The sequence below is a fragment of the Microtus oregoni genome, unplaced genomic scaffold, assembly GCF_018167655.1.
Source record: "Microtus oregoni isolate MIOR12 unplaced genomic scaffold, Mior012 000002F_ref0000024, whole genome shotgun sequence".
NCBI classification, from domain to species: Eukaryota; Metazoa; Chordata; class Mammalia; order Rodentia; family Cricetidae; genus Microtus; species Microtus oregoni.
The window spans coordinates 74,909,762-75,486,477 of record NW_024543061.1 but is presented as its reverse complement, the minus strand read 5'-3'; the positions used below and the strand labels follow the sequence as shown (position 1 = coordinate 75,486,477).

The window sequence follows — 576,716 nt, the reverse complement described above, 5'->3', positions numbered from 1 at the left end:
GAAAGGGTGCTTTCAGCAGGCGCTGGGACCATGCATTGAGGGATACTGATGTGGGAGTGATTTCTTATTAATAAAGAAACTGCCTAGACACATTTGATAGGCCAACCCTTAGGTAGGCAGAGTAAACAGAACGGAATGCTGGGAGAAAGAAGCTGAGTCAGGGAGTCGCCATGATTCTCCCACTCCAGACAGACGCAGGTTAAGATCATTCCTGGTAAGCCAGCTCGTGGGCTACACAGATTATTAGAAATGGGTTAGATCAATATGTAAAAGCTAGCCAATAAGAAACTGAAACTAATGGGTCAGGCAGTGTTTAAAAGAATACAGTTTCTGTGTAATTATTTCGGGTAAAGCTAGCTGGGTGGCGGGACACAGCCCGCCGCTCCGTACTACAACAGAGTGGCGCCCAACGTGCTAATGAACTCCACGTAAAACCTGAGAGGGCTTAAAAAGGAGAGAGAGAGAATTTAAGACAGCTTTTTGCTGTTTGTGGGTTGCGTGCCGCAAAGAAATTGTCCTGACTCAGCAGCAGGAAAAAACTGGCTGTTTTAAAATGCAGGTTTTCTGGGCTGTGCCGCCATTGCGATCTCTGTCTGGCTCCTGTGGGAGACAGAGCTTTTGAATGGAGCATTTGGAGTAAAGCTCTACGGCTTGCTTGATGGCAATGTGGACTGCTGTGTGCCTGTAACTGTGTGTGGCTCAGGGGCACCAAATGGCTCTGAGGCAGGAGCGGCTTGGCTCAGCTCTGCCATGCTGAACTGTGCTGGTCTCAGGCAGGAACTACCGTAATTACCATAAAAACAGTGCATTTAAGGTTTCAACTGGGCAGGACACAGGCGGTACCGTATTACTTGTACATGGTGCAACTTAAGTTTTTAAGAACTGCTTAAAATTTTAAGAAATGCTCCTGGATAGTAAAAAAATGTTACAGATTCACAATAAAACAGATTCAGACATAAAAGACCACACTGTTGGATGAATGTACATAGGCTTGAGAGAGAGAAGAAAAAAAATAGAGAATAAAGTTAATGGTTTAAAAATAGAAAGGTAAAGTCTTTAAAGAGACAGAATACAGATAGTTAAGAGATTAAAAGAAATAAAGAAAAATAAGCCACGTAAAAATGGAAAATTCACAGAGAGTCTGGATTATGTACATTGTGTTTTCTTTAAAATTTTTGACTATGAAGGAGCTAAGTACAGAGAGACATTTCATTCTATGGGCTGCCAAATGGAACCAAAATGGATATCATGAGGGTATGACTTCAGAATTTGGGTCTAAGGATATGATGCTTTGGAAAGGGTCTTCTTTTGTTTTCACAGAGGACCAGACCCTGTGGATTGCATCTATCCCAATATGGTATGATAGACCACGACCTCCCGAAAAGTTCCTGTGAACACCCTCAAAAAATTACTTCACTCAACTGGCAACTGAGATAAACCTGGCACACAGGTTACACCCTAAATGATCTGATTAGCAGCGCCCCCATTCAGCAGGAAGCAGTTTGGAGAGAAAAAACTGCGCCCATGTTCCCAAAATATTGTTTGTAAATGTTCTTTTACATTTAAAGGGGGAAATGATATAAGTATGAGTAATTTGCATTGGTGTGGATTTTACAGTCAATTTTGTTATATGTATATGTATTTCTGATCTTGATTAAGGTATTGTGATTGTGTAGTTCATTAAAAAATGTAATGTATAATTAAGAAATATAGGTTAATGGATAATCATCAGTAATAGTCAAGCTTGTAGTCATGTTAGTTAGATTTTCTAGATATATAGAGATACATTTCAGTTAGATAGACATTCTTCATATCTTTCAAAGACTACAGAATATGTCATTTAATGTTTTAATAACTTAGGACTTTTCATGACAATGAGACACTCTGCTCCTGGCAGCACCAATCTACTTCAAGAAGAAGATAGGCATCGAAGAGGATCCTTATGGAGTTTGATAGCCATTTGGGCAAGAAACTGTTCTTGACTGGACTGTTGCATAAACTGGACAAAGAGAACCCACAGAGAGAGGACTACTGAACTTGCCTAAAGGTGAGACGGTCTTTTGGGTTTCATGACTCATGAAAGAGTCTGCGAGACATTCTACAGGACACAGCAGATAGTGACTGAACTGTCTTTAAAATTTCCTGCTTCATGGAAATGTCTGCTGGATATTATGGGCCTGAAGGCTGAAGATGGATGCCCCAACCGTACAAAGGAACTTTGGGCGACTGTCCAGGCAGTGAGATGTCTCTGTCATTTCTAGAGTTTTCTTATTTCTTGTTTACTTAGGTAGTATTATATCCTTCTGGAGTCTTTGATGGAGTTGAAGAATGAATAGATAGTTATTGTTTTCCTTAGTTATGATAAAAGATAAAATAGATATAAATATTGTAACTGTAATTCTTGCTTGATAACTGTTTTGCTATATGTAATTTTACTATGTTAAAGTTAAAGCCTTTCTTTTTTGTTTAAACAGAAAAAGGGGAAATGATGTGGGAGTGATTTCTTATTAATAAAGAAACTGCCTAGACACATTTGATAGGCCAACCCTTAGGTAGGCAGAGTAAACAGAACGGAATGCTGGGAGAAAGAAGCTGAGTCAGGGAGTCGCCATGATTCTCCCACTCCAGACAGACGCAGGTTAAGATCATTCCTGGTAAGCCAGCTCGTGGGCTACACAGATTATTAGAAATGGGTTAGATCAATATGTAAAAGCTAGCCAATAAGAAACTGAAACTAATGGGTCAGGCAGTGTTTAAAAGAATACAGTTTTTGTGTAATTATTTCGGGTAAAGCTAGCCGGGTGGCGGGACACAGCCCGCCGCTCCGTACTACAACAGGATACAGCTTCCTCTAGTCTCCTTCCCCTCCTCATCTCCCACTGGGTCTCCCTATTGGCTAACCCAACAGAAGCCGGAGGTCAGGAGAGCTCATGGATACAGTTAATGTAAGTTCGTCTCATCAGGTGAGATTAGAGAAGCCTGAGAAGGGTTCCAGATGGGACCATAGAGACGTGTCGTGTAGACACACCCTTCCTGAGAGGGGTTCCAGATGGGACCATAGAGACGTGTCGTGTAGACACACCCTTCCTGAGAGGGGTTCCAGATGGGACCATAGAGACGTGTCGTGTAGACACACCCTTCCTGAGAGGCAGAGAAGTGAAACTAAACATTTATGTAAAATTATCAGGCTAGCTTCTTAGGAGCAAGGAGCCGGTCTACAGGAATAACAGATTTTTGGTCTCTGTCTTTGACTTGAATGTCAACAGGAGGCGTTTAGACACCAGTGGATACCCAAGTCTCTAAACCATGTGCTACTATTATTAGGTCCGTCTAAAAATATCGGCTTGTGAAGGGGGAAAGCTTAACTATATTCATGCTTACATATTTTATGTGTCAGCGCTGAGTAATTTTAGTAAAGGATCACAAGCAATTCTGATTTAATAAAGAGAGGCTAAGAGAACATCTATTGTTTGCAGGTCTCTGTCCCTTTTCTTGCCGCAGTATTTCCTTGAGTCTTCCTGCCCACCCCTCCCGTCTGTGGGCGGCATGCGATTCAGCTTGGCCAAGCCCAGTGTGTACTCTGTCCTCTGGGCCTCGGGAGTACGAGTGAAGATGAGCATGAGGAACAAGAGGCCTGCCGACGCTGGGCCTGGCGGGTGTGTTAGGACAGCAAGTGGGATGGCTGTTTCTGCCCCGAGTGGACACAGGCCGTGGGGACAGCGTGAAGAGAGCAGAAGCTGGGTGGCTTGGTAGTGTGTTGGAAATGCCTGACCAGCAGCCGGTCAGCAAGTGTGGCGACCTTTGTAAAACTCACATATCCCTTTCTTTAAAATGACCACTTGGCATTTACTTCTTTTAGCCTATATTTTTTATGCATGCTAGATATGAAAATATCTAGTAATATTTTAGCGGGCCTCCAGGGGCTGGGAAGATGGCTCAGTGGTTAAGAGCTTTGCTTTCAGAAGACCAGGTTCAATTCCAGCACACACATAGTGGCTCACAAACATCTATAACTCCAGTTTTTGGGAATCCGGCTTCTGGGACCACTGGGCATGCACATGGTACACAAACATATGCAAAATACCCATACACATTTAAAAAATTAAAGTATGGCAAAGCGCCATACCTAGATATGGTCTGGTATTTCATTGCCAACATGAATATTCAGAGCACCACGTAACGTAGATTAGTTTGTTCCTTGCCTCACTGATCCTAAAGGTCCCACCTTTGGTACAGCTTATATGGTTGAAGGTGGTTTGTGCCTACACCATTTAGTGTGTGTGTAGCTTGAAGGCAGAGGGAAGGAGAGGCACTAGTTATATAAGGGCCATAGAAACTACCCTCTGAGCTCCTGGGTTCCTTGTGTGGTAAGAAGGAGGCAGCTTGAGTTGGACCTGGCTACTGTGACTTAGTTTAGGTCTGGAAAATGATGAGAGCAGTTGTGTGATTCTTGGGGCCAGGTTTAACCTAGAAGGAACCAGAGGGGGAGGTGTTCAAACATGGCCGCAGCTCTTCTTCCTGGCTCACCCTGGGCAGCTCTGTTCCTATTGATTTTCTAGGTTCTGCTCTCAGTGGAGATAGTGAAGACGGAGTTCTTGGACTGAGGCTAGAGTTTGGTGGTAGAAACTTGTCTTACATTTGTGAGGCCGCAAGTTCAGTCCCCAGCACTGGGGAAAATGCACACGGGATAAGACATGATTCTTCTCTGTTCAGCAAAGAGCAGAAAGCCAAAGGATAAATTAATTTCTGTACTTACAATGGCCCAAGGACTTGGCTGTAAATTCAAAGACACATTTCAGTTCCACTTCCGGCTTTCTAGGCTGTGAGGCTTCTGTAAGACAGGCACAGGAAGACTCCCTACATCACACACTTGTATGATTAAGGAGGGAATTTCACCCACAGTTAGTGCAGCCCTTGGAACACTGCACATCTCCAGTAAATGTCAGCTTGGGAGGGAGAATGGGATACACACAACAGAACTGACTGATTGACTAGGGGGGTTTCACTCTTCGATTGAGCCTGTCTAAAACTGTGTAACTTGGACTGGCCTTGAACTCATGGCAATGCTCTTACCTCAGTCTTCCAAATCCCTGGGATTACAGAAGCAAGCTACCATGCCTAGGAGAATTTTACGACAGTGAGTTGCCTTCCTCTGATCAGTTTCTCTCGAACCCCCTTTGCACACAAGCCTTACAGCAGCTACTTAAGCTTGCATTCCTTGTCAAGCAATTGAAAAATGACTATAGATCACACTGCATTTCAAGTAACCCGAGAATGGGGCAGTGGACCTGGGGTCTGAAATGAACTCAGTGTTGATATTGCTCATGCTAGTTGCTCTTCAAGCATAATCATCATCACGAAGCTAGCACTAAAAATAGCATCAATTCTCATTTCTCTCTCTGAGTTATCGGCTGCTGCCCTTGTTTCCCAGACATGTTTATTTACTCAGTTCAGAGCAGCAAATCTTTTTTCTCATGGGCCTGACAGCTACAGGTCAGACAGACTTCACAGTGACACTCAGCGTGGGGCTGGTGTGGGACAATTCTATATTCTGTCAATTATATTTTAAATAAATGATGATTGGCCGGTAGCCAGGCAGGAAATATAGGCAGGAAAACCAGACAGGAAGTGGAGGTGGGGCAATGAGAACAGGAGTATTCTGGGAAGAAGGAAGCTCTTTCCGCAGTCCTGCCCAGACCACGGAAGAAGCAGCATGTGGCCTGCCCCGCTGAAAAAGGTACCAAGACATGTGGCTAACACAGAAAAGTATAATGGGTTAATATAAGTTAATAAGAAGCCTGAGCTAATGGGCCAATCAATTTATAATCTTATGGAGACCTCTGTGTGATTTTCTTTGGGGCTAAATGGTTGCAGGAACTGGGCAGGACAGAAACCCCAAGAAGCAGGCCCTCATGTTATGTGGGGTGAAATCTCTATTGCTGGAGACACTGCTCTTTCTTCTTAGGAACTTTGGTGGAAGTGTAGGTTCACATGAGAGTTCAGTGCACCATTTTCATATGGAAAATGCAGAGGGCCAACACAGGGACTTGACCATATCAACCTCAAACTTTTCTGCCTCAGAGGAGGAGGAGGAATTTAGGTTTGCCCATCCCTGACTCTGAGTTCATGACTCTGACATGGTGGAAGGAGAAAGTGACTCTTACAAGTTGTCTTGACTTCCAGATGTGTGCATGCATCTCTACATGTAGACACATGTGTGTGCCCAAGCACATGTACATGCTCACAAAAATGTAATAATAAAAAAAAGAAATTCATGGACAAAAATTGAGCTGGATATAAACACCAGTCAGAAAGCAAGTTCAGTGATCTACTTATGAAGTGACCATGGTAGAGATGAGGAAAAGATGGAAGGAAAAAATTTTGCATTAATTTTTATGATTTGGTGTGTGGAATAAAAGAACACAAAATTTCTAAAATATAATGTAAGTTTGTTTATGACAACTATATTTCAAAGATATTTATTTATTTGTGTGTGTGTGTGTGTGTGTGTGTGTGTGTGTGTGTGTGTATGTATGTAAGTGCACGCAAGTGCAGGTATCTGTGAAGGCCAAAGGCTTTGGATCCTGCTGGAACTAGAGTTACAAGTTGCAGTGAGATCCATGAAGTGCCCCCGAAAAACCAACAAGGAGACCGAGTCCCATATGTAAAAGCAAAGAGCCTTTATTTTATACAGGTTTGCAAACTTGGTCTTTCTTTGTGTCTAATGTATTGGAATAATTGGAGAGCCCCGAGTTCAGTTAGATTTGGGTTTTTATAGTAGTGAAAATGGGGATGAGGGATTTCTAAGGTTCAGGACCCCTGATTGGTTGACATTTGTCTAGGGGTGCCCTGATGAGTGTGCTGGCAGGTGATCCTATCTACAATGGTTGGAACATTAGGAATTTCCTTTGGATGGTCTGTTTATGGGTGATGCCTGGGTAATCTCAGTTTGTGGTCCTTCCTGCAACCAGGTATTGCTGCAGGGTAAACTACTGAGACTAAGGCCTTTGTTAAGCTTATCATGGCTAGCTCCAACACTGGCAGATGATGATGGTTGGAAGTTAAGAACTTCCTTTGGGTGATCTGTTCCTATTAAGCTTCTCATGGCTGAGTCCTACAGTGAGCTACTCCAACATGGGTTCTGGGAACCAAACTCGGGGTCCACTAGCTTGGAGCAGTATGTGCTGTTAACCATTGAGCAACCCTCCCAGCTGCAGGAGCTATATTTTACTTCTATTTATCTTAGCTCATTGCCTGGTGTCGTGGTTTGAATAGGCATGGCTTCATAGGCTCATGTTTTTGAATGCTTGGTCATTAGGAAGTGTCATGACTTGACAGGGATTAGGAGGTATGGCCTAGTTGGAGGAAGTGTGCCATGGGTGGTGGACTTTGGAGTTTCAAATGCTTAAGCCAGACCCAGTGTTTCTCGCTTCCTGCTGCCTATAGATCTGGGTGTAGAATTCTCAAGTTACTTCTCCAGCACCATGTCTGGCTGTGTGTGTGTGCCATCATGCTCTCCACCATGGACAATGGACTAACTTCTGAAACCATAATAAAATCTCACTTAAATGCTTTCCTCTATAAGAGTTGCCATGGTCATGGGCTCTCTTCACAGCAACAGAACACTGGCTAACATATCTGGTATACTGTATATATCAGTAAATGTTTCTGAATGAAAGTGTGAATGCATTCAAGACTGAAAGAAAGTGTTCTGCAGGTTGTGGGCACAGGTTGTAGACAGAGCGGTAGCTGTCACTATGTTCCATCTTTTTTTGGAATATTTAAACATTGAAATTTATATGCTAGGAACACAGAGTATGAAGTTCAGTGTATAACGGACACTTTATCTTTTGAGGCAGGGTCTGTTGTGTGTCCTTGGCTGGCCTAGAATTACTCTGTACACCAAACAGGCCTTGAACTTGCTGCAAAGCCATAGATGACCTTGAATTTCTGATCCATGCTCCTGTCTTTACCTCCCAAGTGCCATGATTGCAGGCATACACCTCTACACTGTTCGTGTGGCACTGGAAAGCAAACCTTTTCTTTCCTTCCCCTCTTTCTTTTTCCTTCCTTCCTTCCTTCCTTCATTTTGGGTCTGTTTCTTTAACACAAAGTCTTGCTTTGTAGCTCAAGCTGGCCTCTCAAACTCACAATCCTCCTGCCTGAGCACTGGGATTACACAGATGTTTATCACCACATTCGGTTGTTCTCTGCCACTTTCCCTCCTCTCCTTCTCTATCTCTTTATTTATTTATTTTATTGTATGTGTGTGTGTGTGTGTGTGTGTGTCCATGTACATGCAGTGCCAGTGGTGACCAGAAGAGGGCATCAGATTCCCTAGAACTGGAGTTGTAGATGGTTGTAAACCACCATGTGAATGCTGAGAACCGACGCTTGGGTCTTCTTCAAGAGCAGTAAGTGCTCTTAGATACAGAGTCATGTGCTCAGCTTCCAGATGTGCTTTCCTTAAGATGACAAAAACTAAAACCCTAGGTGTGTTTTAGTTGATGGAAAGGAATGTTTTTTAAACTTTTAGATTTGTGAAGTGGGATGAAGAGAGATTCACATTTGTAACTTTGCCCCTCTCATCCATTCCATAAGAAAAATTATTTTTTTTTGTTAACTTGTGAAAAACCCAACGTTTTGGTTTCTGAACATGGAAGGGGGAACTTTTCTCTAATTAGAACCAGGAACTTTGCTCTAACAGAGGTAAATAATTGGTATCCATCAGTGAGAAAACTGCTTACTAAGAGACACCATGTTCTCTAAGACTTAAATCCACTCTGATGCCGTGTTCACACGTCTCCAGAGAACCGAAAAGATGCAGGCGTGTCACCTCCCCCTTGAGTCATTCATGCTTAGCAAAAATTGTTGTGACATTGTAAATTCCTGTAGTTCTAATTTGCTGGGCATTTACTTCTTTCCAGGTAGAAAACCAGATCTGTTCCCAGATTCCTCAGAAGAGGGGGGGAAGCTTGCTGAGCTGTGTGAGTGTTGATCTCTCACTGCAAACAAGATGCCCTCAGGGGCTGTCCAGGAGCACATACCTTCTGTGTACGAGGATAACAGAAAATGACTTTGCTACCTGCTGTTGTCTGTTTTATTTTATTTTTTTATTTTTTTTTTCTGCTGGGACCTGAATTGTGAAAATTATGTAAGATTCCGTCTCTTTTAAATCTTATATAAAATTAGGATATTAGAGATGACTCTGTAGAGTCTGTCGTGGGAGATGAGGTTATATAATGGCTACACCTGCTCCGGTAGGCAGCCTGGAACAGACCCTGCACACAGCACCCAATTCCTTGAGATACACATTCCAGGCAGCATCCTCTGGGCTGTCTCTCCCTTCCTCCCGCGGCCACAGTCAAGCTGATCCTGACAGTGCAGCTGACGACCACGTGATAAGATCATGGAATAGCCGGGAGAAGACTAGCTCTATCAGTTCAGTCTTCATTGAGAGAACTCAGTTATATCTGATGTGTGCACTGACTAGGCAGCAGACGAAAACCAGCAACAATGAAAACAAGAACAAGACACCAGCTCTTCTGACTTCCACAGTGAAACAGGGTTACCTTCCAGGATAGTTACACCCTTTATCCCCCACACAGCAGAAAAGTGATCTTGGGGACCAGCCTTGGGTTTCTGTCTCACTAAAGGAGGGGACAAGGCCTGCATTAACGTAGGTTATTTATATTGAATAGCAGCTACTATCACTAGTACGGAGCTCAAAAACAGTACAAGTAACTTATGTAGGAAAGGAGATTTACTGGAGGATGTTAGGATGTGTCCCGGGGTCTAAGGAAGGGTTGAACTTGCTCTTCAGGGCCAGCAGGACAGCACAGCTCTAGAGACATCAGCAGCCATGGTTTTCCCTCTGGGGCACTACTGTGAAATAGGCTTAACGATGTCAGCCTCTGAGTCACTCAGTGCAGTGTTTTCTACTAATCACAAGGAACCTCAGTTGTCCAGATACTACTAGGTGAGCATATGCTTGGCTCATTAGCTATGGCCAGTAGTGAGGGTCAGTGTGAAGAAGGTTTGTCAGAGCCGCCACTCTGGAGAGCTTGTGTCAGTGTGCGAGAAAGTTACAGAGCTGAGGTCGTGCTGTGGAGGACCTATGCAAGTCGTGGGGTCTAACACTAAATGCCTCAAAAATATAGGAAAATTCACCGTTCTCTGAGGCACTAATGATGGGGTCAGATCTCGGGAAATCTCTACTTCTACATGTTGGGGACCATGATGCCACTGCTAGTGTCTTCCTGCATAACAAATCACCTCAAAATGGAGTGACTTAAAGCAATGGCTAATGCTGGCTCACCACTGTGGGTCAGCATTTTGGGATGCATTTAGAAGGGCAGTTCTATAGGCATTGTGTGTGGTCACTCATGCAGCTCAGTAACTAGTGACTGAAGTGAGCCAGTTGTCTTGGGGGACTTTATTCAGTCACCTAGCATTTGGTGTTACCTATTGATGGGCCATTGTCCTCTTCATTCTCAACCATTGGAGCCTAGGCTCACTCAGAGTGTCAGTGTGTTTCAGGAGACATTCTAAGACCTGGGCATTCTACTGTCACATCTCTAAGTCTTCCTCTCTCCATACTAGTGTCCTGATTTCTCTCTCTCATACTACATGTTCCTACCTCTACCCACACCTTCTTTGGCCTCTATCTTAGATATCCCTGTCTCTCCTTACCTCTATTATCTCTGCTCCCATCCATATCCTTATCATAATGTCCATCCCAAACCCCTTAACTCATCTCTGTACTTATTCCCGAGTCAGTCTCTGTCTGTCTGTCTGTCTATCTGTCTGTCTGTCTGTCTATCTACCTCCTATCTCTTTGTCTACCTCTATCTATAGGAGCGGTGGCCATGTCACAAGCACTCGGAGACGAGAGGGATTTCTATGGCTGTCTTTGTAAATAGTCTACCTGCCTGAGACCTGCTTGTATTTAAAAGAAAAACAAAAGGAAAAGCAACCAGGTGCCCACTGTCTTACAGAGGAGGAGGGCAGGCATCACAAAACCTTTATGAGAAAGTAAGGGACAAAAGATACCCTTGCACTTCTGCAGTTCAAAAGAGAGTTGTCCTTTAGGCGTACGAGAGAGCAGGCTGGATGGAGGCAGGGGATTCAGCGCTAGAGGCAGTCTCATGACTAATTTTATAATTTTTTCCAAACCCTGAACCTCTAAGCTGTAGGTTTCTGTAAATTATGTGAGAATATGCCAGTTGTACGACTATCAAGGTAGGAAGCTCTTTGATATAAAATGCAAAGAAAAAAATCACTAAAAGTAACTCACATCATGAAGCCTTGTTCTCCCCTCCACTGGCGATGTAGTTTAAAACAAGGAATGATCTCAGACTTCTGCAGCCACAAAAGACATGTTTCTGCAAAAATTTTCTCCCATCTAAATGCTATCTGATGACTTGCCTGTGAATATAGTTCAATCTATGGTTTTCTAAGGGGATAAAAATGTGTGAAATTAAACCATCCAAGAGGGGAGTAATTAGATGGACCCATTTGGGAGGGAAATAAAAGGAAAGCGTGTGGAAATGGAAATGAACTTGAAAGCATAACACAGACCGTGGCTCTTAGGCTGTGCAGAAACAATTAGGTGAGATTCCTTTGTGTAGACAGTTTTCAGAGGAAATTATTTGAAATGGTTTTGTGTGTGTGTGTGTGTGTGTGTGTGTGTGTGTGTGTGTGTGTATGCCAAGCTAGGAATGAGAGCTAGGTCTGAAGAACTGAAAGGAAACTTTTTTGCCAAAATGCAACAGCTAATTTAATTAGGGAATGAATCATGAGAAGTGGAAAAGCCACTAGATCTTGGCATTTCCAGAGGAGAGGTGGCACTGGCAGAGAGTGTGAGGACCCAGGACAGCCTCGTGATGCCGTCTCAGTGAGCAGATGAACTTGGAACGTGTGCCTCGAGCCTCTCACCCTCTCTTGGGCCATCTGGGGATACCCATGAGGCACTTGATTACATCTTTCCATCCCAGCACACTGCAGACTACTTTGTCATCTCCTTGTGAGCCACCTTGCCACTCTCAAGCACATGCAAGATGTCAATTTGTATTTTCTTCATATGTGTGTAAGTGTGGCATGAGCATTTGTAATGTATTTGTGTATGTTCATGCATGGGTAAGCACCTATGTGTGTGCGCACATATGCATGTGGAGAGGCCGAAGTAGCTTTCACTGATCTTCCTCTATCATGCTCGACCCTTCTTTTGTGAGACAGGGCCTCTACTGAACCTGGATCATCAATTCAGCAGGTCTAGTTGACCAACCCATTGAAGGAATTCTCTGGTCTCTACCTTCCCAGTATGAGGATTGCTGGCCTGTGGTGTGGAAAGTTCTGTCTATGTGTGCTTTTATTGTTTAACAAATAAAATTGTCTCAGCCAGTGGCTTAGCAAATAGGGCAAGGCAGAAGTTCCAAGCAGATAGAGGAGAGAGTAGCCAAAGTCAAGGAGAAGCCATGGAATTGTTGCAGGAGAAAGATGCAGGATACAGACACCAGACACCAGACAGAACCTTACCAGCAGGCCACAACTATGTGGTGATACACAGATTAATAGAAATGGTTTAACTTAAGATATAAGAGCTAGCTAGCAATATGCTTAAACTATTGGCCAAACAGTTTTGCAGATAATAGAGTTTCTGTGTGATTATTTTGGGCCTGGGCAGCTGGAATGAATGAGCAGCCTCTGACAACAGGCCTGTGTTACCACATCTGTGTTTTTACATGAGTTCTGGGCTTCCAAACCCAGGCCCTCCTACTTGCTTGGTAAACACTGTGCTAAACCAAGAGAAGATGCTGCTTCTGAGGGAACTGTAAGCATGGAGAGAATTCTTGTAGAAATGACAATGCTTCAGTCTCCCTGTGCTCAAGTGATGGGGCTGGCAATTTTGGCCGGTGGGGTAAATCCAGCCTGCTGCTTCTTACAAATAAAGATTCCACTATGTATGTATATATTGCCTGTAGTTGGTTTTATTCTATGAGGGTACAGGTTGCATGCCTGCCAAGCAGAGAAGAGTTAACACCGGGCCTTCTACAGAGAATGTTTACCAACCTCTCTGCTCTAATGGGGCAGTTTTACCTAGCTCCACAGAGGGTTCCCAGCAAGATGGAGACCTGGGTGCCCACAGCTGTCGCCAGCACTGCAGTGTACACCGTCGTCGGCTTTTGGGCCCCTCCTCCCTTTGCCTTCTCAGTCACTTTTCCTCAGAACAACCACTTTGCAGAAGAACGTCCTGGTTGTGAAGCCTTTCTACCTGGGGGAATTGAAAACTAAAATAGACTAGAATCCCCCTGGTACCCTGCTTATTTCTGTGGCTCATCATACTGTCTATGCGTGAAACTGGGGCTTTTGAGTGAGACAAATGTTTCCTGAAATGACAGTTCTCTTTGAAAGTATTTTTTTTTTGTGTGTGTGTGTTGTTCTCTCTAGTCTTCACTTGTGAAACAGTCTAATCATGGCGAGTCACACTGACTTGGACAACTGTAATGGACTGTTAGCCACCTTTTGACTCTGTAAGTCTGTGAGTAGCCGCAAGCCCAAGCTGCAGGAATGTGGGCTCCACAAGGTTGAGGAAATTGGCTAACAAAATGAGGATGTGCTGAGGAGATGGATCAACCAGAATGAATCCTGGGGCTGGATGGCCAGCCAGCCTAACCTATTTGCTGAGTTCCAGGTCAGGAATAGACACTGTCTCAAAACAAGCAAACAGAGGACAACACACGAGAAATGCCACCAGAGGTTGACCTTTGAACTTCACATGTATATGCTTACATGTGCACATGCCCCGTCAAATATTTGTGTATCTATCTGTACCTGAATGAACACATGACATGCGTGTGTGCACTCACACACACACACATACACACACACACACGCTGCAGAACATGCAATGGAAAATCCATTTGAAAAGGCAGAAATGCATTAGCTCCATGCTGAGAAAAACACAGGCATCACACGAGGGGACAAAGCAATGAGGAAACAGAAAACAGCTAATGGTTAGGCAGAAGGCAGAGGACAAGAGGAAATCTCATGGGAAGGTGCAGCCTCCAGTATGATGGACACTCCTCCCCGTCCCCACAGTGTATGGAACAGGCACAGTGTGAAGAGAAACTGACAGTAACATCTGAGCAAATGGGAGGGTCTGTTAGAGTCCTGCCTCTATTTTCTCTTTTGAAAGTTAACACTTCAAATCTATTTATATTGTATCTATCTATCTATCTATCTATCTATCTATCTATCTATCATCCATCTATCTATCCATCCATGTTCTCACTATGCAGCCATGCCTTGTCTTGAACTCACAGATATCTGATTGCTGGGATTAAAGGCATGCACTGCCAAATCTGGCTCCTGCCTATATTTTCAAGTTCCTTCCATCAGGTATAACTTACATCATTGTCAACCCCCATCTGTGTCTTATTCAGAGAGCTCATCCTGTTTGTTGCTTTTCGGTCTGAATTCTTCCACTGGTGATTGTTAGTCTTCATTGTCAACTTGACTCTAGAACCACCTAGGAGATTTAGTGAGCTGCACCTCCTGGGGTGTCTATGAGAGCTTTTCTAAAGAGGTACAGGAGAACATCCCCACTGAATGTGGTGGCACTGCTCTCAGTGCCTTGAGGACCTTGACAGAATAAAAAAACAGAGGAGAGAGTTAGCCAAGTGCCTGCCTCCCCTCCCCCCTTTCTGATTCCTGGCCTGCAAAGGCACTAACATGTGTCTACCATGTTCCCCCATGGTCACAATGTTCTTCCCAAGTTCATTGAGCCAAGCAGCAATGAAACGGACCCTCTGAAATCACAAGCCACAAACCAACCCTTTCTCCTTCAACTGGTTTGTGTCAGGTTTTGGTCACAGTGACAAAGAAGGAATACATTCCCTCTTGGACAGTTCTACTTGGTTCTCTTCTAGTTGTGTTCTGAAGAGTTGTGTTCGTTTTCCAGCAATTGTTCTTTTAACATTTATTTACTTGTATGTGTCTGTGTGTGCACATGCCACAGCATACAGGTTGGAAGAGAGCAACCTGTGAAAGTCAAGTCTGTTTCCAAAATGGGGCTTCTGGGGGTTGAACTCGGGTCATAAGGCTTGGTGGCACAACCCTTACCCATGAGCCACTTCCCTTCCCCCCAGAGATCGTTCTTTAAGGAATTCTCTCTGTGTGTGTTCTGTATACTTTTCTTAGCCAATTTTATCAACTATATTGGTTTAATGACCACATCTATGTTCCCAATGTAAAAAAAAAACCCTTTAGTCTAAATCTCCCACTTTCAGATTTATTTAGCCTGCTTAATATCTAGATCAGAAACTTAGCACATCCTACATGGAGCTCATCATCTGTGCTGCCTGCCAAAGTATCTCCTCCTCCTCCTGCTCTGCGTGTTCTCCTCCCATCACTGGTACACTTGCCTGGACCAGCAGTTGCAGGGCCTTCTCTCTTCTGAGTGTCCATACACCTCAGATATCTTTTCACTGCTCTCTTTCCCGTTCTTATCACCACCATCTTAACTTTGAGTGCTCTGTTGATTATTAGCGACCCATCTCCTGGTTTCCTAGCTCCTCACTTCAATTCTCTATTTTACAAAAGCCACAAGAGTCCAGTTCTAAGATGCTCCCAGTCAGAGTCTAGATTAGGGAAGTGTTTTAGGCGGGGGTGGAGTTAATGTTATTAAATATTGTTTGTGAAACCTCAGAAAGTGTGTACCCGTGTGTGCCTGTGTATGCACTTGCCACAGAAGGTCAGGAAAAGCTTGAACTTTTCCTGTAGCTCTAAAACTAGAAGGCAGCTTTCTGGGAACACAGAGAGCAGCTGCTGTGGGCCAGGTTAAGACTCTAGGAAATCACTGTGCTGCCCACGGCGGCTGGTAGTATGACATGTGGATTCTTCAGACACAGCCAAACGAGAACAAGCTAGTATGCTTCAGAGCTCACACGTGTGCTTGCCTCTGTGGGAAGAATAACCATGGGGCTTTGACTTCTTTCTGCCTTTGGACTCTGGATTCCAAACTGGTGAATGTTGAATTAGAATGCAGCAAAATGGCAGATTCGGGAAGCTGAGTCCCAAGTTTCCAACCAATGTAGCACAATAGAGAGAAAACATAGAGGGTAAGGACAGCCCGGAAGACCAGCAACACTTGGGAGGCAGAGGCAGGAAGACCTCTGTGAATTTGAGTACAGCCTGGTTTACATAGCTAGTTCTAGGACAGCCAGGGCTATACAAAACCCCTGTCTCAAAAAACAGAAAAAGGAGAGATGTGTTGGTGATTGAGAACACTGACTATTCTTTCAAAGGACCCAAGTTCAATTCCCAGCACCTACATCAGGTGTCTTACAGCAACCTATAGTTGTAGCTCTAGCGGATCCAGAGCCCTTTTTTGGCCTCTGCAGGCACCTGCCCACATTTCCACACATTTAACAATAGGTCCTTTAATAAAAAAAAAAAATACAGCTGGCCTAGGTCTGAAAAAGCATGGGATAAATCCGGACTAGCTGAACATAGCGGACAATGAGGAATACTGAGAATTCAAGAACAATTGCAGTGGGTTTTTGATCCTACTGCACGTACTGGCTTTGTGGGAGCCTAGGCAGTTTAGATGCTCACCTTAGGAGACCTGGATAGAGGTGGGCAGTCCTTGGGCTTCCCACAGGTCAGGGAACCCTGATTGCTCTTCGAGCAGATGAGGGAGGGGGACTTGATCGGGGGAGGGGGAGGGAAATGGGAAGCGGTTGTGGGGACGAGGCAGAAATCCTTAATAAATAAATAAATTAAAAAAAAAAAATACAGAGCTCTGGGGATAGACAAGTCAGGTTCTTCCTGCAAGGAGAGCTTCCTGCTTCTCCAGTCACCTGTCCACGCTCCTTTCTTCGTTAGTGCTCGTCTTATTTCAATGGATTGGTTGACTTTTGAGGACAGTTCTCATTCTGTGGTCCAGCAGGAATTTGAGATCCTCTTGCCTCCAGCTTCCAAGTGCTGGGATTTCGGATGTGTGCCCCGGCCTTGTCGCATGAGCAAATATGGGTAAGAAGCAACCGACATGGAAAGGGCTTATTTTAGTTTCTATCAAAGATGATACAGTCAGTACAAGATGGTGGGGAAGCATGGCTGGAGGGGTGAGGAAAGTCGGCAGCCAGGAAGAAGAAACTGTCAGGAATTAAGCTGCAAAGCCTCAAGGCTCGCCCTGACTGACCCATTTCCTCCAGCAGGGCTCCGTGTCCTAAAGGTTCTCCAGCTCTCCCACAGGGCATCACCACATGGGGACTTAGTGTTCAGACTAAACCCAGGAGAGGCATCCCACATTCAGCTGCGAGGTGGACAGTGATGTCACATCCTATATCACTGCATGGGCTTTTGTCTGGGCATGGAAGGCCACCCCACTCCATTAATCTCCTCTTAAAAACTTCCATTTTTTTTGTGTGTGTGTGTCTGGTCTGTGTGTCTCTCTCTCTGTGTGTCTGTCTGTCTCTCCCTGTGTGTCTGTTTCTCTCTCTCTCTCTCTCTCTCTCTCTCTCTCTCCCTCTCCCTCTCTCTGCCTCTCTCTGTGTGTGTCTGTCTCTCCCTGTGTGTCTGTTTCTCTCTCTCTCTATCTCTCTCTCTCCCCGTCTCTCTCTGTGTGTGTCTGTCTGTCTCTCCCTGTGTGGCTGTTTATCTCTCTCTCTCTCTCTCCCCGCCTCTCTCTGTGTGGGTGTCTATAGACCAAAGGACAAATGCAGGTGTCTTTCTTCTGGTGCTGTCCACTTTGTTTATTTGAGACAGGGTCTCTCAGTGACTTTGAACTCAACAGATGAGCTCTGCTGACTGGCCAGTGAGTCCCAGAGATACACCTGTCTCTGCCTCTTGAGCACTGGGGATTGCAAGCACTTGCCAGCATGCCGGGATTTTCACATGGGTTCTAGACATCACACTCAGGTCCTTGTGCTCTCATGGTGGGCCCTTTCCTGACTGAGTCACCTCCCCAGCCTTCCATCTATTCTTCAGTTCTCCAAGGTCCTCTTTGCGTGCGTTCCGCATCACCCTCAGTGATCCTGACCCTCTTTTGTGCCAACAGCAAACCTTTCATTCATCTCTGTAGAGGACACACTGTCCATCCGTGTGAGCTCCTTAGATGTTCCCTCCTTTGCTTTTCTCCTCCTTGTGCCCCCATCTAGTGTTTGCCTCAACTCACAGGGCACACATTGGTGGATGAGAGCTTCTGTGGGGCATCGTGCCTCGAGGTCATGACATTGGTAAAATTGCTTACAGTGAGACAAGGAACCAGATGCTCCGTAATAGAGACGCATTTTCTAAATTCCACCCAATGGAAGACAGTGTTACATAGGCTCCAGCTGTCTTCCTATCACAGTCTGGACTCCGTGTGAGATCTGAGAGATGATTCTGCAGCTGTCTGCTTTCCTCCATCCCAAATATCTTTTCAAATGGATTACGCATTTGGAAGTCGTGTTGGACCCTGGCTGGGTACCATTCAGCATCGAAAAGCGTCTACTCCCTTCGAATGCTTGCTTTGTTGGATTGTAAAGTGTCTGAAGAAGGAAATGGGAATGGGGTTGAGGCTAGGAGAAGGGAAAGCTGGCCATCTTTCTTGCACAGAGAATGAGGAGGAGTGAATTGGTTTCCTAGGAGATAAGGCTCCGCTTTATTTAAAGTTTTCCCACAGAAAGGCGTCTGCACTGGTGTCTTCTTAGTCACCACGGAAGAGGCAGCTCAGAATTGCTACACCAGGGCCTCTGTGAGGGGAGCTTCACCCGCTGTCTCAGGCCCTTGCTTCCTCTGCGATTAGCTGCAATGCTGACTGCCGTTCGGATTTTCATTATTTTGTCGCTTATGCTTTAGGAGAGGAACCTGGTAGGATGTGAACTCAGTTCTTCTTCAAACATTCTCCACGGCTAGTCTCCCTCTGTGCCACTTCCACCTGGCTCTTCTGAGATCCCCTTGGAGGAAGGCAGCACACAGTAACGTCTCTATTCCAGGACTTTATCATTGGTGGCATCTCCTTCCCAAAGAATCTCCTGACTTGACAGGAATGAAAAGTAGTCCGAGCTTAAAAGCGATGGTGACTCAGTTTCCCTGTATGTATGAGGCCAGACAGCACTGGTGTCTACTGTGTATAGCTTTCACTTGTCTTAGTCAGTTGGATGCACTGGAGACAGACACAGGTTTATTCAAACTGCACCCCAGTCCCTGTGTCAGCCCCTTTCTCAGCTCCAGGAATAATCATTCATGCCCAAGGTCTATGGGCTACCTCAAAACAGCGCATGGCAATGAACGTGTTTTCAGGTCTGCTCAGCTCGGGACCCTCTTCCTGAGAACTAGCATCCTCTCCACCCATTGGATGCCTTTTTCCAGCCTCCCCCACTTGACATCTTTGTCCTACCTGGGATTCAAGCAAAGCTTGATTCTTGCTCAAGCTGGGTCAGGTATTCCTCTGCCTCTACTGAATCTGGACCAAAAAATGCTGCTTTCTGTCTAAGCCAGGTCTGTGAATGAAAAAGATGCCAAGAGGTGTGCGGTAGCCCTGCTGTGGGCTGCAGTAATGGAGGGGGGAAGAGAGGTAGGGTGTGTGCAGAAATGCAGAGGGAAAGATGCAGAAACACAGAGGGAGTGCTGTGTCTGGGCTCCTGGCTGCTTATCAAGTCAGCACAGGAGAGAGCTGCATCCTGTCGTTTATAGCCAAAAGAAGCATGTGAAGACGTGTATGAAGGGCAGAGAGTCCAGGCGCTTAGTGACTCGCCTAGTGTTTCAGGGATTTGAGCGAGGGAGAGCGGGAGAGAGGCTAAGGAGAGTTCCAGGGGAAGACATTACTGTGTGGAAGGCTAGGATTGGGAGAAGGAGCATGGACTGTGATGGCTGAGACTCTGTAGGGTGTGTGTGTGCGCATGTGCATGTGTGTGCTAGTATGTGTGCATGTGTGTGTTGATGTGTGTGCTAGTGCGTGTGAGTGTGTACTTGTGTGTGTGTGTGCTAGTATGTTGATATGTGTGCATGTGTGCTAGTGTGTGTAGGTGTGTGCTTGCTTGTATGACTGTGTGTTTCTGTGTGTGTGTGTGTCTCTGTGTATATAGATATTTAGTTCAGTTTATATAGAGCCCTGGGTGAGTGCGGTCACTGGTCTTCCATTTCTGAGTCACACTGTAAACTGAAGATGGAAAAGTTCCCTGCAGAGGGAAGGACTGTGGTTAGCTTTTCTCTAACTGGGGCTTTGAAGTAATCAAGCAGAACCCGGCAGCAGCATCCGGCTTAGAGGCATAGCTTGAGGAGGAGATCACGACCCCTGATGGAGAAACTCCAGTGAGGAACCACACCGTTGTCAGCCTCCTCGCCTGACCCCCTCACCCTGAAATCCTATCAGCTAGGCTGGAGGCCAGCCCAAGTTAAATGGGTCAAATGCATATCACAGTACACGCCATAGAAGTTAGGATTTCCTGGGGGTGCAGATGCATAATCCCATCTATGCAGAAGCTGAGGCAGGAGGATTGAAGTTTAAGACCTGTTTGGGCTATGGAGCAAATTCATGTCCAGCTTATGCAGTTTAGCAAGGCTTTGTCTCAAAGTAAAACGTTGTTAGAAAGAAGTGAACGTGTTGCTCAGTGCTAGGGTGTTTGTCAAGCCTACGTGAAGCCTTCGGTTCAGTCTCAGCACTGTAAAACAAAATTACAAATAAAATAAAAATCACTGTCTCCCCTAAACATAGCAGGACTCGTATAGCCTCCTTTTATCCCCATGCCCAAGAAAACTAAGAGGATTCTTCTCTCTAGGGCTTGGAGCCTCGTCCTTTCCCTGTCTTTGCTGCTGATTTCCAGGGATCTTTCACTTATGATGATTTTCCTCTTCCTGTGGATCATATTAGCTAATTTTGTTCTGCATGTCAACACAGCCTCAGAGATAGCGCCCCATGAAGCACATTGCCAAGGACTGTTCTGCTCAGCTCAGCATAGCTGCCTGAGGCCACGGCTTCTGCCAGGTGCCCTCGGGAGCAGGGTTCCAATTCTGCCCAAGCACAGGCACTCTTGTTACCGAGCGCACTCCTGTTTATGTTTTCAATCCATTCCCTCCTCCTCAAGATGTTTATTACCAAATTGACGTTTAACAAGTCCTCTGCTTATCCCCAGTGGCTGTCCTTGTCAGCTTCCAGATTCCTCCACTCCCTGACCTGGTTTGATACACAGTAGTCGGGCAGGGCTGTCTATTCACAGCAGGCACCAGATTGTCCTGGGAAGAGAGCAACGGTCAATGCCATGTTGAGTGACAGGTCCAGGGCAGCGTTTCCCGTGGGGCTTTAGGGGTATCTTCTAAGGGATGTGTACGTTCTTTGTGTTTCAAACAGTGCATTAGACAAGGCACAGAACAGTAGTGAAAGCAGAGATTTGTGAACAGTCAGAGTTCATATAGCCCACTCCACAGAATGGACTGGACCACTGTAAGCGCATGCCTGAAGATTCCTGAGTTCTCTGGGGGTTCTTATAGGTTTAGGTAGAGGGAGAAATGGATTTCAGGGGTGGGGTTAGAGTAGATCCTTGCCATGATTGACAGGTTGTCCTGTAACTTTGGATATTCTGCTTCTGTACGGGCCATGTATCCCTTAATTTTAAACACGTATGTCCCAGCATGTATATACATGAGATGTTAAAAAGAGGTTTCTCCCAATAGGATAGATTCACCCAATGGCTGGTTTAAGTTATCTGGAATAAGTCACCTTGTTTAGCTCCCCACTTATTAGGGTATATATGGCTGACCTTAAACTGTCTACAGGAAGAGGGGAACTGTGTGATGGTCCATCTGGAAGGGCAGATACATTCTTCAAAGGGGAGTCCTTATGCTGGTCTACCTCAGTGAGACAGAAAGTGGCATGTCTCGGCAGCATGGCCGGGAGCATCCTACATCTCAGCCTTGGGTTGTGCTGGTGGGAAAGAACAACCGGACAGGACAATGCACAGTGACAGCTTGAGAGCAGGACCCTACCCTGCTAGTGGTGCTGGGGGTGGGTGGTGTGTGAGCGTTTACAAAGGATCCGGGAACCTGGGGCTATAGATGCAATTGCTTAGCACCAGAGAACACTGTAAAAGTTATGCCAATTTTAGTAATTTATGGGAACGACTTAGCCTTTATAACTAATTGTTGCACAAGCCATAGCTATTATGCACACCATTAATTAGTTCAGATTCGACTTATCCTCTGTTTTTTCTGCTCACAGTGCAGCATCCCACAGCCGTGTGCTCAGTCTTCTCTTCTAGCCTGAGCTGACAACTGCTCCCAACTTCTAGCAATGGACAAGTGAGCTCACGGAGACTTGGATTATGGCAAAATCATGTGGGCATGGTAACATTATTTATTTAACAATGAATTGATGTGTGGAAAATGAGACAGTTACATTTAAAAACCTATCTGTCTGTCTATCTATCTATCTGTCTGCCTGCCTATCTATCTATCTATCTATCTATCTATCTATCCATCCACCTGTCTACCTACCGACATACCTATCATGGTATGTGAACATGTGTGGACACATATGTCACAGTGAGTGAGCGGAAGCCAGAGGTCAGAGAGGTCCCAATCCATGGGATCTCTCTCTCTATCCCATGTGTCCCAGAACTCAGGCCATCAAGTTCAACAGTAATTATCTTTCCCTGCAAAGCCATCTTGTGGCCCCAGATAGGTTTAACATGTAGAGTTTTTCAGTTTCCTCAAAGAGATCAAGCATGATCATCCCTTTAGAGCTGTCCACTAGCCATCAGCTGTGACTATCTAAACATCTAAGTAAGTCATTAGATGAATTTCTCAGGGACACCCGGAACATTTCAAGGGCTCCATAGTTACAAGTGGCTAGTGCTGCCTTCCCATGGAATGCAGACAGGCCATTCTCACCTTGCTGTGGTTTGCCCTTCCACTAGGGCTAATGCCATAAGCATCAGTGAAAAATATATTTCCATTATGAGCTTTCGTCTTTCCTCAGGCTACTGACAGGCTGTAGGGCAGCATGGGCAGCCGTGGGGAGCTGAGCTGCAGCACCCAAACCATGCTATATCCACAGAGGTGTGTGGCTGAGCCCTCAGGGATGTAGGCTAGATATAAGATGCATTTTGAGACAGAATGTATGGTCTCATGTATTCTAGACTGGCCTCGAACTGGCTATGTAGCTGAGGATATCCTAGAACTTCTGATCTTCCTGCTTCCACCTCCTAAGTGTAGAGTCTAGGCATACACCACCACTCCAGATTGAGTTGCACTGTGCTGGGGCCTGAACCTAGGCCATGTTCATGCTAAGCAAGGGCTCATCAGCTGAGCCACGCCCTTAACCTTTAACTTAGCATGTATTCATCTAAAGAAACCATATTGTAAGGGTTGGGAGAGCATTTTTATTTTGCTTTTATTTTTCTGGTGCTGGGAATTGAACCTACAGCCTGATGTGTACCAGGTACTCTTCTATCACCTGAAGCTCACAGGGCATCTATTTAAAGATTTAAATATTTAAAGCGTTTCTGTCATTGCGCAATGCTGGCAAAGTCTAGTTAGAGGTGAATGTTGGAACTAGCTGTCGTGAGTGACTGAATTCGTTGTCTCTAGAATTTTCTACATAAAGCTACAGCCTGGGGACCATGAGGGCCTCAGCAATAGGGAGATAAAAAGCGAGGGTAGCATTTATGGGAGGAACTGAAGTGAGAAAACTGCCTGGCATGCTAGGGCAGGTAAGAAGTGGGGAGGTGCCCTGGAGGTGGGGTGGATCCCATCATGCTCAGGGGCATGGGTTGCCATTTGTGCTCTTGCTGTTGCCTTGTTGGATGCTGAGAAGTCACAAGCAAATCTTTTCAGATTTGACCATAGAGTAGCTGCCTGGGTGTCATTCAGACCGAATGACAGGTGTTCACCTACAAGGCAGATTGCTTTTGCTTTGCTAGGGTCTTACTATGTAACCCTGGCTGGCCTGGAACTTGCTATATAAACCAGGCTGGTCTTGAACTCACAATAAGTTCAAGGATTAAAGGGTTGCACCCAAGCCTAGCTCATAGATTTTACAAAATAGCTTTCAAGCATGGAGACCTTTATAAGTCACTTTTTAAAAATGTATTTTAACTTTTAATTGTGTGTACTTGTGTGTCTCTATGTCAGCGTGTGTACATATGAATGAAGATGCCCAAAGAGGCCAGGAGAGAGTGTGGATCCCTTGCACATGGAAATGTACGTGGCTGTAAACTGCTCCAATGGGGTCTGAGAGCTAAACTTAGGTCTTCTGAAAGAGCAGCCAGTACTCTCAAACCCTTAGCCAGGCACAGAGTTTGCTAGTTCACGTATGACTTTGACCCATTCTTCCGTTTATCTTCATAACTATGTAAAATATGTCAGAAAATGATTATCCTTGTCTTCCTGGTGAGAAAGTTGGGGTGTGGAGAATTGAAAATGTTTTCTTGGGTTGCAGAGCCAGCATATAGATGGGTGACTGAAGTTCTGGGCCTGGGAGTCTAGAAGCTGTTTCACGGCGCCACATGGTCTCTTGGGTACCTTTCAGTAAGGATATTTCCAGCAACAGACGTATGGTGAGGAACTCAAGGATGCTCTTGACACTTAGGGTTTCCCACTCATTTGATAGGGTTTTTCAAGTTGTTGCATGACGTGTAGTTTTATTTTATTTTAATTTTTTTTTTTTTACATTTGCCTGGCATTTATGCTCTGGTTCTCACAGGCAGTCTGCCTGGTCTTCTGAGGTAGCTGCTGTCACACAGTGTCCCAGCAGTCCCAGTAGCTCCACAGAGGGGTGGCAGAGGCTGCCGTGGGGGATGGAGCGCAGTGGGAGACACCATGTGTTCAAGCTCTGAGCTGTTTCAGAGCCGATAGGCTTTCAACTATTTTTATATATTGATGTTCCTCAAAAAATTTTTTTCATTTAAAAAAAAAGGAGGTTCTTTTGCTAACTATTACAAAAAGAATCACTGTTCTAAAGGATTTTTAGGGCAGCCTGCTTCCTGTGACAAGAAAGTGGGACAAGCTGAACTCTGCCCAGCCGCCATCCAAGAACAGCATTCAACGCTTTCTTCCCAGTCAGAAACAACGCCTTGAAGTTCAGAGTTTCATGCACCCTCTGAAGCCACCCCTAAGCCAGGGTGGGGGCCATGCAGCAGCCCCTGTGCCGGCATCAGAGGGCCTGTGGCTGTTTGATAGTGCTCTCTTGTCTTGCTCTATCATATTGCTCTCCTGCTCCCCGCAGGAAGGATTTCTTCTCATTGTTGGAGTCACAGTATCCTCCGGGTCCTCCTGTCACAGTTTTCTTGGTACTAAGAGTGTGCTGGCTTCCCCTAGAAGCCATGAGCATTGCTTCCACCCACTGCCCACCACTTCTGGCCTCTCCCATATGGCCGCTCACCTATTTGCAAGGTATTTTAAGAAAGTTTGAGAATGTCTTGACTTGAACCTTCTGGATTCTTCTTCCTCCTTTGAATATAAATAACACCATATTTGATCAGAGAAGCCTAGCTTTGTATTTTATAATTCTTCTTCTGCCTAAAGTTTACTGTGAACTTCATCTTTAATCTTGCAGCTTTTCATTAGTAGGGTTGAAATAAGCAAGATGCTGATGTTGGCACAGAAAGGGACAATGAAGTGTGTCTCGTGGGGTCGAGAAAATAAAGTTAACTCGTGAGTTTGAGACAAACTGTACTCACAATGGGTGAGGTCAGCCACTCTAAAATGTATACACCCCTTAAGGATTAATCAAGAGTCAGCGCTGGACAAGGCATGTGACTGGGAATAGTGTAAGAAGGCACCATGATAGCACAATTGGCCTTAACAGCTTTGAATGTGGGTTTATGGTTCACTTAAGCTCAGAGCTCTTCATAGTACAGAACCAAAGCTATCTACCTGCCCAGTGATAGCTCCCCTTTCCTCCTTCCCTGAGTTCCCATGCCTTGCCCACCCTTCCACTTTTTATCACTTTGACAAGTCTCCATACCCCTGTAAATAAAACGATACAGGCTTGGCCCTCCTGTCTCCTTTCACTTAGCCCACTGTCCTTAGGAGTCACCTGTGCTGGCTTTGCTAAGCTGTCCTGTGGTCTGAATGGACCACCTTTTGTTTGTTTATCAAGTCATCATCAGGGACCAGCTGGATTGGTCCAATTTCTTGGCAGTTGTGTATAAATCTGAGCACAGGCAACAAACATCTTTTCTTTAAAAGATTTATTTATTTATTTATTTATTATATATACAGTATTCTGTTTGCATGTATGCCTGTAGGCCAGAAGAGGGTACCAGGTCTCATTATGGATGGTTGTGAGCCACCATATGGTTGCTGGGAATTGAACTCAGGACCTCTGGAAGAACAGCTAGTGCTCTTAACCTTTGAGCCATCTCTCCAGTCCCAACAAACATTCTTTTTTTTTTTTTTTTTTTTGTAAAAGAGAAAACCTACTTACAATTCTTTTAGATATATAACCAGTTGTAGTGTCATTGGTTCGTAGTTTTGAGGAAACACCATACTCTTCCATAAGAGCGGCATTATTTTATGCCCCCACAGCAACATGCACGAATGATTAGTAGTTCCTCATACCCATCCCTTTCTTCTTACCAGTAACTCTCTTAGGAGGAATGGCATATACGTCATTTTGTTCTTGTTTAATTTATTTTACTTGTGTGTGTATTTACATGTTTATGGGTACCCACAGAGGTCAGACCAGGTTGCAAGATCTCCTAGTGGTGAGCTGCCCCAGTGAGTGCCAAGACATAGACTCCAGTCTTCTGTAAGAGCAGCAAGTGCTCTTAACCACTGAGCAACCTCTTCAGCCCTCACTGTGATGTGTATTTGACTGGTTAGTGATGTTTAATGTCTTTATGAGTGCTTATTAACAAGCTGTATATTTTCCATGGAGAAATACTTATTCAAAATTTTAACCAAAATTTCAGATTTATTGTGTGTGTATGTGTGTACATGTGTGTGTAGGTTTGTGTGTCTATGTACATAGTTGGGGGATAAAGGTTCACGGTCAATGTCCTCTATTGCTGGCCAGCTTAGTTTTTGAGACTAGGTTCCTCATTTACCAATTGGTTAGACTGGCCGGCAAGCCCGTCCCCTTGACGTTCCCATGTCTTTCAGTCAGCACTGGTGGTACAGGGGAATGCCAGCATGCGTGGCTTTCCACACAGGTGCAGTGCATCCAGGCTTGGGTTCTCAGGTTTCTACAGCAAATAATTTAGCTGCTGAGCCATATCCCCAGCTTTTACTAATGTTTTTGTTTTGTTTTTTATTTTTCCTTTTAAGTTAGGGTTTTGTGTAGGACTGACCTTGAACTCATTGTGTAGCTGTAGATGACCTTGAACTCCGGGTCCTTCCAACCCTATACCCCCCCCCCCAAGTACGAATTCTTTAGATGTTTTGAACTTTACATCCTGATTAGATAAATGATTTGACTTTTTCTCTCCATGTTGGCCTTTTCATTCGGTTGACTGACTCACACACACATTCTCTCTCCCTCTTCCACCTCTCCCACCTCTCCCTTCCCCTCCCTTTCCATCCCATTCTCTCCCCTGCCTCCCTCCCCTCCCTCTCCCTCCCATTCTTTCCCTCGCCTCCCTCCCCCTCCCTCTGCCTCTTTCTGATGCTTAGGAATGAGTCAGAATGTCAGGGAAGCTCTATCCCCATTCCTCAACTGGATCATTTGATAAAAGAAAACCTTAAATTTGATCTATCCCAAATATGATATTTTTAGGTTTGTTGTAGTTCCATTTCTTTGAAGGTGTAACCAAACTATTCCAGGAAACAGATGGACAAGCTGAATAGTGTCATCTGGTAAAACGGTTAAGGTGTAGAAGTGACCAGTTGTCCGCTACCCTATTTGGGCACACGGATCTTGTTGGTTGTTATTATTATATGGTGTTGAACTCAGGAAACAAAACTCACAGAAAGGTGTCTCTATAATCGACAGCATTATCCAGAGAATCTAGGATGTAGCCAGGGGACCAGAGAAGCATGTCTGCCTTTGGATAAGATGTCTTCTCTATGGGATCATGACTTGATCACAGTTCTCCAGGACAGCAGAGTCAACAGGGCATATATGGATTATAACAAGATGTTTAGAGAATTGGTTCATATGGTTATGGGGTAGAGGAATCCCATGATTCAACAGTTATCTCACTCACGAACTGGAGCGCCTTGAAGTCTGAAGCTGCTACACAGTCTGAAGATCGGAGAAGAGGAGTGTCTGCAATGCCACTCCCAGTCGGAAGGAAGAGCCCGCGATGCCACTCCCAGTCAGGAGGCAGAGCTTGGGATGCCACGCCCAATAGGAAGCAGAAGGGCCTGGGTACTGGTGAAGTCTGAAGGACAAGAACCAGGGGTTTCAGTATCAGGGGCTAGAGAAGTTGGATATTCCACCTCAAAAGAGAGACGAGACATTGGTCATCTTCCTGCACACTCCATTTGGACCCTCGGACTGGAGGATGCTCAGCTGTCTTGGTGAGATCTTCCGTCATTCTAATGATACAGCTGCTAAGGTCTTCCGGAAATGCCTCCACGGACACACCTGGAAATCATGCCTTACTGGCTGTCAGGGTATCTCTGCTCAGTCAATAAGTCTATAGGTCTCATGGAGAATGGGGAGGTGACTTGTACTCTGGAATCCAGCTGTGGTCTCTCCATCTACTAGGTTGCAAGGTGCATATTCAAACCTTTTGCATTGGCTTCTTTTACCACCTGCACATGGGCGGAGTTTCTCTGCTTCTCACGAGCTGCTCCTAAGTAACCAGAAAGAGCCTTAATGTTAATTATAAATGATCAGCTGAAAACTCAGGCTTGTTATTAAATAGTTCTTACAACTTAAACTAACCCATTTATATCAATCTACATTCAGCCACGGGGTTTACCTCTCTTTCGTCTTGCATCTCCTGTTTCCTCCTCGTGTCTGGTGGGAGACTCCTTCTTCCCAGCATTCTCTCTGCCCTGAAAATCCAGCCTAGCCACCAGCCAATTAGCTTTCTATTAACAATAAAAATTAATAAATAGCACATATTTACAGTGTACCAAGATTGCTCCACAACACATATGTGTGAACCAAACTGCAAAACTTAACATAGTCTGCGATTATCCCAATCATTATTCCTGCTAAAAACATGGATTATTATATTTTACAGCTTTTGTTTGCCCCACCCCCATGTTTTATTCTTACCAGCCCAAAGAGCAGCATATATGTCTGAGCTAGCTCATCTGCCCGCTGGTAGAGACCCACCTGCTAGATCCCTACATGGGATCTTCATTGGGTTGACTGAGATGAAGGCTAAAATTAGCCCGTGGTGAAGTTTTCTAAATGAAAAAAAAAAGGTAGAGAGACTTCTCTAAAGGGGGGCAAAGTTGGCAGGCATTGGGAGGATGTGGCCAGGATGCTAGATTATTCCTCAGGATTACTTTTATTCTGACTCAAGTAGCTTTGGGCTTACTTAATTAAATCTATCAGATGAGCTGATACTAAGAAACCTTCTTGGCTTGTAGACACAGATATTTTAATCACCGCACAGATATGTCCCATTCTCAAATTAATAAATTGACATTTTGATTTATATCAAGTCTTGTGAACTTGATAGGTCAGTTCTACTCAATTCATTCTACTCCCAGGGCCCCTAAAACCTCAATTTGTTATTATATTTATAGCTAATATCCTTTCTTCCTTTCCTTGCTTCATTGATCTCTTTCTGGGACACTCAGTGATTTATTTCATGTTTATTTAAAGTTCTCAGAGCAAGAGCCATGTATATTCTAATGAGCTTTGGAGGATGGTAGATGAAATCGGACTTTCCTGTGGGCTGGCAGCTCACAGATAACAACATGGAGAGTTATTGCTCATTACGAAAGCTCAGGTATAGCTTAGGCTTATTTCTAGCTAGTTCTTTTTTTTTGAATTTATTTATTTATTAAGGATTTCTGCCTCCTCCCCACAACCGCTTCCCATTTCCCTCCCCCTCCCCCGATCAAGCCCCCTCCCTCATCTGCTCGAAGAGCAATCAGGGTTCCCTGACCTGTGGGAAGCCCAAGGACCGCCCACCTCTGTCCAGGTCTCGTAAGGTGAGCATCCAAACTGCCTAGGCTCCCCCAAAGCCAGTACGTGCAGTAGGATCAAAAACCCACTGCCATTGTTCTTGAGTTCTCAGTAGTCCTCATTGTTCGCTATGTTCAGCTAGTCCGGGTTTATCCCATGCTTTTTCAGACCTAGTTCTTATAACTTCAATTAATTTGCTTATATTAACTCTACGTTTTACCATGTGGCTTTTTTTTTTTTTTGGCTTTTCGAGACAGGGTTTCCCTGTGGTTTTGGAGCCTGTCCTGGAACTAGCTCTTGTAAACCAGGCTGGTCTCGAACTCACAGAGATCCACCTGCCTCTGCCTCCCGAGTGCTGGGATTAAAGGCGTGCGCCACCACCGCCTGGCACCATGTGGCTTTTTAACCTTTCCTTCATTGTATATGTCTGCCTCCCCATATCTCCATGGCATCTCCTGTGTGCCTCAGTTATCCTCTTCCTCTCTCTGCCTGGAAGCCCTGCATATCTCGCCTGCACGGCTATTGGACGTTCAGCTTTTTATTACACCAATCTCAGCAATACCTCTTCACACAGTGTACAGACATCTCAAAACAGATAGACACTGTGGCTTAGACTACCAGTGGGTCCTAGAAGGTCTTATGTTGGGCACTGATCGCTAAGCGTAGGTGAAAGGGGGGCTATTTGTGGTTATTCTGTTTATTTTTCATTGTTGTTTCAGGCAATGATCATATAACATGAATGCAGAAGACCCTGGCTTTAATCCTTGCACCAAAACAAATGATCAAACAAACAAGGCAGCACAGGGCTAGTGTTCTAAAACAACATGGATTTATCAGTCTGTGCTTTGGAAGGTCAGAAGTCCGCAGTGGGTTTCCTCGGTCTCATGTCAGGGTGTTAGCAGGCTGCCTTCCTCCTGGAGGCTCAGGAAAGAAGCCCTTTCCTTAACTTCTTTGGTTAGTAGAGGCAACCCGCATTCCTTGGCTCACGGTTCCTACCACTTGTGAGCTGCATCCCTATGACACTGACTCCAGCATCTGATCTCCTGTGGCTATGAGCCTTCCTTTCACTCACCAAGCCCCTTGTTAGTACACTGAGCCCACCCAGACCATCCAGGGCAGCATAGCATCTCCATTCCTTAACTCTCTCTGCAAGTTTTCTTTTGAAGTATCATATAACAACACATCCTTGGTGTCTTAGTTAGGGTTTCCATTGTTGCGATGAAATACCATGACCAGAAAAGAAGTTGAAGAGGAAAGGCTTTATTTCTCTTACATTTCCATATCATTGTTCATCATCAAAGGAAGTCAGAACAGGAACTCAAACAGGGCAGGAACTTGGAGGCAGGCAGGAGCTGATGCACAGGCCATGGAGGGGTGCTGCTTACTGGCTTGCTCCTCATGGCTTGCTCAGCCTGCTTTCTTGTAGAACCTAGACCAGCAGCCCAGGGATGGCACCACATTCACAATAGGCAGCGTGATCTAATGGAGACATTTTTGTAATTGAGGCTCCCTCCTCTCAGATGGCTTTAACGTATGTCGTGTTGATGCAAAACTATCTAACACACTTGGGGTGTGAGTATTAATAGACAATTTTCTAGATTGAGTGGCACATTACTGTGGTGGAACTTTAAAAATTTAAAATAGAGTAGCACCCTATTTTACTGCTGCTTGATTGTTGTGAAGACAAGATCTCATATGACCCAAGGTGACTTCAAATGCATCACATAGCTAAGGTAGCTTTGAACTTACGATCCTCCTGCCTCTGCCTTTCAAGTGGTAAGATTACACATGTGTCCTACCACCACTGGCTAGAGTCACCTTTGAAAACCACTTTTGTTTGTTATTAATCCTAGATTGGATGTCAGTAAAAATTCAGGGATAATTTTGAACTCATAATGCTCATATGTTTGTCCCCTGTATATAAGTCCAAGGGTCGATGATGAACTCCAAATGTGTATGGTTTTTCAAAAGAATTTGACAATATTCACATTAAGATGACTGATAAAATAAATAATAAGAAACATTAAAAAAAAGAAAACCAACACATGACATAATAAAGGTATTTAAAATAATTTTTAAAAGATGAGATTATTTGTAGAAAAGCAAATCTATATCATAACCTGTTTAATGTCTTCATTACTGATGAAATCAAGTCAGATGAAAGAAAAAAAAGAGAAAATAAGATTCCTATTTGTAGCACACAAACACTCAGGGGCGACAGGCAGACTCAAATGCTAGACCTTGGGCATTCTGTTGTCATGGTCACTATACATGTGGTGGCTAATATTTACTGTCAGGTTTTACTGCATGTAGAATCATGTAGCTGGCTGGTAAGATGCACCAGGGATGTGTTGGCAGCAGTATTTACATTGATGGTTAATGGAAGGGAGAGTACCCACCCTGGATGTGGATGGCTCTATCCTATAAGCTGGAGAGCACCAGAATCCTCTTGTTTCCCTGTTTCTTATCTGATATGATGTGAACTATCTTATCCTGCCATGTCCTCCCCACCATGATGGTCTGACACTCTTGAAACCATGAGATAAACTAAATTTTAGGTTGTTCATGACAGGATTAGCTCCATAGTGACTACAGAAGGACTAATACAGCATGACCTCACAGCGAGTGACATGTTGCTGTGCTTGCACAAGTTGATGATGTCTGCTGGCTAGTCTGTCTCTGTGGTAAGAATATACACTGTGCTAAAGACTTTTACAGTGACTCTGGAACTGCATATGTAGAATAACTTGGTTTTATAAGGTTGGTCAATATTCTCTAGAAAAGACGGGAACCATTCAATTAAGATAAGCTTCTCTGAGCCCTTGGAGATGCACAGCGAACTCCTGCAGGCCAAAGGCAATGCACACTTATCAAAGCTGTTTAAGTTGGATGAATCTAGCATTTCTCAAATTTATTTCCTTACTGAGCATTTCGCTGTTGTTAAAAGATATGTTAAAATATCTCCCAGAACAAACACATTTTGGGGAAACAACGCATTCGCGTTTTGATTTATCTTTCTGGTTGTTTAGAGTCGGTGCCACATAATTCTGGCTTTTGATTTCCATGTGGTTGGACTACACATGCAAAAAAAATGTTTTGATCAAGGGAATGTGGATATTTCTTGTACAGGGTGTTAAATTTCTCACCGTGGATTAATACAGCATCCGTTTGATGTTTACTTTGGTCTCATGTGCCTCTTAGTGTGAGTTGATTTCTGTGTCAGCCCCCGCCCCCCATTTTCTTTGAGATGCCTGTCTGCTCACTGATGTCTGCTGCTACAGCAGGGGTGGAGTAGAGTATAAGGAAAGCAATAGCAATATGAGTTCTGGATTTTGAAAACTTGTTCGAGTGTACCATAGGCATTGCCTCTGCTACTCAGGAAGATGAATGAAAAAAAGAAATAAAACTGGAAAGGATATGACAGCTCCTAGGTATGGTGGAGGAGAAAGTCTATTGTGGATAAATGGGATAGCATAGCCAGAGGCAGGGACATCTGGGAGAGTCCAGAGTGGACATGACGCTGAGCCATGTGAGGAGAGGGGGGAGGGCAAGGGAGAGGGGAGAGAGGGTCACCAGGTGCAGCAGCCAGGAGGCCTGGAAGAGAATTGGGTAACCAAAGTGGCTTATTTGTATGTATTAATTCATTTAATTTTTAAACACTATTCAGAGTGTGTGTGTGTGTGTGTGTGTGTGTGTGTGTGCGTGTATGCACATATGTGGAGATCAGAGGATGAGTTGCAGTAGTCTGTTGTTTCCTCTGGCTATATTATATAGGAAAAGGCAGCTGGGGGAAAGGCTGGAGAAGTGGGAACAGATGACCCAGATGCTTCAGCATTTCAGAGTACATTTGTTGCAGTTTCCTCTGAGTTCTACATCCAGAACAACTTCAAGACTGCTGGCTGAGATGATCAAGCCTCACAGAATACTCCACTAAGGACTTGACCATAATCCTAAATTTTCTTTGGGTCCCCATAAGATTATCAGCACCTCTAATCAGCAGGAAGTATCCTAGAAAACTATGCCCACATTCCTAAAAAATGGATTATAGATGTTTGTTTTTGTTTAATGTGTTGGTTACAAGTTGTTACAGATAATGGCCAGGAAGAAAGCTAAACAAAGGAAATTAGATTCTAGGTTCTTGTTTTGAAAAAAAAAAGGGGGGCCAGGCAGTTGTGGCGCATGCCTTTAATCCCAACACTTGGGAGCAGAAGCAGGCAGATCTGTGTGAGTTCAAGGTCAAGCTGGTCTACAGAGAGAGTTCTAGGATGGGCTCCATAGCTACTGAGAAACCCTGTCTTAAAAAACCAAAGAAAGAAAGAAAAGGAAAAAAAAGGGAAAGAAAAAAAAGGGGATATAGATATGATAAAAGGTAGATTATTGAATCTACTTTTTAAAATAAGCTATTAGTATTAAATGTTTTACATTCATTTTACTTTTGTATATTGTATGCAAATTTTGTATATTGATACAAATTTGAGATTAATTTTGTTAAAACATGCTGTACATACATTTCTAATCTTGTTCAAGGTATTGTACCTATACAGCTCATTTAACAGTGTAATGCACACTTCTAGTCCTTGAAAATTATTAATATCAACTGTTTAGGATAATAAAGAAATATATGCTAGTAGTTAATCACCTAGTGTAACTGAACTTGTAGTCACATTAGGTATGTTTTCAAGATCAAACAAAGATAAAACTTAGATAGATAGGTCATCTTCAAACAGTTATCTAAAGAATATGGCATTTAAGATGTTTTAATAACCTAAATTCTTCTTTTTTATGACAATGATTCATGTCTGTTCCTGGCAGCACCTGCCTACTTCAGAGAAGATAATGGGCATTGAAGCAACTCCACATGGAGTTTACTTTCTTTGTGGCAAAAGTAAGCCACTGGGCAAGAAAAGGCCCTTGCCTCGACTGCTGACGTTATGCTGGCCTAACTAGACAAGCAGGACATAAAATATCCTGCCTCACAGAAAAGTCTGCCAAATATGCTAGCCCTGTAGGCCATAAATGGATGCCCCAACATTGCAGAGGAACTTCGGGTGACTGTCCAGGCCCAGCTGTTTCTGTCATTACTCACATTTATGGAAGTCACTTGCTTGCACTTCCTGCTTACTCAGTTCTTGGGTCTCTGAGGGAGTTGAAGATTAGATAGCTATAGTTTACCAAAGCAAGTTATTATAGAAAGTAAATGAGGTATAAGACTTTGGACTCACCAAGATAGGATATATATGAAATATTTTCTCTGAATTTTGGACTAGACACATTGTTGATGTATTTATTGCCAGTATATATTATATATAGTCCTTATACTTATTGTATATAGTTTCCTTATGTTAGTTATAGCCTTCTTTTTTACTTTATACAAAAAGGGGAAACGTAGTAGCATTTCAGTTATATTTTAATAAATAAAGACTACCTGAAGATCTGAGACTAAAACAGTCCCTTTGTTCAGCCTTACAGACAAGATTATGGTAACATATACCGAACATACCTTTCATCTCAGCCCTAGAGAGGAAATAGCTCTCAGATACACAATCTCATTCTGAGATTCCTGGAGGAAGGATCATCATTTCAGACTGAGGTCGAGGTAAAAGCCAGTGGCTGGCTGTTTTGCTTTTCAGCTCTTCAGGTTGATCCCCAGTTTCTGACCCTGAGTTTTTATTAATTGTGCCTCACAGATCCATAGAGTTGTCATATTTCTTTTCTTTAATGAAGTAGCTATCAGTATTACTGTTGTGTGTGTGCACCAAGTCAGTTCTCTCCTTCCTCCTTCACGAGTTCTCCAGGTGTCAAGTTCACGTCTCTAGGCTTGGGCAGCAAGTGCCTTTGCCCACTGAGTCATCTGCTCCACTGGTGTGGGGCAACAAGGCCACCGTACTCTGGAATTCCTAGTAGTTACGCTTATCTGTGTAAGACTCAGACAAGGTTTAACTGCCTGTATCTACCAAGGAAGGAAGGAGGGGCCTCTGAGGCCCCACCTTTCCTTAAGGATCTATAGGTAATTAATAGTTACAGGTTACTGGTTGCACACACCTTTGTAAATAACCCCACATCCACATGCTTGTAAGCAACCCTAACTAAACTCATTGGGTTACCAAAAGGGCAGGAAATTAAAAGCAGAAGGGGGACTAATCAGAAAGAGAAAGATATCAATGGGGATTGGAGGGGGACAAGAGTAGGTAATAGGGGCCTAAATGTGATCAAAATATATTATGAACATTGGAAAAATGTCATAATGAAATCAGAATGTGTGTATATATATAAAATATATGGTAAACGTAAAAATATTAGATTTTGAGAGTTGTGGAGAAATATGAAAAGATATTTAGCCTTTGAAAGATTTTAAAAATCATCATACATATATATGTATATATATAGCTCCATAATTTATTTATTAAAAAAAATCTGTTTTTGTGGCAAGCAGAACTTTCTAATGGTCTTGTGGGCACTATCCTCATTACCCTTTCTTTTCTAAGTTTAAACTCACTGCTTTCTAAAGCAGTGAGTTTCCTGTCCCCAAAGCACTGCCTCTCATGACCATAGCTGGCCAACCTCTGTGTCCTTTAGTAGTTGTTTTTCATTTTGTATATTAAAATTATATGTTTTTATGGGGTGTAGGGTCAATATATGTGTTGTGCAGTGATCAAAGTTGGGCAATTTGCATTTCCATCACCTCATCCTCTCTTTACATTGGATGCTCTGGGTTGTGATCTTCTAGTTCCTCAAGGAACACATGGTAGGCTATGGTGATCTACTGCCAGCCTGCTGTGTTGTAGAATCTTGCAAGCTACTCCTATCATACTATATTTTGGTGTTTGCTATGAGACATAGTGTAGTATTTGTCTTTTTGTGTCTTGGCTTATTTCACTTAATGTTAATATCTTCCAGTCCCGTCTGTCTTGTCACCTGTAGTAGATCTTCTTTTATCATTACTAGCTCAGTCATGAACATGAATGAATGACAATTATGCCCTGGCAGTGCTGAAGCAAGCATGGGCAGTTCATAAATGGCGGTTCTGTTGAACTTGTTCGTATTGGGTTTCATGGTCTAAGTTGTTGAGGACGACTGACCTCTTTCTCAAGAGGGCACCAGATCTTATTACAGATGGTTGTGAGCCACCATGTGGTTGCTGGGAATTGAACTCAGGACCTTCAGAAGAGTAGGCAGTGTTCTTACCCTCTGAGCCATCTCTTCAGCTAGCACAGTAATTCCCTGCTGTATTGATAGGCCACATTTTCCTTATCATTTGTCTCTTGGTAGATATGCAGATCATTTCATGCCCTGGTTGTTATCAATAGTAATGCAATAAGGTTAGGAATTCCAACTTGTTTGTTTGTTTGTTTTGAGACAGGGTTTCTCTGTAGCTCTGGAGCCAGTCCTGGAACTAGGTCTGTAGACCAGGCTGGCCTCGAACTCACAGAGATCCGCCTGCCTCTGCCTCCTGAGTGCTGGGATTAAAGGCATCGCCACCAGTGCCTGGCTGGAATTCCAACTTTTTAATGTGCTAATTTGATTTTCTTTTGATATAAACTTGGAGTGGGATTGTTGGATCATGTGGTAGGTGTACGTTCAGCTTTCTTGAAGGAACTTTCATACTGTTCTTCACAGTGGCTCTGTCAACTGATGTTCCTGCCAGGAGTATGGGTCCCTTTTCGTTCCACTCTTACCAGCCATTTTCTGGGTTTTTTTTATTTTTTTATTTTTTATTTTTTTGGCATAAGCCTTCCACTGGATGATACCACCTGAACTCTATCCCCACCCCTCATCTACATCTCTTTCAGGAAACAGACAAATGTGATGATATCTACACATGACGTTAGTTATACACTTCCAATTTATAACAGGATTAGCAAAGTTTGATCTTAAATTTCCATAACATTTTAAAATCATGTAACCATTGGGACCTGTACCCATGCCCACCACACCCACATCCATAAATTTAAAAATAAAATAAATCTTAAAAGTGATCAAGTAACCTTAAGTTAACGGTCATTTGACATAACAATAGGGGACACAGCTATACTTTAACTTTCACAGGATGGTTGCGTAGCAGGATCTTTCTGTTTTCTAGACATAGATTAAAACTTCCATCTTCAATAGTCTGGCTGTTTTCGTGTTACTTGTTTTAGGACTGAGCGTCTATGCGTAAAGAGGCCAGAGGAGACTGTCTAATTGGCTCTGAGGGCTTGCAACTCTCCTGCCTCCTCTCCAATTATAAAAGGACCTGGGTATCAAAGGCTACACCTCATTTTGGAGAACTTAGGAAAAAAAAATTTCTAAGAAAGTTTCTTTGTGAGTTTAAAACTTGTAAGAGTTCAGATATCTTCATTTTCTCTGTCAAGAAATTGGTAGTAACCTTTCCCCTTGCTGATGGCTTTTAAACACATCAAATTCTTTCATCCAAGCCTAAAGAGTATCGGGAGATAGTGCTAGAGACGTCTGTGTCATCTGCAGTTCTTCCAGTGGTTCTGAATATTGCATATGAAAGTTGCAATGACATATTCATCAATCTCGATTATTCGGTAAAGCCTTATTTCTTGATACTTGGTGTGGCCAGCATGGTAGTCATTAGCCAAACATGAAATACATTTAGTACTCACTGAGACTGTACTGGATCGTAAACATACATAAGATGTCATGTACTTAGCATAAATAAAACAATGTAAGTGTCTCACTAATAATTGTGTTGTTTATCAAATACCAAAATAATATATTCATAGATAAGAATTAATACAAAGGTCCACAGCTGGACAGTGTGCCGAGAGTGAGAGACTTGAAAAACTCAGTCCTAAGTGGGATGCCTATCAAACCCTCCCCTCAGTGTTCAGGAAACTGTTCAGAAGATGATATTATAAGACACCAAGTTAATAAGGTTTTCCAGACCCAGCAGGACTGATGCACATGTGGACTCACGTGGCAGCGTGCACAGGACCCGCACAGCTCTAAGGTAGATGGGCTCCCAGTTCTGAGAGGAGAAGTGGACAGAAGCCCCATCTCTAACCAAGAACCTATCTCTAACTGAAAACCATTTTTTAAAGACAAAAGTTTGTTTTCCCCAATAGAGTCTCACTGGCTATACAAATCACACCTAAGGGCAGGCCTCATGCCCAGCAGTGGATGGCAACACAAAATTAGGTCAATGGAATTTTAAGAATTTTTTTGCCTAATATTGCTTCATTTGGGTATATTTTTCTCTTACTGGTCTATTGCTTATATATTATTGTAGAAGGATGTTGTAAGATGACCACTTGTTTGTTTCCTGGTTGCCCAGTAGCTCAGACCCAAAATAACCACAAAGAAACTATATTATTTAAATTTCTGTTTAATCCATTAGCTCTAGTTTCTTATTAGCTAACGCTTATATCTTAATTTAATCAATTTCTAGTAATCTGTGTATTGCCACAAGGCTGTGGCTTACAGGGTAAAGTTCCGGTGTCTGTGTCTGGCAGGCCTACATGGCTTCTCTCTTACTCTGCCTCTTTTCTCCCAGCATTCAGTTTAGTTTTCTCTGTCTACCTAAGTTCTGCCCTATCAGGCCAAGGCAGTTTCTTTATTAGCCATTGATATTTACAGTATACAGAGGGGAATCACCTCCCTTTTTCTGCTTAAATAAAAAGGAAGGTTTTAATTTTAACACAGTAAAATTACATATAACTAAACAAGCAGGTATCAAACAAGAATTATAGTTACAATATTTATATCTACTTTATCTTTTATCATAACTAAGGAAAGCTATAATTATAACTATCAATTCTTCAACTCCATCAAAGACTCCAGAAGGATATTACCTAAGTAAGCAGAAAGTGTATTGTAAGCAACTTCCAAAACTCTAGAATTGACAGAGACATCTTTCTGCCTGACAGTCACCCGAAGTTCTTTAGTAACATTGGGGGCATCCATCTTCACTCTATAGGCCCATAGTATCCAGCAGACTTTTCCATGAAACAGGAAATTTCAAAGACAGTTCCGCCTACATTGGCAGTTTGTCAGTCACTTTCTTCTGTGCTCTGCAGAATGTCTTGCAGACTCTTTTATGAAGCAGAAACCCTGAAGGATGGCCTCACCTTTAGCCAAGTTCAACAGTCATTTCTCTGTGGGTCCTGCATGTCCAGTTCATCAAGCAGTCCAGTCAAGAGCAGTTTCTTGCTCAAATGGCTAACCAACTCCATAAGGAGGCTCTTTGATGCCCATTTTCTTCTTGAAGTATTTGGTGCTGCCAGAAGCAGATGTGTCTCATTGTCATAAATGCCCTAAGTTCTTAAATATTTTAAATGCCACATTCTGTTAGTCTTTGAAAGGTTTGAAGAATGCCTGTCAATCTGAAATACATCTCTGTACATCTCAAAAATCTAACTAACATGACTGCAAGTTTGACTATTATAGATGGTTATGTAGTAACCTATATTTCTTAATAATACATTACATTTTTAAATGAACTACACAGTCACAATACCTTAATCAAGAGCATATTATATATATATATATATATATATATATCTTAAATTTGTATCAACAAATCATGATCAATGCCAATGAAAATTTCTATAGCATATCCCCCTTTAAATGTAAACAAACATTTATAGACAATATTTGGGAATATGGGCATAGTTCTCTCTAAACTGCTTCCTGCTTTTTGTTGGGTGAAGTAATTTAGTAATTTGGGGGGGGGGTATTCACAGCAACCTTTCAGCAGGTCTTGGTCCATCAAACCACACTAGTCTGGAAGCTAATCCACAGGTTCTCATCCTCTGTGGAAACCAAAGAAGAACCTCTTTTCCAAAACAACAATCCTTAGACCCATATTTTGAATTAAAGATACCTTTAATATATATACACATACACACACATATATGTGTATATATATATATATACACACATATATATAGGCTTAGTTTACCAATCCCCAGAATCAAATGTCTCTCTACAGTCAAACAATTTAAAGAAAACACAATTATATATATATATACTCTCTGTGCATATTTCATCTTTACTTGGCTGTTTTTTTCTCTATTGCTTTTTAATATTTATTATCTTTGCGCCTTTAATCTATGACTCTGTACTCTGTCTTTTAAAAGACTTTGCCTTTTTTTCTTCTCTCTCCCAAGCCTACATACATTTATCCAACACTATGACCCATTTAGTGGTCTTTTCCATCTGAATTTGTCTTTATTGTGTATCTGTAATTATTTTCTGACCAGAAGCACTTCTTAAAATACTAAACCCTTCTTATAAACTTAAGCAGCACCATTGCTAGGGGAAATATGGCACTACCTGCTTTCCCCACCCAGTCCAGCATGGCGGAGCTGTTTGCTGCCTCTGAGAGTCATGCCCACAGCCCCATTTTTAGGTACACAGCCAGTCTATTTTGCCATTAAGCAAATTGTAGCACTCTGTTTACAAACCCCATTTAAATGCTCAGCCTCCTGAAAGAGCCAGAGGTCGCACTGGCAGCATGCTCCAGAAAGCTGCCATTTCAAAGTGGTGTGTTTTTTTTCCTGCTATCACTGAATCAGGAAGACCTCTCTTAAAGGAGCTGCAGCATGACACCAGCAAGCAAAGCCCATTCTGGGGAAAAATGTGGATAAACTTTGTTTTTTAGTGTTTAGAATTCCTTTCCAAGCCCTCTCAGGTTTTAAGTAGATTTTAGTTTGGCCACGTGGGTGCCAATTTGTTGTTGGAAATTCATTTGTTGGTTTCTGGCTACTTACCCCTGAAATATTCAAACAGAAACTATATTATTTAAATCACTGCTTGGGCCATTAGCTCTAGCTTCTTATAAGCTAACTCATATCTTAATTTAACCCATTTCTAGTAATTTGTATATCGCCATGAGGCTGTGGCTTACCAGGTAAAGTTCCTGTGTCTGTGTCCGGCAGGCCTACATGGCTTCTCTCTGACTCTGACTCTTTTCTCCCAGCATTCAGTTTTGTTTTCCCCGCTTACCTACGTTCTGCCCTATCAACAGGCCAAGGCAGTTTCTTTTTCACCAGTGGTATTCAGAGCATACAGAGGGGAATCCCAAATCAGTAGGAGGCCACGTGTTCACTTTCTGGCCTCCCAGACTCCAGAAATAAATACACAGAAACTGTTTTAGTTAAATCTCTGCTTGGCCAATCACTATAGCATATTCTTAGCTAGCTCTTACATATTAAATTAACCCATTTTATTATTTTATATTTTACTATGAGGTTTGTGGCGACGGCTCCGTGGTTTCTCCTGAATTCACCTTCTTTCTCCCAGCTTTTAGTATAATTTTCCCCATCTAGCTCTACTCTGTCAGGTCAAGACAGTTTTTTAATTAACCAATGGTATTCACAGCATACAGAGGGGAATCCCACATCATATTATGGTTTCTAATTTTGTGCTTTTATGGCTTTTGTTTGTGTGTATGTGAATATGTGTTTGCATGAATGTGTGTGTGTATGTATTTCTTGCGGTTTTTAAAATTTATTCTGGTTTATTTATTTATTGTCTGTTTGTTTTCTAAGGAGAGAAGTAGAAGGCATGGAGTTGGGATGGTTGGAAATGAGGGAAGGGAAACCATGACCAGAATATATTGTATGAAAAATTATTTTTGATATAAGTAATATTTTTACAATATCAAATTAATTAAAAATATTTTTACTATATTGAGGTTATTAATAGTTGTTAATGAAATTTATTTTGCTCTCTTAAAATCCTTTTGGGTGGTCTACTAGAAAAATCATAGCTTTTACATGAAATTTCCATTTGTGCCATACACACACACATATGTTTATTTGTTTATTTATTTTGAGACAGTTCTCCCTGTGTGACTATGATTGGACTGGAAGTGGCTCTATAGACCAGGCCAACCTTGAACTCACAGAGCCCCCTGTCTCCACCTTCTGAATGCTAAGATTAAAGGTGTGCACCACCACTCCTGACTTATACTTTTATTAGTTCATGGTGAATGAGAGTCACTGTGAATGAAGTGTTTTACATGCTTCTTTTTTCCAGTTCTATTTAAACACCAAGATGTTGCTGTATATGTGTGGGAAGGTCCATTTAAAGGTGTTATAATTTTTAATCTCTATCAGAGAGCAATTTAATATAGCGTTTTTGATAAGTCAGCATCATAATTTTGATGTACTATTTCTTACTGTTGTGTTTTATCGATAACGTGTGAGTTAGTGAACCACGTAGGCCTGTCAGTCTCACAGAAAAGGCCTCTGGCTGATGTGTATTTATGCTTGGCAATCCAGCTGTTTTCTTCATAGTTTGCAGTTGTCTCTGAGGGATCCCTGTATGCTCTTTCCAGGGCCACACGGATGCCTTTTATGAGCTGAGTAAATCTGACCAGTTTTCAGAGGAGGCAGAGAGGAAGCCTGGAACATCTGTAGGATTTTACAGAATTGTAGGTCACCAGGCCCATGGTGGCTCACTCTGCTTCTTCTGTAGATAGTGCTGCTGTGCTTTGTCACAGCTGGTTTCCTTGCAGGCAGACATCCTTTTGTCTTCTGGCTCAGTCATTATGGATGGGGTGTTGATGACTGCCAGGAGCCGTACCGCTAACCTATTACTTGCAGCATGGGACATTTTCAGATGACACTGGAATTCACACATACAGTGATGGAGAAAATCATATAAAATATATAAAGGATTAATAGGCTCAGCTGGAATTATTCTGGTGGCTTCTGTTTCTTTAAGATGATGCTGTGGGCACAAGTCACAGTTGTTAAGCTCAGGGATGGTTTCGCAGGCACACGCAGGCTGGACTGCACGCGTATGAAATTCGACCTAGCGTGGCAGGTGTCGTCTGTTGTTTAGCTCTTCACCTGCATCATTTGTAGCTGTGGTCGTTTTGTACACCGCTGCTATTGCCCAGCAGCTCAAACCTCCGTGGCTATGCTGGCTGCTGGGCTTTGGTGTGTTCTTATGGCATTTATCCTGCTCTCCTCGGTTGTGGCTTTCCCAACATAAGCTTCCTCTCACAATAGCTCCCCAAGTGTCCCGCTGTCTTCTATTCTCCTTGAATACACATTCCAGCAGGGCATCAGCAGAAAGACCGGCTCAGTGCAGAGACCGACAATGTCCCTTACAGTGCGGCAGAGAGATCAAATTTTTAAGTTAACGTCTTTACATGTGAGGTAGTGTTGTCCCTAACACACAGACATCTATTATGAGCACAGACACTGCATTACAAAGAGCTATTTAATAGCAAGCGAGGAGTTCTAAGATGTCTCATTCTGCATTTAATATTTGAGGTGCAAAAGACAGAATAGGGGCTTAGACAAGAAGGCTGGGAGTTCAGAGCATGTCCTTGTGAACCTTTGTTTTGTAATACTAGAATAGTAGAGACACTCACAGGTAGATCGAAATGTGGTGTGCTAGCCTTTCAAAAGACACAATTGGATTTTTTCACTTACTGTCAATAACTCTCAGAGGCAAATGACTACTTCAGTCACCTTCCTATTGTCTTCTCAAAATAATATGGACAAATCCATACCAAATGTTTGTATTTAAGGCAGAAAATGATTCTTGTAATCTAGACAGGATCACTCAGCCAGGATCTATTGTCAGGGTTGCACCAAGTAGGTCAGGGTATTACCTTATTTTAGAGCTGAAGTGGAACAGATTATATAGTATGTCACCTATGTTAGACAACCATATAAGCTAGTGTTGGTGGGAATCAATGCCCCAACTCTCAGATGCTCATGATAACAAATCTTTAGCTTCTCAGTTTTGCGTTTATAGACCAGTAGAGTTGAGTTGGTACTGACCTGGAATTACCTGAACTGGGCCTGGTAAGTACTGTATGTCGGACTTCTACGTAATTTTGTATTTGAGGAGCAGTCATTTTCCAATCCAATTATTCTTCTGATGAAGGATGACAAGATAGTAATGACTAAGTTAAGCCATCACTGAAAGCCTCTGTTAGTACAGTATTGGACAAACCAGGTAACACGGTCAAGTCAAATGTCAACAGTACCATGAGCTATCCCCTCATTACTCCAGGGAGAGATACCAAGAAGCCACAGAGCAAAAATATGTTAACTGTGATATGTGAAGATGTCAGGGAATTCTCTCTGTAAAACCATCAAACAGTAACACATATTTTAGGGACGTGGAAATTGACCCGAAGCAGGCAATAGCTGAGAGGTATTTATTCTTGAAAAATGTACAGAAACCTTAGGTAAGAACTGTGGGAATATGTAACCTTTCCCCTTGGTCTGCTCCCATACTCCCCTGCACCCAGGCTGGTAGGAGACAATGGTGTTGATGACAGTAGCCGAGTCACGAACACAAGTAGGCTTGTTTTCTGAGAAGGAAGACTCAACTTGGTGGCAAGCCACAGTGAAGAAGAAGTGGCAAACACACACACGCACACACACACACACACACACACACACACACACACGCACACACGCACGCATGCATGCACACACGCACACCTGTATAGAAAAACCTAGAATGTTGCCACCCTAAGGCTCTGGTTCTATTTGCTGAAAGTGGTGAGCCATGCCAAAACTCAGGGCACTCTTCAGAGCCAGAGAGGCACGCAGTGCTCAGTTAGCTTCATCCATTCCTGACAGGAGAGCTATGCATGTGCATTTCATAGGAGATGGAGAAGACCCTGATGGTAAGGAAAGCACCAGACTCACCTGAGAACCAGTTGAACTCAGAATCTGTCTCTGAACACACAGATTTATCAGAAAAGAACGGAAGTGCTTTGGAGTCTGAGGTGTTAGCATCTGCCCAAATCAGTAGCTGACTCCTAAGCTATTAGTGGCACATGCATGAACTCTGATTAGGAAAATGGGAACATTTCTTTAAAAATCTCAGTCTCAGATCTGAACAGAGACAGCAGCAGCTGTCCAGGTAACCATGAAGACTGCCCTTGTGGCCATTATTAACTCTTGTTGTCAAACAATGTCCTCTGGGCTTGACACAGCCCCTGTCCTCTGAAAGTGTCAGAAGCTGTGACTGCCTACAGCAGACATGCACAAGATTGGACCTATTTAACTTTCCATCATTAAGGGAGAGGAAGGCTTATATATGCATGCGTGCACATACACGTATATATTAAAATAAAAAGTAAGATAGGGGAGACCTGTCTCATCAAAATACTTGTAAATGTTATAATGTAATCCACCCCCAAGGATGTATAAACAGTTAACAGCTGGTGGCTTTTCCTTCAGTAGTGTAAACACTGGTAAGTGGCTCTTGTAGGTAGTCCTTACAAGCCTCCTGTAAGAAACCCCAGTAGACCCATTGGTTCACCAAGGTGGACTTGGAGGACTTGTTTTTCTGCTCTGTTGTTGGAACCTCAGTGTGAAAAACCCTTGCTCATCTCCCCACGAAAAGCTCACCCAGAAGCTCTTTCCTTCTTCCATCATCCCCCTTTCCTTACCTCCTTTCTTTAATTTGTGTGTGTGTGTGAGAGAGAGACAGATGTATGTGTATGCATGTTTGCATGTGTGCACACAGGTTCAGGTACACATGTATACGTGTGTGATTGTATGTAGAGGCCAGAGGTTGATACCAGGTGCCTTCCTCAGTCAAATGCTTTCCTCCTGCGTGTAGGCATGGTGTCTCACTTGAACCAAGAGTTATTGCTTCGGTGAGCCTAGCCAGTCAGCTGCCTCCAGGAGTCCTCCATCCTTGTCTCTATCTTTCAAGGCTGGGGTGACAGGTGGGATGTCATGACAGCTCAGCAGTTATCTATGTGGCTTCTAGGAGTCTGAACTTGAGTTGTGCTTCTGTGGCAAGCACCTTAACTCAGCCATCTCTCTGGGTCTCTGTTGTTTTTTTAAAGGTTAGTGAAGCGGCAGTTATACTGTTAGGTTTTGTGGGTTTATTGTATACGTAGACATTTGTGATAATATCAACATTAGACTGACAAGAGAAAGTAGAAATGGATATATTATAAAGTTGCTGGCCATTCATGGCCGTCATTAAGCAGATTATGGTAAATTGATATCATATATTGTAATCCTTAGAAAAATTAAGAGAAAATGATGTAGTTTGGACATTAATCTGGGGAAAGACAAGATACCTCTGGATTTCCATGAGACAAGCTTTCTATTAAAAAGAGCCCAAGCTAATCTCAGTAAAAGGATAGAAAAGCGAACAGTATCAAAGAACTAGACTGCTTTATTAATACAAAATGAAATAAATGTTTATGAGACTTCAAGAAAAAGTGATACTAGAGAAAAATTTCCTAATAAAAATTTCAGTACACTGGGAAATGAGCAATTCTGAACATATAAACAGCTAAAGCCCAGGCACTGGATCCTGACAGAATTAAAGAGCAGATCAGTTTTGTGTGGCTATAGGTTCTGTGCTGTGGCTGTCTGGTTGTGTTCCAGTGAACTTGGTGTCTTGTGTGGCTGTAGGTTTGTCTGGTTGTGTTTCAGTGAACTCGGTGTCTTGTGTGGCTGTAGGTTTGTCTGGTTGTGTTTCAGTGAACTCGGTGTCTTGTGTGGCTGTAGGTTTGTCTGGTTGTGTTTCAGTGAACTCGGTGTCTTGTGTGGCTGTAGGTTTGTCTGGTTGTGTTTCAGTGAACTTGGTGTCTTGTTGTGTCTCCCGAGGCAGCCAAGTCAGATGTCTGCCTTCCACAGTCGCTATCTGGTACTGTCTTTACCATACACTTACACATACACTGAAAACAGTCTTTTTTCTATTCTTTGAGAGTTTCATATGATGTGTTTTGGTCCTATTTCCCCCATTCCTCCCTTAACTTCTTCCAGATTCAACCCAGCCCTTCCAACTTTGTGTCTTGTTTGTGAATATAACCCACCAAGTCTAATTTTCCCTGTCCAGATATTCCTGGATTTGGGACCATCCTCTGGAGTATGGTCAGCCTACTAGGCAATATGCACACTGAAGGCAAAATGGTCACTTCATTTTCCATCAACAATCAATAGCTTCTCAGTTAGTGGGCAGGGCTTGTCAGTCCCTGATCCCCTTGCTAGAGGAGAAGTCTTGAGTTTGTGATTCATTGTTGTAGCCATGGCACAACAATATAGTAGGTAGTACATTGTGGAAGTTTAGCAAGTTTCAAAAGTTGAATAAAATAAGGGCATCTTGCAATTCTACAGTCACATACTGCATAGCCAACTTTCAGTCAGGAAGTGACGGTGGTCTCACCGGATTATAATGGAGATGAAAGGTTCCCAATGACATAGTCACTGCAGCTGTAACAAGTGCCAGCTCGTGGCTTACATGTGTGATTGTGCTCATTAAATAAAGTCTGTGTGGCACACACACCCTGTTCTGTGCTACTACCCAATATGACAGCAAATGGCTGGCAATGGCTGTGGATTGGCTAAGATGTGCTTTTATTCTTTACTTTTTAGACTAAACTCTACTTCTAAAAGATAATTTCCTATGAAAGAGTGTAACATGTTACCTCAGCAGCTACCTCACAAATGTCAAGATTGCCATGTGCGTAGATGGCTTCATGCTTCTTGATTGCCTTAGCTCATGTAGGTATTGCAGATGCCGGCTCTGATCTTATGCCTGTGTTTTGTATCTTCCCTATGGAGAAATCATCTACCTCTGCATTAGTTGTGTTCCTGTTGCTATGATGAAATGCTATGGTCAAGGAAGTTTCTAGAAGGAAAGGTTTATTTTTGACTTTGGTTCTAGAGGGAGAGTCCTTAATGTGAGGGGAGCCATAGCACCAGGAGCAGGAAGCTGAAAGATCGTGTCATCTTTAACTGCAAGCACAAATCAGGACGAGGCTATGAACCCTCAAAGTCCGCCTCTTTTGACCTACTTCCTCCAGCAAGGCCACGCCTCTGAAACCTTCCCACACATTGCCACTGATTAGGGATCAAGTGTTCAAATACCTGAACTGGTGGGGGATAGTTCCCTCAAACCAGCACTCCTTCAGTAGTATGTAGCATGTAGCGTGTCACTGTGTCAAATTTTTATTTTTTGTGTAGAAACATTCTTGTCATGAAACAGACATGTGGTGCGGGAGAATTGTCTGTATTCTGTCAATCATGTTTTAAATAAATGCTGATTGGCCAGGCAGGAAGTATAGGCGGGTCAACCAGACAGGAAGTAGAGGCGAGGTGATGAGAACAGGAGTATTCTGGGAAGAAGGAAGCTCTTCCCAGAGTCCTGCCCAGACCACTGAAGAAGCAGGATGTGACCTGCCATGCTGAAAAAGGTACTGAGCCATGTGGCTAACATAGATAAGGAAAATGGGTTGATATAAATGATAAGTGCTAATAAGAAGCCTGAGCTAATGGGCCAATCAGTTTATCATTAATGCAGACTCCCTGTGTGATTTTCTCTGGGACTAAATGGCTGGGGGACCAGACAGGACAGAAGCCCCAACTATCAGAGCCCTGCATGTTACAGACATGTGTAATTCAAATCATCCCAGTCCCAAATCACTGCCTGCGTATCCTAGGTAGCTGTAACTGTGAACATCAGACAGCTTAGAGTGGCCTGAGAAGGGAGTGTCAATCAAGGAAATGCCTAGACTGACTGACCTGTGGATAAGTCCATGGGAGGCTGACTTGATTGTTAATCGATGGAGGAGGGCCCGGCCTACTGTGGGTGGCACCATTCCCTGGTAAGGTGGTCTTTGATGGACTAAGAAGCTAGCCAAGAGGGGACAGGGGACAGTGCTCAGCTGTGCATCCAACTGCTGGTGTTGGCCATGGTATTCGTACAGGAGGGGTCCCAGCAAGCTCTTGGGAGGATGGTGTTTGGGACATGGTCTCCAATGCCTCCCTATCTCACCATTGTGAGAAGGGAGCATTAATGTGCTGTTGCTCCAGCCTCAAGTGTTAAAATTTAAAAGAGAACCTGTTTTTAATTGTTTTCCTTACATAGTCTTTCTCCTTAGGATTAGAGGAATAGTGTTGGGGACAGGTTGTCTTGGCCTCTCTTCTGAAGATCTTGGAGCCTCTGTTTAGCTATTTCTCCAGAGGCCGTTCTTGTTATCTGTGCCCTTTTTCCTTCTGTGCAGGACTTCAGGTCCCCAAAACAGATTATCAGGCTACTTCATCACGTTGACAACCATGCTCTCCTGTGCCAGAAGCCAATATCAATGGCCGGCTCAGTACTGATCTTTACCGCGTTTGGAATGGAATTTTGCCATCGTTATTAAGAAGGCCCTGCTACGATGGACACTTAAAAGATGCATAGACTACTACTTATCTGTTGAAACAGCAGCAGTGGGCTGCGTCCCCAGCACCCGGCCGCCCCCACGGCTAGCTTTACCCGAAATAATTACACGGAAACTGTATTCTTTTAAACACTGCTTGGCCCTTTAGCTCTAGCCCTTACTGGCTAATTCTGATACCCCGATCAACCCATCTCTAATAATCTCTGGGCACTGGTCTTACCGGGAAGATTCTAGCCTATGTCCATCCTGGGTCAGAGCTTCATCGTGTGCGTCTGCCTGGGAGCGGGGCATGGCGTCTCTCTCTGAGGTGTCTTACCTCACTTCCTCTTCCTCCCAGCATTCTGTTCTGTTTACTCCACCCACCTATGTTCTAAGCTATGAGCCCAAGCAGTTTGTTTATTACTTAACCAATGAAATCAACAGATTGATATATGACACTCCCACATCACTTATCCTTTTACTTTATAAGCATTGGTTTGACACAAATCACTTATGATTCTGACAGTAGAAGCCTTTGTGCGTTTCTCTCCCTTTTTTGGATGATGGGCCTGTGTATATACAGAGGAGGTGATGAGTGAATCACGTGTCCCAGTGAGGGCGGCACTGTGAGCAGTCACTGTGACTCTGGGCCTTACCTTCATCTGGGGACTTGCTTGCACAGTGTATGCAGATGCTCTGCTGTCTCGCTACTTGCTAACTGCTCCTAACACCTCCCGTCCTTCTGTTCCTTACTAGATAAACCCTCAAGGGCTGGAAATGGGAACATGTATAAGATCCTAGGTTCACTCCTCAGTGTCACCAAGGAGAGTGTATATGCAAATAATGTATGCACGTACATACACGATATGGATATACTGCAGGGAACTCAACTGAAGGCTTTCCTCTGGAGATTGCTATGGTCAAGATATAAGTGACAATGTTTACAAGACTTAGGAAGGCAACATCAAAAAAAAAAAAGAGATGAGCAATCTTTTTACCCTTCTTTCTTCACAGGGATGTGGCCATGGGAATCCCTCAGCTATTCCAGAACTGAATAAATGTTTACAATGGATGCTGTACTCCGGAAGGGTTGAGGGGAGATGTATTGTGAACAGGGACTCTAAGGATTTTAATGAGTGACCATGGTGGCATAGTCTGCCCACATGGGGTTTTATTTTAGGAAAAGTGGAGAAATGGAATTTTATTGTTTAATACGGTGTCTTTCTTTTCTCTGCAGTATGCAGCCAGGAGCCAGCACTAGAGGAGTACTGGTGGAGCATTAAGAGGGCAGGGAGACTTCTCTGGTCTCAGAAGGACAAAGTCCCTGAAGATTATCTGTCAATTCTGGAATGGTGCTTATTCAGGGATGGCATGCGGAAGAGCAGCTCTTACAGCATATAGTTTATCCACATTTCAAATATTGCTTCAATATAAATGTTTATGTTTGTGAGTCAGAGTCACAAGTGGCTCCAAGACAAAGCTGGGCTACATACCAGAGTGCTGAGATGGAAGTCAGAGACGATGGCTGTTTTCCCATGCTGTGTCTCCAGGGAACTTGGCTGAAGACTGTGGGAGATCAACCCGTGTGGTTCGTGAATTGGATTCTGTAGTGCCTTATGCTGTATCATAATTGCTTTAGTCTCTCTGCCTCTAAAGGAAAGCAATTTTGTTTTATTAAAAAGTAACACATCCACATAGCAAGAGATTCAAACACTGTAATCAGGTAAGACAGCATCCTTTAAACTACTAAGACCTTTGTTCAAACAGATCCTAACGGAGGGGTGTGTGTGTGTGTGTGCGTGCGTGTGTGTGTGCGCTCGTGTGTGTGAACATGCATGCACATAATGGAGTACTTAGTAGAGTTTATCCTGTTAATTGATTCATTTATATGTAAATGGTGGTGGTAATTAGTACTGCACAACTAGATTGTTAGTTCCCAGAAGACGGAAGCTGCGTCCCAAGTTCACAGCTCACATCAGTGGCTGACAATAATCACAAATGTAATATGTCAGAGATAAATTAAGACACAATTAGGATGAAGTGTCTTCCTAGTGACCTTCTGGGACATTTTGAACATTGGGACACTCAGGTGTTTGGAACTCTGGCATCTGGAACTGGTGACTCCTCCAAGTAGGTCACACACAAGTTCATAGAGGAGTGAAGGATTCTCAAATAGAAAAGCCAGCTGACTCCCCGGCCATTCTGTCTTCTTACCAAGGCCTAGATACTTAAGGTCATGTGTGTTCCATGGGATGGCTCCCATAGAGGCAAAGGACCACAGAATAAATCTTCCACAGTGCAGAGGTGAGTCTGTGACCGAGCAATGGACTTGATGTTTAGATATCAGTGATTGGTATTGGGGTGTGTGTGTGTGTGTGTGTGTGTGTGTGTGTGTGTGTGTGTGAGAGAGAGAGAGAGAGAGCTCTGGGGACTACTGGACAGTCACAGACTGTCTCATGGTATTAGCTTCTTAGGGCTGCTGAAAAATACAACCTCAAGTTTGGTGACTTAAAGCAACAGAATGTGTTCTTTCTTGGGCTGGTAATGTAGTTCAGTGATTGAGTGTGTAAGACCCTAAGTTCAATCCTCAGTATCACCAAAGAGAGTGTACGCACATATATGCTTATGTATATGAGATATTGACATGTTACCATGAACTCAGCTGAAAACTTTCCCCTGGATATTGATTGGTACAGTTAAGATATAAGTGGCAATGTTTACAAGATAATGATTATGGACAACCGTCTGAAACCATAAGCAAGCCCCCAAATTAAATGTTTTCTTTCATGAAAGTTGGCTGGTTCGCGGTGTCTCTTCATGGCAATGGAGCAGTGACCCACTCTCTGTAAGGAGCGCTGTGTCTAGTTTCTCACACAGCATCCTTTATGTGGCTGACCCAGAGCTTCTGAAACCATCCAGTGCTGCTTTGTGTTGCTTGAGTTTATTTTGGCAACAAGATGAGCAGGGCAGTTCCCCCACATTTGCTCAGAAATATTTTCAACTAAACAGTCAGGCTTGAGACAAGTTTCCCTGGTCCAGAACTGAATGAGGTTACAGTCAGTCACCTTCTGCCATCCCGCTTTTCTTCAATAGTTTATTATCTTTATCTAAATTTTTTTTATTTTTCAGAATGTAACATATTAATACTCTATGTCACTTCTACCCTGAACTCATCCCTTGTTCCTTCCATTCTCTCAAATCCGTGGCCTCTTTTTGTTATTGTTACATATATACACAAACATACATATACACACATACACACACATAACCTGCTGAGTCCATTTAGCATTGTCTGTATATATATCTGTTTAGGACTCATCGGTTTGAACTGGGCCGTCTATACGGTGGCTTGGCCATGGAGGAACCAGATTCTTCCTCCCGTGCAGCCGTTGATTGCCTGTAGCCTCTTATGTAGGTGAGGCCTTCCTTCTGAAATTGCCCCATCCATGTTGGCATGTCATCTGGTGCTGTCATTACGTGGGTCTTGCTTTGGTCACTGTCTTGTTGAGGTCTCATGGGTGCGGCTACCACGTCACGCTTAGATGACACCATCTCATATTAGATATCGTGGGTCTCCTGTTCTTACCATCAGTCTGCCCAATCTTCTGTGAGGTTCCCTGAGTGTTAGGTGTAGGGGCTGTAGACGTACAAGTTGGACTTGTGCCCCCCACAGTCACTTATCCATGGTTCCCATCTGCTGTAAAAATGAACTTGGTGAGGAGTGAGAGCTATATCTATCTATGAGTATAAGGTTAGATATTCAGAAAACAGAAGGTATATTGGTGTGGGAAATTGGCAGTAGCAGGTTTTCCTTTTGGGTCTGTGTCTTGTCCAACCCTGGGCAGTTATCTAGGTTTACGGTACCAGATATACATTCCTGCCAATACAGTGGGCCTTAAGTCCAATTAGAGAGATGCTGGTGACCCCCTAGATAAAAGTGCCTCTGCTGCACCATTGGGGCTTTCTTTATAGGCTGGTTACCTCTCATTTCTGGTAACATGCTGCCTGCTTCCTCCTGAGGCCCCAGCAGAAGCATCTTCAACACCCATATTTTCACCATCTCTCTCAGCCAAGCCGTTTGCCATTTTCTACTAGAAACTTCACAATACTTTCAGCCTCTCTTCAGCCCAGTTCCAGAGCAACTGCCTCAGACCTCGTTTTAATGTATAGAAGGCAGCAATGCTCTTCTTCAAAATTCCAAAATCTGTTCCTCAGAGTTCTTCCAGAAAAACAGAATCAATAAAAACTCTTCCTCTCTGTTTTTCTCTGTCCTGCAACACACAATGCGTGTCTGCGCTCTATGAACTACCATACTGTTCGTGAGATTCAGGCAAGGGGCTGAAGGTTGAAACATACAAAGACATACACAGACAGAGAGACAGAGACATGGATCTCTAGTCACTGGTAAGAAGCCCCTTCTTCAATAGCACCATGGAGGCTTATATACCCAACAGTCAAGTGGGCCAACAGGTGAAAACCTTATCTTCTGATCCTCAAGGCTCATGAAGCATGAAGCATGCTCATGAAGCAGAGCTGGTAAACAACTTTGACACAGCTTTCAGTAACTCAAATCAGAAGGAAAGTAAAGATCTCTAGCAGGGAAGAGCAGCTGGAGGCCAGGACTCCAAATGGTCCCAACACTGTCCTGCAGTATATGTGCGTGTGGGGCAAACCCCAGCTCTACAGAACTTGGTAGTAGTGGAGGATGTTCTCTACAAGTAGATTTCTCCTGTCTTACAGAGAGCTCAGCTTTGCCCCCACCCCGTCACTGAAACAGTTAAATGGATGCAGAATTCACACATTCATAGTCTGTGAAACTTACCCACATGACATCCACAATTCAGGGGATTCTGGTGTTTTTGTGCAACTCTGGCCACATTGCAATCAATCCTCACTGTCAATGTGACTGGATTTGCCATCACAGGAGACGGCCAGGCACATCTGTGATCTATCTGTGGGGCTTGAGGGGATGTGTGACCCATCCTGAATGTGCACAACACCACTGTTGGGCTACAAATTAGAGAGAATCAAAAAGGAGGAGAAAGCCAGCTGCATGCAAATATCTGCCTCTTGGCCCAGTAGGATGTGTGCTCTTCTTATCTGCCATGCTTTCTTCACTATGCTGGATTAATCCCTCTGAAACCGTGAGCCTAAATAAACCTTTCCCCTCTCAAATGATTTCTGTAAGGCATTTTGTTACAGCAACACCTTAATGAAGGTACAATGGAGTGAAATTTACAGTATTTGTATCACATAGGAAGAAAACGTGTTTCTTTACCCTTCACTTGTCATTTTTCCTTTGCCCATTTTCTCCGTCCAATCCCCCAAACCTAATCGTCACATCTCCATGGTTTCCCTACTCGGGGTGGTGCACGTACCTCAATTAATGATCTCCAACACCCAATCTCTCAATTCAGCTTCCAGAGCTGTCTTCCCCCAATTATTATAAACTCTAATAGACTTTCCTTTCTATATTTCTTGTAGACTGCTTCCTTTCCCCATGCCTCCATTGTCGTCCCCAAATGGTCCTTTCTGTCTGTGGTCATAGTCAGCCTCCAGCAAATCCACCATGCTGCTGGGGAAATGACTTTCTTCTAAAGCCTATTCAGACGGGCCGACTACTCTGTGCAGTGGGTTACTCTGCTTTTTCAGCACCATGTTCCCGTCTTGTGCCATGTCCCCTCCACAAGCTTTGTACCACAGCTACACCCAAATGCTTACATTTGCAAACGCGCTCATCCATGTTCCCTGTGACAGCATGTTAGCTTTGGCTTTTCCAACGCCTTAGACCTCTTCCTCCACAGCACACATTTCCCTCATCATATCTAAAGACCACAAGGGGTGGGAAGAGTCTCCAGCGAAGGCGGGGGGAAATTACACAGGAAAATGTTTAAAGGATTCTAAAAAATTCTGAAGCTTTTAGGAAATTAATTATATGGTTACCAAAAATGTTCATGCTCAAAATATAGAGCTGGTTATTGCTCTCCGACCCCCATATGTGTGCTGTACACACATGCACTTTGACCCCCCCATGCTGTTTTCTTTCTTTCTTTCTTTCTTTCTTTCTTTCTTTCTTTCTTTTTGTTTTTTTTTCGAGACAGGGTTTCTCTGTGGCTTTGGAGCCTGTCCTGGAACTAGCTCTGTAGACCAGGCTGGTCTCGAACTCACAGAGATCCGCCTGCCTCTGCCTCCGAGTGCTGGGATTAAAGGCATGCGCCACCATCGCCCGGCTTCCCCCAATGCTTTTTTAACATTTAAAAAATCACAGAAAAAAGTACTTCCGCAGCACTGTTAACAGTTCTTAAGCTTCGAAAATTGACCAGTATATCAGGACGTTCTCATATACATAGATATGCAGGCAGTTTGTAACACCACAAATAGTTTATTAAATTTTAATAACTTGAGTTGTAGTTCTGGCAGAAGCAATGTGTGTATGTGTATATATAAACACGTATAAATGCAAAAGAGTTTTTCCTCTAAACAGCAGTGTGAATTTTAATTCCATAGCCAGAGTTTCTCATGACCTTCTTTCTCATAGAAGTTATTTGTGTTGTCATGGGACCTGTGAGGAGTGTCTGTAACTATGTCTGCGTGACACGATTGTCCTGGAGTTAATAAATTCACCTTGGAATTTCTACATAGCTCGTTTCTCATAACTGGGGACAGAGCTGCTGAAAGGAGAAACGCAAAGGCAAAACAACACCGTACTCAAGGGCTCTATGAAGACTCTGCATGCATGGATTTATGTGTGCACATGCATATGCTCATGCCCGATACATGTCTCCATGCAATCACCTACACATACAGAATACCTTTTTGTACTGACGTCTTTTTAAGTCCTGTTTTCTTCCTTGCCTCCCTGTACTAAGTGGAATGGAGTTAAGCTTGCCACAGTCTACTAGACATCCACACCCGCAAACACAGTTTCTAAGTCATGTTTGCCTGTTCATTGTCACACAGATCTGTAGTTTTGTCCATTTCTCTTTACTCTGTTTACCACATGGAAATCCTTCCAGTCTAAGGAATGGTGTCAAAGCCATGCCAGCTTTTGCTGTACCGTAAACAGGGTTCCCCACCATAGGAAACGGCACTGAAAGTGTACTTGAGGGGGAGGATTCTTTTCCTCAGGGTTTTCAAGGCGATACTTGTATTTGTCTGAATATTAGAACGATTGCAGCCATAATCACACTGTTTTCATGTCAGATGTCTTTTGAGGACTTCTGAAGCACTTAAAAATTCATTGAATGGAACAATGAGATCAAGTTGCTTTTCAGTTTGGGAAAAATCTCAAACCTAGATATTCTTAAAGTCCTGGCTTCTTAAAAATAAAATTGAAAAGTGACAGGATGTGATAGTCACTGATAGGGAGCCAGGACAGAGGGCCTATTTTATCCTGTAAGATTACATTGTGGCTGCTTCTCAAGTACATTTTTATTATACAAATGCATTTGTGTGGTTTTTATATCTTTGACTAGTTTTAATATTTAGTAGTGCTTTACCCCAAAGACTTAAGTTTTAGTACTGCTTGCTTAAAGGAGGTGTTTGGTAGGAAAGAAAGGCCCCTAAAATGGCTTTTGCAATGAACAGACTTCAGGCAGTTATGCATAGCCACTGGGAACCAGGAAATTGAAAGAAGGCTCCTATATCCCATGTGGATTGCTGAGATTCCGTCCATGATTTTACATGCATGCATTTCCTCAGTGGGTTCAAAGTAAAGGTAAACTGAGGAGAAAGTTGTTGGTCACATGGCTCTCAGGAATCCCATGCCCCACCTGGGAAGCCAAGGGCTCTTAATCTGCCCATGAGAAGGCAAAGGGGAGATGGCTCAATCTGTCAAGAATTTACCTTGTAAACACAAAGACCTGAGTCAGTTCCTAGAATCCACATGAAACACCCAGGCATTTGTGCCTGCATGTGCTAATAATTTCAGTCCTGGAGAGGTAGAGATGGGCCAGTTGACCCTGATTATCAAGCCATAGGCCAATGAGAAAGCCTGTCTAGAAAATCAAGTGGGTGCTGCCTGAGAAACAGCAGCCAAAGTTGTTCTGAATGTTGCAATGATGGAGATGCTCCTGGACAGGGACTAAGGAGCAGAGGAAGGGCATTGGGCTCAATTTTGATTACCAACTACATTGAAGTAAGAAATGCCCAGGGCATTAGTGAGACACAGATTTCCAGGTGTCCTTGAAGGTGTTTCAACTGAGGATTACCTCTGAGGGTTAGACCTGACCTGAACATGGCCTACAATAGCCAAAGGGCTGACAACACAGACTGAATAAAAAGAGAAAAGGGAGAAAGGCAGCCTTAGGTTGTTATTTCCTTTTCTGTGCTTTCTGGATAGCGCCACAGACCATACTAATTCTACCATCATGCCTTTGTACCATGATGAACCCTATTCCTTGAGCTGCGAGCTAAAACAAATGTCTCCTCTCCTGTTTTGTTGGTTTTTTTGTCTCAGTGACTAGGAAAATAATATGCAGGAAGAGAAAGATGAACAGATGTTGTCTGTTTCTGCACCAACCCAGCTTCCTATAGCCATAATCCAGGCTTATTCTCTCCTATGCTTGTGTCTCAGGCTTTGCTGAAGACAAAACCTTTTGTGAGCTTCACATAGCATGATCAAAGCACCTGACTTTGTGTTTCTATAGCTAGAGACACTATGGCGATGGCAAGTCGTCTAAATTAAAACAGTTAACCGGGGCTGGCTTACTGTTTCAGAGGTTTAGTCCATTATTCACCATGGCAGAAAGCATGGTTGTATGCGGGCTAACATGGTGGTGGAGAAGGAGCTGAGAGTTCTACACCTAGACTGGTAGGGTGGAGGGAGAGAGAGGGGGAGAGAGAGAAAGGGAGAGAGGGGAGAGAGAGAGAGAGAGAGAGAGAGAGAGAGAGAGAGAGAGAGACTGTGCTTGGTTTGAACATCTGAACCCTCGTAGGCCACCTTTTGTCACGTTTCCTCTAAAAAAAACCACACCTACTCCAACAAGGCCACAGCCCTAATAGTGTCACTCCCTGAGCCAATGGGGACCGTTTTCATTAAAACCACCATAGCACCCACAAGAACTATATAAAAGGAAGAATAATTTGTTTGGTCTCATGGTTTCGGAGAATTCTGTTCATGATACTTAGCTTCATTGAAATTTGACTGTGGTGGAATCATAGGCAAATGTCAGGAAGATTTCTTCATAACACACAGGAAGCAGAGAGAGAAGGGACTGGGAACCAGGTATAATCGCCAAAGACATGCCCCAAGTGGTGCACTTCCTCCAGCTCATCTTCTCTTCCAAAAGTTTCTGAGAAAACAAAATGAAACAAAACAAAAACCTAAAAATCAAACAAGCAAAACAAAACAAAAACCAAAAAACCCAAAACAGTGCCACCAGTTGGAGGCTAGGGGTTTAACTTCTGAGCCTGTGGGGGACAATTCATTTTGACAGCATAGTGGTTGTGTATAGAAGAAGTGATGTAAAGACTCATGGTGAGAAATAACTAAAAGCACACGTGTGTACTCATCTTGCTCCCAGGAGTATGAAGGAAGCTGAAATATGCAGCAAGCAATGGAATCCTGGCATCCAAACCTACCCTCCCTGGCTACAAAATAGTCCACACTCAAGCCTCTTCTGGTTAAAATAGTCTTTCTTGTCCCATCCTAGTTTGTTTTCTGTGGCTACTATAAAACACAGACCAATGTAACTTGGGGAAGAAGGGATTCCAGGTTGCAGATGATCATCCAGGGAAGCCAGGGCAGGAAGGAGTAGAGGCAGGAAGCTGAAGGCAGGACCTTGGAGAAATGATGCTCACTGGCTTGCTTTTCTGAGCTTGCTCAGTTACCTTCCTTATGCAGCCCAGGACCATCTACCCAGGGATGGCCCAGCCCACAGTGGGCTCAGCCCTCATTCATCTGCTAGCAAAGAAAATGCCCTACAGACAAGCCCATAGGCCACGCTGAGGGGGATAACACCATCAGTTGAAATTCTCTCTTCTTGGGGCATGTCTAGGTTTGTGTCAAGTTGACAAACATAATCAACTCATCCAGCATCCAGCTCTGCTTTCTACAAGTGCAAAATACTCTATTCCCAGAGCTCTTATGATTAAAATGGTCTTGCTTTCCCATTCCATTTGAATACTCTGTACTACTCTGAATGTTGTTAGTGCCGTAAAACTATTGAGGCTTTCCTTTTGCTCTTATAAAAGAAGATTAAAAAGAAAATGATGGCTCTCCCGCCTGTTCGTGCTACCCACTCTTAACTATGCTGACTCTCTTCCTATTGCCAATGGGTTTTCTCTTGGGGAACGTTTATTTAATGGTACAGGCAGGAGCTCTATACATGTGTAAGAGCATGGTAACAGCCCTATCCAATTGCACCACTTTAAATATAAAATAGATTTCTAAACCATGCTTCCAAACAAGCATGATACTCTTCCAGTTAAAACAAAAGCAAAGCAATTATGCTTTTGAGAAACACGTATTTATGGTCATGAACTTCTTATAGTCAATCATAATGAATAGATGTTTGGAGACCATGTAACTGAAAACAATAAATTATTCTGGGGACTTTTGCTTGATTAACCCTATCCTATGTCTCCTTTATCTTCAAACATGATGCAATTTGATTTCTATAAGCAAGACATGAAGAACCAAATTGGAAAGCATAAATATCCAGGTGCCCTACAGCTTTCAGATTTAACATCGTTACAGGTCTTTATTTCTTATGTCAAATGGAAAATATACGATATCAGGAGAGATAACCTTGAGGTCTCCATTTTTAACTGGTTGTATTTTATTCTTTGATCATTTCACTCTTGCATGTAGTGAAATGTGACCACATCCACCTCCATGTATACTCTCAAGTTCCCTGGATCCCCCTAACACATCACTCTCCTAACTTCACATCTTCTTCCTCCTCCTTCTCCCTAACCCACCAACTCCAACTAGTGCTGCCTATATGTGGAAGGGTGTGAATAATATACCAGTGGCCACACTGCCAAAAAAAAAAAAGATTCTCCCTCCCCCAACAGCCATCAACTAGCAATGTTTCCTCAATAGTGAATGAACCCTTCAGAGTTCCTCCCCTCTCTGTTTTGGAATTTTGGTTGGCTTGATCTTGTGTAGGTCTACGAGTTCATCACCTGACAGTCTTCACAATTTTGTTTGTGTGGGGCTGGGTTAGAAGATGGGTGTGTGTGTTGCCCTGTGCATGCCCAATAATTGTTAGTAATCTCACTTCTCCGAAGAGTAAAGAGGAAGCAAGGTAAGACTGTTTTCTAGGTAGGATGATTATCCTGGAAGCTAAAGGTCATAGAATCAAAAAAAAAAATTCCTCTGGTTAAAAACAATTCACTTTTCCCTTTGGAGATGATTGGAGTTCTAAGGACAGTAAGGCCATTGTGAATTGGTAAAGAATGGGCTACTGTAATTTGGGATTGGGTTATGTGAAAGGACCCTACTGAAGCTGAGAACTTTGAGTCCTAAGATTCTCAAGGGTTTATTTCTGCTGAGGAAGTAGTCTCTTCCCTCATCAGATAATAGTCTTCTTCTCCTATCCCCTGAAATACTGCTGTTTCCACCTTGGATTGAGAAAATTAATCTTTCCTTGGCTGCTAAACCAGCAGTGACTTTCTGTGAAGTGAATGGCAGGAAAGACAAGACTGATGTGCCTTCAGGGCCACTAATAGTTGTCTCTAGACTTATAATCAGACTTAAGGCTAAGTAGGGTCCTAGAGGAGAGGTAGAAATTGTAGCCCTTGAGAAGGTGCACTATACTACTGAAGACCTTGATGTGTATGCCAATTTATTCAAACACAAATCTGGGGAATATGAGTGGGAATGGATTTTAAGAATATGAGATAATGCTGGAAGGAACATAAAATTGGATCAGGCTGAATTGAGTTAATTGGCATGGGATCTTTGAATAGATTCTAGGTCTAATATGGAAGCTTGCACAGTTAAAAAGTTGTTGAAAGTTTGTTTGAATGGTTGACTGAAGCACTTGTCAAAAGACTGGCTACCAAAAAGGAGTTGGAGATGCCTGATATCCCTTGACTTCATCTTGATGATGGTATTTTAAGGCTCAGGGAAATTGCCAAGTGAGCGTGGGTACACTGTGTGAAAGCTACTCCTCCACAATGGGAAGGCCCAGACAGCATGTCCTTCACTAATCCTATAAGACACAAAATGGTGAGAGGGGAACTGACACACCTGAAGAGTTTTGTTGCCATCCTTTTCCTTGATCTGGACTTTAGGGTTGGAGATGCTGATATCCAGTTGGATGAATTAGATGCAATGAATTTGATTGGGTCCCAAAGTAGCAGCAGCCAGATGGCAGCACTGAATTCTCAATGGCAAGGTGATCATAGTTATCATACTGGGAAGAGTAGACAAAGCAATGTCCATAATGGCCTGACCCATAATGGTCAGCACAGGCTGTGATTTTTATGGTGGCGTGATTTGTATGGACCTTTTGTACTGGCTAATGAATCATGGTGTTTTCAGGCATGAAATAGATAAGAAGCCTACTGCATTTTTTTGTTTGATCTGTATAAGTGGAAAAATTCTCAAACAAATGAAAGAAAGGCTACCTTGTCTTAGCAAAGCTTGGCAGTCACCTTTCTTGGTGTCCTGCTGGTTCAGTTTGGATAGTAACTGTGAACAATTGAGTCAAGGGCAGTTTCTTTGCCCACATGACTATCTTTTGCCATGAAGAAAATAAACTTCATACTGAGTTTCTTTGATGCCCATTATTTTGTCTGGAGTACATTGATGTTGCCAGGAGCAGATGTGCTTCACTGTCATAAAAACTCTAAGTTATTAAAACATTTAAAATGCCATGTTCTGTAGGTCTTTGAAATGTTTGAAGTATACCTCCCTATCTGAAATATATCTTTGTATACCTAGAAAACCTAACTAATATGACTATAGGTTTGGCTATTATAGATGGCTAAGTGTATTTTTATAATTCTGTATATTTTAATTATACATTACATTTTTAATTGAACTGTATAAACACAATACCTTAAACAAGAGTAGAAATATACATATAAAATTAGTCTTTAATTTAAATCAATAAACTAAAATCCATACCAATGTAAACTATTTTGAGATTAACAGTTGGTTTTTTAGGTTAAAGTAGATTTAATAATCTACCCTTTTCTCCATCATTTCTATATTATATCCCTTTTTCTTTTATTACAAAGAGATTGATTTTGACAAACAACAATTTATAACTAATCCCCTTAAATGAAAATAGACATTCATAAACAATATTTTGGGAATTTTGGTGTGGTTCTCTAAAGTATTTCCTGTTGATTGGGGGCACTGGTAATCTTATGGGGAGCCTAAGAAAATCTAGAATTGTGGTTAAGTCCTGACTTGGTATTTTGTGTGGTTGGTCCATCTTAGCCAGCAGTCTTGAAACTGTTGTCAATGTTGGATCACCTAGGCCATCATTCCCACTGGAGACCATTCAGGTCTCCATTTTCTTCAATCAAACCATATTAACCTGGAAGGAATCCACATCTTCTCACCTGCTGTGGAAGCAAACTTTAAATTATTCTTCTAATCTATGATTGACTCTATCCTTTTTGTTATTTTTCCCAAGTCTTTTTAAAACACACTGTGTCTTGTTTAGATGTGTTTTTTTTTTTTTTGTCTGAATCTGTCTTCACTGCATTTCTGTAATCCTTCTGTGACCACGAGTCTTTAAACTGCTAAGTTGGCATGGCTAGGACCAAAGCAACAGCTTTGGCCACTGACTCCACCCCATTCGACTTCCCAACATGGCAGAGGTACCGACAAGAATCATTCTTACTCCCCCAACTCTGGGAAACTTTGCGGTCCACACTGCTACCAAGTAGTATGCAGCATGCCAGTCTATAAATCCCAATCAAGTGCTCTGTAGCAGAACCTCCCAAAAGAGCTGCTCATACCTCCAGTACCTAGGCAGGAGGCTGTCTCTTAAAAAAGCTGTACATCTGTTTGCTGCCAACAAACAAAACTGATCTAAGAAAATGCAGCTACAATGAAGCTGTGTCTGACTCTGTTTTTTTGTGTGTAGAATCCTTTTTAAGTTTTCTCATGCCTTATGTGGATTATGTGAGCCACAGTGGAGCGTCATATGTAAAGGGAGGTTTCTCTGTCCCACAGCCACTTGTAAATAATATTTACTCAAAGGCTTAATATTCATTCCAAATTTTTTGGCCTATAGTTAAAGCTTATTGCTAAATAGCTCTTACGCTTAAATTAACCCTTATCTATTAATCTATACATTTTCTTGTAACTGTGACATTATCTTGCTTCTTGGGTGACTGACTTGAGTTTCCCCCAGACTTCGCTTTCTCCTCTCTGTATTTTCAGTTTGGCTTACCCACCTGGCTTTATTCTGCCTTGCTATAGGCCAAATCAGCTTCTTTATTAACCAGTGAGAGGGATACATATTCACAGTGTACAGAAGGATTATCCCACAGCATTTATCCAGTTCCAGAATGTGCAATTGAGATAGACATACTTAGAATTTATCAAAATTCTCACATTGGTTCTCTGACCTATGAAGTGGGGACTATTAAGGTTGGAAAGACAAAATGAAAACCTTTAAGGAGTTGTTTGTACCAAGGAAAACAGTGAATCAGAAAAAGGATTGCATTCCTTGAGGAATTGCAGAAATTAGTGCTACAATAAGGACTTGAAAGATGCAGGGTGGAGGTTCCCTACACTTCTCCCATTAACTCTCTCATCTGGCCAGTGCAGAAGACCGATGAATCTTGGAGAATGGAAGATGACTATTGAAAGCTAAATCAAGTAGTGACTCCAATTGCAGCTGTGATACCAGATGCTGTGTTCTTATTTGAGCAGATTAACCTATCTCCTGGTACATGGTATGCAGCTACAGATCAAGCAAATACCTTTTTCTTAGTACCTGTCCATGGGGACCACCAAACACAATTGGCTTTGGTTAGTAATATCAGTAGTATACCTATATAGTTTTACATCAAGGATATGTTAATTCTTTAGCCCTGGATCATAACTTAGCTAGAAGGGATCTTGATTAAAAAAATATCACATTGGTTATCTATATTTATGATATTATGCTGATTAGACCAAGTGAACAGGAGGTAGCAACTACTTTGGACTTGTTGGTAACACATGTAGGCATCAGAGGATGGGGAAAAATCTAACCAAATTCAAGGACCTTCAATCTTAGTGAGATTCTGAGGAGTCCAGTGGTGTGGGTCATGCAGAGATATTCCTTCTAAGGTGAAGGATAAGTTAGTTTACCTGGCTCTTCTCAGTACCAAGAAAGAAGCACAGCATTTAGTGCTTTAGAGCCTATTTGGATTTTGGAGACAGTACATTCTTCACTTGGATGTGTTTCTCTGTCCTGTATATCAAGAGACTTGGAAAACTGTTAGCTTTTTGTGGGACCTGGAACAGGAGAAGGCTCTTCAACAGTCCAAGGCTGCTGTGCAGGATGCTCTACCACTTGGTCCATATGATCCAGCAGATCTGATGGTACTAGAGGTGTCAGTGGCAGATAGGGATACTGTTCAGAGCCTTTGGCGTCTCCTGTGTGAATCACAGAAGAGACCTTTGGGATTTGGAGCAAGGCTCTACCATCATCTGCAGACAACTATTTTTTGAACCAGGTCTTGACTGCTATTGGGCCTTAGTGAAAACTTAACATTTGACAACAAGAAGAATAACCATTGTTGGACTAGCTAGACCACAGCCTGTAAGGAATTTTAATAAAACCCCTACCAATCCTGCTTCCTTCCTTCCTTCCTTCCTTCCTTCCTCTAACTATCCATCATATATATGATATATATATATATATATATATATATATATATTCTATAAATTCTATACCTCTAGAGAATACTCACTAATACAATTACCCAAAGTGATCTACAGGTTAGCAAATCTCCACTAAAATTACAATGACATTCTTTACAAAACTAGAAAAAATCCTAAAATTTATAGGGAAGCAAAATAATCACTTTATTCCTAAGCAGAACACACAATGCTAAATGCATTACTAGACTCAGGCTTGCCTCAGATTATACTACGAAGCCATAGTGACAAAAAATACCATGGTATTTGCACAGAAACAGACACACAGACCAGTGTAAAAGAAGTAGAGGACCCAGGAGAAGACACCTGCATGGGCATAGCTATATTATCTCTGACAGAGATATCAAAATCAAACCTCAGGACAAAAGAGCAGCCTCTTCATCAAATGGTGTTGTGAAAGATGAATGTCCACCTGAAAAAGAGGAAAAGAAACTATGTCTGTCTCTCTTACCCTGTACTCAGCATGGATCAGAGACCTTAATGTAAGACCTGGAAACCTGAAAGCGTTACATGGAAACATGTGTGAGCTGCTTCAAGATGCACGCCTAGGCAAGGACCTTTCACAAAGGACTGCAGCAGCACAGGAAATAATCCAAGAAAATCACAGATTGGAGCCCATGAGATTAGAAACCTACTGTGCAGCAAGGAGTCAATGTTAAACGGCAGAGTTGAAGACTGTCTTTGTCCACTGTGCACATGACGGAGACTTAATATTCAGAATATATAAAGAACTCTACAATGGAAATGCACAAAACTTATGCAAACAATAAATGGGCTAATGAATTGAACAGATCATTTTGAAAGAATAAATGCTAATGGTCAACCTTTTTTTTTTCATTGTTGGTCAACAAATATTTTAAAACCTACCCTGAAATCCCATCTTACTCCTATCATAATGACTATCATTATGGCTAGGGTAGAGAAAAAAGAAACCCTATACACTGCTATAGGTGTCTAAGCTGGAGCAGTTGCTATGGAGGTCAGTGTGGAGGCTTCTCAAGAATCACAAAAGTGAACTACTGTGTGACCTAGCTATAGCACTCCAAAGCATGTACCCAAGGGATACATGCTCTAGTCACAGTCCTTGAGAAATGGAACCAGCATGGAAGTCTATCAACAGGTGAATGGATAAAAACAGGTGGTACTCATACAATGAATTTTATTCAGTTGTAAAGAAAAATGAAACTAATTATGACATTTTCAGGAAAATAGATGAAACTGAACATCACCATGTTAAGAGAAATAAGTCAGACAGAGAAAGACAAAGATTGCATATTTATCTGATGAGAAGGCTCTAGATTTAAAGTTAGGTACTGCATATACACACAGAGATCTATTTATAAGACAGGTAAAAAAAAAGTGGGACTAGAAGAGGGGAGGAAGAGGTGTGAAATGAGGGAGCCCGAGGGGCCAGCAGGGGATCATGGATATATGGCTCTAGGAAAGACTGGCAGGAACAGAGGATAATCATAGATACGAAAATGAAACTGTCGGAGTGAAATCTATCACTTGGTAACTTACCTAAGATCATTAAGTTGGGAAATGCCCTCCTTGTCTTCTTTGCTTCCTCAGGAGTCTGAGCGATGGTTGACCTCAGATAACAAAACAAATGATGGTGGTAAAGATGGTTGGTGGGAGAAAAAGGCCCATGTGATGCTGTTTTTTTCTTCTAAAACATGTCAAAGAAAAAATAACTTTTATCAGTACTCCATAACCAGAATTTTAACCATTTTTTTTAAAGACAGAATCTCTCTATGTAACTTTGATTGGCATGAAACTTGCTATGTAATTTAGGTTGCCTTTGAACTCAAAGAGATTCTTTTGTCTCTGCCTCCCTGATGTGGGATTCACCTATGTATTCTGTAAATACCATTGGTTAATAAAGAAACTGTCTTGGGCCTGTGCAGGGAATAGAAGTACACGGGAAAAAACTAAAGTGAATGCTGGGAGAAGGAAGGAAGAATGAGAGAAAAGCCATGTTGCCTCTCTGGAGACAGATGCTGGAACTTTACCTGGTAAGCCACAGCCTCGTGGTGATACAAAGATTAATAGAGATGGATTAAACTAAAATGTAAGAGTTAGCCAATAAGAACCTAATGGGCCAAGCCGTGATTTAAACAAGAAGGTTTCTATGTGATTATTTTGGGGCTGAGCAGTCAGGAAATGAACAAGCAGCCTCCCTTCAACACCTCCCCACTGCTGGGATTAATGCATGCACCACCACAACTGGACATTAATCAATTCTTTTGCAATAACTGATAAACTGTTGTATTCTTAAAAGTTATGTATTTGTTCTTAAAATTTGGGCTTAATCATTGAACATAAGTTATAATCTGTGATATGTAACCATTTTGATCACAATGCTGAAACCTTGCAACTTAAATTTACATCCTACAACTGTCCTTTTTAATAGGCTTTTCACATTCATTTTTAAAAAATATCTAATCAATGTCTACTACTAAAGGTAGAGATGGAACAAAGACATTGCAAGTAGATTAATAACTCGCTGTGTGTGTGTGTATGAGCATTTCTAGTGGAGTTGACTATATTTAAGAAACAATTTTCAAAGTTTAGGATGATACTAAAGCATGTGTTTTTTTTAAAGCATGTGGGTTTAAAATTTCCATAAACATATACTAGGAGTGATTGATGTTAAAATTATTAACCCTATACACCAAGCATAGAAGACTCCAATGACCTTCATAATGCATCCTTTCACTTCACATATGTGTTGGAATTACTAGGAATAGAATAATACCTGCAGAAGTGAGACAAAAATGCTTCAAAGAAGCAAAGAGTAATAGGTCAAGAGCAGGGGGTATTACAATTCCCAAGGACACAGTAACACCCCTTTTGTTAAGAACACAACCTTCAGCCTCAAAGGTCACTCCAGCTCTAGATGCAAATTCTGCCTATCTCTTTATAAGCACTTGAGCTCAAAGCTTCTATCTTGACAGTAAAATAAGAAGTGAAGTTTAGAGAAAACATTTTAGAAAGTTTTATCTACAAAATTCTTCAAGTTTTCTGGAAACGACTTTCAGTAAAGGAGGAATAAAGATGAATTCCTGGTGGAGGGATGATGAGGTCTTTAATCTAAGCATGGTCACAGACTCCAAGACCTGGCAGCAGTCATGGAGTTCAGACGGAGAGTGAGCAGGGAGAAGATCATTCTCTTCAGTCACATCTGCCCACATTGCCATCTCCTCCAATCCTTTGCCACCTGCCTTGCTGAGATGAGCACAGGAAAGAAAGCGAACATGTCAAGAAAACCCAAACCCTGCAAAATATAGAATCAGCCTCATTATGTGTCTTTTATGACATACACCCATGCAGGAGTCATCTTAGACATGCCTTTGAATATTCAAAAGATTCAGCATAAGAAGAGGGTTTCTGGTATTCTGTTCTCTCTTGGAACGTGATAGTTCTTTGCATATGTTTTATTTAAGAAAAGAAATACTAAAATGGAAAGTCATCCAACTGTGGAAGGGAAAGAGTGAGTCTTGGAATTGATTTTGGAACACAATTTGGAGAGGGCTAAGACAGTTTCATTGCTCGGTTAATTAACACCATTTTAAAAGAAAAAATTACATGTGTAAATATTAATACATTTTGAAGGAGTAGTTACTTGAATATGAAGAGGTCAGCAAAACATTGTATTCATCAGCTGTTCAGTTGGTTTAGATATTTCCTATTTTGTTTGAGCTGAAAATGTGGGCTAAAGCCATTGATTTTCTCTTTGTCATTATAGGTAGTGTGATTTCTGTGACATGTAATTCTGATGTAGTCCATATGTCACATAAGATATATTTAAAGTTGTTACCTTCCATAGTATATTATATGGCAAAAAATGATAAAAGGATTAAAATACAGTGACGAATGGTGTTAGGAGCATCACAACTTCAAAACAGAAATATGTTAGATGTTAGCTGCCCTCCACAAAATACAGAAATTGGGTTGGTGCAGTTATCTATCCATAAGGTCAAAGACAGACAGGGCATACATACAGACTGTATTTCAATTTCCACTCAGCCATATGAGCACTGTCTTACTGACTACATGACAGCCCACGTGAGGATGTGAATGATACAGCATTTCCTGCTGCCAGCAAATCAAAAATATATATCATCCACTGTTTAGTGATGAGATTTAGCAAACAGCAAACATCCTCCATAAGACCACGTCACCCATGCTGATCATGTCAGAATTACTACTGGTGGTGAAGAGAAAGTTGAAAGATTTTAAAATGAGAGACACATGAGTAGTATGCTATGTGAGTTGGGGCTGAGTCTGGAGGTTGGAAAAGCAATTTACAGTTCATTGTTATTGTTAATCTAATATATATATAATTATGTATGGAACTCCAGCAATTAAAATGATCTTTGGAAATTATTATTGTACAGATGTGGTCTTAAACCCACGAGAGTAATGTGTTTAATTGGGAAATGAATTCCATAGGGTTTAAACGTTTCAGCAAACTATCTGATGCGGTATTCTTCTATAATAGGGATGAGACTTTGTAAGTCAATAGAGACATCCTCAATATGAAATGCTATTGTTCCCTTAACTTGGAAGAGAGTGGTATCTGGTACTATGGAGGAAAGAGAAAAATGTAAGATTAATGTATGATCAATGGTATTTCTCTCAACAAAGTGGATTGTGGTTGTGCTCTATTTCCAACAAGATCTTGCTGTCTTACTTAATCTTCTACTGCTGTTTTAATCATGACCAATCCAACTCATAAAAGAAGTGTTTAATTTAGCATTTTAAAGCAGTGGTTCCCAACCTGTAGTTCACAATTCCTTCAGAGACTGAATGACCCTTTCAAACATGTTGTCTAAGACCACTGGAAAACACAGATATTTACATTATAATTCATAACAGCAGAAAAATTACAGTTGTGAAGTAGCAACAAAAATAATCTTATGGTTGGGGGTCACCACTACATGAGGAACATATTAGAGGGTCATAGCATTGGGAAGGTTGAGAACCACTGTTTTAAAGGATTAGTTAGAATCCATGATGGCAGAGCAATGACATGTTGGCAGGAACAGTTGATTATAACTTTTAATCTATAAGTACTGACAGAGAAAGACACTGAGAAGTCTCCCATCCAGTGCCTCATCTCTTCCAAGAAGGCCACACCTCCTAATTCTTTCTAAATAGCTGTACCAAACTGATGATCAAGTATTCAAACATATGAGCCTATGAGGGACATTCTCCTTCAACTACCACACTTGGCTAGGGTGGTTCCAGAATGTCACAGGAAAGTATTGTACACTAATATGGAATGATAGTGTGACTTTAGGCTGCCATGTGGCACCACCTGCCATATGATCTCTGTTCTGACGTGTGAGTTATATTCATCAACTTCACACAAGTATAAATGTTGCTTATGTATCAGGTTTAGCCCTCACATCCTTAATATTGGTCTACAGGTAATTCATGAAGCCATGATATAAGGAAATGTAGACTTGATCAGCATTCCACTCATAGCAATGAAGACTATGACACAGGTTTCTGTATTTGCTTAGTTAATATTTTAAAAGAAAAAATCTAAAAATTAGGATATTGTAATAGTGAAAATTGCAAAATAAATGGGACAGCTATAATGTGGAAATGTAAATGTAGTGAAGATGATTACAGACACATAAAATTGATAGTCTTTCTTTCTACAATGATTGGCTAAAGAGGAGGAGAAAACCAGCAACTCCACTGAAATGAGGAGCAAGACAAGGCTCCACTCTCTCCATATCTACTCAATATAGTAATTGAAGTTCTAGTGGGAGCAGTAACAAAAGGAGATCAAAGGGCTACAGATTGGAAATGAAGAAACCAAGGTATCATTATTTGCATATTATATGATAGTATGCATAAGTGACCCCAAAATTTCTACCTGGGAGCTTCTATAGCTAATAAACATCTTTAGTGAAGTGGTTGGATACAAGATTAACTAAAAAAGTATCAGTAGCCCTCCTATACATAAATGACAAACAGACCGAGAAAGAAATTGGGAGCAACACATTTCACAATAGCCACAAATAATATGAAATATCTTGGGGTAACTCTAACCAGGCAAGTGAAAAACTTGTACAACAAAAACTTCAAATCTTTCAAGAAAGAAATTGAAAAGGATATAAGAAGGTAGAAAGCTCTCCCATGTTCATGGAATGGTGGGATTAACAGTAAAAATGGACATTTTACCAAAGCAATTCAATACAATCCCTATCAAAATTTCAACACAATTCTTTACAGACCTCAAATTGACAATACTCACCTTCATATAGAAAAACAAAAAACCCAGGAGAGCAATAAAATTTTGTGCAATAAAAGAACTTTTGGAGGTATCACCATCCCTGATTTCAAACTCTACTACAGGGCCACAGTAATAGAAACTGCAACAAATAAAAATAGGTGGATCAATGGAATTGGAGGCCCAGATGCAAACCCACACTTCTGCAATCTGATTTTTGATAAGGAGGCCAGAAATGCATGATAGATAAAATAAAGCATCTTCAACAAATGGTGCTGGTCTAACTGGATGTTAGCATGTAGAAGAATGCAAGTAGATCCATATCTATCTCCATGCACAAAACTCAAGTGCAATTGACATCAGCATAAACCAGATACAGTGACACTAACAGAAGAGAAAGTGGGCATTAGCCTGAACTCATTGGCACAGGAGACAACTTCCTGAATAGAACACCAGTAGAACAGGCACTAAGATTGACAATAAATGGGACCTCATGAAACTGAAATGTTTCTGTAAGACAAAAGACACCATCCATAGGACAGCAGCCTATAGAATGGAGAAAGATTTTCACTAACCCCACATCTCACAGAAGGTTAATATTCAAAATATATAAATATCTCAAGAAACTAGACATCAAAAACTCAAATAATCAAATTGAAAATGGGTTACAGATCTAAACAGAGAATTCTCCACAGAGGAATCTCAAATGGCTGAGAAACACTCAAAGAAATGTTCAATATTCTTAGCCACCAGAAAAATGCAAATCAAAACTTACTTTGAGATTTTATCTTATACATGTCAGAATGGCTATGATCAAAAACACAAGTGGCAGCTCCATGCTGGCAAGGATATGGAATGAGGTGAACACTTCTGCATTGCTGGTAGAAGTGTGAACTAGTATAGTTACTATAGAAATCAGCATGGTGAATCCTCAGAAAATTGGGAGTCAATCTCTCCTCAAGTCCAGCTATACTACTCTTGGATATAAACCCAAAGGATGCTTCATCCTACCACATGGACACTTGCTCAGTCATACTTATTGTAGCTTTGTTGGGTGCTAATTTGTAGTAGGAGGTTGTTTGTTCATTTCCTGACTGTCCAGACTACCAAAATAACCACAGAGAAACTGTATTAATTAAATTACTGCTTGGCCTATTAGCTCTAGCTTCTTATTGGCTAATTCTTACATCTTAATTTAACCCATTTCTATTAATCTGTGTATTGCCACATGGCTGTGGAAAATATAGAGAGACTCTGGATTATATATATCATTGTGTTTTCTTTTAATTTTTTGACTGTGAAGAAGCTAAGTACTGAGAGACATTTCATTGTACAGGTTGCTAAACTAAACAAATGTATTTCCCATCTTTACGTGGCTTATTTTTCTTTACTCCTTTTATCTATGACTGTCTGTATGCTGTCTCTTTAAAGACTTTGCTTTATTTTTTTAAACGATTTACTTCTTTTTTTTATTGAAAAAATTTCTGCCTCCTCCCCGCCTCCCATTTCCCTCTCCCTACTCCTCTCCCCCTCCCCCCACTCCTTTCCCCCTCCCTCTCCAGTCCGAAGAGCAGTCAGGGTTCCCTGCCCTCTGGGAAGTCCAACGTCCTCCCCCCTCCATCCAGGTCTAGGAAGGTGAGCATCCAAACAGGCTAGGCTCCCACAAAGCCAGTTCATGCAGTAGGATCAAAACCCAGTGCCATTGTCCTTTGTTTCTCATCAGCCCTCTTTGTCTGCCATGTTCAGATAGTCCGGTTTTATCCCATGCTTTTTCAGTCCCAGTCCAGCTGGCCTTGGTGAGCTCCCAATAGATGAGCCCCACTGTCTCAGTGGGTGGGTGCACCCCTCGCGGTCCTGACTTCCTTGCTCATGTTCTCCCTCCTTGTGCTCCTTTGGACCTTGGGAGCTCAGTCCAGTGCTCCAATGTGGGTCTCTGTCTCTATCTCCAACCATTTCCAGATGAAGATTCTATGGTGATATGCAAGATATTCATCAGTATGGCTATAGGATAGGGCAATTTCAGGTTCCCTCTCTTCAGCTGCCCAAGGAACTAACTGGGGAAATCTCCCTGGACACCTGGGAGCCCCTCTAGAGTCAAGTCTCTTGCCAACCCTAAGATGGCTCCCTTAATTAGGATATATACTTCCCTGCTTCCATATCCATCCTTCCTTTATCCCAACCATCCCATTCCCCCAAGCTTCCCCATTCTCCCCTTCTCACTTTTCTCTCCTCATTTCCCCTTACCCCTATCCCACCCCACCCCCAAGTTCCCAATTTTTGTCCAGCAATCTTGTCTACTTCTAATATCCAGGAAGATGACTGTATGTTTTTCTTTGGGTTCACCCTCTTATTTAGCTTCTCTAGGATCATGAATTATAGGCTCAATGTCCTTTATTTACGGCTAGAAACCAATTATGAGTGAGTACATCCCATGTTCCTCTTTTTGGGTCTGGGTTACCTCACTCAGGATAGAGTTTTCTATTTCCATCCATTTGCATGCAAAATTCAAGATGTCATTGTTTTTAACCGCTGAGTAGTACTCTAATATGTATATATTCCATACTTTCTTCATCCATTCTTCCATTGAAGGGCCTCTAGGTTGTTTTCAGGTTCTGGCTATTACAAATAATGCTGCTATGAACATAGTTGAACAAATCCTTTTGTAATATGATAAGGCATCTCTTGGGTATGTTCCCAAGAGTGGTATTGCTGGGTCCTGGGGTAGGTTGATTCCGAATTTCCTGAGAAACCGCCACACTGCTTTCCAAAGTGGTTGCACAAGTTTGCATTCCCACCAGCAATGGACGAGTGTAGCCCTTACTCCACTAATCTGTGTATTGTCATGTGGCTGTGGCTTACTGGCCAGGTTCTGGCTAGTGGCTCATGTCTTTCTCCTCTGGCAGCTCCATGGCTTCTCTAAACTCTGCCTTCTTTTTTCCCCAGCATTCAGTTTAGTTTTCCTCGCCTAGCTCTACTCTTTTGCCCGATCACAGGTAAAGACAGTTTCCTTATTAGCCAATGGTATTTGCAGCATACAGAGGGGAATCCCATATCATAGCTTTATTCATAATAGCCAGAAACTGGAAACAACCTAGATGAACCTCTATCAAAGAATGATTAAAGAAAATGTGGTATATTTACACAATTACTCAGCTGTTGAAAACAATGACATCATGAAATTTGCTGGCAAATGTATGGAACTAGAAAAGGTCATCCTGAGTAAGGTAATGCAGACCCAGAAAAACCAACATGGCTCTCCCTGGGAAGGGGAAATAGAATAGATTTGGTGGGTGGACTAGGGGAAGGTGGGGATGGGAACAGAAGGGATCAGATGGGGAGTGGGAGAGATGGAGGGTGAGAGTACTGGAGAGATGACTGGATTTCGGGGGTGATGTAGGAACCTGGTGCAGTGGAACCTCCCTGGAAGCTGTAAGAGTGACCCTATAGAGGTTTCCTAACAACGGGCGATACAGAGACTCAGGCTAGCTACCTTCTATAACCAGGCAAGGCTCCTACCAGTGGGACTAAGAGGTCAACCCAAACACAAAACCTTCAACCTGCAACCTCTGTCCTGCCTGCAAAGATGTGCTGGGGCAATAGTGGCTCAGAGCTTGCGCGGATGGCTGACCTATGACTAGGCCAACTTGAGACCCATGCCATAAGAGGGAGCCCACTATGTGACACTGCCTAGATAACCAGGAACCAGTGGCAGGACAGCTCAGAAACCCAGGATAGACTAAACACAACTGGTAGAGGGAAAAGCCAATGAAATGATCCCTAGTGATACTCTGCTATACTCCTAGATCAGTGCCTAGCCCAATTGTCATCAGAGGGGCGTCAGTCAGCAACAGACGGGAGCAGATGCAGAGATCCACAGATAAACTCTAGGTAGAGTCACAGGGACCCAGGATACGAGGAAGGAGTGTAGGGTACAGAGACAGGGCTCATAGGAGCTCACAGAGACTGAAGTAAAAGCATGGAACCTGTATGGGCCAGAGGTAGGTCCTCTGCGTGTACCTTATAGTTGTATAGGTTGGTCTTCTGGTGGGAATCCCAACAATAGGAGTGGGGCATGTCTCTGATTCTTTCTCCTGGGCTTGGGATGTCCTCCTACTGGATTGCCATGTACAGTTTTGATAAGGGGGTTTGTATCAAGTCTTACTGCAACCTGTTAGGCCATGTTCTGGAAGGGAAATGAAGGAGAAGCTGATCTCGTGTAGAGTGGAGGTGGGGAGGAAGGACTGGAAGGAGTGGAGGGAAGGGAAGGGAAACTGCCGTATGGATGTGATGTATGAGAGAATAATAAAAGCTTTATTTTTCTTTTTTTTAAGAGGAGAAAATCATTTGTACAGATGATGTAATGAACAATAACTCAGCATGTCTGGAGAGGGCTATGACACATATCATATTTGCAAGAGGTATTTCTCCTCTTGTCCACAAACAAATATAACTCAAGTAATAGTCAAATATTAAGTTTGCAGACCTGGAAGAAAGGAGACACAGGAAAGCGGAAAGGAGACTATTCCTCAAGAAAATTAGAAATGAAGGCATTGCATAAGACCGGCAGTCTCATTTTGAGGAAGGTCCCACCCCTGTACATCTTAAGATTAAAACATATGCTTATATCATACACTTACAGCAAATTATTCCTTGTAAAAAAATAGAAACAAACTTAAAAGATGGGTTAGTGAATTTCAGCTCTTAAAAACCGCGTGAACTATGTGAACATCCAGAAAATTAAACAAAGTAGATACACGTGGAGAAAAAGAACACAAATAACATGATTATAGATAATAACCCAAAATTTAGTCATAGACATACAAATCTGTGAAGGAGGAAGCAAATAATAAGAAGCTAAGCTGAAGTCTTAACCTTCTTTTTGTTCTGTTTTGCTGCAGGGCCTCAGGATTCTGAAGTCCAGGTTGGTCTGGAATGCTCCATGTGTGTGGCCCAGGCTAGACGTAGCTTCCAAACTGGTGGGATTATGAGTCACCACACCCATCTAAGATAATGTTTTAAAGCTAAAATATGGACAATGGTGTTCTTAAAAAAAAGAAGTCAAAAGAACTAATACAAAACACTTTATTAACAGGTCTAAATTTAAGTCCCTTTCATATAAAACAGGAATCATCATAAGACAGGACATGGGAGTGAATGGCCAGCTTAGCTCGTTGCCTGTTTTTGATGTGTGGTTCACGCATGTGCATATATGATTAGTGGAGGCCATAAGTTTATTTGGGGGTCTTCCCCTGTTACCTTATCTTTTAGAGACAGAATTTCTCACTGACTCAGATCTCACCAATTGGTTAGATGGCCTGGCCAGTGAACTCCAGGGACCCTCTTGTTTTTCTCCTGCTCTAGGATTACAAGTAACCACCACTATACCTGACATTTTACATTGATATTGGAGATCCAAGCACAGGCCATCATGTGGCAAGTACTGTACCGACTGAACCATCTCTCCAACCCTACTTAATCAATCTAAGAGACTTGGGGTCAAGGGTAAATGTAATGTTTTCAAAAAACCTATAAAATCCATAGTAGGACAAGCATGTTCACGGGAACGTCGTAATTTAGCCAGTCTCAATTAGTTAATTGTTCTCTCTCCTTCCCTTCCCCTTTAGCTCTTGACATTATTAGGCAGTTAAGATTTTCACTCCAACTCCATCGTGCAATGAAATGTGCCTTCAAAGAATAGGATAGTCTCACCGTTCCCACCCCTCTCAGCCGAACCGATCGTGGTATTTCAATCAGTCACCTGGGTGTCAGACCCTACTAACTTGCCTGAGAGGACTGTGGCAAACTTTCTCACAGATACCAGAGAGACCCTGAAGCTTGTTTCCTCCCACCTCCCTTCTGTCTTGTCTGTCCATGTGCTCTGCTGATGTGGGAGGTCCTTCTGCATATGTGTTGCTTTTATTGGTTGATGAATAAAGCTATTTTGGCTAATGGTTTAGCCGAGTAAAGCTAGACAGGAAGTCCAAACAAATATACAGGGATCTATCTCTATCTCTATATCTCTATCTCTATTGCTATCCATATCTATATCTATCTATCAATCATCTATCTATCTAGATAGATAGATAGATGATTGATAGATAGATAGATAGATAGATAGATAGATAGATAGACAGATAGATAGATAGAAATTGGAGTTCAAGCTGAAAACCAGAAATGCAAAGCAGCCAAGCCACTAGAGAAGTCTTAACCTCTACCAAGGCTAGGCAACTGCAGACTAAAACAGACTAAGCAGACTAAGCCTCTCTCTCCTCTCATTTTCTATTCCCTCTAGTGCTGGGATTAAAAGTGTGTGACTCCCTAGTACTAGGACTAAAGGTGTGAGCCACTACCACCTGAATTTGTTTCAGCATTGATCTTGTATAGCCCAGGGTGGCCTTAAAGTCACAAGATTCATCTGCCTCTGTCTCCCAAATCCTGAGATTAAACGTGTGTGCCACTACTGCCTGACCTCTAGTGGCTTAGTTTTGCTCCTCTGACCTTTAGGCAAGCTTTATGTATTAAAACATAATTAAAATATCACTATAGGGGAAACATCATGTAGCTACCCAAGAACAAAAATGTGAGGTAACAAGCCATGAGCCTCATAGTAAAATATAAGCTAATAGAAATGGGTTAATTTATAGAGAGAGACCTAGCCAACAATAGCCTAAGCCATTGGCCAGGCAGTTGTAACTGATATGAAGCCTCTGCCTCTTTCGGGAACAGGCGGGCAGAGAGAAACCAGTCCAGTGGGACCAGGGGAACAGAGAATAAATACTTCTCGTTACACCCTGCCACTGTTAGTCTCTTCTTAAATCTTTAAAAAAGCTATTCTTTTTATTTTGAGGTGTATGTATATTTTGTTGGCGCATATGTCTGTGCACCATATATCTGGTACTTGGAGAGGGCGGAGAGGGCCTCAGATCCCTGGAACTGGAGTTACAGCCTTGTGATGCTGGGAGTTAAACTCAGGTCTTCTGGAAGAGCAGTAAGAACTCTTAACCACTGATTCACCTCTCCTGCTCCAGAAATTTACTTTCTTTTTTTTTTTTTTTTTTTTTTTTTTTTTGGTTTTTCGAGACAGGGTTTCTCTGTGGCTTTGGAGCCTGTCCTGGAACTCACTCTGTAGACCAGGCTGGTCTCGAACTCCCAGAGATCCGCCTGCCTCTGCCTCCCGAGTGCTGGGATTAAAGGCGTGCGCCACCATCGCCCGGCAGAAATTTACTTTCTAAAAGCACAAATTTGTTACCAGCTTACAGAGGACTCTCAGGGGCCACCACCCAAATGTTGATAAGAATTTTGTATTTATTTTATTTTATTATTTTTGAGATGATCTTGCCTGTAGCTTGGGCCCACTGCAAACTCTCAAAGCTTCCTCACTCTGCCTCACGAAACTGCGATTATTGGCATGCACTAGGACACCCAGCCCCAGGAAGATGTGCTTTTTTGGATTTATAGTGTTTAATTTTCTCCCCCTGAACTCTGAACTTCAAAGCTTTGCTGCTGTGGTTTTTGGTTCCTGACAATCACACCGTCTGCACTGCTGGGTACTGCATACATCTGAGTTCACTACCCCTCTATCTCCAAGCATTTCCCAAGCACCCACTTTCTCTTCTTCAGTGATCTCTCAAATAGTATTTCTATCACGAAGCCTCAAGGTCATACATCTTCTGATTTTTTCTTCTGTTTATTAACATTTCACAGGCGCAGCCTTTCCCTTAAGCTGGAACTCCTTGAGGTAGTGCATTGGCAGCCTTTCCTGGGGCAAAGTGAACAAATGTCTGCGCATCCCAGATAGGAAACCAGTGACAGACCCAAATAAATGATTCCACTCTAGTCTGGCTTGATAAATGGTCTCTTTGGGGTTGCCTACAGGAGCATGGGTGAGGGGTACCTTTCCGGAGGATGGGGAAGGCGACTCTAGCAGTTATTTTTATGGCCTTTATAAGCTTGGGGAAGGGCCTTGTGAATTTTCTAACTTCCATGAGCCCCCTTAGTCACAATCACCTCCTTCATCCCTCTGGCGAATGTTTCAGTTCAGAGGAGACAGCTACACAACACAGGGGGCAGGTCTTAAACAGTTTTCCAAAATGTCTTGTAGAATCCTTTTGTCTAGGTGTTTCCATGACTATTAAATGGCCTCCTGAAGTCTAACCGAAGGTGAGGGTAGATCCCAATGCCAGATGGAACGGGATGATTCTCCTGTCTGCAAGTTTGCACAGCATAGAGGTGATATCATTTGGCTCTTTCCATGCACCCTAGACCATTCACCCTAGACAAGAATGCAACAGTGATACAGCACAGACATCTGCATCATAAGAAGAGAGAGAAATTAGGACAGCAAGCAAGCTTATCCAGATGCATTCCGAGTTAGCGATTTCACCTTACATTTCAAGGCAGAATTGCTGGTATGCTATCAGAAGCAGAAGTCAGGAAGCAGACACCACTACTGCTTCACAGTATTTATGGCTGTTCTTGTTCTAGACAGGATTGCATATCCTTTGCCCTGTGAAGTTGGGCTTGGCCACGGACCTGGATGTGGGCAGAAGAGAGTTGTCCAAATACAATGACTTGCCAATGAAGAAATATTATCCTTCTGCCTTCTCTTCAGCATCTTGTTGGAAATGTGACGTAGGATACACCAGAGACTGTCTTGTCAACCCATGGAGAACCGTGTCTTGGAGGATTGCTTGCATATGCAGTGGATGTTGAGAGAGAAAGATGTAATTTGGGGCTGTGTTAAGCTGTTGCTGTTTAGGGGGTCTTTACTGCAGTGTGACCTTGATTCTCCTAACACAGCTGCCGGTGCCAAGGCCACCTGTGATTTGAAGAACTTTTAGATTGATTTCGCAGTATAGTTGTCAACTATTCCCGGGTGTTTTTGCCTGGGTTCCTGCACAATTGCCACTGCTACTTGGATGTGTTCCTTAAGCTCTTTGGTTTCCTTATTATTAATGAGGGAAGTGAGTTTCCAGGTTCATCTTAGTTACTATGACACAACACCTTCAGCAGCCAGGGACCCTGGGGTGAAAGTGCTGGTTATAGTTCTTCATTGCAGGTTGCAGGTCATCATTGTGGGGAAGTCAAGGCAGGATCTTCTAATGGCATCCACAGTCAGATCAGAGAGAAATGCACTTATCCATGCTTGCTTGTGCTCAGCTCGATTCCTCCACTCTTACGCAGCTTGGGACCTTTTGCCTATGGAATGCTGCTGCCCACGGTGGGCTAGGTTATCCCACATCGTAAACTTTATCAAGACAATCTCCCACAGATTATGTCACAGGCTAACACAATCTGAACAATCCCTTACTGAGACTTTCCTCTAAGGTGATTATAGGCTGTGTCAAGATAACAATCACAGATGCTAATAATACCTATTTGTTATGGCTGGGATATGAGATGTACCCCACAGGCTCAAGTGTTTGAACACCTATTCCCCAGACAGTGCCACTTTGGGGGAGATGCTATGGAGCCCTTAGGAGGCAGAGTCTTGTTGGAGAAAGTGGGTCACAGGAGGAAGTAGGGTAGGCATTGATGTTTTATAGCCCCCTTTCTGAAGGCTCTTAGTTTTCTGGTAGACTGAGATGGGAACAAGCAGGTGTCACATGCTCCTGTTTCCATGGTGCTTCCTGCTGCCATGCTGTCCCTACCATGGTGGACTGTATTATCCCCAGAGCAGGAACCAAAATAAACTGTTCCTATTTTACATTGCATCAGCAAGGTATTTTAGCACACTGACAATATAGGCAATGAGTACCCTAGCTCACAATCAGTATCCTGGCTCACAATGGGTACCCTGGCTCACAATCAGTACCCTCGCTCACAATAGGTACCCTAGCTCACAATGGGTACCCTGGCTCACAATGGGTGCCCTAGCTCACAATCAGTACCCTGGCTCACAATGGGTACCCTGACTCACAATTGGTACCCTGGCTCACAGTGGGTACCCTAGTTCACAATTGGTACTCTGGCTCACAGTTGGTACCCTAGCTCACAATGGGTACCCTAGCTCACAATGGGTACCCTGGCTCACAGTGGGTACCCTAGCTCACAATGGGTACCCTGGCTCACAGTTGGTACCCTAGCTCACAATGGGTACCCTGGCTCACAGTTGGTACCCTAGCTCACAATGGGTACACTGGCTCACAGTGGGTACCCTGGCTCACAATGGGTACGCTGGCTCACAGTATTGTGTGAGGAGGTGAGTTGGTTCCCGGACAGTGCTGACACAGTGCTCTAGGACGGTGCACAGCAAAGTTAGTTGTTACTAATGTCATTATTGCTAGTTAGAAAGCTTCTTAAACTCAACGCTTGGGTTATTCCTTCCAGACTTGCTTGTCCTTTGTATACTGTCTTGAAGGCAGTATCCCCTTCAGTTAGTAACAATGAAAAACAGCATCGGATCCCACTCCATCACTAGTTGTCTTCAGGCAGTTTGACTTTAGCAATTTAGATAAACATGACTGTTTATAATGACTCTGGATGTTCCTCCATCTGTTTTCCCACCTCCTGGGTCACGCTTCATCGTTCTTTTCTGCGAGTGACAGCTTCCTGATTTTTGTCTCCCCGTATCAATGTTTGGGAGACAGAACAGTAGTGTTAAGAAGGGCACATTTTTTTCTTTTGGAAACAGGGCTTTGCTGTATACCTGTCTCACTTAGGACCCACTCCAGACATCAGGCTGGCCTTGAGCTAACAGAGACCTGCCTGTCTCTGCCTCCCAAGAGCTGAGATTAAAGATGTAAGCCACTACTCCCGCCAAATATCTCATAATTTTTTCATATAAACTGACCTTGAACCCTGGCTCTATCTCTTGTCTGAGGTAAAGTGTGAGGAGTTGCTTAATCTCTGTTTATTTCCTTCATCTTTAAATGGAATACCAATATGTACTTGCATGGCTATTTAGAGTTTCTAAGAGATCACTAAGGCAATGATCTCTCTCTCTCAGCATGTAGCTGGAAATCAATTTGAGTCCTTTTCCCTCCATTGGATGTGGTTCATATTATTGTCAATTTTAATTTCAGGGTTAGACTAGGTCCTCCTGTACAATCACGATCCTCCATCTTGTCTCCTGCTGTTGCACTAACGTCTCTCTGGAATCATAGCATCTTTCCTCCTCAGTCTGGAATGCCTAACTGCCCTTCACCAAGCATTCAGAACTAGACACATCCTCTGAGATCAATGCTTTCCTTTAGCCTCTAGCGTATCAGTTAGATAGCACCGTAAAACCAACGCACAATAGATGACTGCAATGCGGTGGATCAAAGCAGCAAGCATTTATTCCTAAAGATCTGTAGGTTGTCCAAGGTTACCCTCAGTGCTGTGTACTCACTTGGGGTGACTCAGTTTCTCTCTGTATGGCTCTTCTTTCCCCCATGCTGAAGCTGAAAATAGGGGTAGTTCCTTAATTATCATGGCTCTGGTCTCAAGGTAAGCTACCTAATTTAGGCTATCCATCATAAAATGGCAGGAATTACATAGGGAGAAGAATCATCAGCATCCAGAAGAGGTTGAGGAGTTCGGTGTGGTGGTGGTGGTGCACACCTATAATCCCAGCACTCGGGAGAAGGGGGCAACATAATCTTGAGCTCAGGGCTAGATGTTAGACAGAAAAACAGACAGACAGACAGGAAACACTGAATGTGCCTGTTTTTGCTGAACTGAAATGAAAAGCCCTTCATAACGACTGGACTGGGGTTAGATGTGTCTCACCTGATTAGGGTAGGAAGGCGGACATGGGAATAACTAGACCTGCTCATATAAGTGACTACTCAGCCAGTACCCTGGCAAGAGAGCGGGACAAGAATTTTCTATCTTCTTGGGTCAACCTGTTGAGATGAAGCAAGTCATATTGCTTGCTTCAACTCAGCCTGGGCCCTTGGCTTAACTGGCCCTTATATGGCAAAGACTGGCATCCATTCCCACAAGGACCAACAGGACAGTCTAGACGTGCTCGTCCAGGGCTGTGCCAGAGGTGTAAGATCTCACGCAGAGCTGGGCAGGCTTCCTTGGTTCTTGATATGGAATGGATGCTCCACAATCCCTGCTTCATTTTACTAGCGAAAGTGAGTCATGTGGCCAAATCCCAAGTCAAGGTGAGGGATGAAAGCCCCTCCCAAGTTGCAGTGTGTGTTTATCATATAGATCCACAGAGGCAAAAGTTGTGGTTATAGAAAGAAAGAAACAATTCAGACGAAAAAGGCAATCTTCCACATTCTAGTAAGAATAGCTAACTATGCTGGGGTCTTAGCCTTTTCCTTCTGTCTCTATAATAAGCTGAGATCCTTTTCTTCCTGGGTGAGATGAGCTAACTTCTGCCCCTGTCATTCTAAAGTTCCAACAGTAAGCCAAAGTTTGAATCCATCGACGTTCCCCCTTGGGGAATCAATAAATTTATGGGGTTTACTTACAGAGCATTGGTAAGGGGTTTCTAATGGAAACAAAAGTGACTTCAAACCTGCTAAACTGGAAAAGTCTTCACCCTGCAAGGATGATAATTTTCCCATAGCTACACAGAGGAAGTCCCCTTCCTTTTGTCTGTAGAAAGAAACTTGTGGAGTGTTTTTTGTCAAGAGAAATTCATAAATTGTTCCTAGATAGTGCTTAATGGAATTTTCCCCCTCTAAATGATCACAAAATTATCGGCAAATTAGCGCTCCCAGCAATCAACTAGCAGTTAAGAGAAAATTTTTGCCCAAGCAGGAACTTTGGAGGATTTGCAAGAAGCGCTCCAGTGAACACAGATCAAGTGGAAGGAAGAGTTTTATTTGTACGATAGGAGGGAGTATCCATCTTGTTGTTTTAGGACAGGGAATGACAATATTGTAGGTGACAGAGGAGGCTGCGATTGTACCTTGCCTGTTTATTAGTGCTTCCTGACAGCCGTTCCATGAAGCGTTGTAAGATGGCCCTTTTCTAATCCCGCCATTCCTTCCTCAGACAGGAGATGGAGAATTTGTGCAGAACACGTTTTCTTCCCTGTGTTCACCCTTGGAAGTTTCGAATGAATCGATTGATTCTTTTTCAATCTAAATGGTCATTTTTTGCAAATCTTATAATAGTTCCAAACTGGCTTATGAGGCCCACGAAGCCCAGTCTTTGCTCTCCTTTGACACATTTCTTTTAAAAAATTATATTTTATTTAATTAACATTTTTTCATTTATTTTACATACTGTCCACAGTTCCCGCTCCCTCCTCTCCTCTTGTTCCTTCCCTCCCACTCCCATCTTCCCCCTCCCTATCCACTCCTGTTGCATACCCATTCAGAAAGGGGCAGGCCTCCCACGGACTTGAACAAAGCAGGGCACATCATGTTGAGGTAGGACAAAATTTCCCCTGCATCAAGACTGGACGAGGTGAATCCAGCATGGGGAAGGGGTCCTCAAAAGCCAGCTAAGCACCAGAGACAGGTTCTGATCTGACTGCTAGAAGCTTTACAGAGCTATATGATTGTCATCTAACACATGCAGAGGGCCTAGGTCAGTCTCATGCAGATTCCCTAACTCTTGGTCCAGGTCCACATGCTCCCACACACTCAGGTCAGCTGTCTCTGTGGGTACCTTCCCCACTTTGGCACCTTCTTATCAGTCTAAAGGAATGTCATTGAGTTGAACAAGGCATCTCTTTTTAGCTTACTAGTGGTCTGGAATTTGTCACCCCCAAACATTCTTTTTTTTTCTCACCAGAACTGTTACTAGAAACCAGGATCTAGGCTGTCGATGTGCCTGTTGTCATTGGAATGCCATTGCTTGTAGGCCTATACACTTGTATATATAAAACTTTCAGCATTGCTCACAAATGCTGCCTTAATACGACTGTCAACAACAGACTTACAGTCTGAAGCTTCATCTCTCAATAATCTCTTTCCTCAAGTTATCAGGCAACCAGGAAACATAGATTGTGGCCTCAAATTGTCACTTGTTAAGGAAGGGAAGATGAGCCTTTACAATGCTGACACCTGGCAGTCACCTCCAAATCACCGATGGAAATTGGCATCATTAGTCTTGGGAGTAGCTTTGTATGACACCTGAAATGATACAGCAGGGAAGTTGGCAATATTACCTTGCCAGAAAATATTATCCTTAATCTACTCATGAGGAAAAGAAGTCATGCGGGTCTGCCCTAGCCTATAATGTTGGCTGTGATGATTAATCTTGCCAACTTGGTGGCATTTAAAATCACCATGGAAACAACTCTGTGGGCATGTTGGGAGGGAATTTCTGGATTGGGTTAACTGGGGTGGGAAGAGCCTCCTAAATGTGGGTCCTGTACTGAAGAAAAGGGGAAAGGGAGTCGAGCAGCCATGTCTGTTGGTCTCTGCTTCCTGATTGTGGATGCCTCACTCTCTTGCCACCATGATGGATGGTACCCCAACCTGTGAGCCCGACCAAATCTCTCCTTCCTAACGTCGCTTCTTGTCATGTTGATGACAGCAATGAGTAAGGTAACTAATATGCCCACATTATTTAAGAATACCAGCATCACCAGGTGTTCTGTCATGAGCCTATATTCCTAGCACTCTAGAGATAGAGGCAGCAGGGTTGCAGGTTCAAGGCCAGTCTGCATTCTATAGTGAGACTGCCTCAGTGAAGCAAAGCAAAGCAAAGCAAAGCAGAAGGTAGGGCCATGTGAAGTGTAAATCAGACAGGAACTATTCTACATGAAAATGGGCTAAGGGGACAAGATAAGCAAATAAAATAAGTGACAAAGGATGTTTATGCAATAGTTGGAAACAATGCCTATTGGTTATAGTTATGATGTCTGGGTATGAGAGGGCATCAAGATGGGAAATGTGCTTATACATTGGGGGCTTTGTCTGTGACAGGAAGCAGACCCCTCTTTCTGTAGATGTCGGTAGATAATGAACTAAGAAGGTAGGCAGTAACAGAGTGTGACATTTCTCATTGTGGTGCGTCTACCAGAAATTCTGATAGAGCTGCAAGTGGCCTTTCGAGAGTAGAAATGAAGGTGGTGAGGAGGTTGGGGGGAATGATGCCCAATGGTTTCCTTTACTGTAAACTTGTCACTCACACAATTCGGATGATATTAAAACTTAAAAACCAGTCTTAAAATTGAAATCTGCAAGTGAGACAGGGTGAACTGACTCGGGTTCCGAAGACCCTGCCCACCGGGGAGCATCCTGTGGCAAAGTTCAAGTAGGGTCACCATATGGTAGCAGTCTCAGCATCACAGAAAAGCCTTCTTTAAATATTTACCGACCTTCTTCTTCAGGCCTCTTCCAAGTCCTTCACTTAATCATCCAGACACTGCTGGAGGTGCTCAGAAGGCTTCAGGGACTCCTGGGGAGTCTACATCACAAACCTCTCAGGGCACTGGGTCTGTTGACTTGTGTGGATTGGGGGGGGTGCGGGGTTCGCCTTCCACCATTTCAGATGGAAGCCTCAGAATTCTTCTAGGGCACCAGGAGATGTCCTCCCCACGTTTTATGCTTGCTCACGGCCTGTCAGTCTCCCCACAGGCCCTCTTCTTCATCTCACCCCATCCCCCAGACTCAAGCAGCAGATCTGTAAGCTGCTTGGTTTACATTTCTGTTAATAGAGCATGACGTGGGTTCCCACTGTCCACTGAGACTGAATGGTGCAGGATGGTAAGCGTTCCAGAGGTGAGCAGGCACCACTACCCACCTAAGCTACTCTTGAGATGGGTTGGCCTACCAAACAGGGTTTGAGAAAGAGAGGGTGCCCCCTTGGGGGATGACACGGACTGCTCTGAGAGTGAAGATCCACTCGGGAGGAGACAGAGTGACATGGAAGCATATATCGGTGTCATTGGTAGTGCTCACGGTGTCATTGGTACCACTTGCAAAGAGAGCCCTGCCATGAGAGAAAGAAACCGTGCAGAGGGCGAGGGGGCTGGGAAGAGTCGAGGAGTCTAGTCCATCTCCATTTCGTTTCATTCTTTGCATCATTATCTGACGGTGTCTGCTAAGACATCTCACATTTTGTCTTCTGAGAGTGATGACATCTCTCATCCGTATTGCTGATGATGGGGAAAAAATAGGCCACGTATCCTAAGCAGCCTGAATAATGTGAGAGTAATATCTTGTCTGTGTGATCATGACAGTGAGGTTCTTTTGTGGTTTGCTCAGTCACTCACACACACATACACACACACTCACACACACACAGATATTTAGAGAGATGAAAATTAAGATTCAAAGTAATTTCTATTAAGGTGCTACTAACTAACTAACTAACTAACTAACTAACTAACTAACTTCAGGAGAGATGGCTCAGCAGTTAAGAACACTGCCTACTACTCTTCAAGAAGAGCTGGGTTTGAGTCCCAGCTCCCATATGACAGCTCACTACCACCTACAAACTCTATTTCCAGGGGACCCACTGCTCCCTTCTGACCTCCTTAGGCACTATACACACGTGCTATGCATTCATACATACGGACAAACACACATGTACATGAAATAATTGTGTCTTTGGTATGTTAAAGGAGAAAACGTCAACAATAAAGAAAACAAAACAAAAGCCACACCGGTAAGGCAATGCCAACTCTAACTGTGCTCAACAAGGACTTGCTTCCATTTTCCTGCAGGAGGTGGGCGATTGTAGAAAGAATGTCCAGAGCAAATCCCCTGCTCCCAGGTCCACTGGACACTTCATACCTGCGTCTTCCTCTTTCCTAGCATCTACCCACCTCTGTAGCACAAAAACCCAGAGACAGAAATTGGGGTTCAACCTGAAGGTCAGAAAAGCATAACAACCAAGCCACTGGCTCTTACCTCTACCTCAGTCGGAAATGGCGATCCTGCCTCCAGGAATCTCAGAATGAGACTGACTGAGAGTTGTCTCCTCCCATTTTATATTCCTCTCTAGGGCTGGGATTAAAGGTGTGCACCATTACCACCTTGTTTCTATGGCAAACTAGTGTGGCTACTGGGGTTAAAGGTGTGTGTCACCACTGCCTGGTCTATAAGGCTGACCAGGGTGGCTGTTCTACTCTGTGAACTCCAGGCCAGCTTTGTTTATTTTACAAGTGAAATATCACCACACATCTCTCTTGGTCTTCTTTGTTTCCCCGCCTCTGCTCCCTTGTAAAAGTTTTCAAAGAAGGCACAGTTAAGGGGCAAAGTGCCCCAAAAAGGTGCACAACAGACTCCATTTGAGACACTAGGGAATGAGTAAGCCTTTCATGGTTCCAGGACAAGTGAGTCCTCAGACAAGGGGTGAGAGTTGTTTAACTATCCATCTGAAAACGACCCTCTGGGTTGAACAGTTAATATCATTATGATAAGTTCAGAATAGGAATTCTTAGAAAAGAGTAACCATGGGAGAGGCATTAAAATCGAATGCTCTGAGCCGGGTGGTGGTGGTACACACCTTTAGTCCCCGCACTTGGGAGGCACAGCCAGGCATATCTCTGTGAATTCCAGACCAGCCTGGTCTACAGAATGAGTGCCAGGACAGACGTCAAAGCTACAGAGAAATCCTATCTGGAAAAATAAAAAACAAACAAACAAAAAAAGCGAATTCTCTGTCTGTTTCCTGTGCTCTCCGAGAACAGCAAGCAAAGGAAGATGTGTCAGATTTAGCACAGGCTTTCCTATGCATGTTCTCAACTGAGCCTTTAACAAATTACTTTCTCAAAGATTAAAAACAATTATCCAAGTGTTTTCATCAGAAACCCGAAGGCTGCTGTTTCTTAGGTTAAGGAGAAAGAGTGGACGGACTGAAGCGAGCGCTACTTCAGAACTGCAGCTCCTCCTCGGAAGACACCCACCTTGTTTTTTTAACGTCCCTCATCCCTCTCTCGTTGGTACCTGGAGTTTACCAATTAACCGAAGATGACTTCTCAAGGGATGTATAGGGATCGGCCCATGGTCCCCCTCCTCAGGGTTGAGAGTACAAGCTTGCACTATAATGGCTATGCCTGGTTTACAAAGGATCTACAGACTTATCTACTTATTGAATTTATTTCCTGTTTGTAAGTGGGTCTGTTTAAGCATATATGCATCATGTATGTGCAGTGCCCACACAAGCCAGAAGAAGATTCCCCGGAACTGGAGTTACAGGTGGGCTTGAGCTACTATGCGTGTACTGGGAACAGAACTCAGGTCCTCTGGACTAGAATTTAAGCATCTTAATCACCAAGCCATCTCTTCATCCCCCAATGTGTCTATTTTAATCATACTCAGCAAATTAGAGTTTTGTTCAAAGAATCTGCTAGCAATATTTCCCACATGAAAGGGTCTCAAAAGTTTCAAAATGGGCTCATCAGCATTAAATTCCTAAAATTTTTTATAGGCTTGCAATGGAAATCCAAATAAAGAAAGTTGAACATAGTTCACTGAAAGAATTTAAAGACTGATTTTTTTTTTTACTTCAAATATGATTTGGAAAGACACTTTGGGACTTGTTAATAAAACAAGCTAGGGCTCAAAGGTCGTTGCTTGGGCCATCGTGAGAGAGTCCCGCTGTCCGTCAGCTTCATTTTCTTATTAACGAACCAAGAGAAAACTCAGATGGAAATCAAGAAAACGGAGAACAAGAGCTGAGGCTGAGCACCACCATCAGCAGAAAGTAATCTGGCAGAGAGTCACAGCCCTCCTCCGACACCAATCACCTGGAAACCGGAGTTCCCAAAGAAGAAAGGAGAATTCGGAACAGAAATAATGAGCAGACTCCAGCATTATTTGCTAATCTAATTAGTGAGGTGGGGTGACTCACCTAGGACACCTAGGAGAAAAAGATTTCAATTCTGTCTGATTTGAGATAAAATCCTGACACCGGCAATGATAACGTAAAACCTGTAAAGCCGTTAAAAACCGGAGTCTTCAGTTCAAGATAATTTAAGGCTAGTTAAGACAAGTTGAAATACTTATAACATTACAACCATATAAAAAATGAAATTTGATGATTCTTTCCCAAACTTGACAATTACCAAAAAAGCATATTTCATGCCTACCAATAAAACAGTCATTATTCTCAATTTATCTCCAAAGTGAAAAACAGCTGCCAACTGGCCATGCTGAAGAACAGCTTGGATCGTTTTGTTATTTGATTACTTTCATAGACATGTTACTTTAAACCATTATGTGAATAGATGCTCCAAGGTATGTGTTTTAAACATGAAAGCTAGTGCTGCAGAGTGTCAGGCAGTTCCCGCACAAGAATTGTTATTTAAATTTTTTTGTTTCATAACATTTATGAATATTAAAGAATTTTAAATTGTTGTGATTTATTTCCACATTTTAAGTATTCACTTTCACAACATTTTTTTTTAAAAATTCTTTCTCTTAAACAGGCATCCTAAATTTTATAAGCTCCAGGTTTGACTCTTGTCACCAGTGTTTGATCTGAAGGCCATCGCCATATCTACATGTGTATATATGTGTGTATATATATATGCATACATACATACACACATACATGCATACATACATACATACACACACACACACACACACACACACACATAGTCCTGCAAGGTATGGGCTTTATGTCTGCCCATTAGCTGAAGGACAAGTGTTTGCAGCATTTCTGCAACCCTCTCTTTGAGTCCAGTCAGCTGGCAGAATACATTCAACTACGTCCTTAGCAGCCCGAGGCAAGAGATTTTCCTCAATACACAATGCTCCAAAGTGCAATCCCCCATTTTCTCCTGGAGATATTGCCTGCCTTGTAGGCAGAATAGGAGGAAGCAAATGTCTTCCTTGCAAAGCAGGGAAAATAACATTACAAATTCCCGCGTCTGAGTGGTCCCAAGGTAGTTTTTGGAGAAGTTTGTGGATGGTAGAAGCCTGGCTGGGTGGCTCAGGTGTGGGATTCCAGTTCCTCAGGAGGCCAAGGTGGGGCAATTTCAAGTTCGAGGTTTTCTGGGCTACCTGTGGTGCAGCCTGGGTGACATCCTGAGGCTGTCTCAAAATAAAAGTAGGAAGGGGGCTTGGGATATAGCTCAGTAGTGGAGCGTTTTCTCCGCAAGTGCAGGGCCTTGAGTTCAACCAAGTTCTGAAAGGAAAGAAACAGAAGTGGCTTCTAGGAAGGCTGGGAGTGAAAGGGAATTAACCCTTGGTTCCGGCGAATGGACACTTTGGAGAAGGGATAGCTCCTTTCCCTTGGTTTCTAGGGTGACTTAGTCCTAGCATCAGAAAAGCCACGTAGGAAAGTGACCTCAGAAAATCCCTAATTTTCTAAATAAGCCTACACATTAAGGAACCAAGCGACAAGGAGGGCTGGAAATGTTATAAAGTACAGTAAGAAATTCTCAGAACAATTTATTTTTTAAAAAAGGAACTAAGCAACTCGTTGGGAAGACAGGAAATATACCAAAGAATACAATTCTAAGGTGAGCCTCATGAAATCGTCTTTTTATTATAGGTCAATATGGTTACTTCATGTGATTGAGAGTGTCATGATGGAATTGCCAATAATATTGCATGGCTCAACGCAAATGGCTATAGGGCTATTATTTTTCTTTCTGGCTAGCCAGTTCTTCACCCAGTGTGTGGTACGAGTAATATGTTACATACCTGGATGATACAGGCAAGGTGTATCTCTCAGTCACGGAGTCAACTGTCCTCACATCTCTACACGCGGCAGGTAGAATCAGAGTGTGATGTTGGGCAAATGTCCCCTCTCACTCGCAAATCCCGGAAATGGTTACAGAAATCAATTTAGGCTTAGGTCACTAAAAAGCATGCCCGGAGGAGGTTAGACCTTGAATTAGACTCCCAAAGGAGAGAGTAGGCTGCATTGGAGGCAAGGGGTCTGTGAGTTCTTTCTTTGCTCTCTGCTAGCAAACGTGGACAGGCTGAAATGAAAATGTTGGGTTTGGGCAAAGAGGAGAATGAAAACACAAGAGAGCAAGATGCAGTTTGTAGAAAGGAGGATGGGAAGAGGAGGTGGCCGAGGAGGTGACAAGCAAAAGAAAAGGAAATTTAGAAAATCGATTGACAGCTCGCAGGAGTGCTTGCGAAGGCGTGGATCCCATTCTGAAGGAGATGACCATTTCTGGAAGACCCAGGACGGAGTGCTTCTGAAGGGCCCACTGGGAACTGGCTTTGGGCATCTGGACTTTCTTCCAGCTGCTAGCAAGGTGCCCAGAGAGAGCTTGCGACCACTGCTGGGTGCTGCCAGCGGAACCTTCCACAGCTGTCCAAAGGGTAGCCGAACACCCTGTCTTGGGAAGGAATCAAAACGGTCACAGGGAGAGTAATTGGCTTGTGAACACGCGGTATATATTTTTTTTCCATTCTCATGTTTTAATAACATCACATTCCGAGAGCAAGCCTGAAAGTCCAGGGAGCAGGACAGCATCGCTGTTGAGATCTGGCCTCAGGTCTTCCTTATGCTGTCTGCTCTAGGGACCAGAGGTCCCTGGTTGCTCCCCACACAGCACTGTTTCCTGTGGGTTGTGAAGCCCATTGTCTCACCGCTATAAAGTTCACCCTACCCTCATATTCTGGATCATTGAAGAAGCGACAATGGGTGAGGACAAGAAGGATGCACCTACAAGAATAGTAATATTGAAAAATAAATAACACTACAAGTGGTCACGAGGACCCCCGAAACATAAAGCAACTTAAGCAGAGGGAGAGAAATGGATGCTGTTTTCCTTTTTTGAGAAGCTGGGTTTGTCAGCGCTAAAAAATAATTTTGTATGGGGATTATTCGTTTGTCTATCATCATTTCTCATGATCTTTAAAAATACGCCATATACTTCAAAAAAGAACCCCAAAGTCCTCAAATCTTCCCGAGCAGCCAGAAAAATCACACACACACACACACACACACACACACACACACACACACACACGTACAATTCAGCCTTTAATCACATTCACCTGGTTCCCTATTGTTTTCCTTTATCTTCCTGCACTAAGACAGACCTTAAGCTCCCTGAAGGCAAGAATTCAGCCTTCTAGTTGCACCCAGCACCCAGACCGCACGTCCGGGGGGGGGGGGGGTGTGTGTGTTCAATGTCCGTCTACGGTGCCGCCTTTGAGCTTTTCGCGCAGCTCTGAGCGGTGGTCCATGGGGGCCACCTCGTCCCCTCACCCCTAAGCCGCCCTACATCGCTGCTATTCCTCGCCGCGGCCAGGAGGAGGCGCCACGGACTCGGGATAAGCTTTTCCCACCCCCTTGCTACCCCACTTCCCCCAGCTCATGACGTGAGAAGCAGCCTCAGCCAAGAGAGTCTTAGCAGTAGGAGTGAGGGGGTGATGGAGGGGGTTTGGGGGTGGGGAGGGGTGGGGGGTGGTGAGCAAGAGGACGCGCGTGCACACACACCCTGCCTCTTAGGTTTCTCCTCCTGAGCCCGAGTGTGAGAGGTAGGGTGTGTGTGTGTGTTTGTGTGCGCGCGCGAGCGCGCGCCTGTGTGGCACGTTCCTGAGTGTGAGACCCAAATCAAGACCAAGACCTTTGATGTCCCCGCCCTCCCAGCGTCGCCGGTGATTAATACCCATTTTTCTTACTCTCCCCCCTCCTCCCCTGCTTTTCCTCTCCTGCTGCCGAACGTTTGACTTGCCCCCGCCCGCTTCCCCTCCCCCGGCTCCCATCATCACCAACTGGAATCTGGGCTCTCCTGCCTCTCCACCCCCCTCTTCTCTTTTTTGAGAAAGGAAGGTCCTCCCCCACCCCCTTTCCAGCACCACTTCCTTGGGCTCCTTCACCTCTAGGAAATCTCAGGGCTTGGCTCTATGGAGAAGCGCTCCTCGGGTCAGGCTGCCTCTCCATCCTCGGCATCCAGCGGGGCTGGCGTCCGAATGCAGTTCCTTCGGCTCTGCAAAGAGTCTTAGTGAACTTCCCAACCCCGGAGACTGATCCATCCATCCTGCCTTGCAGGAAAGGGAACCCCTCAAACCTCAACACCCGCCTCGCCTCTCTGGACACTGCCACCGCGGAGGCGCTCAGAGCCGGTACGTAAATGCTCGCTTTGGAGTCTCAATTTTGGGGATTTGGGGAAATCAGGCAGATAAAGGGTCGAAACCTTGGCACCGTTAACCAACCTGGTGTTGGGTACAGCGTTTCGATCCAGCAGCACCCGGCACTTGGTAATTTGGATAGGGCTATTTTTTTTTTTAACAAAAGGATATTTTGGGGAAGAGAGAAGGGGGGTAGGGCCGCCTTTGATCTTTCTGAGGGGCTAATCCCTTCTAGTGGAGAGGCTGGGCAGCGGTGCCCGCGGCGGGAGCCACGCGCTGCGACCCTCCAGTCCAATCCACTGGCTGCAGGTGCAACCCGGTGCGCTGCACACCAGCGCGGCGGCGGCGTGAGTGTGCACGGGGGTGAGTGTGAGTGCGCGCGGGGGCGCGTGCGCGTCGGGGGCGTGTGTACGCGCGTGTCAGTGTGCCCCTTCCAAGAAATGCCCAGTGTGCGGCCGGTGCACAATCAGAACCCATTGAGCACGAGCCCGGGGTGGGAGGAGGCTCTCCAGTCGGAGGAGATGAAGAGAGCGAGCCAGACATGTCAGCAGCATTGCAGATGGGGCTGGGGGCCGCACTCGCTGGCGAGTTAAGTGGGGATGGTGTGCGTGTGCGCGCGCGCGAGTGTGTGAGTGTGAACTGCTGTGTGGAGCCTCCTCTCCCTGCCTTCCTCCTTGCTTCCCACTTCCCCCTTTCCCTCTCTTCCATTCAGGTTGGCTTTCCCCACCTCTCACCCATGCCTGTCCCAGGAATGGTATAGGCAGACCTTTTCTGAATTATTTATAGATGGGTGCCAGCTGTTTTCAATTCCTCTCGCGTGCACTCTGTGGGAAATGCAGGGTTTCCTCCCCCCTTTTCTTATAACGACTTGATATATACATATATATATTTCCGGCATGCATTTTGCTCACCCTCCGGGGGACACGCGAATCAAACCCTGACCTCCTCTTTTTTCCCCCTTAGGAAGGGGACGCTTTGGGAATGACCATGCTCCACGGAGGGACGGAGCCAACCCCGAGCTTCTTCACACAGAGACTTCTCTACTAAAGCTCCAAAAATTAAAAAAAAAAACCGTAATTGCCAGAAGACTCCTTAAATATATATATTCGGGCCACTAACCTCACATGCACATGGAATAATGACTCTGGATTCTGCATTGTGAGCTGCTTTCCACACCCTGAGATTCCCCTTTGCATTAATTTTTTTCTTTGAATTTGCATCTCTTCAAGACACAAGATTAAAACCAAATTTACGCTACATTGGATTTTAAATCTCTTCCGTTCCTTTATCCTCCGTCTTTCTTATGTGGATATGCAAGCGAGAAGAGGACCCTGGATATTCCCAACATGCTCTCTCCCTTAATCTGTCCGCCTAGAGGTTTGGCTTCTACAAACCAAGGTAGGGCACATTCTATTTTATTCTTTCTCCTCACCTGGGGTAGGGATGCTTCGTTTTTGTCTGTCTTTTCCATTCCCCCAGACGGTTTTTTTTTCTGGAAGAAAAAAAAATAGCATGCTATCAAAATAATGTTGTTTTGGGGGAAAAGACTTTTGTGACAAAGAAGGGAATCTCCAGGTTATTTCTTTTCCTTCTGTCATCAAACAGGTTTTTGTTTTTTGTTTTTTTTTCTGGGAAGGTGGTGGGGGTGGGTGTATGCAGGCACACAAGATGTTGGAGGGCGTAAGGGGTGTATGTCTGTATGCAGACACAGCCAGCCAGGACCTGTATGCTTTGCTTACTTAAACAGCATTTTATTCACCCAGAGCTAATGTTAAACCTTGATGGGCATCTAGATATTTTTCTCCAAGCTGAGTCTTTTTCCTTGCCATCTTCATTTCTGTTTTTTCTATCTCCTGTCTTTACCTTTACATGCTCTGGAAAAATAAATAAATGCATAAAGATATAAATACATACATACATGCATGCATAATGGTTGGGATTACTAGGGCTATTGCCCCGAAAGCTATTTGGTGTCTGAAGAGACGGTTGACACTAGGCTCACAGACCCCAGGAGCCCTATTGCAGAGGGGCAGGTGCAGAGGGGGACTGGCTTGGTCTTAGAACACCTGGATTCTGCAGGCAGAAGACTTCAACCTTAAACTGGAAAAGAAGGGATCCTGTCAACATTCTGCTTTTCATTTGTATCTTTCCCCGTGAGCTATTCTTTCCGAGCTGTAAATTTCTCCTTCTGTCCACACATCTATTTATACCCACACATCCTCCAAGCAAACTGTTACTTCCACACTCTCGCAAAATGGCTCTCTTGCAGAGTTCTAAAGCGCCGTGCATGTGGAAGGGGTGCAGAACCCGACACGTGAGTCTTTGTGTTAAACAAAGAGATGTGCTGCTTGCATGTCTTCGCCCTGTACCCGCAAAAATAGGTTTGATATTTTCATTTTTATCCTCTCATCCGTTCTAGCAATATTTGAGATGGTCCTACATGTGAAATATGTATCACATATATAATACATCTATAAAAATGTGACAATATGTGAACTATGCCCAATCTGTTGGGCAGCATTTGACAAGAGAAAGAGCAGGAGCAATGGAAGCAGCTTAGCTAACAGCCCTTCTGCTGGTCACTCAAGCGAGCCAAGACAACTCTTGAGAAAATCAGATCATCCCGGGCTTGAGGGCCAAGATGGGGGTCTGGCTGCTCACCACCTTTCCACAATGACCACATACCTTCCAAACTCCAAAGACAGTCTCAGGTGGGAGTGAGGCTGGGAAAAGGTCTTCAAAAATATGGAGTTGAGCCATGGACATTCAGTAGTCCTCCTCCAAATACATCCCCTGACCCTCTACCAAGTCATTTCAAAAAATAATCATCCTTTAAAAACAATCTAAAAATACTAAAGGGTTGTATGGGAAGTAGTGGAAAGTCCTTGGCAGTCACTCCAAATGACAGTAGGCGATAGCTCTTTATTGTCCAGTTAAAGATGGATAAGGATGCTTTCTAAATCTACGGTTCCTCTCCCCTAGGCCTCATTCTCTGAGCTCTCATTGCTGGAACACTAATCTGTAACCATGGTGTAAGGCGAGGGAGAGGGTGGGATCCCAGTCTGAACCCTGTTCTCACCACGTCTACAAATAGCTGAGGTTATCTGGTGTGTGCTCACCTTAGAGACACCTGAGCTGGTTCCCTGTCTATGTCTCATCCTTCCAAGTGGGAGGATGAACTCTTCATTTCACTTCAAAATAAAAGAGAGGAATGGGTAAGGACATGAGCTCAATGTGCCCAGGGTTCGGATGCACGGACGGACAAAGAGAGGCGGGTGTCGGCGGGGCACACAGCTTCTTTGGCATCCTGGTTGCCTGTGGCAGTGCTCTGAAATGGAGTAGGTCTTGGGAATGTTCCCTGGTGATAAGATCAATAGGGGGTTTGGGCAGGGTCACAGCCAATTCCTTCATCATGCACGTCAATAAGGTGAAGCCAAGTTCCAAACTGTCACGGTTGGCCCTGGCCCAGGCACTAGGCAAAGGAGAAGAGGTTAAAATGGTGGAGTGTTGAGGAAGAGAAAGCTAGAGAGAATTGAGAGGTGGAAAAGACTCGCTAGGGGTCAAGGAAGCACTGCCACAGGTGGCCCGAGGTTACTTGGAACTCAAAGCCATTTTGGGGACTCTGGTGAGGAATCTGTGAGTCCCATCATTGTGAGCAGTGCCCATGACTGTGGTTCAGTGACATTCTGGGTCTTCCTGGGGTCATTGTTCTGGCTCTCTTCCCTTCCCATCATAAAGAGCTGACTGGGTTCTTTGTCTTCTTGCCTTTTGGCATCACTCTTGTGGCGTGGGTGGCAAGGGACGTAGCGACACTGCTGTTGGGAAGAAGGACGAGTTGACTTGCAATCAAAGAGCCTGTGGTCGGTAACGAAGGAAAAATTAATAGACCATGACGACTCAGGAACGCAAGACCAAGGATGTGGCTTTAACAGGAGTAGAACCACTTGTGGTTCTAGTTCTGGGTTCCAGGTATGGTGGTGCATGATGGACCAGGGAACAGAAGGGCATGGCAGATGCCAGTGTGCAGGGAAAGAAGTAGGGCGTGCCGCTGACTGGCTTAATTTCTCTCTCTTGTTGGTTCCCGCTCTAGGAAGCTTGCCCATGTGCAGATTCTTGGCTGTGTGATCTTTGTCAGGGGTGGATGTAGGTAGGCAGAAAAAGTAAGGAGTGAAAGTGACAGGAGAGGAGGCAGAGGAGGAGAGAGAATTCCTTTAGTTGCAACTTTGCATACCAGGTACTGGGTTTGCAAAGGCTGGCTAGGAAGAGTGGCTTCTTCTGGAGGGAGGGTGAACAGCAGGGGACTACTTTATCCCTGAGTTTTTCTTTCATCTCCAGGAAGATGATTTTAGAACTCTGGCCATTTTGTCAGACCTTCAACACCATCCATCCGGGTATGGGGAGGGTCAATGGCCATCTTAGAAACACAGGGATAGAGGTTGACAGACGAAGAGCTAGAGGACCAAGTGACTGTTGCATGATGGGAGGAGCAGGACCGAGTGGATCCTTGGGCACAGCACCACCTTTAAAGGGTGTTTCCATCTGCTGTATGGCTATGATGAGTCCAGGGAAAGGATTTCTTCCCTCTAATGTTTTCTTCAAGAACCAAATGAAGGTAATATCTTCACCAGTATTACAAGATACTGCAAACATTTAGTTGATGCTCGTGGACTATGAAACACTGAAGGAAGTGGGGGAAAGGAAGTTGGACAGGAAGAAGCCCTGAACTCAAATTAACATCTAGAACCGGAGAAGAGAAGGAATCCAGGGCTGACCTGGCCGTTGTGTAAATTGTAAGCAGGTGTTCCAAATGAGAGGCCTCTGTCTTTAACAAGGAAGCTGGGAAATGACCTCCTGCTCATCTCGGGTGTCTTGATGGGGTTCAAGAGTAGAGGCTGCTGAAGTTAAGATCGCCCCCCTTTTCCTTGCCATTTTACATTCTCCTGAAGAATTACTTCCTTTCAGTGAACTCTGTTTTCAGTCTCCATGACCCTACCCAGGACTGGGTGCTACCGCACCGCTCCCCTGTAAACAAATACAGATCGGAAGAGTTGCTGGTGTAATGAATTGTTTACGTTTATTAAAGCGCCTCTCCTCTTCATAGCCATGGAGGAAAGCTCCAGGGAGAGGAGATTAGTGGTTGAATTGGCATTATCTTCCAGATGGGAAGATGAGAAGAACAGAATGCAGTCAGTAGAGGGAGCACGCAGAACTCAGAGGAGGTGGGTTCCTGAGGTCTGGATGCAATTAGATGCAACTCCAGCTGCCTGTCTGTGACTGTTCCTCCCATCCACTGGGCGGATGAACTTTTCGAGGTTTGTAGACCAGAGAGATGTGAGTTCCGGGGCCGTTCTTCTTTGCTTTGTGTTCTAGTATCTTATTTCCTTCTTGTCACTTTCAAGTCCCCATCAGCTGAGGCTGGCAGGGGAGAAACCTAATGTTTGTGCTGTCCCCTTGGAGCAGTTACCACAGCGGCCCCAAGCACTGTGATTGTTTGTCCTTTCTGTGTTTACTAGCACGTATTTGAGGCTCGGAAGGCACCTTTGCCCTGTTCCTTTTCTAAGAAGTTCACGAGCTCTTCAAGGGCAGGGAGAGTTGTGTATTTTCATCTTGGAATCGTTTGTACTCAGTGCGGAGACAGGCATATGACAGAAACCTGGAAAAACCTCAGGAGAGTGCGCAGGGAGAGGCCGCACACTATCGGTCCTGCAATACACCATCGATCGCAAGGAGAGGTGGCCGTTGTCTGTGGACTTCAGATGGCTCCATCGTTACTTCTCACACTTTACTGCATCTAGAAGTCACACGGGGTGCTACAAAAATACACACTCTGCTCGATAGGTCTGTGGGAGAGGCCTGATATTCTGAGTTTATCACGTCAGAGTTCTTGTATGACAGGCTTAGGGCCACACCATCTGTACGTCTGAACGCCATCATGGTGAATATTGAATCTCTCTCTACTTTTCTGGCCCTACAGCATCTTTGCTTTTTTTTTATTTAATAAGAAAACAACTATATGTTTAATTTTACTTGCTTCTTATATTTTTTGTTTATACTTCTTCTATCCATGTAGACCGTGGTGTATGTTTTCTGGTCGGGGCTGTCTTCTCATTTTCTCCACTTCTTAGTTTGTCTTTATTAACACTCATTTCTCCCTTCTCCCCCACACTGCTGTTGACTTTTAATTTAATGTATCTTCATGATTTTTGCTCTTATTCACTTATTCAATAAACACTTGATAAAAGGCCAATATGAATCAAGCGGTGGAAACGGAATCAGCTCTGCGTCCTCTCATAGCAGATAACCTATATCCTGGAGGTCTCGAAGGACACAGCATGAGCTTAAGACCTTTAAAGGCGAGAGTGGGCTGGGGTGAAGCGCAAGGGATTCATAGAAGGGTTTATAGTTGAAATCTTTCCTGAAGGATAAGCAGGAGTTTTGGAGGCGAGGAGGGAAAGGTCATTTAAGGAGCATGCGTCGGTGTAGGACCACTGGCGTAGACACAGATCCTCTGTGTCTTGAATCCCTGACGACCAGCACAGGAGTGTGCTGCTTCTCCAGCTACGACTCTCTGATCACAAGTGACCAGGGGAGAGCGAGGGCTAAGGCTCTCTAATTGCTGCTTTGGTGAGTCTATAGTTAATGACTCCTCACCCGATTTGTTAGACCTGCCTCTAGAATGAGCAAATGATGGAGTTTTCATTTTAGACCACTGGATTGCAACTAACTTTATTGATGGCCATTACAAAGAAAGGGACAGCTGTTAGCTGATTTGTGTCCAAGGAGAGAGCTGGATCCCAGCCCAGGCCTGGCTACTTGGAATGAAGGACCGGCCCGGCCCCATGCGTTTCTCGAGTATTGAGGTAGAAGGCTGCACCATTCACCCACTAGCTGCCTTCTCTAACAGAAGGGCAATGAGAACAGAGGGGCCCGTTATTCCCAGGAACCTCACAACACATTTACTGGAATATCCTGATACTGTAGAAAATTTTGCTCTGTTTGATGCCTGAGTGTAGGAACTGTAAGAGACATCTTGGTCGCCTCTTGCTTAAGATGTAGCATGGGTGCTTAAAGGAAGATGAATTTGAATGGATGGTTCCTAAATTATTTTTTCATCGGCTTGCGTCTCCCACATTCTGCTACCTTTCTTACTCTCACCCAATCTCTATACTTGGTGAAGTGTATTCATTTTATTAGGACAAGCTTATTATGAAGCTCTATCTGAAGATTTGATTTTTATCTTTCCAGTATTGGGAATTGAACCTAGGGCATTGTGTATGTGAGGTAATTATCACTGTATACATCCCATATCTCCCTTACCCATAAAAAACCCACTTCTTTTGAGAGCACGTACTTAGGCTGGCCTTGAACTCATTTTGTACCCTACCATAGCTTTCAACTTATGATCTTCCCCCTTTAACCTCCCGAACGGCTGGTGCTACAGACAGTTGCCACCAGGATTAGCTTTCAGCTTGGAAACTTTTAAAACGTCCATTGCCTATAAAGAATACTGTGGGCATGAAGATACGGGGAGGATAAATGGGCTGACCTAAAGGGCACACGTTCGAAGGTGACTGGAGGGGCAGGGCAGGAGAAGCAGTAATAAAACTGCTCCTTCCCTGGGCACGGGAGAGTGGAGCAGAGCGGAGTCCAGACTGGACCTGTGGAACGGTAGACTTGTTCTCCCTTGGGGATGGGTGTTTAAGGGAGAGGAGATCGCCCGAGGACAGAGTGACGAGGACAATGTGTGTCCGATTCCTTTACTCTGGCCCTTTCCCCCGGTTCACATTCTTCTCTGGGTCTCTGTTCACTGGCTCAACCATTCATAATTCATAATCTATGTCTCTTCCAGAAAGAAATATCAAGTTTTCAAGTTCTCCTTTGTCTTTATGGAGACTTGCTCATGACTTTGACTGGTTGTGTTATCTTAGGAAATTAGGTCTGGTTTCTTTGGAGTTGCAGGACTTCGTGAAATAATGTTGTTTAAAAGCGCTACATTATTAACAAAATGGGGAGAACTATTCCTGTGGTTTATGTGGTGTGTTTAATCCTTCCCCCCACAGCTTATTCTCTGTGAAAGCGACCAGACTTTCTAAAGCAAGGTTCCCATTCTCGGATGCCATGGTCTATTCACACCCCTACAGCATCTTGGTCAGAGATCAGAAAGCCCTCATACCCCTCCCCCACCCCCACTCCACATACCTATGTACATTTGATGCTTGTGCAGTGACTACCTATTCTGGACAGTAGCCCAAATCACCAAATGCATCAAATGTGCAATACGTTAAAATGATAAAATTCACATACAGTGATGCATATGATTTGTGTATGTGTGTATGTGTGTGTGTGCATGCTATGGGGGTGGGGGGAGACGACACACACATGATGCTGGTAGGCACCCCTGTATTTGTTTCATGTCCCTCTCCCACAACCAATTATCATTTTAAAACACCAATGCGGTCCCAAGGTTAGCAACATGGGGGAAACCATGGGTCTGCCCACTGAATCTTATTTTTGTGCCTCACCGCCTGCGCAGTTCTTCTCCACTGGTCACCTCGGAACGGGTGTCCCTTGAGTTAGCCAGTGATGGGCGCTCACTGTAGGCCAAGTCTTCAGAACTCAGGGCTCCCTCTATGTGTCAGGAATGTTTGTAAGGTTCCGTTTCCATTGTCAGTTGGTGATGGAAGGGAAGTGGTCTCGGGGCGTGGAAGTTTGCATTAGGATGTGTGCTGCTCTTTGCTTCATGACTGTGTGCAGAGCTTTGACTCAGGGCCTTGGTTTTCTCTAAGGCAATGGTGTAATGCAGCTCTCCTTCACCTCGGTTCAGCAGCAGAGTGTAAAAGAAAGCAAGTTTTAAAAGCTCAACATCTCAAAAAGATGCACAGGTCCAACCCTACACTGCTAAGTTAAAACTCTCAGGGAGGGGCTGGGGAGATGGCTCAGCCGCCAAAGTCTGAGATCCTGAGCTTGAGCCCCAGAGCTCAAGGAATAAAAACACAGCTGGAAATGTCAGTGTGTGCTTGTAATTCCAGCACCGGGGAGACACGGACAAGTGAAGTCCTGGGGCTCACTGGCCAGCCAGCCTAACCTGCATGGTCAAAGCCATATAAAGACCTTTCCTTGAAAAACAGGATGAACCATGTATAAGAAATGACATCTGAAATTGTTCCCTCACTTCTATATACACCCAAGAGTACATGCATGCACACACACGCGCACACACACACACACACACACACACACACACTTGCATAAACATATCTCAGAATTGAAGCAGTAGCTATTCTTAAATGTCTCTTAGGGGAATCTAATGTGTTACCATCTTATTTTGTTTTATTTTATATGCAGTCTCACTGTGTAGAGCAGGACAGCCTCACACTCACTGTGTAGCATAGGCTGGACTCACACTCACTGTGTGTGTAGCATAGGCTGGCCTCACACTCACTGTGTAGCATAGGCTGGCCTCACACTTGTGACAGAGATGTGCCCCTAAGGCTGCATGAGGGGCCATATTTGATGACTGACAAGCATCTCTCCTCATGACACAATCTAGCATTTTAATTTTACAGTTAGATCCTGTTGTGTAACCGGGAGAGGGTCCCGGAGTCTGGGATCTGAAGTCATTGAATGTACAGAGTGCTCCCAGAGGGAGAAACCTTGGTTGGATTAAGGACAGTGCTCCATTGACCCCAGGTCTGATCTCTCCCAACACCAACACAGGCCTGGGTGTTTCAGGTTAGGAAGCACAGGGCAGACGCTTTTCCTGATACCCTGGGACAGGTGCGTCTATGAAGTAGGGTGGCTGCCTTGGGTTCTGCTAGCATCCTCTGCTTTACTGAGATGGTATTGAGGGTGCCCCATTTCTTGTTTCAGAGAAAGCCTCATTTCACTCCTTTGTACCACTGTACATGCAGGAAAACTATTAATAAATGGGGCTGGGTAAGCAGCCCCTGATTGACTGGTGAGGGCCCTGAATGGTGCAATTATCCCGAGCAGTTGGAATTCACTAGGCCCCGTGGCCCTCCCTCCCTGTGCCTGAACTGGGATATTAAAGGCACGGAGGGAAGGCAGAGGGTAGGAGGCATTAAGACGTCGCTCTTTTCTGACTGTAACTTTAATCACCGATTATTAGGCTGGCTGGGCTAATAGTTTTCTTGCATCCTTCCTCTTCGGCTTCCTCCCTTCCCTGTTCTTAAATAAATGTGAAGCTAAATGCACAGTGGCAAGAACAGAATCCAGATTTATGGGTCTGTTTTCTTTTCAAAGACAAACCATTGTTCTCTTTTGGACATCTGCTAATAGCCACAGGGGAGGAGAGAAGAAAGATGGGAACGCTACTGGTGTTCAGGGGGCACGAAATATTCAGGGGTAAACCAGTCAAAGTCCGGATGTCAAACCTCTGCCGGGTGGCCTTTCATAGGCAGAGCATCCTGAACCTGAAGACACTGCAGCCCTAGTCCTGGCATCGGCTACTATGTGGTTCAAGGTCTCCTTCCTGTGAGTTCTGTAGGGCCAAAGTGGATGCTCATGGTTTGCGGCTCTTGCCACCCCGGGAATGCTCGCAACTTTCTGGGGGCATGGAGAAAATGTCAGTACTTTGAAGATTTTGTCACTGTCAAAATCCTGACTTTTTCCAAGATGGGGTTCAAAGAAACTACCCTGGGTAAATACATGTGCACATTCGTGACATTCCTTGATTCGGTGGCCCATTCGGGTGTTTGACAAAGGGAACACGTAGAGCTGATATGGGGAAGTGAAATTAATTTTGTTTGTGAGACCGTTGTTACCCTGCCTACTGCCTACGCCATGATGACAGGGGATTTGTGTTCAATGTCACTTTGTGTCCTCGGTGCTCAGGACAGAATATTTGTGCATGGCTAGAACTTGGAAAAGGTGGTAAAGATGGCATTGCTGATGGCGGCGCCGAGCCGACATCCACTCTGCATTGTTTCTTTGCCATCTAAGTACATCTAGCTGCTTTAAGTGGGATGGGCTGAAGCTGAGTGCTTAGTTAGATACAGCTTATGCTGAAGGGATGCACCCCTCCACCAGCTCCCCACTTCAATGCTAAAGGGATGCACCCCTACCCCAGTCCCCCCACTTCAATGCTAAAGGGATGCACCCCTTCTCCAGCCCCCTCACGTCAATGCTGAAGGGATGCACCCCTCCCCCAATCCCCCCTCTTCAATGCTGATGGGATGAGCCTCCTCCTCTACTCCTCCACTTCGCTGGGATATAGTCCAGATGCTTTCAAAAGCCATGCCAAGTTTAACTGTGTTCTTTAAATCCTTCCTCCAGCTCCACCTCAAAGGGAGTATCCACCATGAAGCCTTTCTTGGTCTCCCTTAGAAGAAATAAACTTTCTTGAGTTGTTTGACCCCAGACTCCTTTTCAGTTTGCCTCACTCTTTCTGAGACGGCTCTGGGAACAAACTTCTTCAGGGGTTTTCATTGCTGTCCCCAACACTGTCACCTTTTCCAACCCTGGAGTTTCTAGAACTTATGGGATCATTGTCACTCAGGTTTACGGCCTCTCCTCTTTATCCTGTACTTGTTTACGAAGATTCTTTGGCTTCCGGATGAAAGCTGGCACCGAGATTCACAAGTGATCTTTCCGTGACCATAGCAGGGAGCCTATGATAGTGATGGAGCTTGCCTCGATGTTATTGAGACAGATGTTAGAGGAAAAGGACTGAGAAGGTTCTGGAATTAGGTAGCTAGAAATGTTAGGGTGTTTGTAGAGGAACGAAGGATTGAGAATTACAGCTGTCTGCCCAAATATGGCAGTCACACAAGGTCTTACCATATCTTCTCTTGAGACAGCTCCCTATGGAGCTGGGGTTTTGAGTTGGCCAAAGATACTCGTGGTGTGCCATAATATCATGAGTTCTGTGGACCTGGCTCATCTCATTTAATCCTCATTCTAAGGCCAGTGTTATTATTTGGGCTCCTTAGACAAACAAAATGAGGATTAGAGAGTTAGGGCATACCCAGATGTAAGCTGCAGCCAAATTTCCAAATTACGTCTCCTGAGTTTAACTAACCCCTGGCACTTAAATTACAGACAGCTTCTGTTGTGTGATAATACAGGACGATGTGGCATGCAGAGGAACTCATTAGCATGATAGACTCTGTGTGTGCGTGTATGTGTGTGTGTGTTCATGTGTGTCTACACACACCCGTGGTGGTCAGAGTGTCATAGTCTCTCTGTGCTTTACTGTTTAGACAGGGTCTCTCACTGACCCTGCAGCTCACAGACTCAGCCGGACTGGCTGCCCTGCAAGTTCTAGGATCCTCCCGTCTCCACCCGTAATTGGAGTGTGATTACAGATTTCTGTGGGTGCTAGGAATTCAAACTCAGCTCCCTGCAACTGAGAGGTAAGCACATAGCTGAGCTATCTCCCCAAACCTCTACCATGACGAACTTTGACATCCCATCGGAAGCAAATCTCTTTTAGAATTTCCATCTTTAGGCTTCACTCTTGGCAAAAGGCAAAGTTGTTTTTAAAACGAAAACAAGCATTCCTCCAAAATAGCCAATTTCTGGACCTTAATTTAATTTGATAAGGGATGAAAGTGAGACATTCATGGTCTGGTCGGTCAGTGCACTGTCTTCTTTCATATACAAATAGGCTTGGGCAGACCGATTTTAGTCTCTTTACATTCTGTAAATATACTCTATTCTGACTTAAAGACTTCAATTTCCCCAGCATGGAGTCGTCCTCTTCTCCCTGCTCCTTTAATCATGGACATATTAAAGACTGTTCATTTTCATGTACATCTTTCTATTCTGAAGCCCATGTCAAACTTCTACTTCTAGTGGAGAGTCAAGTTAGAACCAGAGAATGACAGCCGGGGGATATCACTTCCATGTTGGCTTCTGCCACAAGTGTAAATTTTATTATTGGGACCAGGTCCCACTGGGCCCCACCAGGCTGGTGTGTGTGATTCTGGCAAGCTTTGTAACCTCACAAAACTTGCTGCTGTGTCTGTAAAATGACATCTTTAGGGCATGGAATTGTATCGTAGATCAAATGAGAAAAATGTAAAAATCCTTTCAAACCGTAGGCTCAATATCTATACATGGCAATATCATTATTAAGAACTGTGTCCTGCTCTGAGTTTTTGATGCACCCTGGGGCATTCCATGTGCTACATCCACTCCCAGTGGACTAGAGAACAGAACGCATTCAGCAGGGGAGAAAGGCTGCATTGGGGAAGAAACTGACATTCCGAACACAGAGCAGCGACACCCAGGCATTGTGACCCGAGCTTCTTAATCTTTGGTCGGCGTCTTCTTCCCAGGTTCTCTTTCACAGTATTTATCTAGAAAACTAGATAAATGCTTGTCAGAAAGAAGGGCAAGACTAATCTTTCCAGCTTTATGTATGGAACTTTTTCCCCAGGCTTATCTTTCATCTTTACATGATCCAAGAAGAGCAGAGATGGCATTGGTGACAGAAGCCGAGGATACTCTGAAAGGCAGCCTCGCCTCCCAGCTTGTCACTCTGTGTTTGGTGTCCCCTCATCTCACCTCGCGTGGTTTATGCCTAGTCCATCTTCATGATCCTCTGCTCCAGGTCTTCCTGCTCCACCCCCATGCCCTTTGGGTTCCACAGTCCCCACTCAGGTCTGCACCCTATGCCTGTCACCTTCTGAAGGGCAGGAACAACACCCAGTCTGTGTCCCTGTGTGGGCCTAACGTAGGGTTGGCTCTGCGCACATTGGCCAATGTTGCTGGCATGTTTTGGGGCTTTACATCACCTGATATAAACCTTCCAACAACCCCAGGAGGGATGCGAAATGAGTATCGTGTCTGCATCTTACAGATTAGGCTACCTAGACACCTAGAGAAGTTAAAAGCCTGCTTAGCATAAGTGAGAGAGCCAGGCTCAGAGTCCATGAGTCAGGCTGGAGACACCCACTAAGTTCTCTTCTCTACAGCTTTGCAGGAAACATTTCTTGGCGACTTTTAGTCCCAGACATAGGAGGTACATAGTGTGTGCTCCACCCTACATAACAAGGACAGAGGAAAGAGGGAAGGAGATGCACCATGAGCTTTAAACATGGTGAGGGTTTGTTTGGGTGTTTGCGGACTCCTTTCTCCCAGTGTGCGCATCAGCCAGAGGACATGCCCAGGGCAGTCGTCTAGAAATGTGTTTGCTGTAACTGTCGTGGAGATGAGCAGGGGCTGAAGTGTGCTGTGTCCCCAGCACTTGTGTCCCCTTTGGGCTTCTGACGTTCTTGGCCATGAGTGCCATCATCCTTTCTTATTGCACATTCTGAAAACAGAGGATGAGAGCAAGACCTGAGGATTCAGACCGCCAGGCTGCCGAGGAAGACGGCCTCACTTTTCTGCAGTGCTGGATTCTCTTCTGTCATTCTGGTTCATCAGCAATTCTGCTTATTTCACTTCGAGCAGGCCTTGGTGAGAGCGAGTCTTCCATGAGCCCTAGTGACCATGGCCACCTCTGCTCCTCACCTGGCACCAGCTTTAATCGGAGCCAGTTTGGGGGATGGAGGGGTGATGCTCAATTGTCTCATAGATGAAGTCTGTAGGTGCTGTTAGATCCCACAGGCTTCCAGATCTAATCCAGCATTGACTTTTATGAGGGTTTCATCCAATTATACCTGGAAAGATAAAACACGAGCACAGGGTGACATGTTTGGTATAATATTTGGAAGATGTGTTCTTAGTGCAGAAAAATGCAGAAGAAAGTCACAAATAGGGACTCATTAAGTGAGGATTTAAAGGTTGAATTACACCTTGGACAAATTCACTATGAACATATCTAATGTAGAATAAAATGACTAACTGTAAGAAGGCTTAAGAGAAACTGATAGGAAGGCAGGTTTTCTGAGAGTGAAGTTCTGGAGAAGACGAAGCACACCGGGTAGAGAGAGCCGCAGGACTTACTTCTGCTTTTCTTTAGCGTTTGCAGCTTCTTATAAATTTCTTATAAATGTCTTTCTCTGCACATTATAATTTTTATTTACAAGGAGTCCTGGACATCAACTACTATTTCCATTTTAAGGATGAGGAAAGTGAGGGATGGAATCATGTTTGTGAAGGCTGCATAGCCAAGGAGGAGGAGGGGCTGGATTTCATGCCCAGCTCCTTCCACTCTCACTACTGAGCTCTCTCTGCTTTGCCCGTGCCTGCGGCTAGTTTAGGAGAGCATGTTGTCACCGTAGACCAGCATGCCTGGTAGTGCCCACTCTGGTGCACAAAGAACTTACTGTCAGAAGAAAAGGCACATCAGAGGGCTGGTGGACGTAGTCAGAAATGCTGAAGGCCATAAAACCTGCAAAGACAAGTTTAGCATTCCAGGTAAAAGGCACAAGGACTGGGCAAGTGAGGCAGCCCAGCAGATAGAGGCATTTGCTGCCAAACCTGGGGACCAGAGTTCAAACCCCAGGACCCGCATGGTGGAAGGAGAGAACTTATTCTAGCAGACTGTCCTCTGACGTCCACATGCAAGAGTCCCTGCAGCACACATAGTTAAATAGAAGTTTCAAAAATGGAATTGAAAATCTAAAAGACATAAAGGGTTAGGAACTAGATAATTATCATTTTACCTCTTCCTGTTTTTCTTTATTCTACAAATTTTCTACAATACAGGATTGTTATTTTCATATTCAGAAAAAATAATTAGGAAATAAAAAATATGTTAGCAGCGAAATAAAGGCAAGGTCTCTACAGAGCAAGAGTAGGAAATACACTATTGTTAATTTCTTAGAAATATAAGCAGGGTTGGGCTGAAGAGATGGCTCAGCCATTAAAGACTGGGCTCATGACCAAAACATAAAACAATATAACTGGGAGCTGGTGAGATGGTTTCAGTGGGTAAAGGCACTCACTGCTAAGCCTGGTGTGCTGAGTTCGAGCCTTAGGATCTGTAAGACAGAAGAATAGAACTAACCTCATACAAGTTGTCCTCTGAAAAGTTAAATAAATAAAACATAATAAAATTAAAACAGAAATAAAATTGAGAACTGGTTATTGATATGTAATGATGCCGTGTGTGTGTGTGTGTGTGTGTGTGTGTGTGTGTGTGTGTGTGATGGTAATTTAGATTCTAGTTTGAGTTAGGGAACAAAACCCACCAATTTAGTATTAGAAAGAATTCGAAACATTCATTTCAGAGAAAATAATGAACAGCTTCGGGTCTTAGTGACAGATGTTAAAATGTCTTAGCAGACAAATGACCATGGCAGGGCCAGAGGAAGTCACTGGAGAAAATTGCATAGGACAGAGAAAACATATCCAAAGACCAGCGTGTCCCCTTTCTAAAAAGAGGGGGTGACTGGAAATTACAAAACCATTAGCACAAATGGCTACCTGAGAATCTGTGGAGTCAGTCAGTCAGTTACCAACACCTTGAAGAGCCCAGGGCATGGCAGCTATCAAAATGGCAAGATTCTGAGGACGAGATCCTGAGGGATCCATGACTTTGCTAGGAGGACGGGTTTAGGGGGGGGGGGGGGCTTCAGGGAAAGTGACTTACGACATCAAGGAGAAATAAAAGCAGTTAGGTCTGGTTTCCCCTATGCAACCTCTTATCGGGGACAACAGGGTGGCTGGAGGCAGCAGAGTTAAGTCGCTGAAGCTCCCAGAGCACCTAGTATCAGGCTGGTTCTTCTCCTGGGGTGATGGGCATTGTAGCTCACCCTCTCCTAACAGTCCAGGCTGTAGTGACCAGGGACAGCTGAAGCACCGCTCTCTCCCTGAAGAGAAGGATGAGCTCCCAGAATGGGAGGGGGTGTGTGCTGCTAGCCAGGAACACAGCCATGGGGGCTGAGGGTAGCTTAGCATACTGCCTATATGGGCTACTCCACCATCCCCCGACCTTCCCCACTCTGTTTCAGGCATCCCTCACTTCTACCACTACCTGTGAGTTACACATCCAGTTGATCAGCAGCTCCTAAAATGAATGTTCTGGATCGTTTTTCCAGAAGAGGCCACTTTCCCACCAGGCTCAGACTTCTCTCCAGTTGGAATATTAAGGGATATAGAATCCCTGTGTTTCATTGCCAGTGTGGTTCTAGAACATGAGCCCAGAGCACACCTGGTAGCTATGCATCTGGTTATGTGGGTTGAGAAAGTGAGGAGGGTTTTGAGGGACAGTTTTCCTTGGGACCACGGCTTTTTTTTTTTTTTTTTTTTTTTTTTTTTGTATAAAACTAAGCAGCCTGTGCGTTTCTTATTTCTATGACAGTGGCTTTCTTGGGGCAGGGTGGTCAGGGTTAATAATTATCTTCCAAGAGCTGGAGGACCAGGACTGAGACTCAGGAAGACATATCTGGAGAAGACGGTGTATCGGAAGGTGTGGAGGCCAACCCTGGAGGAGGGCGAGCTGGCTGACAGAGCTACACAGGGCTCTGGGAGGAAGGATCCTGAAAGGGGCTCACATGGTTCAGATAATATGGGAATAAACAGAATATTGGCTTGACCTAGTCTCTTCCTGGTGTCAGTGTGCATCCTTGTGCTTCATTCACCATTGGGCACCCCAGAGAGAGGAATTTTAAAATTTCCAATAGGCTCTTCTTTCCCTCCCCAAGCTTGATATGCAGTTCAGACACCTTTGGGATCCCAGCTGCCTTCTAACGGGGAGGGGGAGATGACAGGCCTCTCTTCTGCTGGGCCAGCCTGTGCCTTCCCAGGACTGTTTTACTCCATGTCTGCAGGGTTTGCAGACTGGGCTTGCTGCAGCTTTCCTGGCAAGGCAAACCTGGAATCTTAGAAGCTGGGATCTAGCGTGCAAGATGGTTACTGTACCAATCCCCAGAGACAGCCTTCTTAGGAGCCAGGAGCAGTGACTTGATGCCAAAGGAACTTGAGTTTGGACGTTTGGACTCTTAAATCTGCGTTGTGTTTTTTTTTTTTTTTTTTTTTTTTTTTTTGGCCTGTGAGTGACATTGGGTAGGGAACCTGCTTCTTTAGCTAGAAGCCAAAGCAGGTTAGGTGAAGGTTAGACGAGGTCAGGTTACGCATTTAAAACTCAGCATGGTTGCCTGTCTTGTCCACCTCCTGTGAGTAAGAGAGTAGAGCTCTCAATAGGGTAAGATAAAGGAGTAACAGCCCTTAGAGGTGTTCTGCATTTTCTTTTCTTTCTCCATATCGATGTGTGTTCTTGCTTGTGACAGAGACGTCAAAGCCACAGAACTCCATCGTGTCAGGAGGTGATGGGAGTATCTGGGAATAGGGGGTGGCCTATGCAAAGAGATTTGAGGCCTTGGTGTCTTGAACTACTAGACAGTGTCAGAAATAGGGAAAGAGGGGGTTGGCTAGGGTGATAGAACCTTTTGCTTTTTGGCCCTTCTTGTGGTAAGGTGGAAAAAATTAGGGAAGGGGAGAGAAAAAAATAAGAAGAAGGGAGATGCAAGAGATGCCGGGTGATTGAACTGTCAGGAAATGGTCCCCCTCTAGACATCTGGAGGAGACCCAAGCGGCTAGAACGCCTGGCCAGCTGTGATCCCCAGGGAGGGGCTGTGTCATTTTCCTGCTGCTCCGTCCTCCCCCAGCCCACAAGTCAGTGGCAAGATTGGCACACTTCTGGGGGAGAGTCAGCGTGCGACAGCTGCTCTGCCGCCCTGGGAAGCTCAGTCTGGACTCCAGGGAGGTTTTGCAACCTCTTTGTGGAGGTCAGCCAGCCTGCCTGCTGCCAGCCCCTCCCGGCTTGCTTGGGTGTTGCAGTCACTGGGACAATCCAGGACAGTCTTCTCCAGAGCGGAGGTCTGGTAGGTGTAAATCCCTTTATCTTATTTCTGCCTGTAAATGGTGGCAAACAGACATTTTAGAAAGGGATCAGAGATGCTCATTTTCTAAATCACAGAATGTCAAATATTCAAAAGGCACACGGTAAGGCAATTTTTGAATTAATGCTTTGGTTTAGGTTATTTGTATCAGGCAGGGCACCTGCTAGAGAACACAAGCAATTCAGGGCTTATTCTATACAAAATGAGTGTAGTTAGTTACAATCTGAGTTTAATAACCAGAGGCTGGCGGGAAATATTGGACTTGATTGAATCCTTCAACCTTTCTCTTTCTGCTGAAGAACAGATGTTTAAGGCACTAAGTCCAGATCTCCCTTTGTATCCAGAATAGGGATGGGAGCGAGGAGGGCGCAGAGTCAAAAGGAGCCTTGTTGTTACTGCTTGCCTGCTTTCTTCCTGCTTCTGGGCTCCAGCACCGATGAAGCAGGAGGGCAATGTTTAAATGAAGTCTTCTTCCCTGGAGCTCTCTGTGAAGGAGTCTGCTTTATGCATGTGTGAGTGTGTGCATGTTGTGTGCACGTGTGAGGGTGTGCATGCATGTGAGAATGTGCATGCGTGTGAGCTTGTGTGTGTTCATGTGTGAGAGCGCACATGTGAGAATGTGCATGTGTGTGAGTGTGTGTGTGTGCATAAAAATAAAGACCATGAAAATATGAATGAGAGGCCCTTTCTTTGCAGGATATGGAAAACTGTACAGAATGCTCATTAAGCTCCATGATACCGGCATGTGTGCTCTCTGTGTATGCACCAGTTCAGACACACAGTCAGACTTGAGAACGATTCTTCGGATCTTCTTGACCTGCTCCTTGCCCTGGTGTGGACTAGTCAGGCATCACCTGTGTCCACACTTGCCATGTCTGTGATGGAGGAGGATAGTCTCTGAGTTTCTGTGACTCCCAGCCACTCTTGGGCTCCATTCCCCTAGATTCCGGTTTCTTGAAGATTTTTGTGGATTGATGAAAGAAATGCTCTTAGCACTGTAATTTTATGCACACAACTCCTCATGCTGGGGAAATAACTGTTCTTAGATTTTTCATCCTGAGTGGCTAGCCCAGCTTGCCCGGAGGGAAGGCCTTTGTCTGATCTTAATAGAGTGATTATTTATTCAGTTATTCAGACGAAATGGTCAACAGTGTTGTTCCTTATTTTGTTTTCTGTCCTCAAAGAAGATAGTCAATATTTTCAGTTTGTGAGTTCCTTCACACTTCCTTTGCACACCAGCCCCTTGCAGGCTAGGAAGTGTCCTCTCTCCGTTGGTGTTACTCTTCCTTACAGCTGTCCAGGCCAGGACTTTCCCTAGATTACAGCTCCTCTCACTCTCCCCTGAGACCCACTGATACAAACCACAATTCAGTTTCTTTCTGGAGTCCTCGTTTCCTCTATAGGACCCTGCCGTCCCAGTTCCTCAGACACGATTCTGGGATCTCACCCATCTACCTAGTACTCTCCACTCAGCCTGGTCCTAGAGAGTCCTGTCTTCACAGAGGATCCCTACCTTCACAGAAAAGGCAGTAGAGCTTTTTGTTTTAAAAACAAACAGCAACACCAAAACAGACCAAACTAAACCAAACCAGAGCAAACCATGGGCCGTGGAGACAAACTGCCTGGCATTGTCGGATCTTGGTATTTGGAACTTAGAAGGGCTCCTAACCTCTGGTTCTTGGTTATGTCCTTTTGGAATAATGGGGAATAATAATAGCCACAGCTGCTTCAACATGCTGTTTTGAGAATTAAATAAATGAATACCTCAGAGGCTCTCAGAACAGTGCCGGGTACAATTGAAAGCCATAATCGCCTCTCCGCCAGTAGCTCTTAGCTGGGGTCCATTTGGCAATATTTGGAGACGTTTTTGGTTGTCACAACTGAGAGAGAGGGAGAGGACTAACAATCTAGCAGAGACTAGCATGCAGACAAACATCCTAGCCTGCCCAGGGTAGTGCCCGTAGGAAAGAGGTAACCAGCCCCCAATGGTTATGGTGGGATCATGGGATCAAGGAAACCAGCAATACCTCCTGGCTTTCCATCCATTGTTTTCTCAAGACACAATCTAGCTCCCCCTCCCCCGTTCCTTAGAGGTCTCATTTTCTCACATGGTTTCAGTTACAAACTGATTTTGAGGGCACTGAAATCTGCATTTCCAGCATGTGATTATACCTCCAGCGGTTTATAAAAAAATCTCCCCTGGCACGATATCCGTGAACTGAAAAATAGTAAAGGAGAAAAAAGACCCGGCATTCTCCTCCCTGCTCTGTTTCAATGGCCACACGCTCCCTAGCGGTTCGGCTGTTTGCAAAGGCACACTGTCCTGGCACCCACTCCCCCTGGCTCCCTCTCCAAAGCTGCCACTTCCAGTTCAGCCAGACTTTGCCAGTTCTTCCTCAGAATGGGCGCCTCTGAGTCTCATTTCCATCTCTATGGTTGCCTGCTTAGCACAAGGCTCTCGCTGGCTTCCCTGCCTGCCTCTGCCCTCCACACAGCTGCTAGAATTGTCTCCATTAAACACTGTTTTCCTCTGTTCAAGAATCCGTGGTGGCTCGCCATACTGCTTATTAGGAAAGGGAAATTTCCCACCAAGCCCTCATTGCTTGACCAGGCTCACACCCCAGCAGCTCTCTTCCTGTGTGTTAGCCCCTAGCCAGCATCTCCCAGCACTCACCCGTCTGCACGCTTCCTTCCTGCCTCTTCTCTTCATTTTGAAGTGATATCAGCTCTTCTTCCCTCTTGTTCTGTCAAACCATACCCATCACATCTTTCAGTATTGGGCCCTGCGTTCAGCTCTCCTGGGAGGGTGTCCCGAATAACAAACATGATCCCTGTTATTCTTCAGGCTTATATTTGGATTCCACTTAGCCTAATTTACTATTCCAGATGTATTTGAAGAAGCTCTAAGTCTATTATTTGTTTATTTATGACACTGGAGACCTTACCCTTGCTAGTCAAGCACTCTACCATCAACAGCATCCCTAGCTGCCTAAATATCTTTTTAAAAATTGTCTCCAAGTATGTATGTTTTATTTCCTCTCCTCTTTCTTTTTTGCTACTACCTCTCTTTTAAAGAAAAATTTAAGCAAACTATTCTGAATAAAACAGGACCACAATAAGTGATGTCCTTGTAATTATCCCTTCTCAAAGCCAAGGAAGAACCTGTAGCATGTTTCCTGAGCATCTTTGCCGCGATGCTGTTGGCACTGGGAGGAGGGGGAGCAGAAGGGGGATAGAAATCTAGGCTTGCCAAGCACAGGCAGCAAAAGGACTCTGTTGAAGGGTTTGCCAGCAGGAGCAGAGGTGTGACAATAGGAAAACAGAGCAGGGCTACATCCTGGGTGCCCATTGCGGGAGCCACTCCTTAAGGCTAAGAGAGGAGTGGCCTTAGGAGCCAGTGCCTTCCTGCGGCACGCTCTAACCTTTGAGGGCAATGCCTAGCTCTTGCTTAACACAATGCCACCAACAACGATTTGAAACTGGGGTTTAATTTATGAGGTAGATGTTCTGACTGAGGAAAAGAAGACCAGGGGAGATTAACTGATCTGCATTTGGCCCCAGGACTAGGTTGATGTTTGATTCAGGGACCCTGTTTTCCCAGTGTACCCAGCTGCCTCTTCCTAGTTTGTTCAGCAAGGCTTTAGGGATCACCTGTCTCATTCAATGCCATTGTTTACAGACACGATGCCATTATTGGCCCATTATTAGTAAAGCTGGCCTGAAATTAATCCCAATTAGTGTTCTCTTCTATTTATTGCAAACACTCTATTTCATTGCTAATCTAAGGTACAACTAGATCTTGTTGGCGTAATCTGGAGACCTGTGCTGCCCAAGAGAGATGGAAATGAGACTCAGAGGCGCCCATTCTGAGGAAGAACTGGCAAAGTCTGGCTGGACTGGAAGTGGCAGCTTTGGAGAGGGAGGCAGGGGGAGTGGGTACCAGGGAGGTTATCAAGACCAGTCATGTGTAGATGGTAGCTTCCACACCAGACACAGCCTTTCTAGCCTACCATGGTTGTGTGACGTAATTACTGGAGTTAGAAAGTTGCCTAATGTTGGTTTCCACATTTCCCTTCCTGCTGGGGGACTAGAATGTGTCAGGATAGAGCAGAACCATGGCAACATACCCAGGGCACAGCATCCTGAAGATGGGCATCCGCAGAGCCAGGAGCGCCATGAGGAGAGAAGAGTTCACCGATGTTGCAAAAGACAGGATTGCCTCCCTCTCCTCCCCTCCCCTCCCCTCCCCTCCCCTCCCCTCCCCTCCCCTCCCCTCTCCTCTCCTCCCCTCCCCTCTCCTCTCCTCTCCTCCCCTCCCCTCTCCTCCTCTCCCCTCCCCTCTCTCCTCCACTCCCCTCCCCTCCCCTCCCCTTTCTTGCTCCCTTCTCTCTTTTCTTCTTTTCCTCTTTCCGTGTTGTGGATCATACTTAGAGTTTTTTATGTGCTAAGTAAGTGCTGTACCACTAAGTCACACCCCCCCCCCCCCGCCCAGCACCACCCCCTTTAGAGTGAACATATTAAATGGACAAGTCAGATGCAGAAAGAAATATTACATCTGGAGCATCTCTAGACTTCTCGATCCTACAAGCAGAGAGCAGTATGGCGACTGTCTGGTGGGGAGATGTTGGCTAAAGACGTAAAATTTCAGTCAGATGAGAGGATTAGGATCAAGAGCACAGCATTCAATATGATTACTATAATTAATAACAACATATTTTATTGAAAATGCAGAGTGGATCTTAAGTGTTCTCAGCACAAAATGATAACCCAATGAAATAATTCTGAGGTCAATTAGCTCAATTTAGCCATTCCATAGTGGGCATATGCATCAGAATATCATGCCTCACACAAATAAATGCATACAATTTCATCTGTCAATTAAAAAGTAATAAACCATAGCAAAAGGGAGCAGGGAGAGTTTGCTGCTGCCTTGGGCACTTGGCATTGTGGGCAGCGTCTGTGGGGGCAAGAGGACCACAGCCCTGGCCTCTGCCCTGCTTACAGTCTTGCAGAAGCTCAGTCCCAGCACCTGTGTGTGGTCATCATCTCCATCTTCCCAGAGAGACTGGCTGTGGAGGAAGGAGCCTGGACCTGAGAAGGTTTGGGTCTTCTTCTCCCAAGTGCACTAAGAGGGGGTTCTATGGTAGTGGGGAGACAGCCGGCCCTCTCCATGGCCACAGTGGGAAATTATTAACAAGGGTGGCTGAGGTCTCTTCCTTGAGTTTCTACGGAGAGGTAACTCAGAAGCACTTTGTGCTTGAACCCATTTATTCCCCTGTCTTTCGCTCTCCTGTGTTTGTGTGTATCCGTGTGTGAACATATACACACACATGTGGTATGTATGTTCTTCTTTCTGTAGCTTTCACGACTTCAAAAGTACCAATTACTGTATTAGGTGGGGTTGGCTCCTCAGGAGAGGACCTCAGCGAGCTACCTGTTGCTTCATTAGAAAAATGACAGAATAAAAAGACCAAACCGATGTCAGCAATAGCTTGACACTGTGGCATGAGATGACTTGACCTTCATTTTCTCTAGTTTCTTCTTCTTTTTGGTTCATATGTTCTGCCCATCTGGATTTTTAATCAATTTCATTTTTATGACTTCTAAAAGCAAGAGATGCTGAACTCTCCTTTGCCAGTGGGATGTCGTTAGCCTAGATAAATCAAGTTTCTTCATACACAGTGCTTTAAGGGTCGAGGAAGGATCTCTTGGAAACTCAGTCTCTACTTAGAATTTAGGCAGGAAGATTCTGGATGGTGATTTTGCAAGCTCAGGAGACCCCAGAATGAGATAGCCTTGAAACGACCATTTAAAGGGCACAGATGCAGCTTTCCCCACTTAATCCTGGAACCTTTTGAATTTCATTGCCACGTATGAGTCTACGAACGTAGAAGTTTCATAGTTTGTGAACGTGCAGGCAGCGTCTCAGGACACATTGCAGGGTGGCTCCTGATGTTGCAGCTCATTGCTGGGCAGACAGATGTGCTCGCATACAGTGCACCCAGAGTCCAAATGGAAGGAACAGTTGGAGGCAGCAGCCTGGAGAATTAAAGCACTTGTTTTCATGCTGAGGCATTTTAAAACAGAGCTAGGGTAGGCACATCCAGGGCTGCTGTGACAGAGAGAGTTATTGCTCTGATAAGAGTCTCTCTCTCTCTCTCTCTCTCTCTCTCTCTCTCTCTCTCTCTCACACACACACACACACACACACACACACACACACACACAATTTTCTCTGCGGAATATGGATTTGAAAAACATAACTCAAACTGCCATGAGTTGTCTTCTAAATCAGAGATCTAATCATATCTGTCTTCTCAGGAAGCTTTAATAGCTCATCATTGCGTGTGGAGGGAAGTCCTGCTTCCCACTGAGAGGTGCCTGGGTATTGCATCATGCTTCTGAGAGGTCTTTTCAGCTCTCTGCACAGCTCTGTCCCACCGCCTGCATTTGAGCTCTTCTGTGTACTATGCCCATGACCTTGACAGCATCCGTTGGCTTTGCTCAGGTCTTTAGTCAGGTATAGTCATTGTCAGGGCCTCTTCCCTGCCTTTGTCAGAGTGCCGGTCATTCTCCAAGCTCCTTTTGGGATTCCAGTTCCCCAAAGAAGCTTCCCATGTCCTCCAAACACGGTATGAATTCCCCTGTCCTGGGCCTGGGCTTCCAACTCTGTGCTGTCCTTGGCATGCATCACCCTTCAGTCTTCTTTCCATGTTATTAATAGAGTGGTCTAACCCGACCATACAACAATGGGCCCCCTAGGGTTGGATGCTGTCTTCTCCATCCTCACACCATGTATGGAATCTCTAAGAGACCACTGCATACAGGGAGTGAACTGGATGGAACTGTCCTCTGCAAATTGAGCCTGTTGTCTCATCACCTTTATCTCTTCATTGTTCCCAGGTATCATTTGCTAAGTGCAGGCTCAAGGGTGAGATTGAGATGGTTTCCACCCAGCTTAACTCAGTATCATCCAGATGCGTATCTAATATGAGATAAGCAGGGAGCTGTGTCTTGCTTCAGTGGAAAAAAAACCTCTGCTCCTTTCTCACTTTTCCTCATCGTCAGAAGAAAGCTTGGGATTTTGATGCCTCATGGCATCTACTGTGTGTGCAGAATGCCAAGCTAACTTAGGCAAGAGTAAATAGGCCTGCTGTAGGCACATGGTGAGAATCCAGTCCTTCGATTAGATCTTTGCCATCCTTCCTGCAGCTTCAAGGCATCAGTTTTGAAATAGGCTTTTCTTAATTGTATTGCTGAATAGGAGCTATGGTGTTTTTACAAACCCTCAAATAATATACGGTTGAAAAGAAATTTTATTTTAACTGTTATCAGTGTGTGTGTGTGTGTGTGTGTGTGTGTGTGTGTGCATGTGAACACACACATCTCATGGTGCACATGTGGCAGTCAGAGAACAACTTTTGGGAGTTAGTTCTCTTTTCCACTGCAGGTTCTGGAGATTGAGTTCAGATCAACCTTGTGCACTGAGGGCTTTTTTACCTGCTGAGCCATCTCTCTTACCCTTAAGCAGATGTTTTGCGCTTAAAAGTATATTCTCACATTGTTGCTAGTTATTATAGTATTTCCTTTCCTTCAAATATTTTAAGATGCCCACAGTCAATCTATAACCTAGAACAGGAAGGAGTCATAGGAGTTTTGGGCATGGGTAGTTTGGGTGACAAGGGACACACACACACACACACACTTGGAACAGAAAAGGGATACCAACATGAATCCCCTTCTCCACACATTGCATACCTTGAAGGGATGGACTAGCCCAGGTGCACGGTTTTATTTCTGTAACAAGTTATGCTCCTCTACGTCTTAGGTTACTTTTCTTCCTGTCAAGAAGTTCTTCTTGGGTGTGGTGTGGCAGTGCCTCCGTGGCAGCCCTGACTTTGGGGGGGTCTCCATCGCAGATGGCCAGGTTTATTTGCAGACCATGGCTTTATCTGAATCTGAGACAATAGAGCTTTCTGACGGGCGAATGGAACTCTCCTGCTAACCTCGTGTGTGGGCCCTGTCCTAAGCTTCCACCTCAGGTGAGACATCAGAGACTAGCCACACCCAGGAACATGGCTCAACTTCTGCCTAGCTTTGCCAACACACTTTGTGGTATCATGTAGCCAATTATGTTTGCTTGCTCACGTCAAATGACTTTGAAGGCCGAGGTGAGATGTTCAGATGTAAGGTCATGTAGGCTGAACCTGAATTTGGTGGACAGATTATATCTGAAAGGCAGTCAGAGTGTGTCAGTGCTCAGAGATACAACTCACCAGGTGGCTGAGGACAGAAAGACAGGCACACAGGCTAAGCAAATATGGAAGCGCTCATAGCTAATGCCTGCTCTATAGCTGAGCTCAGGCAACCGACTCTCCTTCTAGGTCTCTTTAAACAACAGTATAGGTCTATATAATTCTTGATTCTCCTATATTTTTCACTAAAACATTTTGGATTATTTATTCCCCATATGTGTTGTGATAGGAGCGGTAGGGCTGCATCCCCATTCTGTTGTGGGATCTGCGGGCCTGCTTGAAATAACAACACACAAACTGTATTCTTTTAAACACTGCTTGGCCCATTAACTCTAGCCCTTACAGGCTAATTCTCATATCCCGATCAACCCATCTCTAATAATCTGTGTAGCATCAGTCTTACCGGGAAAGATTCAGCATGTCTGACCTGGCAGCTTGCTTCATGGCGTCTGCCCGGGAGAGGGGAGCATGGCCTCTGAGCTCACTTCCTCTTCCTCCCAGCATTCTGTTCTGCCTACTCCACCCACCTAAGGGATGGCCTATCAAAATGGGCCAAGGCAGTTTGTTTGTTACCAGTGACCTTCCTCCATCACATATGTGTATTTTTTTTTTTAATTATGAAACCAGAAAACTATTGGGGGATTTGTCCAATAAGGGATCAGAAGAGCTAATGGCTAACCACATATGGAACCCCAGATCTGCAGAGCGAGGAGACAATGTAAAGTTTTGGGTCAGAGAGAATAAGGCAGAAGCTGTCCATTGGGAACCTGACAGTTGGTGGCTGCTGAGCAAAGACAGATTGCATGAGGAAGAGGCAGCCACTGGGAAGACACTGGCCAAATCAGAGGAAAAGGATAGCTTTGATTCTAGTTGTTCCTCTGTTCTATATCTCCTCAACCCTGTTGGAATCCATGTGTTACTTAACACTACCAAGAATCTACTTATCAAGGGAACCCGGCAATGTGATCTTCAGGGCCTTTGCTACCCGAGAGACGTAGCAATGTAGAGAACAGAACTCAGAACAGACAAGCAAACTGGGAGCAGATACACTTGTGAAGACAACAGCAACGGTACATCTCAGCCCACATTTTCTTCTTCCATGGTACGCGACACTCCTCATCCTTGCATTGGGTGGCCTTGAAACTGCTTTGGCAAGTAAAGTATGGAGAGAGAGAGAGATGCTAGGTGACTTCTGTGCTCATGTCTCAAGAGGCCATGAAGTGCTCACCTGATTCTTTCCAATTACTGGCCTGCAGATGTTCCCTATGCTGTGCTGTGAGATACCTCCTAGATGGTATGTAGGTCCACAGTCTGTCTTAGTTGGGGGCAGATGTCAATTCTGTAAGTTGAAACATTCCAGCTGTGTGGGGTTGGTTGCACACACCTTTAGTAATGTTTGGGAGATGGAGGCAGGAGGATCAGAAGTTCAAAGTAAGCTTTGGCTACCTCACAAGTTAAAGGACAGCCTGAGCTACATCATAGTCTATTTCAGCTCTTACCTTCACCCCTCAAAATAGCAGCAGATACTTTTAAGACCCAGTTCTTGGGGCCACTTTATTTTCAGACATTTGCTTCTTTACTTAAGGAAAAGCCATGAAACTAATCAAATCACTTGGTGGTGTCCTCATCCAGATTCTAACCTGCAGAATTGGGGAGCATAAAAATCTAGTATTTCATGTCACTGTTTTCTTTTCTTTTTCTTTTTTTTTTGCAGCCTTACAGAATTGTAGCCCCAGTGACCAGGATGTTTGTTCAGTGCATATATATTCTAATAGTGTGTGCATGCTATAAAAACACACATTAAACAGATATCAAAAACAGACGTACTAAAATTAAAAGTGAACGGAACCTCTCATTTGTTCTAATCCATGACTAGTTCCAGTCCTACTGGAGAGCACACACCATGCACATTAAATCCATGGTCCACACTGTGTGAATCAGTCAGTGATTGTTCTAGCAGTCTGTCAGGAAGGAAGATGGGAGGTAATGTAAGGGCTGGAACATTGGGGAGGTGCTTTGTGAAGGAATGCCTTAAGGTCAGGAAGGTAAATGGAGAGGATGGAACGTTCTGTGAGGCAGAGCAGGGCCTCCTCGGGAGAGTGGAGACTTTCCCACACTGCACCAGGCCTTGAGAACAAGTTGGTTTTATTCAATGGTGCTGTTCATGGGAAGAATGGCCAGATCTCAATTTTCAGTTTTCCTCTGGACACCATAAAAATGAGTGGGTATGTAGGGGTGTTGTGTTGCAGCTTTATTAGGACCACGTGACTGTTATTAAAAGCTGATTCTATAATTGAGTGCCTCAGAAATCTGCATATTTTTAGAAAGAGACGATGCTGACTTTTCTCCTCATACTTATCATTTAATTTAAGGAAGCTGTAGTCTGTTTCATGTGTGTACCTGACATATACTTGTGAGTATTTTCTCTTTTTTCTTCCTCCTTTTCCTTCCTTCCTCCCTTCTTCCTTCCTCCCTTCTTTCCTCCCTCCCTCCCTCCCTCCCTCCCTCCCTCCCTCCCTCCCTTCCTTTCTCCCTCCTTTCCTTCCTTCCTCTCTTTCTTTAAGACAGGTTTTTTCTGTATAGTCATGACTCTCCTCACTTGTTCTGTAGATGAAGTCAGCTTCAAAACATGCTTTATTTTTATTTTGTGGCACACATAGGGGCCTCTTCCGTTACCTGCACTTTTAAAGAAAAAGAAAACCCAGTGATGCTTTTTGATGGCTTTTTCCCTTTTTTCCCCTGCTGTATATGCACTCTGATCTACCATTGTTAAAAAGAAGGCTCTGGGGGCTGGGATGATGGGTCAGTGGGTAAAGCACATGCTGGCCAAGTCTAAGGACCCCAGGACCCAAGGAAAAAGCTAAGCATGGCCGTGTTCACCTGTAACCCAGAACTGGGGCAGGTGTAGGTCAGGGCTCACTTCCCAGTCAGTCAGGCTGAAACAGAGAGTTACAGGTTTATCGGGGAACCCTGTCTGAGAAAAAGTGTGAAGAAATGGCTGAAGACATCTTGACATCAACTTCTGGGCCTCTTCCCAGGTCCACACAAGGAAACATACCTGTAAACATACATGCACACATAACCGAGTATCATATACACATGTATATACACACACACCACCCATACATGCATCTATATGTACACTATATACACATACATGCATACATACAACATGCATACATGTATATGCTGTATAAAACTTGTACAGATAAGCATAGATTTATTGAGGGGGAAATGAGTGAGAATGAGGTTTTCTCTCCCACCTTAAAATATATTATTATAATAAATTATTATATTATATTCAAAAATATTTTTCTCATATGTCCTTTCCTCAGCAAAGTCAATTTGCAGCTTCTCATTGCTGGATTGTCTAATAGCAAGACAGGAGTATTGGCCTGGAGTTTCACTGACAGGTGAGACCCTGTCTCTTGAGAGGCTCATGGGCTAGAAAGCCAGATAGACAGACTGCTACTCTACCTTGGATGATGGCGCCACGATGATGTAGTTAGTGTTCTGGGGAGCGTGTGCTGTGTGAACTTAGTTTCTGTGACGTCTTCAAGGGTTGTGACAAATGGGATCAATTATAGAAATCTACCAACCATGAACAGCACATGCTTGACTTTGAATATAGCTAACTTTCCACAAACAGCCTGGATCATTTGACTTGAACATCTTTGAACCAGACAAACCAGTTTTCCCTAGGAGACCTCTCTACCCCTTTATAGTAAGGGTACATGTTTTTTTTTTTTTTTTTGTATTGGATTTTTTTTTTTTTATTCTGACTCCCAGCTTCTCATCTTTCCTTGTGATGGGTTATTTAAGCCTGTCTACCAGGCAGAGACATTTGGGAAACCGCTCTGTGTTTTCTCGCAATATTTCAGTTTCATTACTGACCACAACCAGTCAGCATTGAGGCTGTTACCTATACCACACATAAGGTGGCCAGACTTAGTGAATTAAAACACTCAATTAAAATTGAATTTCTAATGACACCTTTTTTTTTTTTTTGGTATGAGTTCATTGCAAATACTGTAACATTTGCATACCTGTCCTGAAAGTCCTCATTGGTTGTTCTCACGGAAATTCAAAATCCAGCTGGTGTCCTCTAGTTTTAACTGGCAAACCCTGCCACTGCTTTCCCTTTGACCTCATTCTTCTTGTCGTGTTCACAAGGGAGTGGAAAGTATTTGAAATTATTATCTCCAAAAACTACTTCTCAAGTAGTAATTCCATCCATTTTTCTCTGTCCTGGTCAAGGTTAGATCTTTCCCCCCAGCCTCACATGTCGCCAGGCCCATCAGTCACAACCACGGTGCCAAGCTTGTTTCTGGTATTGGACAACAATAATACTAAAAATCTGGCTTTTGTTTGAACTGTCTTTACTAAAGTGATATTGTACCTAAACTTCTTTCTGCCCATACATTTGAAGGGGAAATGCTTTATGAAGATTGATGGCCTACGGTTTAGGGAGCGGAGGCATTTTCCGTTGTGCTGGAATCTTGGCACTCCTGTTCCCATATTTCCTCCTTGTTGACTGACCTGGCAACTGGATCCCCAGGCAAGTAACTTGTAGATGTAGATGGAAAGGAGGCACATATGGGCATCAGCAGCAACACTGATTCATGGAACAGGTTCCAAAGGATAGCATTGGGCTTGATTTTCTTCCTACGTAACGCTCTCAGGTAAATGTCATATCAATTAAATTAGGTGTTTAGTACTCTCTGATATCACCCTGGTTTTCCAAAAGGAAAAACAAGCTAAAAAGAGGTCAGATTAGGTTTATAGTCTACCAATGGGCAAGTTAGAATGTGAACACAAGGTAGCCAGACCAGACACCTCCCGCTTTCACCTCTGGACTGCATGGGGTTGGGCTTGGACTGGAACCCCAGGAAACACTCATGGGTTGATTTATCTAGTCTCTTTCAATAATTATTTTTAACAAGCAGGGATGCTTTACAATCTCATTAATTAGTAACTTCTGGTGTGTGATGCTCTATTTTCACAATCTGCTTCTCACATATAATTATAATATTTTCTTCTGCAGCACTAAACACCACTTAGCTTTAATAGAAATCATAAACCGATCGATATATTCCTTTAAGATGGGAACACCTATTTTTTTTTCTCCATCCACCTCTCCAATTTTCCACTTGAGCTCTGAAATCAGCTTCATGATCAAAGATAATTCAAGTGCCTACATCTTAAGAGTTGGTGCTCTTTGTTTCTGTCTTCTGGGCTTCTCCTCAATTAATATAATAAGAACCCTACGCCTTTCATGTAGAGAGTTCATAATACATATGGATTTGATTGGTTTGTCTGTTATAGGCTTTTGTATTCAAGCAGTGTAGCCTGAAAACATCTGCAGTTGAACTATTCTTGTCGATTTCCTTCAAGCTGTATCCTGTTTCAGTGCTTATCTGTATTCACTAGGCTGGATGAAACCTGGCGGTTTGTGATCCTACCATATAACACTAGAAGAAGCATATAGATAAAATGTTGTTATTCTTGTAACCATTACTGGATGTCTAATACCCTATATGCCAAGGCTATTGTGGAAGATTAAGTCCATACAGCCCCTTGTCACCTCCTAGGCACCCCATGTCCAATGTTCTTGATCAGAGGCTAATTGCAGAATGTCCACACAGCTTTGAGACATCAGGGGACCCTGCTGTGCTTCCTATTGAGCCCAGCTTGAGGCTCAGAAACCTGCAGTTGCCCTAGCAAGGGGGCAGGAAAGGGATGAGAAGTCATCACCATCCATCTCAGAAGATGGGGAAGAACTTAGGAGGTGCAGCAGAGAACTGAAAACGCTTGGAGATTTCTCCATGGTGGCTGGGTGCTTGAGAGATGTCTTTGCTAACTCCTTTTCACCATGCTGAGGTTTTCTTGCTGTCTAGGAGAGAGAAAATGAACCAGCGTCTCCTCTCTGTCCCCTGGAAATCTTGGGTCTTTTACTCAATAGACTCAGTACTGATTTGTGTCCGGAAGGCCCTTGGTGTTAAAGTAAGGACTTTATAGAGTCCCCCAACCACATAGACCTTACTGTCACATTGCCTGCTGCAGGGACGAGATATGAGTTGGTGTTGGGGAGTTGAGATAGAGAAAGGTAGTGCTGGTCTATGGGTGCCCTCCAAGGAGTAAGTTCACCAACGTCTCCTTTCCTGAGCACTTAGATCTTCCAAAGAAAACTACGGTTTGCATTGTTCTGACTAGCGTGTGGCCCTGGGTTTCTCGAGCCACTCTCGATTGGTTCACAGGGTGACTCTAAACAGTCCATTTGCCCAAAGAATCGCATCTACTCACCAGCAATCTTCTTTACATCCCGATGCCCGAGGACCAAGGCTTTTGAGTCTAAATCTGACTGCGCCATCTTTAATGTGGGTGTGATGTAACCTCCATTTAGGGTGGATCTTTAGAAAGGCTGGAACCAGAGGAGCTTTTCTCCTTGTCGAATCCAGGTCTATCCCTTCAGAGATGTGGCTTTGGAATGCACACTCTTTGTTAAGTCACCAGTGTTGGCTTTGCTGCCACCAACGGTGTTAAAATCTTTGGCATCAGAGCCAAACCGGATGACTCTGGCAAAAACGAATCTATATATCCCCCAAGATCCAAATCAGTAGGGCTGTGCTTTGTCTGCACACAAAGGAAAGTAGGGCTCCTTTGCTATTTACGGTGTTGTCTCAGCAAGGCACACACTTCAGCATCTTTATTCCCCCGGAGGGCGAACAAAGGTTTGTTGTTCTTTCATCGAGGTGCGTTTTTGAATTCAGAATTTGGCCATGTGGGGCACGGTTGGATTGATCCTTATGAAAAGAAAGCACTTCACCTCCAAGGGTCCCCCCTGGCAGAGATTTTCTTTAGTTTTTTTTTTTTTTTAATTTCCCTCTATGAGGCAATGTGGCTATATTTGCCCCAGAACATTATCCTTTTTTGGTTATGTCCATTCAACAACAATTTGGCATTGGGCGTTGACTTTGTCCGTGTACTAGTTTTAAATGCTACCTCGTCCTTCCTTAACAGTGCGTCAATAAATAGATTTGCTTAAATTCTCTCACTCAACCACCTGCAAGGGCTGCCTCAACCATGACCTCGGCTCAGTTCTGATGAATGTCATCTGCTTGAGGATCTCAGGGATGTGATCTGTGCTGGTCAGTGTGTCACATGTGTGTCTGAGATAGAAAGCACCTACATCTTACAACCCGTTACTAAAACGCCTGTTTCTCCAGGCGACCCTGCAAGTCTGGGTGAGCTTTGCTCTCAAGAGCCTCTTCTTTGTGCACTCTCATCCTCCCTCCTTTTGTCCATCATTCCCTCCCTCCCTCTTTCCCTCCCTCTTTCCCTCCCTCCCTCTCTCCCTCCTTCCCTCCCTTCATCTCTTCCTCCCTTTCTCCCTTCTTTCATCTTTAAAGGTGATAGTTTTGCTGGCTCCAGGGAGATCCAATAGCTGTAAATTCTAAGTAAAAATGTACAGTCAAGGCTCCTTCCCTACGCTTTCCTCGTGAATCTCAATCATGTTCTTCCATAGTTAACTAAAGTTCACTTGGCTGGTATACACACATATCTGTGCAAATGTGCATGCATGCTTGTAATGTGCAGAGGCCAGAGGTTAACATCAGAATTTCACTAATCACTCTCCACCTTAATGTCTGAGACAGGGTTTCTCACTGAAGCGAGAGCTCACTGACTGGTTAGATAGGCTGGCCACAGAGTTCTGGGGATCGACCTGTCTCCACCTCCCCAGTGCCGAGGTTTCAGGTGTGAGCCTCTGTGCCCCATTTTATTATATGGATTCTGGGGTACTGAACTCAGGTCCTTACCTGTATGCATTTTACTGACTGAGCCATCTCCCTAGACTATATTTGACTTTTGTATTCACTGAGATGTACTTCTAGGCTTTGTGGGATCTACTCAATGCCCACCTCTGCCCAGATTTTTTTTTTTTTTTTTTTTTTTTTTTTTTTTTGTGGAACATTCTGGAGGAGAGTCAAAGAATAATTTCAACTGAAAAGTATGCTGCTTCCCTGACTTGGGAAAGACCATACAGCCCCAGGGAGGGTAGATTTCATGACTTTAGTGTTATGGAGTCGATTTGGAGAACACTTATTTCATTCTCCACCATACAAGGTATGCCAATGATAGTTAGTTGCCATGGTGATGTGTTTGGTGTCATCAGCCGGGAGTTTAGTCTGTGAGTAGGAAACGAGCAAGTTGTCAAATGGGGTACTATTGGCCATGGATTGAAAGCAAAATTGAGATAAGGTCATACTTGATAGTCCAGGATGTTCTGAGACTCATTATGTAGCCTAGACTGGCTTCAAGCTCACAATTCCCCTGCTTTAGCCTCTTGAGGGCCAGGATTACAGGTGTGAGCTACTATGCTTCCTGTGTGGTAAACCTTTCAAGATAAACACAGAGAGGCTGAGATCTGATGATTGAAAAAAAATCAGACATTGGGTGGACAAGGTTGGGGAGGTGTTGAAATTATTTTTCTAAGGTGCTCATGTAGGATCTACCTATAGTAACTTCCTTTGTTTTTGAGACATGATCTCTATGTATGTCTCTTTGTGGATCAGGTTGGTCTTGAACTCACAGAGATCCACCTACCTCTGCCTCTTGAGTGTTGGGATTAAAGGCATGAGTCACCAGACTTGGTATAAAGTAACTTTCAAACCTCCTTTCCCTTGATTCTTTTGTTGACTGACCAGTATTTGAGCCCAGTGCCTTCCTGGAGTGGTCCATAGCATCCTCTGGAATGACCCATAGCGGCGATGTCCTCATTCCGAAATTAGTTTTGGGCATCACTTCCTTTGTGCTGCTGCATTATTACAATGTGGTGTTTGGTGTCCTAGGCTGCCCTGCTTGGCAACTCTGCTGTCATTCCTTAGAATTAAGTGTACTGGTCGATGGTTCATACCCCAGTGTGAATGCATCCTTCTGTGTCTCTGAAACCAAGCAGGCAGAGAACTCACGGCTTCTGGTCCCTCACATCCATGTCTTTGGCGATAGTAACTATCGTGTTTCTATTACCAGCATAGAAAGGGTAGCCCTGATGACTCCCAGACAGCAGATCTCACTGTGGGCCAGGCATCCAGGTCCTGGTGTGCCTCCTGGGCTCCGTGACAGTGCTAATTCTAGAGGGAGAGAGGTAGAGAGAACGTAGAGAAGAATCTGCTGCCTTTGTGTTCAGAGGGATATAGCCCTTGTTCTAGCAGGTCTGATGCAGATGCTGGCACTAGCAGCTGATGCTATCTCCTAAAGGAGCTTTGCCAGGGTCACCCAGGCAGAGTCAGACTCCAGAAGCCACATGCGGGAGTGTAACAGGAACCTGCGGTGATACTGGAAACAGCCTTTAGAAGGGAGTGTAGATGAGGTAAGTTATTGTAACACCTCCTGAAGATGCTTGCCACTCTTCCTTTCTACTCTTCCTGCTGTCATAGAAACAATACTTTCAATGGGTGAAGCAGCTCAGACAAGAAGAGTAGCAGGTGCTTAGCCAACCCTGTGGATTTATTTTGTTTTGTTGTTAGACTTCTGTCTTGTCACTGTTTGTTGCAGGAACTTGGATTTCCAGTCTCTTATCATCACTGTATTTGACCTGGGAAACCAAACTAGATAACTCTGTTTGGTAACACACACACACAATGAGAAACATATTCATCTAGTCTCAGCCATTGGAGAAGTGAAGTCATTGTGGATGAAGAACTCAGTGGTTTATAAGTGCCATATGAATGAGTCTGACCAAGAGTCCAGAGGTCTGTGTCTCTCCTTCTCATACATATATCCTGTATTCTAGATTGCATGCTTTTTTTTTGTCTGCTTTCCACAAGATAGAGTTGTCTGTGAAGTGGAACTTAAATTGGTAAACTATGTCCATGAGATTAACCTGTAGACAAGTCCGTGGGCCATTTTCTTCATTAATGGTTGATGTAGGAGAATTCAGTCCACTGGAGGTAGTACCACTCCCAGGCATGTGGTTTCGGGTTGTATCAGAAAGCAAGGTAAGCAAGCCAAGAAGCAGCACTCCTCCATGGCCTCTGCTTCAGGTTCTGCCTGTAGGTTCCTACTTTGAGTTTTGCCGCAGCTTTCCTCAGTGATGGAGTATGATCTGAAATTGTGGTTTTTTTCATGGTGTTCATTGCAGTAGGAGAAACCAAGCTACAGCACATGTCATATTCTTAGATTTATGGTTACTTCATGGAAAAAAAACTTGATTATGTAGTGGAATATTCTTACCCTATGTTAAGATGTGTCACTGTGACTGGTTTAATAAAGATCCGAGTGGCCAATAGCTAGGTAGGAAGAGGTGTAGGCAGGACTTCAGAGGAGAGAGAGAACTCTGGGAAGACGAAGGTGGAGTCACCAATGAGATGGAGAGGAAGCAGGATGGGCAGTACAGAGTAAAGTTAACTAAACCACCTAAAAGAATGGAGATTTACAGATAAGGGTTAAATTAAGTTTTAAGATCCTGTTAGGAACAAGCCTAAGCTAACATTCTGCCTTCATAATCAATGATAAGTCTTCATGTTGATTTTTGTGAGCTGACAGTACAGAGAAAAACTGGCTACATGATTAGAAGGAAGATTTCATGTTTACCTAAGACTACGAGAAATGTTTCTCCCTTGGTTTTAAGTGAGAGCTGAGTTCACTTCACCACCCCTAAGTCTTTACATTTTCTGAGACTCAACTGTTCCCATTTGTAGAATGCAAAATTGGAAGGACTAGGGAGATGGGAGAGTAATGGGCAAAGCCCAGGGACCAGGTGCTGTTGTTGTCCTTTCTCTCAAAGGACGATTTAGGGCTTCCTTTATAACAGAGTCATGCTAGAGTCCAGCTATGGAAATAAGAGGGAAAATATAAGTCCTCTATAAGAGGGGAGGACCAAGAATCCTACCTATAGCAACACCACACTGCCCATTCCATTAATCCAGGTTGTAAACTGTTGACTTCTGTGGCTCAGGCAGTGGCCTTGATATAACCACCTCTCCTCAGCACTCCCCTGTAAAAGAAGGTTTTCAGTAACCACTGAAGGCACTTATGGATATGTGACAATTTGGAGCAGAGAGTTTGGGTTTAGAGAGTGGCAGAAAACATAAACGTGTCTAGAGCAAATGATTCAATATGGGTAATGAGTAGGCTCATAAGTCTGAGGTTTCCCTTCATTAGTTTGCTTTGCAGTTGAAAGTCACAGAAACGCAGGCAAATGTGGATACTTTATCCATTCATTCATGATCCAGCGGATATTTATTGGGGTCTGATATGACTATAACCTGTTGTAGTAGCAGTGATACAGCAGTGAGTAGGTGACGTAAGTTCAGGTATAGAAATTGCGAAACTTTCCCTTCTACAGCAGAGACAGTAAAGAAAGCAGGTGATGATGTGATTGCCTGGGAGAGGCTGAGAATAAACCTGACACCAGGTGAGAGTTAGACAGGGATGGAAGACTTGGCTTTCCATAGATTTGCTGGGAAAGGCCTTATGGGTTGAGCAGTCAGGTGTTGATGACGAGAGGATGAGTGTCATGTGGATAGTGACGGAGGAAATGGCACAGGCAAAGATACCTAAGCAAGAACAAGTTGTTTCTGAAGCAAAGCAAGAAGATTGTGTGTGGAGGGGTGCTTAGGGATGCAGGGGTGAGACTCTTGAGGTCCCACTAGCCCATGGAGGACTTTGTGGGCCATGAGAAGAACTTGGGATTTTGAGTAGGGGTATAGCATAGCTGACTTAGTGAGCCTTTCTGTAATCAGTTATCCTCTACAGTGCCTTCTTCTGCATTTCTGGCTGATTTGCATGGCAAGTGTGATTGGTTGATTCTAATGTAAAGAATGAATGAAGCCAACAAGCTCAGGAGATAAAAGTCTGGCCTTACAGCTCACGCCAACTGGCTTTGGGTCCTGTCATACTTTTATAAATTTTGCAACTTTGAGTGAAATACTTACATTTTGAGCACTTTTCTTTTCCTGTGTTTCAAATACTGGAGTGATAGGATTGACCCAAGTTGAGTATGGTAGTGCCTACTTCTAACCGCAGTATCTGGGAGATGGAGGCCTGGTGACCATGAACTCAGCTTGACTTACTGAGCTGAAGTCACTGAGAATAGATAAAAAGACCCTGTAGAAGGAGCAGGGGGCTGCGTTCCTGCCACCCAGCTCCTGGCCGTCTGGCTAGTATATGCCCCGAAATAATAACACGGAAACTGTATTCTTTTAAACACTGCTTGGCCCATTATATCTAGCCTCTTCTTGGCTAACTCTCATATCTTGCTTAACCCATATTTAGTAATCTGTGTAGCACCATGAGGTGGTGTCTTACTGGGAAAGATTCAGCAAGTCTGACCTGGTGGCTGGGTCCATGGCATCTGCCCTGGAGAGGAGAGGCATGGCATATGCCTAACTTCCCTTCTTCCCAGCATTCTCTTCTGTTTACTCCACCTACCTTATTTTCTGTCCTATCAAAGGGCCCAGGCAGTTTCTTTATTAACCAATGAAATCAACAGATAGACAAATGACCTTCCCACATCAAGACCCTACTTCACAAAAAAATAAACCCCAAGTAAATAAAAAGCTAGATATACATAAATAAAAACAAAGTATTATGCTGACTGGTGTTATATCAACTTGACACAGCTGGAGTTATCTGAAAGGAGGGAACCTCAACTGAGAAAATGCTTCCATAGGATCCAATTGTAAGGCATTTTTTTAGTGATTGATGTGGGAGGGCCCAGCCCTTGTTGGGTGGGGCTACTCTTGGTCAGATGGTCCTGTGTTCTGTAAGAAAGCAGGCTGAGCAAGCCATGAGGAACAATCCAGGAAGCAGCACCCCTGCACAGCCTCTACCTCAGCTCCTAGCTCCAGGCTCCTGCCCTGCTGGAGTTTCTGTCCTGACTTTCTTCAGTGATGATCTATGATGTAGAAATGTAAGCCAAATAAACCCTTTCCTCTCCAACTTGCTTTAGGTCATGGTGTTTCATCATAGAGGTAATAGCCCTGACTATTGCTATTGTCAAGTTAAAAAAAAAAAAACTCCCTGAGAGTGCTAGCAGGTTGAAACGAATATTCTTGAAGTACCGGAGGCCACCAATCTGTCAGAGCGAGAGGAGAGTGATGACTACAAGATGAGAAGTCAGGCCCAGGCCCCTCCCTACGTCCCTTGCTCCACCCAGTCTCACATTACCTGCTACTAAGGGAGACTTTTCCCCTACAGAACATGATGGGAGGGTCTCTGTAGGGACCAGAGGGGTCGGGATGTGGTGCTCACAGTGCAGTTCCAGTCAGGTGACTCTGACAGCAGGTCCCCGGATGCTTTGTGATTTAGCCTCATAAGGAGACTTCAGTGAGACTGCATTCTGTTCCCAGGGACAGTACCGTGTCCTCAGCAGGCCCTGGGTCAATATTTGTTGAGGATGAAAAGCTCCTTTCAAGCTCTCATTGTATTTGTGAAAGACACAGTATCATAAATTCCCATCCATTTCCTTTCATTTATGTAAAATTGTGCTGAACTTTATACTTTGAATAAAATAAAGAATGGGGAATAACTAATTTAGGCATATCAGGGCATTGTTAATTAATTTGCTTCATTTTGCTTTACTTAATACTCTCATGTGTCCCTGTTTAAAGTGCTATTTGTATAGCTATTAAAAGTCGTAAGATAATTACTTTCTATAGAATGGAGTTCGCACCAATTTTGACAGGGTGGTCTAGCTCTTGAATATTCGAATAACGAAAAAGAACAACCAACAAACCACATGACTTTAAGTTATAAACATTCAGTTGGAGAGGTGAGTTTTCAAACAGCCCGTGTATGGGGCTGTGGCTGCAGGCATTTTACATGGTGGACACCACCGATCGGGAGGTGTTTACTCAGATGGACTGTTGCAGGCTGAGAAACAATGAGGGGGTGCTGCATAAAAATTAGTTCTGGGGATGTTTCAGTATACGGGACTTTTGTCTTGACATCTATCCTGTCCAGTTTCCCAGTGGGAACCTTCAGGCTTTTCCCCCCACCCACTGCGTCCATCAGTGGAGACTCTGACAGCAGAACCAGGCTAGGGCTCAAGTTCGGGTCAGTAGGGAGAGAGGCTTGCAAAGGGAGGATGGGGAAGGCAGATTCCTCCCCACACACACCCCCGCAAAGGTTTGTAGAAGATTGGATTACAGACTGGCCACCTCGGGGCTCACGCTCTTGATTTAGTTATGACTCACACGTCTGTGGATTTGACCCCTCGCCCAGGAGAGGGCAGTAAGATGCTAGTGTTTAAGCTGTGCTGGTTGCCCTTCACAGAGGCTGGCTGTCTTGTGTGAGCTGGCATAGTTAGTCACAGCAGGCTGCACATTCTCACCTGGTCAGCATTCCATGCCGGCTTAGCTCAATCTTCAGTGATTGCGCTCTGCCCACCGGACTCGGAAGTGATACTTTTTCTTGACCCATGGAGATTTAATGGCTGCAAATGGAAATACTGTGTGCTTTGATGACTGCCTCCCAGTGGGCCAATTTTAAGGACGGAGTATGCCGCTTCATCCCGGCCATTGAGGCGGCAGTCCTACACCTAACTTTTCTAGCCAAGCAAAACAAGTCCCAGGAGTTAACACTCTTGAGCTTCCTGTAGGGATTTATACCTGAGACTCAGAAAGAGAAATGCATATCTGGACTGGAGCAATGGCTCAGTGTTAAGAGCACAGACTGCTTTCCCAGAGGACAGGAGTTGGATGCCCAACACCCATTTCTGGTGGCTCACAGATACCTACAATTCCTGATGATTGAACACCTCTGGCCTCCATGTGCTCCTGTGTGCCCACACACTCATTTTTTTTTAAAAAAAAAAACGAGGCTCAGCGTAGTAGCGCACACCTCTAATCCCGACACTCAGGTGGTAGAGACAAGTGGATCTCTGTGAGTTCAAGGCCAGCCTGGTCCATGTTGCATGTTCTATGCCAGCCAGGGTTACACAGACAGACCCTGTCTTAAGGAGAAAAGTCCACACTTAGGTTCTTTGCAGCAGCTGCCCTGACCTTGGCCTCCCTGTCACTGAGGTTTTCCATGCCAGTTACAGGCAGTTTTAGTTTTTGGCTAGGCCCAAAGTAGGAAGGCAAAGTGTCAAAAGGCACTAAAATAAGAGGAGACGCTGACACAGATAATCCTCACGATCCAGCAGCACTAGATCATTCTTGTAAATGCTAAACTTCAAGAATCAGAGAAAGTGCCCGTTCCCTGCTTGCCCTTCTCTAACTTCTGCCTGCCCACATTGCCCTGTGTGTCTGCTTGCCCTGTGGACAGTGCCAGCCACAGCAGGGCATCTTCAAGAACTCATTGATTAATGGAAAAACCACGGGGGAGGGAAGGTGAGAGAGAGGGTGGGCAGGACCAGTGGAAGGTGAGGGGTGAATGAGGTGGTGGGTGACTAGGGAGAGACACTGTGATATGGAGCCTGAATCTCTACTCTAGTTGGGGTGGGAAGAGATGGAGGCTGCATAGAGATTATGAATGACTGTGGGGTGTCTGTCTGTCTGTCTGTCTTTCTCCCTCTGTGTGTGTGTGTGTGTTTGCGAGAGAGAGAGAGAGAGAGAGAGAGAGAGAGAGAGAGAGAGAGAGAGAGAGAGAGGAGTGAGAACAGAGAAGGAACACTTCCCCACTTCCCCTCACCAGATGAGCTACTTAGTACGGCTGTTCTCGGACTGTTCTACTGGAATGCACACCTATCTGCTCCCTTCTTCCACACCTAGCTAACTCACTCTTCCTTTTTCCCCCCACTGTTGAGAGTTTAATGATCTCCAGCTATAATACTTCTGAGGTTTCTGCTGGGACCTTGCTTCACACTCTGCTAAGTTTCTTGAAACTCCATCTTCATTTCCCCCTCAGAGTTTCACCCCATTATGTCTTTCCACACCTTCTATCACCCTCAGTAATAAATCAGCCTCTTCTACTGCATAACGAGGTAGTTTGGAGCCCATTTCCTATCCTCCGCCATCCCTCTGTCTCTTCTCCCCACCCCCAGGGCCCGTGTGTGTGTGTGTGTGTGTGTGTGTGTGTGTGTGTGTGTGTGAAAGGGATAGGTGAGAGGGTAAAAGGGAAGGCTAGGAGAAATCCTATTCACACATCTGTCTGTGCCAAGAGAGCTGATTAAAGGTGAGGAATCTTCCCCATCCACTTCTCCACATGGCAGTGACATCCAGTTGAGTGGCTGGACCACTCTCCCTGATGATTTGGTGAGTGAGGTTGTCATCCACTTGTCGAGAGGTGATCAGCTCTGAATGGCTTGGGCTCCTTTGTAATAAGAAGACTGTAAATATGTTGGAAACTGGTGAAATTTACTGCTGGAATGTGGAGACTTATCCACCAAAGTGTGAGCCTGAAATAGAGGTTGGGATGAACCGTGAGTGCGAGTCTAAGCTTGAGGGTTTCCTACCTGAGCAGTAGCTGCAAAGTCCCACCTCGAGGGTACACCCAGAGGAGAGGAGATAGGATCCTCACCATGTTCATATTCTGTGTACCTGTGTAGGGAGGATTGAGAAGCACTTGAGCTTCCTGGGGTCTACAAGAGAATTTTAGAAACTAGACTTGTAGGTAATTAAACTCTATCAATGATCAATAAAATTGAAAGTAACAACAATAATGGAGCTGGCTGATAATTAAAAATTCCTTCAGAGTGGATGAGAATTGGAAGGTATGTTCATTGAAATGATTCTATTATTTTAATATTCTGTCATTTAATGTTACCTATGGGAGATAACTCAATTCCTTGTTTCCCAAGTGACCATGATTTGTATATATTTGATGAGAGGCCAAAAAGTTCAATTGCTTTCATATTTATGAAAAATTAAATAATCTTTGTTGAAGTAAAATTGATATAGAATGAAAGTTACCAGTTTTCAGTACACCAGTCAGTGACTTTTGACAGGTGTTTGTAGCCACACAACCACCATACTCAAGATAGAGCCTCTGCATCCTTCAGATCGGTCCCCTTCCCTGCATCCCCTCAGAGTGGTCCCCTTCTCTGCATCCCCTCAGAGTGGTTCCTTTCTCTGCATCCCTCAGATTGGTCCCCTTCCCTGCATCCCTCAGATCGGTCCCCTTCCCTGCACCCCCTCAGATCGGTCCCCTTCCCTGTATCCCCTCAGAGTGGTCCCCTTCCCTGTATCCCTTCAGAGTGGTCCCCTTCCCTGCATCCCCTCAGAGTGGTCCCCTTCTCTGCATCCCCTCAGATTGGTCCCCTTCTCTGCATCCCCTCAGAGTGGTCCCCTGTATCCTGTTTTACTCCCGAGCCTCCAGCTCAGTGCAAGCTTCAGCCAGTTTTGAATCCCTCACAGTCTAACTAATTCTAGAATTTCATTTAAATGGAATTATAGCTCATAATTTTGAAGTCTAGTTTTATCTTTTGCTAAGGAAAGTGTTTATGAGGCTGGTTCATTTTGCTGTGTGCATCCGAATGTGATCCTTTGTTACTGGATATTGGCTTTATGAACATGTCATAATGTGTGCATCCATTGACCTGCCTATGACAGATGAATTATTCCGAGTTTTACACACTACGAATAATTCATGCTCAGATGTTTTTCAGGAAATATCTGGGAGTAGACTTTTTGGTTTATATAGTTATATGCTTAAGTATTTTTTCCATTTTTTATCATTAGCTTGGTCATTCCTTTGTATTTAAAATGTTTTCCTGATAAACAAAATATAATTGCTATTTTATCTACATGGAGTTCTGGCCTCTTATTGGAAGTTTGGTATACTATTCTGATATGTTTAGTTTGATGTCTATTATCTTATTATTATGGATTTTGTCTCATGAATTTTAATACTTATTTATTTATTTATTGCAAATGTAATATATGGTACTGTATTACATCATTTCTTTCTTTTTCTCCTCTTTCCAACTCCTCCCTTGTCTCCCCTTCCCAGATCCCTCTCACATATATGACCCTTTAAACTATTGTATGTGTGTGTGTACTCATAAATATGTAACTAGAGCCTGCTGGTCCATTTGGATGTTCCTGTGTATACTGTTTAGGGGCTGACCACTTGGTATTGGATGACCAACCAGGGTGCCCATTCCCAGGGAAGATGGCCTCGGCCTCTCTCGGTGGTCATTAATTGCCTATAGCTCATCATCTCGTGTTTATTGTCTTTCTGTTGCTTCTTCCTTTTTATATTTTAACTTAATAAAATGTCTTTTTTAGTCTAAAGTATTATTTATGCTATTTCTGTTTCGTTTCTTCTGACTTCAGCTTTGGATTGTCTTGTTAATGGTTGCTCTAGGGTTGAAAGTATGTTTTCATAGTTAGGGCTGCACATTTAGAAGTATTATTTGGTCTCTTTACCCCTCATATATTACACTACATAGTTTATGTGTCCCACTTCCGGTTTCTGGTAACTTCCTAATTTCCACTTCCTGTTTCCTGTGTCTTCTTCACAAACATTGGAACCACATAGTGGTGCAATTCCATTAGACTGGCCATTATTAAGTCTTTGTATGACCATCAGCTGTTTTCAGTGATTCAGGCCGCAAACTTCCGGGAGGTCTGGGCTTTCATGGGGCGCTATTTCCCTTTACCCTAAAGGCCATTCTTTCACTAAACTTTTATTTATCTTATTTCTCATTCTCTCTCATTTCTCTCATTCTTGAAGGATTTCAAATTATTATTTATTTATTTTTTGCACTTTACAGTTGTGATTTCCACTGTCTTTTGGTCAGCATTCATTTTTATGTTATCTTTGTGCAGGGTGTGTCTGTCTGTGTGAGTGCAGGCACACATAAACACATTCAGAGCACAACCTCAGGAGGTGGTCCTTGCCTTGCACCTCACTTGAGACAGGCTGTCTTGGTGGTGGCGTGTACAGCAGGCAGCGGGCCTGCAAGGGCCTGTGCGTTCTCTAATCCAGCATTCCCTCTCCCTGAGAAGTGCTGGGATTCCAGAAGGGCATCACCACACCCAGCATATATGTGGGCTGTGGGATCTGAACTCAGGGCCTCATGCTTGTGGCAGATCTTTACCCACTGAGCCATCTCCTCATCCCAGGTCAGCATTCATTTTTGTTTCTCATATTCCATATTTAGTTTTTTTTTCCTAGTCATATTTTACTTTTTCTGCTTACCCTGGCATATGTTATGCAAGTGCTTTGCCCTGAGCTATCCCTTTAGGTCCATCCCCAGGTCTGTGTGGCTGCTTCTCAAAAACGCCGCTCGACCAGACCATCAGTTTCATGACGTAGTTAATTCGGTGTGATTCACTAATTAGGGGTAATTCCCTTTATATTATTGTTTTGTTGGGGAGGAGTTGTAAGCTTTTGGGATCTTTAAGTCTGTGCTTTTCACTGTGTTTGAGATGTTTGGGGTTGTAAATTCTCCATGTGTCCCTTGACATTTCAACCATCCCATTTAAGAATGTCCATTATAAGTATGCACCATTTCCCTTTTTTCTTCACCCCCATTTCTGGGCTGTGTTTAAGCACCAGGCCTTTTTTTACTGGAGTCAAGAAATTCTCTAGGCAGAGAGCCAAGGCAAACAAAATGAAAGGAGAGATCAATGATATTATTAATCTGTCTGCGGGTTCACCAACTCTCTGTCGTCTCCAATTTGCTCTTAAGCTTACAGCATAGTTTTTTTTTTTTAAAAAAAATCACAGTTATTGTATCTTTTATAAACTTCTAGAACTGTGTTTGCATCTTTTCCTTTGAAATTTCTGTTTTTATTAAGACTTTTCCTTTGCTCACTCATTAAGGCCATATCTTCTTCTACTTCAAAAGACTTCATCTGTAACAGCTTCTTGTAGTTTCTTAGTTTTCATAGACGAAATCCAAACCTGTATTTAATTTTATGTGTAAGTGGTTATTCAACTGAACATTGGAAAATTAGAGAAAATGTAGTGAATCTGGATTCTTTTTTATTCCTTGGAAAAAATATTTTTTCATATGTTATCTTGCAATTTAAATGCTGTATGATCACCTTGATAATTTAGGCATGATTTTATGCTTCATTATTGCCTATTTAAGGAAAATACATACCCTGACTCTCTCTGAATCCATAAACTCGGACTTCTGTAATAAAGACAGGGTCTTGTGCATCCCAGGCTGACCTCTAACTCACCATGTAGCTGAGACTGACCTTGAACCTCTGATCCCCTTGCCTCTACCTCCCCAGAGTCAGGATTACAGATACACACCACCTGTTTTATGTGATGTTGTGATGGAGCCCGGAATTTCATGTATACTAGACAAACACTTGTGGCTTCTATTCGAGTTTGGATTCAGTGTTTATTAGGGTTAAACTGAAATGGATCTTCGTTTGCATTTAGCATTTTTGAAAACTCAGACTGATGCAAAAACAAGGTGTGAAAAAAAGATCGTTCTGCTCTGGATGGGCTGAAAGTTCAACAAGATCCAGGGCTAAGCTTTACTTTCAGATAGTGACTGGCCCTTATCAGGATAATCTCAGGTGTCCCCTCAATCATGTGTCACCAGCATTCATCCTGGATTCAGGCTCCTCCTTTCTTGTGCACACCCCCTTTTACTCCATCTGTAGGTTCTATCATTTTTAACATTTCCTTTTCGTTTCGTAAATTTCAGTTTTGAAGTAAGTACACGAAGAGCTGAGCTTCCTCCCTTAGGACATGTTCATACAATGTCATTTGACTTTGTCCTTATCCGTCCCCTCTCCCACTGCTCTCTGTTTCCCGACCCCTTCTTGCTGTTCCCCTTTCTCCTGGAAGCAGTTCTCCTTTGGCATTGATGTCTCATGTGTTTCATCACCCTCTCCTTTCCCTCTTCCACTTTAACAACTCTTTCTCCTTTCTCCTGGTTCCTTTTCTACTTTCACCCCTCCATCACATTTAAATATAGATTCTTCATCTACAGGCAAACACGTGTATTTGATTTTCTGAATTGGAGTTCTTTCACTTAGCACGATGACTCCCAATTTTATCCATTCTCTTGAAGATGCCATGATTTCATTTTAATTAGTGACTGAAAATTTTTCATAGTGTATAGGCACTATGTTTTATTTATTTGGACATCTGAGCTGGTCTTAGCTGTTGTGAACAGTGCATACTAAACCTGGAAGAGTGTAGAAGTTTCTCTGTGGTATGTTGACTTAGAGTCCCTTGGGTGTATACCGATGGTCTGATACAGCCAGATTATCAGGGAGTTCAACTTTCAGTTTCATGAACACCTTCCACACAGACTTCCATCGTGAATACACCAGCTTACATTCAGATCAATAGTGTGTAAGTGTTCCTCTTTCTCCACATCCTAGCCAGTATTTACTGCCATTTGTTTCCTTGATGGTGGCTATTCTCTTGAGGGTGAGATAGGATCTCACGCAATTTAATTTGCTCTTCCCCAGTAATGAAGGGTGATGAACACTTTTCAAATATGTATTTGCCATTTGTGTTTCTTACTTAGGTCTTACCTCCTTAGTTGTCAGGAACTCTGACCTCTGCCTTTTCAGCATCGTGGTGCCCCTGCGCTGTGCTGTGCTTAGACTCTGGTTTACTGTGTCCCGCCCAGGGAATTGTGTCTAGGCAAAAGGCCAGAGCCATCAGCGGCTTAGCTCATGAGTTTCGATTTTCTCAGTCCTTGAAGTCTTTTGCTGGGTATTAGTCACTGCCTGGTGATGGGTACTTTACATAGTTTGTTCTCTGCTTCTAATAGGAGGATTGGTACAAAACCAGCCATTCCTTCAAGGCAGAAAGCAGACATCCTGCCTCATCAACCTTGCGATTGGTAATACCTTGTGCAAGGTGTTTTTCTATTGATTTAATGAATACCATTCCTTAATTATCACAAAAATACCATGAAATAAATACCATAGTTATCATAGATTGGGAAATAATTGTTTTTGGTGGCTAACTCATTGCTAGAAATTCAGCAAATGTATATCAGAGTCTGAACTCAAATCCAGTCCGTCTGTCTCAAGAGCCTGACTTGAAGTATATTCCTTGACTTGCCGATAGCTAGGGCTCTGTGAATAGCCTTCAGTGCTTTCCTATGAGAAGATGAAATGTCTTGCAAATGCTTATTGGTATGGCACCTCAAAAGATGCATCCATCTCATGTCCTGAAGCTTATATGAAGTCAAGTAGTTGAGTAAGTTCTGTCTCGATACAATAACAAATATTATTTAAATTCAGCACATGTCTGATAAAGTCCTCACCATTCCCAAAAGCTGGTGCTTCAGACAGCAGAGGCAAAGCCGAGCTCAGTTTGCAGCTTCCACCCGTACTTCCTGTTCCTCTGTCATCCTGATGGGACTAGAACTTCTTGTCTCTTCATTCTTAGAGACGTTTGGCTCTCTCTCTCTCTCTCTCTCTCTCTCTCTCTCTCTTTAAAGAGAGAAAATGGGAGCATATATTTAATCCGTTCAGCAGAGGCAAGGACAGAAGAGATGCTGAGCATCCGCCCCTGGTGGGTGTTTGTTTAACTCTTGAGACAGAGAGCAATTCCAGAGCGGACACTGGGTTCTGGCCGTGTCAGGTGATTGGGAGTGGAGGTACAGAGTACACAGGCTTTGGTCACATCACAGCGAAGCCAATGCTTTCCATAGACGGGGCTGGCGGGTGTTACTCCTGGGTGTGTACACCGGCAAGCAGAAGCCCCGGTTCAGCACTCAGCCTTGTGTATGAGGGTTGCTGCGAATGTGACTTACAGCTAAGATGCCCTGTTCTGTCTTACATGTGTCATAAGGAGGGGAGAAATAATTTGGGCACAGGGGAATAAGGTGTGTTGTTGAAGAAACGCTGTGGAGTCGCAGACGAACTAAGTTTATCTTGGTTCTAAGCTGAGTTAAAACGTCCTGTAATCCTGAGTTAATTACCTAACCTTTCGGAGGCTCGACTTCATTAATTCTAAAATGGGGACAATCTAATCTTACAGATTATTTGAGAACATGTAATAATGCAGAGGAAAAGTAGACTATCTAATCTTGTTTCAGATAGTTTTATGGGAGTAATCAATAAAGCATAACTTCTGAGCATTTAATTAGCGTATAATTTCTGATGTTTGAAAAAGAACAGATGGAAACAGGTGGAGGGGGGAGGGAGGGTGTTAGACACGAAGAAAGGGTACAGGGACCATTGTGCTGTGAATGTTTCTCTCTTCTGAAATTCATGATGGAATTTAAGCCCTTTTGTGAGATAGTAGAAGTTAGGGTCACATGGGACATATAAAGTCAGCCTTTGCATTCATGCATGGATTAACTCAAGAAACTGTTAAGATCAGTTTCTTTTGAAAGTCAGACCTTACCACAGTAAGCAGCTCTGTCCCCTTTCAGGGTGGAGGACCTGACATTGGGGAGGCTGTTTGACACGGAAGGCTGCTCCACACTGGGTCCTGGCATACTGTAGACTTGGGCTGTCTACCTGGAGCTTTGCCTTCAGTTCCTACAGTGAATTTTAACCATGGAACTCTGCTTTACTCCTTATTTGCTTTGCAAATTCTCTGTAGAGTCAGGAGCCGATCAGTGAGTCTTAGCTGCTTTGTCCAGTGCTTGGTAGTCTTCCTTCAGAGGTACCAACAACACAAGACCCGTGCCAGCGAAGAGATGCTGAATCCCTTTGGGAAGACAGGTTGAGAGTGAAATTAGGCCAGAATTATAAGTGTAAGGACCTTTAGGTGAGGCTGTATCAAGTTGAAATCTTTCATGCCAGAGGTGATCCAAAAAGATACAATGCTAGAAACAAAATCAGGTTGTTGGTAAACTCATCTGGTAGGTTCTGTAGTTCAGGCAATGACCAATAAGAGATATATATAGCAGTCCTGTGAAGTTGATTGGACGGAAAGTCCTGCCCCAGGGAAGGAATCCATCTTTCAAGTCTTTCTTAGTGTTGTAGCCAGCGCCTGGCAGGAACATAATGACACACTCATAAGGACCGAGTGGAGGAGGGGCTGATAAACAGGCTACAGATATGTGGGAAGGCATAAGGGACTCAACACGAGCTGATGGTGTAACAGGCCAGCAAGGATCAGCGTCCGGGAACCTTTATCATCCCAGGCTGGAGGGGTGGGCAGTGTGCTTCCTGAGCCTGGTAAAGGCTGCAGCCATGGAGGAATTGCTTCCGAGTAGGAGCTGTATGTAGCTAACCTCCTTCTCCCCAAAACCTTTCGAAGGGTCAATTCCATGAATGACATCATCTGGCACCCCCAGATAGGCTGTCAGCATCAAAGACTGTATATCTGTCACTGTATTCTTGAAGAAGGTAGCAGATAAGATAAGCCCTTGTGCTCTGAGGGGAAATCACATCCTGTATTGTACTGCCAGGTCTAAAACCAGAATTACCCATGCTCTTGGTTTTTAACTCAATGTTATCTTGGGCTCCTTCTTAGTTCTAGAAATTTCCTTGAAGCAATTTTACTCTTTCTAAAATAAACTTAGGGCACACAACCCAGAAAGGGAGTTCTTTGCTCACAACATCTCTGCCAGGCTCCCGCCATTAGAACAAACAAATGAAACAATGTCAACAAAAACATATTACAACTAAAATAAGAAGTGCTATTAAATTTCACTAGAACAAAATACAAAGAGAACCTTCCTAGAGACTCATGACTGCCTTTTCCATTCTATCTCTTCCTTACCCAACACATGCCTTACCTAGGTTCTCTGCCTCAGAGCCTGGCTATCTTTGGGCCAGTTCTGCTGCTGGGATTATGAACATACTGTCATCATCCATCTACGTTCCCTTGGTCCACTCTCACTTTGGGCCTGACTCTTTTCCTCCAGCCTCCTCCCTTTGACTGCTTCCAAAGATGCTCAGATATTTCCCGAAGCCTCTCTGAAGCCTCCCCTGTCCTTGTAACCTGCTGTCTTCACTTTCCATTTCCTTTCATTAGCAAATCCCTCCTCTGGCTCCACGAATTTCTCAGGGCACACTCACCCAATACCTGCAGCTGGCAACAGCACTTATTGTTAAAAATCAGGTTCTAGAAAAAAGGAAGCATACTTAACAAATGGTGCTGGCATAACTGGATATCAACATGTAGAAGAATGAAAATAGATCCATATCTATCACCATGCACAAAACTCAAGTCCAAAATGGATCAAAGACCTCAACATAAAGCCAGCCACACTGAACCTCATAGAAGAGAAAGTACGAAGTATACTTGAATACATTGGCACAGGAGACCACTTCCTAAATATAACTCCAGCAGCACAGACACTGAGAGTAACAACTGATAAATGGGACCTCCTGAAACTGAAAAGCTTCTGTAAAGCAACAAGACAAAACAGCAGACTACAGAATGGGAAAAGATCTTCACTAACCTCATATCAGAGGTCTGATCTCCAAAATATACAAAGAACTCAAGAAATTGGTCCTCAAAAGAACAAACAATCCAATAAAAAAAATGGAGTACAGACCTAAACAGAGAACTCTCAAATAGCTGAAAAACACTTAAGGAAACATTCAACATCCTTAGTCATCAGAGAAATGCAAATCAAAACAACTCTGAGATTCTATCTTACACCTGTAAGAATGGCCAAGATCAAAAACACTGATGACAACTTATGTTAGAGAGGTTATGGGGTAAAGGGAACACTTCTGCATTGCTGATAGGAGTGCAAGCTGGTACAGCCCCTTTGGATGTCAGTGTGGTGATTTCTCAGAAAATTAGGAAACAACCTTTTTCAAGACTCTGCAATACAACTTTTAGGTATATATCCAAAGGATGCTCAACTCTGACACGTGCTCAGCTATGTTCACAGAAGCATTGTTTGTCATAGCCAGGACCTGGAAACAACCTAAATGTGTCTTGACTGAAGAATGGATAAGGAAAATGTGGTACATTTACACAATGGATTACTACACAACAGAAAAAAATAACAGCATCTTGAATTTTGCCGGCAAATGGATGACGCTAGAAAACATCATTTTGAGTGAGGTTACCCAGACACAGAAAGACAATTATTGCATGTACTCACTCATAAGTGGTTTTTAAACATAAAGCAAAGAAAACTAGCCTACAAATTACAATCTCAGAGAACTTAGACAACAGTGAGGACACTAAGAGACACATACATGGATCTAATCTACATGGGAAGTAGAAAAAGACAAGATTTCCTGAGTAAATTGGGAGCATGGGACCTTGGAAGAAGGTTGAAGGGGAGGGGAGAAGCAGGGAGGGGAGCAGAGAAAAATGTAGAGCTCAATAAAAATCAATAAAAAAAGAGTTAGGTATTCAAAAGAAATCGGGTTCTCCATCTCTGGGGTCCTCCAGACCCCAGCTGCATCTTCTTATCCCTGCACTTCTGCTACATAGAATGGAGGTGTGACATCCTGCATGAGAGATAGTATCTAGCCCTGTCTTCCCTCCTATACAAGAGTCTGTTTACACCTCATGCAATTTGCCATTCACCCTAAGCTTGTTACTTCCAGAGATGGCAAGATCATTATCAAAGCATTAGTGGTCACTGTTTGAGAATTCTTTTCCAGATGGAGCCCGGATAGGTTTCCTTCCAAATTCAGTTCCCTTTGATAAACACGGGGACACCTGTTTGATATGGTAATCTGTGCTTTGGAATAAGCATGATCACAAAGGTCCCAAGGGGATTTTGGAGAGTAGAAGAAAATGCAATTGTAAAGCAGTTGCCAATGAAGTTTAGGTGTTTGAAATGCAAGGAAGGTATCAGATAAATGAATTTGATCCTTGGATCTGTGAGCTGCCCGATTCCCCATTGTGCATTAGCCAGACACTTCCTGCTGCTTAGTGGGGAGACAAACATACAAGAACCATGCTGTTGCAGAACTGACAAACATGAGCACAACTGGCTGTTGGAAAGTTTCTCAAGTAAAATAAAGGAGCAGGGAGTGTTCAGATGACCTTGTCTTAGAATGTCTCTGGGGGAAGGTGGCATTTGTGTAGTGGCCTGATGGATTAAAAAGTATAGGATGTGAGGGGACCTGTAGCCAGGGCAAATGTGTGAAGAAAGGAATAAGCTTGGAGTATTCCCAGGGCTGTGAGAGGGTCATGTGACGAGAGGACAGGAAGTACGAAACTGAAAGAAGTCAGAGCAACACAGGGACCAAGGTCGGTGGGGTTTTCCGGACAGGAAAATCCTTGGACTTTTGTGGTAACTGTGGTAAAGCCTGGAAGCAAATGCTCCAGCTTAGAAAACCAAAGTATGGCTAGTCTGTAGGCGCAAGAACTATCCGGCTGCTATTTCACAGTCCAGGTGAGAAATACACTGGACATGTGGAATTGGAGAGTTTGGGTCTTGAGATATGTATTTACTGCCTAATAGACTTGTGAGTGATTGCATGTGGCTAAAAAGGAGGAAGGAGGGGAAACATGGGTTTCTATGAGTTGGGAACAGGCCCCAAACTGAAATGGGGAAGGTTGGGGAGTTGAATTGGTTTCAGCTATTTCTAACTTAGAAATCAATCAGAACTTTGAGGTTGGAAGACTTCTGGGACTAGAAATCTATGTACAAGAGCCATCACTAAAGATGGAATTTCCAGGTTGATTTGGATGTGAGTTTTTTCAGGTATAAATGGCTATACACATTGTTCACCTGGTGAGTTCTGGAGTTGATTTGGATGTGAGTTTTTTCAGGTATAAATGGCTATACACGTTGTTCACCTGGTGAGTTGTGGAGGATTCCATTTTAAGGAGTTATAAGATGGAGGAGAGAGGGAAGAAAATGACCACTGAACAAAGAAGAAACCAGGACATTGTGGTATCACTGGGACTAGCCACAAAACTTAAAAATAAGACTGTAGAAAACCTTAGGTGGTAGAAGAGGGTTGAACAGTTAACTGACTATTGGGCTTTGTGATTCAGGGTCATGGTTGGGCTTTGTGATCTGGGGTCATTAGTGGACTTTAAGATCCAGGGTCATTGGCAACCTCTGTAGCACAATAGTAGAGGTTGGAGAAGTGGCGTATGAGGAGAGTGTCTTCTGCAAAAATTATTAGATGCATGTTACAGTATGGTCTCATCTTTTGTCCATACTACAACAGGGTTCATGGTATAACTTCGTTAACCTTTGGAATGCTGACGACTGAACTCAGGGCCCTACACATCCCAGACAATCCCTATCCCACTGAGCGACAACTCTAGCCCCGAACTTTTCAGTATTTTTCTCCCCATTTCTTTTGCTTGACAAACCACCTCTGAATGACCTCCTGGGTTTCAAGATGATGCTCAGAGCTGAACATAGCCTCCCACGGTACTCCATGTTTGATTTGTGTCATGCAGAACACACCAAAAAAAAATAATAATTTCTTCATGTAAGAACCCCATGTCTATTAATGAAGCCTAAGAAGCAAGGCACTTCCTGTTTGGAAAAACACATGAACTTCTGATTGATGATATTGATACTGCCCTCCCCAGCAAGCTTCAACTCTTTAATACATGGACGATCTTAAATCTTCTCATCCTGTTGTAGATACAGGTGTTCTGTTTAGTTTGGAACAAAGTGCTAGACCTGATGGATGTCACTGTTATATTTCATCTTTGATTTGGCTTACTGTGGTCTATATTGGGCCCATAGTCTGTCATTCTGGGTTTGATGTCATTCTTTTTATAAACAAGCCTCTATGCCTTCATCCAACTCATTTAAAAGCGTGTTAATTGCTTCCCATATTTTGCGGAAGTGGGTGGGCATCAATTATAAATTACTGATATATGTGTATAAATGGCTTTCTACTCAGCAATGGGAAATTTAGCCCAAGTCCTCACTGCGATTCCACATATGCATGGTGTCTGACTAGCAGTCTAGCAACCCCACCAGCAAAGGCACAAAAATAGTACGTGAAAAGTAAGGCCAATAGTGACCTGCAATAACTAGTATCTGTTTAGCTCATTGCGCTATCCAGATTACTTCAAAAGTCATCTTCTTTTTTAACCATCAAAATAACTCTGTGTGTTTTAAAGATTTACTTTTATTCTAAAGTGTGTGTGTGTGTGTGTGTGTGTGTGTGTGTGTGTGTGCCCACACATACGATTGTAGTGTCTGCAGAGCCTAGAAGAGGGTATCGGATCTCTCGGAGATACAGGCAGTTGTGAGCTACCTAACTTGAGTGCTGAGAAGTAAACTCAGGGGCTATGCAAGAGCAGCAAGCACACTTAGCCATGGAGCCATCCACTCAGCTTCTCAATGTTCTAGGATGCTTCACTTGGCAGCCGAGGAGCCTGCTCTCTGAAGTTAAGAGGCTTACCCTAGGTGTTTTGACTGCATGTAAACAATACAAGTTCTATTCAAAGCACACTTCAGAGTTTGGGTATGGGGCTCAGGCAGGCTGTTGAAGCAGCCTGTTAGTTCTACATGTGGAACAGAGCTGGGTGCTACTTTGAACACTTGGGCTTCATTTGGACCTAGCAAAAGTCGCATCAGGAGCATGGCAGGAGGCTATATCCACATATCTGTCACTAGTGGAGAGCATCTCATCTGCATGTCACGAGCCTGGCTTTTTCAGATGCAAGGTGGAAGGTTATGCTGTTAGGACATTATGATTATGGGCTATTGGGTTGGGCGAGGGCAGAAATGGACGAATAGTGAATCTATGCTGATTCCTGGTAATTCTTTCTTTCTTTCTTTCTTTCTTTCTTTCTCTTTCCTTCTTCTTCTTCTTCTTCTTCTTCTTCTTCTTATTATTATTATTATTATTATTATTGAAAATAACCACACCATTTATTTGACAGTCACTTCTTGGAGATTTTCTCCGAATCTATACTAATTAGAACAGGTCTTATTTATTTATTTATTTAATTTTGCTTTACCATTAAAAAAATGACAGCATATGTCAGTTTCAATTAGTCTACTTCTAAAGTCAGCATGATTCCTTAAGTGTTGCTAATTGTGAATCTTTAACAAATCTTTGGGTTATATGTATTTGATATCCAAACATATATGTATTCACATACTTGTAGTGTAGGTTGGATTCAAACTCACAGTTCACCTCCCTCAGCCTTGCAGGAGCTGTTACATTAACATACAGAAGCAGGATTTACTTCTAAGATGGCTAAGTTGGTGAAATGCTCATCTTGAAAACACGAAGTTGTGAGTTCAATTCCCATAACTCACTTGAAAAGCGAGGCATATGCTGGCGTGTACTTATAACCCAGTGCTGGGGTAGGTGGTGGAGACAGGCAGATTCCCAGGGCTCACTAGAGCTAGCCTAGACTGCTTGGTAGATTCAAAGACAGTGAAAGACACCCCCCCCCCTCTCTCTCTCTCTCTCTCTCTCTCACACACACACACACACACACATCAATTTAGATGGTGCCTGAAGAATGTCCTCAGCCTCAACATATACTTGCATACATGTGCACCTGCAATACACTAACACACACACACACGCTTAAACACACACATGAATACACACACACAGTAAGACATTTGTGCTTCATCTTTGAGTTCAAGACTGAACTTCATCTTTACAAACTGAGAACTTGGGCACTATTTGAATTCTTTGGAGACTCATCCATGACACCGGAAAGTGCTCCTACGCCCATGTGCAGTACTGTTCTGAGGACTCAGTTGGTCCATGCTTACTTAATCCCATTACCTGGTTCCCTTGAAGTTCTCAGTAACAGCCACCATCATGGCTGGTGCTGGACACTGTCTTGGGACAGGACTGATGTATTGTTGAGGTGTCTGCCTCTTCACTGTTCATTATCCAGAGAAGATTCTGGCATCACCGTAGCCTTGTCTGGCTTCTCCCTCCAGTCTGCAGATCAGTCTCTTTGGTGGAGGAGATTAAGGGGCAGATGAAAGCCAAGAACGCCTGCCTTCCCTGTCATCTTCGTTTACGTCATTACACAAAACTGGTTTTATCATTTCCTGGGTCATTTTCTTTTGAACACACCTTTAACAAGTTTTTATTTTTAACCATTTCCCTCAAGATCTGTTGACTTTCCTTATAACTTTATCCCTATATTTTTGTGACTGTCCTGATTTTATATATTACAACCACAGCTGTATATTTTCTTACATAATCTGACTTAATCACAGATTTTATATTATAACCAGAATGAAGTGAAATTAATAGTGTTCCTCTTTTGAATCCCATTGCCTTTTTCAGTTTGGTAAAGATGTTTTTTTTTTTTTTCCTACCTCAGGCTGGCTTCAAACTCAGGGTCCTCTCACTCCAGTTATCCTAATGCAGGCATGTATCTCTTACCTGATTTACATTGTCTTTTTAGAAATATCCATAGACTCAAATTCATTTCTTCCAGCTTGTTATTACATTATTATATATTATATTCAGATGTTTTCTTTGTAATTACCTCTTTAATGGCCCATGGCATCTGCTTTCTTAGTATAAACCCTAGTCAGTCGTGGTTGTTGGTGTATTGGAATATCCTAACTCTCTAGGGCAGGAGGTTTAAGGTAGACATGTTTGATGTTTGTTTTGTAAATAAAGTTTTATTGGCACACACCAATATTCATCTGTTGACATGTTGTCTATGGCCGCTTTTGCACTCCGAAGACAAAGCTGAACAACTGACATAGAGGCAAAGACCACACAGATCACAAGCGTCAAATATTTACTGTCCGACACTTTATAGGGAAAAAAAGGCCAGCTCTGTTGTAAGGGCTTTCTTGAGGCCAAAATTAAACCCCAGATAGCAGTTCTCCTCAAAGATTTCTTCTTTTCTTTTTGATTTTTTGAAACAGGGTTTTCCTGTGTATCTTTGGCTGATTTAGAACTCGTTTTGTAGATAGGCTGGCCTCAAACTCACAGAGATCTGCCTGCCTCTGCCTCCTGAGTGCTGGGATACTAGTGTGCACCATCATGCCCAGCCAAAGATATCTCAATTGGGAAATGATGCTCTTGAGAGGAGAAATCAGATGCCCTGTTTTAAAAGAACAAAACTTCTAGTGTGTCTCCATGTAAAAATCTCAGATCCATTTCTCCATATGATATCACTGATGAATCCTGTCATTCCCATGATTTCTCTTTAGGAATTATTTTTTAAAGTATCAACATGTAATGGTTAATTGTTATTGTTAATAAATTGAGTAGTTTTTTTATCATTCTATGCATCTTTTACATTATGTATTTTAATCCCATTCATTTTCACATCCCTTTGCATCTGCCCTCTGCCCCTGTACCCCTCCCCCAATAGAATAAAATTTAAGAAAAAAAAAGTAAAAAGTTTAAAATTTTGTCATGGAAGTTAAAGTGTGACACAGTGAGTCATGCCTTAAACCCCTCTGTCCATACATCTTTACGTGCAAGTGTTCATTGCAAACTCTTTGGTCTGGTTCGAGGTCTCTGGTTTCTACTACGGTATTGATGCTGGGCCTCTACCAGGACTCTTCCTGGATATCCTGTTGTCACCCTGTCAACACAGCTTTAGGTCTGTGGACCAGGTCCCTTCAGGTGCTTCAGCAGATCAAAGATGGGGTGGATGTCAGGGTGGGCCAAGTCCTACCCCTGGATCAACATCCCCTGTCTGGCTCCCAGGCTTGGTGGTCTGTACCACTGCTGTGATATTTTATCTTTCTTGTAAATGCCTTCAGATAGACATCCCAGTTTTTGAATTTCCATATATCCATGACCCGTTTTGTTTGTTTGTTTGTTTCTGGACAGGGTTTCCCTGTGTCACAGTGCTAGTTGTCCTGTAACTTGCTCTGTAGACCAGGCTGGCCTCAAACTCCCGAATGCTTTCATGACGCTTTAAATGGCTTCTATGTGGGTTTACCTTTTAAAATCCACAGGCTGGGGAGATAACTCAGATGTAAAAGTGCTTGGCACAAAGCATTGGGACTTCAGTTTGATCCCCAGAAGTCATGTAAACAATAGCAAACAGGCAGTATGGTCTATATTTGTAATACTTGTTCTGAGGAGGCAGAGACTGGAGGATGTTTGCAGTTTTTTCCCCAGCCAACCTGGTCTCTTTGATGAGCTCCAGGTCAGTGAGACACTGGTCTCCAAAATACAAGGTGGATAGCATCAGAGAAACAACACTTGAGGTTGGCCTATGGCCTCCACATGCATGTCAACACACACACACACACATACACACACACACACACACACACACACGCACACAGGCACACATACACCCACACACCTTTAAAAAATATAGGCAGAGTCAAGTAGGATGTGAAGACTTTTGACTGTTGACTTATAGACTTATTTTACTCTTCACTGTTGGATCTCTTCCCCTTCTCTGGTCTACTTACAGCCTGTGGGGTGGGGTGGTGTGGGGGAAGTGAAGAAACAGGATAATTCTTATCCCAAGTGGTCTCTGAATGCAGGCTCTCAGATGGAGAAGGATCATCTAGCCAAGAGGGTAACAGTCTTTGCTCCTATAGAAGAAAGGAATTCACTCTTTGCTTGTAGATGGCAGCTTAAAGGTATAACAGACAGACAAGGGTCAGTTGCCCCAGGTTCAACAATCTGCACAGAAAGATGAACTTGGAAGGGCTATGCACAACTAGGGCTCGATGCTGCATTTTTTGATTGAATATTTATTACTGCCATAAGAAAAGTCTCCATATGATGGATGATGGCCCCAGATGTTCCCTGACCTGGTTTTTTCTCATATCCTCAACGTTCTCATTGCCTGAATTTGCATGCTGCCCATCCTTGCCTCTCTGCATATGCTCCTGCTGGATCCATCGCCCTCTAAGTCACAGCATTGTATAAACAGGCCTCAGCCATTGTCTCAGGATCTTTTGTGCATCCTTGCCTCTTTCTTCTGCCTCTTCTGGCTGTCAGTCACCGATATGTATTCTTTTGTGCACCTCTGTTATTTTCTTTACCCATTAACTCTTCAAATGGAAAGGACGAAAATATTTGGTCTAGAAAGAATGAGGAGAGGAGAAGAGTTAATGGATTTTATGTAAAATCCAGTCACTCTCTATTTCAACAACAGGTCATTCACAGTATGTGTTGAGAGAATCATTAAAGTCATCAACAGGTCATTAGTGCCGACTTTGAACCCGCTCATCAGAATCTCATTATTAATAGCTTTAAGGGCTTTGAAAATTGTTTCAAAATGCGTGCACTTTAATGGCCAGGAATAAGATATGGCACAAGACTACTGGACTGGGGTGGTTTTAAGGCTGCAACAGACCTTTAGAACGTGAGTGGTCCCTTCCCTTAGGGCAAGACTAATGTGGGAGAGCGGCATACCTTGGGTTTGCTCATAAAGCATCTTTGGGTACCACAATCAGAGCAACAGCCACAGTGGAGGGAGGATGGGTCGGCCCTGCTGGGCTAGACACATGGTCCTTTCCAAAATGGTGGAAATCAGAGGCTGCCACCCTTTGAAGATGCTGTCAGGAAGCATCTTGGTTTTCTGACAGCTGGCCTACTTTCTTCTGTAGTTCTTTCATGACATAACAGCCCTCATTTGTTAGAGCCTCTTCCAAGTCCTGAATGACTCCCCAGTTTCTTGATGTTCTCTCTGCTCTGTCCTGCTCTATATACCAGGACATTGTGGGAACGGGTCCTGGGTCAAGCTTCTATAGGAGGTCTTGAGGTTAGTCAGGGGTCCAGAGGTGCTATTGGCTGGCCTCAAGGTGGAGTCAGGCAAGGTAGAAATCAGTCTCTGAGTCAAAACTGGCCCTGCTGTTTCAGTCATTTTTAAAATCCCTTTTTTAGTGTAGGGGTAGCAAGGAAGCACTTAAGAACGTTTTTCGTTTGACCCTTGACTTGCTACAGCACACATTTCCTCTGTCTTTTGACATATCTGGGGACAGGCAGCATGGTCTCCATTTGCTTTTAGGATTACAGTCTGAGGAAGGTTTGCTTTTTTCATATTTGTGACTGAGAAGATGGTGGGAAACAGGAGAACACCGTTTTTGAACATAGATCGAATCTACATGGGAGGTAGAAAAAGATAAGATCTCCTGAGTAAATTGGGAGCATGGGGACCGTGGGGGAGGGTCGAAGGGGGGAGGGGAGAGGCATGGAGGGGATCAGAGAAAAATGTAGAGCTCAATAAAAATCAATAAAAAAAGAAAAATTCAGTGCTTTAAAAAAAAAAGTCTTAGCTCATTGCAATCCTGTGCTGGATTCTCTGACTTTTTGACACTGATTCTATTGTGTATCTATGAAAAATCCTTATCCCTAATAGACACAACTGAAAATGCCCATAGCATTGGTTCTCAAGTTAAATCCAAATACTGGTTTTTACAAAAGGTTTTCTTTTGCTATATAGTGCTTCTCAATTTTAAAGTCTGAGGTATTTTAGCGGTCTCTTAGGCTTAGATAAATGTACTTGCGTCCCAAGTTTAGAAACTATGTCTCTATTAGAATTGACATTAATTTATATTTATATTTATATAATTATTTATTGCCCTCCACACGAAATGGCTTTTAATGACTTTTTTCCTTCTTTCGAGATAAACCACTGGTTTAAGATTATCACGTGAATGTGTGCTTGAGGTCCAAATTTAAGGACTAGAGTAACCTTTTCGTCCCAACATGGATTACTATCCCATCCTCTGCAAAGAGGTGGGGGTTGGATACCTAATTTGACGGTCCTATGTAGATTTTATCCAAAGAAGAGTTGTGTGCCTAAGTACAGCTGGACACTCCCAGTAGCTATGATGCCTGATAGCCAAAGCCAAGTGATGCCCATGTCGGTCTCTGTCTTCCGTCTTCTGTTTATCCCTCTTCCGGGTCATTAACTAAGATGCTAAATAGAACAGGGCTTAGCATTGATGCCACGGGCTTTGCACGAGGCATTTTTTGGCCTCCACCCATTAGCCCTGATAACTGTCATGTGCTTTCCATCAGCTTTAAGCCTCTGAGAAGTCTTTCACAATCCTGCCAGTTCAGTTTGCATTTCATGTAAAGGGTAGAATTTCATGAGCTATGGTGTTCCTCTCTCTCTCTCTCTCTCTCTCTCTCTCTCCCATCCTCCCCCTTCTGCCTTCTCTCTCTCTTATTTCCTCTCTCTCTTTCTCTCTCTCTCTTTGTATAGTCAGAATGTATCATTCCATTGGCTTTGTGCTCTTTGTTGCTAATCTTGTAATCTTAACCCAGATAGTAACTCTGGTTGGAAGACTGCCATGTGGCCCAAACCTCAGATTTTTTTCTGGTCAGCTTCCCCTGTGACAGTGAGGGCCTCCGCTAGGACAAACAGGCACCCCGCTACCCACCACTCTGGCTAATGAACTGGAGATGCAATTTCTATGGTAAATGACCTGCCGAAGTACTTTAGTGCTCTCTGAACCATTGAGAAGAGATTGAATTAGACGCCATCTAATTGCATAGCCTGAGCATATTTTAGACTATTCAAACCTAGTGAGCACTGGCAATGATAATGGCTGGTATTTATGGGGAGCTGACTATGGGCAGGGCACCTTGCGGAATGCTCTGTGTTCCCATGTCTCCTGGTTTTTCACCCTAACCCTAGACACCCCTAAAAAGTAAGTCTAATTTTTGTTCTCAACTTTCTAGCAGAACCCAAGCCTTGAAGACAAATGTAAATTGGCCCAATTTGCACAGTTAACATCTGTACGTATTTCATATGTTTTAGGCTCTATTCTATGTGATTTCTCTATGTCAGCAACCTCTACTAAATGACACCCATTTTATCCAGTATAAGCTCTGTGCTGCTTGTGCTGGTGACCACTGTTCACTCACCCAGCCACCCACTGACCCCTACTCATGTGCATAAAATCCATATTGAGTACTTACAGTGGGTCAGGCCCCATGACAAGCATAGAGGGTGGAGCCTGGTGTCTTCCCTGCCATGGAGGATCGGGCATTTCGGTGGGTAAGATAAGATGTACACAGAAACACTCATGTAATTAAGCCCTGCTTGCACCGTTACTGGAGAACATGCCGACCTTCAACCTGTTGGATATTGCCGTGCCACCTAAAATCTTTTGTGTGTCTGAGCTTAGCTGAAAAGCTGAGAAGTGGGTAAAACTCCTTCTGGAATAGGGACTCAGGAGAAGCTTACCTACACAGATGCAATGACAGACAGGCTTGCTGTGTGTCTCCAGCTCTTTCACCGAGACACCGGGAGAGTAGACAGGAATGAGAGGCAAAGTGACCTTCTGCAAGAGGTCTTTTCTCATGATTCGTATTTTAACCCAGGCATTTATTTCATTTATTTAAAGTGCCCTTTCCGCCATAATGTTTTGGTGTCATCTTATTCTTTGGCAGCTTTCTACATGTATATAATAAATCTAAGTGATTTTCACCCCTTTCTCCTCCCCTACTGAAGCCCTTCTCTTTCCAAGAAGCCATCCTCCTCCTCCTCTCAAGTCTTCTCATTTTAATGGTTACTCACATATCAATATAAATTCCTGAAATTACATATTGTTGAGGAGAATGGCTCAAGAACATGCACCATTAGGTATTTATGATTTTACATAATGCTGGTGCCCTTGAGAGACATGGAGTTGATGAATATATTAAGACAGATAGAAGCCACCATAGGTATTTTGAGCAGAATGTAGTTTAGTACTGGGGATTAAACTAAGCCTTGGGAAACCCTTGGAAGTCTAGGAAGAGGAGCAGGAAGAAAAGCTATATTATGTAAAGGACTACGGTGAAGCCGTACCTGGGGAGGTACCTGTGTCACTGGGAACTGACTGTTTTTGTCATGTGCCCCTGGAACATAGTAACATCTTTTTCTTCTGCCTTTCCCATCTAACTCTAGTGTCCCTCACTAGCGGAATCTAGTCAATTGCCCACTGGAAAGAGCAGGAGAACTTCTTAGGAGGAAGTTTCTAGGCTAAATGAACCCGACCTGCAAAAGACAGCCAAGAGAGGTGAGAATGGTGAGAAGACAGATAACTGGTGGCCTCTGTGCTTACAAAGGGAGACTTTGACCTAGGACAGAATGATGTCCCGCTTCTTTTCCTCTTCCTGTTGTCTTACTTCTTTAAATCTCCTTGGCAAGACAAAGTACCAAGTACTGCTGCTTGACGGGGGAATCCTAACAGAACTGGGGAAATTGAGTTTTCTGTTGATTCTTCTTTCTCACGTCTCCTTCCTGCTCTCCATCTTCTTTCTTGGCTCTTTAGCCTCCAGACATGAAGAGACGGGCATTGTTCCCAATACTGGAACGGAATTCTTGTGGGTACTTCTTATCACGGGCCTCTTCAATGACGACTTCTTTGTAAAACAATAAGATTTTATTTGTTATTTGAATCTCTTACAATATATTTTGACTACACCCAACCCCAACTCTTCCCTCAGTGTCTCCCAGACCCATTCCCTCTCCCCTCACTCCCTCTCAACTTCAAGTCCCCTTTTTAATTAAAAACAAAACAAAACACCAAATCCAAATTCTCCTGCTAACATATTCATGAGTGTGAGGTCATCTACTGAGGTACGGTCAACCTCTCAGGAGCCACACCCTTCCAAGAAAGCCACACCTCTCTAGAAACTTCCAACTGTCAATAGTTCCTCAAAGCCTGGGTACTGCCATTTTTCACTAGCAGACAGGACAAGGAAGTTTAAATTGATAAACTGTCCTCCATGACACAGCCAAACTTTTTCTTATTTTTAGAGTTCATATTAAATCTGTAAAATATGAACAAATAAAATATTCCTTGTGGGCTCGGCCTGTAATTTTTCATGTCAGATAGGGCCATTGCTTTCAAATGCTGGGGCCATCCAGAAATGTATATTAAGGAATGGTGGTTCAGAAAAGAGAATTTTTAGAAAACTCATGAGACAAACAAGTATTTTAGTTTATGTGGGTGTTTCTTGGAATAGAACCTCCTAAGAATAGGAGTTTTAAAGACTTTTATTCACTTTATTTTCTTCCTACATGGACTATATATACCCAGAAACTCCAGATTTAAAAGACCACTCACTGAATGGCAAAATTTGAACCTGTGCAATTTGGCCCAGAAAATGAAGGGCCACAAAAGCAAGGTCTACATTCATAGTTAAGGGAGGACTTGGTCTTACATGCGATGATATAGTGAGATCAGTCAGAACAAGGCAGCAGCTCTTCCGAGACTGATGTGTGGTTGACAGAATGGCTCAGTCCCATCCTGGCAGTTTCTGAGGACAGAGTTTTAGAAGACCCGAGGCTGGGGCTATAGCTCTTTATTCCCTTTGCAAACAAAACCGGTAGCAAACAAACGGAACAAGTCAAGGTAGGTTAGTTGGGCTGTCCTGGGTAGAGAGGAAGATAAAGAGCCTGGAGAGCACAATTTTCAAGTTAATTGCTAGAAAACTTGAGAGGGCCGGGCGGTGGTGGCTCACGCCTTTAATCCCAGCACTCGGGAGGCAGAGGCAGGCGGATCTCTGTGAGTTCGAGGCCAGCCTGGTCTACAAGAGCTAGTTCCAGGACAGGAACCAAAAAGCTACACTGTCTCGAAAAATCCAAAAAAGGAAAAAAAAAAAAAAAGAAAGAAAACTTGAGAGGGAGGGTCAAAGATGTCTTTTCCCAGTGATCCCTGACAAATGTTTAGTCTAGAGTCACATTTAAAGAGGAGATGCCACATTCATAAGACACATGTGGTGAGTCCGTTATTCACAAGATTTTAGGGGAGAAAGCAAAATGATTAGACTTTGATATTTTCTTTACCCTACTCAGTATCTTGTGCAGAGTTCAAAATACACAAAAAAGGAAAGAGAGCAAGGTGGGCATGAATGGTGGAGATGAAGCCATCAGGACTTCTAAGACTGTGTGACATATCCATATTTCAGAACATCAAACTTCTTCTAATAAATGCATGGCACTGGTTATCAAATTCAATTGAACAAGATTTATTTAAAAGTATTTATTTATTGGTAGGTTGGGGAGCTATACACATGCGTGTCATGGTATGTATGTGGAAGACAGTTTGTGGGAGTTGGCTTATTTCTTTTACCATGTGTAACCCGGGGAACTCCTTCACCTGCCCTATGCCTAGTGTTTACACAGATTCTGGGGACCCGATATGAGATCCTCATCCGCATGTAGCAGGCGCTGTGCTGACAAGTCCTCCCCAGCTCCTGAAGTAAGATTGAGCGACAGCTAGCTCCCACACACTCTGGAAATCACAGGAGGCGCTACTGTGTCCCTTTCACAGTTCAGGAAACTGAGGTCTGGGGATATAAAGACACGAGTCTTCTAAAAAATACACACAAGGAGAAAAGGGCAGAGCAGACATTGAAAACTAGATCCTGCTGTATGTGTGACACCATGCCTGGGGCTTTTGTCTCTCCACGATTCCAGTTTCTGGGGACCTCAGTTCTACACTGATATTGCCAACTGACCACTGTGATGTCTTTATTCGGGAAAATCCACCCAGCACGTCCAAAATTCCCAGTGAGGTGACCTAATTTGTTAAAGGATAGTGGAAAAAGCCTAGAAAAAAAACCCCTCTGATATTTTCCTAGCATGTGGAACAATGAGAAAGCAGAGCAATGCATCTCTGGATATCTCAAAACTGTCACGTGGAACACGTGGAAGGACATAGCTTGGCAAATGTTATTTACCCAACAATTATAAGCTGGTTTTTGAACATAATGATTTTATCCATTTTTTTTTTATAAATAACCTAGTTTCTAAACCTTGGAGAAAGTGGTCCTTCTAAGACTTACTTCCTTCAGCACAGCTCAGATGGCCAAGATTTTCAAATCTAAAGGCATGCTTGGCTCAGAAACAGCCCCACACTTCCTTTGGTCCTCACGGTCTCTTTTCTTCTGAGCCACTCAGTTGAGTTGTACCTTATGGTCACTTTCAGTCTTCTGACCTTGCTCTCATTAAATTAACTGTAATTTAATGTCTCTTATCTTTTCTCTTAAATACTGCAACATGTGGCCACACGGGCAGCCCACACGAATGGGTCTCCAATTCCTCTAAAGTCTTTAGATGTCAGGAGCCAATTTTCTCCTAGGATTATTGCAGGAACCATCACCCTGGGGAGTCTGCAGAGAACCCCATACCCATAATTGTGTTAGGAATCGTTCTATTGACAGAGCCTACCCCACACCCAAACTGACTGTTAGTGGAGAGCTATCTGTTAGCGGAACCCACCCCACATTCCAAACTATCTAGAGAACTAGGTGTGTCATCTCCTAGTTGTGACTTCCTGGCCTACGTGACCAACGTGAACCACGTGACCAACGTGAACCACCCTGTGCCCACCCCCCAACTCCTTACCCTATATAAGCTGTACCCCATCTCTAACAAATGGAGGCTCTGACAAACCTAGCATGGCCTCCTTCCTCTCTCTCAGCTCATATCTTCCAGATAGTGCCTCTCTGGGACCCTGGGATAACTGAACTGCCAGGCGGGTTACAAACCCCTAGACTAAGTAACCCGCCAAAGGCAATCAACATTTAGACAGCCATTGAGTGTCTAGCTGGCACCTCACCACCACAGTATGGAGTCTTTTGTAGGGGCAGTAAACCCACATCTCTAGGGGAGTAGCTGAGATCCTGTTAAAGCAAGATCATCAGGTTTTGTCGGTGGGTCTCAGTCTAGAGCCTTCTCATAATGGAGTGTGGCCAGAGGGCCCCTGCATGTTTGGACTGGTGGCATGCATTTGAAAGAGGACCAAGGGGACCAAGAGGGACCAAGAGGCTGCAAAATGAAGACAGAGCCAGTGTGCCGCTTTTTCCCTATTGCAGAAGGCACATCACTGCTTCTTGCTTTCATCCTCTTCCTGTGTTCTCTGCATGTTCTTGTTCTCATCCTTGCTCAGGATGTCCCTATTTCTTTGTCAAGGTGCCTACTTACAAGATACCTTGGTAAAACCCCTGGTAAGGTTTTTCTTGATAGTCCCTCTCTCCCCTCTCCTTTCTTCTTGTTTTCTTTCCTTCTCCTCCTTCCCTCTCTTCCTTTCTTGTTTATTTCTTTTTGAGACAGAATTTCACACTGTAGCCCAGCTTGGCCTTGAACTCATGATAATAATCCTGTCTCAGACGCCAGTGTGCTGGGATTATGTATGTGAGTCACCACTCCTGATGCTTTCTTGACTTCCCTGTGTCGGGTATTGCTCCTTTTTGTGGGTGCTTCCAAATATCTTTTGTGTCTCATATAATTTAGATATTGTGGTTATTATAAACTTGCCCCAGAATTCATGGGTGCCCCATTGTTGTTTGTGCTGTCTTGACATGCCGTAAAGATTTGGTAGATGTTTATGAAATGGCAGGCATGATGCTATGGAAGATAATGGCCCCACAGACTCATATACTTGAATACCTGGTCCCCAGTTGGTGGAAGTGTTTTCGAAGAATTAGAAGGTGTGGCTTTGTTGGAGGAGGTGTGTCACTGGGGCTGGCTTAGGAGGTTTCAAAAGCCCGTGACATCCCCAGTTAGCTCTCTCTGCCTCCTGCTGTGGATCAAGATGTGAGCTCTTAGCTTTTGCTCCAGCAGCAAGTCTGCCTGCTGCCATGTTCCCTGCCAGGATGCTCATAGACTCTAACCCTTTGGAACTGTGAGCCCCAAATTAAATGTTTTCTTTTACTACTTGTCTTGGTCATGATGCTTTGCAACAGCAATAGACAAGCAACTAAGCCAACAGGTAAATCCAGTCTTTCATCCCCAGATTTTCTGTACTTATGCCAGGATTCTTTTCTTTTGCCTTATTTCTGTCTGGAACAACTTGCTGAGAATAATCCATGTAACACATTTTCTACCTTGGAATAGAAACCAAAGGACTACAGGAGGACTCTCTTTTCAAATGAGAAGATGAGTCTCTGTCTCTCCTAGGGCCAGTCTCAGTTAGGCAAACAAGATAATTTGTTTATGATTTCAAACCTAACAAACTTACTGATTTAAAGTGAAAGCTAACTTAATATTCTTTATTGCTTCTTAGAATCTGATCTTGGCAGGATTAAGATAAAAATATTGTGAAGTAAGATAATTCTTGTGGAATCTTTGACTCAATTAAACAGAAAGACCAAGGATCTAATGGTAAGAAATGGCTCCTTGGCCTTCATCTTGGGTCGGTGCATAGGATTTTTAGTTGGGGCCCACGTTCTCTCTCCTTTGCTGAAGCATCCTTAATAATAACCTCACTGGATAGAAACTTCTTGGGCTGGTGAAGTGGTACTTCAAATTTATGAACATTCCTCAAATATAGTGACTGAAGGATATGTACTGATCTGTCTGCTGTGTGTCTGTGCGTGCATGCGTGAGCACATGTGTGCACGTGTGTGCGAGCAAGTGTATGTGTGTGTGTGTGTGCATGTGCATGTTCAGGCTTGCATGTGTGTGTGTGTGCACATGTGTACATATGTGTGTAGGCCCGGGAAAGACATTGGTGTACTACTTTATCACTATACACCTTGTCCTCCTGAGACAACGGCTCTTACTAAACCTGAAACTAGGCTGGTGATCAACAAGCCTCAATGGCCCTCCTGTTTCTACCTCTGCTCAAACACGTGGAGCTGCAGGCATGTGCGCAGCCATGCCCAGGTTTTTAATGTGCATGCTGGGGATCTGAAGTTGGGTCCTCCTGCTTCACAGGAAATGCTCTTACCTACTGAGCCATCCATCTATCTCCTTGCATTTAACACACATTTTTTCCAGTTGTTCAGTGTTTGGAAATAGCCACTCAATGAGCTTTCTTATTTCTTCTGTGCTAGTAGGCCAGTCTTGATAGCTCTACAAAGGCTGCATAGAGATGCCAGACATACATGGAAAGCTCCAGATGAATTGCTTGGGGTGCACTGCCAGCACCATGGCTTCAACTGGAGGCATGTCTAAGGTTTCCCTGTCCCATATAGTCACCGCCGATCATGGATGGCTAGTTTACATCTAAGTGGATTAAAATGAAATGAAACCAGAAAGCTCTGATTCTAAGTCACTGAACTACATGTCAGGTGCTCCCTGGCCACATGTGGCTGCTGTACTGGGCACAGCAGATAAAAGTGCCACCACTGTTGGAAGTCTTCTTGGACTTTCTGTGGCTGATTACTGGAAGCCTAAACACTACATCTTTGACAAAGATGCCCAACTTTCCCAGAATGGCCAGAAGCAGCCCCCAGGAGGTGAAGCTTAAAATAGAGGAGAAGATCAGCAGATTGCTGTGGTCTGCCTGTGGCCAGGAGTGGGTGATACCCATGGGCACAACTAGCAGGCTTGAAACCCAGTGGCGAAGGAGGACGTGCGTGGCTTGGCTCCAATTAGAATTTAATGAGATGCCATGCTATGAACCCATGCTGGGGACTGTGCGGGTTACACTGGCGCCTATCGCCCTGTGGGGCAGGGAGGCATAGTTTTTTAAAAGAATATTTTTTTGTATTCTTTGAGAATTACATACATTTATGCAATGTATTTTGAGCACACACATCCTTTTCTTTTTCTCTCCAGGATTCGCTAGGGCTCCCCACCCTATGTCCTTTATAACTCCATGCCATCTTTGCTATCTAAGCTGTTATCAATAACCCCATGAGCTCAGTCACTACTTTCATATGTGTGTGGGTGTGGGCCATCCACTGGGGCCATGTACAACTGTCTAAGAAGGATGAGATGCAGAGCCATCAGGTAACATGTAAAAAGTCACCCTGGGACTTTGGCTCTTAGGTGTTTTTATGGCTTTAGGAGGGGAAGGACATGGGGGACAGGTAGACACAGGCCACTAGTTCTAAGTTGATCCATTTCCATAGATTCTGGCTGGTGTTCAGCTACCTGCTTAGGACCCATGGTCTGTAAACCGCTTTTGGGGTGGGCTACTCAGTCTAGGGGTTGTAACCCACCCTGCAGTTCAGTTATTCCAGGGTCCCAGAGAGGCACTCTCTGTAAGATATGGGCTGAGAGAGAGGAAGAAGGCCATGCTAGGTTTGTCAGAGCCTCCGTTTATTAGAGATGGGGTACAGCTTATATAGGAGTTGGGGGGTGGGCACAGGGGCCTGGGCTCTTGCCGCATGGTTCACGTTGGTCACATGGTCCAGGAGGTTACCTTCGGTCAGGCCACATAGGCCAGGAAGTCACAACTAGGAGATGACACACCTAGTTCTCTAGATAGTTGGAATGTGGGGTGGGTTCCGCTAACAGATAGCTCTCCATTAACAGCCAATTTGGGTGTGGGGTAGGCTCTGTCAATAGAATGATTCCTAACACAATTATGGGTGTGGGGTTCTCTGCAGACTCCCCAGGGTGATGGTTCCTGTAATGTTTTTAGGAGGAAACAGCTCCTGACAATGGTCAGCTGTGGGTGTGTAAGGAGAGTGTGTGTCAGCAGGTGGCTTTGTGAAAGGAATGGACATCAGGAGCCAGAGGTGTGATGTGGGAGTGATGGTTGTTTGCTGTGTAGTAAGCAATTTCCTCAGTACTTTAACTTAGTTAACTCACCCCATTCTCATGACTGATCTGTGAAGGAACTGGACCCTATCTTTGACGTTTGTTTGTTTGAGACAGGGTCTCACATAGTAGCCTAGGCTCGCCTGGAATTCTCTTTGAAGCTCTGGCTGACTTCGAATGCCATATCCTCCTGTTTCAGAATCCCAAGTGCTGGGATTACAGGTGTACTGTATGGTATCTTGTCTGCTAGTGTAGTTTATAAACAAGAACCATATTTGAAGAGAAAAGTTGCATAAGTTCCCACAGTACAAGGATCGGTTCCTGAGATGTTTATCACAGCTGGCTCTGGATCCAGGTAAGCGATGCTGATGTGGGAGCTACCTTAATATTTCCCCACAGGGAACAGAGGACCATGTGTCAACTCCATGACTTCTATATTCACAGCAAATGGTAGCAACACCTTAAATAAAACCCTAGAAAAAGAACACTCACTTGCAAGTGGCTAGTGCAGACTAGCAGAGTTTGCAAATATTAGATTTTGATATGTGAGCTAGAGGCTAAAGCGATAGAACGGCTCACTGTATTCCCTTCAGACAGTGGCCCCAGCAACCCATCACCATTCATGTAATGAACGTTCAAGCTTCTAGTGTTACTGTTGGAGCCCTCCTTGGAGTAGCTGCTGCTTGAAGAGGATGGCATTGAGAAGCTTCTGGAGGCTCTCCTGTGTGAACTGCACCACATTAACACTCTTGTCTGTCATTTTGCTTCATCTGTCCTGTGGGTGCATTGGACGGTTCGCTGGGGTTGATGGAGAGAGACACTGGGGCCTTGAGAATAGCCTTGCAATTAGGCTTTTGTTGTTCCGATTTGTTTGTTTGTCTGAGACAGAGACTCACACTACAGGCCCAGCTGGCCTATAGTTTACTATGTAGCCCGGGATTACCTCAGCCTCAGCAGAAATCCTCCCAACTCAGCCCCCTGAATGCTGGGGTTACAGTGTGAGCTGCCACCCATGGACTGTGGCTGTGCTTCAATGCTAAGCTCATCCTAAGCTTGCATAAGCTTTTCATCTCAGCCACAAGAAGCAAATGTGGTCAAGGTGACTCAAGACAGTAGATGCGTGAGGAGTTTCTCCATCCATACCATCTATCGCTTCCACACGGGGTGAGAGGTTCCCAGAGCCACCGACCTCTCTGCTCAGATAGGGAACCCTCATCGCTTCCTGCAAGAAGTGAGGCGAGGTGTGCCCAGACCACTGGGGTGCAGAGCTGCAGGTGTGGCCAGAATGATCAGGAGTCTGCCTGCTCGCCCGTCTTCTGCACAGAGACTGAGAGTGATCCTGGGAGTGTGTAATGCACGCTTCCATTCCCCCAACTCTTCTGCCTCTTGTATATGTATGTGTGTGGTATATGTCCATGTTTATGTAGCTATATGACTGTGTGCATCCAGGGGTGTATGCACATATTTGCATACGCATGTGGTGGTCAGTGAATCACTGCACACTTGGCTTTTGAGAAAGCACCTTCCAAGGAATATGGAGACCATCAAACTGGCTAGTGTTGGGGGTCAATGATCTCCAGAGATCCACATGTCTCTACTCTGCAATAGATGCATGCCACCTTGTTTGCATTTTTTTTTGTAGGTGCCTGAGATCCAAACTCAGGTCCTCATGATTGTGTGACAGTCATGTTATTGATTGAGCCGTGTTTCCAGAGCCTTCTTTGGCCTCTTGCTTCTCCAGGTTGAGAAGCACCAAAAGCTAGCACTGTTTGCAGTTCAACATGTGCACAAATAGCGGCATCTCTCCAAACAAATACATGAAGGCTATTGTACTCACTTCTATTTTATATGTGGGGAGCATGCTGGGCTGGATATGGTGGTCCATGCCTGCAATCTGAGCACTCTAGAATCTGTGGCATGTGCTTCTGGAGTTCAAGGCCAGATAGAGTTATATCCGTCATCCTGGGCTGTACAATGAGACTCTGTCTCAAACAGATAGACAGACAGGCAGGCAGACAGACTGACACCAAAGACACTGTCTACCTCATAGGTCATTCATAAAGATTAAGAGCTTGGAGAACAAGGGACCCTCCAGAAAGGCAGAAGATGGCACTTTGATATAATACCAAGGTGAGCAGAAGCCAAGGAGAGCTGTGCAATGCATGATAAATTTGACAGAAGCGGCACACAGTCTAGGGACTGGCTGCTGCTTCCCGGGCTATGAGATCAGAGCCTGTAGTTGGAACTCAGCACCTCTAAATCTTAAGGCCATGCTCCTTCTGTCCTGAATGGACTTTGGCTGTTGCAGAGGCCACTTGAAGTTTAGACAGACCTAGGTCACCTCCTTAGTCTGTGCCCGGAGTGTAGAGCTCTGTATAGGAAGTAGGGCCATGCTGTTTCTCGTAGACCCAATATGCTCAACGGTGGTTTTCTGACAGTCATAGTAAATTTGTAGCTTTGATGGGAATATTAACTCCTTATAATGTTGTTCATGCATTGTTTCCTCTAAATACTAAACATTTGAAAAGTTACTTGCTTTGCCCCTCACTTCATGTGTCCCCCATTGTTTCTGTTCTTCTTCTCTGGTCTCAGCCTGCCTCCTCTTTTGCTTGGCTCTTGATCTTGTTTCTCTGAGTGGTTACAGACCCCTCTTGGTTATCATTCACTGCATGCGGTTGATAAATGGTACCCACAGTGAAGGTCATCCTTCCACAGAGCCGCCGTAACATCACCTCCATCCTAATGAATACCCAGAGCTCCAGGTTGGGTAGTATTGCCAAGCTGACCATGGCCAAGGGCCATCTTGGGGCAGTATCAGCTTCCTGTTTGAGGATGGCTGCAGAGGGGAGAGTGGATAGCAAACCACAGAAGGTTGGGTTACTTCCTGCTTGTTCTCACTCCTTCATCTCTGTCTTCTTGCACCAGCCAGTGTAGCAGAGCTTTGCTATGCTGATGGCAAGAAAAGTCAAGCCTGATGCTTTTCAGCTAAAGACATTGTTTGTTTTCATGAAAGAAAGAGGGTGAAGTGATGGAGAAAAAAAATAGAGGAGAAGATTGGAAGAATGTGATACAAACTGGTCCTTGCATATCTTCTGAGGGGTGTCTGTGACTGTCATCTTCTGCAATAGACCAGTGTCTGTGCCTGACTGGCACGGACTTGCAGGACATCATCCTTCTCATTCTGAAGTATCCGTGTGTATTAGGGTGGAGGGACAGCCTGAGGTCTAGATAGGAGTTCATGACAAAAGGGACAGGGAGACACTGCTGTCTCTCCAAGCTGGAAAGGAAGAAGGTGGCCTTTCAGTCTACTGCCTGGAGTGAGCAGGAAGCCAAGGAGAACTGTGGGCAGCAGAATAAACACCGACACACACTGCACAAGGGTTAGGGGACCTGAGCATCTTCTGGGTGCATGTGTTCATGGCTGCTTACTTTCTCAGACTCCACCTCTCAATTTCCCACAAGGCCTTGCATTCCAGGTTCTGATATATGCCCTTTGGTGGGTTTTCCTGGCTAACCACCTGGACATGAGCATCCACTTATGCATTCTTATATTCAACAATACCTCATTCTTCTTTAGGCTCATTAGCTTTTATTTTTCTTATGCATTCCATGCCAAATGTCAGGGATACAAAAGTAAATGTGTGTAATTGTTTCCCAAAAGGGACAGAGAAGACACACTAGGGAATGAAGCGTCATGGTAGAGGTGTCAATGGGGCTAATGGAGGCACCGAACGGCTTGGAGTCAGCTCCAGGAACAGAGAAGAAAGACCTTGTGTATAATAACAAAGCCTACTTGTATTGAGTTGACAGCTGGTTGAGAAGGGAAGGGCGTCCCTACTACCCTTCAGCCTGAGAGTTAATAGAGAATCAAACAAATATGACAAACTTGGAAATCTTCAAGTGAGGAGAAATTCGATGGAATCAGAGGCTCCCAAGGGAGGCTACGAGATGAGAATGAAAGCCTACGAACGCCACAAATCGCAAGGAGCACTCTCTGCCCTGCCACGGGGTTAAGCTGAACTGTCGATCAAGAACCCCGAGAACCAACTACACTGGTTTAAACAGAAGACTGACACAATGAGATGCATATTTTACTCAAATAAAAATTTCTTTGGACTTGGCATGGTGACTACTCATGCCTGTAATCTCAGCACTAAAACTCAGAGCAACCAGAGTTTCAGACCAGCCTGGACTACAAAAAGATACTAACTCAAGTAACAATCAAGCAAACAACATCACATTTCCTTGAGAAATATGCAAGAGAAAAACTGCCCCTGGGAAGCACAAAGAGGGTCACAAAGACTGTTTGGAGCTGGTGACAAAGTTCATTCAGGGGCCTCCAAGTAATACAACTAGAAGAGACAGAAGCCTGAGGCAACACAGTGAAGAGATGACATGGGGCAGGGTGGAGGATTCGTATGAAGGTATTAATTTTGAGTGAGGTGACTGCTTGGTTTTGGGAGATTCAAGCTGCTACTAGCAAAACATAATCACAGCCAGGTTTATATGCCTTAACAAATTATTATCTTAAAATAATTTAAAGTTTTTGTTTTATTTTATATGTTTGGGTGGTGTGTCTGTGTACCATGTGCATGTGGTGCCTTGAAGGCCAGAAGAGGGCAACAGGTCCCCAGGGCTGGAGTGACAGATGGTTGTCAGCTTACATGGGTGCCGGGAACTGAACCCTGGTCCTCTGGAAGAGCCGTCAGTGCTTTCACCTGCTGAGCCATCTCTCTAAGCCCAATGCTTTTTTAGTTTTTAAATTGTGTACAGATTGGTTTGGTCTTCTTTCCTGCATAGCACTGAGACTTTTTTAAGATATGCACCCCTGTTCATGTTCTCTGGAAGGAACTTGGGAGTGTTGACGTGTGTACCCTGTGAGTTTCACAAGACTACGCTCTCCAGTGGAGGCCATGCAGAATGTTTGTCAATCTCCAAAGTGCACTGTTTTCAGCACTCCAGGAACACTTGCTAGGCATTCAAGAGTAATAAGATCCAGTCCCCAGGACCACCTTTACACTTGTCAGTAATGGCATAACTGGTTCTGGATGTGACTTGTCTATTTTTAAATTTTATAAGAAAATCTCGATTTTTTTGAACCCTCAAACATGGTGAAACCTTTTCTGAACTAGAACAACAAAATGGCCTCTGCCCTCTGTTTCCCAAGTCAACATTTTAGTTGGTTTAGCTGGATATTTTAGCAGGTGGTATTTCTTTGCTGTTCATTGATCTCTGACAGTCCATCAGTCTTTTTAGAAACATGAGTTTTATTATTATTCTTGTAAATATATTCTTCTCTCATGCAGTACATCCAGACCACAGTTCCCTCTCCCTGAACTCCTCCCAGCTCTGCTGCCTTCTCCATTTCTCTTCAGAAACAAGAAGGCCTACAAGAGTCAACAACCAACCATGACAAAACAAGAAACAATAAGATAAGGCAAAAGTCCTCCTATTGTTACTGGACAAGGCAACCTAATCGGAAGAAAAGAATCCCAAGAGCATGCAAAATAGTCAGATATATACCCATTCCTTTTGTTAGGAGAATCACAAAACAACAAGCTAACAGTTATGACATACACAGAGGACCTGGTGTAGACCCATATAGTCCCCGTGCTCGCTGCTTCAGTCTTTGTGAGCTCATGTGAGCCCTGCTTAGTTGGTTTAGGAGAGCATGTTTCCTGGTGTCCTCCATCCCCTCTCACTCCTACAATCTTCCTGAGCCCCTCTTCTACAAGATTCCCCAAACTTCAAGGAGAGGGACTCAGTGGAGACCTCCAGTTCAGACTCCTTCTCTGCATAAGTTTTCTGCATGTGCTCCCATGTACTGCCAGAGGAAGCCTCTGTTGTGATGACTGGACAAGGCACCCATCTATGAATATAGCAGAATATCATTATGAATCATTACATTGATTTTTTTTTGGGGGGGGGAGCAGTTGATTTTGGTTTTACACTAAGTCTCTGGGCTATCCAGTCTCTAGTTCCTGGCCATTCACACAGTGTAGGGTAACTTAAATTACATTGGAATGACATTGGTTGGTCACTCCATCCCATAAGTTCTGGGCCACTGTTGCCCCAGCACACCTTGCAGGTAGGATGGATTGTAGGTGGAGAGTTTGTGGCTGCGTTGCTGTCCAGGTTTCTCTTTCTGTAGACTACAAAGCACCTTCCCATGCCAAAGAGACTAGAATGTAGGGTGAAGGGCCATGCAGGCACCAGCCTGACCTCTCTACATTTAAGGAGCTATGTAGATGTCATCCTAACCATGTGTCCCCACTGTCAGTTTTTGGAGAGTGACCCTTTGTCCTAGCATCATCCTGGGTTGTTTTGGGATCTCCATGGGACCCCTTCAGTCAATAACTCAACTGAATGTAATAACCCAGTCCTACCATGGGAAGCCTTGTCTGGCTACAAAGGATGGTCAGTTCAAACTCCAAATCCTCCATTAAGGAACACTCACTGGGGTCACCCTCATAGATTCCAGGAAGTTTCCACTCTACTAGGTTCCCACATCAGCCCCCAAATGTCCCCTATTTCCAGCTGCCTTTCCCTTCCCCACCCGCTCCTTCCTGCTTCTGTCACCATTGGCCCTGAGTTCATCAACCAAACCTATTCTGTTTCCCTTTCCCAGGGATATCCACACATTTCCACCTAGAGCTTTCCTCTTTATGTAATATCTCTGGGTCTGTGGATTGTAGTTTGGCTATTATTTACTTAACGGCTAATATCCACTTCTGAGTGAGTACATACCATGCTTGTCTTTTTAGATCTGGGTTACTTCGCTCAGGATGATATTTGTTTTCTAGTTCTTCCCTTTCCCTGCAAACCTAATAATGTCATTTTTTAAACTGCCAAGTAATAAATGCTCCATTGTGTAAGTATGTCATATTTTCTTTATCTGTTCTTCTGTGGAGGGACATCTAGGTTGTTTCCAGCTTCTGGCTATTATAAATAAAGCTGCTAAGAACTTAGTAGATCAAGTTTGCTCGTGGTAGGATGGAGCACCCAAGAGAAGTATAGCTGGGCCTTCAGGTAGATTGATTCCCAATTTTCTGGTTGGAAAAGCTGTACCAGCAACGGAAGAGTGTTCTGCTTGCTCTATTTCCTTGCCATCACCAGCTGTCTACTTGTAAATGGTGATGATCGATGTTTTCAAGTTTGGTTTCCTTTCCACCTTCCTGGTACTTCTTCAAATCAGAATGGCTGCCATTGGTTGGTCACCAGCTCCCAGTGCCCTTTTCTCCCTCCTATTTCCTTACCTGCACATTAATCTTTAACACTTGCAGGTATTTGTTTGCACCATTGGGTCCTTTCTTCTTTCCCCCACGAATCTTATTAGTCTTTGTCACAAACTCTGAACAAGTAAGCTATCAGTGTCCAGGCCTCTGTTGCTGGATACAATGTGTTTCCGTGCATTAGGCATCAGCCCACATTGCCCGGGTCTGTTGTGGTCCATCCTCTTGATGTCTTCCCCCAAGACACGGAGGAGCCCGACCAGGAAGGTCTTAATAACAGGACTGACTCTTTATTCCCTACCTTGCCTCTCCACCTGCTCTCTAGCCACGCATGCCTTGGTGCATCTCTCTAGCACTAGCATTAGAGTGGATGGCTACTAACCTTTGGATACCAACAACGGTTCTTGACTTCTGTGCATTAAATACAAGTATTCCTTAGCAGAGATGAGGTCACATAGGTGGTAGCGCTAATTGTGCCAACCTTGATTGCCCTCGCAGCCAAGTCTTTGTTCCAAGCTGGACCTTTATCCATCAAGTCTACTTAAAGTGACTTTACATTCAGCATGGTTTGATTAGGCTATGGGATGTGGAGTTTCAGTGCATTACCCTTTGTGCTGTCCAAGGATCAGTGGCTTAGGTGAGTGTGAGGAAGGCAGGAGAAAGAAGCAAGTAGGTTTATGTCAGTGTTTGGAACTTGCTTCCATGACCGACCGAGTGTGAACTAGTTGCTGTTTAGGCTGACACAGTGTGTACAGAGAATCCCACGGACCTTGTCACCTTGCTACTTACCAGGCACCTCTGAGCTCCACCGATGCTCTGTAGTGGTCGATGAGTGTGCCACACAGGGCACACTTGTATTGCTCCGGAAGAGAAGGGCTGCTCTAGTGGGGCTCGGATGTTTAGGGAAGGAAGGGGTGTTGGGTCAAACACCATGAGTTCAAGACAATGGGAACAGGGAGAAGGCTGGGTGAGGATGCTCTACTGATTTAGTAAAAAAAAAAAAATAAAATAAAGAAGAAATTGAGTAGTGTGTATCTGATTAAATAAACACTGTTTCAGGATTTTAAAATGTTGTACATGTTTCCAAGTGAGCCATTCATAGTCAATAATACGTTAAATGTGTTTTTCCTTTTCAATAAAAAAGAATTATTTTATTCTGAAGTTTATGAAACAGTGAAAAAAGTAAATCCATTGATTTCAGTTTCTTGAATCATTTCTACATTTCAAAAAAAATGCTTATGTGGTAAATATTTAGGAAGGTATACCTACCTTCAAAATAAAGCTCAGTGAATTTTTACATATATGTGTACACAGACATATATAACCACACACATGCATATATACACATATGATGTGCACATGCATATACACAGAGTTACACATGAACATACACGCATTGAGTGTAAAACACACACACACACACACACACACATGCATTCCTACCTAGCCACAGAGACAGCAATATAAAACAATTCCAATAACCCAGAGCTCTTTCTAATAATGCCATTCCACATTCTGGAAGAGCCACCATTTAGACTTCTGTCAGCCTCTGATAACATTTTGTGGATGAGACATTGTTACCCTAGTGTATGAAGGAATTTACTTAGCGTATTGCCTGTGATTGTCTTTCCTGTTGTTTATGTGATAGTTTACATGAGAGTTTCTTTCCAAATGGCTTTCTACAAAGAACAATAAGTTTGAAGAAGATAAGCCCCTGGTAGAAATGTAAAGACTGGAGGGGGCTTGTGATATACAGGCTCATGTTCACACCTTCTGATTGACAAAGGAAATATCTAGTACTAATGGGTGTTGCCTAATTTGTGCAGTTAACTAGTGGGTGAGTGACATGGTGGATGGAGTACAAAATCATGCCCAATAAGAGTCATGCAAATAGTGTCTAAATTAAACCCACAAGGTGAATTATTTGAAGCCATAAATCAATATGATATTATACAAGTTAATCCATTCACTGGTTGAATGGCTTTTTTATTGAATACACACATTCTGACAACGACATTTTTAGGATTGTCTGTCTATTGAATGTGCTGTTACAATGTTCATTCACGAAAACCGGAAAGATGAAATTCACACACACACACACACACTACAAGCTCACATGAACTACCTGTAATAGGCCACACGAAAACTAACCTTTGTTGGCTATAGCCAGTCACCCCTATGCTGTCAAGTAGGCAGTCGTCTTTCTAAAGCCCTTCACTCCTGGAATTCAGAAGTTACTCTTGTAGCTGACTGACTGTTGCCAGGAGCCAGGAGGAGATGGAAGAGTAGCCTTTGTGGCCAGTGCCCCATTTTGACACTAGAGATAAGGTTCCAACAGCTTGTAGGTATATGGATGTTTTCCAGGCATAAAAGGAAACATTCTTAGTGACAGAAATAAAGAAAGGCTATTACACTTTTGGAAACATGGCAATACAGCTATTCATTCTAATACTCTGATAAAAGTAAATTGAAATACTGGATAAAAGAATTTTTCCTGAAAAACATCTAATTTTCATAAGATAACAGGAATCATGAAGCTGTAAACCACATGCAAGAGAAGCAAGGTTAGCTCTGCTTCCCCCACCGCCCCCATGCCTTTGCTGGTGCTAGAAGCTCAATTGTAGTTTCATGATCCGAATAAAGAGGTCAGAAATCAAGCTTGGGACTCAGCCCAAGCTGAGCCCAGAGGAACCCTATATATCAAACTAGAATCTCCGAGTCAGAAATGACCTGTAGTCCCATCACTGGGCTACCTGATGGAGAGTTGCCTGAGGCTGAAGAGAAAGGCACGAGAATAGGGAAGGATGAGAAGCATCCCTCAGGAACTGTAAGGCTGGCTGGCTCCCCGCTCATGTATTTGCAACAGTGGATGGTCAAGAATGCTCCACTGTGAGTTTAGTTTGAGATGTTTCTACATCAGCAGGCCCAGACACCCATCAAAAGCATTATTAACCTTTGGAGGAGGACACTCGTGTCCTGGAGAGGGGAGAGCCACCTAGTCATGTCCCCATTTTCAAAGGTAGTTTGCAGTCAGTCAATCAAAATTAGTACTTAACAAAACCAGCAAGCACTGCAAGGTGTGAGCAGTGCAGAAGCAGACCGGCAGATTCTCCAGATGTTAGGGCCTTCAGGAATGTCTTGCAAAATGACTCCATTTACCATATTCAAAGGAAAAAGCAATCTAAAAGGAAAATATGAAAGTATTTTAGAAGGTTTGTAAAGGAACCAGTTGTAACTTCTGGGAATGAAAATTAAAAAAATGCATTTTAGAGCAACTCCCAGACCAGGTTTAAAAATCAAGTGTTGTGTTATGGCTAAGTGGCATATCTATAGTGTGTAAGAATATTAAAAGAGTGAGCACAAATATTTGGAAGGATATTTACCAGATGTTCTCAACATGTGGGTCATGACCCCATTGGGCTCACATATCAGATATTTGCATTATGATTCACAACAGTAGCAAAATTATAGTTATGAAATAACAAAAAATAGACTTTATAGTTGGGGATCACCACAGCACGAGGAACTGTACTAAAGGGTCGTGGCACTAGGAAGGTTGAGAACCATTGACACCTATCATTAAAATGTTAATAAAAATGTTGAAATAACTGTACTAATGTCAGGCAAAATATAACTTAGGCTTCAATTGATCAACCTTTTTAGGTTTCTGGAAAGATTTTAGATTATATGAGCAAAGTGGATAATACATGTCTAATAAATGTTCTTTATTCTTACCATACCTTGTATTTTAAAAAAGACTGAAAATTAATGAACTGCATGTCTCCTCATGAAGTTAAAGAAAATTAAAATAATCTAAAAATACAAAAGAGGAAATAATCAAAGAGTAGAAGCTAAGCTGATGATAGGCTCTAAAGTAGAGTATTTTACAAGAAGAAAAACTTTTATTCATAAGGCAGGCCAGCAGGAAGAAATGTGAAACACAAATGTTCTAAGGGACAAAAGGGGGCATCCTCATAAAGAAACAGAAGATAACTGTAAACATTTATGCTGATAAATCTAACATAATCAAAATGCCAAAACCACCACAACAAAACAAAGCAAAAAACAAACCCCAGAAGATGTGACTTACCCACACTGATTCACAAAGAAATATAAAGTCTAAACATTATGATAAACAAAACCTTTGATTGCTAACAAAGGAGATTTCCTTTAAAAAAAAAAAGGCAGACATGATGGCTTCGTTGGCAAAAGTTGCCAAGCACTAAAAGAAGATACCTTTCATTTTGATTAAGATAATAAAAAGCCTTCATGTATGTCTGTATGAGGGTGTCAGACCCCCTGGAACTGGAGTTACAAATAGTTGTGAACTGCTGGGGGGGGGGCACTGGGAAGTGAACCCAGGTCTTGGGAAGAGTAGCCAGAGTTCTTAACCACAGAGCCATCTTTCCTCAACTATGTTCATAGTAGAATAATTCGTCATAGCCAGAACCTGGAAACAACCTAAATGCCCCTCTACTGAAGAATGGTTAAGGAAAATATGGTACATTTACACAATGGAATACTACACAGCAGAAAAAAAATATGATGTCTTGAAATTTGCAAGCAAATGGATGGATCTAGAAAACATCATATTAAGTGAGGTAACCCAGATACAGAAGGACAAATATAATATGTACTCACTCATAAGTGGCTTTTAGACATAAAGCAAAGAAAAACCAGCCTACAATTCAGAATCCCAGAGAACCTAGAAAACAAAGAGGACCCTAAGAGAGAGACATACATGGATCTACATAGGAAGGAGAAAAAGACAAGATCTCCTGAGTAAATTGGGAACATGGGGACCATGGGAAAGGGTAGAAGGGGAAGGAAAAAGAAGTGGGGGGAGCAGAGAAAAATATATAGCTCAATAAAAACAAATTTAAAAAGATAATAAAAAGACAAATTTCTAGTATTTATTTTATTTTATTTCTATTCAGAGTGTTTAAGTAACCTCAATAACAAAAATCAGCAAGAGCATATGAGAAAGAAAATTATACTCAAATAGATATAGAAAAGATTTTAGAAAAGTATCATCAGAAATGAAATCCAAAATATTTGAAATTGCTTCCATAGCATGACCAAGCATTTTTTCCAGGAGTATATATTTTAAAAGTTTAAAAGACAAAATTACATGATTTTAATAGGTAAACTAAAACATTGGAAAGCATTATATATCTAATTATGAGTAACAAATTCTTTTTTAAAAAACTTTTGGAAAACATAAAGCAAACTAGCCCACAAATCATGATCCCAGAGAACTTAAACAACAATGAGGACATACATAGATCAAATCTACATGGGTAGTAAAAATAAGACAAGATCTCCTGAATAAATTGGGAGCATGGAGACCTTGGGAGAGGGTTGAAGGGGAGGGGAGAGGCAGGGAGGGGAACAGAGAAAAATGCAGAGCTCAATAAAAATCAATAAAAAAATTTTTGATAAAGACTATTTATTGTTTTTATTTTATGTGCCTGGGTGTTCTTGCACCTATGTCCATTCCCCACATAGGTAAAGTACCCTTCAAGAGCAGAAGAGGGAGGCAGCTCCTTTGGACTGGAGTGACAGGTGGTGTACAGGCCATGTGGATGTTGGGAACTGAACCCTGGTTTAAGGAAGATAAATCCTCCACCACATGGTGGCACTGTCAAAATAGGCTGCAGAGCTCACTGGGCCACTGAATCACAGACTCACGCCTCGAAACTGAGCACCCTGCCAGACTCTCACCCTGGGGATCTTTTCAAGTGATGGAGTATGACAAACACATACAAATGTGGTCCTGGACCGGCACGGGGGTGGGGGGGAGTGTCATAACTAGACCTAACGTGGTCTTTGAACCTTTCTAATTGGCTTCAGGAGGAATTAGGAAAAGTTCTTAAGGTTAGAGAAGGCCTAGAAAATGCCAAATGGAGATAAATGGGACAATCTAATGGCAACTCAGTTCAGAATGTTGACAGGATAGGAATACGGGCAGTCAAGACTGCTTATTGACTTCAGACTGCAGCAAAGGCTGTCCTGGGAATGGAACCAGTGCTATTTGTATTATGATTGGGCAACAAGCATTTTTTTCTTTTTGCCTACATTTTGCTCATGCCCTCACACTTTGTAGGGGTGAGGTTAAAGGTGATAGAGCAGTGAGTTTTTCAGAAATCCCTTTCTAAATAAATATTTTTATTGAGAATTCTGCACTTTGTGTTTTGATCATGTCCACCCTCAGTTCCTCCTCCCTTTAACTCTTCCCAGATTCATCCTCATCCCTACCAAACTCACTTTCTTTTTGTAAAATGTGCAATTATCCATTGACTCTAATTTATGCTTTTCATACACTTTTGCTTGTGGGGTCTGGTCAACAATTAGGAGCTATATCACTAAGGAAAACTGATTCTATGCTCACTCCTCCTGAAGCTGTCAACTGTCTGTAGCACATCAGTGAGGGATGGGGGCTCAGGAGCTCCTTGTTGCTCCTTGAAAGAATGTTAACAGCTTAAACTCAGGACTTGTGCAGGCAACCACAGCTACTCTGAGTTCACAAGTACAGAAGCTCTGTCATATCTAGAAGTCTCTATTTCTCTCTTGGCATCAGGCAGCAAAGAAAACACAGTCCAAGAAGGAAATAGCAATTCCAAATGGCATGGCCAGTAAGGTAGGGCTTTCCAAGTGTTGTGTAATAGTTACCTGCCGGGAAGCTCTTTAAGCATGTGATAAACAATCCACAGCATCAGGAAGTACCTAAAATTGACCAGATTCACTAGGCCCCTCCTTCCTAGAGGACGTGATGAAAGCTGAAAGTCACTCTCAGATTAAGTCAAACTGCAAAGAAGATTCTGAGACCAGACCAGCTGATGGGAAGAGGCAGAAAGCAGTCTAGCTGCCTGGAAGAGGTTTAGACCAATGAGGTCCCTGGAAAGGACATTTCTCTACCTGTTGAGCTGCCTGCAGCTGTGCGGTGTGCTCCAGGTTCCTAGCTTTGTGAGCTGTCACCAGTGCTGGGGTGGGACTTGGTAATGCAGCTGTCTTTGAGATATTTTTTGCTACTTTAAGTAACCCCTAACCCATACTCTTGAAAGTAAGCCCCCCCCCCAAACCCATTGATTCATGATGTTGGAATTAGGTAGTATCTGTGCTTGGTCTGTTACACGATTCCTATCTGGGGGTGAAGTAGCCCTGTATGTTGCTTCTCCCCAGGTAAAGTTTTGTCAGACAACACCAAATCCTTCAGAAGTCACATCAAGAGCTGTGAGAGCACATTCTGCTCCTTCAGCCAATAGTTTTTAAGATCCCAGCCCACTTGGGCATGGTCTCTTATAGTTTAAAATGCATCGGGAACAGTGTGCCCATTCTCTTGCTTCCTGCTCCCATTCTGGCTGCTAGACTCTGTTCCTGTTTGTGCTCAGAGGACTGTTATCTAGGACTGTGATCTATACGTTTCCCCTTAAATAAATAACCGTTTTATTATCCTAATTCTGAACTATTGTGGGATTGTTTTATGGCATCAATCAAGCAATAAAATGCCCTCCTTTCCACTAGATATGAATCTAGAAGATTCAGTGTTTGCTCTGCTGGCCTTAGATCTTGTTTTCATCTAATTCTTTCTTACTGTTTCCCTTTGCAATGGAAATATGTACTTTGCGTAATTGCATCCTTGGAGTATGTAACTCATTCTTGATTTTTATAAAGGCTCATTGCTAAGAGCTTGCTTTGTGTCACAGTGGGCCTTTAAACTGGGACTTTTGAGGAGAACTGGAGCAGTAAAATCTATAGAAGCTGTAGGGGTTGGGATGAATGCACACTTCATTATGAAATAGACATGATTTTCGTAGGGGCCAGAGGAGGAGTATTACAGTTTAAGTAAATGCATCTGAGTATCAAGCGGACAACAGCTCATGTTTTGTTTTGTTTGTCAATTTTATGAGATTGAGAAGTGCCTAGGAGATTTACAATAAACCCATTTGAGTGTGCTTGTGAGCTTCTTTCCAGAGAGGATCAGCTAAAAGGGAAGACACACCCTGAATGTGGACAGTGTAATCCCATAGCTGAGGATTCTGATGAAAACTCGCATCACAGCTTCCCCCTCCCTCCTCCTCTCTTTCTCCATTTCCCAGACATTATGAGGTGGTCAGTGTTCTCTACTGTACCTTCCTTCCACCATAAAACTCTGCCCAAGCTCAGAGAGTCAAGCAGCCATAGGCTAACACCTCTGAAATTACGACCCTTCCAATAAACCCTTCACCCCTTAGTTTGTTTCATCAGATATTTTTGACATGGTGCTGAAAAGTCTGACTAACAGAGTTCATTTGTCAAATTATTCAATAAAGACAATGGGAAGACAGATATAAAATGCAAAATATATATTTTAAGATGTGTAGTATACAGTTTTAATATTGTACTGTCCAGTATGCTATCTAGGAGCCACATGTAGATGTATAAATTTAAATAAATCTAATTTAAATTAAAGAAATAATCCTTTATTTTCATTAACCACATTTTAAGTGTTCCCCTGGCTGCCATGTCAGATGACATGGATTGGGATTTTATAAGTTAATTTACATCCACAATATATTGTGAGTACTCCTACTTTAGGTCAGCTTACATATATAAGAAGTAACAATAATTTTACAGAAATTGATATTTTGTATAAGTAAAAAGAAAAAGGAAACAATTCATTAGTAAAATGGCCAATAACTATATGAAAGGAACATTTAATACCATTAGAAAGCCAAAAAGTGCACATTAAACACACCATACTTTACTGCTGTATACTCAACTGATTGGATACATTTTAAGTTGGTTTTTAATGAGTGTGTGTGTGTGTGTGTGTGTGTGTGTGTGTGTGAGTGTAGGTGCCCTCTGAGACCAGAAGAGGGCATGAAGTTACTAGGAGCTGCAGCTATAGGTGGTTGTGAGCTGCTCAATGTGGGGGCCTAGAACCAAATTCAGGGCTCCTGAAGAACAGTGTCTCATAGCCCCTAATTTTTCAAAATTGACAATGCCAAGTTAAGAAATTATGCATATTGAATGTGTTTTGTTTTTGCATTGGTAAGAGTATAGACTTAGAGGAATGCATCTGTGTTGCTTTTGTAAGTATAATTGGACGTATCAGAGCGCTTCATATGGTATTGTATGAGGGGTCAGATAAGAAATTAAAATGACAGAATACCTCCATCCTGGAGTCTGTCAAAAGGTCTTTTCTGCATTCTCATACAGATTCAGAAATTAAAACTTAACTTTAAAATGGAACAGAATTTAGTAACGAAGGCAAATGAACTGTAGCTGTAACCAACAATGTGACCACTTCTGAGAAATATGACATAGAGAAAGGAAAGTCAAGAGGTAAAATAAATACATATGGTATGATTCTAGTCATGGAAGGCCATAAAACTAGCAGTAAAATATGCTATTTTGGAACATATCAATTGCCTCTTAGTCATTGGCTAAGATGAAGTAAGGGGATGTATCATTAAGATAAAATTATGAAGAAAAGCTGGGCGGTGGTGGCACATGCCTTTAATCCCAGCACTCGGGAGGCAGAGGCAGGAGGATCTCTGTGAGTTCGAGGCCAGCCTGGTCTACAAGAGGTAGTTCCAGGACAGGAACCAAAAAAAGCTATGGAGAAACCCTGTCCCGAAAATTAAAAAAAAAAATGAAGTAAAGGAGAAAATGAGAGTTATAATACATGATCGAGAGCTATAGCACAAAAGGCTTGAAGGGCCAGGGTGTGCTCTTTGGGGCCCTGGAGTAGTATAAAGATAACTTTTGGGGAAGTTGATAGGAAATATAGCTTGCTGCCTAACAACTTAGTGGTCTTTCATGTGAGGTCTTCAAAGACTATTATGAAATTATCCTTCAGTTAACAAAAGAAAAGAAACAAAAGAACTCTTGCCCTGGAGAGACTGGCCCGAGATGACCCTTGTTGTGGTCTTGCAGAGGACCCAAGTTCAGTTAGCACCACCCAGTTTAGGCAGCTCACAGCCTGTAACTCCAGCTCTAAGGGATTTGATACCCTTTATAGACTCCACTGGCACCTGTCTCGCACATACACATCCTCACACATGGATACACACATGCATATAATTAAAAATGAAATAAATTTTTAAAATATGTCTCTGTGGATATTGTCAGCCACCAAGCACATCTGTGGATTTCTTGACAGAGAACATGGCCACGGTTAGTTACATCTCTTTAGGTTTTTGGACTGAACAAAGAAGTTTCAATATCCTAGCAAGTGCGCTAGACTTTGTTTATAAGATCTAACAGGAAGTAGACAGTTGGAAATTTCCCCCTTTGACTTATTTAATTCCAGATGAATCATTTGGTTTAACTTATCATTTTGACATATAAAATAAGCAAATCTAATATTTATAGATTCCCTAATGTGTGTCTGGCACTTCTAACCACTACGTTGTCTGCCTTCAAAGTACTCGGGGCAGAGAAGAGACACTCCTTCGGACGTTCCTGCCTGTTTTCATCTTCATTTGGATTGAACAAGGCTTATGTAAAGCACCTCCTGATCAGTCTGCGATGAAAGTCTTCGCTTGGCACTGACCCACTTACTTTTGCCAAATCCTTGCGTCTTGTCTTTTTCTGTTAAACAATACACAGTTCTTTTTGGTGAGGGCCTTTTTTTTTTTTAAAAAAAAAAAACAATTTAGGAAAGTTCCTTTTCTTTTTTGCTTTGAACAAGTAGGGGTTCTACATATGTCAGTATGCAATGTCAATTTTATTAATGTGGTCTTGATTCTGGTATCCAAATCTTTCCCAATGTCTGTTGAGTTTATCACGCATTTTGATTCTATTGGCGTCGCAATTTGTCCTCACCTTATAAACTAGAGTGGCTTTAGGCAAACTGCTGTGTTTTCTGAGTTCTAAGTTTTCTCACCTGTGAAATGGGGAAAATGATTCTTCTATAAATTCACTACAGTGTCTGATAAACCCAATTCCCAGTCAGTGGTTGTGGTGGCAGCAGAAATAGCATATTAGGTAGTTATTATTATTATTATTATTATTATTATTAGTGTTTAGGAACATGCCAGAAAGTATGAAAGACCATCAAGAAAGGAGCATCTTGGTTTCATTCATTTATTATGTGTCTGTGTGTATTAATGTGAATGTATGTGTACATATGTCTGTGCACATGCGCAGAGACCCAAAGAGGGTGTTGGGCATCTTTTATCTCTCTCTATCTCTTCCTTTGAGGCAAGGTCTCTTCTTGAATCCAAGGCTTAAATTTTCTTGGCTGTGCTAGAAACTGAGGAAGTCCCAGTGATCACCAGTCTCTCTTACCCTCAGATCTGGGTTACAGGTATTCGCAGGACGTTGCACTTGTTACATGAGTGCTGGTTTCTGCTCTTACCTTTGAGTCATCTCTCCATTGCTATGGTTTGCTTCTCACGTGCTCCTCATGTCTATAAACACAGTGTTCTGGCTGCCATGGAAACCAACAGGAGCGCTACCCCTCTGCAGTTAAAAACCCCATTCTGGGAACTGGGTAATCCTGGGTTCAGATCCTTACTTTGTCATAACTGAATGGTGTGGTGTTTGACAAGAAGTTTGACTCATCTCTTGTAAGTTTTGATTAGTAAATGAAAATATATGTACCAATGACATGGCATAGTGGCTTGTGTATAATTATTCAGTAAATTATATGATTTCCGCTAGTTCTATTTTGAATAATATTAGACTCTAGCTTTAAAATGAAGTAGAAAATGATATGTATCAGATACTCATGGGTCCCATTTGTTGATTGTGGGTTTGATTAGCGTGTTTGGGAAAGGACGAAAAGCATTTAACCCGTGAGTATTTGTTGTCAGTGTTCTTTCTCTCTCTCTTCCTCGCCCGCTCCTGACTTTCCTCATCCATAACATAACCTTTGTTGGTGCAGCCAGCTTTGACTTAGGTAGCCCTTTACTATCAATGTGAGAATGGAAGCAGAAAAATATGACAAAGATTAAGTGGCTAACATAATCAAGTCCTGGAGCCCAATCTCTTCGCTGAACGGAAGAATCGAGTAATGCTCATTTACGGTGGCTTCTTGAATAAAACTATCTGTCATATACCGCTGTCGAAATACTTTTATCTATCAACCGTCCCTTTTTTCATTCTTAATACACACACACACACACACACACACACACACACACACACACAGTCTTTAAAGACCAGTAGACTATTATTTCTGGAAGGAACTTTTAAGATTCTTATACAACATCCCGAGAGAAAAGCATCTTGCCCAAGATTCCACTGTTAATGATTTCCAAAGGTCCATGGGCTCTGGGCTCAGTTGGAGACTCTTCCTTTTCTATAGTTTTAAACACACCTCTGGAGATCTTTCTTGGGAAATGACAGGTAAGGAGGTTAATATTTTCATCTGCACTTTTCTCAAATGTTAAGGATTTGGGACAGTCCTAGCCAATCATCTTGAGCTTCTCTTACTGGGGTGTCTCCATTTTACACTCCACAGTGCAGTGGGAGTGAGGCTGGGAGCTCTTTATTGGGAGATTCTTACCGGGTGGGCAATCCATTTGACCAGATTCTGCAAGAAGCACGGGGTGTGCTTGTCTTCAGGGTTCCTCTGCATGTGAGAGCCCTGGCTGAGACTCACTACAGTGATGTGCACTGATAACAGGCCCCAGACAGTGAGAAATTTCCTCTGGTTCTTGTCCATTTCTTGGAATTGGATGAAGGAGGATAGAATGGCTGCTTCTTTAAAGTGATAGAAAAGCACTAGGAGAGAAGGCATTGGCTTGTTGCCTTCTTCATCATAACTGTAGCCATAACTAGTGTATTCTATGAGTCAGATGCTCTGGCCATATTTATATCTATCATCATTTAATTTTTACAAGGGTTCGGCAAGGTAGGTATCATCTCCACCTTACAGAAGACAAAAACTGTGGCCCAAGACAGTGAACAGCTTACTCAAGGTCACGCTGATAACTCTATGTCAAAGCCTTGGTAAACAATGAAAAATTGTATGTGTGTGCACGCGCATGCCCGCGTGTAAAGTTAAATTGCTCAGAACATGTGGATCATCCCTGTGTTGAAAGACCAAATGCCCATCCTCCCTGATGCATTTTATATTCTGAACTTTGCTGAGGACTCCATCTGTCCACAGAGCCATGAGATCACCATATGATAGGAATAAAAACCCAGGAGTTATTTTTTAGCATGACTTATGGAAGTTATCACCATGTCGTACATTATATCTGTTCTGGAGATGTATTTCAGAATTTCTATGCTACCATGGCTTTAATAATCACGGCCTTAAATCGTCCACGTTTCCATAACTTCATCTAGAGGGATGGTTTCTATGGCCTCGCTCGCTATGCGATGCTGTGGATGTTTGCTCTTTTTTCTGGACACCCTCCCCTCACCTTGATGTGGTTCCAAATATCTGCCTTGCTCTATAATGACAATCCTCTATGGGCTTGTCATAGCCAAGTTCATCCTGCCCCTTGGCTTCCTCCACTCTGCAACCCTCTCCCCATCCACTATTACTCATTGCCCTGGCACTGCCCTGCTGTTCTCAGCCCTGAGCCTACTGCCAATTAAATAAGCCTCCTCACCGGTAGCACCTTCTGTTATCCTCACCCCCTCCCCTAAAATCACACTGTCATCTTTCATGTAATTCTATCATGACATTACATTTCATAACTTATTACTTAAGAAAGTTAGTATGCGAAGGATAGACTTTGTGGTCACATTTCTACACATGTGTGATTGTACTTTGTTTTCATTTGCGCACTTCCTCTATTGTCCTTTTCATTTCTTTTGTCCCATTCTTGTTGATCTTCTTCCTCCACCATATAGTTTTCCCTTCTGCTTTTACGACACATGTATTCTGTTACAATCTCTTCCCCTCTTTTCCTCCTCTCTTCTGATCTTAGTTCTATTTTGCACACACACACACACACACACACACACACACACACACACACACCACACTTGAGAAAAAAAAACATGTGGTATTTTTTCCTGAGGTTGTCTTACTGCATCTCTCCTAATCATCTCCAGTTGCATTCATTTTCCTACAAATGCCAAGATTTCATTTTACTTAGGGCTAAAAAATTCTACTGTAGAAATGTTCCCTTATCCATTTATCTGTTGCTGGGCACATGGGCTAGTTACACATCTTAGTTATTATGTATCATGTTGATTTTCTATATGCAGAAGATAATTGCATATTAAATTTCCTTAACTAGTAAAGACATAATAAATAATATAATTATAATGATATATATGTCCATGATAGTGCCCATTAGATTTAAAAGAAATTTAAGTATTATGCCAACTTGTTTCAAGTCATTATTTACTCAGCTTATGCTATAGGCAATACACCCACAGGACTCTTAGTCAATAGATACCTCCTAGGCTCCAAGGGTTAGAGGAACCGTCTTAGAAAGAAAGGGAGACCTCAAGTTATATATTCAAGCCTCTTTCCCATTCCTTCCTTCTGTCTTTCTTCCTTTTCTCCCTTCCATCCCTTTTCTTTCCCTTTCTCCTTCTTTCCTTCCTCCCTCCCTTCCTCCCTCCTTCCTTCCTTCCTTCCTTCCTCCTTTCCTTTCTCCTTCCTTCCTTCCTTCCTTCTTTCCTTCTCTTTCTTCCTTTCTTTTAGAGACAGGTTTTCTCGCATTCCAAATTGGCCTCAAATTCACTAGATAGCAAAGAATGACCTCACACTTTTGACCCTCTTGCTTTCATGCACAAGTGCTGGTGTTACAGATGTGCACGCACCAGAGTACTTGATTCTATGTGGTGCTGAGATTGAACCCCTGTATACTAAGCAAGCACTCTCTCAACTGAACTGTATCCCCAGCCTGCCAAACATCCCTCCAGACCTGAGATCAAAAAATTGACAAGCCACACTGTGAATCATAACAAGCAGAACTTAGAAAGCAGGTGGGCACTTGTCTAGGGTTGGGTTTATGGAAGCTGTTTTCCTGTCGTTTCTTCAGAACTTCTGAAATTCTAGCCTTGTAAATTTGGGAAAGAGATGTTCTTGTCCTGGAGCACCAGCAAAGCAGGCGTCACTCTAGGCTCTGCTTTTAAATCGGTCTTTGCTTGATTTTGCTAATTGAGACCCCTGACAACAGTTCCAAGCACTAAGGATGGTCCAGTTATATAATAGCTGGACAAGTTCCTTTAATCAAGAGATATATGGAAGAACTTCAATGATGCTGCTGCCTGGTTAGGGTAAGAACTGAGTATCATGGAGACATTACTCCAACTTCCCAATTTCTCAGTTACACAATTTAGGTGTAAGTGTGATGGTCTAAACTAAAGAAAAACCTACAAACTATCTCTGCCGCTAGATAGGTAAGGGACCTTGACAAAATATTGAATTATGCAACTTCACAGTGTTTCAGTTTCTTCACGGGATCATATCTTAATCAATGTCCTATTGCTGTGAAGTGACATCATGACCGCAGCTCTTAGAAAAGATCCTTTAATTGGGGCTGGCTTGCAGTTTTCATGGCAACATGCAGGCAGACATGGTAGGTGAGAGTTCTACATCTGCACTCACAGATAGCAGGAAGAGAGAGCCATTGGACCTGGCTTGAGCATTTGAAACCTCAAAGTACACACCTAGTGATGCACTTTCTCCAATAAGGCCACACCCCCAATCCCTGTCAATCAGTGCCCTTCCCCGGTGATCAAGCATTCAAACATGAGCCTTATGGGGCCATTCCTATTCAAATCTCCACAAGGGGCTTGAATTAAATTAAGCAGTACTTACTCCCTAGCTTTAATAGTCTTGAGTATGTGCCTCTGTACATACACATGAAATTTACACAATACGCATGAGTCCTTATAAGCACATACAAGAAGTTGAAGCACTTTAAATAAACTGGAGAACCTAAAATTGAATCATGACTCTCGCTCTATAGAGCCAATTCTTGCCGCCATGATCCATTGTGTGACTCGTTTAAGTCATGAGGAGGAAATAGGAGACTCAAGACAGATTGATGGACTTAACTTGATTTTGCCCAGAAAATGAGGTAAATATTTTATAGGATTGTAATTGCTAATCACAACAAAGCCTTAAAAATTTAGTAGCATTACAGAAAGGGGGACAGGGATCCTCATCTATCTGGTTACTTGCCTCATTTCAGCCTATCCTTCCTCCAGTCTCTCTTTTCCTATTAAATAGCTGCTATGCTTGAAATATGCATGACACAACCAACATTTTTCCTGATTATGAGGTAATATATGTTCATTTGGGGATATTTTAGAGAGAAAAACAGAAAAGTTGACAGCAAGAAAACAGATCACTCAAATTTTGACAAAGACAATTGATATTGCCTTCTAGCATTTTTGTGTGCAGTTTTAAGTAGACGAAAGCACAGCATTTCTTCTGCTTCTGTTTTTGATTTAACTTCGCAGCATAAGCATAAGGATTATTCTATGTTATTAAAAACTCCCGGTAAACATAATTTTTTAGGCTATTTAGCATTCTGTCACAGTGCTATGGCGTAATTTACTTAACCACCTTCTTAGTGTCAGCCACTTAATCACTTTCAATTTTTCACTGTTATAAATGATGCTGCACCAAAGACTTCGGTGTCTAAAGCTTTTCTGTCTGCATTTTGCATTATTTCCCGAGGAGACATTCCCAGAAACTGACTTTACAGGGTCAGAGGTATGAACATTTTTAAGGCTGCTTGATTCATAATGCCAATTGGATTTTCCAAAATGCTTTGTGTGCTTTTATGTTCCCTTGTGAACATGTCATGTTTAATTCTACCCTTGTTTACTGCTCTTTAAAAGTAAGTAATATTTAGGATAATAAGGTAAAAATTGTATTTTAATGCTGGAATTATTTTTATGTCTATAACTGATATTTTATTTTTTTTTTTTATTTTTTTTTTTTGTTTTAAATATTTATTTATTTATTATGTATACAATATTCTGTCTGCAGGCCAGAAGAGGGCACCGGACCTCATTACAGATGGTTGTGAGCCACCATGTGGTTGCTGGGATTTGAACTCAGGACCTTTGGAAGAACAAGCAATGCTCTTAACCGCTGAGCCATCTCTCCAGCCCCTATAACTGATATTTTAAACACTGTTCTATGTATGTTCATTCTAATTCCTCTTATGATATTTCTGTTTCTATCTGAAGTAAATTTCAAATTGCTTGGCATATTGGTAAACATACATGCCATCCATTTATAAGAAGAGAGATACAAAGTCCCTTTCTCTTAAAGATGTTGGGTTGGGTTGTGGTTTGTGAGATGATGCAATGGGTCTCTTAGTTTTCTTATGATTAAGCAAGTTAGAGGGGAAAGGCTTTGTTCTGGCTCCCAGCTTCTAGCTACAGCCTGTTATTATAGGAAGTCACACAGAGAGGTGCTAAGGACATTACACTCATAGTAGAACCAGAGAGCAAGGAATGCATGCATGCTTGCACTCAGCTTGCTCTCTCCACTCTAATACAGTTCAGCATCCTTTGCCTAGGAAATGGAGCCACCCATAGTGGGTCTCCCACCTCAATTAGCATAATCAAAATAGTCTCCCATAAACAGTTCCCCAGGCCCACCTGCTGTAGACAATCCTCAATGAGATTACCTTTTCAGGCGATTCCAGATTGTGTCAAGTTGACAATTCAAAGAAGCTACCCCAAAAGGTAAAGGTGCTTCCTGTCAAGCAGGAAGATCCAAGTTTTATTCCTAGGACCCAAAAGATGGTAAGAGAGGACTGAATTTTGCAGGTTCTTCTCTGATGTCTATGTGTGCTGTGATTCTTCTCTGATGTCTATGTGTGCTGTGATACATGCCAAAAAATAAATAGAAAAGTGAATAAATAAATGTAATATCTTTTAAAAATTATTGGGCTGAGATGATGGCATCATGGTTTAAGTTTGCCATGCAGGCATGGGGACCTGCTTGAGCTCAAATTCCCAGTACCCACGTGAAAGCCAGGTGTGATGGTGAATGTCTGTAATCCCAGTTCTCCACAGCAAGACTGGAAGAGAAAACAGAAAAAGCCATGGAAGCTTTTGGGTCAGCTAGCTTGGCTTATTCAGTGGAAGATAACAGGGGATCTTGTCTCAAATAAGGTGGAAGGAGAGGACCCATGTAGAGGCTGTACACTGACTTCTAAAATGTGTGCCATAATATGCAAGATCCCCATTCACACACACGAACACACATGCATGTGCATGCACACACACACACACACACACACACACACACACACACACAGACTTGTCTTCTTGTTTTTGTTGCTCTTGGTGGATTTTTTTCTATGGGTCATTATTTTTATGAAATCTGTTCTAAATATAAGTTTTCCTAATGTGATTCCAAGTAGACAGTTTTCAAAAATCTAGAGAGTAAATGCATAGAATTATGTTTTCTATGTGGCTTTTCAGATATATATTAAAGTGAGATATACAGTCATGTAAATTTTCACAGATATCTAGGTATCTTGTGAGAGTCTACAATTAATACATTAATATTGATCAGAGAATTTGATACATAATTAATGCCTAATATTTTATCTGTTTCTTCCTACTTTCTGCCCAATGGAGTAGTTGGTTGGAATGACAATGGTTCATGATGTGTCTTCCACTTGAAGTTACAGTTTGAATATTTTCCTATCACTAAACTCTTTGTGGAAATATCGTTGTTAATGGTTCCTGTTGCCCTTTGTCCTCCACCATCTGTCTTCTGCATCATTCTCTACTGGCGCAGAAGTAGCGGGAACATACATGGCTTCAGCAGGTAGCCATGCAATTAGAAATCAGTATGTATACAAGTCCTATGAATATTTAATTGATAATATTGATGAAATAGATTTGCTCTTTTAAAATATGACTGTTTAGATGCAATTCAAAAGCTGTTCAGAACGACTTAATCAAGTTTATTTGTACAGGCGCACTTAGATAGGGGCCAAATGTTAGCCATTGATCAATGTTGATCACGCCAATTTGAATACTGAACAAAGCCCAGAGCCAAAAGAATGTTTCTCACGGGAAATGCAGATGTTCTTGGTCAGAAACTCAGTCTGCCTGCAAGTCTTCCTTTCTGCTCTGAGCTTTGACTCCTCCAGCTCCAAGAATAAAAATATGCCCACAGGAGGTCAAGTGCATTAGCATTTAGAGCAAGTCCTAAGGCTCCTTCTCTATAATTCCTGCCCATTTCACATTGTTCTTGGGGACTAGTTGAATACTTCCACTTCCCCAAAGTCTTTCAGAGAACTGTGAATTTTTATATGGGCCATAGGTGGCCCTTGGGACTCTTTTTGAAAGCTTAGACCATACAGAGCTGGGCTTACGAGAATGTTTGGTATTTATGGAGAGAACTAGTTTCATCTAGGGCATCAATCTCTGCCTTATCTCTGTGACTTCTAAGTTGCTAAGAGGGGTAAGTAAATCCCTGGAAATTAGAGGGAATGGCAGGTTAACTTTATTCTGTGTACCCTTATAGGTGCCTAGGAATCTCTATCCCTCCATACTCTTGTCAGTTAGGGGACTTTACTAACAAAGAAAAGTTAAGTCTATCCAGTGTAATATTTTTTCATAAAAACCTGTGGTAGTTTTAAAATCAATATTCCTCACAAAGAGCATAGGGGCAGAGAGTGGTAAGGACATTTCATTCAATTTGATATATAAGCATAAAATACAAATTAGATCTGGGTCATTGGGACCTCGAGCTTGTGGTCTCTTTCTTTCACCCTGCCATATGACTCTAGTAGAAAACCAATTTGGAGAGCTAATTCGAGGCGCTCAGCCCGGTTCTTGGGGACTCTCCTGTTAGCCTGTAGAATCAGTTCCACTCACCCCCACACTTCTGTGCAAACATAGCAGAGTTTCTTTGGTTTGGATCTGGCCTCTGTCATTGATGAACTGTAGATCTTGGTCAAGTATTGTTATCACAGGGCTCAAACGACAAGTTGAGCAGGGTGCCTAATGTAATACAGGTGCCAATAGTAGTCATCATCGTTATTTGTGGAAGCAGAGTTGGAATTCATTAAAAGACATAGAAGTTAAGCACTTGGGCTCAAAGAACTAGAGGTGGTTGGGAGGTAAGACATATCCAAGGATGACAGTGTGGGATTCTCAAAAGACCGCCAGCTGTTCCCAGGGTTTTATTTCACTCTTTTCCACCAAGCGGCAGGGCAGGGTGGCTCTTAACATTTATATTTTTGATGATTTAGAAGAGCAGTCTATACTCGCTAGATAGATAATCATTGATTTGGTCAGTTTCTTCGATAGTTTCTCTTAGGTTAGTGTTGAAGTCAATGACAGCAGCGACGGGACGCCTGTCTGTACAAGATGCGTGGAGTTCCCTGTGAGGCTAACTGGAGACTATGACTTTACAGTTGCCAGTTTGGTACCTTTTCGCCAACGCCATTGTAAACTTCAGTTCTGAAAGATTTGTAAACTGGTTTTTATTTTTTTAAAAGAGCTACGTGGCTCATCTGGATGGTAAGTGAGAACATTGAAATTTAGACTCACTAAGAAGAATATCAGCTTCCCCAAGGTTAAGAATCAAATTCCAGATTGGCAGGGAAGTTGTGTGAACCCCATTTCGTTGGCAGCACATCTATTGAGAAGCACTGAGCAATGCCTTGAAACTGACATTACAGGTTTAAATGTATTTCACTAGAGCCTATAATTTTTCCAGGGCTTAGCAACATTAACTCTGGTCAGGACCTTCTCAGAAGGAGAGGGAGGGAACCGATGCAAGGAAGATGTTCTTCCTTCTTGAATCGGATTCACAGTCCCATCAGAAGAAAAATGCCAACATCTTGGCAGAAAACACAAATTTGCATATTATTCACAGACATTTGCATATCGAGTTCAAGAGGCTCTATCTTCAAGTATGTAAAATAAATAGTGTAATCTGCTGCAATTGTGTTCCAATCCAGTATCCAGGGCATTGCACAAATGAAATACATAACACATTTAAAGATCACGTTCCAGGAGACGGAAGATGGCAATCAGATGAAGGTGGTGGCGCATCAGTAATATGGCCAGGGAGCAGGGCCTGTCTGGGGTGACTGCAGGGTGAGACGGGTAAAGCTGCGGCCTCAGATGTCCTCCGCGGAGGAAGTCAGATTGGGTGGGTCTCACTCCCGCTGGAGCCTGCACTGTCAGAGCTCACGGTGCCAATGCACTCCCTCTGCCAAGGTGGAAAATATGCCGTGTCTCAACGGTGCTGCCTTCTCCTAAATTCTGACTGGTCTGGACGAGAGTCCCACTATGGTAGCTTAGAGGGGTGGTGCACACTTTTAATCCCCAGGCAAGGCAGGCGATGGCTGTAAGTCTGAAGTCAGCCATGTCTACACAGGGAGATCTTGGCCAGCAAGAGCTTCATAGTGATACCCTAACTCAAAACAGAAACAAAAAGGAGTCCCACAAAGTGCAGGGACAAGCCTGGCACCTGTGTTCCGCTCCATCCTAGGAATCTTCCACATTTGAGCCTGGAGACCTAATTACCTATGCCGGTCCGGCAATGAGATTAGGGGCGATTAACTGGGAGAAACCCAGTCAGTCCTAGCTTTACAAGCCTTCAAGAAGCACCCCAGTCGCCGGGTGGTGGTGGCACACGCCTTTAATCCCAGCACTTGGGAGGCAGAGGCAGGTGGATCTCTGGCAGTTCGAGGCCAAGCTGGTCTACAAGAGCTAGTTCCGGGACGGGCACCAAAGCTACAGAGAAACCCTGTCTCGAAAAACCAAAAAAAAAAAACAAAAAAAAAAGAAGCACCCCATCTTCTCAGTATGCACTGCATTAGTGAAAATGGTAAGGCTCCTTAAGTCCTCTGGCTTTCTCCTCTACCTAGATCCCCACCCTTTATCTTCTCCTAAATGAAAGTGTTTGAGCTGTTACTGGACAGGCTAATAATTGTCAGGCCCTTTAGGTGGGTAAACCTCATGGGATATGAAAGCCCAAAACTTCTAAAAACAAACCAGTGGGCGAGGCACAGGGAGATGTCGATGCTCTGGTAGTAAGGATTTTCCAAGGCAAGACATCTGTTTGCCATCAGCATTGAAACAGTCTCCTTAATGTTGGACAAAGACGTAGGCCATGAAGGCCAGCTTCAAGGTGCCGTGGAATTGAACAGCAGGCACTGGGGACAGAGAGTGTGAAGATGGTGAGAAAAGTTGGTCTAATCCAGCAGTCAAAGACGCGGCAAACCGTAGGCCCAGGTGGGCTGAAGGACCTTGTGTCTAGAACCATCCCTTACTGGGAGTCTGATGGTCTTATGCTGGCATGGACAGAAGGCAGAAGTACCAGTTCAGAAGAAGGTCAGGGTTCCAGCTGGTGGACTGGAATTCAAGATAGATTTCCAGCTGTGGTAGGGGATGGTAGAACCAAGAGGGAAGCCAGGCCAGCCAGTCATCGACCCTCCGAGGCTGGTGGGCTATGGGGCCTTAGTTCCCCCAGTGTAGGGAGGATAGATTTAGATCAGGAAGACAGTTTGAGTGGTTCCCACTCATGTGAGGGTCCCACCCACAGCCTTGACCAATCTTTAAGCATTTTTTCAAGTTTCTTTTATTTTTGAGATAATATAATTATGTCTTTTTCCCCTTCCCTTTCCTCCCTCTATAACTTTATATCCCTCCTCGCTCCCTTAGAAATTCATTGCCTGCTTTTCATTAATTGTTGTCTCATGCATATGTGCATGTCCATATATATATTCCTAAATACAACCTTCTCAGTATGTATAAGGTCACTCATATGTATGGACTCAGGGCTGGCCGTTTGGTTTTGGGTAACTTGTTCATGTCCTTCCCTGGGGAAGATTTTCATCCACTCTTAGTGTTGCTCAGTTGCCTGCAGTTCTTTGTGTAGAGTTGAGATCTCATGGACTGTCTCTGTCTCCTTTGGCACACCCATTGGTGTGGTTCTCGGTCAGCTGATGTTTAAACAGTCATGTTGCTAAGGCCGTATGAGTGTAGTTTCTTCCATTACTAGGAGACCCAATTTCACAGCAAGCCCCCTGACCCTTTAATTCCTTACAGTTTTTCCTTTCTTTCTTCCGAAATCTTCCCCAAGCCTTAGGTGTGGGGGTGTTTTGTAGATGTGTCTGTTGGGACTGGGCTCCACAGCTTTGCATTTTTATTGGCTGTGGGTTTCTGTAATGGTCTGTTTTGCAAAGAGATGCTTCCTTGATGAGGGTGAGGGTGCACTCGTCTGGAGCTAAGAACCTCTAATGAGAGGGAGCACGCGATGCTCATTTTTCTGGGTCTCGGTTACTTGACTCCATATGTTGTGGTCAAGGTTTCCTTAGGGGTTTGAAGAAGACAAGTCTTCTGACCCACCAGACTGAAGAAACACTAACCAAAAGGGGCAATGTTCTGCCGATCGTATGTTTCTGTCTGCCACCGCCCAGCGTTTTTACTTCCTGTACTCAGATGTACGTCGTCTTCTTATCACTTGAGTGAAGGCCAGGTATACGCCAGTTCTACCACTGCAGAGATATACTTGGTGGCATCCCAGAAGCACTTCGAGCTTGCGAGCTCAGCTGTTTAGGAGGGTGGGAATGGTTCGGCATAGTCCTGGCGATCAGATGGGTTTTACTGGGATTTGCATGCCAGCATTGCCCCCCATCTCTAGGTAAGTCACTTAACTCCTGCACTTGTTTTTGCCATTTGCAAAATGGGTGTTTAATACTCACATTCCTTGCAGAGGATTTTTTTTTGAGAATTAATTAGGCAAATGTTACAAAGTAGCTGGAAAATGAAGCACTAAATGTTATTAGGTTGGGTAATTATTCTGTGCTAACTAAAATTCTTTCAGCAACTTGGATATAAAAGCATATTTTTGTGCCCTATCCCAGGCTAAATAGGTAGATGGCAATTTTGTTTTCTGTGCCTCGATGTGTTATGTATATTAATTTAGTGGTTAATCGCTGCCAGTTGTCTCTTTTTAAAAAATCTATATTTAAAAACAAAGGTGGGAGGAGTTGGGGGAGGAGAAAACATGATCGGAATATATTGTATGAATTCTTTTCAATGAAAATATCCCTTTGTATGTACCTACAGAAAAGATCTTTTTTTTTCTTTTATATGTATGGGTGTTTGCCTACATGTAGTATGTGCACTACACGTTTGCCTGTTGCTTGTAGAGTCCAAAAGAGCATGTTGGTTCTCTTGGAACTGGAGTTACAGACAGTTGTGAACCACCATGTGGGCCGGGAATTGAACCTGGGTCCTCTGCAAGAGGAGCCAGTGTTAATAATGGAGTATCTCTTCAACACTAAATGGACTCTTTTTAACATTCTAATTATTTTACCAATTTCGCTGTCTGCTTTCATTAGTTTTTTTCTTTCTGTTTTCAATACCAACTCGACTGTTTCATTGTCCGCTCGGCTGAGTCAGATGTTTGTTCGTTTTGACGCTGGGGACTAAGCCTGTGTGTGTGCTAGGCAGGTGTGCTGCTGTTGAATGACAGTACCCAGCCTGCCGCTGACTTCTCCTGGAACAAGGGAGCCAGTAGATCTCTGGGACAGAAGAAGGTGTCCTGGGGGCAAGGCTCGGCCATCAGGAGTCAGCGTCACCATATGCTAGAGGACACAACCCCATTTTCATTACACTTCGGAAAGAAGGTGGATGTAACTATGCCTGGCCACCAAGGAAGCTGCAGATGTAAGACGGATCCCAGCCCAGTGAAGCATTTATCGGCCCTCTTCTCTTTCCGAGATGTGCCAACGAAATAAGACCCATGAGATCCCCACCCTTCGCCACTCATCTTTCATAGTCGTTACTTGCCCTGGAAGACCCGCGAAGTGTAAGGCGGAGGAAAGTCCCCAGTGCTCGGAAAGCAGGCCACACTGACTAAGCGCGAGCCTGGCCTCCAGGGAGTCAGATTTCTTTTTCTGTTTCTATTCATGCTATCTTTTGATGATCTTTTTTTGTAAGAGTCCCTTTGAATTCTCTGCCTTTTTCTCCCACCCTGGCATATTAGGTTTCTTTTTTTCTTTCTCTCTAAGCTTTGAGGAGAGTCACAACTTTTATTTCCATGAAGTTTTTATGCCTATGAAGGTATTTAAAAACATCAGGGGTCGTGCGTTTTATAAAGCATCTTTGAAGTATATGCCCACTTGTAAGTTCTTTGTTTGTGTAAATATTATCTATTGTCGAAGACAATTTTCAGAAGTCACTTCATGCTATTCAAATGTTATAATCTATTATCTTTTTGTTTGTTCTTATTTTCTGTGTCTTTGTGTGCTTTTTTTTTCTGAAATGTTTTTCCCCATTTTTGTATTTGTTTCTCAGATTGAATTTATTTCCCAGCGCCTGCCTTGCAGGAGTTGGGTAAATTGCTGATAAAAGCATGAATTCTAGAGATAACTGTCTGCTATGCGTCCCCGCTCCTCCATCCAGTAGTTATGCGGTCTGGGTTACTTTAAATCTTCTATACCTCAGTTTATTTTTATGTTTCATGGACTTATAACCCAGGATTATGCAAGGAGTAGCTGTATTACTGTGAGGAGCCCTTCGGGGCATGTCATGTAATGACTGAATGTGTGTGCCCTAAGAGTGAGGACCTGTTCTGCAGAACTCTGCTGTGCGAATGTCGTACGATGTTTTCTTAGGAGACATTGAAGGCTGGAGCTGGTATGTATTAGAAAATCGTTGTAGGACAAGGATGTAAGGGCATCTAGGGCAGTGTTTCTCAACCATCCTGATGCTGTGACCCTTACTATGGTTCCGCATGTTGTGCTGACCCCTCAGCCATAAAGCTATTTAGTCGCTACTTCATAACTTTTATGAATCATAATGTCTACTATTATGAATCATAATGTAAATGTCGGATATGCAGGGTCCCTGCTAGGCAATCCCAAAGGGGTTGAAACCCACAGGATGAGAACAGCTGTCCTAGCGGCACCTGGGCTGAGTGGTGGATGAGGGCAAATGGGAAACCAGCACCTGCTTTGGTCTGGTTCCTCCCCCTTTCCTGTGGGAAGGCCAGCACTCTGTCTCTACTTCTTCTTCATGTGGCCCTCCACTCAAAAGTCTGTCACCCCAAACACCCACTCTAGTTTAACCTCCCAAGTCCGTTGTTTACAACTGAAAACCTGGTAGTGTCTCTGAATTCTGGTTTCTGTCTTCTTCATTGGTTGAGTGTGGTCCAGGACCTAGTCATGCTCTCCAAAGCCAGAACAAGATGGGGCATGTGGATCAGTAAAGAGGGTGACATAGAGGTACACATTCTAAGGTAACTTCTATTTGACTTGTTTCAATTTTTAAATAAATATATAGCAAGAAATGCATTTGACATCAAACCATCACATACACCTGTAAAAAGTAAAAAATAGCCTACAGCCTGACAGGAACTGGGGTACTGATTTGTTTCATCAGAAAAATGCTAACTGTGTCTGGTCTGAGACTGATGCATGCTGGGATGGGGTGGGGTCATGGGCACCTCCACTTTTCTAATGAGGACGTTTAGTGCATAACAGTGCCACCTTGAGCACCCATGAAAAGTATAGATTTCCCAATATCATCTCCAGCTATTGAGTGTCACCTGGTTTAGGCCTAATTTTGGCCAGCTCTGCCTAGTGTTTGTGGAGTCAGTGTTGGCTGCAATTCTATTCTGGAAGTACTGTGTCAGTGATGGAATTTTTCCTAAGCTGTTCACTTTGTCCTTTTTTATCTTCCTTCATGCATAGATGCTTTGCCTTATGAACAAGTTGGGTTCCCAAAGGCATATCCTGAGACTTTTCAATTGAAAACAAAAAACCAACTGTCAGGTTGTGAGAACTGAAATTCTTAGAAAAAAGCCATGCACCTATGTCAAATATTGCACATGGTCGAGTGGCTAGAACTTTGTGTTATGGAGAGTTGGAATATTCCAGCTACAGAGACTAATTATCTTGACTATCTTTAGTCTCTTTGATAGCCATTCATGGTCCACATGTGCTTTTCCACTAACATGTAAAACCTAACTAACATGAAATGTATGAACACATCAGCCTCTACTGACCTAAAGGATGTCCTCAGATAACACACACACACCTCTGACGCTCTTCTCTGCTTTGCTTGAACACATCACAATATTTGGAAAGTGACCAAACTGATGACTTTCTTTTGTTCCGTGTCTATAAAAAAATTGTCCAGCCAGTTCCATGTTGGAACATGTTATTCTGAGCAGCTCAAATCCATGTTCTTGGGCCGCAGTGACTCATCTTTGGCTCAGAATAGAGAGCCTTCTTCCCTTTCAGGCGAGAGCTGTGTGGTGCTTTAGCAGTTTGCAGATGCCTAAGCCTGAGGCTTCCTTCAGACGCCCTCCCCTTCTGCACCTCGCAGACCTGTTGCTGGATTCATGAAGTGGGGGTCAGGGTGTGTTTATGGGCAAGCACAGAAGGGAGACCCCACCCACAGAGTGGGAGACACCGTTCATAGAGGAGGTGAAGAAGAACAGAAGAATGAGTGAGTGAGAAGGAGCGAGAGCCATCCTGCTGGTGTGGAGAGACTGGCTGGGGAGGGATTCTACTCCACCCCACTGGCAGCGAGTCCTTAGGCATGTGCAGCGGTGCTCTGTCCTTAGGGACAGGTGTCACTTCTGTGCACTCTTGATTTGGCTGAAACTTAGGTCACTTTTTTTGACTCCAACTGCTCTTTTCCTGTGGTTTAATATTTTGATTTCATAGTCCATCGGTTTTCCTATAATGCATGGGTGGCATCTATAAATTGCTGTCAAAGGTACAGATCTTATTCCCCATATCAGGGGCAATCACTTCTTCTTTCTCTATATTTTGGTGCAGGGGACAATTTTTAATGTGATTTTCCTCTTCCACCATCTCGTGTATTTCAGATCTATTGTCTGATTCTCTGCAGACTTCTGTGGCCTGATGATGTGCCGTGGTAAGAGCTGTGACCTCCTCCAGGCTGTCTTCTTGCTGGCTCATAGCTATTGTCACAAACTGGCTCCAATGACAAACTAGATAAACCTAAAGCCTGTCTGTCCCACTGAACCATATCCCCAGACCTCATAATGTATATCCTTTCATCAAATTAGAACGAGATAGAAATGCTCTCAGTTTGACAAAAGGCATCTGCAAAATCTCCGTGGATAGCATCCTAACATTGAAAGACTAACTGATCTACCTCTAAGAATGGAACAAGGAGCCAGGGGGTTGTGGTGCACGCCTCTAATCCCAGCACTTGGAAGGCAAAGGCAGGTAGCTCAGTCTGGTCTATAGAGTGAATTCGAGGATAGCAATTGCTACACAGAGAAAACAAACAAAGCAAAAAGAAAAATAACAAAAGGTGGGATAAGGGAGTCCCTGCCACTACTTCGGTGGACAGTTATCTTGGAGACCATTGCTGGGGCTGTAAATTAGGAAAAGGAGTAAAGAGAAAAGCAATGCCCAAGAAAACCACAAAACAAAGTAGATAAGGCCTCAGGGTGTTATAGTAATACATCTGCACAAAACATTTATTTATATATTTCTTACTACTGATGGACAATTAGAAGATAGGACTAAGATATACTATATACTTTACAGAAATATTTTATGAAATTGTATGGCTCAATACAAAGCTTGTTTACTTTTTTCATATATTTTCATAGATCAACACTGAAAATCCTGATAGATGTTCCCTGTAGAAATTAACAGTTAAAAGTTGGGTGTAAGATCAAAAAGTCAAAATGATTTCAATATAAAAAAATGAAGCTGTGGTCTTACACACCGACTGTTAATATGATTACCTCTACTGTAAAGCAACAGTAATGAAGATGGTATGTTATTGAATGATGACTGTAGGAATAGGTTACATAAAATCCACTAGAAGATTCCCATTCACACCATTTGACAGAGATTCCCATTCACACCATTTGACAAAGATTCCCATTCACACCATTTGACAAAGATTCCCATTCACACCATTTGACAGAGATTCCCATTCACACCATTTGACAAAGATTCCCATTCATACCATGTGACAGAGATTCCCATTCATACCATGTGACAGAGATTCCCATTCATACCATGTGACAGAGATTCCCATTCACACCATGTGACAGAGATTCCATTCACACCATTTGACAGAGATTCCCATTCACACCATTTTACAAAAATTCCCATTCACACCATTTGACAGAGATTTGACAAGGCTGATGAGTTAGTAGAGACAGACTCTTTTCAACAAATGGTATGGGAACAGTAGTATATCATTGCGCAGGAGAAACAAACACGCACAAATCTTGATGCATACTTTATATAAACAGTTAAAGTTTTACATTTGATAATTATCATCATAGAATTCTGAAACTAAATATGTTTCAGGAAAAGATCAGAGAAAAATCTTTTATGTTTTGGTTATAACAATGATTGCCTAGATACAAAAAAAAGTGCATGAACCATAAAAATAATTGGCAAATTGAACTTTAAAATAATAAGACTTCTGTTCCTGGGACAGAATTGCTAAGGAAATTATAGGATAAATATAAAGCGGGAGAGATACACATTCTATGTAAAGGACTTATACCTAGACTATATAACAACAAAACAAATACATAGAACACTTAAACATGGTGAAGAGGTGTGAGCAGACTTTGCCAAAACAGAGAGATACACCTGATGACTGAGCTCTTAGGAAGAGCCTCGGGATCAGTACTTAGAAGAAAATTCAAATAAAAACTACAATGAGATACTACTAAATATGGGCAGTGGTGGTGTGAACTTTTAATTTCAGCCCTTGGGGAGCCAGAGGTAGGCAGATCTCTGTGGGTTCAAGGCCATCCTTGTCTACAGCTCCAGCTCAAGGACAGTCAAGGTTTCACAGAATTACCAGTAAATAAAAGGATACTTTAAAAAAGTAAAGGGAGAGGAAGTAAGGAAGACCAGACAAAGGAAATGAGAGAAGGGAGAAAGAGAGAGGCAAAGATAAGTCATAGGACTTGGTAGGTATTGATGAACGTCAACGAGATGGCTCAGTGGTCAAGGGCTTGCCAGGCAAGTCTGAGGATGCAAGTCTGGATCATCAGAACCCACGTACAGCCAGACAGGGCAGTGTGCTTCCATAGTCTCAGAATCCCCCGGAAACATGAAGGCCAGCTCATCTGTGTACACAGTGTTGAAAAGTGAGAGATTGTGTTTCAACCACAGGACACCAGACATTGTCCTCATATCTTGGTGATATGCTGCAAGCATGCCCTCCCTGCCCCTTCTCTCTCTCTCTCTCTCTCTCTCTCTCTCTCTCTCACACACACACACACACACACACACACACACACACACATGGAGAGCAGCTGATGGGAATTCATAATGTTACAGTCACTTTGGAAAGGTCTAACTATTTCCTATAAAGGCTTACCCTACTCAACAACCTAGCTATCAGTCACTCTGGCAGGTACCTCCTTATGCATTCATCTACACTAAGAACTGTTAAGTGAGTGTTCAGATAGCTTTATTCATGATCCCTGAAAGTGGAAATATTGAAATAACCATCAATAGTACAGTAGTAAACACATTGTGGTATAGCTACACAAGGAAATATTGCCTGGAAATAAAAGGTTTTAATACAATAATATTGAAGAATGTAAAAAAATCATTTAGTCAGTTGATGGAGTTTAGACACATAAAGGTGGCACACTCTTTTATTCCATGTATAGGGCATTCTAGAACAGGAAGAAAACAAGAGAAATCAGATCAGTAGTTGCCAGGGACAAGAGACTGACTACAGAAAAGCTAGTGTCCTCTTGAGGCACTCATTGTGATGGTCCTTACATCCTGCATACTTTCATATGCATGAACCTACAAGGGTGAATTTTAATGTATGCAAATTATACCCCAGTAAACTGGACCTTAAAAAAAGATTTTGTTATTAGTTAAAATTTGCATGCTGATGTATGCATGAATGAATAATTTATCTGTCAGTTCCATTTAGCAATAATGAACCTCTGCATTTGCATAGCACCTCCTTTTGGTTTGTGAACCACTTTCTTATTTTTTCCATGGAAGTCTTACAACCTCGTGGAATAGGCAATGTGCTTCTGTTTCAGTAATGAGCTTTCCACTGAGGTTCAGAGGGGGATAAGTGGTGTATTGAGGTCACATAGTAAATCTTTTTCAAATTGAGTTTTACCTCTTTCTCTGAAGAAGGCAGAGAAAATGGGGACTGTCCGGAATGTAGAATGGGGATGTGGAAAAGTGCAGGGGATGAAAGAGGAACGGCGGTTGATCAGGTCTGGGATAGAGGCTCAACAGCTCCTTGATCAACCTTGGCAGAGCTGAGATGGGCTCTCAGCTTCTTCTCTCGGGTTATGTGATGATGCCTCCATGAACATTTAGGAGGGAAGGTGAGAACAGCAAAGATGATATGAGATGGTCAGCAAACGGGGTCAAAATCATGATGGGGAACTCCACAGAGACAGCTGAACCAAGTTCGTGGGAGCTCACAGACTCGAGACTGACAGCTGGGGAGCCTGGATGGGATTGAACTAAGTAAGCCCCCTGCATGTGGGTGACAATTGTGTAACTTGGTCTGTTTGAGGGTCTTCTGGCAGTGGGACCAGGATCTAACCCAGGTGCATGAGCTGGTGTTTGGAGCCCATTCCCTATGGTAGATGCCTTGCTCAGCCTTAATGCAGGAGGGGGAACTTGGTCCTGTCTCAGCTTGATGTGCCAGTCTTTGTGGACTCCACAGGGGAAATCTTACCCTCTCTGAGGATGGTTTGGGGGAGAAAGTGGCAGGGAGAATGGGATGAGGGGAGAGAGAGGAGAACTGTGGTTGCTATGCAAAATGAACAAAAAATTACAAAAAAAGAAAATCACAAGGACACATTGAAAACATATGAAAATGTGTCAAGTGTGCTAGCCTTGAAGTAAGGCAGTAATGCAACAGATGTATGGAACTGTGAAACTAGACCTTTCTTCATGAGCTAATAATGAGTAAGAGCTGAGTCACCAGCTCAGCTGGGAGACAGGAAGGCGTGAGGGACATGGGTGAATCCCAGGTGAAAATATAGCTCCCTAGAGATAGGAAGACAAGAGAAAAGAATGGCCCAGAGAGGGCAAGAGAGTAGAGGTGGGGGTGCCTGCCACCTGCAGGTCAAACAAAGGATGCCAGGCAATGCATAGAGGTTAGATGCTGAGAGACGATGGTAAGATCTGGAGCAGAAGGCTATTCGGCATGCTCTTCACCACTGAGGAAAATCAGAACATCCAGCATGGAAACAATGGCCATATATTGCACACATCTAGTGACTGACTGGTGTCAGTTGGTTTTGGTAAACTTGGGTGGCAGAGAGGATGGAGACATGCAAAAAGAACCTTAGCAAGGAAATCTTGTGACAAAGGACATGACTTGAGGAAGAAAAAAAGGCAACATAGAGTGAGAGAGGCAGAATATAGACAAAATTCTTCTGTATGTGTGCATACATGAGGACACATTAACACACACATGCACACACACACACACACACACACACACACACACACACACACACATTGAGCCAAGAGAACCTGAAAACTGGAAAGTACTTGGTAAAGTTAAAGGGTTTCAGAGACTCTGTAGAACAGGTTGTGTGGGTCAGGAGAATCAGTCGACAGAAAGAGAAGTCTAGAAGGCGCAGGCCTAGGCTAGAGAGAGGAAGAAGTCTCCAAACGTGGTCAGTCTGAAGCAGTCGCTTCAGATCATTGTTCTGATGCTCATGTCGTCCCAATGAAATATTTGTTTTGAGAAGAAAACTGCTTCCTGCATAGTCTTCCAATCAATCAAATCATCTCAGGGGATGTTCTCTCATAGGCACCTTGGTTTCTTAAGCATTATGAGATTGGGGTCTGAGCTTCTCAACAGCAGTCTCCAGTATCAGGAGGCCAGGAGAAACCTCCATTGCCTAAGTAAGCCTGCGCAGCTGACCTTCCAAACCCCTCTTAAAGGCAGATGCAGGTCCGTGGAGGCTGAGAATAAAGGGGATTTGGTGGCAGCAGATAGGAACCGTTCTCTCCAGTCCTTCTTCTCCTCGTGCCAGTCTCACATGTTGAATCTGCTTCCTCAGCTGGGCCTCATTTCTCCATATTCCTTCACAGCTCTAGGGAATTGCCCTTCTTGCAAACCTGCTGCTGGCCAGGCAGCGCCATCTGCCATCCCCTGGCCGTTGCTGTGCTGGCGACCTTTCTGACCCAGTGCACCCTGCAGACAGATCCATCACCTTATATACACTAGATCCCCCACAGCTCAGCTCAATGTCTGCTTCCTGGGGCCAGGGAGATGGCTCAGTGGATGAAGTGCTTGGAGTACAATCCCGAGGATCCAAGTTCCGTCCCCAGAGTCCATGTAAAAAGCTGAGCGTGGTGGCACGAGCCTATAATACTAGTACCGGGAAGTCAGAGAAAGTAGGCTCCCTGAGGCTCACAGACCAGCCATCTTGGCCTAATTGAGAGACTAGGGCACAGTGAGAGACTATCTCAAAATACAAGGTGGACAGTATCTCTGTATCAGCTCTCATATTTGGCTTCTGCCCTCCACTCATACACAGATGTAGGACACATGGTTGCACATGCATGAACCACCCCAAAGCCAGTTTTCAGTAAGGTTCAACGTCTTCAGTATCCAATGGAAGAGCACTCTCGTTCTGTCCTATCCTTACACCATCTATCACTTTCTTTCCCATTACTCCGGCATTCTGCAAGGTTCTCCTGCGCAGGGGAGTGTCCGTCCTGTGTCAGGTGCCCTTCATTCTGCCACAGGCTGCTGAGCTCATGACCGTGGGCACACAGTTAGAAACTGTTGATAGTTTGGACTTTGGTCCAAACTATCAACAGTGGTGGGTGAAGTTGTTAGTCAAGTTTTCTTTGTTCCAATTCTAGTTGACAAGGGAAATTGCATACCTTGACGGTCCACCCTGATCTAATGGAGGAGATTTCTGCCTGCGGACTGTGATACTCCAGGTGGCTGGGTCTTGTGAGGGAGGGAGGAGCTGAGTGTGGTTTCAGAAGTTTATGGGAAAGAGGCAAGGCCTGTGACACCCTGTCCTGTCCCCTTGCACTTCTGTGATGAGGATAGAGGTGGCAATCAGGCTCGATGTGCGTACTGTTGCAGTGGTGACAAGGAGTGGTGCATTTGGTGACAGCAGCTCCTTGCCTTTTTGAAAAAAAAATGTTAGAGTGACCAGTTTGCGACTGTGTTATTCCTATGACATGAACAGATTCATATTTTTCCATTTTCTACTGATTCGAATTTCTTTTCTATATATTAAGAAAACTAGAGTCAAGGGTCATATGTGTCCTTGAGATATCACACCCACCCTTCCTTCTCTCTCTCTCTCTCTCTCTCTCTCTCTCTCTCTCTCTCTCCTTTTCTTCCTATGCACTGGTTTATCATTTGTGTCATCTGGGACAATTAGCTCCACAACCCTGTGTTTCATGGAATGTATTCTATCCGAATAATGGAGAGATTTTTCAGCAAGGGCAACCCCATCTGATGCTCACATGTCTCTGTGTGACAATGCCCTGCCTGCCCTTGGATTCTGTTTTATAGTTTTTCTGATAATTTCTGTGTGTTTCCCTTGCCCCTGATTCCCAGCGTTTTACATTTCTCATTCTCAAAATGTTAGCTCCTGAAGATCATTCTCTGGGAATTTTCTTCAGAATTTTATCCATTCTTCATGGGGGGGGGGGGGCGGGGTACTCAGAGAGTGCTGCTGTTTGAAAGGCTGCTGACCAGGAGGTGAGGTTGGACCACAGATATCATCAGGAGTCAATATACCCTAGCCTGTGGTGGGTGATACCTGTAGCACTCAGGCCTGTACTTTGCCAGTTTGAACCAGAGACTTGTAGGCATGATTTTGGTGGCATTGTATGGTTAATGGTTAGAGTAGGAAACAGATGGTACTTTCAGATTGTCTAATTGCAATAACACCCAATAAAAGAATTTGCTCTCCAAAGCATGGGCAGTGTGCAGAGTCCACAAGAAATGGGGCACTGTCTTGGAGCAAGGAGGAGCAGCATATCATGACCACCCTTGGGGATCCAGGAGGAGGAGGGAGGGAATGACTCCCGAGATCTCCAGGGGGCTGTATGGAGCCCATGTGGAGAAGATCCCTCAAGGGAAACTGTGATCATCAGGGGAATGATACATCCAGCCAGTGGTGAAGGGTGGAGGAGGGACTAGGGAGCCAATATCTAGGCCTTGGGCTTCTTCCTCCCTTGTTCTTCTCCCCTATTGGAAGAGGGGGCACTAGGAAAATCCTCAAGAGAATTCCTACAGAGCTGTGGGGAGGGGAGGGCAAATCTTGAGTGAGAGCAAGAGAGGCATTCACAGGTGTTCAGATCGGAAGAGACTCTGAGGGGCCTATGGACATAACCCCTTCAACCTCTTCCCCACAACCCCATGAAATCTGGTGCATGTCTGTAACCCCAGCACTCTGGAGGCAGGAGAATCGAGTTCAACATTATCCTTGGCTACACCTCTAATTTGAGGCCAGCCTGGGCTACAGGAGATGAAGTCATCCTGGGCTATAGGAGAACCTATCTCAAAACGAAAACAAAATACTTTAAAACGAAGTACTGCAGGAGACTGAACCAGCTGGTTTCTGTTTCACAGATGAGAAAATAGAGCCGCAGGTCAGCTTGTGTCAGAATTGGAACAAGTGCTAAACCTCCTCATCTTCACTTCTGGGCTTTCTACTCATCCATTGGTTTATAGAGAAGGAAGAAGAAGAGATACAGGGGGAGATGGCACGACAGTACCATTTAACGACGGATACTCTGATCCACGTGATGGCAAAGGGATCTAAGCAAGTTCAGAACTTAATTATGATCGGCTGCGTGGTTAACAAATGTGTGTATTGATTGGAATAATAAAGACAGCATTTTATATCAGAGAGTGTCTGAATGTGCTTAAGCCTGACCCAGTCAGCTCAAATAGCAAAGCTTCTACTTCGTATTGATTCTGGCCTGGCTGCTGCGCTCTCTGAGGTACACTCTCTGAGGTTAACTGTAAACCTAGCCTCTGTGGTGAAGACCATGTCATGTTTGTGTACTGTGTTTCATCAGCACAGGCCAAGAAGAAGAGGTTTACTGTGTACACATACATATAACACTTACTGGACATTGATTTACACATATGTGTATACATGTGCAAGCAACCCTAGATATATAGGTTTGTGATTGCTGATGAATACCATTGACCTCGGAATAATCCCTATATAATGTCAAGAAATCAGAAACAGTATTGATGTTTATTTTATTTCCTCTTCAGTTAAATACTTTGGGACATGAAGGTTCTAGAATACTGCCTTTATTTGCTTGAGTATTGGTGGAGTTGGAGGTGGTGACTCATTATTGATATTGTTTATTCATTCTAGCTATGAATGGGCATTTATTGAGCATTGATCTTATGTATGTCACTTTGTTAAGTACTGGGAATGGAGGAAGGAGACCATACGTCATTTCATTAGGGTTGGCACTAGAGTCATTTTATTGGCAGACATGGTGGGAGCCAAGTCCTGTAGTACCCATACTCCCATCTCCTTCCTATGCAGCTGATGTTGAAAGATAAGTCTCTGAAACACAACAGATGGCTATTTGGATATACTTGACGCTGTTCTATTACTTAGAATAAAATGTGAAGGCTATTTCGTGGCCGGTGAGGTGAGGCGGGAGCATTGCTGGTCAACCCTGAGATTTCAAGTCTATTTTCCATACAGCTCATGTTAGATTGCTCCTTGCAGACTTTAAAACAACCTATTTCTGAGGTCAGTGGAAATTGTGCTCGCGTTAGAGCAGGGGGAGGAGGGCAGAAGCTCTTGGGTTGCTTTCTAAGTAATTTGAATCAAAAGGGACTTCTTATCTGGCTCTGAGCAGGGTAGATTCGCATTCAATGAATAAATATCAGGTGCCTGCTATTTGCTAGATGCTTTCAAGTAAATTGTTTAATATTCACAATGACCCTGTGAGAGAATGATAATCCCCCTTTTATAAGCAGGAAAATGAGGTCCAAGTGTTTTCTGTTTCTTCTGCCCCTTTTCTCCCACGATAAGCAAGTGTCCAAGGCCAGTTTCAACCCCAGCTCTTGGACCTCAGGACATTGCTTGCTTCACTATGTCTATTACACCCTTTTACATATTTCAATTTCGGTTGTATTAGTTAATTTTCTTGTGGCAAGCACCTGACCAAAAGCAACTTAAAGAAGGAAGGGCTTTGTATTGTCACGACAGCAAGAAATCTTGCATCTGTGTTCATCGGGAAGAGGAGACGGAGATGAATGCTCACGCTTGGTCCTCTGTCTCCTGTTCCTCTTTTGATTCCTCATAGAGCCCCAGTCCATGGGATGAAGGCATCTATATTCAGGGTGCATCTTCCATCCTCAGTCAGTTTTCTCTGGAAACAACCTCATAGACATCCATTCCCAGGGGTGCATCTCCTGGGTGATTCCAAATCTGGCCACACTTACTAGGACAATGAGCCATCACATTGGTTTTCGTTTCCTGATATTCCCTTCTCATCTGTTAGCCACCTTAGATGAGTCCCATAGCACACTGGGCATGCTCTTTGGGAGCCCTTGGTATGCAGCAGTGATTTCTGATTTGTCTTTCATGGCTTCTTGATGATTGGCACTCATTCCATATTGGGTGTCCTCTGGCCTTAGAAAATTAATGATTAGCATTCGTCAGCTAAGTCAATTTTCAGAGTAATTCTGACAAAGGAGGGTGTCTCACATTTTACGGATGAAGGAGCTGAGGAGTGCGGAGCTGAAGAAAGTGATCCAAAATCTTGCCAATGTTAAGAATGAAGGCTCTAGTGGCTTGGGATACATGCAGACCCTAGAAACAGCCTTTCTCAAGGCTAGGGCTGGGAGAGGGTTTGGTTGGTAACATATTTCTTTCAAAAACTTGGGCACCAAAGTTCTGATCCCCAGCACCCATGTAAAAAGCCAAGCATGGCAGTGTGTGCCTGTCATCTCGGTCCTGGGGAGGTGGAGACAGGTGGTTCCCTGGAGCCTGAGGGCTAGCCCCCCTTCCTGGACTGATAAGCAATAGTTTCAGTGAGAGACTCTTAACTCCAAAAGTAAGGCATCAAGTGATTAAGGATGACGTTTGTCATTGACTACTGGTTTCCATCTGCACGGGCATACATGCATACACCCCTGCACACACACGCACATACAGCCATGAGCATGTGCACACCAAAAGAGTGAGGGCTCTACACAGGCCTATGGACTCTAAAGCTTTGTCTTTTCCACTATGATCCAATGTTTTGGGTTTTTCAGAGGTGCTCTCTTGGTGGCTTGAGTGCCTTGGCCAGTACTCAGGCCATAGAAACAGATTTTCTCATCCATATCAATATTTTTAATTTAGACTAGCACAGGTTATTTATCTACAGTCTCAAACTTCATTGGCTGCCAGATCCAATGTGGGTCAAGTGGTCCATCCCGTATCCCTGCAGCCTCTGAACCTTCCCAGTCGTGTCTTTCCTGCTTCTCTACTCTTCTGTGATCTCCTTGATTTCCCTTACCACCCCCTCCTAATGGTCAGGAAGAAGCCAATAATTTTTATTAACACTTGAAAATGCCATTTTGCTGTTAAAGCACACACAATTGGCTTAATCAGCGACAAAAGGATAATAATCAGAATCAGGTTTCAAAAGGTTTGGCTTTCAGTGGGACTACCCGCACTGTCCTTGGAGGCATATAAATTAATTATAATTAAGAACCATGTGCAGATGGTAGAAGAGAAACTTGGAACAATTTTTTTCTGTCTCTTCCCACAGAATATTAAAGGTAAAAAAAGTCATGAGTGATTTCTTAGGGTGAGAGCGCAGCTGATCATCTGTGTTTTGTCTTGAAACACACACGTGTTAAGTGATGTATGATCCGTCACTAGTCACCTGTACATCTCTCTACCGAGAACTTGGCAGAATGATACCTGTTTGTAAAAGCAGGGGAAGGCTCAGATAGGAAGCCCTGCATTTGGCTACTGGGCATTCAGCTAGTAGAAAAGAACTAACCGGTAGAGTGGGGAAGGGCTTGGCAGAAATACCGCTGCAGACTCAGCCACTTTGGCCCTCGGCAGGAACGGGGCATATTTTTGTGGGGCATCTGAGGAGCTGTTGGTGCTAAGAAAGCGTGCTTTCCTAGATTATGAGGATTCGGCTGTTTTCTTTCTGGGCATCTATTGTTTGCATCTTCTCCTTCCTGCCCATCTTTGTAGCTGTCCTCCACGGCACAGTTCTCCAGAAGTCACTTGACTTAGGATCTGTTTCCATGGTCCATCATTTATATCCGGGTGTCTGTGACGCATTGACACTCATTTCCCCCAGGAGGATGCTTATATAAGGACATCACCAGGCAGGAGTGAGTCCCGCTTATGGCCATGTAGGCCACACAGTTTAAACGCAGGTTTGGCATGTTTGTGAGATATCTGGTCAGCTTGACATTCTCCACTGGCTTTAGAGGCTTATGGTCTCAGTGGCTGCCCTTCCTGTTCCTCTCTGAAGACAAAGCAGGAGTCAGGGAGCTCCAAATCCTCAAAGAGGAATGGATGGTGGTGATACAGTGAGAAGGAACAGATAGACAGAACTCAGACACAGCTATGAAGGTCAGAGTCAACTCAACAAAAGTTGGCCCCCTCTATGTCTTATTTGTATATATTTAGCTGCTTTTAATAGGTAAAATACCCCAAGTATCTAGCATTTATTATTATTATTATTATTATTATTATTATTACGTGAGCATGGTTATGCATATATAATGGGCAGAGGACAGCAATTTTGGTGCTGGGCTTTCTCCACCATGGTTTCTGTGGAGCAAACTCAGGCCATCTGGCTTGGATGGCAAACACCTTTACCCACTTAGCCATCTTGCTGGCCACCTCCATAGATTTTAGAATCGAAACTGGATTTGCAAACTTGCAAAATATGTGGATGCCATTGTATTTCACCTGCTGGAAATGGATGCTGGTCTGTGCTTCAAGACGGCATCTGACAGTGCTGGCTTGCCATCTGTGCTACCCACACTGCCTCCTTCATATGACTAGTGAACGGATCTGTGGTCCAAACTGAGTATTCCGACTCAAGAACACGGGCTCAACATTCTCTCTCCTTCTGTCTCTCTCACCAGCTGCCCCCTCACACACACACACACACACACACACACACACACACACACACACGGAGGGAGAGAGAGAGAGAGAGATGGAAGGAGAGAGGGGGACAGAGAATAGTCACTGTCTTTTAAAGGCTCAGTTTTTCTTTGATTGCATATGACCTTTGAACTCTCTTTCATTCATTTTTTTCCCCAGTCTGGTTTCAAACTCACTAGGTAATGAAGGATAACCATGAACTCCTGGTCCTTCTGCAGCATCTCCTGGTGTAGGGATCACAGGTGTATATCGCCACACCTGGTTTTCTAGTACTGAGAATTGGACCCAGATCTTCATGCATGCCAGAGAAGTACTCTGTTAACTGAGTCACATCCCTATCCTTCTGGTCTAGAGTCTTAAGATTTAAAATTCCAACTTAAGAGACTGAAAGGAAGGCTCAGTGGTTAAGAGCACTTGTTGCTCTTGCAGAGGACCACAGTTAGGTTCGCAGCTCCCACATGTTGATGCACAACTGCCTGTAACCCTAGTTCCAGGGGAATACGACACCCTCTTCCTTCTGTAGAATTTACATATGTAGCTACATGTATGTGGTGTACTGACATACTTGCAAGCAAACACACACATAACAAAGATCTTAAAAAATGTCTGACCTAAAATGCAAAGTTAACTTGGAACTTAAAATTGCCAAGTATGCTAATGCACAAATTCTTTTGGTTCTGTTTTGTAGACTTGAGTTAAAGATACATTGGGTTCATGACTCACTTGAGTTATTGGTTTAGACAACGATGTCCTTTGTCATCTCCTGCAATAGAGTTTTACAGATTTCTCTGTAGAGGTTTGGTTAGGATATCTCCTTGTTAATTCTTAAATAATTCACAATTGTCTTTGCTGTTATGAATTTTATGTTTTCTAGTTGGTTAGAAGAACTGTATTGATTTTTTCTAATAGGACCATTTATCTACATGCCCCTTTGAGCTGTATTAATTCAAGCAGTTCTTACATCCTATCAGATTCTCTATGTAGATAACTATAGTCTTAATGAAAAGCTGTTTTTTTCTTTTCTCTCTTGTGTTTGAAAGCCAACCTTTTGGTGCTAAGGTGGGCAGTGAGCAAGATAAACAAACACTCTCACACTGACCTACAGCTATAATGCCTTCAAAAGATTCTTTTGAAACAGAGCCTCACTGAGCATCAGGCTGGCATTCGGACTTAATGAGTATCCTAGACAAACTTTGAACTTGCAATTCTCCTGCCTCAGGTTTCCAACTAGCTAGAATTAGAAGCTCGTACTGCCAGACCCAGATAAGCCTTTCACTTTCTTGATTGATTTTATTAGTGTTTCCAGCAAGTCTTTAAAAAAAAATTAGCCTTGCATCTTCTCAGTGTCAAAGTGAATGAGATCAGAGGTTTTTGGTGCATAACTTTCAGGAGAAATTTGGGATGTACTTTCAGTCATCAAAGAATTTTTTCTGTTTGAATGTTGCATCTTTTCTGCTGTGGTTAGGTACTCCAGTTCATGAAGTATGCCTTCTCCATGGTTTTGAGATTATCGTGTGAATGTCTCCTTTGGTCTTTTAGTATAGGAATTGCTTTGATATGTATGTAGTTCATAGTTAGGCTATCCTTGCCTCTTGTTATCAATCACATTTCATCATTGTTATCATCATTATTAGAAATATATCGTGCTTTGGCTAGCTAATAGTTTATTTTTCCTTTTATGTTCATATGTGATAGAATCCTATAATCATCTTTCCTTGTTCTCTCTGAATCTTTTACTTTTTATTTTGGCAAGAGTGGAGTAGGGGTGGCGGGGGTTGCTGGCTGCAAACTCGAGTAGTTGGGATAAAGCTAGGTATTATTTTGGTATGTTCTGGATGAGCGTCTCCATGACTAGTTGTTATTTTATTAAAAATATTCAACATGCTTTTGTACTTCTTTTCCTATTTGATATCTTATTAAATACTGTGCATTAAGTTTAAGAGCAACTAATTTTCAGAATATTTCCATTCATTATTTTATAATTTCTGCTTTATATGTTATAATTGTGTTTTAAGATATACGATCCTTTACATTTCCCAAGTCTGCCACTCATCTCGCGACTCCATCATTGCCATTTAAAGGCTCATTTGGGTCTGGTTACATCTGTCCTTTGTACTACATCTCATTGAGTTCCTTGTGCTTTCTCTTTTGTTGTCATTGGTTTATTTTATTTTTATTGAAAATTCGTGCAATATTCTGGTCATGGTTTCCTCTCCCACATCTTCTCCCATCTCCTCCCCACCCACCCCCCGTTCTCCATGCTGTTTTTCTTTCTTTCGTTATAAAACAAATGGCAAATAATAAAGCAAACAAATGAAAATGTAAAAAATGAAGAAAGCACAAACACACACACAGAGTTGGAAATCATAATATACATGCAATATGAGACAAAAAAATCCACAAAACCAAGATATTTGATGTATTCTTTGAGAATTTCATAGATTATATTTTGATGATATTCTTTGCACCCTGTTAACTCCTCTGAGATCGACTCCCACCTTCCTACCTACCCAGCTCCATGCTTGTTCTCTCTCTTAAGAAGTGAACTTTAAGGCCAGGGAAGCTGGTTTGTGTTGACTGAAGGCTCCTGAGCACCAGTGCTGCCCTGGGGTGTGGTTCACACACCTAGGACCACTGCATTGAAGAAAGCTGAGCTCCTTCTCCCGGCAACTGTCAATTACGAGCACCAAGTCAGAGAGGTGGGACTTCATGCCCGCATCCCTGCTCAGGGCCGGGATTTTGTCTGACCTGAACCTGTGTGTTCTATCACTGTCCCCAAGTTCATGTCCACTGTATATGGAAAAGGCTGTTTCCCTGAAGTCATCCACTGCCTCTGGCTCTTCCAGGGTTCTCCTCAGGGCTGAGTGAAAGATTATAATCAATCACATTGCCTTGTCTTCGAAATGGATTTAAAGTGTGTGTGTTTTTTTTTCCAAAATGCTCTCAAAAGTTTGATACTTGGTATTTTCCCTGTTATCCCGACAAATGGTTTGTAGTTCAGTTTTCCTTTATTTTCTTTTTAGCCTTAGTTAGTAAAGTTAGTCTTTTTGAAAGTTTTAAATGTGTGATTAAAAAATATTCCAAAGCCAGACATGGATAGGTATCTGTGAGCTATCCAAGCCTGGTCTATGGAGTGAGTTCCAGAACAGCCAGGGCTCATAACTTTATTGCCCATCGAAATGTGTTTTTTAAAGTGACAGTTGTTACATTTTGATCCCATAGAATCTGCTGGTGTCTTGTACATTGAAGACTCATATGTATTCCCTTAAATGCATTTCTAGATATCTGAGTCAATTCAAGCCTTTTGTTCACACCTTAAAAATCTTTTATGTATTACTTAATAAGATGCCTCGCCTGTCAAATTTATGGCTTTTCCCTCATGGAAAATTTAGCTGCACTTTCCTACATGTCAACCTGTATTTTTAGATTCATATGTCCTCGGGACTATTCTAGCATTCCGGTGCTCAGGTGACAGTTATCATTGTCTTTTGATGGTTTCATTGTTGGGTTTTGTCTTGGTATTGTAATGTTGAGATGCTCACATTGTCCTTCGGAAAGGTTACATTCACGTCTTTTACAGTGAAGGCTACTGTGCATTCCCTCCCTTCTCCTGTGGCAGCTTTTAAAGCCTGCGCACCAGAACTTTCCAGCTTTATTCCTGGCTTCGGCAGCTCCTGGGTCTGAAGCGTGGCTTTGGCGCTGTTTTATTAGACACAGTCTCCCTGTGCGGCCCTGGCTCAACTCATGCCTTCAGTCTTCCTGCCTCAACGTCCTAAGTGCTGGGATTACACAGGTGTGCAGTGACACCTGTCTAGGTCCCAAACTTTTAATCCCTTGTTGACCACTGTCTGTCATAGTCCCACCATATCCGCTTTCAGCAGAGTGACGTCAGACAGCTTCCTGATCGGGTAGTGCTTGGCAACTTTGGCTTAAAATTTCCTACAGAATCACTTTCCATGCTTCTTATGAGAGTTACCCCGGGACTCAGTTTTCTCCAGGGAAAGCGTTGGTCCATCTCCTCAACCAGTTGTATGTAGAGACAGCTAGGAACAAGTGTAGGCTGCCACTTGCTGTGAGCACCGTGTACCTTAAAGCTTGAAGCCTCTGGCATGGGTCCCCCAGACCAAATGCCAAGGAAGCAGAGGGCTGAGACAGTGGACGGTCAGTCCAACCTTTCCGCTTTCTTGCTGATTCTTTTTGCACCTCTTTTGTGCATGAATTTAAAGCACGAGTTGAAGACATGGAGCTTCAGGATATTGGCCCCTAGCCTGAATGGCTCCCAAATTCAGCCTCATGGCCAGAATGCTCTCAGCGGAGTCCACTGTTACTCCTGTTACTCTGAGGACATCAGGGGATACCTTTTCAGGAAGTTATATCCGGAGAGAACGCATGTCTTTTGCCCCTCTTAGCGTTCCCCTCAGCCTGTCTGACATTCTCTTGCCCCACACCCCACATGCTGTCGTAAATAGCCAGGCTTCTTGAACCGCTCCTAAAAGCTGAACAGTAACTCCATTTGCATCTGCAGAGCATTTTACAGCCTTCAAAGCACTTCCATATAATATTATCATTGGATCTTCAAACACCCTTCCAGGTATGTAGGTTAGGCCTATTATCATGACTGTAGCGATGACAGGATAGACAGCACTAATTAGGTGACTCTCTCACCCTCATACCCTTCATTATTGTGAGGCCGATTTAAAGTCAGGTTAATAATTTCATTCATTCATTCATTCTTTTGTTCATTCTCTCTTTTATCTGCCTGGACTGAAACACTCCCAGAATGGAAAAAGAAAGACTTTCAGGATTAGACAAACTTGGGTATGAAGCCCAATCTGCTATATGATCTTGGTCATGTGATTTAACTTCTGAGCTCTCTTTTCTCATTTATAACTCAGGGAGAATCATGACTTGCAGTGTTTTTATAGGAATCAAGTAATACACAAAACTTTGTCAGCCATAGTATCTGTCACATCGTAGGCGAACACTTTGAAATGCAAGCTGTTATATATCCCAGTTTATGTGTAGTCTCATGTGCTGGCAAAGCCTATCTATCATTGGCTATACTTTTTAGAATCTTCCCTGTTTAAGGTATATGAGGCAATGCTACACCCTGAGCATGGAAATGGAAATGAGAGAGGACATTTCTTCTATGACTGTAACTTCTCTTAGATGATGATCCTGAGTGGTAGAACATGTGTTCATGGCATCTTCAGTATCAAGACTAATGTCCAGAAGTGGGATATATAGCACAGTTATAGAACATGTGCTTAGCATGTGCAAGGTCATGGGTTCAATTCCCACTGCTGGAGGGAAGGGAAATGAGGGGGAAACACTGTCTGCAAGGTGGTTGGTACTCACCACAAGATGGCTAACCTTAGAGGTCTGATCATGAGGAGGTCACCTACTGTTTAAGACGGGCCGATGCACTACATTTAAGTATACTGAACTATCCCAAGCCCAACGTGGACCTCATGAGCTTTGGTGAGGAGTCAAAGGAAGTGCTTCCCAGTTCTCCTCAGGAGGATGAAGTAAAATGAAGAAGAGGAGGCAAACACTAAAGAGCGCTGTGTTTAATGTTCTTGGTTTGTCTGAAGAAGGGTGTGGGATTATTTATTTTGGACCACACTTTCTCTCAACTGCCCACCCCCCATGTCTGAAACTGAGTTTGTACTCAGAGCTTTTTCTCTGTTCATCTGTCACTTCTATCTCCCACAATGCATTACTTTGTAAAGAGTTGCTCGATAGAACCAGATCCTAGTCGCTGCATGGCACCACTAGCCATTGCGTAAAAGTATAATATATTGTGTGAGAGAAAATGGAGGCATACGAGAGGTGTTTAAAGAGCGCAAATAAAAGCTTGAAACAGAAGCGCATCGGGTGCATTCAAGTTAATAAACTGTCGTGGCAGAGCGGGCCACTTTCAAATGTGAAGAAATCTAATTTAGGGAGTTGTAACTGTAGGATTAGAATCTCACTGGAAAGAGGCGAGTGGATAGAGTTAGCCAAATTCTAAATGTCTGGGTTCTCGCTGAGAAAGAATCAGTCCTTGGAATTGAGCATGTATATTCCTTATTTCTCTGAGATGCTAAATCCAGTTGTCTCCTATTGAATATTCGGTCCTACTCAGCCTGTGGAATCCATTGCCCTTCTTTAAACACCGAGGAGGTGCCAGTTCCCAGTTCTGCTGACAGACCATCCGTAGCCCATCAGCTCAGGCTTTTGGAACCTATGGCGTCATTGTTCATTTCCACAGAGACAGAGACCAGAAATCTGTCAGGGGTGAGCTCTGGCGGGTGTGAGCCACAGAGACACTCGTATTATTTCTTTCGGGAGAAGCAAGGCAATCGACCCAGGTCTCCTCTTGGCAATGCTGAAGGATGACCATAACAGCTAGAGTTCCACTAGGTTTGCTGCCAAGAACTGGATTGGATTTTTTTGCTTCCTCAGCCACAAAATGTCCCAGCCTCTCACTCCTGAATCACTAATGCCCTTTGTGGTCAGTTTGCTCAGTGTGAATACTTCCTGATCTTTCTTTGTTCACTACCTTCATTATAATTTTTTTCTTGTTGTTATCCAAATTCTCAAATTTTTAGGTCCCTAAATATCGCTCCCCCCCTTATTTTGGTCAATAAAACAGGAGTGATTAAACGACATTTTCATGTTTGATAGAAAATTGAGAGTCTCTTCTAGTGCTGGGTATACCTTGTAGGCTGTTTTCTTGGAGAACAATGCTGTATTAATATATTTGCATTCTGGTATTGTAACACCATTGACCTTAGAGGATTACATAACTGGCTTGGGTTTTAGTTTCTCCATTTGAGAAATGGGAATAAAATGTCTAATTTGTAGCATTTTCATGAGAAGCAAAGAGATTGTGCATGAGGAAAATACCTTCCAGTGCACAGTGTATGATACAGAACAATAAATGACCGTTTAAGGCAAAGCAACACAGGCAGGACCCATTCTCATAAAAAAGAGGCACTTAGAGCGAATGATGAGAAACATAAAGAGAAATGACCGAGGCTCATATTCTACGGAGTTCTGCATCTTCAGTCTGCTGCGTGGTGTGTGATTTAGGAGCCCGTGTGGAAATGAAAAGGGAGGGGCTCTTTGTAGGAAGAAGGAAGTGAGCTATACACAAATATCTAGGCCACCATCTCAGGAAGTTATAGCTACAGGCCATCACTAGAAATAAAATAGAACTATCTTCAAGGTTGACACTCCGTGACTCCAACCCGGAGTAGTATTTGCTTGTTCTTGTATTTTGATGCATAGAAAGGTCAGGATGATACTGTTTCTTGTAACGCGGTGACTGACGATGCGGAAGGCAGTGTATGGTGTGCAGTGTCCTGGCATTCAAGGTAGAAGATGATAAGTCAGAAAATTGGGTTCAAAATTGCATCAGGACCTGGCTTAACATTAATGAGCACTTGCTGCTCCTGCAGAAGACTTGAGTTCGGCTTCCAGCACCCACACTGGCAGCTTACAAACACTTTAATGACTTCAGTTCTGTGAGATTTGATGCCTCTTCTGGACTCGGAGGGTACCTATGCACATGTAGTATATACAAACAAAGACACACACACACACACACACACACACACACACACACACTACACGAAATGGAATCTTATTTTTTTAAGGGCTGCTTCACTTTATTAAGTCTTGGGTAGGTCCCTTAACTTCATTGAGCCTTGATGTCAACATCCATAAAATGAGATACTAATACTCCTTTTAATTTTTCCCTGCTGGGTGATTGTAACGATCAGTTACAATTAAGTATCCATGTACCGCTTCTCTAATTTAATGTTAAGAGACAGATTCTAAAAGAGAAACACAGAAGCGATTCATGGCTGTCACTCCCTGGGAGGCAAACATGAGGTCCAGGCAACAAGACCATGGGGCCTCCATGCCTGGAGTTTGCTGGATTCATCTTATCCAGGCCATGTTTTGTGGCCAGCTTCTGCTGAGCCCCCTTTGCCAACAGCAGCTCAAAGATGGTTTTAACTAGAGTTCCAGGGGTCCAGGCAAGAGCAAGGCCTCTCCAGTGTGTGTGTGTGTGTGTGTGTGTGTGTGTGTGTGTGTGTACACACACATGCGCGCATGTACGTGCTTGGCTGGCCCACACTTCCCGGCACATCCTTGGCTGCTTTATCTCTGTCTGTTGGCTGCTGATTTGTCTTGGTCAAAGATTTATTAGGCTTCTGAAAATTTCTTTTTCTCTCTTCGTGCCCAGAGAACATCTGAATTAAGACGCTGGGTTAGGGGGAGAGAAATTGAGCTTCATGAGCAGCAGATAGAGTTTCTTGACTCTGCAAGCATTCAGATGCTGCAAAGACGTGTTCTCTAGCACACCTCGGGTTTTTAACCATTGTCTCCTTTCTGTTTTCAGAGAGTCGACGAGCTGAAGATGAAGCCCAGCGCAGAGTGCTGTTCTCCCAAGTTCTGGTTGGTGTTGGCCGTCCTGGCCGTATCCGGCAGCAAAGCCCGTTCCCAAAAGAGCCCCCCCAGCATCGGCATCGCTGTCATCCTCGTGGGCACTTCAGACGAAGTGGCCATAAAAGACGCCCACGAGAAAGATGACTTCCATCATCTCTCAGTAGTTCCCCGGGTGGAGCTGGTAGCCATGAACGAAACTGACCCAAAGAGCATCATCACCCGTATCTGCGATCTTATGTCCGACCGGAAGATCCAGGGGGTGGTGTTCGCTGATGACACCGACCAGGAAGCCATTGCCCAGATCCTCGATTTCATTTCTGCTCAGACGCTCACCCCTATCCTGGGCATCCATGGGGGCTCATCTATGATAATGGCAGATAAGGTAAAAAGACGGCTATTCTGAGGAGCAAATGGTGCATTGATTTTAAGGCAAAACTAAGTGGTTAAACATAGAAATTTACCAGGACACATAAAGTGAACAGATGAGAGTTCGTGAACTAGTCGGATAGTTAGGAGATGAAAGTTGGAAAATAATGCTGGTGTAGACGCCCCTAGAGCCTGGTTCTCAACCTGGGGTCTATCGACCTTTTCACAGGGGTCGCCTTAGACTGTCAGAAAACACAGATATTTGCATTATGACTCATAATAGCAGCAAAATTACAATTATGAAGGAGCAATGAAAAGAGTTTATGGTTGAGGGTCACTACAACATGAGGAACGTGGTAAAGGGTCGCAGCGTTAGGAAGGTTGAGAACCATTGGTCAAGAGTTTAGGACAGATTTATGTGTCTGTTTGTCTATTACTGAGAGATATTAAAAGTTGAAGTGTTGATAGATTTTTTTCCAAAATAGGTATGTGAGTAGCTCCCTCAACACTATAAGACACCCCATGCTCTATCATGGTTACTAAAATATTCTCCACCACAATGATTGTAAGAATTTAAAAAGAAAAATGCCCACGGCAGGTAGTTTCTGTCTGTGAAGACCCAAGTGTCACAGCACTAGGAAGATGCCCACTTACATCTCAGGATCTGCCCATCCTAAAGCCACTAGCCACACAACCACGGCAGCCATGTATTCTCCATGGTTAGCTTTAAAGGTAGTTTTAACTGTGGTTTGCCTACCGGAGTCATCTGGAGGGCTCTGAATGGCCCTGAAGTCTGCTTACATTCCAGGTTGGGATTCTGGGGTCTGAAAACCTTCTCAGGTGACTCCAGAGTACGGTTAAATGAGAACATGGCTGTGAAGGTTCAGAAAGGGAATGCCTGAACCAGGTTGGACTAAACATCTAAGGACAGTGACTCACTTGACCTCAGCACTGAATCTGAAATCTCAGAAAACGTGTTCTGCTTGGATTTTTAAGCCGTTGTTGACTGTTCGGTTGTTTTTTTTCCCCCTCACTATGCTGCTCAGTGCTTGTTGCTTAGCTCCCACGGCTGTCATTCCTTTCAGACGGACAACAATTCACCCTCTTGCAATACCTGGGACACGTGTCACTTTTAGAAACCTTCCCACCTTACTGTTGCCCTCCCGGATTTGTTGCCTTCAGTTTCAGAAGTGCCGTTAGGTCCCTCTAAAGGTCATGCTGTGTGATCAAGAATGGTTGTGGGTACCCCAAACCTCTCCTCAACACCCCAAGCATGCTGCTTGACCAGATGAGAACTACCACAGCACAGATTCACCAGAGAAGCCCTTGTGACCAGTGTCTGGTGGCTGGAGGGATGGCTACTGCTTCTGCCTCCCATAGCTCCATCTAGGGAAGGCTGGGCTGAGAGCGGTATGCAGAGAAGCTTTAGTATCATGAGAGATAGGTGTTCACATGAACACCTAAATGCATATCAGAAAACAAACACTGGCAGGAGTCGCTCGGAATGAACTTAAACACAGTGGAAAAGGCACCAGCTGTGGCAAAAGCCACCGAGCGTTTGCTTCGGGTGGACACCATTTTAAAAAGTTGTCCTGAGTCAAGTACATTTTACTTTATGCGTGGTATTCTAAGGGTGTTATATTGCATTGGAAGAATGTTGACATGATTAAGAGCCAGATTTCAAAATAATAAATAAGTGTGTGCTCCGTTCCAGAGTACAGCAGATCAGAATGACTTTGTTGCTGCTCATTTGAGTTATTGCAAACCCATGTTATTTCCCTCGAGGAGGGAGCTTGTGCACACGCTGATTGGTAGCATCCCCCTGGTGTCGTTTGAAGATCCTCAGCGTGAGGATAAAACTAGGAGCTGAGGTGCAACCTGGGTGGAGGTTGGGCTCTCTTGCTCCCTGGTGCATTCTGGGTACTGTGAGAGTGTTCACTGTGTGTTAGGCAGTTAGTCTGTCCATGTGTTATTTTATTTAATACCGCTGAGCTGAATGGCAGTGCCTCTCTTTCAGGAGGGGAAGCCAAGGCTCAAAGAGATTAAATATCACATCCCAAGTGAGGCTGTAGAAGCTGGCAGCCGTCCTTTAACTGCAGTTGCCAATTCTATGCCCCATTGCTCTCCCAGGAAAGGATGAGGCTGGTGGAGGCTTCATAAGTCTCACTTGCTCCCTTCTCCTTTGTCCTCTGGCATTGTGGGAAATGCCATAGAACGAGCAGTAGTCTAGCACCTGGTTCAGTGTCAGGCAATGCAGGAGGCTCACTGCGGGAGAGAAGGAACAAGAACCCGTGCAGCACAGTTCTACAGAGAACCTGCTGACTACTGCCTCCTAGGGGTAAAAGGCAGAATTGACTTGGTAGGTTGTGTGGGTTTCAGCGGTTGCTGTCATGAGAGTTGCTATCACCCTTCCTTCTGTCTCCTTTGTTACTGCGTTCAAAAACCTCATGCCACCCTTGCTTCTCCCCGTTAGTAAAAGGAGGCGAGCAGTGATTGCTTCAGGAGAAGTCCTAACATAGAGTAAACAAGGTCTAATTGGGTTTTGGCCCAAGATCAGAAAGAGGAAGAAGGAAGAAAAGGTCCTGGTAGCCAGAGAGTTGGATGCTTGGTCATGGAGGGTAGGGGGTGGGGTTGCTGGTGGCCCCAGAGGAGGGTGCCACAGGGCCAGAGGCACTGAGGAGATAGAGGCGATTCCCAGGCTGTGCTGAGGAGCGGGCATAGGCCTGGAGGACCTGCATGGTACCAAATAAAGGGCCCTCCAGGTCACAGGGAGAGAAGTTTTGACCTCAGGTTCATTTGCTTTTAAATCAAAGTATACATTCAATCGCCATGGTTGCATGATATACGTGTAGAATGGGGAAATGGGATTTGAAACAGGATACAGAATTTCAAAATGGAGCTGAGGGGGTTGGGGATTTAGCTCAGTGGTAGAGCGCTTGCCTAGCAAGCGCAAGGCCCTGGGTTCGGGCCTCAGCTTCAGAAAAAAAAAAAAGACAAAATATCAAAATGGAGCTGAGGAGGGAACTTTGAGGTAGGCGATGTCTGTGGCTGAAACTTAGTAACTAACTGGAGCATGGTGCTTTATCTGTCCTGCTAGGAGACGGGTAATTGCCTTGCGGTTGATAGTTTTTCCTTTTCATGGAATAGCATTTAGTTGCTCGCTCGCTGTATTTGTGGAGCTTTGGATGCCTGAAAGACACCCCTGTTATAAGGACTTCTGGTGAAGCAGACGCTGATCTGCCTCTGCCACTGGTCAAATGGCATGCGCTCACGTTCACATACGCTAACTGATCAGAGAAAACGCCAGCTGTCTGCCTTCAGTGAGGTAAAAGCACATTAGACTATGGCGGAAAGAGGCACAGGTGACAGCGTAGCAGAGCTAGTGAGAACTCAGAAGCTGGAGTCTGAGCGACTGGATGTGAGACTCTGGTTTCCTCACCAGCTTGTTATATGGTCAACCTCAGTTTCTTCTCCCTGTGCAGCAGGGAGGAGAGTATCCATTCGTGAGTGGTCGAGGATTATATAATGAGATGGGTAGTGTGTACCTAGTTAAGTGCCCAGATAAAACTGAACAAGAAACACAGGAGAGAAATCTTGGAGCGGGCTCTGAAGAAGGGCGCTGGATTCTTCTGTCTCACCCAGGAGGCTGAGATTCATTAGAGTATGGAAACTTGCCATGGCCAAAAAGGGTACACCCATGACAGAAAAGGCTCTAGCTAGCTACTGACGAACTTGTAGTAGTTGAAAGTGATAACAAGGAATGCTTAAAAATGTATGAGGTGCTTCTTGGCAGTCCCCCACCTGAGAATAAATAACATATTTCATTTTGTATTGTTATAATTGCTCTCACTCTCCCTGAGATCCCGGATTTAGGATGAATGTCTGAACTCAGGCTAGCAGCATCCCCATGTCTTCCCAGGGGCTTTCTTGATCGATTGGGTTTTCACATTTTAGCTCAGAGATGTTAAGTAACCAGCCCGGAACATCACAGCTTGCAGTTTGCAGTGAACTGGGATTCAACTCCCAGAGACACATGTTTGGAAACCCATGCTTTTTTTTTGTGTGTACAATTTAGCTTCATAAGACACAGAATTAAGAATTATAAGTCACACATTTCAATCTCCAGTCTGATGAGTTTTGGAAATTTCGGCAATCAGATCACTTAAGTGATATGAGGCTCAGTAGACAGTTTGTAAGATATAAATTGGTTTCCTTTTACCCAATTTGCATCATTTTGTAGATAAAAAGAAAATATGGGAAAAATGTTGCAATGGTACCAAGCAAGCAGACACTTGATAAGAACACTGGAGGCCCTGAAAATTGTTCTACCGCTAGCATCAGTGACAATGAAAATGGCTTGGGCAGGAGGGGGAGACACAACTCCTAGGATGGAGATTGCCCCAGGATCAATCAAGAGGAAGTGAGAGCCGAGCTCTACAGTCGCATGGAGAAGAGAGGGAAGGGTGCGCTGTGTGAAAGTCGAGGTTCAGAACAGATGAGTTGACCACAGTGAAAACTGACCCCCAAACTTGCACCTGCGTCTTTCTCTTCAGTGAAGGCTGTGCGCATGCTCACTGTGGTCTCTGTTGCTCGGACTCTTTTCTAAAGGGCATGGTGCGCAGTGATACTCCGAATAGTATTTTCAGGTTTTTCTCTTTTCTGATTTTTAATTTTTATTGTTACACTGTGTGCGCGCCCACGTGTGTGTGTGTTGTGTGTGTGTGTGTGTGTGTTTGTGTGTGTTTGTGCGTGTGCGCAGGTGCAGAAAGCCATTTTGGAGCATAACGAATAGGATGATGGCCCCTGCTTCTGCTCTCTTCCTCCCTCTCTCTCCACAGTTCATTTTAATTTCTGTCACTTCCTTTGGAGAGAACAGATAAGCCCATGATCATTGCCTTTCTTCTCTTTTTTCTTCCCATTTTCTCATGTGGATTTATTTAGCACCATCTTTAAACCAGGATAACTACATGCTATGCATACCATTGCTCAGTGTCTTCTCTGCACTGTTCGGTGTCTCTTGCTTTTTCACCTGCTTTTGGTTGCCCAGGACATGGTATTCTAGAAGCAAACTGGTATCACAACATTTCAGATGTAGGGGTACAGCATGTGTCTGGTCCATGTTAGTGAGCATTTTAATTTTTCAAGCAATCCTATGAGGTAAGCACTAGCATTTCGTTTCTGTTGAAGGAGAAAATGAATGTGAGCATATATGTACCTGTGTCAAAGTCCAGTGGCTGGAAGAATTGTCTGGCTGAATTCTTAACTCATGGATGCTTCCTTCCAGTCTGTATCCCGAGGGAGCAAGAAATCAGGACGGAACTGTCTGCCTGTGGTTTAGCTTCTCTCCACCTTACTCTCCTTCCTTGAATTGTGCTTTGGGGAAAGTTGGGCAAACAGTTCTCTCTAAAGTACTAGAATGATATGGGATTTCCCTTTGTATGCTGGGATTACCATTAATGAATAAAGAAACTGGCTTGGCCTGTTGATAGGACAGAACTTAGGTAAGTGGGGAAAGCTAAACAGAATGCTGGGAGAAGGAAGGCAGGAAGAGAAGCCATGTAGCCCCTGCCAGAGACAGGTGCCAAAACTTTAGTTGGTAAATTTGGCAATACATAGATTAATAGAAATGGGTTAAATTCATATGTAAGAGTTAGCCAATAAGAAGCTAGAGCTAATAGGTCAAACAGTGATTTAATTAATACCATTTCTGTGTGATTATTTCTGTTTCTGGGCAGCTGGGAAACAAACAAGCAGCCACCTCCAACACTGGAAGCTTCAAGAATAGGGAGCTCTCAGCTCTATGTAGATTCTAGATCTTTCTGTCTTCTGTGTTCTATGTTTCTGGTTGACCTGCACATCATCTCTTTAAAAATGGCACTTTGCAAAGACTGCCCACTTGATGTCCAGGGGCCATTTTTGTGCTTTTAAAAATTGAAGACTTAAGCATACTTTTCACAGAAAAGATGGTCAGAACGTTAGAAGGTTATCCGGGAGTATCATTCCTCATCTGCCTTTCAGGAAAGTGACTTGTCCACAGGAGCGTTGTGGCGCAGCCAGGAGAGGGTGCTGGCTTTGGAGCCAGTAGGTGTGGGTTGTCCTCATTTCTAGCCTTGTGACCTTGGTCCTGCCCTTTAAAGTTGCTGAGTGTCAAGTTCTCAGAGTGAGCCTTAGGAAGCGAGTGATGCTATGCTTGGCAAACCTCGGGCCTTCCATATGTGCTGTGATGTGTTTCCATACAGCAGACCATCTTGAATCTCAAGGGAAATAGATCATTATTAAATGAAAGGGAAGCCCTTGGGGCATTTGTTTTCTTCATCTGAGACATGGTGGCCTAATTATCCTAAGTTGTTATGCAGGTATGATGGGGAAGACTGACATTGATAACCATTTATTTTTGTCAACCTCTGGCCAGTCACCTGATTCCAGCTAGTTACCTCACACATATTATCTCATCCTATGTTTTTGTTTAATTTATGAGACAACTTGTCTCCATCTTACAGATGAGGAAGCTGTAGGTCAAAGAGGCTTAGTGATGCTTCTCAGGACCTCTAAGTGGTGATCTGCTCATAATGACTTAGACAAATGGCATCTCAGCAAGGAGTCTGGAGGTGACCCACTCTAGAGGTGGGTCAATGACCAAATGATGTCAGGATTTCTGTGTGGGGTCCTTTGGTATTTTTGTTGTGATTGGGATGTGGCTGTTCTCACCACAGATGCCATGTCCTTATTTGAGGAAGTGAAAATGTTAAGAGAGTGTAAGATTAGGAAGCATCATTCATCCTCATCGCAGCATCCCAAATGTTTATCTTTATTGCAGCATCCCAAATGTTCATCCTCATCGCAGCATCCCATATGATGTCAGTAACAGGACTGGCCCTTGGAGGTATCCAGTCTCTGTGGTAGGGTGACAAGGGGGCATAGAGGTAAGAATGACTTTGAGGGCATCTCTTAAAGAAAATGACAATCAGTAATTTAGCTACTATCCTTTTGATTCAAAGCCCAAACGTCTCTGATTTCTCCTGCCTCACCCCAATTGCTGCTCTGTGTCCTTGCTCCATTCTCTTCAGATGTCCCCCAGAGCACAGCTTCCTGAACTTCTTCCGCTCATGATGCCTTTTAGCATGATAAATTTTTATGTGACTCGAAGTGTGAAGGCATATAATATAAGTATGCAAATCAAACATTAACTATAGTAAATCACAGAGAAATTTCTTTTAAAACAATTATTTTGTATGTGTATAATTTTCCAGATGAAAGCAAATTTGAATGTTAATGAGATGGTTGTGGTCATTTCATTTTACATAAAGAATGAAATCTTCGCTGATTATTTGATGTTGTAGGACAGAGAGCATCTTCAGTGTTTTTCATACTTGAATGACACTTCAAATTCATAATTATTATTAATAATAATAATGACTATCCCTTCACATAAATATACATAGTAATAGATGGCAGAAGTATGTTGGAGACCATTTCCAAAATGTTGGAAATTCTGCCCTAATCCCAAACCCAAACTCATTTAATGATTTTTTTTAAAAAAAATAAGACTCAAGTCAGTAATTCAAATGGTAATTTTAAAAATCAAACATTTTTACATGATATAATTTAGGATACACTAATTTGATATTTGCACACTGAAGAATGATGGTCAAAATCTTTAAGTTTTTATTTCCCATAATTAAATTATTATGTTGCAGTAAAAGCAGAGAACCTTATATGCACCATAAACACTGCATTTATAACAGACAACAGCCTCAGATCTGGGCTGGGTGTTTTAGGCGTGGTCTCTTAGCAGTTCATGGCATGATGGCATACACAGTGCAAAGTGTGCATGTTGTATGTTCTGAACTAAGGCTACATGTGTGAGGTCCCACAATAAACACAAGTGAGCAAAGCCGGAAACACCTTGATTTATTAAAAGTTTGATTCTGAATTCAGTTTTGGTTATTACATGTTTAGAAACCTTTTACTGATGGGGTCCTGACCCATGGCTCAGGACACCATGTTTAGATCCATGATTGCCAGTTGTCACCTTTGGTCTCCGTAGTTATCAGCGTACTCTTTCTTCTTTACATCTTCACTCTTAGGGATTCTTAGGGGGTGTTTAGAAGCATATGGGGGTTTTGTTGGATGGCACAATAGCTGTTATGTGTGTTTGTTCATGTTTGTATATGCACCATAGGCACTTAAAATCCAGACACCAAGCAAGTACCCCACAGTAGTATTAGCATCCATGGCCAAGATAGTTTCCAAATATTAGTTGTATATCCATGGAGACGTATCTCTGTGACCCACAAAAATACTCAAATCACATCCATGTTAGTAAATATAAGCAAACATGAAAGCTCCCCTGATCCTCATTCCCCCTTTTTGTTATGACCTTAAAAGGAGGTCTCAAATCAGGTGGTAGTGGAACATACCTTTAATCCCAGCACTTGGGAGGAAGAGGCAGGCGGATCTCTGTGAGTTCAAGTCCAGCCTGGTCTACAAGAGCTAGTTCCAGGACAGTCTCCAAAGCTACAGAGAAACCTTGTCTCAAAAAACCAAAACAAACAAACAAACAAAACCAAAAAACAAACAAAAAAGAGGTCTGAAATCGTGGTTTTTACTTCTTCATCTCCTACTTTCTCCAAACTGCTCGAGTCAATAGATTTCCAAGTTGTTTTTTACTTTCTGAGGCACCGCTGACCTTTTTAATGCTAGTCACAAAAAATTATATGACAAGTGCAATTAGATGCATCACAGATTGGTGTCAGTGGGAATGGCAGTGGTTAGGACTTTGATACGGGAGGCTGGTAAAGTGAAAATGTGTAGTAAGCAGGTGAATTTGGGTTCAGAGGTAAAGAGAGTTTTGTGGGCTGGGCATCTAGATCACTACATTAGTTAGATCATATAACCCTCATTTGTAGGAAGAGGGTGATTGAAAACATGAGCATGATAAGGTTAGGGTGAACAGTGGAAAGAGGGGGTGAAGGGGTCAGAGTGAAATGTTGCATGGAGTGAGTGCATCAGGAGCAAAGCTTTAGGCTCAGGGGTCAAGAGCAGATCCTCTTGTTTAGAGGTTACAAGATAGAACAGCAGGTATGTGTAATCAAGAACCGAACCCTTGGTTCTGACTCCAACATAGAACTTTAAATACTGGGGGTTAAGGACAGAGCCTTGGATATAGGGGGTCAAGGGCAAAAACTTGACTGAAGCACAATTTGTGGGGTGTCCAGGACAGATGAAGGGCATAGTGAAGGTCAGAGAGAATTCCTGTGATGACAGTAAGAGAAGAAGAGAAAGAAGAGAAGAGATGGAGATTAGAAACCAAGAGGAGAAGGATACTCGGAAGGGAACCCAAGAGAGAGTCCACTCTCAAAGGATGATACTTACAATTGTGTAATCAGCCCAGGGCTCTCTCTCCCCTCAAGCAATAATCAAGTTCTACTATCCCCACTTTCACGGTGTCTCCACTGGCAATGGCTGTCTCTTGCTTGTATTGCATCTGAGAGTCTTCAGAGACTCAAGTCAGATGGCCACAGTTTCACCTCAAACTCTCCCCTGGCTTCCCACGGCTCGGAATATGACATCCTCTTTGATCAGGGCCCAGGCTGCCTCACCATGATCTCTCTTAGTCTCCCCGCCCTTGAACAGCAATGTCAAGCCACACTAAATTATTTACAGCTCCCTGAATGGTCTTGGCTGGTTTACATCTCTGAGCCTTTGTCCATGCTTCTTCCACTCCTTAGAACATCCTCGTCCTTGTCCCCCACAATCACCTATCCATTGTTCAAGAAGAATATCCTCCTCCTTCAGCAAACCCTCCTCTGTCTTCCACCTTTGGGATTTGCTATTTCTCTCCCATGTGTTGATCAGTGTCCTGGTTATGATTCTTCATAACTTGTTCACCCGTCATCAACACCTGTGCTAGCTGTGGGACTTAGTAATTGTGTATTCCTAGCACTTGGCATGGTGTGACACATAAGGCAACAGTGACCTTTAAAAATTGACAGTCACTGAACTATGCACTCTATATGCACACTTCCTGGGTTGAATGGTGACCCTCAAAAAGATATGCCAATGACCTAACTGCTAGAACCTGTCGATGTGACGATGTGAGTTACTTTTCTCATCAGTGTGACGATGTTTATCTGGTGGAAAAGGCTTGAGCAGTGTAAAGTTTGTTTTGACTCACACTTTTAAAGATGGCAGTCCATTAGGTGAAGGAAGGCATGACAGAACACAGTGGTTCACATCATGGTGGGCCAAGCAGCTGATAATGGAATGCCAGTGCTATGATGCTTTCTCTTCCGACCATGGTACCACCCACACTGAGGGCGTATCTTCTCTCCTCAGTTAATCCTCTCTACAAACATTCTCATAGGCACAATGCTTTTCCAGTCTCTTGGATGACTCAAGTTGACAATAGAACCCAGTTGTTGTCATGACCTAATTTAGAAAAGGGTCTTTACACATGTAATAAAGGATATCATGATGACGTCACCTTGGATTGTTTGGATAGACCTTGAATTAAGTGACAAATATCCTTCTAAGAGACGGAAGTGAAGATGTAGACACAGAGATGCCTGTGTAAAGGGTCAGGTTGGAGTTACTGAGTCACCAGCCAAGAAAGCCACCTAAAGCTGGAAAAAGCAAGGAAGGAACCTCCCCCAGTCTTCAAAAGAGATGACCCTTAGAGCATCTTGATTTCAGGACTTTGTTCTCCAGATGAATTCATTTCGAGAGAATTCATTTCTATGTTTTAAAGCCGTGAAGAATGTGGTGGCTTGCTGCAATATCCTCAACATGCTGAAACGCATGCCATAGTGAAGTAGGAAAGACTGAAAGTCATTGCCTAGGCCATTTCCTGGCTTTACTTTCCTGTTGACTGTGGGCATTGGGAATGGTTTTTTTTTTTTTCCTCAGAGTCTTAGTTTTCTACTCCATAATATAAAGGTTCAAGGAGAGCCTGATCCATATAGCATCGAATAGGGTCTTCAAAGTGGAGAGTTCAGGGAGATGGCTCAGTTGGTCGGGTGCTTGTCTTCCAAGCATGAACATCTGAATTTGGATTCCTAGCACTCATGTAAAACCTGGACATGGAAGAGTATGTCTGCCACTCTGGCACTGGGGAGGGCGAGATGGGAAGATCCCTGAAGCTCCGAGACCTTCTGGCTGAATTGATAAGCTTCAGGTTGAGGGAGGAATACTGTCTCAAAAAAATAATGTGAAGAATGATTGAGGGGGGAGCTCTCACCATCTAACTCTAGCCTGTTACATATGTGTCTGCATGTGTGCACACCTAGACAAACAGAGTGATTAGGAAATACCTGGCAAATAGTAGTTAATAAGATAAACAAAGAATAAGCCATTAACACTGTGATTAGAACTCACCTGACTGTGGTGACTGGGTGTGCCCTTGTGTTCTCCCTTCCTGGGCCTCTCCAGGCCAGGGTCAGTGCGAACAAGGTGCAATGTCTATGCTCTCCTTAGCTGTGCTCCTACCGAGTCTTTTTGGTGGAAATGTGCAAGACAGCTTCGTCTTCTAGGCGCTGCTTCTCTTCTTGCACTTAATTTTTGTAATTATTATTTATTTCCTGTTTTCCGTTCTCGTGTGTGTGTGTGTGTGTGTGTGTGTGTGTGTGCGCGCTCCAGTGCAGTTGCTGATATCCTCGTACTCTCCAGGCCTGGATGGGACATCTGGCTGGCAGTTGTCCCTTTCACCCACATCCTGGTGTCTCTCGTGTGTGTGTGTGTGTGTGTGTGTGTGTGTGTGTGTGTGTGTGCGTGCGCTCCAGTGCAGTTGCTGATGTCCTCGTACTCTCCAGGCCTGGATGGGACATCTGGCTGGCAGTTGTCCCTTTCACCCACATCCTGGTGTCTCTGGGTGCTTTTCTTCTGTTATAAGTTATCTTTCTTCCCCACTGTGACCAGAATACCTGACAACTCCAATTTAAGAGGAGGAAGGCCTTGTCTTAGCTCAGTTTCAGAGGAGTCATCTTTCAGGTCAAGGCAGATAAGAAGGAGGCAGAAGCCTTAACAGGAAGTGCCCAGAGCAAATTGCTGCTGCTAAGGACAACCCCCAGGGAGCTACTTCCTGTAACCAAGTCTCATCTTTCACGGTTGTATCACTTCCTGTACTTACAACTTGAATCCAGGGGTGGAGGAACCCATCTTTCAGCTCCGGATCCTTATGGTTCATCTCTGGCAATACCCTCACAGCTGCAGGGACGTGATCTGCCCATTTCCTGGATGCTTCTCAGCCCTGTCAGGATGGATATCACATCTTCTCCACCGTTAAAGATCTCCAAACTGCTTTTCCCTTCGTTCCCTTCTACTCCAGGCGTTTTATAGTCGCTGTTGTGACTCTAATTGTCGTTCTTTTTCACTCTCTCTCTGCTCTGCTAGAAGGCTGCATGCAAGCTTCGCAAGGGCAAGGACTACGTCTTCTTCCTCCAAGTAGTCCCAGAACCTAGCTCGCATTTAGCCTATTGTAAGCCCATAGTTCCTATTTAGTAGATATACGTGTGAATTCAATATTGGAGGGCAGCAGATGTGAGTTGCAATTAAGAGCAAAGTGTTTTAAATCCACACGAAAATGGATAATAGGATTAATCTCTCCAGTTCCTGGCAAAGCCATGCGTTCCTTATCTCTCTCTGGGCTGCTGGCTCTGTCACCCCTCCCCTGTCACATCTCGTCAGGTACCAGCCGTCACCTTGACACTCAGATCTAGAGTCAGGTTACACATGTCCACTTTATTCCTAGCACATGTGCCCAAATGGGGAGGCTCAGGTGAGAGGTTTCTCACGAGACAGTGAGTAAATCTCTCATCCAACAAAGCACCTGAGTCCTGTCAGTCTTGGTTTTATTAGGACACATTCCAAAGAGGAAACAGAATTTAAAAAAAAAAATCTTGAAAGATGAACATGGTTGTTCCCATGACATGCTAAATTGCCTAGCAATCACCTGCCTTCATTCAATCCAGGCAATGACATTTCCTAAGGGTTTAGCCAAGATTTAGGAACTTCATTTAGTAAAAACATCCTTTCTCTTCATTTATTCTCCATGAAAAAGAAAAAAAGAATTTTGCAGTCTCTACTACTAAAAGTCCCCAGAGATAGAGTCTTGAGGAAAGAAAAGACTTCTTGTATGGGGTTGATTGACAATTAACAAACACTCAGTTAAATGATAATTTTCAAATGGAAGTTGTTGTGATTTGCGTGTGATTGTCTGTCTCTGGTAAAGGCTCATTTACTAAGTAAGGGTTTGGTGGCCAGCCAATAGAGTGTTTTATAGCTGACTGGACTCTGAGGATTTCAGAGTGATCTGTGGATTAATCCTTTGATAGATAGATTTTGATAGATAGTACTGAATATTGGGAAGGAATGGACAGTGGACGTTGGGGTCTGGGTGGAGGAAGTAGCTTTTTGCTTCATTTTAATATCTCATCCCCTGTGATTTCTGTCTGTCTCCCTGTGTTTCCTAGCTGACATGAGGTGAATGGCTTCCCCCCCTCACACACTCCCTCCTTCATGATGTTCCACCTCAGAGCGAGCACGTTGCAGTCAAGCCTGTTTGCCTTAGATGCAACTTCTGAAGCCATGAACCCAAAGAAAATTTCTCACCATTACCTTATATTTCTTGGGTATTTAGTCATGGAGAGAGAATTCTGACTGAAGCAGTGGTAAATGGTTTAATGAACTGGCTGAAAGGAATATTGTGGGCTATTTTAGTTATACTTGTCATGGAACATCCCAGAGGACCTGCATTCTGTGCGAAGATGTCAGGGGTCGTACTTTGTCAGAGAAGTGCAGGTATGGTCTTGAATTGGGAACATGTTCTTTTAGATTTTCTTTTGTTGTGTTGTTTTGTTTTGTTTTGTTTTTTTTTTTGAGTCACAGAAGGTCAGTGTGACTTTGATTGATAAGGTCCTCTAAGGCTAGAGCTTATAGGGCTGGAGAACCCTAGTATGCATATTGGAGGAGGCCACTAGTTAGTTCCCAGCCACTTAGCCCCCAAATAATCACACAGAAACTGTATTATTTAAATCACTGTTTGGCCTGTTAGCTCTAGCTTCTTATTGGCTAACTCTTACATCTTAATTTAACCCATTTCTATCTATTAATCTGTGTATCATCACGAGGTCGTGGCCTACCAGCAAAGTTTCAGCATGTCTGTTTCCAGCTACTCCATGGCTTCTCTCTAACTCCATCTTCTTCCTCCCAGCATTCAGTTTAGTTTTCCCCACCTAGGTAATTTCTGCCCTGCTATAGGTCCAAAGCCGTTTCTTTATTAACCAGTGGTATTCACAGCACACAGAGGGGAATCTCACATCACACACAGTTGGATATTTTTGTATTTTTCCTAGGCATGAGAAAAGAATGACGTAAGCTGAGTCATTGCAGATGGAGTTAGTATCGTCGGGTGGGTTAGAGCCAGTTAGAATTTGGGCTCTAGCTTTCATAGTCTAGGTGATGTCTTGCTGTGTGTGACTTCTTTGCTTGTGTTTTCTTCCCTTTGATGGGACTCAATACTGCTTTGTCCCCAGGTTCCTTTCACTTCCACAGGCTATGCTGGACCTGTCAGTGGTCCCTCTTTGGGTCTCAGCTCTTGAATCTTGACTCCCTCTGAAATGTAAATAACCCTTTACTCACTACCTCGCTGGGCACACCCTTGAATGGGTAAGTGACTGGTATTCATTCTAGCAGAATCGAAGTATGGATTCTTCAAGGTAGGCACCCTCTTCTTCTGATATTTTTATAAGTTACGTAGTTTTTGCTTTATTCACAAAATTTATTCACAAAGTTGAAGACATCGGTAAAAGTGTGTAGACAGAAGTGTGCTGTTAGACTTTGTCTTCACTAAATAGTTCTTGGAGTTTCCATGTTAAGGGTGTCCTTTGGCAGCTCCCAGATATATGCTTACCTGGTTGTAGCCTAGTGTCGTGTCCTTTCTTTCTATGTGGAATGATGGCCATTGGGAGAGAGGTCCACCAGGAATGGTGCATCAAGGTTGATGTTTTAAAAATAAATGTCGATGACATCAAGCATGGGAGACAGTAATGGTTTAGCCAGCCTTGCTAGCCTGCCTTGAAGAGAAGGTTCCTGGCATACCCTCAAGTCCTCATGGCCTGTCACCATGTGTCTTGAATGCATTCTGTTGTCTTGGCAACATGTTCTCTAAAGTTGTAGGGAGCAGCAGCCTTTAACCTTTCAGTGTCATGTTGCCAGGACAACAGACTTCATGGGAAGCCAGGCTCACTGTCACTGTGCGTTGCTGCCACCCACCCCTCCCTCCTACTCCGGCTGCCTATTCCTCTTCCGCTGCCTTCTATCTGTATCCCCCCACTTCTGCGTTGACAGATCCTCCAACTGCATCTTCTCTCCAGCTTACGTCATTCCCCCCTCACTTTTTATTCTTTTACCATTCCTGGGTTTTCACTGAAGTAAAGATTAAAAACTCTCTAAAACTAAAACTATATGGCTTAATTGGCTAAGGGGATTTAGGGAGTTAAAATGAGAGTTAAAAATACAGCAAGAAAGAAGAAAAGGATTTTACATAGTTTATATAATTCAGTTTAGGGCATGGTAGAGATTTTTTTAATTGCTCTATAATTGTTTTATTATTTTTTCTTTTATTGGAGGTATGGACTTTTTATATGGCACGTTCTGATTACTGTTTTCCCTCCCTACTTTTTCCCAGTTCCTTTCCACTGCCCCTCCCATCTGGACCCACGCCCTTTTTGTTTCTCCTTAGAAAACAGACAGGTATTTAAAGAGTAATAATAAAATAATATAAAACAAAAACAAACATCAGAATATGACAAAATGAGAAAAGGAACCAAAGAAAAGTTACGATGAGCATATAGACACAGAGGTAACCTGTTCGCACACACAAGAATCCAAAAAACACAAAACCAGAAGCCATGATATATACACAAAGGACCTATCAAGTAGAAAAACAAACAAACAAATAAGCACCCTGACTTAACATTAAGGGACAATGAACCTCCAAATATTCCATTGAGTTCATTTAGTGTTGGCCATTGACTGCTGAGTGTGGATCCTACTCGTAAGTGTGGTTTATTTCCCCAGTGAGACCCCCTTGGAGAAATTTTTCATTTGCAAGTGACTCTCAGTTGGAGACAGCTTCAGGGTTAGGGATGGGTGCATGTGTCCCTTCTCATCTCAGCTCCAGGGCCCCATCTGGTACAGACCCGTTCAGGCCCTGTGCATGTTGCCCGGGTCTCTGAATTCATATGTGATCCATTGTGCTATTTTTTGAAAGCTTTGTTTTCTTGGTGTTCTCCATCTCCTCTGATTTTGACACTCTTTCTGCCTCCTCTTCAGCAAAGCTCCCTAAATCCTAAGGGGAGAGATTTGATGGAGACATCCCTTGTAGGGCTTAGTGTTCCTAGGTCTCTCTCTTTCTCTCTGTACATTGTCTGACTGTGGGTCTCTATACTGGTTCTCATCTGCTGCAGGATAGAGCTTCTCTGCGTAGCAGAACGTCTTCAGGAGTCATTTTATTGTGAGATTCTCAAACCTTTCCATCAGTGAGAAAGTTTTATTTTATTATGATTATCTTATGAGAGAATCTTTGACTTCGGATCCAATACTTTTAACTTTACAGTTTTGGGGTAAAGATGCATTCATTGCTGGTTTGTTTTTTTTTTTTTAAATAAAATGTCCCCAAAGGATCCTGAGATACTAGAGAATCTGACAGGTACTGCTGAGTAGAGCAGGCCATACTGTGACAAAGATCTGTGATGGGCAGAGGTTGGTTGTTGAGCTTTTCATCAAGGGTCTGGTGAAGGTGTTTGTGGGCTAGTTATCAAAGAGGAAGTTCCAGGGCAAGAAGCTGTAGGATGAGGAGAGAAGAGTAAGCAGAAGAGGGCAGGCACTGGGAAGTAAGAAAGTGGGAATCAGTCACCGGAAGGCAGGTTCAAGGGCTGACTCTGACTTCCGGTTTCAGGACTGTCTCTGCTTCTGGTTTTGGGGCTATCTCTGGCTTCTGGTTTCAGGGCGGGCTGTTCAGGAGGGTACCCTGCAAAGAGTGAGCTCTTTGGTGTGTTTTAAATCCTTCAGTTAGATCTGGATTTTCAGAACAGATCTGTTCTATTCCATTCTGTGTTCAAAAAGCTAGGTAACTTCTGCATGGCAGGGGCTGCTCTTCGTGTAGTTGGTACTTTGCCTGCTTTTTGTCAGTTTAACCTTCAAAAGGTATCCAGGCTTGAAGTAGAAGTATTATTCGCTTTCACTTACAGATGATGATGAAACAGGATCCAAAGGGAAGCGGTCTCTAGTTTTGATACTCATGGTAGCAGTATGGGAATTGGAGTCGGTGACCAAAGCTTGAGATTTTGTTCATCTATTTTGCTTCCTCGTGAACACTTTCATTGCTTCAGACTTTTGGGGTCAGCTAGCATTTAGCCAAGAGGAAGCTACCCCAGCTGCTCAGACAGTGCCCAGGTGGTACTTGGGTAAAGTTGATTCCACCCTTCCTCAGTCATTCTGGACTTGAATCTGTCAAAAACAAGAGCATTTGAAGGAAAGAGCAGAGTTGAGTTAGAAGCAAGAAGCAAAAGGTAGCCGGAGGGGAAAGAAACAGTGGACATTCCCAACCTCCCTGGGCCTGGGCTAACCGGGACCTGCATGGGAGCTCTCATTTTCTCCAAGGTCTTCTGCTGCAAGAGTGGACTTCAGAGCCTTTGAAAACCTCCAGGCTTTTACACGTCCACACAAACCTTGAGGGTTTAATGTTTGGATTAGTTCTGGAGAGTGAGATTTATTTTTCTTCTACCGGGGTATGTGTGAGGAGAAAATGGACTCCGATAGACATCAGCTGAAGATCTAAGATCACATCTTGAAGATGAGCTGTAAAGCAAGATAACAAGTGTATTTACCCCACCATTCAAAATGGTTTTAGGTCTTGGCTTATAGGCTACATACATTCTACTCTTGAATAACCCTAGAGTATCATCTGTAGCGACTGTTATCTTGTTCTAGACATTCCTACTAGTTGGTCGAGGTGCTACCTGGAGGCACTTCCTATGGCCTCCATCAGCACTTGCCTCTTTGTTAGGCTTTCAGGACACACTCTGCTTGCTTGTTTCTCTGATGCTCAGAGGTCTGTTTATGGACAAGAGGTGTGAAAAAAAAATCTGTGTCAAGAGGGTGGGCCAGCTATCTGGATGTCCTTGGGCAATACGTGTGCAAGGCAAATTTATCACACAGTGTGAGACCCCTTTGCAAAGGAAAGAGGCCCATTTCCTCCCCCCCCCCCCCATTTGGGACAAGTGAGAAGACACAATGCTCATTCAGTACGCATTTGTTCATAATGACAGACCCTTTGCAGCCGGGAACAGACCATATGCTTTTGGACGGGCGCCTACCCTGCAAGGTGGGATGGATGAGTGAGATGTGTTTTTGCGTGTTCTTTTCATCTCAAACATCTGTGATCCTATGAATAATTCTCTTCCCCCTGGCCCCAGGCTGGCTGCTTGCCTGGAGTCTCTGCCAGCGCCTACCCCCTAGCGCCCCTCTGAATGGAGATATCAGAGGATCCACTGCTCCAGAGGGATGGCTCTGGATGCTGGCCTGGTCCTGAGACTAGAGAAGGACCGACTCCTCAGTCGGAGCTCAGGGTTGAGGGACTCAGGCAGGAAGCATGAATGCAGTGATTCTCAGGATCAGGCGAGAAAGGCACACGGGAGCTGGCCTTTCAGACCGTCAACAGATGCCCAACAGCAGTGCCGGCAGCAGGTCCTGTCCTTGCCACGCAGAGCTGTGGATCAAGCGCAGGCTGAGCAGCAGGGCTCATTACATGCTTCTCTGAGCGGTGGAGAGAGGGGCTGTCAGTGTCCTGGGTCACTTCCTGCTTGCCTGCAGTGGTCTTTTCCTGAGTAGGTCAGATGGAGTGGAGACGCAAGACTACTCTTCTAGCCCTAGCGTCTGCTCATGGCGCTTCTCTGAGATTAAGTTGACACGGTTCTCTCTGGGGGATCTTCAGGTTCAGGGGCAGCAACAGGAAGTTCACTGGTCAGTGAGGGAAAGGCTGATGCCACTGAGCAGTTTCTGGTGTGTTATCAGTTCCTCCTGAGGGGCCCCATGAGCCTGGTGATAAAGAGCCTTGGAGGCAGAGAGGGTTTAAGGGTGCAGCAGAGCTCTCTGGGCGCTGTGCTGCAAAGGCCCTTTCTTTCCTCTTGTGCTCTCCTTGACCCAAGAGACCTGCCAGGGTTCTGCCATGGGAACTTAGAGACTCTTGGAGTCACCATTATCTACAGCTATTTCCTTGACTGCAAGGAAATAGCATCAAGGTATTAAGAAGACTCTTTTATTTTTTTATTTTCTTTTCCATTCAAATATTTACACTTCCTTCCCTCCTATCAATCCCCTCCTTCTCCCCAACTCACCCTCCTCCCTCCCCCTCCCTGCTTGAGAGAGGGCGTGGAACCCTGCCCTGTGGGAAGTCCAAGGCCCTCCCCTTTACATCCAGACATAGGAAGCTGTGTATCCATATAGAACAAGATCCCAAAAAGCCAGTACATGCACATGCCGTAAAAACAAGTCCCAGTGCCTTTATCAATGGCTTCTTAGTCAGCCCCCATTGTCAGCCACTTTCAGAGAGTCCAGTTGGATCACATGCTCGTTCACTCCCGGTCCAGCTGGATTTGGTGAGCTCCCATTAGAACAGGCACACTGCCTCTGTTGGTAGACCAACCCCTCGCGGTCCTGACTTCCTTGCTCATCTTCTCCCTCCTTCTGCCCTTCAACTGGACCGTGGGAACTCCATCCATTGCTCTGATGAGGGACTCTGTCTCTATCTCCATCCGTGGCCAGATGAAGACTCTATGGTGATATTTGAGATAACCATCAGTGTGAAAGTGGGGTGAGGTCAGTTCAGACACCCTCTCCTCTGCTGCCCAAGGACTTAGCTGGGGACATTCCCGTGGACACCTGGGAACCCGTCTAGAGCCAAGTCTCTTGCCAACACTATAATGTAGATACCCTTAATGTAGATATCTTCTTCCTTGCTCCTATATCCGCCCTTCCTCCATCTCCACCCTCCCACTCCCAAGATCTCCCCAGTCTTTCCTTTCTCTCTTCCCTCTCCCCCTCTCCCCTCCCCCCAACTTCACTTCCACCCCTACCCCCACTCCCATGCTCCCAACTTTTGCCCAGCAATCTTGTTTGTTTCCAATTTCCAGGAGGATCTATATATGTTTTTCTTTGGGTTCACCTTGTTATTTGGCTTTTCTAGGCTTGTGAACTATAAGTTCAATGTCCTTTATTTATAGCTAGAATCCACTAATGAGTGAGTACATACCATATTCATCTTTTTGGGTCTGTATTTTCTCACTTAGGATAGTGTTTTCTATTTCCATCCATTTGCATGCAAAATTCAAGATGTCATTGTTTTGTACTGCTGAGTACTCTAACAACCTAGATGTCCCTCAATGGAAGAATGCATAAAGAAAGGGGACTTTTTTATATGTTCCCAAACATTCAAGCAACAACAGTGATCTGTCTGTCTCTCTGTCTGGATGCTTAGTCCTAGGAGAGATGCAATTGAAACGGAGTGGATTCTTAATCTGCTTTTCAAACTAGATTTTTCTTCTTTCATTTTTGACAACTCCCACTGCCCTCTGAGCCAGTGCTTTTTCTGTCTCTTGGCTGCCCCTTCCTCAGCCCCTACCTTCTTCCTAGCCCACTGATAGACTTCCCCATAAAGCGTGGCACAATCCAGTCCCAGTTCTGTTCTCCAGATAGCCTCAGCCTCTGGTCTTTGTCTTACACTAAGCTCAGATCTATTGACCCATTCCTTGCCAGGCTCTGTGGTGACGGCGTGACCCTCTCTGTGGATATCTCTAGTCTGACTCATTGAAAGATATATGTAATAGTGGAACTTCAGATACCTTATGGGATCATCAGGGAGCTGTGTATTAAAACAGAAGATATTTTCTTGAAGGCTGCAAATTGCCTGACCACAAGTCACGCTCTGCCTTGTGGGCCACCTTGCAGGTATGGGACAGTCATCTTGGGCCTACTTTCAGAGCCTACTGCAAATATTGAGACAGCAGTAACCCCACCCAGGCAACTGGGTTTCTGGGGCTCCCTCAGGCAGGCGGGAATGAGAGCAACGACTGCAGCCCAGGTTGTTGAGCTGATCTGGGGTTGCTTTAACTTCTACCTCATAGAGAGTGCATAAATACCACTTTCTGCAGACTGCCCCAGATGCTTTTAGCATCTCATAGACCAAGCTCTTGGCCTGTCTGATTTGGTCCCTCTTCCAGTCTACCTTTTCTCTGCCCTCCTTCCTCTCCGTCCTCAGCTACCTACTTCCCACCCCCTCGTCTTGTTTCTGGTTCATGTTTCTGTGTCCTTCCCTCACCTCGCTTCTCCCGTCTCCTGTGACCCACTCTTCCGTATGACATACTTTATGTGGTGTGCACAGCCGTCACCATGCTGCACTTTGTCGGTGGCCCTGTCCCTCAGTGGCCTACCTTTGGACCTGGCATAGTTAAAAGCTCCCAGGTGGTCTGTTCCTGCCTGCTGGAGCTGTCACACATTAGTTTTAGAGTCTGTGGCAAGTTGATTGCCTTGGTTAGGACTTGGTATTTAATGAGGCCATCCAAGGGCATATGTCTTCTCTCTACAGGATCCTTTTAACTCCCCTCAGTACCACGGCGTAGGTGAGTTCCAGGGGCCACATTCATGCTCTCAAGTCGGTCACAGTGGGTGTCTGGGTCAACGCTGATTTTTGATAAGTGATATCATTAGTAGATTACACAGATATCTAGCTAAACTTTGTGTTGAGATCCTTGCAGACATAACTTGAATTCTAAGTCTGGAAAGTTTTCATGCTTAATACAGTAGATGGAAGTTAGTTCCAGACATAAGGGGCTCAGCGTTCGGGCTAGTTTTCTAATTCATTCCTCTTGTTGCAAGGGGGTGGGGGGGAGAATAAGGAGAAATTGAACTCAAGGACAACCTCAAATTCCCAATCTGCTTTCTCTGCCTCTTGAGTTCTGGAATTCCAAGTGTACAGTGCCATACCTGGGTGGTTCTCGTTAGTTTCGACACCTTCACCTACTTAAGCTTTCTGTGCCTCAGTTTCCTTAGCTGTTCCATGAGAAAAACAGTACTGCAGCCAATGTTTGACCACCTTTGGCCTCCACTGCCTGTCTTTTTCTCTCTTCCTCTCTTGTTCCTAAGTCTATTTGGCAATTTTTCCCACCTTAATGGCTCTCTCCTTTTTTTTATGAATGTTTCTAGGAAACCTCCTTTACGTGGCTCAGTCTTATGTTGGTTCTTTCCCTTTCCTTATCCCGGTCCTCGTTGTCAGCTTTGTCTTCTCCGTCCTTTTGAGTTCCTTATTGAATTTAACGTCCCATGCCAATGCGTTTCCGGATGCATCCCCCTCCCCCACCCACATGATCTACTATTTCTGGGCCTTTTGTAGCTTCTGGGAAAATGCATGAGTTTTAATTATTTATAAGCATGAGAGAATAATTAAATAAATGATTTAATTACTTTTCACATAGATATTAGCACCAGTGCCTGGGGTATAAGGTAGAGAAATTGAGATGTAGCAGCAGGCAGGCACCCTGGACATGAGGAATGGTTGACTTGAGGTTGGAAACGTTGGTAATACAGACGCTGGAATTTAACTTTCATTTGTCAAGCAACTAGGAAACAGTAGTCCATCATACTTATCCAGGATCAAAGTTTAAAAAGGATGTAAATGTTACCAATTTTTAAAATGAAATAAAAAGAGGCAAACTATTTCTATTATTTAAAAAATACTGAGCCGGGCGGTGGTGGTGCACGCCTTTAATCCGAGCACTCGGGAGGCAGAGGCAAGCGGATCTCTGTGAGTTCGAGGCCAGCCTGCTCTACAAGAGCTAGTTCCAGGATAGGAACCAAAAGCTATGGAGAAACCCTGTCTCGAAAATCAAAAAAAAAAAAAAATACTGTATCTTGAAGTTGAAGACGTGGCCCGGTAGATCAGAGGACTTGCTGCGCAAACCTGAGAATCTGAGTGTAGCTCCCCAGCACCCGTGCAATAAAGCTGGTGAGGCCATGGGGCTCTAAAATCCCAGCACTGTTGGAGTTAGAGACAGGAAGAGCACTGGGCCAGCAAGCCTAGCTAGAAATAAAACTAACTACAAGCTCAGTGTGAGACACTCTTGCAAGGGAAATAAGGTGGGGAGTGGTTGAGAAAAATGCCTGCTAGTCCTCTGAGCATGTGAACCTGCTCACGTAGGTGCACCCTTGACGTACACACGCGTACACACCACCACCATGAACACAGATACACACACACAAATAAGGAATTAATGTGTGTGTACATCTATTCAATGTAGTAAAGCAGGTACTAATCGGCCTCTGTTAGCTTTCGAGGGACTTTTTTCTCTTTGGAATTGCTCCCTCTGGCTGAATGGGGACAGCCATTTAGAGGCAGTAAAGGTCAAAGGCAGAGTCTAAGCTGATCTACCCAGCTTTATAGCCACCCATGGCATCCATAGCTCTCCGCCTCTGGGAAAGTCCCATAACCACTCGTAGGTCTCCTTGTCTTAATCTGAAAATGAAGGCCTTGGGGTTTTAATCCATTCAAGCTGATGTTGATACAATATCTAAAATCACATGAGGCTGATTGAAGGAAAGTGATAGAAGCTACAGAGGAAGTCACTCGAGCACATGAAGTCATGGAAAGCAGATTAAAACTAGATGAAGCAAAGGAAGATCTGTGGTACCACGGGAAGATGCCGGTCAGATGCTGAGAATTTAGCTTACACCCTCACCGCCAGGCTTTAAGACTGGGTGCTCAGAGAGAGCGTGGCAAAGAGAAAGCAAAGTAGACTCCTGGGAGAATACTCTATTTCCGTCTCTGATCCCTGCCACTTCTCATGCCCAGCATGGAGTCTAGACACCGTGTTGTCTTGATGTGTGTGCAAGATGGCTCAGCCTGGAGAGGATCACAGAAGTGAGTGAGATACTCTTATTTCACGGTGGAGGATGCTGAGCCAAGGAAGGTGAAGGGACAAGGGACTCACCTCAGATCTCTCCTGGAGCCGGCTTGGTTTTCTAGACTATCAGCTCAGGCTCTGGTAGAGCTTTAACCTCCACAAAATACCATTCCTCTCTGCTTGCTCCAAGTCCAACAGATGGTAGTTATGAAGGATGCCTTCTTCCCTCTTTCCTGCCTACAACTAAGGATAAAGACACAGTGAAGCCAGGATTGGGGTGGGGAACCATGGCATTTTCATGTGATAACTGACTGTATATGATAAATCTGCCAGATATTAATAAAATTGTCATCTAGTAAATTTTCAGTCTATATGGAATAGAACCTGCTTTTGTCAGAGAATTTTTATCCCAGCACCAGAAAGGTGACGAATTTAGGTACACGTTCCCGCCCTGTGTGGACAGTTTCTCCAGCTGCGACTCCCTTGGAAAGAAAAACTCAGGAAAGTACTGAAGTGGATGTCCAGCTAAGAGATTGTGCTGGAAGAGCACTGTGGAGGAGTCCACCTGTGGCTAGAGATTAAGGTTTCAAACAGCAACACGTGCCTATTCCATGCCGCTTTGTAGTTTTGAAAGTGTAGGTGTAGGCTTTGACTTCATTTAGTTCTCCCCACTTGTGCCAAGTGGGACTCTGCGTCTGCAGTCATCTCTGAGTCAGAGTTTGTCGCCATCACCTGCTAAGGTGCCAAGAAGTTAAATGAAGTACCAGAGATGGAGAGAGCCTATGAGGGAGGAGCAGAGCTGCGAAGGGGTTCATCTGGCCCTTTCTTTAAGGCTGCACTGAAGAGTGTTTAGGTAAGTGAAGGGAGGATTCAGGTGCCCACAGGAGTATCACACAGGAAGGATGCTGAGGGTCTGGCTAAAGAAATTCTTTATGGGCATTGGCTGATGAGCTTCTGGTCAAAGGAAAGAGAAAGGGAAAATCAGGAAGTTACTTTGGGAAAGCAAAACAAACAAACAAAAACTTTGTGTGCCTGGAGTCTACATTCTTTTTTCTCTTCTGGGACTGGCTCTGTAGACCAGGCTGACTTTGAACTCAGAGACACCCCCCCCCCCCCATTACCCAGGAGTGCTGGGATTAAAGGCATGCGCTGCCACACCCAGCTTTGGAATCTATATTCTTAAGAGATAAGACAGACTGGAAAGCTTGGGCAAATATATGGGGTGGGAATTCATGGGCAAAGGCCCACACAGACCATGCAAGCCGAGAATGGCAAACCAATTCCACACCTCTTTTACCTATGTTGTCTTCTCTTAGGTGTAAACAGAGCCATCCAGAAAGCGTTTTTCCCAGGGTGCACTTGAACTTTTTCAGAACAAAGCCCATGATGGCCTGGGACATTTTACCTTCATTAACACTTCATTGCGCTTTGTCAAATACTTGCTCTTAGCCAGGTCCTGGCAAGGGACCCTTACTGAGGTGATAATGAGGAGAAAATGTACTAGGGTTTTGGCCTACTCCAGAGTTGTTGAATATAGGCTAAAAATCTAGTTTGATAACATTGCCTTTGAAATGGGTATTAAGCCTCACTTCACACTGGGTGGTGTAAATAGAAAACGTAAGCAGGGACAGAAAGAGACCCTCTGCCAATGTAACCCGACACATTTCAGAGCATGTCTGTGGTTTGTTGCAAACAAATTATAAATATCTGAATTGTGTTGGCCTCTGCCACGACGGCTTTTTGATAGATTTTCAACTTGTACTGCTCTTCTTGATAAACACTCCTTTCAACTTGTGCCCGCCAAGTTTACAAGGCTCCTAGGGTCCTGGTGCTTCTTACTTCGACCAGCAGTTTCCTGGCTTTTTAATGTGTAGCAATGACCACATATGGAAGTAAACAATGCCACATCCTCTCAGTGTTCCTAAATGTCCTATCACCTGGATTTAATATACTATGATGCCCGAAGGCACAGACATTTTATAAAAAACAAACATGTATCTAATCTTTACTTTGAGCAAGGTTTTTTGTTTATTTGTTTGTTTGTTTTTCGAGACAGGGTTTCTCTGTGGCTTTGGAGCCTGTCCTGGAACTAGCTCTGTAGACCAGGCTGGTCTCGAACTCACAGAGATCCGCCTGCCTCTGCCTCCCGAGTGCTGGGATTAAAGGCATGCGCCACCATCGCCCAGCTTGAGCAAGGTTTTAAAACTATCTCAAATTGCGTGACCCCCTAGGAGAATTTGGCGTAGACATAACTGGCTGCAAGGTCATAGATGCAGTAACCAGGAATTAATGCCACCCCGAAATCTGAAAGTGTGTGTCTATGTGTACTTATGTGTGTGCATGTACATGTGTGTGCATGTGTATATTTATGTTAGTGCATGCATGTGCACACAGATGCATGTGTAGCCTTGGGTACTATGCATGTGGGCTATACATTATAAGATGGGCGATATCATGCTATTTAAAAGCTATTATTCCTTGGTTCAGTGTTGGCACTGTGGGTTTTTTTTTAGTGCCATATTAGAATAACAGGAAAGCAGATTTTCTCAAAAAAAAATTTCACTGCCCCAACATTCTAATAATCATCCAATCAGAAGAGCAGTGACAAAGGAAGATGAAGTGCGCCAGGGCTTTGGTCAAGCCAGCTCACTCCCGTTCACTCTGCTGGTTTCGGTGTGGGAAGTCATCACTTTTATCTTCTTTCTGTGATAAAAGTAGACACCATCCTTCTTTCCAGCCTCATTTTCACAGAAGTACCAACATTTTGATAATGTTATTAAATTATCTCATAATTAATTCCTGTGGAAGTGGCCTGAGATTAATCCATTCATTCGGTAAATATAATTGGGGAGCCATTAGGGCTTACACATGGTGCAGATCACTGAACATGTGCTGGTGATGTTAGAGACGAACAGAAGTAGGGTTCAGATCAGGGTTCGTGTGCAGGATGCTATATTGAAGGAGGCGGTGGCACAGAAATCAAACGAGGAAGTCCAAACTTGAGAAACTCAAGCCCAAACTCTATCATCTAAAGTCGGCAGCAGTGCTGGACAAACGCCAGGCACGGTCACCTTGGGTGCTCTAAGGCCTCACCTCGGAACTCTGAGAAGAAAGCCCACCTGAGCCTCAGGTGAGGCTGGTAGCACTGGGATGTGGTTGAGTGTGAGAAACGGAGGCAAAGAGTTAAAGCCAAATGCCCAGTGTCACACAGTAAATATCTTAGGGGATTTCATTCAGATATCCCCGAGTTGGGGGTTGCATGTGGAGGTGGATTTACAGCCTTGCCCCTCCTCCTTCCTCACAGTCACTGGACCTCCTACAGTGACAGTCAACCCCTTCCGTTGTTTATCTGCAGGAAATGTTTTGGTCTTTGTGGGGGCTTTGCTGCCTGTGGGGTACAGAGCATGTTTCCTGGCCTCCTGGTTCTCAAAGCACTTATTTTATAATGGTGGCTGGAGGCTCGTTCATCTTTATGTTGTCCATTAGAGGTTTAACCAAGTTCCTCCACCGCACCAGGCCTTTCCTAACAAAAGAATATTGAAAGTCGCCTCACAACGAGAAAGAGCATGGTACTCAGAATAAAGGACAGCCCGTTAAATTGAATACCATCTCACTGTACCAACAAGATGCCATGCTGTCCTTATTGTTTTCATATCTGCACGGGCCAGTGATAACTTTATCAGGGCTTGTCATTGATCCATGACCCAGGGTTTAGGAAGTGCTGGCATAGATATTATGGCCAAAGGCAGCATTTCTGTGCAAATTACTTCTACAGGATGTTGCTCCAGATGTGCCCCTGAACCGATGGGGATGTGCACGTCTCCTGTTTCTGTGACAGAAATAGCAGTGTGACAAAGAGTGTCGCACCGAGGGTCTATGGTATATCATAATCTCCTTCAGTGACAGCCTGATGAGGCACGAGAAAAAGGGGGTGTGATCGATGGACTGCCTCGGCTTTCCCGAGCCTTTTATTTCTGTCGGCGATGACATATTCATCAATAACCCGAGAGAAGAAAATCTCAGCAACACTTCCTGGTGGGAAGGTGATTTTCAAGTTTCTCGCAAAGGGAAGAAGGCTCATGTGAGACCTAGGGAGACTGGGGGAGATGGCTGGCTTCGGGATGGCTAACTGAGCCATTTTGAACAAGCTCTGTCAGGTATGGGTTCTCAGTTTCCTCACCCACAGGAGGAGAGTGGCATCCCGTGGAGCAGAACTAGTCATCCTCAGGATTAAAAACCCAACAGGTAGCTTTGCATTTACCCACAGGTAGGCCGCTGAGGCTAAGAAGAAATGGAGCATTTCCGTGCTTTGAGTTACTACTGTAGCTGCTCACTGGTGTGCAGGTATCTCATGTTGCCTATTTATAAAAGCAGGGAAACCATGATTACTTAGTAGAGGTATGAATATAGGGCATTATTCATACCCAGAATGAGCAATAGTTTTGCTTCTTCTTGCTTCTGGCCTCTGGAGAATCAAACTGAAAGAGGTTCCCTTCGTTTACTTTTTAAAGAAATGTATAAAAATTTAGTAGGGCAAGCAAGTCAAAGCTTAGAGAAGATGAAAGCCCCACAAGCATTGAATTTTTTTAAATTTTTTTATGATTTATTTATCTTTATTTTATGTGCATTGGTGTGAAGGTGTCAGATCCCCTGGAACTGGATTTTCAGACAGTTGTGAACTGCCATGTGGGTGCTGGGAATTGAACCCGGGTCCTCTGGAAGAGCAATCAGTGCTCTTAACCTCTGAGCCATTTCTCCAGCCCCAATTTTTTTGATTTTTTTAAAAAGATTTATTTATTATGTGCACAGTGTTCTGCCTCCATGTCTGCCCGCAGGTCAGAAGAGGGCGCCAGGTCTCATTACAGATGGTTGTGAGCCATCATGTGGGTTGCTGGGAATTGAACTCAGGACCTGCAGAAGAGCAGTCAGTGCTCTTAACCTCTGAGCCATCTCTCCAGCCCCTTAAGAATTGCATTTTTTAAAAAGAAGTTATTCAGTATCATTTAAAAAAAAAACTGATGAGGAAATATTTGGTGTATTTTTGATGTAAGTGGTCTAACTTGAAATTTGGCGAATGCTTTGTATTTTATTACAAGGATTATGTTATTTGTATTCTGCTAATTTGGTGTTATATCAATAAAACTTCTTGGTTTTCTTATAATCTTATGAAGGAAGTATATCCCATTTTATATAAGAGATATTGGAGTTCAGACACCTTGAATGGTTGTCAAGGTTACCCGTCAGGTAAGACATGTAGCCCATGTTTGACCTGGTGTCTTTGTTTTCCAATCACAAGATTGTCCCTGCATTTATAGACCACACGTTGTTACTCCCTACCAGAGAGCAGGCATCCAAGGCACAGCGCTCAGCCCTGTAAGCTCACCTGGCTTAGTCTGCTGTTGCGCCTTCCCCAAGTTGACCTTGCGTTGCTTTCGAGCTGCCTGTGGAAAGCTTCGGTTTACATCAAATGAACTGGGACCAGAGGGAGTGAAGCTGGCCCCAGGGATTGGGAAGGAGGCAGTGGGGCAGAACTGAGAGGGACAGGATGAAACCGAGCGATGCAGCCTGCATTGTGGTGGCATGCAGAATGTCCTCTTAGAGATGAGGAGACGACGCCTGCCATCCCGCTGGAGACACACGCTCCAGTCTTTCATTGGAGGATCTGCTCCTTTGAGGAAATTCATTGCATTTTCTTCTGAAATAGTCCAGTATAAACCTATAGTTTCTATAGAAAATGAAAAAATATGCACATGCAGATTTTCTATGGTATTTTATTTTATTGTTGATGGCTTCAGGCATGTGTATAAGGTATTTTGATTGTATTCACCACCACCCCACGCTTATCTGGATTCCTTCTCGGTGTTGCTGGTTCTTGCACAGAATTATTTGCTGGGGCATGACGAACTTCCTAGTGGCTCCACCACTGAAGAAAATGGCACCTCTTCCCCAGCAGCCATAAACTGCCAGTTGCTCCTCAGAGAGAGGGCAGAAGGCTCACAAACCCCTTCCTTATATGATAGATATTGTCATTTGGCTATATTGATCCATTAAAATAAGTGGCCAGCTATTAGTCACTAGGGTGAATTTTCACTAGTGAATGAGTGCTATTGGGTTGTGTTAATATGTAAATTATTCTTGGTTCTTTGGGGGCTTTTCCTGTGTCTGTCCTTATTTCTCTGAGGACTGTGCACCAAACAGTGCCATAAATCAGAGGTGAAGTCACAAGACCGTTCTCTGACACCTGGGTCTTCCTTCACTCTGGCTATGCCTCTTCTTGGCTGCATAGCCCTGGCCAGAATCCTGGACTTCTCCGATCCAAAGCCTCTTTGCCCATAAAATGATAATGGATGACATCATGATTAAAATGAGGTACACGAGAGGGCTCTGTTCGGCTCTCGGCATTGTGTAAGCGTTAGGTTTTATTATGACTCTGGTTAGAAGGAATTGAAAAGATTCAAAGATTTTCACCACAGTGATTGTGTGCTTAGTGACATTTAATCTAATTGGACCATTTTCAAATTTCTTTCATTGGGAAAAGCTTCAAGCCCAATCGTTGCCTTTGTGCAAGTGAATCACCGGAGCCACTTCTGGGCTCCACGACCCTGGTTCTGGGCATTTCCAGCTTCTGTTCTATGCACCTTGTGCCGCATAACTACCTTTCGATGGCAGAAGATCAGGGGTCCCTGCTACCGCAGAGGCCCTCATGCCTTCATTCACTGTTTTACCCAGGCGTGCCCTCTGTGCCAGGGCTGACTTAACTCAAGTGTGGTCAGTCAGTATCAGATACAAAAGAATCCTTACAGCACCGTATGCTCAAGTGTTGGCAGAGCAAATGAGGAAATGTGGGCCAGACACTGGGTGTCTTGCTAAGTGACTGGTCATTTTATTAGTTCCCAGAGAGGACTGCCCAGTGGGTCAGATTATCTGTGAATGGGAGGTTTGCAAGTGCCCGAGTGCTTGGGATAGTATTACTAGGGGCAGGGCAGGCTTCATGCCATAAAGTGTCTACGAGGGGTGGCTGGGGGTAGGAGTGGGGGGTAGGAGGGTCTGCAATTCTCTCTGTGTAGTTACCATCACCTACTCTCATCTCTTAACAGTACATCTGCCTTCTCCATTCATGTCCCCTCCTCTTCCCTGGCACATACCTTCAAGGTCATGACAGAGGTTCTCTGGTGTCATACCTGATCGTCAGTGTCAACCATCCAGTGGGATAGGTGTCGTGACCCTATTGATCCTCTCCGGGGTGATGGGAGACAGACAGCAGGAGGCCAAGGCCGAAAGCTTGGCAGGATAATCACAAGAGGGCCTTTAACTGATGTGCTGAAACAATGTGTGGATAATTCCATTATTTTTAAAATACATGCTAGTTCTACGGAGGAGCAGGAAAAAAAACCTGAGGAAGTGAGAGAGGAAAATTGGAGTTTAGTGAGAAAAAGAGTGTCACAGTCTGAATTGAAGGGGGCTAAAGATTTTTCAGAAATGAGGCTTTTAGAAAGGTTCTCTCCTCAGTGAACAAGACAGTCAAGGTCATCGTGGCAGCCAGAGGGGTCAAATCACATTTTTCATCACCTTCTTCTCAGTGGATGCATTGGGTTCTGTTTGGCTGTGTTTAAAGCTTAAAGTCAAACTTTGGCTATATAGCCTGGCTGGCCTGGAACTTGCTATATAGACTAAACTGGCCTTGAACTCCCAGAGACCCATCTGCTTCTGCCTCTCCAGTGCTGCGATTGGAAGCTTGTGGCACTATGACCAGCTTGAGTAAAATTTTAATTCTGGGTCTGTTGCTTGTAATTTTTCTTACTTGGGCATTTATCCATCTCCAGTTTGGAATGTACCCCTCTGAAATGTAGATATTTAACTTCAGTGAAAGTTAGTTTGTCCTCCTTCTTAAATCTTTACATCTCCGGCTGACTGGGAAACCTACCTAGATACAGCTAGTGTTACAATTGAGGAATACGTGACATGATTTATCCCATTATCGAAACGTTTGATAACATTTATTAGAAAGGCAGTGGGCCCCAGCAGCCCCATGAAAGGCTGGAGATGGAAACCATTAGCTAGTTCCCTGATTTCCATCAGCTGGCTCCCCACCACAAGAATGACCCCCAAATAAAGACATGATCAGTGCAGACGTTGTCTTGGCTTTGCAACCACTCTGGCAACTCCACATTCTGTGGGGTAGTTCTGAGACCCCACTGAGAAGTGGGTAGAGATTAAAAAGCAATGAATTTGAGCATCAAATTGGATTTTGGAGACTCCTATCTGTTTTGATTTAGGAAATTACATAATCTTCGAGAGCTGTGCGTTCCCAACTGTGGAATCAGAGTGATAATGGCAACCTTGCCAGGTTAACAGAAGCAAATGCCTGACCCCACACGAACACTCAGTGCAGTGCTGGGTGAGACAGGGAACTTTTCTTACTGCCAGGCATGAGACAGCACTCAGCAGCTGGTTCACACGACCCCCACAATGGTCTTGAGAGAGAGAACAGACAGAAGGCATGAAGAAGTTCAGGGTTCAGAGGTCCTTGCTCAAGCCTGGCCCCACAGATGGGAAATGCTGGATGGGGGTATAGTTTAGTGAAAGATTTGCCCTAGGTAGCAGGGGACAGACGCAGCAAAGGGGGCTCACAGTGGGACAGGCCTGGGACCTGAGAAAGATTCCCATGGAAGCTTTGAGTCTGCCTCGAGTTGTGAGCATGAGAGATACAAGGTAGGCTTCTGGGCAGTGTTGGGGGTGTCCATGCTGTCATATAGCAGAGAGGAATAAGGGGAAGTTCAGCTGATTGAATATACATATAGAGCAAATGATGTAACGCAAGCTGATGTCCAAGAAAAGGGGGTGATGAGTGTGGGCCTGGGGAAGGCAGGGCTACTTCTGTGTTTCTTACTGGCATCAAGCTCGGAGGAAAATGGCCTCTTCATTCCGCCACTGCCAGTAACATCGGGAGTTGTCACCTCGCCTGGTCACCTCTGCACACAGCACTCCCTCCCTTGACACCTGAGTGGGTACGGAGCATGGACCACCTCACTGCTTTCCTTCTGGTCCGGTGTCATCCTGTGCTGGAGTCACTTGGCTCCCTGGGCTCCTTCAGGAGATCTTGGGGCCCTCCAGAGGAGTCAAAGGAGATGACAGGGTAGGCAGGGAAAGAAAAAGATCCTAAGGGCTATGGCAGGCAGTGAGCTTAAGAGCCTGTTACAAGGTAAAATAAAATGCTGAACATTAAGTGGATAATTTGAGTAATGAATGTTCCAGACGGAAGAACAGTTTTATATGCTAATTCCTATTTTCCAAAGGTCCACAGCCACTCTGAAAACTATTTTGCAAATTGCTGTCCTTGCCGCTTCCATCTGAAAGCATCCCACGTGGTGCAACTCCATGGAGGCTTTTAATTTATTTTATACTGGTGAAACATGCCCCCCCCCCACACCCCTGCAGTCCAGAGTTCTCAGCTATCGTACCGTGAATAGGTTACAGGTACAGCCATAATGTTGCCGTGCTCAGTCTTCTGTGGTCTCAGTCCCCTTTGACTTTCTCAGGAGACTGTAGTGCCCTTGCGGCTCTCTGGACTAAGTCTAGGAGTGATGTACAGGTTTGGCTTCTGGTTGTGGTTCTGAGGGTAGTCCTGTTGACTGGAGAACTCCTGGGTTAGCAACCATGTGCCTTTGGGGGACTCTTTCTTAAGGCAGAGGTTAACTATATGCACAGACAGTTCCCAACCTGTTCAGACCAGAGAAAGATCGTGAGCAAAGCCCTTAGCTCCATCATTTGAAATATCCCTTGAAGACTAACCAGACCTGGTCAGTGTCTCCTTCTGGCTGTCTGCAAGCTACAGCCCTTTTCTTTCTTTTTTCAAGTACCCTACCTTTTTCTTCTTCTTCTTCTTCTTCTTCTTCTTCTTCTTCTTCTTCTTCTTCTTCTTCTTCTTCTTCGTTCAACTATTTAACTCAATGTTTAAAGCCACGCCTGGCTGCCTTGTGGCGATGCACAGTTGCCATGGCAATGTGGCCTAGTTCTCCAAATTAGGACATACTGCAGCTGCTTTTCTTCCTCCTGTTCTCTCTAACGTGGTCCGTGTTCTCCCTCATGCACCGCTCTGCCTTTCTTCCCCAGAATGCTGATTGAAGTATACGTCCCCAGAGCTTGGTAGGTACTTTCCTGATGCTCCACGCACCTGCATCATACAACCCTCTCCCTGTCAGACTGTGCCCATGGAGGTGACATTTGTGAGAACTTCGGAGTCCTTTTTGCTTGCTTTGTACCTAATACCTGTTTGGTCTGGGTGGCACTAGGGGATTTCTGTTTTACCTAAAGCCTTTTGTGAGTGGAAAGAGGTGGAGAGGAGAGGTTGTTTAGAACTCCAATATCCCTGTATTTGACACAGCTTCACAGGCTCACACTCCAGGAGATTCTGGGATGCTAAGCAGGACCCAGAATGAATGAGGATGTAAACACTGTACTCAGACAAGGCATTTCAGGGTCTGTTTCAGTTACTTTTCTCATTGTTGTGACAAAATTCCTTGAAATCAACTTGAGGAGAGAAAGGTTTGTGTTGTTGCAGAGTTTGAAAGCGTCGTCCATTGTGGTGAGGAATCAGGGCAGCAGGATTATGAGGTGGCTGGTCGTGTTGTGTCTGAGGCCAAGAAGCAGGCAGGATGAACCCTGGTGCTCAGCTTTCTCTTTATCTAACCAGGACTCTAGCTTGTGGATGGTACTGTGCACACTCAGGGTGGGTCTTCTCTGTCCTTTCTGAGGATGCCCGAATAGATCCCGAAGTGCGCTTCCATGAGAATTCTAAATCTCATCGGGTTGACAATGAAAATTAACCATTACAGGGTCCCAGGTAAGCATACACCTTAAGAAACCTGAGTTCTGCAAGAGTACCAGTGACCAACTGGCCAATAGCCAACTTGCTGGGATTGTCTTCTTTGTGTTAAGTGACCTGGGAAGCCCTGTCCTAATTTGTGGGTGGGATCACTCCCCCCACCAGGACTGTAAATGGACAAAGAGCTGACCAACACATGGTTATATTGCTCTGTTTCTTGACTGTGTGTTCCACTGCCTTGAGGTCCTGATACCTTCACTTTCCCATAATGACAGACTTGAGCAATGACCTTGGATTTACTCAAAGGGATAAGCAAGCAGAGAGGGGGAAGACCTGAATTCTTAATTGAGAATGGGGTACTTTTCATCCAATAGGTTCCAAAGATGGATACTTTATACCTTAAAGGGTGAAAACCATGATTACTTCCTTTCAAAATTATTCATTATTGAATTAAGAATTCAGGTCTTTCCCCTCTCCGCTTGCTTATCCCTTTGAGTAAATCCAAGGTCATTGGCTTGACTGTACAGATGTCCCATTCCTTGACCTGTGAGAGGGGTCAAGGGAGAGCTCCAGCACAATTAGCTAGGTAAACAAGGAGGGTGCTGTAATAGGTCAAAGTTCACTAGCAGGGCAGCCATGACAGGATGGGCATCCAGGCAGGGTCAGGGTTGCTAATGCATTTGCGCTTAGGTTCAAAGATCTCTCAGCTCTCAGTTGTGAGCTGGACTTGGCATTTTGATTTGCTTTCAGAGTTTGACCTAGAACTGCGGATGGAACTCCCCATAGATCTTGATAGTTCTAGAAGTTAGCAAGTAGGCAGCCATGTTTTCAGCTTGCACCTTTATTTTGCCATTGCTTACTAGCAGTGTGTGTATTATGGTGTGAGGTGTGAGCCTTCAATTTACAGACTTCTGATCACATTCAGAACAGATCTCTAGAATGACCTTCAGTGTGGGAGTTTTCTCTAAGATTTCCATTATTGAGAAGTCTGGAGTGTGTGTGTGTGTTTGTAGGGCAGTTAGAATGATACCAGTTCCTTCCTGGTTGCCACTAACAATCCCTGATATCTTGAAGTCTTGGAACACCACTTCCCTGTGTATAATATGGGGTGGGAAGGGGTAAGGATGAAGCCATAAAGGTCTCATCAGTTATGAGGAGATTGTTATCCCATTGTCTGCTAAACTTTGCCCATCATCTGGCAGCAAGGTGACATCCTTGTCTTAGGCCATTGTTGAAGACAGGGCAGACAAAATGTATTTCATATCTGTAGCATCATGGGCTCAGTGGTTATTTAGAAAAAACAATCAGAACTCACCAGAATTTACAGCAGAACGGTCTATTCTCAGCTTAAAGAACCAGACTGGGAATCAGGGAAAAGCTAGAGAGTAAAATTAGAATAGCATAAGACCAAGGTTCTGAAGAAACAGACAAGGGCTCAAGGCTAATGCAAGAGTCTTGAATGAGGTTCTCGAGTCTTCATGTGAGGACCAGGCCTGGACAGTGGACCTGGACAATGTAGAGTTCTTTTAAGTCCCTACCACTCTCTGAAAATGTGATTCCAGACCTGATATGTCTCCACAGTCTGACATTTGCCAAGTTTAGGTTGATGACACACTCACATGTTAATACAGGGCCACAGTCTACATCTATGTTCAATGCGAAGGACAATAGGTAAAAAGTTAGCTTCCATATATCAAACACTGTGCTAGGCACTATTCTCAATAACCTCACAACTGCATTAATGTTATAAAACTTCACCAGGGAGCAGGTGTGCGCCAAACTCTCCCTTCCACTTGTTTTTCATAATACGTTTCATCCATCAGAGTAATGGGTTCCCCCCACATATTATCATAAAGATTATAAAGTACTTAGAGTTGGTGAAAGTTCAGGTGGACTAGATGCTCTTGTGAACTCATGGTAAGAATTTAAACAGGAATGACCTTTGCGCATGACAGTTTGGCAGTGGCACGCACACCCATCCAACTCCTCAACTCAGACCAATTGCTCCTGTGACAGCGCAAAAATAATCACTTGAAAGATAGTCATCCTAGCGTTATTTATCAAAGGAAGCAATATGAAGCATTTTGTGTATGTTCTGCAATGAAGGGATAGTTCAATTAAATTACAGAATAGATGATAAACAATCGTTAAAATTACATTATAGTGAAAGGATATTTAATGAGATGGGAAAATGTCATTTCTATAAAAACGTAAAAAAACAGCAGGCTGTAATAACAGTCAATAAATATTGAGTCTACTGTGTTTAGCGACTGATAAAAGATAGACCCCTGCTTAGGAAGTTAAATCCATTGTGGTGGTGGATTTAACTCAACAGGCTCCAAAAAGTCAGTTCATACACTGGGGATAAATCCTGGTCCCACTGCCAGTAGCCCCCCAGATTTTCCAAGTCACAGAACTGTCACCCACATTCAAGGACCTAGTTCAGTCCTATACAGGTTCCCCAGCTATCAGTGCAGAGTCAGTGAACTCCCATTAGCCCAGGTCGCTGCCTCTGTGGGTTCCCCCATTATGATCTTGACCCTTTTGTTCATGTAATCCCTCCTCCCTCTCTTTGACTGAACTCTGGGAGCTCAGACCATCGCTTAGGTGTGGATCTCTGCATCTGCTTCCATCAGCTACTGGATAAAGTTTCTATGATAACAATTAAGGTAGTCATCAATCTGATTACAGGGGAAGACTAGTTCAGGCACCCTCTACATTATTGATAGGATTCTTAGCTGGGGTCATCTTTGTGGATCTGGGAGTTTCCCTAGCATCAGATTTCTCCCTAACTCTACAATGGCTCCCTCTATCAAGATATCAAGATATCTCTTTTCTTGTTCTCCCTCTCTATTCCTCTCCTAACTCAACCATCCTGTTCCTTCATGTTCTCCTACCCCCTTCCCTTCATCTTCTCCATCCCCAACATGCTCCCAATTTACTCAGGAGATATTATCTATATCCCCTTCCCAGGGGCATCCATACAAGTTTCTCTTAGGGTCCTCCTTGTTATCTAGCTTCTCGGGGGTTGTGGATTGCAGCCTGTGTATTTTTTTCTTTACATCCAATATCCACTAATGAATGAGTACATACCATGTTTGTCTTCCTGGATCTGGGTTACCTCACTCAGGAATTTTTTCTAGTTCTATCCATTTGCCTGCAAGTTTCAAGATGTCATTGTTTTTTTTTTTTTATCACTGAGTAATGCTCCATTGTGTTTGTGTACCACATTTTCTTTATCCATTCTTCATATGAGGAGCATCTAGGCTGTTTCCATGTCCTGGTTATTATGAATAATGCTGCTATGAACACTATTGAGCAAGTGCCCTTGTGATATGAATATGTCTCCTTTAAGTATATGCCCAAGAGTGGTACTGCCTGGTCTTGAGGTAGACTGATTTCCAATTTTCCGAGGAACCACCATACTGATTTCTAAAGTGGCTGTATGAGTTTGCACTCCCACCAGCAGTGGAGGAGTATTCCCCTTACTCCACATCCTTTCCAGCATAAGCTGCCAACAGTGTTTTTGATCTTAGGCATTCTGACAGGTGTAAGATGGTTTCTCAGAGCTGTTTTGATTTGCATTTCCCTGAAGGCTAAGGATGTTGAGCAATTCCTTAAATATATTTTGGCTATTTGAGTTTCTTCTGTTGAGAACTCTCTGTTTAGATGTGTACCCCATTTTTAATTGGATTATTTGTTATTTTGATGCCTATTTTCTTGAATTCTTTATATATTTTGGAGATCAGCCCTATGTCAGATGTGGGGTTGGTAAAGATCTTTTCCCATTCTGTGGACTGCCATTTTGTCTTATTTACTCTGTCCTTTGCCTTGCAAATGTTCTCAGTTTCAGGAGGTCTCATTTATTAATTGTTGCTCTCAGTGTCTATGCTTACTGGTATTATATTTAGGAAGTGGTCTCCTGTGCCAATGCATGGTATTCATAATTTTTGAGTGTCCCGTGATTGACATGTATCACAATATTCTTATGATAAGAATATTTTTATCTTTAAACACATGAGTATTAGTAACATTACAAGTTTTTTATATTACTTATCTGTTGCTGTGATAAAATATCATGATCAAGGCAATTTATAGAAAGAAGGATTGATTTGGCTCATGGTCCATCACGGCTTGGAGCCAAGGCAGTGGGCAGTGTATATGGTGGTGCAAGCAGCAGTGGAGAGAGCTCATATCTTAAACTGGAAGCAGGAAGTAGAGAAAGGGCAAACTCAAAATGTTGCATGGTTTTAAACTTTCATAACCCACCTCCAGTGACATACGTCCTCCAACAAGGCCACACCTCCTGAGACTTTACAAACAGTGCCACCAACCAGAGACCAAGCATTCAAATGCCAAAGACTACATCTATCATTTAAACAACAAAACTTTTCACGGATTCTGTTTTTACTTATGAACTTCATTTTCACCTCGCTGCCTTTGTTTTAAGTTTGTCCATCTAATTTTATTGGACAGTACCAATAAACAAAAGTAAATTAAGAAAAACACACCCTTATCACCATCAAAAAAATTCTATATGTTGATTTAGAAGAGCCACTCAGATATTTGTGGAGACTTCCCTTAGCCACTCAGATTTCCCTGAAGAGCTTCAAGCACCAATTAATGTATGCTGCTCCTTGCGCCTATTTGGGGCTGGCTTGTCATTTCTCTTAATCCCAGACAGATAAGTTTTTGCTTCTGAATGCATCAGTGTGCAGCACCTAGTCTTTGTAGACTGAAAATATGTCATGGAAGAGTAACATGACTGGTACGGGCAGAGAGCAGGTGACATTGGCTAGCTGGAAGGATCTAGAGAGAGATGTGTGGCAGTCTCCTGGCCTGGACCTCTCCCTGTGCCCTCCTGCCCTTGCCCATCGCTGTGTGTGCCTTTCCCCGGGACTCATCTCAGCCCCTTTCAGCCTACTGTTCACTGTTACTGTGCTGACCTCCTTCTCCACACCTTTAGGCTTCGCTGGCCTCACCTGGTGTCCGTACCTGTTGGGCCTGCGTTAACATTTCCAGTAGCCAAGCTGTGTGCTGGCTCCAGGCGTGAAAGAGAAGATCACCAACAACCAGGAAACACTGAGAATTCCCCCAGCTCTTTCACTGTCATGAAAACAGTTCAAACACATTTGCTTTGGCTTGCATTTCTTTTAATGTCTATCTGGGATGTGTGATGGGCTGGAGAGGGGAAATAATCATGTTGCTACACATATTGGGACTTCCCATCTAGGCCTCATTTACCTTCCACTTGGAGAAATAACATTTTCTATGAAGGGACACTCCAGCGAGAATGTTACATATGATTTAATGCTGCTTCAGTACAGAGTAAGTCTTTGGGAATGTGTGTCTAATGCCATCCTATGGTGTCATTTCTCAGCTGGAATGGAAAGAGGAAGTAGTATGTGTGTGGGTTAATACCGATTGTCATGTGGTAGACAGAGCAATCAAAGAGATAAACCTCTGTAAGGAAAGATCTAGATTAGATTAACTGAGGTGAAAAGGCTTGCCCTAAGTGTGTGTGGGGGGCACAATGTGTAGGCTGAGGTTCTGGACTGCAGACAACAGAGAAAGCTGAGCATTATCATCATCTCGTTCCAATTCCCAGTTGTATAATCAGTGCAACCGTCGCTTAACCTCCTGCCGTCATGACTCCTCTGCTATGATGGACTGTGAGCCAAAGGAACCTACTCCCCATTGACGCTGTTTTTTATTGGGGGTTTTGTGACCATAAGACATAAAGTAACTAATGTAAAATGTAAATATACATAAATATACAACTTTGTTCCTCTGATAAGATAAAGACAAACCAATGCACATGAGAGATAAATGAATATGTGGGCATGAAGCAGAGGAGGCCAAGTTATTAGTTTTCTATCTTACAATAATTTCATAGTTTCTCATGGCATGACATCTTCGGGTGTTTGTGGAGGACCACAAAACTAGACATTATCAGTTGGAAAATTCTTATTCCTCAAAGAAGATTCATGAAAACACTTACTTTGTTTCCATTTTACAATCCTGATAGTTTTCTGATCAGAAGATTGACGTGGTGATGAGTCGCTCAAACAGCACTCTTCTGTCTGAACACAAGGCTTTATGAACGTGGTCTTGCCTTTGCGTGGACTTCTCCCCAGCTTTTGATATCTACCCTCTTGGTAAGAGTCTAAAAGACTTAGCTGCAGATAGACAATAGTCTCGAATCTCAGCTCTTGTTCCCTTCTGTACCAGCTTGTTCGCCTCCTCATTTTTTACCTCTTCCCTTCTACCAATGTGTTTCCAATAGGAGAAGAGGATTTACCTTATCTAATTTTGAGGTGCCTTTTTTTTTTTCTGAGCCACCATCAGAAGGACTTCACTGTGAGAGCCTGGAGCAAATATATGGAAGAGATATGGCATTCTGGACAGTGAGACAATCTTACAAATTTATGCTGATTGAAACCGTGAAACCTTGAAAACTGCCTCTGTGACCACATCAGAATAAATCACAGGGTCTCTAGAAAGTATTTTGGATTGAATTGTAACAAAATCCAGCATATTCAAATGGGTCTAATCCAACTGATTAGTAAGAGGCCTTCGAAGAGTTGCAAGGTTAGATTAGAAAAGAACAGTTTTTAATAACCTATGCGTCCATGTGAAGACTATAGTAAGAACAACACACGCCCAGAATAAATAGAAGAAACAAATAATAAAACAATGGGAGGTCAATAAAAAGGGATTCAGAGAAATGAAGAAGAAGAAAAATCAGAGAAACCCAAAATCTACATCTTAGACAAGACCAATGAAATTAAAAATACCTCTAGAATATTAAGAATTAAAGAGAGAAAGAAGATTACCAATGTCAGATATGAATGATACAAGCCACTGTGGATCGGATGATAATTTAAAGTTCCATAAAGGAATAACTACCCTCTGCCAATAAACTTGATAGTTTAGGTAAATGAGAAAACTCACTGAAGAGCACAGAACTGTGAAAACTCACTCAAGCAGAAAAGAACTCCCATATAATTCCACATCTATTCAAAAGGTGGCATTTCTCCTTTGAGATGCTTCTCATCAAGCTAAGACCAGAAGGTTTTAAAGGTGAATTCTATCTAATGTGCAAGGAAAGATCCTACACAGAACTTTCCAGAAAATAAAACAAAGCAGAACATTTTGAAACTCATAAGCAATGTTCTCTTGGTGATAATCTAAGTTAAGATGGAGGAAATATTCCTCATTAAAATAGAAAGAACTCTCTTCAATGAAATATTCATGATTATAAATCCAACAAGATATAAGAAGAATAAGTTGTCATTTCTAAGAAGTGTTTCACCTCATCATTGTTATATTGGTAGAAAAAAATGAAAATAAATCAGTGTAGCTTACTATATAATGGGGAAAAGAAACAGAATACATACTCATCTTCATAGATGCAAGAAATCAATTTAATCAGATGTTTGTAATAAAAGTAAGAGTAAATTTCTTCAACTTGCTAAAATTATCAATGAAAAATCTACAGCTAGTATCATACTTGGTGGCAAAAGCTGAATGATTTTTGCCCTCAAATGGGAAGAAAGCAAGGGTGTGTTGTCTTGACTGTTCCCACTCGGCATTACCTTAGCAATTGTAGCATACAGAATAAGACAGGAAAAAAGAAATAGAAGCATACTGATGGGAAAAGAAGAGGTGAAACTGCCTTCACATATGACACATTTTCCATTTTAAAACATTTTAAAGGATTCACATAAAAGCATTAGCCTTTGTGTGAATTTAGGAAGGTCATTAAATACAAATTCAATATATAATAACCAGTTATATTTTGTGCATTAGAAGAGAATGATGATAATTTTAATAAATTATTGCTTACAGAAATATCAAAACCATAAAATATTTAACAATAAATATAGCAACATATATGTAATCTCCCTATCAATAAACAAAAGGATGCACTGTCCTCACAGATCAATAGAATCGATGCTTTAGTACTTAACTTCTCAGATTCACTCCAAACTGCATCTCTCAGTCAGTAGAAATCTTAGTAGGAGCTGGGCATGGTGGTGAGCACCTTTATCCCAGAAAGTGGAAGGGAGTAGGCAGGTGGGAAACTGCAATCCTGGTCTACACAGAGTTCTAGGCCTGCCAGGTTTAAGCAATGAGATCTTGTCACCAAGCCCCCATGCGAAAAATTATCTAAATAAGACTTTTTTTTTAGAAAGTTAGTTTATTATAAAAAAATTAGGGAATTTAAAGGGCTCTAAATAGTCAGTGTAATTCTGAACAAAAATCAGAGGACACATATGACCTTATTTAAAACTTACTATGAAGCTACACTAATAAAAACAGTATGGTATTGGCATACAGAGAAACACATAGATAATGGGACATTGGGTGAACAGGGTTTAGAAATGGATTTATACTTCAAAATCAGCTGATTTTCAGTGAGGAAACTAGAGTTATTCAACGAGAGGGCATTCAATGAATGGTACTAGAAACAGGTTAGGAATATGGATCAAGGAATGATCCTATGAGGTGCCTATGAGGAACTGAAATAGCAACATGGTTATTAACTTGGAGTATCTTTACATAAAAAATAAGTTCAATTATCAAATTAGTGACCAAAGAAAAGGCTTTGTCCCTATGTTGGAAATTTCGCAAATGTATGAACATTTTTATATTCCAACTGAAAATAAAATCTGTAGGAATAAATATTCCTTTCATAAAAATTTTCTGTTAAGTGCAGCCTTTACCCCTCATCAAGGAAACTTCTTTTTGCAACAGGTAGGGACCAGTATAGAAAACCACAGCCAATCAAAATGCTGCATTGTAAAACCCAGTTCCACCAGATACATCTACAAAACATGCCCACACCCAAGTCCCAGTGAACATGGCAGAAAAAAAAGAGCAGGGAAATTGTAAGAGTTAGAAGATCAGGGAGTTTGCTGTGATATTGGGGCTCAGAAACTGCACCCATAAATTCTCCAGCATGGCTGTCTGAACCCGACGACAAGGACGACACCAATGGATGCCAAAGTAGATGAATAAAGCCTACAAGACTTCAATCCTACACAAGGAATTACAGGCAGCTGAGGAAGGCTGGGAGCAGGAGACAAAGTCTTACCGCCCCCGCCCCTGGGAAGAGCAGTTTAATTGATAATCTAATACCATATGGTCAGCCCTGAAAATATACATACAAGTAGCATTATGCACACACACACACACACACACACACACACACACACACACACACGCAATAACGATTAATGTAAAAAGAGGCCATAAATTTGAAAGAAAGAAAAGAGGAGTATATGTGAGAATTTGGGTTGAGAGGGAGGAAAGCTAAGGAAAAAAATGTAAATTTTTGTAAAAGTTTAAAAAAAATAATTTAAAATACAAAACAATAAAAAATCTCTGTTTATCTCAACTTGTCAGAGAAGGGACCTCTATGACTTTGCTGTGATGGTTGTAGGCTTTAACAGAGCTGTGAGAACGTATTTGACTTATTGAATCTTCTGGAAAAAAAACTTTCCAGGAGTCTTTAGTCTAACTCCAAATTTTAAGTTTGTCTTTAAACTGCTTGTCCTATCAGTCTTTCCCTTTTCTTCATGATCACATAGTGCTTTACGAGATAGATCAGATCTGGATGCACGGTATCCTGTTTTCATTTGTAAGCCCCAAACCTCATTCCAGGACTGGGTGAGCTTAGACCTTGACTCTAGCACAGCTCACAGAAAGGCTGTAACCACCTCACAGTTAGTGTAGTGGGTTGCATGAGAATGGCCCATGGCCTCACATGTCTGAACGCTTAAGTCCGGCAGACTGTCTGGGAAGGGTTGAGAGGTATGGCCTTGTAGGAGAAGTGTTTCATTGGGTACGGGCCTTGAGCTTTCCCATTCCCGCTTAGCTTTCTTTACTTTCTGCTTGTGGAGCAAAGTGTGAGCTCTCAGCTGTCACTACCACTGTGTATATGCTCCATGATTATGAAACTGGAAGCCCAATTCAATGCTGCCCTTTGCATGTTGCCTTGGTCATGTTTTCTTGTCACGGCAATAGAAAATTAATTAATAGGTACTTTTAGAATTATTTTTCCTAGTGTTAAGAGTTGAACCCTGACCCTTGTGCATGTAATGCGCAGTACTATATCCATAACCCAGAATGCACTAGATTCTATGTAAGACTGCTTTTAATGGAATTTACTAGACAAATAGCACCATGATTTTTAACCAAATACAAGCCCATCATCTTTACATAGTTCTTGCCCTCATTTTTGCTCACCAAGTTCCCTTCGAAGCTGCTGTATTAAAAATCATAATTATTGTAAGTCCAGCTCTTGAAAGTTTTTGTACAGTACAGAAAACAGAAGAACAACACCTAGCAAATTCAATTATTTTTTGATTTTCACTTCAATTGCTAACCTTATTTATGCTAAAGTCAAGAAATTCTTCTTGGCTGGCTCTGAGAATATTAGAGACTTAGCTCTTAACAATTTTGGCCTCCTGTATTTATACTGTATAACAAAGAAAGTTATCAATGTTTAGAAGATTAAAAACTCCAACCCTGCATTTGTCATCCTATGTTTGGCTTCTTTTCTAAAAAAAATGGCTCTGTATTGAATGGTTGGCTGGAAATCCTTGGAATTCATAAGCTTCCTCAATTGTGGACAATTTCAGAATAGGGACTGCATCTTATTCAATCATATGTGACTTCGAAGGAATATTTCACAGCGCCCGGGTATTAATTGTTTTCCAAGCGAACAGTCTAGGGCTGGTCCCAGGTGATCAGTGAAACAGGGAAACAAGATGGTTTTTCCCCCATCTGTTTTTATGTAGCTCCTTTTCTCCCTTCCGTCTTCTTCCCCAGGAAGAATTCTTTACTATTTTCCAGCTACCCATTCGCTCACTCCTGACAACACCTACCTAACCACTGGGCTAACCCCTGGCATATGACATATCCTCCAGAAGCTTTTCATTGGAACAACAGCTTCTTGAAGGAAGAGAACTGCCTTTCACAGTTAAGCTTTGTGCCTTTTCCAAGTGTACAGTGCATGGAAAGTACATGACGTGTGTAAATTGTGTGTCGTATGTTCAGTGCGCACAAGAGATGAACCAAACCCTCGATTCTGGGACTCATCATCATTGCCTGATTTCAAAGGAATAGAATGAATTTGCCTGGGGATTTGAAGAAACTCATGTGAGAAATGATGTTTGAATTGGTCCCAAATAATCAGTGAAGTCCACTGCATTGGGATATAGTCGGGGTGGGAGATAGAGGAACAGTAAGAAATGTTGTAATAGAAAAATGGGACAGTCATATAGGCACACACAGAGATGGCAAAGCAGCATATATTTTAAGAATGTTGAGTATCCCGAGTGCACAGATCTGTGCTGAATGGTAGAAGTAGGAGCTGGGAAAGAAAGCACAAGTTGGGGCGGACTGTGAATAGTCAGGAATGTGAATGTGGAGGAATCTGACCCTTGTCCCGTGGGAACTTAAGAAGCTGCCTTATAAAGCCGTTCTTGGTAGCAGCGAGGAGGAAAGACTAGTGTGGGCGACAAGACAAGTTGCCTGGTCGTCACACACGTCCAGACATGGGCCATTAAAAACATAGAAGCCGAACAAAGAGAACAGATTGCCTTTTAGACAGCTCAAAGATGGACTAGACAGCACTGGAGTCACCAAGTTCTCCCTCGTGCCGGTTCATTTATCCATTAATTCAATAAGCATTTATTTGTGCTTCCTAATGAAGGCCAAACATTGTGTTACATACTTGAAGAAATTGTAGGACATGGCTTTTCCCATAACAGGCTTCAAGTAGAATTAGGAAGGCTGACGTTTCACAATTAAGGTGAAACCCGATGGACAGTAGAGTGGGAGAGAGAGTAACCTGTGCTGTTGGGGTGGAGAGCACGGAGGTCTCTGAGACACACAGGATATCGTTCAGTGTTTTGCTTATAGCTGGATTCCTAGCGTCTAGTGAAGAACTAGACACTCCACGCTTACCCGAGGGAGTGAAGCTGGGGTGGTCGGGTGTGTGGGCAGGTGACTCACAAATTCTTCCACACTTTAGTGCGGACCAAAGAAGAGCTGTCTCTCGGAGACTCAAAGGTGGGAAGGTAAGGACAGAGTTTTGTGTCCCTAGGTGACAGGATGTGGGGTGTACTCAGTAGGTATTTGACTGTAAGATCTGTTCTTTTCAGGGACCCACAGGAACTCTATTGGGGGCTTGGAAGCTTCCGAGCTAGTTAACCAAGTAGGATCTGGAGAGATATTTATCTGACTTTTTCTATATCACTTAGAATTTAATAAGATCTACTGGAAGTTTCTTCCATCTGAAATAGGGACACTAAGAAAAGAGGACAGAGATTTGGGGAAACAGCATCAATCTGGAGTCAGGACCAATAAGAGAACCCTGATCTCAATGAAGCCTCCAGGCAGGGTGTGTGAGGCTGCACTTGCTCACCAGAAGAGACTCCATCCAGCTGTCATCCTTGCAGGCTCTACATCATCTCATTCTATTTTCCTTAGGTGATGAGAGCCTTCATGGAGACTTTGAAATTCAAGTTTTCTGTAACTCGGTTGATGTTAAAATCTTACCTAATACAAAGCTTCATTTGTCAATTATTTATCATCTTATTCTGATAGTAAAAGGTTGATAGATTTTCTGTTTTATGGAGGAAAGGTTTGTGGGGTAGCTTAAAGGGTCTTGCTCCAGACACCCATAGGAGGGTAGTAGGGAATATGTACAGTGACACCTTATTGCCTATTAAAAGCTGGCATCTTTGGCATTACAAACACACCCTACTGCTCTCGTCATTCATAACGAATCATGGATTATATTTCCTCTGGAGTTGTGGAAGGGTATTGGACAAGGTATTTTTGGATCTGGAATTCATGCAGGACCTTTTCCTGGTTCTCAGGGCAGGGGGTGTAACACTGTCGCTTTCAAATAATTTTCTACACCACCATAACAAAACCCTTAGGACTGGGCTACTTAAACAACAAATACCTCTGTTATTCTACTCCAATATAAAGCCAGCAATGGTTATTCTTTCCCTGGCTTGAAGATGGCCCCCTTTTCCCCACGTCCTCACACGGTCTTTCCTCTGTGAGTTCACATCTCTTCTGAGAATATCAGTCAGAGTGGGTGAGGGTCTAGACTAAAGGGCTCTGGCTTCTCTTTAGCTTTAGCTCCTCTTCAATGGCCCCAAATCCAAAACAAGCCACAAACTGAGGTTGCCTGGCTTAAGGTGCTAACATACAAATCTCGGAGCGACACAGTCCAGCTCATCAAACTCCCATAGGCTGTTAAGAAATGTGTGAATGTGTTCTTCAAGGTTCGATGAATGCAGTGTTTCTTACAGTTAATGGGTGGCTGGGGTGTTGAGTAGCCTCTAGTGTGAGGTACTTCCTGGGAGTTGGGGGTGGGGTGGGGTTGGCACCACAGGCCAATGTGAGAGGGAAACACTGATGGAAGATTGAGAGAAAGGTTCGGACTGACCTTTGGGATAGCGGTGTTAAGACAGTCTGTGTGTAGTTGACAGTTGATGGCTGGCAATTTGTGTGTGTGTGTGTGTGTGTGTGTGTGTGTGTGTGTACACATGTATGTGTGCATGTAAAAGGCAGAAGTTGACATTAGGTGCCTTCCTCAATCACTCTCTACCATGTATTTTGAAGCAGGGTCTCTCACTGAACCTGGAGCTCACTAGTTGTGCTGGACTGGCTGATCTGTGAGCCCAGGGATCCTCCTGTCTCCTCCCTACTTCCTACTCCCTCAGTTAGAATTGCAGGTCCATGTGGTAAAGCTGGCTTTTCAGGTGGATTCTGGGAGACGGAACTTAGGTTCTCATGCTTGCACCGGCAACCACTTTCCTGAGACACCCCCGACCCCAGTGGTGGGCAATCATGATGTAACGAGTGTTCTCTCCCTAGAACGACTAAATGCCCCCTCCAGACCTGTCCACTTGTTGCATCTTAGTGTGCTCGGACCCTGTGAAGCAGTTTATGGTCAACAAATGGATTTAAGGGTTTCAGGACTGGACTGGGGTTTGGTCTCTTGATTCTTTTCAGTCACGGAGAGATTCATATTTTCTGTTTCCCCAACTCAGCCATGACACCTGTTTAAATGCTCCGTGGCCCAAGGTTTGCAGTAATATGGAGCACAGTGCACTTAGAGTTTAGCTGAGATGCTCAGAGAGCCCAGATGTGGAATCAGCAGCTGGAGATGTGCCTCTGGCATGGGTGGGCTCTGATGTCCCCCGAAACGGCCCTGGATTCAGCTTTGCTCCCATCTCCAGACCACTCGTCCCTCCCTCTTCCTGCCCTTTGATAAGAATAAAAGGGGTTGGGCCATTCAGCTTTTTCACTGAACACTGAAATGCTTTGCAAATATCATCATACTCATTAGGCCTTTATAGGTTGTTAATTAAATTACAAACCAATGGATCATACGAATGTTCAGACTAAACACAAAATAAGCCTATTTTGCAAGCACTGGCTCTCCAGGCAGAACTCTTTATGATTTCTTGAGTCATGCTGAATTATTCAGTCCTCTTTTTACAATTTCAGCATTGAGGAGAAACAACAAAGAGTGGCAACAATTGGCACTACGATACATAAATCAAAATGAATAATTCAGAGCTCCTGTCTTATTTTATTCCCCCCTGCCTACTTCTGACCGATCCTGGCTTTGCTTTCTACTTCACAGCATTCAGTGAGGCAGGCAGAGGAGAAGTCTCAGCTTGAGCAATAAAGATATAGACACAGGCTTCCCTGTGAGTTGCCCCAGAAGATCCATTCCAGAGCTTCTGGAGACATATAGCCTGACATTAGTCCCTCTTTGCTTATACATATACATGCATGTATCACACCATACACACACACACACACACACACACACACACACACACACACACACACTCAGAGAGAGAGGGGGAGGGAATAGGAGGGAAGGAGAAGGAGGGAGGAAAGGAGGGAGGGAGACTCTTCTGTCTCTCTACTCATACCCCATTGGAGGTTCAAATTTTGCCAGCATTTTCCCAATCAACAAAGTTTGAAGCTTTCCATTCTTGTATTCCCTCTGAATGATTTCACCTAGCAGCTGAGCCCCAGGTTCTTCTCAGCCACACTGCCTTTGCGTCTTTGTGCAGAGCACATGTACCCAGGTCAGTGTCCCAAATTCATCCTGAAAGGTGGAGAAAGGCCAGAAATCAGGCATGGGATTCCCAGGTCTCAAGTGCAATCCCCTGGCTGGTGTGCAGGCCGGTCAGCTGGATCAGGAGCCTTTCTCATTCGCTCTGTCAAGTTCCCAAGCATCTGCTGGCTAACAGGCTTCTTGGCCATTGTTTTGCTCCAGGTCAGTGGGCATCGCTCCAGCTGGGCTGGAGTTCACTTTGCCCAGCCAGATTTCAGATCAGGGCACCGCTGGCTCACTGTAGCTCATTCCCTCAGAGCCACTGGAGGAAAGGGGCCAGGGGGGACAGAACTCGCTAAGGAGTTCTTGCTTCTTTCTGTAGGGACTTTCTACCATATTCTAGGAGTCCCAGTTCCATATTCACAGCCAAGGGATAGAGATAGGGAGAGGGCGGAGAATCTTACCAAAACCCAGTTGGCCATCAACGGTAAAGCTTAGGGAGAGCCTCCTGGATGCTTTAAGTTAATTAAAGCTTTCATAGTCACATGCTGGCATGCCAGGCAGACAAGAGAAGATAAAGTACCCAATGGATGGGATTAGCATGCCCAGGTCTTTAATACACGACTTGGCAAGGTTTTTTAATTTTGTAATTTAAGTGCAGGGGTTCAGTGAAGTGAGTTTTTATTTTTCTCATTTTTACCTTTCCCTTTGCAATGAAAAAGGAAGAAACATAATTTCGTTCTCTTCTTCCAGTGACATCGATGCACACAGAGATGACCAGGTTAATGTCTAGTTGGGCCTTCGCTTTCCCAGCAGTCTTTAATCATTTGTGAGGGGGCTGGAAGCATGGTGACACGGAGGTGGCTGTTGGAAAGAAAAGGGAGATGCTTTGGCTTCGGAGGGCCTGGAGGCAGAGTCACCGAGAACTGTTTCCATGGTAGTGCTATGGAAACCAGGTTCTGTGCCTTTCTCCTTCCCAGAGTGGAATTTCCATGCTTCATATGGCATGGGCTCCAACAGAGCCTCTGGTGTCTGATCCAAATGGTGACTTTACCGTCATAACCTTCTGTGACCTATTGTTCTGGACTCTCAGAAGTGTGTGTGTGTCGGGGCGGGGGGTACAAAGCATAAAGTCATAGACTTTGAAACACAGGGAGAAATTCTGAATCTTACAATTTCTATCCGCCTTTTGGAGCAGAAGGATAAAAAGTTAGTTTTAGTCTGTATTATCCACTTTTCTGATTATATCTTGAAGCACTGCTGAATCCCCTGGTGTTTCAAGGATCAAGGTTTACACCCCCCTTCTTTAGTCTGCTGAACTGGTGTGTAAGGTCGACCTCCTTAGGAACCTGTCCTCGCTCAGTGACCTCATGCTTTTGATGATCTGGCACATGTTGGACTAGGGGAGCTAGCAGGGCTGAGTCATGGCAGGCTCTGCACTCTGCTAATTCCTCTCCAATGTATCCAAGGCTGGCAGGGGTACAGAGGGAACCTTTCATACTGGGGAACTGGATGGAGGGGGTTCGCACATGTACGCATGGGTGTTCAGTCCCCTGACACAGGAGGCTGATTGCATTTGCAATTATCACCTACTTGTGTTCTTTTAATGGAAAGATTATTGTGTCAGAAATGACGTCAAATGTAGCTCATGAATACAAGGACCAGAAAGGGGAAAATTGGTAAAAAAAATTTACAAGCGTGGAATGGGAGAAGCAAAATGAATGAGGGTTTTTAACCCCACCTTTCTATTTCAAAAGTAGGCAAAATGAGCTTTTGTGAGCACCAGACAAGATATTTCACAGTGAACGCTTATTTTGTTAGACTTTCAAAACTGGCAAGCTTTTAAATAACTCTGCTTGTCATTTTACAGAGAAACATCCCCAAAGGGCATGTATTAAATGTGAATCTGCATTTTCTTCCGTCTTTTCTGGTTTCTTTCTCTCTAAATATCTCTCTCTGTCTGTCTCTCTCTCTTTCCTTTAATCAACCCATTTCTTTCCTCAGTCAACCACCCACTCACAGTTTTTTCTTCTTTTTCTTTATGGACTGAACCCTGAGTTTCATACAAGCCTCTGTAGCTTTAGGCCTTTTACTTTTTATCTTCAGCCAGAGTCTTGCTAAGTTTCCAGGCTGATGGTAAACTCCCCCTGTAGCCCAGGCAAGCCTTGAACTTGTGATCTTCTTGCCCCAACCATCTGAGTAGCTGAAACTAGTAGCCTGTAGATCATCGAAATTAATTGGAATTACTAAATTATTTTAAAATAATTTTCTGTTTAAGGAATTTGTGAATCCTTAGGTACTGTGTCATCAGTTCCTATATTTGATTGTCTTTTAACAATGTTTTATTGAGCCAGGCGGTGGTGGTGCATACCTTTAATGCTTTAATCCTAGTGCTCAGGAGGCAGAGGCAGGTGGATCTCTGTAAGTTCAAGGCCAGCTTGGTTTACAAGAACTAGTTCCAGGATAGTCTCCAAAGCTACAGAGAAACCCTGTCTTGAAAAACAAACAAACGAACAAACAAAACAAATAATGTTTTATTGTGGCTTTGTCTTTATGATATCAGAATAATCCCTTAATCCCTGTCACTGCTGAAACATAGGCCATATATATATGTATATATATATATATGTATATATATATATATATATATATATATATGAAAAGGTGTTGCTTTTTGATATAAGCACCAGAATATTGAATTGGCCTGAGAAAAGCTTTCCCACTCTTTTGACCAAGATACAGTTACCTGTCCTTCAATTCTTTGGCCACAAACATTTCCCATCTCCACAGCATCCTGTTGGACATTGGTCAGGACAAAGAAGCCTAATAATATATCTATGTCTAGCTGAGCAAAGAGTATGACTGATATTGAACTGGGTTGTTTTTCTTTTTTTGACCTATCAAAGGGCAATTTTATGTTTTAACTGAAGATAAAAGTGCAGTGTAAACAAAACCTAGAGAAAACAAGGTTGACATTTAAGGATAGATTTAAAAACTCAAAGAGATGGAAGTTAAGGGGAGACTGAAAATAGCGTTCTGACAAGAACCACAGAGTTAAGAATCTAGGCTCCTCTGGGCTACAGTGGCTCACAGAGCAGCCGTGGGCCACATGTGGACATTTCAAGTTAAGTCAACTGACGTGAAATAAAGCTGAAAGTTGTTTTTTAGTTGTTCTGAGCCACAGCTGAAATGCCCAATAGCCACACACAACCCCTGGCTTCTTTGGTCGGATCATTCAGACACAGACTAGTTTCCTTTTCTTGGGATGTCCTAATTGTCAGTTCTGTAATTTTGAGAATTTGAATGTGGAAGAAAAAATTGGGTCAAGAAATGTCAGGTTTATGAGGAAAAGCTGCAATGGACAGATTTAGAGGCTTGAAGAGGGCGCTAGTTATTCTGAGACTCACGGGATGGCTTCTTTAGGACTGAGTCTCATTTCCGTTCAGAGCTGATGCTGTTCTAACTTGAATCTGGAGCATCCTCTAAAGGCTCACATTCTGAAGTCTTCATTCCCAGTCCACAGTGCTATGGCAGGTGATGGGACCTGTAAGGGACAGAACCTGACAGGAGGAATTTTGGTTATTCATCTCAGTTCTTTGGAAGGATATTGAGGTCCTGGACCTTTGTAGTTTCTCTTTGATTCCCAAATGCCATGAGGTGAGTGCTTCTCCCCTCTGGGCACTCCTGCACGAGGTACTGCCTTACTGCCAATCCAAAATCAATGATAGCTAACAAACTCCTTGGACCAGAATCTCCAGAAACATGGTCCAACCAAGCCTTCCTCCTTTAATTTGGTCATCTCGGGTATTTTGTTGCAGTATTGGAATAGTCGCTGACACAGTGGCCCAGGGAAGTTGGTCGCAAAGCCTGGAACCTTCAAAACAAGCACCATGGTAGACAAAGCACATCTCTTGTATGTGGAGCATCTTTGCCAGCATTGATGGCCATATGTGCTCTGGTGTCTTTTCTCTCTCCAGTCACCCTCTCCAAGTATTAGTTCATTCTGAGGAGCCTGAGAAGCAGGGAAGAGGCCTGTCTTCCTTCCCGTTCACATCTCTGGAAGTGTTTTATCATCAGCCTTCTGTATCCTAACCTCAAGACCTTTTCAACTCTGCAAAACGACATCTGATCCCAAATCTAAGTAGCTGCTCTGCCCTTCCTTAAGATATATCTCCATGTACATTCCATTTCTTCCAAATTGAGTCATTCTGGATGTCTCCCTCAATGGTGACACACTTGTCACACTTTTTTTTGGGGCAATGCCCATGATGGCTTGAAACCTCCATAGGTGACATAGGCAATGTGTGGACACAGAGACACACTCACAAGACTCAAGTCTTCATATCCTCTATGGAAGAGGCTGATGGTGGAGAGATCAGACGCTTAAAAAAAGGAATCCCACACTAGCTCAGAAATATGAAATAGATGGGTATTTATTAAGGGGTAAAACTTACAAAGTCAGGCTTCTCTGCTTGAGCAATGGATGAAGATCAGATCCAAAGCAAACCGAACAGCAAAATGGGGCCCAGGGGGAAGACAGAAGGGCTGGACACACTTCTGAATCTGGGTGAATAGTCTATGAGGCCACACCCTAGTAGGAGGGTAGTTATTAGTTGTAAACCTTCCCACAGTAAGAGGCTATTCAGATTGGTTAAAATGACATTGAGAAAAGAAAATTATGAAAGGTAATTTCATTACCTGTTTTGTGAGTTGAACACATGTATTTGTTAAACCTAATCCATTATGTATCATGAGGAAAGAGAGAGACCACACTTACGGGTTCCAAAGATTTTATTAAATCACTACATAAGCAGGGCACTGATCAGTCAGGGCTGCAGGACAAGGACTCGGAAGCCTTGTATCTCCTGACATCCCCAAGGAGAGGCAGAAGTTGTAGGCAGAGACTGCTCTTTCATTCCTGGCCACCCAGACCTGAATAGTCACACAGAAACTATATTAATTACAGCACTGTGTGGTCAATAACTCAAGCATATTCCTAGGTAGCTTTTATATCTTAAATTAACCCATTACTATTAATCTGTGTATTGCCATGAGGCTATGGCTTACCTGTAAGTCTAGTGTCCTTCTCCTTTGGCAGTTACATGGAGCCTGCCTGACTCTGCCTTCTTTCTCTCCATATCTCTGTTTGGATTTCCCATCTGGCTTTACTCTGTTGGCCAAAACAGCTTTATTCATCCATAAATAAAAGCATATATACAGAAGGACATCCCACACCAAGAAGTGGGATTTATAAGCACAAAAATCACAAATATTTGTTGCCAAGTTACAGTTAGTTTTCACCAGTCAGGGTTTAGAGATTAGTGGCTTCCTTAGGCCTTACATCACTGTCTGTAGATATACAATGCAAGCCTTTCAGTCTAACCAATCAGATTCATTTGTTCTTTCTGTTATTGGGGTCAGTCATAATGTTTCTAAAGAAATAAAGATGCATAATGACTGTTTCTATGGTTTCGGGAGGAGGTTGGTCAGCCATCAGAAAGTTCTCAATGTAGTAAGGACAGCAGGCTGTGTTCCTGCTGCCGGGCTCCCAGCCGCCTTGCTAGCTTATGCCCCAAAATAACAACACACAAATTGTATTCATTTAAACACTGCCTGGCCCATTAGTTTCAGCCTCTTATTGTATAATTCTCATATCTTGCTTTAACCCATATTTAGTAATCTGTGTAGCACCACAAGGCGGTGGCTTACCAGGGAAAGATCTTAACCTGCATCTGTTTCAGAGAGGAGCGGCATGGCATCTGCCTCACTTCCCTTCTTCCCAGCATTCTGTTCTGTCTACTCCACCACCTATGTTCTGACTTATCAGGCCAAGCAGTTTCTTTATTAATTAACCAATGAAAGTAACACATAGAAAGAAGACCCTCCTCCATCATCTCAACTCGCCTAGGGATTGGGAACCTGAATTTTATTTTACCCTACAGGTAAAATGGAGTCTGAAGTCAAAATGGCAGTGCTCAGGCCAGGGTGCTTTTGCCTGTTCACTTCAGTATTGATAAGATATTTTTTTTTTAATGGAAGAGTTTATTTTGGCTTACAGTTTCAGAGGGAGAGTCCAAAGTGAAATGAGAGAACAGCAGTGGCAGTAAGAAGCTGAGGGACCATGTTTTTAGCAAAGAGAGGAAACTGGGGATGGAGGAAGACTATAAATTCTCAAGATCCTCCCCAGTGATGTGCTTCCTCCAGCAAGGCTGCACCTCTGAAAATTTCTGTAATTCCCCCCCCCCCCATTATAATCACCACCTGGAGACTAAGTATTCAAATCCATGGTTCTCTGGGGGACATTTCTCATTCAAATTCTCAGAGGACCCAACCTAATAGAACTACTTTAACTTCTTTCTTGTTTAGTAATTTTAATTTTTTTTTGAAATCTTTACACTGACTGTCTACATAACTCTTGGCCTTCCCTCTTCCCCTCCAAAGAATATTTCTTAAAAAGAAATGATAATGTATTCTAAATAGTTCCCTCTTTTTATTTCGCCTCTCACTGAGGGAGTTAGCACTCTGGAGTTATTCTAAATTCAGGGTAAATGACCTTATGGAAATGTCTTCATGTTTTGGCTCTTTGGCTTTCCTGGATGCCATGGAACCTTCTGGAAGAGTCATTGAGAGATGGGGAGGAAGATAGTTCAACATCACTGATGCCTAGTGGGGTTTTAACACTACTGACTTCATTTTGCCTTTTCTGTTGTTATTGATGTCATCTGGCATTTTATTTTCCTTCTGCATCTGTTTGTTAGGAACTAGAGTCTAAGGGTAAGAACACTTGGGGCTCACGCCTATTTTCCACATTTCTTATTGATGCTCTATTATTACCTTGCCTGTATATTATGATTCTTCTATTCAGTAGCAAAATGAGAAACTCTAAATAGTGTTCTTATTTAGTTTCTACTCTTTTTTATTTTCAATTTTAAATAAAATTTTCTCAAACTTCCCAATTATTTGTTTCATTCTAGGAATCTGAATACCAGTTAGCTATGTTTCATGAGCCAATTACTGCTATTTGCACTTGTTATTTCAAGGGAAATTCATTACCTTTCCACCCCAAATGCAAATAGGTTTGTGACTTTAAAAAGCTCACATCTATGGTGGACAACCTGATTAACTTCTCTGCTCTTGCTGTTCACTGCATTATTTTCTTCGCTTCCATTGCTTACAGACGTTATGACTGGCTCTCCTTAGATGCCTCAGATTTAACTGAGTGGATAATCCTGAGTTCTTTATTTACTCCATTTACATACTTTTATTTGCTGTGTTTTTCTTTCTTTATTAAATATCATGGAATGTTCCTCCTTGGAAATGTTAAAAATTGAAATGGATTCAGTTGAGGACAAGAAGAATGAAGATGGATAAAAAGAATATGTACTAATGAACACAGAGGTAATAATGAATAGTTTTTAGGAAATGATAGTATCATAAGAAAACAAATTCATTTCAAATGTTTGGTCACAGAGATTATTTCAGTCCATATTTTGCTAATAAATGTTATTCCTCCATGGAAGAAACTCAACCTTACAGTTTCTTCTCTTGGGCACATACCTACAATTATTACAAACTTGAGTCTGGGCCACAGCTGTAAACTTTATAAATATCTGTTGAATTATCTTTATAGAGGTCTACTTGATTTATTAACATAAAATTTTAACTCCGAGTCTATAAATGCCATCATACCTCAAGAGTCATGAGACATTGGTTCTTTGCTGCTTTTGAGAGTTCTACAAAACAGGGGCCATGGATCATGGAGCTGTTGAGAATTTAAAGAAAGTGGTAGATCCAATTTTCAAAAAAGTATCCATCTGCCAAATTTTGCATGTAGTTTTGGGGGGTTAAGGGATCACTCAAGACTCATTCATAGCCCCAGGTTCAGCATCCCACACCTCACCATCATCTATTCGCCTTATGATCCCCTTTATTATAAAAATTGATCTCTGTGCCTGGTTCCAGACCAGCTGCCTTTATGTCCTTCCCCGCGGTCAGTTCTTTTATCATTCTGGTCTGTTAGTTGGATCCTTTAAGTCTATACATCAAGCCCAAAGAGTATTGTATTTGAAAGAAAGTGCCTGATAGAGCACTTAAGAAAGTACAATAGTAGGTGTGTCATTACAAGCAAGGCTAAGATAAGACCCTTGCTGTTTCTGTAGTCATTGTGAACACATACCTTACAAGGCTATGCTATTTGTAAATGGCACCTGTCCCTTGCAGAATGGTACTTGATGATTAGAGTTGAAATTTATACTATACATTAGACATCTTCCTGGTATCCCTTTCTTGATTATTGATATGTGTCCAATTTCATTTCCCTGAACTCAGGCGTCCGTGTTTGGCCAGCTTCTATAGCTGGCAATGGATTATGATCAGATAAATGAATATTGCTTCTAGATGCAATACATTAGTCTTCCTTGATATGACACATAGCCAGTATTTTATTGCTACATTGGTACCTAAATTTGGTTTATAGAGTTGTACTTTCAGACCTGGTGGTACAGAGTTATTTGTAGCAATTTATTGGGTGTCCAGGATGAAGATGAGACAGGATTTCTGTGATCAGTATGAGCACCTGCTCCAGGCCTTCAGTGTGCTGAAGAGGCAAAGATGAGTTTTATTTTGTGTTCTTCTGATCCATCTGTTAATCAAAAAAATAAAAAAGACAAAAAACAAAAGAACCAACATCTGTAAGTGCCTACCATATGTCTGACAGTTTGTAAGCATGAAATAGATAAATACCACCAAGCAGAGGGGTATGGCCTCTACCTTCGGTTTGGATTAAGTCTAGAGTGTAACAGAAACACATAACTCCTTTATTCATTCAGTATCAATGGAAATTGTTTACTTCCAAGGGTCTTCTGCTAAGAGAAATGAGCTTCTAGAAAAATATAGGCTCCCATATTTTATATATAAATATCTATGTAGTTGCTCCTATGTAGGCAACTATAAAGCCCTTTAGAATGACTGTGCATCAATTCAATTATATTTATGCAATAGACATTTATCAAGTATCCATTAGAGAATAGAGCTTGGGGCTCCTGAGTGGGCAAGACAAAATCTCTGCTTTTATGAAGCTTGCCTTTCCGTGGGGAAGACAGCAAATAGAATACACAAAATGTGATTTGAGGCAGAATTAAGTACTTTGAAGCCAGTGATGAGGACAGGGAGATTAAACATGATGAAGGTTGTAAGCAGAGAGTTAAATGAAGTTCATTGAGACAGGGTGGAAGAAAAAGTCTCATGGGAGACAGCATCCCATCAAAGGCATGGAGGATGGGAACAGGAGGCATGGAAGCCCCTAAGAAGGAAAGGTGTGACCTTTAAGTTATGAAAAGTTTTCTGCCTAGGAGAGAGGGAATTGGGAGGAGGTGAGATTATGGAGGTTGACTGTGTCCTGTTGAGAGGCACGACTCCATCTCTCATTGTACATCAAAGGGATGGCAGACTGCACGGTTACAAAGGACGTCTTTGCTTGGTGGATGAAGATTAGGTGGAGGGGTGGGGACCCCACTGCAGAACAAGAAGCCAATTTAGATAGATCCATTCACACATTCCATGTTCATGTAGTTCCCTTATGCCACACCATGTTTGTCTTTGAGAGATTCATCTTCCAGTGGGTTTTGCCTACTCCAAACTTCCTCACCCTCCTTGAACAAACCATTAACAAACTTATTAAACAAACTGTTCATGGTGGCCATCTTTGTGACTAACATTTAGTTTATTGGCTGACTTTGGCAAGTGGTTCTGTTCTAGATAATAATTTTAGCAATTAAATAATAAATACTTTTTTTTTTTGGATTTTCAAGACAAGGTTTCTCTGTAGCTTTGGAGCCTGTCCTGGTACTAGCTCTTATAGACCAGGCTAGTCTTGAATTACTATTTAAAACATATCCAATATAGCCAGATATCAGGAATATATTCTTTCTTTTAATCTTCATGAAAAACCTTCTACCAGGAAATTATTATTCTCATTTCACAGAGCTGTGAAGTCTTAGTTGTACTCACACACATTGTGTAAGTGGACTTGTTGACGGATCTTTGGATCTCTAAATCTCCTGGTCTTCCCACCACACCACAGTCTCTTAAAGCTGTAAGTCAGCTGTATAGGAGATGGCTCCCAAGCAGGAGGACCTGAGTTTGGATTCTCAGGACACGTGTAAAGCCAGATATGATAGTGTGCACCTGTAATCCTGGCTCTCACTTGGAGAGATGGGAAACAGAGAGAGGGCAATTCCTGGAGCTCCTGGGTCGGTTAGCCCAGTTGAACAAGAAATCCTTTTTCAAGGGGGAAGGTGAGGTATGAGCATACACACACACCAGAAAACAAAAGACTCTTGAAGAACATGGTTTAAAGTTATTTGGAAAGTTAGAAAACATTTTTGTGTTGCTAGTATTTTTCAATAGCAATGGTTCTCTCTCTCAGTGTGTGTGTGTGTGTGTGTGTGTGTGTGTGTGTGTGTGTGTGCATGCTCTGATTTTGTTTCAAGGTGACATGTCAATACCTGGTAACATTGATGATGGTCACACTTGGGGTGGGGTGCTATTAGTCTCTATCTGGTAAGAGTTAGGGATGCTGCTTCAGGAACCCACACTGAAAACTAGTTTGCCAAAGTGTCAGTGGGTCTGAAGTTGAGCAATTCAATTCTAGGACTGTTTTCTGCTTGCCCCATCTTCTTTAAAGTGTAATTAGGACACACTTTGGTTTTCACTCTCCTTCTAAGGGTGAGTTTGAGACTACAGTAGAGTATGGGTTCCTTTAATACTCTAGTTGCTGTTGAAGGCTGACCACTTTTTGTACTGCCTTGTCTATGGGCCGCTAGTCTATGCTCCTTCCTGAGAGAAGAGGAGCTCCAGCATTTGGAGCCACTCGAATAGGTGTTGGGACTGAAGACCTAATTGGCTCCATCGCCCCAGGCTCGGCTTTCTCCGTAGAGGAGCAGGCAAAGCTCTCAGCCCTGGAAAGGCCGAGTAAGTCTTGTGAATTGCTGTCAGGCCACCCTTAATGTCCTGGCGTCAGACTCGGGGTGGCAGGAGAGCTCTGTAACACCGGCCTGGTTCACTTCTGAACTTAACTGCACTGTGGATCAGCAGAGATTATCTTAGTAGGGAAGGGGCTTTCTGTGCAAGCGCGAGGACCTGAATTCAGATCCCCATCAGCTGTATAAGGTGGTGTACTGGTGTATCCCGTAATACCAGTGCAAAGAGGTAAAGGCAGGAGGATCCTGGGGCTTTCGGGTCAGTCAGCTGACCTAATCAGCGAGGACCACATCTGTGAAAGTCTGCATCTCAAAACACGACGTGGAGAGCGATAGAGGAAGACGTCTGACTTCAGCCCTCTACCTGAGCATGCTCAAGCGTGTGCGTCCACACACCTGTGCACGCACCTGCACGCATCACACATCTACCTCCCACACTAACTAAATAAGTGAGTCATTAAATATCTTTTTGAAAGTGTTCCCTGATGGGAGAGAGCGCAGTCTCTACAAAGGTGCCTTCCCCAAGCCTTCGGGTTACTTCATCAAATATGAGCAACGTTCTCAACCTCGGCAGTGCCGGCATTTCGGGCCGTGAAAATAGATGACGCGGAGCAAGGCTCTCTACGTACTTAGTTTACAGGGAATCTTGTTATTTGTAGCCATCATCTGTCTAGATCAAGCAGCTCGTTCCACTACTGAAAAAGAGCAGATGAGGCACCGTCTTCCTGCTTCTTAAAGTTGACTCAGGGGAGCCATCTGCATCTGCGTGGGAGGCTTGAGGTCCCTCTTGCATGTGCTTTGGCGGTGGGAGAACAGCCGCCCAGAGTAGGCAAGGGTCCTGAACTCGGTGCCCTTCTTTGAGAAGCCTCTCTGAACCTTTCCTTTCCCTCTGGCTCTCCTGACTATATATATAAAGGATGCCTTGTGCTTAATAAACCTCTGCTTGTAATATTCTGAAACAAGGAGGCTAATCAGAGGCCCAGTTCTGCAGAACGGGGCCGCTAAATGACAAGATTAATTTCCGTAATCAAGCAGCTTAATTTGGACATTTTCCCCCTCTGTGTTGCTGATTGAAATTGAGGCAAATGTCGCTGTGGTGAGATTCTGTCCTTGTCTAAGAAAGCTTTCTCACTGGCACGAGAAGAGGGGAGGCAAGGTGACTGGTCAGAGAGATGAGGAGCGACGGGGAGAGGGAGGAGAAAGACATGGCATAAAGGAAAATGCAGACAAGTGGGTTAATGGCTGAGTGGCTGGGGCTGTTCTGGGGCTTGTTACAAAATGTGTTGTGAAGGACTTTACGGGGAGGTCCACGCGGCTGCCACTCTCTGCTGGGGACATTTGCAGAGAGAAACTGGAGCACACCAGCCATGGGCATTCATACAGCTGTGCCATTTGGGCTGAAGGGAAGTATTGGAAGTTGTGAAGTGCGATCCAGCGACAGCAGCGTTAAAGGATAAACCGAGATTTTGACCACCAAGCCAAACCTCCAGGAAGGAAGCCCTAGAATGTTAATCAATCTGGTCAGTTATGAAGGAAAACAGACAGCAACCCAAAGATGGGTGGACCTTATGTTTGTATGAAATACTAATATTTGCAGGGCACAGCCAACACGTTTAAGTGGTAATATTTCTCCAAGTAGAATTTGAACTAAACCCCTTATCTCACTCTATCTACAAGGTTCTAGTCAAAGGAACTACAAATTCTTAGTAAGTCAATAAACTATAAACATACTTGAGGAAAATCTGGGGGGCGGGGAAGTGTTAGCACATTAGTTTGTGTGAAGATTTCCTTTCTTTCCATTCCCCAACCCCCGCCGCCCACACACACAGCCTTTACTTTCTGACTGGCTTTTGTCTATTACAGGCTAGCCTCAAAGTCACTATGTAGTTCAGGCCACCCTGGAATTCGCTATCCTGCCTCTGTTTCCTAAAAGCTGGAATTACAGGCATACAACGCTACATCCAGCTGCAAAGATTTCCTTTAAAATGTGAGCCTGGGGGTGATGACATAAAAACAAATGGTTAGATGGGTTGTGTTGGACCCAACACCTTCTTCCCAACAAAGGAAATGGTGAGCAGGAAGTGACTGCCACTGGACAGGAGGAAATATTTCAAACCACAGGTGTGTGAAGGCGTTAATATCCAAACTCTAAAGGCTCCAGCACAACAAATGAGCGATCTGATGAAAACGGGACTTGAGGGGAAGGGCCGTCGCTCATTTGGTGAAATGGTTGCCCTGGAAATATCAGGACCTGAGTTCTGTCCTGAGAAGTCATGTGACGAACACTGATCATGAGGGCACACTCTTGTCAGGCACACACTGGTGAAGTCAAGACAGGCAGGGCTCACTGGACTATCCTGCTTAGCAGGTTCCAGAACCAAAAGAGACCCTGTCTCCAAAATCAAGCTGGATGACTAACTGAATAATGGCATCTGAGGCTGACTTCTTTTCTCCACATAGATATGTCCACATGAGCATCCATACCCTCACACATGTGTGCACCTACACAAACACAAATAAAGGACCCGGAAAGACATTTCTTAAAGCAGTGGACACAGATAGTCAATAGGTAGATACAAGAATAGTCAGCATCGTAGTTTTCGGGGAAATGCAAATCCAAGGCACAGTAAGAGGAAGACATCATCCAACACTTCCTGGGATGACAATCAGCGGAAGATGAAGGACCAGTGCGTTGAGGATGCATAGAAAATGAGTCCCTTGCCTGATAGTCTTGGGTCAGCTCGTGCAGGGGTTATGGAACCACTGGAGAGATCGAACACTTCGGCAAACTGAACAGGACGTTTTCTAGGACCCAGCCGCTCTCCTTGTGTGCATCACAGAACTCAAACCAGATATTAAGAAGATACCAGCACCCCATGCTCCCTTCAGCCTTGTTCTCTGTAGCTCTGGAGTCAGCCTGCAGGCGTTTGTCACAGGCCAGGGAGAAAGAAGGCGGTGTAATTAGAGACGAATACTACTCAGCCCTTAAAAGGAAGGCAGCGTGGAAGTCAAGCAAGCTAAGCAGGCAAGGGCATGCTCTCCACTATCACCCTTTCCTGTGTCAGAAACGGTGGCGCTTGTGGAAACAGGACAGTGGTATTACTGGGCTGAGTTAAAGGCGTTGAGCCCCCAGGACTCCCTTTAAGGAGGGAGTCATAAGCTCAGGAGGACTCTGGGGACTGTCGTTAATAACAACATGCTACATGCTTGGCAATTGTTAGAATACATTTTAAATATTCTCACCTCATACGACAAGATGCGAGATAGCATAGCTACAGGATCCGAGACAGCATAGCTATGTGTCATTTATATACACTATAAATGCATATTGTGTGTATATGTACTTGCACTTTTCCTGACATAAATGACAATCGCTCCAATACTTAATGTCCTAAGAGAAGCAAGTGCCTCCCCGTGGGGACCCAGGATCTTCCTCTATGCCGCACTCAGGGGCCTACATTTCAAGGGGGAAAGCAATTTCTTCTTTTGCAACTTAGGATAAAGATTTGAACTCAGCTAGTCAGTTTTCCCCAGTGTCAGTCTCATTTATGTTCTGATGCTGTTTTATGCTGATCCAGGGAACCTTGTCTTAGTAGGAAATATACTGAGGTCCATTTATCTGGGTGTTTGAAGGTTTTAATACATGCAATGTCTTTGTGCTTTCTTGGGTCACTGAAGCGTCCTGGGCTCCAGTTTCTTAATTGTAAAACAGACAACAGCACTGATCTGCATTACGGAAGAATAAGAAACTCATCAACGGCCACAAACTCTGAGTAAGCATCAAACACTAAACAAGTGCTGAAAGATGAAGGGAATTTACTTATTATATTTATATCAAGTCTAAGCCAAAGTAGGCTGAAGTTATCAGAAAAGGGACAGGGCTCTGTATGTCTCTATCTGTGTGTTGGAATAAAACAGGAAGGTGTTCAGTGGGCTGGGAAACTCTGGCTTAGTACCGAAAGGTTCACAGGGTTGAGACACCTTTGGACACATTCATCTTTGCCCCCACGGCAGGGATTTTGGTGAACCCTGGTTGGATTCCTTTGCTCGTCCTCTTACAAATCTTAAATGCTCATTGGGAACATTATTGGTAGCAGGCGTTTTGCTGAGACCTCACCGAGCCCAAGATTTATTGGAGGAGATAAGACATAACCAAGCGTCTATAGTATAAATCTCTGTGAGAAGCAGAGGAGCTGTAAAGCTAAGTGTTATATATGAACTCAGAGGGAGGGTTTAATTAGGGTGAACGGAGGAAAGTGCACTGGAGGGAACGGGATTCAAAGGACAAGGACAAAGAGGACGGCAGGGCAGGGGGAGTCGTGGAGGGACCCCTCAACTAAACTGGGATAGGAAACGTAAACGGTGAATTTTCAAGAACGGATCTCTTGCTTTTTGGTGTTGACAATGTGTAAGAAGGAAGACTCCAGACTGGTTGGGGAGGGTAATGAAGGACCCTACATATTGATGGAAAGACCGAAAGGCTCATACATATGAAATGAAAAAGTGTGTGAGCAGCAACCCGGAACAGCAATGAAACTCATCTTCCTGGTATGTTGCGAAGAGCAGTAACGGGAGGGTGGGGAAGAACACCCACGGCCTGTAAAGAAGAGAATGAACATCGCAGACTCCTGGTCTAATAGGAAGATATCATGGAAAGAAAAGACTGCTGAAGCCACAGACACAGGGAGATCCCAAAGAAGAAGCAGGAGCGCCACAGGTGTCAACTTGTCTCCCCAGGGCTACATATCCCAATGGAAAGATATAATTTGTGTGATTCAGAAAGAGACGAAAATGGTGGTTTAAAAACCCGAGTAAATCACTTAGGAACCTGACAGCTCACATTGAGTACAGTATCCTTCAGGGTAAGGCGACTTAAACAGAGAGGAGGGGAGGGGCCCAGATGGCTGGTTGACACTTTTTAAAAACAGATTCCCCAAGCCTAGTCTGTTTGGATGTTCACCTTCCTAGACCTGGATGGAGTAGGGAGGACCTTGGACTTCCCACAGGGCAGGGAACCCTGACTGCTCTTTGGACTGGAGAGAAAAAGGGAAGGGGAGGGGGGAGGAGGAGGGAAATGGGAGGAGGGGAGGAGGTGGAAATTTTTAATTAAAAAAAGAAAAGAAGATAAAGGAAAAAATAAAAACAAGAAATGAAAAAAAGAATCTAAAAACAAACAAACAAAACCCATGAAAATGGGAACCCAAATGAACCGCTGCTAGTGGTGCTTTTATTCTCATTAGTGCATATTTTATGAAATTAAAAGCCACACACACAGATGCGCATACACACTTATAATTATTATATCTTTTTAATAAATTGTTCCCTTTATGTCAAAAAACAAAAACCAGATTCCCCCGGGGGAAAGAGTCTACCGGGGTTGACTTGGCTCAGGATGACCCTGTGTGAGCTGTTGTTTGCCTCTGAGTGTGTCTTCAGTTTTGGCTCCCTGGGCTTACGATGTTACATTGTATGTGCAGAAATACAGTAGAAATCGTTCCAGAAGGATGGTTTTGCACCTACTGGCAATCTTCTGAATTTTATCATAGTGTTTATTTAACCTTGGTTCAAAGAGGCTTTAGTTTTGTAAAATACAAGTTTTTAAAGTCATTATCTTGGGCGAGCAGTATTATGTGGTGGAGTGTGGCTTCACCAGTATCCTGGCCCGGTAAGTCATCTTCTCTCAGCAGTGCTTGGCAGGGTAACAGGTGCAGAACTGAGCTCAAGGTCTGTCATGTCTGTCACATGACTCTCTCTCTCTCTCTCTCTCTCTCCCTCCCTCCCTCCCTCCCTCCCTCCGTCCCTCCCTCCCTCCCTCCCTTAAGTTAAGCATTGGCTGGAGAGGGCTCAGTGGGTAAAGTGCTTGTGTAAGGACCCGAGTTTGAATTCCCAGAATCCACCTGAAGTGGAATGCAGAATCGTCTCCCTATAAATCAACTGCTCCTATGGGGAGACAGGAGGTGGGAGGCGAGAGAGTCCCCAAAAGTTGTAGGCTAGCTAGCCTGGTGTAGGCAGCAGCAAGCAAGAGACCCTGACTCAAACAAGGTAGAAGCAAGGACCTATGTTGGACTTTGTCTTCTGACATCCGTAAACAGACATGCATACACATATTAAAACATTGTTTTAAGAATAGCCTTATTTTTCTTGTTATTAAAACAATGTATATCCAATGGAGGAAAACTAGAAGACAAGGAAAAAGTTCACCCATGTATCTTTTCCCTGGGTACAGTGAGAAATCAGAGCTCCTCCCAATGTGAACTGATTCAAATAAAAACTAAGCTATACTGCATATGTTGTTTTGTATCCATCCTTTAAATTTTTCATAAATAATGTTATTCTTCCAGTAAAAACTTTTGTATCATTTCTCATACTTAAAGGAATTCTTCAACTTAAACAATTTGTTGGTGTTAACATATTGTTATTATTTTAATTTAATTTAATGTGTATGGATATTTTTACCTGCATGTATGTCTATGGACCACTTTTGTACCTTGTGCCCCTGTAGATGAGAAGAGGCTGTTGGGTCTCCTGGAACTGGAGTTACAGATGTCTGTGAGTTACCACTTAGGTGCTGGGAATTGAATTCAGGGCCTCTAAAAGAGCAGTCAGTGTTGTTAAACTCCAATATATCTTTGCAGATCCTAGTATATTATTTTAAAACTCAGTTTGCTTGTTTTACAAAAATGTGATGATTAACATCCTTGTAGATAAATTGTCTATCTTAATTATTTCCTGATCATAGATTCATATAACTGGATTTTTTTTGTTAATTGTGTCAGCAGCTTTGGAAGCATTTATCAAATTAACCATCATAAACTTTAAGCTAGCATCCCCACTTACCAGAAAGCTGTGACAATATCCAGTCCATCTACCTTTGTAGTAATGAGAAAAAAATCTTTGCATAGTTAAGAAGCTAAAATATTACAGTTTAAATTTTGTTCATCTGGTTCCTTTAAAATGTTCTTGTCTATCACATGGTTTTTATTTTGCTTTTGTGATTTGTCTGTTAAATTTCAAGTAGAAACTGTCTTTCACTCCGACTCTGCCTTTTTGGTTTTGTTTAGTCTTATTCCTGATTGGCATATTTTTTACTTAGGCTGGATTATGAGTATCTAGTACCCAGTCAGCACCCAGTCAGCATCTGATGGAGCTATAGATGCCTGGGTACCAAAGAGATTGTAGAACCAAGGAGAGAGAGGGTTTCTGGCTACTCAGTCAGACTTACAATAAGGTAGCAACTTGTACAATAATAGCAATTCTTCGTCTAAAGCAGTACAGAATTACAGTACAGAATTCAGGGAAGTTCCTAAGACCAGAACAAATGTCTCATGACATGTCATCGGGAGTAAAGGGGACAGGAGTTGGGAGAATGGGCTCTGTGCTGAAAGTCTCAGTGAGGATTGAATCAGGGCCAGCTCTGCCGTCATGGCTGTGTATCTTTTCTCTCTTTTTCTTTATTTTTTTTCAATGTTTTTCCAAAAGGATAACTTAGGATTGATCATCTATCCCTTCATGCAAAAGGGATTCTTTGGAGTTATTATAATTATTATTGGTCAATTTTATTTGGATAATAGCATTTGATTTCACATCAGAGTAGATTCATTTCTGCCTGGGATGTCATCACAAGGTCCTCTGTTCCCTTGGCCATCTGTAGATGGGTTTAATGCTACTTCCTGCCTACCATGGAGGGCCTCCTTCACTTCTTCCTCACTCTCTTTAGACGTCTTCGGTAGTATTTCTGGGGAAACATCTGGGAAAGAAAAAGAAGGATAGATGCTAACAGGAGACGATAATTTATTTATAAATTAGTTTTGGGACAAGGGTCACAGATAATGATCTGAACACATGGCAGGGTGTTTTATAAAGTCAATGTATGCAGATGATATTCATTCAGTACATTCTGCATAATATTCTCTGTGCATATTTACTGTCTTTATCATATCAACATTAATTCTAAATCCATATTTATAATTAGTAAGTATATATTGATACGGCAGAATTTGGTTGATTGTAAATTGTATGCACCATTTGCCTCCTGTGTCTTTGATAGGGACAGCTTTATAAATCTCCCATTATGGAGCATTCAACCAGAAACAAATGAAAAAAGAAGAGTCTTGGAATTTATTTTTTAATTTGTATAAACTCTTTAACATTTGCTGGTTGACTAGAATATTCTCTTTGAAGCAAATGAAAGTATTTATATGTATAGTATGTGTGCATATAGCTTAAATCTTTCATCACATATGATTTACATGCATATCTATGTTGGAGTACTTAAACTATATTTGTGCAGTAGAAAGTGAGTTTTTGACATGTGGGTGCTTTATTGGAACATTGTGGACATCCAAGTCTCATGACCTCTATCAGAGATAACCTTTTTAACATGGGGCATTCAATTTGGTCATCTAGAGAAGCAAGCTAATCAGTTAATCCAAACCTTTTTTTTCCAATTTAATAATGTGCCGCCTAGAGCAATCGCGCCCATTTCATTTTGCAACTGCTGTGCCTGTGAATTTGGTGATATTAATGCTCTAAAGAAGCCCCAAGGAGTAAACATAGGATAATTGTTTGGAAGATAAATGGAGATTTAGATAGTGATTAATAACTAATTGTAACTAAACTTGTACACAAACAAGTTTCTTTACTCCCCTAAGAGAAAAAAATAACAACAACAACAAAAAACCCAACCAACCAAAAAAAGCAATAAAACACCAGTAACAAAAATACTTCCCACAAAATGGAGTTCATTTGTGTGGGCCAACTACTGCTGGGCTTGGGGGCGTGTTCTGGAGTGTGGTTGATATCCTATGTCACTCTACTGGAGAGCATTGATTTTTTTTTTTTTTTGAAGTCACTTTAGTAAAGAATGAAAACGTGGTCAGGAGTTCTGAAAGGAGTAACACTGAGCTTTTGGTGGTGGTGGTGGGGCTGGATTAGAAAAGGAATTTGCTTGTGCTGTGTCGCTGAATGGACACCACTATGAATACCCACAGTGCCCGTGAGACTTTGATTACAGAAAATAAAAACGATGTGGAAAATCTGGTAAGAAACAGAGATACAAAAGTGATCTTGAACTTCAAAGCCAGCTGTAGTCAGCCCACCAGGAGCTAAGGCTGTTCCAGTAGGGACTATTCTGTAAGGGAATATAGCCAATCACTTGTGACCTGGATCTCCTACAGGTGAATTCTTGAATGTTGAATCAAGGACCAAAATTGGCATGTATTCATCAGGTCCAGGTCTGTTACCAGGGATTGGCTTTTGCTGTCCCAGGCTGACCTTTCACTGATGCTGATGGCCTGGCAATTGTCAATAGGGTCCCCAGTGATGGGAGTGGTGTGGGGCTGTGACACATTCCAAGCTGGCAGGAAAGTTTTAGTTGATGTTTGTCATGTGAGGATCTTAAGTTGCCTCCCTAGCTCTGTTTAATGTGTTCTTCTTCTAATACATTCCCTCTCCCTCACTATCACCCAGGTGGCATCTTTCACAGGCCCTCGCCCCCTGCCATCGTTTGACAGTCAATTTTTTCACAAGAAACAATCCAGGATGTTCCTGACCACCTCCCCTCCTCCGTCCCTTCCCATCCCTGCTCCTCTGTCCTCTTCCCTCCTCTTGCCTCTCCTCCCTCTCTCCTACTGATTTGTTATTATGTACTGCAGCTGCCTGGAGGGTTTTAAAATAGACCCATAAAGGCACAGTACTGCCTCTTGGAAGTTTAAATAAAACCTTCTCGTTAATCTTGCCTGTCGTTGGTTGAAGGGGCAGCACCTGGAGAAGCAGGCGATGAGCAAGGGGCCTGGGGTTCCACCCTGAGGTTGCCACTTAGCAATCTTTCAGGTGTCCTGTGATCTGAAAGCATTTAGATCCCTCATGGGTGGCTGTGCTTCAGCCTGAATGGATTTGGTGCCGGAATGAGAGGCTGTAGACCTGGAAATATAGTCCAACACTAGAGCAAAAGGCAAGAAGGAGCTATGGTGAAAATGGGAATTCCATCTTCATCTTCTTCTAATGTGTCGCTCGCCCTCTGGACCCCCAGAGGCAGGCTATGTTTGGTCTTGTTAGCCTTTAACCCTGAGTGGGAGCCCTGAGTGGGAAGGGCTTCTTAGTGTCAATGGCATCCATGTCATGATGCTTAAGGGACAGGTGTATAAATCAAGGGGCAGCGCAAAGTCCTCAGCATCCAAGGGAGGTGATGGGTGGTGGCCACCAGAAAAGACAATGGATTTTCAGTAGAAGGAAAGCAGGCCGCAGATTCTAATACCCAGCTCCTACCCTCTCAATTATTATTATTTTCTAATTTAGATTTAACAAATGTCAAACCTTGCTATTAATTTAACCACCCCGTAAATACTGAACAAAGGTGATTGTGGGGAATACTTTGAAATCAATTGGAAGAAAAGAAGTAAATGAGGTCACTTGTTAAATTCGAGGTCTTTAACAATGGGGCAAGATGCCATTCAGAAAAGAGATTTTCAAGTTAGGCTCAACGCCCTGGAGGAATTTTCTAGGATGCAGTGCTCATCCAAGGCTGGGAATAAAAGTAGGCAGATATTTAGCGAACAGAATTGAAATTCTGTAGCATGTGAGCAACTGGGTTGAACATAGTTTTGGTGAAAGGAACACAGATAATATCAGCTCTTGGCACCATTAGACAATTTACGAAAGAAACCAGAATAAGCATCCAGCATCTTAATATTTTGTGTTATGAGTTCATGCTCATAGTTCAGGCCCACATTCACACCACCTTGTGAGGCAGGCAATGTTATCTTCATTTTGTAGAAGAAAAAAAAAAACCCACACTAATGGATTACATGGTTCCTTTTAGGTCATTCAGCTGGTGAGTAGAGACAGAATAATTCAATCGTATTATTCATTTTGTATCCTTAGGGGATGGCACAATGTATTGCACGTGCTTTTCTCCCCATAAACCTTATTTCACCCTTTTAAAATACATTACAATTGTACATGTATGTATGTGCGTGCGTGTGTGCACAGGCATGTTCAGACATGCTGGAGTATCAGAGGATAGCTCCCAGGACTCGATTCCCCCCTTGTTGAGGCAGGGTCTCTCTTGTTTCTGCTACGCTGTGTACTCCAGTCCAGCTGGCTCATGAGCATCCAGGCTGTTCTGCTGTCTATACCTCCCATCTCCCTATAGGACTGCTGGGATTACAGATGTGCACCACTGAATCTGGCTTTTCTTACGTGAGTTCTGGAAATCTAATCCAAATTGTTGAACTTGTTCAGTAAGTAATTTTACCCACCGAGACATCTTGCCAGCCTAAACAGTCCTCATTTTAAAGTAAACACACCTAATCCATTGTAAGCATTTTTAGAAAGAAAAAAAGGGGGGGGGGGGGAATGGTCTTGGTGGCCTGAGTAGAATTGGCCATGGGACATATCCCGGGGCTCTGGTATTTAAGCATGGTCTGAGATCCAGCAGTAAAAATGTGATTTGTCAGTGTTCTCCAGGGCATTGTCAGAGTTTGGGGCCCAAGCTCTAACCTTTCTAACACAGCTCCAAGAAGGGGTGAGTGTCATTGAGAGGGTGGGGAGCATCTTTCAAGTGGAAGCTACAGTGTGTTAAAAGTGGGGTGTGCGATCAGAAGCGAAGGGTCCACTGTGGCTGGATAGCACTTCAATATGACAGTAAGTGAGAGGGAACAGAAGCGTCCCCGAAGGGGTCTCTCCTTCCTGGCTGTGTTTCATGAAGGAGCAGCTGAGTCAAAGTGCCTTGTGGTATTGTGGAAGATCTCTAGGGATAAGGAGCATATGAAGGCTGATCATAGATTTTGGCCCATTGTTAAGAGCATTGTGTCTGTCTTGTAGATTATGAAACTCTAGATATGTGTGTGTGTGTGTGTGTGTGTGTGTGTGTGGTGTTCTCACATGTCTGCGTGGATGTGTGCCTGTGTGTATGAAGTTGGTGTCACTTTCCACTTTATTTTTTGAGATGGGATCTCTTTCTGTACCTGAGCTTGCCATTCTAGCTTGTCTAGCTATTCAGGCTCCCTGGGGATCCCGTCTCTGTTTCCCAGTGCTGGAAGAGCAGGTAGCTCCTGTGCCTGCCAACTTTTATGTGGGTTTGGCGTACCTTAACTCTTGTTTTTACACCATGTGCCAAGTGTTTTATCCATAGACCCCCATTGAACATGAAACTCTTCATATAGTTAGTTGGTTTAATAGCTTTTTCTTTTCCTTTTTTTTTTTTTTTTGGTATGTGTAACAAGATCATGTATCCTGGGCTGGTCTCATATTAATTATTTAGCCAGCACTGGCCTTGAACTTTTGATTTTCCTGGCTCCAGCACCTAAAATTACGAATCTGTACCCCAAAGCACTTATTCAATAGCTTTAAATTCTGTGTCGGTGGAAACTGACATTTCTTAACTCAAAGTATAGTTTTGTGCCCATTTGAATTACTTTACCCAAACGTAGTTTTCTGCCTGAAAGTGACTGATCTGTATACTGTGAACCAGCGGTACCTTTCAGAATAGCAAACACAATTATGTCTAACATGAGTCAATGTGGAATCATCAGTCTCTACCCTAATGGGAACTTGGTTTTCTATTTTTCTGCCGTCACTTCAATAAGGCTCAATTGATAGCATTTGCTGAGGTCGCCCCTAATTCTTAGGTTGGAATTCTAACTCCTAAAGTGATGCTCTTAGGAGGTGGAGCCTCCAGAAGGTTAGGTTAAAGAGCCAGAGCCCTCGTGAAGAGTACGCTGATGTCCCCTCCACCAGGCGAGGAAGGTGCCATCTCTGAACCAAGAAAGTATCCTTGCCACACACTGACTCTACTACTTTCGTGACTATGGACTTCACATTTTCCATGAACTTAAAGTTGTTAATACATGGACTATAATTCCCCTTAGACCATAAACTACTTAACAAAGGATAAAAACATACAGGTCTCATATTTCCCACTCGCAGCAATACCCTAGTAGTTGCAAACATTGTCTTAGTATGTATTGGGGTGAGGCAGCACAAGGCAAGACTTGTTAGGTAATCTTTAAAACCAGGATCTTGTACAGTTCTTGCCTCCAAATTGAAGTTCCTGGAAAATGTGTTAACAACAACCTCTTCTTCTCCTCCTCCTCCTCCTCCTCCTCCTCCTCCTCCTCTTCCTCCTCCTCCTTCTCTTCTTCATTTTTAGCAAATTCCCAATCTTTATTATTTTTTATTGATTTTTATTGAGCTCTACATTTTTCTCTGCTCCCCTTCCTGCCTCTCCCCTTCCCTTCAACCCTCTCCCAAGGTCCCCATGCTCCCAGGAGTCTTTCTTTTTCTACTTCTTACTGTCTCAGGTCTTTGTGAATTCGGAGGCAGCACTTAGTCATTTGAGGTCTTTCAGTTCGGCCTCCTGTGGCTGCAGGGGCACAGCTAACCAAGTGTTGGGAACAGGTAAGTGAGTGATGGACAGAAGGACTGGACATTTGGCCAGCCAGATGGACAGACTAGATGTGTTGCCAAAAGCTTGTTTGTCTCACAAAGGGTTTTCAACTTCACTGGCTTTTCCTTGTTCCTTTTATAAGGTAACTTCATATTTGACTAGCTGTTTGTTTTTGAGGTTCATTTCGAGATCAATTTGAAATGATCTTTAAAAGGTGTCCAAAGTGGGGAAGGATTTGGCTGATACTTTGTGAGCCCAGCTGTAGCTGGCCATGCCTGTAACCCTGTGATTCCTCTCTGCGCCCCCTTCCCTTCACCCTCACTGATGACCCCTCCTGTCATCTTTTCCTTGGTGATAAGTAGACATTCTGTTAAAAAGCTATGAGATGTTGGACTCTTATGATGTATTACACAGATGCTTCATATACATTACCTCATGGGGTTCCTAGAGCATCTTCAAGGACAGGTTGTGTGTTATTCTTATGCCCATTTTACAAGTAAGAAAAGAGTGTATGCTAATGGTCCATTGGGAATCCAAGGTGAGGTCGGGTTCAGGTCTCCTAAGTAGCATTTATTTACTCATTTATTTATTACCTGCTTTTGTGACAATCTGCCTTCCTTCTCTAGGTGAGGTCTAATATGTATTTCAATGGCAACAGACGCCTCCTCTGATCTGCTCTGCTCTCTCTCAATTTAGGATCCTGTTGTGATAGCCTTTTCCCATCTCGCTATGTTAACTGATTTACCTTATTGTCCACCAAGTGCCCTTTATTTTCGTCTGCTCAGTGTGGCTGGTGAGAGCGTCTGTTTTCCTATGAAAGTGTATCTTTTTGAGATAACCTTTGTCTGTCGGGCTCTGACCATGTCGTCGTTGTGCACCAGTCTCTCAGAATTCTGGCGAGTAAACAGAACTGGACTGATTGTCCCTTTAAGTCCTGAGACATAAGAGTGGCCTGAGGGATCCTAGGGCTCTTGGCCACACGCTGCAACCCAGAAGTTGGCTCAGGACATGTGGCAGCTTCTATCCTGGCCAGGCTAGCTGGCAGCAGACCCAGGGAGCTGAATGTTAGTGTCTACCTGCAGTGCAGTCTGGCTTCACTGCCCAGCAAGACGAAATGGCTTGGTGTCCATCTGGACTCGGCGATCACCTCCTGGGAGGATGAAACCTGAATTAGATTGTCACAACTGAATGGAGTGGGCATTTGGTGTCCTGAAGCTTGGTGACTTGAGAGGTGCTTATCGCATTTGCTGAGTTCCCCATGCCATGGCTAACATTATTTTTAGTTCCGCTTCTTCTGATTACTGAGTTGTCTTAAACAGTTTTGTGCATGTGTGAAAAATGATGTCTTTGTCAGACAACTTAAGAAGAGTTTTTGCTAAAAAAAAATGATTCGTTATTCCGTTAAGGAAATATATATATGAATCTCTGTGACCCCTTGCAGGTTTTGTTCATTCACTGGAAGGTTGGAGTGTCATATGATGGAAGAGCTGAGGGATGGCAGTGGGCACTCTAGCAGAGAGGCATGTTGTGGATGTACTGAAATGGATGTTTGCCTAAGAGGCAGCTACTGGGGTTTTGCCGTGGAAATGGAGGTGGTCCCACTAATGAGTCAAACTTTCAGACATTAAAAATCTGCCTACCTGCTCCCCCATCTCCCAAAGTCTGAGTCCAGACAGAATTACAGAACTGATGCTGAGACCAGGGCACAGTGGACAGACATGTCATTCCAGGAAGGGGCCGTGCTTTGGCAGAGCGGTTTGAAGAGCCAAGGCTAGGGAGGGCTTATCTGTCTTTGGTCTGTAGTGAGGAGAGGGGCTGGGGCCAAATTCCTGGTGAGGGCTTGGTTAAAGGGAGCAAGCAGAGACATTGGTGAAGCCAAGCATGCTCATTTCATCTGCTTCAGAAAGGAGGGGCCGGGCTGAGCATACCTTTGACCAGAAGGTAAGGGACTCTTGAAGACTGAGTATCTGTGTATTATACAACATTGTGACTCAGATCTGCTTTGGGAATAGTCCGAATTACAACCATCACAAACTGGCTATGGACGTTATATGTGATGCTGAAATCTCCACACCTCACTGCTTTGGCAATGCATAATATCAATAATACCACAATAGCATTCACAGATCCCTGCTTCCTCCTGCCCCTTCAAGTTCACAGTTCCCCAAAGGTCAGCATCATTCATGAAATGCTTAGGTGAGGTCTTAGGTGCAATATAGGTTCAAAATCAGTTATGCGATCAGCTAAGAACAGCCACCATTTTTCCTGTGTGCCTGGTTTGTCCTTGCTACCACTGCTATTTGGAAGTTTGCAGTGTGTGTGTGTGTGTGTGTGTGTGTGTGTGTGTGTGTGTGTACACTGTTTGGCTTTGTTCTGGTTTTGAGAAAGGAGGGGGGTCTCACTATATAGCCCAGGCTGGCCCCAAATTTTTATTCTCTTGCCTTAGCCTTCCTCTGTCCAGGATTACAGGCACATGCCACCATGCCTGGCATATGTACTTTTCTCCGTGATAGGCACAGCTGCTGATTCTTGCAGGAGATGCACTGATATGCACAGCTTGTGCCTTGCTCCATGGCCTCTTTCAGATCCTGTTTCTTCTCCTATCGAGAACACAGATGCCCTGATATCACGGTTCACTGCTGATGATAGTCCTCAAGTGTGTAGGAACCCTGGTGATGATACAACATTACATGGTCTGTGATGAAGTATATCAGGGAAAAAATACCCTTAATACACAGTCATATTATCTGTCACTACTAACGTGCTCTGTGATTTTGGCTTAATGTTTTTATAAAAATTGTAATGAAAAATTTTTATACTTATGTCTACTACTTTCATACTCTCTGAGCACCTGAAGAGAGCATCCAGAGATGACCATCATAACTTATAACCACTCTCCATCGTGTGGACTTAGATCTGTTAGTATAGCAAACTTAATTCCTTCGTCGGTTAAATTTACTCTTCCTTTTCCAGTGATGGGAGACAATAGGAAAGCCCTCTTGACATGAGCGAGCTTTGATAAGATTGTTCCAGCTAGTGTGGGAACCTGACCTTTGCAGGTCCTAGTCACTGGCGTCCTTTGCAGGAAGCCAGAGATGGTGCCAGCAGTTATAGTGGGCATCTGAGAGTTAGGGAGAAACCATGCAGCCCCCGCTGGAGGCGGACACCAGAACTTTACCCCCTAAGCCACAGCCAAGTGGCGATACACAGATTACTAGAAATGGGTTAAATTAATATGTAAGAGCTAGCCGATAAGAAGTTAGAGCTAATAGGCCAAGCAGTGATTTAATTAATACAGTTTCTGAGTGGTTATTTCGGGGCTGAGCAGCCGGGAACGAAACAAGTGGCCTCTCCTTCTATACCTGAGGATCTTGGCAGGCAGGACTGAAGAGGAGTGAGCGAATGGAGCAATTTCCTAACATGGCATCTACCAGCTCTGTGGTCTGGTGGATCAGCATACTGCCTGTGGTCAATATTGTGAATCCTTTGAACCAATAGGGCTCTGCAAGAGATGGATTAGAGCCCCTTTATCTCACATAGATTCTTTTTCAGTCCCTTAATTTTCTCTACTTACATTTTCCTGCAGATATTATTTTATGTGCTCCAAAATAAGAACGGGACATCCAGAGAGTGTTCCCGAGCTTTCACCTTCTCCTCTGCCACTGGGTACAGGCTCTCTCCCCTGTGTCCCTCTGGACCTAGTGTTCTGTTCTCAGGGCGAGAAGTCAACCTTGCCGCTCCCTCTGAAATAGCAGACCCTGGCACGGTTCTGCCCACGCTCTCGTCTCATTCCTGTGCTTCTTATTTCCACTTCTGTCTTGTACAGACCTATCTGCCCATCAGAGGTTCAAGGTTCAATCACGACTTGGGTTTTTTTACAGTTCTAATTTCATTCTAATGATGGTGCAGCAAACGTAACATCTTCATAGCTTAAGTTTCTATGATTAGTGTTTAACTATTTCTTTTACAGTTTTATTTGTTTATTTATTTAGAGAGGATCTCACCCCATAACTCAGGATTGCCTGGAACTCACAGCAGGCAACCTTCCTGCCTCCACCTCTAGAGTGCTGGGATTGTAGACATGAGCTACCACGCCCAGCCCGAGCATCTTTTTCCTGTCTTCGGGTGCACGTGTATCTCAGAAGAAATAAAGACATTCTCATCTGGGTCAGGCAGATATAAGATTAAGGAACTGTGTGTTTTAGAAGTGTGTGTGTGTGGGGGGGGTGTCTTTGTGTGTTTGCTTCTATTAAATGCATTGAATAGTCAAGGAGAGCAGAGAGGGTGTACTTAGCAAGTGATGATGCAGATTGGAAGAGATTAGGGATAGGTTAATCAGATGGTCAGCAAATTGAGTGAGTGCGGCATTTGCAGGGATTTGACTATCTTCCTGCGCTTTGCTCAGAAGAGAGTGTCAAGGGCCTGATGCTCTGGGCCAGGAATGGCCTTCCTTGGACGAAAGGGAAGCGCCTTCTCTGCAACAAGGGTGGTTGCAGCTGCGCCATCCGCATTCAAAGAGGGCTCCTGGGGCTGAAGCGATTAATTCTGTCCCTCAGACCTTTGCTATTAGTGGCAGGACTTACCCACGAGGAGCATAGAGGCAGAGGCATCAAAGCTAACATGGAGAGAAGAAGCAGAGTTCATAGAAGAGGCACGTGAACTGGTGTTTCCTGTGGGTGCCAGGTGACTTGTGGGTTTCAGTTACCGGGAAGCGTTTCATTTCCCTTCCCTTGGGGAGCTTTTCTTCTTCTTTAAATAAAGGTGATGGGGTAGATAATCCTTAAAAGACCAAAAGTTCTGTCTGTGCCAGGCACTTGGTAGGAATTGAGCATGTACATCAGCCTTTGATTGTAGATTTCTGCCGTTAGCATGTGATAGTTCAAATCTGTATAAATGAGAGAAAGCTATCTTTTAATGGCCCTGTTTGCTGGAACTTCATGCATGCCACTTCAGGGGCCCTTGAGGGTCCAGTTCTGAGTTCCAAGAGTCCGGTCTCACCTTCTGAATTCTGTATCTTTTCTTGGAAACAAAGTAGCAAGCTTTATCACACACTCTCTGCCATTCTCGGTACCCACCTGCCTTCCAAAGACACAGAACAATTTTCTAGCTCTTTCCCTGTGCTTCCCAGCAGCTGCCTCAGAAACTACCCAGATCAGACTTAATATAGCCGGGTGTGGTGACCCATGCCTTTAATTGCAACACTCGGGAGGTAGAGGAAGACAGACCTCTGTGAGTTGGAAGCCAGACTGAACCTGGTCTGCATGGTGAACTCCAGGGCATCCATGTCTATATAGAGAGATCCTATCTCAAAAACTCAAAACCCAAAACAAAAGCAGAACCCCCAAAACATAAGCTGACTTTATATAATTTTCTTTTTCTCCTTCTTTCCCTTGGCTCTGGATGTCAAGGTACTAATCCCAAAGAACTTAATACTGGGATTTCATAAGCTTTTGACCCAGAGAGGCACAGGGCTACTATGAAAATCTTCCCCAAGTGTTTAAGATAACTTGGTGTTCTCTTGTTGGCCTAAGCTTGCTGTCACCATTTATCACACGGAATCATTGGGATTTCTGAGTAAATTCAAACTTCTCAGTTGCTGGCCTAAAAGTAAACTTAGGGAATCTGGTACATTCAAACAGTAGGAACTGACCAACCTCATCTGTGAGATAAAGAAATTGAGATATTTATTTCTATTTTTAAAATTTTTGTGCAAGTATATATTGCACATTGAGCACATCCCCTCACCCCATCCTCCCACCCTGCTCCTCTCTACTTTCCAGAGTCCTCCTTGTTCCCAGAGAGTCGCTCTTCTACCTTCCTCTTCTGTACACACACTTCCCACATGATTTAATCTAGCCACACAGAATCTGGGAAGAAATGAGAGGAAAACCCATGCAATTTGTCTTTCTGAAACTAGATCTTTATGTGGGTCCTATGAAAGATGCTTCTGTGGACAGGGGTGCTGTGCTCACACGCACACTGGAGTCACACCCAACACCCCATAGCAAGAGACAGGTTTATAAGAGGAAATTTTGCTCATTTATTTACGTGATGTGCATGCGACATGGAAGCCTTCAGGATGAAGGCCCGAGGCCCAGAGCAGCTGTGTTTTTATACTCTTTTGGGAGAACAGACACTTCCTATCAATGAGAATGGGCTGAAGCTATGATCCAATGAAGAAGACTAAAGGGAGAACCAAGCTTGCTTATCAGAGTCTACCTGTAGTCTGTACAGATTTTCTTCTTGCTGGGTCCAGGACAAGACCTTCACAGAATGAGGACGTTTTATCAGACCAGGTAGGTAAGAGAGTTTCTTTATGGCCACCTCTTACACAGAAAGGCAAGCAAAAGTGACTTTGATGGAGGCAGCTTCAAGTTTCTATCGGTGGAGACAGGATTAGGAGAAGGTGAGAGAGACTGCCTCTCTGTGATTCCCAGTAACTGTGAGTTTGAGGTCCTTGCAGGACAGAATGTTTTACTTTGGAGTGTGGAGGGCCCACCTACCCCCGCTCTCACTTGTGTGAATTGTATCTCAAGATTTATTGGTGCCCTGTGACATGTGTTGGGGTTAGCAGTCTTAGGTGTCAGTCAGTTGCAAGTGTAATACCAAACCCTTCGATAATTAGTGTGTCGAAGGAATATTCTTTTTCCTCCTTTCCTTTGCAAAATCTTTTTCTTGCTGGGATGGCTATCATTTGTGTGTGCTTCTCCATACCACCCTCCCTTTGGCATAGGCACGGACAGTCAATCACCTTGCAAAAAGGGAGGGGCCTGAGAGAAGCGCGGCTTGGTTAACCAACCTTTGACTGTTGCTGGATACAGTGAAACAGATGTGCTGCTGTCTGACATCAGTTCTTCTTCTATTTGGGAGAATGCGTAGCAACAAAGACCGTTTTCGACTGCCATTTCTTTCCTCACTCCTAGGTTGCACCCTTCCTGATAACAAGTGTGGTAAGCAATGACTGAGTTCCGGGGTCCAGCCCCTCATCTTTCTGCAGGCAGGGCTCCATGTAAACTTAAGGAACATTTTCAGATAATATTCGGTCAACTCTTTCCCTGACCACGTGTTTAATCCAATAACCAGTTTATAGGTCTTAAGAAAAGGTGATTAAAATATTTCTTAGATGAATCTGGGAAGGTAAGGGATAGCCATAATGCAACAGGTTAAGAACTGTCCATCAAAGTTTCCTTGGAAGGGGCAGGCCTCTCTGCACATTTTCCCTTCTTTGTAGTCTGCATGTGTGGCTTCTCTTTGTTGGATAGCCTCAGACTGGGAGGACTAAACATGCTTGAATAGACCCTTTCTGGCTGCCCTCTTCGCCCCTGGAGCTCTCCATAGTCTCCCCCTCTTGCTGTGTGGCTTTATCCACAGAGAAAGGCAGTGGACAAGTTGAACTGTAAGACATCCTGGGGCTTTTTCCTTTCATTCCCTGTTGAGTTAGTGATTTCCCAGCTTCCATGGCTTACCTGAGTTGATAGTCAGCCCAGGCCTTTGCTTTTCACTTTGTATACCTCCTCAGCCCTCATACATGTGATTCCGCCCTGGTTCTCCAAGCCTGGATTGGCCTCTAGCCTTTGGACACTTGTCCCCTCAGGCTCATGTGTAAGTGAAACCAGGACAAGGGACTGTTGTGTGTGACATGTTACATAATTGAAAGCTCCCACAGGGCCAGCAAGGTGACTCAATGGGTAAAGGCACTTAATGCCAAAGCGATGACCCAAGGACCTGAGTTCCTTTCCTGGGACCTACGTGGTAGAAAGAGAGAGCTGATTCCTGCAAGTTACTCTCTAACTTCCACACGCCCCATTTACCCCAAGTAAACAAGTAAATGCAAGTTTTAGCAGAGCACAGGTCTTGAAGAACAGAAAGCATCGCTGTGCGATGTTCATAGAGAGATCAGTATGTGGAGGAGAAGTAAGATTGCATTGTTGAAGGCATTAGTGATGTGTGTGTGTGTGTGTGTGTGTGTGTGTGTGTGTGTGCGCGCACGTACATCTATGTGCATATGCAACATAGAACAGAGCATAGTGGGATTATGAAAATATCGGCTCAGTCATGGGTGAGCAGGTTAAGAGGATGGACTTTTTCTAGCATTTTTATTCTAATTAACTCCAAATTACTATTGAAATTCAACTTCAGACTTAATCTCTCCTTCTAGCCTTGGAACTCTGGCTGGAGAGCAATGTGGGACAAGCGGGAGAAAATAAAATATACCTGCTGAGTTCAGTTTAGGAATCCTTCCTAGAGGAAAAAAAAAATGGGCAAAGGCCAAACCTCTCAGACTCTGCAGGAGAAGTCAGGGAGCAATTATGTTTTCCTGGGGAGCAGAAAATTAGTGTGAGACTGGGGGATGAAAAATATTTTGATTGATGCTCGAGTCATGCTGGTGACTGCATCACCTTGAGCAAGTCACTTAATTCGGTTCAATTGACTCCAGTGAGCATGGAAAATTCATACAAAGATAAGGTGTATGTGTACATATAGAGATAGCTTGATCTTCTACAAGATATAGGAAATAGTGATGGTGACCATGTCACAGAATTTCTGTGATTGACAATGCATATAGTATATATATATGTATGTGTGTATATATATGCTATATATATGTGTGTGTGTGTGTGTGTGTGTGTGTGTGCTTAATGAACATGGATGTTGTCGGTATGCGCCTTTCATTACACAGAGAGTGAAGGTTGAAGTAGTGCCTCAGAGCGGGTGTCTTTCAGTGGGATTTTGTTTAGAAGGAGGTCACGAGAGAGCAAGACAGGTTGAACCAGGAAATAAAGGAGGGAAGGCTGTATGCTTGGTGAAGGACGAAGTGAGCCTGGAGTGGCTGGGATGTGTAAGAGCTGAGATGGGAGACCAGAGTGAGAGCGGACATTGGGCAAACATGGGTGATGCTTGGTCACAGGCGCAGTCTCTTTTTTCCTATTATGTGTGGGGTCTAAAGGCATTAAACCTTTCTCAGAGGTGAGTGACATGAACCCTCGTGTGGTCTGTAGAGAGAACAGGTTTGAAATAGAAGGAAACACAGTTGGGAATGCAGGAGGCTTGATTTGGTTGTATACCAGACGGTTTCAAAGGATGGACTTCTTCTGACGTGTTCATTGTAATTATGCCCCAAGTTATTTAAATCTGGCCTTAGGTAGGGTTAAAACAGAGATGGTCGCCAGGGAACTAGCTAGAGGCTAATTTAAATGAAAGGCTGAGAACCGAATGAGGACGGTAATCAGCAGTGGCAGGCAGAGGCTTGTGAGGATGCAAGATTTTACCGAATTAATAAGATCCTTTTTACCTTTTCTTTTAAAGTAAATTAGTAGAAACTGAAATGGATCACAAACGTGAGGAGGCAGGGTCAGCAGCGAGAGCACGGAGCGCACTCAGAGGCTGTGTTCCCTCACCGCTACTGCAATAAACCGTCTGAGAAGCCGTGATTGAGTGGAGCAACCACATCTTGCTCTCAGGAGATCAGCAATCAAGGATATGGTTCCTCTGGTTTCCCCTGACCTTCCTCTGTGGTCTGTGGTCCACTGTGGGCAGGGGAGGCTTCTCCACTAATTGCAGTTGAGTTCTCTCATGTTCAAGAGCTTCTTGAGGCCCAGCCTTGGAGCCAGCAAGGCAACAGTTCATTCACACCACTTTGGCAGAAGTCATGATGCTGCCTCAGTGGAAGGGGTGAGGAAATTGTCTCTCTCTCTCTCTCTCTCTCTCTCTCTCTCTCTCTCTCTCCCTTCCTCCCTCCCCCTCTCTTTCTCTCCCTCTCTCTCCCTTCATTCTTCTTTCTTCCCTCCCTCCCTCTCTCCCTCCCTCCCTCCCTTCCTTCCTTTCTTTCTTTTTTCTTTCTTTCTTCCTCCCTTCCTTTCTTTCATTAATTACCTTTATTTATTTATTTTAGATTTCAACCACAGTTTTCTCAATCACCTCTCCTTCCATTCTCTCCCCCTACTTCCATTCTCTCCTTGCACCTCACTTCAAACCCCTCCCCCCAATTCAGTCCTCCTCTGTTTCTGCTCAGAAAGGGGCAGGGCTCCCATGGGTATCAACAAAGCATGGGGTATCAAGTTGAGGTAGGGCTAATCTTCTTTCCTATTAAGGCTGGGCAAGGCAACCCAGTATTAGGAATAGGTTCCCAAAAGCCAGGCGAAGCATTGGAAACAGCCCTTGCTCCCACTGCTAAGAGTCCCACAAGTAGATCAAGCTAAACAACTTTCTTACATATGTAGAGGGCGTAGTTCTGTCTCAGGCAGGCTCCTAGACTCTGTGAGCGCCTATGAACCCGGGTTAGCTGTTTATGTTGGTTCCCCGTGGTGTCCTTGACACTCCTGGCTCCCACAATACTTCCTCTCTTTTTAATGGAATTCCCCGAGGTTGGCCTAGTGCTTTGCTGACCAATTTCCTTCAGGAATATTGATGCAAAAATGCTCAATAAAATACTCACAAGCTGAAACCAAGAACTCATCAAAAAGATCATTCATCATGATCAAGTAGGCTTCATCCCAGATATGCAGGAATGGTTAAACATATGAAAACCTGTCAATGTAATCTACCATATAAACAAACTGGGAGAAAAAAACCTCCATGTCATCTTATTAGATGCCAAAAAGGGCTTTGACAAAATCTAACATATCTTCATGATAAAAGCCTTGGAGAGATCAGGGATACAAGAGACATACCTAAACATAATAAAAACAATATACAGCAAGCTGACAGCCTACGTCAAATTAAATGGAGACAAACTCAAAGCCATTCCACTAAAATCGGGAACAAGACAAGGCTGTTCACTCTCTCTCTCTATCTATTCAATATAGTAATACAAGTTCTAGTTGGAGTGATAAGACAACAAAAGGAGATCAAGAAGATCCAAATTGGAAAGGAAGGAGTCCAAGTATCACTCTTTGCAGATGATATGATAGTATATATAAGCCACCCCAAAGGGCCTTGTTTCTTAATGCTTGAACTACAATCTCATGCTTGCAGAGGGGCGACTATAACAGATCATGGACAGGAGCAGTGATATTCAGTCTATCACAGGGTCCCAGAAAAAACAGAGCTGGTACGTTCCTACAGCAAATGTTTAGTGAAAGCTTTGTATATTTTAGTCACCATTCTGAGCTTTACTTGCCTTCAAAAGGTTTCTGTTTGTCATAGAGACAAACACATAGCTAGCCATGGTACCAAGTGATACATTCTATGTGTTAGGTGTCTGTTCATTTCCACCTCCCTCTGATTTTCTAAGAAGCTAATTGTGTATACCAAGTCTGGCTAGCAAGCAGGCTCTAGAGTTTCATTATTTGAAATGGTCACTTATTGGAAATGATGTCATCTGTCTCATTATGATGGAACATGTTTTAACCTCATGGAGGAGCCTGGAGACATTAATCAATTTTTCTGGCTTTTCACAGACCTCAGTCAGATCCCTTTGTCTGTGTGACCCAGATTGTTGTGCCTAAGTTAAGGTGTCTGTTTCTGTGGCTTTTAGCTTTTGAAATATTTCTCTGTTGTCACCTGCCTAACACTGCCTGTTGCTTGGAACAAAAGGCTGCTTGCATTTCCCCTCATTGCCTCTCTGCGGCTCTCTGAAGCCTGTTACTATTAGCAATCCTCTTGCCCTGCATTTGAGATCAGTAAATGTCTGTGGTGCATTTGGAGGGGATCTTGGTTGAATACAGAACACTGAGTCTCAGCCGCTCTCTCTTTCTCACTGGTGATGTGCAGTTTTGTCTCTTCAATGCTACTCCCCTCCCCTGGAGGATACTTGGGTGAGTTCTTAATAAAACTGCTGAGTAAAATGAAGACTTTATTTTTGGTAGTATGTAATAAAATTGCTCAATCTTTGTATTTAAATTTGATAGTGAACATATAAATTACAGATTTTAAATTTGTTCCATTTGCTGTGTGAGATAATGTTTTTTTTGGGGGGGGGGTAGTAGAAGTACCCTGGATTGGGGCTGTAGAAGGGATATAACAATTCAGAGAACATGATGCTCTCTCAGAGGACCCAGGTTTGGTTCCTAGAACCCACATGGTAGCTTACAAATGTCTACCATGGACATTCCACAGGATATGGTGCCTTCTTCTCAGGTATAAGGCATGCATGTGGTGCACATGTATACATGCAGACAAACACTTATTACACACATAACACAAATTATCAGATCTTTAACAGAGTCACCTGAATTGAGATCATTGTTGTGATCTGCCCACTGAGGTGGGACTATGCCCATCAAGAGTGGGTGGAGTCATTCCTTACTCCACAGACAAGAAGAGAAATTATCTCTGACTCCCTTCATCTTCCTTGGTTTCTTCCATGTGGAAGCAATTGTGACCATTAGTGAGAAGTTCAAGTGCTTGTAATGGGGAGATGAAATTGTACGGGCGAGACAGATTTTGAGCAAAGAGTCTCCTGGCTTTGGGTTCACATCATGAAAGACAAACAAAAAGAAAAGACAAAATGGAAGGATGAAATGTTCAAGGATTATTTGTTCAAAATCTGCAGGAAATTAGTCTTATAGTGCAAGGGCGCATGTTAAATCATGGATCTTAGAGCCAGAGGAACTGAGTTACGCTCTAGAATCTTTGCTGTGTTCAACAGCAGCTTCGAGCCAAATATGGAAGGGACATTTTATAATCTGGCAAATTTAGTTCTTGTGCTGAGCAAACAAATAAAACTCATCTAACCCTACATGGGGAAGATAATCTGCATATCAAAGATCAAAGGGGAAAGTTGACTTGCAAATTGATTGGAAATACTGACAGACACCTAAGTCTGGTCTAGATATCACCAGGAGAGAGAGACAGAGACAGAGAGAGAATGTCTTTGAGAGTGCCATTTCTTTCTTGTACCCTACAGGACCCACTTAAGCTGGTGAACTGAAAACCATCATTGTTTGCATCTTGTTTCTGTTCCTTTCAGGGCTACTTGATGATCTATGTTTTTAAAATTCTGAGACTGCTCTATGATCAAACTCACTAGCTCAAAGTCCAGCACCTAACTGTACTAACACCACTGGTCCACACCTAACTGTGCTGACATGACCACTGGTCCATACCTAACTGTATTGACATCACCACCAGTTCACACCTAACTGCGCTGACATTACTGGTTCATACCTAACTGTGTTGACATCACCACTGGTCCACACCTAACTGTGCTGACATGACCACTGGTCCATACCTAACTGTATTGACATCACCACCAGTTCACACCTAACTGTGTTGACATCACCACTGGTCCACACCTAACTGTGCTGACATGACCACTGGTCCAGATCTAACTGTGTTGACATCACCACCAGTTCACACCTAACTGTGCTGACATCACTGGTCCACACCTAACTGCTGACATCATCACTGGTCCACACCTAACTGTGCTGACATCACCACTGGTCCATACCTAACTGTATTGACATCACCACCAGTTCACACCTAACTGCGCTGACATTACTGGTCCACACCTAACTGTGCTAACACAATAGGTTCACACCTGACGGTGCTGACGTCATTACTGGTCCACAGATGCTGAAGTGCTGAGGTTTGCCTCTAGCAGGAACAAATGATCAGCATGCAGTGACCGTGTGTTTGTGTTACAGTGTCGGACCAAATTGTGACCGTTTGTTCATATTTTACTCCATAGACCCACATTCACAGAATCTTACAAGGAGCATTAAATATCATTTAGCTCATCATCTCCCTCAGTGCAGGAATCTCTAGCAGGCCTCCCATTACTTTTTCTTAGAATGTTCCTCATAGCAGCAAACTCAGTTGGATGATCAAGAGAATCTCTTCTATTTAGAATGGGATCATTTTCTTTATTTTAGAATCTGCTGTGCTGTTGCTGCTATTTCAAGGGGGGAGGGTCACATTTTGCTTGCTACAGTTATTTTAAGATTTCTTTTTTTGTGACCACCACAGAGAACATTAGAACCCACAGGGCAGCCCCAGGTTTTCTCTTCTTCAACCTAAGCAGTCTAAATTTCTGTGGAGCATTCTCAAGATAAATTCCAACTGCTTCAGGCAAGGAACTAGATCAAGACACCAGCGATCACTTTATCAATGCATTCTGTTTGCTGTCCAGTGTGATGAGCCCTCACATTCCCCTTTTACAGGAGGATCTTGGACTTCAGTCGGCTTCTCAAGCTGATGGGGATCTGTTGATGTAGCTGGTTTCGGAGTTAACCTAATTTGCTGTCACTTGGCCAGACTGTTCTCATCTCTCTAGCCTGCTCGAGTCATTTTGAAGTTTGTGTCTTCCATTGGACACCTCTGTTCTACTCATCTTCTTGACATGTGCACATTTTGTAAGTTATTCCACTGTTCTCAAGGTCATTGAGCTCTGAATGGACCGGGACTCAGCAAGCATCTCCCTCTCCAATATTTCTGTGATGATTTTGCCCGAGTTTCACTTGGGTCTTACTGAATCTCTTGCTGAAGTACTTGGTCACATCTGTGATCATAAAATCTCCCTTTTTGGAAAAATACATATAGGATATAAGTTGACACACTGCACGGGGCATTTTTTCTTTTCTTGCAAGTTCATAAACCGTGGTTCTTGCCTATGCAAGGCTCTCGAGTTTCTCCCCGAAGCTCCTTCTAGCCTCTCATGAGCCCTGGAGAGAACCCATTCCCCACAAATAATATTGGATACTCTAGTTTTGCAAACATTTTTGCTGTTAAAGGACTTTTGACTCGCAACTTTTGGCTTTCTTCTCTATAAGCGCTCTTGCCTTGTTCTGGTAATGAACTTGGCCCTTCACAGAGCTGATCTCTAATTCACTCTCTGCCCATTCTGCAGTCTGCATGCAGCCCATTCTGCATGACCAACTCTTCTGTCTCTAATGGTCCCAGCACTCCTGGCACCTACAAAGTTGTTTTGAAAGACACTTTGGGAACCAGCACACCTGCTGTTCCTTGTGGTTGAAAGGAAGCCATCGCTGGGGATGGATGCGGCTCCTGCTTACAGGTCACATAAATAATATCCCACAATAACGGGGAGGGTAAATCACAGTGAGTGCTTTTCTCCTACAGAGCCACCATGAAATATTGTCTAGAATTCAAGCATAGAGGGGGAAATTGCTTGCATAAATGAGAAGATGGGCTTTAAAATTGGCCATACGATGAATAAGGATTCAGGTCATTGAAGTTTGCCCTTCTTGGTATCCCTGGGTCTGGACTGTACTTGGGTGATTGGCGTCTGTGTGACCTTCAGTCTGATGCCTCTGGGACAGCATCCTGTACCTAGTGAAAGATGCAGCCTTATTCCAGGGTATGAGTTTCCCAGATAAGAGAAAGAAGTGACTGTGAAATGATTTCCCAAAGGGAGAATTGCTTTACAGTGGTGACACCGATTCTTTGGGCTATTTTGAATATGGAGTTGAAGAAGTGACCACTATATTAGGGAAGGAAAGAGCATTGTAATGGCAATGCTGTCACGGGCATTTCCTGTCGTCTTGCTCTGCTTCAGAATTCCAGCCTCCTGGCTGAATTCTCATGTAACTGTCTCATGTGTATTGTATCATTATCATTCTTTGAAAGATGGGGACACAGGCACAGAGGGGTTCTTACTTAGGACCATGGCTGGTGGGCAGTGTGTCTCCAGTTCCAGTGTCCACACTGGGCCATCAGCCACATGAAGGAAGCGCACACTTGAAATATGAGCTTTCCAAATTGAGATATAGTATATGTGCAAGGTATACATAAAGAATTTGATTCATGGAACATGAATAAGCTCATTAATTATATAGTGATTTCACCTTGAAACATTTTATATATCTAATTAACATGTATCTACAATTCCTTAGCTCATTTATTTTTGTTTGTTTGCAATGTACCCATGAGACAACTTAAGATTGCATATGTGGTTTGTATTATATTTTGGTTCATAAGCTTCAAGACTGTTGTTTAACAAAAACTGAAGGCAACGAAAACCATTGAGTCTTAGTGAAATCTATAAAACTAGAAGGAAATGAAGATGGACCCATGGCAGAACAATATGGGGGACTGAGTTGGGCTCCTTTGAAAAGGAGACAGTTTAAGTGAAAACTGGAGGCTGGAAAGACCAGAATCATTTTGAATGACTTAGAATGGGGTTCAGTGCTCCTGTGAACTTAATGGGAAATATTTGGTCAAAAGTGAGTTGATTTTGCAGGCACCTCAGAACCCTGATCCTTTACCAAACTATAAACCCGTGAGTGAGTGATCAAGGGACAGGGCTACTTAAACCAGTGGATTCCAGGTGATTCTACAACAGAAGGACCAGGAGGGCAGGAAGCAAGATTTCCAGCCAAATCAAGTGGGATCATGTGATCACATTAGATAAAGCACTGACTCAGACCGGCCCCTCTGCTCATCCAGGGTGATTTGAGCTCAGCTGGTCGGCACCTACATGCTTGCGCTGACATCAGTCCATGACGTGCAATCAGACCCCTGTATCCTTCAGTTCTGCATCCACAGAGTCAAGCAGCTCTGCACCCAAACTGTTTCTGAAACGCTTGAACCTGTACAGAAGCTTTACTGTCGTCGTTCCCTATGTTACCCAGCACTCTAGCTATTTGCATAGCATTTCCATTGTACTAGGAGTTATGCATCATCCAGAGATGATTTAAAGGGTACTTACAGGAAGATGCCCATAAGTCCTATGCTAATCTCCGGCTGCCATTTCATATAAGGGACTTGAGCTTCCTCAGAGTTTAGTATCCACTGTGATTGTTGAAAGCAATCTACCAAGGACTCAAAGGGACAATTGTACTCTATACCAGTAAGAAACTGATAGCTGGTCCTTCAGGTTTTCCCATAAGTCAAGGCCTGACAAGAGCATGCTCCGTCCCTAAATAAGGCTGGCTATTAAAAGCATCATATCAGTTGTTAAATGTTTTAAAAATTACCCATGCTTATGGGACACCAAGTCCTAGCGTTATACAATTTCTATCATCCTGTGACCTGATTGGAGAAAGGTGTGTTTTGTGGAATCCTGTTCAGAGAATGTAATACATTCTTTAAAGGAAGTAATTCAGAAGCTAGGAAGAGGGATCAGAGGCTAACATGCTTACCACACAAGCATCAGGACTGGAGTTCAGATACCCAGAACCCATGTAAATACTGGGTAGGCATGGCAACCCGCCTATAATCCCAGTTTGGAAGGTAGAAGGTAGACAGGGATCCCCAGAACAAGACGGCTAGCAAGGCTGATCATCTTGGTGAGAACTGGGATTTTTTGAGAGAGGCTGCCTTGGTGAGCAAGGTAGGAAAGGTATTGAGGATGATGCCTGATGTCAACCTTGGGTCTCCACACTCACAGGTATATATGTGATGTACATCTTTGCACGCATGTGCTCACACACATACAATAAACCCACCACATACATACACATACATAAAAATGGGAACAGGATTAAAATATAATATTAAAACATCCTCTTGGAGTAGTAGCTGTGAGCTCAAAAGACTTCAAAGCAGCAGATGTTCTGCCTGAAATGAAGAATTACATGAACGAGATAAAAATAAAACATGTACCTGCTGACGCAAAAAAACACAACTCTCACTTCAAAGGGGTTCAGAGACAATTTATTCTGAAGCCACCTATGAGTGACCATGGCCTTAGGAACACAGATTTAGGTTACCCTAAATTACTTGTTCCAATGTGGAAGCAGTGTCATGATGTTTTTATAGTAACAGAGCAAAGAAAGCCATAAATCAAGACACTTTTAAAGTACACAGGTGGAGTCATTAGATAGGTGGGCTAGGCAGGGCGGTCAGGGCGGGGCGGGGCAGAGAGATATGGGCCTCAGGTGCTTCTGCTTGTGTTTTAAGCTTTTTTGGCTGGTGGGAAACTAATCCTCTGTTTGTACATTCCAAAGGATTTAAATAATTAGGCCAGGCAGAGAGGGTGGCAGGAAAAGGCTGTGAATGCTAAAACTACCTCAAGGTAATTTAGCCCTGGATCTGCCACATTCCACCCTTTCGATAATCACTGAGGTTCTAATCCAGGCAATCAGTCTTGCAGCAGGGTCAGTGCAAGCAGATGCTGCTTTCCAGAAACCTCTGTTCACATACCTAATGCTCCGAAATAAGAGGACCCTAGCAGAAGAACATGACAGAGAAGAGTGGAGAGGCCGCAGTGTTGGGGAAGGACTCTCAATCTGCAGCACTGGCTTTTTCGGATGCAGTCAAGTATGCGTTGTTTCTAAGCTCACAGATGGATGAAATATCTGGGAATCTCCCCCATGCAGAAGCAGGTCAAGGCTTGACGGCAGATTTTAAATCGGTCTGGTCTGGACCAATTTAAAAGTAACCATCAGTACTTTTAACAGTAACAATCAGATGTGGAAACTCAGAGAGACAACTAAAAGGAAGACACGGGAGTTGTGGGAAAGATAACAACCCAGGGAAGTATCGGCCCTGGAGTTGGTGTTTGGACCCAAACCAGCAGAGTTTCCTGAGAACAGGGGCACCACCTGATGTGAGGGTTACAAGCTAGCATGGAGCGGAGTTACAGGCCAGCACGGAGCAGAGTTACAGGCCAGCACGGAGCAGAGTTACAGGCTAGCACGGAGCAGAGTTACAGGCCAGCACGGAGCAGAGTTACGAGCTAGCACGGAGCACCTAAAATGCCTGGTGTACATTTGGGACATCAGTGTTTTTCATCAAAAGGGGGCAAGGAAGAAGGCTATGAATTCTAAGACTTTGGAGGAGGAATTGCCCAGGTCTCCAGGTTCCAGGGAGAGATGTGTCCCCACACCCTCACGAGATAGCTTCTCGCTCTTTAGCTCAGCCTGATTGGCACTCCCTTTGTAGGCAAGGCTGGCTTTGAGTCCTCCACAGCCCTCTTTCCCCAGCCTCCCCAGGGCAGAGATTCCAGGTGGGAACCTCTTTTTAGACTTTGAGGGTTTTCGTCCAGCCATTGCTGATTTTCAGCTACTTCTGTAATTATCTCCTCCGGAGTTTTTGTACTAGAGAAAGTTCTCTGTGCACTAGTGTGGTAGGAGGAGTAACCTTTTCTCTTTCATAACTGTTTTGGAATATATTTTGTTTGTTGGGCACCTTCACATATGTCTACAGTGATCTCCATCGTGCCCATTCCCAGCTCTCCCGCTCTCCTTGGGACATGCCTCCTAGCACCTGCCCCCCCCCCACTTACATATCCTCTTCTCCCCTGCACCCTCTTCAGGTCCAGTCAGTGGAGCATGCTAGAATGTTGGCTGATCTTGGACAGGTCTTGTGTAGGTACCGAGAGCTGCTATGATGTCATGAGTGCGGTAGGTATGTTGTGTCCAGGAGACATCATTTCATGGCACTCGTCCCCATCCTCTGCCTCCTGTTTCTTTTCCTCCCTCTCTGATAATGTAATCTGAGCTTTGGGGAGGGAGTTGATGTACAAGTCCGTGTGAGGGCTGAGTGCTCACACATGCTCTCAGCTCCTTGACCAGTTATGAGTCCCTGATTAACTGCTGGGCACTGCAGTGAGAAACTTCTCTGGCCCGAGCAGCAGCTTTCTTTAACTCTTCCTTCTGCCTTCTTTCCTTTGCCCAAGCTGACTTGGCTTCACTGCACAAATGAGGTAGGCTGACATTGGCCCAGACAAGGAGAGTCTACGGTGGGAGGAGACTGGGTATGAGTGGTCCTGATGGAGACCCGAGGTTACCACGTGACTAGTGCTCTGAAGAGAAGAATTCTCCAGGAAGCCTGCGGGAAGAAGGGCTCTTGGCTGTGAGTCACTGCTCTGCTTGGCCCCCACTGCTGACTCTGCTTTCTCTGAGCTGGCCTTCCATTCTCAGAACCAAAAGGGGGCATTCTGAAGGTGCCTTGGCCCAAGGCATCCATCCTCAGAAGCAATTCTTGCTCGAGGTTGGGACAGAGACAGGGCCAGCAGGTTAATGGAATAGGGCTCTGGATCATCCTGGCTTTGGTGCCGTTCTCTGGGACTCCCATTAGCATGCCCTTGCTTCCCCTGCACTGCTATGACCCCTGGGCCACCCACACCAGCTCATATTCCACAGCACAGCACTGGGGCCAGCGCCACGCGTAAGGACGGAGGATAATTGATTACGATTAACTGTGAGTGTTAATTTTTAAAGTTGGGGGCTCCTGTTTCCATGTTCCCTCTTTCTCTACTTGGCTGTCAATCATTTTGAAGTGCAGTCTTTTCTTCTTCCCTTCATGTCATTCTCTTCAAACAGTATACTGTTTTTGTATGTTTTGCTGTTCTCATTTATAGCGATTCCTGCATAAAACCCCCAGAGACCTTCACTTTTTCTGTCTATGTATGCCTGTCCTTCCCCTGGAACACAGACGAAATGACCCGGTATGGACGATGAGGTAGGGCTGGCTTGTGTCCCCGCTCAGTCGTTTTTGAGAACTCCACATTTCTTTTCTTGTTAAACCAAAACTCTACACTGGAAGCCCCACTGTAAAATAGGAATACCGTTCTGGGAAGAAAATTAAGTGTAACAGGCAACATGGGACTGTCTAACTTCACTCCAATCAAAGACATGGAGAGTAAAACCCTAGCTCATGTTTAAACCACCAAACTAGCAGAAAACTACATCAAAGAGCACATGTGTGTGATATATGTGTTCTTTTGAGAAAGGATGTTATGTAGACCAGGCTGGCCTCAAATTCACTCTGTAGCCATGGATGACACTGAACTCCTCCTGCCTCTGCCTCCCAAGTGCTGGGGTTACCGACAAGTGTAAAGAACATGTTGACTGTAGAGCCAGAGTGCTTTTATACACTGATTGCATAAGTATGAAACCACTTAACATTTCTGAGAAATAATATGTAAAAACCCATTACTGCCTTTTGAACCATGAGTGTATTTGACAGCATCTTCCCTGGATCGTCTTTTAAAGTTGTCTTTGCAGTGCACAGCAGAGACAGAGATAATGGAAACAAACCCGTGCCTCAAGGAGCCTCCTGCTGGGCTCTAATGCATGGGTCACACTATACCCAGTAGTCCACAGTCTCTATCTCATTTACCCTGTTGGGTGAATATTTTCCTAATCCATTTTATAGGTTGAGAAGCTGTAGCAAGACAGGCTAAGTAATTGCTTTAGGGTAGCATGCATCCCGCAGATGGTTGGGTCTGGTTTCAGACTAGGCAGACTCAGCAAACAGCCTACTCTTAGGCCCCGTTCTGCACTGCTGGGTGGTACTTTTATTAAATGCCTCTTCTGTGTACTTACGGCTCCCTTACTGTACTGTGCCAACTTAGGGGGAGGCTCCGGTTTTGACCTTCAGCCTCTAATCTAGTGTTGAGAGTGTTAGGTCGGCCCACTAGCTGCCTTCTCCTTTCCTGCCTAGAAATCAGGCCACAACCTGCTATAGTTCTCTCTGGGATGGAAGCATTCTGTGCCATGTGGGGGCTTGCAGGCCATTTGCTTTGCATCTACAAGATTAGTTTATGGTTGTACCTAGTGCCACCTCTGTGTCCCTTGACACATAGGACAGGCCAGGGTGGATTGTGTGGTACAAAGTTTGTCTCCCATCATCATGAATTAGAACCTTTTTCTCCAGATTTGAGGGCAGCCTCTCTATCACTTAGAGGCCTGGCCATGCTGCCGAGATATGATATTCTCTCTCTCTCTCTCTCTCTCTCTCTCTCTCTCTCTCTCTCTCTCCCTCTCCCAATGCTCTTCTACTTCAAGGCTTGGTACTGTCTGCCTACCACGGTGATGAGACTCTCTCTCTCCTAATCAAGTGCATTTTACATTGTAATTTCAGCTCAGCTCCTTTCCTGAATGTGTCCTTTCTCTTTTATGTCAAGTTGTAGCAAGGATGTCTGATAAATATCTGCTAAGGGGATGATGGCCTGATTACATATGTTTATGAATTGTATATGTGAATGTGTGGGACTTCGTGGGTGTCTTAGTCTCTGTATGGAGGTCAGAGGAAAATCTGCAGAATTCAGTTCTCTCCTGCTTTGTGGGTCAGTAGTTTTTGGAGGGTGTGTGTCGGTGGTGACATTGAACTCAGGTCACCGGGCTTGGCAGCAAGTCCCTTTACTCAATGAGCCATCAATCAGGCCCTCATTTCTGTTCAAATCACAGCCTCTACTAGAAATGACCTCGCTCTCTTCCAGTGAGTACCTGGTAATCAACTCTGCCACTTCCACCACCATCACCACCTCACCCTCCTCAAAAAGTGACAGCTCTCATGATGACTGGTCATGTGTGGGCCTTTCCTTCCTAAGCCCTGCAACAATCTGGTGATAATTATCTTCCACTTTGCACGGCTGTTACTCGTCTCTTCCAGCTGTCAGAGCTGTGAACTCCGATACAAGGTCAATTCCAGCTAGGCACGGTGGCACGTGTCTGTAATTCCAGAAGTTGGGAAGTTAAAGCAGTAAGCTCATAGCAAAACCAGCCTGAGGCTATGTAGTAAGACCTAGTCTCAAAGAAAAAAATAATTATATCCTCTTGTTGAATGTTGCATTCTCATTTGTGCCTAAGACAGGCCTGTGTATAGTGTGTGGCCAGGAGTGATTGACAGCGTGTAAATATGCGGGGCTGCAGGTAAAACATGCCCCCACCGCCGCTCCTGCAGAGAACAGTCTTAGCAGGGCATTGCTTCTGTTACTACACCACGCTTTTAAAATAATATTTGTTCTCTCTTTGTTCCTCTGTCTTTGCAAGATTAGGAAAACAGTGATATTGAGTTCTTCCTGCTAAATCCTGCATTGCAATTATTATGAAATCTGTAAATAAGATTAAATGCATCTTCTGCATTCAACTATTCTAGGATTCTTATTCTTGTGACTCTGAATTTTCATTCCTGGAATGAGCTTTCTCTGATAAAGTTTCTCTCTCTCTCTCCCTCCCCCTGACCTCAATCTCAATCCAATCTTTCAGTCTCTCTCTCTTCCACATATGCAGGCAAATGCTCTAGTTTGAACGGCCTCCTTTCCCCACCACATGGGTCTCTGAGTATCGGGTAGATTAACCGCAGTGACCATCTAGAGATTTGTCTCTTACTGTATTTCTCTTTTACTTACTCTTTCTGTTTATTCACCTTTTGAGGGGGAAAAAATCTGCTAGAAAAATTGATGTCTATTGGGCCCCAAATGGTTTCAACTTCATTTTCTATGTGACTGATTTTTGTACTCATCTGTACTAGTCATCGGCTTCAGGAGAAATCGTAGTCACGTGTTTATTTTCCAATTTATTGCTAAACTCACTTTGCCCATCTTAGTAGGAAACACAGTTCAATCCTAAAGTCTCTCCATGGTCTGCACCAGATTGCTTCAGAACATCCGAAGTGCCCTTAGGTCCGCCTGATTCAGATGAACAGGGAACAGTATAGCCTAGCAGTGGGGACAGGGGTAGGAGCTGTCTATCTCCCAGAGAGTCCTGCAATGGAAGACGGTCTCCAGTATGGCAGTGTTGGGAGGTGGGAACATCTGGCGCTGATGAACTCTGAGTAGAATTATTTAGGTCATTGGGCGTGGCCTCAAGAGCAATGATGTGTTTGGGAAGTTGGTTCTTTCAAGCGACTGTTGTAAACACATGACAGGGCCCTTCCTGCGTGATTTCCCATCTGATACATCTTCATGTTATTATTTTGACATCCACCATGAAGTCCTCACCAGTGCAGTCACCATGCCGTGTGGACTCAATACTTCCAAACCTGGCAGGGAGCTCAATGACATCTTTCTAAAGTTATCAAGCTAGCCTTGAGCGTTTTGTCATAGTAACAGAAAATGAACTAATGCTTTCTGCTTGATTTATTTTCCTGAGATCTCTTTGGTTTGTAGTGTTCATTTAATCAAATAATTGAAGTTTTAATTAAATTAGTCAAATTAATTGAGTTAAAGCATTTGCGCACTGTTCCCAAGGCAAGGCCATTGTTTGAGAGTGATCATATCTGAAAAGCCTTCCAGATTGCGACTGGCACAGTAAGGAAGCTGGTTTTCTTCTGAGAACCGGTCAGACCTTGTGCGGCGTTTGTCCACTGCAGATCCCCATGTCTGCGACAGTGCCACCACCGTGCTTCTTTCTGGTAGTAGTTCCAATCTGAAGTTCATCATTCTATGCCTGAGTGTTTATGGTTTTGTTCTATGTTGTTTGCAGTGCTGAGAATCGAACCCAGACCTCATGAATGCTAGAAAATGCCCTATCATTGAGCATCCCTCTTCTCTGTGTAATTGGTGGGATTTGGTGTGACTCTGTCTTAGCCCAACAGTACACTCTGCCCTTATTACTCCCCACCCTGCTCCTGATGTCAGTGTTATCCATAGCAAGAAAAATTCTTGCATAATAGCCAAACATACTTTATTCCTCCTCCAGGAAGGCATTTGTTTGTCTTAGAGCACTTCTAGGAGGACGTGGGCTTCTTCCAGCACCATTTTCTATGTATACCATAGTAAAGAAGGGCCAACAACTTCTTTTACCAAACAGCATTCAGTCATGTCGGGGGGTTGGGGCATAGAGCTATGTACTCTGTATGTATAGATCTTCCTATTACCCCAACTGTGTTTTGTAAATGCACACACAATGCGACAATGATGGCATGCACAAACCCACAAGGACACACTGACCATTTCAAACAATGAAAAATCGGGATTGGAAAACAAGCATAAGGAATATCTACATCCTTAGAGAAAAAAAATGTCTGTTTAATAGAGTTTGGATCCCGTGTGGATGGACGGGACTTGCTAAGTATGTGCCTTGAGTCACTGGGTGGAAATGTGGGCACTTGGGGACCGCCTTAGTTTTAATCATGTCTGCCATCCTGAGCACCCCATTGGGCAAACCACTGACAGTTCCCAGTATACTGATGTTTGAGGGTCACCCATGGCTAGAATTAGTGACCTCACTGGTCCCTCTTGAGAATGAACCTCACAGTCTTATCTTATTTCTGAGGTTATGGGTCAAAAAGTGGAAGTCGAGATTTCTTTCTAGGGCTACCAACCCCACACATTTCTTTTAATTCTCTTTGAGTTCTTCAATCAAGGTGTATGCATTAAAACATCCATCTAATTGGAATTATATAGTATACAATTTTACAAGCACACATATAAAACTGCAAAATAATAAATACACTTGCTATCAAGCAAGAAGTGATTTGATAATGATGAACAGCCTTGGAAAGTGGACCCGTGAACAAGTTTTGAAATTCACTGATTGGTAAAAGTTAAAAAAAAATCCATTTCAAAGATGCCAGGTTGAGCAATGGGACATCAATATCCCATCACTCCCTTCAAAGGCTCAGAGGCCAACACAGAAGAGGGAGCAGGAAGGCGATAAGATAGAGGATTTCTGCAATAATCAGAACATGACAGGGCTGTTGCTTGTATGAACACATGGCAACGCATGATCCATCAAGGCAGCCAAATCCCAACATGGAGATGGGAATGGTGCATGAATTTCCTCCTCTATCTGGGTGGTCTTTGGCAATTGCTGGCCATGGGGGAGTCAGCTTTCTTCAGAAATGAGGCCCCTGAGAGGGTACCCATGCTCCATGGATGGTTCTCCACCCATGCTCAGTGCCAGATGAACTCAGTGGGTTTTCACAAGTGAGCGAGAGAGCACATGAAGCTGGGAGGGAAAAGTGGTGGGGGTGAGATAAAGGGGGAATTGGAAGGGAGGGGACTTAGGATAGATTTGATTTAAAAAATTAATATGCATATATGGAATCAATTATAAGAGGTGGCAGCTTGCCTTGCTAGGACTGTGTGATGAGTCCGTCAGATACTAGCAACTCCATTTTCACTTCTGCCTTCCCTCTCTTCCCGCTCTTAATCCAGGCATTGATTCCATGCAGTCACGATTTAAGTGGCACTTCTTTGTTAGTGGGAATTACTTTGCATTATTCTGTGTGCATACCTACCTACTTTCACACTGCCAGATATTTTGATTAGCTGCTATTAGAAAGCTGTTTCGGTGCTCGCACCCCATCTGATGAGTCACTAGAGAGAATCGAATGGAGCTCGTGGCCTAGCAGGGTCACAAATGAGAACAAGACATGAGATGCTCAGGCTCTATGACTTGAGCAAACAGGTCTGCAGGAGACAGGCGCTGGTGGCTTTCTGAAAACCGGGAGGATTCAGAGTGGGGCGAACAGAGGGAGCCTCTTGATTCTCCATGTGATGACAAGGACAGTTTTTCATGTGGTAGGAAAGGGCTGTCGTGTTTGGCACAGCAAGGAAGCCTGATCGTTGTCAAAATGACACCTGCTTGATTGGAGCTGTCCCACCTGTGTCCAGGTGGCAGCTTCGAGTAGCAGTTGAAGAAGACGGCCTTTATGAGACACCAGAACAGGATCACTGCTTGATTCCTGGATGTCTCACTGAACAGTAAGAGACAGGAGGAAGATGAAGTGTCTTTCTTAGCCTAGATTTCATAGCAGACTTTTTACTAAGGGAATAGCATGAGGTGCTTAGAATTGATGCAAGGTGAGGTAGATGGCTTAAAATCCGCTTCAGAGTCAGTGGTCCCCAGGGATAAACTGCAGGGCCAGTCGAACTTGGAGTCTGTGTCTGCTCAAATGTGCTTGCTGCTTAGAGGACAGGACAATAGAGAAGATGAAGAATCTTGAAAATTAGCCAGTTTATAAACATGCCAGAGATAACGCCCTCCCTCATTCATAGTCTTCAATGCATTGGTATTTCACGGAAGCAGAGAACTTAACCATGTCCTGCAGACTGTACAAAGCCTCCTGGTCTTGTGTAAGCCTATTTCCTGATCTATTAATTAGGAATTTGCGCTTTCATCTTTTAGAGAAGATGAGGCTTGCATTGGATAGCTTTCTTAAGATCCAAATTTCCCATTTTGATCCAGTTTTTGTTTTCATAGCAGTGGTTGATGCTTTAAAATGAAATGTTATACTTAATTACTTTGGTGCCTCAGTGGCTCGGTAAAATCTTTAAGATTACATTGGCTTACAATGCTAAAACATAAATTTTAGGTATTTTTCTGGGGCCATTATGAAGCATGGGTCACAGGACACCAAGTGCGAAATTTGTGAAGATTGAGATGCCTGTAGGCAGAGCACAGGAGGGAAACGTTTGCAGGGCTCTCCTTGGGGAGGTCAGCGTCTTGCACTTGACAGACAACCTGTCACAGAATAACTTAGACACCGCTCTTTGAGATAAACAGCATTTGTCTTCTCTGTAGCTGAAGCAGGAGGAGTTTGCATCTTGGGTTAAGTTCTTCATAAAAAGGGGTAGCTTACAAGCTGAACTTCCAACCTCAAGTTAACACAGCGGTCACCTCCTCCCACTCAACAAAGTTAAGTATTTCAGGAACTAGTTTCTTTCTTTTTTTTTTTTTTTTGATAAATTGTCCAACCACCTTCTTATGTAGGGTGAATGTCATATTTTCCACCTTGTTATATTCTGACATCCTCAGAATGAAGTAAATTCAGACAACATTAGTAAAACATTAAGTTCTTTTGAAATGATCGTGGGTGGAGAGTTCAGTGTGGCTTGCCTGGTGATGCCCCCAAAACACAGCTCTGACCGTGATGGAAAGGACTGGCCCTCTCGTCCTGAGTTCACTCTCAGGGGGACTGGCATGGTTTGCTCTCTGTCGGGAGTGACCTTCAGTCCCTTGAGAAGACGGCATCTCTTCCATCGGAGGGGTGCAGATGGAATTTCACAAACCAAGAATCACATTCAGACCAGGAGAAATCAAATCAACTAGAAATTCAGATAAAATAAAGGACTCATTTTCCAAACAACTTAATCATAAGCTGGCATTGCGCGAGCAGCCCTCGCTGGAGTCTGAGAACGGTGTGTGGCCCCAACGCTTTCCTTCTAACAAAGGGTGTGGCAACAATTGCCTCACAGTGTGTCACGGGACTCGGGGCATCACGTTCGTTCATGCTCTTGCAGCCTGAGGTACTGGATGCTATCCATCTGCTTTATTCATTTCTGTGGGAGTGGGACCTGGACTGGCTAGCGAGCAACTTCTGGTTAAGCCTAGAAATGTCTGAAAGGATGTGGTTTTGTGAGTATCAATAACTTAACTTGTCAAAGTAAACAGTCTTTATCCTTAACTAAACTGCTGCTCTTCGGGTCTATAATTTGATTTTATCATCAAATATCATTGTCCTTGCCTTGCCCAGTCAGTCCTACATCAGCCGGGTCTTACTTACTGACTAGACACCAGTGGCTGCCCAGATAAGAGAGAAAATGGAGAGACACTGCCAGTGTGGACTCCTGCACTTCCAGGGATATGCCTGTGAACCTGAGTGTTTGTGCATGTTGCTCCAGTATGAACACAGTGAAGGAGCCATCCATCTTTAGACCCGTATGACAAAAAGCCACACTTGAATGAATACCATAGTCAGCCAGTGGATGAGAGCAGAATGGGGAATGAGGAAAGGGCTGTGGGTGGAGGTAGGCGGTTCTTCTGTGAATGACCTTGTGTTGCTGAGGGAACTCTGTCAGGTCTCTCCTCTCTGCTTCAGGAGCTTCTGCCCTGGGGCCACGACTGACCTCAGTGGCTCTGCTCTGCTGAAGTCTGAGCAAGGAGGAAGTCACCTGTGTGGACACTTGCCTCCAGTGTCCTGTTGGAGACGTGGTCTCTTCACTTCTGCCTAAGCCAGACTGGCTGTGTGGTGGATGCCTGGCATCCTTTGTCCCTTCCTTCCATCTCCCTGTACGGGCGCACTGAGGTTAGAGACTCCTGTACTAGTGTCTCCCACTTTTCTGTGCCTGGAGATCTGAATGAGGGCTTTCAGACTCACGTGGTGAGTGCTTTAACCCAACAGTGTCATCTCACCAGCCATAAAGTCTATATTTTATAGCCCCCCTGCTTTTCCTGTGTGTTCTAGGTCACTTTCTAACCCAACTCTTCTCTGCATCCCCTAGCTCCTGCTTCTTGGGCTGTGACCTTGGTTTGCCATGACCTCTCTTCCTTTCGTGTCTTATGTGAAGGAAAACTGAGCAAGATAGAGTGGATTAGTTGCTTAATGTACCAAGAAAGAGAGCCTAACTTATTGTGATTTTAGAATAAAGTACAAATCCCTTCCCCTCAGAACATGTAGTAAAGAAGGCCAGTGTGACATCTGAAGAGTCTCGTGACCAGAGCAGGGAAACTGCTTTCGTGTGGAGGAACAGGTAGGAGAACCTGGGAGTTATCCCCGAGTAGGGGAGGATTAAGAAGTGGACAGAATTAAGACTAAACGGACATGTTCTTTGTTAGAGAAGACCACTAAGAGCATTAAGAATTTAGTGAAGCTAGATTATTGATACAGTGCAATCCCTTGGTGGGAATTTTATTCCGATTTTCAATAAATATTTTAGGTTGACATTCAAAATAATGGAGTATGTCATTTCATACATGTGTTACATTTTGGGTTTTTTTTTTTCTACCTCTGCCTCCACTTTGAACTCCTCTGTTCCTACCAAGCCCTCTCTTGCTGATTCCCTTTCTCCACTCTCCCCAAAAAGTCTGTCCTCCTGCTTTCATTCCATATGAATTCCATCACTTTCTCTACTCTTCTCCCCATCCTTTAAGATCTGTTCCTCCCCCTTCATGGGTCTCCTTTTTACCTTTATGGCCTGTGAGCCTGGTAACCTCATTCAGATCCCCAGAACCCATGTAAAAGTGGAAGGCAGTAGCTCCGGAGTCTTCAACCTCAGGCTGCCCCTACAGGGAAATGGGGGGCCCTACAGGGAGATGGGGGCCCCTACAGGGACATGGGGGGCCCCTACAGGTACATGGGGGACAGGGACAAAGGATCACGAGTCCTCCACCGCCCAGCTAGACCATGTCTCCAACAAGACCGGAAGCTGTCTTCTGACCTCCACACATGGGCTGTGACATACACACACTCACCTGCACCCATGCATCACACACACACACACACACACACACACACACACACACACCTAGATTCCACATATGAGAGAAAACATGGTGTTTGTCTTTCTGAGCTTGACTTATTTCGCTTAACACAATGATTCTTGCAAATGTGATTTTTTTTTCACCTGAATCAATTCTGTTGTGTCTCTGCGCCATATTCTTCTTTGTTCATCATCTGTTGATGGACATATAGACTGATTCCATTTCATAACTATTGTGAATGGTACATTAGTAACAGGGATATAAATTGATATATTGGCCATATTTGAATGTAGACTCCTTCTGGTAAATGCCCAGGAGTGGCATAGCTGGGTCGCATGGTGATTCTAATTTTAACTTTGGGGGAAACTTCGTATTTGCTTCCATGGTGGCTATAGCAGTTCATGTGAAATTCCTTTAGTGGGAACTATTTTGGGGACTCTTGTCTAGATAATTCTGATAATCTTTGCATCACTGTGGAACACAGAAATATGTATAAAATGAGTCATTTCCTTATGAGCCAGAGACATCTCTCTTCTTTTCTTTGAAGCACAACTTGCAAACTGAACCTATGACTTTGTATGTCGCTGCTGAAAATCATTACATACGTCAACATGTAGACAAGAATATCATTCCCCATCTCTTTCTTTCTTGGAAGTGTCCCTAGTTCAGACTGTGCTGTTAGTATGAAGAAGGTCAGTAATGGTGTTAGATCACTGCTGCATTTATCGTTGTTATTATTATTAATGTATCAAGTGCAGCGTTGTTTTTGGAGACATTCTCCCTGTGAAGCCTTGAATGGCCCAATATTCACTATGGAGCCCAAACTGACCATCAAATCATGAGCCTTCTTCCCCTGAGAAACCCAAGTGCTAGGATTGCAGGCAGACCCCACCATACCTGACTTCACCACATATCCATCCAATTTCACTTAGTCAGGAATAAAAGCAGTTCTTTTTAAATCGATCTTTGTTTAATCAGTAAGAAAACACGAAAAACAGTCATGGCATTTCTTTAATAAACAGGCGGGCAGCTTTGAGAACTGATAGCATTCATGACTTCATCTATCTATTGTCATGTGGATAAACACAGTCAGTAATGAACTGAGTGAGGAAGAACTTGGCATCCAGCTGCCTTTGCAAACTGCTCAAATATAAATTTGCAACTTAAGTCATCTCTATGCAGCACTTAAATAATTGATCGGTCTGCTGGCCAATGTGTCTAATTAAAAGCTATTGTATGTCCAAGGAAAAAGGGCAGCACAAAGGAATCAAATACAGGGAAGGAGAAGAGGAGACTAGAAATCATTCCCCTAGAAGGACAAAAAGAAACTAGACATGGTCTCGCATCCTCCTCAGCTTCTCCAAAGGAGTACTGAAGCGAAATCTTAACAAAACCGATTTGCACCCTTTCGAAGGGAAGAAGCCCTTTTAAGCAGGAGCCTGACTTCATAACGGACAGGTCCTGTCGTGCTAATCTAATCTTCTGAGATGAAAATGAAAAGCTGAGGAGATCACAGAGGAAGATTTATATGTAATTCATTTAGGCTGGAGATAGAATTTGGATGTGTTGCTATGTGCAAAGTCCATCATCCTCCACCTTGCAGCGTGAGATAGCAGGCACCAGAGTCTTGCTGTCTACCTGGACCCAGATGGAAGGCTAAGTTCGAGGTCCAGGGTTATCAGTGCTCCTGACCACAGTCTGGCACCTGGGTGGCAGTGCACACACATGGGCACTGTGTGCTCACTATACTTACTGGAGGGAGAGATGGCAATTTTTTTTTAAAGGTATAGAGAAAGAAGGTAAAAAAACAACACTGTCCAGGGCAGTCAGTAAACTGCTTGCCATGGATCACAAGAGCCTATTTTGGATCTCTTGCACCCAAATATAAAAAGCCTGCATGCATCTGTAGCCCTAGTTCTGGTTGACTGGGGGAGCTGGGGAAGAGAGAAGCAATTCTCTGAAGCTCAGTGATGAGTTAGTCTAGCCTAACCGGAGTGCCCCGTTCAGTGAGAGGCTGTGTCTCCCCCCACCAAAAAAAGATGGAGAGAGAGTGTTGAGGAAGACATTACACATGAACCTCTGACCTCCACACAAAACACACACATGCACATTCACAGGAATACCTGCACAGACCACACATACACACACTCACCATATGGACACAAGGAAGGAAATTACATCTGTACACACACTCTTTTTCTCATCCTTCTTAGGACACATTCCAAAGCTAACGTTATTTAAAGCAGATACAATTACTTCGTGTATGTCAATGTTATCTTCCCTTGAACTCACGGGAGACCAAGGGCATATGCTTCATTTTTATCTCACGCAGCATGTAGTAGATATGTGATTGATTGGCCAGTGGTAAGATTGGAAAGGACCTGCTGTAAGAATATGCAACAAAAGAATACTACCAAAGCTATTGCTAAGGGGTGGAGGCAAGAGAGAGAAGCAAGGGAATAAGGCTTGCGAGCTTGGGAAACTAGCTCTATGGTGTCATGGAGGCCAGGATCTTTCTGCATGGCTGCAGCCATCCTGAGCTGAGGTGGGAAAGGGCTGAGGTGGGAATGAGCTGAGGTGGGGATACGTGCATAGGTGGCTCAGATGGGCACTTCTGCAGTGACTGAAGAAGCGCAAGCGCTCAGGAGCTGCAGGGCCCTGGCTTGGATCTGTCTACCTTCTTTCCTACCAGCAACCTTGAACAAGTCATTTAACTCTCCCAAGCGCGCTGTCTCAATTGGTAAGAAGAGAAAGTAATGAGGCTTACTGCATAGGGTTATGAGAATTAATTTGCATAAATGCTTAGACAGCACAGAAGACTCTGCGAGCAGCGCAATAAATATTGTTCTAGGAACTGTGAGAAATTAGCTACGTATGAGGACAATGCTTGCAATCCCAGCACTCAGGAGGGTGAGGTAGGAGGATCAAAATTTACATAGGGAGTTCAAGAGCAGCCTGGGCTACAAAGAACACTTTATCTAAAAGCTCAAAAAACAATAGAGCCTCAAGAAATGAAAAAAAAAAGAAAGAAGATGTCTAGGAAGATAAAGGCTGAGTGGCTTAATAGTAATCTTTGTGTATAACATACTATGACCCCGCTGGACACCAATTTGATGGTTGCATGACATCTCTTATTGCTCTTCAGTGCCTTCACCAATGAGAGGGTTTAATCTTCACCACGATAGAACTGGGATAGAGATAGGGCATAATTCTGCCGGGCTCACTGGCCCCTACAGCCAGAGGGAATGGTGACATTTTCTTTCAAGGTTTAGGACACAGTTCAGTTGCACCTCATGCATCTTCCTTGTCTGCTTAATGGAGGTCATACTCCGTGCCGGACATGGACTTCTTTGGCCATTCTGCATACTTATCCTTTGTGATTTAACAGTCTCAGCTGGGCTGAAGCCGAACCCATGAGATGAAGCAGTACCAAAGGTATAGGAAAACGCCATGGCTGAGTCACTAGGATGCCTCCATTTGGTCTATCAGCAAAGACCAGTGTCCGCGCCTGTTGATGGAAGACGGATGACTTCTGGCAAATCGCTGGGGTGCCAGATCTACAGAGGAAACATCATGTGAGCCTCAAGTTTGTCTGCTGATTCATCTATGGACAGAGACCCAACTGCGAGGATAAGATTAGAAATTAATGAACTCTAGTCAGTGTCTAATTATAAAGACAACTCTACTCCAGGGAGCTTGAAAAGAGTGGACAAAGAAACAAATTCCAAGTTTCTCTGAAATAGCAATTGCTGCTTTCTTTTCTCTTCTTTCATTCACTCATTCTTTCTTTCTCTTCTGTCCATTTCTCTTTCCTTTTCTTCTTCCCTCCTTTCTCCCCATCCTCTTCCATATTCATCACTCACTCCATTTGGCAGTTAGATCTGTAGACTTCTAACATAGTGCAGAAAGTAAAGAGCCTGTTTGATGAATCTTCAGAGAGCCTCATTGCGTTTTCTGAACAAATGCTTGCTCGGGGATATGACGTAGATGTTGGGCATCTCTTATTCCTTTGGCCCAGGCAACTTTATTGAGTCTGGTATTGCTTCATGCATCTGGAGTCGCCATATTCTTCAATGAGATTTTCGTATAATTTGAGTGACAGATTTCTTGAAGCACACTCCAAGGAAGGGGTTGTGAATGGTGATGGTGTTGTCTCAGGTCACCATCTTGAGAATGGCAAAATGGTCCTTAAGTTGTTCATACCTTCTTTTATAGGAACCATTCTGCTGGGCCCAAGTTGAAATGGAAGAGTATTAGGGTCTGGGAACAAGTTGTTGGTTGGTATGTATGTACGTGTGTGTGTGTGTGTGTGTGTGTGTGTGTGTGTGTGTGTGTGTTACACAAGTAGAAGACAGGATAGTCCAAGTGTCATTCCTTGGGTACTGTCCACCTTCTTATTTGTGAAAGAAGCTCACTCATTGATATGGAGTTTACATTGTTGTTTGGACTGAATGGCTACTGAACCCTTTCTCTGGCCCTGGGATTGCAAAGGAGATCCTGACTTTGAGACCAGGCTAAGGCAGTAGGTATGATCCACCACAACCAGAGTTTTTCTATGTGGACTTTTGAGATCAAACTCAGGTCCCCAAATTTCAAACTAAGAGTGTTACCAACTGAGCTATGGTACCACCTGTCATTTTTTTGAAGACTTCTTCGTATTCTTTGTAGAGTATTCATTGAATTGTTATGTATGCTATGTATGTTATTTGTATGTTATGTATGTTGTGACTTTGTAGAGTATCTGAAGTATTCTTTGTAGAGTTTTCAGTGAATTGTTGTGATCTGTGGAAATTCTGGAGACCACTGGGGGTAGTTTAAAAACAAATCTCAAAGAGCCTAGAGAGTCAGTTCAGTCACTAAGAATACTTAGTCAAGGTTTGTTTCCCAGCTCCACGATGAACCTCACAACCTTGTGTAACTCTATTTCCAGGGGATCCAGTGCCCTCTTCTGGCCTCTCTAGGCATTGTACTGTGTGCTGCACATAAAAACACAGGCCAAATACGCACAGATAATAAAGTAAAAATAAATTGATATTTTCCTTTTTTAAAATAAAAATACATGAATATTATTTTACCTGTCAAATTCTTAGTTCTAGGAAGAATTAGAACGGCTTTGTTTTCTTCTTGAGAGTTGCTAGAACTATTGCTATCCTTTGTCAATTTCCCCACTGAATGAGGAAGGTATTTCTGTTCCTTTAGGTCCCAAAAGGGACAGTGAACACAAGGGCTAGCTTTGGAGCTGTGGGGAATTCCCAATGATGTTCTGATCTGAGGGTTTTTAAAAGGAGGCAAATGTAGAAGTCTGGGACCCGGGCTACAGTGAGGTCTCAGTAGCAAAGGTGAAGTCTGGGAGGTTGACAAGGTCAATACTGGTAATCCAGAGAGGACAGACTAAGCCAGAAGAAATGACTCTGCAACATCCCAATAAGTACTCCTTTTTATGGATAGATGGGAAGGCTCTGTTCTAGGACTGCAAACAGGACTATGTGACTGGCAGGTTGTTTTAGTGTGGTTTCCCCTGTGGTAGGCTGAGAGCTGGCATCTGCCTGGCACATGGTCCCTGCTTGTATTCTCTAGGTAGCTTTTCCCATTAGAGTTAGAGGGATAGACAACAAAGGACAAAAGTTAGGAATTCTGAAACCTTTTATGTTTATTGCCATTTATATACATCTATGTATGTATGTTGAATGTATGTATTGAGGCCAGCCTGGCCTCAAACTCATAATCTCACTACCCTTAGCTTGATCTCAAACTCAGGATCTTATTGCCTTAGCCTTCCAAGTGCTGGGATTTACATGTATGTACTGCCAGGCCTTGTCTAAGCTAGTTTTTTTCCTTTAAAATATAATATCTTTATTTATCTATTTTTATTTATTTTGGATGTGTGTGTGTGTGTGTGTGTGTGTGTGTGTGTGTGTGATATGTGTGTGTAATGTTCCGTGACATACATGGGAAGGTCAGAGAACAAATTAGAAAGATGTTTTTCTCTCTCTCCCCTATGGGATTCCATGGAATCAACAATTATCAAGCTTAGTGGCAAGTGTCTTTACCTACTGAACTATCTTACTGGTCCAAGGATCTGACTCTTAAGGATTTAGTGCCCAGTATTAATTCATGCTAAGAATGATCCATCAAAAAACATTGGATAATTCTGAGAAAGGAGAGAGGTTTTCTGTTTAAAGTAAACAGCAGTAACAATAAGATCAACAAAATTCAGAGAAAGTTGTGTGCAGCTAACCCAACACACGACGCCAAACACGAGATGCCATTGTTATGCCATTACAGACCACTCTATCTGTAGATCTGAACAGTGGATTTAGGGAGAGCCAGAGAGCTTTCTCACACCTAACCTCGATACAGGATTCCCTACCACAGGGCAGAAGTCACCAACTCTCAGCACCTTGTGCAAGATCAAGTAACCCTCGTGATATCATTCAGACTGGCGTGCGTATGCAAGCCAAGGGTCTTCAGAAGTCACAAATCAATGCGAAGACACTGGCATTAGTAACTTGGTAGTAACCTCACTGCAGAAGGGAGTCAGAACTGGGAGAGGTAAGAGGAACTTGGATCTGTGTGCAACTGGGTTTAGGCAGGTTGTCAGCAACCATGCAAAGTAGGTGGAGCTTCTGAAGAGAGCTCTTCATCTGGCAGAGACTGGAATAAAAGCCAGGACATGAAGACACAACTTAGTCCTTTGTGCTGGGCACAACCCATGGTAGGTACACAGGAAAGTGGGCTTAATCTAGTTGACTGAGAATATCCAGCCAAGCCCATGGCCAGCTTTATGTGGGGAGGGTGGTTCTTGGACAGTCCCAGTTAAATATTAGCAGTCAGCTACCTGCTGGTCAATATTTTGGCCCTCTGAGTGAGCTGAGTAGGAAGGTACTGCCAAGTTGTTGCTGGCATTAAAAAACAAAAAACAATGACAACAAAACAAAATCAAAACCACCTTCCTGTGGGATGTGGATAGATTCTAAGTCATTTTGACTGTGAATGCCTGTATTTTATTGTCTGCAATGAATGAGTGATCTCTTTTCCAAACCAGAGACACAGGGAAATTAATCACTGATGTTTAGTGGGGGAAAAAAACTTTCTCAAAAAAACTTCTTGCTGGGTTTAGCCATTGGAGACAATGGTTTGTTAATTGGTGCCAACTGAGTGTGACTGATCCTCATTCAGAAGTCAGCCATGCTCAGTAACTCCACTCTCTCCATATGGAGCAACAGAGGACAAAGAGAGCCTTGTTTTTCAGGGATCCTTAAAGAGACCCACGGGGACAAACACAGTCCCTGTACCTAGAAGCAGAGCTTTTGTTGTATTTGGCCTTTCAGGAGGCCCCAGCCCTCTTAGCTTAATCAAATAGAAAGGTAGAGGACCTTCGCCTTTGTCAGTGCCTTGTTCCCCTCCGTATAGGAACTCGATGTTCCGACCAAACACACATGAGGAGCTGGGAATGGTAATTTGAGGCAAATGTCAACATATTTACTCTGAAAAATGTTGCTTGTACATCAGGGATGTCGCTGGCTTGTCCTTAACCCTTTTCTTTAGTAGCAATTATAATTCTGTGGACTCTACCCTTTTGGTTTCAGCTAAATAAAGAGATTTGATAGCACAAGTGTTTGGGGTTTAGTGTTTCATATTTAAAAAGAAGTGGTTTGTTTTTCCCTCTTAGTAATTAGGTTCTGGTTTTTATGTTACCTTTTTTTTGAATTTGGTCTATGACCATATCTACATGGAGATAAATATGGAACACATTTAATTTTATATAGATTTCACTAAATAAGTTGAGTCTGATTACTGATAACTTTATTATCTAATTAATATTAGCTTAATATTTATACTATTTTTTACCCACATCATTGTTTAAAAATGCTTCTTTTCTCCTTCTGTTATATTCCATCCCATTCCCTGTTTATTTGAAAGTATATCTATTGCTGAAAGCATCTCAGCTAGGGTTGGACTAAAATTGGGAGGGGGAAGCAGTAGAGAGGATGAGGGAGGACCTGGAGGGGAGGGAGTAGGAGTAGATTTGATCAAAACACATTATATGCATGTATGAAATTCTCAGTTAAAAAAATACATCTTTTCCATCACAGAACCTGGTTGTTGCTGAGACTCATCAGCTAGCTCTTTTACAGAAAAGAGGCCTTTTAGCAAAAAAAATACAGCCCATCAGAGAACTGTTTTGATCTGCGGAATGGAGGCCATAGAGAGGAATTTTAATTTAAGATGAAATGGAATAGGCTTGTTAAGATTTTGACAGTCCTGGTACATCTCTGAGCACAAACACAGTGCAGCAATTCTTTCCATGTTTCTCAGCCCTTTCCTGGGATTCAGGGCTAGAGCTCAGCCGAGTATCCTATTGGGGGTGGGGATCAGCTGGGCATCCTATTGGGGGTGGGGATCAGCTGGGCATCCTAGTAGGGGTGGATCAGCTGGGTATCCTAGCAGGGGTGGATCAGCTGGGTATTCTAGTGGGGATGGGGATCGAAATTTGCATTCTCCTCTCTCTTCTTCCTCACGGGCTTCTTCTTGGTACACAGTTTTCTGAGACATGGGATGTTGGGAGAGCCAGGAAGACATTCTCAAAGTTGTGTTCTAGTGGCTTATGTTTAGGGTAACAAAACAGAGAATGTCCATCAGTGAGGAGAATGGGGCAGAAGTCCAGGAGGTAGCAAACCTGTCTTTGGAAGAACAAGAATGCTGTCTTCTAGGGGAAGGGATTAATTACCCAGAGTGGCTTTTAAAGGACCCTGGCCAAGCTGCTGGAATTTATGTTTGTGGACCTTTGAGTGCTCAATGTTCCTCATGCCCAGGTTTAAAGAAAACAAACCTGGCATTTGACAGGCGAGAAAACTCCAGATCCTCTGCCCAGAGTTTAAATTGTGTACTTACGTAGGTTGTGACAGTTTTCTTTCTTTCTTTCTTTCCTTCCTTCCTTCCTTCCTTCCTTCCTCCCTTCCTTTTGAGACAGGGTTTCTTTGTGTAACAACCCTAGCTGTTCTGGAACTACCTCTGTAGACCAGGCTGGTCTCAGACTCACAGAGATTTGCCTGCCTCTGCCTCCCAAGTGCTGGGATTAAAGGTGTGTGCCACTACCAGCCTGCGTGACATGTTTAAGTAATGGTGAGGCTGGAGAAGATCAGAGATGTTCCCATATTGCAAGCCATGGCACACAAAACAGACCTCATTCAAACTGATCTGATCTGTGGTTGCCAATTTCAGCCTTGGCGAGCTGAAAAGAGACAGTGGCATGGTCTGAGAATTGGTCATCTACAGAGGATGCGATCTCTCACAACTCAGATAGAGGAAGTCTCCCCTTTAGTGTGGAAGAAAAAGATTCCATCCCTTATGTAACTTCTCCTCTTCTGTGAATGTCCAAGAGCTCTGAAGGGACGCCCAGGAATTCTCTCAGAGCTGCGGTGGTAACCTGGATTCTCGTCCCATAATTTCATCCTTGCTTTTTAAATCTGGTGGGGTGAAAATGTATCAGTGGAAGCCTAGCAGATCTAGACTTTCAGAGACACAGACTCCTCTCCAAGGGGACCCTCAACGACGGTAGGTAAGGATGTCAGTTAGTGTGGTCCCTGCGGAAATCCACATGCAGGCTCCTTAGAAAACTGCAGTTAGTTTTCTAAGCTCTGCCACCCAGGGCATGCACAGCCACAGGGGTCTCAGTTGGGACATGGACAGCTGAACATCTACGATTATTGTGGCATTGTTCACAATAGTCAGGTGCTGGAGCCGCCTGGGTGTCGGAAGGAAGAATGAGATAACATTGGCAGTGAGTTGGACCTACATAACGTCATGTTAAACGAGACAAGCTGGACTCAGAAAGACGGGCTTCTGTTCCCATGTGGAATCCAGATGAAAAAAGATGAGGAGACCTGAAGGAAGAAAGGGCACTAGGAGAAAGAAAGGAGCAGAAAGGGGTGGAGGCTGAGGACTAGGAAGGGTGAGGAATAGTGAATATCAGCAAGAGACTAATACAAATGAATGCAAATGTCATAATAAAACCCATCACCCTGTACAATCAATATACATATATACATACATTTTTATGTAAAATTATCCATTGAAGTCCCAAGAATGATACAAAAGATGTCAAGATAAAAGAAAACTAATCAAGGTAGTAAGCTAACAATAGATTTTAGAATTACAGCATCCGAGAAAGCAAGAATTTGTTTATTTGCCTATTGATTGAATTACCTACTATGTGTTTGTGTGTGGTGTATGCATGTGTGAACAAGCAAGCAGTTTGTCCACTGAGCAATCTTCCTAACCCAGAGAAAGAAAGGTTTTAGTAGAAAAACACACGTGTTGGCCCTGTGGATACCTGGTCAGCTGGTGTGTTCCAGGCAGAAAGAGTAAGGAAGTGAAATATGAGGATATGGTGTCTGGTGGATAAAGAGATTCCAAATCAAGGGCATTGGCTGTTCCTTTCAGTGAATATGGAAGACATGGAGGGATAGAACCAAGAGCAGCATGATTGATTTACTTCTAAAAGAATCACCCTGCTGCTTTTTAAACAGAGAATAGAGAGAACTGGAGCAGAAGTGGCTGGGCTATTTAGCAGCTATTATGGTGATAGGGTGAAGGAGGTCATGTCTTGCTAGTATAAGGCAAAAACTGCCCATTTGAGAAATCCTTCTGTATATGTGTTGCTTCTATTGGTTAATGAATAAATCTGTTTCAGCCAGTGGCTTAGCAGAATAAAGCAAAGTGGAAATTCCAAGCAGAGAGAGGAGGAAAGAAGGCTCAGTGAGTGAGATGCCACGTAGCCACCACCAAAGGAGACAGATGCCCAGGGAATCTTACCAGTCAAACCATGAGCCTTGTGGTAAAATACACATAAGAGATATGGGTTAATTTAAGATGTAAGAGCTAGCCAGTAAGAAGCAAGAGCTAATATGCCAAGCAGTGATTTAATTAATACAGTTTCTGTATAATTATTTCGGATCTGGGTAGCCGGGAAATGAACGAGCAGCCTCCATTTATAGGTCACATGCGTCTGTAAACCTGACTCTGGGGCAAGTGGAGATAGGTGGACTCCTGGAGCAGCTTAACCTCTCTAGCCAATACTGAGCTTTGGGTTTAGCGAGACACTGTGTCAGAAAAAAGAAAAAAGTGGAACTTCTATCTTACTTTTTGTTCTATTGTTGTGAAGAGACACCATGACCAAGGCAACTATATAAAGCATCTAATTGGCATTTACTTACAGTTTCAGAGGTTTAGTCCATTGTCATCATGACAGGAAGCATGGCAGCTTGCGGCAGGCACTCCAGCAGTAGCTCAGAACTATATCCTGATCTGTAGACAAGAGAGAGAAACTCTGGCCTTGCTGGGCTTTTGAAACCTTGAAACCCACCCCTGGTGACAAACTTCCTACCCCCCAGTGACATACTTCTCACCCCCAGTGACACATTTCCTCCAACAAGGCCATACCTCTTAATCCTTCTAATCCTTTTAAATAATACCATTCCCCAGTGACCAAGCTACTACTCAAAGATAGTAGCCTACAGGGGGCCATTCTTATTCAAGCTACCATACAAAGGTGATTCAGGAGGACACCTCTGGCCTCTACACATATGTAGAGATACATGCATGTGTGCTGTGCGATGTATATAGGTAAACACATGTTATAAACTTTCTGCACATGGGAGGTAAACTTACCTGCTGTTATGGTAGAGACACAAGCACACAGCTGTAAAGGTACCTGGGAATAGGACAAACGTTCTCCTGGGAGTTAAAAAAGACCACATATGTCAGAGAACAACCCAAAACCTAGGTATTGAAGGTGAGAATAAAGTTAAAGAGAGCAGTGGGAAGGAACCTTCAGTAGGTAAGAATGACGCTCCTGTTTCAGGGTGATGGACAGGTCACTGATTTCTGAGGCTCATCCCACTAAGAAATATACCTTCTACCAATGCGTTTCTGATATTCAACTAACACTTTTTCACCCTAGTTCTAACATGTCCAGTCGATGGGCAGAGGATTATCTTTCTACAGCATGAACCACCATGATATTTGAACATAAATATTATGTTTAAATGTTTCTTCTTTTAATTTTTATTTCTTTGTAATTTATGTGTATTTGGGCACATGTGTAAGTACATCTGTGCATGTGAAGTTCAGGGCTCTGCATTAGTTGTTTTTCTCTATCACTGTGTACTGATGCTCATTGACTGGCAAAATTGGCTGGCCAGTGAGCTTCAGGGACATGCCTGTCTCTATACCATTGAGCTAGGGTGACATCAGGTGCAACTATTTTCAGCTTTTTGTTTGGAAGCATGAGTGCTGGAGATTCAAACTCATGTCCCTCATGCTTGTAAGGCAGGCCCTTTACCAGGTGAGCCATCTTCCCAGCCCCTCTATTTAAGTTCTTGAAGACACACCTCTTTTCATGATTATAAAGGGGCGTAAGTGGAGTCAGGTTCCATGTAAAACAGGCCGAAGTCAAAGGCAAGATGTAGGCTGATTAAGGAAGGATCTTGACATCAACACAAGAAAGGGGAAGGAAGCTAAAACTGGACTGCTCAGAAGGAGAAGTACAGGTGATGTAGTTGTAATGGGCACTCTTACTGAATTTGTGGGGAATTCAGAAGTGTGACAGAGCTCTCTGGACTTAGAGCAAAGGGGCCAGGACTTTATACACCATGTCAGCCAATCAAGCAAGGCTCTATATTCCAGGAGGAGGTTATAATTGTAGACAAACGGCTCATTTCATCTGAGAGGCAGTGCGGTGTGTGTTGGGGCAGGGTACTGAGATGAAGTCTGTTGCCAGAGGCACTGGCCATTGGGATACTTAGTTCTTTATTTCAGATGTGAATCAGTAGGGGATCTGGATGATGAAAAACTTTTCATGCTGCTAATTCTTTAGGCAGTTGTTTTCAGAGGCAGATAATGGGATGGAAAAGTACTTCTTTTTATTTCCTCTTATTAGCAAATAAACACTGCGAACATCAATGTAATGGAAGTACAGCATAAAGGTTGTAGACTGATGGGGTCTAATGTACAATCCTACCTCCCCTGTGTTAATTGCCCATCTCAGTGAAGGCAGCCTTTTATGCAGGAAGACTTTAAAGATGCTCTTAAGGCAAGCTGAATAGCATTTGGCAGGGAATTTTCACTGCAGGTGAGGGGAGGTAGCTGTTCCAAGGATCCCTGAGTCTCAAAATTTTGTAATATCATTAGGAGATAAGAATGTTCATGGGAAAACAGTGAGCTGCACACGGAATTATGTCTCTGTCTTTCATCCTTGGTCATTAGTGGGTGATCCCAGTGTATGCTGGATGCCTGCGAAGATGGCTATGTGACCACCGGTACTCTCCACTCCAAGCACGTATGAAGACTGTGCTTTGATTTGTGACAGAGGCCATAACTGGCAAATCCTGTCACCATTTGCAACTTAGAGAAAGATCAAAGCTTTGTTGGAAGAAAGAGCTATTCTATTACTGACCTCTGTACACCAGCCTGATGTGTCAATTAAATAAACAACACTATACAGGAAGCCTTTGCCCAAGCCATAACTGCCTTTTGGTTTCTATTTGGCTTCACCAAACTTGATTTGGTGGCAGGTAAATGGTTGTAGTAGGCATCCTTATTGAATGAGTAGGACTGGCAATACAGAATGGGTAAGGCGAGCATGACGGGGGTTGTATAGGAAAGGGGTTATATATGATGATGGGATTAGAAGGTGTGCTCAGAGTACAGCGGGGGTGTGACACAACCATGCTCATCTTTCTTCTGTCACTCTCATTGTAAATTAGTTTTCTTTGCATAGTAGCTGGTAGTATCCTTTATGAGTTCATTTGTGAGGCATTGAGAAGAAAGACCAAAAGAAGAGAGGGCCGAGTTGTTGTTTAACAGATTTTTCATTCTCTAAGTTCAATATCATTAACCCTGACCATTTGAGATGGACAACTGTGAGTTTTCCACAAAGCTGATTCTTGCTGTGCATATGAGCCAATTATGGTTTTACCATATGTGGGACATTGTGTGCATTCAAGAGCCTCCTTGCGATTAAATTCTCTTCACCCATTACAGAGCAGGTTGTTTTATTTCATTTGCACTTGGGATCTCCTTCTCCCTAGGTTTTGCCTATCTTAAAGGATATTGGAAGCATTTTCACTTGGTGTAACCATTGGGCCTGTGGAAACTCACAGGATAAGATTTCCCATTTGAGAATCTCCAAGACCGTGTTTACAAGAAAATCGAGTAGATGTCTCCTCGAAGCAGCGTCTATTCGAGATGAGCTGTTCTGTCAATGGGCTTTCTTGTCTTTTTTTTTTTTTCCTTGTGGTTCTCTGCGGGTCCCTGACAAGTGTTGGAATAATTAAGCTTCATTGTCTCGAATACCCACTTGTCTTAGTCATTTTAAGCTGCTATAAAAATGTCATAAAGGAGACAGCTTATCAACAACAGGAGTTTGCTTTTCATAACTCTGAAGGCTGAGAAGTCCAAGATCATGGTGCTAGTAGATTTGGTGTCTGGTAAGGACTCCTTCTTGACTTTGTCAAGGAAGCTTTTCTCTGTGTCCACTCAAGGTGGAACAGTCAAGGCTGCTCTCCGGAGCCTCCTTCATGAGGACACGAACCCTGTCTCTGAGATCTCTGCCTTCAAGACGTATCGTCTCTCAAAGGACAACACATCCTTCTACTCTCATCTTGGAGGTTAGGATTTACTAACAGAGAGAGAAAGTACCCACTCCACATCACAACTGTAGCCTACAACCAGAGAACAGGTCATTTTCCCCCGAAGAACAGTCTTTGTGTTATAGGTGTCTAAGAGCAAGGGCTAGCCAGAGTTGCTAGCCAGAGTTTGGAACGGGCACATATGCTGTGTTAATTATTCTAGAGGGAATTCATTCTTTTTTTTCTAGCCATCTATTCTTGTTGCTTCATCTTCTCTGCTTCTCTGGCTGTTTTAGTCTTCAGGAGCCCATCTCTGGCTTCATATTTAAGCCCAGAGGAGACAGACACACTAAGGGTACGCAGCATTGCACCATTGGCAGGAAGACTAGTCACTGCTGGAAAAACATCTCCTCTTCTCTGGATAGGCTAGGCTCAATGTCACCAGTTCAAGCATGAGAAGCACACATTACTCTGGTGAATCCAAGGAGCTGGCAGCTCTCACTGTCCAACCAGGGTCTTAGATACAAGTAGGTTATTTTCCAGCCTGTATTTTTTCAACAGTTGGCACTCAAGAAATGTTTGACTGTTTCTCGACTATTTATTCCTGAACTAAGAAATTGCTATATAATTTGCTTAAAGGCCCAATTTCTTGGTCTCTTGTAACTGTGCTTTAAAGCTCAGGTTGTTGGGAATGTGGAGGAAATGTCCTTTAAAGAAAGAGATGATTGTGTGAGCCTAGACTTTTTCAAAGCGGACAGGGACCTTCAGATGGAAGGTGGGGGTACAGACTAAGAAAAGTGACTCCATTAACAAATGGGAGAATGGATTGAGAGGGCAGGCTGAGGGGGTATCCATTTTGTGGTTTCAGACTCTTGTAGCTAGAAGGTGGAGCTGAACTATAGGCTTTGACACGATAAAAGAGCGGGTGAAATGCAGCTTAAATGGGAGGAGGTTAAAACGGCTGTTCCCTCAAAAGGAAAGGGAGGAAAACAAGATGCTCAGAATTGGCTCCGTGTGTGTGTGTGTGTGTGTGTGTGTGTGTGTGTGTGCGCACGTGCACATGTGTATGCATGTTTGTGCGTGTGTGTGTCTGTGTGGCACACAGACCAGTCCAAGATCTGTGGCATTATATGGGTTAGAAAACAAGCCCTCTTCTGTAGGTCACTTTAAAACCAAGAACAGCTACATGAAGAGCCTAGCTACCAGTATTTTAATGTATGGCTTAGAGGCACTGTTTGAGCCTTGCTCTAAGTTGCATATCTTGTTATGTGAGCAACAGTCAGAAAACAGGTTAAGTTAATAGAGAGTGTTAGTAAGCCTGGCCTGGTGATACAAACCTGCCAGTTCAGTTATTCAGACGTCCAAAGCATCAAGATTCCAAGTTCAAAGCCTGCTGAGACTATAGAGTGAGTCTAGGTCCAGCCTGGGAAACTGAGTGAGACCCATATCAGACGTTTTTCAGTGGACAGGAGAGGGGACTCAGTGGTAGAACATAGCATATGAGACCCTGTACAAGCATACAAGCTCCCATACTGTGGGGGTTGCTATACTAGCAGCTTTACGTTCTCTTTGGTTTCCATATAGCCAAGCAGCAGGTGTATTGTGAGTGAGTGGATGTACACTGGCCATGTATACAAGTCTAAGGTAGATCCACGATACTTTAGTTTATTTGTCCCGGTGCTGAATAATATAAGTCTCTAGACCTAGAAATTTAGCATCCTTGAGAAATGGTGAGCGTGTGTGCATGAGTGTGTGTGTGTCTGTCTGTCTGTGACTGTGTACATGCGGGCAGCTTACCTGGCTGACTCTTCTTTCTGCTTTCTGAGTATTTGATGTTCTACTGTGCAAATATCAGTGTGTTTCCTTCTGAGGAGCTATCTTAAGCTAAGATCCTGAGGAGTTCATACAAAAAGATTTATAGACTGATGATGTTTCCTTTCCTAAATGCCAGGAAATACTCTTAGGGATAAATTTATTATAAATGTTTGAAATTGAAAAATGTTCAATCTTTTTTTTAACTAAACAATTTTATGAAAAAAATATGACGACCTTGAACTTTTGTCTGCAGTCCATTCAGAATCCCCCTGGCTATCTTTGTTTGATTTTTCTATTTCTCTCTTTTTTTTCCCTCTACTTTGCTCTAGGACGAGTCCTCCATGTTCTTCCAGTTTGGCCCGTCCATTGAACAGCAAGCTTCCGTCATGCTCAACATCATGGAAGAATACGACTGGTACATCTTTTCCATTGTCACCACCTACTTCCCCGGCTACCAGGACTTTGTGAACAAGATCCGCAGCACCATCGAGAACAGCTTTGTGGGCTGGGAGCTGGAGGAAGTCCTCCTGTTAGACATGTCTCTGGACGACGGCGACTCGAAGATCCAGAACCAGCTGAAGAAGTTGCAAAGCCCTATCATCCTCCTCTACTGCACGAAGGAAGAAGCCACCTACATATTTGAAGTAGCTAACTCGGTTGGGCTGACCGGCTACGGTTACACATGGATTGTGCCTAGTCTGGTGGCTGGGGATACAGACACTGTGCCCGCCGAGTTTCCCACGGGGCTTATCTCTGTGTCCTATGACGAATGGGACTATGGCCTTCCTGCTAGGGTGAGAGATGGGATTGCCATCATCACCACTGCTGCCTCCGACATGCTGTCGGAGCACAGTTTCATCCCTGAGCCCAAGAGCAGCTGTTACAACACCCACGAGAAGAGGATCTACCAGTCTAACATGCTGAATAGGTAAGTGTGGAGTGCGGCTGCGCCAACACAGGGTGGGGACCAGGAGAGAGCTTCACAGGCAGGGGGATTGGAGGTGCGGGACCAGGGAAAGGCTGTACAGGATGGCAGCATCCTGAACGCTGGTCTTGAAATGGCACCTGGTGATGGTCAGGGGATCACTTCAGTTAAACCTTGCTGGTTCATATTCTGTGTGTGTGTGTGTGTGTGTGTGTGTGTGTGTGTGTGTGTGTGTGTTTTGAGACAGGTTTTCTTTGTTTAACAGTCCTAACTGTCCTGGGATGAGCTCTGTAGCTCTGTAGACCAGGCTGACCTTGAACTCACAATGAAGGTCTCCTCACCTTTCGTCCTCGCTTCTCTGTCTTCATGAGCCAGCATGCCGTGGGAAGCACCTTTCAGTCTGGTTTGTAGCAAGACTGAAAAAAATTCCTCTGTTTTAGCCACTTTGTTTTGTTCTTACAAAATACCTAGAAGAAACAACTTAGAAGGAGACATTTTTTGCCCATGGTTTCAGAGGCATGAGCCCATGATGGCTGGCTTCATGGCTTCTGGCCTGTAGTGCAGGAGAACACTGTGGTGGAGAACATGTTGTGGGGTGAGGCAGTTTACCTCATCGTAAAAAAGCAGAGAAAAAGAGGTCTCGGGTACTTGCTTCAAAAATATGACCTCCATGACCTTCTCCCTCAAGAAAGGACCAACCTCCCAGAGTTCTGACTACCTCCTAACATTGTGCTACCCACTGGATACCAAGTATTCATCTTATGAGGGGGAGTGTTCACATTCAAAACTCCACCCATGAGATGCTGAGCTCCAACCTCCTCATTTGAGGCATCCGTGACTGTGCTACACTCACCGGGAAGGGCTGTTTGACTTCATGAAGGGATCTTATGTGATTTTCTAATTTGCTAAAATGGTTATGTATGTAGGCTATAAAAATCTAAAGAAGACAGACTATGAAGAAGAAAATTAAAATGACCTTCACTCCAACTAACTCTTGCTAAGTTAGCCAGGAACCACCCTGGACATCTTGCTAGGATCTGTATCCGTATGGGCTTAAGTATATAGTTTTATACAAACACAGCTATGGCTGCTGTTCAATACTTGACTTTTTTTTGTCCAGCAGTGGGTTTTGAACAATCCATTTAAAGATTGATTTTGAACTATTTAGATAGCACATACAGCATGTTCTAGAAACACAGAATCCGCAGGCACCTGCTGTCCAGCTCCTGAAATAAAATACTAGAATGCACCCTGAGAAATTCAAACCACCTTTGGTGAAGGTTTGCATGAGATATCCTTATTTACTCTTTGGAGGGAAGTAGATTTCCAGCCTCTAAACAAAGTTTTTAATTTAGAGTTAAAATGAAAAGCAACCTCAATGTGGCCATGACTGAGACCTCTCAACGCTAATCCCCTCCTGCTGTGAGCTCCACTCCTCCCCCATCTCTCCTTGGTACAGAGGGTTCTGGTTGACCCCTGTTTCTCTCAGGTTTCCCATCTTAGGATCCCTGGTACAGTCTTCTTTCATTCTAGGGGGCTTTGTCTTACTTAGAGCTGCTCATTTCTGTACTATTGGCCTTGGACTCAATACCCGCATATTCCCTGAGTTTACATCTCTGGTCACACCATCACCCCAGGTTCACATTTGATACCATCTTTTTCCTAAGGTACTAGGAATTGAACCTAGGGCCCTGCGTGAGAGTCAAGGGCTATACCATGGAGCGATGGCCTCAGCTCACACACCTTGTTTCTTCTGGGTTGTGATCTGACTCCGTTGCCTAGACTGGCTTTGATTCTCTCTATAACCCAGACAACCCTGGAAGTTGTTCCACCCCAGTCTCCTAAGTTGCTTGGGTTACAGGGCTGTACCACCAGGCCTGAATCTCAGTTAATATTTTAAACTGGAGAAGATATTCTTTTGATACCATGAGTTTTGGGAGCTCATATCTGGAAAGTTGAATTGTTCATCTCTTTTCCCACTTCTTTTCCATCTTCTAACCAAATTTATACTATCTGAGATACATCCTATTAGTATATTAATGAAATTAAATTCCCATGATCTCCTTAGTCCTGTGTGTCCCTGATAGTTCATGGCCAGGGTGCTGTTCCCTGTGGACTTAAGTCTCCCGGTATCTCTGCAATGCCATTGCTGCGTCTTCATCTTCCCTGCCACACTCCAGCCCACTGTGCTGATGCAGCCTCCCCTGCACCCGGTTCTGCTTCTTTCAATCTGTGTTGCAACGATTTCATCACCTGCCTGCTTACTGCTTGCCAACGGCTTTTTACTGCAGGTTCTAATAAGGAAGCATCTCCTTAATGTGGTTTATAAAGTGTCACACAGCATGGGCCCTGCCTGTCTCTGCAAAACTGGCTCTCCCATCGGTGTGACCTTCCTAGAGTGCCGAACACACTTCAGCTGTTGACTTTGAAAACCCTTTGCTGGCGCAGTCTCTCTCACTGCCGACTCCTCTCTCTGTCACTGGGTCTCATCGTGTACCCCAGGCTGGAATTTGTAATGTAGACCAGGGATGATGACCTTAAACTTCTGACCACCTTGCATGGGACCACAGCCATAACGCCCCCCCCCCCAACACACACATCTAGTTTAGGTGCGTGTGGCGCTGAGGATCAAGTGCAGGGCTTCACGCATGCTCAGCAAACCCTCTACCGACAGAACTGCATCTTTAGCTCTCCTCACTCCGTTTTTTGTTTTTTGGGTTTTTTTTCTTCACTCTGTTTTGAACACTCCCTAGCAGGCCCTCTGCACCAGTAAATGCACACAGATTGTCCTCTGCTTGCCCAATGCTGGCCATTCTTAGGCCTCCATTCATCTCGACTTCCTCCTAAGCCATGGACTGACGTTCCCATTATACGCCTTCACTAAATCTAATGCTTTCCTGATGAAGGGACCTTGGGAGGGGAAGTTCTAGGAGAGCAAGCAGCCCCTTTCTGTTCTTTCCTTTTCTCTGTCCATATTCCAACACAGCGTGTGACATCATAGGGAGGGATGAGAGTGACAGCGTGTGACATCATAGGGAGGGATGAGAGTGACAGCGTGTGACATCATAGGGAGGGATGGGAGTGACAGCGTGTGACATCATAGGGAGGGATGAGAGTGACAGCGTGTGACAGAGGGAGGATGAGAGTGAGGTCCGCTAGGACTCAGTGCGCATCCTCTGTGCAGAGGGTGTGTCCTGCCTGCCTGCTCTTTCCAAGGTGGGAAACCTTCCCGTTGAGTTGGTTCCGTAAACCCATACGTTCTTCTGTTATTTTTAGTATTCAATTCAAATCTGATTCATGTTAGTTTCCCAAGTATTTGCTGATTAGAACCAAAGCTAAAGGCCACGGACTACTGAGACTAAAACATCTGTCAAACACAAATCAAGGGAACATAATGTTAAGCCTGGAGAAACAGTTCAAGCCTGCCCACTTTTGTCTTCAACCTTCCCCCAGGGCAAACAACAACCTTCAGATATATTATTTCTGGCTTAGTTCATCTTACACTCGAGTGTAAATGCCACCCCTGGGACCTGGGCTCTATCCACACCCTGAGACCACCACTGGTTTAACCTTTGTTCAATATTTCTTGGGACCCAGAGGCCTCATGATATCCATCAGGATGGTTACCATCCCCAGCTCTCATTTGAACTCTTCCCTTATAGGTAAGTCAAGATGAGGAGCCAATACCACTCTGAAGGATACTTTTATCTCAGAGCAGGGTATCAGTTCAAGGCCAACTCGGGCTACAAAATGGGTTCCAGACTAGCTTAGACTACAGTCTTATCTCAAAAATATCACCATATATATATATATATATATATATATATATAAAAGAACATACTAATGATCCTCAAATGTGCCTTCCCATTGTCTCAAGTGTAGCCAACCAGAAGCAACGAGGCTGGGGCTACACATGCAGACTGGTCCCAAAGCCGCTGGCTTCAGGGAGAAGGAGAAACAGCAGGAGGAGCCCAGCAGAGGGGGTCCGCTGTCGCCTGATTTCTCTAATATGTGGCTCAGGCAGTGGCCTCAGCCTGCCCTCCCACTTCTCCACTTGGTGGTTATATTCTCCTGCCTCAGACCCTTTCCCTAAGTGTCTCCCTGCCAGCTAGACAGCCGTTCCCAGATTCTCTTCACGCACATCACGGTGTCCTGCGCTCCTTTCCACGTCTTCCCTTCCCCTTTCCTTTCAAGTAGAGCTTTGGGTGGCTCTTGGCTCCAGTTTGCAGCCTCTGCTAGGGATATTTTAGTCAGTTAGTTTGTGAGTTCAGAAAGGCATGGGTTAACTAGCTGGGACATAAAGAGTTATCCCCTGGCCTAAGGTACTGTCACCAAGCATGGTTGTCTGGAGACCTCTCTGGGCTTCAATTAGGCACCCTTTATCTTAGCTCTTCTCACTTGCTGAAATAAGGCTTGCCCCTCTTCAGAGCTCTGGGCTCATTAGGGTCACTCTTTTAAATAACAAACGGAGCAGCCACACTATTGAGCCCCAGCAGGAAATCTAGCAAATGAAATGGCTGAAAATGATTGGCCAGTGGATGAGGAGGAAGGACACTTTAGCAGGCGGCTCTTTTCTTAATGGCAACCCAGCAAGGTTGGCTCCTTTGGAGGATTGTGGAAGGTAGGTTCATCCCAAATGCCAGAGAGTGTTAGGAATGGAGACCAGGAAAGGGGATTCTCTCCTCACTCTAGGCTCCGTCCTCCCAGAAACATAAGAGGAGCTGGAGTTCTCGCTTATATCCCGCCAGACCATGGCTTTCTTGCTAGCTGTGGCAAATTTCTCCATCCTGAGTTTAGGGGCCAGGATAAGAAACCATGTGAGGGACAAGAGAGATGGCTCATTCAGTAAAGTGTAAGTGTGGATCCCTAACACCCACGAGGAAGGCCAGACTTGGTGATGTGTGCTTGTAATCCTAATACTGGGGAGGCAGAGCCAGGAGAACCCTGTGTCTTGTGGGCCACCTAGTCATGCCAAATCACTGAGACCCAGGTCCAGGGGAAGATCCTGTTTCAAAAACTAAGTTAGCAAAAAATCGAAGGAGACAACAGATGTTGACATCTGGGCTCTATACATGCCTCTAAGTATGTGCATATATATTTGTACACACAGCACATATGCATGAACATGTTTGCACACTTACCACACACTGTAGAGGGTGTGGGGGGGAGGAGCATCTGATGGTCTTGAATCTCAAAGACAGATACAAACTTATGATTCATGCATTTAAAAATCTAAGAAGAGTTTAAAAAGATCATCCTCCAGAGGACCCTTACTTACATAATTTCAGGTCACAATAACAATGCTAATTAAAAAAGTATTAATTTAAACTTTTACAATAACACCGGAACTGGGTGAAGCTTGTCTAGCTGGAGAGATGGTGATTATTTCTGGAGAAGGTTTGGATTGGTTGGAGAGTTTCACTACTCTTGCCCTTCCTTGTCTTCTTCTCTCCCTTCCTCCCTCCCTCCCTTTCTTCCTCTTTCCTCCCTCCATCTCCCTACATGTCTACACACATAAACCAAGCATGGTGGTTCATGTCTTTAATTCCAGACCCCAGGAGGGTGAAAAAAGACTGTATGAGTCCAAATCAGGCTATCTAGTGAGACCCCCATCTCAAAAATCACCAGTGAAACAAACAAGCAAAGCATCCCAGTGAACCCCAAATAAACAAGGAACTTATGATCTTGGTGTGAGTCCATCTCAAATACTGCACAGGATGTACTGTTATTTATATGAAATTCAAGTTTAACAGGCCTCCTGGCTTTTTACTTGCGAATCTGGCAACTCTAATTTGTACATTAATAAGAACTAATTTTCCTTGGAACCCTGTCATATCCATTTATGCCTTATTAGTAAATACAGTACAATGCCCTGCCATAATGAAGGGCCTGCTGAGAGGGATTTATTCCAACTGGGAAATTCATTTGATTGGAAGAGCTGGAGAATTTCTTGTGGCTAGCGATGGGCCTGCTACTGAGAAAAGTCTACAAAATCTTTCCATACCAGGCCTTCTGAAACGTTTGGAAGGAAGTGACGAGACCCATTGTTTTAATCCTATCTCAATGTTCCTGAGCTAGAGAAGAACTGCCAGCTACTAGTAGGCATGGGTCTATATTTCTTTCTTTACCCTTCCTCGGGGAGTTCACGGCCATTTTCCTTCTCAGGGTACTGGTTAATACACTGATGGTCCGTTTCTGTCACTCAGGTGATGGTGCACCTGCCATGTACTTCTGGGCTCTTTTTAAATCCCAAGAACCCAGTGCCTCTGCTCTCTCTGCTCAGCGGCGTATGGACCTCGGAGAAAGAGCAGATGCTATCTGAGATAGATGGATCTTAATATAGCCATCTTCTTATGAATCTCGCCTAACGATTTTTCCCCTGGTGTCTTCAGCGTTCTTATTCAGCACTGGCTTTGCACCCTCCCGGCGTTGTTCCTTCCCAGTGAATGATGCCATAGCAAAAGGACTGGACTCTTCCTGGCCTGGCCATTGGGGAATGGGGACTAGTGTGACTTTGAGGCAGGGATATGAAGAGAGGTACACCGTTCGGTCCTTATTAACTGAGTTGTGATGAATATAATCTTCCTGCAACCTTGCGGCAGATGCTCAGCTTTTGGAATCAGCTAACTAGTGATGATAGCTCGCTGTTCTCTTGGGATACCTACTTGACTCTCTTGGCCTGGAAATTGCAGGGAGGTTAAGAAATGAAGAATTGAAGCCATTGGATTTACACAGTAGGAACGAGAACTGATTGGTCATTTCCATTTTAGTTGGTATTAAATGTTCACTGAGCACCAACCATAGGCAGATTCGCAGTAAGGCAAATATATGGATTCAGTTTATACAGCTTCATCTTTCCCCATGTTAACCATGTGAAAGGTTATGTGAATGTATAGTTATAGCTGAAGGCGCTGCTGTAGTGGTCCTTAACCTTGCCAAACAAAGGCACCAAGAAATCTACAGAAAGCATTCTCATATAAAATGTTTTGAAAAAACCAAAAACCAGAGCCACCTGTGTGTACTGGAAGGGAGACTGTATCCACTCAGTGGTTTAAGAGGACTTATAAACTGGAGAACATGACTGAAGCATCTCTTCACTACCCTAAAGGGTATATTCAGCGCTTATAGTGCAGGCATAACAAAACACATGTGAAGAACCGCTGGATGCATTATTATTTCCTCTATATTAGAGATAGAGCAGACTATTCCAGTCGGGTGATTTTTGAAAAATATAATTATGTAATTGCATGTCGATATGTAGGTCTGTGTATGAGTGCAGGTGCCAGAGGAAGCCAGAAGAAGGGCATCAGATCACTTGGAGCTGGAGTTACAGGAAGTTGTGATCCACCTGCCATTGCTATTAGAAACCAAACTCCAGTCCACTGCAAGGAAAGGAAGGACTGGTAACCACTGAGCCATCTCGCCAGCCCCAAGTGACTGTTTTCTTCCTCCTAGGCATTCACCAAGGCTTAATATTGAGGCCTTTACACAATTATTCCCTTGATCATTATTTTATTCTTCGGTCTATTTGTAAAATTTAAAATTTACCCACAACGTAAGTATAATTTATTGATTTTTCTTTTACTTTTCCATTTCTTGCCTTGATTCTGTCCTTCCTCCTTCTTTAAAAAGGTGACATATAAAAGGGTCAAGGTGAAGAGGAAGGTAAGTAGGGCAAGGGTCTGCTTCACTGAGAACAATGGAGCAAGGACACCGTGTGCCTGGAGGAAGAGACAATGCTACCCCGTCTATGGGAAAGGATAGAACAGCCTGGGAGAGGAAAAAACAATCAGAGAAGGACAGTGGCTCTTCGTGGAGTAAGCAGATCTCACTCAGCAGAAGAAATTCTATGTCTCTCCTATGCACACTGTATTTCATGTTCTTACTGCAGCAAGCAGGCAACATGAGTGTTCTTACTGTGGACTTGGAGTCATGCTATTCAACATACAGAACACTCCTGATGCAAAAGACCTCAAGATCACCAGGTTTAAAAGTGTATCCAGTCCTCCCCTGCTTCCTAGCATCCCCTGTCCCTTTCTACTCTTCTGCATCCCTCTATGACACTTGACAGACAGCCTGCCTTCGGCTTGTCTTCAAAGATTTTCCTAACTTTCACTTCCTAGTCAATTTCAAACGCTGCCTGTTTTGTCTTAAATGAATGCCTGTGTCCCTAAAAGAGTAGATGATAAGTAGGTAGCTGTTGAATGCATATTAGGTAAGAGCATGAACAAGAACAGGGACCATTAGAGTGGGGGGGGGGCCCAAATAACAAAAATAGCTGGCCTAGAACTTACTATGTAGAACAGGCTGGCCTCGACCTCATGGTGATCCAACTGCCTCTGCCTTCCAGTGCTGTAATTTTGACCACCATGTATTTTTAGGAAACCTGGAGAGCCCAGGGTCCTCCAGACATGGCAGGTCTGCATCTGTCTGTTGACCCACGGCCCAACGGCTCCTGTGTGTGTGAAAAGCCTGGCCTCCCTTTGCACGGCTGGAGCTCATCCAGCCTATCTCCATCTGTGTCTTCTTGTTAAATGACACAAGGATGCATTTCATGAACTTAAGAATAGATTCTCAGATGTCACTCACCATTAAAGGTCGGGAGGCCCGGAAACTAGGGGTCCTGATGCCTGGAACAGTGGTAAACTCTCTTGCTTGACCAGGAGCTCAGTTTGGCTGTGCCTTTGGCTCTGACCTGACTGCACCTCCATGACTCTCAATGTTCCTTGGTTTCTTAACCCAGACTAGGCACACGTTCACATTTAGTGAGAACTGAAGCTGGCATTATTCAGAGATCGTGTGGGAGCTGTTTTTCTGTCTGCTCTCTTCCCACCAGAGGATATAAGATGGCTGGGTGGAGGTTTCCAGGAAGCTAGGAGGCTGTCATTTATGGCTACGGATATGGGCTGAAAACCCTAGTGAGCACTGGATCCCAGCTGGCTGTGGTTAGCTGGGCAAACAATGGTGTCTCGAGAGCAGTGGGAGGCAGATAGCCTTTGAGCCATATAAGACCTCGTGTGTTTTAGACCAATAGTGGTTGTAGACTTATTTGCTTCATCTCTGGTGGCACAGACAGGGGCATAGGTGGCCATGTCCTAGAGACAGTTCACTAGTATCTGACGTGCCCAATGTGGATTTGGAAAAAGAGGGCATTCTGAATGGCTGCTATGGTGACTTAAACAGTTCTGCAGCTACCGCTCGGGTAGAAACCAGGGAAGGGCTAGGTTAGTATAAGCTGCAGACCAAGAGCCTTTCCTGGGCTTTCAACGCTTCTCCAGTGGCACACCATCTTCTGGCAGGGTCTGGAGGGATGAGCACACCCGGCCTGGCACCAGTCCCCAAGCTGGGTAGGCTGCTCACACATGGAGGAACTGCTGCTGACAGATTAGAGCTCCCCGCTGCCCAAGTCTGTTCCCTCTTGTCCAGCTTCCAGCATCAGCAGCCGGCCGGGGGCTGCCCGCAGCTCCCCCCTGCTCCGGCTGCAGCTCCTCATTCATTATGGCTTCACACCCACCTCCTTTCTTCCTTTATCCTCCCTCATCTTTTCTTTCCCCTAGAGTTTATGCTGTTCATTGATCTTTTACTGCCCTTCTCTTCTTCTTAGTTGGCTTTCATTGAAGGGCGTTGTAGGCTGTCTGTACTTGTAAGTGACCGTTTGTGCAATCCTTGAGTGCACACACCCAGAGCCATTGTGTGATTATTGCATGTGCAATGAGCACCTGTGTGTGCATGTGTCAAATGAAGTTGTGCATCATCAAGAGAAGTGGGTAAAACAGTCAGTGTTATTTACCTAGTTCTTCCTACTGCTAAGACTGTATTGACTGGGGAACAGAATTTGAAGGAACCATTTAAGACAGGATTCACTCCTTCCCCAATAAATCTTAGCAGGGTAGCTCCTTTCTTATTTGATTCTAGTTTTTAAGTCTTGATGGTTATAAGGACGGCAGTTAGATAACCAAAGCCTTTCAGTGTTTGGTCAAAAGAGAGGACACCTGGGCTGGGGATACATAGCCCAGTGGTAGAACATTTGCCCTGGATGCAATCCCAGTATTGGAAGAAAAAAAGGGATGAGGGAGAAAAGAGACTCGGTGATCAAGTGGCTTTATACATTTCCAATAAAGCATGGATGTCTTGTTTTACTTAGTGTTTTCCTTCCACCCACTTTTTCTTTCTCTTTGAACAAAAATCTGCCAAGTACTTGCTTAAGACAACATAGCACAATCGAAGGCTATCAGAATGTACTTAACTATTACATGGGTTTGAGTAGTGGGGCACATTCTTGCCTATTATGTAGATAGAAAAAGTAGAGTGTGTATTATAGATGAGTGTGGTATAGACTATTAGTGAAAATACTGTCTCCACAGGCAATGCGGGGCCCTCATATCTGCATCCCTTTGGTGCCACATCTTTCAAGTCTTCACACATAGACCTGGTCCTTTATTTGGTGACAGTGGGAGTCACTTATTCAACCAGCTCTGAGATCTAGAGATAACCAATGAGGGAAGCAGAAACCACTTTGAACTAACATCACAGACAGCAAATTCTTGTAGATTGTTTTTGACTCAGAGCCAACTTACCATAATTTTCCATGTTCTCAGGGTAGCCTGTTCACAGTGTCCATAACCCAATTTATACGAAACCATATTCATGTACCTGTCCAGAACTGCATGGTAGCTGTGTGACTCCCCAGGCTCAGTTCCTGCTAGTTCCTTTTTGGGTGTGACCATCATTTTCCTGTTCAAGATGGCTGCCAGAACTCCATACTTCAGTGGTTAGGTCAATGTGAAGAACAAAAAGACATTCTGTTCGTCTCTTTTCAGGAGATTCCTGGCTTTGCCATTTTTCACTTGCAGCTTCTTGTCCAGAAAGCAGTCTGTAGGTCCAGCCAGCTGCAAGGACAACTGAGTAGTTTAGTTCCTAACTGGTCCAGTGAGAAGCTCAGGTTAAAGAAAACAACCAAGGTTCTGTGAACCCGAGAGCATCATTGTTAGGCAATGAGTTGTCTCTGGAATATGTGCTTGTGTGACTTCCCAGAACACAACAGCTTCGGAATAACAGAAACAGTGTTGGGGATCAGGTAGGCAGCTGACAGCCTTAATACAGGACTGTTGGAACAGGGAAGGTAACAGGGAAACCCAGCAAAAGATCTTGAAAAGCACAGTGGGAAGACCATTTGCAGGAAAGCTCAAATACATCCAGGAAGTATAAATGATCTCCATGTAGCAAAACAGTATAGTCACTGTGAAGTCATCAATGGGAACTTAAATTATATTGATTATCCTTGGTTTCAGGAGCCCAAGAGCTATATCTTACCTTTATAAAAATTTCCATTAAAAGACTTCCTATAATCAGAAAAAAAAGAGGCTGGGTAGTTAAAAAAAATACTGAGCTTCAGCAATTTAGAAAAATTACTTTTAAGAAAAGGCTTTGAATGACTACTATGTGCCAACTGCTCTGTATAGTCATTTAATCTGGAGAGCACTGCCCAGGGCATTACTGCCTCCATTTTTCAGAAAAAATTGGAGATCCAGCAGAGCCAGTCACATTCACACTTGTCTTGCAGATGGACTTCCAAACCAACATTGCACAAAGGTCTAAGGCACTAGGCCCTGGGTTGTCCATCTGCCTCAAAATACCTCCTTTCTGAAAGGCCGACTTAAATGTGAGGGATTTTGATGTGAATGGGCACAGCATTATTCCAAAGGACAGAGTGGCTTAGCATCAAGAATTTTCTCCCTTGGGCTAGGCAGACGATTTGGTGTGTAAAGTACTTGCTACGCAGAGTTCAAATCCCAAGAACCCATAAGATGCTGGAGGCAGTAGTGTGTGTCTGTAATTCCAGCACTCCTTTGGTAAAATGGAAGGTGGGGGTGGGGGGCAGGAGAATCCCTGGAAATTCCCAGGCCAGCTTATACACAGCAGGGAACAAGAGACCATGCCTCAAAGAAGGAGGTGAAGACTGACAACCAAGGATGTACTCTAATTTCCACACTCATGTTTCTACCCTCACACAAATGAACACATTCACCTACTACACACACACACACACACACACACACACACACACACACACACACCTCTGCTACACCATGGCAGACCCAGAGTAAGCCTGGGAGTGACATCTAGTTCATGGAAGTTGAAGATGTCCACAGTGATACCGGGGATGCCACATCCTCACTGGTGTGCTTTCCTATGAGGCTGTGGGCATCTTCCTTTTCACACAGGAGGGATGATGTAACTTGCTTAATTTGTCCCTGTATGTTCCTGAGTTCTTTGTCCCATATGTGGAGAAGCACACACAATCACCGCACACCTGAGAGTCTTACGATGAAAGAGGATGCGAAGGCCCTTTTCTGGAATCTGTTGGGGCTCGGAGAGGTCAGAGAAACACTGAAAATGCTGTCATGGATAATGTGATAAGACAAAACAAGCCCTTGACCTCTGTCTTCATTTACAAATGCCCTCGAATGCCGCTGTTCATTTTTTGACAGTTAGGTACCTAAGTTTAGACTTGTTTGAGGTGTAGATGCAGCCAAAAAAGCTGAGGAGGGAGAATGTTGCTGGGGGTGAAACAGAACTGACAGGTGGGGGCCAATTTTCTGCTTTTCCCAGCATGCCATTTACTCTTGTTTCACTGGATAGCACATGCAATAGGTGTTTACACTCCCTTTTATATACGGACACTTGAGTAGGTTCTGGGCAATACAAACGCCATCCAGCATCCACTTTGACTGGCCTCTGGAGGAGTGGGGCATCTACAAAAAGCTTTCTTTAATTTGTAGGCTTTGACTTATTCTTCTGGCTACACAAAGTGAATCATCCAAGAGGCTGGAACCAAGGATTAAAAAGGATGCTGGCTGAAGCTATCCAGAATTTTCTGGGGCTCCTGACAGAGGACCTAAAGGATCTTTTGTGACTGAGACCAGACGAGTGAAGTTAAGGAGAAAAACAGACTCTGACATCTCATCTTCTACTTTAATCTGTTGACCTCCCGATCCCAGATTATTAGCCCCTGAAAACTCAAATGTGCATGAGAGAGAGAATAGTCCGCCGAGATGCATCCCAGTCCCTCCCCCCCACGCACATACACACACACACTTGGTGTGCTCACTCACCCACAAGTTTAAAAATAGGAGCCATGGTGTTGCCATGACTCCCGGTGCTACTCCGCGCTTCTTCCCATGGATGCGATTTCCCTTCGGAGCAGATTTAAGTGAGAGTCTGACTCAGAGCGGCCTCTAGCGGCACACTCCTTAGAGACGCGCTTCCTTCCCAGTGCAGCGCTTCCTTCCCAGAGCAGCCCAATACCCAAACTAACCCACCAGGGGCAGATAGAATTCAGGGATATTCTGAGCCTTTCTCCAAGGGCTCGGCTTTTTGCAGATCTGTCCTTCTCATCAGTCACAAGTACCAGGCTAGTGCCTACTGTGTGCTACAAAGAGAGGACAGAGCAGCTGGCGGGAGATTTGCAGCCTGCAACTCTTTGTAGAGGCTTGTAGGGTAGCAGTGGGTGTTGGGGGTGGAGAGTGGTGGCCAGTGCCTTATACCAAGCAAAGGAGATTTGCTGCCACCATCAGCAGCTAACATTTTTTTTTTTTAAGATAGAGCAGTCTTTTAAACTGTTACCACCTGGTAATGAGTCAACAGCCACAGGGAAGGAAGTGTTGACAGGCTGGCTTCCTTGCCTGCTGTGCTGCTGTTTTCCTTTCCCTGTGATTTGAATTATCATATCAGTGCTTCTTGTCACAAAATGCAGGAAGGAACTTAGGAAGAGTGAGGAACCTCTGTCCAGAGGTAGGGCCTGACCTAGCACAAAGTCTAACTCAGAAAGACTGTAAAGAAGTAAGGTCTTAGGGGCTGGTGTGCATTGGAGCTCGAAGGTTGATTCTAAAGAGCCGCCAGGAGTTTAGGAACACCGGGTTGTCATTTGTGTGGTCCAGATGAACAGAATGGAGTTAAATGAGATGGCATTTGCATGGATTCGGAATCTGGTGCTCATGAAGAAATCGTTTTTCTTGATTCTCTCCTGAAGACCAATCTAAAACTAGTAATTGTCGCTAGTGTTGGGAACCTCCAATTCTGGAAAGGGTACAGGCTGTGAAGGCTTATCTTGTGAGTGGTGGCTTTGATCCGCTCATGGCTTTTGTCCCTTTAGCTGGCACTCTGGGTCTATTTATGCAGAAGGATAAGTTTCTGTCCTTCTGGCTGGCAGCAGGAACATCAACCGGTATACAGACTACAAGCACAAACATCACTGAACTTCAAAGCATCCAGGATGGTGTGTGTCCCGGCCTTGGTGAGAAATCAATGCTTTTCTAGATGTTGGAGCACACGAGTGCCTTTAAAATGAAAGTCTTTAGTGCTAGAAAATGATGTTCTTTGTATTACTACACTGTTATTATATTTAATGTAATGGCAGGCTAGCGTGCTAGAGAAGGAAAGGGAAAATAGCATTTAGAACGAGGAAGAAATAAGGTGGGGAACACAGTAAGGAGACAGTGAGATGTCCATCTTCCCCAGCACCCCCAGCCACATCCTTCTTTGGATGAGGTAGTTACATTGATCCTGATCCCATGGTGGCACGGACTGCAAGGTACTTTTATAACGTATGGCATTTAAATTTTTATGGTTCCGACTGGGCTCAGTCCTGGCATGCTTCTGTGAACCAGCAAGGCCAAAGCATAGCTCTGTAATTGCATTAAGAAATACAATTAAGGAATATTGCATTTGCAGAACAGGCAAATGCCAAGTGTCTGATTAAAGACTTGGGGAGACGTTATGTTTTGCCAAAGAATAAGAAGACAAAGGAAAAAATACTGCATTATTCTTGTTAGTTCTCTGTGATTTGTTGGAGAAAATCATGGCAGAGCCTCCAGGCACGCTCACCACAGAGGTATCATTAGGTGATTGCTGCCATTGGTTTCAGCCTGGCCTCCACCCACCCAGTCATCCCCCTTCCCCACATGTCTCGCGGAGATAGCTGGTTGAAATAGGCAAGATTTTTGCATCAGATCCTCAAGTCCATCATATTTTGACTTTATGGAATGAGTAGGAGGTGGTGAATCTAGCGTCCTTGTTCTGCAACAAATCCAGGTTCCTAATCAAGGTGTCTAGATGAACTTTCCCGCATCCCTTCACCCATAGCACACCACGACAAAAGCGCTAATCACCACTCGTAAATAGCATTTATTAATTACTTTACAGTGCTTGCTCTCCTTTTGGAATCAGCCAGGCATTTCTCGTGTAGCATATTCTAATATTCAGCCGGCTTCTTGAGGTTTGATGGAAAACTATCTTCCACAGGCAGACGGTCGCATTCTTATTTTACACACTACTTAATGCCAGGCGCTGCCAGCGGAAGTATGCATTTAGCAGTTTGCTTATAAGCATTTCTGGATTTCATATTCAAATGCACAAATTCTTCATTGCGAGTTAAAGATGGCTGACAGAGGGAGAGCAGCCACACTGAACTCTCAGACCATGATGCTCAGAGCCCGTGAGCATTCGCTGATGCTGTGTGCACGTCATAGTTCTATTTCCTGGCTGGCATGATCTCCTGCCCACAATTGCTTTTATACTTCCAAGCTTGCAAGTTCAGTCAAAGAGGGGGACTCAGAAATGCTATATGGCCTTCTGGAAGGACAAGGGTATATTTGAGCATCAAATGGTCACCTGCCATCTCTTGTGTCTCTTTGCCATGACCATATTAGTTATGGGTCTCAGTGCTAGAAGGACTGGCGAATGTTTCTTTCTTCTACTACAAAGGTAAAATTCGGAAGTAGAAAATGGCAGAAAGCACAACACTGATTCTGTCTCTCAGATCTTTCTGATCTTGTATAGAGGACACACATGCTAAGTCTGTTGGTCTGTCATCCCCAGACTTGCTTGTATATTATTTCCAGAAATAATAATAATAAAAAAGAATCTTGTATCTTCCATTCCTCCTGAGTCCCGGGAAGGGAGCCCACTTACATGGCTGTACCAGCTGTCGAAACCAGTCATTTTGGTTATTAGTAAGCAACTTGGAATGCATCTATAAAAAAAAGAAAAGAATTTGACAGGAGACATAAAGGAACAGGATCTCACTGATGGGGAAGACATGGCAGGCATGAGCAAGGTTAACGCGTAGCCTTCAGTGCCCAGGCACAGAGCCCCTGATGGCAGGGTCCCAGAACATGCCTCTAGTCCAGATTTCAAGAGCCACGGATGCTGCTGCAGGGGTACCAGCCTCTTGGCAGGAGGATGGCATACTTTAACCTGACAGCAGTGTGCTATGGGAGAGAAAAAACCTTGCTCCTGTGAGTTTACTTCAAGGAAAAGAGGTTGTCTTCCAGAAGGAACACATGCCCAAAAATTCCTCAGCTATGTTCTTCATTTTCTCACGAAGGATGGAGAAAGAACTCGGGCCTGCTCAGATGCCAGTTCCGAAAGTATGGCATAAGTCCCGATGGTGCCTTTGCAGGGAGCTGATGATGAAACCCAGCAACTCGGGAGCCTCACTTTTGTAGATAGAGACTGTGACAGGACTCCAGTCATCCTCTCAAACCACATCTGCAGGAGGAAGACACTGTCGCCTCTGCCTTGTCGAATCAAATAAGAATTTAGCATGCTGTGCCTGAAAGAGAAGTGGATATCTAGAAATGAAAACTCATTTCCCCCCAAATCTCTGGTGGCTCCCTTCCATGAACAAGATGAGACCTAGAGTCTCCGGCCAGCCTCGGGGACATCTGTACCTGCCCTTGCTGATTGGACCGATATTATTTAACTTCCACATCTTTCAATTTCCTCAACATACACTGTATGAGATCTAGTAATAGTAGCTGGCAACGGTGCCATGGCCAACCGCTCTCTAAACATGAGAGCGAGTCTGCTGCCCCTCCCCCCACCCTTGCACCAGCTCTTGTCATTCATGCCCCTTTCTTTTTATCCCTAGGGCAGTGTGGAAGCATCCTTTAAGACATAACACAAGTGTGTCCTAGTCTGTGAAGCTGTCTCTGACAATTAATTGGTCCATGTTGTGCCTTCCATCTATGTCCCCATTCTCCTCTGTTCTTCGCTCTGTTGTAGCAGTCTGATGTGCACGTAGGTCAAACTGAAAATATCTGTGGGGATACTGATGGATCGGAACGTCTCATTCATTTTTAAAGTCACCTTAGGTAGGTCTCAGTGCATGGCAGGCACCACCATTTTTATGAAAGTTTTGTCCTTTGACAATTTCCCTCTCCCCTCTTCCATCCCCCATTCTTGCTACAAATCCGTCTTCCACATTTACATCTTCTTGTTTTATGACACATTGCTTTTAACCAGGGCTGTCTGTGTGATCACAGGTTTGCAACTTGCCATTGCAGCCTGGTGGGTTCACTACTGGACACACAACTGAATCCAGTAACTGTCTCATCCCCAGAATCTGTCAGTAGTCGAGAGTTCAGTGGGGAAGGGGTAGATGTCTAGATGAAGCAGCAGAGAAACGAAAGGCCTGGGCTGTGCCTGTGGAGTGGAAAGCTTATCACTCTGTAAAGATGAAATGTTCTCTCTTTCATGTGTGAAGGTGATTTGGCAGATTCACCCATAGGAAAATGAAGGCTTTGAATTTTCACCGTTTGTTTTATAAGAGAATGTCCACAGGGCCGTATGCCTTATCATTACTCTCATGGACTTGGAAGCAGGTCCTCCCTGCCCCTCGTTCCTTTTATGTATCAGCTGGTCAGACTGCTGTCGTTCCTACACAGTGCTCCTAAGTGAAGTCCCTCTCCCCTGCCATCATCCTTACATCCATCAGCCTGTGCCTAGATTCTTTAACAAGCTTCTCTGCATTCCTTTCCATATCATAGAATCATCTTAACCACCGTCCACTCAAAAATATGTCACATTTCACCTGGACCATTTTACCCACGTGATGAAGGACCAATGGTGACCTCACGTAGAAAACTGAAACTTTGGCTTGGTAATGGTCCTCCCTGCATCCTGTCAGCCTGATCTCAGAAGGGGCCATTTCAGGCTCCCTCTTCTTCATTTACCACCAACCCAATGTCTTGTGGTGGAAAGTAGCTCATCAAGAGGTAGGAGAGCATGGCACTTCCCCAGCTTCACGAAAGGTCAGTGGTATTGCATCGGGCAGGCAAGACATTCATCTTTGCTGGTTTCCTCATAGTATCACAGGAGATGTGCTTGCTTGGAAAGAATGAATCTGGTAGAGCGGCACCTTCTGTTTCTTCTACTTCTGAAGTTCTTTGACTCTTTCAAAACAGGAAGGATTGGGCTGTTTCCTTGAGCTGTGCTCAGGGAGGAGGCTTGAACAGGAATCCTAGTCTGATTCATATCACAGATTGTACAGCAGTTGACCACACACCTGGAGGGGAATGGAGATTAAGGGCCTCGGTGGAAGCCTGCATCTATGGCACCGGGTGCACTCTTTTCTTGAATTGGTCTTAGTTCTTCTCTCAGCCACACTTTCGATTCACTCGATAAAAGAAAATAAATAGGTTGGATTTGATTTTCTTTGATTGAAGGGTTCATCTTCTGTTCTTGCTTCCTCGGCAGACGCTAAGCTGCCGTTCCTCCATCTGCTTAGCCAGCGCCGACCTGAGCACCTTTGTTGCCCCGTCCTCTTCTGGGGTGTCTCTTGGGGAGGAGCTTTGCCTTTCTGAGAAACTCCATCTTCTGACAATCAGGGTGATGGTCATGAAACAGACCTGCAGTGGCCTTGGGTGTCAGCACCATCTGACACAGTGTCCGGCATGGGATTGTTCAGCATTCTGAGGACTGAAGTTTCATGGAAGACCTCATGAGTCTCTCTTACCTATCTCCATGGCAGAGGCTGGTATGCTGCCCTTCCATTGCCTGTGGTAGGAGTGCCCGTATCACTTTGATTCCTCCTCCTCCCCCATTGCCTTCACTCAGTCTCAGAATGTTACCATGTCTCTAATGGAATACACCTCAGACCTGCCCACTTCTTTCCATTCTACCTCCAACCCTGATTAACCTACACATGCACGGGTCTTCCTCCACCTGGATGGTTGGCTTCGCATCAGGAGGATGCTTAGAACAAGCCTCCATTGTGCAGCTGTTGAATGAGGGAGTTAACTTGAGCTAATTGTGAAATGAAGCTTTGCATTATCTATGGGCTTGATTTCCTTTGGGTTTTTGGATGTGTGGCGTTAGATTCTATTCTTAGATTCTTTACATTGTAAACAATTGGTGAAGTGTCTACTCCAGCCCAGAGCTGTCTTCAGTGTAAAACACAGCACAACAGGGAGGGCACGATAGAATGTACTTCATAAGTCAAGTTCAGTTCAAGAAGCAAAGTCGGTCTACACAAACATGTTGAGTAAAAGTGAGAGACAGAGCATTATGAAGCGCTTCCATTATGATCTGACTCCTGGGTTATAGAGGAGGGGCTTGCCTGTATTGATTGAAGTTACAGAACCTGAAACATTTTGAAGAAAGTGGAGGTAGTGGTATTCCACCTAGACTTCAACAAATGCACAATATAAAATCCGAGAAGCTGACATTTCTTGAAGTGGGAATAATCATATGAACAAAGATTTAGACAGAGAAGGTTAAGCTGGGATCAACATCTCCTAATGGAACTGGGGAGAAGAGATGACAAGCGAGTATGGGGTCACAGGGAAGAGCCCCATTCTTTTCAAAGACAATGGGCTATATTGGAAAGGCGCCATCTTGGGAGTCGGCTTCTAATTGTTCAAATTGTGTAGCTTTAAATCAAGTCTGTTATTCTCTCTAGGTCTTGGTTTTTAGAGAAAAAGATGAGAGGGATAGATAGATAGATAGATAGATAGATAGATAGATAGAGATCTCATTGGTCAAATTCCAAATAGACCAGTTGGGGATCACAAACATAGTTAGAGAATGTTGAATTACTTTTGAATCTGGTAATTTCCTGTATAGTGTTAACACAGGCTCTTAGATTACTGATAAGCAAACACATGGAGGGGAGTTGAGGTGTTCACACAGGAGCCCGTTCTCACAGAAGATGCAGCTGACTCTGAGCTGAGGCTGGACAAGCTCCTCGGGGTATCTTGCAGTGCCTACAGCTACGAACATGAACTTCCAGATTTGGTATTCGTCAGCATTGAGCTGGCACAACTGTCATATGCCTGGCTAAGAGAAGATGCGCTCTCTCAGGAGAGCATGCAGAGAAGAGGAAGGTGTGATTCAAACTGAGCACCCACGACTATGGGAGGGAAGTGTAGGGACCATGTCAGGCAAAAGAGACAGGCCTGATGGAGGCAGGGTGAGAGACTGGGGTAGTCAGCTGAACTGAGGTAGCCTTTGAAACCAGTAGGGAAAGCGAGGAGCCGGTATCTGACATCCTATATAAGCTGACATGTTAAGTCATCTGCATTCTTAACTTTTCTTCTGCTTTATACAAGCATAATTAAAAGAAGTTGATTGTTTATGGTGTTTAAGTTATGCTATGTCCAATTTATGATCACCTTCTTTGTTTAAATAGCATAAGGAAAAAATTAAGGGGACCAAAATGGTTTATAATAACCCCCAGTATAAAAATAAGTTTGTGGGGAAAGAGATTAACACTCAGTTTTTGGCTAAATTGAGATTAGGAGCCCTTTGTATAGGACAAGAAGCCAGAAGGCCCCCTCACCATCCTGGTCCCTACACTGGTCAGCCAAGTGTCTGTAAACCTCTGTGAACTTGCTTCTGCAGCTGTCAATCAGGTGTAACACTAACCGTATCTCATCGTTCTTGTTACCTGCTCAATGAGACTACACCCGAAGCTCCTTCCAGAGGGCCTGGGAAGAAAGTGTTCAAAACACAGTCAGTTTTGCTATTCATATCTGATCTCACTTGTTTTATGCCACTGCCTCTGTTCCTATTGACACTAATAACTGAGGAGTGAGTAGAAAATTATATTTAGGAAGTATGATCATTAAAGATGATATCTGCCTCACTTCTCCTAAGGGGGATGCCTCTCTTCCATTATTATCTTATAACATGTAAGTTTATATGAAAGCTAGACTCGTGTTTGCTCTTGAGTTTCCCTTGCTGTGGGATTTGAGTAGGGAGGCGAGGGAAGGGGCCAGAGATGGCAGGGATGAAGTCCTCCCAGTTTCCATGGGAAGGTTTAATGATGCTGAATAGGGAATCATCTAGAAAGGGCGAAAAAGTGACTATTTCTCAAAGCAAAGCTGCGCGTGCTGACAATTTCAATTTCTGCCCAGAGATGCTGGCATTTTGTTTCTGGGGGCGGCTCTTATGCCTCCAACAGTGTTGCTGCTGCATGGCATGTTCTCTCCTCCTCGCTCGTCTCCTCCCACCCCCCTCCCCATATGTCTTCCTCTTTGGCTCGCCCACCCTACTCCTGGCTGCTCTCTGTCTCTCTCTTCTCTTGTAGCTTATTTCCCTTCTACAGAAAAGTGAATCCTCTTGCAGGCCAGAGTATTACCTTCTCCAAATCCATTCTCCATCCCTTCAGCCATCTCTCTTCTAGAAGTCTTCTCAGCCTGTTCCCCATACCTGAGTATTTCTTTTTCCTCTGAAAATTGATTTTTCCCTTCCTCTTTTTCATCTCTCTCTATAATAGCAAATCCTTCCCCACTCCTGTAAGATTGTTTCTCCATGAATAAATTACTCTAGGCCTTGAGCTATGTGGCTTTGGAACTCTTTATTATCCAGACTTAGGACAGGAAGAGAATGATATGCGATTAGAGGAACAAAGTTGGGTGTGGTGGCACAGGCCTGACCTCTCACTCAGTCCATGGAATGTGGAGGCAGGAGAATTAGGAGTTCAAAGGCAGCCGTGGATACATAGCAAGTTCAAAACTATCCAGACTGCTCAAACCCAATATCAAGGCATTTAAGCAAACACAATTAAAAGATCAAAAAGAAGAAAGAACTTTTGAGCTTGGAGGTGGAACAGGATGACTAGGCAAACTAGTGGACTTGGCTTTTAATTGTTTTAATTGTGTAGCTTTAAAGTAAGTCATTTTTCCTGTATGGAATTTGGTTTTTACACACACACACACACACACACACACACAGACACACACACACACACACACACACACAGAGAGAGAGAGAGAGAGAGAGAGAGAGAGAGAGAGAGAGAGAGAGAGAGAGAAGACTTTGGTAAACATTCCAGAAATGAAAGTGAAGGAACGGTGACCAGAATTTTGGGCTTCACAGAGATAAGTAAAAAATGCTGAATATTTTAGCATGTGGCAATGGCCCATCTAGAACTAACACAGGCTTGAATAATCAAAGTTGGCTTTTAGATTACAAATAAGATAACACATGGAAAGCAACTCACACTTCCGGATGAATTAATACAAAATGTGTCTTGGTATCTAAAACTCTGACTTGGTTTTTATTCAGCTAGTATAAGCAATGCAAATATTCAGTTGCACAGGGAGGGGTGGGAACTCTGTGGGTTGGTTAAGTGATGAAGCATTAGGAAACCAAAGGTCAGTGCTCACACTGTAAAGAAATTTCCAGTCTCTACTCTTTTCATTCATCCCGACAATTGCGTCAACTCCTCCTCTCTGATACCAGCCCCACCCTACCCACAATGTCAGGAGGTCTACTCGACGCAGCAATGCTTCGAGTGCCTTCAGCAGTCATGGGTTGCTGGGCGAAAAGAAAATGATGACCTCGGTGGTCTATAAGTCAGTCATTTGTTCATTTGTTCATCCCTTCATTCTTCAACCCCTGCTTCCTGGGTGTCAACCATGCTGCTGGCTTTTCAACCAGGGAATAAAATGTACAAGTTCCTGCCCCTTAGAGGCTCATGGTCTCTAATGACGCAGGTGGCTAAGCACCCACAATGCAACATTAGTAGCTGCTATGGAAGGGATTGGCACGACATTCCCCCATGCCCAGGAGAAGAGAAGCTTACAGTGCTGTGCTTCTGTGGCTGTCAGATTCTGTTGCTACAGTTTTCCATTCTGTTCCCAAAGCCATCGTCTTGAGCCATTAATAATTAGGAGCATGATTTGTATTTCTTAAGGCTTTTACTCCCTGCCTCCTTAGTTCCCAACATCAATCACAGCACCAGGTCCTCCCACCTTGAGAAACAACTACCGACCATCTGAGTCTGGATCCTTGTCACCCCTTCATGAACTCTGCTGAAGGAAAAAGCGCAAAGTGATTTTACCAGGACTAATCGCCATCATTACTGTAATAACAAGATTTATATTTTTCCTACGGTTTGTCAGGCACCCTCATGTCTAGCATTTAGGCTTTCCAGAGAGTTAAAACAGCATGATGTGACTTCACAGCTAATGAATGAATAGCTGGAAACTGGATTATGCTCTTCTAAAGCCCCAAGTGACCGGGGCAGTCTTAATAATCCCAATCCCAAATGTCTCTTCTACATGACAGGGATAAAGTGAAGAGCTGCTGTATGATGATAAATACATAACGCAATTGACCATCTCAAGGGTAATCATTATAAAAGGTCTGAGGGGATGTCTCAGTTGGTAAAGGGCTTGATACACAAGCATGAAGACCAGAGTTCAGATCCTTAGCACCCACATGGAGCAGAGTCTGCCACTGCATGTGTGTACCCTAACACTGGGAGAAGCAGAAGCAGAGCTTGCTGTGGCCAGTCTAGTCTACCAATGGACTGCAGGTCCAGTGAGAGACCCTGTCTCAAAACAGTAAAGTGAACAGGCATAGAGGAAGATGCTTGACATCAACCGCTGGCCTCTGTGCACCCGTGCACATACACTCACGTATACACAAGCCTACATCCTACATATGTAATAAAACAAAACAAAAAGCATAGACTATGGCTTGGGGGGAAAAGACTATTGTTTAGATACAAAGTCATGTATGGCACCAAAGATGAAAAGACTTTTGGGTGTGCCTGTCTAGATGGCTAACCCCCATGTCATCCTTATGTAAGTTACTAGGTTCATTGTGCTCTACTGTTTCTGCTGCACAATGCAAGAAATGGGTTAAATGATTCCTAGGAATGTAAACTGGAGCTAGCTGGTCTGTCTCTGTCTCCTGCCTCTGCCACTTACTGACGATTCTAGTTCTTTGTACTTTTCACACGGATTGAAGAGTGAACATGTTATTGCATGGCTTTGAACCCCAGTTTCCTCATCTGAAAACGGACACTGATGGTTGTACCTATCGCTTTAGACTGTTGTGAGCATTTAATAAAATCAGTTCATAGTTTTGAGGGATTAAACAGTGTGTGGCTCAGACTCAATGCTATATAATGGCTTCTGATTTTTTTTTTTTTAAAAAACAGTCTTTTCAGCTTTAGGGCACTGTGAGCCTTTGAAGTTGTTATTTCTGGGAGTGGAGAGAAGATGTAAGATTTACAAAGTGGGAGGAAGGGAGGAGGTGGAAATCTTTAATAAAAAGAGAAAGGAAAAAAATAAATAAAAGAAAAGAAAAAAAATAAATAAATAAAAAGAAAGGAAGAAAAATTTCCAGGAATCTACAAGAATGAGTCCAGCTAAGACCTTATGCAATAGAGGAGAGGGGCCCAATCTAGACTTGCCCTGTAATCAGACTGATTGATATCTTAAATATCGCCACAGAACCTTCATCCAGCAACTGATGGAAGCAGAAGTAGAGATCTGCATAAGACCACTGGACTGAGCTCCCAAAGTCCAGTTGAAGAGTGAGAGGAATGAGAATATGAGCCAAGGGGTCAAGACCATGAAGGGTTCACCCACTGAAACAGTCTACCTGAGCTAATGGGAGCTCACCAACTCCAGCCGTACTGGGAAGGAATAAGCATAGGACCAAACTAGCCCCTCTGAATGTGGTTGACAGTTGCATAGTTGGGGCAGAATGTGGGCCACTGGCAGTAGCATTAGGATTTATCCCTACTACATGTGTTGGTTTTTGGGAAACCTATTCTCTTTGATTGATACCTTGCTCAGCCTATATATAATAGTGAGGGCCTTGGACCTTCCCCAGAGCAGTGTGCCTTACCCTCTCTGAGGATTGGATGCAGGTGGGGTAGGAGGGTATGTGGAGGGAATGGGAGGAAGGGAGGGAGTGGGAACTTGGATTGGTGTGTGCAATGAATAAAGATAATTTGTTTTCATTTTACTAAAAATAAATAAAAATGAAAAACAAACAAAAAACAAAGTGGCAGGCTTAAAGAAGAATGCTGAACAGGCAAAGAGCTGTGACGACTTCGGCAGGAAACCTCAGAAGGGGTATATTCTAATAAGCAGCGAGCTGTTTAGTGGCTATAACTTGAAATTCATGGGCAAAACTCAGCAGGAAGAAAGTGTGGGATGGACTAGTGGCCAGGACCCTCCAGAAACAAAACAAGGTGACCGTGGATACTCAGGGAAGTCAGTCTGATCTACTCACCAGGGCTGTCAATGTTAGTTCAACCAGCCACTTCTTTCCTCTCTGTTCCCATTGCTTTGCCCTCACCTAGAGCTCCTCCATCTTGGCAGTATTACAATGAAGGGTCCAATAAAGTCAGTGTTCCTCACAGGTCTCTGGGTCCTCATCCATGGCAATTATTCCATATATGCATATATGCATGTCCAGTTTCTATAATTTATTAAGTAGAGGGCAATTGAAACTGTCCTGGTGATCTCTGTCCCAGTTCTGTGATGGCTTCTCATGTGTTGGCACATTCAAGTAAGTTCTAGCTATCGGGAGACAGACAACAAGAGATGTCTGTGATCTGCCCCTTCCTTGTGGGAACTTTGTGTTTGGCTGGTGTGGTGGCACCTGTAACTCTTACCTGCCAGTCTGACATGAAATAGGCTAATGAGGGCTGTAGAGATAATGTGGTAGAGAACAGTATCTTCTGCACAGGCACAAGGACCCGCGTATAGATCCCAAGACTTGAGTAAATACATCAGGTATGGCCAGGCAGACCTATAACTTTGAGGCTGTGGGGCAGGCAGAGACAGGATGCTCACTGGGGCTTACTGGAGCCCCAGGTTGAACAAGAGACACTGTTTCAAGGGAATAAGGCAGAAAGTGATAGTGCACGATGCCCAGTGTCCTCCTCTGGCTCTGAGCATGCGTACAGACATGCATACCTGAACACGTGTATACACACACCACACGTAATCCACGCTCACACACATTCATGCTCTTTCTCTCTGTCTATGTGTCTTTCTGTCTCCCCCTGCCCTGCCCCCCTCCCCACAAGCCTTGGCATCTCTCTGGTCTGACTAGGTGAGTGTTGTGCAAATGGGCTGTGCTAGTTAAATAAAATAAAACGTGTGAGCCTGTCAGATCCAGTACATCTGCCCTTCTGCCTCCCTCCTCCTCCCTCACACCTGCCCACCTCCTCTCCCTTCTCTCCCGCGGGCTCCCCTCTCACTCTTCCTCTTCCTTGTATTCCAAGTGACACAACACAGCGACAAATTCCTGATCTACTCTTTGATTTCCCCAGAAGAAGAGTTGATCCCTCCAGGGGACACAGCTCTGCTGAGGCCAGACGGTGACAGTGGAGGGAGGCAGAAAGTATTAGGAAATGAGGAGCCTTCGAGTCCCACTCTAGAAGGAGGGGCTTTGCATAGGCAGGGACACGGGGACACAGGCACTTGCTGCTGCCACCGCTGCATTTGTGGGACTTTCCTGCCTCCAAAAGCCGTTTACCTTTCCCTATCTGACTTGACTGATTCAAGTGGAGAGGGAAGAAGAGGAGGAGGAAATCATTATCTCTTAAAGGTCCAGTGTATTCCAGACTCTGTAGTAGAATATATGGTGCAGCCGCTTTTGGTGGTGGTGGCACCCGTAACAGTATTGGGAGCCTTCCACTTCCCTGTAATTTCTGCTTCTCAGAAACACTTGTGCAAGCAGTTTCTGCGGGAACCATCTCAGGGAATGGAAGTCAGGGGCAAGAAAGTGACGCTAGGGAGGAAGAAGAGGCAGCCACAGCTTTGAGATGCTAACCCCTACGGGCGACAGCTGGATGCCACCAGGACTCTCCAGGAGAGCCTTCTGACATGGCATGTCTGTCCAGACAGTTAAGCAATCAGCTCTCAGCCTCCCATAGCACTCATGTTGCAGGGTATCCTCTACAATCTTTGGCCCCTTTCACAGTATTTTACCAAACACATTCCATCCATTATCACCTAATTTCCTAGCTCATCATCCCAGGAGCATATTAACAGTACCTGCTGGAGTACTTGCAAGAAACTTGAATCATTTCATAAGAAAATGCCCCCATGCTGGGAAGGAAGATCTATATTCTACTTGGCTCGTAGTTCAATCCCCGCCCGAGACCTTCCTTATTACAGCAGATCTCTAATGAGCCGGGCTTTTCACTTCAGCATATAAATTAATCTTCCCCCCACCCCCAATTATATGTCCTCCTTTCGGGACTGTGTTTTGCAGCTATAGTTATGATATGCCCTGACTCTATTTGCCTAAAGGGGCCTGGAAAGGAGGAACAGGCAGGTTCATAATCCAGGAGAAAGAGTCGTATTGAGAGATTCACACCTGTGTGAGCTTTTTCAGTGTGTCTATACAAGGGCAGATTTCTTTCCTCTGGCCAAAAGGGAGTTGCTTTTCTTGTCTTCTGGGAAATTTCAGGAATTTTTCTCTCATTGTATGACTGAATATCTCCATATGGGTTTTACAGCCCAGTTCTTTTCCTGTTAGGATTTTTGTACATAGGTTCCGGTGTCTGTGAATGCCATAGAGTGTGTGGCTTCCAACATTTTCCTTCTGTTGACAGTTGGTTGACTAACTATTCCATCTTCTTTTTCCAAGACTCATTCCCGACATTTATATGTTTTTGTTTCCAGAATCTACATGTCTTTAAAATACCAAGGGCCTAACCCAACCTGACACATCAACCTGTATTCTCCCTCATGGCAGTATGCTATGCAAAAGTCTTGGAATTTATGCTGCTACTATAGACCAATAATTGCCTGCACTCCATTTTCCCCCAAAGTGTGGTCTTCACAAAAACCTACAGTCCTATCTTAGGGGTGGCCTGATTTCTTTTTTAAAATACATTTTTATTCTTTTTTGGAATGGAATACAATGTATTTTGGTCATGTTTATACCCCACTCCTCCCAATGACTCCTCCAAGGCCCCCTTATCTTCCTGCCTATCCAACTTCATGTCTTTTTTTTTTTTTGTAAAAAAAAAATAAGCCTTGGACTACAATTTGTGCTGCATAGAAGCTGACCACAATGGATCCAATTGCTAAAGCAATACCTGATGCTAATGATCTTTCCCTGGATTGTCTTGTAGCAAGACCATGAAGTAAACCAACAAACAAAAAAGTTTAAGCAACTGCTGGTTACAGGAACCTTGAAGACTCCTTCAAGGAGAGAGAAAGTTGCTATTAGCGTTTTGGGCACAGGTGGGAGAAAGCAGTCCTTCATCATGCTCAGAAGCCTTCAAGAGTCCTTGGGACTGTGGCGAAAGACAACAGCATTAACCTCCAGACTCCCATGGATGATCACGTACTCCTGAGCTGCATATGCTGAAATGTCCAGTAAGTACTTTGGGGATGTCTGATAATCCTCCTGACAGAGAAAGCCCAGGACAAGAAGCGAATGCTACAAGACTCTTAGGTGACATGCTAAGGGAAGCTGGCTAAGGTTCAAGTGGAAATGGTCCCTACAGTCATACATAGCCAGAGTGGCAGATGTGGCCCGAGTATGTGAAGGAGCGCAAAGAAGAGCCTCAAGTGTAACCCTGATGAGCCAACGGCATCTGCCCTGCATGCTTCGAAAGCATGCGCAGAACTCTCCTGAATTCCGCTAAGAGAGATACAACCACTGGGGCAACACCACCATGCTCACATTGTCACTTAGTCCTGCCTGGCGTGCCTGCCGCATCTCCTATGCTCATTCTCATCCCAGAATAAACTTCCTTTCTCTTGCCACCTCCAACACACGTCTCCTCTTTCTCTCTCACTCACACCCTGCTGATAAATCAGCCTCTTAAGTCATTGAGAAAGTGGAGCCACGGCAAGGAGCTTGCTCATTTTCACACCAGCTCTGCCAGCCACCTCTGCCCCTGCTAGGACCTCTGGTCCCCCTTCAGGCCTGTGGAATTCTTTGCTTTTGTCAGGGACCAACCTGGACTGACGGCCTATCCCTCGAGAAAGCAGTTTTCAGATTCCAGCCTTGTTTCTTCCCAAACACTTTTCTGTTTCTTCTTCTCCCCTGTACCATTTCCACTGGTTACAAATAAAAATGTATGCTTCCTATATGGAAACTGAAAAAAGTCCTGCGTCCCCATCTTCCATTGCCTGCTTCCTCATACCGCCATTCCCTAAATGGCAAACCTTCCCAAAAGAGCTTCATTGTCTTCCTCTCTTCCCTCACCTCTCCGTCTCCCCAGGCCATTCCACTTGGGTTTCCATTCATGCCTGGTTACTGGAACAGCCAGTCCCAGCAGCAAATGTGTGCCGAATGTCCCCTCTGCAGCATACGATGCAATTGACAGCTTTCTCCTGTACATACTTCCTTTTCCATTCCTTGTCTGGTTTCCCATGAACCCAAGCTCTTGTGAGTTGACTCCCATTTTATGGTGCATTTTCTTCCAGCATCCTTTGCTAACTCTGTGTAGTTTCTTTTCCCACTTCTAAGTGGAAAGAGATGTGGCAACACAAAGGGCTTTGTCCTAAAGTCTCCCTTTCTTTCTTTTGTTCCTTTGCACGAAGTGAAAATTGATTTATTTCTAAAGCCGCGAGAGTTGAATGAGTTTTGAGTTTTATTATTGTTTTAATAGACATTATTGCTTAGCATTGTTCCAGGTTCACACCAAACTTTAACAGATACCACAGAGCTTTGCCATACACCCGACCCCTACACCCAGATAGCTCGTTATCAATTTCCCATACCAGAGTGCTTTAATTATTCCAAATGCCTAGGAAGATTCTAGACAAGTGAGAACAAGATTTAATCCTGACAGCTGAGGTCAGAAAGTCTCTCTGTGTTTACATAAATATACTAAGTGATTTCAATTAGCCTATGTTTTTACACATACTTTAGATTCAGTGAGTCTCAAGTAGACATCTCCTTACCTGGACCAGTCCCCTGAACTCAGTAGACTAGTTAGCTACTAAATGTACTCATTGTCTGACAGACACCTAAAACTCAAGGTGACAAACAGGAGCACATTCTCCTCTCTAAAATTCTTACTTTAGTCCTCACTCCCAGGAAATAGATGGATGGAGTCACCCAGTTGCTCAAGTTTTCCTTAATTTATCCCTGTCCCTCATATCACATCCACACTGACGTAAGGACCACCGAAGCCAGCATCTTTCTTTCGCAGGAATGCAAGCTCCTCCACACCAGAATGACTTCAATAAACAGGAAAGGAAGGAAGATAAAGAAATGGAGATTAGAATCAGATGTATGACATCATCGTTCGAGGGACCGTCCTTCACCTGTGAGCGTCTGTTGTCACTCTCAGATGAATGACATCAGCGTTCGAGGACCCTCCTTCACTTGTGAGCGTCTGTTGCCACTCTCAGTGTGCAGTTCCTCCACTTTCTTCCTTTCCCGCAGATGTGCTAAGTTCATCCTAACCCAGGATGCTTGACTGTGTCTCCCTCTCTGACATCTTCACAGGCCAGGCTGCTCTTGCCACTTAGCTCTGACTTTAGCTATTACCCCCTTCTCAGAGCAGTCTCCCCCACTTACCCTAAACTAAACAGCTGCTGGGTCACAGTCACTTGTATGGCTCCAATTAATTCTTTAATGGTTTCATTTTTTTCAGTTTTACATTTATTACTATCTCTCTTTCCATTTAGACGTATGTATTCCTGACTCCTTGATCAGGTTCTAATTTGTTTGTACCAATGTCCAGACATAGCATCCCACTGTACAATAGGTGATATATTTTTTTAATAAAAAATAGTATAAATGGCTTACTAATTCTGGAAACTTCCAGATAATTCCTTTGGTCTTACTCTTTATACTAGAGTTCTTCTTCCCACCTCTACTCGAGGTTCTTCCTGTATAAAAGCCTAGAGCTTCTAGAAAGGCCCATTTATGAATAAGGTGTTTATTTGAGTCTTTGCTAAACCTCTCAGAGTAAGAGGAGGCCTTTGAGGACCCGTGACAGAATTGCTATGAGGCCAAGGCTTGGGATGCACCTGGGCCATAGGATACCAGCTGGCAGCAGGAAACCAATCAGAAGCCTTCACTCGCGCTTCTTCAACAGATCAGATTTTTCTTGTAAGAGTGCAAATGTTAGCTTTGTGCACTGTTGGTGACCCTTCAAGGAACATAAATTGGCTACTGAATTAAATGCTTTATACAAATATGACTTTTGACCCAAACCAGTGTGACTTGTCAAGTACATCAGCACGAGGACATTCTGTCTCAGTACATCCTGTCCACAGTTGCTAGAAACACACCACTTTTGACTGTGCATGGAAGAAAATGCAGTCTTTTTGACTGAATAGACCAGAGCAAAGAATAAGACACCCCCATGACAGGTGCCAGGCCACTGGTGCCCTAGAAGTGACACTAGCCACAGGGTTATCCACATGAGAAAGTTAGTTTTTGATTAGACATAAATAGGCTGATTGGACACTGACCTATGTCTCCACTGTCAGGTGCATCCCTCAGTGGTTGTCAGGACTTTCCTTACGTTGCATGTGAATCTCGCTGCCCTTGTGGCCAACTCTTTCCTGGTTTTACACAGGAACTGAGGGTCTGGATTAATTATCCTCTCTATCAGCTGAAGAGCACACAAGACGGTAGGACTAGAAGTTTTCAACAGTAATGTTGTGATTAGCCAGCGTGGGTACTTGCAAGCAGAATCTCAATGGATGAGAGTACCAATTAATGAGAGTGATTGCCCTAGAAAATTGCCTTCCATTTCTGTAGAAGGATGGATTTGCCTCCTGACCCTGAGGCTGCACCACAAAAGGGACATGTTAACATGAGAATAGATTTCCGAAGCATTTGCAGCAGACCAAGAGTTGCCATGTGGGTCTGATATTTACATTGGAGCATGTCACAAGTTTTATACTAAAAAACTTGATCTTTATACAATAGCTGACATGTAACAGCGTAAATGAATGCGGATAGATTGTAAAAATATATACAGCTTTAATGGGGAAATAGACTTACAGAACCACCGTTCTGCTGAGACCGGGGAAAGCAGAAGCAACGGCTGGGAGCACGCTCTCTAGATTTATAGGTAAACATTAGCCCGAGGCGAACACGCCCCCTAAGGGGCGGGACTTATCCCTACATCTCCCCTTTTTGTCTAAATAAGACAGAACTAAACCAAATACAACTATATACAATAATAACAAATAATAAATATAACAAACAATATTGAGAACAAAAGTTTTGCTAAACATTCTATCTCAAGGAGTCTAAATAATGTAGAGAGTAACTACAATTATATAATCTTCAACTCCATCAAAGATCTGAGAAGGGAATAAATATTACTTAACAAACAAGATATATCCAAAATGTGCAACAATTGACAGAGACAACTGACTACCTGGGCAATCACCCAAAGTCTAGTTTGTAATGTTGAGTCAACCAACTTTGGCTAAGGCCTAACATAACTGACATACCATTATTAAAGGCAAGGAACTTTTTTATAACTATCCTACCCTGTCTTGGCAGGATAAGACAATCCTGTTTCATTGTCAGAAATTGAGGTATGGGCTTTTCTTAACCCAAAGGCCAGTTCTGCCAAGAAGACAAGCTCCCAGTGGAGTATCTTTGGTGCTCAACGTTCTCTCAGGAGTAGAGTGGCATTGCCAGGAGTAATTGTGTCTCATTGGCACAGAATTCTAGGTTAGATTAAAGGCCATTTTCTACAGCTCTTCGAAGAGGCTGAAGATTATATTATCTATCTTGAAGACTAAAAGAATAAACAACTGTGCAATATATGAAGACAATGATCTTCAACTGTAAACAATGTCATTACATATCAAATGTAAACAATGTTATTATATAAATAGTATCAGAGGTAGAAATGTACATTGTAATATGGTAGATGTATCAATACAATATAGACAAAGTTATAAGCATACTCTTATAAAAAATAGAGGTAGGAAGACTCACATTCAATATATCAATATACAGGAAACAGTACCAATACAATTTTCTAAAAACAGTAATTCACAAATACCAATCATCCCATCAAACCAGTTAATCCCCCCCTTTTTTTGAAAATACCCCTAATTCCATAAAATATCTCCCCATCCCCTCAACCCTAAACCAACCACTAAAAGATGTCCCTAACCCTGAGGGCAAACTCTGTTGGGAGAGGGGACATCGTCCTCTAAAATTGCTTCTAGCTGACATGGGGGTGACGTAACGATGTGTTGGGATGGCTTGACCATAAGCCCTGAACAGTATATTGTGAAGATATCTTTCCAGGGGCCACTGTCTACCTTCTGATGGTGATACCACAGGGTTGTCACTGTGATGGTTCATAGAAAGGGATGCTCTTGAGTTGGCATTCCACACAAAACCAATATTTGTTAATATGTATTACAAGATCTAGGAAGTTTTCTGTAAAAAGAAACATATTCCTGCAAGTTTTATGAGTTAACAACAGCAGAGAGAAGTTTTTTTTTTAATTGATAACTATCTGACTAGTGTGTGTGAATCAAGATGGAGATCTATACTTGAGTGCTCACCCAACAGGGCAAAAGCAAGCAAGGCTGGGAGACTGGACTCGTAGGGAATGTTCACAGGAGGGGGTTCAGAAAGTGAGCAGATCCCATTAGTGTGTAAGACTGAGGTTAGGGGGAAGGCTGGGCACAGGAGTGGACTTAGGGGATTTGCTGGGTGCTGGGTGGAAATCAATTTCTGAACTGTGGCAAATGGGAGGTGTGAGTGATGATGGGCAGAGGTGTGTGTGTGTGTGTGTGTGTGTGTGTGTGTGTGTGAGAGAGAGAGAGAGAGAGAGAGAGAGAGAGAGAGAGAGTGAGTGCATGTGTGCTTGTATGTCTCTGTGTGTGATGTCATTGAGTGAGGGTAGCTGAGTAAATTTGTGTGGGAGCAGGTGTGTGTGTGTGTGTGTGTGTGTGTGTGTGTGTATACACATGGAGTGACTAGTGGCCTTTGAGCTACACTGAGTAGTACAGCCAGCCTGTGGTTGATCAGAGTGAACAGGAAAATGCATGTGTGTATGCGTGTGTGTGTGTGTAGGAACTGAAGTGTCTTGGTCTATAAGGGCATCTTCACGAGGAGAAGTGGGGAATCATCCAATTCAAGAAATAAAGGAGGTCCTGGAAGAGAGAGGAAGATGCTAGAGAGAAAATGGCAGAACATGTCCAAAGGAGGCGCTTTTCTGGTTGAGAGTTGTGCCTCAGAGACCCAACTCAAGCTCCCGTGAATTTGTTGACCTTTGTCTTCTCAAAGGGAACAGAGCTGTAAGCAAGGCTCCCTTAGAAGATGAGGGGAAGAGATTGTGACAAAAGAAAGATGTTGTTTCTTACTTGGGACTTTCAGCCCTAGAGCTGAGCCTTCACCTCCACTGCCAAAATGTTTGTTTTTTTTCATTTTTCTTTTATAAAAATAAAGGTAGATGCAGCATGGTCTCTGGGGCTGTTGGAGAAGTAGGAAACCCTTTAAGACATCTGGTAGTTTGTTGTTTATTTTAGATTCAAGGAAAGATGATCTCATGGTTTCTCCCTCATCCACCTCATTACTATCCCCCAGTTACCATGGAGTCTAGGACCCTTGCCACAATCCCCCCCTGGGCCAGCTACCAGCTCAAACACCTTCCCAGACATGATCACACCTGCCTTGTGTTGGTATGCTCTTCAGGTAGTTCTTACTTTCCACTTTCCATTTTCTTGAGGAGAAAACTGAAGCTAATGGAGAATAATCTGTTTCTAGATTATTTAGACACTGCTCTAAATGGGGCTTCATAGGCTTAGTTCTAGTTATCCCTTTGTTATTCAGCTCTGCCTTTTATTTCAAGTCAGGTTTTATCATCATCCTTATTAGTATTATCTCCTATGCTCCATCTGTTGTCTCTACTACTATATATTTTAGTCAGCTTTACCTGGCTGTAAATTCTAATAGACTTGGGATACATAAATATTTACTAGCCATTTAACCCATGCAAAAATCACTCTCACTTCAGATTTGCCAATTGTAAAAGGGCAGTATTCCTAGACTGAGGTCTGTGACAGTAGAGTGAACACACACACACACACACACACACACACACACACACACACCTGGGCGAGAAAGATAATAAGACAGAATTCAAATGTGCTTATTGCATAGAAACGTTAGTCATTTTCCCTAACTTCCTCTTTTGATGAGAATGAACTCTTCTTATTTCTGTCTTTGCACATTTAGCAGTTTTTCTCGATCTATTTTATAGTTGAAATACAAGGACTAATGAGAATTTGTTATTGGTCACATCAAGGTCTTAACATCATATGAAGAAGCAAAGAATACATAAGAGGGATTTTTCTTCAGTCCCAAAGACCCAAGATGGTACTAGGAGGCCCAGCGTGCACGAAGATGACAGGAGTATAATAACAGGCACCCTTGGAATATCCAGGCCTCTCAATCATGTGCTTTTCTAAAGAGAAACATGTGCCATTCAATGTTAGGACAGGTTAACCCTTCAACTTCTGGTGAAGATAGAAGTGTTTCTTTCAAATGAAGAATTTCTTTCAACTGAAGGATTTCTTCCTTCCCACCTTTGTCCACATTCCTTGTCTGATCCTATCTTTTATTATTTTTTCATCTCATATTGATCTCATCTTTGGAATTATCTCAGTAATTCTTCACAAAGAAGTCTGTATTGCATCTTCCAAGTGTCACTGTGACCATGAAGTGAGTGGTTCATTCAGCCAGGCTCTATGTCTAGGAGTAAGATAGTAAGGGACAGACAACCTCCTGTAAGATGTGAGCTTGCTGTGGTCCCTGAAAGTTAAGGCTTTTCTGAATGAGATGCATGGTTTTGCGCTGACGTCAACACAGTCATTATTTCAACAGGACTTAGATCCTCCATGGACGTCTCTGACCTCATCTCCTCACACCACACTGCTCTCTCCCTCGAACCCTGGATGGCATTTTCCAAATCTGCATCCTAGCTCCCTTCCTCTATTTAACACCTAGCAGCCATCTATGAAGAATCTATTTTCTATAGAAACTTCTATTAATCTCATTGCTGATACAGAAGCAGATTTGATATATTCTTAGCGCCATAGAGTTCCCAGCCTAGAGTTGGTTTAGGTCAGCAGTTCTCTGTGAAGATTTCAAATGTCAGGTTTGAGCATTTGTTTAATCTACAGAGATGTTTGTGGCTATTAGCTCAGTGACTGTGGACTCTAATCGTTAGAGACAGGGCGATGGTTTGTAAGTAGATATTATGGGGAAGTGCAGAAATGCAAGCAAGAGCATGGCAGTGTCAAATAGGGATAAACCCCTGTGTTTCCACAGATATTCGAGTTAAAATTCTCTGGGTACGGAGAAGATATTTATAATGGCTTAAAAGGACTCGCTCTCATGACATCGCCATTGCTGATTTCCTCTGCTTTGAAATGGGGGAAGGGAGTTACATTTTTGTGAAACATTCCTGGAGCTCATATAAGGTTAAATTGTTCATTTGGAAGATCAGGGCTCAAATTCCCTGATCCTCCACTTCCACACACCCTTTGAAATGAAGTCTCACTATGTAGCCAAGAATGGCCTCAGAGCCTCAGATCTTCCTGCTTCAGTCTCCTGAGTGCGAGAGTCTCTGATGTAAGTCACCATGCGCAGACCCAAGATTATTTTATTTTTAGAGCACAAAGCCAACATTTGCTAAAATGTGTTTTCTTTTACTGGTGCAAGTATTACCTATTATGAAAAGCAGAGCAGCATGATTCAATAAGCCCCCATTATCTCACTCATTCCTATGTTCTTTTACTTACACAATCATTTGCACGTTAGCTTAAACCACAAGCCGAGTGTTTATTACATACCACTAGTCTGAAAGGTCAGAAATGAGGAAAACAGTTAACTTTTTATGTGAGATTAATCTTGAAAAGCTTTATGCCGTTCGGGCCTTTGGTAGCCATTACTTTAGTAATTTTTACCAGAGAGAAAATGCTCTTGAGTCTAATCCTGCACTCAGTTTAGCTGGATCATTGTCACCCAAACTTCTAAAATTCACCATTTGCCACATCTTCCTTAGTTTAGTGGGCCATGGCACACGAAAACCAAGAGGCCCCTGAAACGTGAATGAAAGACTCCATACATAATGATGATTCTCAGAATACTTCACCTTGTCGGCTCATTTTGAGACTCTTGCCTCCATGTCATGAGAGGATACCACTGTCATCTTCATTACGGCCCTCACCGTGCTGCTCTCCCCTCATATCCAGTGGCATTTAGCATCCCAAGCCTCCCCGCATAGTGACTCCGGCAGTGCACTGACAGTTTGATGGGGATATCTAGAAAGACAGGCGTGCTGTTTGCAGCAACCTGACACCTAATTTGATCTTCATAATGTGGAGCTAGTGCAATGGAAACAGTTTTAGAGTTCAGAAACCTCTAGGGAATTTTGCTCGGGTTCTCTGAAGTGCTAGGCGCCTGTGTGTTGCGCGAGGCATCTCCACTCTTGATTACATCAGTCAACATTCTCCTTCCGGGGAAGTGGAAGGCTGGGTAACCTCCTGCAGGAGTGGCCTTTGGATTGAGACCGTGAACACATCAGAGTTCCAAACACGCAGAATGCCAAGGACCCTTAGGACCCGTTGGGATGGGGGCTTTCTGTGGAGGAGTTCTGACCTCCTTAATAAAGTGAGTGGGGTCTAGGTCAATTTTAAATCACAAACACAAGAGGGTAATGTTTTTTAGAATCTCCAGGTCCCCTGGAGAAATTTTTTCTTTTAAGATTCTGTCTCTAAAGGAGGAGCTGCTCGCTGCTCGCAGTTTAAAAATCTCTTAAATCTCTTCTACATCCAACCTCTCATCAGCTATTTCCCCACTGCCGTCCTGAGTGATCTGCTGTTCTCTTGTTTGCTGGAACTCATTAAAAGAGCTGACTGCACACAGATTTCCGCTGCCTCGGTGTGGACTTCCATCAGGCGGCGCCCAATAAGGCCTGACAAGCTGACTCCTCCAATCCGTCAACAGCCATGGCTCAAGGAGGGGGAGGGGGCGGGCAGGAAGGAGAGAATTTTATTCCCGCCCATTTCCTGAGAGACATTTTTAGCAATGTTTAATTTTGGAGGGTTTTTTTTTTTTTTTTTTTTTTTTTTTTTGAGGCTTTCACTTTTGGAATCTAGGAGCAATCCTCACCTTGTGATGCTAACCGGAAACGCAGTGACACTGCCCAGGTCACAAAGGACAATAGAGTCTGGAGGAGGACCAGGGAAGAGCCTCACAAAGTGCCGTGCCCCAGGTTTGATGAACACTGCACCCTTCTCCAGTGGGTAGTTGAACAGCCCCATGGGAGCTCAGTAACGATGTTCTCAGACGGGAAGCAATCTTGGAAACCCAGATTTCCAAATGTAGTGGCTTTCTCGCCTCAATTTCCCCCTTTTTAACTAGGACATATTAATTGTACAATTAATTCCACTATGATATTTTCATGCATGGATATAATGTGTTTTAATCATATAGACTCTCTAACATCATTTCTTCATCTTCCCTTCCTGCTCGTCCCTTCCTCTTCCCAAATATTCATACCCAACTCTACTTTAATGCTGTACATGTTCTAGATCATGTGGCACATGTTCTAGATTATGCTTTATATGATCTAGATTGTGCTCTATATGTTCTATATCTTGATGTATATGTTTTAGATTATGCCTAGGGGAGAAAGTACGTGGTTTTCATCTCCCTGGGTCTGGCTTAGGTCACTTAGAACCTTCAGTTCCATCTGTTTGCTTGTGAATTGCATCATTTCGCTCTCCTGCAGCGATGAACATCAGCCCATTGTGTAGCTATGCACCCCATTCTCTATTCTTCATCTTCCGAGAGGTCCTTTAGGTTTTTGGGCTGTAGCTTGTGCAAACACTGTTACAGGAAATGTGATGGGCAGGTATCTCTGCAGTTTGCTGACCATGGCTTCCTTCAGGCACACTCTGAGGAGTGGTACACTTGGATTCTTCTAATTTTAGTCTTTGGTGAACCTCTGTACTGATTTTCATAGTGGCTGGACTACCTTACGTTCCCACCAAAAGTCCACAAAGACTGCAGCCAAGCCAGGATTCTTACTTTCCTGACGGCTTGTCTGACTAGTGTGAGATGGAATTTCAGTGTAGATTTGATTTGATTTTCCTTTCTGGATAGGCTGTTGAATATTTTTTTCATGTATTTATTTCATTGTCACAAGCTTTCCCCACCCTCTCCCCATTGTTCCCATTGCCTGTCTTGCAGAGGCAAGGCTTCTTGGCATGCAAGGTTTCTACATGATATGCTGATGAATTTTAGGATCACTGCTGACATTACTGAGACTGGTAAAGATGAAGAGTTGATGAGATATCTGGTAGTTGCATTTTTCAGCGCACAACAAATGGATCAAGAGGGGAAGTTGTTTAAAAATCCTGCTGTTGCCTGGTCTGGTGGTGCAAGCTTTTAATCCCATCCCTTGGGAGCCAGAGGAGGGAGTTGAGGCTGGCCTGGTCTACCAGCTCAGTTCCAGGATAGGTAGAGCTACATAGAGAAACCCTGTTGAAGCACGATTAATAAAAACTGAGAGACAGATATTGGGGTTCAACCTAAAAACCAGAAAAACAAAGCAGCCCGCCACTGGCTCTTAACTCGACCTCAGCCTGAAAACAAAGATCCTGACCCCTGCCCCAGGAAACCTCAGAAATGAGACTGAGACTGAGAGCTGTCTCCTCGTATTTTATAATCCTCTCTAGTTCTGGGATTAAGGACATGCACCACTACCGCCTAGTTCTATAGCAAGCTAGTGTGGCTACTGGGATTAAAGGTGTGTGTCATTGCTGCCTGGTCGGTAAGGCTGGCCAGTGTGGCTGTTTTACTTTTCTGATCTTCAGGCAAGCTTTGTTTATTAAAATACAAATGAAATGCCACTACACACCCTATCTCAACAAGCAAGCAAACAAACAAACAAGCTAACATTTCTCAGATGTGTTGTACAGATTTCACATATCATCGATGCTGTATTATAATCTTTAAAAATATGTTCTGCCTATAATACAGCTGTTTGATGACTTATCTCATGCTGTGTGGTGTGACAGGAGGGACTGTATGTCACCTGACTTAGAATTTCTCTATCACTTACTCTCTTGATCATTGTGGCCCAATATTTATTGAAGTGAAGCAAACTCAAGTGGAGAAATGTTTTTACCATTATATATTCTGAATATAAATTAAATGACAGTAAAAGCTTTTGCTAAGGACTATTTGAAGAAGTAAAGATGGCTGGAACTTTGGGAGATGTTTTTACCATATTAAATGAGGACTTAGAAACTTGAAGTTACAAAATATATGCTAATACTCTATAGTAATATATTTCAAAAGTTGACAAAAATATTAGCTTTTCATGATGATCAGAGTCTTATAATATTATAATATTCCCTGAAGATAATATTCCAGTATAAACTACGCTCATCGAGCCTGCTAACGTGTACTCCGTCACTTCCTGAAGGACTTTAATGAATGTGTCGTTCTAGGCTGCTTTTCTGCTGCTGTGACCAAAAGCAATTGAGTGGACTTTCTGACCAAATTCAATGACTTTCAGACCAAAATCAGCTGAGAGGACAAAAAGAGGGATTTAATCTTACATTTCCAGGTCACAGTCCATCACCGCGGCAAGTCGGGGCAGGACTTCAAGCAGGAACTGAAGCAGAACCCATTAGAATGCTGCTTACTGCTTGACTCCCAGGTTCGTGCTCAACTTGCTTTCTTATGGAGCCTGGACCCCTGCCTAGGGATGATCCCGCCCACACTGGGCTGGGTCTTCCCACATCCATCATCATCACTAAAGACAATGTCCCACAGACATGGCCACCGACCAAACTGACATAGGCAGTTCTTCAAGAGAGGATGCCTCTTCTCAGGGGGCTTTAGGCTATGGCAAGCTGACAATAAAATCAATGAGCAGCACAGATGAGAGACTTGGGCACCATTCAGTGTTTTGTGTCCACTCCTGCACTCACCCACACTACAAACAAAGCAACGTGATTCTGATTCCTTTCACTACAGCCTAACTTTGTTCTTAGGGTGGGGTCTGCACATTAGAGCAGCTACAGGGTTTGGGTTATTTTGTATCTGACTCCCATAACTCTTTATAGCTCAAAAAATTAAAAGAAATTAAAAGGTTGGCAGTGCCTGAGGAACAACACTCGAGGGTGTCCTCTGACCTCCATGTGTACAGTGCACAATATTGATACTCATTTGTATTGTCATATTTATCAACATGCTTCCTTTAAAGCTAAGCATTATATTGCTATACAAATAGACCAGAATTGGTTTTTTGTTGTTGTTGTTGATGGGCCTTTAGGTTATTTCCCCTTTAGGATTTATGATGAATAGAGATGTTCTACGATTTTTGCTGCTGCTGTTTTGTTGATTTAAATTTCCATTTCTCCTGGGCAAATACTCCAAAATAGAATGTATAGTCATAGAATAGGTAGGAATATGTTGAAGTTATACAATGTGGTCAACTTGATTTTTAAAAACAGTCGTACTATTGTACGTGGTCACTAGAAATCTGTTCCATCAACAGGTAATAAAAGAAACTAAAGGGGAGAGAGAAAAACAAGGAAAAAGAACTAGTAAGAATTATAGCTACAAGAAAGTGAGCTGGTAAGATGGTTCAACAGATAAAGACACCTCCTACTGAGTCTGATTATCTGAGTTTGGTCCCCAGAACACACTTGGTGTAGCTGGAGAGACCCAACTCCCCAAAGTCGTCTTTTGACCTTCACATTAGCCCCCCCCTCTTTCCCTCTCAATAAAAAACTAGACTTTAAACTATTCTTTATTCATAGAGCCAGGGTTGTGGGATCCCATGTGAATGTGCATATATGTGCGTGTGCACGTGTGCGTGGGTACACACATGTGTACATGTAAGCGTACATACATGTCAAGGTCAGAAAACAACCTCAATTGTTCTTCATCAGGTACTGTCTATCCTTTTTAATTTTTTTAGATTTTTTTTGAGACAGGGTGTCTTATTGGCCTAGAATTTTCTATGTAGGCTAGGCTGGCCATCAGACTGTGTAGATTTTCCTGTCTCCACACACAGTGCTGGAATCACCAGCAAATGTGCCACCGTTACCAGATGTTTTCTCCTGGGTTTCGGTGATTAAACACACGTCCTTGTGCATGCAAGGCAAGTGGTTCACCAGCTGATCTACTAACTCAGTCCAACCTTGTGTTTCCAGGAACTTGGACACTCTAAGTTAGGGTCCTAGAACCTTAGTACAGAATCTGGGGCTCAAGACAAGGAGACCCCCCCCCCCCCCGCCGCCAAACAGCTTTAAAGTTCTCAGCTCTCTCTGGCATCAGCATTCTGGGTATACTACAGGGTATATTTTATTCTGGCTGCTTTATATTTTGACTTCTAAAATTTCCATTTGGTTTTTCTTCATGTCTTCTCTGCCTTTGCTGATGCTTTTTGTCAAGCATGTTCCTGATTGCCCATTTAACTATTTTTATAGTAGCTACATCAAAATCTTTGCCATATAATTCCTGCATCTGTGCCATCACATTGTTTATGCCTGTTGATTGTTCATAAATATAAGTTGAGATGACTATGGTTCTCTTCACTGAGTAATTTAAAACTGTATTCTGGATGACTTGAATGCTGTGTTTTGTGATGCTGGTTCTTGATTACAACCAGTAGTTTGGCGATACTTTGAATTCCAGGGTTCTTCCTAATATGCTTGTTGACACTTGATTTTCAGAGACCTGAAGGGGCCGTGTCATGCCGTTTGCTCAGGCTGTGCTCACTGGGAGAGAAAAGTTGACATGTGCTTAGTTCATCTTATCTTGAACCAGAGCACTGGCGTTTGGATTTCCAAAGCCCACACTCACAAGATAAACGAAAACTCACTTATTCACTTAGAGTGTAATGTGAGCATTGACTTACTAGATTCCCTCTGTTAGAGCCAAAGCTTCTCAAGGGGAAGGGTCTCTGGTCTCAACATCCTTAGTCCTCAGAACAGAGCCCAGAATATATACACATCCGAAACATTCAGCAAGAACTTTTGAATGAACAACAACAAAAAGGCCAATAAATAAGGAGGCGTACGGTGGGGTACAGTGAGCAATTAGCAGCAGCACGAAGATAATTAGCACAACCAATTCCTGTGACCTTGGATGAGTTGTTAGCCTCTCTGTGTTTATGGGAGGTTTTTCTTTTATATAATGATACAATGACATTTATTTCACAGGGAGAAATAAAATATTTAGAAGGTAGTAGAGGCGCAAAAACACAGTGTCTAAAATTTCTTTCTATTGTTCTTCAAATGTAAGAACAATGACAGGCGGTGCTGGGGGGAAACGAAGGGCCCGGCTCCTGTGGTGGAGCAAAGGGTCCTGTAAAGACAGATGATAAACAATAGCCAAGAGGGTCTATGTTCTCGCTCTTCCTTCTCTTTAAGGTCACGCTCTTCAGATGGGGAAAGACCACTGATTTTGAAGTTGGATGGAAATTAAGTTAGCCTTTCTTCCCTGCTAATTGCCATATAATTGTTCCAAACAATGGATTTCATTATATTTTTATGCTTACATATCACAGTTTAATCTTATTTATACACTTTCCTCCCTCCTCTTTTCTCTTCTTCCCCCACCTACCATCTTGTCCTCATCCCAGTAGACCCCTTCTAGCTTCATGGTTTATTTTATTTATTTATTTATTTAGGTTTTTCGAGACAGGGTTTCTCTGTGGTTTTGGAGCCTGTCCTGGAACTAGCTCTGTAGACCAGGCTGGTATCGAACTCACAGAGATCCGCCTGCCTCTGCCACCCAAGTGCTGGGATTAAAGGCGTGTGCCACCACCGCCCGGCTCATGGCTTTTTTTTAAAATGCCGACTCTGGGTATGAAGAAAACATGCAACCTTTATCGTCCTCAATGTGCTTCATGCCCCTTAACGTCACAATCCATTCGTGAAAATCTTTAATTTCCTTTCTCATTGTAGTTGCAAAAAAGTCCCCCATACATATGCACCCCATCTTCTTCATCTTCATGCCTATTGGTGTGCACTAGGTCAATTCTGTGGCGTGGCTATTGTGGGTAGTGTTACAGGGTACACAGATGTGCTGGTGTCTCTGTGGCCAAAGCTAAATATTTGGATCCTGCCCAAGGAAAACCTACATATCTCTGTAGAATGGGCACAATAATGTCAACCCCCAGAGAACTATTCCTAGTGTGACAGGATAAAACTGCATGCATAGGAGAAAATGAGAAAAGCGCTTTTCCCGTTCCCCAGCCTGTCAAAGAGACTCCTGTAATTGCCAGATCAGTAATTGGCAAGCTTATTAGCTTTGCGGCTGTTGACCTTCTGGTCTAGTCTAGCTGGGCTGAGCTTGCCACGACTCCACAGCCGCTGAGTCACTGTCTGCTGTGCCTCATTGCCTGTGACTTCTTTAGTTCCTGCAGTGTGTCTGTCGGGTTTCTAACCCTGTTGGGAATTTCAGCCTTAGTCTTCCAGGAGGACAGACGAACTCTGTGTGCCTCCCCGCTGTTGTCCAGTAAGCTGCCTGCCTATCATTTACAGATTCTGAATGCATCATTCCTCAGGTCAAGACTACCCCTTCACACTTTGTTTCCAGGCACAGAATAGAAATAGTCCAATACCAGTCCGGACTATCTAAATTAGTCGGTATTTTCCCTCAGATTTACCATACCATACACCAAGTCCTCTGTCTCATAGTCTTGACCTGTCCTATGTGTTGCACTGACTAGGCATTATATGATAATGTTATTCTATAGCTGGGTGGTGGTGGTGCACGCTTTCAATACCAGCACTTTGGGAGGCAGAGGCAGCTGGATGTCAGTGAGTTCGAGGCCAGCCTGATCTACAAAGCAGATTTCAGAACAGCCAGTACTGTTACACAAAGAACACTATCTCGAACCCCCCCCAATGTTATTTTATGACTTGTGCACTGTACAAAATACCTGATAAAATACCCCCCATTTTTAAGTAAACCTTCATTGACTTGATTGAGTTGTTCATTGATACAACATATTTAACTTTTCTATCGACTCAAAAAAGTCCCAAAGACCACACAAATAACATCAATTTCCAGAGAAGTTATATAAATAAGGAACAACTAGATGTTGCTGAGTGCCTTTTGCTTTATTTTTAAGTCTTTGACTCTACTGCTGAATTCAGGGAGCAGAAGCAATTAACTGTGTGTGTGTGGGGGGGACCAGAAGTCACCCCTGAAAAGTCACAGGCTGTCTTTTATAATATCTCCTTTGGAGAACGTGTGGACACATACTGCTTTGAGTGCTGTCCCTGTGAGATCTGTGGTGCTACCTGGCGCTACAATAGATCAGCTCTCCCTCTTTGAATGAGTCCTTACTGCACGGAAAGGGCACGATGGGTGAGAAGTGCTGGGTTGACATTTGTTAAGTTTTTACTTCACGAACGAAAGCCAAGCAAGATTTTCTTTGCTGCTGCAGAAGGGGCTTAAGAGTAAGGAGCCAAACCAAAGCCCTAAGAATATTTCATCTTATTGTAATCTTGTGTTTTTCAAATCCATTTCGACTTACCTACACACCCACAGAGGAAGACCTTCAGACATCAGGGCTTATATGCTTATATGCCCTCATGGGCAGCAAAATGTGAGGTGCGGGGAGGCTAGTTTTCATTGATGGCCGGGTTCAGGGTAGGAGGTGTTATAAGCAGTTAAGTGTAAGGACAGCTTCTGGGTAGGGGATGGAGGGTGGAAGCATTGTCCTGGAAGCCGGCATCTGGGGAAGAAAGAACCTTGGGAGCTACTTACCCTAAGATAATGCCTAGGCAAGGCAGGCCAAAACCTGTCTCAGTGTGACCCCCCTTTGCAAATCTTTAGTCTTCACAGGGATATGGAACTAATGCAAAGGGGGGATTGCACTGCTCTGGTATTCCACCTCCAGGAGTTCTGAAGTCTTCATTTGAAAACTGCCATGTGAGGCTCATGGGAGTAACTCAGTGGTAGAGCACTTGACTCATATATGGAAAGTCCTGGGTTAAATCCCCAGATGGGGAAGAAAAAGAGAAAAAAGTAGGTCTGAGTCAGGGTTTTTGTTGTTGTTATTTCTGTTTCTTTTTTTTGTTTTGTTTTGTTTTTTGTTGTTTTTTTTTGTTTGTTTGTTTGTTTTGTTTTTCGAGACAGGGTTTCTCTGTAGCTTTGGTGCCTGTCCCGGAACTAGCTCTTGTAGACCAGGCTGGCCTCGAACTCCCAGAGATCCGCCTGCCTCTGCCTCCCGAGTGCTGGGATTAAAGGCGTGCGCCACCACCGCCCGGCTCTGTTTCTTTTTTTTAAAGGGATTTATTTTTATTTCATGTGTATGAATGTTGGACTACATGTATGTCTGTGCACCACATGTGTCCTGGACCAGAAGAGGATCAGAAGAGGGCATCGGATTCCCTAGAACTAGAGTGACAGATGATTGTGAGACACCATGAAGGTGCTGGGAACTTGACCCAGGTCCTCTGCAAGAGCAGCCAGTGCTCTCCATGGCTGAACCATCTCTCTGGGCCCTCTTGTTGTTCTTGTCATTGGGTCTCATGTAGCCTTGAATTCAGTATTAGCTATATGTAGTATTATAGCCAAGAATGACTTTGAACTCCCCATTCTCCTGTCCCTACCTTGCAAGCTTGGAATAAATGTGTCATGCTCTACCATACATGATTTCATGTGCTATCAGACATGGGACCTACGACTTCATGAACTCACTATCTGAACTTCATGCCCAGCGCCTGAGCCCAAGCTTTAGAAATGGTTGGGACTTTGATAACCCAACATGAGAAGGGTTGGAATGCCAGGTTCAGGCTGGTGTAAGAAGACTTCTTCAGGGTGCCCTGCTCACCACATAACAAAGCAGCATAAGCTGGGCTTTAGCCTGTGGGTAGCCTCTTGGTATACCAGAAACTGTGATTACTCTGCAATTCTGCTGAGACCTTTTTATTCTCTTTGCTGATTGAGTTCGGCTTAAGTCACTGGAAGAAACAGTTTCATTTCTAAGCATTTAGTCTCCCACTGGGAAAGTAGGAGTTGATGCATTTTTTTTCTTTGATCTCAACAGGGCTACAATATGATCATGTTGGTGGATCGCACTTGCAATGTCTATTCAGGAATTAACTCTGCCGCTAATCCCTGCTTTTCCTCAGGCTTTTCCTCAGGCTCATTGAACCTCTGCCCCTTTCCAGTCCTAATTCATTTCTGTGACCAATGAGGCACGCCAGGGAACACTGTGAGACAGTCTCAAATCAACACTTGAAGTGACTCTGGAAGCCCTCCTACCCATATGTAGAAAGGTCCTCTGCTAAATCCACTGTCTCCTCAAAACACTCCGGAAGTTGAGAATGACAACATTCTTTGTGTCCTTTCCTCGGGTATTTAACCAGCTGAGCAGGGCTCTCCTTGTCTAATTGAAATCTTTCTTGATGAAATTCATTTCCTCTTGTGTTGTCCACAGAGGCCATGAGTAGGGACTGCTGATTTAATCATTAATAACAATCTTTCATGGACGTGGAGACAGATGATTCCTAGCCTTTCTGCTTCTTCTAGCTCATGGAAAGAATCCCAGTTTCTCATGGAAGAGTTAGTTTCCTTGTCTCTGCCTGTCTTCTGAAAAGCCTTCTGAGTTTTTGCGGCTGTCTGTGTTATCTCACAGTAGATGTTACAGTGGGAAGAAGTTTAGACTTGTGGCAAGCACTGTTTTGAAGACCCTATCAGTGACTTTCAATATCCCCAGAGCATTTGGGGTGACAATAAACATGCCTGGTTTATGGGCCATGTTATTGGTATTGGGAGGAACCATTGATGTTACTGTACTTATTAATGTTTTAGACTTGATTTTATCAAAGGAATTCTCATGAACCACATTTGGAGCATCCGGTCTTAAAATTGCTTTTAAATGTAAAGCTAAAGCATGGAGGACACTGTGCCTTCTAAGGTCTGCTCCTTTCTTGTCTGATCATCTTTGGAGGTTTTTCCTCTGGTGTAGTTTAGAATATCGTGTTTAAAGACTCCGGAGTAACAGATAGGATGATGGCTGCAAACAACAACAAACAGCATTTGTTTGCCCGTGAAATGGATTTGTGCCCTGTGGAGAAGCTAAGGCAATAGTAAGATGGGACTCAAGTAAGATCAGAGAAAGGAGAGTAAAATCCAACATTCTTAAATACCTCCTATGTGTAAAGTGCGTTCTGGGTTCCATGGATGTACAAAGAAGTGTGCAGAGAGAAAAAGGAACAAAGGGGCTGAGCTGTTGAATCAAGGGATTCCAGGGGCCCAGGGAATCAGGGAAGGGGCATCCTAAAGCATCAGTTACGGCTGCAGTCCTGAATTCAATATGATACAGATATTCACAGAATATCCATAATAAGCTTCTCAAAATCTCAGTCCAGGTAAGTGATGGGGGAGATGAACATTAATCAGAGGGAGAATTTTATTTGTAAGTGGGAAAATTATTGTAACCATGGTTAAAACTTTTGATCTTGCTCAGGATTTCAGCCAGAAGGTTTAATAAATAGGTCATATATAATGCACGAACTCATTTGACCTTCCCAACGCTATAAAACACACACTGCACTTGGAGGAGAATAAGAAAAGACATGGCGAGAATTGTGGAACGGTGTGTGTACATGACAAAGAGGTTTGGTGTAGCAGTGGTACCAAGAGCATGTAGAGACTCGGTCCCTAGTTCAGATGGCCATGTGGGTACCACTTGAGGGCTAGGATGGCACAGAGCAGATGCCCTGATAATGGCAAGGGTATAAGGCTCCTGGAATTGCTTCAGGGTATTTGCGGCAACAGGTTAATGCACAGTAAGAGAAATCTGCTGGTTGTTCCAGGATGTGGTTCGAGTCATTGAGAAATGTTTCCAAGGCTCCCGACTTCTAAAACCCCCAAAAGGCATTGGGTTTTGCATGAGTGCAGTGCCTTCCTCTCTGGCTCAGATCCTTGGGTGCATTCCACCCCTGCCACACCAACATGGCTGCCAGCCTTCCAGACTCTGCATCGCTTTTCCCGGCTGATGGCTTCCACACCACCTTCTTTCCCATAATTAGAGTCGCCCCCCTCGGGCACTCCTTGCTGCTTTTTTATCACTGCCTGGTTTCACCTCTCACTCCTCCTCAGCACCCATCTTTGTTCATCCCTTGCCTCTCCCCAGTCTCTCCCTCTCCCTCAATGTCAAGGACAATGACTTTAGACTCTGCACACCGGGGGGGCTTTTTGTAGGGCTTTGGGTTTGAATCTGAATGTCCCTGTGAGTGAAAGTGATTATGTGGGGTCACATTTGTGCCCCATTATGAAGGTTCCCTGGGTAGAAGGCAGTAGGAACAAATACTTTAAAGATAAGAGAATCCTCTCGTCAACATTGTTCTTAAAGAAAGGATAAAACATACCAAATTGTGAGTGTGCTTATCCAGATGTTGTAAGTTGAAAAATCTGAACTTTCTGTGAAGAATGGATTAATTAAGCCTTTAGTTAACCATTCAATGAAAGTAGGATTTTCTATAATATACTGCATATTTCTCTATGTATGTATGTGTGTGGAGGGAAGGGCAGAATGAAGTAGTAAGTGAAAATAAGTTAGAACAATTGTATATGATGTGATATGCATTTTATTTCATTTACATATTGATATTTGGGCAATATCGAAGAAGGTCATTAGAAATAAGAGTATGGTTATTTCTAGGAGATGAAATTCCTTTTCTTTTTTTTTCTTTTTTATTTTTTTTAATTTTTTTGAGTTTTTATTTTTTTATTTTTTTAACTTTCTTTTTGTTTTATTGAGAAAAAAAAACAATTTCCGCCTCCTCCCAGCCTCCCACACCTCCCCCCCCACTCCTTTCCCCGTCCTTCCACTCCTCTCCCTCTCCCCCCACTCCTCTCCCCCTCCCTCTCAAGTCTGAAGAGCAGTCAGGGTTCCTTGCCCTGTGGAAAGTCCAAAGTCCTCCCACCCCCCCATCCTGGTCTAGGAAGGTGAACATCCAAACTGGCTAGGCTCCCAAACAGCCAGAACATGAAGTAGGATCAAAACCCAGTGCCATTGTCCTTGGCTTCTCAGCAGCCCTCATTGTCCGCCATATTCAGAGAGTCCGGTTTTATCCCCTGCTTTTTCAGTCACAGTCCAGCTGGCCTTGGTGAGCTCCCAATAGATCAGCCCCACTGTCTCCATGGGTGGGTGCACCCCTCTTGGTCCTGACTTCCTTGCTCGTCTTCTCCCTCCTTCTGTTCCTCACTGGGACTTTGGGAGCTCAGTCCAGTACTCCAGTGTGGGTCTCTGTCTCTATCTCCATCTATCACCAGATGAAGGTTCTATGGTGATATGCAAAATATTCATCAGTATGGCTATAGGATAGGATCATTTCAGGTTCCCTATCTTCAGCTGCCCCAGGAACTAACTGGGGACCTCGCCTTGGGCACCTGGAAGCCCCTCTAGGTCCAAGTCTCTTCCCAATCCTAAGATGGCTCCCTTAATTAAGATATGTGCTTCCCTGCTTCCCTATCCAACCTTCCTTTATCTTTCCATGTCAGGAAATTCCTTTTCTTAACTGCATTTGCTGACTTGTAGGCTCGGATTGATAAACATGTGGTAATGTAGTTAATTAAACAAAGTCGTAAGGTGACAGGGTGCTTGAAGAACAATGCAGACAGGACGGGTGGGCGCACGGGAAGATGTGCTATCCTACATGCAGTAGAGAGCACTTGGGGAGCCCATTCCTCTTTTTAAAATTTATTTTATTTTATTAATTTTTTATTAGCATAAAATGGCCTCAATTTGACATCATATGTATTTATACATAACATGTGTGACATATTGTTATAACGTCTTAGTTTCCCTCTGTTTCTGTGACAAATCACTCTGAGAAAAGCATTTATTTCATCTCACACTTCAGGTCACAATCCTGAAATTAGAATGAGGAACTCAAGCAGCAACTAAAGCAGACACCACAGAGGAACCAGCTTGCTGCCTTTCTCCCTGGATAATACTCAGCAAGCTTTCTTATACAGCCCAGGCCCAACTGCCTAGGGATGGTGCTGCCCACAGTGGGGTTGGCCCTCCTTGATCAACTAGCAGTCAAGGCAATGCCCCATCAGTGCGGCCACAGGGTATTCTGACCTAACCAATATTGTTTTGATTGAAGTTCCTCTACTCAGGTGATTCTAGGTTGTGTTTCAAGTTGGCAATAAAAACTGAGATGAAGTATAAGTTATTATATTTTGTCCTTACTCTTCTTGTCCTGTCCGTGCCCCTGCCTTGCTAACAACCTCCTCCTTCCTCACAAATAATCTCATTCCTATTCTGCTTTCATGACACATATATTCCATTATCCATTTTCCTTCTTCCTTCTTATACACATAAAATTGATTAAAAAAAAGCCTACTCACTGGAAAACATTCTTTCTAAAGTTTCTGTCCAATTAGAAATTTATTTGAGGTAATAAGCACATATAACATTTGTCAGTGATCCCCTAGAATATTTTAGCTCCTTGGGCATCTCTGGATACATTAGGGAAAAGATATTGATCTTTCAAAGCACCCCCTGCCAAGTGTAGGAAATTAATGCAATGGGAAGACTGTGATGGCCTTTGTGCTGTGGTGCATGGGCGTGAGCAGAAGTGAGGGGTGTGTAGGTCTCTTTCCCCCTAGGTGAGCTGAGATTCTAACCCAAATGGAGGGAGTTTTGATTAGTGCATGCAGATGTGGCATGGTAGGAAGAGAACAGATGATGCTGATGGTGTCTGAGTGAGCTGCAAACCCGGAAATCTGGGGCAGCCAGAAACAATGTGAACACTTCAGATGAAGGAAAAGCAGGGAGATTCAAGAGAAAGGAGAAGCAGGGATCCAAAAGCAACACTTCAAATCCTTCATGCTGACCATGGTGTCCTGTACTCAGGAGTTCCCTGGGAAGTTGCCCTTTCATTTTTGAGGGGCCTCCTCATGGGGCCTTTGGAAGGGAAACTAAATCTCTAATTATAATGGAGTTGCCTCTCTGGGATGGATAGATTTGTACTAATTGTGTGTGGACCCCCACGGAGGGCAGATTAATGGAATCTGCTCTTGTGTTCAAATCATAGTGCTCATTCAACAGCTGTGCTTCTTGGATTAGTTCGCAAGCATCAGGATAGTTCCAAGCCTGGATCTTTTCATCTTTCATAGATGCAGTGACATTTCCTGATTTACTGAAATGAAGAACCCAGGGGCCAGCCAGGAAACCCATAGATCTCTGAACAAACAGATACCATACATCTGCTCTGGCTTTCTGGTTCTGTTCCTAAGTGCTCCTTGGATCTGGGCCACACGTCACATTATCAAATGGAAGCAACACCTTGAGATCCCTTGTAAGAGAGATCCTTAAACTTAAAACTAGCAAAATTACAGGCATTTGAGTAATTATAATACTCAGCGGTGGCTGGGGAAGGATCAGACAAAGGGCTTATGGGAAATATTTCCCAAGAATGATAATGGGAAAACCCCTTAAGTATGTGAAAGAGATCCATGAATTATAAAACACTCATTACACAAATTTTAATTAATGTGAATATTAGTTTGCAAATTGCTAAAGTAATATGATGGCTGAGATTATTTAACTTAAAAACATAGTGTTCTTGGACTTTGAATCAACCAGTATTAATTTCTGTAGAAAAGATTCAACTTACTTGGAAAAGGGTTGCATATGAAGAAATTTCAGGGAGTCTTCAAGGGCTCTTCATTCCTCCCTCTGAGCCTCTGCTTTGTGTTGCCTTCGCCTGTCGTCTAAACATCATAAGCTGGGGCTATATGACAGCAGTGGAGGAGGAGAGTCCAAGGAGTCCATGCCTAGATCACAGTGCCGGGCCTGAAGCAAGCCACAGCTCACCATGCACTTAAGTCATGTAGGACTGGGCTTCTTGAGACTGGCTAGCCTCCACCATCATATAGAACCTTCCATTGCAATCTGAGTGGCACGGTGGAGGTTGTGAGTAGCAATGGAAAAGCTCTTCATGGGGACACATGGTGGAGAATTTGTAATTTTTAATGGACTCTGGAGGTTCACCAGGAAACAAAATCCATCGTAAAGATTTATCCATCAACTCAAGTTGATTGTGTATTATATTCTCATTCTTGTAGAATGACTCCATAGGCAGATTACATGGGCCAAGGAGAGAAAGGTGGCATTTGGGCTTCCTTAAAACTTCATCAATTGCTAGGCATGGTGGTACACACCTTTAATTCCAGTACTTGTGGATGTTGTGAGTTTGAGGTCAGTCTGGCCTATATAATGAGTTCCAGGCCAGCTAGAGTCACATAGTGAGACCTGTCTCAAAAAGTTTTTTAGAAATTCCATCAGTTTTCCACTCAACATCTTGCGAATAAGCATACAATCCAAGTGACACCCAGTGTACCTGTTATGCATGTGATGTTCATTAAGAAGTGTCAGTGTACTAACCTCTTCACCCTGTGTACTAACATGCTTACTGCGTCATTCCTCCAACCCTCTGCCATTCAAAACAGATGTCTGTCTCATTCAGATGGAAGAAGATTCCCTGAAGGGTTAAAACAGCAAAGGAAGTCGACTGACCCATCTGAGGGGTTTGAAGTCGCCCATGCTGTTAGAATATGCCTACCTCCACTGCAGAATCCACTGCCAAGTACTGATTTGGATCCCGAAGACGTTTCCCTTTCCATCTGATGGGGTGATGTTCCCCCTTCTTAATGTTGCTAGAAGCCATTTTTTATGATACTGGTCCTCTTTTGTAGACTTGAAGGAGACATATTTCCTTTACTATCACATTCTTCAGATTCCCACTTAAACACCTTGTGTATATTCACTCTAGTGAGCCCTTGCAGGTTGCTTATGGTTTCCAACCCATTTTGATTAGGATTGTCAGAGCGTCTCACTCTGATTTAGGAGCCCCTAGTACTTTAGCAGTAATTGTTTATTAATTTCTTATAATGCAGGTAGTGCTCATGTTTTACTTTGTCCATAGCATAAATTCTGCACTGTAGGGTTTAGGGGACATGGTAGCTCAGAGAGGTTATGTCTCCAAAGTCTGTGTGGTAACTATTGTTACCAAGTAGGCATGAGATCATTTTTATTCATTTCCCCCTCCCTTTCTTCCTCCCTCCTCCTCCTCTCCTATTTCCTCTCTCCCTCTCACTGAGACAGTGTCTTAAGTAGCCCAGGCTGGCCTTGAATGTGTTGTATAGCCAAGACTGACCTAGCACTCCAGATCCTCCTGTGTCCATGTCCCAAGTACTGGAATGACAGGCACATGTCACTGCACCATGAGTAGTGAGCTCATTTCTATCTATCAGTCCTGTTTTATGTTTTATACATTATTTTATGCAAACCGACTAGCTAAACCACAGAGGCAATTTGTCACCATTGCTGGAGGCACTCTTAATAAATAAACAAACAGACTAAAAAAGCCATGGTTCTGATTCTATTTTAAAGACTGAAAACAAATTGTTGCTATGGCACATGCCTGTCATCTTTGTACTCAGGAGGAAGAGGTAGAAGGGTGGAAAATTCAATTCTAGCCTGGTCTACAACTGGGAGATGCTGTGGGATAATGATTTTGTACACTGTTAAGATTTATCACTCCTATTGGTTTGATAAAACACTGACTGGCCAGTAGCCAGGCAGGAAGTATAGGCAGGGTAACCAGACTAAAAGAATTCTGGGAAGAGGAAAGGCAGACACTGGCTAGGCACAGAAGAAGATGAGAATGCCACCCTGAGACAAGGTATGAAGCCATGTGGCTAAACATTGACAAAAATTATGGGTTAGTTTAAGTTGTAAGAGCCAGTTAATAATAAGGCTGAGTTAATAGGCCAAACAGTTTATAATTAGTATAAGCCTCTGTGTATTTCTTTGGGACTAAATTACTACAGGACTGAGTGAGACAGAAACTTCTATCTACAGAGAGACCCTGTTTTTAGATACATTCATGGGAGCAGAAAGCAGCAATAATAAAATTTAAATAAAAGAATGTAAGAGGAGGGGCTACTTGTTTGTTTCCATCTGCTCAGTCCCAAAATAATCACACAAAAACTGTATTAATTAAATCACTGCTTGGCTCATTAGCTCTAGCTTCTTATTGACTAACTCTTACATATGAATTTAATCCATTTCTATTATCTGTGTATCGCCACGTGGCTGTGGCTTACCAGCTAAATTTCCCATGTCTGTCTCCAGCAGGGCTACATGGCATCTCTCTGACTCGGCATTTTCTCTCCCAGCATACAGCCTAGCTTTCCCTACCTAGTTCTGTTCTTCCCTGCCATAGGCTCAAAGCAGTTCTTTATTCATTAGCCAATAAGAGCAACACATAGACAGAAGGACCTTCCACACCAAACGAAAATTCACATCCACCAAACACTGATGTTTCTTTCTCCCATCGTCTCTGACCCTTGTTACTGTTTTTGGATGCTTGCTATTTAATGGTAGCATTCAATTTGTCATGCTTTTATTTTTACTTTCCAACTCTTCAGCTTTGCTATGACAGCAATGAGAATTTACTTTATGTTGTCACAACTAGTATACACAGCCTGTATCAGATATTTTGCATTATTATGACAAAATACCTGAGACTGAATAACGTTATAAAGACAACAGTTTTAAATTCTGAAGGTTCAAGAGCCAGCATCTGGAGGCTGTCTATGCTGGCAGAGTTCCAATGTCACACAGGGCAACATTCTGAGGAATGAGCCTTTTTCCAAGTTTCGATATATTACAATAATAATTTTTATTTGCTAGTGATGTTCTATGCAACAACCAAGTGTTGTTACACAACCAAGCTTAAGATAAACACTTGGTTTCTAAAATATTTTTAAGATGTAAAACTAATACATTTATGTTATACACTACGTCAATTATTTTAATTGGTGTAAGTGTAAGAATACAAAATTTTTTATTACACAGAGATAGCATTCTTACATTTTGGAATATTTTTTTCCAGACTTTGAAGATGTATTTAAATCTATTTTATTCACATAGGCACAGGGGGTGGGTCATTTTTACCACACGCAAAGCTGAAATAATTCTCTCAAAAATAACACCTTTGGCTAATATTTGCTCGTCCCTACAAAAGAAAAAAAAATCAATAGCATTCTTACTGTCTTGCTTTTCCAGAAGAGAGCTCTTCTTTGGAGTGGTTCATGGTTTCAACACGCTGAGAATTTGTGGGGGTTTGGAGACATTCCTAAATATGAAACCATGTCTGCATGTGGTGTACCATCAGAAGAGAGTGGCCTGCATGTCCTTCCTGCAGCAGCATGTGTTACATGCTCGTTGGCTCATAAACCATGGCACAAAGCCCAACGGTGATGTGGGAGGTGACCTCCAGCTGCACAGTGGGGCTGGCAGGGTGCTATTTGTGCAGCCCTATCACATCTGAATAATGTCCCGGCTACTTTAGCAATGCTACCTACTTAATGGAGGAGAAGGAGAACGGTCTATTTATCATCCTACACAGGAGATACGAAGGCAGATGTCATCTGCCGCTTTGCTGATTCTTGGATACTTCTGCGTTACACTGGGTAGGGGAGCAGAGTTTCTAAAGCCACGAATACCATCTATCAAAAATGCATTTCTTAAGATCACTGTTCTCTATCTACATGCTGAAGCCAGAGAGCTGGTGAAACATAACTGTCCTCTTCTTTCCTACGTGAACGATTTTTAAAGGGAATTCTTTAAATGTGATTCAAATGCAGAAAACAGTCACACAGCCATTGTATTTCCCCTGCACAGATCTAATGCTGCTACCATTGGCCATAGTCACTGCAGACCTCTTTAAAAGGCAATGTTGCATTGCTAGGTACACTGTCACTAAGTACCATCTTAGAAAAACCATCGGTAAAGATTTCAGAGGTTGGGCTTTCCTTCCAACCTCTCCACCCTATTTCTCACGTTCAGAATGTCACTGTTACATGAGATGATTGCCCCTCTAGCAACCAGAACACCAACAGGAGGGAGAACAAAGGTAAAAACAGACGGGAACATGGAATCAGGTGTCGCCCTAAGTTACTAGGAGACAGGAGGGAAACGGGGGTAGAATATGGCTCAGCTCGATGCTAACTACACCATCTGTGAGTGTGTCAGCGCTCCGATAGACTCAATAGACTGTGCTATTTTTTTTCCATCACATTTAGAGACAAGCTCCTTCCTGAATTGGATGGATTTTAAGGTTATGCTTGCAGATTTCCAAAGTGAACATTGAGGCTTTTCCCATTCCTTGCCTGTCTCCTGGGCTGTGTAATTCATGGTAAGGCAGAATTCACATCTTGGAGCAACCTCGCTTACTGTTTCGTCTCCACTGCATTGAGATAGGAAAGCAAGGCTCATCAACCTAGGCCTGGTTTTCCAACGTCTCATCATTCAAGGACTTATTATGCACTTTGTGAAGTTTCTGGGTCTTTTGCTTTTCACTCTTTCACCTCCTGCTGGGTTTGGGTCATTTCGCTGCTTGTTAGGACTTTCCACCTGGTGAGGAAGAGGACCAAGAGCAGCCGAAGCGTTTGCTCCACGCTAGGAGATCTGCAAGGTCTTCCTTGGTGAGGAGGAAATCGGAACCCTTTGCATATAATCAGGTGGGGGCGGGATCTGATGGTTTGGGTTAGAATGCCCTAGCTGTCCCCATCAGTACTGATAATGAAGAGTTGACTTCGTGGAAACAAGATAGAAATGGACTGCAAAATGCAGGGATCTCGCAGCGAGCCGAGACTTCACCATGATCCTGTAATGCGATGCGGTAATGAGAGGAAGCCGGAGTCCATATGAGTTCACTGAAGTAGCAAATTGGTGTGCAAGCCTTCTTGCCTTCCAACATAGGGCCAGCGCACATTAGCATGGACGTATTCAATGAGGATACGAGTGTGGTGAAGGTAAAGATACAATCACCTATGGCGACTTTCTGATCGTACTCACAGCACTTCCGTATAACAAAACACGAGGGGAAGCCAGGGCCAAACTTCCCGAGATCATCTTATGACCTTCTCCACAGGTGCACAGGTGACCGCTGTGATTCTGAGTGGTCTCAGCAAGAGCAGGAAAAGCAGTTCAAAGAGAGTGCCAAAGTGTAAAGATAACTGAGTTCTGCAACCAGAAATCAAGGTTTACAGCGCGGCTCGTTGGAGCTGCTTCTCGCGGGCCGTTCTCACATTCTTACCAGCAGGACCCCTTCCAACAGGCACTGTGCTTATGCTGGATTCCTTCTTGGTGGTTATCTGCACGCCAGGCTCCCTTTAGTTCTTGATCCTCTGGCATTCCTTCCTCCTCCTCCCATTTTTTAAAGGACAAGTCAGCTGACCAGCATCATGAAGCCCTATGGCAGATGTAGTTAAAATAGGAAGGAACATAAAAGCCAAGTGTTCCACCCTGAGCACGACCTGCAGAGTGCAGGGCTGTGTTCTGTCTTCCTTGTCAGGGTGCGGAGCGGTGCAGGCATTTTAAACCCAGTCCACTTCACACTCTAAGTCCTTCTGTTTGGCTCACAATGGACGCTTAGACTGTCCTCCAAAATTCAATCCACCTCCACTATTGTCGCTCAGATTCACATCATCTTTCTTATCTGGACTGTGAGCCCCTTCACTAGTCTTTATTCCAAGCATTATTTTCTTAACAATAAAAAATTAATTAGAAAATTAATTGAATCACTTATCATTCCCGTTTAAAAAACTTTTCTTAGATTCTTACTTATATAGGATCATAGCAGCATATTCAAGATCATGGTAGAGTTGTACTATCTTTGCAGCCAAAACCCACTGCCTCTTTTCATCTGGTTTCTTTGATTCCCTGTCTTCTACCTGACTCTGCATGACTCTTGCCTTTGTACCCAGTATACCTGGACTGTTCGTGCCTGTCTTCTTTGCCAGAAACTCTACATATTCGAGGACCCAGCTAAAATAGCACCCAGGCATTCTTGCCAACATCATACCTCCACTTATTAAAATATTTGAGTATGTTTTGTTGTTGTTGTTGCTGTTTTGATACAGAATTTCTGTTACCCTCCAACTCATAGTGATCCTCTGCCTCAGGCGGGATTAGTGCTGGGGTTAGAGGCATGATTCAACATAGCCAGCTTCTGTGGTACAATTGAAGTTTATTGTACTTCGCAAGTTTTAGTATTTAGACCATTGTATCTGTGGGGCTTCAGTCTCCAAACCTTTGTATCTGTGGGTCATTTGCATTTGGTGCTGCATTGTTGAGAGACAGTGCAATATCAGAGCACTCTGAAGAAGGGGCAGAAGCGAGGGCAGGGGACAGGAGAGAAGAGGAGACAGTTGCCATGCAGTTTTCTGTCCTGACTCTTCCCTCTAGCACCTCAGGGAGATGCCCCAACATATGGGTTCATTTGAGACCTTGCTAAAGGCCTCCTGCCTGTTCGTCTTCTCTTTGTTGAATGGAGTGGGATAATGCAGAAGCCATAGGGAGCCCTTCTTGATCTCAATAAAATAACTTTCTTGTCCTTGTCACTGTCACCAAGCCAGTGGGTGAGAAATAAGGACACTCTTCACCCTCCTGTCTGCCCTCAGAGGGATATCTCTGCATCAGAACCTGGCCATGAAAATCACAGTCAAAGGAGTATTGTTAGCACTTAGAACTCAGTTTTCATAACTTTTTGTAGTACTGCCCCTTCCTCTGAGATAGGAGTGTGTGTGTGTGTGTTTGTGTGTGTGTTGTGCTGCTAAGTATCAAACCCAGAGGAAACTTTATTTATGGTAGGTAGATGCTCTACCAACTAAGATATATTGAATGTCTTCTAATATAGGCTTATATAACCTAACATCAAACCAGACATTTCTAAAATATCATGTGCATATTGCTTCAAGTCTTATAAGTGAGGAAGAAAGAAAGGAAAGATTCAGAGAGACCAAAAGAAAGCTATAATCCTTCCCACACATGGGAAGACTTGTATCAGCTCCTTCAGTTCCGGAGAAAGATTGAAAGAGAGGAGAGACATATAGACATGTGGCCAGTAATGTTGTCTTTGATGTAGACATTTCAAATTGCATGCTAGACTATGGGAAAGAGCTGGTGCAGTGGGCTTCAGAAATATACTTTAGGGATTAGACAGATCACATTTAAATTCTGACCTATCTTTCCTTTGATAATGCTACTCGCCATGGCCAAGCCTGTTTCCTCATCTGTGACATGGAATCACACCCAGTATCGTATGCAAGCTCCTTGGAGCAGTAAAGGCTTGGAACACATGGCTTCTCACTTTCCTGTTCACACCTGACCCCTGTCACATGCCTTACCAAGTGAAGGCTAATTTACAGATTGAATGGTGTCAGCGGTTCTTGTGGTTGCTTGTGGCTTCCATGGCAAGGGTCTACCCTGAGGAGAGCCCCTGAGTGTACACGGATAGGCAGGTTTGCGAGTCCTTAGTTCTTGTTCAGAACATTAAGAACTGACTCCTCTCTCTTCCTTCTCTGCTTTATGTTTCTGTTCCCTGTTCATCTCTTCCCCTCTTACAAGCCAGTGACCCTGAGACCACGCACTGTTAGACGTGAGACACAGACGTCAGGAGCGGCTTTCAGATTTGTGGTTTTCTTCTAACACTGAATTATGAGCCTCCTGGGCACAATTCTCTGTCAGGTTTGACAACTCTGCCATTGCTGGGCTGGAGGAAAGGCTCTCCTCGTCCAGGAAAAGAACCACAGGCAGCAGAGTCACTAGGGCAGGAGAGGAGTGATGTGTGCCCCTTCTGATGGTTGACAGACCTGTCTACGCCACAGAAATACCAGGAAAAGTTCTTGGGATCTCTCTGGGGAATAATGATGGAGTTCTCATCTCAGGGGTAGGGTCCAGCGATCCACATGCTCACGAGGCTCACTAGGTTTGCATCAGGGACCCAGCTCAATTTCTTGAAGTAAGCCTACAAGGGGCTATGGCATGCCAACATGTACATCCAGGGATGCTTTGTTGTGCCATGGTGTCAGGATTGTAGTTTTGGAGGAGTCCCAAAAGCTCCGGAGATCTTAACTGTTTTCAGTTGAGTATGAAGGAGAAACTGTGAACTACCACAGACCCCATGCTTCCATTTACGTGTAAGCTGGGTAATCTAAACTGGCCCAGGAACCATATCTCCGACAATCCGCCATCTCCAGGAACAACCTAAGTATGTTTTCAAGTAGCCTTCCCTGTGTGCTACAGGCATAGGTTTTACTAAGGGACAGCCTAGATCACTAATGCCGGACAGGGACTTGGTGTCTGTCTTGGCAGGACCTAACTTGACACATTTGGTAACATCCCCATCACTATAGTTTCCCCTCCTTATGGGACCCGGAAAATGAAAACAACTGTGCTTCTGTGCGGAATACTGGATTGAAATAAAGGGTCACAAAAGCACATGAATAGCCACAGGGAGACTGCGGACCACATTCATATGTTTTCTCTTTGGCTCCAGCTAGGGCTCCTTGAGCCTCACACCTGCCATCCTGAGACCTTCCTGGGTGAGATTTAGATTTGGCAACAGCAATGTTTTAGGGGAATTTTCTATCCAGCTGGAGCCTTGGGTGTGGTCAGGAAAACAAACGAGAAGCATGAAATGATCAAGGTAATTCATCTCCTCCAGGTGCTTCCTTTCATGGGCCGGCCCTTAGCTCCTCTTTCTACAACACCTACCTACTTGGATCTTGACTTATTTTGGCAGTTCTCTGTATGTGCAATGTGGTTGCCATAGAAATGCTACCCAGCATGCTGCAAGCTGTTTCATCTTCTCTCCATCCCTTCATTTCTCTCCAGCGTGTGCTTGTTCGCTTGCGTTTCTACCTCCCAGACACTCAACCCAAACTTTTTTCTAATTGAAGACATCAAACACCACACTTCTTCAAGCTATGTTGCTACATTTTCCTCATACTCCTATTGAACGCGTTTTTAACTTCATATAATCAGAAGAGCCTGGTAGTGACTAGAGAAAAAGGAAGAAAGTTGCTCCAAATATTAAATCTCCCTTGTTTATGCTGGGTGCCAGGGAGTCTGAGGGGATCCAAGCAAGTGTTGATCAAATTAACTCCTGCCTACTTTCCCAGGGATTAAGTCCTTACTGAGGTTGAGAGAGACTTAGCAACCATACCTTTCTGATTTCCACCTGGACTCTTTCATTTCCTGGTGCTCTCTGGAAAGCAGAGCTCTGAACTGCCTTCATCTCCTAATTGCCTGTCCACGAAATAGCCATAGATTATTTTTGTCTGTTATTTGCATTGACCCGTAGGCATCTCTGTAGATACTGACATGCTGGGTTATCAGGGGTTGGTCCAAATATGAAGAAGGTCATACTATGAATATTAACTACTTACTTCCACCTCCTGTGTGATTTATGTCACTGGTGGATAGTGAGAAGGGAAAGACTGTGTAAATATGTGCACCTAACCAGGTAAACATAGAATGTTTTCGTCTATGTATACTAAGATTAGTTTTATTTTTCCTCAATAATTAGAAAGGTAGTAGAAATAAATACGCAAACACACCTCTTTTTCCTGTTTTCTTCCTTAAAAAGCCATCTCACTGGTATGTCATGAGCAAAATGAATTGTATTTCTTTATTTCCTAAAGTGATAAAAGGATTTGCATTAGTAAAAACAACATCCTAATACTAACTTTTACATGTGCTCCAGATACCTTGATTTTCTAAACTTAAAAGAAACTCATCAGTCAGTCACTTTAGTTGAAAAGACAAAATACAACCTGATTTCTTTTTCTTTCTTGTAGAAAAAAAAAATCTCATAAGAAATCAGGGGACCCTGTTACTTCCCACTGACTGTCAATTGTGTTTATTTCTATGTTGGCTCTCTCTGAGGGCCCAGGATCATGTGAAAAAATGGGGGTTCAAGTGAGTAACGTGATTCTCACAGGCAGAGCTAGTTTTAGGGGCAATTTAATGAGGAAAACAGAAGAAGGAGACATTTTAAAAGGACTTGTGCAAAAGTGTCATCAGCCTATATTTGTCTCATTGTATTTAGAAAACAAATTTTGATACTTCATTCTTTTCTAAAAATCAATAATGCAGTCATTTCCCCCTTCCCTCTCTCCCCCATCCCCTTCTCTCTCTCCCTTCCTCCCTCCCTCCTTCTCTTTTTGTCGTGTGTGTGTGTGTGTGTGTGTGTGTGTGTGTGTGTGTGTAGAATTCAAAGTAATGAGGGATACTTTCCAGGCTAGTCATATAGAAGTTCTAACAAATTGATAGGTGTTTATTGAACACTTAGCACCAGCAAGGAGCTAATTTAGATTCTGCAAGAGGGATAATAGGACAAGATTTGATTGTTTAAACAGTGCATTGTCTGTCATAGAGTACAAGACACAGACATGAAAAGCTAAGTAACTACCAGGAATAAAATGGATCATAGGAACAGTATATGAAATATTGAAATGAGAGGCCAGAGGGCAGAGGGAGGGACGACAGGAAGGGGCATGCATGATCGAGAGAGGAGACAGGGTGAGTCAGATCTCATCTGAGCCGGTAAGCAGGCTTAGTTCACACTGCAGAGAGCTGAGAGCTGTAGAAATGCAGGCAAATGTGATGCTCAGGGGTGGCAAAGAAGCCCTAGGCTTCAGCAAAGGTTCAGAGAACAAAAGAGAATCACAAATGTGCAGCTGCAGCCAAGACGTGGAGGCCCTGAGGAAAGGCCAACTTTGACCCCGGCTAGTCGGACCTGCAGGAGGTTTAGAAGCAATAGCTGCTGCTGCATTAAGAAGTCTACTGTAAGGATCTGGGGCACATAGGGTGATGATGTAAGACAGATGTCCAACATTCACGCTGTTTGAGAAACCTGCGTATGAGATGGTAAGGCTCGATAGGAAGAAGACAGAAAGGAAGGGACATATGCGAGACATTATCATATGCCTACTATGTGCCAGACCCCCTTTCAAGTGCTTAATAAGAATTCAAGAACTCGAGGAGGGAAAATTAGGCAGTCAACCCGTGTGAGGAAGTGGTATGTCGGCCTCACTTCAAGCACCGGAAGTTTGTCATGGGGGAAAGTCAAGTGAGCACTACTTGGGTCTAAGGATGAAAGGGATAAACCTGGAGGATTAGATGAGCTCAAGATTGGATGTGTAGGGCTGATGAGATGGCTCACGGTTAAAGCACCCCATGCATAAGCTTGGGGACTGGAATTCAGATCCTCAGGTCCCACATAAATGCCAGGTAAGTGTAGTGGCCAGTCTGAAATTCCAATCTGAGAAGGCAGAGCTGGGGGATCCCCAGAACAAGTGAGCTAACAAAATTAGATCTAGCAGTAAATTCTAGGTGTGACCTAGAGACCCTGCCTCAGTGAATAAACTGGAAGATATAGATAGGGTCCCAATATTAACATTAGGCTTCCACATCTATGAGCACACATGTGCACATACACACAATGCAGACATTCATACATGCACACGCACATGTGTGCATACGTGGAAAAATAAAAATGAGAGCTGTAGGACTGGAATTCAGTCATATTGAAGAGCTTGTATCTAAGAACAGCTGGCAGGGTGTGTGAGCCTGTATTGAGTACCCAAGAAATAAAGGGAAAGAGATCTCTCAATCAAGCCCAGCGCTCACCAGCATGGCTGCTTTCACTAGGCAGCTTGCTCCGGGGGTGGGGGGGGATCCTCTGTCTCTGCCTTCCCAGGCTAGAACTACAGAATTTCCATGGGTCCTAGGGGCTAGAGAGGGAGGGGCCAGCAGGAGCAGACAGCAGAGGAGGTGAGGAGATGCAATACAGCTGCAGGAGGAAAGCAAAGCAGCTGTAGGATAGCATCAGACAGGAAGCAACACTCTGCAGAAGCAGTCTTCAGCGGGATCCAAATTCAGAAGCTCAGAGCCATTCGTGCACCTGATGGTCCAGACCCAAAGTATGGGTCTGCGTCCCCTATTGAGAATAAATGAGATTTTTATTATAGCTCCCAGAAAGACTTTAATATCATATTTTTAAGTCCTTTGAGAACTTAGACATTCTGTGCCAAACCAAGAAAAACTTTTTCCAATCTTAACGGAGCCAGATAAATACCCTCGCTATTGTTGGCTGTCTCTAACAAGGGCTCTAGGAACGCAGCCATAGACGACTTTCTAACGGACCTCCTCCCAGAGCCTGAGCTAAGAATTAATTCTCCCCTAAGTCCAGTCAAGCTTACTGCTTTGTCCTCTGACTTCTTCTAAGGCAAATTAATTCCTTTTCTTCACGTCTGAGGGGTTTGTGCATGTGACAGGTGATGGACTGACAGCCTCCAGAGAATTAAGTTCTTTTACTATTCTCTGTCTCCTAAACAGCACTGTGACTTCACTCACCCTTGGAGCTAAGGTTTTCTTCCCTACAGCTCTTCACTGTGGTGCCAGCTTGAGGACAACCATCTGATGTGACTGCTAGGGGTAGCAGAAATGCTAAGATCCTAGGCTGTAAAGACATTTACATCTGGGCTTAGGTTTTTAGCTCTACTGTGGTAGAAATTTCTGGATTCTTTGTATTCTTCTCTCCTGACCCTTGCTTCTGTTGACAGTCCCATGCTCAGTGTGAGGCTATGTGGAAGGAGCGTGAGCTTTGGGACTACTGGGAAGTGGATGGATTCAATCCTGCTGCCAACAGCCTCGGGTTTCATTATAGCATAGCTATTACATAATCACATATAATATATGCTATTATTTTATAGCATTGCTGTGATAATTTAAAATAACATAAAACACCCAGAACAGAGCTTGGCATGTGTTCAATAAATGATAGCATTCATTGTTGGGCTTTTTTATGGCACAGCCAGAGCTGAAATATGGCTTCCAAGCAATTTTACTTCTGTGTTAGAAAGCTCGGAGATTAATTTACCTCGGAGAGACAGAATTCTGCAACTGTACACTGAAAAGAAAGAAAACGTCAATCCACAAATTGTGTACACAATGCTGAGATATTGTTGCATTTTTAACTGAGTTTATTGGTTCTAGGAATATAGCTCCTAAGAACAGTCAGTTTGTCCTTTTCATTCACGTGGTAAGAAAGGAATTGAAACAGAAAGAGATATCAAATTATACCAAGAATTTGAACTCTTTAAGGATTGAAGTCTTACATTGCTGCCATCACCAAATGACAGAGGAACCCGTGTTGGGCCTGATCCTGATAAGCTTGATTTGATATCACTGTGGCAAGCATCCCAGCAGAAATACTGAACTAAAGTTCAGGAGACAGATGAGAACTGGAAGACAGATTCCAAAGCCGTGATGTGGAGCTGATTAGCGATTGGCTATGTCTCAAGTGTCGCAGAGAGGGAGTGTCAGCTCAAAAATGAACATAAAAGGAGAGAAGTCTAGCCTGAGGTATAAGAAGAAAGCCAAGATAACACTTGAAGCAACAAATATGCAAAGCAAAGGTCCATGAGCAAATTCCCAACAGCATCAAGCGCCGAAAGCTACCTGAGGAGCACAATGAGAGAGCAAAGGCTACTAACTTTACTTTTGTAGACCTTGTTTTGGTTGCTGATGACTTCACCAAATATTTTGGCAGAATAGTAGAGGCAAGAGCCAAAACTAAAATGGTTGAGAAATAATGTTTGATGACAAGGACAGGCAACAGGTGTTGTGAAAAGTTTTCAGTAAGTAGAGATGTTAATATCATTCCCTTCGCAAGGGGTTAGAATGTCTCTCTGCAAACTGCCCTAGTAAACAAAGAGTTAATGGTACAAATGCACAGTAATTTCGGAAGCATTAAAGAGCATGTTTCCATGGAAACATCAACCTACAGAGGGAGAGAAAGAACTGAGATCCCCTGACAAAAAAGGAACAGCAGAGTTCTACCCCCACACAGTACAGCAGGCAGAGTTGATTACACGTTTCGCTCATCTACCCTGGGAAGATGCAGTTGGGGTTCACGGTGCTGTCCTCTTTGGTGGGGGGTGCTTCGGTTCACATACATTTTTGCCCTCGTTTGGTCTGCAGCTCTAAATCAAAGGCCAGCCTATGTTAGACTGTTGGAATAGTTATTGGTGGGTGCCTTTAACTGGTAAGCAAATAAATAAACAGGTCAGTTTGAAGTCCCCTGGCTTCCCCATCGTAGCCCACTCTGGAAGCACTGCCTCGATGTGCCAGGATTTAGAGCCGTGTTTGCAGAGACTCAGCGACTCTAGACAAGTAAGGCGAGGGGTGGGCTGATGATGTCAAATTTTTGTGTTATATTTTATTTCTTTTAGTCTGTGTGTGTGTGTGTGTGTGTGTGTGTGTGTGTGTGTGTAATAAAGGTGCTCACATGCTATAGCAGTTTGAGCTATGTTGGGCTAGTTACAGGACTAGGTCCTCTCCTTCCACCATGTGGGTCCCTGAGATCAAACCTGGGTCACCAGGGTTGACAGCAGGTTCCTTCACTTGCTGAGCTATTTCACAGACTCAGGCTGACAGGGCGACAATTTTGACCAATGTCTCAGTGTCAAGGTTTACACTGTGACGCGTCCTCCTTGATTCTACACACAGTGGCTCTCACTGCTCTCAGATTCATTCTGTCCACTCGGGACAATCTTGAGTAAAATTCCCACACTCCTCCCTGCAGTCCCAGTGTAGGAAAGTCTCCCCTCACCAATGTCATCTAGGAAGTCATTCTCCAGAAGCAACTCGAACAAACTCCATGTTGCTGTCTCCTGCCGACCTTCCCAGCTGCCCACTCTGTTCCCCCATCTTACGTAGCACCCCACATCTGTTTCTTTAGAGCAACCTTTCAGTCTTTCCACTAGCATCTTGTGTCCCACTTGGTCTCTCTCACCACTCATGCCTTTTCTGAAATCTTACACTCAACAAGTCATTATGTTTTTCTCCATGTGGAAGGGTTCCCTCCAGGTGGCAGATATGATTTGCAGGTAAGTCCCCTCCACAGTCTCCCACACACCTGTAGTTCTAGCCACCAAACCCATGGCCTCTTGGGCATTCTCGGCGAGTACCTTGCCATGGAGCGACATCCTCCGCGGTTGGGTTTTCTAAGTTATAGATGTGTTCTTGACCAAGCCAACATCCTCTGCAACCATGTTTCTTGCACCTGTAGCATGATGTGATTATGGTTTACCTATTTCTCTTAAAGGCATAATCTTCCCAGAAGCCCCTTGAGACCTCTCTCTGCTGGAAGGCTTCTCAGACCCTTGCAATAGCTTTTCCTCCCTTGGTTCTCTTCCCCTCCCTCTACAGCAGAATGACTTCTGGGAAGTTCCACTTGAAGAAATCTGCCAACCATTGCTAGGAGACTAAATTACAGCCTCATTTCCCATGAGTGACAGTTCATAATATCTGTTCCCATCCCTTGCAAGGGAAGCTGTCACTAATTCGTTATAAATCCATTCACTTCGTTTGCCCTGCTTTAGTAGAGCTAAATAATGGTTAAATAACAGTTCAGCTTGTGGTAACTACCCAGAGAATGGGGGCTGCATATGCAGCTTCCAATGTGCTGGTTTTATTGATCCTCTGGGTGGGAGAGAGGAGAGAGAGGCTCTTGAATAGGGAAGAACAAATCAAGGTCAATAAGAGGTCAAATGCCCCACCATTCTTTTGCTGGGGCCTCATGCTTAGGGTACTTTAGGTCCTGGAGAAATGTTCCAGAGAAATCTGTCAATTGCTGCTTGGTTAGTTTTGGCATAGTTTCTATGTACTGTTTCCAACTCATGAGCAGAACTGAGTATCAGAAAAGTCAAGCCTTTACTTTAAAATTATTACCAGGCATCCTGGTTACTGTACAGTGCTCTGTTAAACATGATGAGCAGAAGCCATCCTGAAAGAAAGGGTTTATTTCAGCTTACAGCCTACCGTCTATCCCGGAGAGAAATCGGGGCAGGAACTCAAAGCAGGACCCGGAGGCGGGAACTGAAATAGAGATGACAGAGGAACACTGTTAACTGGCTGACTCCCAGCGGCTTGCTCAACCTGCTTTCTTATGGACTGCAGGACCCCATTCCAGGGTTGGCACCGTCCTCAGTAGGCTAGGCCCTCCCACATCAATCATCAGTCCAGAAAAAGGTCCTTCAGACTCGCCTATAGGCAATCTGATGGAAGCATTTTCTCTGCTAACTTACTTCTTCTCAGATGACCCTAGCTTGTGTCAAACTGACACGACATTAACCAGGACAGTGGACATAAAGGGGTAACAGCAATGAGCTGAGAGTCCAGCTTACTTTTGACCTATAACGTTTTGCTTTGGCTTAGTCCTAATGCTTGGCATGGATAGTGTGTTCTGGACAGTTTCAGCATAGTGTGCACCATAAGGTGGGAGAGAAAATGAGTTTTATTCAATATTTTGAACTCATGGATAACATGGGAAAAGGAGCTAGAATGCAAAAACAATTCTGGGACCTTGCTATTATCTGGGCATTACTTGGGGCCTGGCCTTGAGAAATCCCATCATTCTGATCACCTTAGCTGGACCCTAACATGTCTCGCCATAGCCATGGTGATGAGGAGTCACCTAAGCCCACTAAGAGGAATAACTTCTTTTCTCATTCTTCTGCACACAGACCCGAAGGGAAGCAGGTTTGCTGTGTTGCTTGCCTCTTTACTTAGTGCCAAGAGATGGCTTCATGGGTTCCCCTAGGAAGTGTCATACCTTCATGCACAGGGGGAGTGTGGCTTCTTTAAAGAGATTTTAAGGAGAATTTACATAGTGTCCAAAGCAGAGCTCTGGGAGGTCAGAATAGGGGTCATTTACCCTGGATTAAAATTATGAAAATGTGAGCTCATCTGTTGTGTTCTTTGGAAAGAAAACTTCATATTAAAGTAGTCTGTTTAAGTGATTTCCCACTGCAGAAACCCTCCCAGGGATTAATAGCCATGGTAGTGAGAAGCAAATGTTCTCAAGCCTTAACTTGGATACCACAGGAATGAGAGATATTTTGATGTAGTATCACAAACAAAGCAAAAATCGTGGAATTGGGAGATAAGTTCCCTAGAGCTGTGTGATCAACGCCCTCCAAACACTAACATTCTCCAGTCTCCAAGTAGTATTGTTAAAACAGTGGCAGGGCCGGAGAGATGGCTCAGAGGTGACAAGCTCCTGCTGCTCTTGCAGAGGACCTGTTCCCAGCACCCACATCAGCACCTTCAACTTCCTGTCATTCCAGTTCCCGGGGATCCTATGCTCTGTGCTTACCTCTGTAGGTGCCCGCATGCATGAAGAACACACATATGTTCAAGCCCACAAGCACACATATAACATAGGACTTTAAAGTCAGGTGTGGAGGTGTGTGCCCTGTGATACCAGCAGCGGGGAGACAGACGGGCTGAACTCTAGTGCTCACTGCCCAGCCAGTCTGGCCAAATTACTAATGTTCAATGTGAGAATTGAACTCAAAAAATATCATGGCGGGTAACTGAAGAAGTGACCCTACCTCCACCTCATAATGTCCTAACACGGTTTGCTGTACTGTGTGTTGTGCATCCATGTGTGTGTGCGTGCATGTGTGTGTGGGCCCACGCGCATGTGTATATATAAAATCTTTCCCTCTTCATTTGATTGGTTTTGTTTCTTGTTTTCCTTTTATGCATCTCACCCCATAAGCCCTTGGGGACATTGATCAACCCTTTCCATCTGTTTATGATTCTTCCTGCTGGCGCAAGCCTCTGTGTTGATCTCCGGTAGAGCTCTAAGTAAGTCCAGGGGAGAATTGTTGCCTGGCATGGACTGCCACCTTGACCCCCTTGGAGAATGGTGCAGATTGCAGCAGCCATCACTGGTAGGGGCAGAGGCACATCTCCCGTGGCTTCATTGTTCTTTTTAGGTGAATAGAATTCCATTGTGTGTATGTAGCACCTCTATATAAATCTTACTGATTTGATGGCTGTCCACAAATAACAACTTTCTGGAGGAAAGAAAATGGTTTCTACCCTCTTCTATCTGGGCAGAGATTACTGGGCGAGTCTTGACAATCCTCCCCTATTTTCTTTCATTTCAGATAAAACTAAGTCATGACATTTAGTTGTGAAACAGAGTCCAAGTAACAGCTCTCAAAATTCTTCATTGTTGGACTTTCGTGTCTGAAGGAATTTTTTTTCCTTTGTAGTAAATGGTGATTGATGTCACCATTTGCCCCTCAAATGAACGCACTTCATCCCAAACTCCCAGAGGGATGAAGCGCATTTCTTGCCTCTAGTAGAGAAGAGGAAGCATGGCAGGCTCCTAGGAGCAGCCTTGCAGGATATTGTACAATCTTCCTCATTAATTTAGCATCACAAATAGAATCTAAATGGCTTATATATGGACCAGCCCAACTTGAACTTATTGTTGTTTGTGAACAATCTTTTTCAAAATAAATTTATGATATTAAATACCATTTCCAAATGATAAAATGTTTAATTCATTAGAAGACAAACTATTTTTAATCCGCCTCAAGTAATTATAAATGGATATTGTGGTTTGACCTTTAAATTAGTTTCTTCCAATGCTCTCCACTAGCTATCATTTTTTCCTAAGAGAAAAAGCTTACAAAACTAATTTTCTAATTATTTTGTCCAGTACATGACTTCATATTGCTATATATGGCATTATAGCTGTGAGAGAATTTTCAAAGTTTCTTCAAGTGTTCTTTCAAAATAACCAAGCAACTAAACCAAAAAAATATATATTAACATTTAAGTACCTTGGAAATATTATCACCCAACTTAGGGACGGACGAATCTAATGGGGCCTTGCTGGTAAACTCCTCACCACACGGTCTATTCTTGTGTGTGTGAGATTGGATATATTTATTTTTTTCTATGAGTATGTCTTTTATTCTCCCCCTTTTTCCTCACTAGCATTTGGAGGTGTTATCTGGAGCCTTTCATAGAACATAAGCTGTATTACTAATGGGAACACTCTTCTGAGTTGAGTCCCAGAGAATCCATCTAAAATCCCCAAATACAAGTATCCTCTGGTCACGACCTACCAGACTATCAAATCCACCAGAGTGATTTGATTGTTCAGGATTCATTTTGATAACTGAATTCCTAATTTAGGAAAAAGTAAGACATTTCTTTTTAGTTTAACCAAAGCATAATATTAATAAATATAAAAATATAATTTGCAAATATCTTGGCCACCTTCCTTCATTACTGATTCTAATGAGCTGGTTTTAAAAAGTTTTAAAATTCATATTTATGATCTGTGAGAAATTGTTTCCACTATTTCCAGGGAAAATGTGTAGAAGAATTAGTCACTTCCAGCAGTGCTTTCTACTCCTCTGAAAGATTTGTGGCCTTGCCAATCTTTTTGCAGTATCTGAACAGACACAGTGTTTATCAGAAGAAGTGCAAGGTGGTAGATACCTTAATTGCTGTTCTGTATCACCTGTTAATTATATATGTGTTCTGTAACATAATATTGAATACCTTAAGCACGTCTCATGAATATTAATTCAAAAGAAAAAATAGAATGTCCAATAAAAAACATGTCACATCATGCAGGTTCTAAGATGGCCTTTTACCAATCTATGTTTGCTAAATTTTTAAGTTTGCATACAAAGTAATTGGTTTCATTTTGATGTTTTGAACATAGCTATCATTGTATTTTATTCTTATGTATCCCCATTCCTAATTATTCTCTTCCCACTCCACAGTTTCCTCTCAGAACTATCATCCCTGGGCTCCAGCCTCTATTTGAACTCTCAGAGTACCCTAGTTTTCACAATGGGTCCACTCTCGAGATGGTACCCTTTACTCCATCGTTTAAGTTATGGGATGGATTTCATCTCTAATCACCATCTTATGAAAGCTCACGACAGAATCGGAGCCTTGTGGGCACTGTGGGTCTGTCTCAAGGGCACAGCTTACCCTTTCGGGAAAGTTTCTGTTTCTGTTCCTCAGACAGGGAGCCCCAAACCTGGAGCCCTGTGTTACTTCTTAGTGCATTGCTTTCCTCTTTCTCTGCATTTTCAGTCATTCCATCACTGCCTCTGTGAATTTCCAAAGCTTTTCCTTCAGTTTCTCTTTGAAACAAAGTCTCTCTCATGCTGATTTTTCTCAAATGGATGAGGTAGAGGCCGCTCCGGATTTGCCATCTTACCTGGAAGTTTGTCATCTATTTATTAGATGACAGACTAGAGATATTAGAGGCTAGAGATGTATTGCTGGTACCAAGTCACAAAGTAGAACAGTTTCAGAGATAAATGTAAGCAGGTGGTCAAGAATTCATTCCACAGGGACTCTGTTCTCTTTACTTTTAATAGCTAGAGAATGGACCTGCGTTCTGAAAAATCTGCTCCGTTTAGAAACATGGTGGTGAGCAGAAGGGACATGGTGGACTGGGGTTGAGCACCTCTGGATGCTGTTTCTAACCCTGTCACCTGTAAAGCTACAGAACTTTTCTGGGAGACAAGACACAGACTGGGTTGGACGAGCCAGGCTGACGGTGCTGTTTCACATTATCACCACATTAGTGGGTATTGCTTTCTATAAAGTGCTTTGTAACAATCTGAAGACAGAAAGATGCCACCATGCCAGGGCTCTAGGTTTGCTGACAAATGCTGGCAGGACTCCTTCAGGTGCCTCCCACACAGGACACACTGCTGAGTCATCACTTCAGGCGTCTAGTCTACGTGATACACAAGAGTTCTGTGTGGCCAAAGTCAAAAGGGCACAGGTTTGTTAGCCTCTGTCTGACCCTATTAAAAACCTGCTGGAGTGTGACTTAGGCCGTGTAAACCAAATGTGTTGGCTGGGAGCCCATCAAGATTCCGAGTCTCCTCTTCAACCAGGAGGTACGCAGGAGGGGAGATCTGTTTTACTTGATTTAGTCTCCGGTAGGGATTTAGGTAATCCAGAGCATGGCGCGTGCTATGAAGATGCTAAAATGCACAACGGGAACTTTGAAAACTGGTGTCTCTTCAGAATGTCATGAAAAGAAACTAAACTCTTAAGAATAGATGATCTGATCTCTGAGCCTGAATGTGAATGTCCCTTGGGGAGATCATTTAGCATCTTGGGGCCTGTTTCCCTCTAGAATAAGAGTTTTCAATGAATAAGTTTTTCACTTTTCTTTGACCCCTGACAAGCTCAGATTCTGTGTGATACTACAACTTTAGGAGATAGGCCAGTGGGTGTCTTGGATGTTAAACCACATCTGAGAAAAATCAAGCAAAATTTAATACATCCAAACTTGATTGGACTTCAGAGAGATGAGAGTGTGTTATGGGCAACATTTCTGCCTTGGGCTTTCCCCTAATCCAGGGGGATTGCCTGCGTGCGTGAGAATAGCATGTATAGGGAACCAGTGATTATGGGGGGCTCAGACTCTTTATTGTAGTTTAATTTTTTTTTTACCTGGGACTTCTATGTGGAGGTTTCAGGGTCATAATATTTTAAATGAATAAAGTATAGCCAGATCTAAAAGTAATTGGATGTTTTTAGTTCTTATGGGAAGTTTAATTATCCGTGTGATCTTAGGACCTAGTGTTACTGCCTTGTGTGGAAATTAGTCTTCATTCTTTCCATGTAGCCCATGTATGGGAAGGTCTTGCTAGTTGTACTGTAGGATTTTCATCAGAGAAGCTTAAAATTGGGCAGGTGTCCTGTCTTTAGATGTCCGTGTCTTGCTAACACCATTTTTCTGAACGTTCCCTGCTATACAGGCTCATATTTAAAATTACCTTTTGGGCGCTGTTCTTTATTTCATTGGCTCATCCCAAGAACTGTTTTCCCTGACATCTGGAGGTCACACGCCAGTTCTAAAGAGGGATAACTGAAGTTTGGGTGCTGGGACCGCAAGCAGTAAAGTGATGGCCGCCAGAATCCTATCACTCTTTTATCACCAGTGAGTGGACGAATGTGCTCAGCTGTTCAAGGGCCGTCCTTGCTCAGGGCTGGTGCAAGTCGTCAAGTGCCCGGCAGGTAAATGGTGCCATGGCACAGGCAGTTCTCAGAAAGAAAACACGCATCCTGTGAATGATTAATCTATATGCTGCCGAACGCCACACATGATTAACACGCACGTTGTGAAGGGTTTTGTAGAGCGTCATAAAACTTTATTGATAGTCTTGCTAAGTGTAAAGCATTCAAGAAGAACGCAGATGGATGAAATGAGCCCAGCAGACAGGAAGGGGAGAACATGTCAGCAAGGTAATGATTTCCACATGAAATCGACCTGGGGCCAAAGTAAGAGAGATGCTTAGCTACAGACCAGTTATGGTGCCTTTGCGTGGGTTCTAGTTCCTGAAATTTTGACTTTCTTCATTTATGCTTCCAGCTCGATGCTATCTGCTTCAGAAAAGTCATTGTGGGACTCTGTAACAACCCAATTCATGTTACTTAGGACGTCAATCATTTCTGGAGCTTCTATAATCGCCTTCTGAAACGGACACTTCTTTTAAATATTTTAATAGTGTTTTAGATAAAGGCAAAATAATATACAGCCCCGCCTGGTGATGTGGTGGGTTCTTAGGCTGGTAGTTCATTTCCCCCTCTCCCTTTCCTCCTCCTTCCTTTCCGTCTGGTCCCCTTCTCTCCCTCCCGTCTAGTCCCCCTGTTACTCCCTCCTATCTTTCCTTCCTTCTTTAAAAAGAGAAATGGGATTAAATTGTTTTTTTGTTGTTGTTGTTGTTGCATAATCTTTCCTGAAGACCTCCAGAAGCAATTTCAAGTAGTTCAGGACTATTACAGTAATGACGTGTTTTGCAAGCTCATGATGGCAGATGCTTTTCTTGTAGTTTGTTACAGTGCAGGTTTTATAAGTATATTCCATAGAATAGGGATTTGGGTTGGATTTGGAGTTATTGTCAACTATAGGAAACCAGGATATCATCTTCAAAGTGATGACGAATTCAGGGAAGCCACACTGACTGAACTAAGAGGTCAGGAACAGAGCCAGGGATGAAGAAGATGCCATGTGGGTGCTAAGTGGGCCAGGGATGCTGCACTCTACTAATGGAGGATTCCCAAAGAGAGGAGGAGCTTGGGGCATATGCTGGACACATAAAGGAACAGGATCTGTTGAATGCCATGTTGCTATGAGACCAAGGGCAATATGGTAGAAAGCCTGTGGGGGCCTAGAATGTTGCTTAAGTATTACTTTTGATCAAAATTAGTAATATAATATCAAGCAAATAATTTAAGGTTTCTCCTTCTCAATCCATAAAATTAAAATATAGAAGCAAATGATCTTAGGATTTCTTCCCAGATTAATCTTTATAATATATATCTTTATAAGGGATGTTTGACATATATCTTCAAATATTTGAAGAATGCTCAGGCAAAAGGAGGACTAGACTAAGACCATAAAAATATCTCAAGAGGAAACGAGTTTTGAAGAGTTGCAAAGGGATTGGAAATCAGTTTTAAATAAGACAGACTCGTGGATGGCTGCCTTGAGGGTGGAGGACACCATAGCAGGTTCCATCAATAGGGACATTAAATAGACGCTTAGAGGACCAAGTCAATGGCGCTGTAGAGAGAAAGCATCAATTGCAAGAAGCGACAAGCTAGCTGACTTGAAAAGTCTCAGTTCAAAATTCTAGGAATTTCTACTCTTTTGGAATCTTCTGCGCTCGCAGCTGTAGCGCTCCAGCTGCAGACGACGGGGCATGGCAGGCATAGCAATCCATGCCCTTCCTAAAATGAGAGGTGCCCTTGAGGGGGTTGGTTCGTGCTGCATAGACATCTTTTCAGTTGCTTCAAGGATCTATATAACTCCCTGCAGCCTTGCCTAACCTAACCTAACCTGCAGCAAGCAACGTCCCCAGATGTATGGAAGAAGAGTTAGAAGAGGGTTCCATGGCTTTGTAAGGTGCCTCCTTGGCTTCTTACCAGAGGTTCATCTCACTGGCTGTCAGGCCCACAGTGCAGGAGTGGCGTGTCATGCAAGCATGGAACTTGTCCCTATTGATTCCATGGGCCTTGATGGTAAAGGGACATTAGTTACAATCCATCCAGTTGTACTAATGCACTTGCAATGAGCAGGCCTGTGGGGATTCCCAGTAAAGGAACTGCTTCTTAGACCCAGCTGCTCGCAAGGGACAGGGTGGGCTGGAGACGAATGACCTGCAGGAAAACCATTTCACTGGTCTGAAATTGCTTCCAGAATTTCCACGAATGTATGCTTCTGTCCTCAGAGCACTGTATAAAAGAACCACTTCCCCCTTCCCGCTCCTTTCCCCACACTCAGTATTTTCTGCTCAGTGTGCAGCCAACATAAGTCCTGGGTTCCAGATGCCTCTGGCACACCACACTCAGGCAGTCTCACAAACAAGGGCTGAACAAGTCCTTACTAAGAATTGAAAGAGCATGCATGTTTGGGGGTGGAGACAGACCCCAAGCGCCTACATGCTACCTTTTTTTGGCAGAAAGTTGTCTTGGTACATAGCCATTTTCTTTTCTTGTCTCCATCTCCTCCACCCTTTATTCCACCTCCTTTTTTGAATAATAATTGTTAACACTTAATGAGCACTTAACTATGCACCAGACCCTCTGGTAAGTGCTTAACCTAGTTGTCTCATTTAAGCTTGCAGACTTAATTAGGTGATCTTTATAGTGCCAGACTTTTTGCAGATGTGTGTGTGGGGGGGGGGGGGTCAGGCTCAAAAGTGTAAATGAGGGCTGGAGAGACGACTCAGGTAAGAGTGTGTGCTGTCCTTGTAGAGGACCCGGGTTTGGTTCCGAGAACCTATTCTAGGTAGCTCACAAAGCACCTGTGATTACAGCCCCAGGGGACCCAGTGCTGCCTTCTTGTCTCTGCAGACACCTGCACACATGTGTATATACTCCTACACACACATAAACAAATATGCATGTATATAATTTAAATGAAATAAAAATCTGTTGTTTTTTTTAATTATTTGGTCAAAGTCGGAGCCTTTGGCTGAACTCAGATGAGCTGTCCTTATTTCAACTCTTGGTAATATTTTTTCACACGGTTCCTATTGGAAAACTTAGATGGGTATTGCATAATCAGGAGGAATTTGAAGAGTGCCAGTTAACTAACGGCCGTCTCCCTATACCTTTCTCTCAACCTAGCTGCCTTCTGCTTTCAAATGTTTTTTTTTTCATATTTTTAACCTTCCTTTAATTTTATCCTTACAGGTATCTGATCAATGTCACTTTCGAGGGGAGAAACCTGTCCTTCAGTGAAGATGGCTATCAGATGCACCCGAAGCTGGTCATAATCCTTCTGAACAAGGAGAGGAAGTGGGAAAGGGTAGGACACTTCTTTGACAATCCTTGGGCTGAGCAGAGTCAGATGTGAGATCCCGACCTAAGAGCAAGCAATATAATACCTCAAAGGAAAGCAGCCTCTTGGTTGGCTTCTCTGGGCATCAGGAGCAAGAGGCTGGAGCTTTGAGAGTACAGGAGAAGCCAGGCCTCAAGCATGTATCCCCATCCTCCTGCTACTCTGGCTAGTCTCAGGGCTGTTTTCTTTCTGTTTTGATGGCTGTCAGTGGTTGCATTGCTTTATAACTCATGTCGGTTGTATTGGGAGATGATATCTACACAAGCCAACAAATTAAATTGCTGAAGACACCAACTAGATAGTACCGGTTAGAGCTTGCATCTTATGGTCCCTGAGGAAGCCCATAAACCAGTACAGAAGCAGAAGGGCTGACAGTGTTTCCTGCGACTGATGATTGGTACCCAGGTTCTACTCGGAATCTGCCCTGCTACCAACTGATTATAGACTTTGAAATTTGACCTTTAGACATTAATTCCCATTGACATCACTTGCTCACCCGTTTGCCTATTTGGGACACTGGGGGAGAAAAATCTTAACTCTGCAGTCTTTCAGTCTCTTTACTTATAAAATGGGAATTCAATATATTGATATCTATAAAATACTCGGAGCAGAGCCTGGCATACAGTGAGCACTCTATAATGCAGATTCCAGGTTAATATCTAACAGTAATCACTGGGGCTTTCGCAGGTGTGTCCTGCTGGCATTTGTCCCTTGAAACACTCCAACAAATGGTTCTGAAAATAAAATAAATAAGACTGGGAAATGCTATTTCTGCTTTTCAGTCCAAAGGAATCTCAGAATGTATTAGCAATGGGAAAGTTCAGATGTGTCATGGAACAAAGAGGCATCTTTAACTTTATTTAATATGACATTTCCCAGAAATTTTTTTTATCATGAGAGATCTCCATTCATAATAATCTTATTCTATGTCAAGCACATGGGGTAACTGATTTCAGACTATGTCCATAGTTGCTATGGACAAGTTGGCTGAGAATAGGTTTTATGATGTCAACATGGTTGCAAACAGAGGAGAAAGCAAGTATGCCCAGCAGCGTCCTGTCACTGTCACGGATTAATGAGACACACCAACTTTTAGAGAGAAAAAGCTGGTTTCAATTTATGGACTTTTACTCCATGGTCACCCGAACCTGTCAACTGGGGTCTCTGGTAAGATGGAGATAATAGTGGGGATCATGTTGAGGGAAGGTCTATTCACCTCAGGGTATCTGGGAAACGAAAGGAAAATATTGAGACCCCAATATTTTTTCAAAGGCACATTACAGATGACCCAACTTTCTACCCCTAGACCTCATATCCTAAAGGTCCCACCATTTCCAGTCATGCCATAGGCAAACAGCCAAGCCTTTAGTATGTGTACTTTTGGGGAGATTCAGTGTTTATATTGTAGCACCCGCCTGTCTCTCAGACCAAGCAGTCAGACATAAACTCCCCACAACCCACCATGATGTCCCAGAGCCCCTGAGAGCTAAGTTATCAGTCGGTCTCTAAACTGGACATTTGTGACTCAGCCAGTAGAAGTCAAAACCCAGTTCTTAATATTGAGAGAGAGAGGCCTCTGTCCGTCATGTTATTATGACATTATCAGATATGACATCATCTGAGTAAAGAGATTGAAATCACACCTGGTGATCTTGGTTGAAGTTATTCTCCCCTCCTGAGCTCCCATTTGATCAGAAAGAGTTGGACCCCGGGCTCAGGTGTCCATCCCAGCACTGCTTCTGTTGAGAGTCCATAATTTCTCAAGTGTTCTTATCCCTCCCATTTAAACAGGTACTTCTGCCTATCTCTAGAAGAGGAGTTATTAATGACAGGGACATCATGCACGGGTCAGGAGCTGTGCAGCTGGGGAGCTCTATGCCCTGGGGCCATGATAGCTGTTTCAAGCAGTTACCATCTTACAAGTGCCCTTAAAAGTCACTACTTGGAGGCCCCAGAGTTCTCTTGTCCAGGCCCCCAGGTCTGAGGCCTTGGACCCTCATGTCTTTCTACAACTAAGTCTTCCCTCTGGGGGTTGGATCATTTGTAGCATCAGTTCTGCCTTTGTTCTGCCTCGTAAATGGAGGCTTACTTTACTGGGCCTCTCTGTCCTGAAACCAGCCTTTTCCCAAATCAGTCTTCCATGTGGCTGCTGGAATGAGCATTCTAAATACAACCATACATTCTTTCCTGACCCAAATACTTGCTACCGTTAGGGTTTATGGGCCAGGTCTGCATTTTATCTGTTCTTGTGTTCAAGGCTCTGGTCCACTCTCCAAGGTTTGTTATCTTTTCCTTATCATCTGCATTGGGCTCCATCTGTTCTGAGAATGTGCCCTGGTGTGTCCTACTTCATTCACAAGATGCCACATTCTCTTTTCCTGGAATGAATGAATTGTGCAGTTAACGAAGTCATCAGAGTTTATTGAAGTCAAATTAAGATGTTGCAGCCCCCTTCCTTAATCCCAGTTGTGGTATGCTGTCTTACCCGCTTGCCTTACAGCTTCGGTTTATATGTCTGTTGCAGCTCCATCATTGCTGCCCCGAGTTGGGATCGTGAGCCTGCAGGCTCTCAGAGGGCAGAGGCTGTGTCTTTCTTCCTATCATTGTGTCCTCATAGCAATCTGGATGTGTGCGTTGCATAAAGCAGTTCAATAAATATTTGTGGAATGAATGAGAGCCATTACATAATAAGAGAGTCCAGAATCCATCATTAAGAGTCCAAGTTTATGCTATTGCCCTTGATATAATGGCTGTTTTCTTTTTTTAAAAGGAGGAATAAAACCCTTATGTAGATTGAGTTTTTATAGATCATACTTTAAATGCACCAAAGGAACTCACTTTTTAAAGAAATTCTGTGGCTAATCTTTTTGCTAAGCAGGTGGGGAGGGATTAAGACATAGACTAGAACCTTTGCATATTGAATTGCTTAAACCGGGAAACATTTCTGAGAAGAGGTGCTTAGCGATAGATGAATTTACAGGGCTGTGATGCTCCCAAATTCAGAAGCCCTGGTCACTCACAGGCAGGAGGAGTAGCAGAAACCAGAAGCCCTGGTCACTCACAGGCAGGAGGAGTAGCAGAGACCAGAAGCCCTGGTCACTCACAGGCAGGAGGAGTAGCAGAGACCAGAAGCCCTGGTCACTCACAGGCAGGAGGAGTAGCAGAGACCAGAAGCCCTGGTCACTCACAGGCAGGGGTGGTAGGGATCAACCCCAGAGTATGACTCGATGTGCTGGATGACTTTACCTTAGTCTCTCTCTGTCGCTGCAGCCCCCCAGAATATTATTTCAAGGTTTCTAGTGTCAGTTCACCAGGTCCCCTGGCATCCATGGGAACTTAGTGGCTGTGGAATCTTGACCAGTAGACACGCTGGTGAGCATTCTACAGGGAAGGAGTAGGTACCAGAGAAATTAGCAGAGGAGCAACTTGGGTCTTTCGAAGAAAGGCCAACAGCATCTAGTCACTTTTCTTGACAATTCTCTTCGTTTTTTAAAATGATAGCTTTAAAGTAAAAACCAGAACCAGTGTAAATCCTGTAGAGTTCTAGGCAGCACAGATTCACACTGTGAACAAAGAGAAATGCAGGATATTTGGAAGCACAGCAGCTCCAAGGGCATGGGTGTCATTCTTGCTCTTGTAATTTAAGTAAATAGTGTCCCCAGAAAAGCCTTCCCCAGTGACCTGTGCTAAAGCAGTCACCCAGCTCCTCTGTCACAACAGTCCAATTTAATTTTCTTTCAGTATACATTTTAGCCGGCTTTCCACTTATACACTTGATTGTTTGTTTGTGGCTTATCTCGTCACACCAGAATGGATGTTTGATGAAGACAAGGACCTCATTCACTCCTACAATTGTAACCTTTATGGAGAATGCCTGGCTCAAAGTGAGCATTCAGAGATCACTGTTTTAAATAAATGAAGCATCCATACACCTGAAAAAGTTAGGTGTTGGTCAGCCATTCCACTTCTAACACACCTGTGCAGGTGTGAGTGTATGCGTGTGTATGCGCGTATGCACACAAACACACACAAGCACATGCAATCTCCTCTGAGACAGGTTGGGTCTCAGAAGGCAGCCTGAGAGCTGCTGCCTCCTCCCTTTGGAAAGGGCTCTGCTGTACCTGTGGAAGATTGGGGAGTATCCAGGGGGTTCGGTAGCCAGTGGGGGAGGGTCTGCAGGCTGCTTTAACAAGGAACTGCAGGAAGATCCCTTATGTTGTGAGCAATGCGATGGATTTCATGACATTCCTTTGGTTTTTGAAAGTAATCCTACAGTTGCTTATAAATTTGGCTCCTTTGGAAAAATCCGAGGTCAACACAACCTAGTTTATGGTTTTGGAAGTCAGAAAGAACTGCATCCAGTTCCCCACGTTGCCATTTATCAGCTGGGTAAGCCTGGATAAGAGGCCGCTATCACCCCAGTCTTTTCCCCTTTAGTGAAATAGGCTTTTACATGAAGTCACTGTGAAGATTAAATGAGACTTTATAGTCAAATACCAGTTAATTCTGACTGGAACACAGGCAGAATTCAACAAATGGCGATTGATGGTTACCATACTTCATGGGTAACTTCTCGAAGACATGTTTGCTGTGCTCAAACCTCATGCCAACTGTTAATCTAGTAAAAAGAAAACCCCCTCATCCCCTTGGAACTGCTTTCCAGGGATACTGTTCTCAAATTCTGGAACACTCCCCAGGGCAGTTGTTGCCACAATTTCTAATGTATTGCTCTGAAAAGATTTCAAACACATATGCTTTTGATGAATTGACTCAACCTGTTTTAAGGAAAAAGAGACTGGCCAGGTGGTGGTGATGCACGCCTTTAATCCCAGCACTTGGGAGGCAGAGGCAGGCGGGTCTCAGTGAGTTCGAGGCCAGCCAAGTCTACAGAGTAATAAACCTGGTCTCAAAACACCAAAAAAATAAAAAAGAGAGAGAAGGAGGGAGGGAGGGAGGAAGAGAGAGAGAGAGAGAGAGAGAGAGAGAGAGAGAGAAGCAAGCAAGAAAATGAATCTGCTCTTAGGAACCTTTAATTGGGTCCTTCATAAGTAATAGAGAAGTAGTGGGGGCTATAACAGCAGAGATCTCTGGAATACAGCATCTTTACAGAAAGCCAATAACAATTCTCTGCCATTAAAGAATGTGGAGTAGGGCCTTTAAAAAGGAATGTAAGTGGGGTATGGAAGCAGGAGAATCATGGATTTGAAGCCGTTTTGGGCTACATAACAAGATCTTGTCACCAAAACAAAGAAAAACCAAATAAAAATAAATAAATAAATAAACACATAAAAAACAAAGTCACACACACACGTGTGCAGATATAGCATGGGAATTAGGAAGGGTAGGGAATGGTTAAAATGATAATAATGATAACTGGGTGCAGAGTGGCTCGTTTGGAAGACTTCGTAAGTGGGGGACAGCTGCACAAGCACGCATTAAGAATAGCCTGGCACCGAGTAGCAGTTCTGCCGGCTCTTGGGCTGCTGTCTCTATCAGAGCCTCTCATGATTTGCTTCATTGCAACTGCTATCTGCTTCCATTTAATCGTTCCTAAAATGGGGATAATAAAAATGAAATGATGATGGTGCATATTCAGGCTGGAAGATGTAAACAGACCTCAAAGGGACTCTCTGGGTCACAACTGAAAGAGGTGACACAAAACTTGCAGCTCTTCTTGTCTCCGCAAAGACCCCCGCAATGTGTTTTTATAACTCCATTCCTCTGCCTTCACCTGACAAAAGATCCCCTTCCACTGTGGACTAAAGTGGAAGTGTCCTTGGTGTGTCTGTGTCACTTTGAGAATGCCAAGAAACCGTTGACACCTATAGTTTGGGACACTAAGTCACAGCCTTAGTGTCTTCACTTCCTGTGACTTCAGGGCACATAGCACAGCACACTGAGATCATAGATTCATGTGGGGGTTATCCAGGGGAAGAAAGGAGCCCAGATGAGAAAAGGACAACCTCAAGACCTACAGCATCAATGACAACAGCATCATTAGCCTGAATATGCTATGGGTATCTAAGAGTTTAGGATGTGTAAGACAGAAGGGGTAGCTACTGCCTCTGGTGGCAGCACACACAGGACAGGGAGCTGGATCCAGCAGTGGGTGCTCTGTGATGCTAGTACCTAAAAAAGGATGGCCCTCTTCCACAGTGACCAATCAAATGATGCTTTGATGGAAGCAGATGTACAAGAAAGCCTTTGACTGATGGAATCTAACAGTTTCTCTCACACACCCGCAATCAAACTGGCAGACTGCTTATAAGCACAGGAACAATGTATGTTTTTGTTTTCCTTGAACTTGTGTGCCCAGCATGATATGAGATACCATTGAGTAGGCCAGCAAATATTTGAGTGCATCTGCCCAAACTATATTCCATCACTTGGCCTCAGAGGAGTATCTATGCTTGCTCCAGGCTCAACAGAGAGTGGCAAAGGATTGACACAGACACACATTGTGTCAGAGGGGTTTGTTCTGGATCTACTGTTACCCACATTTGACAACATGCTATTTTTAGCAACTCTGAACTGAGTCCTAATATGCTTCATTAGATTAAGGGATTAGAAAGCAGGATCCATGAGAAAAGCAATGGGAATTCAGATCGTTAAGGGGCAGGAGCAAATGGCAACAAGGTGCTGGCTTCCTCTCTTCAAATGTATGAAGAATTATTGTGCCAAGTGCAGAGATCAGCTGTTCATTTCCTCCAGAGACAGAACCAGAGTAAGTGGGCTTAAGATCAAGCAGAAGGGATTTATATTGACTACAGAAAGAATTCTTAATAGAGAGAAGGGCTAAGTCCCGAAACTGTTACCAACACTGGGTGTGACTTTGAAAAACCTCTGAAATGGGTAAGACCTCATTTCTCTGTGATGCATATAGTCCTACCCAAACAGCAATGGGTGAACTATGACTTCAAGAGTCTCCTGTTTATTCTCTCCCCTTCTTTCCCCTCTCCTTCTCTCCTGTTGCATGAAGCTGTCTGTTGGTTCCTGGCAGTTCAAACCCAAAATAATTACATAGAAACTGTATCAATTAAACCACTGCTTGGCCCATTAGCTCTAGCTTCTTATTGGCTAGCTCTTACATATTAATTTAACCCATCTCCATTAATCTGTGTATTGCCACATGTGGCAGTGGCTTATCAGCAAAGTTCTAGAATCTGTCTCAGGCAGGGCTACATGGCTTCTTCTGACTCTGCCCTTCTTTCTCCCAGCATTCAGTTTAGTTTTCCCTGACTTCCTAAGTTCTGCCCTATCAACAGGCCAAGGCAGTTTCTTTATTCACCAATGATATTCACAGTATACAGAAGGGAATCTCACATCACCTCCCCTTTTCTGTTTAAATAAAAAAGGAAGGTTTTAACTTTAACATAGTAAAATTACATATAACAAAATAGGTATCAAGCAAGAATTGCAGTTACAATATTTATATCTACTTTATCTTGTATCATATTTAAAGAAAACTATAACTATCATAATCTATCTATTCTTCAACTCCATCAAAGACTCCAGAAGGATGTCGTATTACCTAAGTAAACAATAAGAGCATTGTAAGCAACTTCTAAAACTCTAGAATTGACAGAGATATCTCACTGTCTGGACAGCCACCCAAAGCTCTTCTGTACCATTGGGGCATCCATCTTCGGCCTACAGGCCCATAGTATCTAGCAAACATTTCCATGAAGTAGGAATTTCAAAGACAATTCCACCTATATTGGCAGTTTGTCAGTCCACTTTCTTCTTTGTCCTTCAGAATGTTTAGCAGACTCTTTCATGAAACAGGAACCCTGAAGGATTGTCTCACCTTTAGGCAAGTTCAGTAGTCATTTCTCTGTGGGTCCTGCATGTCCAGTTAAGCAGTCCAGGTAAGAGCAATTTCTTGCCCAAATAGCTAGCAGACTTCATAAGGAGCCTGTTCGATGCCCATCATCCTCTTGAAGTAATTGGTGCTGCCAGAAGCAGATGTGTGTAATGTCATGAAAAGTCTTAAGTTCTTAAAACATTTTAAATGCCATATTCTAAAGGTCTTTGAAAGATTTGAATAATCCCTATCCATATGAAATGCATCTCTGTACATCTAGAAAGTCTAACATGACTACAAGCTTGACTATTATAGATGATTAGTTATTAACCTGTATGTCTTAATTATACATTACATTTTAATGAGCTGTACAAACAAAATACCATAATCAAGAGCAGAATATATATGTAACAAAATTGACCTTAAATTTGTATCAATAGGCCAAGATCCATACCAATGCAAATCTCTATAGCATATCCCCCTTTAAATGTAAAGAAACATTTATAAACAATATTTGAAAATATGGGCATAGTTTTTCTCCAAAATACTTCCTGCTGTTTATTGTGTGAAGTAATTTTTGGGGGGTTTTCATAGTGACCTCTCAAGGGGTCATGGTCCATCAAACCTTATTAGTTGAAAGCAATCCACAGGTTCTCATCCTCTGTGGAAACAAAAGAAGAACATCTTTTCCAAAGCAATATATCCTTAGACTCAAATTTTCAAGTCTAGACACCTTTAAAGTATATATGTTGGTTACTTAGCTCCTTCACAGTCAAAAAATTAAAAGAAAGCACAATAATATACATAATCCAGACTCTCTGTGTGTATTTCATGTTTATGTGACTTGTTTTTTACTCTATTACTTTTTAATATTTATTTTATTATCTTTACTCCTTTAATCTATGACTATCTGTAAAACTACTTCTTCCTTTTATAACTGTTTATACTTTATTTTTCCTCTTCTCTCCCAAGCCTACGTACATTTATCCAACACTTTGACCCATTTAGAGGTCTTTTATGTCTGAATCTGTCCTGTTGTGTATCTGTAATTCTTTGCTGTACTGGAACGCTTCTTAAAATGCTAAGTGCTTCTTTAAAACTTAAGCTGCTGCATTACTAGGATATATACAACACTGCCTGCTTGCCCCACCCAGTCCAGCATGGCAGAGCTGTTTCCTGCCTCTGAGAGCCATGTTCATTGCCCCATTTTCAGCCAGTTTATGTTGCCATTAAGCAAGTTGTTATACTCTGCTTACAAACCCCATTTAAAATGCTCCATAGCCGGAACTCCAGAGTCAGAGTTTACACTGGCAGAATGGTCCAGAAAGCAGTAGCTGTTTCAAAACTGTTCTTCTAATTTGTAGGTCATCTTACTCTTTTTCCATTGAGTGAGAAAGGATGACAGAGAATGTAGAAGACACTGGTGTTTATTTTTACATTAAAAACCATCTGTGATTTTTCTCATGTTAAAGGTATTTAGTGTTGATTATTAGACATTTATGGAGAGGACACAACAACATTTACCTACATCTACACATAGAAAGAATTAACAATTAGTAGTTTTCTATTTCCCAACAGCCTTTTATTTCTGTGTACCTGTATGCATGTATCTGTGTAATAACACAAGACACAATAGAATTGAGGATGTAATAATCTGCTGTCCCCTTTTCCTCTCACTAAAAGATTGTAGACATGTTCCTATCTTATTAAATTGTATTCAAAACAGTGAAACTTAGCAACTGCCTAATATTTCAGTGCAGGGATGTCATACTTCTGCAAGTAGGTCCTTTATGGTAAGCCATTTGTATCTGTGTTAAATGGGGTGTCTGGCTTTCATATAGAAGTAATGTCAAGGTCAGAGATGATTTGACTTTGAGACCATAGATAACTTTTCATGATATGAACAGTTTATAATTTTTGTTGAAAGGTAAGCAGGCAAGCTTTATTCAGAAGTGGAGAAAAGGGTCTCTTTAGCAGAGAGAGTTCTGAAAATAGGCCCTCTCTTTTCCCCTTATTTAATTCCTCTTAATATTAAAACCCTGCTTGGTTTATCTTAATTCAGTCACTGGCAGTGGATGTGAAGTCTGTGAAAGACTCCCCCGATCTGCAAGGGGCTTAAGAAACTTCCTTCTGTTGGCTTTTGGTTTGACTGTGTTTTCTTTTCATCATTAATGCCAGGCAATGCTTATGCATGCACGGGCAGCCCGTTTATGGTGATTCTCCAGTTGTTCCTATCCTGGGTGGTCCTAGACACCCAAGGTTACACTGTCTTCCTTTATGCTGTCTATCCTGCATTTTAGGGCCTTCTTCTTTGCCTTACACCGTGCATTCCTCCAAGCAGTGCTATCTTCAGGTATCCGCTGTCATTCATCCCCATAACATGGCTGAAGTATCTCAGGCACCATTGCCATATCCTGTAGTTTACTTATTTGGAGAAAAGGACTTTGGGAAACAATGAAGTTCTACAGGTACCCAGAGAAAATCATAAGAGTTCTAGACAATGACTATAAAGACACCTTTGCACAGTCAAAATCTGTGGAGAACTAAGGGATCAGTTGAACACCTTGGGAGGAATGTTGCAGGGATGCATCCTCTCACCACTGATTGCTAATAAAACCCCAGAATTAATAGCAACAGCCCTGGAAAATGAGGAGATAGGCATGCAGATGGGTGGCATGCAAATCAAGAACTTGCATTTGGCTGACGATATAGCACTACTTGCTGAAAGTCCAAATGAGCCGCAGGCCATGGGAAACAGAGGGCTAGAAGTCAGTGGAAACCTTGGTATGAAAGTAAATATGGAGAAGGCTGAGAAACAGCACGTAAGAAAGGCCCACAAGGATGTTAACATTGTAATAAAGAAGCAGAACCTCAAGGAAACAGTCAACTTTGTCTGTCTTGGAGGAATCCTGTGTTCAAAGGAGGGAGCTATTTCAGACGTGTTTCCTTTGAGCTCTACTCATAGTTGCTTTCTTGGGTGGTGGCATCAGCAGACAAAAGTGATGGCCGTGTGTTCTGTTTCTTTCTCCAATTACCATACTTGTTTCCTTTGCTTCAGAGTGGGAGATTTAAAAAACTCCAGTCCCACCTTCCCACGACATCACCAGGGCTGCTGTGTGTATGGCATCTTCATGCCTCTGGTCCACAGATAGGCCAGAAGAACAGAGTAATTCCCTTATTTTGCCACTGGGGGTGCCACCTGACTGACCTTTCCACCCACAGGCTGGTGCCTGATCGCTGATGGGCTATTTACAAGGGTGTACTTACTGTTCTTTTCATCCCTTTGTGTGTTTCCTACCACTCAGGCGACTTTGTGCATATGTTCAGAGCACATTGGCATTCACTGAGATGTGATTTGACATGAAAACTGTGACATCCGATTGTCCTTCATAGGGGAGCTTACCTCCACTGATCTGCACCCAGAGACTTCGCGCTTTGAGTTCTTCCTACCGTGATGGTGGATTTGGATGGGTGCAAGCGGAGTGTCTCTCTGCTTCCCCTCACCCTCTCTCCACAATGTCTGATGCCTGCTGTGAGAGCTGGCCAGGAGCAGGGTCAAAGTTAGCCATGGGTCTAGAAAGAGAAGCTCTGACCTCGGCATGCTAACTGCTGAGCTCTCTGGGCTGTGAAGACTTAACTAAGTGCTGGCCAACAAAGAAAATAAATTGTCTTTTTAAAAAATTGAAAGTTATTAATAAAGAACATGGCTGTAAATCTCCCACAGAGGCCATAGATCTTAAATAATTCCGGGTGATTTTATTATTTTCTCTACCAGAATGATTTCTGTTCATGATTTGTGGGCTGTTTTCATTATTCTGATGTTTGCTGAGGGCTAGCTGGCTGCTGTTACTCTTTCTGTCTGTCCTCACACTTGGTTGTATGCCAGAACATTCTCTGGGAATGCTCATAACACCCATTGCAGGGTCTGCATGAGTTCCACATCTCGGGATATTCTGACGTCCTGAACTGAAAGCCAGTTTGTGGCAGGAGAGTCACGGGAGAGGGTAAATTTGGTTGTGGAGAGGAGGGAGGAAGATGGGAAAGTATGCTTGGAGAGAAGGAGTGGTAGATTCGGAGAGGCCAGCAGACCGGATTCCTGCTCTCCTTTCCAGGTGCACCATGCCCTGGTTTTCAACAGACTTCATCTGGGCAACCCCTTCACATTTCCTAGAGTTGAAGCTTATGGTATAGCATCTTCTGAGGCCATTGTCTTTGGCTACTCCTACAACCTGTTTTTTTTTTCTTTTTTCTTTTTTCATTCTTCATCTTTGCTTGCTGGCAAAGAAGGAGCAACCTCTTAGGAAGAATTTCTGGATGCTTTTCGAGCCACATCAGCATTCCCTTTATAGAAAAGTTTTCAAAAGTCCATTTTCCTTAAAGGAACTGGGGACAATAGTAGAGCAGTCTCTCCTGGGGCTAAGGGACATTAGGAAGACTTATCCATCAACAAATCTAATTTATTTGTATGTAACACTTTATTAGCAATGCTATTTGTGGAGAACTTTAGGGTATATGAACTCACTATCAAAGTGTTGAGAAATGCCCATACGTGTAAGCCAAGCCTGTCTCAGAGGTAGGTCTCTCGTCTAGCCATATTCATGCCCAGTATGTGGATAATCAGTGTAACAACATAGGTGTTACCAGCATCAAAGTCTCTTATTATCAGTGGAAAGAGATATGGGGGACAGAGCTGCTTTACACCGTGCTTTATACAGGCTTTAACCACTTAAGATGTTTACAACAAAGTGTTAGGAAATGGTTCTAGGATGGAAAAAAGGTTCAGTGGGTGAAGGGCTGCTGCCAAATCTGCTGAGCTGAGTTCAGTTTCCAAGACCCCCATGGTGGAAGGAGAGAAACCAACTCCTACAAAGTATTCTTTGACCTCCACAAGTATTCTGTGACACCATGTTTCTACACACACACAAACACATACACACACAATAAAATAAATTAAAAAGGAAGCAAGTGGTTCTACAACAGGTGTGAGACTGTTGGGTTTAAATGGAGATTGCTGATAGCTTTATCTATCTGTGAGTTAGCAAAACTCAAAGGAAAAAAAAGAGAGAAAAAAATGGAGGGAGGAAAGAAAAGTAAAACCATAGAAGGAACATGATTTGGGGGGGTCATTTGTACTTATCTATTCTAACTATTATGAAACACACACACACACACTTGACTCTTCAGATTATGCTAGATATCCAAACAACTGTCTAGACCATCCTTGTATAGGGGGGTTTTCTAGAAAACCACCCTCTTTTGAATGAAAGCTACTGAAAGGACCCTCCTCCCTCCATGATCATGGTTCTGTGACCACAGAGCCCCACTTATCAAGCGTCTGTTGGAAGTACGGAGAGAAGAGAAATTGCCATGGTGATTCAAAACAGCTGACCTACAAAATAGTGACATTAAAATTTATCTTTGTTTTCATATGAAACACATTATACCAAATATTTTATGAATTCAACTAGCTAGGGGCAAAAGATTTAAGGAACGGTTTAAGATCTCAAATAAAACAAGATTTTTCAAACTAGGTTTGGTAAGTGAAGAAAGTATAGATGAAAGAAAAACAACAAACGTCATTCAGTGATGATTCTTTGTGGCTACGTGAGTATTTCCTGATTGTGGACTTAAACTGTAGTACATAGTCAATTAACAGGGATGAGAATTTTTCATTTCAATAGTCATTTATTTATTTTGATATTTGTCCTTTAGGCAAACGATGTCTTCCAATTACAGTCTGATGTGAAAATTTTAATATATGGTGTTTTAAGAAGGGAAGTATTTCAGTGCTTCAGCTGAAAGCAGCACAGTTGGTACACCTATGTGACAAAAGTGACATTGTGGGGCTGGGGACGTGGCTCAGTGGGCAAAATGCTGCTTGCACAAGCATAAGGATCTGAGTTTGGATGCTTAGAACCCACAAAAAGATGGTCATAGCTACTGTGTGTGTGTCTTCAGCACTAGGTGGCCTGCCTGGTGGACCACTGGGGGACAGGTGACTTGTTGGAGCTCTCAGGCCAGTCTAGCTTAGTTGGCAACATCTATGTTCAATGAGAGGCCCTGTGTTGAAAAGCAAGCTGGAAAATCATCGAAGAGTAATGTCCAAGTGTTATTTCTGGCCTCTACACTCACACTCACGCGCCCACATATAAATACCACATACACACAGGAGTGACTAAAATTGGGGGACTTTGTCCTCAGGTCATCCCTGCTTCTCACTACTATGTCCAGGTCACGACAGTCAAAGCTGGCCTGCTCTGCCTTCCTCTCCCAACCCTCACCTCTTTGATCTTTGCATTCTACCTACTTTCGAACATAATTGCAAACAACCTCCCTCCATATCCCTGGGCTTTGGCTCTAGATCCACTCTCTGTACCCCAGTCTCATCATCTATAAAATGGGGGTGATAGCTGTACCTTCCTTAAGCAGCTGCTGTAAAAATCCAAATGAGTTTTCAGTTCATGTAAAATTCTCAACACCTGTCACCTACCAAGACTTATTATAAACATGTCAATTATAATTGTACTTGAGCATAATTTATTTTTTTTGTTTTTTTTTGAGCATAATTTAAACAAACAATACGATTGAACCAGATTCTAGAAAACAAGACAATGGAGACAATGGCCCTTATACACATAGAAACATACACTCAGAACAGGTTCAATTTGGTCTTGAGCCATTGAAATTATGAAGCAGCCAATGAATTCTTTGATGTGCTTGGTGATAAATAATTTCAGTATTTGAGAGATAGAAGCAGAGGGATCAGGAGTTCCAGGTCATCCTTGAATAAGTAGCACACTCTATGCCAACCTAGGTTACGTGAGATCCAGTCTCAAAACAAACAAGCAATCAAGAATCCAAATGGACAAGGAGAAACCTTCCTCATGTCATTTCTAAGGTGACTTCTGGGAAACAGGATATAGTTGAGGGATCAATCCCTTGTCTAGCATCTTTGAGGAACTGGGCTTAATACCTAGTACCAGAGTAAATCAAAAATAACAACAACAAAGTGATTTGGGGGCACATTGCCCAGAGTGTTGGAAGTATCTTGTTTAGACTGAGCTCTCTGGGGGCTCTCAGTAGCCATTCAATAACAGTAAAGCATGCAAGCAACCACACCTATTTATGAAACCTCAGGCTATGTCCTTGTGCTGTTTGATAGACCTGGATGCTATTTCATTGTAAAAACCACGGCTTTGTGATTGCTCATAAATGACTCCCCTTCATGACTTCTTTCATCTACGGCGGATAGATCTGCTCATAACCATAAAGGAATTCCTTCCACAAGGGAAAGTGGTTTAATGACAGAAGATATGGCCACGTTCAGGGTTGTGTGTCAAAGGGATGTTGGTGAAGAGGGACGTGAGCTGCAGCAGCCTCGACACCTGCATAGGGCTATATGATTCAGCAGCACCCGCAGTCCCGCAGTGTGGCCGGTCATGAGCACTGGCTCCACCCTGGAACTTACGAAGACTGCTAAATCTCAGACCCTACCAGGAAGTTCTAGAAATGAAGTCTCCTGAGGCCTAACCTATAAAACCCGGGGATGGTTTATAACAGACGTTTCTTTTCACAGGGGGAAGTATCTGTTTAATAGACATTTAAGCTGCCAGTCTGTCAATGTCCTCTATTCCCATTTTATTTCTCAGCCGTTAAGCTTTAAAATAAGACCAAACCTTTCTCCTTTCATAAAGGAGAGAAGAGAGCCATCTGTCCAGCAGGAAAGAGTTAAGACCTGTCCCAGTAGCTCTAGGAGACTCTAAATGACCCGCCATCTTTATAGCATAGAAGATAAATGCCTGACTAGGCTGGCTGGGCTTCTTCATTCACAGAATGTTTTCTAAGCCTTACTGAGCAAAGCACACTCCTCTGGGGGCAGTGGGGGAAGTTTTGAAGAAGACTCAGCCCTTCCCTGGCCCCAGGGAACTCATGTCCTGGAGGGCAGGTTTAGACAGCAAACAAGGAACCAATACACTAAGCGAATGAGTAGATCTAATACTGATGTGTGGATAGAGCCTAGTGCAGTGGAAATAGAAGGGATACAGTGGCCCTTAGCCACATGGCCCCAGCCTCAAAGGGCCTTCTGGAAATGTCATAATTCTTTCAGAAAATTCCCTGCTTATATTTATAGCAACTATACAAGCATTATTTGGGAGAAGTCTAACCAATGACTGATTAAGAGTAAACATTTTATTTCAAATTATACCAATAGGCCCTCTGCTGAAATTTTCTATCACCATTGTGCTGAGACCCCAGGATTGTTCCCACTGATGGAACAGGGCAGTGTGGTTAATATTTGATTTCCTTTTGCTGTGACTCTACTGCTGGGCCTTAGAGAATGACAGGAGTTTTGGTAACCATTTCAATATTTATGCTTGCCTTCCCCAGCAAGGCATGAATGCTCATTGTTTAAGATGAACTATGTTTAGTACGTTGCCTCCCTCGTCTGCTGCCATAAGCGAACATGACATCCTTCAGCCTTCTTTCCTTACTGTTAATTACGGCGGTTATGTCACTTTCTTCCTCGTCCTCATTTGACCCTGTAGCGTCACAATGTGACCCTACACGGGGACTTGGCGCAGATATATACAGAACAGGTCATGAGCAGGAAGTCCTCTGCCTGCTTTTAGATCATAGACGTGGCCTGTGTGTCCTACAGGAAATGCGGTACATTTAAAGGTTAAATTGCCCCCAAGCATTTACAGATTCAGATTTATACAGAACCCTGGATTTCCGAATCTCCCAACCTTTGGGGAGAAGGGCAGCACTAGGCTCTCATCCCTCCAGAGCTGAGGACAGCGGTCCCCTTGGCTAGAGTACACGTTCTCCGTGTCAACACCCAAAGATACTGGAGTGTCATCTCCAAGAACAGAGGTGATTTCAGAATGCACCTGTTCCTTATTTAAGAACTAAAACGTGCTCCTTGGAAATGCGTGAGCTGGGATTAAAGGCGTGGCTCTTCAGTGACCCGGGTTACAGGGCTTTGTGGTAGTTCCTGCAGTTCACCTCGGAGTCTCTAGAGGGCGGCTGAGGCTTCCGTGCTAGGGCTTCGAATAACCTCAGTCCTGTCATCCATCTATTCCCCGCAACTCACCTTAGGAGGCTACAGACACTGTGTAGAGGCCTCCCCATTTGTCTGGCGATACAATATAGAAGCAAATGCCAACTCTATGGCCTGAGAGTACATCAAGGGGATTGGGAGTGATCCAAAAGTGTCACCAGGCCCAGAGGTGACGGTTTCAACCAAGGATAACCAGGGCCGAAAAGTTAGGGTGAAGGAATATTGACAGGGATAAAGTAAAAAAAAAAATGTAGAATTAAAAAGAAACTTGGAATATAAAATGAAAATGGGGACACAATTTTGTCACAGCTTAAATGTAGAATCAGGAAATGGAAAGTGATGGAAGAGAGTGATGTCATCTGAGGAGCCTGAGAAAGCGAGGTGGCTGTCAGTCCTGCTCTTCTGAGAGGGGGGATGGGAGGGGAGGGGAGGGAGTTAGTGAGGGAGGGAGAGAGAGAGAGAAAAAAAAGAGGAAGTTATCTAGGCAGAGGATACACTCAGCTGAGATGTTCAGGGCTCCGGATAGAAAGGAAGGGAAGTTAATGACAGTAATTGCACTTGCTTGTATATTTGTGCAAATGCTAAAGAGGGATACGAGGGGTGGGCCTCGTCTCTCTCTGCTCTAGGGAGACGGCATTTCAGATTCTCCCACATCCTACCCCATCTCAGAGTGGAGCTGGTTATTCAGAGAACTGCTGTGGCTGTGGAGGTCGACTTTAGAACTCAGGCAAACCCCTTCCTTCACCCCCACTGGATTTTCTGCAATCTGTGAGAGCAGAGCCTTCACCACCATGAGGAGGTGTTGCCTTTGCTGCCTGAATGCAGTCTAATACAGTAGACATACAAGAAGGACTTTGCTATAGAGACCCTTGTGTCAGGGGCTAAGATAAAAACCAAGATGAATATGACACCCCGCTCTCAAGGACTCTGCTCCCTTACTGGACAAGATGCAAAGATTACCCAGTCAAGGGAGAAGGTGAGGGGTCAGTATGCCATGAGAAAGATGGTCCCTGGACGTCACAACTGCTGATGCTCTAGTGTGGTCCTTGCCCAAGTGTGGACTAGAATGAATAAGGCAGAAGGGATGACATACTGCTTCTGAGATGAACGTGTAAGAAGAATGGCTCATCTGGGCAGTGGTGGTGCATGCTTTCAATCCCAGCACTCGGGAGGCAGAGGCAGATGGATTGCTGTGAGTTTGAGGCCAGCCTGATCTACAGAGTGAGTTCCAGGACAACCTAACCCTGTCTGAAAAAACAAATAAACAAAAATTAGACCACTGTTACAAGGAGAGGGTCCCTTGTTTGTCCCAGTTGCTTGGCTAGCTTACACCCGAAATAACCACACAGAAACTGTATTCGTTAAAACACTGCTTGGCCATTAGCTCTAACTTTTTATTGGCTTACTCTTACATATCAGTTTAACCTAACCTATCGCCATTAATCTGTGTATCATCACATGGCAGTGGCTTACCAGAGATTCTAACCAACATCCATCTCAGACAGAGGATCCATGCTTCTCTCACTCTGCCCTTCTTCCCAGCATTCAGTTTTGTCTTCTCTGCCTACCTAAGTTCTGCCCTATCAGGTCCAAAGCAGTTTCTTTATTCATCAACCAATGAAAGCAACACATGAACAGAAGAAGCTCCTACACCACACTAGTCAATGCAAAAGCAAAAACAAAACCCTCTTTCACTGTCTCTTCTATTCCTTGATCTGAAGGAAGCTCATAAACTGTTGTTGACATGCTTGCTCACATTCGGAAGAGCTCTTGCTGCCGACCAGGAGCTAGTGAGTGCCTAGTGCCATATGCATGCATCTTTCCAAAGTGCCTCTTCTCCAAGCAACCCAAAATCCTGACTGTGGCTTCAGGTACAGCCTCAAGCCAGAGGACCCAGTTAGGATGCACCTGGCTTTCTGGCTTGTAGAAACTATAACATAATAAATAATAAATAAATATTTGCATTTCTTCTGTTAGATTTTGCGGTAAAATTTTCACAGCTATAGATAATAAATGAAAAGATTTATAGAATAGCATGACATTTCTGATTAAGAGAATCAGGAAAGCATTTGAGAATATGATTTTAAGATGGACCTTAATCAGGCTGGTTTTTAGAGGCAGGTCACAATGCTTGGAGAATGCTATTACAGACTTAATGGCAGATGAAGTATGCTTTTATTCGTAGAATAATAAGCTTTCGGACTTGTTCTAATGGCAGATACAAACAAGAGACAAGAGAATGACCTTTAAGGAAACATTAGTCCAAAGGGCCATTAGAAGCAATGATAGCATGAATGAAAACTCAAGAAGCAATCAGAAATCATGGGGTCATGAGAAAAACAGATATAATTATGACTTCTATTTAGAAAATGTATCCACTAGCTGTGAAGAACTCTGTGGACTGAGATGACCACTATCCTCATCGAGGGTCTGGATGTTCATGGAAAAATACTGGGCACGGGGAGAAGAGACACGTGGATCAGGGACACATGGATCAGACGTGAATCTGGATTAAATGGGGGAGACAAAGACCATTGCACTGCACGATGGGCACCAGGATGACCACGGGACACTTGGACCAACATGAAACACAAGTTAGTGGTAGAGGAAGAGATTACATGGATTCTGTTTAAAGTGTCTTAATGCTGAGTCACTGTTGAGGAAGAAGAAAAGAGAAATATAAATGTGTTATTTTCTTGGGAAGATGACACTAAAATGCAGATTTGGGGGTGTTCTCCATGAAGGTAATATCTGAAAGTCAGTAAGAAGATGGGTAAAGACCTGGGGAAGAGACCCAGGGAGGAGATGATCAAGGGTGTGTGCGTGCTGAAGACGCTGCCTGAGGTCAGGGTGTGAGAAGGAGGTGGAATTGACAGAGACAGTCAAGTGGCGAGAACACAGCCTTGTGCAAGGACCAGCAGCTTTAAGAAAAATGCCAAGGAACTTCTCTGGAGACTCATGCATATATTATTAGATGGTGTGTCTCAACAGGCCCCACCCCAGCAAAATTAGATCAGGTAACGCTGCTCTGGTTCTCTGCAGCTTGGATAAAGTTCAGAGTGTTTAGGGCTTTGGTGCTTTAAGTAATAGGTGAAGGGGGGAGGATAGATGAACACAGGTGTATTTTCAGCCAAATACAAGGTTTAACTGTTTTTTCAAGATGAGCTTCGTTGAAGGAGTGTCTTCACAATCTTAATTCCATTGATAAAACACCAAGACTGTGTCCATATTCTGCTGAAAATACTGTTACTGACTTTTTTCTATGCTCTCTCAGAGGGCTAGTTAATTCAGTTGAATAGTTTTTCATAATCACTTCCTAGTTCAAGCATCTCTACTGATCCTGCTGACTTTACTTATTATTTTTAATTTTCATTACAATCATCTATTGTTTTTGTATGTATGTGAAGCATGCATGCCACAGAGTTCATGTAGAAACCAGAGAACAGCTTGTAGGACTCAGTTCTCCCTTTCCACCATGTGGGGCCCAGGGATCAAACTCAGGTTGCTAGGCTGGGCAGCAGGTCCCTTTACCCACTGAACGATATTGCTGGATAGTTCTTGAGTTTTTGAGTCACAGTCTCATCACACAGCCGAGGCTGCCTTGGATTCTTGCTTCCTGTGATCCCCCTGCCTTCACCTCCCCTGTGCTGAGATGACAGCTGTCCACCACCATGTCTGTTTTCTTTACTGATCTACCCTTCAAATCTGTTTTGAGCTGCTTAAGAGATGGTCTTTTTTTTGTTTTTCTTGGTTTTTTGAGACAGGGTTTATCTGTAGCTTTGGAGCCTGTCCTGGAACTAGCTCTTGTAGATCAGGTTGACCTCAAACTCACAAAGATCTGCCTGCCTGTGCCTTCCAAGTGCTGGGATAAAAGGCGTGCGCCACCACCGCCCAGCTTAAGAGACTGTCTTAAGGGTGAGATTTCTAAAAGAGATAAAGGATGGGTTTCTTCATGTTTCCCATGCACTTTTGATGTCTCTTGGAGAACTTAAAGCATTGCATGGAGAAGAAATCCCTTTCCAAGCCCGAAGGAGAAAGAAGTGCTCTTTCTGGAATCTATCATCCAGATAGTTTCTGTTCGCATCTTGATTTCTACCATTCCAGTCATTGTGCCTCTGTCTTTGTCTATTGGAAACATAGTTTATAAAATTATAATATATATATATAGGCATAGTTTCATAAAATTTGGATATTATATATCTAGTTTTGTAGTCTACATTTTCCTGTCATGATATGTCATTAGTGATTTGTACCAATACACATCATTTATGTTTATTTGTTTTATATTACTTGCATGCATTTATTTATGTCATGATTTTGTGCATCAGATGCATGTATCAATGCATGTTTGTGTTCATGTATCTTTAGGTACACTTGTATATGGAAATATGTATGGATGCATACATTCATGTGGAGGTCAGAGGACAATCTCAGGGAATGTTCTCAGGCATCACCAGCCTATTTTTAGATAAGGTCTCTCATTGTCCTAGACCTTGCCATAGAGGTGAGACTGGCTGGCCAGTAAGTCCCAAGGAATCCCCTTATTCTGCCTCTCTAGTACTGGGATTTTAAATGTGAGTCACTATGCTCAACTTTTTTCCATTGGATTCTAGGGGACAAATTTGCATCCCCATGCTTGCAAAGCAAACAATTTATTGACCCAGCTATCTCCCCAACCCTATGACATGATTTTTAAATTCCTGCCCCCTTTATACCACAATCACCCCCATCCTAAAGAGTTAGACTCTTGACCCTGAACTTTGGCTGAGTATGTGGACAGTAGGGAGGTCTGGCTGTGTTGACTTCTATCCTCCACACCGCTCACTTCCTGGTGAACTCCTGCAGAAGACTATGCCCACAGGTGTCTCCGAGAACACCAGGACACCTGCCAGCCTTGGCTGTTCCCACATCGCTAACATGAACTCTGCTCCGTCTCTAAGCAAGCGCAGCCCTCTAGGGACTGACGTTGTAGCTGCGAAGCTGTCTCCTGGTGCTCTTTTCTAAATGCCTTTTTAAACATGCTCAATAATAGATGAGCACCTGGGCCCTTCTTCATGGTGGAGAGCTTCGACGGAACCTGGAAATGCTGGTGGCCCGATGGAGCAGATGCCTGCCACATCCCTAGTTCCCCCAAGACACCACTTAGTGCCGCCCACCCCCAGGAAAGTGAGGGGCTCTCCTGGTGGGCTTTGTTGCTCTATTTTCTCTTTCTGTTCCCCTTTCAAACTCAACTCGCACCAAATCTTTGCAACCAGTGACTGGCATGGAGGTTGGCAATCTTCTGCTTCTGCTTTCTGGTCCAAACAGGGTACCTATACCTGATCTGATAAGAACAATTCATTTGCTTAATCCCAGAGTCCCAGAAACAGTCGAATCTTCCCCTGTAGACTTATGTAATCTTGTGTCTGACATCATTTTATCATATGCCCCGGGGCAAGCCCTCAAATGTCCCTGGGCTTCAGTTTCTATCACTGTAAGAAAGGACTGGAGTGAATACATAAGTTTCTGTCTGAGAACTTCAAACAATCTGTGGTTTTTAATACAGCTTTGGATTTTCCAGCATTCTGACTACAGCATATTTTCAGTGACAACTATTCATTCATTAATTACAGAATTGCTATAGAATTGCTTATTTTTAGAATTTCATTTCCTTCTTGGGGCAGCTCAGTCATTCAGCTCCACCGGCTTTGTTACCAGCTGCTTTTGGGGACACATGCTCAGAGCAGAGAGATGGGCGAATTTTCCCAGCGTGCCATACTTCTGGCTTTTTAGTGACCACAGTAATAACAATGACCAGAAAGCATCCTCTGATAAAACTTTACTGCTGAGTGGTCAGAGGACGGCCTTAACCTCATGCAGTGGGATTGTCTGAGTCTGCCCCATGGTGAGCCAGGTGTTTGGTATGTCATAGGTACAGCACCCAGGCCAGTGCCTGACCTTCCTGCCAAGTATGTTTCTCTTTTCTCCTTGTTTCTAGATAACGTTTAGCAGGTGGGTATTGGTAACTTTTTCAAAGCTAGAGAAGTATATGGGACCCGTTGATCCTTTATCCTCTCTGTATACTTTGAAAGCCCCGTGGTTCTTGAGAACTCGATCCTACATGCAGACTCCAGCTTACCAGTCATTCAAGACACTTGTAGTTCACATTTACAACCGGCAAGATTCTGCTTCCTAAGAAAATACTGGGGGCAGGGGTAAGAGGAGATGGAAGGAGATGAGAGGAGCTACACAAGAGAAAGGTGAAAAGTTGATAGGCAGCCTGGAGAACAAAGGGCAGTGCAGACTTCTTCCAGGGAGGAAGGGAAGAAGCAGACAGAAGCAAATTCAGGGAGTCTTCGCTTGTGCCAGCTCTTCAGTATGAAGCAGATTCTCTAAAGTCATGGGCACTCTGGTTGATAGACAAGACAAACCATAATAACACTCTCCCCCGTGTGTGTGTGTGTGTGTGTGTGTGTGTGTGTGTGTGTGTGGTCACATGCGGTTGGTCAGTTATTTATAATTCAGACACTATTCTAAACAGGTCACTTGGTTCAGATTAATCCTTATGACATCCCTGTGGAGACACTGTTTAACAAAAAGCAAAGGTCTATACTCATGGCCTGGTGGTCGATGGACTAGGGGGGAAAGGACCCAAGGGAGGCTTCCTAACTGCGAGAGAGCACAGCTAGCAAGTGGAGGTGCCAGGATCTGGGTCCTCTAGCCAAATTCCAGAGACTGTACTGAGTCTCCCTCCTCCCAACATACATGCACTGAACATCGCAGAAAAGCTGGTCCCGTTCATGTCTGTGAGCAGCACAGCGTGGACGCACAGACAGTAGCTGCCCAGACGTCTCTTTACCTGTTCGGCTTTATATCCCTTCATATCCTCTAAACACCAAGTCCGAGCGAGAAAGTTATCGATTTCTTCTTTCACTGTGAAGGCTCACACTGTCACACCTATTTCCTCAGCTGAAGAGTCCTCTTGTTGCCCTGGGTTCCTGGCTTCACTGACGGCTTCTTTCACGTGTGAAACCTTCAGGGAACCATCCAGAACTTAGGATAAGACATCCTTCTGAAGTGGCATTTGTGAACTGGGCCAAGCCCTTTTCTCTATTGTAATCACACGGCGCCTGATAGGTGGGGACGCTAGGATGTTGACTATCTGAGCAAAACAGCCCTGAGATCCAAGCACCAGCAGAGCAATGAGACCGGGACTCTACGGCCTTTAACAAAGAGGACCCTAAGAGAGTCATACATGGATCTAATCAACATGGGAAGTAAAAAAAGACAAGATCCCCTAAGTGAATCGGGAGTATGGGGATCATGGGAGACGGCAAACAGGGAAAAAAAAGAGGAAGGGAGGAGAGTGGAGAAAAATATTTAGCTCAATAATAGCAATATAAAAAAGAAAGAAAGAGAGCAGTTGGCACTTGAGGTGTGGCAGAACTCAGAAGAAAATCAACTCAGACATGGAACCCATTAACTCATGGCAGCAAGTGGTCCGGTTCATCTTTTCCTTGGCATCTTCCTGCCAGGCTTGTCTGTGTTATGCCAGAGCTTTACCAGAGACCACGGGCTATAGACCACACACACACCATCAAGGGTTTCTTCAAGGTGTCCATACACCCTGTCAAGATGTCCACTTTGGTCTTTCACACACAAACAAGCAAATGGGATGAGCTGAGCATCCTCTGGAGCTGTCTTTCTTGTTTTCTGTTTACCTCTCAGAGCGTGCATTTTATTTTCCCAGAACTGCTTTTCATGGAAACCCAGGGCTCTTTTCTTTCCCTTGCTGCCTCCCCTTTCCTCTTTCTATCCCTGCCCTGCGGTGAGCTCCTCGTTACATCTCTTATCGTGATAATTCTAGAAATAACATCTACCTCCTCTATCTGCCTTTCATCGGAGCTTTCCTGTGGTGCTCCTCCTGCAGGGCCGGCTATTCAGCAGCCTGCTTTCAGCACAGCACCCGTCTGCTCTGGGTCACAGAGGGAAAGAGTGGAAGTAAAGCTGCATCCCTTTTGGTCTTTTGAGAGGCAGGGAGGCCCAGAAAGGAGGGGACATGGTTGTGTAGGTTGTATATTTTTTTGGTGAAAAAAAAATTGAATGTTTAGTCCTTTGGCTGGGCAGACAGAACATTATATATAAAGAAATCCCTGTCTATACTGCAGGAAAAAGTGGAGACGGACAGTAAATGCCCCAATTATTGGGTCCAGGTAAGACTTGCAGCGAAAGTGGCTAAAGATTTTTATACCAGATGTCACCATATATACTGATGAACAAGATGGACGTTGTCTATTGGGTTAAGATTGCAGTGTATGTTTTCGTTATAACTGTCCTTCTGAAGGCCACTTGTGAGCACTAGCATCCAATCAGTGAGTGGCCATATTAGCTGATCTCTTTAGTACTTGGCTCCAGTGACCTCTTTGTGTCTCTTCCTATGCCTCCCAGTCCATCTTTCTTCTTGGAATCTCACTGAACTCTGCTTCCTTTCTTCCACCTCCTGCCCTTTCATCTTCGTCCCTATTCCACCCTTCTCTTATTTATTAGTGAGCTGAAACGTTCTGTAAACCCATCTACATAGACTCTAGGAATAGCACATGCCTGGAAAAACTTTCAACCGATGTTCCCAGATCCTTCTCCCGAGTCTGTAGCCTGGTACCTCTGTCTGTCTCTGTCTCTGTCTCTGTCTCTGTTTCTCTCTCTCTCTCTCTCTCTCTCTCTCTGTGTGTGTGTGTGTGTGTGTGTGTGTATGTGTGTGCTTTCAAGTACACGGGCATATGTGTATTTGTATGAGCATTAGAAGCCAAAGGACAACCTCAGGTATTATTTCTCAAAAACCACCCCCCCCTTAATTTTTGAGACAAGGTCTTTGACCCAGAGCTCATCCTGTAGTCTAGGCTGGAGGCTGATGAGCCCCAGGGATCTGCCTTCCATGCTCTGGGGTTACAGGTATGGGGTGTGCAATGCAAGGCTTTCTTACGTGGGTTGTAGGGGCCACAACAAGCACTTGGCTGCCTGAAAGTCACCCACCCCTCCCACCACTGTCTTAAGCATTTACTTTTCTGTCCCATGAGACACCAGTCCCATGATTGTGCTTCTTTTGAACTAACTGAAGGAGAAGCCTGGAAGTCATCAGAAAGCTACTCTTCCTCATCTCTGAGAGCTTTCTCTTTCTCCTTCTGTCCCCTCTTACTGCCTTTGTCACTTACTGCATGAACTATTGCAATTGCCTCCTTCCCAAGTCCGATCTCTCCCTGCTTAATCTAGCCTTCACACAGCATCAGATGGATCCTCCCTGAACACAAAATTACTCATTTCAATTCCCTGACTGAGACTCAGTGCTAGCACTCCGGTGACGACGAGACGGAACACAAAGCCACACCAAGGAGCTTCAGTCTTCTTTTCCTGCCTCCAGACACCGGCTTGTCTCCTCATTCTCATTCTCTGTCATTTCTTGGTTTAGACCAAGAGTTCTAACCACCAGAAATTGACTACAGCTCTGTGACTCTGTAGACCTCCTTCTACAGACACGTGGCTTCCACTTTATTTAGCAGGGGTCATGTTTCTTCTTCCCCCCTCAGACTTGTTCCACTTGGCTACCTCTTAATGACTCATCAAGGGTCAGTACAAACGGTGCCTCCTCTGGTAAGTGTGACCTCTCCACAGGCCCCATTAGGAACCAATTATGTATGTTCTCAAATGAGCCACCACACATGGTATCTGTCCATTTATCACTCAGTCAGCCCTCTGTACCTCCAGGTTCCATGCCCAGTGGTTCAACCAAACACATCAGAAGCATCGGGGAAGGAAGTCACAGCTCAACTGAGCATCTGCAAGATGTTTTCTTTTCTCTCCTCCTTCAACAGCATAGTACACAGTACAATACCATCAACTTTGAACTGGATATTTTAAGTATTCCAGAGATTGTTTAAGAAAGGAGGAAACTGGAGCGATGGCTCAGGGGTTTAAAGCACCAGTTGCTCTTGCAGAGGCCCCAGGGCTGATTCCTAGTATCTATATGGCAGCTCACAACCATCTGTAACTCCAGTTCCATGGGATACAAACCTTTTTCTGGTCTCTGTGTGAACTAGACACCATATGGTACACAGACATGCATGAAGGCAAAACCCCCAAATGCATAAAATGAGAATAAATAAATCTTTACAAAAGACAATAATAATAACATTCCATGCGTGTGAGATTTATTTTCTATAAGGGATTTTATAAATCAGTTTGTGTTTGGATCCAAGGAGACCCTAGACACAGTTCACACAAACACTAAGGGATTCCAGCCTCACCCTGATCGTTTCTCACCTGTTTCTCTTCTCCAGACTGAGTTCTAGAGCAATGGAAGAGCGAGTGTTCAGTCTGTTTTTTATTTATTAAAAATTTCCACCTCCTCCCCTCCTCCTATTTCCCTTCCACCCCCCACTCCCTTTTCCCCTCCCTCTCCAGTCCTAAGAGCAATCAGGTTCCCTGCCCTGTGGGAAGTCCAAGGTCCTCCCCTCTCCATCCAGGTCTAGGAAGGTGAGCATCCAAACAGACTAGGCTCCCACAAAGCCAGTCCATGCAATAGAATCAAATCATTTGTTCAACTATGTTCATAGCAGCACTATTTGTAATAGCCAGAACCTGGAAACAACATAGGTGCCCCTCAATAGAAGAATGGATAAAGAAGGTGTGGCACATATACACTGTAGAGTTTTACTCAGCAGTAAAAAACAATGGCATCTTGAATTTTGCATGCAAATGGATGGAAATAGAAAACACTTTACTGAGTGAGATAACCCAGATTAAAAAAGATGAATATGATATATACTCACTCATAAGTGGATTCTATCCATAAATAAAGTACATTGAGCCTATAATTGGTGTTCAGTCTTTAGACACCTCAGATGTCGCACAGCCAGGAACATGGCAAATGCTCAAAACCATTGAATAAATGCATGCAGAAAATCCTGGGATAGTTCACTAATCCCCACAAGATGTTCTCAATGAAGAGTGTCCCCACTTTGCAGATGGGAGCACTGAGATCTGGAAAGTGTAAATAGTTGGCTTAACATCACAAAAATGCCAAGCCACTGGAGTCTGTCCGAGCTTTGTGCAGACTTCTCGTGGAGCCCAGGCTGGCTTCTATCTACTGGCCCTCCAAAAACAACTGATTGTGCACGGTCCCAGTCTGGTTATAAGTAAGACCCAAAAAGAGGAACATGGGATGTACTCACTCATATTTGGTTTCTAGCCATAAATAAAGGACATTGAGCTTATAATTCGTGTTCCTAGAGAACCTAAATAAGAAGGTGAATCCAAAGACAAACACATAGTCATCTTCCTGAATATTAACCTTCATCAGGTGATGAAAGGAGATAAAGACAGAGACCCACATTGGAGCACCGGACAGAAATCTCAAGGTCCAAATTAGGAGCAGAAGGAGAGGGAGCACGAGCAAGGAACTCAGGACCACGAGGGGTGCACCCACACACTGAGACAATGGGGATGCTCTATCGGGAACTCACCAAGGCCAGCTGGCCTGAGTCTGAAAAAGCATGGGATAAAACCGAACTAGCTGAACATAGCGGACAATGAGGAATACTGAGAACTCAAGAACAATCGCAGTGGGTTTTTGATCCTACTGCACGTACTGGCTTTGTGGGAGCCTAGGCAGTTTGGATGCTCACCTTACTAGACCTGGATGGAGGTGGGTGGTTTTTGGACTTCCCACAGGTCATGGAACCCTGATTGCTCTTCGAGCAGATGAGGGAGGGGGACTTGACCAGGGGAGGGGGAGGGAAATGGGAGGCGGTGGCGGGGAGGAGGCAGAAATCCTTACTAAATAAATAAATTTAAAAAAAAAGAAAGATAAGGAAGAGCTCCTGTCAAGAAACAGGGTGAGAGTTGAATTAAACAGTGAAACCAGCTAGAGATCTGAAGTCTGATGTAGGGCAGACATAGTGCTGTCCTTTGTATTGGCCCCTGCATTTCAACCAATGTAAAAACCATTACTAGCCAATGGGCTAAAATTCATTGAACACTGTTTATGCTTAGCTTACTGGAGAACAGTTTTCAGGCATTTTTGGGGGGAGGAGATGAAGTTTTCCCACTTCCCTGCCCCTTCTGCCCATCGTCTTTTAATTTATGTCTCTTTCTGCAAAGCAGTTACACTTCCCATACTCCTCTCTCCACTAGGCTGAGAGAAGGATGCTGGGCACTTACCTGTTCACACAGGTTGGTGACTGGTGGTTGGTCACATGCCCAGTTTTGACGGGCATGCCTGACTTCTTCACGGTTCCCTTTGCATACTCCTGGGTCTGCCTTATCCCTTGTCTTTGCACAGGGAAGTGCATTCTTACCATCTAGTCCACCTCTTAGCATATGACGGCATTATCTGGCCTGCTCCCAGTACTTCAGGTTAGGAAATCTAGGCTCGTTCAAGTGTTGACCTTTGGAGTAAAAGCACATTCTTTCCAACTCTCACATTTTCTTTTAGCCCTGGTGCAGGGGGTTCAAATTGAACATCATTCTCATTTAGGAAAAAAAAAAAGCTCTATATACGAACCTTCAAGGAATTTAAACAACAGGAAGTGAGAGTTCTTTAAACTCTTTAGATTAAATAATACTTTCTTTTTTTTCTGTTTATTTATTTATTAAAGATTTCTGTCTCTTCCCCGCCACTGCCTCCCATTTCCCTCCTCCTCCCCCAATCAAGTCCCCCTCCCTCTATAATTAGTGATCCTAGAGAAGCTAAATAAGGAGAACCCAAAGAAAAACATATAGGCATCCTCCTGAATATTAACCTTCATTAGGTGATGAAAGGAGACAGAGACAGAGACTCACAATGGAGCACCGGACAGAAATCTCAAGGTCCAAATCAGGAGCAGAAGGAGAGAGAGCATGAGCAAGGAACTCAGGACCACGAGGGGTGCACCCACACACTGAGACAATGGGGATGTTCTATCGGGAACTCACCAAGGCCAGCTGGCCTGGGTCTAAATAATACTTTCTTAACAACTTTACCAAAGAGTTCTACGTATTTTTGCTCTCTCAAAGACTACCGTGTACCTACTATGTACTAAGTACTCCAGTATTATTGCTTAATACTAGCACTAAAGGAAGACACAGGTTTCTACTCCATGAAATACCTCTCAGGAAGCAAGAAATGCTGGAACTGAGTAAATCGTGCAGCATCATAGCTAGAGTTAAGAGCTAAGGGTAAAAGTAAAATGGGAAGGAGGCATGGACTTGAGGTGAGGGTGTCGACATTGTAGCTAAGGTAATCAGAGGCAGACCTCCTTGAGATGAGTGAGAATGTCTGAATGGAATAACACCTCCCTTGTCTATTGTATCAACAGGTTGGCTTGCTGCTCTAACAAAATATGCAGGGAAAGCAACTTAAGAAGGAAGGGCTGGCTTTAGCTCACAGATGAGGTCAGTCCACAGTGGTGGGGACCTCAGGGACCAGGAATGTAAGAAAGTTGGTCACATGACATGTGCAGGCAGGAGGCAGAAGGGAGAGAAAGAGCAGGTGCTCAGCTCGCTTCTCCCTTCCGTTTGGTCCTGGGTCCTAGTGCTGAATAGATCTTCCCTTCTTACTTAAACCTTCACGGGTTAATACTAAGAAATGCTCTCACATATATAATCCAAAAGGTGTGTTTCCATGGTAATTCCAAATCTAGTCAAGTAGGTAATTTAGACTAACCATCGTGCCTATTGCTAACTATGGGGTGCAATGTTTTCTTTAGAGCATAGAGGAGAAAGGCTGATTGGTCGCTTTCTACCTGTGGCTCTTAGGATTTGATTTCACAGGTAACATTCGTGGGTTGTCTTGTCTTCATGAAAGTGTCCTGTCAAGGTCTGTTAATTTTACTGAGTCAGGGCCCCTCATCCAGGACTGGGGGAGACTTTGACCTGATGGTACTGTAAGAGAAGAGTGGGCTTTCTGTCGACAAGTGTAGGAAGAGACATAAAGAGGGTGAAAACAGTGCTGTGGAAAAGCAAGGTGACATGTGCCCAAGAATGCTAAAACAGAATATTGTCAAGATTAGGGGGCTTCAACTAGGTTTTCTTTTTGCCTTTTATCTTTCATATTTTCACATGTTTTTGTACTATTTTCTTTCCCTTAAAAAGTTATTAATTTTTTGTTTCAAGATGGGACCTTATGGAACTCAGGGAGTCAAGAGGCTGACTCTGAACTCTTAACCCCACTTCCCCTATCTTCTCGATATTAGGACTACATTCCATATGTGGTGTATATCACCATTATGGACTTAAGAAAACTGTTTCTTGAGCATCAACTGCATGCAATTTATACTGCTATAGGTTTTACAAGAATTACTCTGCTTATTCTCAATGACCACTTCAGAGGCTGTAACAACATGGCCTAACTATGAGCTAACTGGGCCTGCGATGACAGGGAAAGTACCCCAAATCACACACTTAAATTAGTGGGAAAGCCCTCTTTCAAACCCGTGTATAATTAAAGTAACTGCTTCTGTCTATTGTGCCATTTTCTATAGGCTGTTTCTTCTTGGTCCCCTTTTCCCTCTCTCCCTTGTAATATCATCACCAGGGCATATGTGGCAATTAATATTGCCATAAATTAAAGAAGGTACTGAGCTCTCGGGATGTTTCAATAAAGCTCCGAAGGCTCGGTGCCCCTCAGTTATCTAACTTCCCGTGGAATGTGCTTTTCTTTAACTAGATCACAAGCGCCCCAGGGCAGGGATTTCCTGTCCATATTCTGATGTCCGCATTCTGCATTGACTTAGGAAGGCTTCCTTTCCCTCGGAAGGTGAATGTGATCATATTTAGAAAGGTTCAGTGGCCTCCTACTCTACCACTGCACCCTGGCTATTGCTGCTGGGACGTAATTGCAATAGTCAAGATCTTTCACCTAAAGACAGACTGCTTCCCTAGAGAGGCTAAAAACTCTTACAGCAAATGACAGCCTGTCCCTTAGGTCTCTCACACCTGGCCATGGGTCTCCCAGGTGACTTGCCGTCACCTAACTGACTCGTTTAGACTGGTGCTGGCTGTGACCTTCACTGTCACCTGCTCCAGAGGCAAATTCCAAAGGTCTGCGAGACTGTTTGGTGCTAAGGCAACCCTGTGCCACTGGGTTGTGGACTCCAAGGGGTGAAAGTGCATGGGACTCACCCAATTCCCCACACAAACCTTAGCCCCAGGCCTCAACTGCTAAGCACTTTCTGAAACAGAACTTCAGAGCTGGAGCAATTCTGATGAACTAGCCCAAGCTGGGCTTTAGACCGCTCCCCATGTGCGCCCATGTAATTTGGCATGTCAAAATTTTGATTCAGCTAGTTTATTACTGTTCCAATGCTTTAACGGAGGCCCATATAAAATACCATCCAACTCAGTCCAACGACAGACAGACTCGGCCAAGCTCAACCAATGAAATTTCAGTGTTTATAATCCACATCAAACAAACAGCCCCTTAGCCATCGGAACCAATGTTCCCTGACTTGTCAAGCTCAAAGCCAGTCCTATGCCAGCATTCTTCATCCAACCCAAACCAACAGTATTGAAGCAAAGCTGTGTGATTCATTGTAACCAGGTATTAACCCCAAAGCATGGAAGCTTATCCACAAGCTCCGGGCTTTTGTCTCAGGGGTATTTCTGGAGAGAAGTTCATCACTGCAATCTCAGAGTTCCTTGCCTGGTGGAGGATATCATCTAATTCCCTTATTATGGTCAGAATGGGAGATGTTCTCTATAGGCTCATGTGTTTGAACACTTGGTCTCTAGCTGGTGGTGCTGTTTGGGGAGGTTGTAAGTCCAGACATGGCACTTACCTGATGGACAGGGTCGTGGAGGTTAGGCTTGAGGGTTATATACTGTCCTACTTCTGGCCCAAACTCCAGGGAGGTGAGAAAACGGTCTTGCAAACTTTTGCCATCCCAAACCAAGATCGGATTAAGCTAGGGACAAGCAGTCCCAAAGGCCATGCTGTCCCTACAGTGATCGACTGTGTCCTCATTTAAGTTACTTCATTAAGTTAATACAGCAAGAGAAACTTCACTAATACCAGGACAGTTATCCAATTCCCCATTTGAAGTGGGTGTGAGCCCTCTGTATTCTCCCCTATTTCTCTCTGTCTCTCTGTCTCTCTCTCTCTCTCTGTCTCTCTCTCTCTGTCTCTCTCTCTCTCTCTCTCTCTCTCTCTCTCTCTCTCTCTCTCTGTATGTGTGTGTGTCTCACTGTCTCTGTCTCTCTGTTTCTCTCTCTTTCCCTTTAAGGATGAGAAGTAGGACACCGGAAAGGAAGAAACTATGCCAGTCGTTAACCTGTAACTTTAAAATCATACACATAGCAGGTTCATTCCTGCCCAGAGTACTTTCATAGCCCATGTTGGTAACAGCACGTCAACAAAAGCAATGGGAAAGGAACTCTAGAAGGCAGGTATGCATTGGAGAACATCTGGCCTTCTGAGCTTTAGGGAGGCCTAGATATAAACATGAGTTCTGTTGTTTACTGCTTGTGTGACCTAGAACACAGTTAACCAACTTCTTTAAAGCTTGCCTTACTCTTCGGTAAAGCAGTTCTCAATGCTTCCCAACAAATTCCCAAAAATCTAGCAGAAGAAAGAGCACTCACTGTTTCGGTTTTGGAGAACCGGGAGCCCAGGAACTCAGGCATGTCTTTAGCTGGATCATGGGCTTGGGGGTCTTATGACACTGCAACCTTAATGTCAGCCATGCCGCCTTCTCATATGAAAGCTTGAATGAGGTTCACACACACACACACACACACACTTTCTCACATATACACTTGGTCAGCAGGATACAGGTTGCTATGGTTACTTGACTGGAGTTCCTACTGGATGTTGGATGGAGGCACCCCTCAGCTTTTAGAGGCCATGTGCAGGCCTGGTCATGTAGTCTTCTTAGTAGACTGCTAACAGCATGCTCTTTGCTCCTTCAAGGTCAATGGTAGAGCTGGTTCCCTCGGTCTATTATGCAAGGTTGCATAATATAATATAATCATACCGGGACGTCGTATAACCTTTGCCATTAAAAGGTAACCTAGTTAAGAGAGTGGCATCTTGTCACATCTGTCATCTTGTTTTGGTTAGAGGGAGTCCAGGGGAGGGGATTAGACAGGTGGTAACTCACTGGGTCGCCTTCAGGATTCTCTACTGTGGCAGTACCCACCATTCTGAGTGAGTGTGATGATTTAAGGAGCCAGTCTATGTGAATCATGTAAACAGAATTGGTTCCTTCTCATGTCCATATGAGGCAAAAGTGCTGAGAATCTTACAGAGAGGACCAAAGACAAACAAGTTGATGAGGGATGGGTAACGTAGGAAGATGAGCCAGGTGCTTATGCTCAGAGCCCATCATTGAAAATACCGTGTGCATTTTTTTGTCTATTGTGATTTGAAGGTGATCCTCCTAGTTTTGATTTGAAGATGATCATGATCCTCTTAGTTTTGGCTTCTTGTAACTTCCTTGTAATTTCTCTGATTTATGTTATTATTTTTTAAAAAATATGTGTATATGCATATGCACCTGAGTATAGAAAACACGTTTTGAAACTTTAAAAGAGTTTTAAAATATGCGTTTGAGTGTTTTGATTGCATGTGTGCATATGTGCCATGTATGTGCCTGGTGCCTGCTGAAGAAGCCAGCTTTGGATCCCCAGAAACTGGAGTTATAGACTGTTGTGAGCTACTATGTGGGTGCTGGGAATCGAACTTTTTGTCTTCTGCAAGAGCAGCAAGTGCTCTGAACTGCTGAGTAGTCTCTCCAGCCCCACGACGGGTGTCCAGGCCTTGTTTGTTGTCACGTGCAGCAGCTCTGCAGCTGGTTCCTTTTCTTCTCTCAGAGTCCCTGTTCAGTGAGTGGTTTGAAGCCTTTTAATGTCCCGTGATGACTAACTAGAAGAATACATATTGCTGAAGTGATGAGATAGTGCCGAGTTTCTTCTCATCTTTTCCTTCGATGTCTCCTTCCTATATCTCTTCTCTTCCTTTTTACTTATCCCCATAGCCACATGAAATCACTGAAATTCTCTCCTATGCCCCTGTTTGATAAGGATTTATTAGTTTAGGAACTACCTTCCAGGAAACTAGTAACCGGGAGGGGAAAGTCATTAGGGAAGTTGAGGAAGGAGCGGTTGATGTCCTTTCCCTGCACGGAGGAAGAATTCAGTCGGAAAGAAATGAAAAATTAAAGTTGAGAGAGGGAAGGAGAGTGGGGAAAAGAACGAAGCTGTTTTGATAAAGAGATGAGTGTACTAAGTGTCTAACCTTTTAGGAGTTACAAATCTCTACCAAGCCCAGAGCCAAATATCTTTTCGAAAATAGTCTTTACCTACTTCCTAAAAAGGATCATTTATATAATCCTGATGTAAGGAAATTGAGAGTAATTTCTTTTCTCTCCAGAGGATGAGTTGATGGTTATCTATCCCTGGGAGAGAGACAGTCTTCGTGGTGTGGTAGGGCATTTTGGTTTAGTGCTGACAGAGAGACAGAGTTTTCTGTTGTCATCTAGACTGAGTTCTAGCAAGTTGAGTGGCTGCAGGATCACACTGTGTGAACAGAATCCAGAAGGCTGTGTCCAAACACCCGACTTCAAGCTGCCACTTCGACATGAGCAAGTCACCTGATTCTAGACCGGTGGTTCCCAGTGACTGTTTCACAGGGGTTGCATATCAGACATCTTGCATATCTAATATTTGTATGACAATTCATTAACAGTAGCAAAGTTACAGTTATGAAGTAGTGATGAAAATTATTTTATGGATGGGGGGGGTCACACAGCATGAGGAACTGTATTAAAGCGAGGCAACAGGAGGGTTGAGAATCACTGACTTAGGCAGCCCCAAACCAGCTTGTGCTTCAAGTTGCTTATTTTTATCATGGGAGAAATGTTAATAAAATATTAGCTGCTTATAACATCATGAGAAAATGAGAGGCCTCATGTAACCTAGTATATAATAAGCATTCCGGTATTCAAGAATACATGGAAAAGGAATACATAAACAAAGAAATAATATTTTTGAGAGCAGTTCTCACTCTATAGCTCAGCATGACCCAGAGCTGAGAAGATAGATCAGATTGGCCTGAAACTTACGATGATTCTTCAGTCTCAGCCTCCTGAGTGCTGAGACTCCAGCTAGGAACCACCTAGACTGACTCTCAGCTAATAAATGCTAAATGACTTGCAAATCTAACCCAACCCTTATCTAAAGTGTGTTCAAAATTGTAATAAAATATATAACTGCCGTAGGAAAGCATGCAATTAAAGAATTTGTATAGCAATTTGCTGCTGCAAATTCTTGCTCCCTTAATTAAAAGAAAAATCACATCTTGAATCCTGGAGATGCATTAGTGGCCATCAGATCTCAGTCTGTAGTTTCCTGATGAGGATCAAGTCTAAGCTGAGAAAGAGCAGGTGACTCACCCAAGGTCATACACTAACAGAGATGGAGCAAGGTGGCAGGCAGGGCCTTGCTCTCCTTAATCAAGAGAAAGTGTGAGCCGGGCTAATGTTGGTCACCAGAAAATGTTGGTGACAATAGGTACCAGCTTTTATAGTCAAAATAATGAGTTGAGTCTTTTAAAGAAATAAAATTAGGCTTTAAACAATGACTTTGATTACTTAATTTCACTTATATGGAGAGGCAGCTCTGAATTGCCAAAACTGTCACAATTTCTGTTGGAACCATCCCAGGTTCTAGAAAGAGGCTTTATGTTTTCTCGAGTGAACTTCATTAAAGCACTTGTCCACATCGTTCTGACAAGGAATCGCTTAAAAAACGGCACTGCACAGGGCTCAGCCCCAGATCCACCTCTAGCTAAGACTGTCATCCATGGCTTGGATGCCGCAACAGCAGCTCATTAAATTTAAAGATGAGACTGAGTTTAAAGTGGAGGCTGGAACTGTGGGGGATGAGATTAGAACTGGGAATAGCCTCAACAAATCGGACAAGTAATCAGGAAGTAACAAGACAGAGTTCGGTCAAGGCAAGGACAAAGGAGAAGTTAAGATCACTGAGGAGATAAAGAGACATCCGAAGCACGGAAGTGGTCCATCAGACTGAGAACTACCAAAGATTTGTGGGTAATCACGAGCCTCAAATTAACACGGTTTAATTATGTACAGTGAGTCATCATTTGCCGAGGTGCAATTTGGTGTTAGTATGGGTGGGGTTTCCTGTGTTTCCTGGTAAGATGAAACCATAAGACATCTGTGGACTGTTCAGCCTAAATGTTTCTCCTTATAATAGAATTGTCTCCACCAAAAAAATACCCTGACATAAAAACACGCAGTTTTTAGCGTCAACTTGACACAACCCTAGAGCCAGTCACCTGGGAAGAAGAAAAATTTTCAACAGAAAAAATATTGCTCCCATTATGTTGTCCTGAAGCCATGTCTGTGGGGGAATAATTTTATGTCTAATTGAGGTAGGAAGACCCAGCCCACTATGGGTGGTGCCAATCCTATGCAGGTGGGCCAGAGCTATAGGAGTTAGCTGAACCAGCCATAGTGACTAAACCAGTAAGCAGCATTCCTCCTTTGGAGTTTGCTTCAGGCTCCCATTGAGTTCCTGCCTTGACTTCCCTCAATGATGGACCATAGCCTATAAGTTAAAATACACTCTTTACTCCCCAAGTTGTTTTTGGTCAATGTGCTTTATCAGGACAATAGAAACCAATCTATAGCAATAGGTTTGTATTGTTCCTTGAATAAAGTAATATCCAAACAAATGTTTTTCAGTGATTTCTTTTGACCTGGGGAAGTAAGGAGTTTGGTCCCTACCTACTACCCACTGTCTAGATAGACTCTCTTTTACTCCTGCATTTTGTTCCTAGACCACAGGAACCTGGTCACTCCTTGCTCCCAAGCTTCTTCTTTCAAAGTGGAGAGTTCAGAATGGCCCAAAGTATTTAATGTTGGTGTTACCACCTTTGGAAACTTAGCTTTTCACTGAGAGGCAATAGGTACAGTGTCTAGTTACTTCCTCTTAAAGTATGTTCAGCAGAGAGACATCAGCCATGAGGAGATGTAGGTGTGGATCCAGGACCAGACACCGCAGCTCTGGGGAGCAGCAAAGAGAAGAGAGTATCAATAGGCGAGAGATCCAGCAAAGGGGAGGGTTTGGCCTGTCGCTGGCGTCTTATACCTGTGTGAAGTCCTAGGCTGAATTCCTACTGCCTCTCTTTCTAACTGTTCATGCCTACATCTAAGCAGAGTACCTGGGGAAGGGACCCACTGGTTACTTGTCTGAGGACTCTATCAGTGGAAGAAGTAGCCTTTGATCACAGTTTATTGCCTGCATCATCTTTCAATAACTGCTCTTTCAGCTCAAGTTATTTGCTTCAAGAAAAGTGAGGGCTAAGCTGACACAGTGGAGGAGGGGAACATTGCAGATCTAGAAAAGGAGAGGGGCAGGAAAGAAAAGTGAAACGAACAGAAGAGAAGAGGAACGATGTTAAGATCAAATGAAGAAGCAGAGGTAACCAAGGCTGCAGTGGAAAGAAGAGGAGTACGAATCCAGCACACGGGGTGTGGTAGGGAACAGAAAGAGTGATCTGGATGTTGGCTGGGCATCCTTCTGCTGTGGCACCCCATTTTCCTAGTCGTCTCCAGTCCTGGGTCCTGTCAAGAACTACAGAACTCATAGGAATCAAAAGGAACTTTGTGACTATCCTCTAGAAAAAGAGAGAAGCATCCAAAGGGAAATAACTTGAATAGTCATGGCAGCTTCAAAGGAAATGGGCCATTGGTAGAGAGGAGGGACACCTTGGTGGGTCTCAGGTATGACCTAGCTATTAGCACAGCGACTGCTGGCAGAGGCAGAATGTAGATGTTAGAGCCAGCTTTCTATGTCTAAACACTGGAACTTTGTCTCGGAAGAATCTTGTGGGTTTTATGGTCTGTTGTTGTAATAGGATTGGCGGGCTGTGTCCCGCCACCCAGCTAGCTTTGCCTGAAGTAATTACACGGAAACTGTATTCTTTTAAACACTGCCTGGCCCATTAGTTCCAGCCTCTTATTGGCTAGCTCTTACATATTGACCTAACCCATTTCTAATATCCCTGTAACACCATGAGGTGTCTTACCAGGGAAGATCTTAACCTGCGTCTGTGTCCGGTAGGAGAATCATGGCGACTCCTTGACTCAGCTTCTTTCTCCCAGCATTCTGTTCTGTTTACTCCGCCTACATAATTTTATGTCCTATTAAAGGGCCAAGGCAGTCTCTTTATTTAACCAATGAAATTAACACAAAACAGAAGACTCTCCCCTATCAGTCTGTCCTAAGCTATGCAGTGTGAAGGGATTCTGCCCACCAGTCATCTCAGCCTGTGGATCAAACATTGCCCTAACAGTCTGCAGGAGTCTCTAGTAGAACAAGCATGATACAACATGGACTACCTTCCCTGGAGAGATAAAAAGACCTGGACTGTCATACTGTAATGTATTGAATAAATACTCTTTGACAAGTTACACACTTTATACTTTTCTGGACACTGTCTTGGTTAGGGTTTTTATTGCTGTGAAGAGACACCATGACCTTGCAACTCTTACAAAGGAAAAATGTTTAATAGAGGTAGCTTCCATTTTCAGAGGTTTAGACCATTCTCGTCATGGTGAAACATGGTGGCGTGCAGGCAGACGTGATGTCGGCTTGCAGGCACTGGAAGTGGTCTGTCCGCTAGGCATGGTTTGAGCATATATAAAACCTCAAAGCCCCCCTCCACAGTGACACACTTCCTCCAATAAGACCACACCTACTTTAACAAGGCCACCTGTTCTAATAATGCCACTCCCTTTGGGGGCCATTTTTCTGCAAACCACCACAAACACCATTTTTCCTTCTAAATTAATGGAGAGAATACAAGTTATCTCTCTGGAATGCAAACTGTCCCTCCTCAGGGAATAGAAGCCTACCCTACATATCATTTCTCTGCCCTTGGGGTACAAGATACAGAGCAGGGTTAGTCTTCTCCACAACTGAGGAACTTAAAGTAGGGGCCTTGCAGCCCCAGTGGCATGGTTTCCAGGAGATTCAAACCCATTCCATTTCTATAGGGAAGTATAGGGCAGGGCTGGGCTGGCTAAACTCAATAGGAATACCCAGTTGTCAGGATGATAGGATTTTCAAGAAACTTCTCCCATCCCCCTTTGCTAAGCAGGTCTGTCACTATCTCAGGTGGACATCTGAGCCCTGGAATTTGCATATTTAACACAGAGACATTTTGAAATGAAAGTTCAGACAGAAATCTTCAGAATTTGTACATGACCAGATAGGCGTTAGTTTCGCAAGCTAAGAAGACTTGTCTTTGTGACTGGGGCCAGCCTAAAAACTAAGAGGCCCAGTTCAGGCTCCCTGTGGAGTCATGGCCTGGCTTCCCCCAGCGCTGCCTGCTGCAGACTCTGGTCCATGCTCAGTGACTCTTTCTTCCAGTAGCTCCTTCCGCCCGTGTGCACATCCATGCCCCTTGATTATCAGGGAGCCCTGCATGCACACAGATATAACTAGCTTTGACCTTCCTTCTTGCAGACCTTACACCCATCATCACCGCTTCCAGCTGTGGTGGGAGTCCTCAGAGGATCCCACCAAACTTCATTCCATTGTCTTGTGAAGCAGAGTGAGGAGCACATTATCAGAAGATGTCCTTGTCTGGAAGCATCTCTCTTCTAGATGAAGATTCCAGCCAGGGTCACTGAGCAGCCCCTGTTGGTTGTTCTGTTGTGTTTGCGCCACCTTCGGCTCAAGTCGAGGCGTGCATGACTTTCACCATCGGGGACAGCAGAAACCTTCCTTTCCACCTCAGTGGAAATCTTTCTTGTTCCTTTCAAATCCCCTGTGCCATTTAGATACGCATACTTATTTCCAGGTCAGTGGCTTCATGTTGGCCTAAACTCTTCATCAAGCTCTGTCTGAGTTAGAGGAACAGTGGACTGATTCTCAGTAAGTAAGCCTGAACTGAGACGCCAAGTAGAAAACAAGGGAGAAGTCCCTGAAATCATCGGTGAGCCGTTTAAAGGGGCTGCTGAATCTTCATACGTAGGGTTCTAGCGACCCAAGCAAGAAGAAAAGCCGGTGAGTCTTGTCACGAAGGTGCTCTGTACTCTGTGGTCAGGAAGGAGAGCCAGCTGTTGGTTTAGGAGAGGCTCTGTGTTGTGACTGTCATCATCGTTTGGAGAAAATGCTCACTAGGCTGTGACCTCTCAGAAAATGGAAGCTGCACGGAAACGGTGACATTTGCATTTGCTGACGATAGATTAGCTCTAAGACCAAAGGATATTTTTAAAGTAAATATGCACAGGTACATAATTAATTGTCTTTATTTTGTTTCTATCAGTTTTTAAAATTAGTAGACAAAGTAATAGATTGAACCATGATATATGTAAATACATATTTTGCTTTTGTTGAAACCCTGTCCCCTAATAACACCTTGTGCCTTCATGTCACACATATTCCATAAACCTCTTTTCTTTCCATCTCCCCTCTTTGTTTTTTTTTTCAAAACAGGGTTTCTCTGTAGCTTTGAAGCCTGTCCTGGAACTAGCTCTTGTAGACCAGGCTGGCCTCAAACTCACAGAGATCCGCTTGCCTCTGCCTCCCAAGTGCTGGGATTAAAGGTGTGTGCCACCACCACCAGGCCTCCATATTGCCTCTTAAGATCTTTTTTCTCAGTTCGAGACCAGCCTGCTCTACAAGAGCTAATTCCAGGACAGGCTCCAAAACCACAGAGAAACCCTGTCTCGAAAAACAAAACAAAACAAAACAAAAAAAAAAAAAAAAAGATCTTTTTTCTCTCTTCTAGGTCTCATGACCAATGCTCATGCCAATCTTTTTTCTTTCTTCTGTCATGACCTATGCTCATACCTCCATATACAGATATGAACATGGAAAACTGAAGTCTAGGATCTGAGTCTAACAGATAACATAATAACATAAACATTTTTGTTTATGTGAGTGTGGCTCATTTCACTTAACATCTTCTGATCCATTCACCCCCATGAAGGTCAAGACTTTATTTTTCTTTATGGCCAAATAAAACTCCATTATGTATTCAGGCACCATCTTGCTTTTTATTTATACGTTTGTTGTGGACACTGGGCTCCATAACTTGGCTCTTGTGAACAGTGCAGCAATAAATGTCGGCATGCAAGTTTCTCTGTGTAGGACTTAGAACCCTCAGGTTACGTATTCATGAACGGCATAGCCGGGTCATGGTTTCATTTTCTCATTGCTCTTTAATACTCATATTTTAACCTGCTAGCTATGGGCCAAGTGTCATGAGTGAAAACATGGACGGGGAGCACTAGACACAATTTGAACAGAGACACCATTCCAAGTACACCTCATCCTGTACTCCAACTGCAGCTGCTTCCCCTTCGTGTACACTGTCCCAAACCTCTGCCTAGGATCCTTTTCACTGTTAGGACCCAGGTAATTTCTTATCAAGTGAGTTTGCTCACTGAGAACAATACTATGTCAGCCTATGCTTTGGGTTGCATCCAAATGCCTATGTTTCTCAGGTCTGTATTTCTAGCCCAAATCCTGAACCCTTTCTTCCTCTTACCAGCTTTTGGATATTTCTGCTGGGGTGGCAGTAGAAATCTCCAGCTTGCTTGTTCTCCAAGTTTGACTTTTCTCTGTACGTCTGTTTTCCACACTTTACATCACCTTTTAGACGATATTTATTGAGAGCTTTCGAAGTGCTTTGTAGGTATTAACTTTTAATGTTCACAATAAACATATGAGTAGGGGCTTTTAACCTGCTTTAGTATATGAAAATAATACTGAGCTGCAGAGAAAACTCCCCTGAGTTTATGAGGTCTGTAAGTGGCGGATCTGGACGTTAATCTTAGATCATGTGGCGTCACTGTCTACAGTGGCTCCGGCAGAATTCCTTCTCTACTCAGAACCCACCTCGGTAAACAGAAAACACAGAACTGGTCTCAGAGGTATTTTCTCCTCTCCCTTCAGCTGTTCTCTTCTCCTCTTCTGTATCAGATTTATTGTCAACCTTTACTGCCTTTAACTTCCAAGAATATACTGTATCCCCAATGTTGCCGTCATCACAAAGTCCCCATTCATCCTGATTTGCTTTCTGTTGCCTTGATGAATACTACGACCAAAAGCAACATGATTTATTTCAGCTTACATTTCCGTGTAATAGTCCATTGTTAAGGGAAGTCAGGTAAGAACTCTGCTTTAGAAAGAACTAAAACAGAGACCATGGAGGAATGCTTTGCCTGACTCGCTTTCTTTGGCTCATGCTAGGGAAGGTTTCCCATGGTGGTCTGGGCTTGCCCACACCAATCATCAACCAATCAAGACACACTCCTGACAGACATTGCCTTAGTCCAGTCTGATAGAGACATCCCTGTGTTGAGACTCCTAGAGGATTTTGGGCTATGTCAAGTTGACAGCTGCTAGGCTTTGTGGCGCCTCCTAATCTTGCCAGACTCAGTGTCCCACTGTCTCCTTTGAGTCCCAGCTGTACTGGCTGAGTTTCTTTTTCTCAAGCCCCCTAACCAAGGTCTTATCACAGGATGGCAATTCTCTCATCTAAATCTCACGGCACGCCATCTCCTTTCCCGGCTATATCTTGATAGCGGCTCTTTCCTGCTGATCTCTTAAGCCTTCAGAGTGCCCTTGAGGTCACAGTAAAGCCACATGTATGACACCAGTCTCATACGATTTTACTGCCTCCTGACATCTTCACTGCCTTGGTTCTTATAATTACACGTATGATGTTTGCATAATGACCAAATCACCCACAAGACACTCTCAGAAGGCATCCCTGTTATCAAGGGATGGAAGACTTTGTATTGGCTTCTAGGCTCTTCCCTTCTCCAGAAAAAGGCCTCCTGGAGGACAGGAAGTGATTTGTCGTCACCACCTCCTATGCCAAGTGAAGGGCCTGTCTTCTACTAGCTCTTTTCTGGCATTCAACTGAATGCCACAGACTGGGTACTTCACCAGGAAAACCATTTTATTTGATTCATGATTCTTAAAGATGGCAAGTTCATGATTGGGCGGCTGATCGTGGTAGGATCCTTCTTGTTGGCAAAGACTCCGCAGAGTCCACAGGGAGTAGGTCATCACATGTGGAAAGGGACTAAGCAATCTAGTTTAGTCCCTTTCTTATAAAGCCATGGTCCCATTAGTCCTCATGCTCATGGACTCACTTAGCATTAAATATATGATGTATCACAGTCTATCCTTTTAATACTTCATAGTGGGGAGGGCTGAATTTCGGCACGACTCTTGGTGAGAACATTGAGATAACAGCAGCTGTGTAGCAGATTTTGCTGACTGAGAGAAAGGCTGGGCTGGCTAGTATTCTAACAACAGGTACAGGTATGCACACACCTTCTTAGAGTTTCTTTCTCCACCACAAAACAGGAGAGATGTAAACTACCATCCAGCACAATACACGGGATCCAGTAAGCATTTACCTCCTCGCAGCTGCTAACTGCCCAAATGAAGTAGGATGTCATTTCAAGTGGCCGAATGCTGACTCCAGGGCAGCAAGTGTTGAGGCCAATGCTCGTGTGGCTGTCTCCCTTTCTGTCCTCATCCGGGACCTTTTGTGGCTGCTTCTGTCCGCTCTTTCCAACAGACAGTACAGACACTGGGTGCCTGTTGATTCCACTTTGGAAAGTCTCCTTGCTGAAGAGCAGCAGAGGACGTACACAAGCTGCCTACCGCATGCATTCCCATCCTCCTCTGTGCCTCTTCTATCTTCAGCTGATAAATCATTGCCTGGGGCAGTGAGGGGAGGATGGCAAGGCAGGTAGGTCAGCAAGTGTCCACTCTTCACCCAGGGCAGCTCTTCCAGGTGGTCTGCCGTCTGTGTCCTGTCCTTGTAAACCTGGGCGAAAATCCAATTAGCCCCTCTCCATTTCCAAACTGTCCTGCTTGCCCCTTCTCCTCTTTTCTTTACCCACATATCCCCTGACATTCTACAATCCTAAATCTCTTCTTAGCATGACATCCCATCAGACTCTGGGACAGATATTTATGCTGAGTGAACAGTTAGTGTCCTGTCTGACTGGTCCCCCTTTTTAGCCCAGGTACCTGAGCCAAACAACAGTTTCCGAGCAGGAGCAGCTCTGCCGTGGTTTCCATGAGTTGGCTTGGAGCAGCAACTCACAGGTTGAGAGGGACTCAAGAGATAATAGGAACTTCACCTGGAAAATTGTTTTTCCAGTCTTGCTAAACTCCCCCACAGCCTCCAGCCACACCCATCCTCAGAGTAGACTGCCCTGTCCGCTTCTCTGTGAGGCTCTAGGAGAAGTTAAAGATTCAGATGATGGGACCTTCAACAACAGAGGACAGTGGGAGGCAGTGAAACTGGATTTGTCCGTGTAGACAGTCACGACTGACGTCTCAGTCTCATCGTTCCTCCCCAATAAGGTTTCACACGGTTGAGGTAGTATATTCTCACCAAGATGGGTTTGTCTTTCTTCTCAGCAGACAGATGGACTCTTTCTCCCAGCCTCTCTCACAGTGAAATATGGTCACATGATTGACGCATGTTACCTTGTGTGACTGTGATGGTGGCAGCCAAGTTAGCAGATATTATAGTGTCACTTTCTGGCTTGACTCATAAAATCTTCCCCACGCATGTTCAACCGAGACTTACGCTGCTTTTGTGTCCGTCCGGAATGTGGACACCTCCCAGGGCCCTTGTTAAAGATGGCAGCATCCCCATTGGTATGAGTCCTCAGAATGTCGGCCGAAGTTGTCTGTCCTGCCAACTGCAATACAGATCCATGAAGTAGCTATGGAATTATATGTACTGTGTTACAATTATACATTCCACAGACCGTTAGAATAGTTAGGCTACCGTGTTCTCCAGTGTGTGTATTTCTTTCTTCTCCATTTTGTCATAGGCTCCTTGAAAGCAGGGTCCACGTATCCCCTCTTCAGCACCCACAGGATCTCCCTCAGAGAGTAGCATGGGACATAGGATCAGTTAACAGCTATTGCTCAGAGAATTTGTGTCTCCTTTTCTTCCTGGGTGAAGTAAAACACTACTAGCAACACGGTCAAATCCTATGGGACTTGGTTTCATGTTGAAATCCATCTTGGGACTGAAAGATCTCTAACGTAGGTGCGGTGCTCAGGGCTGACATGGTCAGCGAAGTGTGACACATATTATTTTATTCTCTACAAATGGATGATCTGCCGTGACCCAGCTTTTCCGTCATTCCAGCACCTTCCCCTGTCACCAGCTGGGCTGTGGGTGCTGAGAAGGGGCCCAGAGCCAAAGCAAATCAGAAACGGTGGGGGTGGGCTTGGGGGCGGTGCTTGTGTCACTAACTGGGAGAGAATTATGAATGCGTTCTCAAAGGCAAATGCAGTGGTGATCATCTTTTTTGTAAACTGTGAAACGCATCTTCCCATTGATTTCTTTTCATCCATAATCAGCTGTTGGCAATAGGAGTGTGTCAGTTAAGACAAGCCAGGGTGCTGAGTTAGCCCTGTCCTAGGAGCAAAGGAAACTTTCGAAGTGGGAATTTATCTGTTCCTATCAGATCTCTTGAATAAAAAAAAGGGCATCTCCCACCACCACCACCTTCCAACAGCTTGCAGCAGGCCAGGCAGGGGACGCATGGTAAATATTAAAATCCTCATTAGAGAAACAAATGAGCTTTACCCTGTGGTTCTTGATGATGCAAGAGTGTAGCTGCCAGCCTCCATCTTCAGTTTGGGGCAGTGTCCTCAAGAACCCCATGGCCACCCTGTGCATGTGCTCATGCGTGCATGTGCCGGCACACATGTGCATGCATGCACACGTGCTCACGCACGCACACACACAAACATGCACATACGCTTTCCTCCAGAAATGCACTTCTAAAAAATAATTGAGTAAGCCCATTGTTCTCAAAAATTAGCATTTGTGAGGCTGGTTGAAACTCAGATGTGGGTTCCACCCCCATGACTGATAATTGGCCACATCTGGAGCCAAGCCTGGTTGTTTTCACTTGTAGAAAATGCCATAAAGGAGGTGCTGCTGCTGCTGCTGCTGTTGTTGGCAGCGGCCTTGGCGTTTGTGACCACAGTGGTGGTGGTGATGATGATGACGGTGGTGATGGTGGGGGTGGCTTGTGGTCACACTCTGAAAGCCAGTGGTCTGAACCGTTCCATCTCGCTCCCACTGATGAAGAAACCTGCAAACCTGCACAAAGTCACTGCCTTCTAAGACGAAGGGTCCCAGAAGTGGGGGCTCCTTTCCCTCTGAGGAGAGGTTGGAGCTGTGGATGATGGGGCGCACAGACATCTCCAGGTAGTTAGTGGACTCTAGCCTCTTCTCTTGCTCTTTCCCAGCAAAGAGACTTGAGTACCCTTTATCCGAAAACCCTGCCAGTGCATGGATTTGAGGTCCTTTTAGATTTTGAATCCTGATGCATTTCCTCATTTCCCAGTAGAGAAGTGAAGGGCTTGCTCCAGACGAGCGCTCTCAAGTCTGGTACCCCACAGGATGACACTGTTGTTTAGATTCCATCCTGCTTAGAAATCCCATTACAGCTGTTGCGGGTTAAAGTAGAAAAATAACCATTTTAATAGCGAATAAGTGATTCTGCCATGCCATTCTCTAGATGGCTGTGGGAGCAAGATCAAACAGTCAGCAGGCACGGTACACCCTCCCGCTCCCATGAACTCCACCCTGTCCGTTTTCCCCTTCAGCAGCCCCGCCCGGCCCTGAGTGTTCCCTGCCCCCACCCACGTGCATACTATACTACTTAGTGTATGGCACAGAGTCCTTCCCTACTTCCTATCTCCCTCTGCTTAATCAGACAGAAGATGAGACTCAAACAAACCGCAGAATACATGGAGATTAGCTGGCAAAAATATAAACAGCGGACAAAGAAAACTTTTAGAAGCCCCCAGAAAATGTGAACTGTGGAGGCAGAAGCAAGCCTGGAAAGTGACTTCCTCACAAGCTCACGGGGGCTTGGACCATCCATGCTCCACTGGAGACCGCCTCCGTGGTGTTTACTCGGCAGGACCAGCCCAAGCCCGTTTTGCTATGATTCCTGCAGACTCACACGGTCTTTCTACTTACAAGTGACACAGATAAGAAGATTTCTGTCTCCTTCCTCAGAAATCCTTTATCTTATACAAGCAAAATGATGTTGAGAATTGAGCCACCTGGATGCTTCACCTTCCGCTAGCACACCAGGACTGTGGCTTGAGAGATGGCGGAAGCATGGCAGGGGCTCCTCCTCACAGGGCTTACCGTGTTTATCTGAGTCTCTCGTCTTGTCTTTCTCAGAAGTTACATTTCTGAGTACGGTGACAATATTCCTGACATGACTTAAGGAAAGAAGGGTTTTATCTGTTTATGGGTGCAGAAATGTCAAGCTATAGTCCACAGCTATGACTCTGGGCCCATGCTGAAGAAGATCACGGCATCGAGAAGCTGTGAAGGAGGCGTGATTCACTTCATGGAAGACAGGAAGAGGGGACATGTTTTAGTGGCTTTTCTCCTCATGTTGATGACAGAAGCATCTGAAAGGATGGAGGATTGATTGTGACTAGAGGTTTCACTGCAGGGAAGGCGGGACAGCATTCATGTGTTGGGAGTGGCCTTTGCCCATGGTGGGAGTGTGGGGACTCCTGCTCACATCACAGAGAATGAAAACCAGAGAGCGCAGACCAGAAGCAAGGCTAGTCTGTAGTGCTCAAAGCCCACCCTCACAGTGACACACGTCACCCATCTAGGCCCCGCCCCCAGGGACTCACTTCATCCATCTGAGTCCCACCCCCTAAAGATTCCACTGACTCCCATAAAATGTGTCACCAACTGGGGATCTGGGTTCAAACACGCGAGTCTGTGGAGGGACATTTAACTTTCACACCATTGCAGAAAGGAACATAAACCTGAGACAGAACTCCCCACCCCCAGTGCTCTACTTCCGGAAGCTAGTCTCCACTATCTACAGCTCCCGGGGTCTCCCAAAAATACCACTGCCAGCTGGGGGCCAGTGACTCACCGCATAAGTCTGTGGGACACATTTCATATCCAAACCCCAGCAGTAAGGCTAGACACGAAATTTCATCTGTGCAGCCCAACCTAACTCCACCTTCATTTTATCCTGGAGACTACTACCGTGAAACTGAAAGCCCCAGGAACTTCTGGGCCTTTTGAGCTTCATTTAAAGCTTCGAATTGGTCGAGCCTCTTGAATTTAGTTGTCATTTTTGATGAAATTTTTTTCAGTCAAATGGCTTTAGTGAAGTTGAGAGACAATTTAGTTTTCAGGTGAGGGGCAATTGAGTAATTGAATTCCACCATGTGGTCTGGACATGAACCCACGGCCTGGGGACTGGCGCCTTCTGTTAATTAATCCTCCACGTCAGACATCTGGAAAGCGGCCGCTTCCGCCTGCGCGGAGTTGACTAATTAATTAAGCAGTGTTTGTAAACAGGCATTTTCTCCCCCAGCACTTTTTTGATCATCTGTTTCCTTAGCTACAGGCTGGTGACCCTACTTAATGGCAAACTACCTAGCCAATAATTCTACTCTCCTACAGGCTCTGGACAGTTCTTTTGGAGGCTGCCCAGCACTGGGCAAGTCTAGGCATTGGAAGGAGGTCAGTAAGGATTCAATTAAGCCATTTATTAATTATGTAGCTACAGGCAAATTGCCTTGCGTCTCAAAAGATCAGTTTCCCCCCATTTTCTCTTGCACCCCCCCCCCCCAGCATTTAGCCCACTATCTTGAAGATTGTTGACATTCTCTCTATGCAGGCCTGCTTTTCTGAAGGAGCCCCATGCTGCACCTTTGTGCAGGGAGGGGGGGGTGGTTGCTAACTGGAAGCTACTTCTGCTTACGTTATTATGCTGGCCTTTCTCCAACATTTTGTTGACAATCTGGCAACTGTTGTCACCTTTATACTTTACAGAGAGAGACTCAGTCTCTGGAAAAAGGATCAACTAAGTCTCAGGGCCACCCAGGGGTGCAGCTTGATCATGTCTTCACTCTCCCTGGTCTGAGGTTTTCCTGTGAGATCGGGCTCCCCCCTCCCCGAAGGTCGGGGAGGGGGGACATGACACTAGATGCTAAACACTGGGCGTGGGCGAGGCAAGTTACAGGAGTACTGCCTAAAATAGCACCTCATTAAAGAAATCAGTGCTAATCAGCGATGCTCTGTGGTGGCGGAACACCTGTTAAGAGCACGTTACCCAATAGGAAGGAGCATGTTGCTCACCCCCTTTCTGGAGCACCTGCTTTGGCTGGATGATGATTTATATTGTCAGCAAGTGTTGTAACTCAAAGTTATTAACTAATTTCCAGAGCGTTAGCGCTTACATTTCTGCAGACTCATATAAGACCAGTTCTTTTAACAGCTTTGTGAGGGTCGTAGGAGAAAGATAAGAAGGATACATGTTCCTCATTGGGACCTTGGGAGCTCAGTCCAGTGCTCCAGTGTGGGTCTCTGTCTCTATCTCCATCCATCACCAGATGAAGGTTCTATGATGATATGCAAGATATTCGTCAGTATTGCTATAGGATAGGGTAATTTCAGGTTCCCTATCCCCAGCTGCCCAAGGAATTAACTGGGGACCTCGGCTTGGGCACCTGGGAGCCACTCTAGGTTCAAGTCTCTTGCCAACCCTAAGGTGGTTCCCTTAACTAAGAATTGTGTTTCCATGCTCCCCTATCCAACCTTCCTTTATCCCAATGCTCATTTTTTCCCCAAGTTCCCCCTTCCTCCCCTTCTCCCTTTTCTTTCCCCATCTCCCCTTACCCCCATCCCACCCCACCCCCAAGATCTCAATTTTCTCCCCGGCAACTTTGTCTACTTCCCATAGCCAAGAGGATAACTATATGTTTTTCCTTTGGTTCACCTTCTTAGTTAGCTTCTTTAGGATCACCAATTGTAGGCTCCGTGTCCCTTATTTATGGCTAGAAACCAATTATGAGTGAGTACATCCCATGTTCATCTTTTTGGGTCTGGGTTACCTCACTCAGGATAGTGTTTTCTATTTCCATCCATTTGCATGCAAGAAGGAGGGAGAACATAAGCAAAGAAGTCGGGACCACGAGGCGTGCACCCACCCACTGAGACAGTGGAGCTGATCTACTGGGAGCTCACCAAGGCCAGCTGGAATGTGACCGAAAAAGCATGGGATAAAACCGGACTCTCTGAACATGGCGAATAATGAGGGCTGATGAGACGCCAAGGACAATGGCACAGGGTTTTGATCCTACTTGATGTGCTGGCTCTGTGGGAGCCTAGCCAGTTTGGATGTTCACCTTCCTAGATAGGGACGGAGGGGGGAGGACCTAGGACTTACCACAGGGCAGGGAACCCTGACTGCTCTGTGGACTGGAGAAGGAGGGGGAGAGGAGTGGGGGGAGGGGGAGAAGGGTGGGAGGAGGGGGAGAAGGGTGGGAGGAGGGGGAGAAGGGTGTGAGGAGGGGGAGGGAAATGGGAGGCTGGGAGGAGGTGGAAACTTGTTTCTTGTTTATGTTTTTTTTTCTTCTTTTCTCAATAAAAAAAAATTTAAAAAAAAAAGAAGGATACATGTATGTACATACAAATAGACAGACATAAAATTACAATCTCCCGTTTGATGATAAGCACCTGAGAAAGCCGGAGGTTAAAACTGTCATATTTACAGGGCTCATTAGCGGTGGGGTGGTACTGATTCCAGAACTTCCTATGGTATGGTTAGAACTGTTTCAGCGGACTACAGTTAAAAAGAGATTGACATCAGCATTGTACTTACAGTGAAGAGCGCTGAAAACTGTTTTGCTATTTTTGTCTTTTGGGTCTGCTTCCTTTCCCTCTTTTCTTGCATGTGTGTGTCACACATATGTGCGCATATGTGTGCACTGCATTTGGAGCACACAGGACAATCTTGGGGCTTTTCCTCAGGCATGGTTCACCTTTTATTGAGATGGGGTCTCTCACTGGTCAGTCCTCACAATGTCAGCTAAAGTGCCTGGCCCATAAGCCCGGGAATCTACTTGGCTTCTTCTTTGCTGCATTGCTATTTTAATTGTGTGCCACCAAGCCCTGCCTGGTTAAGGTAGGCATGGAGCTCAGACTCTCATGTTTGCAAGGCCAGCATTTGGCTGAATGAGCTCTCTCCCCAACCCTTCTTCTCTTTTCTTGGTTCTACATGGTAATTATAACCTTTTTCTTAAATATATATTTTAATCAATTTCTCGTACTTGGTTACTCTCCAGAAATTTAATGGCTTGAAATAACCACCATTTTCCCATTCTGCTTCCTTTAAGTTGGTGGTTGGCTTGAGTTAGAGTTAGCTGTGTGGTCCCTGGATCTGTCACAGGGCTTCATGCATCTATCTAGTCCCCTGATGGTTAACCAAGTGGCCTCACTGATGTTGACACTGGGTCTCAGAAGGGCCCCTCCCCTGCTGTTTGCTCATCCTCTAAGAGGGCTCAACACTGTTAGCAATGTATTATGAGGACAAGTCCTTTATCACCATTACTCAGCAAATCTCCACACAATGTCACTCATTCTTGATACCCTTTGAGCCAGAAAGTCACAAAACAAAATCCAAAGTCAGTCTAACAAAGACTACATGGACGCATCAGGAGAAAGTTCCCTTTTGGAAATGCTGTTCACTCATTTGTTTAGCTAATGTTTATTCGGTGCCAACTATGGGGTTCTTCTCCCCCTATGTCAGGCATTGGGGATGTAAGAAAACAAAATCAGTCTTGCCAGCATCTCCTGTCCTGGAGGAGACAGGTGACCGGGATGCTCTTTGGCCAGTTTGGTTACTGAGATACATGTTACACACAAGGAATGCTGAAAGTCCAGTACGGGGCTCGGATAAGCAAAGGCTTCTGGGTGACTCTGGGTACTGTCTAAGCTGAATCCTGAGCGTGGAGTGAGTGTCGTCCAGAGCACTGTGGGATCAGGGTAGAGCAGCCCAGTGTGAGTGAAGACACTCTAGACAGAGAGATCAGAGAGTGCTGCTACCTAAGGATCTGAGAAGGCCAGGGCTACGGAAGTGACAAGTCAGGAGGATAAGGCTCGAGGCGGGGAGAACAGATGCAATACAGAAAGCCAGGCAAGAAGCAGAGGATGAGAGGATGGATCCAGTGTGGCATCCTGCTCCTCCACTTCCGCCTTCCAAAGCTAGGGGAGGCATTTCAGTGTGAGGGGGAGGGTGTGAAATCCTAGTTTAGCCTAGCATTGTCTAGACTATGTGAACAGAAGTATTTTGTACATAATGAATAAGTACCCTCAACCTCCAAATTGACAAGGCAGGTGGTGGACCATGGATTTTGAACTTCTTTTTTACATGTACCATTTCCTAATTTATTTATTCTGTACGCTTGTGCTTGGGAGGGGGGTTGTGCCATCAGGCATGTTTATAAGTCAGAGGACAGCCTGTGAGAGTCATTAGGCTATCTCCCCAGCCCTTTGGACTGTTTTGACCCAGTTAGTATGGTTTGTCAGCAAACTGATCTCTGAATGTGCAAGGTAGCCGGGAGGGAGAGTGGGTACCTTCCTGTTCACGGAGAGCTCTTCCAATATTCTCTTCCCTCCCTGCCATATCTGCGGTTCTGCAGGCATCCTTGACAATTTTGACCCCTTCCTTTTGGGCTCCATTAGTCCCTCAGGAATCCCACATGTGATTGTCATACATAGGCCTTGCTTGTTTTCACACATGCTCACGCCCTTCTGCCTTGGATTCCCTGTATGATCAGGCTTGGGGTGACGTCGCTCCACTGCCCCACACAGCACATTCATAATTGTCAGAGTTTACATTCAGACACGCGATCTGGAAAATTGTCATTAGACTTACGCAATGCGTCTCTTCTCCAGAACTCTCCCCGTTCCTCTCTGCTTGACACTTGTTCATGAGCACCCTGCAGTGATAAAACCAGTTCTCTGCAGACTCCTGTGGCAAGGTCCTGCTCAGGTTTAGCTAGATTTTTCCAGCTCTGGAAATTTTGCCTGAGAAGCTGATTTTGCCGGTTTGGCCAGCTTTTTAAATGTGAGACAATCTGCCTCACTTTCCATTAGTGTCTGGAGACACACTTGAAAGTCCTGCTGGTCTAATGTGTCTGAGATCAACGGACAGGATTCTGCATATTTTTAAGTGATGTTTTCTTTAAAGACACTGAAAGCATTTAAAACTCAGAGACGGACTGTGAAGAAGGGTGTAAGGAGATGGATCAGAACAGGTTGGGAGTCAGTATCCTTTGAGAAACAGGAACGTCACCTCTGGCTCTATGAGGCCTTCGGTGGGGGAGGCACTCAGCGTCTCCTGCATGGCAGGACTGTTTCTCAATGGCGCCATTTATCCTCCTGTTTCTTCAGGTGCCTAGGACATCCAGTGCTCCAACAGGTCCAGGCACATCATATACAGAGAACAGGGCAGAAGAGCTCAAGGCCACATAGGGGGCATCATTATCATACACTTGATGCTGCTCTCGGAACTCTGTGTGCATAGCTGACCACTGAAATGGCAAAGAGGAAAAGCAAAAGGGCCTTGGTGTCAGACTGCCTAAGGTCAAGCCCTGCTCTTGCCAATCCCTTGGCTCAGAAACCCCTAGGCAGGGATCTGTCCAAGTTTGCTTTTCTGTTATTATGACAACCATAGCAACTTCTGGGTCTTAATCCATCACTGGGAGAAATCAGGGCAGGGGCTCACAGCAGGAATCTGGGACAGACACCCAGAGAAATGCGGCTTCCTGGCTTGCTCCTTGCCAGGATCATCCACCCAGGGAACTGTACCATTCCCAGTAGGCGAGGCTTCCCACGTTAGTCAGTGATTGAACTTTCCACACAGACCAACCTGATCGAGACAAGCCTCCAGTTGAGGTTTTTCTTCCCGGATCCCCTTACCCTGTGCTGAGTTGCCAATAAACAGTTGGCAGCACAAGGCCTTAGAGGATCCTTCTGATCTTGAGGTCTGGCTTCCAGGAAAGGGCTCGTGGAAGGAGTACAGTGGAGAGTAGAAATGAAAGTCTGCAAACGGCTAGATCTGGCGGAGGGTCTGGCCTATGGCTCAGGGTAGAAGTGGCGCATGATCTGCTGAGTGAGGCTGGCGCCTCTGTAGACTCTGTCTAAGCCACAGATGGCCTCAAGGCCCAGAGCCAGGCAGAAACTGGAGATTATAGCTATTCGACAGCACCAACAGATCAGAGGGGGGAGAGAAGATGTCAAGTCTGTCATTTATCTTGTTCCTTTCTCTCACGGTGTTTACTTTTTGTGGCCACTGACTTTCTTCTTCCTTCGCTCCATAGGTGAGGTAGGTGGGTAGTTTCTCCACAGCCAGTGCAGCATGGCTGCCTGGGGCTTCCACAGCTTATGCTCCAAAGTGACAGAGAGAGCACTCTTCTTATTTCTAAAGCCCCAGCTTCAAAAGATTCCAGCCACCCAGTCAGGTGCCTCACCTCTCAAGCGCTCCTTTATAGCTGGGTTCAGGGTGTAACTGGGTATGTGATGACACAGGGCCGTTTACAGGGTCCTGTGGCTGGAATTGCTAAAGAGCAGTTCACAAGGGAAGACAACTCTGGGTAAAAGGGAAAGATGCGGCAGAGAGAGACGATTACAGGACAGAGGCAGCTGGTGGCATATGGACCGGCAAATGGCGGTTAATCACAGCACAAAATCTGAAACTTTAGGTGACTGTCCTAAAATTAGCAACGATAGAACCAGGATTCTAACTCCATAGCCTCTGCCCCTAACTCCCATGGCCATACAGAATGAAGGGGCGGGAAGAAATAAGCACTTACAGATGTGCTTACATCTGTACTATTCATACACATGGATATAAATTGCAGGGACCTCCTTGCCAAGGTGGCGCAGGAAGTCACAGTTCATAGTGTTCTGATGTTGCACCATTTTATTCTCCCTGACAGCTGTCACCTGAGGATAAAGGTAGAGAGTGCTGACAAGGAGGTCCAGTGACAAATAGTGTCAGTGACTGAAGCCTATAGCCTAGTTCCCAAGCACCCCAAGGCCCACCCATCATGCATCCGTCAGCCAGCAGCAGCCTTGAGTGGGGCCTACGAGCTCATGGTAACATTCTGCAGTAGGGAATGGATGCTCAGAAACTTGGTGCATAAGTTGGGAGGTCTCTCAGAGCATCCTGCATGTCCCAGAAGATGACTTGGGATCCACTTAGGTGTGGCAGAGGGGGCCTTGGACCGAAACACACCAATGGAGGAGGCGGAGCTCAATGTAGCCCTTAGCTCCTCTACTTTCTAGAGGGCAACCCTGAAGCTTAGGTTTCTGGAGATGGTGACATGAGGCATGGGAGTTAGAGAGCTTTTGAGCCTGGGAAGAAACAGTGTTGACTCCCTCAGCCTCTTTGAGACTGCTTAACAAATTACCAGCAGAATGCTCTGTAAATAAAGAGATTAAAGCCTTTTGTATGGTGCCCATTTTCCCCTGGGAAGAGGATTATGAGGCAATAGTACTGAGCCAATGGCATTTTTTAGATTCAAAGCCAAAAAGGGTTAGTCACACTTCTGTCCTGTGATTCTGCTTTTATTTGCTTGAATAAGAGTGTGGAATAAAACCAAAAGAAATCATGCGGAAGTTACCTTGGCATTGTGAAGCAGTGGCAACCTTAGGGTGTTACAGTTTGTTTCTCCCTTGCTACTTGGAAACAAAAATTATTTTTCTAAGAATCAGTTAGGTGAATTTCGAGGGTTGTTATTTTTTTTAATGACAATAATTAGGAGAAGGTGGAAGCTGAGAAAACACATGCAAAAACTAACGAGTGACGCAGAGGAGTTAAATAACTCCCCACGGGTCACACAGCATGTCAGTACCTTGACCTGCTAGCATTCTGCCTGTGTGACCCCACCATGAACTTCAGTTGCCTCTCACCACGATCCTTTTCTCAAAAGCACCAGGGCTGGCATGGGCGTGGAAGTCAGCAGGGCTAAAATGAACACTTATATTTTCTCATATCATCTGTCTGTTATAAGGACTAGAAAAATCAAGAGCGTTCTCAGGTTAACATGGCACACTGAAAGACATACAGGTTTCTTGAGTCAGACTGACCAAGGATAAAAGTCTAGGTCACAGGGCTGAGACATGGCTCAACAGTTAAAGCTTGCCTGGCCAAGTGTGACAACTTGTGTTTCAGTCCTCAGAATTCACGGAAAAGCCAGATGGGCGTGGTGTGTGCCTGTCATCCCAGCTTGGGGCAGACAGAACCAAGGGATCCTGGAGCAAGTCGCTGGCTAGACAAGCCAAGACAGCAAGCCCAATATTCAGGAAGAGTGTCAATGTATGAGGTAGAGAGGGACTCAGAACAGTACCAAACACTGCCCTTTGCACATGTTAAGTGTGAATACACACTCATGCATATGCACACACATATAAACACAATCGACACCTCGATGAACAGCAAGCTTTTCGGTCTGTAATGTGAGCAACTGGCCATGTAGCAATGGCTGTCTCTGGGGGAAGTTGGCGATGGCGAATTGGCAGGCCTCTGAGGGAACTGGCTCACACTGAGCTCCATGGAACCCTAACAGCTGAGATTAGCCGGACATGATCACAGTTCTGTTGCTGGTGTCATCTGGAATGGCTACAGTTGCTGCCTGGTGCCCAAGGAATCAACACCTTTTGTTACAGGTGCCTGCTCCTACTCCACCTTCATCCTCCAGGATTCCAGAGGAGAAAGATTGGAAGGATCAGTAGACAGCAAGGATCACGTGGAGCCTGGTTTATGTGCACAGTTGGGAGGCTGGGACTCTCTTGGAGAGGCAGGAAAAGCACCTGAGGTCAGAGATGGCAGCTGAGGTCTGGGTAGGAATGACCCAGTATACCTCCCTTCCGGTTGTGAGCTCAGAGCCACCAGGCCCCAGCTCAGTAAGTGGCAATGCAATCAGAAGCCAAAGGCAGTCATGGATTAAATATAAATATGGAAATTATTTTCAAACACATTTTTCAAAGTCTCGATTCCTAAGCCTAGACGTGACTGGCTATGCAAATGACGGGGAGAGGCACATCAAGCTGCGCCTGTGGCCTTGTTAGCTGCTCACTGCAGCAGATCCTGGCTACTGTGCTTTCAGGGGCTCACACGCAAGTGGGCCGGCGAAGGCCAGGAAAGGTTCTCTTCGGAAAGGCTGAAGAGAAGCGAGAGATGTCTGGGAGGCACCGCCCTTCTCATGCCAGGAAGTGGTCTAGTGAGGTCTAGTGGAAACTTGGTGGAGAGTCTGCTATTCTGTCAGTCAGTAACTGATGGATCGTAAAGAGACACAAGCAGAGCACAAGACGAGAAAAGCGGAAATGGCAGAGGCATGCCCCGCCCTAGAAGCACCGAAAGACCCCCTCTTCAACACGAACTTGCACGTCAGAAGAAAGCTCACGTTTTGTTAGCTATCCAAAGGCAGAGCTTGATTCACAAAGCCTGTGTGGAAGATAAAAGTAACACCAGCCGCCTGACCTTTGCTGGTTCGGGAATAAATGACCACAGAAGTGGTAATGATGGCGAAGGGCGGGGAAAAGGGTAGAACATACAGACACACGGAAGGGCAGAGTTCTCATGCTGGCAAAGGGACTTGGCAGAGGGAAGACGACCTAAACGCCAACAGCAGTTCTGTCTCTGATATACATACAGGCGTAACAAAAACTCTGTGTAGAGAAAGGAGGCAGACTTAAAGAAAGAGAAGCGGGTCACCTTGTTGGGCATGGGGGCACATGCCTGTGCTTCCAGCACTTGAGAAAGGATTAATGTGGTGGTCAGAAGTTCAAAGCCAGCCTGAGTTGCATGAAACCCTAGAGAGAGAGGAGAGAGAGAGAGAGAGAGAGAGAACCAGAACCCAAAGACCCTATCCTAACAGACACATTTCCAGAGAGAGGCAGGTCCGTATCTGCAGTCCTATCACCTTAGAGGAAGATTGCCAATTCCAGGAACCCCTGAGCTACATGTGGGGTGTGAGGGGATGGGGGAGGAGAAGGGGACAGAAACAGAACAAGAGATTTCAGAAGGAAGAAAGATGAAATTTTGTTGAGTAGACAAAAGCACAGAGACAAATTTGAGATGGGAACATCATTTCCAGAAGGTCAGTGGATAAAGGCCCTGCTGGAGTACGCCAGGGCTGTAGCTAGGGGTAGACAAGGAAGGCAAGCAGCACAGTGGGAAATGGGGAAGGATGTGGCCAGAGGGTAAAGAGGCTAATCCAGATGTCTAGCAGGCACTCTGTGTGAGGCCAGGAGATGAAAACTCCAACAGCTAGAGACCATCCCTCAGAGTGGCAGGTGTTTCAGAGTGAGCAAAAGTTGGTGTTGGTGGCAGCTGAGTGAAGGGGGACAATTCCAGCCTCTGATGATAGCAATGTTTGCTGTTGCAAGCTTCTTTTTTCCTAGCAACATCCGGAATATTTTTAAAAAGACAGAAAATGTGTGTTCTTTATCTGCTTTTACCTTGCTAGAAATAGATGCTTTGAAAATACCAAGGTGTGGTATGAGTATGTGTGTGTTAAATAGCCTAATATTTATCCTTACAGATATGGTGGAATGAATCAAGGCACATTGATATTAGGGCTACTGCACTGACATTTTAATAAAAACTAAAGGGCTAAGGAGATGGCTTCATCAATAAAATATTTGACATGCTATCACGAAGAACTAAATTTAGGTGTTTGGCACCCTAATAAAAGGAAATGTGGTCCTGTGCATCTGTAACCCCAGCCTGGGGAGGCAGGGATGGGCAGATCCCTGGGGCTCACTGGACAGTTAGCCTAGTCTAAGCAGGGAGCACCAAGACCCGGTGAGAGAGAATGTCTCCAAACAGAAAGTGGAACAACTGAAAACGATATCTAACAAACACCCACATCTGGCATCCATACTCACACACACACACACACACACACACACACACTTAACACATACATATCACACACACATACACACCTGTGCGTGCACATGCTTGCACATGCAAAAATATGCATCCACAAAGAGCTAGCTCTAAGTGTATTAAGTTGGAAGGAAGTTTGTGTAACGAGGTGGGAAAAGCAAGCAGTAGGTAATTGTGCATATTTGATTTGGGAAGAGCACACACGCTCACGTATCTTCCTTATTTGTGCATATATAGATGTATTTGGATAACTAATGGGCAGTATGACTTTGCATGGATACAGGAAGTAGATGTCTATATAAATGTTTATTTGTTATAAGAGACAGAGGCCGCTAGGACTGGATACAGAGAAGCACTCAAGAAAATGAAGCACTATTGTAGTGTCAAACCTTAAAAATCCTAGAGTTAAAGTGTATTGCTGGAGGGGTGGAGTGGATAAACTGGGGTTCCCTGGGTTCGGATGTCCCGTTAGGGTCTCATGCCTGCCTAGAGACTGCAAGATGCGGGGGGAGGGGAGGGGCTGAATCTGGCACCTCTTCTGGAAGGAAGAGACTCCAGAAGTCAGCCACCCTACAGCCGTTCCTCCCATCTCTCAAGCTTGCTCAGAGAGATAGCCCAGAGCTTTTCATTTCTCATTTAAAAAGCCAGTCATAGTCAGAGGCTTAAAATAAGTGTTTCGTGTGAGATCCAGATGTCATTTCGGGCAAGAGACAAAAACGCTTCGATTTTTGAAAAGTAACCTTTGACACCTAAAGAGGTTCTAACAAGCTCTTTTTTTCTGGGCTCTTCTTAAAAAAATGGCTTTCTGGGACAACGAGAGAGGTGACCCAAAGAAACTGATGTCCTTTGCCTGTCGGTGTTAGGAAAGCCCTGCCAGCAGAGCCTGCCCTGTCCCCTGTCCCTTCCCTCAATGGCACTCTAGTGCACACTGCAATGATGTCTGTGCTTCTTGCCGGAAGTACTGACTCACGACTTTCAGAGGGGAGCACGCTCCTGGTGCTGTCGCTACATCTGTGGCTGTCAGTGGTGTGTGTTCTACTGATAGCAATGGCAGAAATCTGTTGACACGTTGGAAAAAGGAGAACTTTGGAGTCTTAGGTTGTCACGGGCTGGGTCCCCTAGAATCCCCACCAGGGGAATGTCAAGAGCCCTGTCTGCTGTGTGTTAGGTGCTTGGTTGGCTCAGCTGCTACCAAAGAAGCCAAACCAAGAACCAATCCTAAAGTCATGGCTCTGTATCTGTTTCTGAGAAAACCAAGCCAAGGTTTCTTTGTTTTTGTTGTTTGTTTCTCACATAGGAAAGATGCTCGGAGTTCTTGGGAGGTCTTTTTAATGTGAATGTGGAAGATAACTGAAATGTTCTAGACAGATGCCACTGTTAAATGAGCTTGGATTAAGGGGATTAAGGATGTTTGGTTAGTGTCTACCGCTGAGGAAGGCCAATGCTTTACACGCATTCTCACAGGTGTTTTTCAAGATTTCATTTTTCCTGATTCTCCTTAATCCTGACTATAAACGCTTTGTTCCGTTTTTCACTTTGGATTTTCTCTGAAATAGTTCCAGTCAACCTCATTTCTTCCCACTCTGCATCCTCAGGATTATATACTTATGCCTTTTCAGACTCCTAGAGAAGGCTTCAGAAATGCTCTCTCAATGGCAGGCTTCTCTGCCTCCATCCTTGCCTTCTCCTCCAGCCGTTTCTGTTCGTCGTATTTCACCGCGCGGCTCTGCTGCTCAAGGAACAGCTGCTTGAAACATACCTCCCCTTTTCTATTCAGATGCATCATCCCTTTACTTTTAATTGTAGGTGTTGACCATTTAAAATAAGATTATTTTATTTTATTAAAGCGGCCACTTCCCTCCAGCTCCGCTTCCAGCAACTAGGTTCCCTTCCTGACTGCGCAAAGTGCTGTTGTCCAGGACAGTGCCAGAAGCCAGAGAGAGAACAGAGGGAAGTGGCCGCTCTTTTAAAGGGAGAGAGACCACGCCCCAATGGGCTGGTATCTCAGTGGCTATTGGCTGAAGGAGCGGAAGGAGCTCCCACAACAGAAAGCAGGTCACCCATCTTTCTGGATATGTAAAGCAAAGCCCCGAGAGTTTTAGAGATTCATCCATGGCCACTGGGATCATTAGGGATACATTTGGAACTTAGCTTAAGAGGATAGGACACCCGCAAAGCTTCCAAAAAAAAGCCACTAAAGAAGTAAGGAAATAGCATGAATTAGAGCAGTTCGGTTATTCTGCAGAGGCCAGCTGGTAACAAGGGCAGGGTGGGCAGAGGAATCCCTGAATCTGTAGTATTGTAGTACTTAACAGTTTCACGGTGTCCAAACTCATTCCAAACCACCCAACCAATGCCACGGAGCAAGGATGTGGGAGGACCTGAGCACTGGTGAGGGACCTGTTGATAGTAGCAGAGCTTGCATAGTAATGATGGTTAGGACTTTAGGAAGAAGAGAATGAAGCTAGTCCAGGGAACGGAGACCTTCCTACTTCAGGAGCTATGAGTTAGGTTTTAAAGTCCAGGTCTAAAGGGGGTTCTCTGTGAGACTTCTCTGTGGCTTTTATTAAAACGAACACTTCTACTCTGAATGCCGAAGTATTTATTAATACCTTCCTTGGAGGTGAGAGTCAAAGCCTCACTTGATATCATCAGTCAAGTTGGTCCCTTCAGGGTTGTCCTCAGAAGGGGCGTGTGTCTTACCCTTTTACTGTCAAAGAGTTGGGAGACCATTCATGAGAAGAGCTCAACCTTGGAGTCATACTGCTTGGCTTCAAGTCCTGACTTTGCACATAACACTCACTTCTCCTGTTTTCTATCTTAGAAGCCAGCCAATCCTTTTAGAGATGGAGGTATCAATGGGGAGACTATCTCATAGATTAGCTATGGTGATAAATGATATTATTAGACTATCAGATGAGCTCAAAGCCTGACACCTTTCATCCCCCAATAAGCATCATGTGGTCCTGCTGTCTATTAGCATGTGACCCAGTGCCTGCAACATACTGGTGTGTAATTAGTGTTGAATTGAACTGACGTGAAACAGAGACGTGATCCTGCTCTGGTCTTAGAAAGGGCGTGCGAGAGGATTCCGTGAACAACTTATTGTTGAGGAAGTAAGAATGGCCTGTTTAATAAAAAGCCAGGAGATCACAGAATTGCAGGATGAGAGCTGAGTTTCCCTGCTGGGGTGTTGTGAACACAGAGGGGAGTCATCTGCACCCTCTCTTCACCCCATGTGCTAGACACACTGTATGTCTATAAATACATCATCTCTTATTACAATAGCTTTCACAGACTACCATTGATTGAAATAGCCTCTTTTCAGAACAGTTGCTTTTGAAAAAAAAATATGAATGCTAGAGTTTCAGAATAAATAACACTGCGTTTTATTCCATTTGGTTCAATCCATCATTCCAATTAATTTGCATCTCTTCCAAACTTGATTCAGCAGTTTATATCATCTGTCCTCACTAGGTTATTATTGTCTGCAATTTCATGAGCACAACTTCAGTTTTGTTCTCTTAAACACTATATAGGTCACTTCTAAGAGCAAAGTCCCCTGACATGTCACTAGAGACCTCTCTGTGTGATGGCATTGATTCATTAAACAATCTTTTCTTTTCTTCTGGGTTATAGCTTTGTAAACTTCTTCTCAGTCTGTCAAAGTTTGCAGTGATCCATGTTGTAGTTCATCTTGTTCACAAAATGTCAGGGAAAACTTAGCCAAAACTCTCTCTCCACAGCGTCCTCTTCCACAGATACAGTAAATCTATTAGCAAAGGAATTGCCACCGTTTTCTTACAGTCTGTCCCTGGCTGGCCTATGTTGAGCATCCCTAAATCAAATGAATTCCTTTTCTGAGATTCACAATCTATGGCACTGAAGTTTATTAAATAGATGTGGGCTGGGCTCACACACAAGACTTGAACACGTAGGTGAGACATTTGGGCACAATGCTAAGGACAGGGGGAAGTTGTTGAAATATTTGAATGGACATTGTATGACAAAGTCATGAGGTGTGTGTGTGTGTGTGTGTCTGTCTGTCTGTCTAATGTGTGTTTTTATGTTGGTGTATGCACATGTGCATATATATGTACGGAGTCTGTAAGAAGACAGTGGGTTCTTTCCTTATTTGCTTTCCACCTTATTTTTGGGACAGGCTCTTTTATGGTATCTGAAGCTCTCAAATTAGTCTAGGCTGTCTTGCCAGTGAACACTAAGGATCTACCTCTTTCTGCTTCCTCAGAGTTGGGATAGATAGCAGATGCATACTGGGGATTTGAACTCAGGTCTTCATGTTTGTGCTGAAAAGCATTCTGCAGCTAATCCAATCCACAATGTTCCAAGTTATGATTTAAGAAAGTCACCTGGAAGCAGTGTCTATAGCATCCTCGCGGAGGGCACCATGTGAGCTCAGAAGTCCTGCAGGAGTTACAAGGTGAGACCTCTCTGGTATAGGCTAGTTGTGATAAAGACATAAGAATACAATTGGACTTAGAAGAAAAAAAAAGTCCAAAGGACTTACTGAGGAAAGATGATAGGACTTAAAAATAAATAAATAAATAAATAAATAAATAAATAAATAAATAAAAATAGGCACTTTAAGGCTTTTCAACCATTCCCACATAATCAAGCACACATAAAATAATATTGCTTTGACCCTGGAGTAAATAGTCTTTCTTGAGAATGCATGAGATTCACTGGGCCTCCAGGGATGTTTTCTCTCTCCAAGGCTCTCTGAGTGTCTGGGAGGCCATTTGGAGACAGCCTTAGCACCACGAGGTAAACAGATCTGCAGCAAGATCAGTAGTTTATTGAAGAGCAAGCAGTCTCTACCTTAGGACAGCTTGTGATTTTTCAACTTTGTGAGGACCTGAAAGTGATGTTTCATTCATCATTCAAAAAAAGCCATGCTTCATTTTATTTTACTTATCTTCTTTATGTGTGCAGGTGTGTGTGTGTGTGCGTGTGTGTCTTCTCTATGTGTGCAGTTGTGTGTGTATCTTCTCTATGTGTGCATGTGTGTGTATATCTTCTCTATGAGTGCAGATGTGTGTGTGTGTGTGTGTGTGTGTGTGTGTGTGTGTGTAGCTATGTTTTCATTTGAGACTGGTGGTATATCGTAGGTCAAGAGTGGCCAATACATTTTCAAGTTATGATGGGCTTATTAGGTCATAATCCCATCAGAGGTTATGGTGCATCTATACACATAAAGGAAAGAAAGCATTGGGTTAAATGCTTAATTCTGAATCTAGAAACAAAATAGCTTGGGGATAAAAACGAAAATAGCTAGCACCAGAGTTAACACCAGAAAAAAAATCCTGCAATTGCCAAACAAGATCATCTAGGACACAAAATCAATACCCATGTTATAAATGATGAAAAGGCAGGGCGGTGCAGACCTAATTTGTCAGTGGGAGTAGAGTGAGCTGCTCTGTGGGATGAGCTAGAGGAAGGAACCAACCACCCTTAAGTGAGGCAAAATCAGGGACTAAGATGTAATAGTATAGGAGTCCATGCCTGTTGGCTAAGGTTTCTGTCCCGTCCAGTTCCACAGTCCTTCAGTCCCAAAGAAACACACAGAGGTCTACATTAATCATAAACTGATTGGCCTATTAGCTCAGGCTTCTTATTAACTCTTTCTTACATCTTATATTAGCTCATTATTCTTGTCTGTGTTAGCCACATGGCTTGGTACCTTTCATCAGCAAGGCATTCTCATCTTGCTTCCTCTCTGTCTCGGTGACGACTGCAGTGTAACAACATGAAGGGCTGGCTTGCTTGTTAGGGTTTCTGTCCTGCCCAGTTCCCACAGCTGTTTAGTCCCAAAGAAAATCACACGGATATCTCTATAAGTTATAAAACTGATTGGCCCATTAGCTCAGGCTACATATTAGCTCTTGTAGCTTATATTAACCCATTTTTCTTATTTAAGCTAGCCATATAGTTCAGTACCTTTCTCAGCAGGGCAGCTCACATCTTGCGTCTTTGGAGTCTGGGCAGGAGTGGGAGGAATCAACTTCTTCCTTCCCAGAATTCTGTTCTCATTGCATCATTTCTACTTCCTGTCTGGTTTTCCCACCTATACTTCCTGCCTGGCCAATCAGCGTTTATTTAAAACATGATTGACAGAATACAGACAATTCTCCTGCATTGCAGATTGTGTCTTTCTTCTTCCCAGAATTCTCCTGTTCTCGTTGCCCTGCCTCTACTTTCTGCCTGGCTACTGGCCAATCAGCATTTTATTAAAGTGACAAGTGACAGTATAAAAGACCATTGTCCCACAGCATGTGCCTGTGTGTTTGGAAGTGAAGTTAGTCTGTGGCTACACTGCTTCTCACTCACATCTGGAACTTCATAAACTAGTCTCATGGGTTGGTACCTCTCCTGGATCACCCTAACTACATGAAAGAAACCATAGACTGTAAAGATAGCTTATTTCCTCGTGACAACTGAAGATGATCAGTTATTCAAAAATTAAAATTATTTCTTTCCCCCCTTTAAATTCATTGGTACCATGACAACAAAAACCCAACAACAAAACTGTATGGATTCTACATAAAATCATAGATGAAGGCCTCTGCCACAAGGCAGATGAGCCCACCCATCTTTCATGGCAACTGACTGCAGGTCTGCCATGTATGATCCACGGAATGCACACACGGCAACTGACTGCAGGTCTGTCATGTATGACCCAGGGAATGCACACACAGCAACTGACAGAAGCTCTGTCATATATGATCCAGGGAATACATACACAGCAACTGACTGCAGGTCTGTCATGTATGACCCAGGGAATGCACACACAGCAACTGACAGAAGCTCTGTCATATATGATCCAGGGAATACATACACAGCAACTGACTGCAGGTCTGTCATGTATGACCCAGGGAATGCACACACAGCAACTGACTGCAGGTCTGTCATGTATGACCCAGGGAATGCACACACAGCAACTGACAGAAGCTCTGTCATATATGATCCAGGGAATGCACACACGGCAACTGATTGCAGGTCTGTCATATGTGATCCAGGGAATGCACACACAGCAACTGATTGCAGGTCTGTCATGTATGATCCAGGGACTGTACATACGGCACACTTTCCACAGCAGAGTCATGATGATGGCTTTCCCATCATGGGTGGCATAGTCTTTGTGACCCCAATGGCTGCTCACAGAGAGACCTATCTCTTTCGTCCCAGACTGTCATCTTAGTCCAGCGGTGCAACCCTGCCTTGACACAAGCAGTTGTTGCCAGCCCAACCACACGCCCTTCTCCAAGCAAGTAGTGTCTGTATTCCTTCATCACAACATAATGTTCTAAATCAGAGATTCATAGATCTCTGAACAATTCCCCAGTGAACTTCAGGTACGACTCAGCACAACCGACTAGCTCATTAGCTAAAGGCACTCTCTCTCCTTATACTCTTTCCTAATACTCTGTGCTGATCTCAAGATTATGTTTGTTATTATAGCTGAGTAAAACAAACAAAGCAACCCCACAACCATGTGACCCAAGAAAGCCAGAAATTTCACAGCTCTTGATACGGGAGCGATGGGGTTTTGAAGGGTGCTCTGACCATTGCAGGTCCTAATTTAATACTGAGTGAAAGGGAAGTGAATTAAATGATTACAGTCATTTCATTTTCAACATCTGTTTTGGGAAGTATTTTTCCATTGTATGCTATGCTGGTATTGGTTTGCAGTTGTTTAACCGTTTCTGAGATGATTCAGAGAAGATTGGGAGAGGTGATGGATGGTGGTTGATGGTGGCTGAGTCCTTCCTTCATCTCTGTGCAGGTGGGGAAATGGAAAGACAAGTCCCTGCAGATGAAATATTATGTGTGGCCTCGAATGTGCCCCGAAACCGAAGAGCAGGAGGATGACCATCTGAGCATTGTGACCTTGGAGGAGGCGCCGTTTGTCATTGTGGAAAGTGTGGACCCTCTCAGTGGAACCTGCATGAGGAACACAGTCCCGTGCCAGAAGCGCATCATCTCTGAGTATGGCACCTCCCCAGATGGATGGTTATGGGTGGCCCGGGAGAGAGTTAGCTGTGCTGTTTGCTGACATGGAGTTAGGCACCCTGGAAAATTCTCAGCTGCCAAGAAGCTGTAGAATCAGTAGGAGCTTTGGTTAGACATGTGGCTCTATCTAAAACCTTGACCTGAGACAATGACTGTTCTGTTAAGGTTCCTTTGACCTTGCCCAGACTCAGTGACTGGGAGCTCGTCTACTGACTTTAAAGTTTCTTTGAGTGTAGAAATACGTTCTCTCAAAGCTGGCCTTTTGAGAATTAGATCTATTTTTTTTTAAAACAATTCCACTTGGTTTATGCTGTCAAAAGTTGGGGTTACAATGCCCTTAGATGTGGGGGGAGGCAAGCATCTTGAGGGGACAAATGCAGAGTCTCGCAGCATCTGGTAGGCATTTGTACCTGAATTTAGGCTTTTATAAAAACAGTGAACTCAATGAGGAATTCATTAAGCTGAGCCAGTAGGATACATGCCTTTCCTTCATCTATGTTATACTTCAAAGGAACCTTGAAACTTGTGCCACGGTATGGCTCAGGATACTGAGACAATAAAAAGTACCACAGCTCTAGGTCTGATCCCTTTCCTTACTCAAGAATAAACTGTACTGTGGGGGTGGAGGTGGAGGCTGGAGCTTTAATGAAAAAGTAATTTCTCCTTCTTGCACCAAGTCTTGCTTTGTTTGTTTGTTTCTTCCTGTAACCGGGTAGGAATAAAACAGATGAAGAGCCAGGCTACATCAAAAAATGCTGCAAGGGCTTCTGTATTGACATCCTGAAGAAAATTTCTAAGTCTGTGAAGTTCACCTATGACCTTTACCTGGTGACCAATGGCAAGCATGGGAAGAAGATCAACGGGACCTGGAATGGCATGATTGGTGAGGTCGGTATCAGGACGCAAGGTCATGACAAGGTCATTTCCATTGTGCACATACGTTTTGCTTAAATATTGTAAAAAGTTTATCTTAAGAATTTAACACCATGTGAAATGGTAATGAGAGAGAAGGAGATATAGTTCAGCCGGTAATGTGCTAACCTCATAATCATGAGGACCCGAGCTTGATCCCCAGAACCAAAATAAAATTTCAAGGACAACGATGTGTGTTTTATAATCCCAGTGCTGGGAAGGATTTCTGGGGCTGGTGGCCACCCAGTCCAGCCAAATTGGTGAGCTCTGGGCCAACAACATACCCACAGAGGAGGTGAATGGTATTCTGGGGATGGTGCCCAAGTTACTGCTGAGCCATGGAAATTCTGCTTATGGTAGACCTGCCTTCACTAACATTCTAATCGGAGCATTGTGCCTTTTTCTTCAGGTGGTCATGAAGAGGGCCTACATGGCAGTGGGGTCACTAACTATCAATGAAGAGCGATCAGAGGTGGTCGATTTCTCTGTGCCCTTCATAGAGACCGGCATCAGTGTCATGGTATCACGCAGCAATGGGACCGTGTCACCTTCTGCCTTCTTAGGTAAATCACATGCTTATTGATGACAGAAAAGGAACTCAAGGACAAGCGGCTGGGATGAGAAACAATGTCAGGACATGGTTTGTTGAGTTAATTCAGATGGGGAATTCTTTTGGGGTACTTTGTTATTCTTAAACTCAAAAAATTAAAAACATCTAGAAATCAGGGAGATGTGTTACCCTACAAGAAAACACTATGAGAACGGTCGTCACAAGTCCCATATAGTCCCCTTTTTATCACTTAGTGCTTATTTGACCTTGAGAAAATTTGTTCATCCTGGGGCTCCTTTTTCCTCATCCACAGAATAGGGCATCTCAATTAGTTGACCTCTAAGATGTCATTCTGCAATTATTTCTAAGTCTAGGTATCTTCTGTATTAGCTACTAGTCTATTGGTGTGGAAAGATCTCATGACCAAGGCTACTCATGTGAAAGAAAGTCTTTCATTGAGGTCTTGCTTAGAAACCCGGAGAGTCAGTCCATTATCATCATGGCAGGAAACAGACAGGCATGACGCTGGAGCAACAGCTGAGAGCTTTACATCCTGATCCATAGGTAAGAGGTGTTGAAAAAGAGAGAAACTGGGCCTGGAATGGACTTTTGAAACTTCAAAGCCCACCCCTAGTGACAGGCCTCCTCCAACAAGGCCACATCTCTTAATCCTTTTCAAACAGTTTATCAACTGGGGACAAAGCCGGAAATACATGGGGCCATTTTCATTCATATCACAGCCTCATTGAAAGACCTATTTATTTTTTAATTATCTTAAGAATTGAGCTTAGGGCTAACATTCCTATAAACACACAAACATTTTCTGTTGTCGTGTGAGTTTTTTGAGACTTTCCTAGCCAGAGCTCAGCTGATGCTTCTTCCTACCCCCTTTCTCACCTTCTTCTCCAATCCCATTCTCTGCTTGCCCACTCTCTAGCACCTCTCAGATGTAAAAAGCTTTAGATATGATTTCAGAATGGGTGAGGTAAGGCAACAACTTCAATTAAACGAGGTCTTTTGTGAGCTCATAATATATATCTATATATATATATTTATATATATAATTTTATATATAATCATATATATAATCAAATATATAATTGAGCCAGGGTTTAGAAATAGAGCAGAACATTGAACTAAGAGACATGAAGCCCTATGTGGTCATAAACAAGGTATAAGTCTTTGGACTAGTAATAATCTCTATAAGGGGAAGAACATTTTTAAAATAGGAATATTAGAAGAGACAGTGACTAGCTGTTCCTTAAATTCTGTCTGTGAGGGAATAATTCAATTAATGTACCACTAAATGGAATTATAGATTCTATAAAATTTTTCTATAAGTGACTTAAGTTTCTTAGCCAATCTTCTTATCCATGATAGAGCATTTTCCAGGAGTTCTTCGATAAAGCCCAGGCATGGTAGTCATCATAGGCTATGTTCCAGTCGGCTGCACAATCTGGGGCAACTCTAGTGGACAGACACACATATGCAGCATAATATTGTGGGAAATTCTAGGCAGTGTTTCAGGGCAACCTCAATTCCTAACCCAACTGCCACTTTCTGAGCATGAATGTAGAAAGAACCTGGCCCTCTCACACTTGGTTTACTGTAAAATAAACAGAGCCATCCGGTAATAAAAAGCCCATGGGAAGGATTACAAACACTGGTGCATGGGGGACGTCCTTTATAAAGTCCTTTTGTAAAGATTGATAAAGATGTTGGGTGCATTCGTTTGCAGAAAGTTGCCCTACACTAGGAAAGGCAGGAGTGGGAGGGGGCAGGAATCACAGGTGTGGAGCATTCATTATGTTCTCGGCCAATCATAGAACAGCATGAAGCCAGTTATAGCCAAGGGTGGAGGAGGTTTTCCCGGCACCAGATGAAGCCGACTCAAATGTACCGTGTAGGTTTGAACCCTGCTGCCACTGAGAGCTTTGCTTTTTCACAGCAGTGTGTTAAGTTCTAGGGCTTTCTTAAGGGTATTTTTAAATTGATTAAGTGACCAGGCTTTTATAATCCCATTGGAAGTTCAATAAAAAAAGTAGGTTTCAGAATGGGAAATATATTTTCTAATTTTCAGCCAACTTCCCCCCTTTGGATTTCATCTTTATTAATAACTTGGAAGAAGGGGGAAACAGCCTGTTAATTCACTGATTATGAGTTTACAAAGTGATGTGACAGTTAAAAAGGCCAGAACTATTTAGGGACACCATTGAGAGGCACTGTATCGCAGGACAGAGTTACTATCACTCTTCTGTGTCTGCGGCATCATGGAGATGGCTTATTGGAAGAGAGTGTTCCACTTATGGGTCCCTCTAAACCAGAGAGATTTAGCTCAAATGGAACAAATCTACCAAATATGATGACAGATACAAAAAAAAAAGCATTCATAGAACCGTCTTGTTCTTTTGCCTAGCCTTAGCCCCTTGCTTAGTAGTAAGAATCAGATCGTATCTGCTTTGGGATTCGCAAACCATGTCTGTTCCCTTGCTACCTGGGAAGTGTCCACTACTGCAAACACTGAGAGTCAGTGTAGATAGTTTTTTTTTTCTTAAACTGATTAACTTCTACTCTCATATCTTCATACCTAGTATGACTCTACCACAACACAGTAGGCTGGAAAAGGAACTGCAGGCTGGGCACTGAGAGAAGTGTGTGGACACAAAAGTGAAGGGGGCATGGTTATTCATCGTACAACAGGATTGCCAAACCAATTCAGCTCTAAAACAGAACCAACATTTGTCAAGAATTTGTCCACACAGCTCACAGGCACTGGGGAAGGCTTCCTTCTTGGTATGGTCATGGGGTTGAGGACATAAAGCAAGTCGGTTTGATATCATTTCCTTGTGTTATGTTTACCTCTTCCAACTGCACCATTCCTTGAGAGATCCAAATATGGTTTCAAGAGGGACAGACACTGCCCCCAATAAACCCAGAAAGGCTCACAGACAAGATGGTGGTCTTTATGCATTTGAAAAAAAAAAAAACGATCTTGCAGGGCAGCGGTGGTGCACGCTTTTAATCCCAGCACTAGGGAGGCAGAAGCAGGCGGATCTCTGTGAGTTCGAGGCCAGCCTGGTCTACAAGAGCTAGTTCCAGGACAGGCCTCAAAGCTACAGAGAAACCATGTCTCGGAAAAAACAAAAACAAACAAACAAAAACAAACAATCTTTACATGCCCAGACATAAAAGGGGCCGTGCAAGCATATCTTATGTCTTCCAAACTCAACCCTGGCTCTCCGAGGGCACACAGCACACTTGAGGCGTGCTCCTCTCAAAACAGGTGTTCGCATGAACAGATGATTATGGGGATAACAAGCTGCTTGATCTCTGCTTTGACCCTGAGCACTGTTTTGCTTCCCTTCCCAGAGCCGTTCAGCGCTGACGTGTGGGTGATGATGTTTGTGATGCTGCTCATTGTCTCTGCCGTGGCTGTCTTTGTCTTCGAGTACTTCAGCCCTGTGGGTTACAACAGGTGCCTAGCTGATGGCAGAGGTAAGGCTGCACGGAACTCCTGTGCCTCTGCCTTTTCCCCGCCCCCACTCACAACTCGGAATCATTATATCCATCCTTTGTTACCTGTGGTCTCCCTACTTTCTGTGAGGTTGGGGACCGTTAGCGTGTCAGTGTAGCAATGTTTAAGAAGAAAGATTGATAGTGGAGATGCTTATGACTGGACACTATTTCTAAAGTATAGGTTATGGGCAATTTATTGGGAGAAATATGAGGGAAAAGGCAGACTATGCACACGTAGTAAGAATAAGAAAAATTAGACTGTGCAGAGGGTATATGAAAATTCTTTTGGTCACTGGACCTTCCCATAGTTGAAGGGTTACTACTGAGTTACAGTGTCTCCACATCCTATGTCTTTGGCCCATACACTAACTTAGAAGTACTTCCAGGAGTATAGAAGTAGCATGCTTAAAATAAAAAAGGACACGGAAGGCCAGTTCTCACTTGTAGCTACTATAGCATGGGTCTCATGTCCTGAGTAGGTAGGCATCAACATGGGGAAACTGACCTTGTGTTTGAAGCACTTTTGATACTTTTGAAAACTTCATCAAACTTCTGAAGGAGTCCTGAGAATCTAATAAATAGCTCCTTCAGAACTTCATAAAAGCCCCAGGATTAAGAACTGTGCCGCTTCTTCTAAACCTTTTTCTTTTAGAATTCTAGTTATTCTGGAATATACCTTCAAGAGGACAGCTCCTTAATCTTAGGTCCTAATAAGAATTGCATAACGAGCACTTAAAAGACAAAGGTGCTCGGATCTTGTCTCTGATTTACTAAACCCAGGAAGAAACTTAGACATTGTATGTTTCAAAATAGTGATTATTTACCTTGGTCTTTCTAGAATAGCCAGGTTCACCTTGTATCTGTTTAATAATAACCTCTAGGGTGGTCACCTGGCAACGGTGTTCAATAAACATGCCATTCATGCTTCGGTAAGATTCACAGTCCAATCTTGAGAGCTCCTGCTTTACCAGTGGACTTCCAAGTGCTGACCTACTTATATTTTGTGTGTTCTGAGGTGAAGTTCTACAAGTCTCCATAATATGGTGTGGCCATTGACTCCCCTACCCCATGCGAAAGGCTCGCTAGGAGCAGTGACCTGTATCCAACCTGAGAGGCTCTAGTGTGTGAACCCTCTGAGGATCCCCAAAGTGTAGACAAAGGTCAGCCCTGTTAAAGGCCAAAGATAGAGTATATTGCCCTCTCACCCAGAATACGGAAATTCACATCTCCCAATTCCGTACCAGAACTCACGATTGCTCATGTTGCTTTAGGGTCCTTTTCTTTACAGAAGAGCCCAGCACTGCTCCGCTCAAGTCTCCTTAGGGCACTGCTCAATTTGCAAAAGTCTGCTTTGTGAACAACTTTCTCCTTGCACATCTATTGTATGAAGTCGAGTCCACATGCACAGATGTACGTGCACAGATAGACAACAAGTTCAGCATGGCAGTCCCCGGTGGTGTAGCGGGCTGAGCACATGCTGTCAGCATCGCAGGCAGCGTTCCAAGACCTTTGTTAATCTGTCAGATAACTCTGTGGGCAGACATTCGTTTCTGCAGTAGAAGTGTGGACAAAGATTCAGGTAACACACAAGGTCTTTCCTTCACCAAGCAAGGACAGCAGGCAAGTCACGGATCACTTATGAGCAGAAGCCCTAAGGTCCTATGGACGGACATCTGTCAAGGACAGCCGTGTTTCTGTTCTAGATGCACATGGTCAGAACAAGAGTCACTGGTCTCTTATCTGGGCTTCCTTGTACAGAAGCTGTGGCTGCATTAGAGCAGTTGGGAAGGGCCAGCACTGAAGGGGTTAGGAGAATCAAGGTTATTTTTAAAGACAGCTGCTAAGAGATAGAAAATAAAGAAAATGTAACCAAAAGTACATCTAGCACTGGTGAAACTCAACAAGAAGGTTTATGGCAATAGTAGAAAGGGGCCCCACACAATTCTTGCTAATGTCTTGGAAGTTAAAATACTTCCTTGTTAGATACAATGGTAAATTTTAAGAAAAATGGTCAATGTGACCATATTGGGATAGTTGGTCATTGTTACCCAACTTTCACCCAAAAGATCTTGATGCTCTAATATATGAAGGTGGAAAGAATTTTAGTTGGAAAAAGCTCTTCCCACACCCTAGGACTCTGAATTTGCTTCTAAGAAACCCTCTTCTGCTTTCCTCAGGCTCCCAGGAGAGGCATATGCTCTTGAATTGTAAAGCTCTTGCAGGAACTTTCCAACGCTGGGTACTTGTAGATAGAGATAGATCCAGCGATTCAGGCTTAAATGTTTCTCCCTGTCTTTTGTACCACACTAGAGCCAGGCGGCCCGTCTTTCACCATTGGCAAAGCAATTTGGTTACTCTGGGGTCTGGTGTTCAACAACTCCGTCCCTGTGCAGAACCCAAAGGGGACCACCTCCAAGATCATGGTGTCAGTGTGGGCCTTCTTTGCTGTCATTTTCCTGGCCAGCTACACTGCCAACTTAGCAGCCTTCATGATCCAAGAGGAGTATGTGGACCAGGTTTCTGGCCTGAGCGACAAGAAGGTAAGAAACCCATTTCAGACTTGCGTCTTTCTCGAGCTTGTCCTGAACCCTACTCAACGTTCTCATGAACCTGGTAATTTTCTAAATGTTTAGAATCAACAGCATTTTCTTCAATTGGGACATGGGCATAGAAGCTGGATTCCCTACTGAATTAATACTCCTTCATGCCTGCCTTCTGATTCATAAAGGGCTGCCACAAGGGCGCCCTGGGCTGCAAAATAAGGGGCTTGGTATGCTAGCAGGCTCTCTGAGTACATAGCTGCTCTTGTTGGATACAGTCGGGTGGCCGCTCAGCTCAGGGCTGCCTGTTCGCCGTGTTATTAGAGGCCGCCCCTGTGTACCCACACTGGGGATACCAGAGCTTTTCATCTCATGTTCCTCCCGATGGTGGTTGGATGTGGGTTCTCCCTTTGTTCCTCTGTACACTCACATGTTCCTAGGGCTGAGCGGGAGGGTTGTTCACATTGTATCTCCAAGAGAGGTGCTATTTAATGCATGATTGCCCCTGTGTGGCACAGATGAGTGGGTTGCCCCCGTAACAGTTGCAGTCCTCCCCACCTACCTGGCAGTGGGGAGAGGAAGGGAGGTATCTGCTAGTCTCCATCTTTCCTGCTCTAAATGCTTGGGATCATGTAGGTCAGCCCGAAGCACACCAGTTTCCATGGGAGGTTTGTCCCCTAGACATGCAGCAACCATGACTGTCTGAGACTAGAAAGGCTGTGTTTGCAGAGTCTCTGGGAAAGTTCAAGACCAAAGCAGTTTACATTCTTTCACGTGCAACCGTTTTCCTCTTTTTGTTTTGTTTTTTTTTTTTTTTTAACATTTTGAAAGTTTCACTTTCCGTTCCCACTGCCAGGGCGAAGCCCTGAGATCAAGGCAGTTGTGTTCTCAGGCTGATAGGTAATGCACTGTCACATGGCTGGAGGTCCTCGTGAGAAGGACTCAGGGGACAGTTCCTCCATCCACTCCTCTTCATTCACCTAGAATTCCCAGAAGTGTATGAGAACGAGGGACAGTTCCTTGAGGGAATTGTATGGGTGTCTTTTGTGTGATATGCGTGTCTGTATGTGAGTGTGTGTGCATATGTGTGTGTCTATGTGAGTATCTGTGTGTGAAATAGACAAATACACTATATTCACTGTTTATATGTGACATATTGCATGTTTTTAGTTCATCTGATTTGTCTTTCTTTTTGCTTTATTTTTCTTTAAATTGTTGGATTATTCGCTTTATTTTTATTTAAACTTAATGTTTTCTCTTTCTTGTATGTCCTTCTCCCTTCTTAAAGCATCACATATTGTTCTGACTCATAATTTATGATGTATTTTTTCACATATTCATCCATTTATTACCTGGTTCATTGTTAGACCGAAGCTTCTCTTGCCTATGGTTCTATCAGCAGCATCTATTGTCACTGTCTTGGTTAGGCTTTCCATTGCTGCAATGAAACACCTTGACCATAAAACAAGTTGGGGAGGAAAGGGTTTATTCAGCATTTAACTGTTCATCATCAAACATCAGAGGAAAGTCAGGCTAGGAACTCAAGCAGGGCAGGATTCTGGAGGCAGGAGCTGATGCAGAAGCCATGGAGGGGTGCTGCTTACTGGCTTGCTTCACCTGGCTTGCTTAGCCTGCTTTCTTACAGAACCCAGGACCACCAGCCCAGGGATGGCACCACCCACCATAGGCTGGGCCCTCCCCATTGATCCCTAATTGAGAAAATGCCTTATAGCTGGATCTTAGGGAGATATTTCCTCAACTGTGGCTCCTTTGTCTCTGAGGAGTCTAGCTTGTTGTCAAGTTGACACAAAACCACTCAGTATAGTCATTATGGAACTAATTGAATTTGGGTTAGACAGCTTTATCCCTCCTTGCTACCAACCTCCATCATGGCCTTCACTTGGACTTGATCTAGATCAGGTAGGCCATACCTACCAAAAGTCATGTATGTGCCATGTGTCTCTCAGGGCCCTGCCACCATGTGTCAGACATATGGTTCTGTGTCAGTGTCACCAACAAGAGACCAAATCGTGGGAACATGTCACTATGCATTACCATGGCAAAAGAGTGGTGGGGCACAGACCTTCTGGAGACTGTCAGTTAAAATTTGAAGATAACCTACCATATTTGTCTTATTGTTTCCTTCAAATATCTCTGAAAGTAGCTCCCAACACTTTATTTATCTCTCTAATACCCTAATTTCATCCAGCAACAACTCAGAATAAGTTTCTATTTGAACTAAGAATAGTTGACATGGGGGGGGGGTTCTTTCCCTTATGGCCATCTTAGGCCACTAATAGCAAAGAAAGCATGTGTCTGTCATGCTGTTAGGATTCTAAGAAACTGGACCACATCAGTTCTTTTACAGAAAATAAATGCAGCTACTTCCCCTCTAATGTGGCTTCCATGTTCTTTGTTAATGACTGCCAGTTCTCCAGTATCCCTGGACAATGCTTGCATCCTTCACCATAGGCATCCTTAACTCTTCAGCATTCTTGACCAAGGCTCAATCCAGCATCTGCCTAGAGCATTTCTCTTCCCAGTTTTAACTTACTAAACCCCTACTTAAACCTGACTCAGATTAGAGATCTTTTACTTGGAGAACTCTCCCTAGGTTCATCTGGGCAGCTCAACACTCTCCCTCTTCCATGACAATTATTCAGGCCTTTATTATAAAAAATTTCCATATTCTGTTTGGTAATCTGAAGACTTGTATATAGTAGTATTTCTCTTTGACTGTGAATCCTACAGTCAGTGACATTATTTGGTCATTACTAGGACAAAAAATAAGAGAGTAGAGAGAGACTCTGTGCACTCTGTGTACTTACGAGCCTCCTGTGCCCACAGTGGACACAACACTACAGGAAAGAAAGCCACAACACAGCAGGAGCCTTTCACAACTGCTTAATAGGGAAATGATTGAAAATGGTTATCCAATGTATTTCAGAACGTCACAAGTGACAAAATAGTAAATTATAAGCATCCTAGCAGAAAGTGTCAACATAATCTACATAATTATAGAAAACATTTAAGTAACTAATGACACATGACTGCATATTAGTGTCAGGAACAGTGGTAAAACTCAGAGGAGAGTATTTTGAAAGTGTACTTAAAATGTCAAAATTCACATTAGCATTACTTCAAAACACCTAAAGAAAACAAAATCTTGGAACTGGCATGGGGATACATGTGGGGAAACACATTATTGGAATTTAGAAAAAGGAAAATAATTAGGCATTGAAACAATATTATTGAGATTAGAAATGAGATGATTTGGAAGATTATTTTTTCAAAGGAATCACATTTTCATCAGGGAAAGTAACATTTACAGTAGAGAAGGATTCTGAATCTCATTCGGGCTATCAGATGACATATTGTCTGCATCACTGGAATGGTAAACATCTCCGAGCGACAATGGGAGGATATCAGTAGCTCTGACATTTGTAGCTTAAATAGTCATCAATATTTGGGCAGAAAGACAAGTGCACTGAGATCTCATTTGTTATTGATAAGGGCACCTGCTTCTGTGCTGCTCCTGCTGCATGCCTCCCCTTTGGTTACAGGGCACTGCAGGGAGCCTTGAATGACCACAGGAGGGAATGTGGACACATCTCTGGCAGCCCCACTGTACCCTCCTGGGTGGGAAAGGCCCATAAGCGAGTTAGTGACATCTTTCCCCCCCGAACAATGAGCCCATGGTACTTGTTCTTCCATCTCTCACCTATCCAGATAAACATTCCCGTTCCCTTTTGCTGTCTGCCAATCCTAGCATGAAGGGGAAAGACCTCCACCCACTAGTATTTGCTGGGTACTGGGCACATTATCTTTGCCGCATCTCTGTGTGCCATTTGCATAACCTTTCGTCTAGGTGTGGTTATCCCCATGTCCCATCAGGACACTGCAACTCCAAGATAAGTTGAAACGCCCTGAAGTCACAAATACCAAGTGACAGAGCCAAGGTTTAAGCCCTGCGTATTTAATTCTAGGATGTTTCCCTCATGGGAAATCCCAGGCAAAATTATAACAACTATCAAGATTAATATATTAGTTTTCTTATATAGTTGTGACAAAATAACTAACAAAAAGAACTCAAAGACGGGTTTATTTTGGCTCATGGGAAGGGATGTGACCCACTGTGGTCGCGGAAGCACAGCATTAGAAGTATGAGCTAGCTTGTCGCCCTGCTTCTGCAGTTGGGAGCAGAGACAGACAGAAAGTGCGGCCGATGCTGTGGTGCCTCAAGCCCCACTCCCAATAACTCTCTTCCGCCAGCAAGGCACCGAATAACTAAGAGTCCCAAACCACTGCCACCAGCAGCAGGGGTATATGTTGGAACAAGTGTTCCTATGGGAGCCGTCCCTCATTCTAACCACAACAGTTCTTGCGGCCACTCTTCCTTCTATTCCAGTTAATTCTAATTTAGTCCTCTACCCTTCCGTTAACTAGCTGTTTGGGGTCCACTTAACCCAGGTTATCACAGCGTGCATTTTATCCACCACTGTTGTCACTGCTGCTGGTAAAGACCATCATTGTTGTCATTACTGATGATACTTCAGCAATAACTTGGCTAATACTTTTCTTTTTAGCTCCCTTTAAGCCAGGCATAATGCCAAACACATTGCAGAGACAGTCTTGGGTAATGGTGTCGTTAATATCTTTATTTGTAGATGAAGCAATTGGAGCTTAGAGGTTAAATAACTTGCCCTTATAATATTCTTGGCCAACTATCACTTCCCCCACCAGTGCGCCACACTATTTAGATCTTGATGCTTTTTCTGGTTAATCACCCTTTTCCTGCATCCTTCGTATACCTTATCAAAAATTAACAAGCTCAATCATTTCCCTGTGCTAAAAATTAAGCTCTCTAATTAATTAACTCATAATAATTAGATAGTATTCTAAAATTCATACTTTGTTTGATAAATCTTTCAAAAGGAATCATTTGAATAGACAGTAATAGGGATTTCTAGCGCTTGGGAAGGCTAATGGCTTTCACATCGACTTTAGCCTGGGCATAAAGTGACCCCGACCTTTAAATCATTGTTGGATGATAGGAAGCAGTGATGCCAGGAGGGAGAAGGGTCATTGATGAAGGCAGCGGGGATGAGGTTGGATTTAAGGAAACCTGCAGAGAGATGGAGACGACTGTGACCTTAGTGGGCTGGCTGTGTGGCTATTGGGCTCTCTGAGATGTTTGGCTACATTCCTCTTCACATCTCTGGGATGTCTGGCTACATTCCTCTTCACACACTTCCACCACCACTGTGACATCCTTAAATCACGTATTATAGTTTAGCTCCTAAAGGAGCTAAAAAAGCTTTTTTTTTTTTTGACAGCCTGCTCATCTATGCAGACAACAGCAATCTTTGCCATTCAACATTCATAAGCAAGTGTTCTACTCTTGGGCAACACCCTCAGTCTTGCCTGCAGCAATGGAGGAATAGTAATATTGGCCATATAACACATAAATAAAGACCCCTTGGCTTTTCTAGATAAAAGGCAATTCTGGGTTTCTGAGAAATTTCTTAGGATCTGAAAGTTACTGTTTCTCTTTTGGGCAGGTAATATGATTTGAATGCCCTCTGCCAACCCCAGGATGGAATTTAATTGACATTGTAGCAGTATTAAGATGCAATTGGGTTATGAGGGCCCTGCCCCAACAATGGACTAATGTCAGCATCTTAGAAGCGGGTTAGTTGCCATGAACCTGGCTTTGGTCAGTTTCCCCAGCTCCCTTGATCTCTTCTGTCTTGTGCTCAGGCTTCCCTACAATGTGATGCTCTGTCATGCTTTGGCAGAGTGAGAAGGCCTTTGCCAGACGCTGATGCCATGTCCTGAACTGGCCAGCCTCTAGAACAGTGAAGAATGTGTTTCTTTTATTTACAAATCACCAAGTCTCTACTGTCCTGTTACAGTAGGCCATACTGGAGGAAGACAGGAGGATGTGGCTTTCAAGTCAACATGCAGACAAAGAAATAATAACCATGTGAGCCTGCGGTTCAGTAGCCTGGTGATGGGCTTGTTTCTAGGACTCCTATCCTGAAACAGTGGGACGTCGGTGAGCTTCTGTGAAGAAACAGGGCCATCATTTCTAGTCTACAAATGTATTTTCCTTGCTCTATTAACTTTAGTCTGGAAGCCAGCAGGAAACCGCTAACCTCACACAAGAGCTGTCACACTCTGGCCCTAGCTGAGACCATTTTGGTCAACTCATAGAGTATTTGGATAAGAATAGTTTAGTAGAGGCATCAGTCATGACTAACAAGGCAGATCACGAGCAATGCGGACCCGGGTTGGACATCCAGGTAGTTGAGTAAAATGCAAGGGTGTGTGAGCCATGCACACAAGCCCTCTGGGGCTGTCAAAGAGCATACCATCATTTTTTTAAACTGTCTTACATTTATTAAAGATGTATTTATTTATTATGTGTACAGTATTCTCAGTATTCTGTCTGCATGTATGCCTGTAGGTCAGAAGAGGGCACCAGATCTCATTACAGATGGTTGTGAGCCACCATGTGGTTGGTGGGAATTGAACTCAGGACCTTTGGAAGAGCAGGCAGTGCTCTTAACCGCTGAGCCATGGCTCCAGCCCCTGTCTTAAATTTTTTAATTAAACTTTTTAAATAAAGTTTCTACTTATTTATTTATTTAGAGCGAAGATCTTATGTATCTGGCTTCCAACTCATTATGTTTCTGAGACTGGCCTTGAACTTGTGGTCTTTTTTTCTCCACCTCCCAACTGGTAGCATTACAAATGTGTTCTGCCACACCCACCCAGCAATGTATATTCTTGGAAAAGATGACAGAGAGCAGGTATTTTGGAAATGGCGGGAGAATAGAAGTCCTCACATCCTGGGAGCATATGGAGTGAAGAATACAAAGGGTCAGGGAGGGGACATCTGCCTTCTCTTCCTCTTAACTGTCAGAACCAATCCAATACTGTATACGGACCACCATCCCACCGAAAGTCCTTCTTAGTCTTGCCAGGGTAACCCCGTTCACGTGGGTTTAGAATAAATCTGAAGTTCTTGGATAATGTCCAGGTTGCCCACCAGAATCAGCTACCCCCACTTCTGTGGTTTATATCAAGTCTGAATCTGCATGTTTCAGCCTGTTAAGGTAGGACCTAATTTCAGAGTCTATCTTCATTGGGACTGGAATTCTGTAAGATCCATTGGGATTTAGGAATGCTCATGTTCAAATCTCAGGCTTTCCCAAACTTGCTTTCTCTCTTTTTCTATGTTCCCCTCCACCCATAACCCTGTTGGCTGCCTTCCTTTGAACATCTAAAGACTTCTCACCCTAGATTCCTTACCTCCAAATCCTGTTACCCCACTGGGGCACTCCACATGTAGAAAGGTGCCTCCAAAAAATACATCCACAGCCCAACCTTTAGATCCAGTGAATGCTGACCTAATTTGGGTGGTGGTGGTGTGGGGGCTTTGCAGACATAACTAAAAGTGAAAACATCCTGGGTTGTCAAGGTGAGTGTTGAAGCCGATGACAAAGCAGCCTAAGGAGGAAAAGGCCACTTCAAGATGTAGCTGGGATTGAAATGGCAAACATAGGCAGGCAATGAGCCACAAGGAGCTGAACAAGGTGAGGAAAAGATCCTCCCCTGGACTTCTAGAGGTATTATGGCACAGTTAGCAGCCTGCAGAATTTACAGAGATATATTTATGCCTGTGGTCACCTCTGTGGCAACCACAGGGATCTAACACAGACCCATTGATGGCTTCGTTTAGAGCCTACATTTTGAGTTGGTTGTGTCCTTTGAACTTTGGGTTTTCTCCTTGTCTCAGCTCCTGTGCTCAGCCATTTGGCCCCATCCTTATGAAACCAGCATTTCTCACAGAAAAATTTGATTCTACTTTGTGTAGAATTCATGCACTTTGCCCTGGAGATCTACAGGGAGATGTGTTACACGGAGAAGATCTTTCTCTTTGCTGGTAAATTTTAGGACAACAGGAAGTGGCATTGTTTGTTCCCTTTGGCTGTGTCCTTGAGTCTGGTTAACATCATTTTATCTTCTTATGTGCTGTGCACAGTCTTTTCCAAGGCCTGTTGTGAGGTCATTGTCGTAAGTGAGTGAAGGTTTATTTCTATAAGATGTAATCACCTTCACAGTTTCCTTGCTGTAAAAATCATTATGAGCGCACTTTCCTTGTATTCTGGTTTATGGCATGTAGTTCATGTCTCAAGGAGAGAACTTCATTTTGATCATTAAATGTAGGTAACTCCCTTCTTCTCAAAAGCACAGGTATCACACACATGTGCTCTTACACACACCTGAGTAATCACAAATTACACACTTGTATAAAGAGGCAAGTCTATGTGTATACAGAATGTAAGTTGAAGCATGTTGTCTCAGGTTGATGATTTTTCTCACACACACACACACAAAAAGAGTAGAGCTTTGTTTTACTCAGCTGACATTAGTGGAGCCAAGTTTTTGCCAAGTGAAGTGAAATGAAACTAAAGAAGGAAGGAAAAGAGGGAGGGAGGAAGGAAGGAGAGAAAGTGGTTGTGGGACCAAGAGAGGAGGAAGGAAGACATTGGGAAGGGAAACCATCTGGACCTAAACGTGGGCTAGATCTGTGGAGTTATTCTTCAGAAAGGTATCCTTATGCAGGATACTAGATGACCAGAGGCTCCCTGGAGCCAGAAGATTTGAAATGTTATTATGCAAACCAGCATTAACAGGAGGTTTCTGTTTTCCCACCTGAGTTGAACTGAACTGATGTTCAGATAAAAACCAGCAGCAGGCAGCTCCTACTTCTAGTTAGACATGTCAGAGCCCATGTGTGTGGCATTCATCTTGGTGGCAGGATTGGAAGTGCTGTTCCCACCCACTGGGGTCACTGAGTGTATCTGTGATTGTAGTAAGTAGGAATGGTGGGCTGTGTCCTGCCACCCTGCTAGCTTATACCCTGAAATAACAACACACAAATTGTATTCATTAAAATACTGCCTGGCCCATTAGCTCTAGCCTCTTATTGGCTAACTCTCACATCTTGATTAACCTATTTCTATTAATGTATATCGCCACTTGACTGTGGCTTACCGGGAGAGATTCAGCATGTCTGACCTGGCGGCTGGCTCCATGGTGGCTCTCTCTGCCTGTCTTCTTCCAACTGTAATGAGTGAGGAACAGCGGGCTGCATCCCGCTGCCTGACTGGCTTACACCCAGGCCTGTGGGCTGCTAGTCATCCCGGGCACCCGGTTAGCTTATGCCCAAATTAATCACACAGAAACTGTATTCATTTAAATACTGCCTGGCCCATTAGCTCTAGCCTCTTATTGGCTAACTCTCACATCTTGATTAACCTATTTCTATTAATGTATATCGCCACTTGACTGTGGCTTACCGGCATGAGTCTAACCAACGTCCATCTTGGGCAGGAGAAGCATGGCATTTGCCACACTTCCCGTCTTCCCAGCATTCTGTTCTGTCTACTCCGCCCACCTAGGGCTGCCCTATCAAAAGGCCAAGGCAGTCTCTTTATTCAACCAATGAAAGCAACACACAAACAGAAAACCCTCCTATACCATGTGATTTCTATGTGGAGCGTGTTCTGGGCCCAGCTTGAAATGACCAAAGTACACTGGGGCCTCTGAATTTGAACTTTTGTATAGAAGTGACTCCTATTCTCAGAGAGGAGAGCTAGTCCTTTAGCTAGCTATTAAAGACAATTTCTTCATTCTGAAATTTATATACATGGATGGGAAATAAACCTGTTCTCCAACATCTTTTTCTTTCTCACTAAAAACAAAATTAAAAATAAGTGTTTTCATCTCAAGGAGACTGGGCTTACTACATCCCAGTTTGTGGGTAAAAATGTATTAAGAATGAGTGTCTCACAAGAAGTGATGGTGCATGCCTTTAAACCCAGCACTTAGAAGACAGAAGCAGATAGATCTCTGAGCTTGAGGCTAGCCTGGTCTACAGAGTGAGCTCCAGGACAGCCAGCACTACACAAAGAACCCCTGTCTCAAAGTAAAAAAATGACTTAGCATTTGCCTTCTCAGTAACTAAGTTGGAGTCCTCTGAGATAAATTAATGTAGCATGAAAAATTATATGTAGCCTAGGGCCAGAATCTTACAATGTATCAGACTTGAGAGATGTCAGAATTCTAGTCACAAAGTTAGCTCCAGAGCAGGTCCTGGGCTCGTGTGTTTGTTTCCTCCTTGTCACCTGCCACGTGTGCCCAGAGACAATGGCAGCAAGAGTGGAACAAGTTCTGAGTAAATTGTGTGCCCCTGTTATGTTTTGGAGTCTTTCTGCCTAGCTTGGGCAGGTGTGAGAGCCAATGGGAGGCCAGGAATACCTGGGACTGGGAAGGCCCACCCCTTCATCTACAATTCCCTGTTGAGAGCTCCTTTCCAGAATGGGTCCTGGAGGGTCATTGAAAAACTGCTTAAGATCTGTAAACAGCAGAGTCTCAGACCTTTCCTCTGCAAGCATTTTAATCAAGTCTGGTTTGGGCAGGACCCTTCATTCACAGCTTCAAGGGCACTGGCTCCAGGCCAGGCCAGTCCTGACAGCACAGGAGGAGGGGAGAAAAGGAGCAGGCTGGCTCCCTGGCAGAGGAGGCTGTTCTGGTTTTCCAAGGAGTTGGGAGCTGCTGAGCCAAAATGTGGGGTCTCATTTTCTCTCCTGAAAATCCTAGGACTTACACCAGGGAGGGAGGTCATGCATTGAAGAAATTACTTGCAAGCATGAGGGCCTGAGTTCCATCCCTAAAACATACATGTAAAAGTCAGGAATCGTGGTATGTGCTTGTGATCCCTGCAATGGAGAGGCAGAGGCAGGGGCATCTTTGGGGTTTGCTGGCTGGCCAGCCTAACTTGATCAGTGAGTTCTAAGCCAGTGGCCATAAAGAAACTCTGTAACAAAATAAACAAACAAACAAACAAAGAGAAGGACCCAAGAAACAACATTGAAGTTGTCCTCTATCCTGTGTGTGTAAACACACATACACATTTACCAAGAAACTGTCACAGGAAAGCAGGTATTCCAGCAGAGCATAACACAGAGCAATCACTCAGGGGCCCTTTCTCATAATCAACAAAACAAACAAGGAACTCTAGACTCTCCCTTCCTGAGGTTCACCAGCAGAGAGCACATACAATCATTTGTGCACACGAAGGGTGACCCATTCCCCAGTAGTCACATGGGAAAGGCACTTACTTCGGCCTTGGCTGCCTCACCTTGTCCTAGCATGTCACAGGCTCCTCTCCAGTGAGGATTGTGATCTTGCCTGTCAACCCCAAATCAGTGAGAAAAGGCTTTTAAGCTTAATAGTCAGTCTGGTGGCCTGAGCTGGGCCTGCTGCAAGCTCCGGATTCTGCAAGGGCAGTGAGGAACATTCCCGTGAAGGAGCTGCTGTCTTGGTGGTGTGGGGGTGGGGTGGGGATTTGGTGCTGGGCAGAGGCCACGCCCATAAAGTGGCTTCAGCTCCTCACCTGAAGTGGGAAGTGTTCCAGAAGCAGTCATCATTCCTAGGCTCATGTACCAGGAAGTGTCTCTCCTGGTAATACATGACCCAGTTGAGAAACCTTTCCACTTCCACCCGCTCATGACGGTACCTGCTACTTCCATGTTCCAGGGGTCAGTGAAGAGGTGGATTCATTGAAGGAAAGTAGTTCCCTAGTCATCTAGGCTGACTGGTCTGAGTGGCAGACATTTTCCTGGAATTCTTTAATGGTTACTTATGCATAACTGTGACCAAAATGTCTGGCTTTAGAGGACTCCATCTGTGGTTGTTTGGTCCTGTGTGATCAATGGCAGAACGTATGGTATAGGAGAATGTCATGAGGTTCACCCCATGGTGGAGAGGAGAGAGGGTACAGGGCTCAGGGTGCCTCCCCCTCCTTTGGTTACGTCCTCTCTGCGAACACTACAGAAGCCCACCTCTGGATGCGCTGTAAGACTCTTCTGGGTGCTTCTAAATCCAGCCACGCTGACAACCAAAATCACCATCACAAATGCTTTGGTGCGCTTATAATTCTGCTTTAAATCTTTATATAAAAACAAAGCGACTCTAAACTGTCTCTTGAAATGCATCTCACAGAGTATTTATGTTGGGAAAATGGAGTTATCATTTACTCGTCTGTCAGTGAGACATCTTCTCAGAACACCTCCCTGTTAAGCCCGAGATCCTTCAGCTGGAAAGAATTGGAATCTTGATTTGGTAGACACACCTGCGTAGGAAAATCGGGACCGTTGGGCTTGGAACCCAGAACTGAATAAAATTTCACAATAGCACAGAAAGAGGGCACAAGCACCGACAGCCAAGTTCACGGGTCGCCCCTTCTGAAGGCAGCAGACTGCTCTCCGTGACTGTCTACATTCACTAGAGGATGAATAATCCTAGAACACAAACTGGTACTAACACTAAAGTTCTGTTCCCTGATGGATTAAATTGCTCTTAATTAGCTAACCATTTGAAGTATTGTTTCACTGGGGAAGTGTCTTGGTGTTTTTTCAACAGCTGATTTAGAAATGAACTATTGAGAATGGTATGTCCTTAGGTTGGAGCCCGTGGGAAATTGCATTCCAAAGCCACAACTGAATTGGCATTTGTATCGTGTGCTCTTTTGCAATATGAGCAAGCATGGCCCCCACCCATGATAGCCACTATTATAAAACTGCATTGGCAAAAACTCCAGAGAGCTCACCATTCATTCGTGACTGCTGGGTGACACCCTTTCAGCTAAGAGCTCCACATTGTTTCATTTGGTTGACTTTTCCTCCAGAACTTTTTGAGGTAGATGCTACACCAAGGAGAAAAACAAGACAGGATCTGTATGCTCCTGCTCTGTTCCTAAACTCCTGGCTGATGCTGCCTCTCCAAGAGAGCCCCCAGGCTCCCAGTTGTGCATATCCACCATTGCTGCCCTCATCCCTCTAGAGACTGGTCCTGACCTTTATACACCCTTTGCTCAGTCTGGAGCCAAGTTCTGCCAAAACCCCTGTCCCTATCTCACTTTGGTAGATTAATTGATCTCTTTTTGTATGATTTGCCTGAATATTTTGTTTAAGGCTCTGTATTATCTGCATTTAACATGTTATCTAGTATAAAGATGATACCTAGGATATAAATGATACCTAAGATAGAGATGATACCTAGGATAAAGATGATACCTAGGATATAGATGATACCTAGGATATAGATGATACCTAGGATATAGATGATACCTAGGATAAAGATGATACTGAGGATATAGATGATACTGAGGATGTAGATGATACTGAGGATATAGATGATATCTAGGATATAGATGATACCTAGGATAAAGATGATACCTAGGATATAGATGATATCTAAGATATAGATGATATCTAGGATATAGATGATACCTAAGATATAGATGATACCTAGGATAAAGATGATATCTAGGATATAGATTATACCTAGGATAAAGATGATACTGAGGATATAGATGATACCTAGGATAAAGATGATACCTAGGATATAGATGATACCTAAGATATAGATGATACCTAGTACAAAGATGATATCTAGGATATGGATGATATCTAGAATATACCTTGGATATAGATGATACCTAGGATAAAGATGATATTTTGGATATAGATGATATCTAGAATATACCTTGGATATAGATGATACCTAGGATAAAGATGGTATCTAGGATATAGATGATATCTAGAATATACCTAGGATATAGATGATACCTAGGATATACGTGACAAGTAGGATATAGAAACAACTTACTCAGTAGATACGTACTGGGTGGTTATTAATCACCCTTGAGTGAAGTTGCTAGGTGAGTGAACCGGATGCTCAATTACACTTGAACCTCAGAGAATATTATTTTAGTTTAAGTAAAGTCCAAAAGTGCATGGAAACCCTTTTGTGGGGTGGCAGGGGACACGGAGAAGCATTCTCAGAACATCAGTCAGTGAGAAAGGTAAAAACGGAGTTCCAAAGGCATAGAATGAGCCAGGTGTGGTGGCACTTAGGAGATGGAGGCAGGAGGATGGAGTTCAAGCTCGGTCTTGGCTACATAACGATTGATTTCAGTGACATCCTGCCCTTGCAATGCTAGGTAGAGTCACAGATTTAATGTCAAAGGCATTTCCTTGGGTGTTCTTTTCCTTTCTAAAAACACAAAAATAATCAACCCTTCATCCTAAGCCTTGACCCCCTCACCTTTAATTATTTAATGAACTAACCTTTAATGGTTTTCTATGTACCAAATTTTACTTGCTAATTATAGAAAACACTGTGATCCTAACACCCTTACACCAGCATCAAAGATGGCCCAACTTCATTCTTGCCTTATCCTACTTCTGGTTTTTAACTTTTCATCAAAATGCAGCCTTTTGGCTGGCGGGAGGCAGAGACAGGCAGATCTCTATGAATTTGACCTGGTCTACAGAGCTAGTTCCTGGACAGCCAGGCCTACACAGAGAATCCCTGTCTGGAAAAACAGACAGGCAGGCAGGCAGGCAAAACAAACAAACACAAACAAAAAGCAGCAATCCAACTTCTCAAATGCCACTTGCGGTCTGTAGGGTCCTCCTATCTTTCTTGACTCGGCTTTGGCAAACACAGTTCCTGTTCCTTCTCGCTCTGGTTACCTGGTGAGGACTCTTTTGCATGCTTTCTACTGAACTTCATCCCTTTAATATTTTCCCTCCTCATCCTGACCTGTTTTCATGGGTGTTGTAATTTGAAAGTAAAACTTGCTCCCCTTCCCCAAGAAAAAGTTCACGTGTTTAACCCTGGGTCACCAGCAGGAGGCACTGTTTTGGAAGGTTTTGTAACCTTTAGAAGTGGAGTCTTACTGAAGAAAATGTCTTATTGAGGGAAGGGTTTGAGGTTTAGTAGTCTGGGCTCCACTTCCTGTTCTCCATTCCTCCATCTCATGCTGCTGACTCCCTGCCTTCGGCACCATGATGACGGTACCCCTTCCTAAGCCACGAGCTAAAGCAAATCCTTTCCTCTTTAAGTAGATTTTGTGGGCTATTGGTTCATAGCAGTAAGAAAAGCTAATGTAGTTATCTTTTGCAAGTATCATGTTTTTTTGTCAACGGATGGCAGAGAAGACAGTCTGCTTTACAATTATTTATGAAACTGAAAACCAGAAACCAGTTAGTAGAATGGGGGAATATGTTAGATGAGGCTGTGAAGCGGGTGTTTTTCTGTCTGGGGATACAGCTTGATGACAGAGCTCTTGCCTAACACCCCAGTCCAATGTGATGTTGTCAGCAGTCATTCAGACTTGGAGAGCACTTTCCATCCATCCTCTGAGATATTACATGCTTCCTTATGTGTTTGGAGTTCCCACACAGACCCAACTCAACTGCTTATGGCTACCCTTTCACTAACCATCCTTCTTGCCTGGTGACACATGTCTCTTATCTCACAAGAATCCTTTGTTTTTGGAGATCTGGGGTCGGAATCCAGCACTCACCATTGAGCTATGTCTCCAGTCAGAAGAGCATCTCTCTTCACAGCCTGTCTTGGCAATGTCTCCCACTCTATTAATTAGCTTCTGACTTGCAAGTTTACAATCAAGTCCAGCTTCTCTACAGTCCATTGACAGAGAAGCAGGATGCACAATGCTTGGATTCATTAAAGGAATCTCGCCACTGATCTCTTATCATTGTATCATGGATCGTTGTATCATGGAGTTCAATAAGAAAAATAAAACCTTCATTAATGAGGATAAAGAAATGTCCTCATTAATAAGGACATTTTCCTCTCATTAAAGTCTTTAGATTATAGGCGAGAGATGTACTCATCTAGATAATCCTGCCATTCAGACTGATCTGCCCTACCAGCAATCTGATCCCTTCCACCCGTGTGCTTCCTCCAAATAAAGTATCTTCCCTAAGCCCGGAATGATGCAGAATTTGAGTGTCGTATAGAAAAAAATAAATATATTTTAATGTGTTTATCTGATGTGACCTGGGAGTTTTCTTGCGAACTCACTCCAGGCTATGGGCTCGAGTTGAAAGGGAGGCACTTCCGGGTGCCATATTCTCATCAGCAAAAGGTTCCATGGATGCGGAAGCTAGAGCTCGGGTCACCAAGTGCACATATGGTGTACAATTTGAGAGACACTGGAGACGTAGCCCAGCAGTGATGGCTTACCTGGCAAGCTCCAGGTCCTAGGTACAATCTCCTATTCTCTGGGGTTATATATTTAAAATCTAGGAGAGATTCTGAACTAAATTTATTTGTCCCTGTTTCTCTTAACCTATCATAGAAATCACGTGGTATGTAGCATGATACACTAATAGTTAAGATGTCTCCATACTTCTCCTCTGTGTTCTACACTGTAACCTTAGTGATTGCAAGAACTTATTGAATGACTGAATAAATGGTTCAGTGAATAAGTGAGTGAATGAATGAATGAGAAGAAGGTTCTTAAACTCATATAGTGTTCATCATGGAAGACAAAGCCATACAGTTTTTATTTGAATGTAAAAGCTTTTTCATAGCAATGGCTACAGGGAAAGAAAGGGAAGGCAATGCAGATGAGAAATATTTGACATTTCCTGTGCCAGATAGAATTTTCACACCTTTTAGTTTTTCCTCCTGTCAAGCCACCTAAATGGGGCAGACATTTAAGAAGAGAAGTGAATAAATGGGGTCTCCATCTGTGCTAGTATTTTGGCTTGTCAGACTTTAAATCGCAGTGCTCTTTCAGGACTTATCTGGGGGATATCAGACCTCTTCAGAGCCCTGACTATCACCTAACTCCTATTTGTGACCAGTAGAGTAGGTCCCTCTGGCCTGCCAGTGTCAAGCCAACTTCATTCCCTGAATGGAAAGATCCCCCTTCCCAGTCAGCCAAGTCTTTGCAGAGCACCTGTTGTTTTCCTGGGCACCACCAACAGCAGAAGTCAGTCAACTCAAAAGAACCATTAACACTTCCTGTTTAAGAGGGGACAGGGGACAACCCACAAAAAAGCAGGCTCATATCAAAGGATTATTAAAGATAGTAGTAGCTTCTTAGATTTTCCAGAAGTACACACCAAATATTATTTCTTAAATTGTCCATGGTCTTCTGTATACAAATTCCAGCATAACTTCCCTATCTATGGATTCTGATAACATGACAGGTGTTCACTGAATGCATTTGAATAAATGATATTAAAGCAGAATATTAATCATGAGTTAACAGTGTAGAATGACTTTCAATCCTTTGTCACTTGGGGATGTTGAATTCCATTCCTCTAACAACCTGGCTGATGACACTCTGCAGCGTAATCTTCTCATGCATTATAATTGGAGGTCCCTCATGGGTGACTTAGACACAAGGACTTTAGTGAATCCTCAAGGCCTGAGTCTCTGCTGTCTTTATCATCGACTTTCCTTCATGTCTTGAGCAGCCTGGTACCCAAGACATATGCCGAGGTGAAAAAGCTTTTTGATCTCCGACAGGTAATGACATCCCTGGCTTTTCTTTTCTCCTCTGTGCCATTCAGAAGTGACTCAATCTCCATTTCTCCAGCTCCATTACCCAGTTCACACGTGTACTGGGAAAAATAGTGGGTAGTCTTGGAAATAAACTCAGTGCAGAATAAGTCCAGGGAAAGAGTGTGACAAAGTTAAGCCAGTTTCTTTCAGAGCCCTGGCCTTCGAGGCCCATTGGGAGCCCTGGACATTCACTGTGCTTGGTGACATCACTAGGCCACATTGTGGCTCTGGCATTCTCTCAGCTGTGGTGTCTCTATGTAGAGCCAACTTTATTGACCAAAGGAAGAAGTCCCACTGGGCTATGGATGGGTCATGATGTGATGGGGAGGCAAATGCTTTCCTTCCCATTTGTCAGTGGGAAACCTATTGATCAGATGGGTCCCCAGGACAGCAGATATGCACCTGTCCCCTGGCCTGCCCTCCCCCCATCACCACTGGCCAGAGACCTCACCTGGCAGAGTCCAACCTCCACCCCCACTTCCTGACTCAGAAGACATCAGTGCTTCCAGAAGCACTTGGTTCATCTACAGATGACTTCAGTGAGGAGCCTCCACGTATATGTCCTGTAGGACCTTTAGTAGCCTCCTCCAATGGATCCAATCTGCTGGGACTCCTGGAGCAACAACTTTAGAACCTCAGATAGTAGTGACTTTATCTACATCTGCCACCCAAAACCTTCCTTAAGGCCACTGGTCTTTGCTGGTACTCATAGCTTCAAACAAAATCTGGAAAAAATCCCTGATCTCCCCCAGGCCATCTGGAAGCTGGAGTGCTGTGGGATTCAGCAGACTACTTTCCAACAGTCTTGCCTGAAAGTGGGTTGAAGGAGCTCAGCGGTGACTAGCTGTGACAGGGACTACTGAAGGATAAAACACAAACTCTCCATCCTCACGCCTCTGGCTCACTTCATCCCCGTGTTATCAGAATCATCCCCAACTCTGTTGTATTTCTGATGCCAAAGAAATATCTATACACATTGTCAAGTCCTAGATTTGACATGCTCTTATGGGATCTCAGCTCCGATACAGTTTTTGAGGAAAAATGAAAATGGTGCCAAGAAAGATGTCCTCAGCTGACATCAGAACAAATTAACTCCTTGTCCCTGGGGACAACAGTCCAGCACTACATCTGAGCAACATCCCACTCGGCCATGTTGCGTGAGTCTGCATTAACCAGTAAGCATTTTAAATGGCGTGTGAGGACTAATACACAGGATTCAATTCATTTCCTTATTAGATCATGCATATGGAGAGTTTATTTAGGGTCAGGGACTGTTCTAGAGCCTGGAATTACAATGAGTGCAACAGGAAAAATCACTGGGAGAAGGGAAGGAGGGCAGAAAAAAAGGAAACTGAAAAGAAAATGATGTGTAGTATTAGCAGGTCTCACCTCGTGGAGAGAAAAATCCAGTAAAGCAGAGGAAGTCGTTAGCAGGGCAGTCACAGTTTTCCCTCGACACATCGGGGTAGGCCTAGGAGTCTGGCTGACACAAATGCGGGAGACTGTCTTAGTTACCCAGGGCATTCTTGGGCAGAGAAGAGGATGCTTGGGCAAAAACAACCTGGTGGGTTCTGGCAACTTCTAGGTGGTCTCCCAGGGCAACTAGGCATTAGAGGAAGAACAAGGAGAAGAGGTGGGTTCAGACTCTCTTCCCTCCCTGGCTCTCAATGTAAGGTTTCGTTCTGATGCCCATTTCCTTTGTCTTCCTGTTATGAAACCATAGTCCAAGTTCTTGGCCATTTTCTAGTAGACATTTCTTATAAAGCCCCTCTCTTATCCCAGCTATACACTTATGTTGAGTCCTAATTCAACCAAATTCTGTGTCTTCCCTTGGCCTGTCTGTCAATGCACTCATGATGTGGCTTCCATCCGGGCACCAAATTCGTATGCCATGTTTACATATACAAGCTTTCCTCCCACCTTCAGGGTGCACACTGTACTCATGGGCATCGATACCTTTGCTCATGATAGCCTGCTGCTCTGGTGTCTTCCACAAGCCAACAGTCAATCACGACAAGTGTGTAAAGGTTAATCCTTCAGTGATGAACACTGATGTGTAAGTGTAAGCCAAATAAACCCTTTCCTCCCCAACTGTTTTTTTTGGTCATGGTGTCTCAGTGCAGCAATAGAAGAAACGCTAACTAAGACATCAATGATGATAATGACACGCAGAGTCAATAGTTTGAAAGCACTGTGTGGGTGGAAGGCAGTGTCAATAACAGGAGGGGTAAGAGAAGAGGAAAGCTCAGGATAGGTAAAGAGGGTCTCTGTAGAATTTCCATCAGCACGCAGACTGCAGTCAGAAGCCACCATCTTTTCTCCTGAGGACCTAGAAGGGCTGAGTGGCATTTGGGCATTGATTCTCTTTGTTATTCAAATGTAGAACCAGAAGTAATGGGATGAATTATTTATACTGCGGGATTGTCACACTCTGAAGATACAAAGCCCCCAGGTCCCTCATGGCAAGCAGGATAGCCTTGTGCAGAGTGTCCAGTCTGCAGTTCTGCAAGGTCATAGCTCTGGTTTGCACTGATCTGCACATGCTGATGGGACAGGCAGAAGGAAAAGAGCCATTTTCTGGGCTGGTCTTTACACTAAAGATGCTTTCTCTGCCCTGTTAGCTCAGTAGAGCCGCTCTCCCTGTGACCAAAGCTAACTGTGCTTAATTTTCTGTTAACTTCCAGAGGACAGGTGACTGGTGACAGGCCACTGAGCTAGAGGTCCATGGGTCCCAACAGCAGCCTGGACCACAGAGGCCACCTGCATTGAGGAGATTTGGAGTGTTGTCTCCAGTACTTCACTTTCCAGTGACCCCAAACACTTCACAAATGGCTCCACTCTCACTTCAGGATGCTAATCGGGTTAGAGGGGAGTGTGCAAACAGCACCCCTACCCTCTACCACTCCAAACTCCACTACCCTCTCTGCAGCTTCTTCAGTCTGCCCCCTCCAGGAAGCCTTCCAGGAATCCTGACCTGGTGACGGCTGTTCTCATTCGGAATTTTTATGGTCACAGTAGATCTGCGGTCTCCTGCGTTCAGTGTGCGGCATGCACCGTGCTTCGTGGTTATGGAGGGTAGAATAACATTGTGAACCTTTCTGTTGCTGAGATAAAACGGCTGATCAAGGCAACTTATAGACGGATTTCTTTGGTTATGGTTCCAAAGAGTTAGAGCGCATAATGCAAGGCAGAAGAACCACAAGCCCAAGGCGGAGAAAGAAGGAATTGGACTGGCAGGTGGAATTTTTACCTCTGAAGCCTACCCTCCATGGCATGCTTCAGGCAGGCCAGGCTCCTAAACCTCCCTGAAATAACAGGATTAAGTATTTAAATGGGGGATATTCTCATTCAAGCCACAGCAAAACATGCCTAAAGCCTCACATTGTTTACACACACACACACACACACACACACACACACACACACACACCTGCCCTGCCACAGTTCCCATCAAAGCTCAGAGATCAGATCTTTTCCAGCTCCTGCCTCTCAGTTCGGTCCTCCCAGCCTGGTGTAATGTGCTGGCTCTAGAGGACTCTTTCTCACATCAAGCCTGGTTTTGTCTTTCTGACAGAGTCCTCCCAGGGCACCACGACAATGGTCGTGATGATAATGACAGCAGTAGCCATGTTAACAGTAAGGGCACATCCGTATGCTTATCTCGTGCCAGACCCTCTACCGCTAGACGGCCCACTCGAGAGAACTAGCTGAATACTCACTCACACTTGGTGCACAGGGTACACTCCACAAGTCCGGGAACCGCGGCACAGAGCTGGACATGTCCTCAGGTAGAGGCCCCCCTGTTTATCATACCTCAATACAGCAGTTCTCTACCTTCCTAAAGCCGCGACCCTTTAATACAGTTCCTCATGCTGTGATGACCCCAACCATAAAATTATTTGTATTGCTATTGCAGAACTGTAATTTTGGTACTGTTATGAATTGTAATGTATAAATCTGTGTTTTCTGGTTGTCTTAGACAAACCTGTGAAAGGGTTGTTTAACCCCCAAGGGGTTGCTACCCATAGGTTGAGAGCCAGGGTCTTAGAGTGAGGCCTCTAAACTCTACTGTATAGATGTCAGTTCCCTTTGGGAGTTGTTAGGCAATGCATCTCCCTTCATCATATCGGCCTTCAGCCTTATCTATAAGGCTCGAGCAAAGGAGAGGATACTGCTGGTCAGTTAGTTTGCTGGGTTTTTCTCGCTCTCTTGGCACCAAGTGGGTGTGGCTAGTATGTCTATACTGTGACCGTCTAGACACTGCTTTCCTTCTTCTGTCCAAGTGGACAGCTCTTCTGTGTCACCCCCTGACTTGCCGTTTGCAATGTGCTCCCACAAGGCCCAGCTTCCCCGGGGCTCCTGTCACTTTGTGCATTGCCCTGAGTCACCAGTCTGGGCCTTTTAATTGGCCAGTTCCTGGGCCTCTTGTATGCCCCACATGTTCTTTGGATACCCAGTTCTTCTTATTCAGGTCTCAGCTCAAATGCTGCTTTCTCAGAGAGGCCTTTTGATGACAGGCAATCAAAGTCATTCTGTATCATTACCGGGTTTCTCTTGTCGTGGAATGCTTTATTTTCACCGTCTGAAACCAGGAACTCCTTGCTGGGAAGCTACCCCGGTGCTGAAGAGCTCAAAGCAGGAAATGCTTTATTGTATTGCAGTGTCTTGGGGATCAGACATCTGGGTAAAACTTGGCTGTGTGTGTCTTCTATTTTATGTGGCAAGGGTAAAGTCACCTGATCTTCACCTGGAGGCTAAGCTGAAAATGGCTGGGCTTGAGGGTCCAAAATGGCTTTATTGGGATCTCTGATACGCTGGCCAATCCCTTTGGGGGTCACTTCCCTTCAATCACTACAGCCTTGAATCAGGAAGAGGGAACATAGGGATATGATGTGACTGGCAAAATCTGTGTGGCTAACTTTAGCCTGCCACATATTTAAAACACATACATGCATGTATATGTGAGTCTTTATACATACATGCATGTCTGTACCTATGTATGCTTGTATAAATATTACCCACCACTTCTCTTTGACGTGAGCTTCTTGATCTCATTTGGCAGTGCCGCATCCTCTGCACCTAGAACCCTGTCTATGCAGAATAAACACTTCCTGATTACAATATAAATGAAAGAATGGGGGGCTGGAGAGATGGCTCAGAGGTTAAGAGCATTGCCTGCTCTTCCAAAGGTCCTGAGTTCAATTCCCAGCAACCACATGGTGGCTCACAACCATCTGTAATGGGGCCTGATGCCCTCTTCTGGTCTGCTGGCATACAAACAAACAGAATATTGTATTCATAATAAAAAAATAAATAAATATTTTAAAAAAATGAAAGAATGTGTGCCAGGAGAAGTGAATGGCAGAACAAATAAACACTTGGATGAACACTTACATTTCTGAATCTCCTGGGAGGTCAGCTCCTGGAAATAGGGCCTGATTCCTTTGTCTTTTCTTTATAACTTAATTAATACAATCCTCTCCACTAATAGGTGCTTGGTAAATATTTGCCAAATGAACTGATGTATTCTAATTATCATAATAGAAGTTGGGGTGGTAATTGCCAGTATATACAAAGGTGTTAAATGAGTGTGGATATTATTAGCGGATAAAAAGAGAAAGCCCCGCACTTAGGAAAATCAACGTGCATATTTATTTGACTGTAAGAAAACAAACTGGACTAGACAGTACCCCTTCCCTTGTTCCTTTTTTTTTTTTTTCATTGCCTCAAGCTCTATAACAGACTCTTTCCTGAGGTGGTGGCAGCCAAACAGCCCCAGGGACCCATTTGGGGTAAGAGTGAGGACCTTCTCACCCTCAGTCCCTGTGTGACTGACAACCAAGGCAAATTCACTTTAAGGTCATTAAGATGGAGGCTGAGATGTGGATGTGAAAGGTTTCAGGGTGCCGATTCTGATGCACGCTTTCCAGGAAGAACAAGTGAGATTATATCTCTTAACATTCTGCTTTGGTGTTACCATATGTGCTATGAGCCTACAGTGATTGCCAGGAGCAAGCCTTGGATCCAGCAGAGAGGGTGGGAACAAGTAACCCTGACACCAGGAAAGGAAGGATAGCCTCCCAGGTGACCCCACCTAAGAGCATATGAACTCACTTCCCAGGACGCCAGGGCAAAATAACTCTTGGCTGCATCCCGGCTGGCCATGGAAAATCTCAGCCTGTCCTTCTCTTTCACACAGCTTTGAGCTATATTCTTGACTCTTCGGGACTTTGGTGTCTTCTTTTGTGAAATGGGCCCAATCCCTAAGGAGCCTCCTCTTCTTTATTGCCATCTCACTAGCTGGATCTGTGTTTCAGCAACCCCAGTCTGGGTGGAGCCTAGAGAGACTGAACTGAAGGAAGTGTTACAGTGACCAATGGTGATCGTAAGGAATGCTGGTTTGTTTTAATTCACTAGTTTAAAATCAGAAAGTTTTTAAATTAAATTGTTATTGGGGTCATAATTTTTTAAGTTATTTGTCAAGGTCCTACCTGTTCTAATTTAGATTCTTCATGGTACACTTATTATTCTTCCACCATACCCCAATGACCATCAACTCTCGTGGAGGTTAAACAGTAAGGCCTTGCACCTTGGGGTGTGTTTTATCACAAGGGCATTTATCGAAATATAGAGGCATTTTGGAGTTTTCCTTTGCGTCGTCTCCATGGGTCTCCTTAAGCATATTGTTCCCTGTGAATGTGAATTTTAGTTAGGTTCAGGGCCCAATGACAGTCCTGAAGAGGTGTTTGATTTAAGCTCACTCTCAAGCTAAACAAGAACTTTCAAAGGAGAAGGCAAGCTTATGGATACATCCGCTCTGGCTAATTCTGAGCCCATGTCCTCCCTGTTGGCCCCTGGACTGGCCTAGTTTTAGGGGCAGATTAGAGAATAAGACTTGAGTCTGAGGGAACACTGCCTCACACAGGGCAGTTTTAGGTACTGGAACTTTGCTGCCCCAGAAGCAGCTAACAGTTTCGAGTTTCATGCAGTATTAAGTACTTTCCTATTTATTATCTAATAAAATAATATTTTCAGAAATAAATGGAACGTTGCAAGACTGAAGAACTTGCCCATGTTCATGTTCCTGTAACAGGCATGAACCAGGGCTTAATTCAATCCCAACTGCCTCAAGCTAAACTCTGTTCTGAGGACGGTCCCCTCCATCCTTCCCATTGCAGTCTAGGTTTGTTTGTCGGGTTATGTGCTCACGAAGATGCCTTAAACGGTCCAAGTCTTGTTCCATTATTATCTAATTTGTTTTTTAAATAGCTTTAATTCATTTCCAGATACTTCATCCCAGTTGGTGGCTTGCCTTTTCATGGTCATAACTGCATCTTTTGAGGAGAAGTTCTGAATCTTGAGGAACTTTAATTTATCTTTATTCCCTCTGCTGATGGGTTGTACACATAACGTATAGGCTTCGTCTAATTCTAGGCTACAAAAATGGTCTCATATAGCTCCTCCTGAAATTTTTACAACTCCGAGGTAATTGCTATTGATCTTGGGAGGTGAGGGATAAGGTTTGCTCTGTACAGGAACATCTAATTATCTTCAGAGCATTTGTTGAGGCTAGCTTATCTCCATTGAACGGCCTTCGCCTGTGTTTGCGCATGTCTGTGGGCAGCCACTCCATTCTGCCCACCTTCCCCTTCAGCTTCTTTGCACCAGTGCTGTGATGGCCTGGAGCTCTTCAGTGTGTCTTCACATGCTCCAATGATGCCCTTCTCCTTGAAAATGGCGTCTGCTATTCTAGGTCTGTATTTTTTTATGTTTGATTTAGCGATGGATGTGATTGTAAAACAGCATAGAGAACTTAAAAGATCATTTCAAATATAAAGAGCATGGTACAAAGTACCATGGCTTGTAACTCCATCAGGAAGTAGGAACATTGGGCACAGAATTCCAGTTAGTTAATCAAAAATTATCCCATGTACCTTGCATACCTTGTTTTAAAAAATACTTAGATGATAATAATTTATCTTAAATCTGAATTGGATGTAGTTCCAGTATCAACAGTACTTCAGAAACTGATATGGAACAATGTCTTAGTCAACGTTTGTATCTATTGTCATTGTCCCAGCCAAATGCAGATTTACAGATGATGGAGTTTATTTGACTACACTGGCTGCTACCTCCCATGCTAGCTTTGAGTTTGGGGAAGGGATTTCTTCAGACTTATGGGGAGTTCTATTTTACAGTAATGTGTGAAGTGTTCTGGTATCTGTCTCTTTTATTAAAGCGTAACCTTGTTTACTGTAAGTTCACTGTCTGCCGGGCACAGTGAGGGGTCACTCTTAATTAGGCCAGAGAAACACTGATGATAGTGGCCACCGCTGCCACTGGGTGCTGTTGAGAAAATTACCCTCCCTGGGCCCTGTTTCATCATTTGTCCAACGAGAGGTTTAAGCTTTGAGTGGACAACTCAACTCTAAAGTCCTCTGATTCTTCTTATATCTTTATTTGCTTAAAAATTGTAACCTTTTTTTAAAAAAAAAACAAACAGAGGATATTAATGATATAAATCATGCTGATCACAAAAGGCAACTTTTCCAGTTGGGAAGTCTGGTCTTTTGAGGTCCCTACATACCCCATGACCACAGTGTGGCTCTTTGACTCTGCTCTTACCTGTGACCAACACAACAACTCGGTTGCTGCAATGGCACCTTGCGCAATGCTAATCTATAGCCCTGGAAGCCCTCACATTACAAGAATGGCCACTGAGCCTGGGGTGTTTTAAAAGCTCAGTGATCCCCCAGGTTGATGGGCTAGGTTTTCAAACACAGCTCCACGATAACAGTACAGTATTGAAACCAAGAGGGACTTAAACTTCTTCACTGTCCTGAGTAATCCAAGGCACAGTTTTATGCCCATATTCTGTGTCATCTTAGCTATATTCACAGGGCAAGAATATTAAACAACCTGCTGCTTATCAGCAAACAAAATTAAAATGTATATGAGTTTAAAACAACATAGGAGCCATTACTGAGCACCTATGGTCTTAGCTTGCTTTCCATTGCTATGGTAAAGACCCTGACCAAGGACCATGTGGGCAAGTAGGGAATTCTTCGGCTTATATGTCCCAATTATGGTCCATCAATGAGGGAAACCAAGGCAGAAACTCCTGGAGGCAGGAACTGGAAGACAAACCAGGGAGGAGTGCTACTTACTGGCTTCTTCTCCATTGCTTTTCCATGTTTGTTTGTTTTCTTTATAAAAACCCAGGACCCCCTGTGCAAGGGTGGCACTGCCCACAGCGAACTAGGCCCTCCCGCATTAATTACTAACCAAGAAAATACCTTACAGACCTGCCTACAGGGCAATCTGTTTGTGTCACGCTACCCTATTGTGTAGCGGGTACTGCCAAGCATGTCTCTCGCATTGTGTGAAGTCTGTCACAGTCTTAAAAGCTGGGCACCGCCCTCTCTTTCTTTTGGAGGAAGACATGTGGCACATTTTCTGTTAATGACCAGAGTCATGAAATAGTAAGTGGCAAAGCTGGTCTTCATGTCTGTTTCAACCTCAAGCTTAAACTAGTAATGAGCACATCAAAGACTAGTTCTCAGTACTCATTTCGGGAGGCGTCGAATTTATGGGATGAGCCGGAGCCCTCAAAACCAGAATAAAAGTACTGATGGATCACTTTGGGGTCAATTTGATAGAAGGGGGAATTCACAGGAGGTTTCCCAAAGCAGTTGCTGTGAGCTATATTTTGAAATGAAGGGCATGAATAGCCCCAAAGAGAAAGGTGAGTTTCTGTGAAAGAGATGGACTCCGTGAAGCTGTGAAAATACAAATGACCAAATTATGTGCTCTGGAAGCAACATTAAGACCTATCTCACTGCAGGGTAATAAAACTGATGTCATAGGGATAGAATCCAAGAAATTTCAGTTCTGGTGCTAGGTGATGGAGATACACTCTCGGAATTTAAGTACGAGAAGAACATGGTTAAAATGACATGGGGTTTGCAAGTTATCCAGCAGCCGGTATCAGATCAGTGGAATTTTGAGTGTTTTGAAGGTCAAGAGCAAAATCTCTTAGCAAAATGTACTTGATATTCAAACACTATCTTCATGAATATAATGCTGTGTGACCTTAATTGTACAATGACAGTGTATTAAGAGGCCTAGGAGGAGATTTTAGATAATTTTTGGAAATAAAGCTGGCTAATCTACCATGGTCAAACTGGATCAAACCACTTTCAGGCCCATCACCGCTGGTATTGTGCTGTGTGCAAAGAAGGAACACACAGGGTTATGGATTAAACTCGGGGTTGGGCGAGTAGAAATCTTTTAACAATACGTCTTAAACTGAGTTGAATTAAAGTCCACTTCCAGAAGGCAATTACTGCTCCTGCATGAGGACTAATGTGTTTGGTGAATTAGAGCTGGTTCCTTCCCATTATAAACTCACTAATGCTGACTTGATGTCTCTTCACATTTTTCTAAAGCATTTCTTCCTTTCCCTGTCTCTGTCTGTCTGTCTGTCTCTCTCTCTCTCTGTCTTTCTCTCTCCAGTTCCAGAGACCTAATGACTTTTCACCCCCTTTCCGCTTTGGGACTGTGCCCAATGGCAGCACAGAGAGGAATATCCGCAATAACTATGCAGAAATGCATGCCTACATGGGAAAGTTCAACCAAAGGGGTGTAGATGATGCATTGCTCTCCCTGAAAACGGGGTAAGAATGGCCTCCGAGCTCAGAGTGATATGTTTCTCCCATCCATTAGACACAGATTGAACTGGTACCATAATCATTAAATCAAACACTGCTGCCAAGTTAAATTTGACAGTGCCATCCCAACCATTGTACAAAAGTGCTTATTCTGTTCCTTACTTCTGTGTTACCATCCTGCAAATTGTTTTCTGCTTGCATGAATGTGACCACGGAGTAGAAATGAAACCCATGGACGTGTAGAGGGAAGAATCAAGGAGAGAGCTCATGTATGTTACACATGGGAAGGAAAAGCCTATTCTGGGATCCACGGACAAGGGAGAAATAAAAGAAGAAGCATGCAAAAGTTTTTAGATGACAACAGCTAAGAGTGTGTTGGCTGAGCTCCAATCCCAGCTTTGGTTATCCTTCCTCATTGCCCGTCTCTGTGCCTCTGCTGCACACAAATTGTAGATGGACTGTCACGGAGCTCACCGGGTACACTTGTCCTTTTGTTTGAAAGCCATCAACACTGGGCATTGGAAATGTTGAGATTTGGAGGCTAATGGGTCACACTGCTGTTTCCCTTCATTCTGTGATGACTACCAGCCTGTGGACCTTGTTCGGTCACCCTTGCACCACAAGGTCTTCAAACACCATCTAGATGTGTGGATGCTTAAAATACTGTAAGATGCAATCTTGCTGCTCTAAACAAAGTCACAAGAGACTTCAGAAGATGAGGTCTGAAGCCAGGGTAGGGGAACTCTGGGTAGTTCAAACCGTGGGACACCCATAGCTCCCAGTTACACCAGATGTTTGGCAAGCCACCAATCAATATTTTTTAATAAGATGCATTTTATAAAATGTCCTGTGACTTTCATGTCAGAAAGGACTTGCTTTTTTTTTTTCTTAAAGAAGCACAAAGATCTCCAACTTATAAATGTTTGGCCGGGGCTGGCTGGGCCGGGGGCTGCATGTTCTGCTTCGTTTTGGGCCTGTCACTTGCATGGCTTCATCCGAGCTGCTTCCTCTGTCTTTAATGTATGGACATGTTGGTTTGAAACAATCTGCATGCCTTCCTGCTCTTAGCCAGAATCTTTTCTCTATGTAACCCGTCTTCACAAAGCTCCATGTCTCACACCATGTTCGTATAGGTTTAGGAATTTGAATGATCTTGCTGATTCTGTATGTCATCTTCTCCTGCAGTGTTTTCCATTCGCTTCCCCACAAGCTTGGGCTGTCATTCACCACTAGGGCCCCTCAAAGCAAGGTCTTATAAGACAAGACAATAGTGAAACCTTTCTGACCACCAAAATAGCCATGCATCTCCTGAAGCATGTCCACCTACACTTTCCCCCACTCTGGACTGTAATGAACTGAGAAATGAAAAACATTATATAAATCTTACCCATGCTATTTGTTATCATTGTGGTGCTTACTTTTCATTATTTCTGTTATTATTTTTATTGATTGCTTTTTACTCCTTCTCCTTTTCAGACACAGCTTATGAGTTGGCCTCGGGCCCAACTTATATTCTTATCATTCCTAGTGGGAGGGGAAAAATAAATGACTCTTTTGAACCTGAAGTCCCATCAAGAGCAACAGCCTGGGACACAGGCATTAGGCTCTGACAATAGGCCAACATGAGCCTAACTGGGAGCCAGGCCTCCACGTAGCTTCTGGAACTGCACCACTCATACTAATGGCCCAATAGGTAGTTCTGTTGTGTAATTTCCTCCTTGGTATTTGTTGGTTCCTTTCTTTTCTGTGCAGGAAGCTTGATGCTTTCATCTACGATGCAGCAGTGCTCAACTACATGGCCGGAAGAGATGAAGGCTGCAAGCTGGTGACCATTGGCAGCGGCAAGGTCTTTGCATCCACTGGCTATGGCATTGCTATCCAGAAAGATTCCGGGTGGAAGCGCCAGGTGGACCTTGCTATTCTGCAGCTGTTTGGAGACGGTGAGTTAAAGAGAGGGGAAATGTTCACTTGGCCTCAAACCATGGCCATTCTGAAATAGCAACCTTTCTTCTCGGGGTATTCAAAACAGCTTGTCACAGGATATGATAAGAGCCCTTTTTAGACTGGTAGGACCGCCATAACCAATGACATGGATGGAGTGGCATAAACAGTAGGGTTCATCGTGTTGAAATTCTGGGCACTATAGCTAGCTTCACTTGAAAGTGGTAAAGGAGAATCCTCATGCTTCTCTATAGCATGAATCCTAACTGCTCTCAAAAATAAAAACCCAGAGTCAGATATCAGGACAAATGCTGAAAGATCAGAGAAGTGAAGGAGCCAGCCACTAGAGAGATTTTTTTTTTTTACCTCTACTGAGTCCTCAGACTGAAGGGGGCAAGATCCTGTCTCCACGAACCTACAGACTAAATGTGCTGAGCTCCTGTCTCCTCCCGCCTTATAGTCCTCTCTCTGCCCAGTCATGTCTCTTCCTGTCTCCACATCCCGAGTGCCCCTTTAGGTGAGCCACCACCACCTGACTCTGTTTCTGTTTGAGAGTGGCTCAATCTAGTGTAGCCCAGGGTGGTCTTGAACTCACAGAGATCCATCTGTGTCTGCCTCCTCAGTGCTGGGATTAAAGGTGTGCACCACCACTGCCTGTCCTCTATGGCTCCTTAGTGTGGCTATCTCTGCATTCCAATCTTCAGGCAAGCTTTATTTGTTACAGCACAAACAAAATACCAGCACACTTGTCACATGTCTTTTGATGCCTTGTGGTTCTGCTTGGTCTTCCTTGACCTGTGAAGGCACCACTTAGGTCTCTACTTTCATTCTTCCTGGGTATGTGTTTCTGTTTGATGTTCATCTCTCTCTGAATTTGTTCTTTTCTTAAGGCCAGTCATATGAGATTAGGGGCCCACTGTGTTCCAGTGTGACCTCACTATGATAAATTACATCTTCAATGACCCTATTTCCAAATACATCTACATCCATAGCTACCAGTAGTTATTGTTGACTGAGGTTTTCTGTCCTGCCCAGTTCCCACAGTCGCTGAGTCCCAAAGAAGCACAGAAGTCTACATTAGTTTTAAACTGATTGGCCTAGTAGCTCAGACTTCTTATTAACTCATATAACTTATATTAGCCTATTATTCTTGTCTATGTTAGCCACGTGGCTCGGTACCTTATTTAGGATGGCAGTTACATCTTGCTTCTTCTGTGACTAGGTCAGGACTGCAGACCAAGCTTTCCTCTTCCCAGAATTCTCTTGTTCTTGTTGATCCACCTCTACTTCCTGTCTGGTTGTCCTGCCTCTACTTCCTGCCTGGCTACTGGCCAATCAGTGTTTATTTAAAATATAATTGACAGAATGTAGACCATTGTTCCACAGCACTTCACCCTCTTTAAAAAAAACAAACAAACAAAAAACAAACAAACAAAAAAAAAACAAGAACTCTGAGTCTAATATCCTTTGTTTAGCTTTTCTCCTGACCATTTTCCATAGTCCATTTCATAGTTTTCCAGGCTACTTTCTACTGGTTAGGGGTGCTGATAATCTTATGGGGACCTAAAGAAAATTTAGAATTATGATCAAGTCCTGACTGGAGTATGCTGTGAGGCTTTATCATCCTAGGCAGCAGTCTTGAATTTGTTCTGGATGTAGAACTCAGATATCTGGGCCATCCACTTCTATCTGAGATTCCCCAGGTGGTCTTCCTTGATCAAACCTGATTTTTCTTAACTCAAAATGAATCCATAGCCTCTCATTTTTTTTGTGAAAATAAAAGCAAAACCTCTTCTCCAAAGTAACATATCCTTTATTCAATTTTGAAGTCAAGGCATTTACAAAATATTTATGTTTTATTAATCCAGTAGCATTTATATTTAAATGTCTTTTAACAGTTGTTTCTCCTTCCTCAGCATTCAAACAATTCAAAGAGAAAATAATAACATACAGTATCCATACTCTCTGTGTGTTTTCTATCTTTACATGGCTTTATTTTAAACTCTATTTCTTTTATTTTTAATTTTTGACTTTTTGAGACAGGGTTTCTCTATGTATCTTTGTCCTGGAACCCACTCTGTAGACCAAGCTATCCTTGAACTCACAGAGATCTACCTGCCTCTGCCTCCCAAATCCTGAGATTAAAGGTATATGCCACCACACCCAACTACTCTGTTTATTTCTTATTTTAAGGACCTTAACCTTTTTCTTTTCTTTCCCAAGTCTGCATATATTTTTAACACACTGTAAAACATTTAGAGGTTTTCTCCATCTTTGAATCTCTCTTTACTATCTCTGTCTCTTTTTCTGACCACATGAGTCTTTAATTTGCTAAGCAATATGGAGAGGATTAAAGCCGTGGCTTTGATGGCTAGATCCAGCCCATTCTTTAGCTTTCTGAGATTCTAGCCTCATGGCAGAGGTACAGGCTGTATCCATGTTTATTGCCACAACTCTTTGGCATTGCAGTGTCCCTGCCACCAAGCAAGGTGTGACAGTGTGTCCACAAACAACATTTAAATGCTCTGTAGCCAGACATCCTGCCTGAAAGAGTCAGAGTTTGTACTAGCAGGACAGTCCAGAAATCCAGCATTTTAAAACAATGTGGCTTTTTTCCTTCTATGGCTGAAAACCAAAAAGCACATGGTCAGCTTTTCATCAACTCCATTTAAGTGTTTCATGGCAGGACCTCTTAAAAGAGCTGCAAAGCTTTTCAGCTAAAGCTGAGTCAGGAAGCCTCTCTTAAATGAGCACTCTTGCCTCTAGCAAGCAGAACCCATCTGAGAAAATGTTGCTATCAATAAGCCATGCTTAACTCTATTCTTCTTTGTCCAGATTTACTTCCCAAGCTCTATAAGACTTTATGTGGATGTAGTTGTCCATGTGTTCATTTGTTGACTGAGGTTTTCTGTCCTGCCCAGTTCCCACAGTCATTAAGTCCCAAAGAAGCACACAGAAGTCTACATTAGCTATAAAGTGATTGGCCTAGTAGCTCAGAATTCTTATTAACTTGTATAACTTATATTAGCCTATTATTCTTGTCTATATTAGCCACGTGGCTCAGTACCTTATTCAGCAAGGCAGTCACATCTTGCTTCCTTTTGAGACTGGGTCAGGACTCCAGACCAAACTTTCCGCTTCCCAGGATTCTCCTGTTCTTTTTGACCTGCCTCTACTTCCTGTCTGGTTGTCCTGCCTTTACTTCCTGCCTGGTTACTGGCCAATCAGCGTTTATTTAAAGTATAATTGACAGACTACAGACTATTTTCCCATACCAAGGTATATATATAGCGCAACTGGTAACTTGTAAGTTCAATATATAAATCACAAGGGAACATACTTGCACTAGGTAAAAGATGAAGAAAGGGATTAAAGTAGCTGGTGACAGGGTACATTTGAAGATTGTGTGGTATAAGGAAGCCTTCAGGGATGCAGTAGGCTACAGTTAGATGCCTCAGATAGAACTCCATGTTTCTACTCTTAACAAAACTGTAGCCCAAAACTGTAGGGTGGTATTCTATATGTTCCCAGAGAAATGAGTATGTGGCTTTTTCCTCATCCTCCACTCTGCCCTGCCTTGATGGTCATGGCTGAAAAGGTGGAGGGAGATCTAGTTATCAGACAGTACTTTACTGTGTCTTTCCAGGGGTGGACTAAACACTGAGAAAGTTTGCTTCATTAAGCTACTATCTTTTGAATTTCTCTTCTCTTCCTTATGCAAAGCATCAACTCTTCCCATCAGTCCTCACACACAAACTAATCCAGATGCAGATGAGTCTCCCTCTGCAGGGTTCTCCAGCGCATCAGCCATGTGGGTTTATCAGTTATGACTGTAGGACCGTTGTTTGTCAGGGAAGACATCAGAGGCAAACCCAGAGGTGGGTTTCCAGATTACAACTGAATCTGGCTGCTGCAGTAGTTAGGAAAAGCATTGTTAATTCAAAGAAGGGAATAAAAATGAGTAGATTCCCATCATGAAGAGCAGGGGTTTGTAACTGGGGAGTTGGCAAACCATGTTGGAGTAACCACTAGTCATAGCCAAATAGCTCCTTAGTCTATAACCAAGTACATCAGTAGAGAGGTCTTCAGCTTTCACTGGGCCATGCAAAGTTCAGACTTTCATCCAAACCAGAATCCTCTGACCAGTATCCTTCATGAGACTTCTAGAATTTCATTTGTGTGAAATTAGTGACATTCTAGGATATACGCTTTATTTCATCTTCTTTTTTGTCTAAGAGTTTCTACTGACTAACGTCTACATGACTCCTCTTTTGCTTTTCATATTTTTCTCTATAAGAGATTGTGGGAGCCCATGTGACTCAGTTTCCATCTGGAGTCCATTCTGACTTATATGTCATTTGGGTTCAAGGTTGCCTGCTCTGCATTATCCAGTAACCTTGAGAGCTGTGAGAGAATTCTGATTTAGCCTGTGAGAAAAGAACACTCTATCTAGTAGACAGTCTACTGCTGATGACAAACCTCGGAAACATCAAGATAGAAAGTAAGGCTGCTCCCAAGCAGCAAACGCCAGTTAGTTAGGAGGTTGCTCACTCAAGGACAGAAATGATCTTGTTAGACACCGACTGACCATCTGTGCTGTGCTTTGTTCTGCTTTTGTATATATGCAAGTTCTGAAATAAACTCTGGGCTATCTGGCTCTTTCAGCATGATCAAACAGACCTCCTGATTCTATCCTCTATTTTCTGTCTCTGTTCCTTTCATCTGACATTTCCTCAGTCTTGACGACCCCCAATCCAGGAACCCTAGCTGACTTTGTAGGAGCTGGCTCCTTCAAGAGATCTGTAATTCTGAGAGACCATAGCAATTCAATCTCTCTCCAATCTCTTTCAACCTCTCCTTCCCCAATCTAATCTGCTCTGTATAAATCCCATTTTTTGCCCATTTGATTATGCTATCCCCACTGTTTATAAAATAAAGGACTGAGTATTTAACCTCAGAATGCATGCATTAGATTTTTATTAAGCTTTCTTGCTGAGCATCATTCTGTTTGAATTGTTTATTTATTTATTTGTTTATTTGTTATTTTTGCCTCTCCCTAAGCCCCTGTTTCCCACCTCTTCCCCTTTGATTATGCTAGTCCTGCAATCTGGAATGCTTTTATGTACAACATACATTAAAAATCCATTCCCACTCTCAAGTTCTCTCTCTTCTCTCTCTTTTTTTTCTCTCTCTCCATATTGACCACTTTGCCCACAAACTGTTGTTTCTAATTTGAACCCTTGTTCTTTGCATATCATATTGTGGGTAACACCGAACACTGAGATGCCAGTTTTCACGGGATAAAGGAGAGCCACAGGGAATTTCCATGGCCTTATATCGTCTATAGTTCATTCGTTATGATTTCACTGAATACAAGGGGTATACTGATGAGTTGAGATGTAATGATATTAATAAAAAGTATTCATTTTCTCTCTTGTTTGCATCTCTTTTTGTCATGTTTTGACCCCCTTCAACTCTCTTCCTGTTTTGTCTCCCCTTTTCTTTCCTCCCCCCGCTTTATCTGTTTCCTTCTGTGCCCTCTTTCCAGGGGAGATGGAAGAACTGGAAGCTCTCTGGCTCACTGGCATTTGCCACAACGAAAAGAACGAGGTTATGAGCAGCCAGCTGGACATCGACAACATGGCAGGCGTCTTCTATATGTTGGGGGCCGCCATGGCTCTCAGCCTCATCACCTTCATCTGTGAACATCTGTTCTATTGGCAGTTCCGGCATTGTTTCATGGGTGTCTGTTCTGGCAAGCCTGGCATGGTCTTCTCCATCAGCAGAGTAAGTGTTTTGACGTGGAAACCTAGAGCTTGTTGAGGACGGTTAAGCCTTGTTCTGTGCCAAGCAGAGAGACCCAAGAGAGTGCTCATTGCAGACTTATGTGGCTAAAGCATGAAGCCACATCATATGCTCATCCCCAGGAATCTGTGTGAGAGAAAGCTGAGCGTTTCTAAGACGGGTAGTGCTGTTTCCTTCCATTTGAGACTCAGATGTTCGATTCACAGTTTAAAAAAGGCGGATCTTGCAACACAGAAAATTTGAAATTTCCCCATTTTCTTTTTACATCACCATCAATTGATTCTGTATAGACTGCATTAATCACTTGATCCTTTAATAGGAAGGTGTAACATATCTTAGTCTGACACTTGAAGGCAAATTGCCGGTGGTCTTACTGTTCTTAGATATTAACCACGTGTGAGGTATGAGAAATTGAAGAGCCTAAAGGTTGGGTGTGGTGGCACATGCCTATAGTACCAACGTTGGAAGAATGAAACAAGAGGATCACAGGGGTGTGTATGGGAATGTGCGTGTCACTGACATAAATAACATTTAAAAGAAGCTAACAGAACCCAAGTCTTGACTTATAAGAAAATTATATTCCAGAAACTTACCTAACTGGGGCAAGACTCCAGGCTAGGTTAGGAATCCTTATTTCCAGTTCAGAGTGAGGTATCAGGAAGACAGTTGGGTTTTGAGATCTTCATTTCCAGTTCAAAGTGAGGTATTGGGGAAATAGTTGGGCATATGAACCTCAGATCACAGAGGGGATTGTTTTAAAGGGTAGGAGTCTCCTGGCTTGGCTAATGCAGCTGAGGGACTCACAGACACGAGTGGTGAACTCTCATGATCTTTGAGGATTGAGGACTGTGCTCTGTATATTACCAACCTTGACTCAAATGGAGCTGTGAAAGGGAATGGATTTCTCATTAAGTTGTTTCATTCTCTGGTCATTTTCCCATAGTGTTTTAGTGGCAGGGGACAATTTCTCCATTTCCTCTCCAGCTGTCAGGTAATGCAGGTCATTCAATCACATAAGAGCAGGAGAAAGGAAATTGTGGGACTCTAGGTCCCTGGGCCTTGGGTTCCTCCATGTAACCCTTCCCAGAAGCCACAGAGGCAACAGAAAAAAAAAGAAATCTCACCCGTGGCCCTCTGACATGAACATTGCCTTCACAGAGGAGGACACCTAACACGTCCCCCTGTCCACTGTCAAGGGGTCAGAAGTGAGAAGCAGAAAGAGGGCAGAATGCCCCCCCCAGGAAGATCTAGTGTCTCGTAGAGTCTGACACTTCTTCTCCACATAACTACCATCTTCCTTCTGACCTTTCCTGTTCTCAGCCCCGCCCATTCAGACGAGATTCCTTCCCAAATTATCATTCTCAGATGTAAAGGTGCAGTTCAAAGTCACTTCCCTTGCCATCTGCCTCCCGTGGTGGCCCATGAGAGGTGAGCAGTAGGGTGACCTTTTTCTAGACTTGGGGAGACCGGTGCCAGGAAAGAAACCCATCTTTTCTCATGGATTCTGTCCTTCAGTGCCCTGAACAAATAACTCTATGCCAGGTATTCTTCATCAATACTCATTTGAGAAAACATTAATTGATTATGATAATACTTAATATAAGAAGATAACGGAGCTAAAAAGTGGATAGATGCGAGACCTCAACAAGGGAGCTATTTATTCCTAGAGAGCTCTTGCTATTCGTCCCAGTTCTTCACTCCCACAGTGTAGGCCACAGCAGTAGAAAATCCTCCTTTGATCCCAGGGCTTTCTAGTTCTCTGTGCGACTCAGCTCATGCTTAGCTACAGAACAGCATTGTCCCCTGGTTATTTGCTGACCAAAATTCTAAAAGCTGCTCAAAATCAGTCAGAGCTAGAAACAGGAGGCCATGGTGAGCGACATCAGCCAGGAGTGGCCAACCAGAGCAAAAGGGACCCAGAACCTGTGGCGAGAGACCCTGCTCATACTTTTTTGCCACATGTTTATAGCACGGATTCTTTTATAAATTGTGAAAATCTGAGTACAGGGAGGAAAATCAAGATAGGTCATGTTAGGAGCTGAAGCACAATTGCCATGTCGTCTCTTTGCTCAAGTCCCTTGGTATGAGCACCCCCCTCTCTGATGGCCAGATTACTCACCTCATAATAGAAAGTTGCTAAATTCAAGGAACTACATTGGCCAAGCTCTGAGTCACATGTCCTGTGAGCATAGTTCACTGATTGCCTCGTGCTTCCCCTATCATCTTGTCTTGCCCCATTAGCCCATCCGTGGTCGCTCTGCTGTCTGTGCTGTGTTTCCGTTTCCCTGAACTCAACACCACCATCCTGTTATCCCCTCAGGGTATCTACAGCTGCATCCATGGAGTAGCTATAGAAGAACGCCAGTCTGTGATGAACTCCCCCACCGCGACCATGAACAACACACACTCCAACATCCTGCGCTTGCTCCGCACAGCCAAGAACATGGCCAACCTGTCTGGAGTAAACGGCTCCCCTCAGAGTGCCCTGGACTTCATCCGCCGCGAGTCCTCCGTCTATGACATCTCTGAGCACCGCCGCAGCTTCACCCATTCGGATTGCAAGTCTTACAACAACCCGCCCTGTGAGGAAAACCTGTTCAGCGACTACATCAGTGAGGTAGAGAGGACATTTGGCAACCTGCAGCTGAAGGACAGCAACGTGTACCAGGACCACTATCACCATCACCACCGGCCACACAGCATCGGCAGCACCAGCTCCATTGACGGGCTCTACGACTGTGACAACCCACCTTTCACCACCCAACCCAGGTCAATCAGCAAGAAACCCCTGGACATCGGCCTGCCCTCCTCCAAACACAGCCAGCTCAGTGACCTGTACGGCAAGTTCTCCTTCAAGAGCGACCGCTACAGTGGCCATGATGACTTGATTCGATCAGATGTCTCAGACATCTCCACCCACACTGTCACCTATGGCAACATCGAAGGCAACGCAGCTAAGAGGCGGAAGCAGCAGTACAAGGACAGTCTGAAGAAGCGGCCGGCCTCGGCCAAGTCGAGGAGGGAGTTCGATGAAATCGAGCTGGCCTATCGTCGCCGCCCACCCCGCTCCCCGGACCACAAGCGCTACTTCAGGGACAAAGAAGGGCTCCGAGACTTCTACCTGGACCAGTTCCGAACAAAGGAGAACTCGCCTCACTGGGAGCATGTGGACTTGACCGACATTTACAAAGAACGTAGTGACGACTTCAAGCGAGATTCGGTCAGTGGAGGTGGGCCCTGTACCAACAGGTCTCACCTCAAACATGGAACAGGCGATAAACATGGCGTGGTAGGTGGGGTGCCGGCTCCTTGGGAGAAGAATCTGACCAATGTAGATTGGGAGGAGCGGTCTGGGGGCAACTTCTGTCGCAGCTGTCCCTCCAAGCTGCACAACTATTCCTCTACGGTGGCAGGGCAGAACTCGGGCCGGCAGGCCTGCATCAGGTGTGAGGCCTGCAAGAAGGCTGGGAATCTGTATGACATCAGCGAGGACAACTCCTTGCAGGAACTGGACCAGCCAGCTGCCCCTGTGGCTGTGACATCTAATGCCTCTTCCACCAAGTACCCTCAAAGCCCGACTAATTCCAAGGCCCAGAAGAAGAACCGAAACAAGCTACGCCGGCAGCACTCCTATGACACCTTCGTGGACCTGCAGAAGGAGGAGGCCGCCTTGGCCCCACGCAGCGTGAGCCTGAAAGACAAGGGCCGATTCATGGATGGCAGCCCCTACGCCCACATGTTTGAGATGCCAGCTGGTGAGAGCTCCTTTGCCAACAACAAGTCCTCAGTGCCCACTGCCGGACACCACCACAACAACCCTGGCAGCGGCTACATGCTCAGCAAGTCGCTCTACCCTGACCGGGTCACGCAAAACCCTTTCATCCCTACTTTTGGGGATGACCAGTGCTTGCTTCACGGCAGCAAATCCTACTTCTTCAGGCAGCCCACGGTGGCAGGGGCATCGAAAACAAGGCCGGACTTCCGGGCCCTTGTCACCAATAAGCCAGTGGTGTCGGCCCTTCATGGGGCTGTGCCTGGTCGTTTCCAGAAGGACATTTGTATAGGGAACCAGTCCAACCCCTGTGTGCCTAACAACAAAAACCCCAGGGCTTTCAATGGCTCCAGCAATGGACATGTTTATGAGAAACTTTCTAGTATTGAGTCTGATGTCTGAGTGAGGGAAGAGAGAGAGGTTAAGGTGGGTATGGGAGGGGTAGGGCTGTGGGCCGCGTGGTGCGCATGTCCTGGAAAAGAGTCAGGGGTGAACTTGGCTCCCATTCACTTTTTCTTGTTCTTTTAATTTCTCTATGGGATCCTGGAGTTCTGGTTCCTACTGAAGGCAGCCCTCGTGGCCGGCCCCATTTCTCCTCCCTCCGCAGGTCTCTTCTCCCCGCATCTGTCTACCACCCCTATAGCCATGAGAGGATAGAACCGGCCAAAGCGTGGGAGGATGGAGAGGAGAGGAGAGGAGAGGAGAGGAGAGGAGAGGAGAGGAGAGGAGAGGAGACAGGAAGTGATTGCTGCCTGTGGGCTTCTTCCTAGTGTGGAAGTGCTCTGAGCCCTGAGAGGGAGGCTTTCCTGAAACTGCTCTTTTTTTCGGGCGAGGAAGTGAAGGCAACCTAAGGAAGACCCTTTGGCCTCCCCCTCATAAGAGAGAAGGGGCTTTTTGCCAAATTCTTGCTGTGTGGTTGGTGGTTGCCTAGGGACCCTGTAAGCAGCAGAGGGCAGGAAGTGATTCTGTGCTTATATATAAGCCAAATAAAAAGTTTGCCTCAGCCCCATAAAACTGCAGTGGCGAAGCAAGGGGGAAGGCCATTGGCAGACAAGGGATTCCTGAGCAAATTGGGACGTTCACTGTAATAGTGCCCTATGGTTCACTGGAGGCAAGAGCAGAGAATTCTGTGTCCATGTACACCTGTACCCGCGTGTGGTCAGCTGCCTCTAGGTAAAGAGGGGGGAACCTTGGCTCACTTGCCTTCTTCCACAGGCTTAAGGAATATGCTTGTTTTGGCTTATATATAAACCAGTGCCATAGGTTACCAGGATTTGGGCTAGCTTTCCCTTTTTCTTTCTTCAGAGAGGATAGAGGTTCTTGACAAAGAAGATTCTCTACTGTAGGAAAAAAATGACAAGAGAAAGGGAAAAAGACCGAGACAACCCTACAGACTAGTATGTCAGTGTTGTCTATAGTAACTATAGCTTAGGCAGAGAATTTGCCAGTAAGGCATAAGGGAAACAGAAGCAGCCATGAATCTTTTATCCAATCTCAGAGCAAAAGGTTCTAGAAAACTCTTTTAGGCATTTAGCTCTTTGACTGGCTAATGTTTGAGGAAGGACTCTCCACAGAAGGTTTTGAAGAAGAGAATCATTTACAGTAGGGTAAGTGAGAGAGGGGGATGTTTTCAATGCTTTGATCCCTTCTTACTTAACCTAGAGCTGAAAGGGTAGACAAATCTCTCCAAAGCAGGCGATGAGTGACAGGGGACAGACAGAAGAGAAACGAGCTTGTCCTCCAGGGCACAGCTCTGGAAGCCAGAGAGAGCGAAAGAGATTTAGAATATGACTTGAACTAACATGAACACTCCTGAAAGAACCTTTCCTCTTCCGCAACCCCCAGTTCCCTCTGATTGTAACACTCAACAGTAAGCGTGTGTGCGTGCGTGTGTGCATGAGTGTGTGCACGTGCGTGTTATGTGTGTACGTGTGTGTATGTGTGTGTGTGTGTGTGTGTGTGTGTGTGTGTAAAACTCCAGGTCCGGGAATGGGGGTACTGGCAGGAGTGATGCTCCCTCGCTTGAAGTTGGAAATTGAAGAAGGGAAATGAATATTTGTGTGCCTGTCCTGAAACTTGGGGTAGGGGTGTTCTATGGGTCAGTTCCACTGTCCTGCCGTCCCCTCACACAGGGTGGCATCCAAAGAGCCTGGGTTTGTTTGGAAGCATGACTGCAGAATCGCCTTGTCGCACACAGGACACATAAACCAGAAAGGTGCTCACCTTCCTCTGGAACGAAGCCGCCATGTCTCTTCACGTCACACCCTCCAGGGCTGCTCTTTGCCTTCCTGGTTGCCCTGCCTCACGACCCTCCCTCATCTTCCATCCTCGACTGCTGTCTCCCACCTTCCTCCTTGATTTTTACCTCAGTATCTTTCATTTAAAAGCCAACCGAAGGCCTTGTTTTCTTTCTAAGATGAACGTGGGGGCAAGGGGCTGAACCTCTCAACAGTTTGGAGAGAGGAGCGTGGAGTGCTTTACTTTAGGTTCCAGGAAAGACTCTGAGAGAGGTCAGAGGGCGTGAGGCAACTCCCGGAGGAAGGAGAAGGGCCATAGAATCATTGCTTCACTCTGGCTCTGTCCAAGGGCCAGGGGCTCACCCCTCACTCTTCCTCTTACCTCACCCCTTTAAAACTGAAAAAAGAAAAAAAAAGCAAACCAACTAACCTAGCGAACAGCAATCTAGAAAACAGGGGGCTCTGATGGTCTCCACGGGCCACAGAAATCAAGATGGTGTTTATTTCATATGTAAATATTTTGTTTTCTAATTAATTTTGTATAGATAAAGTGGTTTCCTGTGAGTATTCAGGGTGTTGAGCTGGAGGGAGTGGGGTGGGGATGGGAATGAGGGGGGAATTATTTTGTTATGGGTTTTCATTTTTCTGTTGGGAGGAATTGTTTGTTAGATCCTTTGCTTTGGAGTGTCTGGGAAAAGTTCATGGGAACAGAAGCCACAATGGTGAACAAGCCAGGGGAAAGTCATTTCTGTCCATGCCCTGCCTCCAAAACCTGTCTTCCTGCTGGTTTGTGAGAAGTGATTGTGCACTTTTGGCCTGAGTTTTGCAGGGTCCAAACCAGCATTAAGCAAAACTTGGTCTGACTCTTGTCTTCTAGGGAGACCAGGAAATTATGACTCTGTCAAAGACAAACTGGTGGCATCCGATTTTTCCTCGTCAGTCCCTGGGCTTGCAAAGGTTCCCCAAAGGGCTTGAAAAAGAAATGAGGTCTACTTACCTCCCATTCTTGGAGTGACTGAGAGGTTTCTGGAAGCTGGATTCTGAGAAATCTCACAGCAGCCTTCTCTGATTTTTAACCATCATCCTACCAGTCTGACATGTCATGCTCTAGTACCTGACCATCCCATCCCCCTTCTGTGTGCACCTATAGAAAGGACCACTTCAGGCACACCCAAGAAATGTCCATTCTTCCTCTTTCAGCATCATATGGCTTCAGGCTGTACAAGGACAGCAATGGATACAGGGGTCTTACAGATTTACATGCCTTTCTAGGAACGTCACCCAATCCCCTCAAAAATCATTAGCCTAGTAAAGTAATAGCTAAAATTAGTTTCAGAGGTGGGAAAGAGGTCATGTGAGGGACAGTACCAATGGTGACTTTATAGTTGCCTTGTTCTCGTTACTGCCATCAGGAGGGTGCTATTTGGTTCGAATTAGGTGACGCAAATCTGATTCAATATTAACCAGACAAATACAATCTCTTTCATTGGGTTGTTGGCTTTGTGAAAGATAGCAGCCTCTCTCTCTCTCTCTCTCTCTCATTTCTAAATTGATATGCCCAGCATACTGCCCTTCCCCCCTACTCCCCCCTCATTAGAAGCTGCCAGTGAGATAATTTAACTGTCCTAAACCCCTTATTTGGCCTCAGTTGATTTCTGCAACTGGATTCTTGAATTGGGACCAAAGTAAGATATTCATGGCCTGCTCTAAAAAGAATAAGGAAATGAAGTCTGTCAAGTTTTATATATGAAATTCCCCAGTAGCAAGTCAGTTGGATACATGAGGAAGAATTCAGCAGCTGTTCCCATCTCCATCCCTGATGGTTATGAACCAAGACCCAATCCATCCAAAACTGTGAGGTTCTGCAGAGCCCCGAGGAGCATCTTGTGTTCCGTGGTGTCCTTCAGAATCCATGCTTTCTCTCACAAGTGCTCTCTCCCATTGTGAAAGTGGGTTGATGGATGTAGTCCCACATCACTTCTCCTAGTGGAGATGCTGACACTTCAGCATGCCCAGTGACCTCAACAATCTGATCCTTGAATTTGCCTGAGCGAAGATGTGCACACCCTTTCAGAGTGCCGCATGTACAGTGGACCTTGTTATTCCCGAGTTGTCACTGTCTATCCTCAGCCAGAGCTTGGGAAGCACCCTCGGTGTGTCTTCCCTGGGACTGGCCACAGCCATTTTGTGATTGGGGACAAAAAATCCCAGATGATCCCATTAAATGTTGGTGGTGTCAGCAGTGCCCAAACGCATGTGTAAAATAGGAGTCCTCTATACAGTGACGTGACTATCACTTGCCCAGTCTTCCACGGCCACCAGGAATTGCCCCAGGAAGAATTCTCTGCAGAGTGCTGGTCACCTGCACCTCTCATTTGAGAGCTCGGGTTTCTTTTGTTCTTTCTTTCTTTCTTTCTTTCTTTCTTTCTTATTAGTTCAAGATGTAGGGAAAGATTAATGTTTGGGCAAAAGCCTTTGGGAAAGTTATTCCTAAGCTCACTTTTTTTTCTTTAAATCACCATCTCTGAAAAGGCCCCGTCCTTGCTTGGCACCCTGTGTGTGTCTGTTTTGGTGTGCTAGGAATGACTCAGGTGTGTGCATAAGTGATGTAATGGCAGTTTACTGGTGAATGTGTTCGGTGTTTCTGGGCATTGTGGCCATACTATATGTTCCCAAAGCCATATAGAAAATGTGCGATCTTGGGGCTGCTGAAACAGTATGGCATTGCTGCCTTTGCTTTCTTCACCTTCTTGCTGCCTAAGGATTCTTTAGGGGCAAGAAGCACCCGGAGGAGGTCAGTCATACTGGGGTAGCTCTGGCCTTACCAATGGCAGATAACCTGTGGCTCGCTTCCAAGATCCTGAAAGAGCCTGCCAACTGTTGACTTCCCAGGCAGATTTACTCCATTAGGGCTGAGCTGTTCGTCTGCTGTTGAAATGGAAGCATTCCCAGGAAGAGTGACACACTAAGCCATATTAGGGATTTGTACATTTAAACACCTAATCTACATTAGGATTTTCATTCCTTTTTCTGGGAATAAGCGACCGTAAGCCAGCAAGAGAAAGCAACAGGTGCATCACAAAGCAACAGAGCAGGGTGAAAGGATAACGGGTCCAGAAAACAAGTCATTTAAGCCATGCTTCATCTCTACCTGTTTAGTTAGGGCCCATGGGGACCCTGCATTAGGAGTTCTACCTGGGATCTATTTTCAGCACACAGTCAAGTACACAGTTTGGAGATAGCTACATCCTATACCACATAGGGCAGGTGAGAATTGTGACCCGGAGAACAGAAGACAGTCGCCTTTCCTCAAATGCAAGATATCAAGTTGAGAGCTACAAGGAAAAATGTTCAATCGCATTTAGTATACAATCTATTAGTATATTATAAAAATCACGCATTATTTCTTCTCTGCTCTAGATCAAATAATCTGCCAGTTAACTAATTTGCCTGCGTTCTAAACGTTCCTAGTTCCCTTCCCAATATTCTCTGCGAAGGAACCAGTTGACCCTCAGGTATTGTTTAACCTGTGGACCTACGATATGGTTGGGTCAATGTTAAAATGCTCGTTCGTCATTCTGAGAGCTTGGGATATTGATCTAGGTCTAGAATTCCACCTAGTGTGGGAAGGTCACCATCTGTATGGTCCCAAGCTGGATGAACACATTCTACCATCACCCCAGTATCACCGCACAGGTCCCTGCGGGTTCCATGGCTTGGTACGGAAACTATCTACTCCCACAACAAAGCCGCTGTCAAAGCCTTGATCCAAAGGCAGTGCTTTTTCCCATGCCTTGAAGAGATTGGTGAAGTCCCAGTTCTCTAGGTAGTATAGAAGTGAGGAGAAAGAGCTTTGCTCAGAGAGTATTGAGTGGTCCTAGCAATGCCGGCAATGGGTGGAAAATATCGGGAATCTGATGCGTTTCTCTGCCCCAGCATCCTTGTTCAGTGACGTCAGAGCTAATCATTGTGAACTGCTGGTGATGTCCATATCTTGCATCTGCTGGTGTGACTGGGACTGGTGGTGCTACTGGGGACTGAGAATAGGCAATAGAGTGGACGGTAGAGCTGCTCACAGCCTTGGGATGCTGGTTTATACCATCTGTCTTGGTGAAAGTGAAAGGGCCCTTGGTGCAAGGATCACGTTACAATGAAGAAGCACAATTCTAAGCTCATCACAAAACCATAATTTTAAAGCTATGACTTCCAACTTGAACTCTGTTTATCAATTAATAATTATTTTAAGCTTGTGATTTAAAGAGTGGTTCAAAAAAAATAAAGTAAGAAGCTCTACATAAATATGTTAGTTCAACTAAACCAACGTCTGTTGAGCATTTACTATGTCCTTGAGCTAATGCTGAGAAATATAGAAGAGATTTTAAAATGGAGTATGTTATACTCGTGTAGCATATGCACATGCATAAGTATAAAATATTTAAATGTGTATAAAATAGGTGTGCATAAATTTCTGTGATTTGACATGCAGGTTTAATATGTTCTGGTTTCAGGGTTTGAGTCAAAGGTATCCATTAAGTTACTGAAGAATACCACAGGCATCTAAATCTCCACATCATAGTTGAGCCTGGTCACTTCTGGGATTATCACACATTCTAAGCTAATGCTCAGAGATTCCCTCTCGGGTCACAACCGTGCATTTTTCTCACTCATCTTTGCCAGCATCACAGCCGAGTACTCTTTGTCTTGTGCACCAGACTCCCCTTTGCGATCTTTTGGGGTCCTCTCCAGACAACAGGACTTCTCCCTGCGGCACCTTCCCTCCCTTCCGCACAGCTGACCGCGTTCATCTCAAAACACAATCTGGCAGCCATCTGTAAGGACAAATCTTTCCATTCAGTTAGACCCTTGAATCCCAGTCTATCTCTGTTTATCTGTGTTCTCCCAGCCTTCTAGAACGGATAGCCGTTTTTCACATGCACACCCAATGTTTATAGCTCTGCAATGAGTCTGTAATTCACTACTCACCTACAAACTCTAACAGCAATGTTTCAATGAGCATCTTGCTACAACCCAACAGTGTTTTTCTTTTCCCTGCTATTCACCCTTAGGTGTTACCCTTTGGGAAGTGCTGTGTTCTGATTTGCATCTTAGCTCTCAGGTCCCCTATGACCTCACTGGCTTCTGCTTTTGCTCAGCCTTGACTTGGTCTGTGTTCCAAGTTTGATTCTCCATGTTAACTTTTCATGATCTTTCCGACTTCCACAGTATCTCTGGCTCTGAGTGAAGCCAGACCCTCTTAGACCCTAATTTTCTCTTCAGCGTAATGCACATATTTCCCATCACCTCGCTTCAGATTGACACAGATACCCAGATCTACACCTACAAATCAGCATAGTGATGAGCAGGTTCTCCTGGCTTGGTGGTTCCATTGGTCACCTGTTACCACACTAAAGTTTTGCCAGGAATTTTTGCCTCTTTCATGTCCCTGATTTTGCAAGTATAATCATTTGGAAAACCTATTGATTCTCACTCAAAAGTTTTCCCGCCTCCCTTTCCTTCCAGGCCCTTCCCTCCCTCAGTGACTATTTCAGTGTTTGATAGCATTGTCCCAAGAATCATGTTTTGGTCTACTCTCACCAGTTTGTGCATCCTGACCATACTTATTTCATCGTCCTTAACTCCGGATGACAAGCCTTTACTGAGCTCCTCTTGACATGGTTTTCCAGCAGGCAGCACCTTAGTTTCTGTGCTCTTTGTGACGGGACAGTTCAATTACATAGCTCTCCCTTAACATTCCTTAGGCATCTAGATTTACTTGGATCTCTTTTCCCCAAATGTCTTGCTCCCAACTCTTACCTCCCAGCTGTCTTGCATAATCCACTCCCTCTCTACAAGTCTTCAAAGACAATAACACAGCAACAGCATCTGTTTCCTCTCACAATCTGTGCAGAAAAACAGAGACATATTATGAATGTCCATGACATTTTAATTTTCTCTCCTGGGTGGCAACCATCAGAGACCAGCTTCATAATTGTTTGAGTGTACATATTGTCTCCCCTGCTAGATTCTAACCAGGTCATGGCTGAGTGTTCCGAGTATGCCCTTGTCTTAATGATGTTTCTTTTCTCACCCTTTCTGATGCTTTATAACATTGAGTTATCGAACACTACACCTCCTGACATATAGCTCAAGTAAAAATACATCAAAATTTCAATGACTTGTTTCAGGGAGAGTTTTAGTGTCTCAACTCCTCTTTTCTCTGTAACTGTGGTTGGACTCATTGCCCTAGAAGAGACAGTATCACTTCTGGCCTAATGCCCTTCTTGTTCTCTATTCCTTATGCAGTCTTCACTTTTTCCCTTGGTTCCTTAGATCTACTTAACAAATATCACCTGTTTGTCCTGGTTAGTGATTATCTCTGTCTCTGAAGAAAGTCTTGGGGCTGGTCCTGTCCTCTTACCTAACCTGCTCTGGTACCAGCTAATGGTCTCTTCCTTTCTCCTGGCCAGCCTCCTCTATAAATCTAATGATGGCATTGGTCATGAATTATTCTCCTTTGGGAAGCATCTTCTGCCACCGAGTGCTAATTTAAAGCATACTGTAGTGAACCCAACTCGAATAAGTTACAGGCAGGCAGTGACAACCCTGCTTTTCAAAACAGCAGGCAGAGTTCATTCTTCATCAAGACAGGAAGGGGTAGAAAGATTATTATTGGCAAGCTGGAGTGAAACTTGTGACAATTTAGGAAGTATCTAGTAAAAATTAAAATGTTAAGTCTAAAGGGATAGGTTTTTTTTCAGTTTTAATAGTTGTAGATAGTATTGATCCTAGGAATGGGGATAATTAACATTGGAGAACAAAGTCCATCTCATGATATTAAGAGACGCTGGTTTTAAGCCATGAAAAAGACTGGCACTGGCTAATGGATGTGTGGAGAGGCAGCTGTTCTCTCAAAGAAGGCATCCAGGAACTTCTGTTGGACCAATGAATGGACCAACATTACAGGCAGTTTTACATGATTATTTTATGTCTTATTCTATCTGTGTTTTAATTTACCAGTACCTGTAAAGGATGATAAAGTCAAAGAATAAGAGGCCCATAATAGGACTTCCCTTCACGTCACAAGTAGAGCTGGGGACCTGTTGGTCCCTGGCTTTTAGGGTCCCTTCAGGAAGTAGAGAACTCCCAAAGGACCTTACTTGAGGCTGATGGCTTCCCACAGTCCCATTCCTTTGACCACAGACGATTTGCAAAAACTCACCCTAACATTGGAGAATGATTTCCAGGTGTCTTCCAGATGAGGAGAGAATTGTCCTTGGTTGTAACCTGAGAGACAGAAGCAAGGCCAATTAAAAATGAGGGACATTACAAGGGGCCCATTCCAAAGTGTCTGGGGACTTTAGGCTGTTTGATTACATGCTAGAAATGCCAGGGGAGGTGTCCAGAAAGAACGCTGACCCTGAGGTAGGGAAGCTGGACACAGTCTCATCTTTGAGGTCCTAAACGCTTACGGGACGTCTCATCACACGTCATCCCTGAGTCAGCATCCTAGTCCTTTGGATGACACCCAGAGAGCTGTCGATCGCCAACCACTCTGGGCACAGAGGGCACAGCTTGTCCTACCAGCCTAGCTGTAGAATAGTAACCTTTATGAGCCCGCCTCCCCTTTGCAGGAGGAGGCTCTCAGTGCTGGCATCTACGGACTGGAACTGCAGGCAACGTGGTCATAGGGACGTGAAAGTGTGCAGGGCCCTGCTTCCTTCAGATAATGATATGACTTGTTTCCCAAAGGCATTCTTTCTTCTTTAAAAACAAAGCAAGCAAGCAAACAAACAAACACAAGCTATCCCTTCCTGAAGCCTCCAAATAGTCTATGTAGCTGCCATTGCCACATTTGAATTGTAATTATTTAATTAATTATTATCAATCACTATTCTCTTTTGAAGTCAGGGCTATGTTAATGTTGCTATAAGAAGCATTGGCAAGCAAGAGACTTTGTTACTTTGTTGTCTTGGTCTGAGTTGTATTTTCAGTCTTACAAATCAGTGTCATGTTCTTCACACAGTTGCTTATAATTCAACGACCCCTTTACCATTACTATTCTCCCATTTGTGTGTCTACCCACCACCTCGCAAACACATGCACATATGCACATGCACACACATACATACCCAATATTAGGATGAGAAGTTGAGATACATACAGAACATTCATGTAAACGTGAGATTTAATTTTTCTAAATAGGACTTTTACCAGTATAGTTCTACTAACATCCCCCACCCTGTACAGAGATGGCCAAGATGTACATAACTTAGCATCTTGGACAAGAGGAGAAAAATCATTTTGTTACAGACTTTGAGAATCTTTGGCATTTTAAATGACCAGGGAAATGAGTTCAGTTTTGTCTTGGTAACAGACAAAAAAAAAAAAAAAAAAAAAAGGATCACCAAGACAGGTGAAGGGCCAACCCTTCAGCAGTCTTAGTTAATGCCACAGAGAAGGTCCAGGGCACTCGCAGTTTCTAGGAAGATGCCACTTGACTTTTTGGAGAAGGATGGTGTTTGTGAAATCACCAGCAACTCACTTGGATCTTCACCATATTTGGCTTCTGGCTTCTGGCATATTCTAAGTAAACCAAACAAATCAGCATGTGGATATGGGATAATTTACCGTCAGATCTCCAGACGGCTTCCTTGATGGGGACTTGTGGTGAGTTTTAGTTGGACTGAAGCCCAGAAGCACTGGGAGAGTCAAAGCTTCTATTATAAACTGTCTGCACTTTGTACCCCAGGCTATCTCAGAAAGTCATGCTATGTGAGCTGCTCTCCAAGTTGTTGATACCTAACAGTGGAGAAAAGTCATGAAATCCAGGCAGCTGGGTTAACCAAATCATTTGCACAAAATTCATCTTCCCAGATCCCCACCCTGCCCATCTCCCATAATGCGTCAGTCTGCAGAAACCAATCAAACGGTGGAGCAAAGCAGGAATCTGCAAAACAGAGATAGAAAAGTTTCTGTGATGAAGGAAATTTGAAGAGCAAATCAAGATGTTTGAATGTTGTGAGGTAAGACATGTCACCTTACATGTGCCATGTAACTTTTATTATTCAAAATTTTTATATAATGTGTGAGAAGCCCAGATCTCTCCGACTGATACCCAAGGAAGGGGACCTTTTAAGAGTGTATGCGAGGCAGTCATGAAATGCTTAAAGTGTCAGTAGTTTGGGCCAGCCCACAGGGAAGGAAACTTCAAGACAGAATTCTTTACATTCTTTTCCCAGGTAGTTGTATCTAATATAGCCTGGTCCTAATGTTAAGGCATGAATCAGTTCCAGAAACATTACAAAGAATAATAGTACAACTCACAGATGCAATGAACTTCTGACAAAAGACCCAGTGTCCCCTAGAACCCAAATAAATAATGATTATCTGCCTAAATCCTGGAGGTTGGGGAACAATGGCATCTGCAGAGAATGGTTGTGAGATTTGATTTTGCCCCCAAGATTATAATGGTGACTTGTCCAGCAACCATAGCTGACAGACTTCTGCAGCTACATTCTCATACAACCTATCTGCTGCCTGATGAATGGAACCAAGTTTGGGAAATAAAACCCACCTTTTCAAGAGGATAGCATCTTTAATTTATATCTCAAGAGGTTTTGCTCCTTATACAGGACAGTGTATACCACGATTGGTGAAATGCTCTACCTTAATGTAAGCCTGAACCAACTTAATCAGTCCTTCCTGTCCCAGGGAGGATGCAGCAAAGTGGGGAGCATCACTTTTGCCGTGAAGGCATCCCAAGAATCTGGTTCAAAAACCTGGTGTGGAGAGAGGAGGAAATTACTCATTCCCATGCATGCGGGGAGGAATTGAGACCAGTGAGTGAATGCTCCTCAAACTGAAAGTTTAGAATCAAGTTGGTGACAAATAGCATTTCTCTCCCACTCTTGTGACGCCTGATAGCTGGCATAAGATCATGTTGGTACATGTAGAAAGCTGAGAAAGAGGGCAGCCTATTCCACCTTGGTGCCATGATGACTTCATTTTTCTTACAATTTTCATTACCTATGTCATGATGCTCCTTAGTAACATAACAGGGCCAAGACCTGGTGGGTGTTGGAGCATCTGATCCCCCTGAGATGACCCTTCCTTCTCTGGTGCTATGCTCAGATTCATCGTGGAGCAGAATGGAAGGAAGATTCATAGGACCCTAAAGGCATGGGTAGAAAATTACTTAATTGAAACCACAAAGCTCTTGTGTTTAATATTAAATATTAAAATGGAAATGAAAAAGGCAACCCTCCAGCACAACTGCCCACAGTACAGATTGGGAAAGCATTATGGGAAAAGGTTTAAAAAGCAAGTCAAACTAAAAGTATATACAGAATCAGGGTAGCTTCCTATTCTGAGGGTATTACAGCTGGCGTGGATGCTTCCTATGCATAGACAGAATTAGGGAGAAGTCGATGTTGGAGCCTGGGACTCTCTCCTTGGAGCAGTGTCCACATGAACCTAGACCCCTTGCTCCTGACCTTAAGGATAGACTGCAATTGCTCTCATAGTGTAGATTGAGTTCTTCCTAAGCCAGGCTTGCCCCCCTGATCGTTGAGCCCTGGAATAACTCATAACCTTTCCCTGGTCTCTTGGCCTCGGTCACTTCTATTAAAGAACAATCCTTAAAGCCTATTTGGGTAGGCCTGTGGGATGAAGCCAACCTGGGTGAAGGTGGGAAATGGCCAATGAGATTCAACCCTGAGAAGAGAAGCCTCGCAGGAGCACGTACATGCCCACTAACCTCTAATCTAGTCGGAAAGTCAGAGAGCTTTTGTGGATGTGCGGTTCTTTCTTTCAATGAAACAAGGCAGAGCGTTCATATTCTCTCCATCTGCTGCTGGTTCTCTGGGATGCTAAATCTGCTTCTCTTCCCAGCAAGAGAAATCAGACTAAGAACAAAAGCCTACCCTTCTCAGACAGCTGTGACAGTCTTCTTTCTGCGTGTCTTGGCTTCTTGTCTCTCTCTCTCTGTCACATGATGAGGAAATCTTCAGGGCCATCTCCCACCAAACAAACCAGCAAAGTACGATACAGAAATTCGCAAAGAATGAGCAGTATTAGCATATTTCATTTAATCCCAGTGGTCTTTGGGGAATCGCATTCTGTTTGTAATCCACCTCACCTCTGAGACCCTTTCCTCTCCTAGAAGTCATGCTAACAATAGGAATTTCACTGCTTCACCGTTGACAAAAGGAATGAGAGCTATGTTAGGAAACCGACCCAAATTATTTATTTTTATAGCCACTGAAAAGTAGGTTTTATATTGACAACAACTCTTCCAGTTCTTCCCATAGAAATCCTTCTTGACCTCTCGGTCTCTTGCCGTATATCCCGATTCGACTTCTTGATTTGGGTTCCCTCTCTACCATGTTCTCCTGTTATAGAAGAGTGTGCCCCTTCCAATAGATTCTTATTTAAACAGGTTGCTCAGAAGAAGATCTGAGAATTAATTTCTCATTGGTTTTCTTGTTCTTCTTTAATTTGGAAAGGAGTTAGAAAAAAATAGTAAGCAAGAAAGCAAGCACGGCCTTGTTTTCAGAGGCTTCAACTCAAGGTCAAGTGCCAGGAAAGTGAGTGTCCCCAAGTGAGAGCCGAGGATCTGCTGAAGGAAGGGACATGCTGCAGAATATTAAGCAGCCACTGAGCAGGTACACATGGGCTTTGGTCAAGATGATGTCTGCGTACAGGGAGGCTTTAATCTCTCACCCTAGCTCTCCTCCCCACATCCCTCTTTTTCTCCATCATTTCAAGGCACAAGATCCATGCTTGGAGAATGTTTTCGTTTGAACACACCGATGGTGTCGCACTCTTCCCGGCTTTCCTGTGCCTTAGGAACAGAGAAAACCAGTGCCTCTAAATCTTCCAGCCAATGAGTTGTTGCTTGTCAGTTCTGAATTGTTCATAGTACATGCTATTAAAATGAGAGAAAACTCGAGTGGGAAATAGATTCAGTGACAAGAAGCCCAGCGCATTGTTCTGAAATAATGTTCTTCACCAAGCTAAGCCAAATTCCAGGAGTAAAAGAAAGGGGTTTAGAGCACAGGAGAGGATAATGTTCAAATAGTTCATAATGTTCAAGATGCTCTGATTATTCTCCTTAAAACTGTTGTCCATCACCCCCATGAGCTCTCGTGGAAGGAGAAGCCTGCTGCCACTGATTGCTCAGAGACAGCTGGATTTACTTTAGAAACAGGTACAGGCTTTCTTGCAGGAAGGTACTGGCCTCAGCTCGTCAAGAACTCATCTCCAGACCTTAGGGCAGCTCCTCACTGACCATCTCCATTCTCCAGTCTAGAATGTTCTGAACAGAAGAGCTTCATGCTCATTGTGATGGCAGTTACTCAATTTGGGAAGCCAAAGGGCACAGAGGAGAGTAGAATATATCAAGAGAATGGAGTTAGTGTAAGCTTTGTTATTTCTTCATCTTCTTCAATTTCAGCATGGCTTGACATCACAAAGTTAGGTCACCTTTGAGAGAGAAAAATCTCTTAAATAAAATTATATCTTCCCATCCTGGTGGAAACACCAAGTTTTCTAATCTGATTATTGTTTACTCCAGGAATGAAATTGGTAGATTCAATTACAAACAGGCATTTTGAAGATTGCTTTAATCCTGATTCTTACACACATTACCATGGAATTTACCGGCTCAGACATGATCCTTTAAGCTGTAAAACCTCATTAAAGGGAAATAGATCATGTGTTATGAACCAACGTGGTTAAAAGCATGAAGTAAGGCTCCCAAAATTCAGTCCATCAATTCCTCTATAGCAGAAGGAAGTTGTGAGCCCAGGAGAGTAGGTGACTGAGGAGGAACAATGGGGGAAAGGAACAATGGGCACAGAGAAATGGTCAACAAGGCTTGGGGTCATTTTTTGAATATTAAAAATAATAAACCCAAAGTCAATTCTCAAATCCAAAATGAGCTCCACATTTGCCAATTCAATGTTCGCTTATATAACAAATATCCAGGGTCTAAAGATTATTTATGTTCTTTGAAGAGGGATCGTGGTGACTTTTTTCTGTTTTATTTTACTTTTTATTGGAATTGCATTTGGAAAACATTTGTCTGCAGTTCTTGGGTATGTTTATTCTTGCAAGGTTGTTTATCGGATGGAAAACCTGTGCCAGGGCAGTCTAGGTGCTGGGAGTCAGTGCCTCACACGGCAGGTTCATGTGTCACTGAGAGACTGAGAGGAAACTTTTCATACGCTATAGTAACTTTAAGATTGATATATATGTATACTATATATGTATATATATGTATGTATACATTAGCTTTATTGATGCTCGCCTAACACCTAGGTGAAATGCAGGTTAGGTAACTAGGTTAGTTTGAAGGTGAGGGCCCAGGGAGGAATATTTTTTTTTAATAGCCTATCTTGTGATGACCAGAATGATCCAGTAGAGAAAGAAAGTTGATGGGGCTTGGAAAGAGAAGCTGGCGGCAGGAGTGATGCCAACGATGAGTCGGAGGGCATGGAATCTGACATGCAAACAGGAGGACCCATGTAGCGGCTGCTGCTGCTTTATAATAGAGGGGCCGGGGTGTTGGGCACAGATGCAAGTAGGCAGCCAGAGCTGGGACTATGTCTGTGTTGATGGAGATTATTCAGTGAAAAACCAAAAGAGCTCACCAGCTAAGAGTGGTAATAACTCAAGACTGCTTCAGTGATCGAGCCAGGCAGAGGAGAAGAGCTGGTTGTCTCTGATGTACGTCCTGCTTGATTTGATCACTCTATCTGGTTTTATGTGGAGGAGAGTTGAAATGGTCCGGAAGCGACTGTGAGGAACAACTGAGCCGCTTCTAGGCTGGTGCCGTGACAAACGTGTGACTGGAACGCGTGCCACTCAGTAGGGCCGTTGGAATCTCAAGGATGACAGGACAGTGACAGAAATGGCGAAGGAATGAGAGTTAACGAGAGATGGAAGACGGGCTGCTGCAGTAGTAGGCGGGCTTCCTCTTCTAAGATGGAAGTGAGAGCAGCTCTCCTGAGCCTGGTTTACCCGTAGTTAGGGCTGGTGCTGGGAGTCTTGATCAGCCTGCAGTGACAAGGCCTGGTAGCAGCATGTGGCACTCTGCTGGTTCATCAGTACCAGTTTTATGATTTTTTAAAAAATACTGCAAGGTCCCCGGCGGCAGTGGGCTCTGGGAGCAGCCAGTCCCAGACAGAGACAGCTGCTGGCGGTGGCTGGTCCCGGACAGGGAGACACATGGTGAGAAGGCAGGAAACAGAGACATGGATAGACACGACATGTAGAGTGAGGTTGAATATTTATTCAGGGGGTTACGGAGGGGGAAGGGAGAAGTATGGACAGAGAGAGAGAAAGAAGAGGAGAAAGGGACAAAGAAGGGGGGAAGCAGAGTGAGGGAAGCACTTAAGTCAAGAGGGGGGCGGTGAGAGTCAAGATGAAGCGCAGGGGTTGGCTTGCCTCTTAAAGAGAGGAAAACCATAACACACCCACCCCACCTTTTCACTTCCACTACCAAATTTGACTTTTGTTTAATACTTATTTGCTTGGAGACAAAGTTCAGTCCTCCTGCCTCAGCCTCCTGAGTACGGGGATTGCAGGCATCTACATCCCGTCCTGGTTTGGCTCTGTATGGTTTCTTAGGTGTCATTAGCTGCGCCCCTGGATGGAAACAACACCACAACTCTTACCTCCCGATGACCGCATTTCACCATAAATCTTGCCCTTTCTGCTTTAAATGCTTCCAACTAAGTTGCTCTCCCTGGGGAAATTCGGAATTCTTTGTTCTTATTTATCTTGCCCTTTGTTCATCTTTTGAAAGAAATCTAGAAGAACAGCAAACAGCTTTGCTTCCGTCCAATCCTAGCAAATGACAACAGTTTCCCCTGACTGAGCATTTTATCCAGCACTTTCTTTTATAAGAGAGAACAATGGGCCAGGAGCATCAGGAAATGATTGGGCATCTTTAACCACTTCAGAGGGAGGAACGTTTTGGATGATTAAGATGGGGTTAGAGAAGAAAGGTTTAGAGGGGCTGCATAGGGAAAAGGGAGGAGGGATACACTGGGAAAATATTAAAAATTTGACCAAAGGCGGTGGCAGGGCTTGGGGGTGGGGTGGGGGAGGGGGACCCACTGCGTACCATCTGGCGATGTAGCGAGCATAAACAGGACCCTGCCTTCTGCACAACATTCTGCCTATCTGACACCAATGATAGACTGCTCTGATTTCATTTCCTGGGCCTATAGGAAATCAGAATTTGAGGAGACAGTGGGCGTTTCTACTGAGCTAGTTCTCCTTACCCTACAGAATCTTGAGCAGCGGGCAGGTAAGATTGTAACTGCTGTGACCAATTCAGTTTCCCTTTCCACCAGAAACACGCACCCTCCAGCTCTGGCTTATCCTCCCTGCCATTCCTTTCAGAGATTAGCTGCCATTCACCCAGGCTCGTCTAATGCCTGTCTTCAGTTCTGCGTCAGAAGAGCGTTACAGCCAACTCAAGGGTTTAGTCCATGCTGTCTGCACCAGTGCTCCCTAGAACTCCTGTAGCAAAGGCTACAGGGGGTGTGTCGTGACTGCTCTAATTCCTGCCCAGCAGGAACCCAGCCGTTCAGAAGTCAAAGGGACACATCATGGCTTCCATCTACCCAAGTCCCCTGCTTCTGATCACCACACCAACATAACTGGGTATGACTATGTAAGAATCTGTGGGAAATGGCGAGAGAGGTGAAAGAAAGGAGACAGGATCTTAAGTGGGAGGTTTGTGACCCAAGGGCCACCCCAGCATTCATACCTTAGAGTAGCCGTTGACACTTGCAGAAACATGTCCAGGGAGCTAGTTGGAATGTTAGCATGGGGCCAGAGAAGACACGGGCGAGGGCAATGAACTCTTCTTACCTGTAGGGGAAAATCTCTTCTCTTCCAGGGCTCTAACAGTGTCGTAAGTACACGTAGCCACAATGACAGAAGCATGTCCGTGTGTGCCTGTGGGTGTGCGTGGGAGTCTGAGTGGGAGTGTGAAGGGGTGAAACACTGGACGCGTGCACAGCGGCTTGGGCTGCAGTCACAGAACCACACCTCTCCCAGAGTCATTCTGGCTGGGGTAAGGGTCTTAGCTTCCCTGGTTTGGTGTCCCCTGCGCAGGGAGAGCCCTCAGGCTTGCCTAGACTCGGTGAGGCCAGATCCCACATTCCTCCCCTGGGCCAGCTCTCCTTCCTCTTGACTCTCAGATCCCCAATCCCATTCACTTCCAAGTTCTTTTAGGTTGTTTGTTTTGTTTTTGTTTTCTGTAAATATCGATTTCTTACTTTGGACATGCAGGGATCAATTGAGATTCTGGAGTGGGGGGAGGGGCGGATGACTGGGTCTTTTAATTTTTTTTTTCTTTCTCTCTTGGATTTTGGTGTTTGAACTTGAAAAAAATACTTACAAGTATATATATAAGCAAATGACTTACCTTTAACAAACAAAATAAGTTGATTTCATTCTTTTGTTTTATCTTGTTTCTCATTGGGGTAGGGTGGGGGTGGGGGGTCTTTTGGGTGGAGGGCTTTTTTGTGAGCTGTATAGATTTCCAGTTTGGACTTGTTCAAATGATGCAGGAACAAAAATTAAAATGAATTAAAAAAAAGACAACATAAAAACAAGAAAAACCTTTGTGATGTATAAAAGCTGTACATAGTCAAAAATCCTTTCTCTTTTCTAATGGCAAATTATTTCTGTCACTTTATATTCAAAAAATAAAGAAACCTACCACAAATTATCAGGGTAAAAAAATTAAGTATCAGTGTTTTTTTCTTGGACTTTGTGTTTTCTTTACAGTGGTTTAGAAAGCCTTATTAAATATCTTTCTTGGGGGAAGAAAAGCCTTTCCCTGCAGGGTTTCTGGCCGTCAGTGTTCCCCTGCACCATGAATCTGCCCACTGATGCTAAGATCTCTAGGTTATGAGTTAGATGAGTTTAAATAATCATGGTACAAAACCAATCTTTTTAGCTTCCTAAAGGTTCTTTATTTCATCACTGTCAACCACATTTTGTTTTCTTTGCAATATGAAAACAAGATATATCCAAAAGTAGACAAAAATGGCACAATGAACCTGCAGGTAACATACAGCTCCTATGATCATTGAGTTATGATAATGTTTATTAAGTTTTTAATCATACCTCTACTCCAAGGCCTATGAGGTGGCTCAGCTGGTAAAAATAGTTATTGTTAAGTCTGAAGACCTGAGTTCATTCTGGGGACCTACATGGCAGAAGGAGAAAAGGGACTCCTGCAAATGATAATCTGATCTCTTCACAAACACTGTCATAAATCAGGGCATGTTTGTGCACGCACACACACATACACTCACACACAAAAAAAATAAATAAAAATGTAATAGAGTCCATTAAAAACAATCATACCCCTACTTTGGTTCTTCTCCATCATCTTAAAACAAGTTCCACAATCTGAGTATTTTACCTGCATTTCAATGAGGTACCCCTAAAGAGGAAGAATTTTTAGTATTCACAGTGCCATTATAACACAAAAGTGCCACAACAGTTCCTCTACAGCACATATCTACTGCTCAGATATTTCACTGTATAAATTTAATGTCACTTTCTAAGTTTTTTTTTAAACAAAACACCATAAATCACATACAATCCTCAAATTCCACAGCTCTTTCTGAAGATTATCTTGAATCTATGGACTCACCTCTTGACTGTTTTTTCTCTTGGAAGGTACGTGCATTGCAGTTGCTGCATTTTGTCCTATGTGGGGTTCCCTTAGCTTAATTTTAATGCTTGCATTCTCATATTAATGACCATCATGTGGTCTGTCCTCTGTATTTCCTACAAATTGATTGTTGGTTTGATGTATAATCAAATCCTTGGAGAAATCAGAAAAGTCATCTGGCTTTCATGTTGGCTAATATAAAATGTATCTGTAGGAATTAGATAGCCAGAGGCTCAAGTGTCACCCAGGTTGCCAGCAGTAACCCTGGTCTAGTTACAAAGGTATCTTGAATGAGTGTCACCCAGGTTACCAGCAGTAACCCTGGTCTAGTTATAAAGGTATCTTCTGCTTCCCATAAACAAGAGGAAAAGCAGGACCCCATCTACTGCTGCTTTTCTCTACAGTGCTGCTCCTCCCTCTCTTGTTGCCGTCCTACCACTGGCTATGTATGTAGACGTTGCAAGGTCCTTTCTCTGTATCTTAGTTTCCAATTTACTCATGTTAATAGTTTCTCTTTAGCTGTCTCGAGTGATGACATAAAATACCCGCTAGAGTTAGTGTCTCAAAATGCAAGCAGGGGCCACATTCCAGTGTCACTTACTGAAAGCAGTACGCTCCACCTCTCGTCCTAGTATCAGAAAAAATCATATGGAGGGCCAATGAGAAGACAGATGACTTCGATGGGCTCAAACAGCAGTCCAGACGAGAAGCCAGTCTTGTTAATCTTTGCCACCAGGTATCTTCCAAGACAACCCTGTCTGCAGCCACTATCTCAGAGAGATTCACGCTGTTGGTTCCTCATGCATTTTTCTCTATACCAGAGCCAAAGAGTCCATTCTCCTTGACTATTCCAGGAAATTGAAATCTCTGACATAAAGTCAGAGTTGTTTCTGGGTAGAAGAGTCTTCTTTACTATTGAAAAGACTGGAAAGACATCCTTAAAGCCCAAACTATCCTGAGGCTTTAGCAAGATTCTGAGGGTTATTGCTGTCTGTGTGATTTGGAAAACCTGAAATGCCATTTGTTTTTTTTTTTTTTTTTTTCAAGTCAGAGGGAGAGTGTAGAAGTAGCAGGAGGGAATGCATCACCATTCACAGGGCGCTGGCTTTAAACAAAGGAACTTGAAAGCAGGAACCTGAGGGCCAGTGGAGATAAAGACATAATTGAACTGTCGGTGACAATCATGACACTTTAAATAAGACAAAAGGTTCAAGTGACCTGATTCCACCTAGAGATTTCTGATACTGTAGCAGGTGCCTTTTCTTCATACTTCTGACTCACAAACCATCGGGGACTTCCTAAAGTAATTAGCTCAGAGTCTCTGCTCTGTGAAGCTCTCCCATCCCAAGCTCCACTGTAAGTGGCCACCAGAAAGACCAAGGGAAGAACTTGACACATCATTGAGTACCAACTGTCTCAGGAAGATGGCGGAGTCAGTTCATTTCTTTATTCTGTGACCACATATATGACAAGAAGCCCTGTAGAAAAGAAGAATTCACCATGACTCACAGCTTGAAGCTGGAATCCGTCCTGAGGAAGCATGGCTGTTGCAGCCACTCCCAGCTGTGGTAGAGGAAGTGTGAAGCAGCCTCTACTTTCATGAGCCAGGAATCTGGCAGAAACAGGAAACTGACCTGAGAAAGGGCCAGCCTATCATTCCCAAGGTATGCTCCCACCCCAGTGACACCTTTCCTCCCACTAAGCCCCAACTCCTAACCAGTTCACAACCTTCCCAACTAACAGTAACACCATCTGGGAACCAAATGTCCAAACACATAAGCCTATGGGGGATATTTGACATCCAAACCATAACAGCAGCCTCCATAAGCTGCTCCCGGGTTAGCATGCTTCCCCTACATAACAATACTCAAAAAGTACACCATGGTGATTTCTTTTGAAACCAGTCACCCTTCAGTATGCATGGAGAATTGACTCCAGAGCCTCCTTATATATCCATAAACTTAGTCTTCCATAAAAACGCACAGTATTTACATAGAACCTATGCACAGTCTCCTGTGCACTACAAATAATGTTGAGATAACTTATAGTCCCTAACATGCCTAACTTGCTATCTTAGAGTGTCTATAGCCGTGAAGAGACACCATGACCACGACACCTCTGATAAAGGAAAACATTTAATTGGGATGGCTTACAGTTTCAGAGGTTTAGTCCATTATCATCATGGTGGGACATGGCAGTGTGCAGGCAGACATGGTGCTGGAGAAGGAGATGAAAGTTGTGCATCTTGATGGGTAAGCAGGAGAAGGCCCACCCCCACAGTGACACACTTCTCCCACAAGTCCGCACTCCCTAATAGCACCACTTCCTATGGGCCAAACATTCAGACACATGAGCCGGTAGGGGCTATTCCTATTCAGACCACCACATACAATGTCAGCACTGTATAAAGACTTGTTATGCAGTACTGTGTAAGGGAGAGTGATATTTTTTTAAGCTCTGTATATGTTTATTACAGATGCAATTTTGTAAAAAGTTATTCTGATCTTCAACTGGTTGGATTAATGGATGTGAAAACCACAGACATTTAGGGCTGGCTGCATATCTATCCCTCCAAATTTAACCCCCAATATATTCTTTTCAAAATAATTTAAAAATGAAAATTATTCTCTGAGAGAAATTTCCTTGTAAAAACTCTAGAATGACCAAAAGAAAGGGAGAAACCATTATAAAGAAGGTTCTGAGACACTCTGGGGGGCCTGTCAAAAAGTTCCATTGGTGTTGTTGAGTACTCGCTGATCTTCCAGAATATCTGAGCTCTGTTCCCAGTACCTATACAAACAGCTTACAATCTGACACATTCTTCTGGCCTCTTCAGGCACCGCACCCATGTGTAGACATGCACACACACATGCACGCATGCACAGACACACACATGCACACACACAGACACACGCATACACATGCACAGACACACACATACACACATGCAAACACACACGCACACTTTTAAAAATATTTAAAAAGAATAAAAATAGTCATGTCAAGGTTTTCATTAGTCATCTTCAATGCCTTATTTAATATCAATTGATTGCAGTTTTCTTAGTTCTACCTCATGACTTCCTTCCTGCCATCTGGCAAATCCCTCTCAACTCTGGTTGTATTGATGTAACACACAGTTCCCACGCCAAAGGGAATAAGGAGTAGTTTATTCTGAGCCAAATATGAGTGACTATATATCAGAAGCATGGATTCAGGTTGCCCGGGAATGATACGTTCAACTACAGAAGGGATTTCCTGAGATTTTACAGCCACAGAACAAATAAATTAATGCAGCCTAAGATTTTACCTGATATTTAAGAAAATGTTAAGTTGCACACAGATGTTTATGTGTGGCTACTAAGGCTAAAGACAGCTCAACACAATTTAGGCTCTTAATCTGCACCATTCCAGATCTCTCCAAACACAGAAATTAAGTTTAGACTCTGTATGTATGCATGTATGTATATATGTATGTATGTATGTATATATGTGTGTGTGCAGCTATAACCAGTTTACAGTTGAAATTTGGAGTCGTCTGAACACATAAAGTGCTGGTATCATTCAAATATTCTAATTGTTCCAGGGTGTATCTTGGACAAAGAGGAGTCTCATGCTCTGCCACTAAGCTACTGTATTCTGTGTCTTTTCATTTGTTAATCATGGAATTCCCTTAACAGCATTGTTATAACTGAGGTTTGGAAAACCATCAATTTACTTGAAACCATGCAACCTTCAGATGTAAGACGAGTTCAAAACAGTGAGGCTGGTCCCCATGCCACCCTCTAACCACAAAGCCAATGCCTCCTAGGTAGATTGGGAAGAGTCAATTACACAATGAATTTCAAGTTACTCTGCAAGCTCGGGTGTACATTGGATAGTGTAACGTAAACCATTATGTCTAGCAATGCCTTGGCATTGGCTCACCCCATTCTGGTGCTCCATAATTAAAGACTTCTACTTGGCAGCTAGTCTCAGATAAGTTTGTTCCCTTCGTATCCCATAACATTTCCTTTGTTCAAATGTCACACTGGTTAGCGAGTCTAAGGACGGCATGTAGAAATGGTCTGTGCAAGCAAAAACAACCATTTGTTCCCACAAATATTATCTATTGAGTACTTAATAATCACTAGTACTGCTTTAGATAATTCACATGTCCTTTTATTAGTAATTTGTAAAAATGCCAGGGCAGATGATATTTATATTCCTTGTTTATATCAATGGAAAACAAGCTATGATTAGATGCCTGGTGTCCTGAGGTCGCCCAACCAGCAGAGATCTGTCTCACTCCAGAGCTTCTTTTGGCCCAAGCCCTCACTGAAGACCTGCAATGCTCCTAAACCTTTTTTTTGGGGCGGGGGGGGGCAGACTTGTTTCTTGCTATTCTTTAACATCAGTCATTAATTATGGCTGCAGGCTAGAGCTGCTTGAGGAGATTTTGAAAGGACAGGAGCTAAAGAGTAGGTAAAATTCACCAGGGGATGCTGACATGGAGTCAGGACTGAGCATGAATGGTATCATTTAATGCCAAACAACAGAATTAGAAAACTCACGGTAGGTGAAAAACTGGCACAAACTCCCACAGCCTTGTGAATGCACAGAGATAAAACCCAGAAATATTTTTACCTATTGAGTCCTTCAGAGGTGCGTGATAGCAATTGACCTGATGAGATTGCCTTGAGCATGAAAGGGTTTGCTTCTCAAACCTGAGGGCCTGGGTTTGACCCTAGTACCCACATAAGAGTAGGAGGAGAGAACAAATTCTAGGAATTTTTGTCCTCAGGCCACTGCACATGTGTCATGGCCTATAAAAGCACTCACACATATACACATGAATGAATAGACAATTTTTTCAATGTGTTTGATCTGGGAGCTGCCTGTGTGTGGTTCTTTGCCTAGCCTTAAGTAGCTCTCTTTCTATGCTCCCAGGCACTCAGATTGGCTCGACCAACAGAGGGTGCCCGAGAAGCCTGGGTTGCCCACCAGGAGCCATGATTTCTTACTTACCCAGAAACCTCCCTCTGGGAAGCTAGGCATCTCCTGAAGTCTCTAGCACTCTTGGAGCCATGACACCCCCAACTCTTGGCACAGTACCCATATTCTTCTATTGCTGTGAAGAGACCCTATGACCAAGGCAACTCTTACAAAAGGAAGCATTTAACGGGGACTTCTTTACAGTTTCAGAGTCTTAGTCCATTGCCATGTGGGAAGCATGGCAGGAACATGGCATTGGGGTAGCAGCTGAGAATTACATCCTGATAAAGCCACACCTATTCCAACAAGGCCAAGGCTGATCTCTTGAATCCTTCTCCTATAGTGCCACTCCCTGATAACTAAACATTCAATTATGTGAGCCCGTGGGGGCCATTCTCATTCAGACCACCACACTTGCCCACACCTGGAGCACGATGACTAAAAACCCAGAGACAGATATTGGGGTTCAACCTGAAGGTCAGAAAAGCAAAACAGTCAGCCACTGGCTCTTACCTCTACCTCAGTCCAAAATGGCCATCCTGCCTCCAGGAAGCCTCAGAATGAGACTGACTGAGAGCTGTCTCCTCCCGTTTTATATTCCTCTCTAGAGCTGGGTTTAAACACATGCACCACTGTTGAAATACGGAGCGGCGGGCTGTGTCCCGCCACCCGGCTAGCTTTACCCAAAATAATTACACGGAAACTGTATTCTTTTAAACACTGCCTGACCCATTAGTTTCAGTTTCTTATTGGCTAGCTTTTACATATTGATCTAACCCATTTCTATTAATCTGTGTAGCCCACGAGCTGGCTTACCAGGAATGATCTTAACCTGCGTCTGTCTGGAGTGGGAGAATCATGGCGACTCCCTGACTCAGCTTCTTTCTCCCAGCATTCCATTCTGTTTACTCCGCCTACCTAAGGGTTGGCCTATCAAATGGGTCTAGGCAGTTTCTTTATTAATAAGAAATCACTCCCACATCACACCACTACTGCCCAGTTTCTATGGCAAACTAATGTGGCTACAGGATTAAAGGTGTGTGTCACCACTGCCTGGTCTGTAAGGCTGACCTGGGTGACTGTTTTACTCTCTGAACTTCAGGCCAGCTTTCAATCGCAGTGGGTTTTTGATCCTACTGCACGTACTAGCTTTGGGGGAGCCTAGGCAGTTTGGATGCTCACCTTACTAGACCTGGATAGAGGTGGGCGGTCCTTGGGCTTCCCACAGGTCAGGGAACCCTCATTGCTCTTTGAGCAGATGAGGGAGGGGGACTTGATCGGGGGAGGGGGAGGGAAATGGGAGGCGGTGGCAGGGAGGAGGCAGAAATCCTTAATAAATAAATAAATAAATAAAATAAAACACAAATGAAATCTCACTACACACACCAGAGAGTAGAATCTCAGCTGAGGTCTCAGATGTCTTCCACAATTGTCCCTGATATGCTAAGCATTTCCTTCTACCTCTTCAGGAAACAAAATTGCCCCGTAAACAATGCTCTGAGTGAAAATTCCCCTGCTCAGGTTACAGCTGTGACCTGGGTCCCCACTGGGTAAACACTGGATTACCTCAGAGAGAGCTTCCTGTCAGTCTGGCATCAAAGCACAATGTGAGGATGGAGAAATAATTTGGGCCAGTCACCCTCTTTCACCCAACACACAGTTTTCCTGAAAAACATGTCTCCTGGGTGTAAGAGGAACAATGGTATTCATATATCAATTCACAGTTTAAGAAAAGGCGCAGTGAGCTTCAGGCATCTTCGTTCTGTGACAGCTAACACTGGATTTGCTCTGTCGCCCCAGCAGGTAAGCTAGAATAAATTAATTAGGAAGCTGCCTGTAATGAGGAGACATTGCTCCCCGCTGACTTTACATAGATGGTAATATTTATGTAAGATTAGTGCACAATACACAAATACAATGCATAACTTAATCTCTGTATTATTTAATAGTAACTCATGTAAGCAGATTCTTGTATGTTTATTCTCCTGGCTGTGGTGACTACAAAGAAGACTTAAGGACCTGTTCTAGTGCTGGAGTTCTTGCCAAGCATATACAAGACCCTAGGTTCCAATATCCAGCACACTAATGGCAATAGGGGGAAAAAAGAGTTTTGTTTTGCTTTTGGATAAGGGGGGAGGGATGGGAGATTTTATTTTGTTTGTCTCTCATTTTTGGGGGGATTAATACTAGCAAATATTTATTAAGACAGCCTCCTCCAAGTTAGCAATGATCACCAACACTTGGTTCAGCCTCCAGAAATAACTTTTGTGAAGATTTGGGGTTTGGAGTTCCTACTTACAATAGTTTATCAATTTGTTCATTCATTCAAGTATTCATTCTCTGTTGTATACTCTGCATTACTCTAGAGGTTAAGGAGATCATAATTTGCAAGACACAAGAAATCCTAGCCCCAAGATAGATTCATGCTTAGACCTCCAAGGGAAAAAAAGCAACAAACAAACAAACAAAACTGGATCTGTGACCCCAGGCAAGGCTTCAGAATGGCTCTTAGGTGTGAGGCTAGACACCTATGCTCCATCTACCCCCCACATACACTCATTTGGGTGACCCCACTCCCACACCCCACACTCATTTGGGTGACCCCACATACACACATCCATTTGGGTGACCCCACTCACACACCCCACACTCATTTGGGTCACCCCAACCCTGTTGCCCACTCCAGTATAACAGCTGCTGAGGCTAGCAGACACGTTGACTGCCCTCTAAAATGAGGGTGTTCTTCTACAGATACAAATGACCAAGCCCATGAAAGCCACCTCAATTACAGTGAGAACCAGATACTGTCATCAAGAACAGTCTGGAACACTGTAGATGGCAAGTTTGGAGCAGAGTGATGGAAAACAGAGGGCGACTTAGAAATGGCTCCTGGAAACCCATGGTGAGTCTCGTGGCACACCTGACAAGTGGGTAGACAGCTAGCACCACCATGTTACAGACAAAACTGGTGTTGGGTATGGGTGCTTTTCCAAGATCATTCAGGAATTAAGAGGTAGGTTCCCGGTTTTTCCAAGCCCAGTGCTTTCACTTCTCTGTCATGCTCCCTTCACCACTGACATAGACAATTGCAAGAACTTACAAAAGAAAAATGCGGCCAAGGTGGTGAGGGTAATAGGTCGGAAGTTAAAGAAAGGAAGCAAACGACTTTGATGCAGTCAGTACCATAAAACCTTCACATGAAGAAAACAGCTCAGAAGAGCCTTCCTCAACCTTTGCCAACAAGACATGAATGGCATGAGCCCTCAGAACCAGCCTAAGCTCTTCTTGCTTGGGCCTAGAATGTCAAGTTGGATGGGTGGGAACTACATTTTATCCCCATTTCTGCTGTTCCCAGTCTAACCCACAGAAGACCTGCACCAGAGCCTGTGGTCACCTTGCAGCTCTCCTTGGCCCTACTGCTACGTTAGCAAGAATGGATGTTGTCGTGGTTTGGTTGTAAACTATCCCTGTAGGTCCATGTGTTCAAACCTTGGTCCATAGCTGGTGGTTCTGTTTTGGGAGATGGTGGAATTTTTGGGAGGTGGTCTACACACAGAATTAAGTTACTGGGGTATGGGTCTTAAGGATGACAGCCTGTCTCGTGTCTGCTTTAGCATCCATCCAGGTAAGTAAGTTGAGAATAGTTTTTCCTCCATGCCTTTCAGGTCATGATGGAAGGTATCCTCAACCCATGAACCAGAAGAAGTAAGTTTTTCTCTTCTTTGGTTGCTACTTGTGAGGTTGTCATCATAACAACAAGGAAATACAGGTGTGCTTTTAGGGACAAGAAGATGGGCCAGATTCTTGGCTGAGGCACTTCATGACCATAATAACATGATAATTCGGAGTCTAAACTATCTTGGACTTGGGTCTGGACTATGTCATAACAATACTTTCCACAATATTACAAACTCACACAATTTCTACATAAACGAGACAAAAAAAATTGAAGAAAGGGAACTGTAAACAACCCTTACTGGTACTCATATCACACTCCCCAAGGCCAGCTGCAGCCCCAGGAACACTCTCATGACTGACAAGTAATTATTCTGTATGCTAATTATTAGAAGTAAATGTTTTGGATCCCTCCGGTATCATTGCTCTAGCCCTAGTGTAAGCCACTAGGGTGTAGCCCTAGTGGCCTTTCCTTATGAGGCTGGTCGTCAGAAAAATGTGGTTCAAAAGAAAGAAAGTAGAAGTGATTGAGGAGAAACTAAAGGCAACAAGTCACGGGGGAAGGATCCCTTCTCAAGAGTTTACAAAAGGGACAGAATACATCAGTGCAGGATTTTGGGAGAACAAACAGAAGGGTGGGTAGGATTAAACTCAATATAGATACAGATACATCCTTCTTGTATTCTTGTGTTAAGCACTGCCCCCTTTGCTGATAACAAAACAAAACACGACAAAAACAGGATCCCGGATCTTTCTCTTTCCTCACACTTGAAGCTCAATGTCACCACGGACCCAGGCTTCAACCTCACAGTTTTCCTCTCTAACTTCCTTTAGGTTTAACTCCATCCACCTGCTAGGAAGCCTCAGAACAGGATGGAAGTTGACAGGAGCTCTCCTAAGAGATGTAACCAGGCAGACATCCAGACCTGGTGGGTGTTGCAGGAAGTCCTTCCTCTCCTCCAGCCAATAGCCGCTGAGAGACTGCTATCCAATCCTGCAGCCTGTCACCCATGGCAGGCCAACTCAGCTCTCTACCTTGGACTTCTGATTCTTGGGGTATAGGCTCCTGAACTCTGAGATCCCTGTGTGGCCTGTAGTTTGAGTCAAACAAACTGATGTTTCAGGACCAAGCATAGGTGCCTCACACTGCACTTCTTACGCCAAACAAGTGGGACCCATATTCTTCCATCTGTGCTAACTTCTCTGGCATCCTCCTGGTCAAGTCAGAACCTGCCTTTCTGGGGTCTTATTGGAAGAGGGCTGCTTGGTCATCACAGCTGTCCAGAACTGAAATAATCACACAGAAACTGTATTAATTAAATCACTGCTTGGTCCATTAGCTCTAGCTTCTTATTGGCTAATATTACATATTAATATTACCCATTTCTATTGATCTGTGTATGGCCATGTGACTGTGGCTGTCTCTGGTTGGGTTACCTGACATCTCTCTGACTCTGTCCTTCTTTCTCCCAGCATTCAGTCCAGTCCTCCCCACCTACCTCTGATCCACCCCACCCTGCTCTGCTATAGGCTCAAAGCAATTCTTTAAAGATTCATTAGTGATAATCATGCACACAGAGGGAAATCCCACATCAGAGTCATGAAATATTTGCAGTTCTTGTTTCATCTCCATAACAGAAGGCTGAGGTGAGATTCATGCTGTGATTACCATTAATAAATAAAAAAAACTGCTCTGGACCTATAGCAGGGTAGAACTTAGGTGGGTCAGAAAACTAAACTGAATGCTGGGAGAAAGAAGGGCCAAGTAGAGAAGTCATGTAGCCCCGCAGGAAACAGGTGCTGGGAACTTTACCCGGTAAGCCACAGCCATATGGCTATACACAGATTACTAGAAATGGGTTAAATTAATATATAAGAGTTAGCCAATAATAAGCTAGAACTAATAAGCCAAGCAGTGTTTTAAATAATATAGTTTCTATGTGATTATTTCGGGTCTGAGTTGCCAGCAACCACATTCATTTGGAACCTTTGTCCCCAGGAGTGCTGGGCTAGCCACAATGATTATTTGTTCTTTCCCCAGTAACCCAAAGTCAATGGACTCAGAACAGAGCCACAGCCTATGTAATTCAGATGCCACAGGTAGCTTCATATTTGGAAGGCAGAGAAAAGAAAATTAATACCCTTGCCTTGCTCAGGCCCCTGCAGTGTCCTGGTATCCTGGAGTGTCACAGCCTGTGTCCATCAAACCCATTTTGTGATCTTTCTCTCCTTTCCCAGATGCAGCTCTTTCCCAGGTGGAGCCTGGAAGGGGTGTGCCATCTCCACAGGAACACCACAGAGTGAAGAGGGCCAGCAAAGAGAAGAGGGGGTGTAAGCAAAGAACAGAAAAGTCGGGGAGAGAATCCACAGGGACTGGAATTATATTAGCTGGAGTCTGTCCTGATTCTGAGATAACCCCTGGTCCATCACATTAGAAATAGCACGACAGGTTCATAATAATACTGCAGGTATAAGAAGAATTTGATGTGGACAAACCAATCGTGTCCTCACAACAGTCTCTTTCAGGCTAGTTCACACTGGCCAAACTCTGCCATTGGACTTCTATGTCACAAAGTGGACTGCTGAGTTCAGCATTACCTAATTCTAACAGAAAGGAGAAACTGAGGCACTCATTAATCCAGGACTGTCCAAGTTATTTAAGAATCTCAGCCTTGTGATTTTCTACAATGATTTTCACAAGCATCCTATTCAGGGTGGATCAATGTCCCAGTGTTGAATGAAACCCCAAAAAGGATGGGCGGCAATACAGGCAGATGCTGGATGAGCGTGGTACAGTCAGATGCTGGATGAGTGTGGTACAGGCAGATATTGGATGAGCGTGGTACAGGCAGATATTGGATGAGCGTGGTACAGGCAGATGCTGGATGAGCATGATACAGGCAGATGTTGGATGAGCACGATACAGGCAGATGTTGGATGAGCACGATACAGGCAGATGTTTACTGTGATACCTCGCTTACAGAGCCTTCCACTCAAAATGAAGGAGAAGCAACAGGCACACCCTCCTTTGCCCCTGTCAACTCTCTTTCCTTATAAATCCACTGCCATTCATTCCCTTGAGCATTTGAGCTGGTTGTGTGCAGACAAAAGAATGTCTTGCTAAAGTTCCAGTGATGAAGGCTTCACCCCAACTGGGGACACAGAGTTAGAAAGTGAGAGAATCCTTAAAAATAAGGCCTAGTTGAAGGAAGTAGGTCACTGGAAATGTTTCCCTGTGTCTTCTCTGTTTCTAAGCCACCGTGGGCTGAGTGGCTTTTCTAGACCACATGCTGAAAGGCTAAAAAAAGAAAGGCGAAGTGGGAAAGTTTTAACAGGCCCTGCCAAGGTACGCCACTAAGCACACATGACACACAACAGTTAGTGCAAGAGGGTTATTGGGGGAGGGAGAAGGGGAGAAGGGGGAGTGAAAGAGCAAAAGGCCATGTCAGATTGGGGACATAAGAGAGGCAGACAGGAAGACAGACAGACACAGAGAACAGGGAAGAGACAAGATGAAGAATAAAGACAAGAGAAACAAGAGAGGAGGAAGAGGCAAGAGATTGTGTTGTGGCTGCTGGGCACTTTTAAGGGGTGCACATGGCATGTAGCTGATGGTGGAAAGGCACCTGGCAACAGATGATGACTGACTAAGTTAGTTAGTGTGGGAGCTAGCACACACCCCTTTCCTTGATGGGTTCCCTTGCTGCAGGCTTGAAGCAAATGGAGCCAGCCAACCAAGGACTAAGACCTCTGAAACTCTAAGTCAGAATAAACCTTCCCTTCTTATAAAACAATCATGTCAGGTATGCTGTCACAGCAACAGAAGGTCGGGTCAGATTTGACTTCCCCCAGTTTCCCATCTTGATAATACGGTAGCTGCAAAGCTCAGCCAGATCAGTTTCTGAAATATGCCTAAATACACCCTCCAGTCTAGGTCAGGCCCTCCTTTACTCTGTCAGAAGCAATGCAATAGTCATGATATTGCTGTCCTGAAGTTTCTTCTCCTCAGAGTTCCTCATGCCCATCTGTCCTTCAAATCTTCAAGGTGAGCTTGCCCCATAATAGAATTCTGGTTGCTGATAGCTTAAGTCACTCTTAGCTACTCAGTACCCTTGAATGGATGTGAACACTTTCCGAGCATGCTAGTACTGCCAAGACTCCCATTACCTTTTGAAATGTCATCTTCTTCTCCTCAGAGTCATTTCCAGTCACCCCAATGATACAAATCCTTTTTGCCTTGACGTGCGTATCTCTCTTCTGGCGTGTGATTTCTACCTGGTCCCCAGAGTACCTCTAGAAAGAAAGATCCTGTGTAAAAGAACCCGCCAGGAATGGCTACTCTGCACTCATGTATGCAGCCACTTAGCGCAGGATACAAGATGAAACTAAAGGTCACCAAACTAAATGGTGAGCAAATGATTCAGTTTTACCTTTCCTTATGTCTTTTACTTTTTCTTCCTTTTGACAAATATTAGGTCATCTACAAAGTCTTATCCTGACAATACAGCAGTGAGTAGACATGACGAAGCTTCCTCTGCGGTGGACCTCAAGCTCTATTGGCTCCTCATTACTGTGACCAAATACTAGCAAGAAGGGATGTGGCTCTGGTTTGGAGGTACAGTCCCTCAAAGCGGGAAAGACATGGAAGAAGGAACAGCTCAAGGCTTCAGCGGTAGAGGCATCAGGCTGCTTACTCATGTCTCTGTTGACCAGGAAGCGGAGAAGAGTTTGGAAACGGGGTTGGGCTGTAAACCTCAACAGACTTCTTAGAGATCCTTTTCCTTCATCCAATTCCCACCTGCAATGGTTCCTTGGCCTCTCCAAAGGGAACCAGCAGCAAGGATCCAGTAATCAAATACACAAGACTATGAAGAATGCTTCATATCCAAATTATAACAAGAGGGAAGACAAATCATAGGTCCTTATTTAGCTTATAAGATTTGTCTTCCATGATAAACAAGCACGTAAGATTTGACCTGTTGGGTGGTAATTAAGACGATGATGAAAAACCAAGCAGGACAAAAGGAGGAGAGCCCAGTGTGAGCAGGCAAAGAGGACACCCCAAGAAAGTGCCATCGATGCATAGAGCAAGCCATGTGTACAACTTGGGGAAGAACATTCTATTTAGAAGGCATAGCCAGAACAAAGTGTCCATGGATAGAGATGGGAGAAATAAGCAAGAAGGGTACAAGTAAAACTATATATGCACATTTTCTTTTTTCCCTTTGCCTTCATTTTCAAGGCTCACCATCATGGCAAAAGCACCAATATCATCTGCACCAATGGGTACAGAGTAACTAAACCTGAGCTGAGAGAGAGGCATACACCCTGTAATCTAGTAAAGGGTAGTGTGTACATGTGTGGCCCCAAGAGAACAGGGCATGGTTGTGTCCAATGAAGGTGACCATGCCAGCAACAACCAGGTTAGATTCCCATGTTGACATGGGACTCTGCCAGAGGCTACGTCTCAGGGTCCCACTGGAATTGTGACGGAGGATTTCACTGGTGGTCTATTCTTTATATGTGTCTTTGGCTGTTGGTATGTCTGGATGTATTTAGTTTTCCATCTTTTGTGATCCCAGTTTGGATACAAAGCTTTACATCACTGTGTGGTCCAGTCTGCACAGAGATGAGAATTATCTTCAGAGCCCTGGGCTACTGATCAGTCTGTCTAGAGTCTCTGCATCATTTGCTGACATGCTGCCTGGACACTATATGTGGACTCACCTGGCCTTAGTCACTGCCCCTTGGTTTCAAAGACCCTTATCTGGCCCTCAACATAGAAACATACCTCCGTTTTCTGCCTCACTATAACACAGAGAACCAAGATTTCTCACTTTGTAGGGATGTGGGGCCTGAATTGGTCTTCAGCCTACTCCCGTGTGTTTGCATAATGGCAGTGGTCAAAAGTGTGCCACAAGGATGGGGCACAGCTCTTACTTCCTTAAGTCCTCATCATTGCGGGGGCAAAGGGTAGCATTGGATGGATCCTGTAGACGAGGAATGATGAAGTAAATGACACCTTACTCGTTTGTCTTCCCTCTCTACTTACTTTCCCTTGGTTCATCTCAGCAAATGGCACTAACATCTGCCTGAAGGCTCGGGCAGTACAGGGCACCGCTGTCAGTATGGCAGTCACTAACTCCTGTTCTTTTGACTGCCCACCTACCTCTCACCCTGTCCCTCAGCTTCTATTCCATTCCCTACTATTGCACTGCACCACGACTCCTAGGCAGTGGCATCACCTTCCGGAAGACTACCGTGTACCATCCAAGGGTGAAACACTTCATGGTTCCCTGACACCTAAGCATGGAATACATCATCCCTTCTGTCCCCTTTCTCTGCCTTGTATGTCTTCAGCCCTACATAATAAGCATAATCTACCACATCTTGAGAACATTCCTTTTCTACTCCTGCCTTTTCCAGCCCCCTCCCCCTTGTAAAATCCATCTCACTCATCTGGTCTCCTTCCCCTGGTCCAGTCCTTTTAGACACAGTGAATGTCTTCTCTCTTTGTTCTCCTGCATAGGATAAAATGACCCCGAGTTTCAAACTGAAGACAGCACCCATCATGAAAACGAAGCCTGGTGCTTGGCTTTCATGTTTAACCAGTCTTTCCCAAATAAATGTGCTGGTGAATTAGTAACCTGGTGAAGGCATAAATGACATACACAAAATTCATTTCCACCTGCCAGAAAGATACTTAGCGAGACACAGAGGCGACAGAATCCTTTGCTAGGAGAGACTTGCCCCAGAGACAGCTGGCTTCTCTGAACTTAATTATATTTCCTTTTCAATTACAATTGTCTTAACTAATCCTTCAGCAATTCCATAGTTAGGTTACTTGTAACTCAGGAGGGAATATGTCATTTAACTTAAGTTCAACACTGTGTAATTAAGCGGTGACTCCACTGCCTATTAGGATACTTCTTTTTTAAATAGGCGAAACCTAAACCAGTGTCTTAGGAGAGCAGAAGAAGGACTGCGAGTCTTGCATCTCTTGGCTAGCACTTGGCAGCCTGTGAATCTTATCAGCAAGCTGTGAAATCAGCATAGGGAAGTCCAACCGGCATTCCTACTGAAAACTGACAGAGTCATTCATATCAAAGAAAAAGCACCCAAACCAAGTATTCCTTTGCAAAACTTGCTATCTAAGTGCACATGCACATATTTGTGTATGGAATATATATGTCATAGGTAGAATTTAGGGAATACTGATTCAAGAGAAGTTATTGCATTTTGAAATTGTTGACTATTCTGTGAACTGTGTGAACTTCTCTAAAATTAAGTTTTCTATTCTCCAAAGTAGGAATAATATCAACACCTATTGGGAGTCTGCTGGAATGCAGTCCTGACTGCTGCAACAATGATGCCTGCAGCAACCTTCCCCACTTCTAGCATTACAGCTACTTCATCCGCTGGCTGCAAGCCTTCAGGAAAGTTACCAGTGACTGCCAGTATATCAGAATGAGATTTCATTTGTGTTTTAATAAATAAAGCTTGCCTGAAGTTCAGAGATTAAAACAGCCATCCTGGTCAGCCTGACAGACCAGGCAGTGGTGACACACACCTTTAATTCCAGTAGCCACACTAGTTTGCCATAGAAACCGGGCAGTAGTAATGCATGCCTTTGATCCCACTGCTAGAAAAAATATAAGACGGGCAGAGACAGATCTCACACACAGTCTCATTCTGAGGATTCCTGGAGGCAGGATCACCATTTTGGACCTAAGTGGAGGTAAGAGCCAGTAGCTGGCTGTTTTGCTTTTCTGATCTTCAGGTTGAATCCCAATATCTGTCTCTGGGGTTTTATTAATCATGCTACATACCGGTGGCAACAGATTTCCTACTACAAACCCTTCCCTGAGACCTGCTGCTGGTCACTCAGAGACAGCCTATCTAAAAACTTCCATAAGACGCTGTTAGAAAGGACTCCTGTTTTACCTGATAGGTCTGAGTTCTCTTCAGGGCCCTCTCCCACCCTCTTCTCCTATGATATTTGCTTGTGACACTGAACTCCAAAGGGTCCCTAACACCCTATTATCTATCTAGCTGTCTGCTTATGGCATTAACTCTTTAATAAACATACAAGGTCTTTCAGGGCTTTCATGATTTAATTCATTAAAGCATGACAATTACCTAGAACAGTGTCTTCATAGAGTAAGCAGTATGGGGTTTTAATATTATTCTTATACTTTAATATTATACTTATATATTAATAATGATGTATAATACACAATATGATATGTATCACCATTAGACTCTCTGAGGAATATCTTCATTGTAATTGAACTCCAACCTCATAACAAAGAAAGGATAGATTTTCTGGAATAGTGATGCATAGATGATCATAAGTCCAATGATAGCTGTAGAGTGATACTCCTAATCTGTTCAGTCATTTATTGCTTCTGGTAGACATTTATTGAGCTTTTACTACACAGTTCCTGTATTTAGGAGATTAGATTCTTTATTTTCCCTGCTCCTACTGCCAGAAAGCCTCTTCAAAGACGGAAAATGGTAGGGCTATGACTCTTGCCCTTGAGGATTTAAAACTCTTAGTTGCTAAGACATGAGAAGAAATGTCTCATTAAAGGACAAACTATAATATATATTACATAAGATATAAATAGGGTCATCAGGGAGTTCAGAAAATAACTTCTGAATAAAGACATCTGCTGTGGGACAATGGTCTGTACCTTGTCACTTGTATTTTAAACAAATGCTGATTGGCCAGTAGTTAGGCAGGAAGTATAGGCAGTGTGACCAGGCAGGAAGTAGAGGTAGGGCAATGAGAATTCTGGGAAGAGGGAAGTTTCAGTCTGCAATCATCTCGCAGACACAGAGGAAGTCAGACACAGAGCAAGTAATATGTGACCTTCTCTCCAAAAAGGTTCCAAGTCACGTGGCTAACACAGACCAGATTATGGGATAATATAAGTTATAAGAGTTAATAAGAAGCCTGAGCTAATAGGTCAATTGGTTTATAATTAATGTAGATCTCTGTGTGATTTCTTTGAGACTTAATGACTGCAGAAACCAGGCAGGACAGAAACCTCGGTCAACAGAATGGTACCCACATGGACAACTGCATCCACATAAAGCCTGAGACAGCTTGGGAAGTAATTCTATACATAAAATAACACAGTTAAGCAGGGCTTATTGAGAGCAGCACTTTCTCAGATGGGCTCTGCTTGCTAGAGGCAAGCGCTCTCATTTAAGAAAGGCTTCCTGACTCAGCTTTAACTGTAAAACCTTGCAGCTCTTTTAGGAGGACCTGCAACAAAGCACTTAAATGGTGTTGGTAAAAAGCTGACCACATGTTTTTGGTGGTGGCAGGGACCGTGAACACCATAGAGTGTGGTAATAAACATGGCTCTGGCCAGTACCTCTGCCATGAAGCTAGACTCTCAGAAAAAAAGCTAAGGAATGGGTTGGATCCAGCCATCAAAGCTAAGGCTTTAATCTTAGCCATATCACTTAGCAAATTAAAGGTAAGAAAAAGAGAAATATACAGTAAAGATAGATTCAAAGATGAAGAAAACCTCTAAATGGTTTACTGTGTATTTAAAAATATATGTAGATTTGGAGAAAAAAAGGATAAAGTCCTTAAAAGAAAAAAGAGAGTAGTTGGGTGTGGTAGCACACACCTTTAATCCCAACACTTGGGAGGCAGAGGCAGGCAGATCTCTGTGAGTTCAAGGACAGACTTACCTACACAGTGAATTCCAGGACAGCAAAAGATATACAGAGAAACCCTATATCAAAAAGCTAAAAATTAAAAATAAAAATAAAAGAAATAGAGGTTACAATAAAGCCATGTAAAGATGAAAAATACACAGAGAGTCTGGATACTGTATGTTATTATGCTGTCTTTAAATTCTTTGATGACGGGGGAAGGAGCAAAAACTGCTAAAAGACATTTGATTATAAATGCTGTTGTATTAATCCAATATATATATATATATTGAAAATGCTTTGACATTAAAATTTAAGTCAAAAGATATGTTACTTTGGAGAAGAGGTTTGCTTTTATTTCCATAGGAAATGAGGGACTGTGGATTCATTCCACATTAAGAAAAATCAGGTATGACCAAGGAAGACTCCCTGAGAAATCGCTGATAGAAGCAGATGACCCAGATCTTTGAGTTCTACAGAACTACAGAAGAGTTCAAATACTCCTACCTGTGAAGATCAAGCCTCACAGGATACTTCAGTCAGGACTTGATCATAAATCTAAATTTTCTTTAGGTCCCCATATGATTATCAGTGCCCCCAATCAGCAGGAAGTAGCCTGGAAAACTACAACCATTCCCACAAAATGGATTATGGATGTTTGTCTTTGTTTAGAATGTTGGTTAAAAGTTGTTATGGATATGATCAATAGAAAAGATAAACAAAGGAGATTTGATTCAGAGTTCTTGTTTTA

General features: G+C 43.8%; 1 protein-coding gene and 1 long non-coding RNA gene across 4 annotated transcripts; one reads left to right on the top strand and one right to left on the bottom strand.

Moving 5' to 3' along the window:
- Positions 1-91,755: 91,755 nt before the first annotated feature.
- Positions 91,756-95,398, bottom strand: LOC121433993. 2 transcript variants are annotated; one of them, XR_005972384.1, is made up of 3 exons: positions 94,858-94,966; positions 92,716-93,361; positions 91,756-92,194 (listed from the first exon to the last, which is right to left on the bottom strand). It is a non-coding gene; the product is annotated as an uncharacterized LOC121433993 (long non-coding RNA). The 2 variants fall into 2 exon arrangements; XR_005972383.1 differs by lacking the exon at positions 91,756-92,194 and adding an exon at positions 95,194-95,398 and having other exon boundaries at positions 92,570-93,361; positions 94,858-94,967.
- On the top strand, positions 94,974-556,687 carry Grin2b (glutamate ionotropic receptor NMDA type subunit 2B). 2 transcript variants are annotated; one of them, XM_041632687.1, is made up of 14 exons: positions 94,974-95,103; positions 96,073-96,507; positions 222,876-223,304; positions 344,100-344,698; positions 422,694-422,808; positions 490,302-490,504; positions 491,245-491,416; positions 491,850-492,003; positions 495,360-495,485; positions 497,817-498,046; positions 526,028-526,188; positions 527,935-528,122; positions 533,672-533,910; positions 536,249-556,687. In XM_041632687.1, exons 3-14 carry the CDS (start codon positions 222,894-222,896, stop codon positions 538,100-538,102), a joined length of 4,452 nt encoding a protein of 1,483 aa, XP_041488621.1. In that variant the 5' UTR covers positions 94,974-95,103; positions 96,073-96,507; positions 222,876-222,893; the 3' UTR covers positions 538,103-556,687. The 2 variants fall into 2 exon arrangements, with proteins under 2 accessions (XP_041488621.1, XP_041488629.1); XM_041632695.1 differs by lacking the exon at positions 94,974-95,103 and adding an exon at positions 95,357-95,472.
- Positions 556,688-576,716: the final 20,029 nt, after the last annotated feature.

Excerpts from the sequence above, each read along its gene's own strand:
- Grin2b (XM_041632687.1), top strand. The coding sequence starts at position 222,894 with ATGAAGCCCAGCGCAGAGTGCTGTTCTCCCAAGTTCTGGTTGGTGTTG. Across the intron at positions 344,699-422,693 it reads CAGTCTAACATGCTGAATAG|GTATCTGATCAATGTCACTT; the intron begins GTAAGTGTGGAG and ends TTATCCTTACAG. Across the intron at positions 526,189-527,934 it reads TTGCTCTCCCTGAAAACGGG|GAAGCTTGATGCTTTCATCT; the intron begins GTAAGAATGGCC and ends TTTTCTGTGCAG.